The sequence below is a fragment of the Saccoglossus kowalevskii genome, chromosome 5 (assembly GCF_978046115.1).
Source record: "Saccoglossus kowalevskii chromosome 5, keSacKowa6.1, whole genome shotgun sequence".
Taxonomy (NCBI): domain Eukaryota; kingdom Metazoa; phylum Hemichordata; class Enteropneusta; family Harrimaniidae; genus Saccoglossus; species Saccoglossus kowalevskii.
The window spans coordinates 6,499,191-7,075,906 of NC_140645.1; the positions used below are offsets into that span (position 1 = coordinate 6,499,191).

The following is a 576,716-nucleotide window of genomic DNA, read 5'->3' on the forward strand; positions in this document are numbered from 1 at the left end:
ACACAGCAAAAAATCTGGCCACTCCAAACTGGAACCAAAAACAAGCGAACATTGTAAAATATATTTTAAGCTAAAATACACTTCTTTCAGGATTTTGAACTACTTGTCCTTGATGAAGCTGTACTTGCTTTGGCGCGGTACTATCACAGAGATATTTCAGTACTGGATGACTACGATGATATAAACGAAGCAAATTGTCATGCAGCATATAGGCAGTACACATTATAGACACATGGTAGACTTGGTGTTGGTGATAGACTGGTAATACCTAGCTGTTGTGTTTAGAGCATCAGGAATAAATACCTGAATGCTAACATGCAATACACAGGGTTTCTGACTGGTAGACTGGTATAATTATGTGCGTCTTGAAATTTTTTTGTTCAACAAGAGTAGCAGTTGGAGGTGGACTAAGTGGAGTAGGATGCAGTGATATTCTTCTTGGATCTTGGGGTTCCAGCTCTTTATTTTGTTGCATTCCATGTCAACCTCTTCACCACAACTGATTTCATCAATGTGGGGATATGTCTTTTGTACCCTGATTGGTTTTACAGAGTATCTAAGTGTCTTTTTTTGTAGCACCTATGATACCTAAAAATAATAAATGTGTAAACGTTATTTCTCCAAGCAGTTAATAATTCAACAGTGTTTACTTATATTATGAAATTATCACAAGAATACAGCAAAGTATAAACAAAGGCAATACAGCAATCATACCGACTGACACATAGATGAGATTGATGCAACCTTGTACTACCTGAGTGCATACTTGGTTGTATTCTCATGATAACCCTATGAAGAATGTTTGTATTCAGTGATGGAACTCTATTTCCATTGTGTGACAGCACTTTTGCGTCCAATGTAAATAAATGGAAAGTGTTTGGATGCAATATGTCAATGTGATGTACTCTTAGTATTAAGAATTTCAAAGAGTATGTGTGCTTAGTCAAACGTGACCCTGAAAATAGAAATGTTCCAAAAGTTGGGGGGGTGAGCATGGATCTTGTAATTGTTCAACTGTTGTGATATACTTTGCCACAGGGGGAAGTGTTTTAAAAAATAAAAATGTTTTGTTTTTGTTTACCTTGAATCTTTAGAGCTCTGTTTAGCAGTTTGATCCATCTGGTCAATCCAGGACACAACACTCCTAAAATATGAAATAACAATACAAGTCTGTATTTCATAAGATATAATACATGCATCATGAAGATGACAATATATGAAACTACACTGAAAATATTGATATAATTTTTGAGAAAAAAAATCATTTTTCAGATTCAGCAGAGGATATTTCTGACACTTCCGGAGTTCTTAGTATAGGAACAGTTTTACTGGGGCCTGGAGTGGACGATGAAGGGATAACAGACTCCTTAGAATGGTATCTCATCTGACCAAGTAAAAATTAAACAGTATTAAATCATGCAAAAATAGCATAACCCGTTACCACTGTACATACGAAAACATGAATAGAACACATATTTTCTGACATTGTCTAGAAGTGAATATAGTAAATAAGACATGATGATAGCAAAAATCATACCTTTAAAATTCAACAGCCGTTTTTCCAAAAAAATCTGTTGTTTCCTGTAGCTGCATAGTTTGAACACTGGCAGTACTGGGACCTGCAGCTGATGTTGAGGGTACAGTCTTACTAGCATGATACCTGCAGCAAGAGAATAAACACATAATTAACAAGTCATTGTCAATGACACGTCCCCGTTCCGTTCATATTTGAGTGAAATATACATTCAAAGCAGATCATGACCGAAATGCACCTGCATATGTACAACACATTGTACTAAATCTGAACAAAATTAAATCTATGCATGACTGAGATCCGGTTCTGGAATTGTGAAAATACGTGACTTTGATGCATTTTCGGCCTTAAAATTGCCGACATTTGGTTATCGTTAATGAGATCATGAAACAAATGCACATACATATTTGTGACATGATGTACCTTGTGTGTGTGAAGTTTGAACTCTATCAATCCAGGCATGTCTCAGATACATATCCAGAACTGAATTCTTTAAAACAAAATGGCCGCCAGTCGACCATTTCGAACTTGATCCAGAAAAAAAATGACGTGCATCAAGGTCCTATTATGTTTAATGTATGTACCAAATTTGAACAAAATCCGTCCATGCATAACTGAGATCCGGGTCCGGAATGGTGAAAATGTGCGATTTCAATGCATTTTTGGCCTTAGAATGGCCGCTATTCGGCTATCGTTAATCGGATCATGAAAAAAATGCATGTGCATATGTCCCATATAATGTGTGATGTATGAGTGAAGTTTGAACTTAATCGGTCCATGCATGTTCGAGATGCAGGTGATCACGGACGCACACAGGGCAAAACATAAGTCCTCATTTTCGGACTACGTCCGAACGGGGACTAAAAAGTCAGAACTGTTTAGCCATTAGTCGGTGTCTCACATCTTTTGTATGTGTCCCAATACATTGGTCATATTTTTTATTATGTGGGAAATATAATTATGAGCACCTAGTAGTAAAACAAAATACATAGAAATGATTGTTTCACCACAGAAAATTGTGAAATACATATTCTGCAAAGTATCCCTTTGTACAAGTTTCTCTAAAAACATCTCGCATCCAACTCATAAATGCACAAATATACAACAAAATGAATACATTGAAGTACAATACTTTTTTAAACCTGGCCTGGATAACATTTTTGTTTTGTCTTGTAATTCAGGGTAGATAATCAAATATACCTAAATTTTCCTTCTTATAGTATCTATGAATATATCCCTTTGCTATAGATATGCTAATTTTGGTTTCAGTTGAACATGGAGCTCCATGAGTTGAACAACAGGAAGTGCTCTGTTTCTGCCAAATGATGACATCACATGTTTAAACAATAGTTTATCAGTACTGTCTATCTTTAAAATTAGTAGGATGTGTCTCACAGTGCAAACATGACTATTTAGGCCAGCTTTATTATTTATTGAAACACTTAAAATTCCTCAGGAGTTAATATGGTTACACTAAAACACATATTTAAAATTAAACATACAAATTCTCAAAAACATTACTATCCAAAGCATGACAACGAGTTTAAAAAAAATTAAAAAAATAAAATTGAAAAAACTGGTAGATAAAATAAAATGAAAACAATTTGTCAGTAAACAATTTCAAACAACTTATAGATGGAATAATACTAGTAATACACTCGTCCACATGTGTTAAGGCATTGAGATAAAACATTTTTTGTTAGCTCCATGGCTAAGGTAACAAAGAAATGTACAATCTAAATAACTCTTTGCTTACCAAGGCACAACAGAACAATAATTTCAAAGACGGAGTTGCGCCCGGGGTTACGTCACGATCCCCCAAACGTTGCCAGGACCAATCACAAACAAGAATAGACAATGAATTTTCGGATTAACACCTCTGTTGTGCCCCATGCTAACCAACTTTCCCCCACGCTATTATAAACGAAACAAATCTGTTGTTTCTACTAACTTCCTGTTGCGTTCCGTCTTTGAGAATATAAAATAAAACTTGTTACAATGTGTCATACATGATTCCTAAATCCGTTGTGGCTATTTCCGATAAACTAAATTCAATATAGTCACTTGAAAGTTTTTCATACCCAATCATTTGAATTCATGCACGGTTCTGTCACAATGAATGAATATAATAATAATAATAATAATAATAATGAATTTATTGCATCCTTAGAAATAACTTCCATTGGTTGAACAGCAATAAAATGTTAGTAATAAAGTACAATACATATAAAACTAAAGTAAAAGTAAAAATGTCAGTTATTGTTATTTCTGATTTCAAATATTTTGTATAAGTATTCACCAACTTGTCTTATTAGTACGTCTTCTCTTGAACTCATAATATATTTAAATATCTGGTCATCACTTTGCAATTCTTCTGGAATATTGATATTATTAAATAGCTTTTGTCTTTCTGTTTGGTACCTAAGACATTCCATGAAGAAATGTTCTTCATTTTCAATTTTGATCTGGGAACATTGCTTACTGATTCTGTCTTCTAAAGGTATTTTGGGTTGGGTATGTCTACCCTTCTCAATTTCTAATACATGACTGCTTATTCTGAAACGAGTCAATAAGATTTTATGTTTCAGATTACATAAGAGCAAATATGGTTCAAAAGTGTACGAGTCTTTAAACTTTATATACGTTCTCAGTTTTCTATTATCATTTGTTACACTCAACTTCCAGAACTCTGCATACCTTTGTTGGATGTTTTGTCGTATGTTTTTTATTTTACTGTGTGGTAATTTTTGAGGTATGACAGACGAGGACAAGTTTGTAATATTTTCTGAGACCATGTTTTTTACTGATGTAAACCAATTTAAATTTTGTTGTTTTTGTTCTTCAAAGGCTTGTTTTGTAATATTACTGTCTGGTAAGGCACTAATACAATACCAGTATTTAAGGTAGAGATGCAGTTTATTTGTGAATTTCAATCAAAAATAGTTTTTTCGTTTTTTATATAGATATTTATCTAAAGAACATTCTGTGAAAATTTGACCAGTGAATTCTTATTGGAACACTGTTAAAATTGCTGTTTATTTTCTGGTTAAAAATAAAAAACACTCACACGTGGCAATGTTTATGTCCAATTGCCTAATTTGCATGAGTAACCAAATAACAGGACCTTTGATTGACAATATGCAAATCGATATTGTACGGGTCATAGTTCATTCAATTCACGCGCATGTGCAATTATTCTCAAATCAGTTCTCGCTCGCTAGCAAACCAAACATTATATTTCCTCAGCGTTTTGTCCTAATTTTTATCATTACATTATGCGTGGTGTGAAAAGAAAGAGAGGTAGAAAGAAGATTCAGATGATTTCTATGTCAAAAGGCAAAAGCTACACTGAAGGCATCAGCCCACCGAACGAAAAAGAAAATCGATGTGAGCTTCCAAACATGGCTTTCCCTGAAGGCATGAATCCGAGTTTCTGATTGACTGAAAGATTTTATTTTTAAATAATTGTTCTCAAAAAATAAACTGAGCATGTGAAGAATAATTTAACATTGTTTACAGTGATAACTGCTCGATGTCGAAACGAAGCTTACCCATTCACGCTAGTCACAATATATAAACATCATACTCTTGAATAGGCGTCAATGACTACGGTAAAACTTAGACTCTATTTTAGGCATCAGGAATGATTGAAATGTCCGAAAATGACGCCAAAATACACCTTAAAAGTCCCATTTTTTTTTTTAAATCCCATCCCGAATTTACGGCAGAATCTGGTCCCTCAAATAAGGGACACGTGAGCTTTGATTCTAACCGGATATATTGCACTGGGTCGGGGAGATACAAACTTTTGTGTATCTTTTGTCCAATGGGTACCTGTACTTCGATCATTCGCAAGTTTTGCTAGGTGGTGCGAGACAGCTTTGTTTGCAACCGGACGAACTCCGTTTAATTCAATGAAGCAAACAACTGACAATGCTAAAATAAATTGCAGAGGTACGCTAACATTAATTGAAAACAACCAAATAATTTCAATGAAATATAAATCACAGAGAGAGGTAACTTGATACATTACGGTAACAACTCTTTTGACGCGCTGACCGCTTCTCCGCGTCTGATGTTTTTTTTCCTTGTCATAATACTTTATACTGATTGATGATTTTGATTTGATTTTTGAGTTTTTTAGCCTGCAACTCGACCTTTGCTTTTTCCGTGAAAAATGGGTAAGTTTACGTCAATTTGACGGACATTCCATTTTTTTTAAACTAACGAAGCACACTGTTTAACACTCCTCTTTTTTTCATTTGCCGATTTCTATTCAGAAAAATTCGACCGCTCGAAAATGCACCTTAATTTTGCACTCTTAAAACTTGTCAGATTTCCAACACAAATTATTTAAAACCGGTCGAAATTTTAAAACTTTTACGTTAGGAGCTGGAGCTCTCTTCTTGCAGGCGACCGTCGCCGGTAGTACAACAGCATGTTTTGTACGTACATCCGTGCGCTGATTGTCTGCGACTGTCTTAGAAAATCCCTGAATAAGGCGTTGCCAAAATCGGGAAAAAATAAAAAAATGCCTCCTTAAAAAACGAACAGAATTCAAATGTTTCTTTTAACAAATATGTTGCAGTGGGAAAATGGGATTGGAAACGATGAACAAAACTTCTGTGCCTCGTGTTTCAATTCTAGGATTACGCGATTATTCATTATTGTGCGTTCGCTTCCTGGAGTTGGTTCTCAATACTACATAAAAATCATCAAGGATAACTAATTTAATATCCCACTTTGTACTCTTCACGGTAAACCATAGGCTCTGAAACACTCGTAGATTTTTTATTGAAAATACATCGAAGAGAAGCCATGATGTTTTGATCGTGATAAAAGGTCACCTTCCTAGGACCGCCCCCTGTTTAATAATTCATGAGATGACGTAATATTTACTGGGCATTGCCACGTGTTTTTACTGACCCCATCAAAACACTGGTATGAATGACGTGTTTCTGATTTATAAATTCAAGAGCAGTTGTTCTGGTCCAACGATTTTACATAAAATGTATATGTCTATACGTTAACTTTCAATTTCAATAGTCTAGAAAGTATGACAAAGTATGACAAAGCAGTAATTCCCGGTTTAACGCGCAAATATGCAAATTAGTCTTTTTCTCGTCTTCTATTTTTGGTGAATTCTTGGGTTTTAAATTAAAATAGCTAATAGACGCTTTGGCCATTTGCCTCGAAATTTTCACACATTATTGACAAGGTGTTCCCCCTTCAAAATGCGTCCGGACAGTTTATTACGGCGCGTGGAACAAAAATAACAAGTCCGCAATTAACATGGATATATAAATTATGCAAAAATAGAAAAGAGTGAACTTTACTGTGCGACTTTGAAAGCCGTTAGAGAGATGAGTGGACGCATTTGAATTAGTAGTATACCAAGGTATCCAGTGATGTAATTTTACCCACAAACGGACTTGAAGTTTTTAAGCTAATTTTTTTTAAACCACTTTTGTCCAAAAAAGCATATTTTTGACCCAAAAACGCATTTTGGATATTTAAAATAAAGACAAGTTTTACAAAGTTTGTATAATAAGCTTTCAGAAAATATATAACATGTTGGATATATAATACCATCTTCATTGTCTAATTACTCAATTAAAAAGCAAGCCAAACAAACTGCATCTCTACCTTAATAAGATTTTCCTGAATATCTATAAGTAATGGGAATTTACCAAGTTCAGCTCTGCATGCTGCATTTGAGGAGAATTTACTCACACCTAGTATTTGTTTGCAGAATTTCAAATGTAACTGTTCAATTGGTGTTTTGTCCCATCTATTATTGTCTAGTATGTCATGTCCCCAAGTTGTTGATCCATATAACAAAATTGGTTTAATACATATCTGAAAAAGGTGCATAAATGTTCTACAGTCAGTCTCTCTTGGCATTGCTTTCAACAGTGCATACATTGCTCTAGTAGCTTTGTCTGCTAAACGTTGTCTTGTTTCTTGGAACTTTCCATTTGATTGTAAAGTTATACCTAAATAAATATAAGAATTGACACAACTTATATTTTGTTCTTGGAATTGAAATAACTCTCTCTTTCTCATTGTTCCCTTTTTGAAAATCATAACTTTGGTTTTATTAAGATTTACCTGGAGTTTCCATTTGTGGCAGTATTCAGATAGTTTATTTAATGCATTTTGCAAACCTAATTGTGTTGTTGAAATCAATACTAGGTCATCTGCATAAAATAGAGAGTTAATTTTATAATTATTTAATGTTACCTGGTTTACTGAATCTTTTAATGTGTCATTCAAGTCATTAACATAAAGATTAAAAAGCATTGGACTTATAGTACATCCCTGTTTCACACCCTTATTTGTATTAAATATTGGAGATATTTTTTTGCCAAAGCGAATACATGTTTTAGTATTGTTATACATGTTTTTAATTAAATGATAAAGTTTCCCATCAATTCCGTTCTTTAATAATTTATAAAATAAACCATCCCTCCAAACAGTATCGAAAGCCTTGCGGAAATCTACAAAGCATGTATATAGTTTACCATTTTGTTTCAGGTATTTATTAACTATTGTTTTTGAGTAAAAATGTGATCAGTGGTCTGATAACCTTTTCTAAACCCAGCCTGATTGTTATTTATAATATTATGCTTCTCTGAAAAATCACATAACCTATTATTGACTAAATTACAGAACACTTTGCCTATACAACTGGAAACTGCTACCCCCCTATAATTTCCTGGTTCGTCCTTATCCCCTTTTTTAAAAATATGAGTAATTATACTTGTATTCTGGATGTTAGGATAAATGCCTGTATTGAATATTAAATTATACAATTTATGGAGTGGTTTAATTAGATGGTTTTTACTGTTTTTTATAAGTTCTGCACAGAACCCATCATATACAGCTGATTTTTTGGATTTAAGTTTGTTAATTGCTATTTTAATTTCTTTTTCAGTTATTTCAGCATTCAAGCAATTGTTTGATTGTTGCATATTTTCAACTATTCCTGTTTTAGTCACAATGTTTTTCTGAAAGTCTGTTAAATCATCTTTAGTATTCAATTGTTTATAGTATTCAATCCATTTATCAGGTGAAATTGGGTTTTCTTGATTTCTGTCTGAATTCTTTAACTTGCTTATAATTTGCCAAAATTGTTTAGGGTTAGTTTTGTTTAACTGTGTTAGCTTATTTACAATAAGGTTTTGTTCTTGTTTTCTTTTTGTTTTTACTATATTTTCATATTTTTTCTTTTTAGCGTAAAATAGTTCTCTAAGTTTAATGTCAAAAGGGTACTTGTTAATCATTCTTGATGTAATACAAAGATCTTTTTTTCAATAACTTACATTCTTTGTCAAACCATCTCTTATTATGTTTATGTTTAATTTTTGCACACTTATTAGTTTTCCTGTTAAAAATATTGCCTGCCGCATTATCTATCATAGTATTAAAATCCTTAACTGCATTATTAATTCCTGTACTGTCATTAGAATAGTTATTGTTTTGAAATTCATTAATATTATTTTGAATTTCTTTAGATGCTAATTTGTCTTGGTAATTGAATACAGATAAACTGTCCCAACCCGTGGGGAGATTATTTAAGTGTTTTATATTATTGATATTGTTATAGTCTAACCTGATGTTTTTGTTCAGTTCAATTAAGAATGAGATTTGACAGTGATCTGAGTTGCATGTGAAGTCATGCACTCTGAAATATTTTATATTAATTCAGTTGATGCAATAGCATAGTCAACTGCACTGACACCATTGTAATGGTAACAAGTTAGTTTTCCACTGGTATCTCCAGGTAATCTACCATTAAGTAAATGTATACCATTATTTTTACACAATTCTATAAGAGTTCTACCCTGTGTATTGACAGTTTCATCTTTACTATTACGGGGATTGATGTCTTCTTTACATGTATATAAATTTGACCCTGGAATGAAATTATCCATGTCATCATTGTCCTCATAGTCAGCAAGAACCTACTCTGCTATTAAAGTCCCCAAGAATGGCAATAGTACCATTGGACGAAAAGTTTGTAATATGGTTGTCTAACCGTTCAAAAAAAGTCTGGTTTACAATGTTTAGAGTTGAATGGTGGGTGGTATACAAAACAGATATACATGTCTTTTTCTAATTGAAAAAAGTTTTTTTCTAGTTTGCACCATATCATATCTTCTGATTCCGTCTGCTCAATTCTGATGCCCTTTCTCAGTTGTTGTTTTATTAATAGAGAGATACCTCCTCTAGATTCGTTTTTTCTTAATACTGAATAAGTATAATATTCTGGAATGTTAAGCAAGTGTTGTGAATCTGTGGTTAACCATGTTTCACCCAGTCCAATAATGTCATGATTTGTAATTTTCTTTATAAAGTCATTGTCTTCTAGCTTGTTACTAACTCCTTGTATGTTCCAATATGATATAGATAATGCTCTCTTTTGAGCACTGTTTATATTCCTGTGTTTTTGTTGATCCATTAGTAAGTTGTTTGTGGTCTGTGACCATCCGTCTCGTAACGAGTAGTATACCTTCTGTTATTCTTCTTTTCTTTCCATTGGCTACTGTATCCTGGCTTGTTTATTTGTCTTGTGACACCGATTAGTGGTCCAATCACATCTTTCATATTTTTCACAAAGACAGCTGTCCCACGTTTATTCAGGTGCACAGTATCATATAGGTGGGTTATGTAACTGATGTTATCATTGTCTATGTAGATATAGTTATCACCATTGTTACTCATTATTTTTAACATCTTATTAAGAACATCTATATTCTTATTTATGTTAACATCATATCTTCTGTGTATTATTGATGATACGCATATTTTGGCTGTTGGATATTTTTGCTTCATGTTGTTAATCAGTTTTCTATATTCCTCCATACACGATTCTATTGTACATCCATCGGAAATGTTATTGGTTCCTACATGGATCACAATGTTCTGGATATTCTCATTAGTTGTCCTTTGAATATATTCATTTATGTCTTTATGTCTTTTATGTCTATCTTGCGACCTGGTAGTGTATTTGTGTATTCTTGTATATACGTTTTATATCAATATTTTTCAGCATTGAGTCACCCACAATAAGAGTTTGTATTTCTCTGTTCTTCTTTCTATAATCAACCAATTTATATTTATCCTGATTTTCTAGCGCTGTTTGAGATAACGTCTTGTTATTGTTGTTTACCAATGGTAGGTTGTTGAATAGGTTTGGGGAGTGGAAGTCTAGCAGCTTTGATTTCTCTATTTCGCCAATTCTATTTTGTAGTTCTTCATTTTCCAGTTGAATTCGCTCTATTTCTTGTTCTTTCTTAACGAGTTCATCTTTCATCAGATTAGTATTCTGTGATATGTTGTCACACATATCCTTGTATTTCTGAATCTTTGACGATACAACTTCTTGAGCTACTGCAACTGAAACCAATGATGTTTTGTTAAGTTGCACTGTTTTGTCTATGGATATGATATATCTTTCCATTTTGTCTAATTTATTTGTCAACTTATCCATGTCTTCCTTATTGGTGTACATAGCTGTTTGTTGTTTAGCTGATTTAACAACTTCCACCTTTGTTGCCATAAGTTTACAAATTTTTTGAATTTCTTTATTTTGGCGTGTAAGGCTGTCTTGTACTGCTTTTAGTTGGTCTGCTAGTTCTTGACTCATATTTCCTGTTCTCATTATGTTGCAATAATTATTGTCTATATGTTCAATTGACTTGAACATTTGCATCAATGTGGCAGCCAATTCTGTGTTATCTAATGTTGCGCTATTCAACTTTGGTGTTTTTGAAATTCGTAATGGAATTTTCGATGGTGTATGATCATCCTTTGGTATTGTTCTGTTTTTTTCATTTCTTGGAGTACAACCTATCATAGTTGAGTGATCCTTTTTTGAAACAGTGGTATCTGTATTACTAATTTCTTTATCTTCCTCACATTGGGGAACTGCTTCACTTTCCTTGGTTTCTTTGTTTTCGATTTCTGCATCCTCTGATGAATCACTATCAAGTCTATACTTTAGAGGTTTCTGGATATTTCTCTGTGGATACCGTCTCTCTTTATTTTGATCTAGGTTAGTTGTCACCTTTATTTGCAATCTGTCTTGTATATGCATCAAAAATAATGCTCCCTCATTCAGCATCCATGTGTGATATGAATTTCCTTGAATAAGGAGTGTTCCATTATGGTATACTTTGATGGTGACTGTGTTACCCAGTTTGTCTGTTAAACGTAGTTGGGTGGTCTTCTCTTGCTTCTTATCCTCATAGGAATGCTTTTCTTCTGGATATGCTAGTTTCAGACATTGTAGCCACATATCCTTCATAACATTGCTTGAATGTATGCTTATGGATGATTTGTTGAATTTGATATGAATGCTGTCATTTTCATTAATATTGAATTCGTTCAAGAATGATCTTAACCTTTCTTCCTCTTCATTACTTTGCTGAGATTTATCACTAGCATCATTACTACTGGTGTATTTTGCTATTGTGGTTTTGGATGCCATAATTGTAACCTTTTGTTTTAAGGTTCCTTTGTTCACACTCTTTGGCTGTAATGGTGGATAATGGCTGCTTTTGTTGTCTTTGTCTTTGTTTACATTACAACTCTCCATGCAATTTTCTGAACCTTGTATATGGTAATTGTTGTCTAAAGTAGTTATTATCTTTCACTTACAGTTCAGTTGGATCAGTTGATCAGTATAGTCTGTCGTTGTGTCGTCCAGTCTTCCTTTAGTTTCTTAAGCGAGTATATTTTTCCTCTGTGACCTTGACCACCATTAACACATTGAAACAAAGACTCTACACACCGGTTTAGTTTAGTGTTTCCAACTTGTCATCGGAAGGAAAATCCAGCACAATAAGTTCCTTATGGATGTCAGCAAACCTTCATGGTCTTTAAGATGAGTTTTCACAGGATATAATCAGTTTTGAAAAGTTGTTTTACAGCTTTTTTTAGAGAGCATAAAATGCACACTGTTTACAAGACGGTAGCCATTTTGATGAATATCACGTTATATACAAACCACAACGCATGGCTGGCGCCGATGGATTTATTTTACGTTTCAACATATAATATTACAAGCTGTTCACACTTACGGTATTATTATATTATTATTCTGGCCTAAAAAATAAACTATACATATGCCAAACTTTCCCAGAAAAATGCACAACACAAGGATATAAACGGAGGATACATAACCCATGTATTGTACTACGCGATAACACATTGAACACAACTCACCTAGCGATTAAAAACTTGGCTACATTTGCGTCTGAACCAAGAGAATGCTCCAATTTTATGGCAATCCATCTGTCAACCTCTTGGCCAAGATAAATCTTTGTCGCATTCTTGCTTGTCTGTCATCGTTTTTTCGCAGATTCGCTCACACTTCGGCGACCGCGCTTCCTACACCCAGTCTGATCTGCCATTTTTTTTCTGAGATGGTACTGCGCATGCTCTCAGATTATTCACCATTTTACGGCATTTATCGGGACGCCCCGAAATAAATTTAACTTGATATTTGTGCGTTTGTAACACGTTGATAATTTTTTTGCTGCCCATAACAGTTTATAGCTCTCTCGTCGCTATGATAGTGAAAAAAAGCTCAATATAAAAAAAATACGAAAAAAAAAGCTTGAAAACGCCGCTAATGGCGTTCACCTGTGACAGAGATTGTTTGTATATTCGATGCTTCGCGAATGTGAGCTGACTAACGAACTGTTAACTCGACTGTCACCTCGTTTTGAATCAATAATTGTGCCTAGAGAGTTTTGAATTATTTCCATATAAATGAGGTGGTTATTTTAATAGAGAATTATACGAGTATTTTACTAATGTGATGACATTTCATCGATTGTAAGAGATTTATAAGATGAAAATTATAATAACATGTACTTGCCTGCATACATACAAGCACAGCTTAGAAACTTAGAAACGTGTTAGTTAGCGCCCTCCCAGCAAAATCTGATTACTGGAAACAATACATGTCTACATAGAGGCCGCCATGTTTTGATGCACATTTTATCTGCCAAAATGTACCAATCCAGCCAGTAATTAAAATCATCCAGCTCTTGCTTGATATTGCTATGCAGTAAATCCGCACAATATACCCAGCCATTTCACAGCAAACCAATGCCCTCTTATACATTTAGAAATTATTTGAAAAACCCGGCTCTCTCATAATATTTTCTTGTAATTCACAGGTGCGACCCGCGGCACAAAAATGAAAGTACACAAACATTTTTAGTTCTTTATTATAATTGAAGACACTGTTCAAATGAAGCATCAAAATAGTCATGATTTAAAAATTGATTGGACATGTATTTCAAAATCATGTACATGTATGTAGATTGTTAAATCATATATTCAACACATAAAACAGCGCATCCATGCAATGACAAACAATATACTCTGTTTCAATCCTTGGTTTGCGATCTGTTTACCAGTGACACACTTTAACAGTCCATTACGCTTGAGTGCTATATCTGACATGTAATCGTCAAGGTGAAAGGTCACAACAAAGCCCTTAGCCCTTGTTATTTTGTATCTGAGGAAAAAGGCAGAGCGACGATGTACTGTATTAAGAAAGACTACTTTATTAGTAGCGGTGAAGCATACCATCTTGCATTAACTACCTTGCAGTCATTACCCGACATTTGTAAAATTGTATGGCAGCGGCTATCGCTACGACAAAACAGTGATACAGGTACACACTTCGTTTCAAGTCACTTGGTATCCCGATTACAATATTATTTTTTTTCCGCTACTGAGTTCTAACAATAATATGAAATAATGCATTAAAAACAGTAAATTTCGAACAACGATATATACAAATGAGATAAATTGTTACATGATTAGCGTGGTTATATACCTTAAAGTCTTATTTAATTATACTTTTATGATTTAAGTGTGCCGACAGCAATTTTTTTTTATTTGACTATCCAAGGTCGATAAAAAATTTGAATAAAATAAGGTAACGAATTTCTGTTATTTTAATAGTTTTTTCCCAATATTTCATGCACTTTAAAGTTCTGTAAGATAATCTACAACACTCTTGTAGTACTGCACGAAATGCCAAAACATTACACGCAAGACGCGTATTCTAGACATTTTTCCTGTCCATTTAATATAAAAAATAAAGACTGCCAAAATATATACCTGTGGAAATTCATCATGGATTTCGAGTTCTAGCGCATGTTTTACTAATTATTATATCTAATTTTCTGATAGCAAATTACCTTTAAATGAATGGGTATCCTTGGCAACTGAGTGGATTTACAGGATATTAAGTGTCATCGTGTAGAATGTAATATGTGCAGGAAGTTTTAGGGTCAAATTATTTTGTGTGAGGTTTTCATTACTGTGAAAAATTGTGTCTCTCTCAATAACATATTGTATTGGATAGAGAGTCCTTGAACTAAGTGATTGGAGTGACAGGAGATACGATAGTTTCGTGTTTCAAATTAACATTCATAATTCCAATATGTTTGATTATTGCCTATATTACTATGAAAGTCACAATAGTAACTTTGTTTAAGTGTATATATAAATATATATTATCTCAGATGATCAATTAATATTCCGATATTACTGAAATATTAGCCCGAGTTTCTTAACCCATCAACACAATACAGGATTGAATGCAATGAAAAAGATAATTTGTATGTCTGCTCGACCGTTTATAATAAGTAATGTAAATCATGTATTGTTTGTTATTCGGTACACGATGTATGTACACTGTGTTTAAAACGTGTGTGTACATGTGTAGTTATGGACAGTGTGCTGCTGCAATGCAATCAACTAATGTGGGTTTTAGAAATATCATATTCTTAGACACGCTCCCAGTGCTTTATTGAATATCCGACGGCCAGTATTGGACCTTGACAGTTTTTCAGTAATTCCCGTCTTCTTACATGTGGATAATTATGGTTAAATCAAATAACAGAGACTGTGATTATGCTTAAGCGATAAAGAAAGCCATTAAACTATCCATTTCTTACTTAATCGAGCTCAACCTATGCCGCTTTACAAATAAAGACAAAATAATTAGTGTACATGTATATAACGTATTGATTACGTTATCTTAAGCAGCTGGTACATTGTTAATCATAGCATCTCAGTTAAAGATATTATTTCCGATTCGGATATCTTCTGGTAAGCTCCGTAACATGTAATACATATTCATCTTGCGAACTGCGTATCATATGTCGCGGTAGACTCAATTAACTAGCTAAACAATGTCTAACAAGTAGCACACAACAAAAGCGTTCTCTAAAGCACACATCTGAGAAAGTTGATTTGATTGCAGGAGAAAATGTTCGTCATAAGGTGTGAAATAGGTTCACGACTTAATGTCCCCGAATATCATTGAGGTATAATTTGAGTTGCGTGTATTGATATTGTGATACACAAACGAAATAGGCTATTATATAATCATGTCAAATCGTTTGTTAAAATGTACATTGTTTGCTGATTCAGGTATCTGTCGACATTATAATATTTTATATTTAAAATATACAATGAGGTACAAAGAACACAGTGGTTAGTATTGAAATAATTGTACTTCATGTGAATGCATAAGGTAGTTCAAAAAGAATATAGACAATAGCGTATTGTGAGTGTTTACTATTCTCAACGTTTGACATCATAGGCTCCTAGTATTCTAGTCAGACATCCTTAACCTGGGGGTTAGTTCAAGCAATTGCATCTTTTCTTGGAAACCTTGTTCGTGCAAAATGTATTTACTTATTATGCATTGTCAATTATACACTCAGAAGAGATTTGTAATTTCAATATACGTGATTGTATAATCTTAGGATTATTACTTTTTCAACTGTTTCGTAATGGTTTAGGCTTTCCAAATGACCCACAAGGTTTAATAACAATTTCACTCCGCGGGTTTATCTTAACGCTAACATCAAATCCTACTTAGGCTATACCAACGGGAAAATAGCGGATTATATGAACTGTCTACTCAACTATATTATAAAACAGCTTCCCGTACATACATATTTTCCACTCAAGAGTCGTTGAAACATATAGTTATCACGTACGGTATGGTTTTTTAATTTATTTAATCTACTTAAGGTCAAACGTATAATTTAATGACTATATGTAATATTATTAATATTAAACTACAAGGTACATTGTCATCTAGCATTTAGGTTCATGCTATGATGTGTAGCTTAGAGGAAATCTGGGATTAAGTATGTTTTTCAGTTAAGACATTTCAAATAATAGTAAAATTATTTCACAGCGGTATTAAATCCGAATTGAATTAATTATTATGAATTATTAACTCATACTTTGCCATGCCTGACTATGTATAAGTGCTTGTATTAATATTTAAGGAAGTAATGATATGCATAAATGAGATATCTACATAATACTTAAGCTTAACACGGCAGAAAAACTATATGTTGGTATGAATTAACATTTATTTTTTATTACATTATCATTTGTCATAGAACTTGTTTAATTAGGTAATTTGGTTGTGGCCCATCTTACAATACAATATATATTAGAAATATCGCTGTTTTTAAATTCGGATATTATGATACAAGGGCATTTTCACAAAAAGTGGATTAACTCTCAATATGTAAAAAATGCTTGAGGTTTAAAGATATATGCACAAATTTTCTTCTGTTGTCAAAAAAATGTTTAAGATAATTGTTTGGTTGAACATATATTCATTCGGTTCAAGTGCCAACTTGTCACAAAGCTATATAATCTATATGAATGTGTTATCAAATCATGCATTCCTGATTGAACAACTCACACATTTGTACATGGTCATTAGTCTACTGTTCAACCCCGGCTATAGCCGCACCTGGGCGTCATGACTAAAGTCTTCTTCAACATTTCTCTATTATTTTATGTTTTTACTTGATTAAATAAAACCATCTGCCGCTATATAATTATAGTTTATAAAATTGCATTCACTTCTGTATATGTAGCGTGCGTTAGCAGCAAACAGCTGCAGCATTGTAAAATGGCGGTACCGCTATAAAATATAATAATATCAATTGACAAAATGCAAACTGTCAATATCAATATTCTAAAAACAATACTTCACGTACAGCAAATATATTATGGAATATTGTGGTTATTCGAAAATAGGCTTTTAACTCGTCATGTCATGTGAGTATGCGTTTTATACAAAGTGTAAATAATACGTTGTCTGTTTAAGCGTACTGCGTAACGAATATGGCGTTCAACTGCCTAGCATTTTGATTACATGTATTTTCTATATTGTAGGGTTACATATTGTCATGGTAATAATGATATTAATGTTAGTTTTGAATTAAAACCTATTACAGCGCTGACTAAAATAGGTGGTCATTTAAAGAACTCGTTACAGATTTGTGTAGTTTTGATAATATTAGAACAGAGATAGAATAGGCGTCGTAATCGGAAATGCTTAATGGTGCAGGTGTTGTGGATTTAACAAAGATATCAAAACTGTAGTATTAATGTATCGAGTTAACTAAACCTTGCTTGTGCTTCGAATGTACTATATTTGGGACGCTCATGTATTTGCGTTTTCATTGTTGCATGTATGAATACTAAAACAATTTATTTTATGCTTTCTTTGATATACAGAACTGTTTATAACAAAAACTGTGATTTCAACATGCTAAAAAAATACTCAGGTATCCACATAACCACATAACCACAATACACCCGTCACATTTCATTGGCGGACATAAACACTTTGCATGCCCCGTATGGTAATTGGTGTGCAATTCAATATAATAGATTGTTATGTACATTGTACATATACATGAAAATAAATGTGATTTTCCCTTTTATAGTGGATTCTGTTGGCTTTACATCGTGCATGTATTCTTATCTAATTGGGCTCGGGTCGAGTGTTCAGCATGTGAATATAAGTGTTTTAAATCATGCGGGCGTCAAAATCGCGTTGAGAGCCAGAGAGCCGAACCAATTGTTTTTGTCTCTCAAATAGCGTTCCATTTGCCCGGCTCTTGCCTCTACAGTTCAATTAATTAATGTAACCATGGCATTCGGTTTAGTTGGTGCAATATTGGGAGGTAATGGAACAATTTCTGAGAGTGGAAAACAAGCTCCTTGGCATTCTCGCAGCGGTCGTAACGCTATGGAAAGCGCGACATTCTAAATTACGTCGTGTGTTTAAGCTCACGCCGTGGTAAACTTGTAATTACACTTCTAATGCATATAATAAAACTTGTATGAACTGGATACGGCTTTTGCGGCCCTCGGTCATATGGCTAACACACCCTCCCAAGCTCGGTCGCCTCCGCCACAAGACATTGGGCCGCAAAATCTGTATCCAGTTCACTATGTGTATGTACGTGAGACACAGCGTTGGTAGAACTAAAATGCTGTGGGTGGATGTAAATACAAGGTGCAATTTTAAAATGTGCTGACATTTCTGAATGAGCTGTGAGAAAACTGCAATGTCTTTCAACAAGTAAACCGTGAAATGAATATGTAATTTCAAGGAGACGCAGACATACAGTTTATCTTCAAAATACCATAAGAAGCAATACTGTAAAAACCAAATGAATTATTACATATAATATCCATCCTCTATTTTGGAAATCTAATACTGTCATCGTGTTTTTGGTTGTCACAATAATTAAATTATATGTCAATATGATAATAACAAAGCAACCATTGTATATGTATGTTTCAGTCACACCTGTCACGTGATGAATTATTCCAAATGTTTAGAAGGTTAATGTGTCTATTTTAAATCGGTCCGAATCTCTTCCAGGATATCTTTCACTGTTTGCATATATGTGTGATTCTGTTTATAATTATCTACTATATTTATTTTATATGCATTAACTATCAATATAGAATTATTTATGATTTTTCTGTTTTGTGCAATTATGAAATATATTTATCGCGGTAAAAGGGGTCGTATCCCCTAAATTTTTCTGAAACACATCTATTTTGTTAAATTATATCCCTTCATTATAATCTTAAAATAATATCCCAATTCGCGTTGTATAATTTTGTATTTGTTTGAACGTTGCATCTAACTCCAGTGTGTTACTCATTGCGATGATAAACGTCTTTGTTACTCATACAATAGACAGGAACACTGTGACGTCACGGACATTGCCCATGAGTTGTTTTATTACCAGGAGAAAATTTATGCCAATACAATGTAAGAAACATAAAATGTTAAACTCGTAAACTTGTTGAGGGAAATACGATTATGAGTACAAACTGAACTAAACTGACGTAAAAGGCTTTTTAAAGTAGAACGTAGTTCATGCAATAATGAAACTGACAAAATGGTGTGTACTCCGATCGAGTGTTACATATTCCATCATGCTTCGCTGCTTCATTTCCTAGGCGCGCTGAACTCGGCAAGCCAAGACAGTACATAATAATAGACGTTTACATGGTCGCCTTGGTAACATGAGTAAAATATGTGTCCTATAAATTAGAAGGAAAGATGCCTAATACCTTAGCTATACAGGAATCATGTCTATTTCTCGTCGAATATCGGTGTGATATAAAAGTCTGTCTTCGATAGTCGAACAAAAAATTCCGCGAGCAATTCGGTGACTGGATGACAAACGCAACTGAATACTATGAGGCGTTGTTCGTCTATTGATTTCTGATGCAATTATCTTGGGAATGTGGTAGCTGTTACATGTACAGTCGTATCATTTAAACAACCTACAACTTTGAAAATTGGTGACGAATAGAAGAATTTGAGACTTGGTGTTCGATAACACAGTGTACTACAGGTCATTATAAAACATACAATCAAGATTAGACTTATATTCTAGAGCATACATTCAATAATATGACCAGGCCTACTGAACAAATGGCTTGGCTTTCTGGCAATACAATCAATACTTTGTATTAGTTTTGTGAGAAGTATGATCTACGGATTTACTCACAGTATGATTAGCACGTAAACCAATTACAATTGTATCAGTCGTACCTACGCAACACATATAGCGTAATCTCGATTGTCATCCAGTCACCCCAGCCCCAGTGAGAATCTCTGTATTTATATTGTACTTGAATGTACATTCTTAGTGGGTATTCACTGCCTTTAATAGTATCTAACATGCTGCATATGATACAATTAACACACACTTTCTTTCTTTCACCTCCATAACTCTTCACAGCAATTTTGTTGAAATACAGAAACAATTTAAGAAGATTGATTCTAAGGTTGCAAAATTTAGTTCAAGATAGACTGCAATTAGTAACGTGATGTCGTACATTGCAGTAGTGATTGATGCGAAGTTCAGGCTCTGCTGTGTTTTAGTCCCAATGCTATTAACACAGTGTTCTTTTCATGATTGTTTTCGGCAATAGATATGGAGTAAGACGTGCACAGAAATTATATCGAGCGTCGTTGAAGAATATTATAGTGATTTTCTGTTACCTAACAATATTGATTGCCCTTACACCCTATGTGAAATGATAATACACGAGTAAACTTGGAATTTAATGACTATTGAAACAAATGTACAAAGCAAAATGTTGTTGATATGTATCTGGTATACATTCAGTCCACAAACCTGTCTTTGTTTTGCTAGAATTTGAAAAAGAAACTTTATTTGTGACGCTTTTTGGAGAACTATAGCATATATTGGAAATGTTTACATAATGTTTAACCTTTAATTTTGAATACGAATTAGTTATTAATTTTATTTTATAACAATCTTCATCGCTTTGATTTTTATAGAACGATTTACACGTAGCACTACGCAATCAATAGGGAACTATATAAATGACAAGTGAATTATTGCAAGTTTCCTTGAGTGGAATATATAACAACGACTCTCAGTATACAAAACTGATTGGTACGTTCACATTACCACTTCGAAGTTATAAGGTTACTTTGTTATGAGGTTTCACTGTTGAATGCGGGTAGATGTAATTTTGTGGGCGGAAGGCAATTGTGATATCCATTTCTATGGCCAGTAGTGGTGCTCATACTGGTTCTCTGAGGTTAACTTGAAAAGGGAAAATGACTTATGACAGCGTTCACCTTCTCTGGTATTCACAGCGCAATTACGGTCATTAGTCAGTGATTTTCTTCAAAGAACAGTTTACATGAGAAGTAATTTTTCTAGCCCGAGATAACCGTGAATCGGTATTCGGTGTAGTCAGCGTATTTATAAAATGACGATTTGAGTTGGTATATTGGATCGTCCTTCACCGCACATAGTCACCAAATTGTGGGAGAAAATGGAATATACGATTTACACACTGGTCGCACTATTTTGAATCAGGGTATCGAATAATCATTGTATATCAGTTGTGGAAGGTTAAAAGGCGGTGGTCGTCGTGCCACGTATCTTTGGGATTTGTGTTGATAAACATTGATATCCCTGTAATTAAATGCGTTCTCCCATTGGTAAGTACGACCCCGAGTTTTGATCTGTGCGTGATGAGCACTGAATAAATATTTTAATTCTTGGTATAGTCGTTGATGCGTTCCGATCATCTCAGGAATTGCCTAATTAAACCTCGGTAATGTTCCTTGTGTGTCTCATTGATCTGCGAAGAACTCGTGTCCTTGTTTGTTTTAAGTTTCATATCTCGCGCATGCGTGGCACGACACCCACCGACCTTCAAAATTACAAAGGTAAGAAGGCTCAAATATATGTTGAACTCAATGTGAATAAATACATTCCAGTACAATAAATAAATTGAATTGATGTATTTTTATTTCTGCTTTGCCTCGCACGTGCACCATCAGAGGTATGCCAGCATTACCAATCTATATCCGTTAGGCTTCTTAAAAGTTGGTTCTATGAGGCTGTGATTGGTACGTGTATCAAATAATAAATATGTCTCGGTCGTTCATACTCAACACAAGTTAGCGATTATTGTTAGTAGATATTAATTACATTCAATGAACTATTTCTCTCGGGGGTTCATTTTACACTGACATGCCGCACTTCATTTGTTTTGTTCTTTTCTGCAATATGTTTGCAGTGAGTGGATGAAATCGACAACACCATTTTAAGACGTGGGCTGTGAAAGGACTATTTTTCACAATAATCGTATAATGATAATTAATTTCAAATTCACACCCTGTGAGGGTAAGGTAATATCAATTCCAACCGTGTATATTTGATGATTATCGGTGTGAGGGTGGAAAACGTTTTGCAATACGCCGAAAATGTAATAAAAAATCAATCAATCAATGAATGAATCAAGGAATAAAATAAAGGAATGAAATGCAATCTCACAATGTCACAAGCTGCATTGGTGAATTGGGTATTTAATTCCCAAGTTCACAGTGACCGTATGCATGCATTAGAGAACTAATTACTTGTTGTTATGTAATAATGTAGTTCCCAACACGATGAAACATTATTTTTTGGAAGCAACACCGCTGCAAAAATTTAGCAAACATTTTGTTTTACACAGACAGCTGTGTTGTGCATTGTTAATACCATTCGCATTTGATTTAACAGAGTTAACGACGTTTATGAGATGAAAGGTATATATCGTACTAGGTTTTCTGTGACGCATTTTGCTTTTCGTCGTAATTACTTTAATACATTCATCATAAACATAAAATAAACGAGAGAAGAGAAGAAAACGACAACGCCATAACATCAATAGACGCAATAGCCTTACTATCACTTCACAGAAAGGATGTGACAACATGATGAAGACTGAGAATGCATTTCCGTCATTGCTGTATTGTAACTTCACGTATTCTTTCTCATCAATTCTGATTAGTTGATTATATTCTCATCATTGGATAGTGAGAATAAATGTGTTTTCACCAGCAGTGAAAATTAAATGCACTCTATTTAACTGCTTGAAAGTGGCTTATTCCAGTATAATAATCTTATTTCTATATAGTGTGGTTTCCGACACAATCAAATCAAAACGGAATTTACAAAACATTAATCTGAGACGTAAGAGAATCTCGTCACAAAAACGCAAATTTGACTGATTACCAAAAACTAGATTTGGAAACGGTATATTAATGAAAACAGGGTAAAACTAAACAACTTATATGTACAATGTGTACTTAGCTACAATAGTGTTCAAAGCTTCTAGGTAAGAATGGTTTATTCGATTCATGTCTATGTTTTCCATTCACGTTCGAGATGTTTGTTTAAAAAACAGCTTAACCACTATGTATGAATGTACGTTATTCAATTCAACGGTAGTTGTCAAAGCCAACCTGCAAACAAGAAGGCATATTTGGAGTAGCGCCCTCGAAGTCAGAATAATATATGTCAGTTAATTTATGTATTATGAAGTTCTCTCTGATGTTCGCAAGATCTTCACTTTGGCAGAAACCATGGCAGCTTCGGTTGACGATTTCTTTAATGGAACATATTATAATCTTACTTTTGGTACTAACTATGAGACATGGGATCGGAGAAACATCGCGGCGGCGGTTTTCATTGGCGTTCTGGCCGTCATCGGGATTGTCGGAAACTCATTGGTAGTGTACATCGTACTTAAACATCGTGACATGCACACAGTTACTAATATGTATATCATGAATCTTGCTAAGACAGACATATGCTTCTTATTAGTATGTGCTATACCGGCAGCATCTCAACTGGCTGATGGAGGAGTCTGGCATTTCGGTGAATTCATGTGTCGTTTTACTGTATACATACAAAGTGTAAGTTCCACTTTCGTTTATTTCAGTAGATTGTTCATTTCAGTAGATTGTTTGTGGTGTTAATGATAAGTCACGTGATGAGATGAATAACAGCAACAACTTATACATCAAGCTGATATGAAGTATGTTGATTGTCATGTTTCATTGATGTAAATATAAACAAAGTAAAAAAGAAAGAACAAAATAAATATAATACGCATATTTACCTTAGTCTTATTATAGTTCTCGTATATGCTACGTAGTCTCACCATAGTTATTGTATTTCCGCCTTGGTATTGACATAGTTATTTATATGCGTTGTAGTCTATTGGCATAGGTATTGTATGTGCAACTTAGTTTCACCATAGTTACTGTATAGTCTTGCCATAACTATTGTATGTGTGTCTTAGTCCCACCATAGTTACTGTATATCCGCCATAGTCTTGCCATAACTAGTGTGTGTCTTAGTCCCACCATAGTTACTGTATATCTGCCATAGTCTTGCCATAGTTACTGTATGTGCGTTTTAGGCTCCCCATAGTTACTGTATATCCGCCATAGTCTTGCCATAGTTACTGTATGTGCGTTTTAGGCTCACCATAGTTACTGTATATCCGCCATTGTCTTGCCATAGTTACTGTATGTGCGTTTTAGGCTCCCCATAGTTACTGTATATCCGCCATTGTCTTGCCATAGTTACTGTATGTGCGTTTTAGGCTCCCCATAGTTACTGTATATCCGCCATAGTCTTGCCATAGTTACTGTATGTGCGTTTTAGTCTCACCATAGTTACTGTATATCCGCCATAGTCTTGCCATAGTTACTGAATGTGCGTTTTAGTTTCACCATAGTTACTGTATATCCGCCATAGTCTTGCCATAGCTACTGAATGTGCGTTTTAGGCTCACCATAGTTACTGTATATCCGCCATAGTCCTGCCGTAACTACTGTATGTGTGTCTTAATCGCACCATAGTTACTGTATATCCGCCATAGTCTTGCCATAGTTACTGTATGTGCGTTTTAGGCTCCCCATAGTTACTGTATATCCGCCATAGTCTTGCCATAGTTACTGTATGTGCGTTTTAGGCTCACCATAGTTACTGTATATTCGCCATTGTCTTGCCATAGTTACTGTATGTGCGTTTTAGGCTCCCCATAGTTACTGTATATCCGCCATTGTCTTGCCATAGTTACTGTATGTGCGTTTTAGGCTCCCCATAGTTACTGTATATCCGCCATAGTCTTGCCATAGTTACTGTATGTGCGTTTTAGGCTCCCCATAGTTACTGTATATCCGCCATAGTCTTGCCATAGTTACTGTATGTGCGTTTTAGTCTCACCATAGTTACTGTATATCCGCCATAGTCTTGCCATAGTTACTGAATGTGCGTTTTAGTTTCACCATAGTTACTGTATATCCGCCATAGTCTTGCCATAGCTACTGAATGTGCGTTTTAGGCTCACCATAGTTACTGTATATCCGCCATAGTCCTGCCGTAACTACTGTATGTGTGTCTTAATCGCACCATAGTTACTGTATATCCGCCATAGTCTTGCCATAGTTACTGTATGTGCGTTTTAGGCTCACCATAGTTACTGTATATCCGCCATAGTCTTGCCATAGTTACTGTATGTGCGTTTTAGTCTCACCATAGTTACTGTATATCCGCCATTGTCTTGCCATAGTTACTGTATGTGCGTTTAGGCTCCCCATAGTTACTGTATATCCGCCATAGTCTTGCCATAGTTACTGTATGTGCGTTTTAGTCTCACCATAGTTACTGTATATCCGCCATAGTCTTGCCATAGTTACTGAATGTGCGTTTTAGTTTCACCATAGTTACTGTATATCCGCCATAGTCTTGCCATAGCTACTGAATGTGCGTTTTAGTTTCACCATAGTTACTGTATATCCGCCATAGTCTTGCCATAGCTACTGCATGTGCGTTTTAGTTTCACCATAGTTACTGTATATCCGCCATAGTCTTGCCATAGCTATTGAATGTGCGTTTTAGTCTCACCATAGTTACTGTATTTCCGCCATAGTCTTGCCATAGCTATTGTATGTGCGTTTTAGGCTCACAATAGTTACTGTGTATCCGCCATAGTCTTGCCATAGTTATTGTATGTGCGTTTTAGGCTCACCATAGTTACTGTATATCCGCCATAGCCTTTCCATAGTTACTGTATGTGCGTTTTAGTCTCACCATAGTTACTGTATATTCGCCATTGTCTTGCCATAGTTACTGTATGTGCGTTTTAGGCTCACCATAGTTACTGTATATTCGCCATAGTCTTGCCTTAGTTACTGAATGTGCGTTTTAGTCTCACCATAGTTACTGTATATCCGCCATAGTCTTGCCATAGCTACTGAATGTGCGTTTTAGTTTCACCATAGTTACTGTATATCCGCCATAGTCTTGCCATAGCTACTGAATGTGCGTTTTAGTTTCACCATAGTTACTGTATATCCGCCATAGTCTTGCCATAGCTACTGAATGTGCGTTTTAGTCTCACCATAGTTACTGTGTATCCGCCATAGTCTTGCCATATCTATTGTATGTGCGTTGTAGGCTCACCATAGTTACTGTATATCCGCCATAGTCTTGCCATAGTTACTGTATGTGCGTTTTAGTCTCACCATAGTTACTGTATATTCGCCATAGTCTTGCCATAGTTACTGTATATACGTTTTAGTCTCACCATAGTTACTGTGTATCCGCCATAGTCTTGCCATAGCTATTGTATGTGCGTTTTAGGCTCACCATAGTTACTGTATTTCCGACACAGTCTTGCCATAGTTATTGTATGTGCGTTTTAGTCTCACCATAGTTACTCTATATCCGCCATTGTCTTGCCATAGTTACTGTATGTGCGTTTTAGTTTCACCATAGTTACTGTATATCCGCCATAGTCTTGCCATAGTTACTGAATGTGCGTTTTAGTTTCACCATAATTACAGTATATCCGCCATAGTCTTGCCATAGTTACTGAATGTGCGTTTTAGTCTCACCATAGTTACTGTATATCCGCCATAGTCTTGCCATAGTTACTGTATGTGCGTTTTAGTCTCACCATAGTTACAGTATATCCGACATAGCCTTGCCATAGTTACTGTATGTGCGTTTTAGTCTCACCATAGTTACTGTATATCCGCCATAGTCTTGCCATAGTTACTGAATGTGCGTTTTAGGCTCACCATAGTTACAGTATATCCGCCATACTCTTGCCATATTTACTGAATGTGCGTTTTAGTCTCACCATAGTTACTGTATATCCGCCATAGTCTTGCCATAGTTACTGAAATTGCGTTTTAGGCTCACCATGGTTACTGTATATCCGACATAGTCTTGCCATAGTTACTGTATGTGCGTTTTAGTTTCACCATAGTTACTGTATATTCGCCATTGTCTTGCTATAGTTACTGTATGTGCGTTTTAGGCTCACCATAGTTACAGTATATCCGCCATAGTCTTGCCTTAGTTACTGAATGTGCGTTTTAGTCTCACCATAGTTACTGTATATCCGCCATAGTCTTGCCATAGCTACTGAATGTGCGTTTTAGTTTCACCATAGTTACTGTATATCCGCCACCTTATTGATTTCAGCATCGTATCTCCTCTACTGATACATTGTTCTTCGATGAGAACCATATTGCATTAAATAGGAACGTTTATGTATGTTTTGCGTAATGACAGCGGTATACATTAGTCTGTGAAATCGATATGTCTGATTGAGCTATTCTGAGACGATTTGCACAATTTAAAAGAAACAAACAAGTAAGAATTTCCCAAGAATACAGAAATCCGAAAAAAACCCAGACGTTTCAAAACTCAGCTGTCAGTAATCAAATCTTTGATTGATACCGGTATGGTGCCGAGTTTTGTGGTTATTATATTACGCATTTGAATGTTTGGAGTAACGGGTCTGAAGGTGATCTACTATCAGAATATACCAAAGCTTACTGGACTGTCTTACAGCCAAGTAGACAGCGTTGAAGCTTACGTGGTATATTACTCACTCGAGTCTCTTCAATTTAAAAGCAAGAACAAATAATTCTAATACTAGATATTTCTCCGCCATATATCCGACGTAGGGCAGTGAATTTAGGTATTTTTCCTATACTGGGATTGCTATATAATTCAGCCCTCCAGTTCTGTATATAGTTGTCTATTTATAAGACATCGTTTAGCATTTACAACCTTTTGTAGAGTAGAATGTTCGAGCGCTTTTCGAATACACCTTTAAACACGTGTTGCCAAGCATGTGTGTTTATTTTCAACCGTTTTACATTGATACTTACAACATTATCTAAATATATGTTGACTTGAAACTAGTCTTATATAAAAAAAATGATAAACCATTTCAATATAAATATGTAACATGGAAATGTATCGCAGGGGTTGGTGCATTGTAATTTACATTCAGTAGGGATTTAAGAAAATTATCATGAACCATTTTATTTTCTATGGCAGTTTTACATGTGCCCCATATCAAATTATCGGAAGGCTTTCAGTTTCTAATTATTTCTGACATCCCTTTTTTGCGAAACACTATAATCTTCGATTTTGCATAGATAATCCAACCTCCATTTATCACATATGAAAATCGTCAGCATACAATAAAAAAAAAAAAAAATAACAATTTTTAGATAACAGGATAAAATGCTGGTTTCCTGTCCTGTTTTGAAGCATTTCCATTATCAAAATTTCACATTTAATTTAATGTCAACATGTTATGTGGCCCCTTCGGCACTTTTCACTGCTTCATACATTGAATTTAACAAGTTTACCCATGATTCTTACTTTAGTGAATTAAAAAAAAAAGCTGTGATAAATCATATTAATGAAGGGACAGTAGATACGACTATTTCAAACAGAGACATAAATTTTTAAACTATTGTACTTCAACAGCAATAAAATTTGTATCACAGTCAGCTTCGTAAATTCTATCAGACAGGTTCATAAACTTACTGTCCATATCATCCTTTAATTGCGGGGGTATTAAGTCGTATTTAATGAATATGAAAACCCTGTGTAATAGTTGTCACATGTGTATTGTCACGGAGTACTGGTTATGTAAATTGTCACCATACAAGATAAAACGTTTTAATCTTCCAAGGATTACAATTTAACAATATGTCAATTGTAATTATTTGCGTGTATGTGCTTACTAACTAACTTCTTTATTTGATTGTGATATTTGCGGTGCCGGGTTACATTTATTCACATAGCTATACCGATTTACTTATTTATTTATCACTGTGAAGCACATGATACTATCTAATTGGTTGGATCATTGCTTTTGAATTCACAGTCATAATACTTAGTGTTTAAACATCGTGATGACATTCACGTGATGTATATAATTCCTTCTATCCATCCATCCAAGCGTAACATGCGTCTTTTCACGTTCAATAAAACATCGGTTTCTTTTCCTTGTTCTACATGCTTATTCAACACATCAATAACTTGATAGGACTAACATGCTTAACGATCAATGGGGTAAGACACCTCTAAACAAATTATCGTCCTATTTTCCTATGTCTAAGGTGCTCAATTTGATACATTTGACTATACATCCGCAACAGACTTTTAATTTGAATCCAATTATTCAACTAATATTTGTATTTATATTGTTATAAAGCGATCATTGTTTTGTTTTTTTATAAATCTTGCAATATCCCTGTATTTTATGTTTCATGTATGCTCCTAGGGAATTTACCGTGTTTATCACTGGTCTAGTTTTTAAAAGATAATTGGCCGTATTTATTTATTGTGATACTTTTAATGACTGGTATAATTAATCATCAATTCTGTGTAAAATGGGAATATGTTAAGTCTGATATATTTAGTGTTTCAAACGGGGTGCGGCATATTCTCTGAGAAGACGGAATACATTTCACAATCATAGTAATATTATTACAGACATTTGCCGTGTCACACGTAGACGATTGTCAAGTTATGCTCAGAAGAGATTAGTTTTAGTTTCTAGCGCGGTTTGCAGAATACTAACTATATTTCAAATAGTCAGTTGAACAGTGAGATTTCTGTTTAATCACGCACTCAGTGAATGTTGGGGGGGGGGTGTCAGATCACAGGTGATCTATATGATCTGTCTCCTTTGTCGATACAAAAATGCTGTGTTGTGTGTTGTTTAGCTGCCAACAAGTAACACATGTATAATTTGAACTCCCGTATTTGTTGAATATTCTACCATTTACCATGTTGACATGGCAAATGTTACAATTCTAGTTCATAACCATTTGTTCCCTCGACCTTTGACATTGTCTCACTAATTCCTGGATTACAACAACTTACATTTTGTCCTATCACGTGGGCAGTATCTGATAAAGACCGTTTTCATCCATGCTATTCAGATTTCCTAAATAAAATTGTAATACAAATATACTTTGTGAAAAGGTTGCTAGGTTATTCTTCAAATTACAAACAAAGTTCCCGTCTGCAAGAAATAAATCTCCGAGATGACGACAAATATACGCAAGTAATAAAATAAGTTTACCATCAATCGAAAGCAAACATCACAGTGTTAGCATATTGTATTGGGTTACAGTCGAGTGTTAAATAAGTGTTAATAACGCATTCTTGTTCCGGGTATTGACGTGTATTGTACTGAATATGACAATATTGGACCAAATGAAACAGATGCTCTCTCCGTCGGCCAATGATTGTGTAAATCTACGTAATATGATATTTCTAGACGATGGTTTACAAATCACCATCAACGGAAATAAAAAAAAATCGAATAACACTGATGCTAGTAGGAGTTTTGACTGCGGATGATTGTATCCTGGCAACTAGACCTCAGAGTCCCATATGTTCAAGAGGCGGTTACTTTAAGTAGTACAAAAGCTAGGACTATAATGATCATCATTACTATGCATCAGTCACTTTGATTAAATATCACCTGTCACCGTCTGATGAGTTTTGCTCTGCTCTAGCATTAATACATTCGTTAATCAACAAAAACACATTTTAAATGCTTCATTAATGAAAGACAAATGTATTTTCAATGTATTTAAAAACGCGCTGTGAGAATAAATTTGGTTCGAATTCATGATCAATATATTTCAAATCATTTTGAAAAAAAAACGATATAACGACGTTAAACAATCACTCTGTTAGCATTCAAACTTATATTTATTTTTAGCTTTTTATCCACAAAAAAAATCAAATCTTCATGTACCTTGCTTGAACTGACATTTGCAAAAACACTTGCCGACATGGTGAGTTATTCAGGAACCGTTTGTGTTACGTTGCAAAGTTCACAAAACCCTAGTGCTTGTCTTGCAGTCTCGGCTCAGCGACACAATAATTTGTGACAATACTCTAAAAAGACAAGCAGTCTTTTCCATTGATCACTCCAACATTTGTGTACACCTATATATTTAGCAAACTCTAACTTGCAGTTCCAACCTGCAAACAACATTTACCACCGTTAACATCTGAGCGACGCGAACAGATGAGAGGACGTAGTAAGCAATGGCACAGTGATTGTAAAGTAATAATATTATGACTGTTTCCCCGATAAGCCCTTCATTAATAGCCAAGCACGGAACCGGGCATGTTTGGACTGAGGTGCGGTATACACTTACAGCTTTTTTTGAGAGAAAAAATAGTATATGCCCCTCTCCCCCTCTTTCAATCAGCCATTTGGGCCCCGTTACTCAATTTACTGCTTTACGTGTACGATGTTTACTAAATTCGTTGACGATATACATAGACAATTTTATTTTATTAGCAGTGCACTGTGAAAATCCTCCAGGAGTATAACAACTTGACTTGTAACCTCCGTTTCCACAGATCTCAAGAAATAGTAGAAACTTACGAAAGGATGTGCGAGGCACCCAAGGGTCTATAAATTACCATGTTAGATACACACTGTACAGGGCGGATACAACACAATATGTTAGATACAAAATTACCATGCAAGATACACACTATACAGGCTGGATACAACACTATATGTTAGATACAACATTATCATGTTAGATACACACTATACAGGCTGGATACAACACTATATGTTAGATACAAAATTACCATGCAAGATACACACTATACAGGCTGGATACAACACTATATGTTAGATACAACATTATCATGTTATATACACACTATACAGGCTGGATACAACACTATATGTTAGATACATCTTATACCATGTTAGATACACACTATGCAGGGTGGATACAACACTATATGTTAGATACAAAATTATCATGCAAGATACACACTATACAGGCTGGATACAACACTATATGTTAGATACAACATTATCATGTTAGATACACACTATACAGGCTGGATACAACACTATATGTTAGATACATCTTATACCATGTTAGATACACACTATACAGGGTGGATACAACACTATATGTTAGATATATCTTATACCATGTTAGATACACACGATACAGGCTGGATACAACACTATATGTTAGATACAACATTATCATGTTAGATACACACTATACAGGCTGGATACAACACTATATGTTAGATACAAAATTACCATGCAAGATACACACTATACAGGCTGGATACAACACTATATGTTAGATACAACATTACCATGTTAGATACACACTATACAGGCTGGATACAACACTATATGTTAGATACATCTTATACCATGTTAGATACACACTATACAGGGTGGATACAACACTATATGTTAGATACAAAATTATCATGCAAGATACACACTATACAGGCTGGATACAACACTATATGTTAGATACAACATTATCATGTTAGATACACACTATACAGGCTGGATACAACACTATATGTTAGATACATCTTATACCATGTTCGATACACACTATACAGGGTGGATACAACACTATATGTTAGATATATCTTATACCATGTTAGATACACACGATACAGGGTGGATACAACACTATATGTTAGATACATCTTATACCATGTTAGATACACACTATACAGGGTGTATACAACACTATATGTTAGATACATCTTATACCATGTTAGATATACACGATACAGGGTGGATACAACACTATATGTTAGATACATCTTATACCATGTTAGATACACACTATACAGGGTGGATACAACACTATATGTTAGATACATCTTATACCATGTTAGATACACACGATACAGGGTGGATACAACACTATATGTTAGATATATCTTATACCATGTTAGATACACACTATACAGGGTGGATACAACACTATATGTTAGAAACATCTTATACCATGTTAGATACACACTATACAGGGTGGATACAACACTATATGTTAGATACAACATTATCATGTTAGATACACACTATACAGGGTGGATACAACACTATATGTTAGATATATCTTATACCATGTTAGATACACACTATACAGCGTGGATACAACACTATATGTTAGATACATCTTATACCATGTTAGATACACACTATACAGGGTGGATACAACACTATATGTTAGATACAACATTATCATGTTAGATACACACTATACAGGGTGGATACAACACTATATGTTAGATATACCTTATACCATGTTAGATACACACTGTACAGGGCGGATACAACACAATATGTTAGATACAAAATTACCATGCAAGATACACACTATACAGGCTGGATACAACACTATATGTTAGATACAACATTATCATGTTAGATACACACTATACAGGCTGGATACAACACTATATGTTAGATACAAAATTACCATGCAAGATACACACTATACAGGCTGGATACAACACTATATGTTAGATATATCTTATACCATGTTAGATACACACGATACAGGGTGGATACAACACTATATGTTAGATACATCTTATACCATGTTAGATACACACTATACAGGGTGTATACAACACTATATGTTAGATACATCTTATACCATGTTAGATATACACGATACAGGGTGGATACAACACTATATGTTAGATACATCTTATACCATGTTAGATACACACTATACAGGGTGGATACAACACTATATGTTAGATACATCTTATACCATGTTAGATACACACGATACAGGGTGGATACAACACTATATATTAGATATATCTTATACCATGTTAGATACACACTATACAGGGTGGATACAACACTATATGTTAGAAACATCTTATACTATGTTAGATACACACTATACAGGGTGGATACAACACTATATGTTAGATACAACATTATCATGTTAGATACACACTATACAGGGTGGATACAACACTATATGTTAGATATATCTTATACCATGTTAGATACACACTATACAGCGTGGATACAACACTATATGTTAGATACATCTTATACCATGTTAGATACACACTATACAGGGTGGATACAACACTATATGTTAGATACAACATTATCATGTTAGATACACACTATACAGGGTGGATACAACACTATATGTTAGATATACCTTATACCATGTTAGATACACACTGTACAGGGCGGATACAACACAATATGTTAGATACAAAATTACCATGCAAGATACACACTATACAGGCTGGATACAACACTATATGTTAGATACAACATTATCATGTTAGATACACACTATACAGGCTGGATACAACACTATATGTTAGATACAAAATTACCATGCAAGATACACACTATACAGGCTGGATACAACACTATATGTTAGATATATCTTATACCATGTTAGATACACACGATACAGGGTGGATACAACACTATATGTTAGATACATCTTATACCATGTTAGATACACACTATACAGGGTGTATACAACACTATATGTTAGATACATCTTATACCATGTTAGATATACACGATACAGGGTGGATACAACACTATATGTTAGATACATCTTATACCATGTTAGATACACACTATACAGGGTGGATACAACACTATATGTTAGATACATCTTATACCATGTTAGATACACACGATACAGGGTGGATACAACACTATATGTTAGATATATCTTATACCATGTTAGATACACACTATACAGGGTGGATACAACACTATATGTTAGAAACATCTTATACTATGTTAGATACACACTATACAGGGTGGATACAACACTATATGTTAGATACAACATTATCATGTTAGATACACACTATACAGGGTGGATACAACACTATATGTTAGATATATCTTATACCATGTTAGATACACACTATACAGCGTGGATACAACACTATATGTTAGATACATCTTATACCATGTTAGATACACACTATACAGGGTGGATACAACACTATATGTTAGATACAACATTATCATGTTAGATACACACTATACAGGGTGGATACAACACTATATGTTAGATATATCTTATACCATGTTAGATACACACTGTACAGGGCGGATACAACACAATATGTTAGATACAAAATTACCATGCAAGATACACACTATACAGGCTGGATACAACACTATATGTTAGATACAACATTATCATGTTAGATACACACTATACAGGCTGGATACAACACTATATGTTAGATACATCTTATACCATGTTAGATACACACTGTACAGGGTGGATACAACACTATATGTTAGATACAAAATTATCATGCAAGATACACACTATACAGGCTGGATACAACACTATATGTTAGATACAACATTATCATGTTAGATACACACTATACAGGCTGGATACAACACTATATGTTAGATACGTCTTATACCATGTTAGATACACACTATACAGGGTGGATACAACACTATATGTTAGATATATCTTATACCATGTTAGATACACACGATACAGGGTGGATGCAACACTATATGTTAGATACATCTTATACCATGTTAGATACACACTATACAGGGTGTATACAACACTATATGTTAGATACATCTTATACCATGTTAGATACACACTATACAGGGTGGATACAACACTATATGTTAGATACATCTTATACCATGTTAGATACACACTATACAGGGTGGATACAACACTATATGTTAGATATATCTTATACCATGTTAGATACACACTATACAGGGTGGATACAACACTATATGTTAGATACATCTTATACCATGTTAGATACACACTATACAGGGTGGATACAACACTATATGTTAGATACAACATTATCATGTTAGATACACACTATACAGGGTGGATGCAACACTATATGTTAGATACATATTATACCATGTTAGATTCACATTGTACTGGGAGGATACAACACTATATGTTAGATACAACATCACACATGCTAGATACACACTATACAGGCTGGATACAACACTATATATTAGATACAACGTTACCATGTTAGATACACACTGTACAGGGTGGATACAACACTATATGTTAGATATATCTTATACCATGTTAGATACACACTATACAGGGTGGATACAACACTATATGTTAGATACATCTTATACCATGTTAGATTCACACTGTACAGGGTGGATACAACACTATATGTTAGATACATCTTATACCATGTTAGATTCACACTATACTGAGTGGATACAACACTATATGTTAGATACAACATCACACATGTTAGATACACACTGTACAGGGTGGATACAACACTATATGTTAGATACAACATTACCATGCTAGATACACACTGTACAGGGTGGATACAACACTATATGTTAGATACAACATCACATATGCTAGATGCACACTATACAGGCTGGATACTACACTATATGTTAGATACAACATTACCGTGTTAGATACACACTATACAGGGTGGATACAACACTATATGTTAGATACAACATCACATGTGCTAGATGCACACTATACAGGCTGGATACAACACTATATGTTAGATACATCTTATACCATGTTAGATTCACACTATACTGGGTGGATACAACACTATATGTTAGATACAACATCACACATGTTAGATACACACTGTACAGGGTCGATACAACACTATATGTTAGATACAACATCACACATGTTAGATACACACTATACAGGGTGGATACAACACTATATGTTAGATACAAAATTACCATGCAAGATACACGCAGTACAGGGTGGATACAACACTATATGTTAGATACAACATCACATATGTTAGATGCACACTATACAGGTTGGATACAACACTATATGTTAGATACATCTTATACCATGTTAGATTCACACTATACTGGGTGGATACAACAGTATATGTTAGATACAACATCACACATGTTAGATACACACTATACAGGGTCGATACAACACTATATGTTAGATACAACATCACATATGCTAGATGCACACTATACAGGCTGGATACAACACTGTATGTTAGATACATCTTATACCATGTTAGATTCACACTATACTGGGTGGATACAACACTATATGTTAGATACAACATCACACATGTTAGATACACACGTTACAGGGTGGATACAACACTATATGTTAGATACAACATTACCATGTTAGATACACACTGTACAAGGTGGATACAACACTACATGTTAGATACAACATCACATATGCTAGATGCACACTATACAAGGTTGATACAACACTATATGTTAGATACAACATTAATATGTTAGATACAACATCACACATGTTAGATACACACGTTACAGGGTGGATACAACACTATATGTTAGATACAACATTACCGTGTTAGATACACACTGTACAGGGTGGATACAACACTATATGTTAGATACAACATTACACATGTCAGATACACACTATACAGGGTGGATACAACACTATATGTTAGATACAACATCACACATGTTAGATACACACTATACAGGGTGGATACAACACTATATGTTAGATATAACATTACCATGTTAGATACACACTATACAGAGTGGATACAACACTATATGTTAGATACAACATTATACATATCAGATAGACACTATACAGGGTGGATACAACACTATATATTAGATACAACATCACACATGTTAGATACACACTATACAGGGTGGATACAACACTATATGTTAGATACAACATTACATATGCTAGATGCACATTATACCGGCTGGATACAACACTATATGTTAGATACAACATTACCGTGTTAGATACACACTATACAGGGTGGATACAACACTATATGTTAGATACAATATTACCGTGTTAGATACACACTATACAGGGTGGATACAACACTATATGTTAGATACAACATTACCGTGTTAGATATACACTATACAGGGTGGTTACAACACTATATGTTAGATACAACATCACACATGTTAGATACACACTATACAGGGTGGATACAACACTATATGTTAGATACAACATTACCGTGTTAGATACACACTATATGTTAGATACAACATTACCGTGTTAGATACACACTATACAGGGTGGATACAACACTATATGTTAGATACAACATTACCATGTTAGATACACACTATACAGGGTGGATACAACACTATATGTTAGATACAACATTATACATGTCAGATACACACTATACAGGGTGGATACAACACTATATGTTAGATACAACATTACCGTGTTAGATACACACTGTACAGGGTGGATACAACACTATATGTTAGATACAACATTACACATGTCAGATACACACTATACAGGGTGGATACAACACTATATGTTAGATACAACATTACCGTGTTAGATACACACTATACAGGGTGGATACAACACTATATGTTAGATACAACATTACCATGTTAGATACACACTATACAGGGTGGATACAACACTATATGTTAGATACAACATTATACATGTCAGATACACACTATACAGGGTGGATACAACACTATATGTTAGATACAACATTACCGTGTTAGATACACACTATACAGGGTGGATACAACACTATATGTTAGATACAACATCACATATGTTAGATGCACACTATACAGGCTGGATACAACACTATACTGTAAAGGGGTTAATTATTCACTGGGTTTTAATTTGGCTTTTTTCGCTGACTGAAAAATGCGCTAAATTAAAACCCAGTGAATATGTAAAATTGAGCATAGAACACATTATCCAAATGATAAAACCGTGAATTTTAAACCCAATAAATATGCCTGAAACGCTAAATTAGTGAAATTTAAACTCAGTGAAAATTAGTCATTTTACAGTATGTTAGATACATCTTATACCATGTTAGATTCACACTATACTGGGTGGACACAACACTATATGTTAGATACAACATCACACATGTTAGATACACACTATACAGGGTCGATACAACACTATATGTTAGATACAACATCACATATGCTAGATGCACACTATACAGGCTGGATACAACACTATATGTTAGATACATCTTATACCATGTTAGATTCACACTATACTGGTTGGATACAACACTATATGTTAGATACAACATCACACATGTTAGATACACACGTTACAGGGTGGATACAACACTATATGTTAGATACAACATTACCATGTTAGATACACACTGTACAAGGTGGATACAACACTACATGTTAGATACAACATCACATATGCTAGATGCACACTATACAAGGTTGATACAACACTATATGTTAGATACAACATTAATATGTTAGATACAACATCACACATGTTAGATACACACGTTACAGGGTGGATACAACACTATATGTTAGATACAACATTACCGTGTTAGATACACACTGTACAGGGTGGATAAAACACTATGTTAGATACAATATTACAGTGTTAGATACACACTATACAGGGTGGATACAACTCTATATGTTCGATACAACATCACACATGTTAGATACACTCTATACAGGGTGGATACAACACTATATGTTAGATACAACATTACACATGTCAGATACACACTATACAGGGTGGATACAACACTATATGTTAGATACAACATCACACATGTTAGATACACACTATACAGGGTGGATACAACACTATATATTAGATACAACATTACCATGTTAGATACACACTGTACAGGGTGGATACAACACTATATGTTAGATATATCTTATACCATGTTAGATACACACTATACAGGGTGGATACAACACTATATGTTAGATACATCTTATACCATGTTAGATTCACACTGTACAGGGTGGATACAACACTATATGTTAGATACATCTTATACCATGTTAGATTCACACTATACTGAGTGGATACAACACTATATGTTAGATACAACATTATACATGTCAGATACACACTATACAGGGTGGATACAACACTATATGTTAGATACAACATCACACATGTTAGATACACACGTTACAGGGTGGATACAACACTATATGTTAGATACAACATTACCATGTTAGATACACACTGTACAAGGTGGATACAACACTACATGTTAGATACAACATCACATATGCTAGATGCACACTATACAAGGTTGATACAACACTATATGTTAGATACAACATTAATATGTTAGATACAACATCACATATGCTAGATGCACACTATACAGGCTGGATACAACACTATATGTTAGATACATCTTATACCATGTTAGATTCACACTATACTGGGTGGATACAACACTATATGTTAGATACAACATCACACATGTTAGATACACACGTTACAGAGTGGATACAACACTATATGTTAGATACAACATTACCATGTTAGATACACACTGTACAAGGTGGATACAACACTACATGTTAGATACAACATCACATATGCTAGATGCACACTATACAAGGTTGATACAACACTATATGTTAGATACAACATTAATATGTTAGATACAACATCACACATGTTAGATACACACGTTACAGGGTGGATACAACACTATATGTTAGATACAACATTACCGTGTTAGATACACACTGTACAGGGTGGATACAACACTATATGTTAGATACAACATTACCGTGTTAGATACACACTATATGTTAGATACAACATTACCGTGTTAGATACACACTATACAGGGTGGATACAACACTATATGTTAGATACAACATTACCATGTTAGATACACACTATACAGGGTGGATACAACACTATATGTTAGATACAACATTATACATGTCAGATACACACTATACAGGGTGGATACAACACTATATGTTAGATACAACATTACCGTGTTAGATACACACTGTACAGGGTGGATACAACACTATATGTTAGATACAACATTACACATGTCAGATACACACTATACAGGGTGGATACAACACTATATGTTAGATACAACATTACCGTGTTAGATACACACTATACAGGGTGGATACAACACTATATGTTAGATACAACATTACCATGTTAGATACACACTATACAGGGTGGATACAACACTATATGTTAGATACAACATTATACATGTCAGATACACACTATACAGGGTGGATACAACACTATATGTTAGATACAACATTACCGTGTTAGATACACACTATACAGGGTGGATACAACACTATATGTTAGATACAACATCACATATGTTAGATGCACACTATACAGGCTGGATACAACACTATACTGTAAAGGGGTTAATTATTCACTGGGTTTTAATTTGGCTTTTTTCGCTGACTGAAAAATGCGCTAAATTAAAACCCAGTGAATATGTAAAATTGAGCATAGAACACATTATCCAAATGATAAAACCGTGAATTTTAAACCCAATAAATATGCCTGAAACGCTAAATTAGTGAAATTTAAACTCAGTGAAAATTAGTCATTTTACAGTATGTTAGATACATCTTATACCATGTTAGATTCACACTATACTGGGTGGACACAACACTATATGTTAGATACAACATCACACATGTTAGATACACACTATACAGGGTCGATACAACACTATATGTTAGATACAACATCACATATGCTAGATGCACACTATACAGGCTGGATACAACACTATATGTTAGATACATCTTATACCATGTTAGATTCACACTATACTGGTTGGATACAACACTATATGTTAGATACAACATCACACATGTTAGATACACACGTTACAGGGTGGATACAACACTATATGTTAGATACAACATTACCATGTTAGATACACACTGTACAAGGTGGATACAACACTACATGTTAGATACAACATCACATATGCTAGATGCACACTATACAAGGTTGATACAACACTATATGTTAGATACAACATTAATATGTTAGATACAACATCACACATGTTAGATACACACGTTACAGGGTGGATACAACACTATATGTTAGATACAACATTACCGTGTTAGATACACACTGTACAGGGTGGATAAAACACTATGTTAGATACAATATTACAGTGTTAGATACACACTATACAGGGTGGATACAACTCTATATGTTCGATACAACATCACACATGTTAGATACACTCTATACAGGGTGGATACAACACTATATGTTAGATACAACATTACACATGTCAGATACACACTATACAGGGTGGATACAACACTATATGTTAGATACAACATCACACATGTTAGATACACACTATACAGGGTGGATACAACACTATATATTAGATACAACATTACCATGTTAGATACACACTGTACAGGGTGGATACAACACTATATGTTAGATATATCTTATACCATGTTAGATACACACTATACAGGGTGGATACAACACTATATGTTAGATACATCTTATACCATGTTAGATTCACACTGTACAGGGTGGATACAACACTATATGTTAGATACATCTTATACCATGTTAGATTCACACTATACTGAGTGGATACAACACTATATGTTAGATACAACATTATACATGTCAGATACACACTATACAGGGTGGATACAACACTATATGTTAGATACAACATCACACATGTTAGATACACACGTTACAGGGTGGATACAACACTATATGTTAGATACAACATTACCATGTTAGATACACACTGTACAAGGTGGATACAACACTACATGTTAGATACAACATCACATATGCTAGATGCACACTATACAAGGTTGATACAACACTATATGTTAGATACAACATTAATATGTTAGATACAACATCACATATGCTAGATGCACACTATACAGGCTGGATACAACACTATATGTTAGATACATCTTATACCATGTTAGATTCACACTATACTGGGTGGATACAACACTATATGTTAGATACAACATCACACATGTTAGATACACACGTTACAGAGTGGATACAACACTATATGTTAGATACAACATTACCATGTTAGATACACACTGTACAAGGTGGATACAACACTACATGTTAGATACAACATCACATATGCTAGATGCACACTATACAAGGTTGATACAACACTATATGTTAGATACAACATTAATATGTTAGATACAACATCACACATGTTAGATACACACGTTACAGGGTGGATACAACACTATATGTTAGATACAACATTACCGTGTTAGATACACACTGTACAGGGTGGATACAACACTATATGTTAGATACAATATTACAGTGTTAGATACACACTATACAGGGTGAATACAACTCTATATGTTCGATACAACATCACACATGTTAGATACACTCTATACAGGGTGGATACAACACTATATGTTAGATACAACATTACACATGTCAGATACACACTATACAGGGTGGATACAACACTATATGTTAGATACAACATCACACATGTTAGATACACACTATACAGGGTGGATACAACACTATATGTTAGATATAACATTACCATGTTAGATACACACTATACATGGTGGATACAACACTATATGTTAGATACATCTTATACCATGTTAGATACACACTATACAGGGTGGATACAACACTATATGTTAGATACAACATTATCATGTTAGATACACACTATACAGGGTGGATGCAACACTATATGTTAGATACATATTATACCATGTTAGATTCACATTGTACTGGGTGGATACAACACTATATGTTAGATACAACATCACACATGCAAGATACACACTATACAGGCTGGATACAACACTATATATTAGATACAACATTACCATGTTAGATACACACTGTACAGGGTGGATACAACACAATATGTTAGATATATCGTATACCAAGTTAGATACACACTATACAGGGTGGATACAACACTATATGTTAGATACATCTTATACCATGTTAGATTCACACTGTACAGGGTGGATACAACACTATATGTTAGATACATCTTATACCATGTTAGATTCACACTATACTGAGTGGATACAACACTATATGTTAGATACAACATTATACATGTCAGATACACACTATACATGGTGGATACAACACTATATGTTTGATACATCATCACACATGTTAGATACATACTATACAGGGTGGATACAACACTATATGTTTGATACATCATCACACATGTTAGATACATACTATACAGGGTGGATACAACACTATATGTTAGATACAACATCACACATGTTAGATACACACTATACAGGGTGGATACAACACTATATGTTAGATACAACATTACATATGCTAGATGCACATTATACCGGCTGGATACAACACTATATGTTAGATACAATATTACCGTGTTAGATACACACTATACAGGGTGGATACAACACTATATGTTAGATACAACATTACCGTGTTAGATATACACTATACAGGGTGGTTACAACACTATATGTTAGATACAACATCACACATGTTAGATACACACTATACAGGGTGGATACAACACTATATGTTAGATACAACATTACCGTGTTAGATACACACTATATGTTAGATACAACATTACCGTGTTAGATACACACTATACAGGGTGGATACAACACTATATGTTAGATACAACATTACCATGTTAGATACACACTATACAGGGTGGATACAACACTATATGTTAGATACAACATTATACATGTCAGATACACACTATACAGGGTGGATACAACACTATATGTTAGATACAACATTACCGTGTTAGATACACACTGTACAGGGTGGATACAACACTATATGTTAGATACAACATTACACATGTCAGATACACACTATACAGGGTGGATACAACACTATATGTTAGATACAACATTACCGTGTTAGATACACACTATGCAGGGTGAATACAACACTATATGTTAGATACAACATTACCATGTTAGATACACACTATACAGGGTGGATACAACACTATATGTTAGATACAACATCACATATGCTAGATGCACACTATACAAGGTTGATACAACACTATATGTTAGATACAACATTAATATGTTAGATACAACATCACATATGCTAGATGCACACTATACAGGCTGGATACAACACTATATGTTAGATACATCTTATACCATGTTAGATTCACACTATACTGGGTGGATACAACACTATATGTTAGATACAACATCACACATGTTAGATACACACGTTACAGAGTGGATACAACACTATATGTTAGATACAACATTACCATGTTAGATACACACTGTACAAGGTGGATACAACACTACATGTTAGATACAACATCACATATGCTAGATGCACACTATACAAGGTTGATACAACACTATATGTTAGATACAACATTAATATGTTAGATACAACATCACACATGTTAGATACACACGTTACAGGGTGGATACAACACTATATGTTAGATACAACATTACCGTGTTAGATACACACTGTACAGGGTGGATACAACACTATATGTTAGATACAATATTACAGTGTTAGATACACACTATACAGGGTGAATACAACTCTATATGTTCGATACAACATCACACATGTTAGATACACTCTATACAGGGTGGATACAACACTATATGTTAGATACAACATTACACATGTCAGATACACACTATACAGGGTGGATACAACACTATATGTTAGATACAACATCACACATGTTAGATACACACTATACAGGGTGGATACAACACTATATGTTAGATATAACATTACCATGTTAGATACACACTATACATGGTGGATACAACACTATATGTTAGATACATCTTATACCATGTTAGATACACACTATACAGGGTGGATACAACACTATATGTTAGATACAACATTATCATGTTAGATACACACTATACAGGGTGGATGCAACACTATATGTTAGATACATATTATACCATGTTAGATTCACATTGTACTGGGTGGATACAACACTATATGTTAGATACAACATCACACATGCAAGATACACACTATACAGGCTGGATACAACACTATATATTAGATACAACATTACCATGTTAGATACACACTGTACAGGGTGGATACAACACAATATGTTAGATATATCGTATACCAAGTTAGATACACACTATACAGGGTGGATACAACACTATATGTTAGATACATCTTATACCATGTTAGATTCACACTGTACAGGGTGGATACAACACTATATGTTAGATACATCTTATACCATGTTAGATTCACACTATACTGAGTGGATACAACACTATATGTTAGATACAACATTATACATGTCAGATACACACTATACATGGTGGATACAACACTATATGTTTGATACATCATCACACATGTTAGATACATACTATACAGGGTGGATACAACACTATATGTTAGATACAACATCACACATGTTAGATACACACTATACAGGGTGGATACAACACTATATGTTAGATACAACATTACATATGCTAGATGCACATTATACCGGCTGGATACAACACTATATGTTAGATACAATATTACCGTGTTAGATACACACTATACAGGGTGGATACAACACTATATGTTAGATACAACATTACCGTGTTAGATATACACTATACAGGGTGGTTACAACACTATATGTTAGATACAACATCACACATGTTAGATACACACTATACAGGGTGGATACAACACTATATGTTAGATACAACATTACCGTGTTAGATACACACTATATGTTAGATACAACATTACCGTGTTAGATACACACTATACAGGGTGGATACAACACTATATGTTAGATACAACATTACCATGTTAGATACACACTATACAGGGTGGATACAACACTATATGTTAGATACAACATTATACATGTCAGATACACACTATACAGGGTGGATACAACACTATATGTTAGATACAACATTACCGTGTTAGATACACACTGTACAGGGTGGATACAACACTATATGTTAGATACAACATTACACATGTCAGATACACACTATACAGGGTGGATACAACACTATATGTTAGATACAACATTACCGTGTTAGATACACACTATGCAGGGTGAATACAACACTATATGTTAGATACAACATTACCATGTTAGATACACACTATACAGGGTGGATACAACACTATATGTTAGATACAACATTATACATATCAGATAGACACTATACAGGGTGGATACAACACTATATGTTAGATACAACATTACCGTGTTAGATACACACTATACAGGGTGGATACAACACTATATGTTAGATACAACATTACCATGTTAAATACACACTATACAGGGTGGATACAACACTATATGTTAGATACAACATTACCATGTTAAATACACACTATACAGGGTGGATACAACACTATATGTTAGATACATCTTATACCATGTTAGATACACACTATACAGGGTGGATACAACACTATATGTTAGATACATCTTATACCATGTTAGATATACACGATACAGGGTGGATACAACACTATATGTTAGAAACATCTTATACCATGTTAGATACACACTATACAGGGTGGATACAACACTATATGTTAGATACAACATTATCATGTTAGATACACACTATACAGGGTGGATACAACACTGTATGTTAGATACATCTTATACCATGTTAGATTCACACTATACTGGGTGGATACAACACTATATGTTAGATACAACATCACACATGTTAGATACACACGTTACAGGGTGGATACAACACTATATGTTAGATACAACATTACCATGTTAGATACACACTGTACAAGGTGGATACAACACTACATGTTAGATACAACATCACATATGCTAGATGCACACTATACAAGGTTGATACAACACTATATGTTAGATACAACATTAATATGTTAGATACAACATCACACATGTTAGATACACACGTTACAGGGTGGATACAACACTATATGTTAGATACAACATTACCGTGTTAGATACACACTGTACAGGGTGGATACAACACTATATGTTAGATACAATATTACAGTGTTAGATACATACTATACAGGGTGGATACAACTCTATATGTTCGATACAACATCACACATGTTAGATACACTCTATACAGGGTGGATACAACACTATATGTTAGATACAACATTACACATGTCAGATACACACTATACAGGGTGGATACAACACTATATGTTAGATACAACATCACACATGTTAGATACACACTATACAGGGTGGATACAACACTATATGTTAGATATAACATTACCATGTTAGATACACACTATACAGAGTGGATACAACACTATATGTTAGATACAACATTATACATATCAGATAGACACTATACAGGGTGGATACAACACTATATATTAGATACAACATCACACATGTTAGATACACACTATACAGGGTGGATACAACACTATATGTTAGATACAACATTACATATGCTAGATGCACATTATACCGGCTGGATACAACACTATATGTTAGATACAACATTACCGTGTTAGATACACACTATACAGGGTGGATACAACACTATATGTTAGATACAATATTACCGTGTTAGATACACACTATACAGGGTGGATACAACACTATATGTTAGATACAACATTACCGTGTTAGATATACACTATACAGGGTGGTTACAACACTATATGTTAGATACAACATCACACATGTTAGATACACACTATACAGGGTGGATACAACACTATATGTTAGATACAACATTACCGTGTTAGATACACACTATATGTTAGATACAACATTACCGTGTTAGATACACACTATACAGGGTGGATACAACACTATATGTTAGATACAACATTACCATGTTAGATACACACTATACAGGGTGGATACAACACTATATGTTAGATACAACATTATACATGTCAGATACACACTATACAGGGTGGATACAACACTATATGTTAGATACAACATTACCGTGTTAGATACACACTGTACAGGGTGGATACAACACTATATGTTAGATACAACATTACACATGTCAGATACACACTATACAGGGTGGATACAACACTATATGTTAGATACAACATTACCGTGTTAGATACACACTATACAGGGTGGATACAACACTATATGTTAGATACAACATTACCATGTTAGATACACACTATACAGGGTGGATACAACACTATATGTTAGATACAACATTATACATGTCAGATACACACTATACAGGGTGGATACAACACTATATGTTAGATACAACATTACCGTGTTAGATACACACTATACAGGGTGGATACAACACTATATGTTAGATACAACATCACATATGTTAGATGCACACTATACAGGCTGGATACAACACTATATGTTAGATACATCTTATACCATGTTAGATTCACACTATACTGGGTGGACACAACACTATATGTTAGATACAACATCACACATGTTAGATACACACTATACAGGGTCGATACAACACTATATGTTTGATACAACATCACATATGCTAGATGCACACTATACAGGCTGGATACAACACTATATGTTAGATACATCTTATACCATGTTAGATTCACACTATACTGGTTGGATACAACACTATATGTTAGATACAACATCACACATGTTAGATACACACGTTACAGGGTGGATACAACACTATATGTTAGATACAACATTACCATGTTAGATACACACTGTACAAGGTGGATACAACACTACATGTTAGATACAACATCACATATGCTAGATGCACACTATACAAGGTTGATACAACACTATATGTTAGATACAACATTAATATGTTAGATACAACATCACACATGTTAGATACACACGTTACAGGGTGGATAAAACACTATGTTAGATACAATATTACAGTGTTAGATACACACTATACAGGGTGGATACAACTCTATATGTTCGATACAACATCACACATGTTAGATACACTCTATACAGGGTGGATACAACACTATATGTTAGATACAACATTACACATGTCAGATACACACTATACAGGGTGGATACAACACTATATGTTAGATACAACATCACACATGTTAGATACACACTATACAGGGTGGATACAACACTATATATTAGATACAACATTACCATGTTAGATACACACTGTACAGGGTGGATACAACACTATATGTTAGATATATCTTATACCATGTTAGATACACACTATACAGGGTGGATACAACACTATATGTTAGATACATCTTATACCATGTTAGATTCACACTGTACAGGGTGGATACAACACTATATGTTAGATACATCTTATACCATGTTAGATTCACACTATACTGAGTGGATACAACACTATATGTTAGATACAACATTATACATGTCAGATACACACTATACAGGGTGGATACAACACTATATGTTAGATACAACATCACACATGTTAGATACACACGTTACAGGGTGGATACAACACTATAGGTTAGATACAACATTACCATGTTAGATACACACTGTACAAGGTGGATACAACACTACATGTTAGATACAACATCACATATGCTAGATGCACACTATACAAGGTTGATACAACACTATATGTTAGATACAACATTAATATGTTAGATACAACATCACATATGCTAGATGCACACTATACAGGCTGGATACAACACTATATGTTAGATACATCTTATACCATGTTAGATTCACACTATACTGGGTGGATACAACACTATATGTTAGATACAACATCACACATGTTAGATACACACGTTACAGAGTGGATACAACACTATATGTTAGATACAACATTACCATGTTAGATACACACTGTACAAGGTGGATACAACACTACATGTTAGATACAACATCACATATGCTAGATGCACACTATACAAGGTTGATACAACACTATATGTTAGATACAACATTAATATGTTAGATACAACATCACACATGTTAGATACACACGTTACAGGGTGGATACAACACTATATGTTAGATACAACATTACCGTGTTAGATACACACTGTACAGGGTGGATACAACACTATATGTTAGATACAATATTACAGTGTTAGATACACACTATACAGGGTGAATACAACTCTATATGTTCGATACAACATCACACATGTTAGATACACTCTATACAGGGTGGATACAACACTATATGTTAGATACAACATTACACATGTCAGATACACACTATACAGGGTGGATACAACACTATATGTTAGATACAACATCACACATGTTAGATACACACTATACAGGGTGGATACAACACTATATGTTAGATATAACATTACCATGTTAGATACACACTATACATGGTGGATACAACACTATATGTTAGATACATCTTATACCATGTTAGATACACACTATACAGGGTGGATACAACACTATATGTTAGATACAACATTATCATGTTAGATACACACTATACAGGGTGGATGCAACACTATATGTTAGATACATATTATACCATGTTAGATTCACATTGTACTGGGTGGATACAACACTATATGTTAGATACAACATCACACATGCAAGATACACACTATACAGGCTGGATACAACACTATATATTAGATACAACATTACCATGTTAGATACACACTGTACAGGGTGGATACAACACAATATGTTAGATATATCGTATACCAAGTTAGATACACACTATACAGGGTGGATACAACACTATATGTTAGATACATCTTATACCATGTTAGATTCACACTGTACAGGGTGGATACAACACTATATGTTAGATACATCTTATACCATGTTAGATTCACACTATACTGAGTGGATACAACACTATATGTTAGATACAACATTATACATGTCAGATACACACTATACATGGTGGATACAACACTATATGTTTGATACATCATCACACATGTTAGATACATACTATACAGGGTGGATACAACACTATATGTTTGATACATCATCACACATGTTAGATACATACTATACAGGGTGGATACAACACTATATGTTAGATACAACATCACACATGTTAGATACACACTATACAGGGTGGATACAACACTATATGTTAGATACAACATTACATATGCTAGATGCACATTATACCGGCTGGATACAACACTATATGTTAGATACAATATTACCGTGTTAGATACACACTATACAGGGTGGATACAACACTATATGTTAGATACAACATTACCGTGTTAGATATACACTATACAGGGTGGTTACAACACTATATGTTAGATACAACATCACACATGTTAGATACACACTATACAGGGTGGATACAACACTATATGTTAGATACAACATTACCGTGTTAGATACACACTATATGTTAGATACAACATTACCGTGTTAGATACACACTATACAGGGTGGATACAACACTATATGTTAGATACAACATTACCATGTTAGATACACACTATACAGGGTGGATACAACACTATATGTTAGATACAACATTATACATGTCAGATACACACTATACAGGGTGGATACAACACTATATGTTAGATACAACATTACCGTGTTAGATACACACTGTACAGGGTGGATACAACACTATATGTTAGATACAACATTACACATGTCAGATACACACTATACAGGGTGGATACAACACTATATGTTAGATACAACATTACCGTGTTAGATACACACTATGCAGGGTGAATACAACACTATATGTTAGATACAACATTACCATGTTAGATACACACTATACAGGGTGGATACAACACTATATGTTAGATACAACATCACATATGCTAGATGCACACTATACAAGGTTGATACAACACTATATGTTAGATACAACATTAATATGTTAGATACAACATCACATATGCTAGATGCACACTATACAGGCTGGATACAACACTATATGTTAGATACATCTTATACCATGTTAGATTCACACTATACTGGGTGGATACAACACTATATGTTAGATACAACATCACACATGTTAGATACACACGTTACAGAGTGGATACAACACTATATGTTAGATACAACATTACCATGTTAGATACACACTGTACAAGGTGGATACAACACTACATGTTAGATACAACATCACATATGCTAGATGCACACTATACAAGGTTGATACAACACTATATGTTAGATACAACATTAATATGTTAGATACAACATCACACATGTTAGATACACACGTTACAGGGTGGATACAACACTATATGTTAGATACAACATTACCGTGTTAGATACACACTGTACAGGGTGGATACAACACTATATGTTAGATACAATATTACAGTGTTAGATACACACTATACAGGGTGAATACAACTCTATATGTTCGATACAACATCACACATGTTAGATACACTCTATACAGGGTGGATACAACACTATATGTTAGATACAACATTACACATGTCAGATACACACTATACAGGGTGGATACAACACTATATGTTAGATACAACATCACACATGTTAGATACACACTATACAGGGTGGATACAACACTATATGTTAGATATAACATTACCATGTTAGATACACACTATACATGGTGGATACAACACTATATGTTAGATACATCTTATACCATGTTAGATACACACTATACAGGGTGGATACAACACTATATGTTAGATACAACATTATCATGTTAGATACACACTATACAGGGTGGATGCAACACTATATGTTAGATACATATTATACCATGTTAGATTCACATTGTACTGGGTGGATACAACACTATATGTTAGATACAACATCACACATGCAAGATACACACTATACAGGCTGGATACAACACTATATATTAGATACAACATTACCATGTTAGATACACACTGTACAGGGTGGATACAACACAATATGTTAGATATATCGTATACCAAGTTAGATACACACTATACAGGGTGGATACAACACTATATGTTAGATACACCTTATACCATGTTAGATTCACACTGTACAGGGTGGATACAACACTATATGTTAGATACATCTTATACCATGTTAGATTCACACTATACTGAGTGGATACAACACTATATGTTAGATACAACATTATACATGTCAGATACACACTATACATGGTGGATACAACACTATATGTTTGATACATCATCACACATGTTAGATACATACTATACAGGGTGGATACAACACGATATGTTTGATACATCATCACACATGTTAGATACATACTATACAGGGTGGATACAACACTATATGTTAGATACAACATCACACATGTTAGATACACACTATACAGGGTGGATACAACACTATATGTTAGATACAACATTACATATGCTAGATGCACATTATACCGGCTGGATACAACACTATATGTTAGATACAATATTACCGTGTTAGATACACACTATACAGGGTGGATACAACACTATATGTTAGATACAACATTACCGTGTTAGATATACACTATACAGGGTGGTTACAACACTATATGTTAGATACAACATCACACATGTTAGATACACACTATACAGGGTGGATACAACACTATATGTTAGATACAACATTACCGTGTTAGATACACACTATATGTTAGATACAACATTACCGTGTTAGATACACACTATACAGGGTGGATACAACACTATATGTTAGATACAACATTACCATGTTAGATACACACTATACAGGGTGGATACAACACTATATGTTAGATACAACATTATACATGTCAGATACACACTATACAGGGTGGATACAACACTATATGTTAGATACAACATTACCGTGTTAGATACACACTGTACAGGGTGGATACAACACTATATGTTAGATACAACATTACACATGTCAGATACACACTATACAGGGTGGATACAACACTATATGTTAGATACAACATTACCGTGTTAGATACACACTATGCAGGGTGAATACAACACTATATGTTAGATACAACATTACCATGTTAGATACACACTATACAGGGTGGATACAACACTATATGTTAGATACAACATTATACATATCAGATAGACACTATACAGGGTGGATACAACACTATATGTTAGATACAACATTACCGTGTTAGATACACACTATACAGGGTGGATACAACACTATATGTTAGATACAACATTACCATGTTAAATACACACTATACAGGGTGGATACAACACTATATGTTAGATACAACATTACCATGTTAAATACACACTATACAGGGTGGATACAACACTATATGTTAGATACATCTTATACCATGTTAGATACACACTATACAGGGTGGATACAACACTATATGTTAGATACATCTTATACCATGTTAGATATACACGATACAGGGTGGATACAACACTATATGTTAGATACATCTTATACCATGTTAGATACACACTATACAGGGTGGATACAACACTATATGTTAGATACATCTTATACCATGTTAGATACACACGATACAGGGTGGATACAACACTATATGTTAGATATATCTTATACCATGTTAGATACACACTATACAGGGTGGATACAACACTATATGTTAGAAACATCTTATACCATGTTAGATACACACTATACAGGGTGGATACAACACTATATGTTAGATACAACATTATCATGTTAGATACACACTATACAGGGTGGATTCAACACTATATGTTAGATATATCTTATACCATGTTAGATACACACTATACAGCGTGGATACAACACTATATGTTAGATACATCTTGTACCATGTTAGATACACACTATACAGGGTGGATACAACACTATATGTTAGATACAACATTATCATGTTAGATACACACTATACAGGGTGGATACAACACTATATGTTAGATATATCTTATACCATGTTAGATACACACTGTACAGGGCGGATACAACACCATATGTTAGATACAAAATTACCATGCAAGATACACACTATACAGGCTGGATACAACACTATATGTTAGATACAACATTATCATGTTAGATACACACTATACAGGCTGGATACAACACTATATGTTAGATACAAAATTACCATGCAAGATACACACTATACAGGCTGGATACAACACTATATGTTAGATACAACATTATCATGTTAGATACACACTATACAGGCTGGATACAACACTATATGTTAGATACAAAATTACCATGCAAGATACACACTATACAGGGTGGATACAACACTATATGTTAGATACAACACTATATGTTAGATACATCTTATACCATGTTAGATACACACTGTACAGGGTGGATACAACACTATATGTTAGATACAAAATTATCATGCAAGATACACACTATACAGGCTGGATACAACACTATATGTTAGATACAACATTATCATGTTAGATACACACTATACAGGCTGGATACAACACTATATGTTAGATACATCTTATACCATGTTAGATACACACTATACAGGGTGGATACAACACTATATGTTAGATATATCTTATACCATGTTAGATACACACGATACAGGGTGGATACAACACTATATGTTAGATACATCTTATACCATATTAGATACACACTATACAGGGTGTATACAACACTATATGTTAGATACATCTTATACCATGTTAGATACACACTATACAGGGTGGATACAACACTATATGTTAGATACATCTTATACCATGTTAGATACACACTATACAGGGTGGATACAACACTATATATTAGATATATCTTATACCATGTTAGATACACACTATACAGGGTGGATACAACACTATATGTTAGATACATCTTATACCATGTTAGATACACACTATACAGGGTGGATACAACACTATATGTTAGATACAACATTATCATGTTAGATACACACTATACAGGGTGGATGCAACACTATATGTTAGATACATATTATACCATGTTAGATTCACATTGTACTGGGTGGATACAACACTATATGTTAGATACAACATCACACATGCTAGATACACACTATACAGGCTGGATACAACACTATATATTAGATACAACATTACCATGTTAGATACACACTGTACAGGGTGGATACAACACTATATGTTAGATATATCTTATACCATGTTAGATACACACTATACAGGGTGGATACAACACTATATGTTAGATACATCTTATACCATGTTAGATTCACACTATACTGAGTGGATACAACACTATATGTTAGATACAACATCACACATGTTAGATACACACTGTACAGGGTGGATACAACTCTATATGTTAGATACAACATTACCATGCTAGATACACACTGTACAGGGTGGATACAACACTATATGTTAGATACAACATCACATATGCTAGATGCACACTATACAGGCTGGATACTACACTATATGTTAGATACAACATTACCGTGTTAGATACACACTATACAGGGTGGATACAACACTATATGTTAGATACAACATCACATGTGCTAGATGCACACTATACAGGCTGGATACAACACTATATGTTAGATACATCTTATACCATGCTAGATTCACACTATACTGGGTGGATACAACACTATATGTTAGATACAACATCACACATGTTAGATACACACTGTACAGGGTCGATACAACACTATATGTTAGATACAACATCACACATGTTAGATACACACTATACAGGGTGGATACAACACTATATGTTAGATACAACATCACATATGCTAGATGCACACTATACAGGCTGGATACTACACTATATGTTAGATACAACATTACCGTGTTAGATACACACTATACAGGGTGGATACAACACTATATGTTAGATACAACATCACATGTGCTAGATGCACACTATACAGGCTGGATACAACACTATATGTTAGATACATCTTATACCATGCTAGATTCACACTATACTGGGTGGATACAACACTATATGTTAGATACAACATCACACATGTTAGATACACACTGTACAGGGTCGATACAACACTATATGTTAGATACAACATCACACATGTTAGATACACACTATACAGGGTGGATACAACACTATATGTTAGATACAAAATTACCATGCAAGATACACGCAGTACAGGGTGGATACAACACTATATGTTAGATACAACATCACATATGTTAGATGCACACTATACAGGCTGGATACAACACTATATGTTAGATACAACATCACACATGTTAGATACACACTATACAGGGTCGATACAACACTATATGTTAGATACAACATCACATATGCTAGATGCACACTATACAGGCTGGATACAACACTATATGTTAGATACATCTTATACCATGTTAGATTCACACTATACTGGGTGGATACAACACTATATGTTAGATACAACATCACACATGTTAGATACACACGTTACAGGGTGGATACAACACTATATGTTAGATACAACATTACCATGTTAGATACACACTGTACAAGGTGGATACAACACTACATGTTAGATACAACATCACATATGCTAGATGCACACTATACAAGGTTGATACAACACTATATGTTAGATACAACATTAATATGTTAGATACAACATCACACATGTTAGATACACACGTTACAGGGTGGATACAACACTATATGTTAGATACAACATTACCGTGTTAGATACACACTGTACAGGGTGGATACAACACTATATGTTAGATACAATATTACAGTGTTAGATACATACTATACAGGGTGGATACAACTCTATATGTTCGATACAACATCACACATGTTAGATAGACTCTATACAGGGTGGATATAACACTATATGTTAGATACAACATTACACATGTCAGATACACACTATACAGGGTGGATACAACACTATATGTTAGATACAACATCACACATGTTAGATACACACTATACAGGGTGGATACAACACTATATGTTAGATATAACATTACCATGTTAGATACACACTATACTGGGTGGATACAACACTATATATTAGATACAACATCACACATGTTAGATACACACTATACAGGGTGGATACAACACTATATGTTAGATACAACATTACATATGCTAGATGCACATTATACCGGCTGGATACAACACTATATGTTAGATACAACATTACCGTGTTAGATACACACTATACAGGGTGGATACAACACTATATGTTAGATACAATATTACCGTGTTAGATACACACTATACAGGGTGGATACAACACTATATGTTAGATACAACATTACCGTGTTAGATATACACTATACAGGGTGGTTACAACACTATATGTTAGATACAACATCACACATGTTAGATACACACTATACAGGGTGGATACAACACTATATGTTAGATACAACATTACCGTGTTAGATACACACTATATGTTAGATAGAACATTACCGTGTTAGATACACACTATACAGGGTGGATACAACACTATATGTTAGATACAACATTACCATGTTAGATACACACTATACAGGGTGGATACAACACTATATGTTAGATACAACATTATACATGTCAGATACACACTATACAGGGTGGATACAACACTATATGTTAGATACAACATTACCGTGTTAGATACACACTGTACAGGGTGGATACAACACTATATGTTAGATACAACATTACACATGTCAGATACACACTATACAGGGTGGATACAACACTATATGTTAGATACAACATTACCGTGTTAGATACACACTATACAGGGTGGATACAACACTATATGTTAGATACAACATTACCATGTTAGATACACACTATACAGGGTGGATACAACACTATATGTTAGATACAACATTATACATGTCAGATACACACTATACAGGGTGGATACAACACTATATGTTAGATACAACATTACCGTGTTAGATACACACTGTACAGGGTGGATAAAACACTATATGTTAGATACAACATTACACATGTCAGATACACACTATACAGGGTGGATACAACACTATATGTTAGATACAACATTACCATGTTAGATACACACTATACAGGGTGGATACAACACTATATGTTAGATACAACATTATACATGTCAGATACACACTATACAGGGTGGATACAACACTATATGTTAGATACATCTTATACCATGTTAGATTCACACTATACTGGGTGGATACAACACTATATGTTAGATACAACATCACACATGCTAGATACACACTATACAGGCTGGATACAACACTATATATTAGATACAACATTACCATGTTAGATACACACTGTACAGGGTGGATACAACACTATATGTTAGATATATCTTATACCATGTTAGATACACACTATACAGGGTGGATACAACACTATATGTTAGATACATCTTATACCATGTTAGATTCACACTATACTGAGTGGATACAACACTATATGTTAGATACAACATCACACATGTTAGATACACACTGTACAGGGTGGATACAACTCTATATGTTAGATACAACATTACCATGCTAGATACACACTGTACAGGGTGGATACAACACTATATGTTAGATACAACATCACATATGCTAGATGCACACTATACAGGCTGGATACTACACTATATGTTAGATACAACATTACCGTGTTAGATACACACTATACAGGGTGGATACAACACTATATGTTAGATACAACATCACATGTGCTAGATGCACACTATACAGGCTGGATACAACACTATATGTTAGATACATCTTATACCATGCTAGATTCACACTATACTGGGTGGATACAACACTATATGTTAGATACAACATCACACATGTTAGATACACACTGTACAGGGTCGATACAACACTATATGTTAGATACAACATCACACATGTTAGATACACACTATACAGGGTGGATACAACACTATATGTTAGATACAACATCACATATGCTAGATGCACACTATACAGGCTGGATACTACACTATATGTTAGATACAACATTACCGTGTTAGATACACACTATACAGGGTGGATACAACACTATATGTTAGATACAACATCACATGTGCTAGATGCACACTATACAGGCTGGATACAACACTATATGTTAGATACATCTTATACCATGCTAGATTCACACTATACTGGGTGGATACAACACTATATGTTAGATACAACATCACACATGTTAGATACACACTGTACAGGGTCGATACAACACTATATGTTAGATACAACATCACACATGTTAGATACACACTATACAGGGTGGATACAACACTATATGTTAGATACAAAATTACCATGCAAGATACACGCAGTACAGGGTGGATACAACACTATATGTTAGATACAACATCACATATGTTAGATGCACACTATACAGGCTGGATACAACACTATATGTTAGATACAACATCACACATGTTAGATACACACTATACAGGGTCGATACAACACTATATGTTAGATACAACATCACATATGCTAGATGCACACTATACAGGCTGGATACAACACTATATGTTAGATACATCTTATACCATGTTAGATTCACACTATACTGGGTGGATACAACACTATATGTTAGATACAACATCACACATGTTAGATACACACGTTACAGGGTGGATACAACACTATATGTTAGATACAACATTACCATGTTAGATACACACTGTACAAGGTGGATACAACACTACATGTTAGATACAACATCACATATGCTAGATGCACACTATACAAGGTTGATACAACACTATATGTTAGATACAACATTAATATGTTAGATACAACATCACACATGTTAGATACACACGTTACAGGGTGGATACAACACTATATGTTAGATACAACATTACCGTGTTAGATACACACTGTACAGGGTGGATACAACACTATATGTTAGATACAATATTACAGTGTTAGATACATACTATACAGGGTGGATACAACTCTATATGTTCGATACAACATCACACATGTTAGATAGACTCTATACAGGGTGGATATAACACTATATGTTAGATACAACATTACACATGTCAGATACACACTATACAGGGTGGATACAACACTATATGTTAGATACAACATCACACATGTTAGATACACACTATACAGGGTGGATACAACACTATATGTTAGATATAACATTACCATGTTAGATACACACTATACTGGGTGGATACAACACTATATATTAGATACAACATCACACATGTTAGATACACACTATACAGGGTGGATACAACACTATATGTTAGATACAACATTACATATGCTAGATGCACATTATACCGGCTGGATACAACACTATATGTTAGATACAACATTACCGTGTTAGATACACACTATACAGGGTGGATACAACACTATATGTTAGATACAATATTACCGTGTTAGATACACACTATACAGGGTGGATACAACACTATATGTTAGATACAACATTACCGTGTTAGATATACACTATACAGGGTGGTTACAACACTATATGTTAGATACAACATCACACATGTTAGATACACACTATACAGGGTGGATACAACACTATATGTTAGATACAACATTACCGTGTTAGATACACACTATATGTTAGATAGAACATTACCGTGTTAGATACACACTATACAGGGTGGATACAACACTATATGTTAGATACAACATTACCATGTTAGATACACACTATACAGGGTGGATACAACACTATATGTTAGATACAACATTATACATGTCAGATACACACTATACAGGGTGGATACAACACTATATGTTAGATACAACATTACCGTGTTAGATACACACTGTACAGGGTGGATACAACACTATATGTTAGATACAACATTACACATGTCAGATACACACTATACAGGGTGGATACAACACTATATGTTAGATACAACATTACCGTGTTAGATACACACTATACAGGGTGGATACAACACTATATGTTAGATACAACATTACCATGTTAGATACACACTATACAGGGTGGATACAACACTATATGTTAGATACAACATTATACATGTCAGATACACACTATACAGGGTGGATACAACACTATATGTTAGATACAACATTACCGTGTTAGATACACACTGTACAGGGTGGATAAAACACTATATGTTAGATACAACATTACACATGTCAGATACACACTATACAGGGTGGATACAACACTATATGTTAGATACAACATTACCATGTTAGATACACACTATACAGGGTGGATACAACACTATATGTTAGATACAACATTATACATGTCAGATACACACTATACAGGGTGGATACAACACTATATGTTAGATACATCTTATACCATGTTAGATTCACACTATACTGGGTGGATACAACACTATATGTTAGATACAACATCACACATGTTAGATACACACGTTACAGGGTGGATACAACACTATATGTTAGATACAACATTACCATGTTAGATACACACTGTACAAGGTGGATACAACACTACATGTTAGATACAACATCACATATGCTAGATGCATACTATACAAGGTTGATACAACACTATATGTTAGATACAACATTAATATGTTAGATACAACATCACACATGTTAGATACACACGTTACAGGGTGGATACAACACTATATGTTAGATACAACATTACCGTGTTAGATACACACTGTACAGGGTGGATAAAACACTATATGTTAGATACAATATTACAGTGTTAGATACACACTATACAGGGTGGATACAACTCTATATGTTCGATACAACATCACACATGTTAGATACACTCTATACAGGGTGGATACAACACTATATGTTAGATATAACATTACACATGTCAGATACACACTATACAGGGTGGATACAACACTATACGTTAGATACAACATCACACATGTTAGATACACACTATACAGGGTGGATACAACACTATATGTTAGATATAACATTACCATGTTAGATACACACTATACAGGGTGGATACAACACTATATGTTAGATACATCTTATACCATGTTAGATACACACTATACAGGGTGGGTGGATACAACACTATATGTTAGATACAACATTATCATGTTAGATACACACTATACAGGGTGGATGCAACACTATATGTTAGATACATATTATACCATGTTAGATTCACATTGTACTGGGTGGATACAACACTATATGTTAGATACAACATCACACATGCTAGACACACACTATACACGCTGGATGCAACACTATATATTAGATACAAAATTACCATGTTAGATACACACTGTACAGGGTGCATACAACACTATATGTTAGATATATATTATACCATGTTAGATACACACTATACAGGGTGGATACAACACTATATGTTAGATACATCTTATACCATGTTAGATTCACACTGTACAGGGTGGATACAACACTATATGTTAGATACATCTTATACCATGTTAGATTCACACTATACTGAGTGGATACAACACTATATGTTAGATACAACATTATACATGTCAGATACACACTATACAGGGTGGATACAACACTATATGTTAGATACAACATCACACATGTTAGATACACACGTTACAGGGTGGATACAACACTATATGTTAGATACAACATTACCATGTTAGATACACACTGTACAAGGTGGATACAACACTACATGTTAGATACAACATCACATATGCTAGATGCACACTATACAAGGTTGATACAACACTATATGTTAGATACAACATTAATATGTTAGATACAACATCACATATGCTAGATGCACACTATACAGGCTGGATACAACACTATATGTTAGATACATCTTATACCATGTTAGATTCACACTATACTGGGTGGATACAACACTATATGTTAGATACAACATCACACATGTTAGATACACACGTTACAGAGTGGATACAACACTATATGTTAGATACAACATTACCATGTTAGATACACACTGTACAAGGTGGATACAACACTACATGTTAGATACAACATCACATATGCTAGATGCACACTATACAAGGTTGATACAACACTATATGTTAGATACAACATTAATATGTTAGATACAACATCACACATGTTAGATACACACGTTACAGGGTGGATACAACACTATATGTTAGATACAACATTACCGTGTTAGATACACACTGTACAGGGTGGATACAACACTATATGTTAGATACAATATTACAGTGTTAGATACACACTATACAGGGTGGATACAACTCTATATGTTCGATACAACATCACACATGTTAGATACACTCTATACAGGGTGGATACAACACTATATGTTAGATACAACATTACACATGTCAGATACACACTATACAGGGTGGATACAACACTATATGTTAGATACAACATCACACATGTTAGATACACACTATACAGGGTGGATACAACACTATATGTTAGATATAACATTACCATGTTAGATACACACTATACAGGGTGGATACAACACTATATGTTAGATACATCTTATACCATGTTAGATACACACTATACAGGGTGGATGCAACACTATATGTTAGATACATCTTATACCATGTTAGATTCACACTGTACATGGTGGATACAACACTATATGTTAGATACAACATCACACATGTTAGATACACACTATACAGGGTGGATACAACACTATATGTTAGATACAACATCACACATGTTAGATACACACTATACAGGGTGGATACAACACTATATGTTAGATACAACATTACATATGCTAGATGCACATTATACCGGCTGGATACAACACTATATGTTAGATACAACATTACCGTGTTAGATACACACTATACAGGGTGGATACAACACTATATGTTAGATACAATATTACCGTGTTAGATACACACTATACAGGGTGGATACAACACTATATGTTAGATACAACATTACCGTGTTAGATATACACTATACAGGGTGGTTACAACACTATATGTTAGATACAACATCACACATGTTAGATACACACTATACAGGGTGGATACAACACTATATGTTAGATACAACATTACCGTGTTAGATACACACTATATGTTAGATACAACATTACCGTGTTAGATACACACTATACAGGGTGGATACAACACTATATGTTAGATACAACATTACCATGTTAGATACACACTATACAGGGTGGATACAACACTATATGTTAGATACAACATTATACATGTCAGATACACACTATACAGGGTGGATACAACACTATATGTTAGATACAACATTACCGTGTTAGATACACACTGTACAGGGTGGATACAACACTATATGTTAGATACAACATTACACATGTCAGATACACACTATACAGGGTGGATACAACACTATATGTTAGATACAACATTACCGTGTTAGATACACACTATACAGGGTGGATACAACACTATATGTTAGATACAACATTACCATGTTAGATACACACTATACAGGGTGGATACAACACTATATGTTAGATACAACATTATACATATCAGATAGACACTATACAGGGTGGATACAACACTATATGTTAGATACAACATTACCGTGTTAGATACACACTGTACAGGGTGGATACAACACTATATGTTAGATACAACATTACACATGTCAGATACACACTATACAGGGTGGATACAACACTATATGTTAGATACAACATTACCGTGTTAGATACACACTATACAGGGTGGATACAACACTATATGTTAGATACAACATTATACATGTCAGATACACACTATACAGGGTGGATACAACACTATATGTTAGATACAACATTACCGTGTTAGATACACACTGTACAGGGTGGATACAACACTATATGTTAGATACAACATTACACATGTCAGATACACACTATACAGGATGGATACAACACTATATGTTAGATACAACATTACCGTGTTAGATACACACTATACAGGGTGGATACAACACTATATGTTAGATACAACATTACCATGTTAGATACACACTATACAGGGTGGATACAACACTATATGTTAGATACAACATTATACATGTCAGATACACACTATACAGGGTGGATACAACACTATATGTTAGATACAACATTACCGTGTTAGATACACACTGTACAGGGTGGATACAACACTATATGTTAGATATATCTTATACCAAGTTAGATACACACTATACAGGGTGGATACAACACTATATGTTAGATACATCTTATACCATGTTAGATTCACACTGTACAGGGTGGATACAACACTATATGTTAGATACATCTTATACCATGTTAGATTCACACTATACTGAGTGGATACAACACTATATGTTAGATACAACATTATACATGTCAGATACACACTATACATGGTGGATACAATACTATATGTTAGATACAACATCACACATGTTAGATACACACTATACAGGGTGGATACAACACTATATGTTAGATACAACATCACACATGTTAGATACACACTATACAGGGTGGATACAACACTATATGTTAGATACAACATTACATATGCTAGATGCACATTATACCGGCTGGATACAACACTATATGTTAGATACAACATTACCGTGTTAGATACACACTATACAGGGTGGATACAACACTATATGTTAGATACAATATTACCGTGTTAGATACACACTATACAGGGTGGATACAACACTATATGTTAGATACAACATTACCGTGTTAGATATACACTATACAGGGTGGTTACAACACTATATGTTAGATACAATATTACCGTGTTAGATACACACTATACAGGGTGGATACAACACTATATGTTAGATACAACATTACCGTGTTAGATACACACTATATGTTAGATACAACATTACCGTGTTAGATACACACTATACAGGGTGGATACAACACTATATGTTAGATACAACATTACCATGTTAGATACACACTATACAGGGTGGATACAACACTATATGTTAGATACAACATTATACATGTCAGATACACACTATACAGGGTGGATACAACACTATATGTTAGATACAACATTACCGTGTTAGATACACACTGTACAGGGTGGATACAACACTATATGTTAGATACAACATTACACATGTCAGATACACACTATACAGGGTGGATACAACACTATATGTTAGATACAACATTACCGTGTTAGATACACACTATACAGGGTGGATACAACACTATATGTTAGATACAACATTACCATGTTAGATACACACTATACAGGGTGGATACAACACTATATGTTAGATACAACATTATACATATCAGATAGACACTATACAGGGTGGATACAACACTATATGTTAGATACAACATTACCGTGTTAGATACACACTGTACAGGGTGGATACAACACTATATGTTAGATACAACATTACACATGTCAGATACACACTATACAGGGTGGATACAACACTATATGTTAGATACAACATTACCGTGTTAGATACACACTATACAGGGTGGATACAACACTATATGTTAGATACAACATTACCATGTTAAATACACACTATACAGGGTGGATACAACACTATATGTTAGATACAACATTATACATGTCAGATACACACTATACAGGGTGGATACAACACTATATGTTAGATACAACATTACCGTGTTAGATACACACTGTACAGGGTGGATACAACACTATATGTTAGATACAACATTACACATGTCAGATACACACTATACAGGATGGATACAACACTATATGTTAGATACAACATTACCGTGTTAGATACACACTATACAGGGTGGATACAACACTATATGTTAGATACAACATTACCATGTTAGATACACACTATACAGGGTGGATACAACACTATATGTTAGATACAACATTATACATGTCAGATACACACTATACAGGGTGGATACAACACTATATGTTAGATACAACATTACCGTGTTAGATACACACTGTACAGGGTGGATACAACACTATATGTTAGATACAACATTACACATGTCAGATACACACTATACAGGGTGGATACAACACTATATGTTAGATACAACATTACCGTGTTAGATACACACTATACAGGGTGGATACATGATGTATACAGCGTCTAATTACTTTTGCTATTTACAAAACCAACCTATTTACGCATACGTTTTCAAAGCATTAAACGTGACGTAAAGCATTCCCTCTCTGTAGGTGATTAATTTAACAGTTGTTCGTGACATGCTATGTTATCTAGACCAGACCATCGGTTGCATTCTTTCATTCTACGGTAATTACCGAACCCAGCTTTACAATCTTTGCATTAATGACTGTTTGGCAAATTAGAAAATTCAGTTTGTTTTCTGTAACAGGTGGATTGGGTATTTAACAGAAATAAGATGCACCGTAATTCCTACAACACACAATACTGACATGACAATTGCTTGAAATCTATCGTCATGACAACAGTCTCAGAACTAGCTTATTTCAAACCTAACGGTAATTTCATTCTATCTGTATTTGTGAGAATGCTACTATGTGCATCTAAGCATGAAATCGCAGGGTTCGTATTTATAGTATTGCTCCAGTAATTGTAACGAAGGGAATAATTAATTGATATTTGCTGTAGTTGAATTCGTTTTGTTTTTATAAAGCCATCTCATCGAATCCATTCGTGTAAATAAAGCCAATCTGTGTGGCTTTCACGGTGTTAGTGTTTTAAATGTAGTTCCAACTTATGTTTACTTTAGTTTGCGTAGCCTGTAGTTTTATATAAACGAGTAGATACCAAACTATTTCTACTTTTAACCCTGGGCTACACATCAAATAAATATATGTAAATTAAAAAATGGTTCTACTTCGTTTGAGTTAAGTTAATTAAATTCAAATGACCTCTAATTGAAAAGGCAACCATTTTAATTGAAGTGACAAACAAGATAACTGAACTGTGTATTAAATAAAGTGAACCGTATTGGAAAACTGGACTAAACTATTTTTACAGTTAAATAGAGTATTTGTGTTATTCACTGTCGTTCTAAAACAATTATCAACCAAGTGAAAATTGTTTTAATGTGAAAACCAGATACGGGTGTTTAAACACATACTTCGCCACAAATCATTCTAACTGACTGACACTGTGACATACCTGGGTTAGGTAGGAATACTATGTATAACAGTTACTATAAACCGTGCCTTGCACATGTTCTATGTTCATTTCGCATAGTGGAAAATGTCATTTGGATAATTTTCGACTTGTCTAGTTCACTTTCCTTGAGTCGTTCTAAATTACTGAATATTGTATAATATATGATCAAGTAAAAATGTTATTGTTGGATATTTAGTAATGAGTACTGGTACATTTAGCTATGAGTAATATAAGATGTAATAATAAGTAACGAGAAATTGAGTAATGACGAATGAGAAACATAGTAACAACTTATGATAAATTTAGTAATAAGTAATGAGAAACATAGTAACAACTTATGATAAATTTAGTACTGACTAACGAGAAACATAGTAACAACTTTTGATAAATTTAGTAATGACTAATGAGAAACATAGTAACAACTTATGATAAATTTAGTAATACGTAATGAGAAACATAGTAACAACTTATGATAAATTTAGTAATGACTAACGAGAAACATATTAACAACTTATGATACATTTAATAATGACTAATGAGAAACATAGTAACAACTTATGATAAATTCAGTAATGACTAAAGAGAAACATAGTAACAACTTATGATAAATTTAGTAATGACTAACGAGAAACATAGTAACAACTTATGATAAATTTAGTAATGACTAATGAAAACATAGTAACAACTTATGATAAATTTAGTAATGACTAATGAGAAACATAGTAACAACTTGTGATAAATTTAGTAATGACTAATGAGAAACATAGTAACAACTTGTGATAAATTTAGTAATTACCAATGAGAAACATAGTAACAACATTTGATAAATTTAGTAATGAATAATGAGAAACATAGTAACAACTTTTGATAAATTTAGTAATGAATAATGAGAAACATAGTAACAAGTTGTGATAAATTTAGTAATTACTAATGAGAAACATAGTAACAACTTTTGATAAATTTAGTAATGAATAATGAGAAACATAGTAACAACTTTTGATAAATTTAGTAATGAATAATGAGAAACATAGTAACAAGTTGTGATAAATTTAGTAATGACTAATGAGAAACATAGTAACAAGTTGTGATAAATTTAGTAATGACTAATGAGAAACATAGTAACAAGTTGTGATAAATTTAGTAATGAATAATGAGAAACATAGTAACAAGTTGTGATAAATTTAGTAATGACTAATGAGAAACATAGTAACAAGTTGTGATAAATTTAGTAATGAATAATGAGAAACATAGTAACAAGTTGTGATAAATTTAGTAATGAATAATGAGAAACATAGTAACAAGTTGTGATAAATGTAGTAATGAATAATGAGAAACATAGTAACAAGCTGTGATAAATTTAGTAATTAATAATGTGAAACATAGTAACAAGTTGTGATAAATGTAGTAATGACTAATGAGAAACATAGTAACAAGTTGTGATAAATGTAGTAATGAATAATGAGAAACATAGTAACAAGTTGTGATAAATTTAGTAATGAATAATGAGAAACATAGTAACAAGTTGTGATAAATTTAGTAATGAATAATGAGAAACATGGTAACAAGTTGTGATAAATTTAGTAATGACTAATGAGAAACATAGTAACAAGTTGTGATAAATTTAGTAATGACTAATGAGAAACATAGTAACAAGTTGTGATAAATTTAGTAATGAATAATGAGAAACATAGTAACAAGTTGTGATAAATGTAGTAATGAATAATGAGAAACATAGTAACAAGTTGTGATAAATGTAGTAATGAATAATGAGAAACATAGTAACAAGTTGTGATAAATTTAGTAATGACTAATGAGAAACATAGTAACAAGTTGTGATAAATTTAGTAATGAATAATGAGAAACATAGTAACAAGTTGTGATAGATTTAATAATGAGAATGGTAAATCTTGTAATGAGTAATTAGAACAAAAACATTACATTATCACTCACTGTGTGGTAAACTATTTTTTTATGATAACCGATTTATTTGATTAGTTGTAAATACAAAGGCGGCGGCACGGAATTTTGCAGGGCGGGACAAGATCTACAAGATCTACCCACGAACCTTTTGCCGAAGGTGCAACCTTAATAGGAGGTCCGTCATCGCCCCCTCTGCCACCCCCCCCCTCCCGTGCCACCGTCACTGACATTACATACTGCATTGGGATGTTATTTCTCATTGTGTTTACCTAATTAATATTAATGATGACAGATGGTGTACGCATAAGCAACAGTATAGCTAGCGGCGTGTAAACTCATTAGTGTTCATTAAATTGGTGACACTGTCAAGAAACGTGATATCCTGTAAATTTACGCTGTTATTTGTGTCTTTCTCACATGTTATTATTCCATGTATATTCCTTTCCTGGTGATTTGAAATGATTAAATATTGTACGAGTCGTTCCTTGCGTACCCTGTCTTATTCGCCAAACGTGTATGTATGCCTGACTCAACATCATTGTGTGGGCGATTTAGACCCGGAGACATTGCGTAAACTAGATTGTTATTAGAACAGATGCGTGTCTTTGTAAGGTAAACACGTTATAATTGAAAACAAGCTCCATCGCTGCTTCCCATAGAAACAATTTCAAAAATGATATGATACATTTTCTTTAACGGATTGTTAGACTCAATTATATTGACTATGTGACACATAACAAATGAGAGGCTAGATAACACGAGTGGATGATATATGATGACGAATTTACAATTAACGAAATGCGACAAGCTTAAATCAGTGAGCTGTAACATGACACAACGGGAAGCAACACGACTTTGAAGTACTGCGATAAAATGCAAGGGGTATTTCAGGTTTTAGGTTAATGTCATATATTTCAGTTTAGTGGGTACTTCCATCAGATGATAGACAGCAATATTTGTTAAAAAATATTCGATGAGAGAAAGATGTGTGTTTTTTACCCAACGGCATTTTTTCTCATTTCTACGTCAAGAGATACGTGATTACCGCTAGTACTTTAAGACAATTCTGAATGTCTTTCCACATTCCAACTATAATTAGATAGGATGTTTAGTGAGTGCGTGCTGATGTCCTACTATGGGATTACAAACTATCTGTGTTACAACGCCGAAAAAAATCTACTAAAGTGAATGCGCATCTGAACAATTTGTGTCGATTCTACTCGTTTCTGATTTCGTTTCATTTCTCTGGGTACTTCAATCGATTCTCCCCCGAGATTGATTAGCAATTCTTAATTCATCGCATACTTCTCGAATTACGGACGAATGGAAATTCATGGTTTATGTGTAGTGGCCGTATGATATATTCAAAATCGTTTAACACGGAACGTGAAGGTGAACATAGAAATTGATAGCACACTTTTTCCGTCTTTGTTCATTGCCTACGTCAATACAGTACTGTAGATATCACACACCTCCGATGTGATTCTGATCTAATTAATTATTTTAAGGTATAATTTGATATACTAATATGAATTTATTCATATCATCAGCGTTGATAATTATTAACAATGCAAAATTTTTCTGCAATCAATACAAGTCTCACACATTCATTTTTATTGGTTCGCCAATTTCCTGCATATTCATCCTAACTCATGAATATTCATAATAGCTCATGCATATTCATGTTACAGCACAGCACTAGCGGTAAGCTCTCAGATGGGCTTCATGACCTGGTTTAATAAAAGCACAGCCAGTACATGAAATGAGGTCTGCGTTCACGCTCTTGAATTTTTAACTCGTGAGAGTTATTTGATGGAATATAATATGTGGTTTAGCATTACCTGATATAATTTTTTTTCCATTTCCAAATTTATTCATCCGCACACTGTGTACCCTTTACACAAGTGACGTTTATAATTTATTGTATTGATACGCATGTAGTATTTGACTATTTGGTTGTTATGGTTACTGCAAAACTACTTTGATATTGATAAAATGGGAAATTAAAAAATGGGAAGTTTTCTAATGCGTCATAATACAGAATCATGGAGCACAAACACACGTGGTATTCACATCTTACATTGTCAAATCATTTGTCGCTGTCACTGCCAAATATTACATAAGAACGTGCCAAACAACTAGCAACCTAAAATAACTAGTTATCAAAATCAGAACAGAATAAAATAACAATTCTTCAAGAGTCGTTGATGACAATAGAAGGGAGGAATATATAATCATTGTTTTTTTAACTATAAAACTAAAAGATGTATAATAAACCTATATTTTCAGAAAGCTGGGTCGTGAAAATGAGAATTTCTTCTTTGCTTGACGGATAAACCGAGTGAAGACCACTCTATTTGTCACGTTGCCTGTGTTATGTTACTCACGTGTTTGTAAGATGGTGCATCACAAAGAAACAGTTACTAGGCTGCTTTATTAATAACCGGAAGACGCTATATTTGCTCCAATAACCGGAAGACGCTATATTTTATTTCTCTAATAACCGGAAGACGCTATATTTTATTTCTCCAATAACCGGAAGACGCTATATTTGCTCGATATCTTGTAACAGAATCGTGAACATTTCGATAATTTACGATGAGTACGAATCAGTGGAAGTATCACATATTTCCATATATCATTTGATGTGTAAAGAAATTACTTGAATCACTTAGTTTTTTTATAAATGACATATTATCGAAAGAATATACGTTGCAGTGTTGTCCGTGGGAGTGAGAGTTGTACGTGCTATACAGTAATGAACAAATACTTCAACAAACAATACGTACTATATTGCACTATTGTTTATACATATCGTAACATATTTCTATTCTGTTCTCTTATACTTATTGAGTATATATGACAATTACAATAACACTAATCATAAATACTGAATACAACCTTGTTCTATTGTAAATGAGAATGAATATCTCACCGGATAGTGTCATTTATCTACCATGCTATTGATGTTCACAACATTAATGTCATGTTACTTTTCAATTAACGAAGACAAATAATGACCCCAATGAAATAACGATATATAGCATTTTACTTATGTGAGTGATTATTACTTGACATTGACATGACATGACATGTGTGTCCCGTCTAGTCTTTATCGATCTGTGAATGTCTAATAAAATTCAAAAATGGGTATTTTGTAAATCCGATAAATGAGAACACAAATGAGAAAAGCAATTGTTTTCTTTTCATGAATTTGTTGCACCACATGCTTGGCATGTGTTGGATGAATTTCTAGTGTACGGGCCTTTATCATTGTAATAATAATGCTTTGAAACTCGTCATAAAATCGACAACGAATTCATGTGAACTAGACTTGATTCCCACAAGAATTTAGAAGCAATATATACATGTAGTCAAAAGCAGTATTTTGAGTATTTAAAATTCCTCTCTGTCATGATATCCTGTTCTTAATGGACAGACAAAAAGTTGTTATTTTGATATTACTGGATTTGACTGACTGCTGCATATGATACAGATGACGTTGTTTTTATTATATCGGTCAGAAGCGTATTTCGGTGACAAGTTCTTTTATAGTTTAGGTAATATTTACCGGACATACGGCAATGCGTATCTGTGACTGGTCATGTATAACCTTGTAGTTCTGGGAAATTTGGTGTTCCCCAGGGATCTGTCCGTGGCTAATCTTATTTAATATTATACATGCACTCTTGGCCGCATTGTTGAACGTTTTGGTATCTGAAGATACGCAGCTTTATTTGTCATTTGGACCAAAATGTCTTGATATTTCTTAGTTCGTTCTTAGTCTTGGTGTTGTTTTCCTAAGTGAAATTAATATAACGAACCACATGGCTACTTTGTGTAGGTCTTCATACTTTCTATTATCTCACAGATTAATTAAGGGATGTACAGGCTACTCAGATATTAGTCCATGTTTTAGGTTATACTATTGCAGTTATATGGAAGGTCCAAAATATGGCAGTTACGTTAATTTTAGGAAGTCGACCACGTCACAGTAAATCTCATCAAACTGTCCTGGTTACCAGTAGGTATAGAATTCAATATAAAATGCTACTACTATTTTATCTACTTGTAGAGATAGTGCATTTCCTGTGACGATACCCCGATTATGAAAAGATTTACTACACAACATCGCACACTACTCTGACTTGAACGAATTCAAGATTTAAATCATTTTTGTAATGCACTCGTAATCAGTTTAATTGTAATTTTGATAATTTGAATAACACTTATTAGAGAAATTATAATTTTCTGAATAACAACAATTTTAGCAAAGAGATTTCTTTTCGTTCTGTTTGAATCCTTCGGTGTATTTAATGTACTTGGGTTTGAAACAGCAAGGTAATTTTTTTAAATATCCCACTTTTTGTTTTATGTGGATAGGCGACTTTCGAAAACTTTATCCTTTTTCTCGGCGAAATTGAAAACGCACATATGTACCTGTCTAGTTACTAGGACATAGTATCTAGTTACTATGAGGTAGTATCTAGTTATTACAAGTTAGCATGTAGTTATCACGAGGTATCATCTAGTTATTGGAGTTAGTGTTTATTATTTACCTATCACCAAACAGTAGAACTGTGCCTTCACTTTTTCAAAGATCGAATTTTATTTTATGGCATCAACGTTGAATGCCTCCAAGCTTGTTGACAATTAAAACTCTTTTTCTTTCTACATTGGACGCAAAATAATTAAACCGTTTAGGAAATCGTTCACACAAGCGCACACAAGATGTATAAATAGTTCATAATAGTAATACGACAAAGTATAAATTCGGGCAGTATGGGTTAGCATTGGCCTACGTTTTGCGTCGCTTTACTAGTAAAGTCTGTTACGTGACCAGTTTGTTGGAACATGATCAAACGTATTGTGTTCTGTACTTTTCAGTGAACCGGGACGAGCCCTGATAGTCACGCAATTCTGTGTATTAAACTCTTCAATACTAACTCAATGATATACTAGTAGTCATTTACAGTCACGTGTATCTTAAGGTGGATAGTAAAATTGACATTTAGACAACAAAACGTCACCCCAATAGAAATAAGTTAAACAATAAAAGTATGGATGGAAAATATTATAACGAAGCGAGTTATAGTTGTTTTTTCAGATGAAATTTGCATAATGTTTACATTTGTTTGTTTATGATTGGCTTTAACTCTGATGACGCCGCTCTCCAATGTTAATGAGGAGCAAACATGTTTGGGTATTATATCCACAACACGTCATATATTTAACCAGATTTTGAAATACGACCGTCAATGGTCAGGGGCGGATCTAGGATTCTGGAATGGGGGGGGGGGCGATAAGTTGGCCGAAGGCCAAGTTCGCGAGCGCCGATGACGCGAAGCCCTGTTGATTGGATGCGGCCCCCTCGGCCCCCTCTAAATCCGCCCATGATGGTGATCACTATGTAGTAACGCTAGTGGCCAGTATTTATGTCGACAACAAAACTAATGTTCTATTATTATACTCGTCTCCATCATTTGTTAATGTGGGTATTCTAGTGATATGTGCATTGAATTGATTTAAATCCATCTAGTATTTTGCCAGAAAACCAGGAATATGTTGAGCTAGATATTGGAGCTCGTGCGATGCACATTACGTAATACGAGAAATTTGCAGGTTCGACCATGTCGTCACTGTAACGTAACGGTTTAATGAAAATCCACCCGATCATTTCTCGGAAAGCAAACGGCTGTCACAGATTTTACTTCAAAAGTACGGTAATGATTACGTGTATATTATTTTTCCGTTGGTAAACTAACCAATAATAAGTCAGGGTTGTATGTGAGCTACAGTACTACGTGTTCTACATCAATGACCTAACATCCAATCAAGAATTACGTATAGTGTATTTTTTTAGATATGTAAATAAAAGCGTTCTTAGTGACAGGTATAATACTAGTACAATATTGCCACGGGTTTGTTTGTTCATTTTAAGACCAATTAAGCGTTTGCGTGAAACTAAGGTTATCATTTGCACGTGGTCTTGGCACAACCACTGATTTTTGCAGCTATTTGTCATCCTGGCATAAAAACGCCTCGTTAATCAGAAGCGGTCTCATCAACTCTATTATTTGCACTACGAAATTTACATCGCCTGTCCAATTGAGTCGAAGTATATATGCAGGGAAGAATTTATTACCTCAAAAAAAAAAAAAAAAACTATCGACAAACAGGCTGCACTCTGATTGATCTGACTGTTCGGTTTGAGTCAATCAGACACAATCTTGTAAGTAGGTTCGCACTGGCTCCAGTCGTGCACATATTCCATAAGTAGCACCTTAAGGCATAGCGTTGTATACCAGGTCACGTGATTAATGCCTTCAGACTCACATTATGTTGTTATAGATGTAAGTAATATAAACATCATCCAGCATTTATGTACAATATTAATCAGCCCAGGGTTATACATTGGTAAATACAAATGTAGGTACAATGTGACCTTTAATTTACACCCGTAAACGTGCCATTAAAACAAGAATAATTACGTCCCTCGTTATTACGATTACCACTGTGATTTATTTTACTATTCCCAAAACCGATCATTTACCAACCACACCTTTTCCTTTTTGATGAATATTTATTCCTGCCGATTCGACCGGTTGTTGTGATTTACTGATTCATTTAAATTGAAACTAATTGGTCTTCATAAAATATGTGTATACAGATAGAAAGTTTGTCCCAATTCAATCAGGTATACTTCTGAATTAATAATCTAGTCTGTAATCCAATATTGTCAGCTAAGCGTCTCGGGGATTCGGGTAATGGTTAAACGATGTTTGTTGAACAGGATTTATTATTTATATAAATGGAACTACATTGTATTTAGTTACGGCGTGTTTAATGGGGATACCAATATCCTATAATACAATGTTGCCATTTTCTGGAGTCGATAATCTGATTTAATGGAGACACAATGACAGGTCAAGTTAGTGCATACCGCGATGTCAGACCCATGTGTCGTTGTGCACTACATATTATAGATACCATTATGTTGTAGATACTGGGAAATGTTAGTGACTGTTCATGTTCATAGGCATGGTTAGATATTCATACATATTTGATAATGACAATACAAATGACTACCAAACATACAAATACACATGAGTCGTATATCTTCCTATACTAGCCACATTTATTCTTTTAATATATATATATATGTATGTGTGATATCTCATGAGTGATTTTATACTATCACAGTAATTAAATGTTTGTAGTAATTTTCATTTAATCAGAACCTCATCCGAACTTCTTTAATGAATCTGATAATATAGAGTGACTAATGTGACATTCTATCTATCATAAATATTCCTTATGCAGCCTCAAGGGACGGTAAACTAGAACACTGATCGCAATTCGTGAGAGTGTATTAAATATTTCGTACAGCATCCGAGCACATTTGTGGGAAGACCGCCGTTTATGAACTTTACTCTATTTAATTAGAAATATAGCTATTTTTGGAGCTAACACTATATTCACTCCCCGATGCCTAGCTGATTGAAACAAATTTAACATGACACACGTGTTCAGCTGATATCTGAATATAACATAAAACTCAAATTATATCCCACAAAGGACAAAGAGATATGGTCGTCAAATAGTTTATATGAACATTATTCTACATTGTCAACTATATTACGTCTAATTAAATCTGAGTTTGAAATAAAAAAAAAACTCACAGCTCACGTTTTTAAAGCGTATGAGCTTCTAGTGTTATTTCTAAACATAATGTAGGTCCGTTAGGGATAATTAGAGGTAACAAAACTATCGATACAGTCAAATGTATTGTTTTAACATTTGTTTCCCATTATTTGGTATTACGCACAAACATGTAAAACACATTGTAAAAGTTTATGCTTGCTTTAAAATATCATGTCTGCATATCATTAACATATTAAACACTTTCAGCTGATAATACACTTCTCTTATGTCAACCTGCTCCAATGTGACTACGGTTTATTATATTCAGTACTGAAATTAACAACTGAACACTTGACATTTGCGTAACGGTTATTTCGATTCTGCGATTGAAGGACAGATAAGGGTATTGTAAGAATTTATAATACGGGTTGATCATGTTATTATCAGAGCGTGGCGTCTTGTTGTGAAGAACGATTTCCCCCGTTAACGTAATACTACACTACTGACGTCACGAGTTCCTGAATGCGGTGTTTACAAAATTCACATTGTATCGGTGTTACTAAATGATATATCCCACCAGCTTGTCGACGAAATGATGCGATTTTCGAAATCAGTGACAGTTCAAGGAATACGCGTGGAAAAGTAAATGTCCTGTAGTCCGATAATAATCTAGAGCCGCGGACGTGTGCCTTGTTTTCATGTTAGATAGATGAGACAACTACTAAATTAAATATGCATATACTAAATCGCCCGAATCGTTTACGTGAAATGTAATGTTATTATTCAAACATGATATTGTAATTGCACCATGACATGTAGTAAATTGTGCATAATATACATAAATTATATCTCCTCTTATTCCCGCTTGTTGCATGATCGATAACTTTCGATTCCATATCCTGCTTTATATAAACATGTTTTGCATAATAACAAGACAGTCTAACAAGTATCTCCACAACATTCTGAATACATTATTATTGACAAATCATTTATATACCAACTACATGTTCATTAGGCTGCTGGCACAACATAATTAGATTTAATTGAATCACTAATTATACGGCTTCGTCTTTTCATATCCCGAAATGTTGAATTTTATATAGCTTCGATGCATTAATATTGTGCAAAATTATACTTTTTCATATCTCCGTATGACCTTTCTATGATCAATGCAATGGAATTTGAATCTCACCGACCTGAGAAAGTATAGCAGATTTGATAGTTCCGTGAACAAGTCACGTTGCCATTAGCTAATTTTAAAAAGTGTACTGAACTGTATGATGATATGGTTATGCATTTAAAACATACTAAATTATTCAAAAATTGGGTCATTATTTGCAAGCCTAAGGAAACTCATATGGGCAGAATCTCCTATATTGGGATTGGTTCGGTTTTCCTTTATTGCGCAATTGATCAACTGTACAGTGGAGTCATTTTGGTTCTCATATTACCCTGGGTAATACTAGTCCGACCAGTAGATTGATTGTTTATTCGTGTCACATATTTAGTGGTTACCACTGTCTAGTCTGTTAAAACACAGATAATAACTGTGACCTAGCAATACGATTCAATGCATGCATGTCTATGCATGTTTAGTTCCCTTGATTCATTGCAATTCATATTTATCTGTCCTACCTAGACACAGGAGTAATTTTTTTATATTACTCATGTTGATTAGCTATAAATTATTCTGAGACATTGACACTTTCAGAGTGGCGTTTTAATATCAATCACATACATCAGAGTCGGTATATATCCCCGTACACTCATAATGCATATGGACTATGCGTTGTACTGATATAAAATGGGTTGAATCTGCAAGTAAATAGCCGAACAGACAACTTAAACGTCGCTTGTGTTTAATTGGTATGCTTGCAGGGTGTCCTAGAGCTATACAGTCGGTAAAATCTCGAGACTGTAGCCTTTTGAGGTTGAATGTACGCCATGTGACGGTTGCTTGATTTATTAATACTTTATGTCATAATGCCGTGTGTTTCATACGAGTTGAAATCTGTCAATTAAAACAACAGACATCTTGAAACTTGCTGCAACGATTAATGTTGCAAATTTGTGATGAATTAAGTGAGGTAACCTCAAAGTAAACTATTTACAAAGTGAAATATTGATTGCTTTGTAATGTATTTAAAGTATATCGTGCTTAGAATAATTTAAGCTGGAGATAAGATTTACATTATTTCTAATGTAGTATATAAAACAATGTCAATCGCAAAAGTTCACAGAATGGTGTGTTTTTCAATTATGCAGACAAAATAAATATGAAATATAGTTGTCACATTGTAATCAAATCGTATTGTGCGTGTGGAATTAACATTACTTACTAGTGACTATATTGTTCAAAGTGTATATTATAATACTACGAATAATTTATTGATTTACAGGTCACCGTGCAAGCCACGTGTTCCACCCTAGCAATAATGACTAGTGTATATTATAATACTACGAATAATTTATTGATTTACAGGTCACCGTGCAAGCCACGTGTTCCACCCTAGCAATAATGACCCTTGACCGATATTGCGTGATTTCTAAACCACTAAAGGCCCGCGCTAGAAGAACAAAGAAGGCAGTAGTGTTGGCTATTGCCATATCCTGGATAGGTACGTAACCATGTGTTATATATATAAGCCATAAAAATGAGTACAATCCATTGAAATGACAGTGATATCAACTGTATTATATTCTTTTATATTTTTTATGTTATTCTATGGCTAAATCCCCGGACATTCATATTAAATTTGAATTATTCTATTAAACAGTTATCATTATATTTTCTGCAAGTTTCTGGTAAGCGAGATAGGCTGAGCTAGATGTACTCACTACAGTGGCGGATCCAGCAAAATGTATTGGGGGGGGGGGTCCAAGCTTCGCTTAATATATACGGAGCGTAAATCGCAGAGAAGCTATGCGTAATCCATATGATATGAATCGTCATGCGTTTGGGAGAGGCCATGGCCCCCCTGCGCCCCCCCCCCCTCTGGATCCGCCACTGACTCACTTTTTGAAATATCTGACATCACTTCCTGTTTACTTTTATTCGTACTGTAGGATTGTGTTGTATTTGACTATTATGTGTTTGGATATCGTTATGGTGTTATTTTCATTTTACAAACCTCGCGGGCACACAACAGCAAGCAACAACATTAAACAACGTATAATTGACAAACTGCGAATGTTTAAGCTAAAAAATTATTGTGCGTACAGTGACTGGCATTTGATTAACTGTTACGGAAATTAAGTGTAATCAAATAGAATTAAGTATAATCTGAAGTACTGACAAACAATCCATTAACCAAATATCAACAGTCTTAGGGGAATCTCAACAACAAAGTACAATACACATATAACATTTATTATACCTCATGATCATGACAGCCAATCAGATTACCGTATTAGAGGTTGACATTTTTGTATGTCTACCTCTTGCCATAATTGTATGTCAACCTCCATCCGGGTACCTTCCTCCTCAATTTACCTGATTTACGTGAATAACTTGTCAGGGTAACAAGATACGCGGCAATACTCGTGAACTGATTTGTTTGCTAAAACTATATGTCCACCTCTGTTGGGGTGTTCATTTGTATATGTACATGGGACAAAATACATTTACACACATACATAGTTCAATGTGTACATTAGTACATACTAGTAAATTAATGTACTACACGAAAGAAAAGATTACGTAACATTCAAATGAACAACAAACAGTTTGCAAGGTGTTTGCAAAACAAAAGTGAGCATATTCTGCCCTATCTGTAGTACCCACCATATATTAAACGATTGGAATTTGACGATTTCTGAAGGGACCTTCTACATAGAACAAACAATCACCTGCGTAGGTCATCCGCCGTAGATAAGCTTGAATGTAAAGATAAGACATTATCTTGAAAAAAACATTAATGTTGATGTATGTTATATTGCGTATGTCTGGTGGATTAAATACTATTGATTTTCACGTCAGGTTAACAAAACTCTACATAAAATATGTTCGAACTTATTAATGTTATATTTGTTTTATTTATAATTTCAGCTTCCTTCTTAATGCACATACCAATAGCTGTGTACACAGAAGTTATGATCGATCCATACTACTTAACACCAGTATGTGTATCGTCGTTAATTTTTAAGCCGTTTCTCTCAAAGATGTACGACGTTTACAGTGTATTGGTTATGTTCGTCATACCGGTAACCGTCATCATCGCATCAACTGCCAGTATAGTGCATATGGTGTGTTGCATGCAATTACCATCTATGCTGCGCAAGTCACGCACCACCAACCAGCGAATAACACATAAATGTGGCAAGCAGACGACTCGCCGTGTAGTTACCATTGAAAATGAATTCCCCACCGAAAAGAAATTACACATTACTGCAATGGTGGTTATTGTTGCAGTGTTCTTCATCGTTTGCTGGTGTCCTGTCCACGCCATTGCGCTTTATTATTCGTTCGTCACCCATGAATCGTACAATCCTGTTGTCAGTATGAATCTCTCGGTTGTCGCCCTGTGCCTGTCGTACATCAACTCATGTGTAAACCCAGTCGTGTATGCTTTTGTCGGAAAAAAATACCGCAAATACCTGTTGGCCATATTTCCTTGTAGGTCGAAGCCTCCACCTCGCGATTATCAGATGAGCACGGTTGCTGTGGGATCACGAAGTTCAGTAAAGACATTATGAATCACGCTATACCTCATAAATATTTTTGTTCACTTCACTTCACTTCAGTAAATTATTTCTCAATGTTAATTTGCCAAATTTGTCAAGTTTGATTGTCTTCTAATTGTGGTACGTCTTAAAGGCAGGCTGACGTTTTTTTCTACAAAAATATTCCAAAATTCAGCCGATATTTATATTGTGCTTAATGTTAAGACGTTATACAACAAGTTACCGACTACACTTACTATTATATGTATTATCAGCAAACGAAGCAGCACAATACATTCTTCAATATTGCTGCACACATATAAAACAATTAAATGGTGGTATGAACTGAAATATTTCCACAAGTATATAGTATATACATTTACAGTAATTTGTGTGACTCCTGATGAGTATAATTATAACTGCGAGATTAGCATGCAATAGTTGAATCTAATGTTATAAGCCAGCACACTAGGCAATTATCTACTACAACTGAAGGTATATAGCCCGCAGCGTACAGTTAATAATTGTTTGTTATCTAGAATTTGGGTGATTTGGATGGACTAGCTCTCAACAGCTTGCACTGCTGCGCGGAGTTCAACAACCTGACACAGTCCTGGGACAACAGTACTGTACAATGAGATATGTATTCTATTTTCAACGTGTTTATTATTGAAAGAAAATTTTGCATGTCTTCTGGTGACCACGCTTCCAACCCGGCTGTGTGTTTTACGTATACAATTGTGCCCTGTGTGTTACCGGTGAATACCGCCAGAGTATCATCAATCCTCGCTTTCGGCTCGGATTGATACAGCACTTTGGCGCTATGCACTCATGTTCACTCACTCATCTTGGGATTATATATAAATATAACTCTAAATTCCTGTTAGAAGTGCCCGCGGATTAGATTAGACGCGATCGTGTCAGCTGCCCACGACACACACGTGTATTAACAAAACTGTCACAGTAACCTGTCCGTAATTGAACCTTCAACATGCGCAGCCAGCAGGGTATGTTTGCGTGGTTAGTCCTACATAGCACAGATCTATTAGAGTGGGATGTATGCGTTATTTGCATAAACTGGGAAGTATACTGTGATTTATTACACATCACGTGACCGACTATTTTGCATATTATATATATTATATATATTATATATATTATATGAGAGATGACATATTACATACATACATATACATAAAACTTTAGCAATAATTTATTTGCGCTCCTGCCTAGTGTTTTTCAGAATTTCTATCTGTTTATAGTAAATACTTTCACAACCCTCTACATATAATTGTAAATAACTACCTGTAAATACGTGTAAACTAAATACCCTCGTTTTTCTTCTCTTGTCACTTAATATGTCAACATATAAATTTATCTTCGGTTATTTAAAGTTTAACCGATCGGCTAGGTCTGATGAGTATAATATAATGATATTTATGTATATAACGCAGTAGTTTATACTCGTAGTCCCTGATACTTATTCAATATAACAAGGCGTTTTGATCAATGACCATTTATCGATAGTGTGAACTGGTAGAGTGAAGGTAGTGGATTAAAGAAATGTACATCACATCACACGGGAATCACGTGATCGTTTTTTCTTAATTATATGCTATGGTTCCTAGATGGAATATGACTTTCTGCTCTACAAATAGTCATACAGATTAATATTTATACTCTGAGAATAACCTTTATGTATGTCTTGTTGGTTCAATTGTTGGTTTTCTAATTTTAAATAGAATTTTAAATGCTTTATGAAAGAGTGGTTTATAAAATTAAATAGAGGATCTCCAATGAGTGACCGTGTGATATCTGATAAATTTGGGTTTGATAAATCCGATATTACATGGTCAAGAATTTGAGATCAAAGCCAAACACTGGGCGCATTGATTCGGTCGAACAAGTAAAAGTGAAAAGTCATTGAAGAGACAAAACTTCAAGCGATCAAAAAGAACTTTTAATAAAAGTCCAAATACCAAACTAGTTAGAATATAAATTGCATTATTTTTAACTTAAACACTTAAAGCGAAAAACGAAAGCAGTAAAAACTATTAAATACGTCAAAAAGCTGTAGGAACTACAAGTATTTATTGGGGATCACTCCATGACGTCATTGACATTATCCATGAGGTCGATTGAAAGTTATTATTTAGTTCTCATCTGATGACTGATAGGAATCATTTACATATATCCGACGTCTTTTCGGTGGACTTGTTGAACTACCATTGTTTGCCATTTACCCATTGTAATATGTGATCATTTCGATCAGCTAATGCTTTGTTTACTTTGAGATGCACATGTGTATGATTGACAGCAGACGAAACATTGTCATGCCCGAACTATTTTCGGGTTCGGAGAATTGAGACTGTGATCTTTAACATTTTGTTTATTCAACAGCGATAAAATCAGACATTATGTAGCATCTAAAAATCTAATAAGTATAATATTTAATAATTTATACATAATTTGTCATTAAAATGTGCCTCATCATAAGTGTTGCATAATTTAGTACTAACTTTGCTGATTAGGTCAAAGGTGAAATTAGTTGTATTGGCCACTCACATCATAGACTTAAAGTGTGACATCACTTTAACAAAGTGATGCCAAAAATATTACACGAGTGCTATTACAGGGAAAGTGCATTATACATGTGATAAATCACCATACCTATCCCCTTTTACTAAATGGTCATTCATTTATTGCGTGAACCGATGAAAAACAAACAATCGGTCCGAACGTTTGTAAATAAATAAATAAATATTTAAATAAGTCCTTGATGTGTACTTTTCTACTTCGAACTACACGATAATTACGAGATGTGTTGTATTGTATTGTATGTTGTATTGTCTCCGGTTTGTCGTGATCTAAATTGACAATGCCTAATGCAAATTATTTTTCCTTCTGTATAAAGAATAAGTATATTCATTTTGTAATTATTCCTATTATTATTATTCTATTTCTACATGTCGCTGTGACCTTGAGTGCGTACATTGAAGAATGTATGTTTTACACTAGCTATCACGTATGTAATACTATTGTGATGTTACATGTGACTTGTATGTATATATTGGGTATGATAAATCCCTCATACGAGGACTTTCTTAGATTTTAAGCCCGACCTTTTACCAAGTATAAACCTCATTACCCAACGCATTGTTAGATACCAGTTGGGGTAGCTTTTTTATATTTTAAGTTATTTTCGCATTCTGTCAACAATTCTTTAAAAATCTGGATTGGAAAGAAAGTCTGCCCTTGCTTTAATTATGCAATGCGGAAATACACTACACGTGTCTGTGATCGTTTACCTTTCTGGATTTATAGCTATTATTACAAACTGAAAGGCAGAAAGGTTCATTACGAAATAACTGCTAATTTATGAATATTCATGACAATCATATAGCTCATAAGCCAATCATAACCATCTGTTCCAGATAGCTCAATGGTCTGTCTATCTCACCGTCTACTTTGTGAATTCAAGCCTTCGGGGTTCATCCTAGCTCTCAAATTTGAGTTTCAGACTTGGTAGCATGGGATTAAGTTTACATAATACCCTGCAAAAAATATTCTGATTGAACGAGGAGAACTGCGTAGGCTTGAAGTAAGATTATATACAAGGCATATTCTATTAACCTCGAACCCAAAATGATATTAGAGATACGGTCATTTGGTAGAATATTTTCTTGTTAACTAAACATCGATAAATTGATTGCTTGCCAATAGAAATTAAATTTATTTTAAAGTACTTATTCAATTTCCCAGAGAAACCCTTATTATGTGATATTGTACTTTGCATTAACCATTAGATAGTCAATAGAAAATTAATTGTATTATGTTAATACCTATATGAACTTTTACAAGTTTTGACGCATTGGACACAATGTATCACATATTTGGACACAATTTATCACGTATTTGGACACAATGTATCACGTATTTGAACACAATGTATCACGTATTTGGACACAAGTAAACAATAAATTGAGTACAAAATATTACAATCATGATTTTTTCCTTATAGTCCTTCTCATAATTGTATTTAACATGTGGTGTATATAAAAAAATCAACAATTTGAGTTTTGGGAATTGTGTTCACCTGTTTGTTGGGGTTCCACTCAATGCTATGAAGTCATTTAATATCAACAACCCCTATATCAAGGGCGCATATCATGCCAATAAACACATACTGTATTTTATTATATATTATTTATATTATAGTTTATAAATATTTCTGTATTTTGTAATCCGACTGTTGCAAGTCACGCCGATGAGCTTTGATACCTGGTAATCACGTAATCACATTGCCCGTAATGAGTGGAATTATATAGATGGTATCACGACTACAACCCGGGGCAATATATAGAACTGAAATGGGTCTAGTTTTTTTTTGGATTATCTTATTTCTGGTCAAGATAGGTATACTTATATAAGTGCCAGAGGTGTTTCAACGCTCAAAATGCATATTTTAATAAATCAATATACAATGCAACTGTTGGCGCACATGTGCTTCTATTGGAGATGCTCTTCTAAGAGAGTAATAGGTAAATACGGTAACTGTTTTATTTGCAATAAGCAGTGATGACAGAAATTGTACTTTGGTATAAATATGGGTATAGATTTTACCACTATCCAGGTATAAAAATGGTCACACTTTTGAGCACTCAGGGGCATCTCCCTACCCAGCTATGTATCAGCTGCCCTTTGATGAGGAACTATCTATGAGAAGCACGAACAACTTCTTCCAAGTGATGCATTCGTAAATACCGAACAATAGAGCAAAAACCACGAGAAGGATAATAAACTACTAGCACACTATTTAGAAAAAAAAGCCCACTTAAGGTAACGAGCGCAGTACGTCACTGTGGTCTAACGAATGTTCTTGACACTAAAAAGACACAAATCAACAACAATACACATTTAAAAACGTTATTTCATGATGTTTAATTATATTTTGTACTACCTAATTTATATGCCACATTTCTTAATGATGTGTATTAATTATATGAGGTCTTTATGATTCTAAAATTATCTGTATACAAAGTATTCACAACAAAGTACAAAGTATTTTACAAAACTGTTAAGATTAAAGTAGTTTAAGAGAATGGAATATGACGTAAATAATATTTCCTCCACATGATTCTAGGAGATTTTCAGAGCTGTGTTTTTAGTAGGTTCAATGACTCGAAGACATTGTGTAATGATTTATTTCTTTAAAGAAATGTAAGTGAATGTAATTCCGTTGTTGGCAACCTACGGAAGCGCAGGGTTGGTTAGAAATAAATGCTGCCCTATCTGTGAGAAACTTCTTGTTTGCGTTCTTACTATGTGTAGCCTTGCCATGTAAACCGAGTTTCCCAATAACTCACATTACACACGAATGTAGCCGCAGCACATGGTGAATCTTATGACGTTTCATTCGTAGCAATATTCTACACTACGACTTGGTTATTGGTTGAATATAAAGTCATAAACATGTTATTGATTTGTATGAGCGTGATTATGTAATTGTGACGTACTTTCCTAGTTGTGCGTCTTCGATCAAGGTTGATATATTGAAGATAATATTTGGTAATCGTAGTCCTAAATAACTATTAAAAATAGCTCGACGTTTCGAGCAATGGCTCTTTATCGATAGCATAGAAGCAAGTGTGACGCAGATTTCGGGACGTGACTGCGTTGTGTGATTTTTTGTGTTACAGACTTCTGCGATCACATAAAATAAATAAATAACAGAGACGGGGCTTCAATGCTCTGGAGGTAGTGGAAAGTTCTTTATTCACTTGCGACATCATCAATGGCAATTCCTGCATAGAATGACGCCATATCAAGGTTGCCGTTCAACGTTTATGTATTTTTAAATAAGTCATAACATGATATTTTAAGTGTAATTACAATTATGTGATTAGATACTAAATCCTAATGTATTGCAACTTTGGGCAAACATGTTAGCTTTCCACTCATATACATTAGTATGACTAACGAGACTTTCTTTAATAATACATAATATATTGAAAATTGTGACTGGTATTCAATTTTAAGATATGACTTAAGGCAATCAGAGTTACAAGGTCAGCGCCTCTGTTGATTGCACAATAGAAAGAAAAAGATACACCTAGATGGTTGCCCCTGCTGGATGATAGAATTGTCATTTTAACTGAGTCGGCTTATTCTGAACAATGACTTACTTTGCTGTATGTAGATATTGTTGTTTGGTAATCGATATACGAATCTCAATCTAGTCATTGGAGGTGGTCTTCACAACACTGTTTCAGTGTTTTGAACAGTTAATATTGTTTCTGCCTACAGAGATCGAGAGTTCGATTTTCGTGTTGCTAGTTTTAAATCATGTGTGTTTGTGTGCCTGTAATTTTATGATTTGAAACCCAGTCCAAGTGAAAAAAAAACTTTTCACCGATTGTTTACATTTCCTTTGCAATCTTTTATCTTGAATATACGAATATATAGCAAGATGACACGAGTGTATATAGCTGGTATGCATTTAGTAATCGGATATCAAAAACAACATGATCCTTAATATATTGATTGAAGTATTCTACGTATGGTATCTTAGCAACCAAAAATGCCGAAAACTGATTGAATTGATGTACTTGTGCTATTTGTTCATAGGTATAAACAAGCTAATAAGTCTGGTCGGTTAATGTTTTTCTATCACGACTAGAAACGATGGCACTAGATATGACGTTATTTGAAAATGATCGCCGGGATAGTGTTAGAAGTGAGAGCAGCATAAGAAGCTCCTTCTTCACATCCTGTGCTGTTTCACTGAGCCAAGTGTGTGTGTGTTTCACTTATATATGTTTTTGAGACCAGTAAATATATATTTAGTTTTATTTGAAGCCCACAATAACTAGAAAGAGCTGTAAATGAGAAATCTTATAAGAAAGCAATGGGCCTAGTAGTGAACAATCGCATATCACACTCAATACAACATAATAACCATTTAACTGTAGTCAAAGAAATATTCTTTACGTAAAATATTCACAACTGTGAGGCAAAACTTGACTGCCAGTTGTGTATATAAAAACAGGAAGCAATTACCAGGAATGGCAATATTTTAATGTTTCGTTACACATATAATCGTTATCATAATCTGTAATAAGCAAAACGAGGGTGCCAGATCAAACCTAACGTATGTAATAACTTCAGTTTTGTTCCAGGTCTATGTATTGAAGACATCCACACTATCATTGAAAGTTTGTCGTATTTGTGAAATGTGGATAAAAATATTTTTCATACATGCAAACACAATGAAATTGTACAAAATAACATTAATATTCAGTATTCTTTTGTAATATATCTCTTGGGGCATCCTCCACTTCAACGATTTCATATCCGTGCAGATATTTCCCTCACACATGGATACACTATACCCAATGTTATTACTCGCCCACATACATATGACAAACTGTAATATAAGATCTCGTTCGCGCGATCGCTTCACAGTAAATTACTCAATACATTTACTTCTAGAATGTACTGGCATCATATTGTAGGTATACAGCGTGACGCTCTCTTTTTTGCGAGTTGAATAAAACTTCCTGTGCAAGTTGGTCACATGTAAAAATACTATGACAAGACAGCATGCACAAGTGAAATAAACAAAAACAAAAATAAAAAACAAAAATTACTCTCGAAAGCCAAAACAATAAATTTAATTTCAGTCAGATTGCAGTATACGTTGGCATAATATAAATAGAATAAGTAAAAATATATTGTTATATATATGTTATATATTGAGGTAAATAGTATGATATTCTGCTTTAACTTCCCCACCTATTTTATTTTAAAAGTACTGGACGGTCTTAGGCAACACATCTGTAAGTTTACAATATAAATTTCTCGGAATGCAATTTAATAATTAGTAAATGTATGTAAACACGGTACACGATTGACATGAGTTTATTTACAAAATTCTGTAAAAGTCATGTTGTTTCGTTTCGTTTCTTTGAATATAATAGCCTTGCTTTACAAATGTAAAAAATAAGACGAACAGAAACCAAATCCTTGATCATTGAAGCATAACTGAATATTAGATTAGTGTTGCAGCAAATACTCAAATTACCACAACATTCCTTACCTGGGTCACTGTGTTATATTGCAATGAAAATAAGTCAACGGCAATATTTGACTATTATTTCTAGTAAAAGTGGAAAACCATTGAAAAATGGTATATGTACATGTAAAATAATCCTAGATTTGAACTTTTAATGTAAATAAAGACACCAACTGTATATTTTAACTAGAAACAAAAATATTGCCATATTTATATTTTGGTGGCCATCTTGGCGTCCAACCTGGATTTATAAAAAACCCTTAATATTGCTAAATTGACATAATTAAGAAGAGTAAACTGCAAACAAATATTGTACAGACTGTTAATCTAGGTTGTGGCGTGTCACTGGATTAGTCTACTGCTTTCAGGCAATACATGAGATCTCATAGTCAACGATGAATTCTCTATTTGTGGGAGAAATTATGTTCAGTGGGTGGGTAGATGAACCTGTTGTGATGATCAAACGCAAAGTCTCGCAAAATAACGTTCGGGATAACGCACTTTCCTTTATCCAAAAGACTAAAACTAAAATGACAATAACAGTCAGCGTTAGCGTCGGAATAGATACATACAAACCGCATTAACCATACACATTTGAAGTAGCCGATTTTGTGGGTTGAATTCCGGTGGCTTCATTTGTTGGAGTGTCAGTAAGCGACGCCAATTATCAGTAAAGTCCCAGCATTAGCGACATATAATGTAACAATGTTGTACTCGTTGCATTTTGAATAGACAATCCAATATTTTTAACACAACATGCGAGACGTTTAATGTTATACTGAAACCAAATGTCATGGGCAATGTCTTAATAATTGTAGATCAGATATGTAGATGATAAGATGAGACAACAGGAAACGTTTATAACATTGTTAGGAAATGCAAGGAGAGGGTTTCACAATTTGCCTAGCCCTGACTGCTACTCAGCAATCAATCAAAAACAGCCTGATTATTCAAGCGATGGATCGGATTCGTGTACGTTTCTCGATTCATCCTTATATCACACAAAACGATGTAGTCACTGGCCATTCATGTTTGGGTCACATTACAATAGACGTATGCATAACGATAAATTAGATAATAATACATGAATATTCTTACGAATTGAAGCATAACGGAAATGAGTGGGTATATTCACCTGACAGCAGTCATATGTTAATCGAATACGTGATGAAGTAGTGCATGTTAGAAAGATATGTTCATAGAGTATTAGTGATATTGATGCGTTCTCAGATTATTTCAGTTTTTATGTGATTTTTTTTAAACAAAGCATGTTTATTACACATTAGTGACCTTGCATATAGCATATACTCTATATAACAAGGCATATCACTCCTGTACGTGTGCTGTTGTAAAAATATGAGTGGCCATATCATAGCGAACATCACAGAGGTGATGTGTATTATATATATTATATACATTATGTGCATATTTTGTTCTTGTACAGAACTATGGTAGACGGCCATCTCAAATCCACACCTACCTTGCATCTCTTGAAAGCATTCACATGTATGCGGTTGGAACCTCAATTTATAAAAATAATGGAAAGAGAACGATCATCGTTGAAAGGTATCTTAAACTTTGAATCTCATAGCCTTCAATAATTCTATGTGAAGCATACATACTCCAAATCGTTACTTGTCATGTTTATTTGATGGAAATTGGAACAGTGCAAATAATAATGCTAGTCAAGACTGCCATACACACATGAGTATTGCAAAAGACACGTGTGTCTCTTATTGTATCGTCAACATCGGTAGTGTTCGAGATTTACTAAGTTTTACGGAATATTATCCTACTAGGTTGAAAAGTATGTCGCATCTTATTGTGGTTCATTTTCCGATGTCATCATAACGTTTAATACAGTAACGTTTGTAAATGATTGTGAGTCGTGCACGCTCTGGGGTACAACACGAGAAGCAGGTAGTTTGAATTATTAGCGGAATTCATTCAGGTAACAGTTATATCGGGTTTCATTTACTGCTATGTTCAATTATCATTAAGTTAATGTCCATGACATCGATACGTTACCTATCATGATACCATATTCTTATGATTTAAAAAGTCGTACATAATTTCTTAGCTATGGTGTCTCGTGGGCAAGAATGGAACATTCTACAATATTAGTTGTTGTCTGTGCTTCTAATTATCGTGGTATTTACAATTCAAATTATTCCACGCGCACTAGTAGTTAAATGTAATGTATAGCGAGAACGATAAAGTATAACTTGTTTTGATTCTTCATGTAAAAAGTGATTTTGCTGCCTGCAGGGTTCTCTCATCTCATCAAGTGTCAGATAGAATTTGCTGCCGAATCGATGATTAGTCATTTGTATGAGAAGATTTTAGTTTTCAACGCTGAAAAGACTTGGTAATCTGTTTTTTTTAGGTGGACAAATATCAGATTTCAACTTGAAACAACTTCTGAAATCTGACGTGAGAACATCATCAGTGACATAAATGGCAAATTACATAGTAACTTCCCTGGTATTATAGTTACGACTTCGCAGCTGTTAGTTGTCGTTTCATAACCAAACATAACTAACAATTTGGTGGAGATGGTGAAAAATGAAATTTACATAATTTTATATTTTTCAATATATTTATGGAAATGCGATATATAACAGTAAGGAAAATGATAATAATGTCGAGGAAATATAGCTTCTCAGTAAAGTGATAATATATGAAAGTGAAGCAACTAAATGATTGCTCATTATTTGATTTTTGATACTAAGTTAATAGAATAAATTAAATGGAAATTATATTGCCATACAAATATTATTTTATAGATAATTACATCGTCAATATATAGTGAAACAATTGAATTAAATGTGACTTAAAGCCTTGGAACCTTTAAGTCTGAAGCCAACTAACTAACTAGAGACATGCAATTCAGATAAAATGATTAACATATTGTTATTAACATATATCGTCCATTTTGTGGAAACTACAGGGATGCTATGTGTCTACATCAGATTAATACTTCAGTGATCGATAGAATCAGATTGTATGACATTGTATAGTGTAAACAAACCAATTACATCGTCAATATATAGTGAAACAATTGAATTAAATGTGACTTAAAGCCTTGGAACCTTTAAGTCTGAAGCCAACTAACTAACTAGAGACATGCAATTCAGATAAAATGATTAGCATATTGTTATTAACATATATCGTCCATTTTGTGGAAACTACAGGGATGCTATGTGTCTACATCGGATTAATACTTCAGTGATCGATAGAATCAGATTGTATGACATTGTATAGTGTAAACAAACCAATTACATCGTCAATATATAGTGAAACAATTGAATTAAATGTGACTTAAAGCCTTGGAACCTTTAAGTCTGAAGCCAACTAACTAACTAGAGACATGCAATTCAGATAAAATGATTAACATATTGTTATTAACATATATCGTCCATTTTGTGGAAACTACAGGGATGCTATGTGTCTACATCAGATTAATACTTCAGTGATCGATAGAATCAGATTGTATGACATTGTATAGTGTAAACAAACCAATTACATCGTCAATATATAGTGAAACAATTGAATTAAATGTGACTTAAAGCCTTGGAACCTTTAAGTCTGAAGCCAACTAACTAACTAGAGACATGCAATTCAGATAAAATGATTAACATATTGTTATTAACATATATCGTCCATTTTGTGGAAACTACAGGGATTCTATGTGTCTACATCAGATTAATACTTCAGTGATCGATAGAATCAGATTGTATGACATTGTATAGTGTAAACAAACCAATTAAATCGTCAATATATAGTGAAACAATTGAATTAAATGTGACTTAAAGCCTTGGAACCTTTAAGTCTGAAGCCAACTAACTAACTAGAGACATGCAATTCAGATAAAATGATTAACATATTGTTATTAACATATATCGTCCATTTTGTGGAAACTACAGGGATGCTATGTGTCTACATCGGATTAATACTTCAGTGATCGATAGAATCAGATTGTATGACATTGTATAGTGTAAACAAACCAATTACATCGTCAATATATAGTGAAACAATTGAATTAAATGTGACTTAAAGCCTTGGAACCTTTAAGTCTGAAGCCAACTAACTAACTAGAGACATGCAATTCAGATAAAATGATTAACATATTGTTATTAACATATATCGTCCATTTTGTGGAAACTACAGGGATGCTATGTGTCTACATCAGATTAATACTTCAGTGATCGATAGAATCAGATTGTATGACATTGTATAGTGTAAACAAACCAAGCTTCAATAATTGTTAAGATACAAAAAAACAGGGTCGTGACCACAATTACCATTATCAAGTAAAAGACAACGTGATCACCATGGAGAAATCAGCATGAGCTTTTATTTACAACATGATATCGATATTTATACCATTTTAAATCGATTGTAATAAATTGTTAATATGTATTAACACTATGAACACTATGAACACTATACATATATATTATGTGCCTCAGTCATAGCAGAGTGCGTACCAGTGTATGTCACGTGACCTACTACAACACCATATGTGAACGCAGTACATATGTGTAGCGTCGTGAAATCTGGCACTGAACGCTAGCATTGGCATTTGAAACTATAGCAAGTGATTGTTATACTCGAGACCTACATGGCAGGTTGCATAATGACAAACATGCCAAACTTCATAAACATTATAAACAAATAAAGTTTATGTCATTAAATCGATGAAAATAGCTGCCATGTGCTGAGATTCAGTGTTCATGTTGGTGAATTGTTAGCATCTCTATAAAGAAAATTCACCTGATGTTCAGCTAAATTTGAAATTATGATCAGATATATTGTAAAACTTACTTTAAAAAATAAACTTCTTATGAAATTGGTAGGGTTAAAAATATTATGCCATTCTCGGCAAAATTAATATCAAAACTTCAAAGCGTTGACAATTGTGCCGCGTTCTCGAGAAGGTAATACCGGCCTGTCTTTAAGTGTAGTTAAAGAATTCATCATTCCTATTAGAAACTACAACGTTTAACTTTTATTTATCGTAAAAGCCAGAACATTTGGATTTTTGATTTAAGATCTGCATATTGAACACAGGAATACTTAAAGAACAATTACACTTGTACACAAGTATTTAGTTAGTGGTCAATAGATGAGTATATACTTTTGTTATTGTTCAAATAGCAGTAAAAGTGTTAAAGAGCTTCTCTTATAATACATTTACATTTCATGATAAGTAATTGTTGGTTGGTTGGAGTGGGTTGTCTCTAGTTGTTAGATCATCAAATTTTAACAGACTTCATAATCAGATAGCCATGTTCATCCACTATATCGCGAGCAACCTTGTTGCATAATTGTTTAGTCATTTAAAAAAAAACACAATAGACGGGCAGCGAGTGACGTTTTAATCATTTTATGATGCGAAAATCATTGTATATTTCCCCTATCCACATACAACTATTGTGTTATGGTATGTATTCACATGTATTTCCTCTCGACATTGTGTGCCTTATATAAACTGCTTTATTTTCTCTCCTTTAAATTCGAAATTCAAAATGTAAAGTGTTTCTGTTCGCATTAGTGGAATCGTATCACAGCTGATGTTACTCAACTATGTTAATAGATATATTAACTGAGGTGAATGAAATGCAATTATTGAGGGTCGCTTTATGACAAAGACATCATTATTTACGACAGTATTCTCACGTTACCTTGGTGATTAAAAAGCACAATCTTGAAAGCTGCTGCGTTATATGGTGCATACATCATGTTATGTGGTACATACATCATGTTATATAGTGCATACAACATGTTATGTGATTCACACATCATGTTATGTGGTGCATACATCATGTTACGTGGTGCATACATCATGTTACGTGGTGCATACATCATGTTATGTGGTGCATATATTATGTTACGTGGTGCATACATCATGTTACGTGGTGCATACATCATGTTACGTGGTGCATACATCATGTTATGTAGTGCATACATTATGTTACGTGGTGCACACATCATGTTACGTGGTGCATACATCATGTTACGTGGTGCATACATCATGTTATATAGTGCATACATCATGTTATGTGGTGCATATATCATGTTACGTGGTGCATACATCATGTTACGTGGTGCATACATCATGTTACGTGGTGCATACATCATGTTACGTGGTGCATACATCATGTTATTTAGTGCATACATTATGTTATGTGGTGCATACATCATGTTGAATAGTGCATATCATATCATGTCATATGGTGCTTTACCGTGTTATGTTCTCAGAATAATCAAAGACACCAGCGAGAACAGGCTGGAGACACAACCTAACATGGCCAATTACACTGGCCGAGATTAATTCACTAACGAATGCGACTTTTGGGGACAAAAGTATCATTCAATGTACAGAACAGTCGCCTGGCACAAACAAATTGAAAACAAAGGAAAAATGTATAATTACTAATCGCACAGCGAGGGCAAAATAATTTAGCCCGACATGTTTAAACATATTTTTGTGTGTGTGTAACTTAGCAGCAATCTTATGCGTGACATATATATAATCTGGTCACTAAAAGCAAATGATCGCTGGCATTTTGAGCTGTTATCTCTCACTTGATAGTATGTTAACTGAGATGCCTGGCGTAAAGCACGTGATGCACGGATCTAATAGCTGCCACTGTTTTCATCGAAATTCCATTCTTTCCCGAAAGGTACATGGCATTCAAATTCCCTTACTTCACCGTAATTGACCATCATAAAATATGTATAGCACATTTTTGAGTGTGAAAATCCCTACGACCTATTACCTCACGTTTGTCAAATCCCTCGCCATGTTTTGACGCCACCATGACTATAGGAATTTTGTTGTCTTTTTTACATACATATACGCGTGAAATCGAGGACAAAAACTATGATCTGTTATAATTACGAGTAGAGATATATGTATAAGAATAATAGAGTAAGAATAAGGTTATTACGAGAATTTGTTCAATCGATACGATCTCCTACTGTCTCCAGGTATACTTCCCACTATTCAAACAACAGCCTCGTAATATTTAGTGTTATATTTATGTTCCTTGCATCGTGGGGTCAATCGAAGATTATTCTGTTAATGTATAGTTCACCAGACTCAATAGTTTTATTTCCAATGCTCTGGATATAGGGATTTATTTTATTACCCATAGTGACTATAATAGTGATCTTACTTCAAACATTAACGCCGACGTTAGTTTTACTGCACCACAAAAGATAAGGATTTTGTTTTCAAACGCATTTTTATTATTAAATACGACAGAAGCGTGATGGAGTGGTGTTTATATAAGTTGTTATAACATGATACTGTAAGACACGTATCTTCATGCCATGTTATCGAATACGGTTCAATGCATGATTTGACCTCAGTCGCAAACGACCGCCGGGATTGCATTAGAATCCGTGGTGTTCTATACCCTCCCTGTCTGCTGTTTCAAATATACCTTTTGTCTATGTTATTTGCATGAACGAAGCAAAGCAAAGCTTGGGTATACTTAAATTTGAATTTTACTGTACTCGATGCATCGATCACAACCTAGTAAGATCATAACTCAGTGGATTGTACACATGCATTTATTCACGCAGACGATTTTCAAGATATTGCGCCATGGATATTGCTATTAGACGTTATCGTGAATCTAAGAGATCTGAGAAAACACAAACATTTATTCAAGAGTTGTCTTATAGTTACCTATGCGTGATGCATTCGCTCTAACTCTTGTAACAGCGATACTATTACTGGATAGAAACAAGTACAATTGCATACTGCGCATCTCTTCATTGTTATGTAATGAACACTGTGAAATCAACCACGTCGTGGTATTAGTGCATTTCATTTCGTAGAATTTTAGCAATCACTCTTGATCGAAACAACGAGTCTTTGTCCAATACACATATACATGTGTGTCATGTGTGTTTACGGGAGTATCGTTCACACAGGAATCTCATACTGATCTGATTTGTTAAGCAATGTATATCTTCAAATATATGTTAATAGTAAGTTTGCTACTTAGTATCATTGCCATCTGAAATTGATACGTGTAGCTTTGTGTAAGTATAACTACATATAGAGAGTATTTGAGCACCGAGCCCCGCTCACGTCGGTTTTGAGCAACTCAAGTGACCTTCATGCTTGTTAGGAATGACCCATTTTTCCCGCTGAGGTTGGTACGTTGTAATGATGAAAGTACATGTCGTAAGGCGCAGCATCATAGAATTCTGCGCTTGGAGCAACGGGTCAAAATTGTGCTCCACATATACGCCGACTTCGCCTGTAGTTCATTCGTAATTGCCTTCGCTTTTTACATTATTTGTTTCACATGGCAATTTTTTTCTCGGGGCTTCCAAATCACTCGTATGATATGTATGATAGTTGAACAAACAATTGACGAAATTTGTTGAGAGCTGATAGTACATCCATCAAGTCGTATACGATCTTTATTAAATTACACTTTACCATAAAACGTTTGAGTTTATGAAGAAGCACGCCTTAATTTAGACTATCGAATGGCTGAATTCTCGCTGACCGAATCGCCATGAAAAGAAAATGTTTGGCTATTCAAATTCATAGTGTTACCTTGCTGTCTGTTTAAGTTTCAAGACAATTACAGACACCGTGCTGGTAAACAGATAACAAAGGGTAGTGTTTTTACAGTCACTGATACATAACAGTGAAAATAAATTTTGCACAGATTGGTGGTTTTCGATCTTCTAACAATGAAATCCGGGAGTGAAATATGCATGTGTACTAGATTACTCATCGGGGGGGGGGGGGGGGGTCAGTGCGCCGATTAGAACTGCGATCGCCTTTGTTCTAGGTTCAATGTATAGCCAGAATAATGACTTGATAAAAAAATGTAGTTGTATCTATATTCAGAGTATATATATAATCATCAGATTTACTTTTTATTTTCAATGCGAATTTTTTTATTGTGAAGTAACCGGCATCCGCACATGTGCATATCCTTTCCGGGCTCAATCAATCAACTCTTTGGCCAGCAATTACTCTGCAACCAAATATCTATTGAGATCATAAACTAATTTGCGGTCAAGAGACGATCTTAAAGGCCATGAATGCCTTGTGTGCGTTGATGAGACACTGGAAACCCCTGAAGGGCAAGTTAATGGGAAATTGGATGAAACCTTTGATCGTTGCAGCCACATCACGAACCTGTCAGACTGCCAGGCACCAGACACAACCTTTATTTCTAGAGATGTCACTGGATTGACTTGAACAAGTTCTTGTCTTTAATTCTTAAGTGACAGTGGCGATCATGAATATTTCACCTGGCCTGTAAAACCAAGTGAATATATGACCAAAGGAATTAGGCATCTGACGTCAATACGGTAGTATTCATATTCAGAGTATAATCGCTATAATTGTATTCATATTCATATTCAGAGTATAATCGCTATAATTGTATTCATATTCATATTTAGAGTATAATCACTATAATTGTATTCATATTCAGAGTATAATCGCTATAATCGTATTCATATTCATATTCAGAGTATAATCCCTATAATCGTATTCATATTCATATTCAGAGTATAATCACTATAATTGTATTCATATTCATATTCAGAGTATAATCACTATAATTGTATTCATATTCATATTCAGAGTATAATCACTATAATTGTATTCATATTCATATTCAGAGTATAATCGCTATAATTGTATTCATATTCAGAGTATAATCGCTATAATTGTATTCATATTCAGAGTATAATCGATATAATTGTATTCATATTCAGAGTATAATCGCTATAATTGTATTCATATTCATATTCAGAGTATAATCACTATAATTGTATTCATATTCAGAGTATAATCGCTATAATTGTATTCATATTCAGAGTATAATCGCTATAATTGTATTCATATTCAGAGTATAATCGCTATAATTGTATTCATATTCATATTCAGAGTATAATCGCTATAATTGTATTCATATTCAGAGTATAATCGCTATAATCGTATTCATATTCATATTCAGAGTATAATCGCTATAATTGTATTCATATTCATATTCAGTGTATAATCGCTATAATTGTATTCATATTCAGAGTATAATCACTATAATTGTATTCATATTCATATTCAGAGTATAATCGCTATAATCGTATTCATATTCATATTCAGAGTATAATCACTATAATCGTATTTATATTTATATTCATATTCAGTGTATAATCACTATAATTGTATTCATATTCATATTCAGAGTATAATCACTATAATTGTATTGATATTCACATTCAGTGTATAATGGCTATAATTTTATTCATATTCATATTCAGAGTATAATTGCTATAATTGTATTCATATTCATATTCAGTGTATAATGGCTATAATGTTATTCATATTCATATTCAGAGTATAATCGCTATAATTGTATTCATATTCAGAGTATATTCGCTATAATTGTATTCATATTCAGTGTATAATCACTGTAATTGTATTCATATTCATATTCAGAGTATAATCGCTATAATTGTATTCATATTCATATTCAGAGCATAATCGCTATAATTGTATTTATATTCAGTGTATAATCGCTATAATTGTATTCGTATTCATATTCATATTCACATTATAATCGCTACAATTGTATTCATATTCATATTCACAGTATAATCACTATAATTGTATTCATATTCATATTTCGAGTATAATCGCTATAATTGTATTCATATTCAGAGTATATTCGCTATAATTGTATTCATATTCAGTGTATAATCACTGTAATTGTATTCATATTCATATTCAGAGTATAATCGCTATAATTGTATTCATATTCAGAGTATAATCGCTATAATTGTATTCATATTCAGAGTATAATCGATATAATTGTATTCATATTCAGAGTATAATCGCTATAATTGTATTCATATTCATATTCAGAGTATAATCACTATAATTGTATTCATATTCAGAGTATAATCGCTATAATTGTATTCATATTCAGAGTATAATCGCTATAATTGTATTCATATTCAGAGTATAATCGCTATAATTGTATTCATATTCATATTCAGAGTATAATCGCTATAATTGTATTCATATTCAGAGTATAATCGCTATAATCGTATTCATATTCATATTCAGAGTATAATCACTATAATTGTATTCATATTCAGAGTATAATCGCTATAATTGTATTCATATTCATATTCAGTGTATAATCGCTATAATTGTATTCATATTCAGAGTATAATCACTATAATTGTATTCATATTCATATTCAGAGTATAATCGCTATAATCCTATTCATATTCATATTCAGAGTATAATCACTATAATCGTATTTATATTCATATTCAGAGTATAATCACTATAATTGTATTCATATTCATATTCAGAGTATAATCACTATAATTGTATTGATATTCATATTCAGTGTATAATGGCTATAATTTTATTCATATTCATATTCAGAGTATAATTGCTATAATTGTATTCATATTCTTATTCAGTGTATAATGGCTATAATTTTATTCATATTCATATTCAGAGTATAATCGCTATAATTGTATTCATATTTAGAGTATAATCGCTATAATTGTATACATATTCATATTCAGAGTATAATCACTATAATTGTATTCATATTCATATTCAGAGTATAATCGCTATAATTGTATTCATATTCAAATTTAGAGTATAATCACTATAATTGTATTCATATTCAGTGTACAATCGCTATAATTTTATTCATATTTAGAGTACACTCGCTATAATTGTATTCATATTCAGAGTATATTCGCTATAATTGTATTCATATTCAGTGTATAATCGCTATAATTGTATTCATATTCAGTGTATAATCGCTATAATTGTATTCATATTCATATTCAGAGTATATTCGTTATAATTGTATTCATATTCAGTGTATAATCGCTATAATTGTATTCATATTCAGTGTATAATCGCTATAATTGTATTCATATTCATATTCAGAGTATAATCGCTATAATTGTATTCATTTTCATATTTAGAGTATAATCACTATAATCATATTCAGTGTACAATCGCTATAATTTTATTCATATTCATATTCAGAGTATAATTGCTATAATTGTATTCATATTCATATTCAGTGTATAATCGCTATAATTGTATTCATATTCATATTCAGTGTATAATCGCTATAATTGTATTCATATTCAGAGTATAATCACTATAATTGTATTCATATTCATATTCAGAGCATAATCGCTATAATTGTATTTATATTCAGTGTATAATCGCTATAATTGTATTCGTATTCATATTCATATTCACATTATAATCGCTACAATTGTATTCATATTCATATTCACAGTATAATCACTATAATTGTATTCATATTCATATTTCGAGTATAATCGCTATAATTGTATTCATATTCAGAGTATATTCGCTATAATTGTATTCATATTCAGTGTATAATCACTGTAATTGTATTCATATTCATATTCGGTGTATAATCGCTATAATTGTATTCATTTTCATATTTAGCGTATAATCACTATAATTGTATTCATATTCAGTGTACAATCGCTATAATTGTATTCATATTTATATTCAGAGTATAATTGCTATAATTGTATTCATATTCATATTCATATTCAGTGTATAATCGCTATAATTGTATTCATATTCATATTCAGTGTATAATCGCTATAATTGTATTCATATTCATAGTATAATCACTATAATTGTATTCATATTCATATTCAGTGTATAATCGCTATAATTGTATTCATATTCATATTTAGAGTATAATCGCTATAATTGTATTCATATTCAGAGTATAATCGCTATAATTGTATTCATATTCATATTCAGAGTATAATCGCTATAATTGTATTCATATTCATATTCACATTATAATCGCTATAATTGTATTCATATTCATATTCACAGTATAATCACTATAATTGTATTCATATTCAGAGTATATTCGCTATAATTGTATTCATATTCATATTCACAGTATAATCGCTATAATTGTATTCATATTCATATTCACAGTATATTCCTTATAATTGCTGAAGTATTCATATATGCATAAATCCAGAACACTGCATGAAGGAATTTCGGCGTTTCCAATAGTGAACGTTCCCGCAAGTGAGCACGTTAATATGGTAAATTGTGCTTTATTAGTAGCTATTAACAACGTTACAATTGATGAGAATGACATTGTTTTTACCTTAGGCACAAATAGGTCCAAACTACCTTACCTAATAACTTGTGCATTTGCTGTTATTGAAAGCATACTTCCAGAAGGACATTCTCATTTAGTAGCACACCTTCTTACATATAATGACATATGCATATTGCGTAAAGTTCGGTAGTTCTTAGTCGAAATTTAGATGAACAACATGCCAAGATAACCATCAACTGAGTCGTGCGTGGGGTGACTATTAGATTTTTAGGCTGAAGGCTGGCTCTCCTTTGCTTCCCAAGAATTGGCGCAGTGCAAATTGTATTTACCGGCAAATTTTTGACAGAAGATGTGCAAATTTGGATCACAATTATATCGATATTTTCAAGCGTTTATTGGTTCACTACATGCAACACCTATATATAATATAAACAGCGCATTTTACATACTCCTTCCTGGTCATCCCAGTCATCCATTATCATTCACATTAACAAAGAAGACTATTCTGGCGATCCGCTCCGCTAGAATTGGCCTCAAAATCACTTTTTTGGCTGGGTCAATTTGGTTCAAACTTGGCAGACAAGTCACACCTTCACTCTAGTTAGGTGGTATCATCAGGAAAAAAGCCTGATCCACCGTTGCCATGGCCAGAGCCAAAAAACGGATTTTTTGAATACTATTTTAGTTTTAGCCTGGCAGACATGTTAGCTAACCTGGATTTAGAGTCTAATTGTAGCATTTTAGTAAATTAAAAGACATTATTTTTATTTAAAAGTACTAGAATGTTTCTTGAACCAATTATGTGATCATTGGAACGTTTCAGATTTTCATAAATACACTTTTGTTGGAATAAATACAAGACAATGGCTGCCAAAGTGAAATCAGCTTAGCAACGTTCTTTGGAAACATCATAACTACATAAATAAATAAACGCTGCTCGGACTGATAAGTATGATATATTGAAGATAATATTTGGTAATCGTAGTCCTAAATAACTATTAAAAATAGCTAGACGTTTCGAGCAATGGCTCTTTATCGATAGCATAGAAGCAAGTGTGATAACGTACAGGTAGAACATAGGAACGTAAGAACGCGCATGAACTATAAGTTAGAATCACAAAAAATTCCACAATAGAACAAATAACGCGCCCTAGGTAGTGAGCTCAACAAATGAGTTGAACTGTTTGTTAATACCATGGGGTTCTTTAGTTCCAAGGCGGAATCAGTAGGTTTTGTGTAGATAGATGTAGAAATGCGATCACCATCTACCTTAGTAGAAATATCGAGAAATGGTAGTGTTATTTCTGATATCTCATGTGTGTATTGTATGGCGGGATTAAAGTTCTTCACAAAGTCAATGAACTGTAATAACTCATCCCGACTGCCAGACATGGCACCAAATCCATCATCAATGTACCTGACATAAAATTCAGGTTTAGTGCCTTGAAAGGACGAAAAAATTAACTCCTCTTGATATGACATGAATAAACATGCATAGCTAGGACCAAAACAACTGCCCATAGCCACACCTCGTTTCTGTATATAATGTTTACCATTAAAAGAAAAGCAATTCCCGTTCAAAACTAATTCCGCTAAGCGCACCAACACAAACGTAGGAGGATCCTTAACTGTCCTTTTATTCAGAAAATGCTGTAAAGCCAACAGTCCATCAGTGTGCGGGATAGATGTATAAAGGGATTTTACATCCATAGAAAACAAAAATCTGGGTATATCCAGATAAAAGACTGATGTCCGTGGTCTCTTAATTCTCTTAAGTCACGACGTGATGAGATTGTTATTAAGCCAGCTGACAAGGGTGGAGCAGTGGTGGTTTGGCGTAGAGATTTGTATCTGGTTGAGGCAGAGAGGCAGTTATCTGATACAGACTCCTACCGGGCACTTGATGTGGATCTCACGAATGAAATACAACGGGAAATAGGTGATGTGGTTAATGGCTATATTGCTAAAGGTGATTTGCCGATAGAGGCCAAAAATCTTATAGTGCGCAGACCACGGACATCAGTCTTTTATCTATTACCTAAGATTCACAAGGTAAACAACCCTGGTAGACCCATTGTCTCAGCATGTAATTGTCCGACTGAGCACATAGCTCGATACTTGGATTCAATGTTGAGACCTATTGTTGCGTCACAGCCTACGTATGTTCAGGATACAAATGATGCACTTAGGAAACTAGAGTTATTTCGTTTCACACCGGATATACCCAGATTTTTGTTTTCTATGGATGTAAAATCCCTTTATACATCTATCCCGCACACTGATGGACTGTTGGCTTTACAGCATTTTCTGAATAAAAGGACAGTTAAGGATCCTCCTACGTTTGTGTTGGTGCGCTTAGCGGAATTAGTTTTGAACGGGAATTGCTTTTCTTTTAATGGTAAACATTATATACAGAAACGAGGTGTGGCTATGGGCAGTTGTTTTGGTCCTAGCTATGCATGTTTATTCATGTCATATCAAGAGGAGTTAATTTTTTCGTCCTTTCAAGGCACTAAACCTGAATTTTATGTCAGGTACATTGATGATGGATTTGGTGCCATGTCTGGCAGTCGGGATGAGTTATTACAGTTCATTGACTTTGTGAAGAACTTTAATCCCGCCATACAATACACACATGAGATATCAGAAATAACACTACCATTTCTCGATATTTCTACTAAGGTAGATGGTGATCGCATTTCTACATCTATCTACACAAAACCTACTGATTCACATTGTTATTTACAGTATGAATCTTCACATCCTACTAGAATGAAGGACTCCATACCTTACTCGCAGTTACTCCGGGTACGTCGTATTTGCAGCGATGATACTGATTTCCGTAACCAGGCGAGTATTTTATGTGATTATTTCAGAAAACGGGGTTATCCTCGTAATGTCACTGGGAAAGCATTGGCCAAGGTTGTGTCAATGTCAAGAACTGATTGTATTGGTTCTACGGTTTCCCGTGACAATCAGGATCGTGTAATTTTGGCACTTACGTACCATCCTTTAAATGTCAGGATTAAAAACATTATGTACAAACATTTTCACATTTTACAGACCAGTGAGGAGACAAGTTCTACGTTTCCACTAATGCCTACTACTGCCTGGCGCCGTGACACTAATTTAAGGAGGTTATTGGTGCATACGGGTGAAAGGGGAGACCCTGAGAAATATGGTTCTGTCCCGTGTAATCGTCCTAGGTGTAATACTTGTCCTTTTATTACAGACACTAATCGTATATTTGGTCCCAAGGGAGATGTTGAGGTCAAATATCCGTTCAGTTGTATCACTATGAATGTTGTATATTGCATTTCATGTATTAGATGCGGGAAACTTTATATTGGTTCTACAGTTCGTCGACTGGGTGATCGGTTTGCTGAGCATCTACGGCAAACTAGACAGAAAAATCGTTATTATCCGGTTTCACTTCATTTTAATTCTAGTGGACATAATATTACAGATATGTCTATTTCTGGTGTATGTGTTGTCAATGGCAACGAAAATCAGCTCAGGCGTGTCGAGGAGGAAACTATATTCCGCCTTGGAACTAAAGAACCCCATGGTATTAACAAACAGTTCAACTCATTTGTTGAGCTCACTACCTAGGGCGCGTTATTTGTTCTATTGTGGAATTTTTTGTGATTCTAACTTATAGTTCATGCGCGTTCTTACGTTCCTATGTTCTACCTGTACGTTATCACACTTGCTTCTATGCTATCGATAAAGAGCCATTGCTCGAAACGTCTAGCTATTTTTAATAGTTATTTAGGACTACGATTACCAAATATTATCTTCAATATATCATACTTATCAGTCCGAGCAGCGTTTATTTATTTATAAACTACTATTACGATTTTTCTATTTGCTGCTATCTTACTAATGTCATCGGGTAAGAATTTCCATCAACGCCATGCACATCGTTTGTTTGTGGAGAGTACTAGGGGTCTGCCGGAAAATGTAAGAACTGTCGCGGTCAGATTTTGCAAGGCGACTTTTGGGAAGACTAGATGTACCAGCCACATATTTTTCATTGATGCTTGCCTTCGGAAAAAAGTGATTCCTGTTGGATTTAGACTTAACTTCAGAGCGGCAAGTAGCAGTGTATCTAACGCTTTTCTACGACACTGTAATCAACGCCTTAATAGGTGTTCGCGCAGTCTGATGAATTCTACTATTCGGGACAATGTTTTTAAATGTAAGCTTCACCATAAACAGCGTCTCGATTCATTGGATTCATTATATTACCTGTGCCGACCAACCCAGATAAGTGCAATTTTTACGGCTGTTCATTCTCTGAATATGCGTTTATACCATGCTTTGCGGAGACGCAAATTAATGAAATTGAACAGACTCTGTGCAGGTAGGTATGAAGAAAAGGGTGAGTACAGGTTGCCTTTTGCTGAGCGCGAAAATGTTCGCCGGGTGGTCACTATCCCTGAGGACCTCCCTCTTAGTGTATCCGAACGTAGCGTATTGAGTCGGGGACTGAATTTCATTCCGGTTAAATCTAGAGTAAATGAATTTCAGGTGAAACGCGACGCTGACAGTTTTTTTCGCCGACTTAGACTGAAGGAGTACCATGCGCAGGACGCTGATCGCGATCGCGATGAAGCTAGCCAGGACATGGATACTATTCACAACGCTCGTTTATTTGGAGCACCACCATCTGTGTCCTATTGGACACCACCACCTGGTCGTAATGATACTCTGGATCATTATATAAGTGTGTGTAGACGAGAAATACATACTATTAAGTTTAATAATCAGAAATGGCAAAATAGCAATATAACTCGTCAGGAACGTGACGCTCTTAATTCTCTTAAGTCACGACGTGATGAGATTGTTATTAAGCCAGCTGACAAGGGTGGAGCAGTGGTGGTTTGGCGTAGAGATTTGTATCTGGTTGAGGCAGAGAGGCAGTTATCTGATACAGACTCCTACCGGGCACTTGATGTGGATCTCACGAATGAAATACAACGGGAAATAGGTGATGTGGTTAATGGCTATATTGCTAAAGGTGATTTGCCGATAGAGGCCAAAAATCTTATAGTGCGCAGACCACGGACATCAGTCTTTTATCTATTACCTAAGATTCACAAGGTAAACAACCCTGGTAGACCCATTGTCTCAGCATGTAATTGTCCGACTGAGCACATAGCTCGATACTTGGATTCAATGTTGAGACCTATTGTTGCGTCACAGCCTACGTATGTTCAGGATACAAATGATGCACTTAGGAAACTAGAGTTATTTCGTTTCACACCGGATATACCCAGATTTTTGTTTTCTATGGATGTAAAATCCCTTTATACATCTATCCCGCACACTGATGGACTGTTGGCTTTACAGCATTTTCTGAATAAAAGGACAGTTAAGGATCCTCCTACGTTTGTGTTGGTGCGCTTAGCGGAATTAGTTTTGAACGGGAATTGCTTTTCTTTTAATGGTAAACATTATATACAGAAACGAGGTGTGGCTATGGGCAGTTGTTTTGGTCCTAGCTATGCATGTTTATTCATGTCATATCAAGAGGAGTTAATTTTTTCGTCCTTTCAAGGCACTAAACCTGAATTTTATGTCAGGTACATTGATGATGGATTTGGTGCCATGTCTGGCAGTCGGGATGAGTTATTACAGTTCATTGACTTTGTGAAGAACTTTAATCCCGCCATACAATACACACATGAGATATCAGAAATAACACTACCATTTCTCGATATTTCTACTAAGGTAGATGGTGATCGCATTTCTACATCTATCTACACAAAACCTACTGATTCACATTGTTATTTACAGTATGAATCTTCACATCCTACTAGAATGAAGGACTCCATACCTTACTCGCAGTTACTCCGGGTACGTCGTATTTGCAGCGATGATACTGATTTCCGTAACCAGGCGAGTATTTTATGTGATTATTTCAGAAAACGGGGTTATCCTCGTAATGTCACTGGGAAAGCATTGGCCAAGGTTGTGTCAATGTCAAGAACTGATTGTATTGGTTCTACGGTTTCCCGTGACAATCAGGATCGTGTAATTTTGGCACTTACGTACCATCCTTTAAATGTCAGGATTAAAAACATTATGTACAAACATTTTCACATTTTACAGACCAGTGAGGAGACAAGTTCTACGTTTCCACTAATGCCTACTACTGCCTGGCGCCGTGACACTAATTTAAGGAGGTTATTGGTGCATACGGGTGAAAGGGGAGACCCTGAGAAATATGGTTCTGTCCCGTGTAATCGTCCTAGGTGTAATACTTGTCCTTTTATTACAGACACTAATCGTATATTTGGTCCCAAGGGAGATGTTGAGGTCAAATATCCGTTCAGTTGTATCACTATGAATGTTGTATATTGCATTTCATGTATTAGATGCGGGAAACTTTATATTGGTTCTACAGTTCGTCGACTGGGTGATCGGTTTGCTGAGCATCTACGGCAAACTAGACAGAAAAATCGTTATTATCCGGTTTCACTTCATTTTAATTCTAGTGGACATAATATTACAGATATGTCTATTTCTGGTGTATGTGTTGTCAATGGCAACGAAAATCAGCTCAGGCGTGTCGAGGAGGAAACTATATTCCGCCTTGGAACTAAAGAACCCCATGGTATTAACAAACAGTTCAACTCATTTGTTGAGCTCACTACCTAGGGCGCGTTATTTGTTCTATTGTGGAATTTTTTGTGATTCTAACTTATAGTTCATGCGCGTTCTTACGTTCCTATGTTCTACCTGTACGTTATCACACTTGCTTCTATGCTATCGATAAAGAGCCATTGCTCGAAACGTCTAGCTATTTTTAATAGTTATTTAGGACTACGATTACCAAATATTATCTTCAATATATCATAACTACATAAGCATGGCATTATTACCGTAATCAAGTATATTCTACATACATCTCAAGAGATGCAAATTTGGGAATGTAAAGCTTGCTGCAATGAAATGAAATGACAGCCAATATGGCGGAGAGATAAATGATATAAATAATATTTGTGATTTGGTTGGCTGATTCATTATATGCGCATAATAATAATAGAAATTGCAAGGCTTCAAATATGCAAATATGATGGCTATTTGAATCCATATAAATATGGAATCATGCAGAATTTAAACATCCAGACTACGGGAGTAGTACTTGGAAAGTATCAATTAGTATTCTTGTCTTTAGCGTGGTTATGGTGGCGTGGGTGGTGAAATAATTGTCGATTCATCAAAGAAATCAATGCTTGAGTCATGCATTACTTGTTATCGCGGAAGTACAGATCGTTGAAAATTGGCTTACGTGGTCGTTGCCGTGATCGTGCTATCATGCGGCCATTTTCGTATAGTACAGTATATTATTTAGAAAACGTTGATAATAGTTTTATGTCATGGCATATAGCCCTCAATGTTCGCTTTAACATTACTTGTCTGTTTGCTCGAGAGGTACTTCTATATTTTGTTGGCAGCCACTAATCAAACGGTAATCGCTGTGAGTTTCCACTGCGCCATTGGGCGGGTCGCGCTCTTCCTTATGGCAATGCGAATGACTTTGTTACATGGTGCATGTTCGATGCGACACTGAGGTAATTTATTCATTTCGAAATGTACTCCATCGCGTCTATATTTATTTATTTATTATTTATTATTTATTTATTTATTTATTGTCTTCTGAGAAAAATGTGTTAATAAAGACCGATTTGAAGTACATTAGGGGGAGTAGAAGCTGTATAGTGTAGTGAGACTTTCTAATGTTTTCACTAATCACGATGGTCGAATATTGGACGATCGTCTGGCACTTTCTCTCCACTTGCTTCCAAATATTCTCTCGCGAAGGATAATAACAATACCCATCGTGCTTACTGGTAAAATAATATATCCATAGAACAAAACTGTTGCATGATTGAAAACTGAAACAATAATTGCTACAGCCAGTCAGCCAGTAGTTTAGTTTATTGCAATTAAGTTTATTTGTGATGTCATTCATATTACACAAAACTTAAATTGTTAAACATATTACAAATAATATAAATACATAGCAATGAAACTAGGAATTTTACATGTTGTCATTCTTTTATATTACGGAGCAATGAAGTTGTATAAATCTCACATTTTTCCATTGTAGATGGGCAATATGCACTCAAATATATGTCTATATTGTTCTATCTACCCAATTTTCATTTTGAATTTTCCGTCTTAAAAACTGTCACTTGAGGACTCTCTAAAAAAGAGGAGAAATGTACGCTACTGACATTCTCTGTACTATGGTCCTGGTATGACGTCAAGATATACTCATTAATATGCAAGTAGTTGTGTACGTAGAGAAGCCCAGTCACCTCAAATTCAAGAAGTACCAAACCGGCTACATACAAAACATCTTCTGGAAACCAAATAATTATTGTAACGCTGTTCGTATAACTTACATCACGTGTTCATTATAATATTTGTCTATTTTGAAAAGTAGGACTCAGGCATTCCACAAAACATTGTTATAGAATGTTTTTGAGAACTATTTTTCGTCATTTTGTTAAACTTTGCAATAAACAAGTAGCCCGTGTCTTTCCAAGTGTATTTTGTGTTACTTATTGTAAATAACTCGTAAACCACTGTGATGTGTATCGTCATTCAAGATGCACCATATAGTAGTAGACGAGGAAAGTTTTTTTTTCCGAAAATATAGAACAAGTTTTAATGTAAAGTAACCTCAGTTTAGCGGTGTGTATGTGGCAAATCGGCAATTATCTATCTTAATTAATAGCAGACATGATCGACGAAAATAGTAAATAATAAAATAACGAATTCCAACAATATTGCAAACAAAAAATTAAGATTAATGAAAGAGATACAATGTGGAGTTTGTTTCACAGTGGTTGTAACAAACCTATGTGAACTGATTTGTTTCATTTAATTTGACATAGTGATAGTCTCTGCTGGTAGGAAGAATAGTCCCCGAAGATAATCTTAACTGTGTAGGGTTCTTATGAGACCATAATTACTAACTAGCATTATATGTGTATATAGTTATACTCTATATGTGTGTATATGTCCGGGATTCGAATTGTGAATTAACAACTAGTCACTGTAGAACCGTTCTTGTTACACCCTAATTTGAGCTGTTAATGTTAGGATAGGGCCCATCTGCATGCAGTGACGAGGAACTTTCTGTGATCACGTATTTGGATTTGGTGTTCACTGTTGTAATGCATGTCTTTTTATTTCCCTTTAATTTCATTTAAACAGTTTGAAAAACAAGGTTTTATATCGGTTTTTATATAGCCATACAAATTTATGACAAACAAATTGTTAGGTGTCAAAATTTGTCAATTCTGATGGAGCAGACAAAACATGACAAATGTAATATTTTCACGTCGAGTAGCACATTGATTCATAACCTGAGTAACTGCACAACAATTAATCATTTACATTACAATTAGAATTCACGTCACATGAGGTAATGTCTGTGCACATCGGGTATCCCTGTTATTTGGCAAAGATTAAACAGCTGCTTTTCAAGACCACTGACACCGATTAACGTTCAGGTATTGCAATGGACCGCAATCGACATTACACCGACAAAAACTCGTCAGCTTTATGTTCATCTTCTATAAAGTATATTAGTCTTGCTTCAAAAACTCTTCGAATGACGACATAAATGTCGACTGTAATATAACAGCACTATTCCCTTCTGTACGCATGCTAATGTCAATACCCATCACAGTATGGTCTATGTTGTACAGTTAGCGGCATGGAGTTCTTGTACTAATCACACAGGATGTCTCTGTCAATATAATTGTCGATGGCTTCCATTGAGAATGTCATGGGTCGTTTCAGTATGAAATATCTCCCAATTTCGGAATAATAATGATCATCAACAATATTATGAGATTAATCTTTTGGTCTGATGTAAGAAACGTATTACATAAGTAGATACACTGAAACATAGCGCCAGATAAAATACTGCAATAGTTACATTACAATAAAACTGCCAATGTAATTATTTCCAAAAAGTGGAGATGTAAAAGAATACAAAACACATATTGTGTTAGTAACAACACTTCTTTGTTAACAACTAAATAAATCTGCAGACGAAAATGACTAAATTGTGATTTATTTTAATATTTCCCCTAATTGTGAGTGATTCCTGTTCCACACGTGACACAAGCCTTATAGCATTCACAATCAAATTGTGTCTGCAAATAATCTTAGATGCTACATCAGACAAGTGACGTTGATGACATCTCAGATTATGTGTGTAATCCTTACAGGTATAGTAAATGAGCTGGGAAATGTACATCACATGGGTAGCAACAAGTGGGATAGTGCATGGGTAGCAGAATGAATGTATAAGGTTACAAACTCTATATAAAAAGGTCAAAAAAACTAAGGCGGTGTAACCAAGCGATCGGCCAATCGCGGCCGTCGACAGCACGATCACGTGATTACCAGGGATGCGTCTCTCGGTTAAAGCATTGCAAAGCGGTAACTAATAAACAATGAATAAACAAGCTATTAATCAAACTCTTGTCATATATGCTTATAAACTTCAACTGAACTCACAAGTCGTTAATCTAAACAAAAGTCATAGGGCGTGGAAACGGAATGCAAAGACAATGTCGCTTTCATAACACATTACTCCTCTGGCATAAAGACGGAAAAAGGCTAAAACGATATACACAACTGAGTTACATATAATCCTGTCAATCATGAACAAAAGCTTGCGTTATGAAACAATACGCATATAGACGCACAATACTCTCATCCCAAAAAGACATTTAAAAACGTTACAAAGGTGCTCTCCACTCAAAAAGCGTCAGAAGTATTCCGGAAACAACACGTAAACAAAAACAAAAACAACTCTTAAAACGTCGGTATCTCTGTACTCGACAAATCTCAAAACTCTGAAAAACTCGTGGGGGCATCATTCCTCCCATCATATCCCTTACTCATAAACTCATTAAAACACCATAAAACTTCACAAAACTCAAAACACTGTGTTGCAAATACTTGTCCACTGAGGCAGGCTTAAATCGTTATAAAGGACCTCGCAGGTGACTAAATATCAGTTCAAAAAGAAAGATCTGGGCGCTTACATACAATTCAATACCACAAAAAAAAATGTAAAATCGATAGGAGAAGCAAGCAATACATTATATTACTGAGCAATGGGGTTAGTATTCTGGAAAAAAAACAGAGTTCAACGTCTTGAGTTACACAGTGTCAGTTACAGTGTCCAGCGAGCGGTTCTCTAAGCAATACACAGATAGCTAAAGTTCTAATCAAAGTCTATATAGCATCTCCTCTTGTCATCGCGTTAGTCCTGGTCGTTCTTTATCATCTTCTTGTCTTTAATGTCGCTCAATTCTTAATTATTCAGTCCTATACGATACTCATCCTTCGTAAGGGGTTCTGAAATCTTCATCTCTTCAGCGTTGTACATCGGTGTCGTTCGGGTAAAATCGTTAGTCGTCAAGCGCAGTTTCTGAGTCGTCTCTGCCATGGAGCTGTTAGTTCGGTTCACAAGAAAGACACACCTTCGCCATTTCACTTTTCTTCACAGGATGTCAATGTGTGTTAAACACCTGTCCCGGTTCATCCAAAACGTATCAGGGGGAAATTCTTTTCTCTGGGTTCTCCACACGTGTCAGGGGGGAATCTCGTCTCGTCTCTCTATCGCGTCCCCTTGAGGTACGGGATCAGGAAAGTCACTTAACTTTACAGTCAAATAAGACACACACAGCGAAATACGTTTCAACTCTCGTCTTAGTCGGTCAGTCGTGCACTCTATAAGACACAGCGCCCTGGGGAAAAGTCCCCAAGACTATCGCAAGGCTGACCCAAGACTAGCCCAAGACTGTGCTTAGACTCGCCCCAAGACTCTCCGGGACTGGACCACGACTGTGTCTATCGTGGAGTACTCGCCAAGACCAACTCAAACTCTCTTTATTCATTTTCAAAACACTAACCAATTACAAAACAGTAAAAAGACTCTAGGGCGTAACCTTCAATCATAAAGCCAATCACACTAAGTACTAAATACGTCATACTTTTTGATTAATCATTCACTACATTAATAACTACGGATACCAACTGTCAGAAATAATAGTCAGAACAGCGACGGTTATCTCAAAATTAGTTCCAAATCACTGCCAATTGCCAAGCCAATTCCGTCCAAAACTTCAAATAGGCCTAAACAATGACAGACATAACACAGCAAGTCGCTAGTAATCAGCTAATTAAGTTGGTCAACAGATACGCGAAAACTAATTCATGACAAATGTATAGAAAATTAATTAAGGAATTATTGAATGTTAAAATATTAATTGTCCCCTTGGCAATTTATTAACAATACGAAAAATGATTTGGAGCACTTATGACATAATGTTATAATTCATAAAGTCACATATGTACTGTAAACAGTGTCTAGCAAAGCTATTGTGCTGGGGAATATAATTCGTTGGTGGGAAAATTGGATATTAAAAAGGTATGTAAAAATGAGTATTGTAAAAATTGTTGTACAGTTTTCGTCCATTTGATTTGCAATCAGTGCAAACATTTGAGTATAGGGCACCAAATACAGATACATTGGAATATAATCATTATCCATTAATGGAATTGCAGTACACGATGTATTTTAACCGTTTCCGGGGTATTAGTTGTGATTTTACATTAGGGGTATTAGTTGTGATTTTACATTATATTCAAATATTATTAAGCATGTTTTTATTCTTTAAAAAAGATTAAAAAGATTTCTTAATTTGTACACAATCGCTACATATGGCACATCTGTCTCTTTGCTGGATCACGATTCTGGTACTACTAGCACTATGACCTAAATGTACCTCAGTCTCAACCGCAGGTTATTCGCCTTGGGATATGGTTATTAAGCAAATTCGACCGTCGTCATATTGATATAGATATACATCCAAAGTTTATTACGAGGCTGAATAACTATTGCCCGGAAGTTATCATACCAACGAAGTTGTTTTTCACTCATTTTTCACAGAAGGATGTTTTGTCAATATACAGGTGTTTATTTCTATTTCCACTAAATTGATTTGCTCATAAAAGTGTATTGCCACGAGTTTGCCAAATTTCTTAATTGATACCGAATTGTTGTTTAGAGTTCACGTCAAGTTGCATGATGTTACAAGGGTAATGTAATTTAGTTGTTATTTACTTCAAGTGACAACATTTGAACTATGTTTAGATAGTTGGAAAAATGGCAGTTTTCAGTTCTCAAACTCCAAGTCAAAATACAACATAGGATTTAGAACAATCCAGTGTATATATGAGTACGCCACCAAATTGTCGAATCTCGAATTCTGGTATGCAAATTTACGTATTTATTTGGATGATCAATCGACCCTGAATCCCATTTTTTTGCAAAAATTATAGACTTCTTGAAGCTCGCAGTTAAATGTTGATTGGATCTAAGTAATTTTATTGTGAACTGGTATTTTAACCGAATTAATGTGTGCCGTTTAATTTCACATCTTTATGGGCTGATCTGCAAATCGTCATGGCAACTATATACTAAACTGAGTATTTAATGTAATTGTAATTGGCCTGCATTCATAATGTTTTCACTGGTTTGATTATTAATGAGCTTAGAGTACATCAACATACTCGTCTGTTTGGTCGGGGACGGATAATAGTTCGTGATGAACTATTTTACCTCACTAATGCTTCTCGTTACACTCCGTGGGTGATGAAGTTTGCAACAGAGCTAATCGTCTGAATCAGTTGAAAGGGGAAGAATAAAATCTGACATCTTGTTAGGGTTGTATTGAAAAATAAACACAGAAAATAACTTCATTACCAAGTACACATACTATATTGCAAACACAGTCACCACGTTTATTCAATTGTAATGATTGTCATTTGAGATAGAATGGTCATACATATTGACATCTATTGTGGGGCAGACGATAAATAGTAGATGGGAATTCATGAAAGTATGGTATTGTGACAGTGTACAAATCAAGAATGATGTGGACCTTCATAAATAAATATTTTGAATTGCTAGTTCATGTTAGTTCATGATTCTTTAATACAAGATTGTATTGCCTTGATCACGTGTTCAATCCTAACGTTGTATTGTAAGCAACATTTAGCTGAAAGATGTCTTGTTTTGTTGATGCAAGTCGTGGCCGCTAGTCTATTAGAAAGAAAAGTACCCATGATTGAATTTATGTTTGTTGATAGACTATTAATATCTCCGAAATGTAAAAATTAAAGGATTTATGCGAAAAAAGAAATATATCCGGTGGCGAGAGAAAACGTGATATTAGCATTGAAATGTTGAATGTCTAACACGAAAAATATGTTATCAATATAGAATTGCAGCATACTATGAGGCTATTACGAGGATAGCGAAAAATATGCACGAAGACAGCACAGCGACGGCGTACTGTCTGGGTACTTACTTTTCGGTATTCTCGAAATAACCTTATTATTATACATGTCGAATACAAAAAGTTTAGACCAAATTGAGTGAACTTCTTTGTATGAGGATTCGGTCAAACCCTGGGGCTGCCATGTTTGTTTTATTTATTTATTGTAAGATACCCCGTAAAATACCACAAAATTACGGGCACGCTTAAGCTAATGGCGTTACGGTGACAGATGTATAATTATTTTCTTTATTTTTGCAACTACTGTATTTTTGTAGCGAGTATAACTATTTCTATAAAGACATGTTTGGTGCTTAATATTTGTAATGTTCAACTCCAATTTATCATGTGGTATAGTAGTGTACTGAATTAAAACAAGTTAGTTGAAATTATACGGAAAATATCTTTGGATATTCTTTCAAGATTCACATTTGATTTATACACTTCAAGAAATATATCACACTATTTCTGAAACCACATATGTAGTAATAGAAAAAATAGACAAGATGTATTTTTATGTTTTATTTAAAATTATTAGTTAAAAGAAAGTTATTCAAAACAATCTGGTTTTATACGATGTTTTAAAGCGTTCGATATTTATTACAAACAAAACATGTCATTCACTTCTTTTCCTTTGAGAGAAAAGTTTATATATGTCATGAATAATTGCGATTGTTGAGAATTTCTTTCTTACTAAACGTGGACTGTTGAGCCCAAGTTCTTTAGTAATAATATAACTTACAACATATATTATTGAAGGCTTTGTCTGTGAGATAACAACATATCTAACATTGAAGTCAGACAAGTACTTCAGTGCATCAGAAACTTAAATTCACATTATATATTTTTTCTAAGGGTATCAAGTGTGATTATATTCATATGATATAGGAACAAAATTGTCAACATTGAAGTTGTGTAAGGCTCGTTGCAGGAGGTTGCTTGTGTGTACTTAGGATTGGAATGACACAATGAGAACAGACCGGTTATTAAAATACGACAGTATTATATAAGTTATCTTTTTTATTATGATGTATGTTGCAGACGTTGATAACATCTACTCTATTATAAAGAGGAATAGTAAGTATATCTTTAGAGCTCCAGATGACGTCATCAAACCATTTTTATAACCTCATCAATACATGGATGGCTGAAACATTGGCGTAGCTTAAAGACATGCATTCATCATATTGTGGCTACAATCACAACATGGCCACTTACGACAATGTACAATGTAGTAAGGTACTGGACATTGTCATCTGATACAAACTGAATACGTTAAAGCCTTTTGTAAGGTGCCATGGACAGCATTGAAACAGTGTAAAAGTAAATAGAGAAAGTCTGCTTATGACCAGATAACAGAATGTAGTTTATTCACTGTTATCGATACATAACGGTGATTTTACAGCTTTCAAGTAATCTTACATTTGATATAAAATTAGTACTATGATACTAATATTTGTAATATGCAGATTTACTAGGGAAAAGCCATATCCAGTAATGATTGTGACTCTAGCGTTGTTGGTTATGTTTTGACACAAACAATTAAGTTTATTTTATTCAGAGATGTTCGTGTTCAAAACCGTCTAAGAATCAAATTGTCAACTATTGATTTTGAAAGAATTTTATCAATAGACAAAACAACGTTAATACCGTACCTGTGTCGTTTGAATAATCGAAAAGATTTCAGTTTTAACGACTACATCTTTAGTCATTCTTTTAAAAACCTTTCAATTCTATTTCATCGGAGCCTAGATCACGATGTCAACGCGGCGTCTAACAATCTAATGTCCATTTCACTTGCAGCATTCTCTGACATGAAACAATTACCACAAAATCAACTAAAAAGTAAAAATAACTGGAACGATAGAAAATAAAAAGGCAGATGTAATCACAGCACTTAAAGGGCCATTAGCGGCATTTTCAAGCTTTTTTGTTATAATTTATATCCATCTGAAATTTGCTGAAATGATATGTTGGTTGTGTTAAATGAGAATATGCTGAACATAAAGACGAAAATAGCGTAAGTTCACCGTGCGCGAACGAAAAATGGTTTTCCGACGATTGCGACATCGATTTAAATGCCAACTTGCGGCGTACATTCCCAAGAGTTCTGAATGACGTCATCTCACTCAAAGTACTACCAAACAATGGAAGACTCAAGTGTGTATTCCGCGGTAAGTATAAACCATCCTATTTCGCTGCGTTTTCCAAGGAAAACTGGCACAACTTTTATTGTAGTTGAATTCCCAGACTTTTTCTCTTGCCATGTTGTTCTCACTCGACCTATTTCACTGTTTTTTGGCGACCCCGATCACACTGTACGCCGATTGTGTTTGCCTAGGATGACGCGTATACAACTCAGTGCATACAATTGAATTTCTCGGCGAGTTATCACATAATAATGTGTAGACATTAGTGATTTTTATTAAAAGCATTGGAATGAAAGTCGACTAAGTTTTTTTCGTTATTTAGCTCACTGGTCGCTGCCACTGTGTAGCTAGCGATGGGAGGGGGTGGAGACATGGAATTGTATATAGAAGTATAGAAATTGAGTATGCTGCAACAGCCTAGGATGAATTATAACTCACTGCTATCGTTATGATACGTTACCATACTACTCCATTGTTTAGTCATGGTTACTAGAATGTCACACGCAACATAATATTACCGTAATTGGTATAGTACAGGTGTGATGGTTCAAATACCAGAATGGCAACAGTAACAAAAGACTTCCCTGGCGACGATGATAAAATACGAACACGGAGCCAACAGATGAGGTTTCAACTGGTACTGGTATTATTATACTCTGCAAACATCAAGTACAATAACGCGGTAAAACTCCGCTACTCCAATAACTAGATACTTAAACTCCAATACAATTCAACGAGATCACCGATCTGATCTCAGTGCTGAACAACTCCCCTATATATATATACCCACACTGTCTATAAATAGACCATTACATCAGCATACATAATGAGTCTGGAACTTACTACAAATTTCTAGAATGTTCCATTACCTTCTATTGCCTTCTACCGTGTCCTATTACCTATTCAACCAACTTCTAAAAATTCCACCCAGACAGTACGGTTCTATAACATTCTCAGTCACACGGAAGTGGTAAACAAGTCGTATGCGACATGCCTCCCCTCTCAAGAATATTATAACATATAATATTACATGACTAGCAACGACGTCAATGATACGAATACGATAACAATTTCAAATAAAACAACAATACAATATATCAAATCGAACTGAATAAAGCGCTGAGTACAAAAATTCGAAAATCACATACAGTAGAATATAATAAAATATGAAATACAGTCATAAACGAATAACATTCTACTATACTGTTCAAAAGTTCCTCAGTCATCAATCTACTCAGGTAGTCCGCTACCACATTGTCCCGTCCAGGAATATCCTCAACACGATAATTATATCCTTGCAGAGTCAACGACCATCTCATCACTCGGTCATTTGCAAACTTGGCTTTATCCAGGTAAGACAATGGTTTATGATCCGTCTGCAAAATGAACTCCACACCGGCTAAATATAGGCAAAATTTATTCACGCCCCATACAATGGCTAAACATTCCCTTTCTACAGTTGAATATTTCTTTTCTGCATCGGATAACTTCTTACTTGCATACGCAACTGGATGAAGCTCCAATTCCTACCTGAGACGCGTCCGTCCGCAACACAAATGGTTTCTGTGGGTCTGGCAACTTCAAAATTGGTTTGCCCAATAAGTATTCCCGCAAAGTGTTATATGCTTTCTCCTGGGCCTCTCCCCATACAACTTTGTTGGGTTGCCCTTTCCTTAGTAGATCACTCAGGGGTGCTGCAATAGTTGCGAATAAGGGGATGTGGTCTCTGTAGTAATGGACCAGCCCAAAGAATGATCGGACACCTTTCTTGGTTGCTGGTCTTTGCGCTTCTCGAATTTTTTCCATGTTGTCGTGACTCGGACTCACCCAATTGTGTGCAACTTCATGATCCAGGAATTCTACTGATGTTGCACCCAGAACACACTTGGCTGTTATGTCCGCTGCCCTCAGTCTTCGTAACAACTCAGATAATACTTGAACATGCTCATCCCAGCAGCTTGAATAAACTATCAGGTCATCTATATAGCTTCCAACCCCCTCCATACCTGACAATAATTTCCTGATTCCCCGCACCAGAGTAGCTCCCGAATTCTTCATTCCAAATGGCATCTTTAAAAATTCATAAGTTCCATCGGGGGTGACAAATGCTGTCTTTGGTATATCTTCTTCATCCACTGGATATCTACCAAAAACCCTTACTTAAATCAATTTTTGACAGGAACTTACTATTATGTAGCCTCTGAAATATGTTCCCTGTCGTTACCATTGGCTCAGGGTCGGTTACAGTGACCTTATTTAATCTCCTATAGTCTACACATATGCGATTTGATCCATCCTTCTTCTTTACAATCACCACCGGTGACGCATAGGGTGATGTGGACTTCCTGATTACTCCCATTTTTAGCATGTCTTCAATATCTTGCCTAAGGCTCTCCCTTATTCCATATGGTAGTGAGTATGGCTTAGATCGTATTGGTGTATCATTTGTCAGATCAATCTTATGACTGATTATCTTGGTCTTTCCTGGCAAGTCAGTAAACACCTTATCATTGTTATTGACTAAACCCACCAGTTCTTTTCTCTGGTGTTCTTTCAGGTCTGTACCAATTTGAACATCTTTACCTGACTCCTTGGGTTTACAAGTTCCTAACTCTAGAAGATCATCTTCGTCTACAGCATTCTCTTCATCTGACTCATTGCACCCCGCTGTAGCTGCGCGCACAGCCTTCAGCAAATCTATGGCCATATTTGGTGAGTAACTTGTCTCACTTCCATCTGGTTGAGGTGACATCTCCCGTTCAACATACAACTTTAACATATTTACATGATACGTCTTCACTTTGTCACCTACCCTCACTCGATAATCGTTTTCGCCTATTACCTGCTCCACCACATAAGGACCCTTCCACTGCATCAATAGCTTGTTGTTGTCAGTTGGCAGCAAAATTAACACCTTATCTCCTTCCTTAAGCACTCGTTTCTTTGTTTTACGATCATAGTAACACTTGTATCGGTTCTGTGCCTTCTGTAATTCCTCTCGAGCAATCTCTAAAGTCTGTTCTAACCGATCTCTCAACTCAAACACATACTGGTAACTATTAACTATCTCAGGAGTATCGCTCTCTTCGGTCCATAACTCTTTAAGGATCTTCATTGGGCCTCTAACTGTTCGGCCATATAACAGCTCAAATGGGGAAAAACCAGTTGACTCCTGTGGTACCTCTCTATATGCGAAGAGTAAAGCACTAATATACCGATACCATTGTCTTGGTTGTTCATGACACAACCGCTTTAACATCTTCTTCAAAGTACCATTAAACTTCTCCACCAGTCCATTACAGATGGGGTGATAGGGCGTAGACATCAGTCTCTTAATGCTGAGCAATCTTGATACTTCTTGCATGCATTCTGACACAAACTGAGTCCCCATGTCACTTAGTACTTCTTCTGGAATCCCCAATTGGCTAAAAAGTCAATCAATGCCTCGGCTACAGTCTCCGTGTCTATATTTTTAAGTGGAACGGCCTCTGGATACCGTGTAGCATAGTCTACCATAGTTAAGATGTATCGATGACCCCCATCACTGGCTGGTGTAATTGGTCCAACCAAATCTATAGCCACACGCTTGAATGGCATATCAATTAAAGGCATCTTACCTAATGGGGCCTTCACAACTCATCCCTTTGAAACAGTCTTCTGGCACACATCACACGATCTACAAAAACTGGTAACATCTTGATGTAGCCCAGGCCAATAAAAGCTAGTCACAATCCGGTCTTCTGTCTTCTTTATCCCAATGTGTCCACCAAATATTGAATCATGGGCAATCTCCATAACACGAGTCCTCAACAGTTTCGGCACAACCACTTGACATACCGTCTTGCCTCCTGGAACTGAACGATCCCGATACACACGATATAGCAAGCCTCCATATACCTGGAACTAGGTTGTATGGTGCCCTCTCACTTCTGGTTCTCTCTTATTATAATATTTCTTCAACGATGTGTCTGCTTGCTGCATCTCGATTAAATTGTCTTTTGTTACATGTGCTCCAGTCTTTACATCACACACTTTGAGCAGCTTCACCTTACCAGATTTCTTCGCTTGCGCTCTGATTGTTACTGCTCCATTCACATTCCACACTGGATCCGGGTCATCTGGTTGTCTTGCTCCGGGCACATTCCCAACAATTAACTCATAGATTGGGACCTGCACACATAATGCTTCAACCGTGCCTCTCAAATATGGCGTATCAATTTCCACCATGGCGACTGGAACCCTTCTTACAGTACGATCAACCATCAACATATGACCCATCTTTTTTGTATACTGGTCATCTGATACCAAGCTCTTCTTGACTATAATGCCATTACACCCAGTGTCTCTCAACATGGTCACAACTGTGTCACCAACCTTCCCTTGACCCATAGGCAAAGTCCTGTTCTCCACAACGCCACTCCGTTCCATACATGTACCATTCACAACATTTAACTGCTCCCCCGATGCTAACAACAAATGGTCCTTCTCAACCATTTTAGGCATGTCACCGTTAATTTGAACAGCACAGCTAGCACTGATATTATTCTCCTCTTTAACCACTGCAGCTGCACCAGTAGTAGTGCTGGGTTTGACACTCTTTCTTTCTTGACCCCTGTGTTGTCCACTATGGCAGAACTTAGCCACATGTCCTATAGCACCACACTGAAGGCACTGTCCACCTTTGTCATGGTTAACATCAGTAACGCGGGATGGACATTGTACTGCTCGATGACCAACACCCTGACATACATAACACCAGATACTACTACCCTGTCCCACATCAGTATTTCTAATGGCCGTCTTATTATCGTTACACCTCACCTGGTCCTTTGTGGATAACTGTTGACCATGTGCCACTAGGTACTGCTTTGCTATTACTGCCAGCTCATCTAAATCTTTGGGTGCTCTTTCTTTAAGATAAACTGCAAGATCTATTGTACAGGCACCAATAAACTGTTCCTTCACCATCAAGTCGGTAACACCATCATATGTTTCTGCAGCGCCTGACAACTCAACCCATTTAGCAAAATAATTCTTAAGCCGCACAATTAACTGGTCAGGACTCTCGAAACTTTCAGGTTTAATTTCACGGAATCGCTTCCTGTACCCATCCTCTGTGAAATCGTATTTTGTCAACAGCGCCACCTTCACACGATCATAGTCAACTGCATCAGTGTCGGACATCCTGGAATATACTTCCAGTGCTCTACCAGTCAACAGCGCACTCAATTTTGTGGCCCATCCATCTCTATGCCAACTCGCATTCGTTGCAAACCTCTCAAACAGCAATAAATAACTATCAAGTTCGTCTTTACCATCAACAAATGCAGGCAACTTTGGTGACTGTGTATCACTGACCACATTTCGTTGACCGCCAAAATCAGCCTGTTGAAACCCCGGCATTGCCGCTTGCAGCTCTAAATTCCTCAACTCAAATTCTCTTTTCTTTTCTTCTGCTTCCAATCGTAACTTTTCCCTTCTTTCCTCAATCCCCCTTTCTTTTTCTCGCTGTTCTGCTTCCGCTTCCAGTCGTAACTTTTCCTTTCTTTCCTCAATCTCCATTTTCCTTACCTCTGCTTCCCTTTCCTTTTCTCGCTGTTCTGCTTCCATTCGCAATTTTTCTCTTTCGCCTGCTTCTGCTTCCAGCCGTAACTTTTCCTTTCTTTCCTCAATCTCCATTTTCCTCACCTCTACTTCTATTTCCATTTTTGCCTTTCTCTCTTCCCTCGCTGTTTGTCTGTCAGCCCGCTGAGAACTCAATTGCTCCAAAATAAATTTCCTTTTGTCTTCTCCAGTCATTCCCAGTTCATCCGCCCATTCCATCAACTCTTGTTTCTACATATCTTTCATCTCGCTGGCCATGTTGTCTTCTATATGTCTTCACTATTCCCGGACGAGCCCCCAGATGTCACACGCAACGTAATATTACCGTAATTGGTATAGTACAGGTGTGATGGTTCAAATACCAAAATGGCAACAGTAACAAAAGACATCCCTGGCGGCGATGATAAAATACGAACACGGAGCCAACAGATGAGGTTTCAACTGGTACTGGTATTAGTATACTCTGCAAACATCAAGTACAATAACGCGGTAAAACTCCACTACTCCAATAACTAGATACTTAAACTCCAATACAATTCAACGAGATCTCTGATCTGATCTCTGTGCTGAACAACTCCCCTATATATACCCACACTGTCTATAAATAGACCATTACATCAGCATACATAATGAGTCTGGAACTTACTACAAATTTCTAGAATGTTCCATTACCTTCTATTGCCTTCTACCGTGTCCTATTACCTATTCAACCAACTTCTAAAAATTCCACCCAGACACAGTACGGTTCTAGAACATTCTCAGTCACTAGGAAGTGGTAAACAAGTTGTATGCGACATAGAAGAACCGTGGTTTATTTATATTTAGTACATACATTTTATGGACAGAAAGTTTACTTGATTATGAAATAAACCATGTACTTTATGTAAAGGTCATGGTCACTATTCTGCATGAATTACATTATCTGTCAAATCTACTATTCAGGCCCCAAATTATTTGTACATGCAACACAGATAAGGATGATCTGAACAAAAGAGGCTGAAAATTAAACTGTAAATCCCCACACCTAACAATGCTATGATGTAAAATACTTTATTTTAGCTGGAATTAATTTTCGCTAAAAATATATATATTCTGGGTGTTTAAGCTTTTGTATGGAGTGTATTTTCATTGATTCCTAATGAGTTGAATGTATAATATGGGGGAAAACATATTCGCTGGTTTTTAAGCTGTAAACTTATCCAAGCTTATCATATTAGTGATTGTCCATCGTAAAAATATTTTTGACTTCTTGATAAAAACCACAAGTCCGATTGCTTTGATATCATACACATATAGGTACTACATGTGAACCTCTCTCAGATTTGTTCATTTCACGATGATATATTCAATTATCTAATTTTGATGAATATTTTTGTCATTTTTGGTGGAAAGTGATATTTTCTTGTTGGAAACAGCAAGTCCGATTGCTTTGCTACTATACATATTGTTCATTTTCTAATGATATCCGAAGTTCTTTAATTGAAATGTGCATTGCTAGCAGTGGACCTGTCTCAGCCGACAGGCTGCTTGGTTTCAGAGAATCATCTGTTCAGTATTACCTCAAAAAATGGTCAGATGGTTTAAACAATTACTACTGCATTTTCTACAGGCATCAAGCAGTTCTCTGGACACAACAAATGGTGAAAGTGAGCCAGTTCCATGTAGAAGGGGGCGTAGAGATAGAGGTCGTAGCCGTGGAAGGGGAAGAGGTGGACGTTGTAGAGGGCAAGGCCAAACTGTGAGAAATGCTCATGATGCTTTGAGGCTTCTTCTTCTTCAAAAAAAGAACAGAATACGAGTGAGTATATTTTCGTAGACAGAAACATATATTTTATTTGGCAAATGCAATTTTAATGTGTACTTAAGCTGCCACAAAATATAAAAAATAACCCAACAAAGTGCAGACTGATTTTGATTTGAAATGCACTTTGCATTCATAGCCAAGATTCAAGGGGTATTGGCATTACCAAATGGTTTCTACAGCAAATGAAATCATCTTCTTTGAATTGGAATGAAGTGCAAGGATCTTTCTGGATAAATGTTTTATAAATGTTCGCCTTCATAAAACCCAGTGTAGTAATACATAAAAACTGTAAACATTTAGGAATGAACAAGCAATCAAAGAAAGTCATAAAAAAAACCTTGAACATAAGATTATTCATTTATGAAAATTACCTAACTTGTGTACAACATTAATTAAGCATTCGTAGAACAGGCTAAGTGGTCAAACAAGCCTGGGGCAAGAAAACTGGCAGAAACACATGTACAAGCTACAATCGTACAAACAAAAATATATGCTAACAACTTTTGTTTACTCTGCCATCTGCATTGTTTTTTAAACATATACACATTTTTAAATAACCATAGTTAAAAAGGATTTGATTTCATTTTGTGTGTTCCTATAGTTTGAGTGTTACATGAAAGCATTGAGCAATAGTGCATATGCAGACATAGGAGATAAAATTTTAGCTCACAATGAGAAGGAAAACCTATTGACAGGTTATTGATAAGCAGATCATTCCATTCTCTAAATAGGTGACAGAGGCCATTGGCAAATGAAAACAGTGGCTATAAAAATAATGGTTTTGCCTACAGTTTTGCAAGTCTTGCATATAATTAAAAAGTTTTTTTTTTTCACTTGTGTTTCAGACTATAATTGATGAAATGACATGGGGAAAAAATTAAAGATTTAAGCGGTGGAGGTACATCCAGGCTTGATGTTTAATCTTTTGTTACTAGTTGTGCCACATCCAGGTGGATATCATCCATCCCCAAACTCTCAAAAACCCAGCTGGTGTGTCTGTAGCAATTGTCAAGAGATGCCTACAGAGAGGGAAAATGTATGCTACATGCGACAGCCTCCACAGTGCACTACAACCTGGCCAGTGAGTATCACAGAGTTTCAAATAGGCATGATTTCTTTCTGTGTTATACATGCACAATGAGTCATGTTTTATCATTTTTCATAAACATGTATTGTACATCAAAAGTGCTACATAACTGCTACAAAGTAACAAATGAAATAGTGTTTCTGGTCACATTGAGAACAGGGTACCGTGTTACCGGTACTTCATGTAGACCCTACTGCTGTGGGAATAATTTTAGTAAATTGCTTATTAACAATAAAAATATACAAGGTTCATATGAAAGGGTTTTCCAAAAATACTTTTGCATGAAATCATGCTGCAAGTGGTTCCTAAAGCTAAACACAGCAAAAACTTTGGCCACTCCAAACAGGAACAAAAATCAAGTGAACATTGTAAAATATATTTTAAGCTAAAATACACTTCTTCTTTCAGGATTTTGAACTACTTGTCCTTGATGAAGCTGTACTTGCTTTGGCGCGGTACTATCACAGAGATATTTTAGTACTGGATGACTACGATGATATAAACAAGGCAAATTGTCATGCAGCATATAGGCAGTACACATTATAGACACATGGTAGACTTGGTGTTGGTGACAGACTGGTAATACCTAGCTGTTGCGTTTAGAGCATCAGGAATAAATACCTGAATGCTAACATGCAATACACAGGGTTTCTGACTGGTAGACTGGTATAATTATGTGCGTCTTGAATTGTTTTTGTTCAACAAGAGTAGCAGTTGGAGGTGGACTAAGTGGAGTAGGATGCAGTGATATTCTTCTTGGATCTTGGGGTTCCAGCTCTTTATTTTGTTGCATTCCATGTCAACCTCTTCACCACAACTGATTTCATCAACTGTGCGATGTGGGGATATGTCTTTTGTACCCTGTCTTTTTTTGTAGCACCTATGATACCAAAAAATAATAAATGTGTAAACGTTATTTCTCCAAGCAGTTAATAATTCAACAGTGTTTACTTATATTATGAAATTATCACAAGAATACAGCAAAGAATAAACAAAGGCAATACAGCAATCATACTGACTGACACATAGATGAGATTGATGCAACCTTGTACTACCTGAGTGCATACTTGGTAGTATTCTCATGATAACCCTATGAAGAATGTTTGTATTCAGTGATGGAACTCCATTTCCATTGTGTGACAGCACTTTTGCATCCAATGTAAATAAATGGAAAGTGTTTGGATGCAATGTGTCAATGTGATGTACTCTTAGTATTAAGAATTTCAAAGAGTATGTGTGCTTAGTCAAGCGTGACCCTGAAAATAGAAATGTTCCAAAAGTGGAGGGTGAGCATGGATCTTGTAATTGTTCAACTGTTGTGATATACTTTGCCACAGGGGGAAGTGTTTTAAAAAATAAAAATGTTTTGTTTTTGTTTACCTTGAATCTTTAGAGCTCTGTTTAGCAGTTTGATCCATCTGGTCAATCCAGGACACAACACTCCTAAAATATGAAATAACAATACAAGTCTGTATTTCATAAGATATAATACATGCATCATGAAGATGACAATATATGAAACTACACAGAAAATATTGATATAATTTTTGAGAAAAAAATCACTTTTCAGATTCAGCAGAGGATATTTCTGACACTTCCGGAGTTCTTAGTATAGGAACAGTTTTACTGGGGCCTGGAGTGGACGATGAAGGGATAACAGACTCCTTAGAATGGTATCTCATCTGACCAAGTAAAAATTAAACAGTATTAAATCATGCAAAAATAGCATAACCATGAATAGAACACATGAATAGAACACATATTTTCTGACATTGTCTAGAAGTGAATATAGTAAATAAGACATGATGATAGCAAGAATCATACCTTTAAAATTCAACAGCCGTTTTTCCAAAAAATTCTGTAGTTTCCTGTAGCTGCATAGTTTGAACACTGGCAGTACTGGGACCTGCAGCTGATGTTGAGGGTACAGTCTTACTAGCATGATACCTGCAGCAAGAGAATAAACACATAATTAAAAAGTCAGAACTGTTTAGCCATTAGTTGGTGTCTCACATCTTTTGTATGTGTCCCGTTATATTGGTCATATTTTTTATTATGAGGGAAATATAATTATGAGCACCTAGTAGTAAAACAAAATACATAGAAATGATTGTTTCACCACAAAAAATTGTGAGATACATATTCTGCAAAGTATCCCTTTTGTACATGTTTCTCTAAAAACATCTCGCATTCAACTCATAAATGCACAAATATAAAACAAAATGAATACATTGAAGTACAATACTTTTTTAAACCTGGCCTGGATAACATTTTTGTTTTGTCTTTCAGGGTAGATAATCAAATATACCTACATTTTCCTTCTTATAGTATCTATGAATATATCCCTTTGCTATAGATATGCTAATTTTGGTTTCAGTTGAACATGAGTTGAACAACAGGAAGTGCTCTGTTTCTGCCAAATGATGACATCACATGTTTAAACAATAGTTTATCAGTACTGTCTATCTTTAAAATTAGTAGGATGTGTCTCACAGTGCAAACATGACTATTTAGGCCAGCTTTATTGTTTATTGAAACACTTAAAATTCCTCAGGAGTTAATATGGTTACACTAGAACACATATTTAAAATTAAACATACAAATTCTCAAAACATTACTATCTAAAGCATGACAATGAGTTTAAAAAAAATTAAAAAAATAAAATTGAAAAAACTGGTAGATAAAATAAAATGAAAACAATTTGCCAGTAAACAATTTCAAACAACTTATAGATGGAATAATACTAGTAATACACTCATCCACATGTGTTAAGGCATTGAGATAAAACATTTTTTGTTAGCTCCATGGCTTAAGGTAACAAAGAAATGAACAATCTAAATAACTCTTTGCTTACCATGGCACAACAGAACAATAATTCTCAAAGACGGAGTTACGCTCGGGGTTACGTCATGATCCCCCAAACGTTGCCAGGACCAATCACAAACAAGAATAGACAATGAATTTTCGGATTAACACCTCTGTTGTGCCCCATGCTAACCAACTTTCCCCCACGCTATTATAAACGAAACAAATCTGTTGTTTCTACTAACTTCCTGTTGCGTTCCGTATTTGAGAATATAAAATAAAACTTGTTACAATGCGTCATACATGATTCCTAAATCCGTTGTGGCTATTTCCGATAAACTAAATTCAATATAGTCACTTGAAAGTTTTTCATACCCAATTATTTGAATTCATGCACGGTTCTGTCACAATGAATGAATATCACCTTATATACAAACCATAACGCATGGCGCCGATGGATTTATTTTACGTTTCAACATATAATATTACAAGCTGCTCACACTTACCGGTATATTATATTATTATTCTGGCCTAAAAAATAAACTATACATAAAAAATTATGCCAAACTTTCCCAGAAAAATGCACAACACAAGGATATAAACGGCGAATACATAACCCATGTATTGTACTCCGCGATAACACATTGAACACAACCCACCTAGCGATTAAAAACTTGGCTACATTTGCGTCTGAATCAAGAGAATGCTCCAATTTTATGGCAATCCATCTGTCAACCTCTTGGCCAAGATAAATCTTTGTCGCATTCTTGCTTGTCTGTCATCGTTTTTTCGCAGATTCGCTCACACTTCGCGGCGACCGCGCTTCCTACACCCAGTTTGATCTGCCATTTTTTTCTGAGATGATACTGCGCATGCTCTCAGATTATTCACCATTTTATCGGGACGTCCCGAAATAAATTTAACTTGATATTTGTGCGTTTGTAACACGTTGATAATTGTTTTGCTGCCCATCACAGTTTATAGCTCTCTCGTCGCTATGATGGTGAAAAAAATCTCAATATAAGAAAAATACGAAAAAAAAGCTTGAAAACGCCGCTAATGGCCCTTTAATGCATTACATGACCTGAAATCTGAAAGTCGTCTGAAAATTTACCGAGATTTACGTGCTGACTACTAAGTAATGTTAAAAACAAAGAAATAAAGTTGTTATGATAAGCCAATGCAGGCACTAGAAGTTGTAGCTGCCGATAAAGTTTAAAAAACACTGTTTTCTCCGTAACCTAATATATTCTAAAACGAATGGTTTAAGTATTTCCTCAATTTATTCATAATTTTATAGATTTTTATAATGAGGTAAATATTGTTGGACAATATTGATGCAGAAATAAGTGATTTGGGAGTAGATTTTAATAAACTAAATTAATGAAAAACATTGATAATCTGAAAACATATGGTTGTGATGGTGGTTTACCAGTTGAATTTATTATTTTTTGTTGGAACTATTCAATAAGATACTCAATGATGGTTGTTTTCCACATATATGGGTTAAATCTGTGATATGTCCATTACATAATGGCATAGGTAAGCCAATAATCATCGTTGCATTATATCTGTATTGCAAACTTAAAATATTCACTTCTATTTTATATAATAATATCAATAAGTGGGCTGAATTAAATGTTGCAGTTGTTAACGAGTAGGCTGTTTTTTGTCAAGGTTCTACATATTATTCACAGATGGCCTGGCTATGTTTAGTAGTATTGTTACAGGTTTGCAGCTCTTTTTAAACCAATTAGAAAATTGTTGTTATAATTGGAAATTATCATTCAAACAAAAATAAGACGAAAGTTATGTTTTTTCAGCAAAGGGGAAAAGGTTTACCCGTTGTATGTTACTACAATTATATTTTAATTATCTTAGAGATAGTGGCAATTGGTACAGAGCACAGAAATACCTGTGCGATCAAGCCATTCAGGCACTATTTTCAGTTAACACGCCGCTTTCTAAATTTAGTGTGTGTCAGTTGAAACCATTATGTATATTTTTGAAAGAAATTTTTGAGCAATTATAATGTATGTATATAGAAATTATATAGAAGTTTTGTAAATAAGTCATTAAAATTACATATAAACTTGCTGCAAAGGATGAACTAAGGTCAACTGAATTTGAAGTCACGTAGGCTTGAGAAAAATGCTATTTTCTTTTAGTTTCGTTGACGCATAAATACATCGATAAGTTATTTGAGAATAAACTCATAAATAATTTAGGCAAAGATTGTGCCACATTGAATTCCAATGTTAGCAAAAACAAGTATACGAACTTTTACCTATATTAAAGATTTAAACTAATTTTTCAGCTTAACAACTATTTTAGTCATTTATCACATAGAATTGCCCTAACCTGAATTCGTTGAGAACAATAATTAACTATGTAAACGGTTCCTGAAAACGTATTTTTCTAGTAAATGCTAACAAGCCAAAATATAGTATTACCCCTGTTATCCCGACACTTTATCACAACATAGTGAAACGATTCTTATTAGTTGTGGGTGAACTTGGTCTCGACCTCGGGATTTTGTTGTGATTCTATTTTAAAGTTCATGCGCGTTCTTACGTTCCTATGTTCTACCTGTACGTTTTAACATTTTCTTCTATGCTATCAATAAGGAGCCATTGCTCGAAACGTCTAGCTATTTTTAATAGTTATTTAGGACTACGATTACCAAATATTATCTTCTATATAAGCTAGATTCTTGGTGATTCGAACGTTCTTCTTTAGTTCCATGTGTAGTCCTTTCATTGGTAGGACTATCAGGGGTAAATTCTTCATCTCTAGGGTTCTCCACACGTACCAGGGGGAATCCCGTCTCGTCTCTCTATCGCGTCCCCTTGAGGTACGAGATCGGGAAAGTCACTTAAACTTTACAGTCAAATAAGACACACACAACAAAATACTTACGTCAATGGATAACTGGAAGATGTAGTTTATCTGTATCGTTCACTAATGAAGATTATGTTTATGAGAGATTTTACAATAATCTAGACAATGAATTATTACACAATCAAACAGTGATTGATTTAAAAGGCATTGTCTTCACCCATATACGTCATTTTGACGTCACGGTAGAGTTCCATCACAAGAGGGCGCGATTTATAGAAATTATGTATAACTGATACATTTTACAATATGTTGTAAAAACATCAACTGGTGTACTGTAATCTAATTGTGATCAGCCTGCTCGACGAAGTACGTATGAAGGCTGGCACATAGTGATTTGTATCGATAGCTACTAATTTGATTTGATAAATTACGTTATACATACAAGTGTGAGCAAGATAACGCGTTTCATTTTTTTGTTTGTTAAATTGAATAGCTAATGTAATTCTGCTGTTACATATCTATGCATATGTTTCAATTTGTATGCCGTAAATTTGCAGATTCCATCAATAAACCGCGGGCTCGAGTGTATAAGCAAATGGCGTGCAGATTTCAGTATGCAACTCACATTTTATTGATGTGTCTGGTCGGAGTCATCATCAAAACCGCTGTTTTTGACGACCATGATGTATGGAGTATTTTATCTTTATATTGCGAACAATCACAGGTATGTGTAAAATATAAGTTCGATGTTAGTTTACCATCATTTCATTGAAAACAAAGAGTTTATCCATATTGTAACAGTACGTCTTTTTTCAAGTGGCGTACGTAACACATGGGCAGACTGGTACGGTTACGTCTGTATATACTGTATAACGATATGTATATATTCCGATCACGTGCGCGTGCAACCATGGGGGGATTGCGCAGGCGCGGTTCAATTACACAGTATAGGCGTTTCAAACGTATAGTGGAAAAGTTCATTGCCATTGGGTAATTAATTTATCATCGTCCTACGGTTGAATTTCCTGAATTAACAAGTTAATTTCCGCCAACAAACTAAAGCTGATCTCCTATGAATTCCGTCTGTTAATCTGTGTGCTTGATTGGTACGCCTCAATTTATTTGCTTATCTAACTTTCTCGTTAACCTTCGGCAATATTTCAAGAGAATGTAACAAATTTGCGCTTTTCTCTTTAGTTGGAATACAATCGCCACTTTCTAGCAGCAAAGAATATCGTTGAAACGCGAATAACGTTGGTACGTTTTTACTTCTTATGGAGAATTGATGAGCGAATCGACTTCCTGATCAAGAACGACTATCGTTGATTGAAAATTCGTAAATTTTGACGCATCCACTCAAGTCCTGCGGCATGCATCAACATGCATCAAAACGCAAAGCGATTATAATGCACCATTCCCATTTCGCCCAATGTTACGCTCGCTTCCGCCTTCCGATAGCTCAATTAGAACTCGCGTTATCCCCGCTTTTTGAAATTGATTGAGGAATTTTCGCTTTATTTCCAAACGCGCAAGATCAGTAGTATCGCCAAGCTTCTCCAAAAATGTGTTTGAAATTCAGAACAGAATTCAGAATTGTGGTATATATATATATGAAGTTCACCTGAAGAATAATACAGGCTGAATTTAGCTTATTTTCTTGACCATCTATGCAGTGAACTGGATGAACAGGTCACATGTCACATATTATTTGATTTAAGTATAATTATGCAGAGTGGAATATATCCAATCACTAGATCTGTTTAATTGAATTCTTCAAGTTAATGGTGAATGCATATACACTGTTTCCTCTCCAGGTTAGTAAGCCAAATGTCGTCAACTTATTATATTAGTACAGCCTGCTTATTGAACAATAAGATCATTGAAACTCATGCCTGAGAATTGCCATCAGCAGAATTGTTCAACCACTCGTTCTATAGATGTCAACAATTTACTCCAGTGTGTTGCTTTAGCACTGAAAGTATGTGATAAATCCCAACATATTTGTTTTACTACAAATAGCTGCGACCATTCCAGTGACAAGATACGAATGTGAGCGCAAGTTTCTCCGCATAGAGAAAGTTGAATACATTTAATCATTTATGCATGGGGCAAAAGAAATTAACATATTCAGCTTTACTCCTCAGTCATTATGAAAATGAAAGAATATTGATCATGTTGTAGATATTTTCGCAAAGTTGCAATCAAGAAATAGGAATCTTCAAAGTGCGTTGTGACGTATGGCATAACTTATGTAATGCATTGTGGGATATGTCAAAGTCAAAGTCCGCGTTATTAAAGTAGAATGCTGCACAAATGAAATACAAATATGGGGTCATCGTACTCGGTTCAGAGAAAATCGATCAATAAATACAGTGAAACTAGCATGTTTTGTCTGTTTTGGAGGATATTACTATTGTTTTTCAAGGCAAGCATATATGCCAATATCTCAAAATTTTGCTTGAATTTTTGAAGGTCTGAAAATATTTACAAATTGACAATATTTGTTAGTGGGTAATTAATTAAAAAGGAAATGTGTTTTCATGGACTACACCATGGCGACCGCTGCTAAAATACCATATTATGCATATTATTTTGCCGTTTCTTTTACAAAAATAGTAAACCCCAAAAATCACATAACGTTAACTAATAATAAAACGAATAATGTTAGACAGATTTTAACATGAAGAGCGAAAAACTCGTGAGTAACATTCCACCTTAAAATTGTTAGACAATGATGTTAAAATATGTCCAATTATGTTCTTTCTGTGTACAACAACTTGCATTAATGGGTCTAGGGTGTGGGTGTGTTTGTCTGTGGGTGGGTATGGCTCAGGAACCCCCTTCTCTAAAAATGGTAAAATGGTTCAAATATGTTACGTGTAATAACTTAACAACGTAATACAAAGTAATAAAAAGTAAGCCAATTGCATTTTAAACTGGGAAGCTCTAAAATGCCAAACAATTTTCCCTTTTCTTTTAAATTCGCGCGTGTCACATAAAATATTTTATTGTTTTCGAACCATATTCAAAAGTGCTGGCTACGGACCTGATAACTGTGGCATCGTCGTTTTTGCAATAAATGAAACCACGCGGTATTATTATCACTTTGTCGAAGGTCACAATTGTATTCCATTTAAAGCGGGCGAGTCGTCACCTATGCATGCGACATACGGTCATAGCGTGTCGTTGTTGACAAACAAGCATCTACCCATAAGCCTTTGCGTTTTAGCGTGCGTTGTTATCATCGCTTGGGACCCAATTCCGTATATGCAGGTGACGACCCCTCTGCTTTTAATAAAACGGTACATTTAATTCTTGAAAATCAGAACAAATATTCAAATCACGTAGCAAGAGATCACAGTTCAAGTTCAAATTACTCTATAGTCATATTTTTGTTTCATTTGGACAGATTTCGATAATCGTCGCGCCGCGCATGTGCGTTCTTCTAGTGGAAATCGCGAGTATGAGTTTTGACCTGGGAGCAACGTGCACTTTTTACCACCGGAGACTTTTTCGATACCTTCCAATCACCGAAATAATTGCTTAGTTAAATCTAGATAACGTCTGCGCAACAGTCAAAGTCGCCATCATTCAAGTTGTTCATATGAGTCCCATGTCTCGCACATGCGTGGTGCGACGACCATCGCCCTTTAAAGAAGATACAATTGCAGTTATATTTGTCTAAACTAGATTCGAGTATATATAATCCAGGTCTACGTGTTTCAAATCACTCTTAGAGTCAATACAACAATGTTTCTAGCAATCAAAGTGTCTGGTATGTGTTAAATATTGGAATTTTCTCGCATAATTTATCGTTAATCCAATAGCACTACGTTGTCAACGATGGAGTTTTCCGCATTCCAATATGGTTGCCGCGCACGGGAAAACAATTGTACTCTATAAGTGCACTATAATGTCACTAGGGAAAATTCCAGCAACGCTACACAAAGTATTATATTCAATGTATTAATCACGTAGAATAAGAGCCAAGTTGTATCCATTTAAGAGTGAGTTAAGGAGCTACAGCGGTTACTGTGCTCCCTTAAGTTTGAAGTTGATTAGAAAAGATCGAATAGCATTCTTCAATTGTTGTTCTTCGTACTTCTCGACAAGTTTACAATTTACAGAAAATGAAGATTGCCAATGCCTCTTTAAAGGCACGGCATCGATTCTGTGGATCACTTTTTCTACCAGGAGGAGTTCTGTGATCAACAATGCATGGGTCATTAGGGGGGCATAAACAAAGATAAATACGTAGGAGACAAGACTGGCATTGGAATAACTCAGAGTGATAGCGTAGTTGACCTTTAGTGGAGGTGTTAATTATTCAGTACTACGAAATATTCTCTCTGTTTCCTCCTAAGAGAACACGTTTTACTCCACAACGTCAACATCGTCTAATTGCCCATATGATTATATATGTGACTAGGTGTATTTCACTTTGCTTCAACGACCCTAACTAACGAGAATTGGGGGAAATCAAAGAACAAACTAGGAGATCCCTACTGGAAGCTAACCTTAGAGGAATACGTGAAATGCTCGTTATATATAGTAGTTGTATGTTTGATATAAGAATGCAGTTTAGGTACACATGTTTACAGAATAAAACCACGTGATGATCTACTTGAATATGTGCACGTCGTGTAATGTGTATTGATGATGGATGAATGGGTGATTACCGCTTGGTGGCGCTACAACAAATTACTCAACACAATTTAGTGTTCTTAGTCGCTGTCATTTGATTTAAGGTTCCATCTGGTCACAATCTGTTCAATTTAGATGGTCCACATGTATGATAATACAATGTGCAGCATTTAGAACACGAATAACATTCTATGATCGTGTTCTTTCTTTTTCTTTTCAACATCACTTATTGGCTGTGATAATGTTAAATTTGGTTGATATTAAAGGACGGAAGTCGTCGTGCCATTTGTGTTGATAAACATTGATTTTCCCAGAATCCAATGCGCTTTACTAATGAAAATCACAAGTATGAGTTTTGATCTGGGCACCACTTGCACTAGTTACCGCCGGCGATTCCTTCAATACTTTCCAAGCACCAACAAAATACCTTATTAAAGTTGTCTAAACAGCTCAAAAACAATGTTTTTTTTATTATATTAATAATATTAAATGTTAGTGGTTGTAAGAAAAAGTCGTTATTAAAATTTAATTTACAATATCTTTAACCAGTTATGAATTCAAACAATTTCTATAGAGAGATTTCCAGCACATTCAGCTGTTCACAAAATACCCTATTCCTGAAATAGCCAAATCAAACTACTGTGTGCTTGCCCTGCACAAATGTGGCACCTCATCATGACCCCAGGTCAAACAGTGCTAAGATTACATACTTTTTCACAGAGCAACAAATAATTGTCATCTCCCACACTACTAATAATTATCTTCATTCTCTTTGGCAGTAAACAATATATTTTACTTTCAGTGCCACTGCAGTCTTGACCAAGGGATTTCTCCATTCAGTATTTAACAGGAAGGTGAATACTACGTGTTCGATGACATCCGGGTATTTTCACCGCCTGGCAACCATCACGATGAAAACAAGGCCGAAAACTATCAGAAGACTGTACTTTGGGATAGTTGTTGAGATTCTCAGTGTATGTATATTACCCATATATGTAAAAACATATAAATGTGGTTGCTCAAGATTGCTTCAAAGCAAGTTTGTGTTGTTTTCTCGACTTTACCTTTTTTCATCAGCTCTTCGACCGCCGTACCACAGCAGCTCGCACAGAGCCCATAGAAATACATGGTACAGTGGTGCGCGCCTTAGCAACGTTATATAATATAGCTCCGCCACTGAGAATGGAGAATTATTGCGATAGTGTCCGTATGACCAACATAGTTCCGCAGAAATTCAAAATTAATGTAATTAGAATTCATTCCAGTGCTGAGAGCGGAATGTTTTGAATCCTGTAATGAGTGTCCGGTAATTATGTCGACTATTTTGACATGATTATAAGGTAGTGTGCATGAAATGTAATTCACCAGTAAATCAATCATTAACCTCGAACATGATTTAAAGTGCACAAAATAATCTATGATATTACCCGTCTCAATTATTGCTCCTGGCATAAACGTGCCTGATTTTACTAAATTGCTCAAAGACAATGGTTTGCGCTATTTATATTCACCCAACACACTCATCAAAAACAATTTTAAATGTTAGTGAATATAAAAAAATCGTTATTAAAATCGATGACTGCTCCGTAAATTCAATATTTTACTGTTGCCCTTTGGTGGATCTGCAATCAATATTCTCTCCGTTCTGAGTCAAGTCGTATATTTTAACATGATTAATAAGTACATATAATATAGTTTCAACGATAGTAGATAATTTTTCCTCTAAGAATAGCGGAATCTCGGCCATTCGATTCAATGTCTTTGTCGCTAACTTGTTAGTGATGAAATAGAAAATTGATCTATTTTTTGTTAACGACTCCGCTATTCTATTCAAATCAACTCTCACTCACACGACGGAATGTACAGTTTTACCACATTTCGTTCTATCAATCGTTATGTTAAGAAATTCCAGCTATCATTGATTTGTATACGTGGATTTTCCTGTAACGTCAATTGTGATCACAATAATCCTGTAAACATATATACGTTTACAGTACATTTACTGAATGTACAAATGTAGGCATTTCATCTTGAAACTGTCAACAAAACTGTCATAAACATTTATTATAATTGTATAGTACATTAACAGGGCCAGTTTATTATACACATGGACTTTTATATCCGTATATCATATGCCATTTCGTGTTGTTAATATCCACTAAAACGTTACCGTCCCATATTTAAAAAAAACTGTTGGGTTATACACGGCGTTGATTATTAAATCTATTTTACAATTACCATAAATTTCCGCTCGGTCTTAATATCATAGTATAAGACTATCGTGAAGGAAGATCCTCGCATGTTTATTTATATGGTAATTACAGAATTACAATCTTCCACCGTATTTAACCCGCTACACCCAATCATTGTTCAGCAGTTATTTATGCTAAAATAGTCTGAAACTGTAGTAATGTTTGTTCAATGGCATTCTATTATCAAAACGTTTGGGTTTATTATTTACATTCTATTATTAGAACAGCTCAAATATGTGTTTTCCTATTGTTACAAATATATAAACCTTCACGTGTTTGTTATTTGATCACCTGTATGTTACACTCGTGTTATGAAGGGAATAATCCAGATCTGTATTACGTCATTGTACCATTGTACCTTTTACGATTCTGATGCGTCTTTCGCTATACTAATTACATGTGTAGTTGTTCCTGTAACAATGTCTTAATTGAGCCCATCTTACACAGTGAACACCATGTTACAAATCGCCAGTAAATGTTAACAACAAATGTTGTACGGGACCTGTCCCCAGGCTCGATCAGCAATACACACCATGCATAGGACACGAAGACAACAGTGGTGTATCAGTATATGCAGCTCATTTTGCCATAAACACTAATGAACGACAACAGACTTTGGGAGAGCAGTGGGTGTAATATATGCAGAACAATTTTACTGAAAAATTTAATCTCGAGTTGTTTAGTTTTCAGTGAAATTCTCTGGTGTGGCCGTTGCTCTCCATTCTCTTAAAACGCAATATAAAATATAATTCATACATTTCGGACCTACCAATGGTTTGCAATCAATGATTAACTATACAGCTGTTATTTCATATTATTATACGGAAAACCCCGCGTTGATGTTGTGTTTGTTTTCACTGGCTTCTTCGCTGTATATTTTAATTATTCACGTTTTTTTTATTCCGTATAGAATGTTATTTGTAATTTGTGTTTCTCTGTATATTATAATTATTAAGAATTGTTTTTCTTTTCTCCCGTATAGAATAATTGTTCATGGTTAGTTTTTTCCGTATAGGATAATTATTCATGATTTGTTTACCCCGGATAGTATAATTATTCGTGATTTGTTTTTTCCTGTACATGATAATTATTCATAATTTGTTTTCATTGATCGGATTAGATAACTATTTAAACAGTTTGGCATGAAGAACGTAGCGTGGGATGTGGTATGTTCTTAAGAGGTACACATTAAAAATCATTTCAACTGAAAGAAATTCCAAGAGCAGTCAGGGTGATTGAAACGATGTATCAACACATTTACATTTACATTGTGTGTATTGTTTTTAAATGCAGCATTTGCCACTTTCAGATTAAACAATCGTCACTAAACGGTTGCAATACGATTTTAGTTGATCTAACAAGGCAGGACACATCGATACAAATTATACATTGTATCGCTTATTTTATTTTATTTTATTTTTTTTGAGAAATGAAACTTCCATAATTCATGTTAATTTTGTTAACATTGTCGACGTACATGTCGATGATATATCATTTGCTTTTCGAAAATTCAAAAGTATATTGACCTTAACTTTTAAAATGTACCTTACCTATTTTTTGTAATGTACGTTACATATTTGGTTTGTCATTATTCTTGGATTGTCAACGGACAATCATAATACACCATATATTGAGAGCCAGAACTGAAATCCTTGATACCTGTTCCTTTGGAATGACATGTTTATATATATATAATCTACGTGATTATTATTGGACGCCCTCAGGCGGTACTTTAACCTTTAACACATATGTGATAAAGCCCCTCTATAGTTGGAATTCAAGTAATTTTCAGACCACTTTTCCAGGAGCGTGCATGCCGGATATAAGGTGCAAACATACTATTGTGCTTTGGGGTGTACAAATCGACATCACAAAAATACAATTCCCTTCTATCGACTATCAGCAAACTGACATGTTTGTATTTTCCGCCATGACAGAGCAGGCGTATTTCGTCATCCTGGTCTCGCTACTCTCTGGAACGTGTTACGTGAAGAAATACGTGTACTGTGTATTTATTTTTCTGTGACCGAAATAGACTGAGGTGGGCCAACCTCGGCTCATTTATTTTTCGTTACACGAGAATGGCAATACGCTTAGCTTATTTAAACAGCTAATTCAGCTTAGCTTATTTAAACAGCTAATTCATTATTAACTATCAATCTATAACTTTTATTAACGTCTTTATAGGCCTGTGACCCATATGACTATAACAGATACAACACAGAGTGCATAACTATATAATTACATGTATTCCATGCAGGGCTTCCTCTCTCGTTTGGTTGGCCAGCCTTGTATATATATTTTCCAAGATTTATAAGCACTGTTACCGAGTTGGATATCATTATTTTTTTAATTTGTCCGAGTAGGGATATGCCAAAAATATTTGTAATCAATGTCGTTCTACAGGTATAAAGCGCACTCGAGAACGAAATGGGATTCGTCATCGATTGCATTTAACGAGCAAAACGCACATGTTCTCCATTCACTCAGTACATCTAAATAACACCCTCTTCAATACGTAATATATGGCATGCACACCGAATACGTACAAGTGAATATCTGTGCTTAACATTCGTGACAAGTATTTTTCAAGCTCTAACATACTTTTGAAATTACAGTACGTGTGTAGTCAGTCACTAGCGTACACTTCACTGAACCACTCTTGTTTATAGAAAATCCGTTACCAGCTGTCTGAACTCCGCCATGAATAACTTTACATTTCCCACACCCTGGACAAACCACACAACGCCCAATCCATAAGAAGAAGAAAAAACATATCTTTAATTGTTTCCCATGATTTGTTCCCACTTTTGTCCAAATTGTACATCAATTTATATGCTCGTTTGGCATCACTAGATTCCGACAGTTCAGACAGATGTAACCAATAATTTATACATTTAGCTATTTATTTGACATGATGTGTTCTCCTACAATTCTCCAGCATTAGCAATAATTAGCTCGATTTGAGGTTTATTAATCAAAACGTTAAAAAGTCGATCATTACTATGCATAGTCAATATACTACACTAAATTCATTTTAATTCATGACTATGTTATATAGAAGCATATACGAGATGGCACATGGTATACCAAAACCCCAAAACCTGAAAACAGTATCTATGTCATTATTGATCAATATGAATGATTTAGAACCGTGTAGTGTGAGTAGTGTTTTAAAAACATGGATAAATCGGAATTAAGTTCACTTGGATTTTTAGATTTGTAACTGTATCGACTTAATCCGTGGCATATTGGCACGCAAATATATTGGACATAAAACATCAATATTGACGTCTAAATGTCGCAGTTACAAACAGTAATCGAAATGACAATATCAATGTCGATGTAAATCATCAATATTGATGAAAACGCGTACATCTCTTATCTCAATATTATTGTAATGGCTGTGGTCGTCACTCCATGTCCGTTTGTTCATATGAACAAAGATGGTGACTTTGACTGTTGCGTGCGTAGACCAACGAGTACAAACTGAGATTTAATTTCTTTGGTAATAGAAAGGTGTTGAAGGGGTTATCGACCGTGTATTTAGTGCACATCACGCCCAGATCAAAACTCGTACTCGTGGTTCTCATTGCAAGAGCGCATTGGATTATGGGAAATCAATGTTTATGAACACAAATGTCACACATGCGCGGCGCGACGACCACCGTGCTTTAATCCACATAATGCGTGTGCGTTTTGGCCATTCTGTGCATGTTTTGAACGTATGTTAATTAATAAACATTCAATGTTAATGGAGTAGCCAAGGTGTTAAAATTGAACTAGCCCATTTAGTGTATTTTTTAGACTCAAAATAAAATATCACATGTAATAACGTAAATAATTAAATCATGTTTTAATATTTATCTCGTAAACCACATCAACAAAATATTTGTATTTGCATTTAACAAAGAAAATCATTTTCATATGACGAGTTATTGTATAAGTTTTGTTAACTGTTAACAGGAGCGGATACAGGATTTTTTATGGGGGGGGGGTCCAAACGCCCCCCTTCTAGATCCGCAACTGGTTAATTGAACATCGAGTTACAATTTGGGCGTGGTTTCGCAAAAAGTAGGAGTAGCTCCTTAAATATGGGCCAGGTCATTTTTGTAAATCGATGTCCGAGACTCAATGTTCGTAACTCGATGTCCGTGACTCAATGTTCGTAACTCGATGTCCGTGACTCAATGTTCGTAACTGGATGTCCGTGACTCAATGTTCGTAACTGGATGTCCGAGACTCAATGTTCGTAACTGGATGTCCGAGACTCAATGTTCGTAACTCGATGTCCGTGACTCAATGTTCGTAACTCGATGTCCGTGACTCAATGTTCGTAACTCGATGTCCGAGACTCAATGTTCGTAACTCGATGTCCGAGACTCAATGTTCGTAAATCGATGTCCGTGACTCAATGTTCGTAACTCGATGTCCGTGACTCAATGTTCGTAACTCGATGTCCGTGACTCAATGTTCGTAACTCGATGTCCGAGACTCAATGTTCGTAACTCGATGTCCGAAACTCAATGTTCGTAAATCGATGTCCGTGACTCAATGTTCGTAACTCGATGTCCGTGACTCGATGTTCGTAACTCAATGTCCGTGACTCAATGTTCGTAACTCGATGTCCGTGACTCGATGTTCGTAACTCGATGTCCGAGACTCAATGTTCTTAACTCGATGTCCGTGACTCAATGTTCGTAACTCGATGTCCGAGACTCAATGTTCGTAACTCGATGTCCGTAACTCGATGTTCGTAACATAGTTTAGCATCTCACTTGTGGTCGTGGTACGTTTCATCGAGCCATTGCCACAAGAGGGCGTTAGGTAAACAGCGACAATAACAGACAGCATTGCTGTAAGAACCAAAATATACAGAATATCTAATACCTATAACCAGCTACAAATTGTGTCTGTTTTATGTAACTGTCTACTAAAATGTTGTATTCCGACTCAAACGCACGTCTTACAGCAACCTAACACACAAAACAAAACTTTGTATTGCGCTGAGGATGCTCACGTAACTTTCTTTGCTTACTTGGGTAGTTCAGTATCGTGATATTTCCAAAATGGCGTCGGAGGTATCGAAGAAAAGCAGCGGCAAATTGTCCAAATCTGTTACTCAAGAACAAGTAATAAGCGGTTTTAATCAGCTTCGACAAGAACAGAGATCACTAGCTACAAAAATAGCAGAGTTAGAAGTGGAACAGAATGAGCACAGGTGAGCATATCGTTGACATCTCGATGTAACATGTAATGTCATGCCGTACACGAGTTATTCATTTGAGTTTTAGGTTTCTTCAATGATCAGTCCAGAATTACCCATTCCATTTGTGTGTCAGAGGGCGTTACCCATTTCATTTGTGTGTCAGACGGAGTTACCCATTCCATTTGTGTGTCAGACGGAGTTACCCATTCCATTTATGTATCAGACGGAGTTACCCATTCCATTTATGTATTAGACTGAGTTAACAATTCCATTTAAGTATCAGACGGAGTTACCCATTCCATTTATGTATTAGACTGAGTTAACCATTCTATTTGTTTTTCGGACGTAGTTACCCAATTTTTCTGTGTGTCATATTTTAGTTAGTCATCACATGGCAGGCAGTCGTGAGTTTGCTGTAGTAAAGTCATCCCCCACCTCACCCACCACTCGCGGTATGAGATATATATGGGGGATTAGATTGTTGTTGTTTTTTCATCAAATACAAGTCAAACAATATGTATGACTGGGTAGGAGAGTGTTATGGGAGTGCTGTGAGGGGTGGGTGGTACATAAGGAATTCTTTCCCAAATTTGCTTGTTTTCAGTGGGAATTTACCTGATGTACTTGCCCCTGGGTGGAGAATTTGGAAATTTCCAAATTTCCCACTAAAACCCAGGGTGGGTGGCTGCAGTCAGTCAGATTGACTGAAGCATTGCCAATTTCTTGTGTTTTACTACTGACTAACTGAAATGAATAGGAAAAAAACAATGTCGGCATCTAGATGTTAAAATATCTGCTACAAATCTAAATACAGTTTTCTGTTAATTCTGGCATGTACATTGTAGTGTGCTTAAAGGTACATTGTGTGATATATTTTTACCTTGCCCATACTATCAAAGATGGAAGGGAAAGGTATATTAAGGGAAAAATTTTGTCCGGCGTTGTCGTTGTTGTCGTCGTCGTCGTCATTAATAATTGTTATTGTGTGCATAATAACTTTACTAATTCTATTCCAAACTTTATCAAACTTGGTCACCTTATTCATCAGTATAAAGTCTTCCCTGAGTTTGAACAACAGATGTCCTGTATGAAAATATCATGCAAAAATTGAGAAAATCTAATAAAATATTTTGACTGTTTCTACTTGACTGATCACTGGTGATACACATCAAAGGTCACTGATCTCAGTGGAAATATGCATTGTTGTATGTGTTCAATGAAGCAAATGATTTATCTTGTAATAATATCCTTGGTAATGTATCTCAGAATCCCATACTGGGTTTCAAAACTAACTCATGGAGAGATTGCACAGTCTGATACACATTTGCAAACCTACCAATAAAATCTTTACAGAAAACAAGATGTCAGAAAATCAATATAAGCACTCCTATGAACTCGGTGCCTAACTTTGATCAAGATCTGAAGCTAATAGAAAATCTGTTTAGTTCAAAGTTATCAAATCAAAAACAATACATAAAAAATACATTAAAAGCAAAACATTTCATCCACATTTTAAAAAGAAAATTATTCTAAAATTTATGTATTCTGTATTTGACAAACAGTTCATTCGACAAATGAAAACTCACAGGAATATGTTTCAGCTATTAGAACAGAATGATAGAGTTTTTATAATACTAGTTTAAAAACGCACTTCAAAGATTGCAGTGTTTGAAGATGTAGATTTTCAGGAGGCAACAGTACTGTTGACTTCTCCCTCCACTGGACACCAACTAACTATTTAAGTTGATTTGCATACAAAGCAGAGCTTGCAACATGATAGCTATTCATAAAGGGTTTTTTTTTTTACTTTTCATATAATACAGTAGTCACACAACAGTTCATATTTGTCTCAGTGAATCATTAATTTTTGACAGACACCTGTACAAAATACTTGGACTAAAGCCAGCTAAAATTTTCTGTTATCTTGCATGTTTTATGAATCTACATCTAAATGCAGCACTTTTTTTTTGCAATGAGACATTTGTTTTTATACTAAAATATCTGAATTACTTTGAATAAAGCTAGAAATTATGTCCCTTAAAATAATTAAACAAATAAGGCACCAATGTTTTTGTAAGATATTTACATCTTCTAAGGACATTCGGTAGACTGATTCCCCACTGTTGGTTCAACCCCAAAACTTGTTTGTATTCAAAATTAATTATGACAATGCATATTTATATTGAAACAAACTATGATAAAGGGAATTATATTATATAACAAAGGGCAAGGTCACCAGAGTTCAACTATGTTTTATTTTAGGCTGGTTGTAGAAACTCTTAAAGAAGTGGATGGATCCCGACGATGTTTTCGTATGGTTGGTGGCATCCTTGTTGAAAGAACCGTTGATGATGTATTACCAGCGTTAGATAAGAATAGACAACAGGTAAATAAATGCATGCATATTCATCTCAAGATATTTAATATTTCATAATTTTGTTTTCGTTTTCATTCTTGTATAGTAATTGCTCTGTTTGAAGCTCATTACCATATTCTTGGGATTGAACATCTGTGCATTTTCACTGCCTAGCAACCAAAAACGGTATAAAACAAAAAAACTATTTTGGTCACACTTGCTTCTATGCTATCGATAAAGAGCCATTGCTCGAAACGTCAAGCTATTTTTAATAGTTTTTTAGGACTACGATTACCAAATATTATCTTCAATATATCATACTTATCAGTCCGAGCAGCGTTTATTTATTTTGGTCTAGTTGTTGAAACTCTCATGAACCATAACCCTTAGAAAGAGAGGGACAGGCAACTACATCATTTCTTTTGTTTTAACCTGGGTTATAATCCTCCAAATAATCTCACAGTCCTATTAACGAATAAACAACCATCTGTTTATTTGTACTGTCGGCAGCACTCGTGAAATCACGCAAAACGCGCAAGTTTCCCTGCGTGACTACTGAAGCGACGGTCATGAATATGCTAATTGTATGTTAATGAGTTTTCCACTTAGTATCACACGTTTCCAAATAGTTTAGAAAATTCAGAAATTCAACTTTTTTTAAAGCAAGTAATCAAATTAAAATACCCAAATTATTTAGTAAACGCAATAATTTGAACAACAGATGTTTTTATTTTGCGAAATCAGGCGAAAATACAGCGATCTAAAACAAACCGGGTCAGCCATTTCCGGTGTAAGCAGCTGACTTTCACGGTTTCAAACAGTTTAGAAAATTCTTAATTTCGACTTTTGTATAGCAAGTTATCAAAATAAAATACCCTAATTACTTCGAAAATGGCATGACTCAACTAAAAACCACAAAAAATTGGAACAATAGATGTTTTATTTTTTAGAAATGGGGCGAAAATACAGCGATCTAAAAACAATCTGGACGAGTCCTGTCTGTCCAGACGGCCTTTCAGACAGTTTGGAAATTTCAGAATTACGATTTTAAAATATAGACTAGCAAAACTAAAATACGCGAGTATCATTGAAAATAGTATGATTCAAGTGAAAATACGATAATGCAAACAACAAGTGTTTTTATTTTCCCGAAAACGGGTGAAAATGTGGCAGTCGCAGGATAAGTATTAGTCAACCATTTGTCACCGCACATAAAATCAGCCGAGTAGTTAATTTATACTGATGAAAAAAAAAACGAATTGTAACTCTACATATAATAAGTATCACCTAATAACCAGTACAAAAAATAGGTCTTGTATTGAAATTAAAAATTCAATGTACCGTAAAAACTCGATTAATTCGCGGTAGTAAAAATAATTATTTTTTCAAGTGCACAAATTAATAGCGTAAAAACGGAAATTATTGGTTTTTGGTGCGCAAATTAAACGAGTACTTTTAGATAGTTTCAAAAAGGAACTGTTTTTATAAATTTATTTGTGATTTGTTTTGTTTTCCAATGAACACGATTACAGGACGTTTTTTTAGTGCCTCTGAGACTCATGGCTAGCGACATTCATGGCGTATAGTCGGACAGAGAACACGCACTGCGTCAAGGACCACGCACCATGTTACACTTGAAATGAAACAGTGAAAATTGGCAAAGGTCACTCTGTACACAAACAAACAATGAACACGTGGCTACAAAGTAGCTGTCTGGCTGCACTGCCTTTTTAAGCTCCGCTGTCGACTTTGTCGAGCGGAGCTTATCATATGAGTGATTGTCCGTCGTCGTCCGTGTCAATGTTTTACTTTTTCGACTTCTTCTTGAAAAGTACAAGCCTGAATGCTTTGATACTTGGTGTATATGTACCTTGGGTAGACCTCTCTTAGGTTTGTTCATTTCATGTTGATATCTTCAATTCTCTAATTTTGGTGAATATTTTTGTCATTTTTGGTAAAAAGTGATATTTTCGACTTCTTGTTAAAAACCGCAAGTGCAATTGCTTTGATATTACATATATAGGTACTACATGTGGACCTCTCTCAGATTTGTTCATTTTGTAATGATATCTTTAATTCTCTAATTTTGGTGAATATTTTTGTCATTTTTGGTAAAAAGTGATATTTTCGACTTCTTGTTAAAAACCGCAAGTCCAATTGCTTTGATACTACATATATAGGTGTACTACATGTGGACCTCTCTCAGATTTGTTCATTTCGTGATGATATCTTCAATTCTCTAATTTTGGTGAATATTTTTGTAATTTTTGGTAAAAAGTGATATTTTCGACTTCTTGTTAAAAACTGTAAGTTCGATTGCTTTGATACTATTCATATTGTCCATTTTCTAATGATGTCTTCAGTTCTTTAATTGAAATGTGCATTGCTAACAGCGGAGCTATCTCAGCCGATAGGCTGCTTGTTTATTTTTCTAGGCATCGCCCGGGCGATGTTATGGCAGATATTACAAAGCCCATCTTGTCTGGAAAAATAACTCTGCGTTGATAAAAATAGTCTCAGAAAATGTTTAGAAAAAATAATGTTTAGCGTTGACCAAATATAATTATGCAAAGTATAAATTCAAAGTGTTTAATACATTGGTGAGAGGTCGCATTTTATGTGAACAAGAAGGAAAAGCAGGCGAAAGTCGAAACTTGTTGCGCGGCGATGCTGACTTCAAGTGTGTGTTGACCGATGTTTGACCCCCCAAGTCAGGCACTGAACTGGCGCGTTACCTTAGCAACCTTTTTCTTTCGTGCCCCGCGCGTCAAACTAGTAAAATTTTTATTATACCCGAAGGTACTGTAATTACGCAACTTGTATGCAACTCTGTACTGGCTTGAACATATCAACGTCGTTTACTTAGTGCACTGCTTTTCTAATTACGCAAATTTGTTTACAATATTGTACCAGCTCTGAATATTTCAACTTCGTAATGTATTGCTTTCATGATAATTAGTTTTTTTTAACTATTGTTAGGGCACTGACCCGGGGTATTGGGTCTGTGAATATTTCAATATCACCGACTTGATAATGCGTTGCATTCGTAATATTTACGCAAAACATAAACATACCATACGTCAAATTAAATTTTACTTTAATACAATAAACTCTGGGTAGCGGACTTCAATCGCATTATTCACGTACATTTCGACTGAACGCTAATAACCATGCGTTTGAATTACGTGCGGCATTGGGCAATGACATCCAGAGTTCATGCACTGATATTTAAATTCGGGCCACCCAGCTTGACGCAAATCAATATAGTTCATTTGTTTAAAGAATCTTTCAACTCTCACAAATACCATGGACGCGAATTGTTAACTGGGGGTTAAATGAAAGGGAACGTCTTTCTTGGACAAAAAACACGTCAGTACAAGATTATGTGTGCAAGGTTAGATTTATAGAAGGTACATGACCACTTAACTCTGTGTTTTTTACCGAATCCGGTATAATGAAATGTGATACGAGGTCAATCGCCCGACCAATCAAAAATGTCAATTTACGCACCATAGGGCGGTTCACTTAAATGACGTAATAGAACAATGGTGGACACATGGTCGATGCAACCCTGTGGACCAGCGACGAAAAAGCCATGTACTAAGCTTTCCATCACGGAAATTCGTAATCGATGTGCTGACCGATGGATATTTATCGACTAAGTAATAATCTTTCCCAACACCTGTAGTGTCGTGGGGGAATGATTTTTTCACGTCAAATCTTTACCGAACCTAAACTGCTTGCTATTACTGAAAGGCGGTGATGACGGAGATCATCTGCGATTGCGGCGACACCAAATACTGATAACATAAAATTATATGTATATTTTTAATGTCATCATGCAATATATTCTGAGTTATCCATTTTTTTCTGGCCCGCGAATTAATAGGATACAATTTTAAAAATTAGCGTTCGAAAATAAAATGGGTGCGCGAACTAATAGAGACCGCGAATTAATTGAGTTTTTACGGTAATGAGCACAAGCACTGAAAGACGTGTTGCAAACTGCGCGGCCGATTGATTGTGAGTGACTGCATACGGCTTCCTTAGCTTGGTCATTTGTTTATAACTGTAGTAACCCACGTTGCACACCGGATGTCGTGAAATCCTTTGTTTTATAATCCAGTTGCCTGTCCCTCTCTTTCTAAGGTCTATGCATGAACACTGTAGCAAAATTTATACCTACGTGTGCAACATATATAAATTTGGTTGTTCAGGATTTTCTCTTAGGTGAGTTTGTGCTGTTCTCGGCTTTAACTGTTTTCACCAGCTCTTTGAACAGCATTCGAGCTTGCGCAGAGCCCATAGAAATACCATAGAACATTCTGTGACTTAGTGAGAATAAACCCAAATTTGCATTTGTTGTATACTGAATCATTAAAATATGACTTTCTTTGACCAGACACAGCTCTGCAATCAGTGTATGTGTATTTTATTCACATAGTGCATGCAAAATATATGACAATAATTCCATGTCATCACACATTCTATATAAACACTGGATAACATACACAAGTGTTATTTTAAGAAGGATTAACTAAACTGGACAAGTAAATGTTGCTTTTGAAGTTTTTGTGAAAGTATATTATGATTGGAAAGTGTTCTTAAATAAATTAGAAAATGCTGATTAAATTAGATTCTGTCAATGTTTATTCAAGAAACCAGAGTACACGGACAGTCAGTCAGTCACAAAAAATATTAGATTCACCCTTCAAAGCAGCTCTGTTGGATCCAGATTTGAAGGCTTAGTATGTACCCACTGATTTATGTTTTTTTTTCCTAGTAAATGCTCCATGGCCAGTTATGAGATACAAATGACTGAAATTGTGGCAATTTTTGCCTGAATACCATGCAACTGATCATTTCTCTCCATAGTACATAAAAACTACCAAGTTATTTGGTTGAAGCACTCATGAGAAATAAATGTCCCAAATTGTGGTAATTTTTGGTGAAAATCCAAAATATTACTGATAAACATTATTTTATTTTTCTATGGCCATATTTCCTACATACCAAATATATAGTTGGTTGAAGATCTCCTGAGAAATAAATGTCTCAAATTGTTGCCATTTTTGTTAAAAATCCAAAAGGATATGACTGATCAACATTATTTTATTTTTACTACTATGTTCTATGAAACTGTGTTCATATATGCTACATGTACATGCCAAATATCCAGATGATCAGTTAAAGCACCTCTGATAAACAAAAGACCACATTTTTGGTGAAAATCCAACTAAGAGTAGTCTTCTTTTTGTCAACAGTAAAACAAACTTACTTTATAACCATCTATATATTTCTTAGATAACTAAGGACATCCCTAGCACTTGGTTGTATTTTTGAATGGATGGAACAAAGAAATAAAAATATGTATTATACTATATTAGATGTAAGGGGATGGGAGAAGAGAGATTATTTATTTTGGTGATTGTTTTCCCCAAAGATTGGCTGTATTTTTAGCTCCTCCAAAAGTTGTTTTTTCTCTGACATTGAGGTAAATCTGATGTTTTAATCACACATTGCAAAATATACATTTGAAAAACAAATACTGTGGACTCCTCAAAAATTAAATAGGGTTTAAAATGGTAAGCCAGTAAAAAGAGATATTAATTTTCATTGGTACAAATCTTAGTGTATTTATGGGTAATTTTATAGGGCTGTGTATTACGACAGATCATAGTCCTTTCATCAGTTTGATTATGCCTTTCCACCAAAATAGAATTCATTTCAAAGTGTCCTCTACAAAGTCACATAATCACCATCCATCTATCCATCCATCCATCTGTCTGTCCCTCTATCTGAGAATTAGTGTTTCTGGTAACCCTAACCTACCAATTTGTTTTTTGAGAAAGTTTTTTTAATGTAAATGAGCTCAAAATTACGCATTTATATTCAAATTAGCTATTGTCATTTCACTAATGTTGTATTTATTTTATTTTACATACTTCCTTTAATGGAGGGAAGACTAGCACTGTATTTAAAGAAATATATTCTGAAATTTCTGTAGTTAAATCACGATTATGTTCTCACAAAATTTACAAATCATAAATAAAAATAAAATAAAATGAAATAAAATAAAGTAAAAAATAATAACAATTAATAATTGTTTAGACCATTACAGAGAGGGTCCCATAACTGATAATATTCTTCTGACATTTTTTTTTTTTTCCAGATTAAAAAATTAGTAGAATCTCTGAATGAACAAATAGAACTGAAAGGCAAGCAAATAAACGAGTATCGAGAAAAATACAATATACGAGTGCAAGGCGAACAGGGAACGGAAGATGGACAGCTGGACAAGAAAGAAAAACCAGGAACCCAGGGAGTACTTGTGGCTAAAGATTCATAGTAGCTAGGGAGTCTTATTTACCATTATGGATGCATTTATGCAAATTATTCTTTTATTGGACAGGACACTGGCAAATAATTACTGTTTTTGTCATTTGAGTTTTGTATGTATTTTGTAAACTAAAGCTTTTATTTCATTTTGTACAGTGTGGGAGAGCTGCAGCAACAATTTCCAATCCGTGCCAGAATGATTCAACAGATTGTACGTACCCTTAAGTAAATGTAAACAAAAAACCATGGTTACAAGTACAATGCTAAGCAACATCTTGCAAGTCAGCAGAATTTACTCACCAAATCAGATAAAAAATCCTTTGCGTAAATTGAGAGCAAAATTATCTTTTGGAATAGATATCTTTTCATGTTCACACGTCTTCATAACAATGTTTACTCTTTTTTTCTCTGATATAGTGGTATATGTAATTCCTGATAATAATTTAAAGAACTTACTGACTTTTAAATATAAATATTAAATAGCAGCTGACCCAAAATTCTGCCGACTTACAAAGTTTGCTCACGATTCATCCAACAATACCGATGTCAATTTGCTAGTCAAACCTGTGTATATTAATTTATTGATGGAGCTGCTTAAACAGAGGTTGATTAATTCACAAATATAACAGGGCAATTTGTCAACAGATAAGTGTAAATGAGGAATAAATAAAAGTACACATGTTTGCCTTGATGTCCGTGGAGACTAATGTAAAACACTAAACAATCAATGATCTACTATAGTTTTCACTTTTCTGTCAGGTTCAGTTGGTCAAATCATTGCTAAAAATGGGCCAATGGTCACATTGGACAGGTGGTCTTTATACACAGGTTACTTTACATGTAAATTGCATTGGGATTACCCAAAGATGGGCAGGTGGTCTTTATACACAGGTCATTTTACATGTGAACTGTATTGGGATTGTCCAAAGATGGTCACTATGGGCAGGTGGTCTTTGTGTATGTACTTGTTGCATGTAGTTTATTAGAGAAATTTTTTATGGTGATGTATCTTGTTTTGGATGTCATTTTTTTTCTTTACAATATTTAAAGGGGGGGGGTTGATGTATGAAGTCTAGCAAAATAATTTTGGGAAATATGAAAATTGTGTTATTGAATCCTGTGGGCATTCTAATTAAAACACCATGAATTATTTGATTACAAATATACAGTATAATGATTTCAAATTCAAGTATTATCATAAAATACTGAGGTACTTTCGCTTTCCAATCATTAAAGTCAAAGTAAACACTGTGGGCATTGTTGCAATGCAGATTAATCAGAAGATTTTGGTTTTAATTTTGGTATCCACTGTAATAGCATTGCTAATATTTGATGTGAGGCCAAATCTGATCTAATATCATGCTAAATCTTGTGTCTAAGCTTTTTTTCATTTTACGGCATGTTTTAAGTTTCTAGTAACCAGATGCACTGAAGTTGTTAAATGAATAGTGCATGAAGCCCTCTAAGCTTCTGATAATTTACAATATAACCATGGTGAATGAAGCCCTCCAAGCTTCTGATAATGTACAATATGACCGATATATATACCACCAATTGTTAGGATTTTTTTTATCCGCATTTTATCTAAAATTACTTCATCTATTAGACTAATACATGATTTGTTTTACAAGTACTGACAATGTGAGCAAATGTCTATTAGACGCTATAAAAATAGCCATTTTATGAGAAACAGGATTTTGAGATGGGGAACATGCATTTCTGGTTTTCTAAAAAACTGTTAATTTAACAATGCTAAGTTTTATTATGAATAGATTTCAGAAAATAAATCCATTCTGTGGCTGTCTAGCTAAATTACAAGATTTGGGTTGGTACTTACGATTAATACTTTATTTTCTTCACATTACAGTCTCTAAATAAAAGATCCATATTGTATTATGTGCAAGTTTATTCCTTTACTGAGTGTTTTTGAAAAGGATGTCTGTGTGTCCGTTGTGTGTACTCCTCAGTAACTTTAGGTTGTACTGAATTCAGCTTACAATTTGCCTAGCCTGTACCATGTCTTACTAAACAGTTATTCTTTCAGTAAAAACATTGCTTTATTAAATTGTCATGAAAGTAATAAAAATAGCTCAAGCAGAGCTGTTGGTTATTAAAAACCAGCGCCATATCAGATACAACATGACATTTGTTAAATGAATGAACTTCATACAATTTCATATTGACTACCAGATTTGTCCTTTAATTTATAAGAAATGTTGGTCGACTTTTGTACCTTATCACGTTCAGAGAGACATAAATATTCTTAAGTTATGCTTTGTGACATTAACTTCTGGGTTACGTGGAGAATGAAAAAGTCCAAAACATGTACATGTGTATACCAACACAAACTGTTGAATGTGATTTGTCAGTACAAACTCCAGGCATGGTTGATGTGTGTAGTTTTGCAATTGTTGGCAGATATTGAACTTATTTTGATTAGTGGTGATTGTGTTCAATTTCTGAATGATTATAATCATGCATTATTTTAGTTGCCAATTACACGACAAGAAATCTACATAGATTTGATATTTTGTTTGGTGAAATTGTCTAAATTTGTCTTTAACCTTTTCACCACCAGTTCTCTCTTTTCATCTTAAATTCACAAAATAGTCCCGCTGAACGTCTGTACATTTCTTCAGAAGGTTGGGACAAAAATCGCCAACATTTTTGAGTGAAAATTTTGTCTGTTAGCTCGAGAATTAGGGTTTATTTCCAGAAATATTGAATACAAGAAAAACAATTTGGGACGTCAATTTGCAATCATAGTTGTATGCATGGCTACAAGTACCCATACAACTATATAGACAAACCAATTAGTACCATAGGACTACCAGCTCTTTAAGATGATAAACCCAGTTCAGCTTCATAATATCAAAATATTCTCAAAAATTAGATCAATAGGGCATTGTGGGTGATTTCTGTATTTCTTGATACATCAATTAAAGTATACCAAATAATTTGTGTTGTCAATTTTACAACTAAAAAGCTGGATTGGTAAGACAAACTTTATTTGTAATAATTCTATAAGGTTACATTAGCTGTTAACAATTGCATCATTTAGATTGAGAAATTCAGTATGCTCTCAATGTGATATTAGAGTAAATGTTGCAAACTTGAAATTAAATCAATTGACGACTTCAAACTTTTCCTTTGTATTTATAATATTTGTTGAACTCTGAATGGAAAGATTTAAAGACTTCCTTGAGGTCATCGGGTAATGTTGTATATAATAACGCTAAACCGTTTCTATCACATAGTTGTAACAAACAATGAATGCCGGGTGTGAGAGTAGCCTGCAATAAAACAAAAGTTGTATTAGAATACTGCCCTCTATGGTGAGACATTGTATGTCATATGGTGTGTAGATATTGAATACGGCATAACACTAAAAAAAAATTGTGAAACGCGTTTATCAAATTCCTAGAAATCATGAAAAGAATGCCAATCTTTCACAGCAAAGCGATCAATTGGGATGATATTAAGCCAATTGCCAACAAAATTTAGCCAAATTTGTAATTTTTGTGTGAAAAAATCCTTTGCATACGAACACCTAATTACATTAATAACACTTTCCAACGGTATTTGGAACCAAAATTGTCATCTAACTAAGGCCATCGCTGATTGGCTGCTGAGTTGGAATGACAATTTTAGGTCTCTTATTTAGTTTAAAGCTATATTCAAGATGGCGGCCCCCATATAGTAAATATCGTATTTATTTTAATACCACTTGTACGCCAGCTGACTGTGATAATGACCCATGTTTCCTCATGTGCTTTTCATCTATGATGATATTACAAGGTAAAAGTTCGAGGTTGGTGAATTTTTTAATACAATAGAAGAAATTTTCAAATCAATCAAAAATTTTAAGTTTCTATGGTTTTTAAAACAAGCCAAAATGTGTAAAACAATTGAGCCAGGTTTCGTACCTTTATCAGTGGATCTACTGTGTATTTCTGCAACTGATTGATGTACTCTGTAACAATGAATGGTGCCATTCGACAAACATCAATTTTGTTGCGTGACAATGAGGCCAATAACCTAATTAATGAAAAGAAACATAATAAGTCTCACAATACAACAAAATTAACAATAAAATATTTTACATTCAAGCTCCATAGTTTTAATTATGAAATATTAATTTCTATCAATGTGGAAATATTTGCAGTATCACATGATATACTATTAACCAATCAGTTCACACCTGCTATATTATGTGATTTCTACTGACCAATCAAGTCACAGTTGTAGTATGATGTGACTAGTTTTGTCCAATCAAAACCTACCTTTCTAAATCCTGGGCACATCTGTTCAGTTCTTCTATTGCGCAATCATTTTGTTGACTTCCACTCATCACTGAATGCATAAGATGTAGAAACGGTTAAGTATATTTGACATTCATTGACAAGGAAGTACATGTACAACAGAAATCTTGGAATAAATTGACTCTTCAAATGTTGAAATCAGGAGTTTTATTTTAGGTCAGGTGATAGTTCCTGACATTGAATGTCATTGTTGTCCTTGTACCAGGTGACAGTTTCTGACATTGAATGTCATTATTGTCTCTGTACCAGGTGACAGTTTCTGACATTGAATGTCATTATTGTTTCTGTGACAGTTTCTGACATTGAATGTCATTGTTGTCTCTGTACCAGGTAACAGTTTCTGACATTGAATGTCATTGTTAATTCTGAGTCCGTGGCTTTGGCTTCACAATTAAGTGTATGGCATACGATTACCCAGGGTAAGGGTCTACCTGTTTGCTAAGGTAAGATGGTTCAGTTACAACAACCATTACACTACCAGTAACATCCATTGATTGACATCTGTAATTCTATAATCCTGATAACACTGAATTAAAACACACCCTAAAAATTCAACTAATATAATATTTTAGTTTTCTGCTGACATAGTTTAGCAACCTCCAAAATATTGTATAAATATTTACAGCCGATTAAGAAGGCAACATATAACAGAAAAGGATATGAGAGACACAACTGATATAACTCGGCAATGCTGTTATTATGACTTTAGAGTAGTTGTTTAGCATTGAGTACAAGATAGTAGACAATGCAGTATAAATAGTTGCTTCACTGAGACACACAGTCTGGACTGATGCTGTGTTTATATCAAGAACAGATAGACAACCATGGAGTACAAACAACACCATCCTAGGTTCTAATAATCTCTAAAAAATAAAATATTCATACATTATAAACACTTCATGTATTTCACCCCACAAGGTATTTAATAGAGAGTATATACAGATGTATGCAGTTTTAACAAATATATTCTATGTAGGGTTATTGGGTGAATAGTAATTTGCATATGTGACAGAGTGATGTATTTTAATGGTTAAAGCAAGACTAAATATGCACAGGAACAATGAGAAAAATGTTCATAAATGTAAATTGACAATGGAAAATCAACTCTCTGAAGAATAGAATAGAATAGAATAGAATGTTTTTAAGATATGATTTTTCTAGAAAAGTAAACTTGTAAAAAATGTTTGGTTTTAACAAGTTATACTGTTTCTTACCTTCTGTACAATTTGGTTCAGTACTTGTAGCATAAGTAAAGTTGTTTGGTCCTCGTTGTTTTGTTGTAAACTAGTCACTATGTTTACAGTTATCTGAAATCACATGCAATTATCAGACATGAGTGAAAAAAGAAACATTGCAGAAATGAGTTGTTACTGAAATATACAAGCATGCAGGGTTTTTAGATATTTGTAATAAATTTCAAGAGTGTTCTGAATTATAATAAGAACCCAACCACCTGTAGAGTTAAATATCCTGGTTGTTCATATCAATAAATAATAGAACCATACATATAGTAGAAATCTGTTTCAAATTTCAAAGATGGTCTGAATTAAAGAACTCAAATTTTGCTCACATCAACAATATATCATTAGAAGTACAGTATATATTATTTTCTGACTATAAAATTGATTGTACATTGTTTTATCTGTACTTACAACAGGTACAATCTCCTTGGTTACTTCAAGTTGGTCACTAGAATCTAGTAATAATTTAAACATGTGTAAAACAGGAAGTAGACTGGATATATTCTGTAAGAAATGAACACAACACAATGAAGACACAGACATGGTGGTAGTAGGAAAACACTAATACAACCAAAGACGAAATAGTGTGTTCATTGCATGTACATGTGTAAAACAGAAAGCCATGTCGCCATTTATGCTTTAAAATGGTCGTCATTTGGTCATCTTGAAATTAAATATGATCAGTCAAGTCATATCTGAGATAATGGTGCAGATCACACAGTACCTTTGTCTCACATGCATGAAAACTTGTTTTGAATGTAATTTTTCACACAAACAAAGATATGTGATTATTCTATTTTGTCAATAATACTTTTATCAATAATTTACTCATCTCTGGGCTTCACACAAAATGGAAATCACATTTTCCTATCATTGTGTCAGTCTTGAAAATGATTAATCTTGATAAAACTTGGCAGAATAACTAAGGATGGTATTGCTTAAACAATGTCAATATGTGTACCCCCCCCCCCCCCCCCTATCAGCTGTAGATGTTGTAGACTATGAAAATTACAACAAATCTTACCATGTCATGTGACAGCTGGAATACGGCAATTAGATCTTCAGATGTTGTATGTTTCAATAATGCCTGTGAGAACTCAATCACGTTGTCTCCTTTGCTGTGCTGTATCACAGTCTTCAAAGTGTTCCAAGCAATCAATATAAAGTTCTTTGGAAGCACATTTGATAGCAAGTCAAACCCTTGTAGGACAGTACATAGGAACCTTATATAGTCATGTGACAGTAAGTAGTTACTTACGAGATCACACTTTGCGAAGTACTGTATTGCATGTCTAAAAACAGGGTCAAACATGGCTTCCCATTCCTCACTTTCCATGGCAACAGAAATCTTCAATTTCAACTTCAATATTAAGGTCATGACCCTGATTGTGATTGGCTCAGTACTGAGCATGCTTAGTAGTCCCTTCTTTGAGATGGTTGCTATGACACCCTGTAGCTGCGTTGATATGATTTGCTGATGTTCCAGTAATGTCGGCATTGATTGGTTAGGTACTTTGCCACTAAGTCCAAGAATGTCTTCTAAAAGGACACAGATGACTGCAAGATTAGGTGTTACCATGGACACCAGTGATTCCACATCACTGGTTTTCTTGATCTGCTTTTTCATACTTGAAAGAGAAATCTGAAAATGTGAAAAAATAAAATATTATCCTCAAAAAATAATATCCAATTTTATTTTTAACAAAATTTGCAGTTATTTCATACACTACAATCAGGGGTGTTTCTCACAACATGATTGGCCAATAAATCTATCTCATTTGCATAAATGAGTAATTCAGGAGAAAACCATGTTGGTCAAAAGTACAGTTATACAATGAACATCAACAACAATTTGGCAATAAAATGTAAAAATAAGAACTTCAAGAATAATTTTTAATAGATGTTGAACTAACTGCCAAAAAAGAAACGTTCCTTTCTGCTGCTTTCTACCTCTTTGATAAATGCACTCAAAAAAACAATTCACAGTGCCTGTGATATCAGAAGTATATTTAAATGACAGATGGAGGTTGAGGGCAGTATTTCACTTACCTCTTTGATAAATGCACTCAAAAAAACAATTCACAGTGCCTGTGATATCAGAAGTATATTTAAATGACAGATGGAGGTTGAGGGCAGTATTTCACTTACCTCTTTGATAAATGCATCCAATGAAACAATTCACAGTGCACGTGATATCAGAAGTATATTTAAATGACAGACAGAGGTTGAGGGAAGTATTTCACTTACCTCTTTGATAAATGCACTCAAAAAACAATTCACAGTGCCTTGGATATCAGAAGTATATTTAAATGACAGACAGAGGTTGAGGGAAGTATTTCACTTACCTCTTTGATAAATGCACTCAATGAAACAATTCACAGTGCCTGTGATATCAGAAGTATATTTAAATGATAGATGGAGGTTGAGGGCAGTATTTCACTTACCTCTTTGATGAATGCACTCAAAAAAACAATTCACAGTGCCTGTGATATCAGAAGTATATTTAAATGATAGATGGAGGTTGAGCGCAGTATTTTACTTACCTCTTTGATAAATGCATCCAATGAAACAATTCACAGTGCCTGTGATATCAGAAGTATATTTAAATGATAGATGGAGGTTGAGGGCAGTATTTCACTTACCTCTTTGATGAATGCACTCAAAAAAACAATTCACAGTGCCTGTGATATCAGAAGTATATTTAAATGATAGATGGAGGTTGAGGGCAGTATTTCACTTACCTCTTTGATAAATGCATCCAATGAAACAATTCACAGTGCCTGTGATATCAGAAGTATATTTAAATGACAGATGGAGGTTGAGGGCAGTATTTCACTTACCTCTTTGATAAATGCATCCAATGAAACAATTCACAGTGCCTGTGATATCAGAAGTATATTTAAATGATAGATGGAGGTTGAGGGCAGTATTTCACTTACCTCTTTGATGAATGCACTCAAAAAAACAATTCACAGTGCCTGTGATATCAGAAGTATATTTAAATGATAGATGGAGGTTGAGCGCAGTATTTTACTTACCTCTTTGATAAATGCATCCAATGAAACAATTCACAGTGCCTGTGATATCAGAAGTATATTTAAATGATAGATGGAGGTTGAGGGCAGTATTTCACTTACCTCTTTGATGAATGCACTCAAAAAAACAATTCACAGTGCCTGTGATATCAGAAGTATATTTAAATGATAGATGGAGGTTGAGGGCAGTATTTCACTTACCTCTTTGATAAATGCATCCAATGAAACAATTCACAGTGCCTGTGATATCAGAAGTATATTTAAATGACAGATGGAGGTTGAGGGCAGTATTTCACTTACCTCTTTGATAAATGCATCCAATGAAACAATTCACAGTGCCTGTGATATCAGAAGTATATTTAAATGATAGATGGAGGTTGAGGGCAGTATTTCACTTACCTCTTTGATGAATGCATCCAATGAAACAATTCACAGTGCCTGTGATATCAGAAGTATATTTACATGACAGATGGAGGTTGAGGGCAGTATTTCACTTACCTCTTTGATGAATGCATCCAATGAAACAATTCACAGTGCCTGTGATATCAGAAGTATATTTAAATGACAGACAGAGGTTGAGGGAAGTATTTCACTTACCTCTTTGATAAATGCACTCAAAAAAACAATTCACAGTGCCTGTGATATCAGAAGTATATTTAAATGATAGATGGAGGTTGAGGGCAATATTTCACTTACCTTCTTGATAAATGCATCCAATGAAACAATTCACAGTGCCTGTGATATCAGAAGTATATTTAAATGACAGATGGAGGTTGAGGGCAGTATTTCACTTACCTCTTTGATAAATGCATCCAATGAAACAATTCACAGTGCCTGTGATATCAGAAGTATATTTAAATGACAGATGGAGGTTGAGGGCAGTATTTCACTTACCTCTTTGATGAATGCACTCAAAAAAACAATTCACAGTGCCTGTGATATCAGAAGTATATTTAAATGATAGATGGAGGTTGAGGGCAGTATTTCACTTACCTCTTTGATAAATGCACTCAAAAAAACAATTCACAGTGCCTTGGATATCAGAAGTATATTTAAATGACAGATGGAGGTTGAGGGCAGTATTTCACTTACCTCTTTGATGAATGCACTCAAAAAAACAATTCACAGTGCCTGTGATATCAGAAGTATATTTAAATGACAGACAGAGGTTGAGGGCAGTATTTCACTTACCTCTTTGATAAATGCATCCAATGAAACAATTCACAGTGCCTGTGATATGAGAAGTATATTTAAATGATAGATGGAGGTTGAGGGCAGTATTTTACTTACCTCTTTGATAAATGCACTCAAAAAAACAATTCACAGTGCCTGTGATATCAGAAGTATATTTAAATGACAGACAGAGGTTGAGGGAAGTATTTCACTTACCTCTTTGATGAAGGCACTCAAAAAAACAATTCACAGTGCCTGTGATATCAGAAGTATATTTAAATGACAGATGGAGGTTGAGGGCAGTATTTCACTTACCTCTTTGATAAATGCATCCAATGAAACAATTCACAGTGCACGTGATATCAGAAGTATATTTAAATGATAGATGGAGGTTGAGGGCAGTATTTCACTTACCTCTTTGATAAATGCATCCAATGAAACAATTCACAGTGCACGTGATATCAGAAGTATATTTAAATGATAGATGGAGGTTGAGGGAAGTATTTCACTTACCTCTTTGATAAATGCACTCAAAAAAAACAATTCACAGTGCCTTGGATATCAGAAGTATATTTAAATGACAGACAGAGGTTGAGGGAAGTATTTCACTTACCTCTTTGATAAATGCACTCTAAAAAACAATTCACAGTGCCTTGGATATCAGAAGTACATTTAAATGACAGACAGAGGTTGAGGGCAGTATTTCACTTACCTCTTTGATAAATGCATCCAATGAAACAATTCACAGTGCCTGTGATATCAGAAGTATATTTAAATGACAGACAGAGGTTGAGGGAAGTATTTCACTTACCTCTTTGATAAATGCATCCAATGAAACAATTCACAGTGCACGTGATATCAGAAGTATATTTAAATGACAGATGGAGGTTGAGGGCAGTATTTCACTTACCTCTTTGATGAATGCATCCAATGAAACAATTCACAGTGCACGTGATATCAGAAGTATATTTAAATGACAGATGGAGGTTGAGGGCAGTATTTCACTTACCTCTTTGATAAATGCATCCAATGAAACAATTCACAGTGCACGTGATATCAGAAGTATATTTAAATGACAGATGGAGGTTGAGGGCAGTATTTCACTTACCTCTTTGATGAATGCATCCAATGAAACAATTCACAGTGCCTGTGATATCAGAAGTATATTTAAATGATAGATGGAGGTTGAGGGAAGTATTTCACTTACCTCTTTGATGAATGCATCCAATGAAACAATTCACAGTGCCTGTGATATCAGAAGTATATTTAAATGACAGACAGAGGTTGAGGGAAGTATTTCACTTACCTCTTTGATAAATGCATCCAATGAAACAATTCACAGTGCACGTGATATCAGAAGTATATTTAAATGACAGACAGAGGTTGAGGGAAGTATTTCACTTACCTCTTTGATAAATGCACTCAAAAAAACAATTCACAGTGCCTGTGATATCAGAAGTATATTTAAATGACAGACAGAGGTTGAGGGAAGTATTTCACTTACCTCTTTGATAAATGCATCCAATGAAACAATTCACAGTGCACGTGATATCAGAAGTATATTTAAATGACAGACAGAGGTTGAGGGAAGTATTTCACTTACCTCTTTGATAAATGCACTCAAAAAATACAATTCACAGTGCCTGTGATATCAGAAGTATATTTAAATGACAGACAGAGGTTGAGGGAAGTATTTCACTTACCTCTTTGATAAATGCACTCAAAAAATACAATTCACAGTGCCTGTGATATCAGAAGTACATTTAAATGACAGACAGAGGTTGAGGGAAGTATTTCACTTACCTCTTTGATGAATGCACTCAAAAAAACAATTCACAGTGCCTGTGATATCAGAAGTATATTTAAATGATAGATGGAGGTTGAGGGAAGTATTTCACTTACCTTCTTGATAAATGCACTCAAAAAATACAATTCACAGTGCCTGTGATATCAGAAGTACATTTAAATGACAGACAGAGGTTGAGGGAAGTATTTCACTTACCTCTTTGATGAATGCATCCAATGAAACAATTCACAGTGCCTGTGATATCAGAAGTATATTTAAATGACAGATGGAGGTTGAGGGCAGTATTTCACTTACCTCTTTGATAAATGCATCCAATGAAACAATTCACAGTGCCTGTGATATCAGAAGTATATTTAAATGACAGATGGAGGTTGAGGGAAGTATTTCACTTACCTCTTTGATGAATGCACTCAAAAAAACAATTCACAGTGCCTGTGATATCAGAAGTATATTTAAATGACAGATGGAGGTTGAGGGCAGTATTTCACTTACCTCTTTGATAAATGCACTCAAAAAATACAATTCACAGTGCCTGTGATATCAGAAGTATATTTAAATGACAGATGGAGGTTGAGGGCAGTATTTCACTTACCTCTTTGATAAATGCATCCAATGAAACAATTCACAGTGCCTGTGATATCAGAAGTACATTTAAATGACAGACAGAGGTTGAGGGAAGTATTTCACTTACCTCTTTGATGAATGCATCCAATGAAACAATTCACAGTGCACGTGATATCAGAAGTATATTTAAATGACAGATGGAGGTTGAGGGCAGTATTTCACTTACCTCTTTGATAAATGCATCCAATGAAACAATTCACAGTGCCTGTGATATCAGAAGTATATTTAAATGATAGATGGAGGTTGAGGGAAGTATTTCACTTACCTCTTTGATGAATGCATCCAATGAAACAATTCACATTGCACGTGATATCAGAAGTATATTTAAATGACAGACAGAGGTTGAGGGAAGTATTTCACTTACCTCTTTGATAAATGCATCCAATGAAACAATTCACAGTGCACGTGATATCAGAAGTATATTTAAATGACAGACAGAGGTTGAGGGAAGTATTTCACTTACCTCTTTGATAAATGCACTCAAAAAATACAATTCACAGTGCCTGTGATATCAGAAGTATATTTAAATGATAGATGGAGGTTGAGGGCAGTATTTCACTTACCTCTTTGATAAATGCATCCAATGAAACAATTCACAGTGCACGTGATATCAGAAGTATATTTAAATGACAGACAGAGGTTGAGGGAAGTATTTCACTTACCTCTTTGATAAATGCACTCAAAAAATACAATTCACAGTGCCTGTGATATCAGAAGTACATTTAAATGACAGACAGAGGTTGAGGGAAGTATTTCACTTACCTCTTTGATGAATGCACTCAAAAAAACAATTCACAGTGCCTGTGATATCAGAAGTATATTTAAATGATTGATGGAGGTTGAGGGCAGTATTTCACTTACCTCTTTGATAAATGCATCCAATGAAACAATTCACAGTGCCTGTGATATCAGAAGTATATTTAAATGACAGATGGAGGTTGAGGGCAGTATTTCACTTACCTCTTTGATAAATGCATCCAATGAAACAATTCACAGTGCCTGTGATATCAGAAGTATATTTAAATGACAGATGGAGGTTGAGGGCAGTATTTCACTTACCTCTTTGATAAATGCATCCAATGAAACAATTCACAGTGCCTGTGATATCAGAAGTATATTTAAATGATTGATGGAGGTTGAGGGCAGTATTTCACTTACCTCTTTGATAAATGCATCCAATGAAACAATTCACAGTGTCTGTGATATCAGAAGTATATTTAAATGATTGATGGAGGTTGAGGGCAGTATTTCACTTACCTCTTTGATAAATGCATCCAATGAAACAATTCACAGTGTCTGTGATATCAGAAGTATATTTAAATGATTGATGGAGGTTGAGGGCAGTATTTCACTTACCTCTTTGATAAATGCATCCAATGAAACAATTCACAGTGTCTGTGATATCAGAAGTATATTTAAATGACAGACAGAAGTTGAGGGCAGTATTTCACTTACCTTCTTGATAAATGCATCCAATGAAACAATTCACAGTGCCTGTGATATCAGAAGTATATTTAAATGACAGATGGAGGTTGAGGGCAGTATTTCACTTACCTCTTTGATAAATGCATCCAATGAAACAATTCACAGTGCCTGTGATATCAGAAGTATATTTAAATGACAGATGGAGGTTGAGGGCAGTATTTCACTTACCTCTTTGATAAATGCATCCAATGAAACAATTCACAGTGCCTGTGATATCAGAAGTATATTTAAATGATTGATGGAGGTTGAGGGCAGTATTTCACTTACCTCTTTGATAAATGCATCCAATGAAACAATTCACAGTGCCTGTGATATCAGAAGTATATTTAAATGATTGATGGAGGTTGAGGGCAGTATTTCACTTACCTCTTTGATAAATGCATCCAATGAAACAATTCACAGTGTCTGTGATATCAGAAGTATATTTAAATGACAGACAGAAGTTGAGGGCAGTATTTCACTTACCTTCTTGATAAATGCATCCAATGAAACAATTCACAGTGCCTGTGATATCAGAAGTATATTTAAATGACAGATGGAGGTTGAGGGCAGTATTTCACTTACCTCTTTGATAAATGCATCCAATGAAACAATTCACAGTGCCTGTGATATCAGAAGTATATTTAAATGACAGACAGAGGTTGAGGGCAGTATTTCACTTACCTTCTTGATAAATGCATCCAATGAAACAATTCACAGTGCCTGTGATATCAGAAGTATATTTAAATGACAGACAGAGGTTGAGGGCAGTATTTCACTTACCTCTTTGATGAATGCACTCAAAAAAACAATTCACAGTGCCTGTGATATCAGAAGTATATTTAAATGACAGATGGAGGTTGAGGGCAGTATTTCACTTACCTCTTTGATAAATTCACAGTGCCTGTGATATCAGAAGTATATTTAAATGACAGATGGAGGTTGAGGGCAGTATTTCACTTACCTCTTTGATAAATGCATCCAATGAAACAATTCACAGTGCCTGTGATATCAGAAGTATATTTAAATGATAGATGGAGGTTGAGGGAAGTATTTCACTTACCTCTTTGATGAATGCATCCAATGAAACAATTCACAGTGCCTGTGATATCAGAAGTATATTTACATGACAGATGGAGGTTGAGGGCAGTATTTCACTTACCTCTTTGATGAATGCATCCAATGAAACAATTCACAGTGCCTGTGATATCAGAAGTATATTTAAATGACAGACAGAGGTTGAGGGAAGTATTTCATTTACCTCTTTGATGAATGCACTCAAAAAAACAATTCACAGTGCCTGTGATATCAGAAGTATATTTAAATAACAGACGGGGGTTGAGGGCAGTATTTCACTTACCACTTTGATAAATGCATCCAAAGAAACCATCCTGCTTGTTACTCTGTATGAACTTCTCAATATTATGCAAATCAGATCATTAAGTGGAACACTGTCTATTTTGTTCAATCTCTCTGTAGTCTAGAAGGTGAAATAAAAATGTACATATAAAAACAGTTTAGCTGCAACTTCCACCAACATGAAAACAATTCAGTGGTGTGTTAGTTAATAGTAAATACTCATTAAAAAGAATGAACAGTGTTGAATCTAGGATTGCACTTTAGAGGCATGTTTTGCCCCTGTGCTTAAAATAAGAGACTTTTTAGTGGTCTATGATATGCTAATTTAACATCATTTACATAAATATGCACAATTTGCATAAGGTACTGAATATATTGTATTTAACTTATAGGGCTCGTCTATAAAAATTTTAAAATTTGAGAAACTGGACTCCCCCACTCTATCCCAACATACAGAAAAATTTCATTTTTGTGGAATAGAACACAATAGTTGTGTGCAAACTTAGATTCAACACTGTTTTGTGCCACGTGTCATTTCCAGACATTGAAGTTACTGCTGTCTCTCATGACATGTTTTGTCTTCAGTTCTATCTGCAAGTGTATGTGTGCACACAGTCACCCAAACCTAATACAGTGTGTTTGGAAGGCAGAGTAATCAGTATGGGAATCAAACCCAAAACCTCTGTGTGAGAGATGAACTGTACAATCACCGAGGTAAACTTGTTGTGATAAAATACATCAAATGATATCTAGTCAATTTGTTTGACATAAAAACATACACACAATTTTTTGATGATAATAAACAAAAAATATTCCCTACCATATCATGTATTGTTACAGCAACCTTTGTTAACATCGTCAACACCGAACCACTCTCAACAAAATCCAAAATATTTGCCCTATTAACACCTTGAATCAACCTTCTTAAAATATTGCTACATTTCATCACCATGACAACAGTCTGTTCTGGTTTATGGGATGCTGAACGACAAATGGCCTGACACAGTACAAACAATCCCATCATGCATCTTGTCTGGTTGGTTAAAAGAAAGTGCTCCAGAGGAAGCATTTCCAAAACCTGTCAAGAAATAAAATGGATACAGTTTGTGATATATAAATTAATTTATTTGGATGTAACATGCTTCATTCAATATATGATTATACGCTTCTATTATAATAATACCATTTGTGAACTTCAGAAACGTTTTAGATCACACACTCAAGTTCATTTGGCTTTCTGTTTTTTTGGGATTGCAACAAGCTAATTTACTGAAAATATCTACCAATATATTATCACAACTCACAGCTCTATTTACTACAGAGAACTACTTCATTACTTAACTCAGTGAAATAAGTACATAAATTCTGACGTATAGAGATGTACACATACTTGGCATGGTAAAATCTTGGCATTTTGAAATAGAAAGAAAATGAAAAATTTGCATTTTTTTTTTTTTTCATATACCAGTATGACAAAATTCATAAATAGAGATTAATTAGTGCACTGCATACATGATCTGTTTATCTCCCACAATGCACTGCATATAAGATCTGAATATCTCCCACAATGCATTTGACTAAAACTGTCTTATGCAAAAGAATAAAGGACATCCATATGAACATACCTCTAAAATTCTCCCAATTTTCTTGTAATGTTTGTTGTTTAGTTGAATATCATTTTCCATCTTCCCTGACATGTATACATTCATTTTGATCCCAATATTTTGAATTTGTTTCCAGCTTTCATTCAATGCCATAGTGTCTGCAGTTGTGTTATCACAGTCATCTTCCATCGCCTCATTCCTTATCTTAAGACTAGAAAAACAATTAATTTAAAAGTTTACTTTTCTGTATTTGTATTAGTTTAGTTCAGTATCTTTAGTTTCATAAATTCCAAGTAATATTTATCCAAGGATTTTGATAGTAAGGTATCAACAAGGTGTGGTACAGCTGAAAATGTCATTGTTAATGACATAGTCCCTGTTAAGCTGATAAAATGACAGATATTTATAAGATAAGGAGATATGCAATAAAAAATAATGATATCATTTGAATTTGCATAAATTACAACATGATAATAACATTATAAGGCAATAATGATGATTTGCATTCATTCCAAGTTTTTTCTCCTGTGTTCATACTCACAGCAAATGTATTGAATGTTAAACCTCTCCTGTGTTTATACTCACAGCAAATGTATTGCATGTTAAGCCTTGCATACACACAACAAATTCGCACATAATGCCATCCTAAAGAGAACTTTCCCCATTATTATTTTGAGTGATGTTTTGTACACTCCCTAAAAAGAAAATTCTGGGGGAAATATATAATTCATATGAGAACCAGAGGGCGCTCTCAATCATCATAATCTTTGTCAATAAAATTAGCAGATTCTGTAAACTTTAGCGCATGTTATTTTTAGCTGAATGTAGTAATAACCAGATTCAATTTACCTTGGACGTGAATCCACCTGCTGTAACCATGGTATCTCTTTGGCAACCAACTTTGATAATACTTGCATCTCATATTCAGCATCATAACTGGAAATGGATATTTGCATTCAGGGAAACTATTCTAACTGTCAAAGTATATCACAGTTTAAAAACATTTTTGATAAAAATCAAATCAAGCAAAAGCAAAGATAGAAATTAAATCATCATTAGAGATTTCATTTCATGTCTGATTTCCTGAAATCAACAAACAATATCTGCATGATTCCTGTCGTGATTTCTCACCCAATTCTGACAACAAATGATGAGTTTGTAACACCAAGGTTAGTAACTATGGTAACACACAGAATCATAATCAAAATACCTGTTAAACATTTTCAATAATTCCTGGAGTAAACTTGTTACCATGGCAGCCTGTATGAGTACAGATTCTTGAAATACCTCACTCTGCAGTAGAGTTGAGGAATCTTGAATTAACACATCACTAAAATGAAAAATATAATTATTGTAATTACGTTGTAAGTACACTCATACTTTTTCCGATTGGATTAAGAAATTTTCAATATTATCAAGAATGATGTTCATGAAAGTGATCCATGCACCATTTGAGAAACTGTTGATGAATTTATGTGTTTTGTGCTATTTTTGACACAAAAAAACACCAGTCGGTCATGAAATTCAAAATCAAACCACATAATACCATATATGGAAATAATCTGCATAAACTTCCCATAATGCACTGTAACATCACACAAGAAGAACGCAGATAAGAAAGAACACCTTACCTAATTTGTGGTGTGTGAATATATTTTAAAAACCACATAATACCATATATGGAAATAATTTGCATAAACTTCCCTTAATGCACTGTAACATCACACAAGAAGATCGCAGATAGGAAAGAAGAAATTACCTAATTTGTGGTGTGTGTTTATGACTTGTACATATCATCTTGACAACATAGTGTGACAGTAGCTGTAATTGATCAGCATTACAGAGTGGTAGGAAGACCAGTACATGGTTTGATATCAACGACATCTCACAAACTGAACTTGGCATCAAAGGAAAAAGAGAAACCTGTGGAAAAGAAAAATAACAGTTTGAAGAAAAATGAACAATCAACAATCTCCAGATTTTGTGATGACAAACATTTCTGAATTTGAAAGGACTTGCATGGATATATGAGACAGTATTTCTCACCTCTGTAACAGTCTGTATATTATCTTCTAGTTGACAGATATATGCAAGTGAATTCTGCAGACTTTCTTGAATGGCTGGACATGAATCAGAACCAAACACTAGAAGTGCCTTGACCTTCTGAACACTTAAAAGTTTCTGTAAAAAAAAAAGACAACCAATATAAGAAATACATGTATAGAACATGGAGATCAGAATGGCATGGAATGAAATCAAAAAGTTGAACATCTGAAAATATAATAAGATTATAATCCAGGAAATTATAATAAGAGATTAATATGATTAAGGTTTTTACATAGTAAGTCATCTTGATTATATCATTAATATAATTACTAAATCATAGTAAAAGTTGACCATTAAACACTGACAAACTGATCTATAATTAAATAACAGTGTACATTAACCATATTAACCTGGTAGGTTCTGACTATATTTTTGTTGGAACAATATTGCACAGTATTCATGTTAGGTAAAATTGATTTCGGTGTAACTGTAATCCGCTTGACAGCATTCATGAGAATAAAATTTCACGATAGTCACTGAGAATTTAAGGTCCAACTGAAATATTCTCTGATACAAAAATGTTGCTATACAGTAAAGATCACAATATATTACTAACTCACCATCATATATTTATGAGCTGTGTTCACATCCACACCACTCTGTGTACACAATGATATCCATTTATCTGCAGTAATATGACTATACAGATAACTAAAATCTAACGCTTTCAATGGCTGCTGTATACTGGATGGACAAACTTCTTTTTTATCTCTGTATTTAGTGTGTTGTTTTAACAATAAATGTACATCACCCCAGCAATGGTAGAGATACAGTGTGCATAGAAATAGACGTGGAATAACCTGTAAAAAAAATCAAAGTACTGGTCATGGTGAACACATGCATATCAGAGAATGATGCAGTAATGGTTGTCATGGTGAATGTACAGATTGTAAGAACACATGCATATCAGAGAATGATGCAGTAATGGTTGTCATGGTGATTGTACAGATTGTAAGAACACATGCATATCAGAGAATGATGCAGTAATGGTTGTCATGGTGAATGTACAGATTGTAAGAACACATGCATATCAGAGAATGATGCAGTAATGGTTGTCATGGTGATTGTACAGATTGTAAGAACACATGCATATCAGAGAATGATGCAGGAATGGTTGTCATGGTGATTGTACAGATTGTAAGAACACATGCATATCAGAGAATGATGCAGTAATGATTGTCATGGTGAATGTACAGATTGTAAGAACACATGCATATCAGAGAATGGTGCAGTAATGGCTGTCATGGTGAATATACAGATTGTAAGAACACATGCATATCAGAGAATGATGCAGTACTGGTTGTCATGGTGAATGTACAGATTGTAAGAACACATGCATATCAGAGAATGATGCAGTAATGGTTGTCATGGTGAATGTACAGATTGTAAGAACACATGCATATCAGAGAATGATGCAGGAATGGTTGTCATGGTGAATGTACAGATTGTAAGAACACATGCATATCAGAATGATGCAGTACTGGTTGTCATGGTGAATGTACAGATTGTAAGAACACATGCATATCAGAGAATGATGCAGTACTGGTTGTCATGGTGAAAGTACAGATTGTAAGAACACATGCATATCAGAGAATGATGCAGTACTGGTTGTCATGGTGAATGTACAGATTGTAAGAACACATGTATATCAGAGAATGATGCATTGCTGGTTGTCATGGTGAATATACAGATTGTAAGAACACATGCATATCAGAGAATGATGCAGGAATGGTTGTCATGGTGAATGTACAGATTGTAAGAACACATGCATATCAGAGAATGATGCAGTAATGATTGTCATGGTGAATGTACAGATTGTAAGAACACATGCATATCAGAGAATGGTGCAGTAATGGCTGTCATGGTGAATATACAGATTGTAAGAACACATGCATATCAGAGAATGATGCAGTACTGGTTGTCATGGTGAATGTACAGATTGTAAGAACACATGCATATCAGAGAATGATGCAGTAATGGTTGTCATGGTGAATGTACAGATTGTAAGAACACATGCATATCAGAGAATGATGCAGGAATGGTTGTCATGGTGAATGTACAGATTGTAAGAACACATGCATATCAGAATGATGCAGTACTGGTTGTCATGGTGAATGTACAGATTGTAAGAACACATGCATATCAGAGAATGATGCAGTACTGGTTGTCATGGTGAAAGTACAGATTGTAAGAACACATGCATATCAGAGAATGATGCAGTACTGGTTGTCATGGTGAATGTACAGATTGTAAGAACACATGTATATCAGAGAATGATGCATTGCTGGTTGTCATGGTGAATATACAGATTGTAAGAACACATGCATATCAGAGAATGATGCAGGAATGGTTGTCATGGTGAATGTACAGATTGTAAGAACACATGCATATCAGAGAATGATGCAGTACTGGTTGTCATGGTGAATGTACAGATTGTAAGAACACATGCATATCAGAGAATGATGCAGGAATGGTTGTCATGGTGAATGTACAGATTGTAAGAACACATGCATATCAGAGAATGATGCAGTACTGGTTGTCATGGTGAATGTACAGATTGTTAAGAACACATGCATATCAGAGAATGATGCAGTAGTGGTTGTCATGGTGAATGTACAGATTGTAAGAACACATGCATATCAGAGAATGATGCAGTAATGGTTGTCATGGTGATTGTACAAATTGAAAGAACACATGCATATCAAAGAATGATGCAGGAATACAAAGTAAAATCATTTTAATATATTGTTTTTAATTTGACACAACATTGCAGGCAATCCTAGCTGATGACATCACATTAATTTGTTTTTTATTTAATTCAAAGATAACCAACAAATGAAATGCCAAGTACCAGTCATCTTGATGTAAATTGTTACTTATTGTAACAAGGATGTGATGTGATGTTGTGATTTTTTTACATTCCCAGAGGACAAACAAAATGTTTTGTGTCTCCTTCAACTGGATGTCATGTTTCCAGGAAAGCACTGAGTGGGCAACCGCTCACAGAAGACCAACTCACAATTTCTCTGATAGTGGGTGAACATGCTAATCATTTCGCCACATATTTACATACACATATTTCATCAAATAAAATTACTAAAATTTGAAAATAGTTATATTTAAAATTGGAATGCCAATGACTGGTAACTAAATTTAACATAAAACAAACCTAGGGTTAAAATAAAACATAATAAAACAAATATATGGTACAATTATTTGAATGTTATGCCTAATAATTTTACCTGATTAATTACCTGATCAGAATGCAGACATAATTCTAACAATGGCATTAACAAATTATTTTGCATAGTTTCCATGGCAACCTCAATGTTATGCACTGCAGTGGTTGCCGCGTCAACAAGCTTAGCGTTAAACAAGTAATGTACATAAAGTGCAACAGTCAATTCAAACTGATGCATGATGCGTGATTCCTGTTGCATGCTGGGAGTGTAATTCTTTTTTGTCTTTTGTTTCTTGCGAGGTGACTCTCCTGAGTCAACAAGTTTTTCTATTTGTGGTAAATAATGCTGACTGAGTTCTATCGTCAACTGTTGCCAGATGTTGAGAGTAAGACCAGGTGGCAATGACTGGATACAAGCAGCAAATCTACAAAGGAAATCAAAGAAAGCTTAGAAAGAACTCCCATGTGCTGAGAGTATTGGAGACACATTAAATATAATTCGAAATTACATAGCTGAAAACTAATTATGCAAATCAGAAAATTAATATGACCAGATTTGAGTGTAAAACTAATGAGGTCTGCGCAATGTAACAGAAAATCTATGTCTCCAAGTTTAATTGAAATGTGATTAGAACCAAAAAATTATGAATTATTATGCTTATTAGGGAATTAATATGAACAGATTTTTACCCCAAACTAATTAGGTTTGTACATTGTCCTAGAGCATCTTTGTACTAAGTTTCATTGAAATGGAATAATTAGTACCGTGAAAACTCCAAAATTTCGACCCCTCTAAAAATTCGAACGCCTATTTATTTGCCGGGTTTTGGTGTTTTATTTACCTCCAAATTTTCGACTCCACTAAAAATTGCCGACTCATTCTTATTCGAAAATTGCGACCAGTTTTAGTTTTCCTCCAAACGGAAAAAAAAAACGACGTGAGCGTTCAAACGGGACCTCAAAGGCATGAATCCGGGTTTCTGATTGACTGAGAGATTTTTATTTTATTGGTAACGAAAATATATTCTAAATAAACGAAGTTTCAAATAAAAACGAACACAAAAATCTCGGCATGCTGCGTTTCTGAATTGTTGATTATTACTGTACTCAGTAGTGATTATAATAATGTACACAAAATAAATTTGTTGAATGGTTATGAAATACAAATAAAAGTCAACTTAGTTTCATCGTAAGCGAATGATTCCGGTCTCGTATAAACGTTTGATGCTGTAGGATATCCGCCATGTTCTCTTAGGTCAAATAGGTCAAATCGCTAATTAACCAATCAAAAAGCTGGATGATGCCAACGTGTTCAAATTACCATAGCTTATTTAAATATGTTAATGTTATTGAACGCAATGCGGAAGAGATTGATGTTGTAGTACGATATTTTGGCTTGGATTTTGATGCGAAAACGGCATGATTTTTTTTAAATAAAAAAATTAGTTGTTTTTAAAAAATAAACTGGTCATCTGAAGAATAATTTAACATTGTTCACAGTGATAACAGCTCATTCTCGAAAGGAAGCTTACCCGCTCACGCTAGTCACGATAAAAATCATACACGTGTACTCTTGAATAGACAGACGTCAATGACTACGGTAAAACTTAGACTCTATTTTAGCCGGCAGGATTGATTGAAATGTCCGAAAAATGATGCCAAAATACACCTTAAAAGTCCCATTTTATTTTCTTAAATCCCATTTTATTTTTTAATCCAAGGGCGAATTTACGGCAGAATTTGGTCCCTCAAATAAGGGACATGTGAGCTTTGATTCTAACCGGATACATTGCACTGGGTCGGGGAGATCGTTTGCTAAACTTCCATGTATCTTTTGTCCAATGGGTACCTGTACTTCGAACATTCGCAAGTTTTCCTAGGTAGTGCGAGACAGCTTTGTCTTTTGACCTATTAGTTTTGTGCTGACCTCTTCTCCGTGTCTTGATGTTTTGTTTTGCTTGTCATAATACTCACTGATTGATGACTTTGTTTAGATTTTGAGTTACAACTCGGCCACGACCTTTGCTTTTACCGTGAAACATGAGGAAGTTTACGTCAATTGACGGACATTGCATTTTTTAAAAACTAATGAAGCACACTGTCTATCATCCCCATTTGTTTTTGCTGATTTCTATTCTGAAAAATTCGACCGTCCGAAAATGCACCTTAATTTTGACTCTAAAAACACGTCACATTTCTAACACCAAATTATTCAAAACCGGTCGAAATTTTGGAGTTTTTACGGTACTTTAGATATCAGTGTGAAAGCTTAAAATTGGTTAATTATGCAAATTAGGTAATTAATATGTACAGATTTTAACCCACAATTATTCAGGTCTGTCTATTGTCCTACAGCATCCATGTACATTCATTGATATGTGATGTATAGTACCTGAGATATCAGTGTGAAAGTTGGTTAATTGTGCAAATTAGGTGATTAATATGCACAAATATTTACCGGAAACTAATTGGGTCTGCATAATTCTAGATTCATTGAAATGTGATGATTAGTACTTTAGATATCAGTAGAAAAGCTGAAAATTAATTATGCAAATTAGGTAATTAATATGCACAAATATTTATCGAAAACAATCAATCTCTGCATAGTCCTTGAGTATGTAAGTACCAAGTTTCATTGAAATGTAATGCTAACTACTTATATCAAATGCTGAAAATTAATTAATTATGCAAATTAGGTAATTAATATGTACTGATATTACCATAAAAACTATCAGGTCTGTGCAGTGTCGTATGACATCTATGTACCAAGTTTCATTGAAATGTGATGATTAGTACTTGAGATATCAGTGGAAAAAAACGAAAATTGACTAATCATTATGCAAATTAGGTAATTAGTATCCACGGATTATTACCAAAAACTAATCAAAACCTAGCATTAGTTCAGAGCATCTATGTACCAAGTTTCATCAAAATCCAATGAGTGGTTGTTTAGATATCAGTGGAACAGTCATGGAACCACTAAAAAATAGCTAATTATCATGCAAATTAGGTAATTAATATGCACGGATTTTTACCAAAAATTAATCAAATCTGCGCATATGTTCAGAGCATCTATTACCAAGTTTCATCAAAATCCAATGAGTGGTTCTTTAGATATCAGTGGAACAGTCATAGAACAGCTAAAAATTAGCTAATTATCATGCAAATTAGGTAATTAACGAGCATGGATTTTTACCAAAACCTAATCAAATCTGCGCATTGGCCCAGAGCATCTATGCACCAAGTTTCATCAAAAACCGATGTATGGTTCTTGAGATAGCAGTGGAACAGTCGGACACACATACACACACACACACATACATGTACACACATACACACATACACACATACACACATACACACATACACACACACATACACATACAGACACACTAACTGCAAAGACTCCCATTTTGTGCTTCGCACATGGGAGTCAATAAAACATACATATGTTGATAAATTGTCATGGCATTGTATGCGTAATGAAGTACTGTTGTCATAGAGACAGAACATGTGAATATAGATTGGAATCGCACAACCAATGTTAACATATTTATTAATTAATAGCAACCAGTTTTTAGAGTTCTGCTAAAAAAGCTAGTTATGTTTTCACAGCCAAGTTGATAAATTCTCACAATTATGAAAATTATGTTAAGCTGGTAAATTATGTATCATGATTGGTTATTGTTAACCATTTGACCAACACACTTTCTCGTCCAAATATTTCTGCATTTACTCTGAATCAATATTTCCAGAAATAATAATTTTGGAGCCAACACACAGAACTGGAGAGAATTTTCAGTTTTTACTCAAAAGAATTTGGTTAATTTTGTCCAAATTTTCTGAAGGTAAGTGCAGAATATAAACAAGACATTCTGAATTTGTGAATTGGTGGTGAAAAAGAAGGCTTTGTTTGTGACAATAAAGTACTGGTTACAAAAGGTTACAACCATAAACTATTTTTTAAGAACTGCGCATAGCACATAATGTATGCTATAATAGCATAGACCAATTAACAATAACAGAATTAAAGGATTTCCACTTGCACATTTCTGTGTCATTTTAAAATCTACTTGAGGTCAACTTTTGTCACCTGGTCATATGGTCCAAATTCAACAATTTATGGCGAAAAAACTGTAATGTAATCAACAAGGTTAAAGTTTTCAATTGTCAGCAATTAAAGTTGTTTCTTGTTACCATAAATCGTCTTACAAAAAAGTTAGTCAGAGTAATACTTACTTATCTTGTAACTTGTGAGAGAGTAGACTGTTGCCGGGGGTAACCATGCTAGCTCTAATTGCCTGGAGTAGAGCCTTCATCAATTTATTGAACTGAAAGCAGAATAAAATATGAGGAACTTACAAACGGATTTGAATAATTTAAAAAATATAAAACCTACTGTATACAAAAATACTTGCACTTGATGACTTTACACAAATGAATAACAAGTAGGTTATAGTTGTATTCAGTCATATCTCTCTAAATAGACACCTATCCTGGTGATATAGATGTATTCAGTCATATCTCTCTAAATAGACACCTATCCTGGTGATATAGATGTATTCAGTCATATCTCTCTAAAAAGACACCTATCCTGGTGATATAGATGTATTCAGTCATATCTCTCTAAATAGACACCTATCCTGGTGATATAGATGTATTCAGTCATATCTCTCTAAATAGACACCTATCCTGGTGATATAGATGTATGCAGTCATATCTCTCTAAATAGACACCTATCCTGGTGATATAGTTGTATGCAGTCATATCTCTCTAAATAGACACCTATCCTGGTGATATAGTTGTATGCAGTCATATCTCTCTAAATAGACACCTATCCTGGTGATATAGATGTATGCAGTCATATCTCTCTAAATAGACACCTATCCTGGTGATATAGATGTATTCAGTCATATCTCTCTAAATAGAAACCTATCCTGGTGATATAGATGTATTCAGTCATATCTCTCTAAATAGACACCTATCCTGGTGATATAGATGTATGCAGTCATATCTCTCTAAATAGACACCTATCCTGGTGATATAGATGTATTCAGTCATATCTCTCTAAATAGACACCTATCCTGGTGATATAGTTGTATGCAGTCATATCTCTCTAAATAGACACCTATCCTGGTGATATAGTTGTATGCAGTCATATCTCTCTAAATAGACACCTATCCTGGTGATATAGTTGTATGCAGTCATATCTCTCTAAATAGACACCTATCCTGGTGATATAGATGTATGCAGTCATATCTCTCTAAATAGACACCTATCCTGGTGATATAGTTGTATGCAGTCATATCTCTCTAAATAGACACCTATCCTGGTGATATAGTTGTAATGCAGTCATATCTCTCTAAATAGACACCTATCCTGGTGATATAGATGTATGCAGTCATATCTCTCTAAATAGACACCTATCCTGGTGATATAGATGTATTCAGTCATATCTCTCTAAATAGACACCTATCCTGGTGATATAGATGTATTCAGTCATATCTCTCTAAATAGACACCTATCCTGGTGATATAGATGTATGCAGTCATATCTCTCTAAATAGACACCTATCCTGGTGATATAGATGTATTCAGTCATATCTCTCTAAATAGACACCTATCCTGGTGATATAGATGTATTCAGTCATATCTCTCTAAATAGACACCTATCCTGGTGATATAGATGTATGCAGTCATATCTCTCTAAATAGACACCTATCCTGGTGATATAGTTATATTCAGTCATATCTCTCTAAATAGACACCTATCCTGGTGATATAGATGTATTCAGTCATATCTCTCTAAATAGACACCTATCCTGGTGATATAGTTGTATTCAGTCATATCTCTCTAAATAGACATCTATCCTGGTGATATAGTTGTATTCAGTCATATCTCTCTAAATAGACACCTATCCTGGTGATATAGATGTATTCAGTCATATCTCTCTAAATAGACACCTATCCTGGTGATATAGATGTATGCAGTCATATCTCTCTAAATAGACACCTATCCTGGTGATATAGTTGTATGCAGTCATATCTCTCTAAATAGACACCTATCCTGGTGATATAGTTGTATTCAGTCATATCTCTCTAAATAGACACCTATCCTGGTGATATAGATGTATGCAGTCATATCTCTCTAAATAGACACCTATCCTGGTGATATAGTTGTATGCAGTCATATCTCTCTAAATAGACACCTATCCTGGTGATATAGTTGTATTCAGTCATATCTCTCTAAATAGGCACCTATCCTGGTGATATAGATGTATGCAGTCATATCTCTCTAAATAGACACCTATCCTGGCGATATAGATGTATTCAGTCATATCTCTCTAAATAGACACCTATCCTGGTGATATAGATGTATTCAGTCATATCTCTCTAAATAGACACCTATCCTGGTGATATAGATGTATTCAGTCATATCTCTCTAAATAGACACCTATCCTGGTGATATAGATGTATTCAGTCATATCTCTCTAAATAGACACCTATCCTGGTGATATAGATGTATGCAGTCATATCTCTCTAAATAGACACCTATCCTGGTGATATAGATGTATGCAGTCATATCTTTCTAAATAGACACCTATCCTGGTGATATAGATGTATTCAGTCATATCTCTCTAAATAGACACCTATCCTGGTGATATAGATGTATTCAGTCATATCTCTCTAAATAGACACCTATCCTGGTGATATAGATGTATTCAGTCATATCTCTCTAAATAGACACCTATCCTGGTGATATAGATGTATTCAGTCATATCTCTCTAAATAGACACCTATCCTGGTGATATAGATGTATTCAGTCATATCTCTCTAAATAGACACCTATCCTGGTGATATAGATGTATGCAGTCATATCTCTCTAAATAGACACCTATCCTGGTGATATAGATGTATTCAGTCATATCTCTCTAAATAGACACCTATCCTGGTGATATAGATGTATTCAGTCATATCTCTCTAAATAGACACCTATCCTGGTGATATAGATGTATGCAGTCATATCTCTCTAAATAGACACCTATCTTGGTGATATAGTTGCATGCAGTCATATCTCTCTAAATAGACACCTATCCTGGTGATATAGATGTATTCAGTCATATCTCTCTAAATAGACACCTATCCTGGTGATATAGTTGTATTCAGTCATATCTCTCTAAATAGACATCTATCCTGGTGATATAGTTGTATTCAGTCATATCTCTCTAAATAGACACCTATCCTGGTGATATAGATGTATTCAGTCATATCTCTCTAAATAGACACCTATCCTGGTGATATAGATGTATGCAGTCATATCTCTCTAAATAGACACCTATCCTGGTGATATAGTTGTATGCAGTCATATATCTCTAAATAGACACCTATCCTGGTGATATAGTTGTATTCAGTCATATCTCTCTAAATAGACACCTATCCTGGTGATATAGATGTATGCAGTCATATCTCTCTAAATAGACACCTATCCTGGTGATATAGTTGTATGCAGTCATATCTCTCTAAATAGACACCTATCCTGGTGATATAGTTGTATTCAGTCATATCTCTCTAAATAGGCACCTATCCTGGTGATATAGATGTATGCAGTCATATCTCTCTAAATAGACACCTATCCTGGTGATATAGTTGTATTCAGTCATATCTCTCTAAATAGACACCTATCCTGGTGATATAGATGTATGCAGTCATATCTTTCTAAATAGACACCTATCCTGGTGATATAGATGTATTCAGTCATATCTTTCTAAATAGACACCTATCCTGGTGATATAGATGTATTCAGTCATATCTCTCTAAATAGACACCTATCCTGGTGATATAGATGTATGCAGTCATATCTCTCTAAATAGACACCTATCCTGGTGATATAGATGTATTCAGTCATATCTCTCTAAATAGACACCTATCCTGGCGATATAGATGTATTCAGTCATATCTCTCTAAATAGACACCTATCCTGGTGATATAGATGTATTCAGTCATATCTCTCTAAATAGACACCTATCCTGGTGATATAGATGTATTCAGTCATATCTCTCTAAATAGACACCTATCCTGGTGATATAGATGTATTCAGTCATATCTCTCTAAATAGACACCTATCCTGGTGATATAGATGTATGCAGTCATATCTCTCTAAATAGACACCTATCCTGGTGATATAGATGTATGCAGTCATATCTTTCTAAATAGACACCTATCCTGGTGATATAGATGTATTCAGTCATATCTCTCTAAATAGACACCTATCCTGGTGATATAGATGTATGCAGTCATATCTTTCTAAATAGACACCTATCCTGGTGATATAGATGTATGCAGTCATATCTTTCTAAATAGACACCTATACTGGTGATATAGATGTATTCAGTCATATCTCTCTAAATAGACACCTATCCTGGTGATATAGATGTATGCAGTCATATCTTTCTAAATAGACACCTATCCTGGTGATATAGATGTATTCAGTCATATCTCTCTAAAAAGACACCTATCCTGGTGATATAGATGTATGCAGTCATATCTTTCTAAATAGACACCTATCCTGGTGATATAGATGTATTCAGTCATATCTCTCTAAATAGACACCTATCCTGGTGATATAGATGTATGCAGTCATATCTCTCTAAATAGACACCTATCCTGGTGATATAGATGTATTCAGTCATATCTCTCTAAATAGACACCTATCCTGGTGATATAGATGTATTCAGTCATATCTCTCTAAATAGACACCTATCCTGGTGATATAGATGTATGCAGTCATATCTTTCTAAATAGACACCTATCCTGGTGATATAGATGTATGCAGTCATATCTCTCTAAATAGACACCTATCCTGGTGATATAGATGTATTCAGTCATATCTCTCTAAATAGACACCTATCCTGGTGATATAGATGTATTCAGTCATATCTCTCTAAATAGACACCTATCCTGGTGATATAGATGTATGCAGTCATATCTTTCTAAATAGACACCTATCCTGGTGATATAGATGTATGCAGTCATATCTCTCTAAATAGACACCTATCCTGGTGATATAGATGTATGCAGTCATATCTTTCTAAATAGACACCTATCCTGGTGATATAGATGTATGCAGTCATATCTTTCTAAATAGACACCTATCCTGGTGATATAGATGTATGCAGTCATATCTCTCTAAATAGACACCTATCCTGGTGATATAGATGTATTCAGTCATATCTCTCTAAATAGACACCTATCCTGGTGATATAGATGTATTCAGTCATATCTCTCTAAATAGACACCTATCCTGGTGATATAGATGTATGCAGTCATATCTTTCTAAATAGACACCTATCCTGGTGATATAGATGTATGCAGTCATATCTCTCTAAATAGACACCTATCCTGGTGATATAGATGTATTCAGTCATATCTCTCTAAATAGACACCTATCCTGGTGATATAGATGTATTCAGTCATATCTCTCTAAATAGACACCTATCCTGGTGATATAGATGTATGCAGTCATATCTCTCTAAATAGACACCTATCCTGGTGATATAGTTGTATTCAGTCATATCTCTCTAAATAGACACCTATCCTGGTGATATAGATGTATGCAGTCATATCTCTCTAAATAGACACCTATCCTGGTGATATAGATGTATTCAGTCATATCTCTCTAAATAGACACCTATCCTGGTGATATAGATGTATTCAGTCATATCTCTCTAAATAGACACCTATCCTGGTGATATAGATGTATTCAGTCATATCTCTCTAAAAAGACACCTATCCTGGTGATATAGATGTATTCAGTCATATCTCCCTAAATAGACACCTATCCTGGCGATATAGATGTATTCAGTCATATCTCTCTAAATAGACACCTATCCTGGTGATATAGATGTATTCAGTCATATCTCTCTAAATAGACACCTATCCTGGTGATATAGATGTATTCAGTCATATCTCTCTAAAAAGACACCTATCCTGGTGATAGAGATGTATTCAGTCATATCTCTCTAAATAGACACCTATCCTGGTGATATAGATGTATGCAGTCATATCTCTCTAAATAGACACCTATCCTGGTGATATAGATGTATTCAGTCATATCTCTCTAAATAGACACCTATCCTGGTGATATAGATGTATTCAGTCATATCTCTCTAAATAGACACCTATCCTGGTGATATAGATGTATGCAGTCATATCTTTCTAAATAGACACCTATCCTGGTGATATAGATGTATGCAGTCATATCTCTCTAAATAGACACCTATCCTGGTGATATAGATGTATTCAGTCATATCTCTCTAAATAGACACCTATCCTGGTGATATAGATGTATGCAGTCATATCTTTCTAAATAGACACCTATCCTGGTGATATAGATGTATTCAGTCATATCTCTCTAAATAGACACCTATCCTGGTGATATAGATGTATGCAGTCATATCTCTCTAAATAGACACCTATCCTGGTGATATAGATGTATTCAGTCATATCTCTCTAAATACACACCTATCCTGGTGATATAGATGTATTCAGTCATATCTCTCTAAATAGATACCTATCCTGGTGATATAGATGTATGCAGTCATATCTCTCTAAATAGACACCTATCCTGGTGATATAGATGTATTCAGTCATATCTCTCTAAATAGACACCTATCCTGGTGATATAGATGTATGCAGTCATATCTCTCTAAATAGACACCTATCCTGGTGATATAGATGTATGCAGTCATATCTCTCTAAATAGACACCTATCCTGGTGATATAGATGTATGCAGTCATATCTCTCTAAATAGATACCTATCCTGGTGATATAGATGTATGCAGTCATATCTCTCTAAATAGACACCTATCCTGGTGATATAGTTGTATGCAGTCATATCTCTCTAAATAGACACCTATCCTGGTGATATAGATGTATTCAGTCATATCTCTCTAAATAGACACCTATCCTGGTGATATAGATGTATTCAGTCATATCTCTCTAAATAGACACCTATCCTGGCGATATAGATGTATTCAGTCATATCTCTCTAAATAGACACCTATCCTGGTGATATAGATGTATTCAGTCATATCTCTCTAAATAGACACCTATCCTGGTGATATAGATGTATTCAGTCATATCTCTCTAAATAGACACCTATCCTGGTGATATAGATGTATTCAGTCATATCTCTCTAAATAGACACCTAACCTGGTGATATAGATGTATTCAGTCATATCTCTCTAAAAAGACACCTATCCTGGTGATATAGATGTATTCAGTCATATCTCTCTAAATAGACACCTATCCTGGTGATATAGATGTATGCAGTCATATCTCTCTAAATAGACACCTATCCTGGTGATATAGATGTATGCAGTCATATCTCTCTAAATAGACACCTATCCTGGTGATATAGATGTATGCAGTCATATCTCTCTAAATAGACACCTATCCTGGTGATATAGATGTATTCAGTCATATCTCTCTAAATAGACACCTATCCTGGTGATATAGATGTATTCAGTCATATCTCTCTAAATAGACACCTATCCGGGTGATATAGATGTATTCAGTCATATCTCTCTAAAAAGACACCTATCCTGGTGATATAGATGTATTCAGTCATATCTCTCTAAATAGACACCTATCCTGGTGATATAGATGTATTCAGTCATATCTCTCTAAATAGACACCTATCCTGGTGATATAGATGTATTCAGTCATATCTCTCTAAATAGACACCTATCCTGGTGATATAGATGTATGCAGTCATATCTCTCTAAATAGACACCTATCCTGGTGATATAGATGTATTCAGTCATATCTCTCTAAAAAGACACCTATCCTGGTGATATAGATGTATTCAGTCATATCTCTCTAAATAGACACCTATCCTGGTGATATAGATGTATGCAGTCATATCTCTCTAAATAGACACCTATCCTGGTGATATAGATGTATTCAGTCATATCTTTCTAAATAGACATCTATCCTGGTGATATAGTTGTATTCAGTCATATCTCTCTAAATAGACACCTATCCTGGTGATATAGATGTATGCAGTCATATCTTTCTAAATAGACACCTATCCTGGTGATATAGATGTATGCAGTCATATCTCTCTAAATAGACACCTATCCTGGTGATATAGTTATATTCAGTCATATCTCTCTAAATAGACACCTATCCTGGTGATATAGATGTATTCAGTCATATCTCTCTAAATAGACACCTATCCTGGTGATATAGATGTATGCAGTCATATCTCTCTAAAAAGACACCTATCCTGGTGATATAGATGTATTCAGTCATATCTCTCTAAATAGACACCTATCCTGGTGATATAGATGTATTCAGTCATATCTTTCTAAATAGACACCTATCCTGGTGATATAGATGTATGCAGTCATATCTCTCTAAATAGACACCTATCCTGGTGATATAGTTATATTCAGTCATATCTCTCTAAATAGACACCTATCCTGGTGATATAGATGTATTCAGTCATATCTCTCTAAATAGACACCTATCCTGGTGATATAGATGTATGCAGTCATATCTCTCTAAAAAGACACCTATCCTGGTGATATAGATGTATTCAGTCATATCTCTCTAAATAGACACCTATCCTGGTGATATAGTTGTATGCAGTCATATCTCTCTAAATAGACACCTATCCTGGTGATATAGATGTATTCAGTCATATCTCTCTAAATAGACACCTATCCTGGTGATATAGATGTATTCAGTCATATCTCTCTAAATAGACACATATCCTGGTGATATAGATGTATTCAGTCATATCTCTCTAAATAGACACCTATCCTGGTGATATAGATGTATGCAGTCATATCTCTCTAAATAGACACCTATCCTGGTGATATAGATGTATGCAGTCATATCTCTCTAAATAGACACCTATCCTGGTGATATAGATGTATTCAGTCATATCTCTCTAAATAGACACCTATCCTGGTGATATAGATGATGAATTGTTAAAGTTACAAACATCAAGTTATGAAAACACTGAGTTACAAAAATGATGAAAGCCAAAATTTGAAACAAACAAGCACATCAAAATCGAGTATGTCTCAACAACAAAAATATAGGTTCTCATAACTCAAAGTTCATTTAACTTTAATTAAAATTTGAGTTACTAAATGTGAATGATAAACAAACAAAATGGTATTGCAAAAGTGGGCATGTTTGTAAAATTTATGAATAAGGATATTTTTGAACTCAATGTGAATAACTCGATGTGCGTAACTAAAACATTTAATCATCTGCATATCATGATATATTCAGATGACAACTGATGTTATTATATAATTGAGAAGGAAGATGAGATTATAGAGAATAAATAGAACGCCTTGATGAATCTTCATAGTACAACTCACCTGTCGTAGTTTGGTATATGTCTCCATTAAGTCACATAGTAATGCATACTGTGTGGTGTTTAAGTCTTTGTCATCACAGTCGACCTCAATCCACACTTTCCTACAAACCATTACCAAGTTCTTATCCAGTATAAGGTGGTTCTTTTTCAGTAGTACATGAATACATCCAAACCAAGACAGTAGATGACTGCAAAGTGACAAAAACAGTAAAGAAGTGAGTAATTTTATTATATTGATACAATGAAGACATGCCAACGACAAAAATTATTGTTACTGGCACGGACCATGATTTAAAATACCACCTAGAGATGAAGTACAACATTAGTGTGCTACAGTCCCATTTATTAATGGATGTGACTTTGGGTAAGGTCTATAATTGCTTCTGTTTGACCTGACCTGGTTTATGCTGGAATAGCACTTCAAATTGACATAAAGGCATAGCAAAAAATTTGTTTTCCCAAATCAAATTGTTTTTTTTATCTTTATTTTAAATGTCACGAGAAACTGTTTTTTTCATTAAATACCTTTGTCATCAGAGAAGGTGTTGTAGAGGTCAAGGGTCAAACTTACCTTTGTGGAAAACTGAGTAATAACGATAACAGATTTTGATACCATGTATACTGCACTAAACCAGTACTGTTATCAGAGGTGGTATTGTAGAGGTCAAGGGTCAACCTGGTCTCCAAGAGTATCTGTAATGAATCTAACACTGGTTGCCATGGCACATCTGGGGTCTCTGGACAGTCTGGTGATTGTGAAATCACACCAATCACACTGCATAGTTTACAGAACATAGAGAACTCTGTTGTAGTGGATGGTCTGTAAAAACAAAAGATAAAGAACACATGACTAATTTAATAATTTAGAATAAAAATATCTGTTAGGAATTCATGGTCCAACATAAAATAACCATCAGTTTTATGAACAATTTTGAAACAACATTGTAAGGGACAACAAATAATCATCGTGACTCAAAACATAATTCTATTTCTCAATTTGTCGAGACAATAATAATATACACACTCACTTCTGTGTTGTAAGGAATCCTCTATACAATATTGGCAGAGAATAATGAACAATATCTGGTGTTGATTTCATTGATGTCTGTAGAAATATAATAAACTTTTCAATCATTTCCAACTTGTCTTCTGATTTGTCAGCTAGGTATTTAGTAAACACATCACTATGATCTCTGAAAAAAAAAAAAAAAACAGTGAAAAATACTAAATAAATAATGCTAAAATAAATACCCAGTAAGGCGATACCGACTTAATTTTATGGATGTGATCCGCGCGCGCATTAGTTTTCGCCTGTTCTCAAAAAATCTCCGACGACGAGTCTCCACAGATCGGTTTTCTGTCCGGAACTTGCCGACTCATATTGTCGCAAAGCGCTGGCTTGTCGTAAAACTCATTTTGGACAACCTCAAAACCAATCTCCTTCCCAGAGGCCTTTGCGCTTTACACAATAGTGCTTCTGCCACAGGCAGCCTATAATTTTGTGCTCAATCACCTCACTACGCACGGCCATTTTTCTGTAGCTGTTACATCTGAAAATGTACTACAAAAAGTGGGAAAAAAAACATATGTGACATCCGAACTATTTATTAATGTCAGACTTCAGTAAATACGAACCATTTTATTGCAGACTATGTTTTGCAAGGTAATGTTATAGTAGTGGAATGGTGCACATGATACACTAAAACTTGAAGGAAAGAAACGTACTGTTAACGAATATAGTTGGGAAAGAAACATTAAAAACTAATTTCACTGAAAGGGGTTTCCTAACATTTCCATTCATCTTGTGAATATTTTAATATTATTTCTGGCTTGAACGGGTTCAATTTTCCGCATCTAACAGTCATAAAACACAAAGGTTCTAGTAAGTTCATAAACTTAGTCATTGATTGTACAAACTAATGCTTTGGCATCTAGGAAAGGATTGCATTTTCTAAAGCAAGTCTTGTATATTGTATTTTGATTACTAAACATTTTATTCGGATTCAGGGCGTGAAACGTCTTATTAAAGTGATTAAAATAACGAAGTGACTTTCGCATAACTTTGTTAACTGCCAAGGTCTTGTAGTTCGAACATATTCAAATATGCAAATGACTTCTATGCAAATCTGCTTTGTGCAGTAATGGCACTGATGATAAATAGCGTGTATCGAACTGTGCAAAGTTCGCCTCAAAACATGCCAATTTTGTCGTAAATGATCTTCTGCACATGCTTATTGCGTTGCCGGGAATTCCACCATGGCGACCACGTTTACACAGCTATACGAGAGAATGGTAGCGGCAAGCGAGTTTCGCCCAGACAACTTTGAGGACATATTGTCCAGAGTGGCTGTCCCGCGTTTCTTATTATGTTTTTTCATTTTCTGATTCGGATAATTTGCTTGCACACACAGTCAGTAATATTTTGATCATATGACGAATTTTCATCAAGATACATGTGCATAATTTTCTGCATTCAAATTTTTGTTGACTCTCTGTTGGTGTTTTTTTTCAATATTGAGCCTCTTATAATTTGTTACATAGTTGAAGTATCACTTTAAAAGCTGTAGTTTGAATGTCAAAGAAGTTAATTTCCAGGTTGCTGTTGACAAACTCATTGTTCATTATAAATTCAATTTTTTGATTTCAATACAACACAGCAAGTTTTTCTTTATTATTGAGTTGATGTGTATGCCTTTGGCAAAGGTAACATCTGCCTTATTCTCTTGCCTTTTCAAAATCAAAGGTGATGATACCTGTGACAGTAATACAGTACGAGATGTGTACATCAACATGTGCCTCCTACAAATAAAGAATTCTTGTCGTTTTTTTTTGACACACTGTGTTCTGTGGTTCAATTCGTAATACCAGCTCCGTAGTCCTGTGGTTTCAGCATCATTTTTTTTTTTTTTGGCAGGATTTTTTTTTTTTCGCCCTCTCGCATTAGTTTTGGGGTCTCCAGAGGATGTCATCCATAAAATTAAATCAGTGTGGCCTAATGGCAAAATAAAAAATGCTAAAATAATTTGACAAAATAAATATCTATAACAATTAGATAATAGTTGGCACTGTGCCAACAGATTACAGCAAGGTACTGGGCAAAGGTCTAGAAATGACGCACAAATACCATCCCATACCACCACGCAATACAAGTGAGACTGTGTGCTGTGACATATACAGAAACCTATAGACATTTGAATCTAAAACACAGGTAGGTAAAACAGACTGTGTCTTAAAAGACGTAAAGATGGCTGCAGTACACACTGTAAATATGTTGACTGTTTTGTTCAATTTTGCAAGAAGCTTCAGCGATGGCTTCCTGAGTTTTACAATATACATGTATATTCTCGGGGGCGGACGTTCAGGCATTTTCACCGCCTGGCAACCATCACGGTGAAAACAAATGCTGAAAACACTCAGAAAACAGTACTTTGAGATGGTTGTTGAGACTCCCCTGAACAGTGTAACAAGATTACACCTGCGTGTGCAGCATATATAAATTTGACTGTTCATGATTACTTCAAAGTTGAATTTGTGTTGTTTTCTTGAATTTAGCTATTTTCACCGGCTCTTCGACCAGCGTTACACAGCAGCTTGCACAGAGCCCACAGAAATAAATGGTGCACGTCTTAGCAACATGGAACATCTTGTGATGTAGCTCCAACCCTTATGACTCACTGTATATTATAAGATACAGGATTCCATTTCACATCATGTATGGTGTCTCATAAGACATAACATTATTATATCAGCTACTTAAAATTTGAGCTGATTGTGAGAATCGTGTTCATAACTTTTATGAATTGTTTGCACATTACCAGGAAATACAATGGCAGCCATTTTGAAATGATTGTATCTTAGCATACTAGTAGTTAGATTTATAACAAAACGAAAGTAATCGTCTTTGTACATATATATCACAAAAAATAATGACAATAAATAGTCCGTACATTGTATCATTTATCATATATATAGATCAATGTCTCCCCATTGACAACTGACTCACGTAAACAAATAGTGTTATAACACATAACAGCTAAATTTTCAAAGTGTTGTACCCTTGACTTCACTATGCATTTCTTGTACTTTTATTCATTGAGTTAGGGTTACATAATCATGTGTCATGACCATGACCTTATTAGCTAATCACATTACACCATGTATGTTGTCATGAGCTGATCAAGTGTTCTGCAATAACAAGTGTTACTTCACCGCTAACATTGAACCTGACAACATGTGTGTGCTTCTCCCTCTTTATTCTGTTATGTGAGTTTTCACGTATTCTGTTGCTTGTAGGAACAAGCAACAAAACAAAGAACAGCCTACTAAACATGACATCACCAAATTAATTGTCCAATTAAGACAAAGAACAGCACAATTATCTCAAAATTGACATTGAGAAAAGTGAGCAGAAATAAGCAATCACTCTAAACAATCACGAAAAAAACCCATTTATATCTCATTGAACTTTGGCACAAACAAAACCATGAATGATTTGAACGATTCTAACCCTAAAAATTATAAAATATTATAAAATAGGACCTGACTGAAAATTGTAATTTCAAGTACTTACAAGATTAAATGAAAACAAGCATAGCTTGAAAATCTTGTCTAAGCTGGTTCTCCCAGTGAAAACTAATTATTAACAACAATACTTCTCTACATGGGAGGCTGCCATGTTTTAATTTATGCACATTTTATCTGTCAAAATGTACCAATTCACCAAGATCCATGACAAAATGAAAAGTAATAAAAAGCAGCCAGCTCTTGATATTGCAATGCAGTCAACTCTCACATTATATCCAGCCATTATACAGCAAACCAATGCCCTCTGATACACATGGAGATTATCAGAGGAAAAACTATTTAAATAGCCAGACTCATTTTTAGGGCTACAGCCCACATATTTAAAACAATGCATAGGAGTGACCCGAAAACAAATACGATAGTACACAACATGGGCACTGGTAGGGCAGCACACAACAGAAGTAAGGCATTGGTAAAACATAGAGGGCAGCATACAACAGAAGTAAGGAACTGGTAAAACATAGAGGGCAGCTAACAGAAGTAAGGCATTGGTATAACATAGAGGGCAGCTAACACAAATAAGGCACTGGTAAAAATAGACGGCAGCATACAACTGAAGTAAGGCACTGATAAAACATAGAGGGCAGCATAAAACAGAAGTAAGGCACTGGTAAAACATAGAGGGCAGCATACAACAGAAGTAAGGCACTGGCAAAACATAGAGGGCAGCATACAACAGAAGTAAGGCACTGGTAAAACATAGAGGGCAGCATACAACAGAAGTAAGGCACTGGTAAAACATAGAGGGCAGCATAAAACAGAAGTAAGGCACTGGTAAAACATAGAGGGCAGCATACAACAGAAGTAAGGCATTGGTAAAACATAGAGGGCAGCATACAACAGAAGTAAGGCATTGGTATAACATAGAGGGCAGCATACAACAGAAGTAAGGCACTGGTAAAACATAGAGGATAGCATACAACACAAGTAAGGCACTGGTAAAACATAGAGGGCAGCATACAACAGAAGTAAAGCACTGGTAAAACATAGAGGGCAGCATACAACAGAAGTAAGGCACTGGTAAAACATAGAGGGCAGCATACAACAGAAGTAAAGCACTGGTAAAACATAGAGGGCAGCATACAACAGAAGTAAGGCACTGGTAAAACATAGAGGGCAGCATACAACAGAAGTAAGGCATTGATGAAACATAGAGGGCAGCATACAACAGAAGTAAGGTATTGACAAAACATAGAGGGCAGCATACAACAGAAGTAAAGCACTGGTAAAGCATAGAGGGCAGCATACAACAAAATAATTTACTAGGAAAAATGAGGCAAGGCTGACACGAAGCTGTGCGAATGGAAAGTGATGCCACTTAGTAGCGAAGCTGCCGATTGTATAAGCAAACCTGAAACAATTTGTGTAGTGAAAAGAAACCAATGTAGTGTACATGTATGGTACATTGGAGACAACATCTTATAAAGCATTATCTCAAATTGTTGAAAATTAAAACTAGCTTAAAAAATAAATTAATTTAATTTATTTAGTATTGAGTTTCTAACTAATACAGTGACTTAAACACATCAAAATTATCATTTAAGCATCACACTCATTGTGCAGTGTACAAATGAGATGTGTAAGTCAATGAGATCATTAAATCACCGCACTCATTGTGCAGTGTATATACAAATGAGATATGTAAATCAATGATATCATTAAAGCACCACACTCATTGTGCAATGTACAAATGGAATATGTAAATTAATGAGATCATTAAAGCACCACACTCATTGTGGAATGTACAAATGAGATATGCAAGTCAATGAAATCATTAAAGCACCACACTCATTGTGCAGTGTACAAATGAGATATGTAAATCAATGAGATCATTAAAGCACCACACCCATTGTGCAGTGTACTAATGAGATATATAAGTCAATGAGATCATTAAAGCACCACACCCATTGTGCAGTGTACTAATGAGATATGTAAATCAATGATATCATTAAAGCACCACACTCATTGTGGAATGTACAAATGGAATATGTAAATTAATGAGATCATTAAAGCACCACACTCATTGTGGAATGTACAAATGAGATAAGCACATCAATGAAATCATTAAAGCATCACACTCATTGTGCAGTGTACAAATGAGATATGTAAATCAATGAGATCATTAAATCACCACACTCATTGTGCAGTGTATATACAAATGAGATATGTAAATCAATGATATCATTAAAGCACCACACTCATTGTGCAATGTACAAATGGAATATGTAAATTAATGAGATCATTAAAGCACCACACTCATTGTGGAATGTACAAATGAGATATGCAAGTCAATGAAATCATTAAAGCACCACACTCATTGTGCAGTGTACAAATGAGATATGTAAATCAATGAGATCATTAAAGTACCACACTCATTGTGCAGTGTACAAATGAGATATGTAAATCAATGATATCATTAAAGCACCACACTCATTGTGCAATGTACAAGAGATATGCAAGTCAATGAGATCATTAAAGTACCACACTCATTGTGCAGTGTACTAATGAGATATGTAAGACAATGAGATCATTAAAGCACCACACTCATTGTGCAGTGTACAAATGAGATATATAAGTCAATGAGATCATTAAAGCACCACACTCATTGTGCAGTGTACTAATGAGATATGTAAGTCAATGAGATCATTAAAGTACCACACTCATTGTGCAGTGTACTAATGAGATATGTAAGACAATGAGATCATTAAAGCACCACACTCATTGTGCAGTGTACAAATGAGATATATAAGTCAATGAGATCATTAAAGCACCACACTCATTGTGCAGTGTACTAATGAGATATGTAAGTCAATGAGATCATTAAAGTACCACACTCATTGTGCAGTGTACTAATGAGATATGTAAATCAATGATATCATTAAAGCACCACACTCATTGTGCAGTGTACAAATGAGATATGTAAATCAATGAGATCATTAAATCACCACACTCATTGTGCAGTGTATATACAAATGAGATATGTAAATCAATGATATCACTAAAGCACCACACTCATTGTGCAATGTACAAAAGAGATATGCAAGTCAATGAGATCATTAAAGTACCACACTCATTGTGCAGTGTACTAATGAGATATGTAAGACAATGAGATCATTAAAGCACCACACTCATTGTGCAGTGTACAAATGAGATATATAAGTCAATGAGATCATTAAAGCACCACACTCATTGTGCAGTGTACTAATGAGATATGTAAGTCAATAAGATCATTAAAGTACCACACTCATTGTGCAGTGTACTAATGAGATATGTAAATCAATGATATCATTAAAGCACCACACTCATTGTGCAGTGTACAAATGAGATATGTAAATCAATGAGATCATTAAATCACCACACTCATTGTGCAGTGTATATACAAATGAGATATGTAAATCAATGATATCATTAAAGCACCACACTCATTGTGCAATGTACAAATGGAATATGTAAATTAATGAGATCATTAAAGCACCACACTCATTGTGGAATGTACAAATGAGATAAGCAAGTCAATGAAATCATTAAAGCACCACACTCATTGTGCAGTGTATATACAAATGAGATATGTAAATCAATGATATCATTAAAGCACCACACTCATTGTGCAATGTACAAATGGAATATGTAAATTAATGAGATCATTAAAGCACCACACTCATTGTGGAATGTACAAATGAGATATGCAAGTCAATGAAATCATTAAAGCATCACACTCATTGTGCAGTGTACAAATGAGATATGTAAATCAATGAGATCATTAAATCACCACACTCATTGTGCAGTGTATATACAAATGAGATATGTAAATCAATGATATCATTAAAGCACCACACTCATTGTGCAATGTACGAATGGAATATGTAAATTAATGAGATCATTAAAGCACCACACTCATTGTGGAATGTACGAATGGAATATGTAAATTAATGAGATCATTAAAGCACCACACTCATTGTGCAGTGTACAAATGAGACATGTAAATCAATGATATCATTAAAGCACCACACTCATTGTGCAATGTACAAAAGAGATATGCAAGTCAATGAGATCATTAAAGTACCACACTCATTGTGCAGTGTACTAATGAGATATGTAAGACAATGAGATCATTAAAGCACCACACTCATTGTGCAGTGTACAAATGAGATATATAAGTCAATGAGATCATTAAAGCACCACACTCATTGTGCAGTGTACTAATGAGATATGTAAGTCAATGAGATCATTAAAGTACCACACTCATTGTGCAGTGTACAAATGAGATATGTAAATCAATGAGATCATTAAAGCACCACACCCATTGTGCAGTGTACTAATGAGATATATAAGTCAATGAGATCATTAAAGCACCACACCCATTGTGCAGTGTACTAATGAGATATGTAAATCAATGATATCATTAAAGCACCACACTCATTGTGGAATGTACAAATGGAATATGTAAATTAATGAGATCATTAAAGCACCACACTCATTGTGGAATGTACAAATGAGATAAGCACATCAATGAAATCATTAAAGCATCACACTCATTGTGCAGTGTACAAATGAGATATGTAAATCAATGAGATCATTAAATCACCACACTCATTGTGCAGTGTATATACAAATGAGATATGTAAATCAATGATATCATTAAAGCACCACACTCATTGTGCAATGTACAAATGGAATATGTAAATTAATGAGATCATTAAAGCACCACACTCATTGTGGAATGTACAAATGAGATAAGCACATCAATGAAATCATTAAAGCACCACACTCATTGTGCAGTGTACAAATGAGATATGTAAATCAATGAGATCATTAAAGTACCACACTCATTGTGCAGTGTACAAATGAGATATGTAAATCAATGATATCATTAAAGCACCACACTCATTGTGCAATGTACAAGAGATATGCAAGTCAATGAGATCATTAAAGTACCACACTCATTGTGCAGTGTACTAATGAGATATGTAAGACAATGAGATCATTAAAGCACCACACTCATTGTGCAGTGTACAAATGAGATATATAAGTCAATGAGATCATTAAAGCACCACACTCATTGTGCAGTGTACTAATGAGATATGTAAGTCAATGAGATCATTAAAGTACCACACTCATTGTGCAGTGTACTAATGAGATATGTAAATCAATGATATCATTAAAGCACCACACTCATTGTGCAGTGTACAAATGAGATATGTAAATCAATGAGATCATTAAATCACCACACTCATTGTGCAGTGTATATACAAATGAGATATGTAAATCAATGATATCACTAAAGCACCACACTCATTGTGCAATGTACAAAAGAGATATGCAAGTCAATGAGATCATTAAAGTACCACACTCATTGTGCAGTGTACTAATGAGATATGTAAGACAATGAGATCATTAAAGCACCACACTCATTGTGCAGTGTACAAATGAGATATATAAGTCAATGAGATCATTAAAGCACCACACTCATTGTGCAGTGTACTAATGAGATATGTAAGTCAATAAGATCATTAAAGTACCACACTCATTGTGCAGTGTACTAATGAGATATGTAAATCAATGATATCATTAAAGCACCACACTCATTGTGCAGTGTACAAATGAGATATGTAAATCAATGAGATCATTAAATCACCACACTCATTGTGCAGTGTATATACAAATGAGATATGTAAATCAATGATATCATTAAAGCACCACACTCATTGTGCAATGTACAAATGGAATATGTAAATTAATGAGATCATTAAAGCACCACACTCATTGTGGAATGTACAAATGAGATAAGCAAGTCAATGAAATCATTAAAGCACCACACTCATTGTGCAGTGTATATACAAATGAGATATGTAAATCAATGATATCATTAAAGCACCACACTCATTGTGCAATGTACAAATGGAATATGTAAATTAATGAGATCATTAAAGCACCACACTCATTGTGGAATGTACAAATGAGATATGCAAGTCAATGAAATCATTAAAGCATCACACTCATTGTGCAGTGTACAAATGAGATATGTAAATCAATGAGATCATTAAATCACCACACTCATTGTGCAGTGTATATACAAATGAGATATGTAAATCAATGATATCATTAAAGCACCACACTCATTGTGCAATGTACGAATGGAATATGTAAATTAATGAGATCATTAAAGCACCACACTCATTGTGGAATGTACGAATGGAATATGTAAATTAATGAGATCATTAAAGCACCACACTCATTGTGCAGTGTACAAATGAGATATGTAAATCAATGATATCATTAAAGCACCACACTCATTGTGCAATGTACAAAAGAGATATGCAAGTCAATGAGATCATTAAAGTACCACACTCATTGTGCAGTGTACTAATGAGATATGTAAGACAATGAGATCATTAAAGCACCACACTCATTGTGCAGTGTACAAATGAGATATATAAGTCAATGAGATCATTAAAGCACCACACTCATTGTGCAGTGTACTAATGAGATATGTAAGTCAATGAGATCATTAAAGTACCACACTCATTGTGCAGTGTACTAATGAGATATGTAAATCAATGATATCATTAAAGCACCACACTCATTGTGCAATGTACAAAAGAGATATGCAAGTCAATGAGATCATTAAAGTACCACACTCATTGTGCAGTGTACTAATGAGATATGTAAGACAATGAGATCATTAAAGCACCACACTCATTGTGCAGTGTACAAATGAGATATATAAGTCAATGAGATCATTAAAGTACCACACTCATTGTGCAGTGTACTAATGAGATATGTAAGACAATGAGATCATTAAAGCATTGCACTCATTGTGCAGTGTACAAATGAGATATGTAAATCAATGAGATCATTAAAGCACCACACTCATTGTGCAGTGCACAAATGAGATATGCAAGTCAACGAGATCATTAAAGTAACACACTCATTGTGCAGTGTACTAATGAGATATGTAAGACAATGAGATCATTAAAGCATTGCACTCCTTGTGCAGTGTACAAATGAGATATGTAAATCAATGATATCATTAAAGCACCACACTCATTGTGGAATGTACAAATGGAATATGTAAATTAATGAGATCATTAAAGCACCACACTCATTGTGGAATGTACAAATGAGATAAGCAAGTCAATGAAATCATTAAAGCACCACACCCATTGTGCAGTGTACTAATGAGATATATAAATAAGTCAATGAGATCATTAAAGTACCACACTCATTGTGCAGTGTACTAATGAGATATATAAGTCAATGAGATCATTAAAGCACCACACCCATTGTGCAGTGTACTAATGAGATATGTAAATCAATGAGATCATTAAAGCACCACACCCATTGTGCAGTGTACTAATGAGATATATAAGTCAATGAGATCATTAAAGCACCACACCCATTGTGCAGTGTACTAATGAGATATGTAAGACAATGAGATCATTAAAGTACCACACTCATTGTGCAGTGTACTAATGAGATATATAAGTCAATGAGATCATTAAAGCACCACACTCATTGTGCAGTGTACTAATGAGATATGTAAGACAATGAGATCATTAAAGTACCACACTCATTGTGCAGTGTACTAATGAGATATATAAGTCAATGAGATCATTAAAGCACCACACTCATTGTGCAGTGTACTAATGAGATATATAAGTCAATGAGATCATTAAAGCACCACACCCATTGTGCAGTGTACTAATGAGATATGTAAGACAATGAGATCATTAAAGTACCACACACATTGTGCAGTGTACTAATGAGATATATAAGTCAATGAGATCATTAAAGTACCACACTCATTGTGCAGTGTACTAATGAGATATGTAAGTCAATGAGATCATTAAAGCACCACACTCATTGTGCAGTGTACTAATGAGATATGTAAGACAATGAGATCATTAAAGCACCACACTCATTGTGCAGTGTACAAATGAGATATATAATTCAATGAGATCATTAAAGTACCACACTCATTGTGCAGTGTACAAATGAGATATATAATTCAATGAGATCATTAAAGCACCACACTCATTGTGCAGTGTACAAATGAGATATATAAGTCAATGAGATCATTAAAGCACCACACTCATTGTGCAGTGTACAAATGAGATATATAAGTCAATGAGATCATTAAAGTACCACACTCATTGTGCAGTGTACTAATAAGATATATAAGTCAATGAGATCATTAAAGTACCACACTCATTGTGCAGTGTACTAATGAGATATGTAATTCAATGAGATCATTAAAGTACCACACTCATTGTGCAGTGTACTAATGAGATATGTAAGTCAATGAGATCATTAAAGCACCACACTCATTGTGCAGTGTACAAATGAGATATATAAGTCAATGAGATCATTAAAGTACCACACTCATTGTGCAGTGTACTAATGAGAAATGTAAGACGATGAGATCATTAAAGCACCACACTCATTGTGCAGTGTACAAATGAGATATATAAGTCAATGAGATCATTAAAGTATCACACTCATTGTGCAGTGTACTAATGAGATATGTAAGTCAATGAGATCATTAAAGCACCACACTCATTGTGCAGTGTACAAATGAGATATACAAGTCAATGAGATCATTAAAGCACCACACTCATTGTGCAGTGTACTAATGAGATATGTAAGTCAATGAGATCATTAAAGTACCACACTCATTGTGCAGTGTACTAATGAGATATGTAAGTCAATGAGATCATTAAAGTACCACACTCATTGTGCAGTGTACAAATGAGATATATAATTCAATGAGATCATTAAAGCACCACACTCATTGTGCAGTGTACAAATAAGATATATAGGTCAATGAGATCATTAAAATACCACACTCATTGTGCGGTGTACAAATGAGATATATAAGTCAATGAGATCATGAAAGTACCACACTCATTGTGCAGTGTACTAATGAGATATATAAGTCAATGAGATCATTAAAGTACCACACTCATTGTGCAGTGTACTAATGAGATATGTAAGTCAATGAGATCATTAAAGCACCACACTCATTGTGCAGTGTACAAATGAGATATGTAAGTCAATGAGATCATTAAAGCACCACACTCATTGTGCAGTGTACTAATGAGATATGTAAGTCAATGAGATCATTAAAGTACTACACTCATTGTGCAGTGTACTAATGAGATATGTAAGACAATGAGATCATTAAAGCATCATACTCATTGTGCAGTGTACTAATGAGATATGTAAGACAATGAGATCATTAAAGTACCACACTCATTGTGCAGTGTACTAATGAGATATGTAAGACAATGAGATCATTAAAGCATCATACTCATTGTGCAGTGTACAAATGAGATATATAAGTCAATGAAATCATTAAAGCACCACACTCATTGTGCAGTGTACAAATGAGATATGTAAATCAATGAGATCATTAAAGCACCACACTCATTGTGCAGTGCACAAATGAGATATGCAAGCCAATAAGATCATTAAAGTACCACACTCATTGTGCAGTGTACTAATGAGATATGCAAGACAATGAGATCATTAAAGTACCACACTCATTGTGCAGTGTACAAAAGAGATATGCAAGTCAATGAGATCATTAAAGCACCACACTCATTGTGCAGTGTACAAATGAGATATATAAGTCAATGAGATCATTAAAGCACCACACTCATTGTGCAGTGTACAAATGAGATATATAAGTCAATGAGATCATTAAAGCACCACACTCATTGTGCAGTGTACAAATGAGATATATAAGTCAATGAGATCAATAAAGCACCACACTCATTGTGCAGTGTACAAATGAGATATGTAAATCAATGATATCATTAAAGCACCACACTCATTGTGCAATGTACAAATGAGATATGTAAATCAATGAGATCATTAAAGCACCACACTCATTGTGCAGTGCACAAATGAGATATGCAAGCCAATAAGATCATTAAAGTACCACACTCATTGTGCAGTGTACTAATGAGATATGCAAGACAATGAGATCATTAAAGTACCACACTCATTGTGCAGTGTACAAAAGAGATATGCAAGTCAATGAGATCATTAAAGCACCACTCTCATTGTGCAGTGTACAAATGAGATATATAAGTCAATGAGATCATTAAAGCACCACACTCATTGTGCAGTGTACAAATGAGATATATAAGTCAATGAGATCATTAAAGCACCACACTCATTGTGCAGTGTACAAATGAGATATATAAGTCAATGAGATCAATAAAGCACCACACTCATTGTGCAGTGTACAAATGAGATATGTAAATCAATGATATCATTAAAGCACCACACTCATTGTGCAATGTACAAATGAGATATATAAGTCAATGAGATCATTAAAGTACCACACTCATTGTGTATTGTACTAATGAGATATGTAAGTCAATGAGATCATTAAAGTACCACACTCATTGTGCAGTGTACTAATGAGATATGTAAATCAATGATATCATTAAAGCACCACACTCATTGTGCAATGTACAAAAGAGATATGCAAGTCAATGAGATCATTAAAGTACCACACTCATTGTGCAGTGTACTAATGAGATATGTAAGACAATGAGATCATTAAAGCACCACACTCATTGTGCAGTGTACAAATGAGATATATAAGTCAATGAGATCATTAAAGCACCACACTCATTGTGCAGTGTACTAATGAGATATGTAAGACAATGAGATCATTAAAGCACCACACTCATTGTGCAGTGTACAAATGAGATACATAAGTCAATGAAATCATTAAAGCACTACACTCATTGTGCAGTGTACTAATGAGATATGTAAGTCAATGAGATCATTAAAGTACCACACTCATTGTTCAGTGTACTAATGAGATATGTAAGTCAATGAGATCATTAAAGCACCACACTCATTGTGCAGTGTACAAATGAGATATGTAAGACAATGAGATCATTAAAGTACCACACTCATTGTGCAGTGTACTAATAAGATATATAAGTCAATGAGATCATTAAAGTACCACTCTCATTGTGCAGTGTACTAATGAGATATGTAAGTCAATGAGATCATTAAAGTACCACACTCATTGTGCAGTGTACTAATGAGATATGTAAGACAATGAGATCATTAAAGTACCACACTCATTGTGCAGTGTACTAATGAGATATGTAAGTCAATGAGATCATTAAAGCACCACACTCATTGTGCAGTGTACAAATGAGATATATAAGTCAATGAAATCATTAAAGTACCACACTCATTGTGCAGTGTACAAATGAGATATGTAAATCAATGAGATCATTAAAGCACCACACTAATTGTGCAGTGCACAAATGAGATATGCAAGTCAATGAGATCATTAAAGCACCACACTCATTGTGCAGTGTACAAATGACATATGTAAGTCAATAAGATCATTAAATCACCACACTCATTGTGCAGTAAACAAATTAGATATGTAAATCAATGAAATCATTAAAGCACCACACTCATTGTGAGATCATTAAAAAAATTCTCACCGAAAATCGACATCAAAGCCAAAAGCCAAAATTTCTTCTGTGTTGCATTGACCATGAAGTTGCTGAACTGTTATTAACATTATTAAATGAGCTATGGTATAATTCCAACACGTTGGCACCATCCAGCATTTTGATTGGTTAATTAGCGACTTAACCTATCCTGTCAATAAACACAGTTCCAGGTCTTGTGTGCATCAAAAAAAGAGGATATCGTATCACATCGAGCATTTACATGTGAGCAAAATCATTTGCTTACAGTGAAACTAAGTTAAATTTTACTGGCAATTCATAACAACATAAGTTAATTACAATCACTACTGAGTAATAATCAACAATTTTAACACTTCGAAAACAAGTAAATTATTTACTTGTGAAATGCAGCATGACCGGATTGCGCTACTGTACTGTGATCATTTGCTACTAAGCAATGCATTCATGTTTTTATTTGAAAATTCTTTTAGAATATACTTCCTGTTACCAACGAAATTAAAAAATAAATGCATATTACATTAAATATACTGAGTATTTTTTTTATCCTGTGTTTTTTGGATTGACTGTAATTTTTCAACATTTTGTGACACTTATTTTAGAACCAAATTAAGGCATTTCACTCTTCCGTGACACCGATTCAAAAGATTACACGATGTATTGTTTGTTTTGTGCATGTGTTGTGGGGGAAAATGACCACGTCCATTTAGTGATCGCAATATGTGTGTAATATAAACCGCACACCAAACTTGAGCTTTTGACCCAATTTTTAAATTGATACATTGGAATATAAACCGTGGTTTATATCAGGACTTTTACGGTAATATGGAATATATCAGAAGAAAATTACAAAAGTTTATTTTAATCTTGTTTATATAAGGATTATAACATCAGATTTATTCAATTTTATGTTAATTTATTCATTGCAGACTAACTATTATCTAAAAATGGCTGTAGTAGATGCCAGTGCTGTCTTAGCAGAGATTAATGAAGACTTTCTGTGTTGTGTTATATGTCTAGAACGATATTCAGATCCAAAGATACTACCATGTCATCATACGTTTTGTAAGAAATGTCTAGTGCAGCAAGCTGAGAAACAAACACCCCAGATCCTGATGTGTCCAACCTGTAACAAGTCAGTAAAGGTTCCAGTCAATGATCTGCAGTCTAATTTTTTCATGAGCTCACTTCTAGACAAAGTACCTGAGAAACTGGAATCTAGTACCCCTAGACAGTGTGAATTTTGTGAAGAAAATGAAGTCACCTTCATCTGCCTTGAATGTCAACAGTATTCCTGTACATTTTGTTCCAAAGCACATAAAAAATCCAGGGTGGCAAAATCTCATCAAGTTTTATCATTTGAAGACTATCAAGAGGCCAAAGAAAAGAAGCCATTTGCTGTACAGCCGATACAATATTGTGATGTCCACACAGATAATCAGTTGAAATACTACTGTGACACGTGTCAGATACCTATATGTATGGAGTGTACAATCATAGATCATAAAGTACACCAACACAGATATATTAAAGAGGTGGCAGATGAGTACACCAAAGAATTGAAGGTGAACGTCGGGAAGTTAAAAGTAAAAGCAGATGAAGCAGAGACAAGTAAAATATCAGCAAAGGCAGCCTGTAAAAAACTGAAGTCTTGCTGTGAAGAAGAAGAAGCAAAGATAAACAAGAAAACAAATGAAATCTTGGAAGATCTGAGACGACAAATGGAAGCAGTTCAGCAAAAACAGAAGAGATTGGTGGATGAGTTGAAGACAGAATACACAGCTAGAGTAAAGAATATGGAAATCAAAGTTGATGATCTGGAGATGAAACATGGAAACATAGTCAGCACTTGCAGCTACTTGGAATCACTGATGCATCATGGGAATCCTGGTCAAATCTTAAGTGCCAAAAAAGTTTATCAACAACGAATTGATGGGTTAATCGCCATGGAAACTAAACCCCATATTGATCCTGAAGCAATGCAGTTTAGACCTCATTCAGGGAAAGACGTTGTAGGAATGCTGGTATCACAAGTACATCAACAAAACTGTAGTGTTGATAATATCCCAAAACAACTGATCAAAGGTGACACTGCTTCTTTAATGGTAACAACCAGAGATAATGAAGGAAAACAAGTCGTTCCAAGCCTGGTGGTTAAGGCTAGTGTAACAAAACCTGATGGATCAAGTGATGATATCAAAGTACGGGATAACAATGATGGAACACACACAGTGATTGTACATGGAAAAATAGATGGAAAATATAAAGTGTCAGTGACAATAGAAAATCAACCAATACCAGGAACACCTGCACAGTTCAATGTCATTAAAGGATTGGTGAAGACTATTGGTAGAGAGGGCAGTGCAGCAGGGAGTTATTCAAAGCCATTGGATGTTACAATACATAGTAATGGTGACATAGTTACAGCAGACAGAGGTAATGAAAGACTACAGATAACAGACAAGGATGGAAATTATAAAAATATTATAACAATTGAAAAATGTATTCCATATGGTGTGTGCATATTTAATAATAAATTCTACATGACAGATTTTGCTAATAAACAAGTTGTAATCAGTGACATGAATGGTCATGTGATCAAACGGTTTAGAGATAATATGAAGCATCCCATGTGCATTGTTGTTCGACCTGCTGATGGCATGGTGTATGTATCTGACTGATGGGATTTGAATATTGGTGTTAAGACAAATAAAGATGGTCACTGTATAAGAAAATACACAGAAGATGGAGATTATATCAAATCATTTGGAGGAGGTTATGGAAGTGAAGCAAGACAATTTAAGGGACCATACTACATGGCTGTAGACAATCAAGGGTTGCTATTTGTAGGTGATTATGACAATGACCGCATACAAGTCTTCAATACAGATGATGAGTACATGTATTCATTCAATTGTCCAGGTCAAGATGAAGGTCAGATATACAGGCCACGTGGTATAGCTATTGATAATGAGGGATACATGTATGTATATGTGGTTGATTGTAATAATAAGGTACAAAAGTTTGATAGAAGTGGTCACTTTATCTGCCGTATTGATAAGGACACTGATGAACTGAATGGACCATATGGTATAGCACTAACTGATGATATACCGTGTAGAGTGGTTGTAACTGACAGAGTGAATAATTGTGTTAAAATCTTTGTACAGTAATTGCAGTCTTAAAATTGAGACACGATATGCAACTAATAGAACTGATTGAACTGAAAACAGAGAAGCCTCAAAGGACATCTTTCATGTTGTTGTAGGAAATGACATTATTAGTTACTTGTGGTTCTCACAAAATTGAAAAAAAGAAATACCTTTTTTTTCCTTTTCTATAAAACCAGGAATAGCAGACTTGAAAAACACGACTAAATTGACCATTTTTCATTTACCACGAGATTTCGTGTTAAAGGTCATAGCGTCACGGTGACGTCAAAAACATCATGAGGGATTTTGGGAGTATTTTCATACTTGTTTATGTGCTATACCCATTTGATGAAGGTCAAAGTTCAGCATTGAGCATTGGAAAAAAAAATCAAAATCAAATCGTTTGATTTTCATGCAGATATGCATCTCACAGTAAACTGAAAATCACTTATTTAAAGAGTAAAAGTTTTGAATAAAATAATATGGTCTGTCACTCAATAGCTTTTAACAAAAGATTTGTTACCAAAATTTATAATAACAAAAAATATGAAATTGATGATATCGCATAAAATGAACAAATCTGATAGTGATATCAAAGATATATATTGTTTTTGATTTATTTTAATGATTTAGGAAACAAGTAAAATGAAATATCTGTTTTAAATGCACTTCTAATAGAGTAAATACAGAACCTAATATTTATGCAATTAGGACAGAAAGTGAAAAATGTGGAAACAAAATGACATCAAATATTTACTGAAATCAGAGAATTGAAGTTATCATTGAGAAATAAATCTGTCTAACCCAAGGTACATTGTACTTACATCAAAATATATCAAAGCAATTGGGTTAGCCATTTTAAAGAAGAAATCAAAAATGAACATTTTATCCAAAATGACTAAATTTTTGGTACAAATAAAGAATTGAAGGTATGAAGAATCAGAACTAGAAAAAAATGGATTTTTACTTATTTTGTTTTAATAGTGTATAGTCAGTATTACCCCTAGTTTGTTAAAATATACTCTAGAATTGTTGTTGGTTTTGTCATATGTCTTGCCCATCAGAGATTATACACAAATATATATAGAAATCATTATGTAATGCAATATAGTGAAAATATGGGTATTATGATTTCAGAATTATCACATTATGAGGTGTTACTCTTCATCACCTCTTATGATAAAAGATGTTGGGAAAATTTACATATCACAATGTGATATTAACAGTGCTAATTTGTTGTGTATTTCTTGTGTGAGCATATTATGATAAGATTATAAAGTGGTAGACTCAGGTATTTGGTAGCGGATATAAAACCACTCTGGGTAAAATTAGCATATTTAGAGAAGATAATAACCTTGGTTGTGCTAGGTTATCTCCTGCCGAATTCGCTATTTTTTTCCAGAGAGATCTTATATATTTAATACCAAATACTTTTGGTTGTCCTTTATAACCGCTAAATATAGTAGGTACAAATTAATTAACAACAGTATAACATTTTTTTTATTTCATTAGCATGTCATTTTACATTTTTTTTTTATAATGGTTTAAGCTTTTATATTCAATTTTTATACCAAATAGATTTATGTGTTTTGTTATGTAACCATGGAAACATCTCATATGCGAAAACAAAGCATGAGGCAGAATGAACATTCATCACAATGATTATGAGTCCAAAGTTGCTAACAGAGAAGTGTTAAATTCCTAGTAATGATGCATTAGCATAATAACACCACATCTCATTGCAGTCCACAAATATGTATGCCACTATACAGTAATTGTAATGTTGATAAAACTAGACTGAATTATGAACAAAACATTGATACGTACAGAAAATTAAATAAATAGCAACAGACTACGAGTAAAAAGAAGCTGAAAATTCTAACCATATACAAACTTTTAATTTTTAATCATCAACAAACAAATCGGGAACATACCTTTTGCTGCTGACATAATTTTTGGTTGTCTTGGTAACGAATGTGGTGATGATAATATATGCCGGTATATTTTGTCAGTGTGATCATAGACCCTCTAACAGAGGGTCTATGGTGTGATATTTGAATACACACTTCAATATTTTCTTTTTTATTTTATCAATTAGTTTTATGTCCAATTAACCAACAAGCTTTGTATTTGAAATGTAACAAATATTGTAAACATTGTTCACAAATGTAATATTTTTGTTTTATGGAAAAGTAAACCAATAATCACAAGTCATGAATGACACTGCCTTCGCTAGTTGTCATTCTAAAGTTGCATGGACATAAATTGGCAAACGTGATTTCTATGGCATTTTCAAGTTTATAGCACTCTCCATCCAGGTCAGCATTATTCTCAGCAAGGAAACCAGATAGCACCAAACCAGTACAACAGGTAAAATGACAAGGAAGTATACAAATCAGATCTGCAAATATGTAGAGTCAGTGTTGTGTCTGTTTGGATAAACTAGTTTGTGGCCCTGGATTGGTTTCAATATCTCTAATAAGGACAAGATTACTTCTCATACGACAATGATACAAATAAAGTGCAAAAATCCAGAAAAATATTATCAAGTTTTTATTATCATACATTAATATTAACAAATCGTGTGAAATGTTATGTACAGAGAAACACATATTTATGCTTTGGTTGACAGAACTTCTCAAAGTAAAAAACAGAGGACCTGCGAAACTTTATACAATTGTCGGACACGCAGTGAATAGTACCAGTATGTTTTTGTAATACATGCAGTTCCAGTGGCTTTGCTGAAAAAAAAAAAAGAAAAAAAACATTTAGCCCAAAGTAAGCAGAGGTTGTAGCAAATGTGCTCCCATTGGCTGTTAGATTTAATTAAAAAAGATATTTGAGTCTTTTTACTACGAAAAAATAATACTTAATAAATTTATACCAGCCAGAAAGAAATTGCAGTTCACACTGTACTATTTTAAACATGTTCTACCAAACTCTAGGATGAACTAATTCAACAGTTTCCACTCTACAAAGTTGTCAAATTAATATATCAAAAGAAATAAAAAAAAACTATTGAGAAAAATACAAAAAAAATACATTTAATTTAAAAGCATATAGAAGTGCATAAAAACTAATCAGCAGAGGTAGTGATCATGTAATCAAATTTCCTTTGAACTGGATTGCATTTTCTTAGATTGGCTGCTAATTTGCATATTAATTTGCATACTAATTACCATATTGTAGTATTAAAATATATAAAATAATATCCGAAGTTTTGAAAAAAAAATTATGACTATTAAGTCAACATCATTAAAATTGAGGATTACGTGAATTTGACCCCCTCCCTAATATTGTTTCACATATCCCTTAAAAACATGGCCGCCGTTAAATCCATCTCAATTGAGGTCCGTAATTTATTTTCCTGCTCATAATGGAGATAAATTATGGTAGCTAAACATTGAAATTGCCACCCTGACTTCAGTACCGAAATAAATAGCTGATTGGAAAAACGTGTCTCTGTTGACAGAGGTTCGATTTACCGATAAACTTCAACACCGTATGGAGCATAGAGGTCCCGGTCACGAGTGCAGTAACGCACGCGGTTATCATATTTACTTCAAAGGTAATTTAACAGCGATGATAGATTCATTGATATTTAATTACAGTACTTTTCAATTTCATCATTGCTTTCGGTTGGTTGAACTTGACTTGTGTTTTCTCGATAATTCTAGTCTAATATGTCGTCACGAAACCAAGTTTCAATCTGCTAGCAGTTGCCAATGAACACCGGCAACAGCAATCGTACATAACAGAATCACGATCAGCGTGTTCTAAACTTTCACGTTTTTATTATTCCAGTATTTTATATGCCAAACATTATTCCCAAGCCTCCTAAATGACGAGATAAACTTTCGATTTACACGTTTCATAACCAGTTCTTGAACTAATAGCAGGACTGTTTTTCTGGCAAAGTGTGACACTGTGCGATCGCTAGTTTCTCACTAAAGTCAGGACACAAAAGGATAAATCAAAGTTCATAATAAATACCATAAGCACAGTTTCTTACCTTTGAGATAGAATTTAATCCATGTAAGCCTTGTGCAAAGAAAGATACAGTCCCGGAATACAATATCCTCAGACGAAATCGACGGCGATTTCCTTAGCGGTTAGACTAACGCATGCGCAATACGGTATGCCAGTTCTCTTGCGAGATGTCGTTAAAACTCGGATTTTTCCGGCAAATTTCGGCACTTGTACGAGTAAAATGTTGAAAATCACAGAAAAACACGATGAAACTTTGGCGAATCAAAAAAATACTTGGCGTGCATATGTATGGCATTGAGAATTACATTTGCACCAACTTTGAAAAAAATTGGACAGAGCATATCAAAGTTATAAGAGGTAAAAGACGGACGAACGGACGGACGGACGGACGGACAGAACCCAATCTATAAGCCTTCGGCAGACTTCGTCTGCGAAGGCTAAAAATGTCTGATATCATGAGTACTCAAATTTGCATCGTCTTAAAAGGGTGTGTGATTGGACATCAAAGGTAAGACAGGTGAATACAGTATGTGTAAATTATTCCATGCACTAACATTAACAGAGTAATCCACTGCCCACAATGACAACGATACAATGAATAAAAACAGCACAGAATTCTCATTTTTTTACAACAACTTCCCTGATTTCAATGAGAACACACAAACCACTGTACCATTGCTAAGGTTGAAATCTCCCTGACACTGGTCACACACACTAACCATTACGTCATAAAGTAAGCGTTAAATTACCATTACCTGTGAAATATTCCACTTATTATAATATTTTCAATAATTTGTCTTGTCTTCTCCGTGTCCATATTATGTTGTTTTTTACATAACTGATGATGTAGAGACATACCAGCAATGAATAAATGTTCATAAACTGACACAAACACCTGTAACATATAAATAGATATAAATTGAGAATTCTGTTGCTAAGAAACATGTCAGACATCCCTGAGTCACTGCCATATAACTTACATAATAAATTGAAAACAAACTTGATGTAAGATCCATGGCATAATGCCATGTTAAATTTGGTCTGCAATATTTGCTGAAGAAACAAACAGAATATATTATTATGAATGTGGTTGAGAAGAGTAATTCATTGTCAAAGTAATACAGTAGGGTTCCAGATAAAAAGAGTGATTGCGATATATCTATAGTATCAATTGTGATAAATTGGTATAAATGGTGATTGTGGTATAAATGGTGAGTGTGGTATAAATGATGATTGTGGTATAAATGGTGATTGTGGTATAAATGGTGATTGTGGTGTAAATGATGAGTGTGGTGTAAATGGTGAGTGTGGAATAAATGATGATTATGGTATAAATTATGAATGTGGTGTAAATGGTGAGTGTGGTGTAAATGGTGAGTGTTGTGTAAATGGTGAGTGTGGTATAAATTATGAATGTGGTGTAAATGGTGAGTGTGATGTAAATGGTGATTGTGGTATAAATTATGAATGTGGTGTAAATGGTGAGTGTGGGGTAAATGATGATTATGGTATAAATTATGAATGTGGTATAAATGGTGAGTGTGGTATAAATGGTGAGTGTGGTGTAAATGGTGAGTGTGGTGTAATTGGTGAGTGTGGTATAAATTAAGAATGTGGTACAAATGGTGAGTGTGGTGTAAATTATGAATGTGGTGTAAATGGTGAGTGTTGTGTAAATGATGAGTGTGGTATAAATTATGAATGTGGTGTAAATGGTGAGTGTTGTGTAAATGGTGAGTGTGGTATAAATTATGAATGTGGTATAAATGGCGAGTGTGGTGTAAATGATGGGTGTGGTATAAATTATGAATGTGGTGTAAATGATGAGTGTGGTGTAAATGGTGAGTGTGGTGTAAATGATGATTGTGGTATAAATTATGATGTGGTAGAAATTATGAATGTTGTATAAATGGTGAGCGTGGTGTAAATGGTTAGTGTGGCATAAATGGTGAGTTTGGTGTAAATGGTGAGGGGGTGTAAATGGTGAATGTGGTGTAAATGGTGACTTGGATATAAGTTGTGACCGGTATAAATATAAGAGTCTGTGGTGTAAATGGTGAGTGTAGTATAAATGGTGAGTGTAGTATAAATTGTGAGTGTGGTATAAATGATAAAAGTGCATGTGGTATAAAATGTGATTGTGGTATCAATGGTGGATGTGCAGGTTCAGGTAGGAACACAATGTGTGATTTTTTTTTGTCTGCAACCAGGGCGCACAGAAAATATAATGCTGACAATTTAAAAATGATGCCAATTTCAGATACTAGTAATAGGTGGATGGTATAAATAGTGATTGTGGTATAAATATAGATTGTTGTATAAAAGCGACAGTGGTGTAAAAGTCTATATACTAAGAAAACACAATATGATATTACCATTCTCTGATTTATCTGCTGTCTCTGCAGTGTACTATATCGTTCTAATGATGAAGTTAACAGAATCTCCATGGCAACTGAAAGAGTACCATCATTGGATAATATATTTGATGACAGCGATAACAGACTGCTGAAAAACTGCACCTAGAATGCAATAGAATAGCATAGAGGTAGAGCAGTGCATTATGGAAGGATTATAAATAATAAATTATTAAGTATTTCTTTTTTTACATTTTAATATTGCTTGATGATGTTAGAAGTGGGCATTAACCAAAAATTACATTCACTTTATATCGGATCGCTAAAATATACACCTCAGTTATTTATGCAATATAGAGCAAATACCACACTGTATATAAGTGTGTATTATATGCAAATATGACAAAATGGTGTCATACCATGTGCACATAAATATATGATGGCAAACCACACTGTATGTAATTGTGTATTATATGCAAATATGACAAGATGGTGTCATACCATGTGCACATAAATATATGATGGCAAACCACACTGTATGTAAGTGTGTATTATATATGCAAATATGACAAGATGATGTCATACCATGTGCACATAAATATATGATGGCAAACCACACTGTATGTAAGTGTGTATTATATATGCAAATATGACAATGGTGTCATACCGTGTACACATAAATATATGATGGCAAACCACACTGTATGTAAGTGTGTATTATATGCACATATAACAAGATGATGTCATACCATGTGCACATAAATATATGATGGCAAACGACACTGTATGTAAGTGTGTATTATATGCAAATATGACAAGATGATGTCATACCATGTGCACATAAATATGTGATAGCAAACCACACTGTATGTAAGTGTGTATTATATGCAAATATGACAAGATGGTGTCATACCATGTACACATAAATATATGATGGCAAACCACACTGTATGTAAGTGTGTATTATATGCAAATATGACAAGATGATGTCATACCATGTACACATAAATATATGATGGCAAACGACACTGTATGTAAGTGTGTATTATATGCAAATATGACAAGATGGTGTCATACCATGTGCACATAAATATATGATGGCAAACCTCACTGTATGTAAGTGTGTATTATATGCAAATATGACAAGATGGTGTCATACCATGTGCACATAAATATATGATGGCAAACCACACAGTATGTAAGTGTGTATTATATGCACATATGACAAGATGATGTCATACCATGTGCACATAAATATATGATGGCAAACCACACTGTATGTAAGTGTGTATTATATGCACATATGACAAGATGATGCCATACCATGTGCACATAAATATATGATGGCTAACGACACTGTATGTAAGTGTGTATTATATGCAAATATGACAAGATGATGTCATACCATGTGCACATAAATATGTGATAGCAAACCACACTGTATGTAAGTGTGTATTATATGCAAATATGACAAGATGATATGTGTGTTTTGCGAACTGCAAGTAAAGAGATGACCTGTTGCTTATTCTTAACATTCTGGCCATCATGGATACTTGTTTAAACTCAAACTTTTTAAATGATGTAATAATTAATGTCGACATGATATACTTACAAACACTTCATATTTAGCAGTAAAAATAAGCATCAGGTTATGAGAGGAGAGTGTTGCTTGGCAACAACTGATGACATGTTCCAGGCATATATCAGCATCCTCTCGTCTTAAGTAATCTATATATACCTGACAATGGAAAACAACAAATGAAATTACAATGCATGCATTGCACACTGTGAGTAATGTATATACATGTAGAGCAGACAATAGAAATGTAACAATAGAAAACAACAAATGAGATTACAATGCATGCATTGCACACTGTGAGTAATGTATAAACATGTAGAGTAGACAATAGAAATGTAACAATGTAAAACAAATGAGATTACAATGCATGCACTGCACACTGTGAGTAATGTATATACATGTAGAGCAGACAATAGAAATGTAACAATAGAAAACAACAATTTAGATTACAATGCATGCCTTGCACACTGTGAGTAATGTATATACATGTAGAGCAGACAATAGAAATGTAACAATGTAAAACAACAAATGAGATTACAATGCATGCATTGCACACTATGAGTAATGTATATACATGTAGAGCAGACAATAGAAATGTAACAATGTAAAACAACAAATGAGATTACAATGCATGCATTGCACACTATGAGTAATGTATATACATGTAGAGCAGACAATAGAAATGTAACAATAGAAAACAACAAATGAGATTACAATGCATGCACAAAAACAAAGTGATGTGCAACAAGGATCCATAATGTCCAATGTATATACCAAGTTGCAACAAAATCCATCTGTAAACAGCTGAGAAATGCTTGATTTTGATAATTTTTCAGTACAAAAATGGCTGCCTTTCGACCATCTTGAATCAGATCGTGTATAATATTATGTATAATGTTTGTGTGAAGTTTGAATGTAATTGGTCCAGGCATGTCTAAGATACAGGTCCGGACGCACGGACGCACAGAGGTTGTAGTAATTTGCATGTCAATGAACTTTAATAGATGTGTACCGTTAAAGTCCTATTATAAACCGCGGTTTATATTACAATGTATCAATTTAAAAATTGGGATCAAAAGCTCAAGTTCGGGGTGCGGTTTCTATTACGTACATACTGCAATCACTAAATGGGCGTGGTCATTTTTTGTCCACAACACATGCACAAAACAAACAATACACCGTACAATCTCTTGAATAGGCGTCGGGGAAGAGTGAAAGGCCTTATTTTGGTTCTAAAATAGGCGTTACGAAATGTTGAAAAATTACAGTCAATCAAAAAAAAAATTCTACATGATACAAAAAATACTCAGTATTTTTAATGTAATATGCATTTATTTTTTTAATTTTCTTGGTAACGAAAAGTATATTCTAACAGAAGTTTCAAATAAAAACACGAATGCACTGCTTAGTAGCAAATGATCACATAACGGTAGCTCGATCCGGGCATGCTGCTGGTCACAAGTGAATAACTTACTTGTTTTCATATTGGTGATTATTATTTAGTAGTGATTACAATAACGCACGAAAAATAAATTCGTTGAATTGTTATAAAATGCAAGTAAAATTCAACTTAGTTTCCCCGTAAGCGAATGATTTCAGTCACATGTAAACAGCCGATACCATATTTGCTGCAGTTTAGCAGCTCTTATTGGCCGCTTAAGCTATTTTGATATTACGTTGCGGCCATAGAGCTGCAGATCGCGTCCATTGAGAACCGCACAGTTCGCCGCCCCGGGATCCCGGGGCGCACGCTATTTTTGATGTTATCGAACGATTTCAATGAAATTTAAAACGAATAAAAGTTATCCTTGCAAACACAAACATCTTAGGTATCTACTGACCGAAAATGAAGGACTATTTCTTCTTGAAAAGTATATATTTCTGTGTATAATTAGACCGAACGTAATTTAATTGATTGAACGACGGATTTCAAGATGACCTCTGTCATGTGACCTGATCACATGACAATGACGAAACATGCGCAGTTGACATTTTAACTGAAAATTGAGAATGGCAGGTTCTTGCATTCATTGTGGAGATGAGTTCCAGAAGAAAGTTAAAGGGTATCGCAGGCAATCCATTGCATCTAGACTTAAAACCTCGGAAACTGTTGACAATGCATTAGTGAATGTTCTAAAGCTGAAACCCATTACCCCGTTGGCTTGTTGTCTCTTTCCGCATAATATTGAGGAGCATTGGTGGTAAAATATACATCATACTTTTGCCATACCCTGTTGGTAATATGGCCAATGTGTGTATATTATTTAAAATACAAGTAGTACCTTCTACTTGTTGAGCTTTTAGGTCAAATTTAAAAATATCTTTCAGATTCTGGTCAAAAGATTCAACAGATTTGTCCTTTGTGAATTCCATGCTGTCTGCTGTCTACTCCTGTCACTTGTAACACTCTTTGGCAAGTTACAAGATTATTTTTAGATTTTTCACAATATATAAATAAAACTGCTTGAAAAAAATATTTTTAATAATACATGTACTTTATTTGATTTTTTCAAAAAAAGATGAGTCACTTAATGGTGAAATGAAATTAAAATTATAAAAAGCCGTCTGCCGATGTTTCGTCACATGAAGCGCTGTCCCAGACAGGCGCCGATGGCCGTCTGCTGTAGTCACGTGATTACACTCGTCACTAAAAGAGCCAAGTCACGTGATAGAGGTCGGCTTCAAAATGGCGGCGTTCAATCGGAGGTTTCACTTCGGCACAGTTTTAACGTAAAATAGTCTCATTTACACGGGCAAATTTGCTTAAAGCTTGCTGTAATCAGTAACAGATATATTTGTGAGAACATATTTGTCTATTTTTTCCTGCAAGTCGAGGTAATTTTATTACAATCACAATTTTAATGATACATAACTGGCATATTTAAAAATCTGTGCATTTCTTTAGGGAAGGGAACTGCAGCTCTCTGGTCGCCCCGCAACGTATACCACGACCAAGAGAGCTGCATAAACTGCAGCAAATACCATATCTGCCATGCTTTTGAATGCTCACGTGACGTATTATTGACCGGATAGGTCAAGTCGCTAATTAACCAATCAAAATGCTGGATAGTGCCCACGTGTCTAAATTAGATAGCTCATTTAAATATGTTAATGACAGTTCAGCGACCTCATGGTGAACGCAACACGGAAGAGATTTACCGATAATGTAGTGCGATCTTTTGCCTTTGATTTCCATGGGAAAACGGCATGATTTTTTTTTTAAATCAAGAAATTATTTGTTTTCGAAAGATAAATTATTCTTCAATGCTCAGTTTAACACTTTTACGGTGATAAAAGCTCATTGTCTAAAACTTACGAAACACAGACGTATTCAGAAAGAGTATTGACAGAGGTCGCCGCCAGAACAAAAGCAGTTTCATTGCCTGTCTGACATCTTATCACCGCTGAACAATAAATAGGTGTGAATATTTTTAGGCATGTTGTCGAAACAAATGAATAGGATTAGAAACAATGCCGTTTTGGAACAGCTGGTTGAAACAATGAAGTCAGTCACGGTCTTGTTGAATTGGGGGTGCGGTTAGTAATAGGTACTTTTCAAGTTTTCAATTTTTGTTAAGAACTCTTTAACCCCGAAGCCGGAATTGGGGGTGCGGTTACTATTACGTATGCGGTTTATATTAGGACTTTAACGGTATACATAATTACAACTGCCCTGTATTTGACCATCTGGTTAGTTATGTAACTCTCTTTATATAAAGGCTGTACATTGACAATAAAGTTAGTCTGTATTGGTGACTGCTGCGTGCTTGTCTCTTTCTATGGTCTGCAACCATGAAGTATTACATTGGCGACGAGGATTTGTGAACCTATTGTGCAAAGAATTACTGTAATAGTCATGCTATGAATCAGAAAAGACCACACGGTGAGATATTTTGCAATAGAAAGGCCGTGCATAAAAAGTCATACTTGTCTCCTTAATTTGACACTTAATAGACCATCTGAATTTTATTATGGCAATGCAAGGCAGTTTCATGCTCGCTCAAATATCTCCCTTTGATGTACACGGTGACCCAAGCACCCTTGCATCACAATGGAAAAGATGGATCTTTCGATTTGAAAATAGCTGTGTCGCGTGGAAAATTGAAGACCCAGTACAAAAAAGGGCTATGCTATGAGACAGGGGAGGAGAAGACTTGTTTGAAGTCTCGGAAACACTGACTATGCCAACAGAACCAGAATATGATTGTGAAAGCCTTAAAATACTATTTCCACCCTAAGAAAAATACTGAGTATGAGATTTTTCAATTTCGGCAAATATTTCAATATGCCCACGAAACAATTAATCAGTTTGTTACATGTCTACGCAAACTTGTCAATAACTGTGGGATTGAAGACGTGACAGCAAAGGAAGCTGAAATCAAACATCAAATTATTCAAGGTGGGAAGAGTAACAGAATTCGCCGACGCGCCCTTCAGGAAGACAAAATAATAACGTTAGCCAGAACCCTTGAAATTTCCGAACGTGAAGCACATGGCATTGAAAATGTACGACATGACTCCGTGAATACCGTGTCTCAAGATCAAGCCACTGTTTGTCATGTACAGCATAACTGGCCCAACCAAAAGAATCGTCGTTCTGACGCAAGGTCTAAAAGTTTGGAGCGTTGATGTTTCTGCTGTGGGCGTAAAGGGTAAGCAGTGCAATTATTGTCATGAACTCAAACACTTTGCTGTTTGCTGTCTCAAATCACGAGTTTGCAAGAACAGAACTGATCGTAATTCGTTTAAGGTAAACAAACATAATTCAGAAATTAAGCACCTCTATACAGATCAAAGTGTATCAGATAATTCTAGTGATGATGATTATTTGTTTAATGTCCATGATAAATATGGTGGGATGCTACCATTTATTAAGTTGAATGTGAATGATAATTTCCCTGAATTTATGTTAGACTCCGGTGCATCTTGTAATGTTTTAAACAGAAATGATTTCGGAATTATAAGTGAAACTGTAACCCTTGTGCCAACCAACAAAAATGTATTTACATATGGAAATCAACAGAAAGTAGATGTGCTAGGTACTGTTAACGCTAATGTTGACCTGGGTGGGCGATTTGAAAATCTGAAATTCATGGTCATTGATACTGGGGACTCGTCTATTTTAGGATACCCTTCCGCAAGTCAACTTGGGTTTATACAGATCAATCCTAGCCACTCTAATATTGTATCATTTGTCGAAAAAAATATCTCCCCGAATTCTGAACAAGGTTGTTCACGCACATCTGTATTTCATAATATTGAATCTACATTGAATACTAATGATTTGAATATTCCAGCTGTTCCGGTCTCGGTGCAAGCAATTGTACAGAAATATACAAATGTTTTCACTGGGATGGGAAAATATTCTGCTAAGAGAATTAAATTACATGTGGACACAAATGTCAAGCCTGTAAGTCAAAATCATAGACGCATTCCATATCATTTACGAAAGAAAGTTGAAAGAGAACTGAGTTCTTTGGAAGAAGCGGATATTTTGGAAAAAGTGGATGGTCCAACGCCATGGGTAAGTCCCGTTGTTGTCGTTCCAAGCCCGATACTGATAATGTACAGATATGTGGAGACTACAGGGCTCCTAATTTGGCAATACAACGCAAAAGGCATGTGACACCCACTGTCCAAGAACTCCGAACAATACTGAATGGATCTACTGTATTCAGCAAACTTGATGCTAATAAACACTATTTACAATTTGAATTGGACGAAGAGTCCAGGAATATCACTACAATTAGTACACATGTGGGTTTAAGACGTTATAAACGCCTCCCTTTCGGCATAAACGCAGCAGCAGAAATTTGTCAAAATGAAATGGTTTTACAAGGCTTGACAGGTGTTCAAAGTATTTCCGATGATATTATTATTTATGGTGAGAACCAGGAATTGCATGATAGGTCTCTTAATAATTGTTTGTCTAGATTGTCCGATAATGGACTAACGTTGGGTCCACCTAAATGCAAGTTTTCAGTCCCAGAAATAGTATTTTTTGGCTTTGTGTTCGACAAAAACGGCATGCGTTGTGACGATAATCGTACAAAATGTATTCGTGAGCTAAAACGACCAGAACATGTTTCGGAGGTCAGATCATTTCTGGGAATGTTGGGTCTCCCATCCATGATGGTGCCGCAATTTAGTACGTTGTCCGAACCAATTAGATCACTTGTGAAAATTGGGGTTCCATTTGTTTGGGGTAAAAGGCAAGAAGACTCGCCATTAAATAGGCAATTTGTTCAGATATAACGCGTGGCTATTTTGATATAAATAAACAAACTACACTGATTGTTGACGCAAGTCCGGTCGGCCTCGGTGCGATCTTGCAACAGGGAGATGCATTAATCAGCTGTGCGAGTAGAGCACTTTCCGAAACGGAAAGCCGATACAGTCAGATTGAACGAGAAGCCTTGGCAATCGTTTGGGGAATGGAACATCACCGATTATATCTCGATGGTTCACCCGAATTCACTATTGAAACTGATCATAAACCATTAATTAGGATATTTGTTCGATAGGAATTGCATAAAATGTCAAGTCGAATAGAAAGATGGGTGACCAAGGCCCAAAGATTTAGATTTAAACTAATCCATCGTTCTGGAATAAATAATCCAAGCGATTATATATCATAGTGGAAAAAGAACGGATGAACACGTTTCTTTCATTCGTAAACATGCGTTGCCTTGTGCTGTAACGATGAAAGAAATTCAAATTGAGACTCAAAATGACAAAACTTTGATGTTTGTTATTCAATGTTTGCGGATCAATTGTTAGCATAAGGTACCACAAAATATTAATAGAGAATTCGTGAGAATATTCAAACTAATTCAGGACGAATTGTGCTTTACGAACGGTGTACTACTGAGAGGGCCACAGATCGTGATACCCGAATCAATTCAAAGTCAAATTATTTCTATTGCTCACGAGGGTCATTTGGGTGCCTCTAAAACCAAGGCATTGATGAGAGATAAGGTATGGTTTCCTGCAATGGATTCTTTGGTTGACAAAACCATATCAGATTGTTATGCCTGTCAGGTTAACATTGATATGAAAACAAAAGAACTATTGAAACCATCACAATTACATACAGTTTGGTCTCACATCGCAACTGACATGTATGGCCCCTTGCCATCTGGCCAATATTTAGTTGTTGTAATGGACGAATATTCAAGGTTCCCGGAAATAGAAATAACAAACTCAACTAGCTCTAGTGCTGTGATATCCAAACTTGATCGTATATTCACTTCATTTGGATATCCATCAAATTTGAAAAGTGACAACGGTCCCCCATATAATTCAAATGAATTTCAATTTTATTCGAAAGATTCAGGTTTCCATCACCAGAAAATAACACCAGAATTTGCCCGTGCGAACAGACTAGCAGAGAACTTCATGAAAAATTTGGGAAAGGTAATCAGGTGCTCCTTAATTGAAAGACAAAAATGGAAGCTAGAAATTCGCAAATTTTTAATGAATTCTCGTGCAACTCCACACCCATCAACCGGCAAGAGTCCCGCCGAACTTTTATTCGGCCGTAAAATGAAAACAAAAATGCCATCTCTTGACTATAATGCTGCTTAATGTATGGTCAAAGATAGACATAACCAGAGTATGACTAGAAATAAACTCTACCATGATAGTCATGGCAGAATTAAAAGTAGACAGTTTGTGGAGGGGAGAGAGTGTTGGTAAAAAATACAAAGTGGACAAAATTCGAACCAATATATAGAAATGACTTGTTTAATGTTGTTAAATCGAAAGGAAGTATGATAACAGCAGAGAATAAACAAGGAAAAAGTGTTACTCGTGAAAAATCATTCTTTAAAGCTTTCAATGGCGCAGGGAGTAGAGAAAATGTATATGAATCTGAAAAGGATATACCGGTAGATGCAGACCTCTCTATTTTGGAATGCCCTGCGCAGAATTTTGAACCGAGAGTTCAGCACCAAGTGCAATTGCCAGATACTGACCAAAACCCAATCCGGAGGTCTACTAGAATTAGAAAAACAAATATTAATCCAGATTTCCATTATTACTAACAATATTTACTAACTTTTTTTTGTGAAAACAGATTATATATTTGTACATATAATTAAAACGAATAAAAAAAAAATTACAAAATATGTATATTTAAAAACAGAATTTATAGAATTGTATTTAATTAATTTTTGATATTGACTGATTTTCTTGTTTACTTGTCATATGTTGTCTTTATTAAGGAGGGGAAAGATGTAGTAATTTGCATGTCAATGAACTTTAATAGATGTGTATACATAATTACAACTGCCCTGTATTTGACCATCTGGTTAGTTATGTAACTCTCTATATAAAGGCTGTACATTGACAATAAAGTTAGTCTGTAATGGTGATTGCTGTGTGCTTGTCTCTTTCTATGGTCTGCAACCATGAAGTATTACAGAGGTCAATCCATAAGTCCCTGTATTCCGACTGCATCCGAACGGGGACTAAAATTGCTCTGACTTGGTCATATTGTGATTTCTGTAAGCATTACACTATACAACACAAATTAAATGAGGATTTCAATCAAATAATGATGAGAATTCAAATATTAACATAAACTCACCTTTATAAGGTCAGGTTTAATAGTAACTGTTTTATCGTCATGGATACGACTATCAATTCTGGAACTATTAAGTATGGATGATAAATAGCTCCAAAGATGTGGAAGTACTTCATCTGGAATCTCTAATCTGGGAAAAGAAATTAATTCACCAACCTGTCAGAACATGCACTTCTATCCACCAACCTGTCAGAACATGCACTTTTATCAACCAACCTGTCAGAAAGGCACTTTTATCCACCAACGTGTCAGAACATGCACTTTTATCCACCATCCTGTCGGGACAGGAACTTCTATCCACCAACCTGTCAGAACAGGTACTTCTATCCACCAACCTGTCAGAACAGGCACTTTTATCCACCAACCTGTCAGTACAGGCACTTTTATCAACCAAACTGTCAGAACATGCACTTTTATCAATCAACCAACCTGTCAGGACAGGCACTTTTATCAACCAACCTGTCAGGACAGGCACTTCTATCCACCAACCAGTCAGAACAGGCACTTTTATCCACCAACCTGTCAGGACAGGCACTTCTATCCACCAACCTGTCAGAACAGGGACTTTTATTCATCAACCTGTCAGTACAGGCACTTTTATCAACCAACCTGTCAAGAAAGGCACTTTTATCCACCAACCTGTCAGGGCAGGTACTTTTATCCACCAACCTGTCAGAACCGGCACTTTTATCCACCAATCTGTCAGAACCGACACTTTTATCCACCAACCTGTCAGTACAGGCACTTTTATCAACCAACCTGTCAAGAAAGGCACTTTTATCAACCAACCTGTCAGTACAGGCACTTTTATCCACCAACCTGTCAGAACCGACACTTTTATCCACCAATCTGTCAGAACCGACACTTTTATCCACCAACCTGTCAGGACAGGCACTTCTATCCACCAACCTGTCAGGAAAGGTACTTTTATCCACCAACCTGTCAGGACAGACACTTTTAACCACCAACCTGTCAGGACAGGCACTTCTATCCACCAACCTGTCAGGACAGGCACTTCTATCCACCAACCTGTCAGAACTGACATTTTTATCCACCAACCTGTCAGAACAGGCACTTTTATCAACCAACCTGTCAGTACAGGCACTTTTATCCACCAACCTGTCAGAACAGGCACTTCTATCCACCAACCAGTCAGGACAGGCACTTTTATTCACCAACCTGTCAGGACAGGCACTTCTATTCACCAATCTGTCAGGAAAGGCACTTCTATCCACCAACCTGCCAGAACTGACACTTTTATCCACCAACCTGTCAGAACTGACACTTTTATCCACCAACCTGTCAGAACTGACACTTTTATCCACCAACCTGTCAGAACTGACACTTTTATCCACCAACCTGTCAGGATAGGGACTTTTTTCCACCAACCTGTCAGGAAAGGCACTTCTATCCACCAACCTGTCAGGAAAGGCACTTCTATCCACCAACCTGTCAGGAAAGGCACTTTTATCCACCAGCCTGTCAGGAAAGGCACTTCTATCCACCAACCTGTCAGAACAGGCACTTTTATCCACCAACCTGTAGCGAAAGGCAATTTTATCCACCATCCTGTCAGGACAGGCACTTCTATCCACCAACCTGTCAGAACAGGCACTTTTATCCACCAACCTGTCAGAACTGACACTTTTATCCACCAACCTATCAGGATAGGGACTTTTATCCACCAACCTGTCAGGAAAGGCACTTCTATCCACCAACCTGTCAGGAAAGGCACTTCTATCCACCAACTTGTCAGGACATGCACTTTTATTCACCAACCTGTCAGGACAGGCACTTCTATCCACCAACCTGTCAGAACAGGGGACTTTTATTCATCAACCTGTCAGAACAGGCACTTTTATCAACCAACCTGTCAGGAAAGGCACTTTTATCCACCATCCTGTCAGGACATGCACTTTTATCCACCATTCTGTCAGGACATGCACTTTTATCCACCATCCTGTCAGGACAGGCACTTCTATCCACCAACCTGTCAGAACAGGCACTTTTATCCACCATCCTGTCAGAACAGGCACTTTTATCCACCAACCTGTCAGGAAAAGCACTTTTATCCACCATCCTGTCAGAACAGGCACTTTTATCCACCAACCTGTCAGAACAGACACTTTTATCAACCAACCTGTCAGGAAAGGCACTTTTATCCACCAACCTGTCAGGACAGGCACTTTTATCCACCAACCTGTCAGGAAAGGCACTTTTATCCACCAACCTGTCAGGAAAGGCACTTTTATCCACCATCCTGTCAGAACAGGCACTTTTATCCACCAACCTGTCAGGACAGGCACTTCTATCCACCAACCTGTCAGGAAAGGCACTTTTATCCACCATCCTGTCAGAACAGGCACTTTTATCCACCAACCTGTCAGGACAGGCACTTCTATCCACCAACCTGTCAGAACAGGGACTTTTATCCACCAACCTGTCAGTACAGGCACTTTTATCAGCCAACCTGTCAGAACATGCACTTTTATCAACCAACCTGTCACTCATTTTCATTAGTATTTCCAAAAATGTTATCATCTGATTTAGTGATCATCTCACAATTTTCAGGACTTTCATGTGAGATCTTCTTTACATATCACAGCACTTGCAAACCCTTATGTTATCAGTCCTTGGTAAAATGCAAAGTTTACAGAAACTTCTAATTGTATAACGCTCCACAAAAATAAAATATTGTTATTTTTACATACAGTCACGCCTCGGTAAGTCGCGATTCGGCTAAGTCGCGGGTACTTGGATGGCTCCCAAAATTTCTATTGTGTTTTGACAGCAATTTTGAAGTACAAAGACTAATGTTTCGTGGCATAGTGTTTTTAACTAACCGTTAAAGAGACAACTTAACACCCACTGTCCGTCAATTGCTGAGACGCAATGGGTGACGTCGGCCTTACTCAAGGTGTCAACAGAGGTGTCGAGTAGTGACCGTACGTACTTCTTGGCCGGTCCCATTTTGGTATACCTCTACAAAAACTCGCTACAATGAGTTGAATTCATAGAATTCTGATCTCTATTTCTCAATTGAGCAGCATGTCAAAGCGAAAGCTATACAGCCTGTTCGTACGCCATAAACTCACGGCGATCGACCGTGTCAAACCAAGTTAAGGGTTGCACGTGGTTGAGCCCACTATTCGTGGGTGGGTAAAAAATGAAAAGTAAATTTGTTTTCAAAGTTGACCAAGAGGCGGGACTGAACAGAAAAACAAGCGAAAGTGTCCGACAATGATGACACCGATAAAGCTGTTTACGTTTCTTTAACAGCGGTCTGCCGGAACTCCACTATCTGGTCCCATCACCCAATGCAAAGCATACAACTCAGATATGACGACTTTGAATTTAAGGCCAGTTCAGGGTGGTTCTTGCGATGGCAAAGAAGACACGCTATCGACACATGCAGTCTCAATCCAAGGCGAAGCTCAATCTGGGAACATTGACGCTGTTGGAACTTTTCCCGAAAAACTGAGAGAAATTATCTATGAAGGTGGTTATTTTGACGAACATGTTTATAATTGCGATGAAACTGGTTTATTTTGGAAGCTGTTACCGTCGAAGTCGCAAGCAACAGCAAGCGGCCCACATAATATCAGACACAAACAAAATAATCAACGCAATGTTTACAGCAAACATAATCATGATTTTATTCGAATACTGCCTGACACATGTGATGATACATCAATTAACTAAACCGAGGGTATATATGTGCTTTTTATATGTTTTTCAATGCACGACCTCCCTCTTTCACGACGTCCCTCGGTAAGTCGCGGTCCTCGACAAATCACGGTTTTTGCTTGGATCCCAACACCCGCGACTTAGCGAGGGGCCACTGTATTTGGAAGAAGCAAAGAAAGGAAGAAGAAAATGAAATAAAAAATTTGGGTCATCAGTTAAGTGAAAATCACTCAATAAAATACAGTGAAAGTAGAATATTTTGTCTTTTTTAGGGCATTTTAGCAATGTTTCCAATGGTAAGAATTTTGCTTGGTGACATATGGTGAAAAAATTATATCGCGTCTTACAAAATATTTTTAATGTCTAGAAGAATTGACAATATTTTCTGTGGCTTTTTAATAAGGAAATGTGTTTAAGGTAGAGATGCAGTTTATTTGTGAATTTCAATCAAAAATAGTTTTTTTCGTTTTTTATATAGATTTTTATCTAAAGAACATTCTGTGAAAATTTGACCAATGAATTCTTATTGGAACACCGTTAAAATTGTTGTTTATTTTCTGGTTAAAAATAAAAAACACTCACACGTGGCAATGTTTATGTCCAATTGCCTAATTTGCATGAGTAACCAAATAACAGGACCTTTGATTGACAATATGCAAATCGATATTGTACGGGTCATAGTTCATTCAATTCACGCGCATGTGCAATTATTCTGAAATCAGTTCTCGCTCGCTAGCAAACCAAACATTATATTTCCTCAGCGTTTTTTCCTAACTTTTATCATTACATTATGCGTGGTGTGAAAAGAAAGAGAGGTAGAAAGAAGATTCAGATGATTTCTATGTCGGAAGATGCAAAAGCTACACTGAAGGCATCAGCCCATCGAACGAAAAACAAAATCGATGTGAGCGTCCAAACATGACTTTCCCTGAAGGCATGAATCCGAGTTTCTGATTGACTGAGAGATTTTATTTTTAAATAATTGTTCTCAAAAAATAAACTGAGCATGTGAAGAATAATTTAACATTGTTTACAGTGATAACTACTCATTGTCGAAACGAAGCTTACCCATTCACGCTAGTCACAATAAACATCATACTCTTGAATAGGCGTCAATAGTAAAACTTAGAAAATGACGCCAAAATACACCTTAAAAATCCCATTTTATTTTATTTTCTAAATCCCATCCCTAATTTACGGCAGAATCTGGTCCCTCAAATAAGGGGCGCGTAAGCTTTGATTCTAACCGGATATATTGCACTGGGTCGGGGAGATACAAACTTTTGTGTATCTTTTGTCCAATGGGTACCTGTACTTCGATCATTCGCAAGTTTTGCTAGGTGGTGTGAGACAGCTTTGTTTGCAACCGGACGAACTCCATTTAATTCAATGAAGCAAACAACTGACAATGCTAAAATAAATTGCAGAGGTACACTAACATTAATTGAAAACAACCAAATAATTTCAATGAAAAAAAAAAATCACAGAGAGAGGTAACTTGATACATTACGGTAACAACTCTTTTGACGCACTGACCGCTTCTCTGCGTCTGATGTTTTGTTTTCCTTGTCATAATACTTACTGATTGATGATTTTGTTTTGATTTTTGAGTTTTTTAGCATGCAACTCGGCCACGACCTTTGCTTTTTCCATGAAAAATGGGGAAGTTTACGTCAATTTGACGGACATTCCATTTTTTTAAACTAACAAAGCACACTGTTTAGCACTCCTATTTTTTTCATTTGCCGATTTCTATTCAAAAAAATTCGACCGCTCGAAAATGCACTTTAATTTTGCACTCTTAAAACATGTCAGATTTCCAACACAAATTATTTAAAACCGGTCGAAATTTTAAAACTTTTACGTTAGGAGCTGGAGCTCTCTTCTTGCAGGCGACCGTCGACGGTAGTACAACAGCATGTTTTGTACGTACATCCGTGCGCTGATTGTCTGCGACTGTCTTAGAAAATCCCTGAATAAGGCGTTGCCAAAATCGGGAAAAATATAAAAATGCCTCCTTAAAAAACGAACAGAATTCAAATATTTCTTTTAACAAATATGTTGCAGTGGGAAAAATGGGATTCGAAACGATGAACAAAACTTCTGTGCCTCACGTTTCGATTCTAGGATTACGCGATTATTCATTATTGTGCGTTCGCTTCCTGGAGTTGGTTCTCAATACTACATAAAAATCATCAAGGATAAATAATTTAATATCCCACTTTGTACTCTTCACGGTAAACCATAGGCTCTGAAATACTCGTAGATTTTTTATTGAAAATACATCGAAGAGAAGCCATGATGTTTTGATCGTGATAAAAGGTCACCTTCCTAGGACCGCCCCCTGTTTAATAATTCATGAGATGACGGCATATTTACTGGGCATTGCCACGTGTTTTTACCGACCCCATCAAAACACTGGTATGAATGACGTGTTTCTGATTTATATATTCAAGAGCAGTTGTTTTGGTCCAACGATTTTACATAAAATGATGATGTTTTGATCGTGATAAAAGGTCACCTTCCTAGGACCGCCCCCTGTTTAATAATTCATGAGATGACGTCATATTTACTGGGCATTGCCACGTGTTTTTACCGACCCCATCAAAACACTGGTATGAATGACGTGTTTCTGATTTATATATTCAAGAGCAGTTGTTTTGGTCCAACGATTTTACATAAAATGTCTATGTCTATACGTTAACTTTCAATTTCAATAGTCTAAAAAGTATGACAAAGCAGTAATTCCTGGTTTAACGCGCAAATATGCAAATTAGCCTTTTCTCGTCTTCTATTTTTGGTGAATTCTTGGGTTTTAAATTAAAATAGCTGATAGAATCTTTGGCCATTTGCCTCGAAATTTTCACACATTATTGACAAGGTGTTCCTCCTTCAAAATGCGTCCGGACAGTTTATTACGGCGAGTGGAACAAAAATAACAAGTCCACAAATAACATGGATATATAAATTATGCAAAAATAGAAAAGAGTGAACTTTGAGGTCATGCTGTGCAACTTTGAAAGCCGTTAGAGAGATGAGTGGACGCATTTGAATTAGTAGTATACCAAGGTATCCAGTGATGTAATTTTACCCACAAACGGACTTGAAGTTTTTAAGCTAATTTGTTTAAACCACTTTTGTCCAAAAAAGCATATTTTTGACTCAAAATTAAAAACGCATTCTGGATATTTAAAATAAAGACAAGTTTTACAAAGTTTGTATAATAAGCTTTCAGAAAATATATAACATGTTGGATATATAATACCATCTTCATTGTCTAATTACTCAATTAAAAAGCAAGCCAAATAAACTGCATCTCTACCTTAAATTGTTGCCTCTGGAAATCGCTGCTAGGGCAGCATTTTGTGTGCATTATTATAAGACAGAATGACAGCGAACCGAAAAAATTACATAATGTTGTCTAATACTAAAACAAATAATTGTAGATAAATTTTGACACAGAATATTGACATTTCTATATGCACTAAAATATACACACATGTCGTGATTTGTGACTAGAATTCTACCTTAACATAAATTACATGTCAAATGCACATCTCTAATTATACATGTAAGGTCTTAAATACTCAATAGCTGTAACTATTTTAAAATGACTTACTTTTTTGAGTTGATAATTGAGTTTGAGACCCAATCTAGTAAAACTTGTTCTTTATTTGGAAGATAACACTGACTGGATATCCAAGCAAACTTTGCTAATTGTAGTTTATCACTCCATTTTGTATCTCTGTCTTTTAACTTTTTATGTATACCTGAAAAAACAAGTCAAGTCATGACATAGCCCCTGTTAGTGAACCTAAAATAATAAAACATGAATATGCTATGAGATTACTTAGAAGTTTGAACATAGGCAGTAAAATACGGTGTCTATATCGACTGATGCATGGCAGACGTCAACAGTACAGTATGGTGTCTATATGGACTGATGTATGGCAGACGTCATCAGTACAGTATGGTGTCTATATCGACTGATGTATGGCAGACGTCATCAGTACAGTATGGTGTCTATATCGACTGATGTATGGCAGACGTCATCAGTACAGTATGGTGTCTATATTGACTGATGCATGGCAGACGTCATCAGTACAGTATGGTGCCTACATTTGTATATCGACTGATGTATGGCAGACGTCATCAGTACAGTATAGTGTCTATATCGACTGATGCATGGCAGACGTCAACAGTACAGTATAGTGTCTATATCGACTGATGTATGGCAGACGTCAACAGTACAGTAAAGTGTCTATATCGACTGATGTATGGCAGACATCATCAGTACAGTATATCGTCTATATCGACTGATGTATGGCAGACGTCATCAGTACAGTATAGTGTCTATATCAACTGATGTATGGCAGACGTCATCAGTACAGTATAGTGTCTATATCGACTGATGTATGGCAGACGTCATCAGTACAGTATATTGTCTATATCAACTGATGCATGGCAGACGTCATCAGTACAGTATATTGTCTATATCGACTGATGTATGGCAGACGTCATCAGTACAGTATGGTGTCTATATCGACTGATGTATGGAAGACGTCATCAGTACAGTATATGGTGTCTATATCGACTGATGCATGGCAGATGTCATCAGTACAATGTAGTGTCTATATCGACTGATGTATGGCAGACGTCATCAGTACAGTATAGTGTCTATATCGACTGATGTATGGCAGACGTCAACAGTACAGTATAGTGTATATATCGACTGATGTATGGCAGACGTCAACAGTACAGTATGGTGTATATATCGACTGATGTATGGCAGACGTCAACAGTACAGTATGGTGTATATATCCACTGATGTATGGCAGACGTCATTAGTACAGTATGGTGTCTATATCGACTGATGCATGGAGACGTTATCAGTACAGTATGGTGTCTATATCGACTGATGCATGGCAGACGTCATCAGTACAGTATGGTGTCTATATCGAGTGATGTATGGCAGACGTCATCAGTACAGTATGGTGTCTATATCGACTGATGCATGACAGACATCATCAGTACAGTGTGGTACCTATATCGACTGATATCGACAGTCATTTTCAAAGTAAAAAGTATTGTTGATTTCTAACAAAATTCAAACTGAGCCATATCATGGTAAATTATATGTTATTTTACCATAACATAGAGCTTTCTATGAAGAAGTGATTCAATAAACGATATACAGGGGTATTTATTACTCGAACATTTATTACACTATTTTGTAATAGATCTGAAAGATAAAATGCATTAACTTTAAGTATCACATATTAAAATATGGCTTCATACAAAATGACTACAAATTGAAACATTAGTCATGTTGTTTTTACATAACAGAGCCAGGGAATGCAATGTCAATGTTTCTAATGTATTGTTTTTTTGCAAATTTGCATCACTGAAATCAACAACTGTCATGCGAATTATTGAAATCAACAACAAGTCAGAGAATGGGTAGGGTTGCTGGGTGTGGTGTCTGGCAGATATGTTTTTTTTTGTACATTGGTGTCATTGAAATCGACAACAAATCAGTCATGTGAGCTAATCAACAACTGCATATCAGTGAAGCCGGAGCATCACTTGGCGTGTAGACTGGCAAAGTCGGGACTTCTTTTTTGTTTTACAAAAAGAAATAATTGACTGTTCATTTAGTCCTTTTAGCGTGATTGCGAAAACTAACCTGACCGCTAAAGAAATCCAGACTGGACGCATCTGCGAGCATTTGACTGCTACATGTATGATGTCATTGATTATTCATAAGTGGGTTTGTGAAAGTAAACACCTTTTGAAGGTTGATTCGATTCGATCCCAGAGATGGATACTTTAACTTTCTAAGTGCGAAGGTGATTTAAATGTACAATATATAAGTAGTCTTTTAAAATCGCAGGGACATCAGAAGTGAAAGGTCACATACAATAACATAGATAAGATACATTGTATGACGTATACAGATGCACTCTGATTCGTTGTCAATGCTATTCAACAACTTTTAATTAGCATAATCACCAGTGTGATTCCACTCCGGTGTTCACAGGGGTCGGCTGCAGATGCGGTCAGTCGGGATTTCTTCCGCAAAAAAGAAGTCTCGAGTTTGCCAGGCTACTGGGTGTGTTCTGTAGCAGATATGTTATCTGAACATGAAATGCCGCTACATATAAACTTTCGAAAGAGACATCATCATGAAAGAAGGTGATAATTATTGACCATTGACCACTTCACACACAGTCAGCTGGCATCCGTGTCGTGGGGTGTATATTGATAGAGGGAAGTTGTGCAACCAAATTTGCAGAGTTCACAGTTTTTCGCTGATAAAAAAATAACTAAGGCAAAAACTCACGGTTTTTCAGCATCGAAAAAACACAAGAATTAGTAGAAATGTTCCTGTTTTGGGCGGATTATTGATAGAGAATAATTTCTTTAATACAAAAATGCTGAAAAACCGCGAGTTTTTGCCTTAGTTATTTTTTTATTGGCGAAAAACTGCGAACTCGGCAAATTTGGTTGCACAACTTCCCTTTATCATATACACCTAGCGACACCGATGCCAGCTGACTGTGACTTCACACTCCGGCGATTACATCTGGCCGAGTTCGACTGTGTTCGTTTCTTCATTTCAAATGACCCCGAGTAAAATATTTGCTTTTCCGTTTGCGACATGGTTTGTAGATCGCGCCAACACTTGAGAGCCTGACCCCAATCTAACTGTCTGAAGTCAGTTTAAGAGTTTAAAAATATCGACTATCCTGAGATTGTACATTGTTTACTTGGTAAATGGACGTAAGATGCGAACACATGCTTACCTGAGTAGAGCGCCATTTTGAATGATGAACTCTGGGAGGTGGCTGGTTGATTAATAAGTTTAATAATTTATTTACGCTAAAATATGGTAATAAATCGCGTGACTGCTACTGGGTGTTCATTATACAGGATATATTTTCACAACATCTATTTTTCTGAAAAATGCTAAAAAATACGATAACATACATAAAATCTTGTAGTACAGTACACGCAAAAGAGATGATTACAAACAAACAAACAAACGCCAATCTATCGAACTATATATCGAAAACCGCAGTCCCAAGCGACGATAACAACACACGCTAAAAACGTAAAGGCTCATGGGTAGACGCTTGTTTGTAAACATCACATGCTATGGCCATCTGACACATGCGCAAATGACAATTTTTGTCCGAGTTAGTTTTTCGATAATTTTTGTTGGAAAATGTTCTCACAGACAGATGAATATGTGAACATATCAAATATATCGAGACAAAAATATGTCGTCGTTCCTTCATTTTTTGTTGTTGTTAATGAATGTCATCGATAAATTTCTGATAATAATAAGAAGAATTATGATTAATAGTACAAGAATTCGTTATTTTAATCGGAGTGCTCGTGTTCAGTTGTATTTAGTGATGTAATCATTGCAGATAATATAAATACTGGAAGGAAAGTAAAATTAAAATATTATATTATATATATTAGCTGAAGTGGATGGTATACTCAAATCGCATTAACAATTAAAAATTATCATTTAATAACATACAATTACAACGAAATATACTGAAAATATTGAAAAATCAAAATCTGAAATAAAATATATCATCAAATATTTCAATCTCGCCTTCAAGGAACATTTTCCAAAACAATTTGAAGAACACTTGTTATTACATTAATATTTGACCACGCTTGTTCGTGTACAGAATTGAGCATTTTTTCTTTGTATTGTTTTTCTGTATATTTATATATTTGTGAATAGTTGTTGAGTTTAAACTAGATTGGTAGCTCTGCTAAATTCTATTCTTCAACCTCTTATCGTTTTTTTTTCTCCGTATTATAGTATTATCAACAAACTTTAATTAATAAGTAATATTATTTATACTTATATTTAATTTATTTATTTATATTTATTTATTTATTTATTTATTTATTTATTTATTTATTTATTTGTTTATTTGTTTATTTATTTATTTATTTATTTATTTATTTATTTATTTATTTATATTTTATTTATTTATTTATTTATTTATTTATTTATTTATTTATTTATTTATTTATTTATTTATTTATTTATTTGAGAATAAAACATTATTACATTACATTGGTCAATAGTAATTTCTTTCCAGACTACGAGTTAATTCAACTAAGAAACATAACCGATACAACTTTTTTTTCTATGGAACTAAAACTAAAACCAAACCTTTTTTCTGCATGTATATATTTTATTTGGTCGACTGATATTTTTATAAATTCTAAAAGTTGACATTTTTATTAATTCATTCCCCTAGTAATCACCCGTTGACACATGTTGATGTCATGCTGGAATATGTGAAACTACAGTTATTGTCTGGGAGCGAATAACAGTACAGTCACTATTATGTGTACATTTAGGAAAAGTAACTTTGGAACACTTGGTAAAACGTCCGTTCTTTTATTTATAAAATCCCAACGAATATGTCATGGTGTGAACTAACACGATATTGTGAATATCGACTTACGAAGATGCATTCTTTAATGTCCGTGTTTCAGATTGCCATAGCAACACTCAATGTCGTTGTTATTTCTGCACCAAGAAAATATTTTGAAATAATAAATATTGACTGAAATAACAAGTTTCCATTTTTTTATGTTTAGAGCTTTTAACTACGTGATTGGTTAATAATAATATGACAACTTTGCCATACCTTTCCGTCCACAGATTTCTGCCAACTTTTTCCGACTACAGCAGCCAATATCTGATTGAGATTTAAGAACATTTGAAACGAAATTCATGACTTTCAGCAAAATATTATCAACATCACGGCGACGAAAACAGCTGACATATTGACATATGTCATTTGTATGTGTGTGACGAAATTAAAAATAAAATAGTTACGCTCACTGTTTTGTTCAAATGATCTCCCATGCCGGTACAAAATACACGTACGTCAGTCCGCTAGTCCGTATACGAGGAGCGTTTACGAGTCTTTTCCACTTTTCGAGGTTTAAACTACGTGATTGGTTATGACAACGCATTGGGCAAGGCAACATTGCCATTTTCCCCATTGCTTTGCACAACTTTACAGGCTGTACAGCTTACGACCAACTAGTATGACAGTCCGCTCATATAATGAGCGCACGCGTTCCTTTTCGCACTTTCAACTTCGTGGCGAGTTATAAAAACAACATAGGTTTAATTCTCGAGAAACTTCCCGTCACTTTGCAAAACTTTATACGCCTTTTTAGGCTAACATTTTGTACGAAACATAAAACATTCTATTAACATTTGGAACTATTTTCACAACTTTCACAGTTAGGGAAATCACATAATTTTTTTTCAAATTGACATATGCCAATTTATAGAATTCCCCTGCATCTTCGTCAACTTTCCCGTCACTTGCACAATTTTGTACCCGGTGAAATGTTATGACAGTCTTTTCGAACCATTTCAGTTTTGAACTACGTGATTCGTTTTGACTACATCATAGGTCGAATTCCCCAGCAACTTCGTAAACTTTCACGTCACTTGCACAATTTTGTACCCGGTGAAATGTTATGACAGTCTTTTCGAACCATTTCAGTTTTGAACTACGTGATTCGTTTTGACTACATCATAGGTCGAATTCCCCAGCAACTTCGTAAACTTTCACGTCACTTGCACAATTTTGTACCCGGTGAAATGTTATGACAGTCTTTTCGAACCATTTCAGTTTTGAACTACGTGATTCGTTTTGACTACATCATAGGTCGAATTCCCCGGCAACTTCGTAAACTTTCACGTCACTTTGCACAACTTTTGCCGACTACTGATGATAATTTTTTACTGACATCTTGTACTGACATCTTAAAGATTCCGTGAACGTATGAGACTATATTCACGACTTTCAACAAAATAATATCGACATGAATGTAAGGAATATCGCATTCTAAATTTACATATGCCATTTGCCTCCATGTATATGCCATTTGCAATTGTTATACGAAATAAAAAAAAACGCTCACTGGCTTGTTCAATTGTCATGTCAAGCAGTCATGTATTAGAAATTGAGAAGGGTAGACATACCCAACCCAAAATACCGTTAGAAGACAGAATCTGTAAGCAATGTTCCCAGATCAAAATTGAAAATGAAGAACATTTCTTCATGGATTGTCTTAGGTACCAAACAGAAAGACAAAAGCTATTTAATAATATCAGTATTCCAGAAGAATTGAAAAGTGATAACCAGATATTTAAATATATTATGAGTTCAAGAGAAGACGTACTAATAAGACAAGTTGGTGAATACTTATACAAAATATTTGAAATCAGAAATATCAATAACTGACATTTTACTTTTACTTTAATTTTATATGTATTGTACTTTATTACTAACATTTTATTGCTGTTCAACCAATGGAAATTATTTCTAAGGATGCAATAAATTCATTATTATATTATAATATTATTATTATTGTTATTGGTCTCCCATGTAGATTTACTAGACGCACACAATGCAGTTTAATATTTGAGATGAGTCAATATCCTGTCGATGTTTCAAAGAAATTAACATTACAATAGCAATCCTGTTCATGTCATTGATACCATTACATTAATGCGCACTGGGCATGCATGATAGAGCTGTTCCAGTTCGCCACCAAGCGACGTTTTTGTTCTTTTCTTCTTTTTTTCTTCAAATTACACAACAAAATCGTTCTATGGTTTTTGTGGATGTAGTTTAGATGGGATCATTTACTCAGGTGATTTTATTATATGGCTTCGGTTATCTGCTATTTAATTTAGAAATTAAATAAAATTACGAGTAAATAATTACTTAAAAAGCGTAAATTTAGAAAAAAATAATGAATTGTTTAAACATTGTTGACAAAAGGTGATAATGGGCATTATGGTGCCAAGGCCCCGTGTCCATACGGTATCGCTAGTGGAATACATACTGCTATTGAAACACACGCAAACTTCTTAATAGAACAATATTCACACTTGTCAATTTCACTATAAGATTCGATGTAACGCCCGAAAACAATGGCCCGTTTTGAGCACCTCAGAAACGAGGGCGCCATACAATGACCGAAGCACGATGTTCGAAGGATAATTGTTTTTACATACAGAAGTACAAAACTTAAAGCGCGGTGGTCGTCGGCGCAGCGCGTGTTTGAATTTCATGTAAATAAACAATGTATTTTACACGCGTTGTATACGTCACTGTGAGTCCCATATTGAACAGAACGCGGCACGACGACTGCCGCCCTTTAATAATTCATAACAATACACGTTCTTGTTTGATTCAGCAGTCCAGTCACGTTTGAGCTTTAGTGATTTTTTTATATTAATAGCAGACATAGTTTTGAGCCAGGTTCAAGTGGTTCTTGTCGTACACAGCTCTGACTGAGAGGAATCTATAGCTAACTCCTTGACGAAAAGCTTTATCTAGTTCGGAAGATGGTCCCGTGTTGTTTTTTTACGGGACAGGCCAAACATTGCATTACTAGTATCTGATCAACAGCACAACAACTATTTTGGTTAATTTAGCCATGTCCCTCGATAACTTTGTAGGTTCGATTTGAAGCAGCAGAAGCCCATGTGTTCTCTCAAGCATACCGACAGGGGGCGCAGCATTATCTGTTACTTGTTATCTGCATTACCTGCATTATTTACCACTTTTGCACTAGAAAGTGTGGAACTACCTGTTGATCAAAACTGGAAAGTCAAGCTAACAATCAATCCCGGCTACCAATATTGGTATTCTTGACAGTTGCGGTGGATGCACAAAATGCTTAATGAAGTGTGTCCACGTTCAACATTTTACAGTCAACCGACAGTGACAGCTGTATTGTGACTAAATCAAATATTTCTGTACTAACAAGAACAGAAAAAAATAATCAAAAGTGTCGTGCTTCCTTGAGACATACTGTTACCGTCGTATTGTTGCGAACACCAAAACATCAACATTGCCAGCTAAGTTGTGAAATATATTAAGTGAAATATATCTAATGAATGCGACATATCCCAGTTACTGTGTGACTCACAGTGACGACCCACCGGTTTACGGCGATAATGCTGAGTTAGTAGTTCAAATCCACGTAAGACAGGAACAAGTTAATTCAAAGTCTCAGAACATGTTCTAAATCATCATACCATACGCACGATGCATAATCCAAATGTGCCATTACGAGTAATTTAGAGTCAATGTGAAGCTACTTATCGTGCCTGATTGGCTCCCTACCAAACAGTCAAGCCAATCAGCGATCAGCTTGTTTGTTGAAATTTTTTTTAAGTATCAAACACTGTCTTGTCTACATAGACTCAACTGGCGGTTTACAGAGATGCAGAAATCAACTTCTTTTGGATTTTATAAAGTTACGCCCCAGGCTTGCACATTAGAACTTTTTGCTAAAATTTTGACATTAAACAAATACTCCCAAATATCGATAGAGTGTCACCCCGTCGTGGTATATGCGACATAGCACCTGTACATAGAAGTTTTAGACTGATTTTATTGTACAACTTGATTTTTCCCCTAAATTTGACGTTTTCACAGAAATATATTTGGAAGTGGGAAATTTATTTTTGGGTACATCAATTTCGTTATTATTTATTAACTTTGAGCGATATTTCATTTTATTTATTTTCATTATTATAAAAAAATGCTTTCTGAAAGTCAGTGGTGTGATGGTGTAGGTTTGGCGACACTCTGTTGCTGAACAAAAGTGTAATCGTGTACCGTTGGCGAAGAAATGACGCACGCTGTACGCATCTCGTAAGCGACTCTACGGCGGCAGTCAGTGGAACTGTTCACCGAAAAAGTTGTTCTAATATAATTATTATTTGAAGCCAGGGGAAACATATTCTATTTCTTGAGAGCTTAGGGGAAAATGTTGTGATTCGTTTAGGGGAGGCGACATTGTAAAACTTGAAAATGGAGTATCTTCGTAGATCTGTTTGGGGACATGTGTTTTTATTTAATATAATTTAATATAAATACTAATAATTTAATATTTGGCGGACAGAAGAACATTTTGCCGAAAAAAAAGAGACCACACCTCCCAAAAGATGGGTAATATTAAGTCTTTAGCCGGAGGACAGGGTATGAATAGCTTGCATTTTCTCCTCTTTAATTTAAATTAGTCAACTCAACTTTCTAGATCTGTAAAATATATTTCGTCATGAAAAAAACATTTAATGTACACCACTCGTTGGCTGCGCGGCACTCGGTGGTATGTTCAGTTGATATCACTGCAAAATGAGTTAGGATTAGAATATATGGTAATTGTTTTCGTAATTTTATCTGTCGAAAAAATCTATTGACTATGTTTTATATCAGTCGGTCTCTGTCAGGCCGCCGGACACCCCAGAAAAAATGGGGGGGGGGGGCGTCGCCCCTAAGATCAATATGAAACTTTTTGTGTCAGCAAATTTTGCCCCTCAAAATGCAGGAAGAAGCGTTTTGGAGGGTCTATATTCCAAAATTGCTAGAGAGGGCATGCCCTCGGACCCCCTTGTAAGGGATAGACCCCCCCCATGCAAAAAATCGTGCCACAGCCTCAGACGCAGTAAGCGTCGCCCGACGCTAAGCGACTGATACAAAATAAATGATACATAAAATTGTATGGAAGTGTATAAAAAATGGGTATGAAATATATTATATTTGGAAATGTGGGTGGTTTACAAATTACGTTATAGGAGAACCGGGACTGTAAAAACGTCATTACTCCTGAATAAACATTGCGACTGAATAAACCAAGCGCGGCGAAGCGAGACCTAATTAGCATACTAATTTACATAACTCTCAGCTGCTTGTGATCGCAGGACACATCCAGTATTCAACTTTAAAACATTTATGTGAGAAGTAAACCAACCTGCGGATTTGAGGATCGGCGAGGATTGTCGGTGACACTGATTACTGAGGTACGTGTGTTAGAGAGTTGTATTGTGTATGTGGATGTGATTAGAAACATAGCGTCGATTTGTAGTAAATCTCCCAGTGTAGCGGTATTGCCCGCGGCGTCACCCAAGACCGTGTGTGAAAAAGTGATCGTACTGTTCCATTCAGAAGTTGGTTGTCCAAAATCATGTACACGGTTCACTAAACCTTGCATATTGTATCCACACCTTCACACACTGCATATACTGGTCGCACCCGTGTCACCTTCGAATGGTCGTAGGTCGAGTTTGACCCACTGCACGTGTGTGTTTGTTTTCATGTCCGATCCGTTCCATATTTGCTTCGTAAGATGCCGTGAAAAAAGTTACTAGAACGGATAACCGTTTCTGCTTCCTTCAACCGTGCCATGAAACATCGCCGTCTTTTGTCAGTCTGTTGCTCGGGTTTCACTCTCGAGTTTCCTGCCTCTTCACTCCGGAATTTCTGCCGGCTGTGTTATTCATGAAAACGGTATGGCATATCTCGCCGAGTTGTGTAGCGCTATTTGAACAAGACAGATTACCATAGTTTATCCCAGAGTGGCTTTTCAAAGGCACTCAAATTGATTGGTGTTTGTACACAAACTTGGTGTAGCGTTTTTCATTGATATTATAGGATTTTGTTGGGGTATTTCAGTCATAGTCTCATTGTATTTGTATAGCTGCTCAGCTTGTCTGTCACCCGTTTTGACCACCGTTCTGCCATGCTTTTGTTTTGTTTGTTTGACGCCTTTGTATTCACTCACTTTGGTCATGCTTTTGGCGTTGATATGAACGGCGAATTGTTTTTTTTTTAGGTCAACTCACTAAATTAAATACGAGGCCATGGTACTGGTTGTGTGTATTAATGTTTTTATCTAACCATGGTACTACAAACCGGTTCCATGATCAAAGCGTACTCTTCCGGCTCGGGGTTCCAGCATCACAAAAATAAGACATTCAAGCCAAGAGTTGCAAGTGATTAAAATATGCTACATTCTGAATATATCCACTGTTTTTATAAATTTAATACCGACACTGTATCAAATGTTTGGTGTTAGTTCGTAGTCCTGATTCCATGGAAACTGTCGTTTCACACAAGTGAAGTTTTCAGTAATTTTATCTTCTTCAATGTCTTTCTTGAAAAAAAAGGTTATTCCTAATAAGTTAGTGATTTGATAATTTGCATGACAATTATCTTCACTGGTACAAAGTTTCATAATTTTTTCTCGTTTTTATTAATTTAATTTTAACTTTAAACTGATTATTCGCTGAGATGAACATCAGTGTAGAAAATAAATAAATAAATAAAAAAAAAATGTCACAGCAGTTTTTTCCCTGTACTAATTATTAAAATCGATTAAAATAAAATTTTAAGTACTTTTGGGTTGCTCCAACATGTTCTTGTGTGTCTTGTCTACAATTAAAGAGCAGTGTTCTTTGACATTTTTGATGAAGAAACTGTCAAAAGTAAAGTGACCAATCAGAACTGTCCATTTTTGTATGTGATGCATTTATTTTTGTGTGTTAACATTCCAATTACTAAATGTGATATTTCTTGTTTAAATGTCTGACATCCGTTGTGACAGGTCAAATAATGGACTCATTCTGCCATTATTGGGGTTTCTTTGAAGAAAATTAGCTTAATTTAGGCAAAGTATTAGCACTCTGGTTTGGGTTTCCTGTACACTGATAGGAGCTCTCTAAAAAGCAGTCTGTCTGACGCCGCTGAAGCATCTCAGAAAGTATGTACGATGTAGTGAAGTGGAAAAATCCAATGCAGAACTATTTCCCTTGAATTGTGGTTGAGAGATTGTAACCATTTGGTGTACTGTAAAATACTTTATTTTAGCTGGAATTAATTTTCGCTGGAAAGACTTTTTGGGTGTTTGTGTGGAATTTATTTTCAATGATTTTTGTCAAGTTGAATGTAAAATATAAGAAAAAAAGTATATTCGCTGGATTTTATTTTTTTTCGGCGAAAATAAAGTATTTTACAGTATGTATCTTTTATTTGTCAAAGTGTCATATATGTGTCAGTTTTATGAACTAATTTACTCTATGAAGGAAATTATGCATTTTAAGTAGAATTATGATGAACATGCATGTGGAAATTGAAATTTCAACACCAGACTTTCTCGCCCAAATTTTTCTGCAATTTTTTCCTATATTCTATAATATTTCTGGAAATGAACCCTAATTTTGGAGCCAACAAACAAAATTTGAGTCAAAAGTCAGTTTTTACTCTAAAAATTTGGCTATTTTTGTCCCAATCTTCTGAGGGAAAGTGCAGACTATAAACAGGACTATTTTGTGAATTTGTGATGAAAAGAAGAAACTGGTGGTGAAAAAGTTAAAGGCCCATGCTCTTTCACAGATTAAATATAAAACAATGAACATTGGTGTTCTATACAAAATTAGTTTATTTCCATGTTACTGTCTAGGACTTCATTATTCACTGGGTTTTATTTTCACTTGTATTGATGATAGCGAAATGCACCTAAATTAAAACCTAGTGAATATGCAAAGTTAACAATAGAGGTTACTGTTTCCTTCACAAACCTTTGAAATTAATACCAGTGAATACCTCAGCAACATTAAATCTGCTAAAATTAATCTGAGTGAATACTTCCCCTTCTACAGTGGCAGGAAGTCTCCAATGATTTTGTTAATGTAGATGTATTTGTCCATCTATTTTGGAACACAAAGAAAAAAATGCAAATTATTGTTACCATAGTGAATTTTTCTCTTACTTGTGCATTTCTGAATTTGTTAAATGAGAAGTGATGTGAATTGCGTTTTTAAAGGCATAATTTTGTACTTAATTACTTTGTACCAGTGTATAGCCTGAGAAAGGCTCTGAACAATTAAATAAAATCTAGCAAATATACCTTTTTTCCTATTTTTTACATTCAACTCAATAAAAATTAGTGAAAATAAACTTCATATGAAACACCCAAAAATCTTCTCAGCAAAAATTATTTCTAGCTAAAATAAAGTATTTTTTACAGTATACATGTAGGTACCCCATCTTAAAACTTCATACATTTGTTACCCATAAGTACCTGAAAAAGGAAATTAAGATATGATGAAACCCTTTTACCATGGACAACAGTAGTGAATGGTTGTTTAACCATTTGAGTGCAATATTTTTTCTCAACAAAATATTGCCTGTTTTTTGTTGTTGATAATATTGTCCAAAATGACAAAATTTCTTATTGGCTACAAGTATTGATTAAAATTTAGAAAAATTATAAAATTTGTGAATAGTAACAAAGCTTTTAACTTTCTAAGGTAACTTGTCCCGAAACTAGTCTTTTAGGTAGGTACATTATCAACACTGATGGCGCTATTCCTAAATATGATGTCATAAGTGAATAAAACATGGCTACATTATCAACACTGATGGCGCTATTCCTAAATATTATGTCATAAGTGAATAAAACATGGCTACATTATCAACACTGAGGGCGCTATTCCTAAATATGATGTAATACTGTAAACAAGTCATTGAAAATGACACAGCCCCTGTTAAATTTTTAAAAGTTCTCTTTGTGCTCGTCATATTAAAGCGGAGGGGTTGTCGCGACCGTGTCATTGAAACTTGAGTTCCAAGTGGCGTATACAACAGATTGTTTATTTACATCAAAACATGTGTTCCTTGTAGTAGTAATATGGCCAAAAATATAAACAGCCATCTTTGATCTGATTATGAAACACACTGATATGTATGATGTATGTGCCAAATACGAATGAAAATGGTACATAAATTGTGGAAATATAGTAGTAAGGCCAAAAAGTCAGATGGCTGTCAATCGGCCATCCTTGACCAGATTTTGAAACAAATTGTCATGGACATGCATTCTAACATAAAGTACATGTAAGTGCCAAATTTGAATGAAAACTGACAGAGCACGTCCAAGATACCGCATAAAAAAAACAAAACAACAAGATGCCTGCCAGTCGACCATCTTTGATCCAATTGTGAAATAAATCGTAATGGACATGTATCCTAACATGTATAATCTATGTACCAAGTTTGAATGACAACTGACAAAGCATGTCCAAAATACAACATTTTCAAAAAACAAGATGGCTGCCAGTCAGCCATTTTGAATCAAATCATCTAAACCACTGCATGTGCATATATCCCACATAAGGTACTAGGCACATGCAAAGAATGAACGGAATCGGTCCACAGATTTCTGAAATATGACTCTGGACACAGTGATGCACGGACGGACGGACACACGGACGGACTAAGGAACTCACAGATGGTCGGGGACATGTATCCTAACATGTATGATCTATGCACTAAATTTGAATGAGACTGACAAAGCATGTCCAAAATACAACATTTTCAAAAAACAAGATGGCTGCCAGTCGACCATTTTGAATCGAATCGCTAAACCACTGCATGTGCATATGTTACAAATAAAGTACTACCGGTAGGCACATGCAAAGAATGAACGGAATCGGTCCAAAGGATTCTGAGATATGACTCCGGACGGACGCATGGACGGACGCATGGACGGACGGAGACCGAATTATAAGTCCCCGTTTTCGGACTTCGTTTTCGGACTAAAACTGTATTTTCGCTTGTAATTAATTTTTGCTGAAGTAATGACTCAGTGAAAATAAAATCCAGCTAATATACCTTTTTTCCTATATTTTATATTTTTACAACTTGTCAAAAATAAGTGCAAATAAATTTCATGCAAAACACCCAAAAAGTCTTTTCAGCGAAAATTAAATCCAGCTAAAATAAAGTATTTTACAGTAAGTGAACAAAATATTGGCTGGTATATAATTGTTATAGGAACCAATAATATAATTATATCCTACTTGTTGCTATAGGAACCACTCGTTACGCAAGCAAGTCATATTATAGCATTGTCAACTAGCGTTACAAAACACTCACTTATTCAAGAGAAAACTGCTGAAAACTGAAAAAATTCATGTTTTTCTTAGTGACATCCCCTTCTGGCTGTGTACGCCTGATATACACTACTGGTATTACTGGTTGAGTTATATTGCATTTTAAGATGTCTTTTCTGGGAAAAACATTTATTACAATTTTGAAGATAATATTCAGTGCTTCTGAGATCATTGTGAAAGCAAAGAATTGAGCTGGTAACTTTAGCCTTTAATATTGCAGTGTAGTTTACAACCAAATCTTGTCATCCAATTGTAAATTTACCGTCAGTGGTTCATCAATTTTCAGAGTTCAAAGCAAAGCATTGTGGGGTGACACACATGAAATTTGACAAGGTTCGTTAGTCATCCAGGTGTCCTCCCAAAGGCAAAAGTTGCCATGGTGATGCTAGATACTAATATCCATCACTGTTCCCATGCACATAGTTGAACATATTTTGTACGAAGAAACGACTCTGAGGGTCATTGACATGTTTTGTGCGATTATGGTATCAGTGGATGTGGCATGCAAGTCATTTTATTGCTTAAACTAACATCTGTATATGTGCTTATGCATGACATAGTAGGGAAAATTAAAAAAAACACAAAAAAACTGTTCGCTCATTGATAAAACATTACAACATATTTTTCTAGTATGGCATCACAGAAAGGCCATCTAAATCAAATAAGTTATGTGGTTGTAATTTTTTTTCAATAGCGGTGCATGGTTTTCGTTCAGTGCTGAGCAGATGTAGTCGTGTGTGATTGTGAAAATATGGGTGTGAAAGACTCACTGCGTTGTAGTTTGTTTCCATTGTGTCGGCATTGAAGTGATACAATAGTGATCAACGAGTGGTACAGTGTACATAGTGTAGGAATGTGTACGTATAAATGACAAATTGTCTAAACGAGTTTCTACCGTCTTAATCAACGATTCCCACTATGTTATATGGATATAATTAATGCCGTGCATTCGTACAACTACCGACTGAGCTGTCATTCAAACCAAGCATGCATACATCCGATTATTTCCGTTCTCAAAGTGTGAATGTCTTGTAAAAAGGAAATAACACTTCAATAAAACTGTGTGATGTCAGAAACTCCACCTGACATCCACTGCTGTAATTACAAAAAAATGTAGTTGTATATTTAAACTTGTTTGTTTGAATCGCAATGCATATCATAGCAAAGCACATATTCTTAGCCAAATTTATGTTCCCTGTGTTTATGTTTTTTAAATGTTTCTAAGTTTATCTCTCATAAATCGAACGTTACCTACAGACACTCAGTTGACAAACTACTGCATTGTGTGTGTGATTGATAAGGAAATGTTATTTCTTCTTTCATCTGCCGTAATTTTCCTCCAGTTCTCATAGAAATTAGGTTAGTCTCCAATAAAATAAAAAAAACTGTTATAAGATCTGTGGCATGTTTTGAACAGTGTACAAGTGAAGAGTGCACCTGTTCACAACAGTGTACAAATAGATAGGACCCTTTGTTTTGCTTGTTAGAATAATTTGAGTGTCAGTGTTAAGAATTTCTACTGTAACCTAAATTCTGTTGATAGTACTTGTTCACAGGGCATGACAAGCTTTGATGTTTCTCACATATATCAAGTAAACGTGTAACTTACTTACATGTATGTACTACTTGGGTAAACTGTCAATTTTTGAACCCTCTTTTTCCCATCTTTTGAGTTTCTTGAAGATTTCTATCTGAAAAAAAATCAATTTGGCTTCTTCTGAAAATTGTACTGTAATTATTTACAGTACTGTAAGTATTTACTGTATTATTTTGCAGATTTGCTTCTAAAATTCTGACCAATAACAGAATTTTTCAATATTGTGTTTTGCTTTTTTCTCATGGAGTTTCAGGTAATAACGGTAATTCAGGTTGTTGAGGAATATGATACATGTAAGTGGCATTAAGGACGTGCAAAGAATCTAAAAATAACACACAAACAATTATAGACGTACACACAAATATGCTAATAACCTACTTTTTAAGGTTGTAACAGCATCAGTCGTGGTTTGATACAAAAGTTGTTATTTCTTTGGTTTGCTATGAAATATGTGTAAACTTCAACTTAGTTTTCATATCAATTCTGTATGTAGTTTTGAACCACCATTTTAGGCATGGAATACCTTGCCATGATGTTCTTGTAGGTGAATTATACAATTAATTAATGAGTTAATTAATCAACCAATCAGAGTACTGTCTGGTACTGATAGTTTTTGGCATTGTCCTAATATTGGCAAAAATAGCCAAATTGTTTAGTAAAAACTGAAAATTAATCCAAATTTTGTCTGTTGGCTCAAAATTGGGGTTCATTTCCAGAAATATTAAAGAATATAAAACAGAAAAAGTGCTGAAGAATTGGCGGGAAAGTACTGATAAGGTTAAGGGTAAAAAATGTGAGACGAAAGGAGGAAAGAAAGTATTATATGAAAGCACACAGTGTAGGATAGGTCTACCACAGTGGAGGAAAGAAAGTATTATATGAAAGCACACAGTGTAGGATAGGTCTACCACAGTGGAGGAAAGAAAGTATTATATGAAAGCACACAGTGTAGGATAGGTCTACCACAGTGGAGGAAAGAAAGTATTATATGAAAGCACACAGTGTAAGATAGGTCTACCACAGTGGAGGAAAGAAAGTATTATATGAAAGCACACAGTATAGGATAGGTCTACCACAGTGGAGGAAAGAAAGTATTATATGAAAGCACACAGTGTAGGATAGGTCTACCACAGTGGAGGAAAGAAAGTATTATATGAAAGCACACAGTGTAGGATAGGTCTACCACAGCGGAGGAAAGAAAGTATTATATGAAAGCACACAGTGTAGGACAGGTCTACCACAGTGGAGGAAAGAAAGTATTATATGAAAGCACACAGTGTAGGATAGGTCTACCACAGTGGAGGAAAGAAAGTATTATATGAAAGCACACAGTGCAGGATACATGTAGGTCTACCACAGCGGAGGAAAGAAAGTATTATATGAAAGCACACAGTGTAGGATAGGTCTACCACAGTGGAGGAAAGAAAGTATTATATGAAAGCACACAGTGTTGGATAGGTCTACCACAGTGGAGGAAAGAAAGTATTATATGAAAGCACACAGTGTAGGATAGGTCTACCACAGTGGAGGAAAGAAAGTATTATATGAAAGCACACAGTGTAGGATAGGTCTACCACAGTGGAGGAAAGAAAGTATTATATGAAAGCACACAGTGTAGGATAGGTCTACCACAGTGGAGGAAAGAAAGTATTATATGAAAGCACACAGTGTAAGATAGGTCTACCACAGTGGAGGAAAGAAAGTATTATATGAAAGCACACAGTGTAGGATAGGTCTACCACAGTGGAGGAAAGAAAGTATTATATGAAAGCACACAGTGTAGGATAGGTCTACCACAGTGGAGGAAAGAAAGTATTATATGAAAGCACACAGTGTAGGATAGGTCTACCACTTATATTCTATAGTCTTACCAGTAGGTAAACCAACTTTATCATTTAATCAGATTATTATTGCCAAGAAGTGTTTGGTAAAGTGAATACTTGGAATAATATTCCCTGAGATTTATTGTTTCACAGCAGCATCTCGTCTCACACTATCCCCCAGTGTTATTACCTTAAGGTTTACTATTGGGTGCCATACAAAGGGTTGTTTTTCTACCCACTGTCCTTGCCCTATGAATAGAAGGGAAGCATTTTGTGTGTTGCAAAACATAATAAATACAGCATGAATGGAGAGCCGTGTTCCTTTGAAATCCTGTGTACAGAGAGTGCACAGAGATAAGTGTGATTGACATGTGTTTTTCTCTGTGTCAATGTTTTCATCAAAGTGGCTGCCGTTTCTTATTTTCTCGGGTTTAAGTCTTCCTTACTCTTGCCGAGTGATATTTATTTTATTTTTATTGATCACTTCAAGAAACAATGGACATACATGAACCTGCAATTACAGTTGCTGATAAAACAACGAATATACCTGTATGTACAAAAAAACAAGACTAACAAAAATTCAAAACTAACTAGGAATTGTGATATACAGTGTTGTGTAAAAAGTTCCCAAATTTTGATTAAATACTGATAAAATTGTCAAAAGATCGATTATTTAAAACATTTACAAAAAAAATCATATTTTTCTGTAAAAAAAAAATCATGATTGAAGATTAATTTTAGAAACATTAGTTTAAAAACATTTAGGGATAATGATGGCACTTCAAAACAAACTCTGAACAGTTATACTGTACTCTACATAGAATACAAATACTCATAAAAAATAGATTACATCTAAAATTTGCAATTGCTTTGTAAATTTGGATAATTATATAACAATATTACTTTCATGAAAAGTATAATTTATGCTGAACCTTCTCTATCATATTACCAAGATACTTCTGATGTAGAGACAAACTTGACTACTGTACTTAAGTTGCCTTCCACCAATTGTTATTTGCATGGTGCCAATGTTAAATAAAGTAAAATTATTAGAAGAAGGTTTTGGAGTCAAGATAAATACATTTGCTCAATACATTTTCCAAATTTTTAATTTTAATTTAAAATTCATCGTTACAATTGTACCTCTGTTTTTCAGGAAAATTGAATTTTTCTTTTGTTTCTAAAACCTTAAAAAAAGCTGTGGCTCATTTAGATGGGTGATGGAAACTTAAAATAAATTAAATTTCTTTATCGAAATAAATATAATATTTTAGAGGCAAGTGATTGGTATTTTGAGAACCTATTTTGTACATTGATTTCACCAACCTGCTGGAAATTGATAACAGTACAGGTGAGAGAAGAAACCAACACAAATTAAACGAGGCAGCGGAATCGACAATACTGTCCATGTGTCCATAGTGGTACATTGTAATTTGTGCTTGTCTTCAAGTTTATACATGTATCACTTCTGGAATTAACCACAATGCACTGCAGTAATAAAAACCATATAATCATTGTTGCTGAAAAGGTCAGAATGTTCACGATGTGTCGCGTAGTTTTCCGCCACAGAGCATCAATATCAGCTACACAGGCATTGCAATCAAATTACCCAGTCCCTCCTTTGTCTGACCTATTCTCCCCACTCATCATAATGGTACATTCCATAAATATGTAGACATTATGTACTCTATAGTTTTCTGCAGGTTTGTATTTAGCACAGTGGGAATCTTGTTAAAAATAACCCTAATGACATCCCTCCACAAGAATTTAATTTGACATCCTGCAATTTACAAGTGCTTACACCACACTTTGACATTTGTCTGCACATTAACTGAAAACCGTAGGAATGTACATCTAAGCAGAGATCCAAATTGGCTGTTGTCCCGGACAACCACTTTTGCTTGGGGCAACTAAACATGAAAATTCGTTGCCTATTTGGGCAATCATGAGAATAAAAAAAGAAATCACAATATTGAAAACTGCTTGCCCAATTATTTCGATATTTCACATGTTGGTGTCTTGGGGAGCTGCTTTCAAATTTGTCAGGAGTTTAACTTTAAGGTAATTTACTACCATTAAAAAAACATACTTAGAAAATTTTGAAATCCGGCAAGAGTGTAATGTTCATAATTTTGAAATATATATATATAGTATAGTCATCGAACAAATATTTCTACAAAAACGACCTCAAAAATTTATTAAAAATGTGTGTTTTGAATAGTTTACAATTGGTTGCTATGGCAGAAACATTCCATCTAAATTTTGTTTGGTGACCTACTTATATGTATATATTGTTATGAGGGCTACATGTGGCTGTCACAAAAAATTAGCAGAATTTTGAATATTATTATGAGTTGTCGATGGAATAATGTGTTTACATGGATTTTCGTGGTTCCAAAATGGTTGCTTTTGTGACTATTTTGCATATGTTTTCTCAAAAACACATTCTTTCTTCGTGAAAACTTCAAATATGTATGTCAATCATGACAACAATTTTTGAATGATTTACTGTGATTAATGTTTTAATGGTAGTGAAGTAAGTGTACCTTAATTAATCTTTCTAAGTATTATGCTTATCATGACAACCTAAAATAGAATTTACATAGATTACATAGGAATATTCTGTAACTTTTTATATGTGTAGAAATATTTACTACATACATGTACATGTATTGATATATTGCTCTTGTATATTTCCTTGCAGTTACAGCATTTCTGTGGTATTTATATGAATTGTTTATTTAATTTTTTATTATATTTCGCACTTGGCATTGATCGCTCGATCATATTATGCAAATATATATAGTGACCTCTTGACAAAATTTGTGACTTCCATGATAGTAGTTCTCTTATTTTAGTGTATATTTCTGTAATTTTTGGTAAAAAAAGACTATTTAGGTTTCTTATTGAATGAAAACGACTTTACAAATTGCTTTGACATTGTACATCTAATGTAGGTATCTTGGCCACACCCCTATCAGGTTTGTCACTTAGTGACAATAACCTTTCTTAAAATTTGAGTGAATATTTCTGTAATTTTTGGTAAAAAAGGCTATTTAAGTTTTTATTGAAAACTACTAACCAGATTGCTTTGATATTTGATATGTAGACACCTTGGTCGAACCACAGTCAGATTTGTTGAATTTGTGACAATAACTTTTATCACCTAATTTCAATAAATATTTTTGTCATTTTCAGTAAAAAAAAAATATTTCTGATGTCTTTTTGAAAACCACAAGCCTGATTGTTTTGGTATGCTATACGTAGGTACATTTGTACCTTGTCAGTTTTACTTGATTCATTCCTTTATCAGAAGAATTCATTTAGTTTTAATAATTTTTTCTCATTTTAGTGAATATTCTTGTTAAAGGCCCAATTCACTTCCCCCGGGCAAGTGTGAATTGGAGGTGTGGCTATTCTAATGCATGGTGTTAATCACTTGCATAGCCTATGACGCATCCTGTTTCAGCGGTCCAACATCACGTGACTTTGATTGACAGTAGTAATTATTCAAGATTAGTCGCGCATCCCTTTCCCCGGTTCATGTTTTTTACTTTTATCCGCCAAAATCTCAGCTCCTACACTATTTATTGTCATAAATACTACACACAGTCACTGCTGTGATATTCATAGTCACATGCATCCACTTTGGCACGACATAATAGACATGTAAGTTCGAGAAAACACGTTTTTACTGGAGCTTGGCTGGAGCTGTTTACTACAGCTTGGCAAGCAAGAAAATAATCCCTATTGTTTAGGAGCGTATTTATAGTATACCTGAGCCTTCAACTTGAAAATGGTTAGACTGATTACATGTAATTATACATTTTAAACAGTGGAGCTATATTAGCAACAGGCGGCTTGTTTTTACTTTTCAGAATGTTTTCGCAAACCCTGAGAAAAAGACTGTAACTCCCAGACTTTGTATACAGCTTCCAAGTGTTAGAAATTCCAGAGACTGGACTACCCAGAAATGTTTCATATTGGATAACTGGATTAGGTGCCACCATGGTGTTTCCTATTCTTATTGTGCAGTAGCGTGAAATTAAAAGTGACAATCTGCAACATAATCTCTGCACCTTTCTGAACTGTATGCAGACTATTTGGGGTAAAACCTGGCTGTTTTTAATCGTTTTTAAGGGATGACCATTATAATATATGGGGGGGAAGGTGATTTACCCGTATTTTTGGTAACCCGGTCTTTCTACCCTCCCAGCAAGATGTTTTTTTTCAAATATCTATCTTTCGGTTGGTTTTGTTTTTGTTTTTCATCAAAGTAATTTATCGTGGAATTTAAGTTTAAGTTTTTTTAGTTTATACTGCATGGATGGAAACAATTTCCCCCAATGTCTGTTTGCGTGTTTGAGTTCAGGAGAAGGACAACCTGTCAAGAAATGTACATGTAATAGTAAGAGTGCATTAAATCTATATACATGTAGTTCCCATGTATTTAACATGCACACTGCTGTGTAACATGCACACTGCTGTGTAACATGCACACTGCTGTGTAACATGCTTCCCGGTATGTGATAGTAATGTGTGTTTTTATTCTTGATAATTGGAACTGACATTGTTGGGTGACCCAGTACTGTAGTGCTTCCTTTGTTTTGCCATACTAGTTAATTCATGTCTAGAGTTCTAGTCATCTCACATGGTAGTTTCTCAGATGCACTGAAACACAAATTTACTTTTCCTAGGAAAAGTAAATGTAATTAAAGGATGCAAACTAGTTCAAACTACATGTAATGTCATCATCAGCTAGTACGGCAATACTGGAACACTTTTACCCAGTGCAGCCATACTGGAACACTTTCACACAGTGCAGCCATACTGGAACACTTTCACCCAGTGCAGCCATACTGGAACACTTTCACCCAGTGCAGCCATACTGGAACACTTTCACACAGTGCAGCCATACTGGAACACCTTCACCCAGTGCAGCCATACTGGAACACTTTCACCCAGTGCAGCCATACTGGAACACTTTCACCCAGTGCAGCCATACTGGAACACTTTCACCCAGTGCAGCCATACTGGAACACTTTCACCCAGTGCAGCCATACTGGAACACTTTCACCCAGTGCAGCCATACTGGAACACTTTCACCCAGTGCAGCCATACTGGAACACTTTCACCCAGTGCAGCCATACTGGAACACTTTCACCCAGTGCAGCCATACTGGAACACTTTCACCCAGTGCAGCCATACTGGAACACTTTCACCCAGTGCAGCCATACTGGAACACTTTCACCCAGTGCAGCCATACTGGAACACTTTCACCCAGTGCAGCCATACTGGAACACTTTCACCCAGTGCAGCCATACTGGAACACTTTCACCCAGTGCAGCCCTACTGGAACACTTTCACCCAGTGCAGCCATTCTGGAACACTTTCACCCAGTGCAGCCATACTGGAACACTTTCACCCAGTGCAGCCATACTGGAACACTTTCACCCAGTGCAGCCATACTGGAACACTTTCACCCAGTGCAGCCATACTGGAACACTTTCACACAGTGCAGCCATACTGGAACACTTTCACCCAGTGCAGCCATACTGGAACACTTTCACACAGTGCAGCCATACTGGAACACCTTCACACAGTGCAGCCATACTGGAACACCTTCACCCAATGCAGCCATACTGGAACACTTTCACCCAGTGCAGCCATACTGGAACACTTTCACCCAGTGCAGCCATACTGGAACACTTTCACCCAGTGCAGCCATACTGGAACACTTTCACCCAGTGCAGCCATACTGGAACACTTTCACCCAGTGCAGCCATACTGGTACACTTTCACACAGTGCAGCCATACTGGAACACTTTCACACAGTGCAGCCATACTGGAACACTTTCACCCAGTGCAGCCATACTGGAACACTTTCACCCAGTGCAGCCATACTGGAACACTTTCACCCAGTGCAGCCATACTGGAACACTTTCACCCAGTGCAGCCATACTGGTACACTTTCACACAGTGCAGCCATACTGGAACACTTTCACACAGTGCAGCCATACTGGAACACCTTCACCCAGTGCAGCCATACTGGAACACCTTCACCCAGTGCAGCCATACTGGAACACTTTCACCCAGTGCAGCCATACTGGAACACCTTCACCCAGTGCAGCAATACTGGTACACCTTCACACAGTGCAGCCATACTGGAACACTTTCACACAGTGCAGCCATACTGGAACACTTTCACCCAGTGCAGCCATACTGGAACACTTTTACCCAGTGCAGCCATACTGGAACACTTTCACCCAGTGCAGCCATACTGGAACACTTTCACCCAGTGCAGCCATACTGGAACACTTTCACCCAGTGCAGCCATACTGGAACACCTTCACACAGTGCAGCCATACTGGAACACCTTCACCCAGTGCAGCCATACTGGAACACTTTCACCCAGTGCAGCCATACTGGAACACTTTCACACAGTGCAGCCATACTGGAACACTTTCACACAGTGCAGCCATACTGGAACACCTTCACCCAGTGCAGCCATACTGGAACACTTTCACCCAGTGCAGCCATAATGGTACACTTTCACACAGTGCAGCCATACTGGAACACTTTCACACAGTGCAGCCATACTGGAACACTTTTACCCAGTGCAGCCATACTGGAACACTTTCACCCAGTGCAGCCATACTGGAACACTTTCACCCAGTGCAGCCATACTGGAACACTTTCACCCAGTGCAGCCATACTGGAACACTTTCACACAGTGCAGCCATACTGGAACACCTTCACCCAGTGCAGCCATACTGGAACACTTTCACCCAGTGCAGCCATATTGGAACACTTTCACACAGTGCAGCCATACTGGAACACTTTCACACAGTGCAGCCATACTGGAACACCTTCACCCAGTGCAGCCATACTGGAACACCTTCACCCAGTGCAGCCATAATGGTACACTTTCACACAGTGCAGCCATACTGGAACACTTTCACACAGTGCAGCCATACTGGAACACCTTCACCCAGTGCAGCCATACTGGAACACTTTCACACAGTGCAGCCATACTGGAACACCTTCACCCAGTGCAGCCATACTGGAACATTTTCACCCAGTGCAGCCATACTGGAACACTTTCACCCAGTGCAGCCATACTGGAACACCTTCACCCAGTGCAGCCATACTGGAACACTTTCACCCAGTGCAGCCATACTGGAACACTTTCACCCAGTGCAGCCATACTGGAACACCTTCACCCAGTGCAGCAATACTGGTACACTTTCACACAGTGCAGCTATACTGGAACACTTTCACACAGTGCAGCCATACTGGAACACTTTCACCCAGTGCAGCCATACTGGAACACTTTTACCCAGTGCAGCCATACTGGAACACTTTCACCCAGTGCAGCCATACTGGAACACTTTCACCCAGTGCAGCCATACTGGAACACTTTCACCCAGTGCAGCCATACTGGAACACTTTCACACAGTGCAGCCATACTGGAACACCTTCACCCAGTGCAGCCATACTGGAACACTTTCACCCAGTGCAGCCATATTGGAACACTTTCACACAGTGCAGCCATACTGGAACACTTTCACACAGTGCAGCCATACTGGAACACCTTCACCCAGTGCAGCCATACTGGAACACTTTCACCCAGTGCAGCCATAATGGTACACTTTCACACAGTGCAGCCATACTGGAACACTTTCACACAGTGCAGCCATACTGGAACACTTTTACCCAGTGCAGCCATACTGGAACACTTTCACCCAGTGCAGCCATACTGGAACACTTTCACCCAGTGCAGCCATACTGGAACACTTTCACACAGTGCAGCCATACTGGAACACCTTCACCCAGTGCAGCCATACTGGAACACTTTTACCCAGTGCAGCCATACTGGAACACTTTCACCCAGTGCAGCCATACTGGAACACTTTCACCCAGTGCAGCCATACTGGAACACTTTCACCCAGTGCAGCCATACTGGAACACTTTCACACAGTGCAGCCATACTGGAACACCTTCACCCAGTGCAGCCATACTGGAACACTTTCACCCAGTGCAGCCATACTGGAACACTTTCACCCAGTGCAGCCATACTGGAACACTTTCACACAGTGCAGCCATACTGGAACACCTTCACCCAGTGCAGCCATACTGGAACACTTTCACCCAGTGCAGCCATATTGGAACACTTTCACACAGTGCAGCCATACTGGAACACTTTCACACAGTGCAGCCATACTGGAACACCTTCACCCAGTGCAGCCATACTGGAACACTTTCACCCAGTGCAGCCATAATGGTACACTTTCACACAGTGCAGCCATACTGGAACACTTTCACACAGTGCAGCCATACTGGAACACTTTTACCCAGTGCAGCCATACTGGAACACTTTCACCCAGTGCAGCCATACTGGAACACTTTCACCCAGTGCAGCCATACTGGAACACTTTCACACAGTGCAGCCATACTGGAACACCTTCACCCAGTGCAGCCATACTGGAACACTTTCACCCAGTGCAGCCATACTGGAACACTTTCACACAGTGCAGCCATACTGGAACACTTTCACACAGTGCAGCCATACTGGAACACTTTCACACAGTGCAGCCATACTGGAACACCTTCACCCAGTGCAGCCATACTGGAACACTTTCACCCAGTGCAGCCATAATGGTACACTTTCACACAGTGCAGCCATACTGGAACACTTTCACACAGTGCAGCCATACTGGAACACCTTCACCCAGTGCAGCCATACTGGAACACTTTCACACAGTGCAGCCATAGTGGAACACCTTCACCCAGTGCAGCCATACTGGAACATTTTCACCCAGTGCAGCCATACTGGAACACTTTCACCCAGTGCAGCCATACTGGAACACTTTCACCCAGTGCAGCCATACTATGCTGGAACATTTTCACCCAGTGCAGCCATACTGGAACACTTTCACCTAGTGCAGCCATACTGGAACACTTTCACCCAGTGCAGCCATACTATGCTGGAACACTTTCACCCAGTGCAGCCATACTGGAACACTTTCACCCAGTGCAGCCATACTATGCTGGAACACTTTCACCCAGTGCAGCCATACTGGAACACTTTCACCCAGTGCAGCCATACTATGCTGGAACACTTTCACCCAGTGCAGCCATACTATGCTGGAACACTTTCATCCAGTGCAGCCATACTGGAACACTTTCACCATGTGCAGCCATACTATGCTGGAACACTTTCACCCAGTGCAGCCATACTGGAACACTTTCACCATGTGCAGCCATACTATGCTGGAACACTTTCACCCAGTGCAGCCATACTATGCTGGAACACTTTCACCCAGTGCAGCCATACTGGAACACTTTCACCCAGTGCAGCCATACTATGCTGGAACACTTTCACCCAGTGCAGCCATACTATGCTGGAACACTTTCACCCAGTGCAGCCATACTGGAACACTTTCACCCAGTGCAGCCATACTGGAACACTTTCACCCAGTGCAGCCATACTATGCTGGAACACTTTCACCCAGTGCAGCCATACTATGCTGGAACACTTTCACCCAGTGCAGCCATACTGGAACACTTTCACCCAGTGCAGCCATACTATGCTGGAACACTTTCACCCAGTGCAGCCATACTGGAACACTTTCACCCAGTGCAGCCATACTATGCTGGAACACTTTCACCCAGTGCAGCCATACTATGCTGGAACACTTTCACCCAGTGCAGCCATACTATGCTGGAACACTTTCACCATGTGCAGCCATACTGTTTATAAGTTGTATTTGTCTTTATATAGCCTCCAGCAGTGACCATTAATTCTCCCATTTCTGTCACAGATATCCAGTTCTAGAGATGTTCTAAGAGGTTTATTTATTTATTTGATTTATTCAATGTTGGATGTTGTAATAAGTGAAGGTACCGGTAAGTAGGTTTCCCTGTACTTCAATAAATCTAATGCCAAGTGACTCTAGAGACTTTACCATAATATTTTAAGTGTACTGACATAAGGAGACTGTATGCTCAGAAATCTGATCCACTAAAACAAAACCTTTGGAGATCTATCAGGAGATTACTGGGATTCAGTGAGAAGGCAGTGTAAGTTTTCAGTGTATCACTGCAGTGTATTTACAGTAAAACCTTTTGGGAAGGTGGTTGACTATATAACATTTTGGGAGAGTGGGTGACTATAATATAATAAAATGATTTTCTCAATAATTGATTTTGTTATGTTTTGAATAACATAATTACATAATCACCTGTGTACACGACAGACGGCTATAGCGTGTCATTGTTTACAAACAAATGTCTACCCATGAGTCTTTACATTTTTAGCATGCATTGTTGTTGTTTGGGACTCAATTCTTGCATGCTTTAAATGTTCATCTTATGAATAGACTTTTCAAAGTATTCTGTAAATTTATGTCAATGTATACAAATGATTTTCAAATAGTCATCAGTGTGTTTTAGTGGCATTGTGGGAAGATTATTCTAATTACCGGTAATACAGATTCTTTCTTACATGGCATTTATTATATCAGATTCTTCTATATATGGCATTTGTATTATCAGATCTCTCCATATATGGCATTTGTCTGATCAGATCTCTCCATATATGGCATTTGTCTGATCAGATCTCTCCATAGATGGCATTTGTCTGATCAGATTCTTCCTTATATGGCATTTGTCTGATCAGATCTCTCCATATATTGCATTTGTCTGATCAGATCTCTCCATAGATGGCATTTGTCTGATCAGATTCTTCCTTATATGGTATTTGTCTGATCAGATCTCTCCATAGATGGCATTTGTCTGATCAGATTCTTCCTTATATGGCATTTGTCTTATCAGATCTCTCCATAGATGGTATTTGTTCAGAGTTTATGCAAAGTACTTCCAAATACACTATTTAAAAAGCAGTTAAAGAGAATTGTTTAAAAAATACAAAGTAGCGTGCATGGATTGCTTGCAGTCAGACTGCTTAGTTAGGTTAGGACCAGATTTCCCAAGAGGTTAAATCCACAGGAAGCGTAATAGGAAATCAGACACCATTTGGTTTGCTAAATTTGTGTGGTTGTTAATCACATTGGACTTTTTCCACCTCTGCATTGGAGCATTAGATGGCTACCTCATTCCAACACTTCTATTGATGGCTGCCTCTATCCCATCAGGCTGGGTGGAACTACCTCAATTAATGCTGGATTTCCAAGCATTGTTTTGCAATATCTTATATTTCATTGGTCTATCCAGGAGACCAGTTACTAGTAATTTAATAGTTAATGAAGGCATGCTGGACATATTTATTGTTTAACGTGCTAAGAATTTGTTACCCAAATTATATAGTCTTTATTTTTGTCAGTTTGAGTCAAATTAAAATTTTGCACTACTGAGTCTGTTACTGTAAATGCAATAATTATTTGCTGGTTCTTAATTTTGCTATTTTGTTATATAACAATAGAACCCATTGTGTGGGAATTGTTATGAAGTTCAAGTTCAGGAATGGAAGAATAAACCGCGTATGGACTGCAATAAATGACTTTATTGAACGAACCATGAACAAACAAAACAAACCCAAAACGAACTGAAGAAGAGACATTTCGTCTACTATTTATATTCTCAAAGTAAATATTGGCCTTGTTCATGAATGGTTACAATGAATATGGCCTTGTACATGATTGGTGAAAATATAAAGGAGCTGATTGGTTTGAAATTAAAACAATCTCATTGGCTGGCTAAATCTCAGTCAGAATCCTAAATTGTAATCAAGCTCAATTTTCCGCCACATTGTTCCGCTGTCAAGTTTGTGAACTTAAAACCCAGTGAAATTGCTCAAAGCATTAAAATGGTTGAATTTTTGCACATGACATTTCCAGCTCTAGAAAAACAACTACCGGGTACCTTCCGATTTAGGATTTATAGAATTTTTTTAAACTGGCCAAAATGCCAAAATGTTGTATCCCACTACAAATTTCACGATCGGCAAATGCTGTCCTCACGAACACAGATAAATCTTTAAATCGTACACATTCTTAACAATACAAATTAAATAGTTTACAGCATAAAATATAAATATTATTAAAACAAAATTTTGCTACTTGAACCCTTTTGGCGGCATTAACGTCATAACCACGTTTATAATTGCTTCTTTTCCAGAAAGACAGATTTTAGCTGGGACAAGTAAATGTACAAATATTTACTTACTGACTGGGGGTAGTCCCAAATTGCTAGTGACCAGAAAATTTTTAAGATATAAATAACAATAACAATTTTATTTCAAATGATAAGTTGTAATTTATCTTAGGAACAGATACATGAACATCATCAATTGGGACATGTACTAGCTTTAATCCACCAGCCAGTCCAATCCCCAGTCTGGATATCCTGTTGGGACATGTACTAGCTTTAATCCACCAGCCAGTCCAATCCCCAGTCTGGATATCCTGTTGGGACATGTACTAGCTTTAATCCACCAGCCAGTCCAATCCCCAGTCTGGATATCCTGTTGGGACATGTACTAGCTTTAATCCACCAGCCAGTCCAATCCCCAGTCTGGATATCCTGTTGGGACATGTACTAGCTTTAATCCACCAGCCAGTCCAATCCCCAGTCTGGATATCCTGTTGGGACATGTACTAGCTTTAATCCACCAGCCAGTCCAATCCCCAGTCTGGATATCCTGTTGGGACATGTACTAGCTTTAATCCACCAGCCAGTCCAATCCCCAGTCTGGATATCCTGTTGGGACATGTACTAGCTTTAATCCACCAGCCAGTCCAATCCCCAGTCTGGATATCCTGTTGGGACATGTACTAGCTTTAATCCACCAGCCAGTCCAATCCCCAGTCTGGATATCCTGTTGGGACATGTACTAGCTTTAATCCACCAGCCAGTCCAATCCCCAGTCTGGATATCCTGTTGGGACATGTACTAGCTTTAATCCACCAGCCAGTCCAATCCCCAGTCTGGATATCCTGTTGGGACATGTACTAGCTTTAATCCACCAGCCAGTCCAATCCCCAGTCTGGATATCCTGTTGGGACATGTACTAGCTTTAATCCACCAGCCAGTCCAATCCCCAGTCTGGATATCCTGTTGGGACATGTACTAGCTTTAATCCACCAGCCAGTCCAATCCCCAGTATGGATATCCTGTTGGGACATGTACTAGCTTTAATCCACCAGCCAGTCCAATCCCCAGTCTGGATATCCTGTTGGGACATGTACTAGCTTTAATCCACCAGCCAGTCCAATCCCCAGTATGGATATCCTATCAAACTAGCTAGCTTGTTATTTTAGCTAATTTAGCTAATCCACAATTTCACTGATTCAAGATTTTTGTAACTTAAAAGAAAGTGTACTTCACAATTGAGATTGTTGGCACTTATATGAATTAAAATGCTGTTAATTCTTGCATTGACTCTAATTTGCTAAAACTGTTTGTAGCTAGTTTTTCTATGTTACATGTAAGTTGAAAACCTAGTCGCTATTGTGCGGAATAAACAGTTCATTGACTACAGAATTATTTTCCATTAGTTCTGTAAACTGATGTTTTTTTTGATATGGCCAAGTCACATGACCTGTGTTGCCATGGCGCACCATGTCCAGTCTGACATGCTGTGATAATGGTTATTTGAAAACTCACATGATTTAAACACTGATAAAATCGATGTAAACTATTTCCCATGATTGCAGTTTTGCCAGTCGTTGAAGTACATGTCTTCAGTTTTCCCCATGTGATGCGAGTATTATGTTTAACCACTGTACTTTCAAGGTATTGTATTGTGTTGTTTCGTAAATTACAGTTTTATCATTTCATGACAATCTTGGGTGCCATATGCTAAGACACTTTTCTATTCTCCAGACTGGTTTCTGCCAATACTTTGTCAGTCAACATTTTCTTTCTCCTGACTGCCTCCAACGAACACTTCACCAGTCGTTTTACAGTCAATGTTGATATACATGTACATTTAGGTATAGCTAAAACAAGTCACTTTTGGCTCTAATTTCACAATGTGAAATATTTAAAAAATGGTAATCATTTTAAAAACATGTAATCCATTTATACAGTGTACATGTATAATATATGTTACAGTAATTTTATTTTGCTTTGTTAATCAGATAAATTGTTCATAATGGCTAGACCAGAGGGACTTGTCCCATTATGTCCGGATACGCTTTTGGTTTTGTGTAATATTAAAGCTTGGTTATTACCAGAGGCCAAATGAGAGATGTGTACATGTATACATTTAGATGTGTAACTAGATTATTTGGTGTTGTACATGTATGTTTGCATCGGTTTGACTCTCGCAAGCAGAAGATGATCACTTTAATTAACCTAATGTTTAGCCTGCCAGGTATTCTATCTTGTTTCTCTGGTATTAATCAGAATTTCCTATAATAGAAGCCGAGTCAGGGTTCCCTCTTTTCATCACAAATTCAGAAAATAGTTCATAGTCTACAACTTTCCTCAGAAGAATGGGATGAAAATAGCTAAATTTTTTGAGTAAAATCTGAAAATTTACTTAAATTTTGTCTGTTGGCTCCAAAATTAGGGTACATTTCAAGAAATATTGAATAATACATGTATAAGAAAAAAAGTGCAAAAAAAAATTTGCTGAGAATTCTGTTGGTGAAATAGCTAAACATTCAGTCTCTGATATATTCTCACTATTCTTTGCATCACTTTTTTTTTTATTTGATCACATTAACCTCTAATTTTATGAATCTATTTTGAAGGTTTTAGTTTTCTTCTGTATGAGGATTCATCACAGAAATGTTTTCTTAATATATGTTTGAGATTTACTTAACAGGAGTTTTATATAATGGGAGCCCTGGTGTCTACAAGGTCTGTTAGTTGTGCCCCCTCATGTGACTTGGGTATAGTATACTTTTGTTTTTAGTGGAGCGGGGCATTACCGGTAGCTTATTCAATGTGTTGTACACTAGTTCATTCAATGTGTTGTACACTAGTTAAGTCATGTGTTGTACACTAGTTCAGTCAATGTGTTGTACACTAGTTCAGTCAATGTGTTGTACACTAGTTCAGTCAATGTGTTGTACACTAGCTCAGTCAATGTGTTGTACACTAGCTCAGTCAATGTGTTGTACACTAGCTCAGTCAATGTGTTGTACACTAGTTCAGTCAATGTGTTGTACACTAGTTCAGTCAATGTGTTGTACACTAGTTCAGTCAATGTGTTGTACACTAGTTCAGTCAATGTGTTGTACACTAGTTAAGTCAATGTATTGTACACTAGTTCAGTCAATGTGTTGTACACTAGTTCAGTCAATGTGTTGTACACTAGCTCAGTCAATGTGTTGTACACTAGTTCAGTCAATGTGTTGTACACTAGTTCAGTCAATGTGTTGTACACTAGTTCAGTCAATGTGTTGTACACTAGTTCAGTCAATGTGTTGTACACTAGCTCAGTCAATGTGTTGTACACTAGTTCAGTCAATGTGTTAAAAACCAGCTCAGTCAATGTGTTGTACACTAGTTCAGTCAATGTGTTGTACACTAGTTCAGTCAATGTGTTGTACACTAGTTAAGTCAATGTGTTGTACACTAGCTCAGTCAATGTGTTGTACACTAGCTCAGTCAATGTGTTGTACACTAGTTAAGTCATGTGTTGTACACTAGCTCAGTCAATGTGTTGTACACTAGTTCAGTCAATGTGTTGTACACTAGTTCAGTCAATGTGTTGTACACTAGTTCAGTCAATGTGTGTTGTACACTAGCTCAGTCAATGTGTTGTACACTAGTTCAGTCAATGTGTTGTACACTAGTTCAGTCAATGTGTTGTACACTAGCTCAGTCAATGTGTTGTACACTAGTTCAGTCAATGTGTTGTACACTAGCTCAGTCAATGTGTTGTACACTAGTTCAGTCAATGTGTTGTACACTAGCTTAGTCAATGTGTTGTACACTAGTTCAGTCAATGTGTTGTACACTAGCTCAGTCAATGTGTTGTACACTAGCTCAGTCAATGTGTTAAAAACCAGCTCAGTCAATGTGTTGTACACTAGTTCAGTCAATGTGTTGTACACTAGTTCAGTCAATGTGTTGTACATTAGTTCAGTCAATGTGTTGTACACTAGTTCAGTCAATGTGTTGTACACTAGTTCACTCAATGTGTTGTACACTAGTTCACTCAATGTGTTGTACACTAGTTCAGTCAATGTGTTGTACACTAGTTCAGTCAATGTGTTGTACACTAGCTCAGTCAATGTGTTGTACACCAGCTCAATGTGTTGTACACTAGTCAGTCAATGTGTTGTACACTAGTTAAGTCAATGTGTTGTACACTAGTTCAGTCAATGTGTTGTACACTAGTCAGTCAATGTGTTGTACACTTTCTCATTTAATGTGTTGTACACTAGTTCAGTCAATGTGCTGTATGTTATCTCAGTCAGTATGTTGTACACTAGTTCAGTCAATGTGTTGTACCCTAGTTCAGTCAATGTGTTGTACCCTAGTTCAGTCAATGTGTTGTACACTAGTTCAGTCAATGTGTTGTACACTAGTTCACTCAATGTGTTGTACACTAGTTCAGTCAATGTGTTGTACACTAGTTCAGTCAATGTGTTGTACACTAGCTCAGTCAATGTGTTGTACACCAGCTCAATGTGTTGTACACTAGTCAGTCAATGTGTTGTACACTAGTTAAGTCAATGTATTGTACACTAGTTCAGTCAATGTGTTGTACACTAGTTCAGTCAATGTGTTGTACACTAGTCAGTCAATGTGTTGTACACTTTCTCATTTAATGTGTTGTACACTAGTTCAGTCAATGTGCTGTATGTTATCTCAGTCAGTATGTTGTACACTAGTTCAGTCAATGTGTTGTACCCTAGTTCAGTCAATGTGTTGTACACTTGCTCATTCAATGCGTTGTATGCTATATCAGTCAATGTGTTGGTTGCTTAATGTATTTATTCTATCACATGACTATTCTTAGTTTGTGTTCTAAGTTAATATTGCATACGAATATAGTTTGATATCAGAGGTATATATAAAGACTCTATCACCAGTCTTAAACTGTTACACAGCGAGTAATGTTCAGTCTAATCCTGTATGTACATTGTATGCACAAAGACCCCATCCGATTTGTCATCGCCAGGCGCAGCTAAAATACAATTGGGTCAGCTTTACATAGGTGGACAGACATGTACGAATAGTGTTGTTGTATTGTTGGTCGCTGTTGTTGACGGCCTTTCCAGTGTAATGAATATAATTTAAAGGTGAAGATGTCATTTAGACTGTATGTTTCTGTGTTTGTTTCATTGCTTACCATTGTGTGTAAATGGGCTAGGTCAGGGGGAGTGTTTGGGTTCTGTCGTCGACGTCATGTTTCTTGATTGAAATTGACAGTGTCAGTGTGTGTATTGTTGCTTTCATGTAGCTGGGAGTTTGTCAATATAGAAACGGTACACAGTGCCTGTGATTACCCACAATCCTGTATGGTTTTCACTAACATATATTGGTTGGTAACAGTTTGGTAAATGTCACCAGTGCAGCTGTAGATATGTTTCATGCATTTTAAAAATACACTTTTCTTTTTTTTTAAATTGTTTCTTTTTTTTCCCCTCCAAATTGCTGAGTAGTTTGCTAAAGTAGTAGTTTTTATGTCAGCACTTAATTTATAATCATAAATTTACTACAGAATTCTTAGATAACTAAGGAAGTCTTAGCACCTGGTTGTGTCTTTGAATATGTGAAACATGTCATTTTAGCTAGCATGTTATTTTAGCTAATTTAGCTAATCGGTAATTTCGCTAATTCAAGCTGTCACTAATTTAAAATAAAGTATATTCTCACAATGAGATTGTTGGCACTTTAGCTAAATTATGATTCAGTTAATTCATGCATGGAGTCAAATTCGCTAAAATGGTATGTATCGGGGGTAAACATGTTTTACAGTATGCAATATATGGACAAAAAAATATACATATTAGCGGCCAGGTGATGAAGTCAAATACATAAGTTGGTGATTTTAATTCCAAAAGATTAGCAGCATTGTTAATACCTCTCCTATATTGTCTTTTGCCTGAATTTGACAGTTTGATGAGGCATATTATTTTGAAAATATAATAAATCCAGTCCATTGGCACGAATCAGGGAAAATTCTGGGTAATTTATAGTGCTGTGTAGTAGTACTGTAATGATTTTATATTGGTCAGCTATTGTACCATAGCATGGTTAATTTTTACCTTGCCCGTACCATCAAAGTTGGAAGGGAAAGGTATATTAAGGGAAAAATTTTGTCAGGCGTTGTCGTTGTTGTTGTTGTCGTCGTCATCGTCGTCGTTAATAATTGTTATTGTGTGCATAATAACTTTACTAATTCTATTCCAAACTTTATCAAACTTCGTCACCTTATTCATCAGTATAAAGTCTTCCCTGAGTTTGAACAACAGATGTCCTGTATGAAAATATCATGCAAAAATTGAGAAAATCTGATAAAATATTTTGACTGTTTCTACTTGACTGATCACTGGTGATACACATCAAAGGTCACTGATCTCAGTGGAAATATGCATTGTTGTATGTGTTCAATGAAGCAAATGATTTATCTTGTAATAATATTCTTGGTAATGTATCTCAGAATCCCATACTGGGTTTCAAAACCAACTCATGGAGAGATTGCACAGTCTAATACACATTTGCAAACCTACCAATAAAATCTTTACAGAAAACAAGATGTCAGAAAATCAATATAAGCACTCCTATGAACTGGGTGCCTAACTTTGATCAAGATCTGAAGCTAATAGAAAATCTGTTTAGTTCAAAGTTATCAAATCAAAAACAATACATAAAAAATACATTAAAAGCAAAACATTTCATCCACATTTTAAAAAGAAAATTATTCTAAAATATATGTATTCTGTATTTGACAAACAGTTCATTCGACAAATGAAAACTCACAGGAATATGTTTCAGCTATTAGAACAGAATGATAGAGTTTTTATAATACTAGTTTAAAAAACGCACTTCAAAGATTGCAGTGTTTGAAGATGTAGATTCTCAGGAGGCAACAGTACTGTTGACTTCTCCCTCCACTGGACACCCACTAACTATTTAAGTTGATTTGCATACAAAGCAGAGCTTGCAACATGATAGCTATTCATAAAGGGTGTTTTTTTTACTTTTCATATAATACAGTAGTCACACAATGAGGCAGTTCATATTTGTCTCAGTAAATCATTAATTTTTGACAGACATCTGTACAAAATACTTGGACTAAAGCCAGCTAAAATTTTCTGTTATCTTGCATGTTTTATGAATCTATTCACATCTAAATGCAGGGGGGGGGGGGGTATTGAAGACAAGTAATCTGGCTTTGTTAAATAAGTTGGGTTAAAAATTTTATCTGACAAAACCTTCTTTGTGTCTATATGTGGATGGAACAAAAATTGAACATATCATAGCACACAGGTCCCTATCGTCTCACTGACAACATGTAAAAAGTGAGTTAATTTCATCCCCATATTATGGTCATCACATTTTTTAACAAAAGTTGAGTGTCCATGTTACTGTTTTGTCCTAAAACTAACAATTTTTAATCTGCTTTTCACATAAAACTTGAGTCAAACATCATAAAAATGATGATTTTTGAACTATTTCTCACTGGTTTTTATGGAAAATTTTGGTCTATCACATATAGTGACAAATTTATGTAGATATAAAATGGGTTTTCATGGTGTAATGAGTTATTAGGGAATTCTGATGAAGAATACTTTTAACTATGGAAGTTGTTAAAAAACTGGATTTTTTCACTGGTAAATATTGAAAAGTTGATGCAATGAAACAAAACATTGTGATGTTGCTACATGTATACATTTTTAAAGAGGTGCCCGCAAATGATTTTTTTATTATACTAATTTTGGAATATGACTTGAGTAATTACATCCATTCTTGTGCATCAAACACATGTTAACAGCCTTACCATCACCAGACTTTCTTGCCCAAATTTATCTGTACTTTTTGCCTAATTCTTCAATATTTCTGGAAATGAACCCTAATTTTGGAGCCAACAGACAAAATCTGAGTCAATTTAAAGTTTTTACTCCAACAAAATTTGGCTATGTTTGTCTGAAAGAAAGACTATTTTGCGAATTTGTGATGAAAAGAGGGAATGGGTGGGAAAAAGTTAATGTGATACTATGTGTGTTTTCAGTACAAGTTTTCTTGCATTAGCACAACAGTAGAGTATATGGTTTGAATTACTTCAAAGATGTTCTACAAATTCTAATGCTGTATATGCAGACATGTAATAGAAGGTAGTCATGGCAACATTTGACTATACATGTAGCAAGACTTACTGTAAAATAATTTATTTTCACTAAGAATTTAATTTTCGCAGAATGGATGATTCAGTGAAAATAAAATCTAGCATATATACAATCCCACGGTTGCTTTTACACCTAGATTTAAACAAAAACATAAACAAAAAGACAGTAAAAGTAAATGTTGAGTTAATGGGAAATAATCTTCAGTGCAGTATTTCTCAATATAAGCCTTATATTGTTCTCACATGACATAGAGGAGCCAATCAAAAGCAGAATGTGAGTGAAAATATTGATCTTATGTGTTGTCACATGATGAAGTAGAGCCAATCAAGTTATACTCATTAAGATTACCCAGAATTCCATTGGTGCTATCAAGACCCAAATGCTCTAATTATCTGAGTACACTCTCTGTATCACATTTATCTAAGTTTAATGAAATAATTGTTTCCATGGTGACCATTTCTGATCTTATCACCTCTAGAATTCCATTTCAGATTTCCGTACAACTCGTATGTATGAAGCCGTTGCAATGTCAATATCCTAAACTATAACGATTCAGGTCACAAACATGTACTGTTGCCATGGAAACTGTTTCGCAGAGTATCATTTGTGAAGCAGCGGATGAGTGTATATTGACAAGCTGAGTCTGAGTCAGCTGTGTGCACTCTAAGTAGCCTCCTTGAGTGGCGCAGCGATATAAAGCCATCGGGATAAGTCTTACATTTGTGTCTATTCATAACTGTATATGAGCAGTGCTCGGCTATTGTTGTGCATTGAGTTCAGGATTCACTTTTGTATTGAATGAATTAGACATGTGTTCTGTGTGTCCTTGCTTGGGGACAATCTAAAGTCTTTCCTTGTACACACTCTCAGCTCGTCTCCGCTATCTGCATATACCATCTCAGATCTCTCAGGTAGGAATCATTTTTTAACTGTTTTCCACGAAGTGTTCTGTCAGATTGTCAAGGCAGGCTGTTGACAGTTTTGTAATGTCATAGTCTCATAATAGCTGAACTGTTGAATAATGAAAAGAAGACAAAGTTCAACTGCAAGGGTGATTGTTTTGTAGTAGGCGTCATAGGGTTATAAAGCTTAATGGCTTTGAGTTTTATATTGTGTGTGTACAAACTTATTTAGCGCTAGATGCTAGCTGTGGTTTTGTCCAGTGTCGTTAATCGATTCAAACAACTCAACTCGTGACAGTCAACACGCAAGTATCTATTTCAATATTCAATGACCTATGAATAGGAAATCTGTATTAACCTCAAACTGTGTGCTAACTCTGTTTTGTTCCTGTTTCCACACTTGTTCAGTTGTGGCAACGCAGATATCCCCAAACTGCGTGCTAACTCTGTTTTGTTTTTGTTTCCACACTTGTTCAGTTGCGGCAACGCTGATATCCCCAAACTGCGTGCTAACTCTGTTTTGTTTTTGTTTCCACACTTCAGTCTTCAGTTTTGTTTTTTGTTCAGTTGTGACATCACTTTAGAAGCTACATAAATTATATAGCAAGACAGAACTCTTTTCTTAATTCAACAAACATTTAATTATTGCTTTCTTTTAACATTCATCATTTTAACATTTGAATTGATCAAATCATAAATAAGAGAGTTTTGGGATGTGTGTGCATGTGTGCGTGCCTGTGTGTGTGTGTGTGTGGGGGGGGGGTTCTAAAATTTTGTATAACACTCACATGAAATTTAAATTATGCAGCGAAAAGATCTATTTATTTTTTTAATAATGATTTTAAGTAAAATTCAGTGTTCTCACCCAACATGAGATATGAATCATTTGCCTTCATGTTTTAATTTTTTTGTCCCAGGTTTTTTACTCTCATGAAACAAATTGTGTCACAATAATGCAAGAAAATACAAGTGACAATTATAAGTGTAGAATAGATGGAATTCAAACATAAGTGTAGAATAGATGGAATTCAAACATAAGTGTAGAATAGATGGAATTCAAACATAAGTGTAGAATAGATGGAATTCAAACATAATAAACATTCCCACTATAAGGGAACTAAATACTTCATTTCTGTCACTAGTTCCATATGAATGGGTAATTGTCTCTTATTTCTAAACTAATGGAACAATTCTACCCCACTTATTTAATTCCTGGTCAGACCACTGGAAATCTCAAATAAGTCAGATTTTGTGAAACTAGTGAAAATATAAACTGTAGGCAATGATTATCATAGTTAACATTACAAGGTTTAACCAAGCATTGTAAATATGCTGAACTCTTAAATTAAAAAATGTTTGTTTTGGTGGTGTGTTCATTTCATAGCTTCAGATGAGTTTCCCCATGACTGGGCAAACACAGTTGTAATTTGACTTAAAGAGTAGAGCATTATTGCAGCTGTGAGTACAATGAGAGTTCAACATTGGGTGCCATTAATGTTACAGATCGTTAAGCTTTCGGTTCTCAAACTTTTTGTATGTATATATTCTGTTTTTTTCTGAAACTTTTTTTTACCAGAATTTCACACACAATCTAAATCATTTCATGCTTGGCTATCCATACCATTGATATTTTTAACTACCCTGCACTTCTGTTTTTACAGAACTCAGCTAGATCCCTGATTTCTGGTTTAACCAATCATGTTCTGAAATTTTGAATGTAACAATACGAATGGGAAATGGAGTGGGTATTATTATTAACACCAGTGATTGCAGGTTAATCTCACACACCTTTTTAACTTAAAAGGTGTCATCTATAACCCCTCTTTTCCCGATCCCTCCCTCCCTCCCTTCCTCCCTCTTTCCCCCTCCCTCTTTGTAGAAGTTTGCTTGGATGATACACGTTGCATTTTAACCAATCAGTGGATGTATAAGTTTTTGAATCCTTTCAGTGACTGCACACTGTGTTGTAATGTAAGTGTAGCCTTCTGGTACACATGTATCCTTGGGCTAGTATTAATGGGTTATACCATTTCATTATAGGGTTGTCAAGTACAATGAGAGGAGACATAAATATTTGTGCTAAAAACATGCAATGATAATGTCTACCAATATGTGTATCATTCTCGGGAATAAACATCTTGGCATTTTCACTGCTTGGCAACAATCACCGATTTATAAAAAAGGGCGTGAAATCTCAGAAAATTGCCCCTTAGACTAGTTAGAGTGGAACAAACTACATGTGCAACATACCTGGTATATCATTTTGGTTGTTCAGGACTGGCTCAAAGTTGTTGCCACTTCAGCTGTTTTCATCGGATCTTTGACCCATATTCTAAAGCAGCTGGCACAGAGTCATAGAAATACTTACAAATAAATAATACAGTATGTGCCAGCAACATAAAACATTCTGTGACATAGCTCCCCAAAGAATAGCACAATATTTAATAGTTGAAAACTCTCCCTCCTGTCAGAATGGAAGAATCTATAACCTTCAATGGTGACTTATGGTTTTCAGGTGTTAGAATTGAAGTTAATGACCCATTGCTGGTCTTTGTGTGTCTCCATGTTCTCATATAACTTAAGTGTATAGCCTTTTATTTGCAACACATGTCATCAATGACATACCCTGCAACAACTTGCAGAAATTTACAGCAGCTTAATTCCAGGCTTGTAAGGGCACCCCTTTTTCAAGGAAAAATTGCCTTAGTAAAGGGAATATATGTATTTTTAAGGGCACCAAAGCACACTCTTTGGGCATCGTGACACCAAGAATTCAAATCCCGCTTGATTCTGTGAATCCTAACTAATTCTCAGTTTTATTTCTGTTTTCAAAACGGTTCTTTCCATTGGCTGAGAACTTACAATGCTAATTTCACAGCTAACTATTCTCCAATCAAAGTAGCCCTTTTTCAGGGAGACCATGCAGTTATTACACATTGATATTCAGTTTTACTATTTACACACACTTCTCAGAGATTACAGATCTAGACCTCCGATGACTAATTTTACTTTTCCTGTGACTGGAGATTACTGGTGTTCATCCTGTTTGAAATATGTGATAATCCGTTAGATGGATTAATTGAGCTTTGATGAAGCCCCTTAATCTACACATTCTATTCCATCATTGAAACTGATCTATTTGTTGTTAGCCGACCTGTCAAGAATGAAATCTTGAAAGTAATCGTCAATGAGCATATGAGATTTTTTCTGCAGAGAAATTAGGCCTGAGTGATTCAATGACTGTCGGCATATGGAAACCCACTGGACGCTCTGGATAGCGTGTATCATTAATAATATTTACCATATTACATGTACACGTATAATGATGCTTGTATTTGTTTGAGGATCAGAGTCAACATGGCCATCTGGTGGCCATTTTAATGTTGAAAAATCATCAAAATCGAGTATTTTTGCCGTTCTGTAACCAGATCTTGGTCATGTATGGATAAATGTTGTTCAAACTTTGTACATACAGTATAATCAGACTTTGTGTTTTAGATCGTAACGAAAATGGCCGACTGGTGGCCATTTTATTTCGATTAATTGTGTCTCAGAACCATACATTCTTAAACCGAGCATGTTTAAATTCAATACATACATGTATATGGTACATCATGTCATGCATACATGTATGTACATGAATTGTTTCACAATAGAATTCATGATTTTGAACATGAGGTGATTTGTTTACTTTTGTATTTATCAGTACTTAGTGAAAAATATTCTAAAATTTGAGTGAAATAGTTGATATTAACACTTACTAATGGAAGTACCTATATAAAAACTTTAAAAGAGCTTACAGGTGACCATGACATTAAAATGCAATTTGCTACCCCAATTCCCATATCACATGTTGTCAATCGTTTCCTAGCGTATGGAATTTGTCCCCATTTGGGGAACATGATTTGTGTAAGTACGTTCATTCTTGTGCATCAAAACAGGTTAACAACCTTACCACTACCAGTCTTTCTTATCCAAATTTGTCTTCACTTATTTTCCTATATTATTCAATATTTCTGGAAATGAACCCTAATTTTGAAGTCAACAGACAAATTTTTAATCAATTTCCAGTTTTTACTCAAAAAAATTTAGCTATTTTTGGTGATGAGAAGGTTACATGTAAACACTCGTGCATTTTCCAACCTTCTAGATAAATTTCCATCCCTCATAAAATTCAACGTGCTCTTTGCCTAGTTTTCAAACGGTTCTCACTCAAATAATATAAAGTCTCATCTCGGTACCCTCTACATCTATCCAATTAGTTACATTGTAACAAGTTGCTACTCCAATCAGATAAACTAATGAAATCAACCACAAATCTTGACCGTAAAAATCAGTCTACCAATTACAAACCACCGCACAATCAATTTAAATTTGCCGGTTTTTCAAGTGGTCTCTTGATTATTGTAGATTGTAGTTGGGCCTGGTGCATTGTGGGTAATATTCTTGTTAAAGAATTTTTTTATTTTTGTTCAGTGCATTGATTACTTTGGTTTTAAAAGATACCGTACCACTAAATATTGTGTGAAAGCTTGTCTAAACTGGACAATGTGCCTTACTTCAGAGATATGTTGTTGTTGTTTTTTCCCTGTACTATAGTTAGTTGCATTATTTTTATTTTTGATAGTTTGTAAAAATAAATTTGTTCCAGTACTCCACAGTATTTTAGATTAAAATTAGTAATGAAATAAAACAAGATAATAAATATGATCCTAACTAATTTAACAAATATCATATTTGCTCCATTAGAAGTGCATTTCCAAATATCATATTCTGTTTTCACGGTCTGAATAAATTTAAGTGTTTCATTTCCGGCATATATTCAGATTTTATGCAAAAAATGTACATTACATACGTTGTGTGTGTAACATGGGTCCCATTTACTGTATCGTGACTCTTAACATTTTTACCACCCGTTCCCTCTTTTCATCACAAATTCACAAAATAATCCCTTGGATGGTCTGCACATTTCTTTAGAAGATTGGGACAAAAATAGCCAAATTTGTTGTGTAAAAACTGAAAATTGACTCAAATTTTGTCTGTTTGCTCCAGAATTAGGGTTTATTTTCAGAAATATTGAATATAAGAAAAAAGTACAAAACAATTTTGGGTGGGAAAAGTCTGGTGTGAAAAGGATATATATATACCGTATTTACCCTATTACAAGTACATCTCAAAAAGAAACACATATCAATCAAAAGTTCTTTTGACTTTATGCGAAATCATTAAAATATTACTTATTTTGACCATAAGAAAATCTCTGTATTTTACGTAAACGTACGCGCTACTGATAAGGCCAACACGGTAGTACTAGAATCGCTTGTGTATGCGTATGGTGCATAATCCCCAGACGGGAAATGAAGACTGATAAGCCTGAAGCAATAAGACCTTTGTGCTGATGGCTATCACGTTTTTAGGAATCAACTCATTTTTTCATTTATATGCTCCGTACAAGTGTTACTTTATCTAATGAAATCTGTGAATTGGAGAGATTAAATCGCAAACTACCAATTTCTGGCAAAATTAAGTCTGAGTAGATGACACCAATATCATGGATTTCCCGCTGGAGAAGTTGATGACTTTTGGGAAACCATTCACACGAATTGACTCCTTGATTATTGCATTTTTGACCTAGACAAAATAAATAAATTGTGTGGTTCTAATAGCATGAACTTTAAAAACAGGTATTAAAGGTAGGTTGGATTGAAATTTGCTTTCTTTTCTTTCTTCATCAGACTCCGTCACAAAAGGAAGCTTCCATATCTATTCGTCCTGTTGCCCGTACTCTCTCTTGCATGCCCAGATGAAATTCATTGAAATTACTTAAACAGACAATGTATTCTAGCCGACAGGTGCTTGTGAAGTTCTATCTTGATTTGTGACATGAAGTGTTTTTTGTTTCAAAAATGATGATTTTTGGTCTAAAACATTTTTTTCTCTGCTGTATGAAAATGCATGGAGCATTTTGTTCAAAATTTGTACACTACAAATTATTGAAATTTATCAGTGCTTTGATCTTATTTTCACAAATCATACAACTTATCATATTTTATGAACTCAGTTTATATACAAATTTTTAGAATCCATCAGTTTCATTAGTAATTGATCATCCTATTCATACTCTGCCATGAGTGCTTGACCCAGTTTTCACAAATCATCAGTTTATTTAACAGCATACACACAGTAAGCATTTAAAACGATTATAAAATCTTGTTATTAAAAATAAAATTGACATACATGAAATCATAAAATACACAGAAAATTGCAGAAATAGAGTAAATAAGGACAACATTTCCCAACTGCATTTATTTAAACTTTGTTGGGATTTTTGATGATTTGATGTGTGAAATTCCAGGGAAGTCTGTTCCATGAAGAAAACCAGTGAGAAATTATTTCAGTGCCACGAAAGTTATAAATACGTCTGTTGATATTTTATTTACTCATTTGTTTGTCTTCATTAATATTTAATCACATGACATAATGATTAATGCTTGATTTAAACGCTTTTGAAATTTATAAATCACTACTATAAGAATTGGAGGTTTTAATTACTTCATAGCTTTACATTAAGGAAGTTGTTCAGGTCAAATCATGATGAAACAAAAACATTCCACAACGAAGATAATGATAAAGATCTTGCCTTTGACTGTTTTTTCACAGACCCTACCCATTTTTGCACCATAAATTCAGACAGTATGTAAACCGTATTGTAATAAAATGTGTGTATTGTTATGAACATTTTTGTTTCTGCATTGTATTATGTGTCGTGAAAATAAAAAGATGGAATATTTCTCCCAGACCGGTGCTGTGAGCAAAAAATCTAATTTGGATAATTTTTCGTGGTTGGGAAGATAGTTACAATTTTAAACTCCCAAAAAATTATTTTTTTTGAGGTGGTATAAGCCCACCCCCTAGTTTTCCTGATTGTACATGTTCAGTACGGTATCACACAATAATGTAAACTTCTCTTTTTAAGTAAATTCATTTCAACAAATGCCCCCAAATTTAACCAAGTTTGTTTAATTCTGATGGTGCTGATTTAAAACATCAATAATGAATCTAAGTTAATGCGTAACATAACATCAGAACTCATTGTTTCCCAGCCACGTTTGTGAACATAAAATCCATTGAAAATTGCTCAAAACATAAAATTAGTGAAAATAAATGATTTTTTATATGCGTAAGAGTAGTTTATTACGTCATTACAGTATATCCACTGATACACCAGAGAATTTACCATAAAGTAATACGTAGGCAAACGTTTAACACAACAACGCGGTAAAGACTGGCGTTAAAATAGTTGCGCATCCTATTTATAGGCTCGGTAGGATACTGAACCCTAGGCGAGAATGTCCCTCATTGGTCGAAAGTTAACATTATAGAAATATGTAATAAAGTGGTGTTTTCTATCACATTCGCACTTGTGTCAACAACATGTCTATTTATAGACAAGGTTTAAAGCAAAAATGGTACATGTATTCAAATATATAAAGTACAGTATTTAAGAAACTTCTATAATACAATAATCAGTGTTTTCAATAATAACAATCAAAATGCTTAACACGACATATACTGTAAAATACATTATTTTCTCTTGGAATTAATTTTCGCTGTTTTCCCTGAAGGAATGGTTCAGTGAAAATAAAATCCAGTGAATATACCTTTTTTTTTCTATACTTGTATTTTACATTCATTATGTCAAAAATCAGTGAAAATAAATTCCATACAAAACACCCCAAAAAGTTCTTTTTCAGCGAAAATTAATTCCAGCTAAAATAAAGTCTTCTACAGTAATTCATTACAAATGCATGAAAATAAATATTGTTTTCAGCAAAAATTACAGCTATGCCTCTATTTTGTAATAACCATTGGCAGGGTTAATGACAGTCATTAAAGTCAATGTATTAAGCAAATCTTCTGCCACTGCATACACCCAAGATGTTAATAACAGTAATAATCCATCCAAGATGTAGAAAGCTGTTATTAATATTACAAGTGTAAATTCCACTTAACCTGGATATGCATTCTCACCATGGCAACAAGAATCTTTATAAATCTCTATAACCTCAATTAGTAACATACTTACTACATAGTATAAAGTATTTTGAGTGTAATTCAATTAATTTATTTATAAGCTAGTGTGTTTAGATCCCACTTGTGTCTAACTATGAGTGTCTAACTTCCCCTTTGTCAATAACATACGTTTGTACTACATTCAATTCAAGATTGCATTTGTCTCTTGTGTAACATTATTTTTTTTTTTTTTGAGGGCAAAGTGAAAACTTACTATGTTACCCATGTTAACCTTTCGACCACAAGACTTTCTAATATTCTAATATTTGGAAATGAACCCTAATTTTGCAGCCAACAGACAAAATTTAATTCAATTTTCAGTTTTTACTTAAAAACAAATTTGGCTATTTTTGTTCCAATCTTCAGTTGGAAAGTGCTGACTATACAGTACTATTGTGTGAATTTGTGATGAAAAAAAGAGGGAACTGGTGGTGAAAAGGTTAAACAAGTTTATTAATTTGCCTATTAAAATTACAGGACTCAAAACAATTCAATATTTTTATGATTCAGTTTACAAGAAATACAATTTTTGATTTATAGTCACTGCTATTGTGATGTGTTTCTAGTAGAACTAACATGGTACATCTAGCTACCTACATGTATTCTGATTATAAATGATGTTCGGTTCTACCGTCTAGGACGACTATTTGTGTTCGCTCTAGGATACTATCAATTGTTTACTTTTCTAGCCATGAACATTTTATTCTCAATCTAAGAGTATGTTACATCGACTCTCACAAAAATGATCAAATCACAAGCCAATAATCTCGAGAACCATTGACCATTTTCTTGCATTTAAAATATTGGTAGAATCATCAGCAAAATTTCAGTAGCACACCCACCAATATTAGTTATAGTTACGCCCTGCAATAATCTATAATGACTATGTCATTTTTTTTTTTTGGAGGGCTTTCTGGCATTTATATAATATATATTCATAATATATTTTTGTTGTAATCCATCAACATACTTTCTAATGCGCTGTAACCATGACAACATACAAATGCATCTAAGTATTTCTATTATAATAGTTTTTTTGAAAAGAAAATTATGACTTTTAACCAATGGGTCAAAGATCAAATAAATAGATGTTTTGTAATTCATATAATTTTGCTTTCTTGAAATAATACAGGAAATTATCAATGTTGTTTATTAATTCAAATAATTGTTACCTATTATTTGTAATTTTGTTTTTTTCGTTTCTAACTATAATCTGAACTTCATTTTTGGTTGAGATACAATGTAATGAATTTTACTGAAGTGTTTGTAACTGCATCCCTCCATCATTTCCAATCCATTTAAGCGGTTACCATGGTTGCCTACATCTAGGTCAGGTTGCCATGGAAACAGGCAGCTGTATCAATTAACTGAGAACAAATGTGAAAAACTAGTCTAAGAACATCTTATTTTCATCCACTCTTCAACGATTTAAGACCTGGCAACAGATGTCACTGTTTAGTTGCTAGGAAACCAGTTTCAGTTATTCTGCATCAGTATATGATAGTGGGAATGTGATAGTGCATGGTGTACATTTCATGTCTGTCCATTGACAGGTATCACTGCTTAGTAAGTTCCATCCTGTGTGTATATTTCTAAGGATCTTCACACAGAGTATACTTTGTATGTAAGTTGAGTTCTTGGCAGGATGTGAAGATGTTATCTCTGCCTGCTGCTGCTTTCATCCTGATTGCTTTGGGATGTTTCACAGTACGAGGAATCTTGCCTCTAATATTCAGATATTTGGATTGCAGCTAAACTTGATATTTAAAGATTAATTTCACAAGATTTGTTTAGTAGGCTATGCCTGTCATTACCCACAATCCTTGGTACATTGTATAGTGGTAAACACACAGTAGTCTATATAGAATGTTTAGTTTTGATGTCCCTGAATTTGGTGTCAGATTCATATTCTTAAAATCAATCAATAAATATGAAACTCATTTTTTTTACTTCAGATGTCCCTGAATTTTGTGTCAAATTCATATTTATATCACTCAATAAATAAATAAATAAAACTATTTTGTTCAGCAGAAGTGTTCTTAAAACCTGTGTGATATTGATGTTGGAATGATTGATTCTCCCATTCAGCGTTTCAGCACCTGTGTAATTCAATTTCATAAAATTAAATTTATAGTGCTGTGAGATTTGTGGGTAATTTATAGTGCTGTGAGATTTGTGGGTAATTTATAGTGATGTGAGAATTATGGGTAATTTATAGTGATGTGAGAATTATGGGTAATTTATAGTGTTATATATTTGTTGCCATTTGGACTGAATGTTTTCAAAACTGTAAAAAGATGAAGTGCACCCTCTTGTGATGGTAAATAGAGATGGATGTCAATCTTGATTTCTCTGTAGTATTTTAAAAGGAAAAAAATCGTTCAGCCCATAGTGAATATAAAAAATTATATTGGTCAGATATTTATAGAAACAAAATGTGTAGTAGTATTATTAAAATGTATGAATAATTGAATTTTAACTGTCATTCAAGTATGTTTTAAGTAAGTTACGAGAAAGAAATACTGCCCTCTATTTGGAGTATGCCCTCTTGTGTTCATTTCAGAACAGGATGCTTTTATTGAAATAAAATTCATTATTTATTCTCAAATGTTAGATAATTGTTTTTTGCGTTTATCGATTACATCATTTTTGCTTTTAACTAATTGGCCACTAAAAATGTGTTTGCCTGAGTAGTTGAGACGACCATCTTGCGTCATTAAATTCCTTCACACAATGGTTAAAGAGAGGCTTAAAGTCTTAGCTCACCTACCCACTTTTCATTTCTGTCTTGTCGGTTTTGCCGACTTTTCAAGAAGAAAAAAGAAGTATAATGTGACTAACATTCAGCCCTGGGCACTGAGTGGAAGCTTTGTATAAGACCACTATTCAGTAAAATTGTTACATTCTTTTATGAATATGCCCTACAATGTACACATATGTCAGTGGTTCTATATTCTGGTTTTCAAATAACTATATATTAGATTGGCATTTGAAAAGATTTTTATTTCCAAAATAAAATTGATATTATTTCTGCTGAGATTGTGTGGTTCCCGGTGGAGGCAATTTTACTTGTGTTTCATCCCTTTCTGGTTAATACCAAGAGAAAAAAAAAGTGTTTTTTCTATAACCCATCCTTTTTTGGTCATATTTGAGACAAGAAAACAAAAATGTAGCATGCTTCGAATGAGATTTTACAGAAATTCAAAACTAAAATTCAAAAATTCAAAATTACGTGATGTAAACAACTTTGTACATGTTTTTGTAACTCTCATATCTGCAGATGTATATGCAAGAAAAAAAAATGAAACACAGTTTATAATTGCTAAAAAATATATATAAAAAAAATTGCTATCTACTCTGTTTTTGAAAAGCATGTTATAAAACATATTTTTGTTTTTCCTAATGATAATTTCAAAATTAAATTGAAAACATCAGTAGTCTGTACCATTTCTCGCAGATAAACAGGGTGATTTTTTCAAACTTTGTATCATGATCTTGCATATTCAGATGCACGTCATATTTTTTTGAGATTTGAAAAAAATGGCTGGCTGATTTTGTTTTATTCATGTCCATGCCTATCTTTCACTAATCTCACACTAATAGATTGCCTGATTCAGCTCAAAGCTCACACATAAGTAGGTTTTTCTATTTTGTCTAAAATTACGTCTGTATTATGTCCAGAATTATTGCAAATGAAATGGGCTAAATCATGGGATACAAATGCACGTTATATTAGCAACTGTTTTTCAGATTTGATTTCATGATTTCATTCAATCTCTTCGTACAATGATTCCACATTTTGGATTTTGTTTGCACATTGTATTTTTCAGTGATTCAACCAAATTTGTTTATTCATTACAGTACATTAATTGCCAGTAATGACTGATGACATCACAACACGATTTGGCCAACTGTACACACACACTTCCTTTTTTTTTGGGGGGGGGGGATCACATAGGTGGTAGTAGCTGTGTTTATGTTGGTTGGGTTATGTTGGGAGGGGGGGGGGTTGAAATGCTTCATTCTTTGATATTTAAACTTGCTTCCAAAGCAAGAGTCCATTAATGACATCATCATTGTAACCATATTCGGGCAGCTCATATTGTTCATCTTTCAGCTAATGAAAGTAACACAACCATGTCTGGGCTCTTATTTTTTGTTTTGATCAATGCTTTTTGCTCCAAGGTGGCGGGTGGTTGTTAAAAGATGAAACAAACCACATTTGAATATTAAAGTATGTGTGGTAAAGTAATGTGATGCCTGGAGATGTGAAACCTTTTCTTTTACAATCCCTACCTCAAGGGTTATGATATGTAACAAACTGGCAACCTTGTCTTATGTTGAGAAGACGGATCAAATCTTGTGAACTGTTTCAAGTTTTTAACGGTGACGCTAAGACTGATCTGCTTCGTTGGAAAACGATATTTTTATTTTCTGAGTGGAAGTGATTTATTTTCATTTTTAATCCTCCTGATTTGAGACATGTAGGACCATACAATGCATTGCATATCAATATGTAAGTAGTGGACATAAGTGTCTTTGATATATTTACTGGACACTTTTCTATAATTGCTCATCAGCAAATCATGAAGGTATACATAACAATATTGACATGATCTTACTATGTACCTCATTGGCCAGTGTAGATGTCATGTACGTATTCAGTGTATATACCAGTACTGTAAACCAATTTTATATTGTGGGAGAATTTTCATGAATCGATGAGAATTGTAGAATTTTGTAAAAATTTCTCTGCTATTCTAGGATTCAGAGTGTCTTTCATGTAATTTTTGTCTTCAGGAATATCATAAAATCCTGAATTCATGTAATGAAAATTATAAAGTTTACAGTAGATAATATTGTGACTGTGTATGTCATTGGCTTGTGTGGAAAGCAGGCATTTTATCAATGTATATAGATAATGTTGTTTTGATTACTACATCCTGAGTCGGCCATATTATATTGGCCAAAGCTTTTACTAACTTTAGGCGTACAACATTTAGAGACGATTTTGTTTCTGACCAATCAGGCCTGGATATAACTCCATGAAAGCTACTTGGACCTGAAACATTGTCATACATACTAGTATGTAGTCGTTAGTTACTGTGTCTAGTATCGAGGAGATTGTGATTTTGATCTTTGTGGTTAGCTGCACACTCTGCAATGATGATACTTTCTTCCCACTTGTCTTGCAGCAATTCCTGTTATGATAATGGCATCTATTTGAAAGACACAGTGTCCTTTCAATAATCACACTCAAATATTTTGGTGTAGTGAATTTTACAGATGGTTAAACTGTTTAGTTTTTGTTGTGAAAATAAAATCCAGCAAATATAACCTTTTTTTCTATATTTTACATTCAACTCAGTAAACAAAAGTGAAAATATCCCCCCCCCCCCAAAAAAAAAACACACAAACTTTTAAGCGAAAATTAATTCCCAATAAAAAAAGTATTTTACAGTATACCCAACTATTCAAGTCTCACACTAGAAATTCTCATAAATACTACTTATTTTTTTGGTAAGAAAATGCTCAACATGAATTCTTATGGAATTGTACAAAAATGTCTCTTTTTCAAATATACAAAAAGAAATTTCAATCCTGCATTTGTGTCGCCCCTTCAAATCGCCTCAAGTCCGCCCAGTTTTCACTGCTATGCTATGTAACGTCAATTCTTACTGCACATACCTGCAGTGCCAGGGAAGTTTGAAGAACAGATAGCTAACAGCAAAATCGATAGCTACAAAGATCTGTAGGTAATTTCTCAAACATAAAATGCAACTGGGTGTGTTTTTAAATCATGTTTTTCCATTTTTCACAAGTTTTGCACGTGTAGCAACTGGCCAATACAATCACCTGACACAACTTTTCCAGATTATGTTTGTATACATACATGACTTCCTAGGAACCTTTTTGTTAGATTTCTACTGTTGCCTCTCTCAGGACACCCAGAGGCAATGACACAATCTGGATACAAAAAACGAAAAATTAATGACATTTGTCCAACTCAATAATTTTGTTATAATTTTGAAATAAAAAATCATGATGAATTTTTTTGTCCATCATTTTTCTTGTTTCATCTGTTTGTGACATTTTTGTAGGCATATCGAAATACTTTTTATACTAAATGGCCATAGAGGGGGTACTTCCATTGTACATCTGTGGTGAAGCTAAACTTTCATTGTAAGTATTACAACATCAATAAATTTAATTTACACTTTAGACCATATACTCACAATGCAAGACTGATAATGTATTGGTTACATTCGGTATATGATATATCGGTTATATTCAGTATATAATATATCGGTTATATTCGGTATATAATATATCGGTTATATTCAGTATATAATATATCGGTTATATTCGGTATATAATATATCGGTTATATTCGGTATATAATACATTTTGTATATCGGTTATATTCGGTATATTGTATATTGGTTATATTCGGTATATAATATATTGGTTATATTCGGTATATGATATATTGGTTATATTCGGTATATAATACATCTGTTATATTTGGTATATAATATATCGGTTATATTCGGTATATGATATATCGGTTATATTCAGTATATAATATATCAGTTATATTCGGTATATGATATATTGGTTATATTCGGTATATAATATATTGGTTATATTCGGTATATGATATATCGGTTATATTCGGTATATGATATATCGGTTATATTCGGTATATAATATATCGGTTATATTCGGTATATGATATATCTGTTATATTCGATATATGATATATCGGTTATATTTGGTATATGATATATCGGTTATATTTGGTATATAATATATCCGTTATATTCGGTATATAATACATCGGTTATATTCGGTATATAATATATTGGTTATATTCGGTATATGATATATCGGTTATATTCGGTATATGATATATCTGTTATATTCGATATATGATATATCGGTTATATTTGGTATATGATATATCGGTTATATTTGGTATATAATATATCCGTTATATTCGGTATATAATACATCGGTTATATTCGGTATACGATATATCGGTTGTATTCGGTATATAATATATCGGTTTTATTTATAATATATCAGTTATATTCGGTATATATAACATCGGTTATATTTGGTATATAATACATCGGTTATATTCGGTATATGATATATCAGTTATATCCGGTATATAATATATCGGTTATATTCGGTATATAATATATCGGTTATATTCGGTATCTAATATATCGGTTATATTCGGTATATAATATATCGGTTATATTCCGTATATGATATATCGGTTATATTCCGTATATGATGTATCGGTTATATTCGGTATATGATATATTGGTTGTATTCGGTATATAATATATCGGTTATATTCCGTATATGATATATCGGTTATATTCGGTATATAATATATTGGTTGTATTCCGTATATGATATATCGGTTATATTCGATATATAATATATCGGTTGTATTCGGTATATGATATATCGGTTATAATCGGTATATGATATATCGGTTATATTCGGTATATAATATATCGATTTTATATTCCATGTACCGGTACAATATATCGATTTTAAATATATATATTAAATTTGTTAGTGTGCATCCTTATTTAATATATTATTTAATAAGACAACTATTGCATTAAAAGACAGTTGCATGGTATATACATTAAAGCCAAACTTCGGGTGTGTAGATTATAGATGATTTTCAAGTTAAGCTTAGACAAATGACTTTTAGTTTATTTTACATTACAGAGTACATTTATCATTTGGCAAAAATGGATTTACATGTACATGTATGTGCAATATTCTGTATAATTTGAGATGGGGGCATGTACAAAAGATAATACTAATGTATCATATGACAATATATGGTCATGTTACCTTATTTATAAGCATAACTGTAATATCTCTAGTACTGTTGCAGATAAGAACATGCAATCAATACTATAATGATGTTGTCTGACGTGATAAATTATCAAAATTCGATTTCTCATATACATGTATTTATATCGCAGATACTGGGAACACACAGGATCACTGCTTTTGTAATACTGTATTTGCTCTAATAGAAGCATGTGCTTAACTAAATGTAAATGACGAATCCATGGTCAAAGTAAAACTTATTTCAATGATTTGAAGATCTGTTTCAAATGTAATCAATACTGTATTCTTTATTCGTAATTCATGTCAAATGCTCTTAGCTCGCAGGAGTTGTTTTAAAGTGTCTGTGAAATGCATGCACGCATCTTATGGAAATAGAAAGCTAATATGAATTATAGTATGAAATTAACACATGTTGGAAGTTTGGGCAGCATTACAATAATTATTTAGTCTCAAAATGGTATCTTTTCTATTGCTGGTTTGACATAAGATCTAACCATCGTGACCAGGTTAGATAACGATACTGGTGCTACAGCCACAGCGTGTACTTGCGTAACACTGTTGTCATAGCGATAGGTAATCTCCAATAGGACTCTCTAATCTTCAAAGAAATACAATGTAACTATGTCCATATTTTTGGGGGAGGGCATGCCTTACTATACAGTTTTCTTATTTGTCTATGTTAAACAGTTCAAACAGTCACAAATCTATAAAGACTATGATACACATCTCTCAGGCACTTTAAGGTTTCTTTGATTATGTTTATTGGCTTGACCAGCAATAGAGTTCAATAACGGCAATATATTGGCTGTATTTGGTATATAATATAGTTATATCCGTTGTACAATATATTGGTTATATCCGTTACATAATATATCTGTTATATCCATTGTACAATATACTGTACTATTTGTAGGTTTCATTATTATGTGATATTTTTGTCAGAGTACATCATCAATTCATCATCATTTATTGTAGCCAGTTATTGTAACCAGATATACAGAATATCATGTGGACTATTACTTTACTGTCAAATTAATAGGTGTCTAAAGTATTGACGTATCAGGTGACCTTTCTGTCACCAAAAATGTTGACATTGTTTACTTTGTATACATAGCGATTACAAAATAAACAAGCAATGTTTACTGCCGTACTTGTCACATGTTTACTCAGCTTCCTTAATGTTCCATTTCAAGTAGACATGGAGTGTAGCACTTAATAGTCTATTTGGTTTCTATGGTAACACAATGTCATAAGCTGCTTCAAATCTGTCGCTCGCTGCTACTGCTCACCATTGCATTGTGGGATACCTTCATTTTTGAGTCAGCTACCTTAATTTCGTGATATATAAAAGAATTTGTTTATTATGACTTTAATCGAATATAGTTTGATCTTTGCAGATTTTGTGGTTTGTGAAACATTCTCAAATTCATTCAAACTCTTATAGAAAGATCTCCAAATAAAATGACACTTGCAGCTCTGCTTTCATCACCTTTAATCAACTGTTTCCCTTAAGGTAGAGATGCAGGTTCTAGGGCACTTGGGAGTGAAATTTTTTTTTTTTTGCTTTTTATTATCCAAAAAGTCTTGGCTATAGACTGTTGAAATTTTGTAGAATTGTGAATAGTGGAACATACTCAAAAAACGATTTTAAAATATAGATAACAGGTACAAAATTATCTCTTTTGAATGCTTAGCAAGATTTAGCAAGGCTGTACATAAATAATAAAAAAAAACATGGTGAAAAAAAGAAATGACGGGATCTCCATATTATGCACTATATTTAACTTTTAACAAAACGATAATACATTAAAATTTGAAACTGTTACAGCCATTTATTTATGAGCATTAGCAAACTTTTTACTGAGTGAATTGTTATGCAAATTAGCAATTATCTCAGCTTCTTTTTAGTGCACGTTCCAGAACTTTAAAAAAAAATAGCTCCTAGACGCTTTGACCTTTTGTTTTAAAATTTTCACAAATGATTGACAATGTGTTTATCTTCAAATCGCCGTTGGGGCATTGTTTTTAGTTGAATAGTACAGACAACTAGCCTGGGTGTTAATTTATGCATAAACTTGAAGTAGTGAAATTTGAGCTGCTGCCCTACAAAATTGACAACTGGTAGACAGTTTTCAAGACGGCACTTTCTTTATAGTAAACAGATGTACCCATAAACCAATTTTGACAGGAAACAGAAGCATGGTTTAGAAGCTAATTTTTTTAAAATCACTTTTGACCAAAAAAGCACATTTTTGTGCATATTTCAAACTACAGTGTCCATAAAAATACAATACTAACAAAACTTTAAAATTCATACAATAAGCTTTCCGAAAATATATAGTTTTGTGGTCATCTTGGTTTCCTAATTAACTAATTAAAATACCTGTCAGGCAAACTGCATCTCTACCTTAAATGGTATTTCAGAATATTACCTCCAGAGGGCAGTATTTAATAATTATTGAAGTACCTCCTATGACTTCATACTATGCAGAAATGTGTTAACAACCAAAAGCTTAAACAGCCTCAATGAAGAGATTATTTCAGCTAGCATTCTCTTCTAAATTATATTTATGAGTTATATTTGTCGAATATTTAATTTTTGACCAATATAATAGTATAAATTGCTATATTTTTGTTAATTTTAAGTTTGAAAGGCTTTATGACTTAGAGGGTATTTTGAAAACAAAGAAATCATCTTCAGTGTATGAAATCGTTCATCCCTCACTGGGATGAATACTATGGAATATTTCACTAGAAATCTGTTGAAATATTAATATTACAATTATATTGTTATTGAAATGAACAATAGCATGAAATAATTGTGCATATAACAGTACGGAAGAGTGAATCATATCTGTCATTGTGAGTTAGTGTCACGTGATGAATTGGCTTATTGTCTTTGTAACGATAGATCAGTTTTCAAAGTTATCCTAAAATCCTGGTTCATCATTTTTAGTGACTGGAATTTCCTGTCTTCATTTATCAAATGGTCCATTATCTGTTCACAGCGGGATCAAATGTGAAATGGAACATAAAAACAGAACAAACAAATGTCATTGTAACATCAAAACTTGTGTGGGATTCAACAAACACAAAATTATTTTGTTGGTATTACCACACTTAATAATGTGCTATGCACATTTGATGGTGGCCTATTTTGATGAAGTAAATGCATGTCAATGCAATATTCTACTCTTGAACCTCAGCATTTTGAAATAAAAAATAAAAATTTCAAATTCCCAATCAAATCATTTGATTTTTGCAGCAAACGTTTGATCTGTGCTTTTTACACATATTGTGAGATCTTGTAATGTAAATTGTATTGAACTTGATGTAATGTAAATTGTATTGAACTTGATGTAATGTAAATTGTATTGAACTTGATGTAATGTAAATTGTATTGAACTTGATGTAATGTAAATTGTATTGAACTTGATGTAATGTAAATTGTATTGAACTTGATGTAATTCAGAAGACTGTAAACAAATTATTTTCACTGACAATTAATTTCACTATTTTATGTATTGAACATATTTTTTTTTTAATTTCACAAATTTGTCAAGAAAGCAATGAGTTTTATTGTTATTTAACATGTTCAAGTAGCGGATAAAGCAGATTTTACTTATCAGCGAAAATAGCGAAATTAAAATTGAAATAAATAATTAATGCATTTATAAGTAAGCAATGTGAGACTTTTACGCAGTATAATTATTTACCTATGACTGATGCATTACCAGTAAATTAGTAGGTTTGTTAAGAATAATTTTTATAACATTTAGTTTGAAGCAATTTTTTGTTTACCTTGTTTAGTCTTGAATTTAATTATTTGAAAAATAACCAAATGTCTGCTGCATCTGTTACTAGGATACGATCGTAAAACAAACAGAAAAAGAATCTGAAAAAAGAGTTTTTTCTTCTTAATGAAATGCTGTTAACATAATTTATTGGATTTGAGTAAAATCAGAATTCTGTTGAAATACTGGGAAATACTTTATTTTAGCCGGAATTAATTTTCGCTGAAAACGCTTTTTGGGTGTTTGTGTGGAATTTATTTTCACTGATTTTTGATGAGTTGAATGTGAGACATAGGACAAAAAGTATATTCGCTGAATTCAATTTTCACTGAAGCATCCCTTCATTTTCATTTTAGTGATTTTTCCCATCCCATCTCACTAGTGTATACATTTTTGCGTGAGTGACATTGATTTCTTTAGATACGAACATTGATGCCATAACTTTCTTTGAGAGGGAATACTGATAATTACTGAACCTGTAGGTTGTAAATAATTGTGAGAGTATGTTCCCAACATAAAATAAGTACGACATCAAATGCTCAGTACATGGGTAGACGCTTGTTTGTAAACGACATGCAATGGCCGTCGGCTGCATGCGCTGTTGACACCTCCCCTCACTTTAAATATATTTTGCTGATGCAGTTGCACGTTTAATACGTGGTATTGCTTTAAGTATTAGTAGTGATTCTTGCAATACCTCATATTATCTTCAGTATTAGCTGCTAATAATCTCCAAATATCTCAACACATATATATAACAATGTCTATTTATGTATTTCAGATAATTTGTAACATCCTCTGTATGCACAATTACTTAGAATTCTGATGACAAAACGCTGACAATAAAGTGATAATAAGGTGAGTTAACGCTTTAGTCTACTGTAAAATGCTTTATTTTCGCTTGGAATTAATTTTCGCTGAAGGAATGATTCAGTGAAAATAAAATCCAGTAAATAATCATTTTTTTCTATATATTACATTCAACTTCTCAAAAATCCGTGAAAATAAATTCAATACAAAACATCCAAAATGTCTTTTCAGCAAAAATTAATTCCAGCTAAAATAAAGTATTTTACAGTATGCATTAATGTGATATATTATTGTATTACACACTTGGTGAAATGACGTGTATATTCATATAAATAAATGGTATCATTACTTGGGACAGACTGTGTGTATTAATTAATTTAAGTAGGTACAATATTTTTTTTTTGTTAGAAGCACATCTTCAATTTAATAAAACAAAAATTGTATATATTGTAGACTGGATTATTATGGAAATAGATACACCTCAGTGCATGTATTCGCTAACAAATATAGTTTTGAGTCATATTTCCTTTACACATTTCTTTTATGTTATTCTGTAAATTTAATATAATAAAGTAATAAAATATAAAATTATATGATAATTATAATACAATGCGTTTTGTCCACTTGTGCTGTCACATGTGGTTTCATGAACGTGGACATTTTACTACAAAATATCGTCACCAGTATCGCTACATATCTCCCTAGTGTACCATTTGAAGCAACTAACTTAACTCAATAATGACTCTCAATCTCCTCTTCCTGAGGGAGAACCAAAATCACAAATTTCTAAGAATCAAATTTCACTTTTTTTAGTCCCACTGTTTTTTAGATTGCTTTGTTTTGTGTTATTGTAATCCTTGCTCTGCTAATTTTTCATTCTAATGTCCATCAAGAATCGCCCTCGGGTTAAAACCCAATCTCCTGCCCGTGTAGTTTAACGTACGAATTTCTCGGATGAGTAACTTTGCAAATAAATGTCGCCATGACAGCAACAAGCATTTTACTGAGAATTGAACTGTATATTTGTAGTGTTCACATGGATAGTGAAATCTATTTATTTAGCATCAACAATTATTTGTTTTTTTACCCCATTTATTAACAAAAACAATATAAAAATACAAACTACAACTCGAGAAAGTTAAAAATAAATCTTTAAAATTATTTTTTTAACAATTATTTTTTTTTTACTTTATTCATATACATTTTCATGTAATTTACAATGACTTTGTTTTATTATCTGTGATTCATATAACTCATTATTCCATTGTGTAATCTGATTTGTCTGGTATCTCCATGATTATCTAGTATTCAGTAGTCCCATTCTTATCTTTTGTCTTTTCCCATTGTCTGTGGTAATACTAATCATCATCCATTACCCATTGTCTTATCCTTTTGTTATCCATTGTGTTTTTCTATTGACAGTGGTATTCTTGTTTTCCCCATTGTCTTTTCAAATATCTTTTGGTCTTTTCTTTTGTCTTATATTCTCTCATCTATTGTTATCTATTATTTTTCAATTATTTCTGGACTTCCATCATTGTCTCTCGTTGTCTTCTTTTATTATACCGAAAAGAACCAATCGAGCGGAACGAGTCTGGAGGGTGTTATCAGACTTTTGACATCCATTCATCATTTCAGACTTGATTGATGATTGGTGTTGATGTGCGCTGTAGTGCGTTTCACCAGGTGCTGTCTGTTTTCGCAATACTTCCACATTTTGTCCATTAACAGTATTTCATAGTAAGGTGTGAGGAATGAGAGATTTGCAGCGACAGAGTTTGAAAGTATATGTAGCTTAATTCCAAATGTAATTATTAGAATTATTTCAAAATCCGAATCTAGTTACTGTATTGCAATGGTAAAAGTGAGTTGCAATACGACAAACATCTGAGATCAGAGTTTGAATTGTTGTGTATCATAATTCACTGGCATTTTTGGTTTGTATTTCAAAATGGAGTACAATCTAAATATCTGAGATCTGACCAATAAAATGGTTCTTTGTATTATGTAATCAGAGTTCTGTCAGATCTTTGTTGTGCAGAGAAACAATGCTAATATAGTTTTACATTTTTACAATTACCATACAAATATAATAGTATTCATAAGCTTATTTATATGTAAATTAGGTACGCTATAAAGTTTGGCTGGGAGAGTCGTTCTTTGTTTCTCAATCCTTTTATCTTATTTTTTGTGGATTCATTCCTATGGGTCACTGAAGAACACATTCGGGTATTTGTCATCATTGTGTCTACTTGGAAAAAAGGAAACAACAGTAATACAGCGTTAATTAACTTGCCAACAGAGTACAGTGGTATAAAATAACAAAACGTGCTAACAGTGTACAATGTAATCAGACATGCTAACAAAGTATAATGTAATCAAACATGCTAACAGTGTACAATGTAATCAAACATGCTAACAGGGTACAATGTAATCAAACATGCTAACAGAGTACAATGTTACACAACATGCTAACAGGGTACATTGTAATCAAACATGCTAACAGAGTACAATGTAATCAAACATGCTAACAGAGTACAATGTAATCAAACATGCTAACAGAGTACAATTTAATCAAACATGCTAACAGAGTACAATGTTACACAACATGCTAACAGAGTACAATGTAATCAAACATGCTAACAGAGTACAATGTAATCAAACATGCTAACAGAGTACAATGTAATCAAACATGCTAACAGAGTACAATGTAATCAAACATGCTAACAAAGTATAATGTAATCAAACATGCTAACAAAGTACAATGTTACATAACATGCTAACAGTACAATGTAATCAAACGTGCTAACAGAGTACAATGCAACAAAACATGCTAACAGAGTACAATGTAATCAAACATGCTAACAGAGTACAATGTAACAAAACATGCTAACAGAGTACAATGTAATCAAACATGCTAACAGAGTACAATGTAATCAAACATGCTAACAGAGTACAATGTAATCAAACATGCTAACAGAGTACAATGTAATCAAACATGCTAACAAAGTATAATGTAATCAAACATGCTAACAAAGTACAATGTTACATAACATGCTAACAGTACAATGTAATCAAACGTGCTAACAGAGTACAATGCAACAAAACATGCTAACAGAGTACAATGTAATCAAACATACTAACAGAGTACAATGTAATCAAACATGCTAACAGAGTACAATGTAATCAAACATGCTAACAAAGTATAATGTAATCAAACATGCTAACAGAGTACAATGTAATCAAACATGCTAATAGAGTACAATGTAATCAAACATGCTAACAGAGTACAATGTAATCAAACATGCTAACAGAGTACAATGTAATCAAACATGCTAACAGTGCACAATGTAATCAAACATGCTAACAGAGTACAATGTAATCAAACATGCTAACAGAGTACAATGTAATCAAACGTGCTAACAAAGTATAATGTAATCAAACATGCTCACAAAGTACAATGTTACATAACATGCTAACAGAGTACAATGTAACAAAACTACCAAAAAGAGACAGTTTGGGGATATGCACTATTATTTTTATTTTTTTAATTTCAACCCCTTAACTTCTGTGATTACTGTACATAACAGAAAATATTGTTGTAAACGGTGTACTTTTTAGCTCCGCTGTCGACTTTGTCGAGCGGAGCTTATCATATGAGTGATTGTCCATCGTCGTCCGTGTCAATGTTTTACTTTTTTGACTTCTTCTTGAAAACTACAAGCCTGAATGCTTTGATACTTGGTGTATATGTACCTTGGGTAGACCTCTCTTAGGTTTGTTCATTTCATGTTGATATCTTCAATTCTCTAATTTTGGTGAATATTTTTGTCATTTTTGGTAAAAAGTGATATTTTCGACTTCTTGTTAAAAACCAATAGTTCAATTGCTTTGATATTACAGATATAGGTACTACACGTGGGCCTCTCTCAGATTTGTTCATTTTGTAATGATATCTTTAATTCTCTAATTTTGGTGAATATTTTTGTCATTTTTGGTAAAAAGTGATATTTTTGACTTCTTGTAAAAAACCAATAGTCTGATTGCTTTGATATTACATATTTAGATACTACATGTAGACCTTTCTCAGATTTGTTCATTTCGTGATGATATCTTCGATTCTATAATTTTGGTGAATATTTTTGTCATTTTTGGTAAAAAGTGATATTTTTGACTTCTTGTAAAAAACCAATAGTCTGATTGCTTTGATATTACAAATATAGGTACTACATGTGGACCTCTCTCAGATTTGTTCATTTTGTGATGATATCTTCAATTCTCTAATTTTGGTGAATATTTTTGTCATTTTTGGTAAAAAGTGATATTTTCGACTTCTTGTTAAAAACTGCAAGTCCGATTGCTTTGATACTATACATATTGTTCATTTTCTAATGATGTCTTCAGTTCTTTAATTGAAATGTGCATTGCTAACAGCGGAGCTATCTCAGGCTGCTTGTTTAGTTGGAAGAATCACCCCACTTCACTCAAAATGAGTTGTTTTAAAAATTACTTCTTCTTAAAGGTCACTTGTGTAGAATATGAAGTTACCAGTTTAATACTCCCTACAGCAATGAAGTATATCCAACTGTAAGCTCTGGCCTTTTCTTTTAATCTCCCAGTATTTGAAATTAAATTCATATGAGAATGTGAAGCATATTGAATTACAGATTATAGTATCAATGTTTAGCTCAGATTCAATGTCATTTTTAGTTTTAGTTTATCTGTGGTTTAGTATTACTTTGTCGTCATATGACAGTGCAGTGGAAAGTCTTAGTCACCGTTCCTCAACACCCGGTTAAGAAACGCTAGTGTCTAAAGGTGTATGTTATGTATGTTACTAAGTAGTCATATTTCAGTAGTCAATCTAAAGCTACTTACAAGATTGGGCCTGATTGGCTACCCAGCTTTAGCACCTAACAGTCAGACCAATCAGAGAGCAGCTTGTATCAAATACTGCTTTGTATACATGCTTTGACTCAACTGCATCTTAGTTGTGTGAAAAGGGATAAAGTTGAATCGTTGAGAATGAAAAAACCTCCATGCTTTTTATTAAATGGGGTACAACTATTTATCAATCGTCTGGGTTTTGTGTTTTACTACACATCAAGGTTTTTTCACCTTTTTGATTATTAGTATCGTAAAATCTGTGTTAGAAGCGGCATCTCTAATAGAAGTCGCATCCATTCTTTTTGAAAAATTGAGAACCAAAAATTCACCATTTTTCATATGTGTAGATGCTCTAATAGAAGCCGCATCTCCTCTGTTGCATTGTACCATTTTAATAGAAGCCGTGGTTTCTAATACAGATTTTACAGTAATGATATTTTCTGTAATTTTAAAGTATGATAAATTATAAATAATTATATAATTCATCTTAACTTTTTGTTTGTCTGAATTTAACATTATCATGAATAATTAGTATCATGATTTTAGTAATTTGGAAACTAATAATGCTACATTCATAGATGCCATGAAATCTAATGTTCCTAGTAATCCACTATGATTGTTTTGTACCATGCTTCATTAGGGTTATTACCATTGCATGAAGGAAGCAGATGGAAATAAAATAAAATTTTGCATTCTGATTTGTATCATTTCATATCAGTTGTATGTCATATCAGTCATATAATATCAGTAATATCATCTCATATCAGTCATATCATCTCATATCAGTTACATCATCTCATATCAGTCATATCATCTCATATCAGTCGTTTTATCTCATATGAGTTATTACATCTCATATCAGCTATATCATCTCATATCAGTCGTTTCATCTCATATGAGTTATATCATCTCATATCAATCGTATCATCTCATATCAGTCATATCATCTCATATCAGCTATATCATCTCATATCAGTCGTTTCATCTCATATGAGTTATATCATCTTATATCAGTCGTATCATCTCATATCAGTTATATCATCTCATATCAGTCATATCTCATATCAGTCATATCTCATATCAGTCATATCTCATATCAGTTATATCATCTCATATCAGTCGTATATCACCAACATTTGCTTTTTTCTGCTTATCGACTGTAGACTTTCAGTACACCATTGCCTTATATTGACTTAGAGAGTACATGTACATGCAATACATTATGAACATGTTGTGGGTATTTTCATTTGTGAGTTGTGTTGTACATTAATGAAGTTGACATTTGACTGCATCCAACCGTAACCATACGAAATGGCAAATCCCAGTTTGGGAGAAAAACTCTATTTTCATTAATTCTTCAATATTTTCTATTTACATAACAATACCGATAACTATAAAATAGGGCAATAAAGTATAAAAATCCTCAAAATTGCAATTAAGCATATTGAATCTGATATGGTACACAGATGTTTTCTGAGAGTAGAGTAGCATTGTATGCATTAATAAGTATCTACAGATAGAGGTTATGTTGCCTCAAGGCAGAGGAGTCCGCCGTATAATAATTAGAGCCCCAGAGACAAGTTTTGATTTGACTCCCTGTCTTTTGAATAACCTATATCGGGGGGTCAGCTTGTTTTGTGTCTCGGTGCAGACAGTTTGTTTTGTGTCTCTCTGTAGACAGCGTGTTTTCTCTTTAAGTGAGGAAAGTTTGTTTTGTATGTATTAGCCACCATGGCTATGAAAAACAATGTATTAGCTTCCATGGCTAAGAAAAACAATGTATTAGCTTCCATGGCTAAGAAAAACAATTTATTAGCTTCCATGGCTAAGAAAAACAATGTCTTACATGTAGCTTCCATGGCAAAGAAAAACAATTCACCACCATGGCTATGAAAACAATGTATTATCCACTATGGCAAATAAAACAATATATTAGCCAATATGGCAAAGAAAACAATGTCTTAGCTTCCATGGCCAAGAAAAACTATGTATTTGCTTCCATGGCTAAGAAAAACAATTTATTAGCTTCCATGGCTAAGAAAAACAATGTCTTAGCTTCTGTGGCTAAGAAAAAACAATGTATTAGCTTCCATGGCTAAGAAAAACAATGTATTAGCTTCCATGGCTAAGAAAAACAAGTTATTAGCTTCCATGGCTAAGAAAAACTATGTATTTGCTTCCATGGCTAAGAAAAACAATTTATTAGCTTCCATGGCTAAGAAAAACAATGTCTTAGCTTCTGTGGCTAAGAAAAACAATGTATTAGCTTCCATGGCTAAGAAAAACAATGTATTAGCTTCCATGGCTAAGAAAAACAATTTATTAGCTTCCATGGCTAAGAAAAACAATGTCTTAGCTTCCATGGCAAAGAAAAACAATTAGCCACCATGGCTATGAAAACAATGTATTAGCCACTATGGCAAAGAAAACAATATATTAGCCAATATGGCAAAGAAAACAATGTCTTAGCTTCCATGGCCAAGAAAAACTATGTATTAGCTTCCATGGCTAAGAAAAACAATGTATTAGCTTCCATGGCTAAGAAAAACAATTTATTAGCTTCTATGGCTAAGAAAAACAATGTCTTAGCTTCAGTGGCTAAGAAAAACAATGTATTAGCTTCCATGGCTAAGAAAAACAATGTCTTAGCTTCCATGGCTAAGAAAAACAATGTATTAGCCACCATGGCAAAGAAAACAATGTATTAGCCACCATGGCAAAGAAAAACAATATATTAGCCACAATGGCAAAGAAAACAATGTATTAGCCACTATGGCAAAGAAAACGATGTATTAGCCACTATGGCAAAGAAAACAATGTATTAGCCACTATGGCTGCTGGCAAAGAAAACAATGTATTAGCCACTATGGCAAGAAAACAATGTATTAACCACTATGGCAAAGAAAACAATGTATTAGCCAGTATGGCAAAGAAAACAATGTATTAGCCACTATGGCAAAGAAAACGATGTATTAGCCACTATGGCAAAGAAAACAATATATTAGCCACTATGGCAAAGAAAACAATATATTAGCCTCTATGGCAAAGAAAACAATGTATTAGCCACTATGGCAAGAAAACAATGTATTAGCCACTATGGCAAAGAAAACAATGTATTAGCCACTATGGCAAAGAAAACAATGTATTAGCCACTATGGCAAAGAAAACGATGTATTAGCCACTATGGCAAAGAAAACAATATATTAGCCACTATGGCAAAGAAAACAATATATTAGCCTCTATGGCAAAGAAAACAATATATTAGCCACTATGGCAAAGAAAACAATGTATTGGCCACTATGGCAAAGAAAACAATTTATTAGCCACCATGGCAAAGAAAACAATGTATTAGCCACCATGGCAAAGAAAACAATGTATTAGCCACTATGGCAAAGAAAACAATATATTAGCCACCATGGCTAAGAACAACAATGTATTAGCCACCATGGCTATGAAAACAATGTTTTAGCCACCATGGCAAAGAAAACAATGTATTAGCCACTATGGCAAAGAAAACAATATATTAGCCACAATGGCAAAGAAAACAATGTATTGGCCACTATGGCAAAGAAAACAATGTATTGGCCACTATGGCAAAGAAAACAATGTATTAGCCACTATGGCAAAGAAAACAATGTATTAGCCACTATGGCAAAGAAAACAATGTATTAGCCACTATGGCAAAGAAAACAATATATTAGCCACTATGGCAAAGAAAACAATGTATTAGCCACTATGGCAAAGAAAACAATGTATTAGCCACTATGGCAAAGAAAACAATGTATTCGCCACTATGGCAAAGAAAACAATGTATTAGCCACTATGGCAAAGAAAACAATATATTAGCCACTATGGCAAAGAAAACAATGTATTAGCCACTATGGCAAAGAAAACAATGTATTCGCCACTATGGCAAAGAAAACAATGTGTCAGCAACCATTGCTAAGAATGTGGAATTGATGTGAAGCAAAGTTTGTGTTTTTGAATATATGGGTAACATGTTTATTAAAAACTCCCTGAAATCAGACCAAATAATTATTCAGTCCTTAAAACCTGTTCTGATTTTTCCTGTATCAAAGCCATTAGCCACCATTTGGACATTTGTACTTGTCCTGATTTGATGTGATCCCATACTGCCTTTCATGCATATTTTGCGGTAATCACATTGTATCTATATTCATAATTAATTGGTTTGCATTTTGCAATTTACAGAAGTACACACCGCCATAAATGTAGTAACCAAACAAAGAACGCAGATTTGATAATTCTTTCACGAACTAAGCCAAAGTTAAATCAATATAATACGTACTAACATGCGAAGCACATATAATGAATGCAGAACATTTAAGAAAAAGACAACCCCTCCAGCTATTGCATTCACCTTTCTTTTAATATTTATACAATGTGTTCTATAAGGTTGTATGGTGATATGTAATGAGATTTAAATGAGATCATCTAGTTGCATGCCCTTGAATGTTATCTACCCTTTGGATATACATCTAGTTATATGAGAATTAGAATCTGTGAGGATTTTGTATTCATTGAATTTGAAATATCCACCATGGTAATAGTGTCCATCGTCTCTTCAGTTTTCAAAACTGGTAAAAGTCTGCTAGATAGGTTAGTTATAACTAGTATTGAATTCTAGGATTTCCCAAAGGGATTTTTCATAAAGTTAGTTCTTAATTCAAGTACCGTAATTTTGTTGTTGTCATCATGTATATTCTATCTGTTCTTAAATACACTTTCACTGATTTCGTATGAAGTTGGTACAAGGGCAATACAAAATTGTGTTAATTCCTAACTCAATATGGTTTAGGTAGAATAAACAATTTTGTGTAAACGATACAAGAATGATCTTATTCTGACGAGATGTCACTTTGACTGAATACTGTGAAATACTTTTTTTAGCTCCGCTGTCGACTTTGTCGAGCGGAGCTTATCATATAAGTGATTGTCCGTCATCGTCGTCCGTCAGATTTGTTCATTTCATAACGATATCTTCAATTCTCTAATTTTGGTGAATATTTTTGTCATTTTTGGTAAAAAGTGATATTTTCAACTTCTTGTTAAAAACCGCAAGTCCAATTGTTTTGATATTACATATATAGGTACACTACATGTGGACCTCTCTCAGATTTGTTCATTTTGTAATGATATCTTCAATTCTCTAATTTTGATGAATATTTTTGTAATTTTTGGTAAAAAGTGATATTTTCGACTTCTTGTTGAAAACCGCAAGTCCAATTGCTTTGATATATTATACATATAGGTACTACATGTGGACCTCTCTCAGATTTGTTCATTTTCTAATGATATCTTCTGTTCTTTAATTGCCATGTGCATTGCTAACAGTGGAACTATCTCAGCCGACAGGCTGCTTGTTTTTGCTTGGAATTAATTTTTGCTTTTTTTTGATGAAGGAATGTTTCAGTGAAAATAAATATACCTTTTTCCTATATTTTTTATTTAACTTGTCAAAAATCAGTGAAAATAAATTCCATACGAAAAAGTCTTTTCAGAGAAAATTAATTGCAGCTAAAATAAAGTATTTTACAGTAACGCCTGAATATGATGCAATTTGAAATAACACCATGAGGGATTTTATTAACCAAATACTCTGCTTCCTTGAACCCCTCTCCCCATATTAGAGGGGGTCCCCCGTTTCAATACAAAAAAAGAGTCCCATTTGTAATGAAAATCATAAACATGCATCTTTTAACTTGACAGTTTCTCATTGTTACTTGCTACACAAAAATGTTAACACAATTCCTGAACACCGTTTATTTTTTACGCTGACTACTTTCCCATCTACATCTTGCCTTGTTTATAACTTAGACAGTCACCAAAATCTGGATGTGGACTATGTCATAGAAAATGACTAGTTTCGGTTTTTATGAAAAAAAAACTTGAACATTGTGGGAAACAAATTAATCAGCAGCTTTCATTTGCTTATTCTAACCTTCTAAATTATCTTGATGTCATGACAAACTAACAGTGCTAAATTGATGACCTAAGCAGGTGGCTACCATGATCATCAACAAAGATTATGTGTTTCCATGGTAACACAAGCAGATTACGGATTATTTGTACCAACGGGCAAAGGATAGTTTTCTTCAGCAAAATCAGTCATGTGTTAGTGAGTGGATGATCTAGGGATAGAATCCGGCAAAATGGAATTGATCTGCAGATTAAGTGCAAAGATTAGATATTATTTTTAAGCACAATTAAAGGCTTCTATACCTAAAGGCCCTGCCAGTCTTGCCTGGGATTTCTCAGTTGTCCCTGAGACATTTTATAAAGACCCTGTCAGTTTTCCCTAAAACATTGTTTACCATAATGTCATGATTACTGTAACGCTGGGATAACCGTCGCGCTATGATTACTGTAACGCTATGATTATCGTAATGCTAAGATAACCATAATGCTATGGTTACCATAATGCTATGATTACCATAACATTTTTAGCTGACAGCATTGTGATGTCAAATCTAGAATGCTCAGTTAATTAAAAATGAAAATTAAAGATTATCTTAGAAATGATATCAAAAACATGCACTCTGTGGCACCATCTTGTTTATCTCAATAGGAAATCCCTTTGTTACCCTGCATGCATTGGTTGTGATGTCAAACATGCATTGTGTTGCTATGGGTGACAGTCTTTGATATGAAATCACTAAATAAGGTATTTACAGGGATCAGGGTTCATCTAATTTGTATTGATCTTCTAGTCTGCAGTAAAATTTACCTCTGTTTACAGTAATTTTCATTTCCATTGTGACTTCTAATTTGTTTTCTGTCTTTGATAATTTGTGTCACCTGCAATTGAGTAGTAAAAACTGTGACTATTCATTGTGCAGGAAATTGATATAGACCTTCTTGTCCTACGTAATACATTTGTATCACATTGTTGCCACTGAAAGAGACATTATTACTTTTCAGACTAGTATTTGGTCTCAAATTTAGAGACGTCTTAACCCTGAAAGACGAGATAACTTCTTGCAGATTTTTTTACCACTGTTTTTCTATTGCAAACAAAAGTGGATTACCATTCGATCAATGCATGTTATTGTCTTAAATTGGTATCAGGCAAAACAAAGCAATAATTATCATGGATTAAATTTCAAGCATCATGGGTAGAGGTCAAGCAGGTGACAGGTCACGACTATCCAAGCATGGCACTTTTGAGGCTTTGGAAGAACACTGATGATCACATTTCAGTTACAGCATCAGTTTTATGGTCGTTTCATTAGCATTTCTTACTTTCTCTCATACATGTACATTTTGTAGTTCACTAGAAGTAACAGGCAAGGTGTTCCTTAGTTTAACTATGTTCTGTATGAAGTATTGTGTTTAGAAATTAATATACTACCATACATGGTTAATTATTGTCAACCACATTGGCAAAACCCAGTGGATTTTTGGTATGTTTTCGCACTATTATTAATAACAACATACAAAAATTTTAAATTCTTACAAAAAAATTACCACTGAAGGCTATTTGTCAAAAAGGGTTGACGGCAAATTGGTGGCATAATGTTCTGGCTAGGAATTCATCTTGTCGTTATCAGATAAAGATATCAGGCAGTGTTAGGGTAATTATATCAGAGAGCCTCCTATTTCCCTTTGGTGTAATTAGGAAGGCTATCTCTTTCAGTACTTAACTGTGATCTGTCTTCCAAACAGGGGCGGGACAATTACCTGTCACTTAAAACAATAGACTTAGAACAATAGCCTCAGCTATTGTCCTTTAGAACAATGTGTATCGTTGTGAATTTTTATTTTTCACAAATATTGCCTCTCCATTTACAATAAATATTCTTTCTGTTTCGTATGTCACGATTACAGTATGTCATATAATTCAGCTGTCTTTTATCAGTAGATCTACTGACTAAAGGTCATTGTCATTAGAACAACAAAAGAATACCGCCATTGTCTACTCTTCGTAATTTACATATATTCATTTGATCGATTTGCTTTCACGTATTTTCATCGAATTCCATTTTAAAATAATGGAAATAAAATACATCATTCCTGTATTCACATCATTACGTCATAATTTGCAATCTCTGCTCAGACCTTGTGTTTGCCAAGGCTTATTTGATTCTATTATTCCACCAAACTGTTCCCGATTTGTGTTAACAGCAGCTACAAAGTTCTGATCTGTTTTCGGGAGATCAAAGTAATTTTCATTGCATAAATAATGGCAGAAATTATTAGACAGTGTGCAGAGGGTTGAATGGAGCACACAAGGTTATCCATATTGCTCTCATTAATTTTCTAAGTACTTGTTTTTGGTTATAATCACAAGTGCATTTAATATTGAATTTGTTCAGTCTAGTGATTTCAATCTGTAGGTCATATCAATGCAGCAGGGCATGATGGGAAAATAATGCTGTATTATCCAGAATCGTTTATAAACTTTATACATGTATAAATGTGTCCATGGCGACAAAATTGCATCCATTATAAGTCACTGATCTCCCTGCTCAACCCTTTGAGTACTATCATTTCTCTACAAAATTATGGTACAACATTTTGCCTGTTTATATGTATTTTTTTATATTTTTCCTGGTAATTTTGGACCAAATCAACAAAATTTACTGTTGGCTTAATCCAAATTTTTGGAGAATTATGAAAAAATTATATCAGGTTAAAATTTGTTAATTTTTGCAGACCTATGAAATTTAATAAAAGGTTGCTTCTCAGGTAAGAGGTTTATATTTATTGTAATGAACACTAAATGGTAGCAGGAGGTAATACACTTGCAATGGTGATGTCATAATGGTACTGATGATAAATGGTGAAATGTTCACTAAGAACGATGTCAAAGTTCTGAATGATGTCATGCATGAAATTGTTTAATTCAAATTAACACATTTCCAGTATTACAGTAGTAATATTGCGATTGAGGGGAATTTTATGAAAAAAAAATCTTTGTCTCTGGGTTTTGTAATTTTTATTTTTTTTGCCAAAATATTCTAAAAAAATGAAATACTTTTTCATTCATTGTCACAACAAAATCAAGCATGTCAATCTGCCATATTTAAAGTAGCCGATTGGCTGCCATTTTGTTTTATCAAATACTGTTATTGTCTGAGCTACATTGTACATTTATATATCTTTAACATGCTTCAACCGATCATGTATAAAATCATAAAAACTTAAAACATTATGTTCCACATTTATTCATTTGGTGAACCAATTCAAGATGAAATGCGGCCACTTTCAAAATTCTTTAAAATCAACTATTTCTGCAATTCTGGATCTAGATCTCAGTCATGCATGGACAGATTTCATTGTATTAACTTGGTGTGTACATTGAACTTGTGGGACCTTGACACACATGTTGTTTTTACTGATCTGATTCAAAATGGTTGTCTGGCAGCCATGTGTATTTTTACATTCGATGTGAAAAAATCCCCAGAAAATGTCTATTACATGGTGCAACAAAGCATACTTTCAAGTAGGTTAATTGGATTAAGTTGTCATACACATTGTAGGGTTACATGAATTAAAGGATGGTGATTGTCATGCAACATATGTACGAAATGTGGGTCTTATATTAACAAAGATGGTGACTTTGACTGTTGCACAGACCAACGAGTACGGACTAAGATGTTACCAAGCTTTAACGAGGTAATTTCTTTGGTGATTGGAAGGTATCGAAAGGAGTCACTGGCGGTCAAAAACTCATACTTGCAATTTGCATTAGAAGAGCACATTGGATTGTGGGAAAATGAATGTTTATCAACACAAATGTTGCTCATGTGTGGTGCGACGACCACCACCCTTTAAAGATATTAAATGATGAAATATAAATTAATATGAACTTTGTCACTTCCGTTACAGAAAGATAGTGTCCAGTATGTTTGGTTGCACAGTGATCAATTTCACAGTGTTCAGTTTTTACAATGTTCATTTTTCATTTTACACTGTTCAGTTTTTACAATGTTCATTTTTCATTTTACACAGTGTTCAGTTTTTACAATGTTCATTTTTCATTTACACTGTTCAGTTTTTACAGTGTTCATTTTTCATTTTACAGTGTTCAATTTTTACAATGTTCATTTTTCATTTTACACTGTTCAGGTTTTACAATGTTCATTTTTCATTTTACACTGTTCAGTTTTTACAATGTTCATTTTTCATTTTACACTGTTCAGTTTTTACAATGTTCATTTTTCATTTTACACTGTTCAGTTTTTACAATGTTCATTTTTCATTTAACACAGTGTTCAGTTTTTACAATTTCCATTTTTCATTTTACACAGTGTTTAGATTTTACAATGTTCATTTTTCATTTCACACTGTGTTCAGTTTTTACAATGTTCATTTTTCATTTTACACAGTGTTCAGTTTTCACAATGTTCATTTTTCATTTTACACACTGTTCAGTTGTTACAATGTTCATGACATACATTGTAACATAGCACTGTTACATGTATTACTACATTGAGCTGTAAATTGTGTGACATACATGTACCTCCCCATGATAGAGAGACAGAAATACTACCCCATACTAAATAAAAAGTTCTTTTCTTGTTGTCAAACAGATGGAGGTATCCTTGAAGATTTATCATGTTATCGCATCGCTTGTATCACATTTCTATAGCATAAATCTGCTTAACCATATGTGTTGGTAAATGTGGCTAGATTTGAACACGCCTTCACTGGTTTACGCACTCGCGGGATCACACCAATTCTTCCACACTCTAGATTTCCGGCACACTTCTGTGTTTGGGCCATCTGGTGACAATTGGTTGAGTTGTGGCAGTATGCTAACACATACCATACGTATGCCTTGACATTCACATGACACACATACAAGTTCCAATCTGTGGCTTTGATACAACTCTACTGAGTTTTGCTTTGACGCCTTTTTGGTGTCATAATTGCCAATCTCCATGGTAACGTAATCACCACTCTGATCATTGCAGAAGCTATTATATTGAGAATTTTTTTATGCAAATATTGGAAGGTGTAGTCTTGATAAAATGAGGGAATAAATCTAACTCTAAAAGTCTGACAGGTGCTCTCATTTGCATAAATCTAAAATCTCTGCTGATATGGTATACTGAGATCCAGAGATTTTTCACCATTAATATGTTTCTATTTGTGTAAAAAAACAATCATTAATAGTTAAATATACTTTTTTTGTTAAAATATTTCTTCCAATATTTTTTGCCGCTAAAAGTTTTTGCATTTTGAGAATTATATGTGTATTTTGATACTTTGGGCCAATGGACCATTTCCCACTGACTTAGGTGGTCTTAATCACTGGGCTGCAAATTATATTGAAAAATATTACAAGTGACATAGTTGACATAGAACTAAAATAAATTCAAAAGATAATCGTAGCGACTCGTACTCTTCATTTATTTTATGCAACTTTAAAGTCAAATAAGGAAATAATTCCTTCTGCAACCTAAGTTGTGCTCAATTGAGGTTAGTACAGTATGTATACAATTTAAATCAAATAATAGAGATGTATATTTTGTGTATGTATACTTGTGATTACTGGAACAGGGGATTGTATTAAAATTTCTAAATTATAAATACAAATCAAATAATGCTGGGGGTAAAATGAAGAATGGAAAAACAGATGAAAATGTTGCATGCTAAATTTCTGGAGTTTAAATTTTTTAGTGTTAGAAATGAAATGTTTAAACAACTATTATTCTTGCTTGATTAGACGAGTACCACTGACTTAACCTAATGGCCTTAATAGCGTTCCTCAATGTCGTACAGCAGGAAATGAGACATGTTAAATGTGTTTTCCAATTTTTTACAATCATTTCGTCTTAAGTGGGTTCTTATTACATATCGCATCTGGTCAGTTTTTGTTTTTTTCTGTAGTGCTCCTATAATGAGAATGAGAGCAGGTTTGACTGCATTTGATAAGTTAAATACAACATTTAACATTTTTACCACCAGAATTTGTCTGTACTTTTTTCTTATATTCTACAATATTTCTGGAAATGTACCCTAATTTTGGAGGCAACAGACAAAATTTGAGTAAGTTTTCAGTTTTTACTCCAAAAAATTGACGATTTTTGTCCCAATCTTCTGAAGAAAAGCGCAGACTATAAACAGGACCAATTTTTGAATTTGTGATGAAAAGAGGGAACTGGTGGTGTATAAGTTATTAACCCTCACCCACCCATAAATTTTACCAGTGATTTTTTTAATGCACTGAGAATACCTGAGATTTGAATTTTATTAAATTCTTGGATTGTGATAATTTGTTATGAAATCCATTGATTGATTAAATGTTTCTACTAAAATCAAATTCTATTGTTTTAACAAGGACAATTAATTTATTTAAATGAGATTTATTGTACACTGATTTGTTTTATTCTCACTGGTTTCAAATTTCATCATTAGGTAAGGCTGAAATTTCACAAAACTTGATATGGTTCAACATTCTATTGTAAATTTAATGGTTATTACCGGTACAATCGTGACCCTTTTAGATTTTGTCACTTTTCATTAAATAAATATTTTTTTTTAAATTTATATAAGATTTTCATCAAGACTAGAAATGTTTGTGACTTGGAAAAATAATTTTTTTTTGCTCCAATGCATACTTACAGGTACATAATAATGCCTGATTGGCTAACCAACCCTAATAGTCAGACCAATCAGAAAGCAGCTTGCATTGTGCCTGATTGGCTAACCAACCCTAATAGTGAGACCAATCAGAAAGCAGCTTGCTTTGTGCCTGATTGGCTAACCAACCCTAACAGTCAGACCAATCAGAAAGCAGCTTGCATTGTGCCTGATTGGCTAACCAACCCTAACAGTCAGACCAATCAGAAAGCAGCTTGCATTGTGCCTGATTGGCTAACCAACCCTAACAGTCAGACCAATCAGAAAGCAGCTTGCTTTGTGCCTGATTGGCTAACCAACCCTAACAGTCAGACCAATCAGAAAGCAGCTTGCTTTGTGCCTGATTGGCTAACCAACCCTAATAGTCAGACCAATCAGAAAGCAGCTTGCTTTGTGCCTGATTGGCTAACCAACCCTAATAGTGAGACCAATCAGAAAGCAGCTTGCTTTGTGCCTGATTGGCTAACCAACCCTAATAGTGAGACCAATCAGAAAGCAGCTTGCTTTGTGCCTGATTGGCTAACCAACCCTGACAGTCAGACCAATCAGAAAGCAGCTTGCTTTGTGCCTGATTGGCTAACCAGCCCTAACAGTCAGACCAATCAGAAAGCAGCTTGCTTTGTGCCTGATTGGCTAACCAACCCTAATAGTCAGACCAATCAGAAAGCAGCTTGTTTGTTGACAATTTTTTTTTATATATTCTTTGACTGAAAGTTTGTGACAGGGAACATTTTCCTGAGGTATTGATACTACCGGTAATACAGGAAGACACTGTTATTGTCACAGAATTGTCTACTCACAAAACCTTCAACTTCAAATCATGATAATTAAATGGTTTTACTATGTGTCCAAAACTTAGTAAGACATTGTTAGCAAATACATCAAAATTTGCACAATTTTTCTGGGTATTGAAACTGAAAGAAATAATTATCATATTCGTAAGGTAGACTAATGTCAGAAATCTGATACCAGGAATTGTGCTTGAGTTTTGACGATGACGAAATGTGAATGAGTTAATTATTCCCTTTGTATGAATATCTTGTGTCTCCTTCAGACTAGAAAATAGAGCTTTAGAGTTACGCAATCCCAGGTGAACTGCATCATGGGTATACCAACTCCTTGTCATGCGATTAAACTACAATAATTTAATCGTTTGTGATGTTTCCAAAACGAGTGCTGACATTTAATTTTCAATCCAAGTCATATTATCGATTGTGAGGACTTGAAAGGTCAGTTTGTAATGACCTTTTTCTTTGCTGTCGGGGGAAACTATTTAAATTTGATGAGAAATTGCAGTGTGTTTATTGTCGCCATTGCTTATGCGATAGGCTCGTTTCACTCTCGGGACGCACTGGCATTTAATATGTAATTTCTGTAAGTGTTTTAGTAATGACATGACACATAAATGCTACTCTATTGTAGGGATTCCACAAGGAATTAAATTCTGACAAAAGAACAATAGGGAGAGTCTATTGTTATTCAACAGTCAATGCATACCAATATAAAAACAATACACTTTTTGAGATTGCACGAATCGTAGTAATTGGAATCTTCTAAAGAACAATGAGAGGGATATTATTGTTATTCAATGAGTCGACACGTAACAATAGAAAACCATACGCTTTTTCAGATTGCATGAATTACAAAGTAAGTTGGAATTAGTTGTGACGTTGTCAGCCGTCTGATGTCTGCCATCTGCGTTGTATAACTGTGAAACAATTGAATTTCCGACAACACCTGGAACTGCTTTCTAAGTCTCACAAATGAGAGTGGTAACAATAGTCTGACTGTGCTTGATGGGAGGATGATACACTGCAATTTGTAGGTTTTCTGATGACTTGGGTTTGAAATACATTTTTGAGTTTTAACATTTTTATATTTTTTTTGTAAATTATTAGGGAATATCTTCACATCGCTTGCTTTCATTTTTATTTGGATTTACACGATTAGAAAAAATTGTTCTTTGTGCTATTTATTATGTTCTTGTCATCAGTACTTATCTTATTTTCTTTTCTTTCAAAATATTAGAATTTATAATGTCGTTTCAATCTAAAATTAATTAAAATTATTTAAAAAAAATCAAATTATGAAAAAGAAAATAACCTGGATATGATAGACGATGTTCAAAAAAACTTTTTATGAATAGTCAGCCAAATCTAAAAGGTACTGATTCTTTAAAAACTGCCATTATTATAGAAATGTCAGTGATGTAGGTATTTTGAAATTGTTTGATAATGAAAGCCTTAATGTTTTTTGAAAACATTTTATAAACACACTATGAATGGTAAATGGTTTTCTACCTCAATTATTACTGCGGAATTAAAATTTTTGACTAAGGCAGTTGGATTCTCAGGACTGATAATGTTATAATGTCTTGAATTATCTTGCAATGGAAATGCCAATCTATTAAAATGATTTAATAGCCACGTTCATACTAGAAAATAATGACTGTACCATATTTTTTTTCCATATAACTAGGTGGTAACTAAATTGTCAGTTATTGTTTTTTTTTCAATGTGAATGTACCTAGTAGGATGCAGATATTTGAATTGCTATCATCATTGAACCCTGTTAGTATCCAGAAAATGTCAGTAAAGTGGTTAGAGTTTCTTTGTAAATCACCGCTAATGTTTACTATTGATATATTGATTTCAACTGCATCTTTAATGAGAGCTACACAAATCCTACTTTGTGCTAAATCCCTGTAAACCATATGTTGTGGTATAAAAACACCTTTTCTCATCTATCACCAAAAACAGTGGAGTTTATCATTCTGAAAAAAACTGTATCTGACTCAAGTTCAAAACCTAGAAACGTTTGTTTCAGTGTTCACATATTTTTTTTATGCGCCGGTAACTTACTCACCAGTTTTGAACGAGTTACACTGTTATCCTGTAGACTTCACATTCATATACTTTCCTTTGTTTACATTGTGCATCACTGAACACAAACATTCTTTCAGTGCAAAATGTCTTTTGTTTGCATTTTTGACTGTTATCTCTTATCAAACAGAGGAATAATAATTAAGGTTATCATGAGAATACTGCAAAGTATGCAATCAGGCAGTACGGGATTGCATCAACCTCCACTGTACGTTTTGGTGTCATGATAATTTTGGATTATTTTTACACAAAACAAGATAAAATTTATCTCCGTTTTCCATGTAACGTACAGTGTTGTACATGACAAGGAATCTCAATAAAAATTCAGAGAAAAAAGATAATAGAATGAAATTATTATTAGAATGTGAAGTGGACGTTGACATGCAATTGGGGAAAGCGTTTAAACTGTATGCGTGTTATGGATACATGGAGGGTATTTACACACAACTTGAGCTGACCATTCACATAAACCACAGCGATATAATAAAGTAAAACTGAGACAATTATAAAATAGATTGAGTACCTCTAGTAGAAGTGGTAATAACTGGAAATGATACACATCATATAATTTACAGGCGGTTGGTCTTTGATATATCCTCACGGATTGTAACGCAGGAAACACGCTACATCAACTCAACAAACACAATTCACCTAAGTGTATAAATTAATGGTGACGTTGTAGATTTTTTATTTATTTTATGATCATTTACGACGTACAACAAATCCTGTCAATCGATTTCGTTTTTTGCTGTGATATCTTATTGCTGAAATCAGATGTATTGTGATTATATTTATTATGCATAAACATTCATGCCTTCGTGAAACTGAGTGTATCACAATTTTTTTTAATAATAATAATAATTTTTGCCCTGTCCACTATCTTCTTGAATCTTATCTTACATGCCCTGCTATCCTCTCACTTTCTCTCCTTCTCTCTCTCATTTCCTCTCTGTTTTGTTCTGCTGTCAACAACATGTATTCACCCCATTCCTTTGTCATCTTCTCTCTGCTTCCTATCCCGTTTTTCCTCTTTCTGTTCCCCTCATTCCTCTCAGCTCCCTCTATCCTGTCTTCTCCTTCTATCCTCTAAGCTCCCCCTATCCTCAACTCCTATCCTCTCAGCTCCCTCTATTCTCTCAACTACCTCTATCTTATCTGCTCTATCCTCTAAGCTCCCCCTATCCTCAACTCCTATCCTCTCAGCTCCCTCTTTTCTCTCAACTACCTCTATCTTATCTGCTCTATCCTCTAATTTCTCTCTAATTTATCTGCTCCTCTCCCCTATGTCCTCTGTGCTCCCTCTCTCCCGTCTCATCTTTCATCTGTCCTGTCTGCTTCCTTTCCTCGCTGTCTTTGAATGGGTATTGAGTCATTTGTATGAAATATTACTTTGTGGTTCACCAGTTTATTGGGCTATTGTCAAAATGATTCAACCCCATCACCATCTTTGTCAGCATTTCTCATCTTTTGTACATTACACCCATAATCTTCACTCAAAATTTTTGACAACTTTTTGTACCAGATTTTTGGCTAAAAAAAAAGACAAATTAATGTGAAAAAAACAATGAAGTGCAATTTTGAAATATGGATTTTAATCTTTTACATTTTCTATGTTTTTTGATGGAATATTTGAAAAACTAAACAAAATTTTTTTTTTCATAATACTGTCGTCTGGAGATTTTACTAAAATCTAGAACTAACATAATCACAAATTGGGGTGCTGGTGTGAAAGAGTTCAGATGAGGGCAATGTGTGTAGACGATAATGAGTAGCAACATTTTCAACTCCATTACTGATTTCCAAGGAAGTTTATTTTTTTAAATGCTTGCTATTTTAACAGTTATTAATGTATCTGTTGTTATTTGTGTTTTTGTTTACTTATTTGTTTGCCATAATAGAACATCTTCATGAATAATTATTAACATCACCTAATGACACCATTTGGTGAAATAAAATCTATTTAGTGTTTCTACTGGAGAGTACTGCTTTTAATTTTTATTTATTATATTTTTATTTTTGAGTCAATGCTTAAAGCAGCTGGGGGATGAGTACACTACTTTGAAATGTTTGTTTTCCATTCTGATATAAAATATGTAAATAACAGGAAATCCCATGAACAGTATAACCTTTAAAAGTCATATCATTCGGAGTATTTTTATACCAAAAAAAATCTTTTCAAGTGAAAATTGCATTCAAAAGGCAAATTATGATATTTTTTTTTATGTAATCTTGTTCCTGAAATGCTAGGTCCTTCTTCCAGTTCCTCTCCCAATACATACATCCTTAATGACTTGGAAAGGTTAAATAATGGATATGCTTTCTTTGATCAAACCATTAAATATGGGGGTAGGTTTTCATGTGGAGGGATTGCTAAAATGTCTGCTGAAGTTCACCATAAATAAACAAGATGAAACTGTTTTTTGTGGCAACATGTAAACAAACATGTTCAAAGTACAGTTGTTAAATAAAATGATTGCTTTAATGTTATTTGTTACTTAATTCTCCCCTATCGTTATAATGGACTAGTCCATATATTGGCTTAGTACATTAGCACTATGTGAATGGTTGGTGTAATGCAAGGGTGCATTTAGGGAGCCATTTTGGTGATTTTTTGCCTCAGATGAGTGAAGCAAGCATTCATCTATGTACTTAATTATCAGACTCTTTCAATCAAAGCCTGTTAGTAATTAATTATTGATACAATGTTACTTTGTGTCCGGGTTGGCTCTGTCAATTAAAAAGTAATTTTAAACATTGATAAATCAATGAAGTTTTATTTGTGATAGTTTTGTCGTGATTTTCTTAGTATTTATTTGCTTAGGGGAAGGGGGTGTTCGAAAGAAATGTTCAGTACTTGCTGGAAATATTCAGCCTAACATTTCTAGCCATATTTTATTTTTCAGCAGTCCGTATAATATGCCGAAATTTCTCGGTTGTTGGTTTATCGGTAAAATCTCAGTCGATATATGATACTTCAGTGTTGAACCCTTGCTCCTAAAATTTAGCGAAATTACATGATTTGGGGCAATTTTTTACTATTTTAATAATATTGAAAATTATCTAAATATTATAGTTTTCTTGACATTTGTCAGGTGAAGGAAACTGCTAGTGATTAAATCCTATTTGTAATGATGTCATTATACAGACAAGGCACTCTGATTAAAATAAGATTCCATTTTAGGTTTTTTTTTCATTATTGGAAGAAAAAAATGTTTAATGTAATACATTGTAATAACCTGTCTGTTCTGCTGGAAGCTCATCTTCAATAGAAGTGCATATAAAACAAATCTTTTGTTTACACTTTAATTAAAATATTGTTTTTGCCTAAAGTAATTTACATCCCGGGTAAGCACATATGCTAATAATAAACAAATATGATATTGTTTTTTTTTTTTATTTTCTAATATTGTTTTTATCACATTAGTTGAAATAAAAGTAAAGTGTATGCAATAAAATAATTATAAAAAAAATTTAAAAATAAATAATAAATACATCAGATTTTATTAAAATAAAACAGACCAGATAATAATATAATGTAAAAGAAGAAATTTTCAGATAAAATAAATTTTACGAATAAATTCCCTTAAACGTGAGCTTGAATCACCAACTATTTTTAAATAAAATTAATATTTACAATAAATTCGGACATAGGTGAAATAAATGTTGTATTATTTTTTTGTTGTAAAAAATTGTATCGAGCATCACTATCAAAATTTCCCCCGGAGGGAGACACCAGCAGTGCTCACTCCTTAGCATTGTTATTCAGGCACTGATGGGAGAGTGTTTGCTTTGTGCAAAAAAATGCAATTGTTCAGCTATCAATTTTAATCACAATAAAATTACTCAAAGTGTTTTATTTTCAAGTTCTTCTGTTTGTTCTTTCATAGAAAGTTAAAAACTATGTTAGGATTGAAAAAGATAAAAAGAACTAGGAATGAGAAAAATCAATAGTAGACATAGACGTCTTGTCTGATTACATATTAATTATTAACATAATACTAATGGGACTGATTTATGACCATGTGACTGGATTTAAATGGAAGGAGATGCCATTAGGGGATAGATGGATATGGGTTTGACTCACAGACTATTGGCAGGTAGTGCACTCAGCAGTGAGACTGGCAGCTCAACTCGGAGTCTACTCTACGCTTATACTACACTCATTTATGATTTCGATTTTAGCGTGCGTACAGTTTAGTGGGTTCTGCAAACGACGACTTTGCTGTGTTTGCGTCTGAACTGTTTTTGACTGTATATTGAACATTTGTAAACGTCTACTTTTTTTGCTGTTAATATCGCTGCTATTCAGTCATCAACTCTTTCATACTGAGCTGTATTGTTATAACTTTATCCATAACTGTCATAGACTATTCGTCTGTTGCGTACAATCAAGGCTGTTTTATTCACTCGTCTAGGATTCAGTTTTGGACCATCTGGCTCAACGTGTACAACCGTAAGTAAGCAATCAAACACTGATTCAAATTTTTCTTTCTTGTATATAATTTTGCAAATAATTTTGAAGCATGGGTTAGAAATTTTTTCTTTGAATACTTCAAGTTTATTGAATGTAATCTGTGCGTAGAACCGTGGTAATTAATATGAGGATGCATTAAGCCTGTCATTACACTGTGTAGCCATGTGTTACTGTGTAATTTGTGGGAATACTTGGTGGATCACTTCGCATTGCTGACTACATGTACTTGTATGTACAGTAATTCTATACTACCGGTAATACTCTATGCACTTTGGTTAGAAGAGGTTTTCTATGTTTGCCTCCAAGACATTGGTTCTGAAGTTTGTTACTTGTGTTTTTTAATTACCATGTCAGTGCTCTATTCTCCTTACAATAACTATATTCTTATAAATATTTTTTTTTCAATATTTTAATATAAGTGTTTTTTTTTTTAATAATTCAGAGTAATCAATATGATTGCAAGCCTTTCAATTTGTATAATTATAATTAATTGCACATTATATTTTGCTTTAAAATCCAGTGAATTTACTTAGTTTCATTTAATTCAAATTTATTTAACCATCCCTATGATACCATTATCTTGCCCTCCCACTCCACTCTCTCCACCAAATTTTACCAGCTGAATATGAGGTAGCTTAGGTTTTTTTTCTCATTTCTCTTTGAACATTATACCAACCCTGAGTTGAAATAGCATATTTTATTATTGATCAAACTTTGATTTTGATTAAAGATTGAAAATTGAAGTTAGTGGATGAACTTGAGTTATGATTGGATGAGTAACAATTCACAAAGTGATTTTTTTGGAATATAGATACAACAGAAAATAATTAATGGCCATAATTATAATTATATGCACAACAAATGGAATCTCTTTATTAACCCAATCTAATCATCTGAAAATGAAAGTTTATAAGTGCAATATAAAAGTAACAAACTCGTTGTTATTTTTTTTAACCCCCCCCCCCCCGTATGAAATACCAAAGGTACATGTTATTTCTATAACAAACATACACTTTCATGCATTGAGAATAAATGACCACCAATTAAAGCTAGTTACATTGGTTAATTTCCTCACAGTCAAGTTCAGATCATCCAGAAACACCAAAGGAAGTAAATAAATAAAATATTTTTTTGGAAGAAGATGGCTAATTTGCATAAATATAAAATTAAAAATTAACCACATGTAGTTGCATAAAATAAGAGTTTGAGTTTCACAAAAAATATTGCAAGTAGAATTATCAGAAACACATTGCTACCCAGCAATACATGTTATGATTAATATCGCAATGATTTCACCGTTTCCTTGGAGATACTAGAATGGCAGAATCAGCACGGGACTCCCTAAATCAATTCATGTTGAATTACATTTTTTCTCTGGCTGATTTTTTTTTTTCGTTAAGTCTTGGAGACATATCCGGATATTGAAATCTTTACATATTTATTGTTGGTGGTGCTAATTACTTGTGATTGTGTTTCTTCAAAAGATAAGTCTACCTTATGTTTTGAAGATGGCATACTTTACGTATAGACAGTCTGATGCCACGCAAACATACTAACCACTATACCATGTGTCTGGTGGTCTGGTGCAATTATTAATATTTAGAGGGTTTTTTGAAAAAAAAAATTTCTGGAATTCATTGTTAATATTGAACGGAAGAAATTATTTGAGAATTATAATACATGTATGTTTACAATCATCTTTTACAAAAATTAACATATTTTGATAATCTGTGTAAAGTCTTGATTTCAAACTGTTTAAAGAGCCAGCGTCACTAGAACTGTGCATATAGGGAAGACTCGCAAAACAAGGAAACGTGTACATATTGGTACAGCGGCTAGACGTTAGAAATCTGCTAAAAGCCAAACTAGTAAATTTAAACAATTGCGTTTTATGTTAGGTAATAGTTCATTAAATGACTAGAGTTAAGTCACAATGAACATTTTATTTATAGTGTGTAGTGTATGCGATGTAGATATAGTGAAACCAGACAACATAAAAACAATACTACAACAGTACAATGCAAAGTTCAGACAACAGTGCTTTAACTATGTCAAGGTTAATGCGCTGTAACTCTTTGTCAAATATTTTAATTTTTTGCTGTAATTTTTGATTTTCTTTTGAGTTTTGTCAAAATAAGTTAGCAGAAGTTAAATGATTTGGAAATAAATGCGAGTTCCTTGAACACAAATCCCTTTTCCAAGCGTATAGTGTTAAAGTACACTTAATGGGTCGTCATAGCGATAGACTTTATACAGATTACACTATGTGCTGGTTAACAACAATGTCTGGACCATTACACTTCACCTGTCATGGCTGCCATTACGATGACCTCAAAAAAACTCCCATCATTGATTTTACAAAAAATAATATGCTGTTAGTGAATGGATATGAATTGCTGTAATTATGATTATAATAATGGTAATTAAGGTATTAACGATGAAAAGAATAAAAGCTTTTCCCTGTAAAACAATTATCAGAATTTGGGTTATTTAAAGCATGCAATTATTGCCAGTTCATATTCATATATTATTAATAATCAGATATTGTATTATCACAAGGTATACCATTTTTTCACAAATTATTCATTACCTGGAGCGAGAACCTGACAAAAAATGAAATGTAAATTTTTTGTTGACTTGGAATTTTTGTATATGCTTAATTTATTTCATTCTTCAAATATATCTCAAATTTTTTAGTTTTTTATTTTTACTTGAGGGGAATACCATTGTTTGCAGAGATTAGCTGATGTTTTTTCTTATTAACATAAATAATAAATTTGTAAGTTTTATATGATTAGAAGATATTCTTTGAATGAATCATTGAATCAAGCCGTTTAGCTTCATTTGCTTTGACGCGTACATTTTCCTTTGTTTTGGCATTAAACCTATCCATAATGAAATGAAGCTAACATGTTTTACGTCTGAGCACTTCCTGCGCTGCACGTCAGCCGTATGTAATTACGACATAGCCTTTAGGCATAAAGGATACTGATAAATACGCGGCCACTATCGAGATGGTATTAACTGATTATTAGCGATGGATCACGGTAGACGGTTATAACGAGTCGAATACATTAAAGATGTGATTTTTCTTGATATCAAAATATGCTGGAGGCCATGCCACGACCATATGACACAGAAAAATGTCTTAATAATTGGGTTTTTATACAGGTTAAAAATGTCCCCTAGGCAAGTAAGCCCTGTTGTGTTAATAGTGAATGTGTTAGGCTCAAAAATGGGATTCTTGAATGAATGAGTATAATTACTATAGTATGTCATTAGTTATTTTTTACTAGTGTGACCTCAGCGGGTGAGTGCATACCTTCTGATTGGTCTGCTTGGATAGGCTTCACGTAATTGTATAGTATAGAGATAACTGCAATCCACGTGTCTTTAGATAATATCAATGCTCATACTAGTTACTCTCCATACAAAGGCATTCCATCTATCTTCATGGATAATTCTAAATTTCGCAGTTTAAACTGAAATGAGAGGTTTCTATTGGTCGATTGGATAACATAAGAATTCTTCAAATGACGTCGTTGCGTACTGTGCCCGTTGATTGGCTGTTCGGTTTCAACTGCCTTTGAAATTTATAAATATTTATGAAGATGAAGAATATGCTTTGTTGCGCCGAGAATACTTTGAGACTTGTGAGGTTGTAGTAACTCTATGTCGGGAGTTGCATTGTGTTGATAAAAATGACATTTCTAGGAATTAAACACATGTATGTTGTATAGTTTGTTTGTTCAATGCAAAGTTATGTCTTGATGAACTCTTTCTGGTTTAGTTACAGAAATCAGTCCATGTACAATTTATGTTCTGGGTGGAGGTATTACTTGGAATTGAAATTAAGTACATGTACATGTATGTTGCCAAATTGTGCAATGTTTGAAAAACGTTTACACAATTTTGAATATTTTAAAAACTTGTTTTTATATACCATAAAATCACGACAAGGTTAGGAGAAATGAAAAATTAATATTAGATTAATATTGTTTTAGATTGTAGTAACAGATTTATGAAAATAATAAATATTGGTATTTTAAAAACCAAACGTTATTAAAAGCCTCTTACTTTTACTTACTACATACAAAAAATGTATTCAATAACTAAATTAAATTTTTTTTTTTTTACAAATGTAATTCGAATGCAAAATGTTGTTGTATGAGATTTAGGTTGCAAAACTTATTTTTAAGAAGGATTTGTTTTTACATTAATTGAAAAATGTGTTTAATTTAAAAAACCACATAAAGTTGTTTTTCGATACCAACAGCTTTTGCTGATAATTGTGTGTTTTTAGTAACCATGGTTATATAAGAATAGGAAGTTTTTATCCCTTTTATGAACTGGTGAGGCATGCAAGTATTGAGGGAGTGTCAGAGATTAGATTATGATTAGATTATGATTCACTGTATTTGACTGTTGATTTTGAATTACAAAACAAAGGATACGTCTCTCTTGAGAGATCTTTGTTTATTTGCCGTGCAACAGAGCGGAACATTTAGTCACATTTCAACACCTAGATATTGGGATGAATCATTCAAAAGATGTAGTCATTGGTTTTGCTCATTTGGGAGGACTGTAATGATAATTGGGGAGGACTGCTGTCATCCGCTGATGTCATATCTGTACCTATCTATCACTTAGTAGGGGGTGTTCGTTCATCCAAAATTAAGACATTCCTGTTATTAATTTCATCATGGAGCCTCAAGGGTCAGTGCGATGCCATGGAACCCAAACAAATTACAAATTTGGTGAATAATTTAATTTGACCTTAATTTGAGTCGGATAAAAATGATACTTGTTTCAAAGTAGAGAGTTACAGAATATGTCAGTGTTGATATGATGTAAGTTATTCTACTCTGAGTGTGTATGTGAAGGTTTCCATGACTACTTAAAATAAATAAAGCCCTATTTGTATTTTGGTATTCCCATGATGCATCTCTGTTTAAGAGAACAAAAGGAAATATCCTCCGGCATAGACTATGTGAGTAACTCATTGAATGTATGTACTTGGATAAACATAAGTTGTTTTTAGAGTAATTCACAACATTGTAAAACACCTTGTTCGTTTTAAACTTGAATGTGTGCTATATTGTGCAACTACCACAGCTCTCAAAACCATTATTGAGTTTTACTACCCAATGAGCCAGTTTGAGGGCGCTGTTCACTAAAACGCTTGTGTACTGTGTTCAAGGCAACATGATAGTAATTCATTCTGTTCATGGATTGTTTAATGGCTTCTTGTAAGAAACAGCATTTTTTCAGATCTTCACTTGTTTAACAGTCATTATACTGTTTTATGAACAATGTCTTTGAACTTGCATTATTATTTGGCATAAATCTTGGAGTCGTATATGTCTAGCAGTACTGAATTCTGAATCAAGTCTTTTGTGATGTATTCTAACTTTTAAAAATATTCATGAGTAAACGTCTGTATTTAAAGCTGTCATTTGAATATTATCAGCTGTTCTATTGACTTCTGTAGGAGACTTGTATTGTCGGGGTTGAAATATTCTCTTTGGCGAAAAGTTACAATTGGTTTTTTCGTGTGGTTAAAGAGCTTTTTCTGTTTTTTTCCACCATTATTGTGGAACCAGATACTCTTCAATAATTATAATGCCAGGAGTACCAGTACTAAACAAAATTTAAAAATATACTTCTTTTAATAAACATTATTTATTATTTAGTGTATGTGTTGTAAAAAAAAATTAAAAATAATTTTGTTAAAAATATTAATTTAAAAAAAAAAAAAAAAAAAAAATTATTTCCAATTTTACATTCAAAAATAAGTAGCTAAAAACTTTATGAAGGAAAAAAAAAGTTTTTTTTTTGTGGCCTCTATACTACCGGAGTTTATCTGCCATCTTGTGAAGTCACTCAAAGTTCTTTATGGTACAAGCCATTTGATTGGTTTCCACAAAGTACAATGGAAATTAGGCTGGTGCTCAAAGATTGTGAGTCTGTGACTATAGAGGGCACTATATTGTACTTTTTATATAATCCTTAGATATTCATCATATCCTTTATTATCCAGATAAAATTAAATAAATGATTACATCATTATGAATTATAAAATCTAATTAATGTTAGTATTTTTACAACATTTCCCATGATACCAGTAATAATTTTATGTTCCCTTTATGTGAATAAAATTTTATGAGATACTCACCAATAATTAAGGGACGACGTCAAAAGATCGATGTCGGATAAAAAACTTATTTCCTTTAGTTTGGGGGTGGGGGGTTTTGACCTCAAAACGATTTTATTTTTTAATGAAGTCAAAAAAATCTTGGAGTATTTGTAGTTCGTTTTTTTTTCTATCCAATCATGGGAAAAGGGAAAAAAACAGAAAAATGGTTTGGTTCGAGTGTAAATCTGTGCGTCAAATGAGGTGTATTTGTATAATCTTTTTACACCCACCCGACAACCAACTGCTATGCAATACTACTGTCTGATTATCAATTTGTATTTAATGGTGAATGTAGTCTGACGCCATGACCAATATTTATCAATTAAGTTTCAGTGGGGGGTAGGGGGTTTGGAAAAAAACTAAAGGAATTAAGTTTTTTATCCGACATCGATCTTTTGACGTCGTCCCTAATATAGTCTATGTGAAAGATGATAAAATCTATAATTCTGGTGAAAAGTGTCATTTTTACCTTGCCCGTACCATCAAAGATGGAAGGGAAAGGTATATTAAGCGAAAAATTTTGTCCGGCGTTGTCGTTGTTGTTGTCGTCGTTGTCATCGTCATCGTCGTTAATAATTGTTATTGTGTGCATAATAACTTTACTAATTCTATTCCAAACTTCATCAAACTTGGTCACCTTATTCATCAGTATAAAGTCTTCCCTGAGTTTGAACAACAGATGTCCTGTATGAAAATATCATGCAAAAATTGAGAAAAACTGATAAAATATTTTGACTGATTCTACTTGACTGATCACTGGTGATACACATCAAAGGTCACTGATCTCAGTGGAAATATGCATTGTTGTATGTGTTCAATGAAGCAAATGATTTATCTTGTAATAATATCCTTGGCAATGTATCTCAGAATCCCATACTGGGTTTCAAATCCAACTCATGGAGAGATTGCACAGTCTGATACACATTTGCAAACCTACCAATAAAATCTTTACAGAAAACAAGATGTCAGAAAATCAATATAAGCACTCCTATGAACTGGGTGCCAAACTTTGATCAAGATCTGAAGCTAATAGAAAATCTGTTTAGTTCAAAGTTATCAAATCAAAAACAATACATAAAAAATACATAAAAAGCAAAACATTTCATCCACATTTGAAAAAAGAAAATTGTTCTAAAATATATGTATTCTGTATTTGACAAACAGTTCATTCGACAAATGAAAACTCACAGGAATATGTTTCAGCTATTAGAACAGAATGATAGAGTTTTTATAATACTGGTTTAAAAACGCACTTCAAAAATTGCAGTGTTTGAAGATGTAGATTCTCAGGAGGCAACAGTACTATTGACTTCTCCCTCCACTGAACACAAACTAACTATTTAAGTTGATTTGCATACAAAGCAGAGCTTGCAACATGATAGCTGCTCATAAAGGATGTTTTTTTTTACTTTTCATATAATACAGTAGTCACACAATGAGGCAGTTCATATTTGTCTCAGTGAATCATTAATTTTTGACAGACACCTGTACAAAATACTTGGACAAAAGCCAGCTAAGATTTTCTGTTATCTTGCATGTTTTATGAATCTATTCACATCTAAATCCAGCACTTTTTTTTTGCGATGAGGCATTTGTTTTTATACTAAAATATCTGAATTACTTTGAATAAAGCTGGAAATTATGTCCCTTAAAATAATTAAACAAATAAGGCACAAATGTTTTTGTAAGATATTTACATCTTTAAAGGGCATTCGGTAGACTGATTCCCCACTGTTGGTTCAACCCCAAAACTTGTTTGTATTCAAAATTAATTATGACAATGCATATTTACATTGAAACAAACTATGTTGAAGGGAATTATATTATATAACAAAGGGCAAGGTCACCAGAGTTCAACTATGTTTTTATTTCATTAATAGTTTATGTCAAGTGACACTGAGTTCTTGTAATGTAAATTGCATGCTAGTAACAAATCAATAGTAAATTAATTAAAGAAATATTGTTCACAAAAAAACAACATCATGATTGAATATGTGTAATCTTCTGATGGTATATCAATTATCATATCATAATGGCTGAAGGGAGTATAGTGATTGCATTGACTTAATGTGTACAACCTGTGTACATCTGACACAGAATACAGTGAAATTTATCCAGTAGTAAAATGAGAAATACGGTTGTAACTGATGGCAGAGTTTTTGTTTTGTTTTTCACTGCTGGATGTCACGCACTGATATTTGTATGCTGTTTAGAACAGGAAATTGGTTTACTTTGTAGTTGTCTTCTCTGATAGATGACACGAAAACCAGGATGTAATATCATGGTTAAAGTTACATATAGAGCCGTTTCATTTATCATTTATCCTCACCAAGTTCAATATACCGGTATGATTATAAAATTGCTATCGTACCTAGATACCTCTGTGATCTGTGGTGCGCCCTCTATACTGCTAAGGGGATTCGTGCAATACATATTTCAAAATAGCTGACAATATAAACATTGCATCATTAACCATTAAACTATATAAAGTCATCAATATATTATTTCTTAAGTATTTTGTACAATACAAGGTATTGCGAGAAACTTGTATCTCATACATACAAAACCACCCAATGTCAGTCGTGTAATTGACAATACCCATTTCTGTTATCGGTGCTGTTCTTGTGGTGGTCGTCGCGCAGCGTGTGTTCGAATTTCATGTAAATAAACAATGTATTTTACACGTGTTGTATACGTCGCTATGAGTCCCATATCGAACAGGACGTGGCGCAACGACCACCACCCTTTAATAATTTGACTACCATTTCTACCAAGTCCACCTCAATGACCACTTGTGATTTTTCTACTGTAAAATTAAGCATTAGTAAGTGCATGAAGTGTGATTCAATTCTAGCTATGGTAACTAATTAAATTAATTATAAAAATTTCCATAAGTATACTTACCAAGGCATTCCTATGGGGAATTCCAATCTCTAGTGCAATACAAATGTAATTTGGTCAGTGACTCACATTTTTTATTATTAATTGTTGATCTAAAGATGTCATACTATCTTTTCAGCCTTGTTTTTAAAAGAATAAGTCCTTCCAACCCTTTAATTGTACATTTGCATTGTTCAAAAGAAATGAAAGCCCTTAAAGTTTTAAGTAACTTGGGCAATAATCAAATCAATCAAAGTTATACCTGACATATTTTGCCGTTTATTGACTGTTATTATTTGTCTTCACTGCAATAGAATTCCTGTCATGCATTGCTGTTGTAATTCTGCTCCAGTCGCCTGCTAAACACACCTTATCTTGGTACATGTAGTATGTAACTTTCGATGTTCAATGTTCAATAGTTGGCGTTTAGCGCTCACTCAGTCATCCTATGAAATGTTAATGGGTGTAGATAAAACGAAGTAAATCTAATGTCTGGTGTGCATCTTAAAGCAGGGGGAGTCGTCACCTACGCATGCGTCAGATGACCATAGCGTGTCATTGTTTACAAACAAGCGACTACCCATGAGCCTTTGCGTTTTTTTTGCGTGTGTTGTTATCGCATGCGCAGATGACCACCCCTGCGCTTTAAGCTATTCTTGCTTTATATTGATATTGAAGTAAAGTCCATCTTTGATTTTAAACTTTGAATCCTGTGTGCAATTCAGTGGTCACTCTAGGATGCTGAAAACTCATTCACAACCAAATCTACAGAACTGCTTTTGATGTTCGGCTGTTAGCGAATTTTTTGTAAATACCATAGCGCTTATCACTATACACATACATACTGATCATGTCAAAGGCTTCAAAGAAAATTTTGTCATCAATACAACTTTAACTGATTACATGATATGAGTAATTACACATTAATCAACCAAGTGAGCATAATATAGCTTAATGACCGATATAATCCAATAATGATTTATGTTTTCACTGATATCGTATATATCATTATTATAAATCATAAATCATACCATGATTAGAATTGTCTGGCATGTAATGAATATGGCAGTTTTATTGCTCTTTCCGGATGCTGTGACTGTCAGGTATTAGGTTAATTCTGAGTTTAATCCTCCAAGGGGAAGTTGTCCCACTGATCTATATTTGCATTTTAAATTTTAATATTTATTATGCTATTCTGAAAATTTAACTGTGAATACAAAATTCAGCTTTTGTCATCATTTATAAAATAAACCTGTTTAATTTTATTTTTTATTTTCTCATATATATATATATATATATATTAAAACCTGCATGTTTGGGAATTCAGTCCAAAATAAAAAAAAGAAGTTATAGTAAATACATCAGTTTTCAAAATGTTCTACTAAAATTTTGGAAGATTAAGATAAAATTGCTGGTAATAGTGAATGGAAATTGGACTTGTGTATTTCACTGTGGGTTTGAGATATGTGTGGGGGTTGAAATCTGTGCATTTCCCAAATAAATATTGTGCACCACCTAATTGCGCCACCATTCTGCACCGCATTGTCCATGGGTCTTCATCTTACATTGATCTCCTTTAAACACGAGGCATTTTCAACTGTGTTTGTAAAAGCCGACAAGTCGAGGTAGGAATTCCAGAAAGTAATTGTGACAGAATTGTACTTGAAATAAAATAAGCTCTTAATGATCCAAGATTACATTACTACCCCGGTAATCAATTTTGTATTAGGCAGCCATCTTGTTGATTTGTAAACTAAGTTGTAATTAGTGCACATTAAACATATGGTCCAGCTTGGATTAATTCTTACACTATTTCATGAATGATTGACATTTTTTTTATTTACTTGAAGATCTCTCTCAAATACAGGAAAATGTTTTTGACTCGGTTATGAAAACTATTGTTTTATCCAATACATGAAAGTGATACAAAATGAACACTGCCCTCTGTTGATGGAAATTGGCACTTGTTTTGTTTTTAAAGTTACATTCCAACTTTGAAAATATGTGAAACATCATTCCTGCAACAAGTTTAAAACATAAAATGTGTTCAAATGTTACTATTTTTGCTGAAATTTTGTATTAAAAATCCTCACCATTTCATTTTAAGAGTACAACAAGCATATGTGCAATGTATCTGAATTTTCAGGACAAAACCTCCTTACGCATGTCTAAATACAAATTTAGTTTAATTTAGAAGGCTACTTAAATTCTTATTCTGCAGTTAATACCAATCCACTATCTTAACATTTCATGGGAATTGTTCTTCACAGATTTGAAAAGTGGGAATGCTATTTTATATCTGAGATTATCTTTGTATTTTAGGTTTAATCAGAGTGAAGATTATCTGCTGATACCATGTAGTGTATAGAATACTACAGCTGTGGATTACAAGGTAAGGAAGGGTCATCTCATTCTCAATAGCTTTCACATTTCCTGTGTTTCCTTCAGTCAGGGTTACAAATAGTAACAAATTTTCAACCTGAATATAATTTTATTCAAATGCCAAGGTGAGATACTGTGGAATACTTTATTTTCACTGGAATTAATTTTCGCTGAAAAGGCTTTTAGGGCGTTTTGCTTGGAATTTATTTTCACTGATTTTTGATGAGATTAATGTGAAATATAGGAAAAAAAGTATATTCGCTGGATTTTATTTTCACGGCATCATCCCTTCAGCGGAAATAGCGAAAATAAATTTCAAGAGAAAATCAAATATTCTACAGTACTGTAAAATATGTTATACTCACTTGGGACTCAATTCCATACAAAACGCCCAAATTGTCTTTTCAGCAAAAATTAAGTCTAGGAAAAATAAAGTATTCTACAGTAGAAAAATTGACTGATTACTGCCTTTTGTGGCATGCTTACAATATTCTGAATCAGTCTCTGGATTTATGGTTTTTGTTCAAATATGCTATATTATGTTTATTTTTTTTTAAAAAAGGAAAAAAATTTGTAAATGTAATAAATAGCAAATGAAGTCATGACAAACACAGTAAAGTAGGTGGGATCTCAGGTACAATGGCAAGTTGCCAATTTGGTACTTTTCATAGATGCTCAGTCTGAGAAAAAAGTTGAATACAATTAGCAATGTAATTCTGTCTAGAAAATCTAAACACAGAATACAAAACAGAATAAATGTTTCCTGATTACATGAAGTCATACTGATTTGTTTGTCTTGTTTTTGATTAGCATTAAAGTTGTTCAAGTGCTCGCTGTGTGTGTACATTAAGAATTCCCTCCAGGCATTATCACTGCCTGGCAACTATCACTGGTGAAATAAAAAGCTGAAAACTCTCAGGAATCAGTACTTTGGTATAGATGTTGAGACTCTCCTGAACAGTGTAACAAGATAAACCACTACATGTGAAACATATATAAATTCAATTGCTCAGGAGTTCTTCAAAGTTGAGTTTGTGATGTTTTCTTGACTTTAGCTGTTTTCATCGGCTTCTCGACCGGCGTTCCACAGCAGCTTGCTCAGAGCCAATAGAAATACATTGTGAATTGATGCGCAATTTAGAATGTTCTCTGATGTAGCTCTGTCCCCAAGGATAACCAAATATTTAAATTTACCTGTACCAGTCACTGATTTAGTTGATACTATTATGTAATGTAGCCAACCCCCCCATAATTTGTTGCCATAGAAACTGATTTTAGCATTTTTTTATAGTGATCACAATCGTGAGAGGTTTTCTGCATATAATACAAAGTGTAGAATGTTACTTTAAAAATAAAATACAAAGTTTGATTGGCAGGGTAAGAATAATAGTTGGGGGGAAAGTTAGAAATCAAATTTTTTCTTTAGTTACTGTTTCAAAAGGAAGTACCAGGAACTTATTGTGTTAACATATTTGTGGACAATGGAGTCAAGTAGGGAGAGTTTTCAGCTACATGTGACCCATAGCCGTGATTTGGTTCAGTGATGTCATTCCACTGACTGACAGGGTTATAGCAAGAAAACTAAAAGTGCCCGACTAAAAAATTATAGCAGTCACTAATCTGTAGCTAAATACTCATAGTCTATATTTTGGTGATTATTTATGTTTATTTTCAATCAAAATTGGACAGGTTTGTAAAAATGTTGCATACTTGTTAACATCTAGGTTGCCTGTTTAAAATAACAGACAGACAGGATGCTGGCTAAAAGCTGCTGACTGATGTCTTTATGTTAGTCTGTATTCATTAGTCTAGATTATACACCCTATATTGCATATGGTGAAATACTTATAAAAATAAATTAGCTAATTTCAGGTGATACCAGTACTCCCTGCTCTGGTGAAATGACTTGGCATGTGACTGTGCATCTAGACATTTAACTGAGCATTTAGACTGGGCATTTAGGTATTTTACAGGGCATCTAGGTATCGGACTGGGCATCTAGGTATCGGACTGGACATCTAGGTATCAGACTGGGCATCTAGGTATCAGATTGGGCATCTAGGTATCAGACTGGGCATCTAGGTATCTGACTGGGTATCTCGGTATCTGACTGGGCATCTAGGTATCGGACTGGGCATCTAGGTATCAGACTGGGCATCTAGGTATCGGACTGGGCATCTAGGTTCAGACTGGGCATCTAGGTATCGGACTGGGCATCTAGGTATCGGACTGGGCATCTAGGTATCGGACTGGGCATCTAGGTTCAGACTGGGCATCGAGGTATCAGACTGGGCATCTAGGTATCAGACTGGGCATCTAGGTATCGGACTGGGCATCTAGGTATCGGACTGGGCATCTAGGTTCAGACTGGGCATCTAGGTATCTGACTGGGCATCTATCTATCAGACTGGGCATCTGAAGTACAGTTGAGGACATGGCTATAAATCTTCTGTGTGTGTCTCCAAGGTTTCCATGTTAAACATGATAGATCTATGTTTGAGATGCTCAGAAGAAGAAGATTTATGACTCACATAAATCGTAATTAAGGATATGTATACAAATACAGTATAAATTAGTATTAAGTAATTATTGGTGAATGAAGAAAATCTATAAAACTGGGGATTCTGATGAGATTTTAATAGCTTGCTCCAGACTTTTTTGTGCCAAGTTAAGGGTTCCACTTCCTTTGAAGTTTTCTAATTGAGGTAGTGAGACTGGTTGGGGCCATGGTGTTTGTTACACAGTGATGTTGATTGACAGAAAGTTGTAAATAGATTCTATACACAATACTGTAACAATATAAATAAACCCACCCACTTTCTATTGTGCTGTGGTCATTTGAGCGGAACTCACTGTGACCATGTGAAGTAGTAGAGCAAAATTAATCAGTTTCGGCTTTTGTCGTAAAAACCTACATACTGGTTCCATGGTTTATTGGTGTGTGTACATAAAACTGCTGCCTCAATGTGATTGGATGCTATCTCCTATGCACTGACCTGGACACTGCGGGGCTTTTGCCGTTTCGACCGGTTATATATCTGTTCACCTCTGCTACATTGTTGCAAGTTTGTGAATAGAACAAGACTGTTTGAACTGTATCTGTCAGGCAACTGTTTTGAGACTTTTTTTATTTTGTTGGTGTGCATTTCAGATCAACGTGATCCAGTATTCTACTAACTGTAGTTTGGGTAGGTTTTGTTTGTTTTGTGTAATTGATAGCATACTTGTGGACATTGCTTTGAGTGTTACCATTCCCTTGGCAAGTACAGTTTTCAATCAGCATACTTAACTGATTGGGTTTATGTAATATCATTATTTTATAATTCTATCTAGGACTTCGTCAAGGAGACCCAATCTGACCAGTCCCCAGTACTAATCTGGTAGGCAATCTGGCCAGTCCCCACAGCCAATTTGACTAGTCCAGACAGCCAGTTTGGCCAGTTCTGAGAGCCAGTATAAAATCGTCTTTTGTATGGCTGGTCAATTCCCTAATGTCTGTTTATAATAGCATACCTGCATGTAATGTTGATTTGTACACAGGTACTCTGAATGCTCAGTTAACTTATAGCTGTATACTATCAAGGGATGACTTCTATTCCACTAAGGGGTGGTTTCACTTAAGTGTAGGAGGGTTGGGAGTGTGTGTGTGTGTGTGTGTGGGTGGGGGGGGGGTAAGTCTGTCAACTGCTGAAATTCAATTTAAGCACTGTTCTGTTAGGTAGAGATTTTCCATTCAGTGTGGGAGGGGTCCCCCATAGAGTGCTGAGGAGATCCTTTCTGTAGCAGTGGGTCTTCCTTTGATGGTTGTTAGGTGGTTTGGTGGTGGCTTGCTGGACTGTGGGTTGAGAGTGGGGTTTAAGTCTGTTTCAACTTCTGAAATTCAATTTAAGGTAGAGATGCAGGTTTGTGGGCACTTTGGAAGTGAAATTTTTTTTTTTGCTTTTTATTATCCAAACAGTCTTGGCTATAGACTGTTAAAATTTTGTAGAATTGTGAATAGTGGAACATACTCAAAAAACGATTTTAAAATATAGATAACAGGTGCAAATGTTATCTCATTTGAATGCTTAGCGAGATTTAGCAAGGCTGTATATAAATAATAAAAAAGAAACATGGTGAAAAATACATGCACTGTATTTAACTTTTAACAAAACGATAATACATTTAAATTTGGAACTGTTACAGCCATTTTAATTATGAGCATTAGCAAACTTCTTACTGAGTGAATTGTTATGCAAATTAGCAATTATCTCAGCTTCTTTTTAGTGCACATTCCAGAATTTAAAAAAAAAATAGCTCCTAGACGCTTTGACCTTTTGTTTTGAAATTTTCACAAATGATTGACAATGTATTTATCTTCAAAACGCTGTTGGGGCATTGTTTTTGGTTGAACAGTGTTACAACAATCGTACAGACAACTAGCCTGGGTGTTAATTTATGCATAAACTTGAAGTAGTGAAATTTTAGCTGCTGCCCTGCAAAATTGACAACTGGTAAACAGTTTTCAAGATGGCACTTTCTTCATCGTAAACAGATGTACCCATAAACCAATTTTGACAGGAAACAGAAGCATGGTTTAGAAGCTAACTTTTTTTAAATCATTTTTGACCAAAAAAGCACATTTTGTGCATATTTCAAACTACAGTGTCCATAAAAAAAATAATCAAAAAATGTCAAAATTCATACAATAAGCTTTCCGAAAATATATAGTTTTTTGGACAAAGGAGGTCATCTTGGTTTCCTAATTAACTAATTAAAATACCTGTCAGGTAAACTGCATCTCTACCTTAATGATCATATAACCTTGTATGTGTATTAGAATTTCAGTTGATGATATTAGATTCATTGTTGATTATTTCTGAGTAGACTGAATATAAAACCTGCCTTAAAAGTATAGGTCTATTGAATTTTCATAAACAGGAAAGCAGCACTTAGAGGGCAGTATATTGTTATAACTATTCTATGTTTTTTTAATTTTTATGTTGATTTGTTTCTCATTTTCTGACTGACAGACTGGTGTCTTGGTCAATTTTATTCAAACTTTGTTTGGGCATCACACATGATTTTGATGCAGGTCACTTTCCTTTATTTGATTAAAAATGACTGTCAGGTGGCCGTGTTGGTTTTTGCCTTTTCTCAGATATACTTTGATTTTGTTCAAAAAAATTGTCTTTATTCAGTGGGTATCATGTTATTATGCTGCATACTTTCCCTCCATCTGATTATATTATGGATTTTTCATTGTTTATAATTTACATAGTCCCTACAATTTGGACAGGGACTATGTCATCGTAGTTTATAATTCACATAGTCCCTACAATCTGGACAGGGACTATGTCATCGTAGTTTATAATTCACATAGTCCCTACAATCTGGACAGGGACTATGTCATTATGATTTTTGTGAGAATAAATCTTGACAAAAATATTCCAGTTTTAGTTTTTTTAACCCTCTGAGTATACCTACCACCCCTATGAATAATGGTGGAGTCTATAAAAGTCAGAATAGTGACTGGTCACTTATTGGTCTACATTGATTTGAGCACTTAAAGTTCGGATAATTACGGTGGAGATTACCAACCTTAGTACAGTCAGACACCTTTGTGAATAAGTCCCCCTCCTTTCTGTGAATGACAAGTTTGGTTTAGTAGCTTAAAAGCTTCTGGTTTCCTTAATGATCATTAAAGTACAGCAGTTCATACAACCTACTGGATCCTACCGGTTGGCAGTTAGTGGACTGTGTCTCCTATTGACCGGACGTTTAACAATTCTTGAAAATCACTGAGTATGTATTGAAAACATATTTTAAGAGTTTGGGGATCGGAATAATTTGTGGGAAATTAAGCTAAATGGAATTTTTCCCTCTTTTCCCTCTCCAGTTTATTATCGAACAGTTTTTTGCTCTCCCTTCACTTTATACATTCTTAGTGTTAAATGTATGCTGCAAAGATTACTGGGTCACCCCAACTGAGTCAGTGAGTGCTTTGATTCTCTCCCAAATATTCTGATAGTTTTTAGTTGTGCATGTTTCCAGCATTCTTTTTATCCTATTTTCATAATTCCATGATTATACACAAACTGTTTCTTTGTTTACCTGTTACTGGTCGGAAATTCCTTGTAGAAGATTTCAAATCTGTCCATGATTTCATGTTAGAGTGTCCTAGCTAATCATGCATAATTAAAGAAGAGTATGATATCAGTTTATTATACTGTTGCATGATGGTTTATTGCTCATTGCAGTACAAGCATTTTGTTTTAAAACATTGAGATATTTCTCCATATTCTTGTCTACATGCAGGTAAAATAATTCATACTTCTATGATTTAGCACACTGTACAATAAATGCAATTTTTGGAGATGTGCTTCTATGCCTTTACATTTGGGATGTGCTTCAATTTGAAATGCACTTCCATTAGAGATTTACTTTTCATCAAGCAATTACTGAAATGTTCACTAACTCACTGTAACATTAACCGATTTTCTGTTCTTGGCTACTAGTGTATAACTTAGTCTCACTGGAGAGATTAATCATGGTGTTGCCTTGCAAGTAACAACACTTTCTCTCTTAGCCTTACTAGTGTATTTGAAAACCTAAACAACCAAACATTAACAAACATGTTTTCAATCACTTAGACCCACCCACACCCTCCTTCCCAATGGAGGGGTAACTATAATGCATCATTTAGGGGTGGGGCAGTAAGCATTGTTCAAGTTTCATGGGGAGGGAGGGAGGGGGGGCAATATAAAGCATGCGGATGTGAGCATTGTCCCGGCAGTAAATCACATAGTGATAATATTCACAAAGTTAAGGATGCTTGTTACAATGGGGACTATTTTATCGCATTCATTTCAAAAATTTATCACCTATTCAAACTATTTTGAATAATTTCTAAATTTGTTGTAGAATTTGTGTGTGAAATGAATTTAATCTGACTAAGTAGATAATAATAAATCACATGCCATTAAATAAAAGATGTCTTGCCATTTGCTGTTTTTCAATATCATGAATTGACCTTTGTGTCTAAATCTTAATTATCTAACAATTTTGAAACAAAATAACAGGATAATATTGAAATGAAAAGTTGATAGATGATGAGTTTCTGAAAACGTTTTGTAGATTTTTTGGGTGAAATATATTCGAGTAGCATCCAGTGCATCTGCTGTTTGTACATAACATAATTAATAATGGCGGCTTATCTTGACAAATAGCACATGGGAGTGCCTGACAGGAAGCTCACTGATTACCCACCCAGATTTAGAATTTTAAGTGAATTTAATCTGACTAAGTAGATAATAATAAATCATGTGCCATTAAATAAGAGACATCTTGCCATTTGCTGTTTTTCAATATCATGAATTGACCTTTGTGTCCATGCTTTAAGGATGCACTTCCGAATATTATTTTCTGTATGAAGATATTTTGTACGGGAAATTAATTTCTTAGCATATTTATGTAAAATAAAATAGCTTTAGGTGTGTATGAGTGTGTACAGTCAAATCTATGATAGTTATAACCTGTGTATAAAGACCATCTGTCTTATGTGACCACTTTTAGGCAGTTCCAAAGCATAATGTGTTATAACCTGTGTATAAAGACCACCTGTCCATAGTGACCACTATTAGGCAGTTCCCAGACATAATGTGTTAGAAACCTGTGTATAAAGACTACCTGTCTTGTGTGACCACTTTTAGGCAGTTCCCAGACATAATGTGTTAGAAACCTGTGTATAAAGACTACCTGTCTTGTGTGACCACTTTTAGGCAGTCCTGAGGTGGCATAATGTGTTAGAAACCTGTGTATAAAGACCACCTGTCTTATGTGACCACTTTTAGGCAGTCCCAAGACATAATGTGTTAGTAACCTGTATATAAAGACCACCTGTCTTATGTAACCACTTTTAGGCAGTCCCAAGGTGGCATAATGTGTTAGTAACATGTGTATAAAGACCACTTGTCTTATGTGACCACTTTTAGGCAGTCCCAAGGCATAATGTGTTAGTAACCTGTGTATAAAGACCACCTGTCTTATGTGACCACTTTTAGGCAGTCCCAAGGCATAATGTGTTAGTAACCTGTGTATAAAGACCACCTCTGTCTATTGTGACCACTTTTAGGCAGTCCCAGGCATAATGTGTTAGTAACCTGTGTATAAAGACCACCCGTCTTATGTGACCATCTTTTCAGCAATATTTTGCAGATTCTCCTTTGTTTAGAGATCAAAATAATGTATTTATTTTTAACTTTTAGTACATACATGTAGTTGTTTTATTTGAAAAATGGATTAGGTAATCTGTTTTTAGTTGTTACAAAATGCATCCAGTAGTTAAGGCATTGATATCATTTTAGAGTGGTTTTTCAGTAGAGGCATATGAAAGCTGTAATTTTTGTAATCATATTTTGTAATCTATTTAAAACTGTTACAAGAATAACATGTCTGTTACTTGTCTAATTAGTACCTGTGCTAATTGCTTTCAATACAAACAAAAATTAACCTTCCAGCTGTCAAGATTCTAATGAGATATGACCTTTACATCTTTAGTTGACCTTGTGTTAAGTTATTTACAAAGGTCAATTATTTTTGTTCAGTATCCAGACAGGATTAATATGATGACCTTAGACAAAACATGAAGTATTACCATATTACAAACACTTAGGAGTGTTCTCAAATTGTCAAAGTTTGCCAGAAAACGCAAGGAATTTTATGTAGGACCATATTCCTCTTCCCCTGTAAACCAAAGTAGGATACTTTCGACGTACTGAAAACATAAAAACAACCTAATTTTTTTCAACTACGAAAATTTAATTTTTTTAGGCGAAATAGCCCATCGACCTCCCCAAATAAAAAACTTTGGCGAACTTTGACAATTTGAGATCACCCCTTATATGATTATTTACGGGTCTTATATGTGTAACATCTTTTTTTTTTCTAGAATTCTAAAAAATTGATTTGAAGTTTTGTTGCTGTCATCCTTTGTTTTAAGAGATCAAGAAACTTAAGGTAAGCTTAGATGTCAACTTTAAAACATGACTTCTATATCACTAGAAATTTGTTTCAGGGCAGTGTGGTTTGACTTGTCATAAATAATCTATCAACATCTCTCAATGGATTTTGTTAGCAAAATATGTAATTGAGAAAGGAAAGCAAAAACATAGAAAATCTTTTCAATTTATGACGTAAATGTGACTAATTCCTCTTCAGATTTCTAGTAAATTTTGGGGAGAAAATCTCAGTTTATTGCATCTACTACTTCCAGAGAGAGGAAATGACCCATTAAGACATTACATGAAAGGAAGTATTTCAACTGTGTTTCCTACCTACCGGTAATTGCTAAAACTATTTTCCCTGAAATGTGTTGTTACACTTGGCAATTAATGGCTACCATTAAACTTGACTTTTACCATTTGCCTTTATCTTATGCTGCTGCTCACAAAATATAAAAAAAATTGGAATAGTCACTGAACTACTTTTAGCACAAAAATTATCTTGAAACATATCCATGAAAAATTTAGATTTTTTTGGCCAATTGCTCTTGGCTTATATGGTAAAAAGGTTGCGTCATATCTCAAACTTTTGTTTGGATGTTCCTGGTGAATAAAAATGGTAGATATTCGATAAATATTTATGGTTGTTTGAATTGTTGGAAAATTCTCATGAATACTATTTATTTTTAATGAAAATAGTCAATGACTGGTGTCTAAATTATAATTATCTAACAATTTTGAAAAAAAATAACAAGATAATATTAAAATGAAAAGTTGATAGATTATGAGTTTCCGAAAACTCTTTATATAGAATGTACCATAGTTAATTTTAGTTGGCTGTTATCCCTGTGCAGGAAACACAGCAAAATGACCTTTTATGTCAACTTTGATGAGTCTGCATTCTCCCTTTTAAGAAGGCGTCTCTTGACAGCAATACTTAAATTAGTAGAGGAAACCTGTTTCTACTCAGAGGATTGTCGCCGGGATGCACATATTAATAGGAGTTGTGTGAAAGGAAGTGATGTTACCATGGTTTTTATGGTTTCCTTGTGTTGATTACAAGTTCTTTTCATCTTGTACCTTGTCATGGTCTGTTAACATTTCTTTCAAAAGATCCCACACATTTCTTCTACATATAGTTTTTTGCTAATACACCAATTTGTGTTGTAAATGGTTTGTTGTGTAGTATAAATGACTACTCATGTGGTATAAATGACTACTCATGTGGTACAAATGACCAGTTATGTGGTATAAATGACTATACTTATGTGGTATAAATAAAAAGTTGTGTGGTATAAATGACTAGCTGTGCAGTGTATATGACTGGTTGTGTGGTATAAATGACTAGTTGTGTGGTATAAATAACTAGTTGTGTGGTATAAATGACTAGTGTGGTATAAGTGACTAGTTGTGTGGTATAAATGACTAGTTGTGTGGTATAATTGACTAGTTGTGTGGTAGAAATCATTGAGCATAAGCACCACCTTTGTTATTTCCAAAAAACTAGGAAAAAGCCTGAAAAAATGGAAACTATCAACAAATTTGCACAAATGTGCATGTTATTGGGTCCTTGTGTGCGTAACTTTTGAGTTCCACATGTCTGCATGTCATTGGGTCCCTTATGTGTGCAGGACATGGTGTTCTTTTAAACATTCATTGCCTTGAAGCACTATAAAATGTTGTTTTATGTTTCTGTACTTGATCACTTTGTGATTGTTGACCTTTAAACCCGACATTTTGTTAATATGTGTAAATGTCCATAGCGCAGAACTCTCATCATTGAGCGGCATATCTATTGATCGTTGGTAGTACCAGTATTAAGGAAAGCGTAGTCAAGGAGAAAAAAGCTGGCCCCATTCAGATAGTGTTAAAATGACAAGTTTGCATAGACGTGTCTCCGTGACGATTCACGCTTCATGACACGATACTGAAACCCCACTGGGAGAGTGCATTTGTCAAGCACCTACATCATACACCCATTTCTCTGACCATTGAGCGGAACAAAAAAAACCCACACAATGCGCCATCAGATAAAACGAACATGTAGGACAAATATTATGAATTGAAGTAAAGTTTGCTTGGATGGTTAGCTTTGTTGCACGGTGTGTGTCATTCACATTGTATACAATCTTCCATTAAGTTTAAAACTTTCCGGTTATTTCAGTATACCTAGTATATGTAAGTAACTTAGACTATTATCTTTCCAGTTTTCATGACGTATGAGAACAAGTTAGAATTTTGCACCGAATATTGAGTGTACAAGTGCATAACAGTGTTTACAGAGCGTATCTCTTTGTAAAGATTTGCATAGGAGTATTTGTTTTCACTTGGCTCACTATACCACCAGTAATATTGTGCTTGTCTGCTTTAATCTCTGTTTTTCAACATTTTGAGCACCGAAAAACCTTTGTCACCTTTCAAAAAATAAAAATCAATAATTTTTTAATAATTTTGATCAAAATCTGTCGCCAACAGTTAATTATCTCCATCTGGTTCAAAAGTATCAAAAAAGTAACTGAAAAATACTTAAAAAAGACAAAATGTTGTAGTAACATTTTAGGGGGGAATTTTCAGCTTTTGAAGTTTTATATTAAAGTTAAAATAAAGTAGGATGTATAAAAGTGTATACATGCGATTCTGCTTTATCACTTGTATTCATTTGTGTTGTATTGTATTGCATTACTTTCCAATATCTGTCTATATCTTGCGTATTTGGTTACAATTGAAAACAATGCATAAAGACATGATTACTACTGTAAAATCTGTATTAGAAGCTGCAGCTTCTATTAAAATGCGGGATGCGGCTTCTATTAGGGCATGTACACATATGAGAAAAGGTCTCAATTGTTCTAAAAGCATGGGTGCGACTTCTATTAGAAATGTGGCTTCTAATACAGATTTTATGGTAGAAAAAAACGTGCTTAGGAATTAGAACAGAAATTATACCATTGCCTTATACTCTATTAGAAGCCCATCTCCAATATGTTATATTTTGATCATAGAGCAGCCTTCTGTAAAATCATGTATTGTCACTGTCATTAAATTCAACCAATTTAATGCTTTGAGCAATTTCACACTGGGTTTTAAGTTAACTAACTTGACAGGGAAACAATGAGGTTTATTGTTATTCTACATGTTGACATGGATTTAATTTAGCAGACTTTACTTATCAGTGAAAATACCAAAATTAAAAACCAGCGAATAATCAATACATTTACAGTATATCATTTATATTGAGCACAAACTCTTCTATAATAGAGCAAATACAATAGCAAATTCAGCCTTCATACATTCCAAGTACAGTACAGTTTACTGATCAGATCTGAGTCTGTAAGGTTAGCTCTAATTTGCATAACACCTTGAATGCATGTACTTTTGTATGTAGCTCTTCTAGAAGTACAGTACATGTACATTTCCAGATAGATCATTAGATTGTCTTGATTACAGTGTAACTAATTACAAGAAGACTAGACCTATCACACACACACACACACACACACAAATAATACTAATGCTTTAGTTAATTAGACAGTTCATATGTTTTCATTCTGACTCAATGTCCAAGGTTGTTTACTTTAGGCATAACTGTAAACAGTTAATCTGATGATTGGTAGGATTATTGTCATGTCCAGATTAGCCTCATTAGCATATATAATTAAATCTACCTGAATGAATCTTTATACAAGAAGATAGAGTAGTTAGATAAACAGTAAAGAAATAGAGGTTTAGGGATATCATACAATGCTTCTGTTAAAATAAATGTATACCTAAATGAAAACAGATTAAATTGGTACAGTATTTGTAGTCTAGAGTATAAGGCTTTGTAAAAAAAATCCTGTTTTTTTGTAAATTTTTTTTTTTTAAATGTGATGATGAGGCGATTTTTTTTTTTAGTTAAAACATGGCCCGCTCAATTTTCACGGATTTCATCAATTCGTCAATAGAGGGCGCTGTGCAGTAGTGAAAGTAGTGAATAAAAAAAATTAGTCCACACTTTTTCATGGTGGTGTGCATGCTGACCAGAAACATAACTGTGTAGGCCTAATACCAACTTATAACTGAAGTTTAGATTGTTTTATATTTTAGAATAAAGTTATGAAATCAAGTGTAAATACCTTATTCCTACATATCACATACTACTCATCAAAAATCCTTAAAAAATAAACTTCATATAAAACAGCCAAAGTGTCTTTCCAGCGAAAATTAATTCCAGCTAAAATAAAGTATTTCACAGTATTTCACTAGCTTAATAAATGACAAATACAATTAAAATTTTGTTTACTTATCTGGTAGTCATGGCGAGCAACTCAGTCCACAGGTTCAGAGTTGCTATGATTGATTGATTCTTTGGAGTAAATTGTTCAAAAATGTTCTGAATTGTAATGTAAACATTTGTTTTGATTGGCAGTTGATATCAGTGTTTATAGTACTCTTATCTATAGCATAGTGTGGTTGAAGGATGTTGTATACTATAATCAGTGTTAGCTTATATTTGTAGTGTTTGTTTAACAAACTGAATTCAGATAGCCGCACCTGTATGTGTAAGTGATTTCTCTTGGGATATTTACAACAGTACTGTAAAATCTGTATTAAAAGCCGTGGCTTCTATTAAAATGGTACAATGCAACAGAGGGGATGTGGCTTCTATAAGGGCATGTAAAATTAATTCTAGCTAAAATAAAATATTTCACAGTCTATAGAACTGCTTGATGTAGGATGTATGGCAAAGCAGATATCTATAATATGGTAGATGTTGCACTTATTACAGTACACATATTATGTGTCAAATGCTTCAAACATAATTTGCTTCAGCTGTACAACATAATTCTAAATCTGATAATACTACACAGTCATTCAGAGCCGTTATCATTTATGAAGAAGACATTCAATACTGTAAAAGGATTAATTATTCACTGGGTTTTAATTTTGCTTATTTCGCTGACTGGAAAATGCGCTAAATTAAAACCCAGTGAATATGTAAAATTCAGCACAGAACACATTATCTAAATGATAAAACCGTGAATTTAAAACCAAAAAAAATAAATTGTAGAAGTGAAATTAAAATTGTGTATCATCGACTTTGATAAAGCTTTCATGTCATGGATGCCCTCAGTGTATAATATTGCAAACATTAAAAGCACCTGAAATTAAAAAGATTCCTGTCATGTGTAGAAGTGAACTTTTAGATTAAAAATCAATTGGATGTTATTCCTGGTACATCATTTGTTACGAGAATGAAATATTTCTCTTAAAACATGAAAAATAAAACAGAATACAAATGTGATTGGGTTAAATTAGAGCTGTAGAGAAGACTGGCAGAATACATTTCATAATAAAACCTGCAAAACTCTCTGTGATCGTTTTCACCTTTTGAAATGCACTCATTGCTTCTTTAAAATTCATGCAGCAAACAAAACAAAACTTTGTGATCACCTGAAATTTTAGAAGCCAATGTAGAATTGTCTAAATAATAAATTAAGTGGTCGATTTTTTAAAGGGGGCATAATTTATGTGTTTTTTCTTGAAAACTAAATGTGGTATAACACCCTTGTAACAATTTCCAAACAGTTCAACTGTGTTAGCAACTTTCTCTCTGAGTTAAGGAGCCTTGGTTTTATTCTTGATGTAGATAGAGGGCAGTAGTTACAGTTGATTGGGTTCAGTCTTACACTGATAAGGAATACCATACTGTCTATGTACACATGTGATATTCATTAATCATGGCCTGACACTCCAGTGGTGTCAACATTCCTTGGCAAATCAACATCTTCTTACTCTGACCTCCATCTATATAATTCAGACTTTCATCAAATAAGTTTTTTGCTGAACTCTGTGCTGTCCTACCAGGTTAGTTGTTATATGTTTGGTATGTTTGTGAAGTTAATAGTGACGGTAGAGGGTTTGTTGATAGTGTTAATTCAGTAATGGTTATGATGGTTCTCCTTGGAGAGTAATTGCTTTGTACAGAATACACTGCTTTCAAATAATCATTTATAATTCTTAAACTGACTTTCCCCAAACAAGGATACCAGTATTGATACTGGGCTTGTTGAACTCCTGGTAACTCCAACGAGGCAGGCCATGCTGAGCGAGCTGTGTTGTCAGTGTGGTGAGTGTTTGTTTGTAGGGAAGGCTTGTTATAAATTTACTTAATGGGAAACACTGATATGGATCATGGCTGGCTTCTTATGTAACACAGATGTAAATGACCTTGGTGACCTTTAGTGATGCAGGGGTAGGAGAATTAAGTTTATAGTCATGGTTTATTATCGTCAACAATCCACAAACAGTGAGAACTTCTTTATCGCAACATTATACTTTGTGTAGCGTATGTTGATATCTAGGAAATTAAATTTTTAGAAATCTTTTAACGTGATTGAGTGGAATAGCCTTACTGATGGAACCCACATGGGGAGGACATTTTGTGGTACAGAGATCAACAGTTATTTTACATTCTCAGTTCTATCAAGTTTTGCTTGTCACTTCATTTAAAAAATATATGTGTCCTTGTTTATGTGCTGCCATAATTGAAATACAGTTGTTTTCTTTTTGGATAATAGTAGTAAGTTTGGTTACATTGAATATGCTGAATGATGAAAAAAATCATATGACTTTGACTTGAAAAATGTTCTAACTGACGTGACCAGTCAAAAATGTCTCAACTAATTCACCAATAAAAAATCCCCTAATGTTGACCAGTTCTAACTGACTTCATTAGTAAAAATACCCTAACTGGCTTAACCAGTTAAAAAAATAATAGTCAGAAATACTCATCAGATTGACCAGTGAAAAATTACTTTTAAGCTTGTGAATCATAAGCCATGACCGTGAACAGCTAAATATAAAATAAATAATATCCGCAACAAGCTAATTCACAAAAAAAATAATTGTAATAATAATAATTGTATTTGTTGTGTTAGGATAATGAAATCTTCTTCATAGTGATTTGTTTCATTTTTGATAAGTCACGCCTTTTAAAAAAAATAGTTTGTTCTTTGCAGCCAATAAGGTAGTTGTCTTTCATCTGGTTATCTGGTTACTATGGACACCATATAACCAATGAACTTCAACTAAGAGGATATATTGACTTATATGAAGAGTTAATGACTGACATGTGACTTTGATTTGTTCAGCAAGCCAGTATGTATCCCTACTTTCCAATTACAAACACATGGCTGGATTCGACCATTATCTCCAGGGGTGGCTTCTGGAATGTTATAAATGAGTAAATACTCCACTGATATCTAAATCTACTCTCTAATCCAAAGTAAATCCCCAAAATCTGTTTTGTTAGCTACAGATATGGAACTGTTTTTATCCATATAGAAGTGTGGTAAAACTTGTCTAAACTGAAAACCAAAGGAAATATTTAGTGTGTATATAGAAGTTCTGTAAAACCATTTATTTTCACTTGTATTTAATTTCACTATTTTAATGTTTTGAGCAGTTTCAAATTCATAAACTTGGCTGGAAATATTGAGTTCTATTGTTATTTTACATGTTTATGTGGATTCATTTTAGCAAATTTTAACTTATCGAAAATAGCGAAATAAAAAACCATTGGAAAATCAATGCACTCACAGTATCCTATTTCATCTATTATATGCACATTTTTAGTAGAACCAAAGCAAAACGAAATATTGCATTTATTGCATTTTACATCATTATTTTGACTATTATAGACATTACTGTTATTTACATGACATGTGCTACTCAAGCAAATCTGGTTTTTGGTTTATACAATGTAGAGTTCTTTAATATAGCAAGGAGAAGGTAAAAGAAGAGATGTTTTACACATAATTTAGTTTTAGGAGTTTTGTACTGTAGTGTTTCAGACATGGATATAGTCAACCTGATCGTTATAATCATTACTTTTGTTTGTATTCCATGTTTATCTATTTGATTTTATGTGGCCAAATCTTCACACATATCCAATCTATATTTGTAATTGTGGCATACAATCACTGCAGTAATATTCATTTTCATATCCATTCAATTTGGAACAATGATAGTGACTGCTGATGCTGAGGAAAAATGAACTTGAGCAAGAACTTGATGAGAGATGTTTACGACTTGAAAGGAAATAATCTCAATTGTACATCATATACATGTTTCTTTAACCTTTTCACCACCAGAGTTTCTCATCCAATTTGTTTTGTACTTTTTATCTTATATTCTTCAATATTTCTGTAAGGAAACTCTAACTTTGGTGCCCACAGACAAAATTTGGTTAAATTTTCAGTTTTTACGATAAAAAAATGTGGCTATATTTTTTTCCAATTTTTTGAAGTAAAGTTCAGACTATAAATGGGACTATTTCATGAATTTATAATGAAAATAAGAAACTGGAGGTGAAAAGAGTAACTTCACCATACTGTGGTATGAGACTAAGTACATTCGCTCTCACAATGCAACAGAACACTGACAACTATTCAATTCAATATTAATGGTACTGCCTAATATGGATTTTCTCCCAAAAAATCTGGTATTGTGTGCTGTGTTTTGACTGTATAGTCGTGGTATTTGAAATTCTCCAAATGGGAGTCTGGGTGTAAGCTATCTGTATGCTCAATTGTTCAAGCTTTCTCATGCATGATTGTGTTGTTTTTACGGAATGTTAAGTTAGTAAAAAACCCACCAACATTGATTATACTGCCAAATCCGTGTGTTGAGAAATCCTATTCCCAGTGAGTTGTGTGTCTTTGTTGGTTTTGTTTTCTTAGTACAATGTCTACTTGTGCATTTATTGGAGCATGTCAAAACATTCTTGGGTCAGCTGAATACTGAATGGAAGAGTACGCAGCATGGAATAAGCCGCTTTGGTTTCATCACATTGGTCATCATAATGTATCTTTCACCCAAAAAGGTCTCGGCACAACTTTACCTCTTATAAAATATAAATTTTTGTGTAATCCTACAATTTAGATCAAGTATAGACTTGGTTTTTTAGGACCCATGTCGTGTCCCCATCAGCTGACTTTCAGCCAATCAGTGACGTAACAAAGCATATTTGACACAAATTAAAATGTTGTTGTATCAACCCAAAATCTTAATTAATTGGATGAATATTGTAAAATAATTGCCTTTATCACATGACCATGCTGATATCATTCAAGGCAGTGATGTTTTTGTATAAAATATCAGTCAGTGTTATTTTGCACTAAACATGGTGTTATGCACAATAAACCTCATCAGTATGCTTGAATCAGTCACTGGTAGCATGGTGGTTGTCGCATCAGACTCATGATCGGTAGACCCAAGTTCAAATCCTACCTTAGGCTGAACACTAAAAAGAGTCAACCCCTACCCTGGGTGAGTGTGCCACAGACTAAATGGGAAGGCCAATTCCATGGCCACTGGCCGAGATTCATTCACTAACGAATGCTACTTTTGGGGAACCTTGGTTAAGGTCAGCAAGTGCTTGTGTTCACCAGGATAGCGCATTAAATTGCCATTTGATAGAGTGATGGCCACACAGCCCTGTCATGTGGTCTCAAACATGAATATGACTTCTGTGGCAAAATTGCACTATGTGTCAGCACTAGCACTTGCAATTTGTTCATACAAAGAATAAAGTCGGGAGAGACATCAGTGACATTCAATGTCCAGAACTGTCGCCTAGCATAGAAACATTTAAAAAAAAGTATGCTCGAAGAGTATGCAGAGAAAAGCAAATGATACAATGGTACCATTTATTACTGCATAAAAAGAATTTATTACTTGATTCCTAATAACAATTATTCAAATAGTGCAAAATAATGACGACTTAAAAGTTTATTTTGAAAAAAATAGCACTATAAAGGTAATATTTCTGCTGTAATACTTTCAACTGTTCACCTTTTCACTAACAGTTTCCGCTTTTCATCACAAATTCTCAAAATAGTCCCAGTTATAGTCTATAGTGTAAAGTTTATTTTCACTTTTCTTGAAACCCAAACATGTCTTCTCTGGTCTACCTGTTTATAGTCTGCACTTTCCTTCAAGATATTGGGACAAATATAGCCAAATTTTTTGAGTAAAAACTATAGATTGACTCAGATTTTGTCTGTTGGCTCTAAAATTAGGGTTTATTTCCAGAAATATTGAAGAATTTAACAAAAAAGTGTTAAAAATTTGAGTGAGAAAGTCTAGATAAATAATGGATAGTGTCAGTAGTTAACTACTGCAAAAATCACATTAAAATGGTAAATTGAGAGAAATTCATCTTTGATAACCCAGATTTAGCTGAATTTAACAAACATATACAGTTTTTGTTGGCAGTTACTGAAAATTAACGAGAACTTTTGACAAAAAAAACCTGCATACTTTATTACCTGTATGTCTTTATGTTCGCAGTTAAACAAATTTTTATTTGAGTTGTAAAATTTTACTCTTTTTAGCAAAAAAACAGATCACTGAAGCGGAATAAAAGCAGTCTGTTGAATTTTTCCAAGGCTGGAACAATTCCTGTGGTAGCCACTACCTTTAACTTCTCTCACCAAATGAAGTTCATTTCATTTAAATGTAGTTGTACAAATGTGGATGTTAGTTGCCACCTATTTGTAGTCATTGGCTCAACTTAGTCTTGTTAGAAAAGTAATATTGGTAAACTTAGTATTGCCTGCATTGATATACTACACAAATATAAGGTTTCAATGGCAGAGGGTAAATATCATTGATTGATGTTAATAGTATTTGAAAGCTTTCTTAAGACGAGTTTGACACACAGACTGAAATCTGACTCAGGTACAATGTATATTGAGTTTGACACACAGACTGAAATCTGACTCAGGTATGTTGAGTTTGACACACAGACTGAAATCTGGCTCAGGTATATTGAGTTTGACACACAGACTGAAATCTGACTCAGGTATATTGAGTTTGACACACAGACTGAAATCTGACTCGAGTATATTGAGTTTGACACACAGACTGAAATCTGACTCAGGTATATTGAGTTTGACACACAGACTGAAATCTGACTCAGGTATATTGAGTTTGACACATAGACTGAAATCTGACTCGGGTATATTGAGTTTGACACACAGACTGAAATCTGACTCAGGTACAATGTATATTGAGTTTGACACACAGACTGAAATCTGACTCAGGTATGTTGAGTTTGACACACAGACTGAAATCTGACTCAGGTATATTGAGTTTTCACACAGACTGAAATCTGACTCAGGTATATTGAGTTTGACACACAGACTGAAATCTGACTCAGGTATATTAAGTTTGACACACAGACTGAAATCTGACTCAGGTATATTGAGTTTGACACACAGACTGAAATCTGACTCAGGTATATTTGTTTTCTGTTACATGTACATACAGTTAGTTACATTCTGTAAACCAATTAATTTTCACTGTGATTTCAGGATTGTACAGCATGAAGGCAAAATTTTGAGAAAGTCAACTGACATTTTGTTTCATGGGACTCGAGCGAAATTTTTACTGCTACAAAACAAAACTCACAAAATTTGAGAAAAATTGTTCTCTTTCGGAATGAAAGTAGTTAACAGTGTTTCAGCATGAAGGAAAAAAAAGCAAATGTTTCTACAAAAAATAAATTGATAGTTGTACACTGTTGCATTTGGTTGTTATTTTCTCCTCCATGGCTTTGCTCCATTCATTGTGTAAATCCTTGATTTGACTCTCCCATATTGAAGCAATTACTGTAAAACCATTTATTTTCACTAACATTTAATTTCAATGTGTTGACGAATTTGTCAAGGAAACAATGAGTTTTATTGTTATTTTACATGTTCACGTAAATTTAATTCAGTTTAGCAGAGTTTTACTTATTAGTGAAAATAGCAAATTTAAAGCCCAGTGGAAAATTAATACATTTACAGTATGTACCTCTTATAGATATCAAGGTAAATTTCATAATAAGTCTGTTTGGGGTGAGGGTGGAGTCTGCACCAATTATGAATCCCACATCACTTTGTTTTGTGATTTGATTCAAAATGGCCAACTGGCAGCCATTTTGGTTTTATATTTAATGTGTCTTTTGATCATTGACAAAGACAAGATATAATGCACCTTTTTTAGCTCCGCTGTCGACTTTGTCGAGTGGAGCTTATCATATGAGTGATTGTCCGTCGTCGTCCATGTCAATGTTTTACTTTTTCGACTTCTTCTTGAAAACTACAAGTCTGAATGTTTTGATACTTGGTGTATATGTACCTTGAGTAGTCCTCTCTCAGTTTTGTTCATTTCATGATGATATCTTCAATTCTCTAATTTTGGTGAATATTTTTGTCATTTATGGTAAAAAGTGATATTTTTGACTTCTTGTTAAAAGCCGCAAGTCCGATTGCTTTGATATTACATATATAGGTACTACATGTGGACCTCTCTCAGATTTGTTCATTTTGTAATGATATCTTCAATTCTCTAATTTTGGTGAATATTTTTGTCATTTTTGGTAAAAAGTTATATTTTTGACTTCTTGTTAAAAACCGCAAGTCCAATTGCTTTGATATTACATATATAGGTACTACATGTGGACCCCTCTCAAATTTGTTCATTTCATGATGATATCTTCAATTCTCTAATTTTGATGAATATTTTTGTCATTTTTGGTAAAAAGTGATATTTTCAACTTCTTGCATTGATGCTATGCATATTGTTCATTTTCTAATGATATCTTCTGTTCTTTAATTGAAATGTGCATTGCTAACAGTGGAGCTATCTCAGCCAAGAGGCTGCTTGTTTTTGTTCCCAATTAAAAACATTTTTTCATCAACTGATTTTCTTGGTCTGATTTCTTTCAAACTTGTCTGAAAGTTGATTGGTAATCTTCCCAAATCATTCATTTGAATAATCAATTATAATAAAGTAGGTCATGTGATGACCCAATATGCTTGGATCCATGTTTTAATGACAAAATGGTACTGTGTTTTGGGCTATCTTTTGAATCAGGAATTTTTATAAGACTGGAAAGGTCAAATTGATCAGTATGAATTGGCCAGCTATACTAGTAGGGGGCAGCCAAACGGTTATTGGAGTTTTATCTCTATGCTAATACCCTTAGGCACAGAATTGAGACCATGGTATAGAGGTCAAACTAGTTAAACTCTTAAGGGATAGATCATTTTACTTATTAGGGGGATAGTTTTCTGCAAATTAAATTCTTGAAAAAGGAAAGATTTGCATCGAAATGTAATATCTATGCTCATATTTCAAAAGAAAATAACAATAATTGCTGTACTATAAAATTATTATATTCATTGGGGTTTAATTTCACTATTTCGCTGGATTATTAAGTTTACAAATTTAATGAATTTTCCAGAGAAACAATGAATCTGTTGTTATTTTACATAGTCGTATGGATTTTACTTATCAGTAAAATAGTAAAACTAAAAACTTTTGAAAAATTAATGCAGTATTGAGATATAAAGGCAGCAGTTTAACTAAAATAAAAAAAATTATCAAGCTGAAAAAAAATAATATATTGAATGTAGAGCTTTAAAATATATTTGAAATGATTCATATGTTTATTTACTTGAAAAGAAGCTATAATGAAATTAAGTATGTCTTAAGTTTACTTTGTAACCCATTAAGTAATCTGTTATATTTTAATCATCACTGTAATTATGGAGATTGAAGTGTGATACGCAATTGAGAAGCTATAGGCAATGTGTTACTAATAATATTTTGCTTAAAAAGTGATTTTATTCAAGATAACCATTTCCTTATATGAGTATTTGTTTTTAACTACATTGAAAAACAGAGACAAGCTGTCAGGAAACAAATTTATAAATTGCTAACTTTGTTTTTGATCCATCATCGTCTGCATGTTACTTAATGGTGGTAGGTGAGTACCGAAATCACCATATGTATGTTACTGGATGGTGCTAGCGACCACACACGGAGTCAAGAGTGGGTTTCCTTCAATAGTTTACACAGATTACAAACAATTGAAAAGTAAACTTGCCCCAATGGTTACAGTGTTGTATGCCCTAATGCTTGACTGATGTCATCCTATGGATGCACCCTGTAGCATATGTTAACACGATTACTGGCTGCTATCAAGATGGTGAGTTGGTGGAATACAGTCTCTCTGGTTTTTGGAAGGCTGTCCTTGACTTTGAACTTTGTATGTGCCTTGGAGATTGTAGTCCTACACTCGTGGAATAGCGAAGTAATTGTACTGTAAGTAACTATTTGAAAAAGTATTTAACTTTGCTTCAGTCTGTTGTTGTTTTCAATCTAAAGTGGCTTTTTAAATCTGCCTGATTGCTCTGATTGAGTTATGTAGTTGGTGATTTAAACTTTCTTTTAAATTTTAGACTTTCTAATACCTTCATAATTTTAGATCAGATCTCTACACGGTGCCTGATTGTGGCAAACTAAGATCCCAGTATCAAATACACAGTGCCAGTTCTGAGCACATTTGTTGATTTCTTACTTAACTAGGAAAATCTTTTGAATGGTAAATTTGTAGAACACTGCTTGCAGCAATATTACAGCTGTGCAATCCTTGATTAGAGGAAGCTAATGTTTGGAATGCTGGTGTGCCACCAATTGCTGTAGTATTATTGTGTGATGATGGATTGTCGTGACAACCGTGGGTGGAGAAGTTGGATACACATAACTGGCTATCAAAGAGTATCTGTTTCAGTCCCTGTGTGGGAAGAGATCTCTGCTAAATTGGTTGACTGATGATGGATGTGCTCCACACTTAAACCAACCCACCCCTTAAATTCCTTCCTTTGTGGTTTAATCCCCCTAATGTGCTATTGATGGACTCTCCCACTTTTGTTTAAGGGGTTTCCATGAGGGACCCAGACTGACGACCTTTTCACTGGGGCATGCTAGTATAAACTATAGACTTCATGGGTCGGGTAACATTTAGGTAATTTGGTGTTGCCATGGATACCAGTTGTGAGTATTTGTAGATCCTTGGTGTAGAGGGTTTGATAATATTGTAATCAAAAATGATGGTTTTCAGTAAAAAAACAAACACTTCAAGTGAAAAAATGAATAGTCTTTTTATACGTACATTGCATTTTGCATAAACCATAAACCATTTTGGGTTATAAAGTGCATAAGTATTCATAGCATTATTGTATCTTTTTGGATATTGACTCAGAATAAGAAAATTGCAATAAAAATAAATTACTAAAAATGATAAAATAGAAAAAAAGAAATTTACTTTATTTTGGGGCAGCTGGTAGTTTTTTTATGTGATTGATACTGAAATAGTTTTAACATGCGAATTGTTTGTAAAGAATTATTGATCGCTATCTCATCAACTATTTTATTATAATCGTGATGTCATGTTTAATTTCTTCTAGTGGAAAAATAATCTGGTGTGATGTGAGCTGTAACAATGTAGAATTCTCAGGTTTTGTTGTGAGTGAGAGAAACATGGGAAAAACGTTTTGATGGAGTGGGAGGGATAGAAAAAACTGATGTTTTGATGGAGTGGGAGGGATAGAAAAAACTGGTGTTTTGATGGAGTGGGAGGGATAGAAAAAACTGGTGTTTTGATGGAGTGGGATGGATGGAAAAAACTAGTGTTTTGATGGAGTGGGATGGATGGAAAAAATGGTGTTTTTATCGAGTGGGATGGATGGAAAAAGAAAGACATTTTGATTGAGTAGGATGGATAGAAAAAAAAGGTGTTTTGATGGAGTGGGAAGGGGGTAGGAATGATGGAGAAAACTTGTGTTTGGATGCGGGTGGGAGCAACAGAGAAACAGATCACTGACATGTGGGTCAGGGTACTTCATTTATCTACACTCAATGCCTTCCTTGACTATTCTTTCCAATTTAAGTTTGGTATAAACCAACACAGCATAGATGATATGACACCCAAACATGGCTGTTGTAGATTACACTAATGATCTTGGACAAAACCTGCTGGAATCCTTTCCTGGTTTAACCAGGCTGTTTTCTATTAGCTTTGTAGTTTGCAGGCCTTGTGAGGTTAACAAAGTTTATGATAAATAAATAGTACTCAGCCAGAACATAATATTGACAGTGGATAAGGGTTAAATCATAGATTTTATAGATTTTATAAAAGAAAAAAAACCCACAACCAGTCTACTCTTGATGCTTCCATAGGTGAGTAACTTCAGTTTCCATGGAAATGGCTTATCTTTTGAAATCTCAATGAGTAGACAAGGTAGCATAGAAGACTTTGATGTGAAACAATTTCCAATAATGAATTCATAATACTGAAAACCACTTTGATTTCCCGTGATTCAGTGAGAATCAAACAATTTTGTAGTGAAAATTTCTCTGTAGTTCTACACAACAGCGACTGCCAGCGACTACCACGAAATTTTGTTTTCGCTAATGCCATAAAAAAATCAACTCGCAAAAATATATAGAAGTAAATTTCGCAGTACAACAAAAACCATTAACAAATTAATCATTTATGTAAATAATGACATAAGTTTACTTCACAGTAAAACAAAACTTTTCACCACCAGTTTCCTCTTTTCATCACAAAAAAGCTCTGTTTATATTCTGCACTTTTTCTTCAGAAGAAAATTTTTTGAGTAAGAACTGAAAATTGATTCAAATTTTGTCTGTTGGCTCCAAATTTAGAGTTCCTTTCAAGAAATATCTAGAAAATATAGGAAAAAAGTGCAGAAAAATTTGGGCCAGAAAGTCTGGTGGTGAAACGGGTTGACATGGATAAACACATGATATGAAATCAATAAGTTGCTGTCTTACACCTGGGTAAAATATTCTTAACTGTATTAACCCACAAGGGTCTGACAGACTCAAACACCACCATCGTACAGGAAGTTGGGAACTAAGTTGACATGAAATTGAAATTTAAGTGAAACCATTTTCACTTTAAATTGTTTTCTTGTGACAACGAACTTTAGAATGAATCTGGGTGTCAGTTTGTGAAAGAGTAGAATTCCATCTTGAGTGGTTATTTGGAATCTCATCATTTTACTGATGATGAGAAGGAATTACATTACACTGTCATGTTTCTTCTCAGTGGATAGTTTTGATGAGAACTGTCTGCTTTATGTTCATGTATGATTTTCATACATGGCTTTCCCAGTAAATACAGTTGTTACATTGTGTCCATCAGATTTGATAAATTAATATTACAAAATGTATCTTTTTTGGAAGATTTGAAATGGCAGTATGTGTTTACTTGTCATTTGCATATATTTAGCATGTGTGTGTGCAAAGCACACAAGGGAGATGATGAGTTTGGTGTGTCTGTGTGTATGTCTATCTATTTGACTTTATGTAAGAAAAATCTCCAAAGCTTCTGAGCAAATTTTTATATGGTTCTATGCAGACATGGTTAAATTTTGAAGTCATGACTTTGTACATCATACCTAATTCGCTCATTAACTACCTCATTTCAGCCTGTGTAAGCGAAATCTTTGGTACATGGATTTCTTGGGCGAATGACGAACTTGATTAGTTTTGGAACCATGGCTGTGCATATTAAGTAGCTAATTTGCATACTGTCTCATTTCAGCCTGTCTAAGCAAAATCTTAAAGACTTCAGATCAGATTTTGATTAAATTTGCTATATATTAGTGTTGAGCATCTGCTGGCTGATTATCCTAGTCTCTAATACCATTGCTCCTTCACTGACTGTTGAAAATTTTGTATTTCATAGATACATTGTATTTTTTTTCACATATATTCCATATTCACTTGGGAGCTTTGCTGAGTTTAACTTTACTTATCGTGAGTTTGTTTTCCAATACTGTAGAATACTTTAATTTCGCTTGGAATTTATTTTCGCTATTTTCGCTGAAAGGATGATTCCATGAAAATATAATCCAGCGAATATATTTTTTTCCCTATATTTCACATTAAACTCATCAAAAATCAGTGAAAATAAATTCCATACAAAATACCCAAAAAGCCTTCTAGCGAAAATTAATTCCAGCGAAAATAAAGTATTCCACAGTATACAAAATGCAACACTACAACCTTAGTGATTTATTTTTGTTTTCAAATAAATGAATAAAATGGAATTGTGTTCGATCTTTAGAATATTGGAAAGCAGCTGTTCACATGTTGCTGAAAAGCAAAAAATAGCTTTTATTCAAAGTAGGATAATCATTTTGACCATCTTAACTGCGGATTTCTATATCACATAATAAACCCCTCTAAGATTTAAAAAAAAAAATACTGTGGTTGTAGCCGTGTTAAACAAGCATCTGAAAACTATCTTATACACAGTAAGTGGATGGCTTGTGATTAATTGATATAGATGGGAAATTTCCAGTCAATAACATTTCTCTGTGGCAGGGAAAACTCAGGAGGTGGTAATGAACTTCAATAAATTGAATTACCGCTCTCACCTATAGCTTTGTTTTCCTGTACATTAAGATATATTGTGTGGTTAGTCTTGTAGATTGATTCCAATTATGACAAAGGTGAGACGTGTATGTTAGAAACACTTGTGAAGGAAACGTTTCATGTGGATCTGTACAGATGGATTTCTTTGAAAAGTGTTTTTGTAATCGTGATTGATGACAGTGAGTGGGTGTGTCATCTCAATTTCTGAAAGTGATAAAAAGTGAATTGACAAGTTTTCAATGAAACTGATTGGAAAGTGTTAAAGCAAATCGTGCATGATACTGAAGAAAGAGAATTTGAAGTCGCCAAATACAATTAAGCTGATATTTATGTAAAGTTAACGAGTAGGAGGATGCTGTATTGACCTCAATTCTGTCGTAAGTCCTCCTAATCCCTGTTTAGATTTCAACATTTTTATGATGACTTAACAATTGTGACAGCTTTTCTTTCTTTGAATGCATGTCTGATATTTCTAATAACCGTATTATATTCATTCATTTCCAGTGACTGTTTCAAATCACGTTAATCTCAGAAATAAAATGTCTTTGATATATTGCATGTCAGATCCTGGCAGGTGAACACAGTAAATATTTTATTTAATCTTATTGAAATTGACTTAATCCTTATATAATTTTGTGTAATTGTGATGTTTTGTTAAACTGATTTCATAGCTTTTCACTGTGCATATACATTCAGTGATGTATTTCCACTCGACTGTGAATATGCCTTGCAGTATCTCCTGAGAAAATAGAAGAGTTGCCTTTTCCCCAGTGAAATGTCATTAATATCACTATGGTATGTAGTGAATTATTCAAGAAAAGTACGGAATGGAAGTAATATGGATATGGGGGTCAGAGGTCAAGTAAACACTCTTAGCCTAGTATTTAATGTTATAAATTGAAGTGGAGAGTACATGGACAATAATTGGGCAAACATTCATGGTTTTCTTGTGTCATTACTGTCAATCAAACCAAGTATATCTAAACAAACGTCTTTTTTCTTGTAGCTCGGTTTATTGATAGCGTAATACATGAAGTGCCCCATTATGGCTGCTGTCTCTGAGCTGTAGTGAGAAAAAACAAACATGCGCTAGGACAAATCTGTTAGTAAACTTGCATTGAATCCCGGAAGATTTATGCAAATGTATTTGAATCAGGAAAACAGGGTGTAGACAGATTGTGCCATTAAAAATCATTAATCTCCACTGTTTCTCAGACTAAAAGTCCTGCTATAAATCAAGTCAAGCACTAATGTACATGACTTGGTGCTATCTTTGAGAAGAAGCCCTAATTACTCTTGCTTTCTTTAATTGCAATTTAACGACTTTCTCCCATTAATTGCCATAGCAATAAGGTATGTTTCCATAACAACAAATGGTTTGAGATGATCTTGTAGGAGTTGTTGGCTTCTTTAAACTGACTTGTAAGTACAGGCTTCTTTCGTGATACTGTTGCCATGGTTACCTGTCTCAGTCTCCTGATAGAAAACTGTTCTGATCTTCATTGCTTCATCAATGATGATATTTCTTGTGGGAGATAAATATTTTCTGTCTAGTTTTGCTACATTGTACCATTACAACTTACTGGCAGTTTGTGCCATGTATTAAAAGTAGTTACTGTGTAGAAGAACTAGTTTTAACATTTTCACCACCAGACTTTCTCGCCCAAATTTGTCTGTACCTTTTTCTTTCATTCTGCAATATTTCTAGAAATGAATCCTAATTTTGGAGCCAACAGACAAAATTTGAGTCAGTAATCAGTTTTCACTCAAAACATTTTACTATTTTTGTCAAAATTTCTGAGGGAAAGTGCAGATTATAAACAGGACTATTTTGTGAATTTGTGATGAAAAGAGGGAACTGGTGGTGAAAAGGTAAAGTTAATTTGAAAAACGACTTCTTTTGAATTTAGAGACTGTGATGTAACAGAGTATGAAATATTTCCATATGTTATGGTCTCAACCTGGCGTTTATTCGTGGGGTATGGAAGTTATTTCCAGGAATATTGTGTTTGTATCCTGTGGCTGCATTTTCATGGATATACCACATGCACTACCCGGTTCATTTATGTAATTTGTTGTGCAAGTACTTAAAATTATTGCACATGTCTAATCTGCAACTTTTTAGTTATTTCATTGTTTATGCAAAAAACTTACTTGTTATTCAAATATGCAAATTGTGACATTCTGCAATATATTTGCCATGTCAAAATGCATTCTGGCAATTCATTAACCTATCAGTGTCAGACAATAACAATGTTATTTCATAGCAAATGACTGAATTATCCAATTGTACATGTGTGATAATAGTATGAGTGTGATGTAAAAGTTACTTTTAGTCACAAAAGTGATGATAAAGTACATTTTCCTGCTGTCACAAAGTTTTCCCACATGTTGCGGAAGCTTGATGCCAAGTTTGAAAACTTTGTGAACTTTTTTAGCAATTTGCTATCTTTTTACAGCTGTTGAGTTTCTTCTGATCATTAATTTCTGTTTTTTTTATTATTTTGAAGCAATTTGCATTATTTTTAATAATTTTAGAAAATATCATGAAAATATATATATATATATATATATATATATATATATATATATTAGTAAAATGTTAGAAAAGTACTGACTATGGGAAGGTTTAAGTGTTTGAGATAATTGTTACCAAATATAAAGTAGAGTTTGTGAAGTGTGAGTGAAATACATCTTACAACTGTAATACTTGATATATTGGCACTGTATCAACTTGCATGCAAAGTATTCTCACATGTGTACATTCCAGATAAGATATCAAGCAACAGAATGATTCGGATAAGGTGATTCGCTGCCGGGATTATCAGCTGTCAATTTAAACCAATGACAACCATGGTTAGAAAATTCATGTTCTGTGCTGGAGATCAGTGTTTAGTGAATACTGTGAGTGTTTACTGGAGGATGATGTGAGATTTCTAAGTTTGTGTTTTTAAGAAGTAAGAACATTTTGTTATTTGTGGTTATTAGAATTCTTTGCATGGTAACTTAAAGACTATGGTAAGTAATGGTACAGTCTGAAGTAATGAAATAGACACTGCTGTAGAATGGCTTCGTTACCGTAAAGTATACTCCTTAGTCTCTGCATTGAGAGTATGTATGATATATTCTGACATGGCTTGTCTAGTTGCTAAAACTGTTTTCAAGTTTCAAGAAATATTTCTAATATCGTTCCTGCAATTGCAGTATGGCATTGTGGGATTTGGAAATTGAGATAGGTACTGTTGCTTGTTTCCATGGAAACATGTTTATTCTGTTTATCTTTGGAGCAAGACTGGAGATGGCAGGTTGCCTCAGTCTGTTATAAAATGGACAGTGAAAACAGTTTACTAGTATTATGGAAATTATTAAACGAAATGTCTGCTAAGCCACAATATTTTCCATTTTTTATTTGTAGGTAAGAAAGAAGGATGTTTAGCAAATTTGATCTCGGGTTTTAGATCTTTGAAGTGTTCTATTAATCTCCAAATTAATGATAGGTTTGAATGTTTGTGATTATCAGGTCTTTGGCGACTAATAAAGTTAGGAATTAATAACTGCTACAACTAGTTTTCTAGGTCCTTGTTGACTAATAAGGTTTATCTCCATATTAGTATTGCATATGATTAAATGTCCAATTTAATCAATTTTTAATGCTAATTCTTTTTAAATTTTCATATCCTGGTTGGAATGCTGTAAAGAGAAAAGTTCACACCAAAAAAAGGCCCCTGATATTAAACTACTTGATTGCTATGTGATGAGCTACTTACACTAACAGTGAAGGTGTGAATGATCTGTAAATAGCAACTGGCCAATTTCTATTAGGGGCTCTATTTGGCATGCATAAGGTCACGTGATCTTCATCCCACATCAATGTAAATAGTTGGACAGTCTTATCCTGTAAGTCCTTGACTAGACTTAGTATTTTGAAGACTTAGGCTCAAAATTTCAATAACTATTAGTAATTAACAAAATCCACCATTAGATTCTATTAAGATAATTGAACCTTTTCACCACCTGTTCCCTCTTTTCATAACAAATTCACGAAATGGTCCAGTTTATAGTCTGCACTTTCGTTCAGCAGATTAGGACAAAAAAAGCCAAACTTTTGAGTAAAAACCGAAAATTGACTCAAATTTTGTCTGTTGGCTCGTAAATTAGAGTTCATTTCCAGAAATATTGAAGAATATATAAGAAAAAAGTGTAGAAAAATTGGGACGTGAAAGTTCAAAATGGAATTTTGTTACTAGTACTAATAATTTCTGTATGATATTGAGCCTTTGATTAGAAAACTTTCCAGAATGTATGAGTGAAAATGTTTATTTTCACTTTTCTTGAAACCCAAACATGTCAGTTAATTCACTGTTATGCATGTCTTCTCTGTTTTACAAGGTCAATGACCTTTTGTAAATATTCTTGTCCAACATTGCATTACAAACTGGTTTTGACCTGTGTCAGTTATTGTTTACATAATGTTTTTTTAGCTCCGCTGTTGACTTTGTCGAGCGGAGCTTATCATATGAGTGATTGTCCGTCGTCGTCCGTTGTCCGTGTCAATGTTTTACTTTTTCGACTTCTTCTTGAAAACTACAAGCCTGAATGCTTTGATACTTGGTGAATATGTACCTTGGGTAGACCTCTCTCAGATTTGTTCATTTCATGATGATATCTTCAATTCTCTAATTTTGGTGAATATTTTTGTCATTTTTAGTAAAAAGTGATATTTTCGACTTCTTGTTGAAAACCACAAGTGCAATTGCTTTGATATTACATATATAGGTACTACATGTGTATCTCTCTCAGATTTGTTCATTTTGTAATGATATCTTCAATTCTCTAACTTTGGTGAATATTTTTGTCATTTTTGGTAAAAAGTGATATTTTCGACTTCTTGTTAAAAACCGCAAGTCCAATTGCTTTGATATTACATGTATAGGTACTACATGTGGACCTCTCTCAGATTTGTTCATTTCATGATGATATCTTTAATTCTCTAATTTTGATGAATATTTTTGTAATTTTTGGTAAAAGGTGATATTTTCCACTTCTTGTTGAAAACCACAAGTCTGATTGTTTTGATACTATACATTTTGTTCATTTTCTAATGATATCTTCTGTTCTTTAATTGAAATGTGCATTGCTAACAGCGGAGCTATCTCAGCCGAGAGGCTGCTTGTTTCTGAATTTTAGACAAAAAAAAAAAAAAATTTACTTATATGAAATTTGAAAGCATGTTTTTATGATAATTAAAAAAAAATATTTGAAACGGTTTAACCAGAAAGAATTCTAGAAGTATGTGTCCACGCATCTGGTCCTATATCTTAGAAATGCCTGGACCAATCACAATCAAACTTCATACATACATCATACATAATATTATACATATGCACATTAATTTGTTTCACGATCTGATTCATGATGGCGTTAATTTTTGTACTGAAAAATCATTGAAATCAAACATTTAAAAATGGCCGACCAGTGGCCATTTTATTTTAATTAATGCTGTTCCAGAGCATTATCTCTCAATATGAACAAATACTTGTTTAATGATCAGATACAAGATGACTGAATGTCAACCATTTTCATGTTAAAAAATCATTATAATCAAGCATCAGCTGACGAATATGACTCAGGGAGACAACTAGGTTGAATATCTGCAGGTGCTTGGTTTCAATTGTCTGTCTCTCACTGCTTAGGAAAGCTGCATAAACGTGAGAATGCCATATGATTTTGCCTTCGGAGATTGTTTTTATTGCTATGACAACTGTATCACTTTATACCTCCAGAGTGTCAGTGTATCTTTTAGTGTTTTTTTTTATTTGATAGTGATTGTTGATTTCATGGTGGGTGGCAGTGAACTTGAGTAAGTACAGTCCACTTCAAATTGAATGGTAATCCCCCCAGTTCCTGTCTATTACAAAGTTTAAGAGACTATTAATTCTCCAGCTCCCTTCTATTTCAGAGATGAGGAGTGAAACTATTAATGCATAAGTTCCTGTCTATTTTAGAGATGAGAAAGCTATTAATCCACCAGTTCCTGTCTATAATACGGTAGATGAGAAAGCTATTAATCCTCCAGTTCCTGTCTATTATAGATGAGGAGAGAGACTAATGCATAAATAGAAGATGGTCAATTTGTTATTCAGAGATAAACTTGGAAATGCACATAAACCAAAAAATGGATTTATTGTACGGAATATTCAAGTATGTCTAATTATGACAATAGACATCTCAGACAATTATGTAAATTCATATTCAGTTAATAGAGCTATTATAATTACTGTAATTTCTCTTTCAGTAGTGCATGTGATTACGTTAAAGACAGAGATGTATTTATTGTCAAAATAAGTCTTATTTGATAATCCAGTATATGATAAATATAATTTTTTGGTTTATGTACACTTCTAATAGAGGGAATACAGAACAGTTACTGAGTTTTGGGAGTTTCACTGATTAGAATGGATCTATAGCAGTTATTCAGATACTCACCAGACATCACCAATTTGCTGGTATTTTTTCAAAATATCCAAATTTTGTTTAATCATTTCTGGCAAAGTGTTTTCTGTTAAATTTACTACCACCACCACCCCCCACCAAACAATTTACTACCCCCGTCAATTAGAAATGTCTCATTACACTAGTTGTATTTTTTTATCAAAATGTTCTAAGGGGTATACCATTTGAAATTATAGGGGTGGCTTGAAATTTGGTAGAAAAAAAATCGCGATCTTAAACACCAAGCGAAAAATAATGCAGGTGTTGTCGGTGAAAATGGTATCACATTCAAAAAAAAAAAAAAAAAAAAATTGTCACCGTGGGAAAAAAAACTGCGCTGATCACAACCCCCCCCCCCCCCAATGAGAATATTCAATTGAGGGTTTGGCTTTTCATCTAAATGATGGGAATATTTTGGGGTAGTGAAAAAGTCAGTGTAAATAAACACCATAATGGCAGAATGTGAATATACATTAATTTGTAGTTTGATACTCTCAGAATGCCAGTGATGTAATCGACATCTGTCAACGGAACAGTCTTATTACACACAATACAAATGATATCATAAGGGAGTTTGGTTCTTATCAACAAACATGCATTCATGTTACATCAACTTAAGATTGCTGTTTAATGCGAAAGATACTGTCTTGAAATTTCTTCTGGCTAACCGATCTTATCTTAGTATTGCATTCATTTGTCTTGTCCTCTATACATAATAAGTTTTAGTAAGAAACCGAATTAGCCTTCACGCTCCCACCATGTTACATATTTGTTAATAATTTATTATTAGGCAACTTGTCTTGATAAATTGGATTCACTGACCTTTCTCGGTGTTTGTTTCCTGGTTATCCCAATATGCCGGAATCAATTACTCTGGTGGCTAGATCAGAGGAAGCGCAGGAAATGGGGTGCGTTCAGTGGGGAACCCACCAAAGGAACTAACCAAAGTAATTGATTTTTTTCATACATTTGCGTTAAAGGTGAGCACATGTGCTTTTAATGTTAATTGGGTGTGTACTTTTGTCTTTTCCGATCATGTCTTGAGACTGTGAATAACCTCACTAGGCATCAGCGTAGACGGGGCTGAAATTTCAAACTAAAGAGCGTATATGATTTGAGGAAATTGTGAGGCATCAGGATGGAGAGATAAAAATATAACTTAATTTGTGCTTTCTAAAAAACTAATGCATGCACAGGAAGCTAGATTGCCGTGAATTACCTTGGCGAGAATTCTACCTCGGTTTGATTCTCATCAAATGATATCGTCAATCTCTTTGTTTGTAATCACTTCAGACCATAACCTTCCTTTTCTGTGAAATGTTGAAATCAAAACTGGCAAACTCATACAGTCTTCACTTAAGCTTATGAAACCATGTGACAGTTTGAAGCCTATTTCCATTTCCTTGTCACAACTGATGCTTCGCTTTATGTTGATGGCAGTGGAGCGGTGACACAGGTGATGCTGAAAAAATAAGCTTCCAAATCTCCCCAATTAAATGTGTTTATTTTTATTTCAAGAGATTTACCATCTTTTTTTTAACTGCATATTTTTTGGACATTAATCTTTCTTTATGTAAATGATTACAGAGTACAGATATATTAACTTTATCCTTTTCACCACCAGACATTCTCCCTGAAATTTTTCTAATATTCTATAATATTTTTTGGAAATGAAATCTAATTTTTGATCCAACAGACATAATTTGAGTCTATTTTCAGATTTTACTCAAAACATTTGTCTTTTTGTGTCCCAAACTTCTTAAGGAAAGTGCAGACTATAAACAGGACTATTTTGTGAATTTGTGATAAAAAGAGGAACTGGTAGTGAAAGGGTTACACTGAGAACCTGAGAACATCAGACCCAAGTAAACTGAAAACATATCAACGTAACATGTATAAACATAACACCTGTGTACAGTGTAAACTGAAAACCTTAATTTTATTTAACACTTGTATAAGCTAAACACCTAAACACAGCATGAGCTGAAAACATATAAATGTAAGAAGAATATACATAACTCCTCTGTAAGCTGAACACCTCTGCAAGCTGAACACCTCTGTAAGCTGAACAACTCTGTAAGCTGAATAAACTGAAAACAAATAATTTACATAACACCTGTGTAAACTCAACACCTATGAATATTAAAACTTCTGTAAACTGAACATCCATATACATTGTACACTAATAATTTTATGAGAGACTCGGCAAGGATCTACAAATTTTCTCTGGGTTTCTCTGAGTGCCAGCGACTTCTTCCTCACAAATGAAATAAAAACATCAAATTGCAAAAATTTGTATCAGTGGAAATTGACAGCTCATAGTAGTTTTAGCACTGTATAAAGTAAAACAAATGACTTTTGACTTTTGTGGAGTAGAACTTTGTATGTATTTCCATAACAACTGATATCTTCTCTTGGTTATCCTTCAGGTTCATATACCTTTATTTCATTGTAATGTTTTGTAATGTTCATCAACTTGTATTTTGCCTATGTGACTTTTGTTTAATGATCTGTGGTTTTGTTATTTTCATTTTTTTTGATGCATGTTTACGTTTTAGGAGATGGTTTGAAGGTCATTGACAGATTGTATGCAGGATATTATGCGGATTATTTAAACTATGTCAGTTGTGTTGATGCCTTGGGCAATATGGATGTATGTATGTTTGTTTGTGTGTTTGGATGATTCTTATCTCCACTGGTTAAAGCCCCCCCCACACACATTCCTTTTCTTGTACAATTATACTTGAAAATTTCCTGCAGTAATTCTATTACTCAATATGTATACATCAACTGTAACCTTTTATAACCATACATAATGTCATTTTAGATGAACATCATCTAATTTGATAATGTGTTTTATTCTGAGATGTAATCCATCATATGCCCACGCAATTGTAAAACTTCCATGAAATACAGATTTATTCTTACAGGACCGAAAATGTTTTGTTCTGTATTGCTAAAGTTTTTGACTACAGAGGGCGCAATTCATGCACTTCTGTCTTGATTTGCTTAGGTAACCTGGATTCAAATGTTTTTGTTCATTTTTTTTAAATGGTACGTTATTGATAAGGTCTAAGTAATAAAACCTTCTCTTTGGGAAGCTATATCCGCAATGGAATCACCGTTTTTTGTCATGACAGAAATTCTATACAAAGTTCTATTTGACTTGTTTCAATATGGATAGGAAATAAACTACACTGACGCGAACACAAAACATATGTTTTTATTGAAAAGAAATCATGGATTACTTGATTATAATGGGGAACGAGGAATGATTCCGATTCAGTTTTAATTAATAACTAAGATAGGAGAATTAACGAAGGTGATCAATGAAAGAAAAGGTTTGTGATATGTTCACTGTATGCTGGTAATTCCAATAGATTGGACTAGCTTCTCATATGAAAACTGATACAGTTGCTTAAAGCATGATTTAGATATGACAAGGTTTCATATCTCTCTCTGCAAAATGTGAGTGATTTGAATGAATGCCACACACCTGCACTGTGGTTGATATGTTAACTGATCAATTTCCTGTGTAAGAATGCTTGTCATAATGTATTTAATAATATCATTAATGATATTTATAGAAACAAGCTGCAGTTATGAATGTCTCTAAGAAATTGGATTTGTAGACAGTCTTTGTTAAAAGATTTCCAGATCACTGATTTTATGAGTGTGATATGTCATTGTGTTTTTAAAAGTAATTTATTCTTTTTATGGAAACATGAATCAGCAGCCAGTCATGTTTTGTTTATGATCAAAATAGATAGACTACGGCTCTCAAAACAGGCTGACTACGTCCCTCAAAACAGACTGACTACGGCCCTCAAAACAGACTGACTACGGCCCTCAAAACAGGCTGACTACGGCCCTCAAAACAGGCTGACTACGGCCCTCAAAACAGGCTAACTACAGCCCTCAAAACAGACTGACTAAGGCCCTCAAAACAGCCTGACTACAGCCCTCAAAACAGGCTAACTACAGCCCTCAAAACAGACTGACTACGGCCCTCAAAACAGACTGACTACGGCCCTCAAAACAGGCTGACTACGGCCCTCAAAACAGGCTAACTACAGCCCTCAAAACAGACTGACTAAGGCCCTCAAAACAGCCTGACTACGGCCCTCAAAACAGGCTGACTATGGCCCTCAAAACACGCTAACTACGGCCCTCAAAACAAGCTGACTATTGCCCTCAAAACAAGCTGACTACGGCCCTCAAAACAAGCTGACTACAACCGTCCTTAAAACAGACCAACTGCTGTACTCACAAATAGGCTATATGCATGTTCCCTTAAAGGTCACACAGCAATACACTATTGAATATTATAGTTAAACAGTTTTTTGACATTCAGTGTGACAGTTTTAATTGTATTTTTTAACATTGACAAATCCTCAATAATAGTAAAAGGTTAAGAGTGATGGGGTCACATGACTTGTGAGGGTCTAATTCAGCATTTCCGTAGATGTATATTGCCATTTCTTTCCAATAAAACATTCCCTTCTCATTTGACCCGAAGTAGTTTTATAATTTAATGCCATTTTTCGTCTATGAACCGTTAAAACCTCTCACCACTCTCTCTCATCTTCATTTGTTTGTATTGACAGTTTTCTGATTTTATTACAGAACAAAATAAAAGCGATTTGAAAAAAAAAGACTTGAGAGGGAAGTTTGTACGCAAGGTAAGCTTTGATGTTTATAGCATTAGATGCAAAGTTTGCTACATGTATATTATGCGTTTGTGACGTATGACTGATCTATGAGAACTGACAGTATGCTGTTTGGTATGTATACTTCATTTCTATAGATTAGCTCTAAAAATAGTATCAGAGCAGTTCATATGACTCTTAAAATCTAAATCCTTCTGTCATTTAAATGATCCCATCAAATGCCGCTTAGTATTTAGCGTTCTTGCGTCAGCCGTGGTTTCCCAGTGTCTGTGTCTCGTCTAATGGTCAAGATCGGGAGACTGCCATTAAGTATGCATGATGAGAAGGTTGGATGGAAGTAATCAACTGAAAACACTCTGATGAGCGTTTTTATTGGAAAGTCAATATTTTCTGTTTTAATGTCGTTTCTTTACAGAGTAGTGATTACTAAAATTGTCTATTGCTCTGATTGAATTTTCCCCTTCTAGGAATAAGTTAAAGAGCTTTTTGTCATCGTTGAGTGAGTTAGGAGGTTCTTTTCCTGCATTGTCTGTGAAATGCAAAGTTACGTATTGATTCTACAATCAACTCCGTGTACCCAGTTCATATATATTATGATTAAGCAATGTGGTTGTAAAATAACCAAACATAGTCTCTGTATTCTGTAGTGATTTAGATAGCAGTAAAGAGATTTGTACATGCCCTCATGTTTATTTTATCCGACTTTCTCATTTTGACAGTAATAAAGGGATTGACTTCTTTTGCATTCTTCTGAGCCCTTTTCCTGTCACAATACTGAATTGACTTTGTTTTATATCCTGATAAAAAATTGGGTTTATTTTCACCCATAGAAATACACTTTTAATTCTAAAAGTGATTTTATGTAACTCAAAATGAATCTATGTACAATTAATCCATACTTTTTTGTTGTTGATAATTATGGTTATGTTCATTTTCATAAAGTCAGGAAACATAGAATATAATTAGTTCTGTTACATACATTGATGGATTTGTTTCAAAACACCTGTTGAAGGTGGCTGACTGACAGCCATTTTTTGTTTGTTTTTTTGTTGGATTTAGTTCAAAACTGCAACTCGCTTACTCTATAGAGCTTTAATTATTTCCTTGGTTTTATTTTCTCTTATTTTGCTAGTAGATGAATTTACTGAATTAAGATCAGAATGGGAAGAAGTTAAAATCTAATGAATCTCTCTGCATCATCAAATCTGTTAAAATTGAACAATTATTCTTCTACAGTAGAACAAATCAGATTTTTGCTGCAGTGATAATTTCTCTAAAGTCATGAAATCATCAAATTGCAAGAAGTCCGAGCTGTGAAAATTAACTGGATATATGCTACATTGGAATTGATTTTAAACTGATGTATATTGATCTAATGCTCCTGAGTCAGTGTTGCAATCACTTGGTATATCACAAATACAAATTTATTTTGATTAACACTCAATCAAACCAATCAAAGTGCTCACATTATGTCATGTGACTGTGATGTGTCACTGTGATTGGCTCCTCATTTGTATTCAATCTTGCATCTGCCTTGCAAATTTCATAAATCATCAGATTTATTGTTTTTTTATGAGCATTACTACTCTCATAAACTGACTATAAATGTCACAGTATAAAAGTTACATAAAGGTTTGAAACATGTCACATGGTGTTCGTTAATTGTGGTTTCTTAGCAACAACTTAGCAGGGAAGTACTACAAAATCACTATAATGATCCAAGTCTGTTTGTGCAAATCAAATAAAACCATTATATTACTTTCAAGACATTAGCTGTCTGTGATCAGAATCAGTCAGCAACGATTTCGATTGCAACTATTCTTAAGTTTGAGATCAACCAAGCTGATAAAAGTGGATATTATATTTTCATGACCACATCAGATTTTACCCCTCTAAAAAAAGATGTTTAATATATTATTCCAAGATTGTGTCTACAAGTATACATAACCCACTTGCCCCCCCCCCCATCCGTACCTCAAAATAGTGTAATTAAATTTTATGAAGCAATAGAACCGATCATTGATTATTTGAGATGTACAACATACAAGGCAACCTTAATTTAACTATGTTAAAGCCATAGATCGATTACTAATGAGCCATTAATTCTTTCAAATCACAGTGCTATATTATAGGATTACAGGAAGTACTTAATAGACAAAATGTAAATACTGTGAATGCATTCACTGGGTTTCACTATTTTTGCTGATAGCAGAAATCCACTAAATTAAATTCACATACACTGTACCTGCGCAAAGTAACAATAGAACTCATTGTTTAAATTCACATGCAAACATAACATAGAATAGATGTGGATATTATATTGTTTAAATTCACATGAAAACATAAAATAACAATACAACTCATTGTTTAAATTCCTAAGAAAACATGAAATAACAATAGAACTTATTGTTTAAATTCACATGAAAACATAACATAGAATAGAACTCATTATTTAAATTCACATGAAAACATGAAATAACAATAGAACTCCTTGTTTGAATTTGCCTGCAAACATGAAATACCAATAGAACTCATTGTTTAAATTCACATGCAAACATGAATTACCAATAGAACTCATTGTTTAAATTCACATGCAAACATGAATTACCAATAGAACTCATTGTTTAAATTCACATGAAAACATAAAATAACAATAGAACTCATTGTTCCACTAAAAAATCTGTAAATTTGAAAATCATGCTAAAATTATCAAAATATTGAAATACTTTTACAGTACCTTGTGAACTAATTTGAAATCTAACAATAATGGTTCTCTCTTCTTTGCTTCTCCCCTTGTATGTTTTGATCAAGTTTATTCCTAGTTGTAAAAAAGAACAAACTGTGGGAGTTGGTGGCTAATATGATGTTTCCATTACTAGTCTTAGCCATGTAATGCACATGAATCACAGTGTCTAGTTTCTCATCTCCAATCATGACAGATTATAGCCTGAATGACTGTAATTTGTATTTTGTGAAAATTGGTTGAAAGTAGACATTGTTATGAGTTCATCTGCATTGGCTGTACATGAACTTGATGTATGACCTGCTGCTTTTTTTAGCAACATAATTGATAGGCCAAAATGAAATCAATAAAAAGCTGCGGGATACACTAATCAAAGCTGACATCAGTAGTCAATTTAGCCGCTTTATGCACCACTATTCACAATTTTGTCACTTTCCGAGCAACATAGATCCAAATCTGCCTTACTTTGTTTTGTAACTTGTGAAATATCAGAAATTAAATCAAATCATTTGTAAATGTTATTAAAATTACATGAATCTGTGATTGTAAAAATGAGATTGAGAGAATCGTCTTATAAGTTGAAGTGACATGAACTACAAGGTGTGTGTGTGTATTCATGAGACGATAATTAACCTTTGAAAGTAATAAAATCGGAAACGGACAGGAAATGGACATGCCCTTGCAAATACTAAATGTTTTTTTCTAGAGACAGAAAGTTAATGAGCTGATTCAGAATAATTTATTGATGTTGAACTAAGGATTCAATTGTAAGATTAGAAGTACTGTATGTGTGTGTTGTTTTACAGTTTGTGTGTATAGAGAGGTTGAATAATGCTTGCAAGGTCGCACATCCTGGTTCTTTGCAAGGTCGCACATCCTGGTTCTTTTCAAGGTCACACATCCTGGTTTTTTGCAAGGTTGCACATTCTACTTTATTGTAAGATTTGTGTCACCCTCTCAAGGTACCCTGGGTAACATCAAGAAGTGTCCACAACAAAAGGCTCTTCTTGGAAGTTGTATATAATTAAAAGTAATCAGTAAAGTAACGTGTGTCACATATATTGCTATGAGAAGGAAACTCAGGTAAAATATATGAAATTTATGCAAAAATGCATAATGCTGCACAAGCTTCTTGTCAGAAGGTAAAGTTTATACAGTCTGCATGTGCAATGTCATCTAGTATTTTGTCTCTGGAAAACAAATTCAATAAATTAAACATGTACCTAATTGTATATTCATCAAGTTCAACAACTAGCAAAGTAACATTTGCACCGCATTGACTTTTTCATGCAGTTTAAATTAAAATTCATTCTAAATTAATAGAGGTGAAAGGTCACAGCACATGCTCAGTGTAGCCATGCTTGTCATGAAGTAAAACTGCCTTATTGAACACACTGAAGTGAGGTCATGGCATGATCTCAGTCTCCATATGTAAATTAGCAGACTGACTTACAGCTGTGCTTGTCACAACCGAGTAATATTATGTACGTTACGATAACGTCAAAAGAAGCCAGCAAACCGGCAAACTGACATACAAGATACCGCACAGAGGAGATATGAATCAACAAACACATATCTGCTAAATGAAATGGATATTCTTAATATAGATAACAAAAATGAGCGGTAGTTTTTCGAGATAATTTCCGATGATAAGTTTATGGATGGCAAGTACATGATTAAAGATTGGAGACGAGTCTTATCTGGGATTATGTTTTCAGCTTTAAGCTAACGTCCCTAGATGTACAAAGCCATGTACCTGTGGATCAGCTGATGCTCAGTTTGAAAGGTTATTTAGACATCTACACATGGGATCTGAATTGAAACAAATCTGAAACTAAGAAGATATGATTTCATTAGTGACTCCTTTTGTATCTGTCTAGTATTAATTTACATTTGTGCTGAAGAATTGCGGATTTTGATTCATCGATCGTTTTAAATATGAAAACGACAACATCCAAGACTGTATAGTATTTCATTTGCATGCAGGATAGCTCTCCTTCAACACAGTTACTAAATGTTGTTTTCAAGGACATCATTGCGTTCATGGAATCAGATGGATTTTATGCATTCAATGGGAAACAATATGTACATGGAAAGAAATGAATAGACATGCATTACCATGCCAAGGTTGGGAGAATTCAAAATAGTGTAGCCAATCAATGCAAAAATTATTTAAAACAACTAAACATGCATTGTTGTGCCAAATGGCCTGTGATTGGTGCATTGTTGTGTCAAATGGCCTGTGATTGGTGCATTGTTGTGCCAAATGGCCTGTGATTGGTGCATTGTTGTGCCAAATCGCCTGTGATTAGTGCATTGTTGTGCCAAATCGCCTGTGATTAGTGCATTGTTGTGCCAAATCGCCTGTGATTGGTGCATTGTTGTGCCAAATGGTCTGTGATTGGTGAGTGAATGCAGTGAGTGGTCTGTGATTGGTGGGGGAATGTAGTGAGTGGTCTGTGATTGGTGAGGCAATATACTGACTGGTCTGTGATTGGTGAGGGAATACACTGACTGGTCTGTGATTGGTTAGTGAATGCAGTGAGTGGTCTGTGATTGGTTAGTGAATGTAGTGAGTGGTCTGCGATTGGTGAGGGAATATACTGACTGGTCTGTGATTGTTGAGTGAATGCAGTGACTGGTCTGCGATTGGTTAGTGAATGTAGTGAGTGGTCTGCGATTGGCGAGTGAATGTAGTGAGTGGTCTGTGATTGGTGAGTGAATGTGGTGAGTGGTCTGTGATTGGTGAGTGGTCTGTGATTGGTGAGTAAATGTGGTGAGTGGTCTGTGATTGGTGAATGAATGTAGTGAGTGGTCTGTGATTGGTGGGTGAATGTAAGTGAGTGTTCTGTGATTGGTTAGTGAATGTAGTGAGTGGTCTGTGATTGATTAGTGAATGTAGTGAGTGGTCTGTGATTGGTTAGTGAATGTAGTGAGTGGTCTACGATTGGTGAGTGAATGTAGTGAGTGGTCTGTGATTGGTGAGTGAATGCAGTGAGTGGTCTGTGATTGGTGAGTGAATGTAGTGAGTGGTCTGTGATTGGTGAGTGAATGTGGTGAGTGGTCTGTGATTGGTGAGTGGTCTGTGATTGGTGAGTAAATGTGGTGAGTGGTCTGTGATTGGTGAATGAATGTAGTGAGTGGTCTGTGATTGGTGGGTGAATGTAAGTGAGTGTTCTGTGATTGGTTAGTAAATGTAGTGAGTGGTCTGTGATTGATTAGTGAATGTAGTGAGTGGTCTGTGATTGGTTAGTGAATGTAGTGAGTGGTCTACGATTGGTAAGTGAATGTAGTGAGTGGTCTGTGATTGGTGAGTGAATGCAGTGAGTGGTCTGTGATTGGTGAGTGAATGTAGTGAGTGGTCTGTGATTGGTGAGTGAATGTGGTGAGTGGTCTGTGATTGGTGAGTGGTCTGTGATTGGTGAGTAAATGTGGTGAGTGGTCTGTGATTGGTGAATGAATGTAGTGAGTGTTCTGTGATTGGTTAGTGAATGTAGTGAGTGGTCTGTGATTGATTAGTGAATGTAGTGAGTGGTCTGTGATTGGTTAGTGAATGTAGTGAGTGGTCTGCGATTGGTGAGGGAATATACTGACTGGTCTGTGATTGTTGAGTGAATGCAGTGACTGGTCTGCGATTGGTTAGTGAATGTAGTGAGTGGTCTGCGATTGGCGAGTGAATGTGGTGAGTGGTCTGTGATTGGTGAGTGAATGTGGTGAGTGGTCTGTGATTGGTGAGTGGTCTGTGATTGGTGAGTAAATGTGGTGAGTGGTCTGTGATTGGTGAATGAATGTAGTGAGTGGTCTGATTGGTGGGTGAATGTAAGTGAGTGTTCTGTGATTGGTTAGTGAATGTAGTGAGTGGTCTGTGATTGATTAGTGAATGTAGTGAGTGGTCTGTGATTGGTTAGTGAATGTAGTGAGTGGTCTACGATTGGTGAGTGAATGTAGTGAGTGGTCTGTGATTGGTGAGTGAATGCAGTGAGTGGTCTGTGATTGGTGAGTGAATGTAGTGAGTGGTCTGTGATTGGTGAGTGAATGTGGTGAGTGGTCTGTGATTGGTGAGTGGTCTGTGATTGGTGAGTAAATGTGGTGAGTGGTCTGTGATTGGTGAATGAATGTAGTGAGTGGTCTGTGATTGGTGGGTGAATGTAAGTGAGTGTTCTGTGATTGGTTAGTAAATGTAGTGAGTGGTCTGTGATTGATTAGTGAATGTAGTGAGTGGTCTGTGATTGGTTAGTGAATGTAGTGAGTGGTCTACGATTGGTAAGTGAATGTAGTGAGTGGTCTGTGATTGGTGAGTGAATGCAGTGAGTGGTCTGTGATTGGTGAGTGAATGTAGTGAGTGGTCTGTGATTGGTGAGTGAATGTGGTGAGTGGTCTGTGATTGGTGAGTGGTCTGTGATTGGTGAGTAAATGTGGTGAGTGGTCTGTGATTGGTGAATGAATGTAGTGAGTGTTCTGTGATTGGTTAGTGAATGTAGTGAGTGGTCTGTGATTGATTAGTGAATGTAGTGAGTGGTCTGTGATTGGTTAGTGAATGTAGTGAGTGGTCTACGATTGGTGAGTGAATGTAGTGAGTGGTCTACGATTGGTGAGTGAATGTAGTGAGTGGTCTGTGATTGGTGAGTGAATGTAGTGAGTGTTCTGTGAATGGTTAGTGAATGTAGTGAGTGGTCTGTGATTGATTAGTGAATGTAGTGAGTGGTCTGTGATTGGTTCGTGAATGTAGTGAGTGGTCTACGATTGGTGAATGAATGTATTGAGTGGTCTGTGATTGGTGAGTGGTCTGTGATTGGTGAGTGAATGTAGTGAGTGGTCTGTGATTGGTGAGTGAATGTGGTGAGTGGTCTGTGATTGGTGAGTGGTCTGTGATTGGTGAGTAAATGTGGTGAGTGGTCTGTGATTGGTGAATGAATGTAGTGAGTGGTCTGTGATTGGTGGGTGAATGTAAGTGAGTGTTCTGTGATTGGTTAGTGAATGTAGTGAGTGGTCTGTGATTGATTAGTGAATGTAGTGAGTGGTCTGTGATTGGTTAGTGAATGTAGTGAGTGGTCTACGATTGGTGAGTGAATGTAGTGAGTGGTCTGTGATTGGTGAGTGAATGTAGTGAGTGGTCTGTGATTGGTGAGTGAATGTAGTGAGTGTTCTGTGAATGGTTAGTGAATGTAGTGAGTGGTCTGTGATTGATTAGTGAATGTAGTGAGTGGTCTGTGATTGGTTAGTGAATGTAGTGAGTGGTCTACGATTGGTTAGTGAATGTAGTGAGTGGTCTGTGATTGGTGAGTGAATGCAGTGAGTGGTCTGTGATTGGTGAGTGAATGTAGTGAGTGGTCTGTGATTGGTGAGTGAATGTGGTGAGTGGTCTGTGATTGGTGAGTGGTCTGTGATTGGTGAGTAAATGTGGTGAGTGGTCTGTGATTGGTGAATGAATGTAGTGAGTGGTCTGTGATTGGTGGGTGAATGTAAGTGAGTGTTCTGTGATTGGTTAGTGAATGTAGTGAGTGGTCTGTGATTGATTAGTGAATGTAGTGAGTGGTCTGTGATTGGTTAGTGAATGTAGTGAGTGGTCTACGATTGGTGAGTGAATGTAGTGAGTGGTCTACGATTGGTGAGTGAATGTAGTGAGTGGTCTGTGATTGGTGAGTGAATGTAGTGAGTGTTCTGTGAATGGTTAGTGAATGTAGTGAGTGGTCTGTGATTGATTAGTGAATGTAGTGAGTGGTCTGTGATTGGTTAGTGAATGTAGTGAGTGGTCTACGATTGGTGAATGAATGTATTGAGTGGTCTGTGATTGGTGAGTGAATGCAGTGAGTGGTCTGTGATTGGTGAGTGAATGTAGTGAGTGGTCTGTGGTTGGTGAGTGAATGTGGTGAGTGGTCTGTGATTGGTGAGTGGTCTGTGATTGGTGAGTAAATGTGGTGAGTGGTCTGTGATTGGTGAATGAATGTAGTGAGTGGTCTGTGATTGGTGGGTGAATGTAAGTGAGTGTTCTGTGATTGGTTAGTGAATGTAGTGAGTGGTCTGTGATTGATTAGTGAATGTAGTGAGTGGTCTGTGATTGGTTAGTGAATGTAGTGAGTGGTCTACGATTGGTGAGTGAATGTAGTGAGTGGTCTACGATTGGTGAGTGAATGTAGTGAGTGGTCTACGATTGGTGAGTGAATGTAGTGAGTGGTCTACGATTGGTGAGTGAATGTAGTGAGTGGTCTACGATTGGTGAGTGAATGTAGTGAGTGGTCTGTGATTGGTGAGTGAATGTAGTGAGTGTTCTGTGAATGGTTAGTGAATGTAGTGAGTGGTCTGTGATTGATTAGTGAATGTAGTGAGTGGTCTGTGATTGGTTAGTGAATGTAGTGAGTGGTCTACGATTGGTGAGTGAATGTATTGAGTGGTCTGTGATTGGTGAGTGAATGTAGTGACTGGTCTGCAATTGGTGAGGGAATATACTGACTGGTCTGTGATTGTTGAGTGAATGCAGTGACTGGTCTGCGATTGGTTAGTGAATGTAGTGAGTGGTCTACGATTGGTGAGTGAATGTATTGAGTGGTCTGTGATTGGTGAGTGAATGCAGTGAGTGGTCTGTGATGCCATAAATAGTGCAGAGTGCTTCTGATTTCAAATTTATATATTTAAGCACCCGATTGGCAAATGGGGGGAGGTTACAAACTATGCAAAACTTTTATATTACACTCTGAATACAAGAAGTTGGGATGGGCTTGGCTAGTGGCTGCATAAAAATGAATATGTTTGTGCCTTCAAGATTTCATATAGTAAACTTGTACTCTTCAAACCAATCTTAGCACCAGTCAGTCGATTTCGTCCTTTAAAAAATTAACTATTTGTTTTTCAAGTGGCAGCTGTTCTTACAAGCTTGACTAGACCACTAAATGCCTTGAATGTTTTCATTCCATGTATCATAAGTGCGTGAATGTAAAGACATGTAATGAATTATAACATTTTCTCTCTACAAATGGAAAATACTGCTGCTAGTCACTTGTACATTGCTAATGATGAATGTATAGTGCATTGCAAGGTCATCTCTTAAAAAGAGAATCTGCCCCAGGTTGCAGAAAGCTTTTAGGAGAACTTCTTGAGCCAGGATTCTTACTGCATTCATCTTGTCACTAATTAACGCTACTTTGTTAATAAGGATGTTGTTTGTAATAGTCACATGCCCTATATAAGTGGATAAAAAGAGATTTTAATGGTTGTGTTCACACGCCATTGCCACTGCTTGGCTTGCTAATAATGATATATACACTAAGTGGTATTTGGTATGCTTTCTTTGGTCATTAATAGTATAGCTGTATCATTGAGTTATAAGTTTTGTAATCAGGGGGAAGAAATGGGGTTTGTGGAAAACTTTGGAGACTAGTAAATAAGGTTGATGAGCTGAAAGGGATGGGATATGGTGAGCAGGAAGGATTGGTGGGCAGGAACAAGGAATTATGGGGAATTGGTGGCAGGATTGTTTGTGGGCAGGAACAATGCATTATTGGGGAATTGGTAGTAGGAATGGTTGATGGGTAACAGTATAGCATTATAGGAGAATAAAACATTCACATGGAAACAGTTATTTTGTAGTGTATTTATTGTGCAAGCATGCAAGCATAATGTAGTTACATATTTGTAATGTAGTTATATATGTTGTAGTGTAGTTACATATGTTGTAATGTAGTTATATATGTTGTAGTGTAGTTATATATGTTGTAGTGTAGTTATATATGTTGTAATGTAGTTATATATGTTGTAGTGTAGTTATATATGTTGTAATGTAGTTATATATGTTGTAATGTAGTTATATATGTTGTAATGAAATTATATATGTTGTAATGTAGTTATATATGTTGTAATGTAGTTATATATGTTGTAATGTAGTTATATATGTTGTAATGAAATTATATATGTTGTAATGTAGTTATATATGTTGTAATGAAGTTATATATGTTGTAATGTAGTTATATATGTTGTAATGTAGTTATATATGTTGTAATGTAGTTATATATGTTGTAATGTAGTTATATATGTTGTAATGTAGTTATATATGTTGTAATGAAGTTATATATGTTGTAATGAAGTTATATATGTTGTAATGTAGTTATATATGTTGTAATGAAGTGGTACACGCAGGTATTTGGTAGCGGATACAAGACATCTCTGGCTAAAATTAGCATATTTGGTGGGAGATAATAACCTTACTTTTGCTCGGTTATTATCTCCCACCAAATATGCTAATTTTTATTCAGAGATGTCTTGTTTCCCTTACTAGATATCCAAGTGTGCCATTTATATCATCTAAACATAAATCTTTGCTAAATACTAATAGTCAACTTAGCTTCATTAAGAATTCTTATCTCGAATTGTCCAAGTGTAGATTCATTGGTTCATGAAATTGCAATTCTCTTGTTTTGTTGCGTTTTTTGTATTCCCTGCTTTGCCTTTCTTAAATGAGGTGTTACAAATGAATCCAGTACACTAGGAGACATTGCTACCCATTCATCATAGTTTGTTAAATTGAATCTGAGTTGTTTGCTTTTGTGTGTGTGTAGTTATTTTTGAAAGCAGTTGAACAGTTGTAAGTAACTGTATTGGATCATTAATGTGTCTCATTGCAACTTTACGCTAATGCGTGCAAGAATGAAATACGGGATGCAGAGGACATTCCTGAACATGCTCTTTGAATATTGATGTTGTTACTTAGTAACAGTTGCATTCAGCTGATAACTCATTACCATCTGCATCTTCTACTTGTGGCATCATCTCTTGGGACACAGCCTTGTACATATTCCCTGAGAGATGCATTCTTTAACACCACCTATGCTAGTGTGTATGTGAATGGGTACAGTAAACAGGTAAGACTGAGTAAACTAAATTAGGTGTTTCTGCTAAACCTACTTTTCTGTTTGTGTGAGTGGGGGGGGGGGGGGGGTTGTCGCTCAACATTTTTTAATTTTATGCAAATTAGCTATAGTCATTACACTAATGTGTATTTTTTGATTTCATATTCTTTCTTCTATGGAGTGAATGAAAACTAACCTGTCATCTTGTCATTTTTTACATCTGTAGTTCAAATAAGATTACATGTATGTTCCCACAGGGAAAAATAAAATGATCTAAAAATCCCTGCCTATGTATTTTGTTATTTTAACTGTTACGAGAAACATCAATTTGGCCTAATTATTAATCTTCCCGGTTTCACCACTAGTTTTCTCTTTTCATCACAAATTTATAGTCTGTACTTTCCTTCAGAAGACTGGGACTGGAAATAGACAAATTTTCTGAGTAAAAACTAAAAATCAAAACTCAAATTTTGTCTGTTTGAACCAAAATTAGGGTTCATGACTGCAACATTTGAAGATTATAAGAAAAAAGCATTGACAAATTTGAACAGGAAAGTCTGGTGGTGAAAAGGTTGAATTGAATGGAAATACTGGACAGTTGTCTATAGTTTGTCATATGTGTATGAATGTCATGGACATGATATGAATACACTGGTTTTGGTTTTATTCCCCCATAATGCCATACTGTTGCCCTCCAACCATTTCCACCACCAATTCCCCCATAATGCATTGTTCCTGCTCACCAAGTTGTATATAAATGCAACATAGATGTCTTTTGTATTGAAGGCTTTCAGTCTATTAGTAATTTATTAGTACAATGCAGAATCTGAAGCGCAGTTTGAGGAGTATTTCAAATTTGGAATTGTAAATATTGTTGATTTTTTAATGTTTGGAAAGAACGTAAATGTATATTTTCAAAAATCTTCAAAATCGATTGATAATCAATTATTACGGCTAAAGTATCCATCTACATTAAGATGATCAGAATTCTTGGATTAAAGACAGCTGTCTGTCTGACAGAAACTAAGATGGATTGTAAAGTAAATGAAGAAATTATCCATGGACAAGATTGTGGTGAATTTGTAATGAAAGGTAAAGAGACATTTTGGCAGGTATTACTAAAATAATGATTGGAAAGTTAATTCAGTAAAATAATTGACATATTTTACTACATTTGAATAATAGGGTTCTTGATAATTTTGATATTTTGAGTCATCCAAGATGCATTAGTAGTGTTGGTATATGCCTGTTGTCATAGTAACACATGAGGTAGATAAAATGCTAGATGGTATATAGTTGTAATAAACCAGAATTCAGTCGCTTATAGAAATGCCATCAGTTCACTGAAAAATCACTGAAATACGGAGTGGAAGCTGCATTCTTCTAGTGTCAGAATTATTTAGGCTCAATAAATATTGAACATTACTGCAAGTTAATTAAACGTTAACGTTACCCCCCCTTTGGGGATTTTCATTCTATGTTTGAGGGGACACTGACTCGTTCATATCGATGAGTCATGATTGGAAGACTTTCATAGAGGCCTAAAATCTCAAGAACAATGCTGTGTTGTTTTAGGATGAAAGATGCTATGTAAATTTGTTAAATTTTAGTTTGTTATAAGTAAACTTTAGAGCACATAAGTAGCAAGAATGGTTTATGTTTTTGATTGAACATTTACATGCAGCTTTTATAGTAATGTCAATTTTGAAAACTGCTTAATGTCTTATGGGAAAAAAAAGGTTTGTCAGTTTGCTTTGGCTCGTGGGAAGACACCTGTTCTGTTTCAGAAGTCTTTGTGTTTTTACAAATAATTGAAGAAAGAAATCATATGATGTAACAGTCGTTTCGATTAAATGTATAGTGTACAATACTAAGGAAATACTTTTGTTCCAATGCTAGTAGCAACTTGTACTCTCAGTGCAACAAAGGCATTTCCTTCATCTTTATAAATATTTGAAGATTTCAATGACAATTAAATTAAATTATAAAGAATGCCTTTGTTGCGCTGAGAGTAAATTATGTCTATAACAGTTCTGAGCACCTTGATATATTTTCAGAATAGTATTTTAATAAATTGTCATTCTCTTAAATTTAGTAATCATCAAAATATCTACATTATTTTTCACTATCAGCTATCATTGCAAATAAGAAAAGAAAACATTAAAATCAGCTAAATATTAATTTGTATCACTGTCAACCTGTGTATAATTCCTTAGAGCACTTCATACATTTTCCTATACACAGCTGTGACTTGAGCAAAAGTATAGTTGATCCAGCAGAAAAAAAAAAAAAAATGACATCGTTTTTAGCATCATTATTTGTTTGGTATTGCATTAAAGACGAAAGCTTGGGTTGATAGGGTATTATTCTGGTCACTGAGCGATTGCCTACACCTGATTGCACCGTGTAGTGAGATGACTGCATCGTCTATCCCGTGAGACTTACTCCTGCAATCCCTTGGAATAAACTAGATCCGACTTTAGGTATTGGGAATGTTTCCAGTCAGACAATGAAGGATATGACGATGATGAATATTTGAAGTGAATGGTTGGGATCGCCTTGTTATTGTGATAATTACTTTTTATCTGCTTTAGACCCACACATTTTTTTAGTCTTACTTCAGTTTACACCAATCTTTTATGTATTTTCATCTAAAAAAAAAACAAAAAACAAATGGTTTTGAACTATTTTTGTTCAATCATTTCTTAATTAATAGATTTCAATTTTCCCGAGAAAATTACTGATACCTCTTCGTGATAAAAGACATGGCAGATTCTGAGTCTGTGACATCACTATGTGTTCTAACTTATTTAGTTTTTATGTGGAATATGCTCTATAATATTTTATTTTAGGGTGTGAAAGAAATAAATACAAATTTTGTGGAAACCCATTTTTTCGTTTCAAGACGGTTGCATTTCCCATCAAAAAAAGTTGATTACTCAATGCATAATAATGATGCATACTAATAATGTCCTGGAGTAAATTAACATGATTCAATGGTGATTATTAAAACCTACAAAGTGATTTGATTTACAGGTACATGCTATTTCATATAATCTCTTAACTACAGACCCATAAACTGACTAATTAAATTAAAGTAGAGGCTGCAAAGCATGATGGGTAAATTTGCATACCTCAAGTATTGGGTAAGAAAACAAGATCTAATAGTTTATCTGCAATGCTGAGTATCACAAAATACACCAATATTTAAATATTGTTGATAATATTCATGAATTATTATTAGAATTAAAATTAATTTGAATATGTCTTGCAGTTTCACAAATTATGATCACTGTTTTAAATCGTAGTCATTTCAATCTGCGAAATGAATACTGTGAAATACTTTATTTTCGCTGGAATTAATTTTCGCTGAAAAGGCTTTTTGGGCGTTTTGCATGAAATTTATTTTCACTGATTTTTGATGAGATTAATGTGAAATATAGGAAAAAAAGTATATTTGCTGGATTTTATTTTCACGGAATCATCCCTTCAGTGAAAATAGCGAAAATAAATTCCAAGCGAAAATAAAATATTCTACAGTACATAGTTTAAACAGGATTCAAAATTGTTATTTTTAAATATTAGATTTAATAAACTTGTGTTATTAGTACTTAATATCTAGATTCCTAACAAGCAAGGTTGTAATATTTGTACTATGTTTTATATGTAAAATAATTGCCGAGATGTTTTTAACCTTTTCACCGCCTGTTCACTCTTTTCATCACAAAGTAGTCCTGTTAATAGTCTGCACTTTCCTTCAGAAGATTGGAACAAAAATGGCAAAACAGAAAATTGGCTCCAATATTAGGGTTCATTTCCAGAAATATAATTAAAGAATATGCCGGTAAAAATAAAAATGCAGAAAAACTTGGGTGAGAAAGTCTGGTAGTAAAAGATTTAACCATTCATATATGGAGTCCGGGTAACACAGTTCAAAAACACAGTCGCTTATTATGAATAAATCATCTGTGTGCCTCATCAACCCAGATGATCAGGAATTACGGTTCATGATCTGCATCATATTCAGTTTGAAATTTCCACGTTGTATTGATTGCACACCTGTATTTGGAGTATCCTTAGGGACCAAGATGAATAGAAAATCAAAGCCAATTAAGACAGGAAATATTGGTTTTAGGTCACATTGCTTAGGGTTGAATGCCATTAAAAGTCATCTTCAGGATTTTTATGATTTTAACAATGTTCTCAATTTTGTTTTATTCTAAATTTCTTTATTAAAAAAATCTTTCAGGCATCCATGCAAATATACATTTTTTGAATAGTTGTTACGAGTATCTATTGGCAAAATAAAATTTATCTTAAAATTGAGTATTGTGATAAAATAAATATGTTGTAAAATGAATATTATATATATGTCAATATGTATGAATGGGAAATATTCCTTTTCCTGAGTTTTCAAAAAAAAACATATTTCCCACAAGAAGAATTTCGATGACAAGTAACAGAGAGGTACACTCAGTTTCATGAAAGTATGAATGTGTTTTTCATATAAAATATCTATAGATTTTGACCAATCACAACGCTTTAATGGATACATGGATACAACTTGGCCAATGATTGAAGGAAACCTGCAAAGACTTGTGGGTAATGGGCATTACCAATCCTTTTATATAGTCAGTAAAAGTGAGGTTTTTTTTGCATTTGAAGGAATAAATTTAAATATAAATTTCCATAAAAAGTGTTTATGCCTTCATAAAACATTGTGTAACAATTTTGAAACAGTTTTGCAGATACATTATTGTGAAATTCTCTGAGGACTTTAAATTCAAAATAAGCATTTTAATGACAGCATACATGTAGTTCAAGGTAGCATTTAATGGTGATACATCATTAGGCATCATCACTGCAATGTCAAACAATTCTTGCTTGTATTAGGCAAATATATACAGCATATCCAGAGCCTTTATCGATGTTTAACCTATTTGTGTCAATTCATATAAAGTAGCAAGTACATTTTTACTCTAATTCTAATGTTTCTAATTTATCTTCAACGGTACATGTATATGTTTGCTAAATAATTCAGTTTCTAATTTTAATAGCAAATCGGTATAGTCTCTTATATTGAACTGACATTTTGGATTTTAAGCATGGAACAATGGAGCATAATTGCAATGTGTGAAACACATAATGGGAGTATTTGCAGTTGGCCTGTCTGTATGTACCAGTGTCTATGTGTGTGTGTGTGTGTGTGTGTCTGTCTGTCTGTTCGTTCCACTGATATCTCAAGAGCTGTATATTGGTTACTAATGAAACTTGGTGCATATATGCTCTAGGCTAATTAATGCACAGATTTTATTAGATTTAGGTTGAAATCCATGCATATTAATTATCTAATTTACATGATAACCACCTAATTTTTAGCTGTTCTATGACTGTTCCACTGATATCTAAAGAGCCACCCATTGAATTTTGCTGAAACTTGGTACATAGACCTGATTAGTTTTGGGTGAAAAAATTGCATATTAATCACCTAATTTTCGTAATTAAGCAATTTCCATCTTGCACACTGATATCACAAGTACTAATTATCCAATTTCGAATGAAACTTGGTACGTAAATGCTCTAGGACAATGCACAAATCTGATTGGTTTTGGATTAAAATCTGTACATATTAATGACCTAATGTTAATTACATAATGACATTCCTTATGTTTGGTTCATACATAGATGATCTGTACTCATCTTAAATCAATGTATCTTGATACATGTGTACTCTAACACAATCTGACGATCTAATTAGTTTTGTGTTTATATACATCCATAAAAATTACATAATTTGCGTAATAATTTATTTTTTAGCTTTCCACTAATTTAGTTAGGATTAACTCATCACATTATAATGAAATTTTTAGCTCCGCTGTCGACTTTGTCGAGCGGAGCTTATCATATGAGTGATTGTCCGTCGTCGTCCGGTGTCGTCCGTCGTCTCCGTCGTCCGTGTCAATGTTTTACTTTTTCAACTTCTTCTTGAAAACTACAAGCCTGAATGCTTTGATACTTGGTGTATATGTACCTTGGGTAGACCTCTCTTAGGTTTGTTCATTTCATGTTGATATCTTCAATTCTCTAATTTTGGTGAATATTTTTGTCATTTTTGGTAAAAAGTGATATTTTCGACTTCTTGTTAAAAACCACAAGTGCAATTGCTTTGATATTACATATATAGGTACTACATGTGGACCTCTCTCAGATTTGTTCATTTTGTAATGATATCTTTAATTCTCTAATTTTGGTGAATATTTTTGTCATTTTTGGTAAAAAGTGATATTTTCAACTTCTTGTTAAAAACCGCAAGTCCAATTGCTTTGATACTACATATATAGGTACTACAAGTGGACCTCTCTCAGATTTGTTCATTTTGTAATGATATCTTTAATTCTCTAATTTTGGTGAATATTTTTGTCATTTTTGGTAAAAAGTGATATTTTCGACTTCTTGTTGAAAACTGTAAGTCCGATTGCTTTGATATTACATATATAGGTACTACATGTGGACCTCTCAGATTTGTTCATTTTGTGATGATATCTTCAATTCTCTAATTAATTTATTTTGGTGAATATTTTTGTAATTTTCGGTAAAAAGTGATATTTTCGACTTCTTGTTAAAAACTGTAAGTCCGATTGCTTTGATACTATTCATATTGTTCATTTTCTAATGATGTCTTCAGTTCTTTAATTGAAATGTGCATTGCTAACAGCGGAGCTATCTCGGCCGATAGGCTGCTTGTTTACATGTGCGTTCTGAAACAACGTACAGACCTAAATCTATGCATAATAATTGCTTAATTTTTATAATAATTCATTTGGGTAATCTACAGACATGATTAATTTAATATTGAAAAACATGCATATTGATTAAATATTATTAGCCCATTTCTGATACCTAAAAAATCAGATTTAAATTAAATTTCTGGAATTAATTAGACTGAAAACCATTAATGAAAAATCAATTGTATTTTCTGTATGTATTATGAATTTTGATAATGTGAATAACCTAGTATTTTAGCTCCGCTGTCGACTTTGTCGAGCGGAGCTTATCATATGAGTGATTGTCCGTCGGCGTCCGTCCTCGTCCGTGTCAATGTTTTACTTTTTCGACTTCTTCTTGAAAACTACAAGCCTGAATGCTTTTGATACTTGGTGTATAAGTACCTTGCATAGACTTTTCTTAGATTTGTTCATTTCATGATGATATCTTCAATTCTCTAATTTTGGTGAATATTTTTGGTATTTTTGGTAAAAAGTGATATTTTCAACTTCTTGTTAAAAACCGCAAGTCCAATTGCTTTGATATTACATACTGCATATAGGTACTACATGTGGACCTCTTTCAGATTTGTTCATTTTGTAATGATATCTTTAATTCTCTATTTTTGGTGAATATTTTTGTCATTTTTGGTAAAAAGTGATATTTAGGGGCCCAAGCCCAAAGGGCGAGGCCCCTATTATTATCGTTCAGTTTTTTCTTTCTTTCTTTCTTTCTTTCTTCCGTAACTTTTTTCGTCAAGCCGTTTGAGAAAACCGCTGAACAGAATGGTCTGATAATGCTCTATACTGATAGTCCATAATGTGAACTGGTGCAACATGCTTTCAGAATTTCGATTGGACAATTAGTTTGGCAGCCATATTGGATTAAAATAAAACCGGAAGTGGCTGTTTGACCACTTTCTGAGGGTCTAGGCGTCTAGATTTTTTTATGGTATATAGTACAACTAATGTGTAATAAATATCAGCAATAAAAACTTTAGCGGTCATGTGACTTTTCCCGCCATTTTGTTTTTCCTAAAAACGGCAAAAAACACTTGAAAATCTTCTTCTTCAGAACCACCAAGCAGAATGCTCTCATATGTAGTATTTAGCTTCTATATATGAATCCCATTTATGTTTGAAAAAATGTTTACGATTGGTCACGTGGTTTGGCCACCATTTTGGATTTCTTCTAAACAGGAAGTAGTTTTTTACTCTGGCAACACTTCAGGGAATATTTTCAATTTTGCTTCATGGCATCTGTGTATCAAGCCCTTTCAGAAACCTAAAAAAACATTCAGATCAGTCACACGGTTTGGCCGCCATCTTGGATTTTAAGCAAAATTGACCAAAAGTTTGGGTATTTGTTTCTCAGAGACGATTCAACCAATCTACTAGATGTTTCTATATTTACCATGCCTGGCCTTAGCTGCATACTAGAAAAATAATATTATTTTGATCAGTCACGTGGTTTGGCCGCCATCTTGGATTTTGTGAAAATAGAAATTATGCAACTACATGTTTTGTATTAGTCTGATTTCTTTCAAATTTTGTATGTGCATTTGTGTCATCAGATGCATCATTTTGCCCCAATAGCACACTGTTAGGCCACGTGGCTGGGCACCCATGGGGTGGGGGCTTCTAACCTCATTAATATGCATAACTGTTATAACTCAAGCACTGTTGTAGTTAGGATGATGAATCCTGTGTTATTATGACAACCTTGAACAAGAGATTCGATTAAAATAACAAATGACCATATATGGTCATGTGAACTCATTAATATGCATAGCAGTCATATCTAAAACACTCGCAGTTAGGAAGATGAATCCTGTGTTATTATGACAACAGTGAACAAGAGATTTGATTAAAATAACACATGACCATATATGGTCATGTGAACTCATTAATATGCATAACCATTATATCTTAAACACTGTTGCAGTTAGGAAGATGAATCCTGTGTTATTATGACAACAGTGAACAAGAGATTTGATTAAAATAACAGATAACCATATATGGTCATGTGAACTCATTAATATGCATAACTATTATATCTTAAACACTGTTGCAGTTAGGAAGATGAATCCTGTGTTATTATGACAACAGTGAACAAGAGATTTGATTAAAAATAACAGATGACCATATATGGTCATGTAAACTCATTAATATGCAAAGCAGTCATATCTAAAACACTGTCGCAGAGCAGGACATGTAACAAGTGTCATTATGAAGACATTGAATGAAAGATGTAACTGACATTAGAAATGGCTATATATGATTATGTAATCTCATTATTAAGAACATGGCTCACTATATATCCTGAAAACCATATTTCGATAACCAAACCAGGTAAATACATGGTACCAACTTCATTTTGACCTCATGTTACTGATAATTCAAGCTACCTGATTGTCTAACATGTGACCACATTAATTATGAAACAGAATCTTGTCAGCTTGGGCCCCGGTGACGCCGCTTGCGGCTTTAATTTCGACTTCTTGTTGAAAACCGCAAGTCCAATTGCTTTGATATTACATATATATGTACTACATGTGGTTCTAACTCAGATTTGTTCATTTCATGATGATATCTTCAATTCTCTAATTTTGGTGAATATTTTTGTAAATTTTGGTAAAAAGTGATATTTTCGACTTCTTGTTGAAAACCACAAGTCTGATTGTTTTGATACTATACATTTTGTTCATTTTCTAATGATATCTTCTGTTTTTAAATTGAAATGTGCATTGCTAACAGCGGAGCTATCTCAGCCGAAAGGCTGCTTGTTTATGTTATGCATCTCAAATAGCAGAAAATATTAGTTGTCAAGCTTTTTGTTTGAAAAGCAAATCTTAAATTTTGAATTAACTTTAATGTATCTCTCAGCACACTTGAGTTCATTCAAAGCTTTCTTTGATTTCTTTATTGCATTTATGATATTTTATATCATACAATATTGATTTTATCAATTTGAAGGTATTTAATGATCCTCAAAATATTATTATAAGGTTATTAATTTTCAAAAAATGGAACATCTGTAAGACATTTTAATCTTCCGGGAACGCAGAAGCGTTCTGAACACGTGCATAACATGTACTTACAAACACATCTTTAACACTTACAAACTTGTTTGTAACACTTACACTTACACATAAAACATTGTGTAACATATTTCACAGCCAGATGTAATACACAAAGTTATCCATTATAAAGTGGTTTTGTTACTTTGTGTCAACTGCCTGTAATAAATTCTTATCTATATAGAAAGCCCCCTATCTTATCATAGTTATCCAAGATTCTGATGTGAACATTGTTGGCATTCTTTGATTCAAGTAAAATAAAGACATAACTCTAAGAACTCGTTAGACAACATTTTCAGGAACAGATATCGATTTTCTGTGATACTCACTGTAAACAATTTCAAAACAGATGTTTATCAGGATCAATAAATTGAACTTTGAGAAAATCATGATTGATCTGCTCCGATGTAGGTCAAAAAAATCTATTTTTCTCAGGATGCAATTATGGCCGTGTATTGTATTTGTTGATAGTACCAACCTAACTACCGGTACCAACCTAACTACCGGTAAAATGAAAGTGCTTTATCAGAGATCTGCTTTTAATGGATGAACAATTCTGTAATTTTGATCAGGAGTATCACAATAGCTATACTCCAAATTACCAGCATTTGTAATTATTTATCTAATACATATTTTCAGTTTTACCAATTGAGGATTTGATAGATGATCGGAATAAGATTATTTTTTATAAGGAACATACATTTGTCAATAAACATTATAAAGTAACTTGAGTGTTGAGTTAAATTGATAGGAACAGGAAACCATTGCTACTGTAAATATATTTACTTGTTACAGAACACTGTGACCCTCAGTAGAAACAAGGAATGCCATTTATCATTGTCACTAAGCTGTCTTACATTAACCTTTCTGGCCTCTTCATGTTATGGGGGACTGTTCAGAACTGTACCTGTGCTTTTTGTTCTGATGTTCCACCCATCCACTATATGCCCTCTACTCCACCCATCCACTCCACCCATTCACTATATGCCCTCTACCTCATCCACTCTCTACTTTGCTCATCCACTCAACCCATCTACTGTATGCCTTCATCCTGTCCCCTATTGCCCTCCACCCCAATCCACTATTGCCCTCCACCCCATTCACTATTGCCCCCACCCAATCCACTATATGCCCTCCACTCCGTCCACTATTGCCCCCATCCAATCCACTATATGCCCTCCACTCCGTCCACTATTGCCCCCATCCAATCCACTATTGCCCTCCACCCCATTCACTATTGCCCCCACCCAATCCACTATATGCCCTCCACTCCGTCCACTATTGCCCCCATCCAATCCACTATTGCCCTCCACCCCATTCACTATTGCCCCCACCCAATCCACCATTGCCCTCCATTTCATTCACTATTGCCGCCACCCAATCCACTGTATGCCCTCCATCCCGTCCACTATTGCCCCCACCCAATCCACTATTGCCCTCCACCCAATCCACTATTGCACTCCACCCCGTTCACTATTGTCCCCATCCAATCCACTATTGCCCTCCACCTTATTCACTATAGCCCCCCCACCCAATCCACTATATCCCCTCCACCCCTGTCCACTATTGCCCTCCACCCAATCCACTATTGCCCTCCACTTCATTCACTATTGCCCCCACCCAATCCTCTATTGCCCCCACCCAATCCACTATTGCCCTCCACCCAATCCACTATTGCCCTCCACCCAATCCACTATTGCCCTCCACCCAATCCACTTGCCCTCCACCCAATCCACTATTGCCCCCCACCTCATCCTCTATATTCTCTCCACCCCATTCACTATCGTAATTAAAGTACATGTATGATGTGATATTGACGTCCATGCTATGTTAACCTGTTTTAGATGCTATGACTATGTCTGTACTCTTATCTTCACTCTAAACTGAGTGTCCAAGGCTTTTTAATTGATTGGTTAGCCTGATTGTCTAGGATGTGGTTATTTGCAATGTTTTTTGTTCTGGAATTAATGATTGACTTAATGCTTTAAGACTAATGCTATGAGTAAAATTGGATTGCAGTGAATGTTGGTGATTATGTTATGGTACACAACAAAACTTAATGTCCTTGGGGCAGTGTGACATTGTGTAACTGAGCATCTTACAGTGACGAGCCACATTTGCTGTTGTCATGGTCACTCGTGTTTATATGTCCATAATCTGCCTGCCTGCATGTTATTTTTATTCCATGAGAACCTCGATGTTATATCTTTCACGATAATGTTTCTCGTAGTACAGGAATCTGACATTTTGTCATTTTGAAGCTGCTGTGCAGTGTCCATGATAGTATTCATTCAATCATGGCAGTTAGTGTATTGTATTAGTTAATTGATGGACAAGACTATGAGAAATAAAATCCCAAATGATATGTGAATTATCCAAAAATTATTTTTATCAAGTCTTACTCAAGTGCTAACCATCTCAGAATTTGTTTATCTGTCGCCGTGGATACATTGTCTTTGTAGACTTTTAATTTACAGAAATCTTGTAGAGCTGAGACATTTAATTGTGGCATCGTCGCCGTGGAGTAGGTTTTTTAATATGCGCATCATTGACCTGTTTGTTTTCATGGCTCCTATGTGTGCATGTTGCAATTAAATAGCAAGGATGTCTGTCCAATATCGTTTGGCTTGAGCTTTTGAACTCAGGACAACATTAAAAAAACAACAATCAATTGGGGTCAAATAAATTGTATACCTGAGCAAAATTAATAATACAAGTCACCAGTACAGCTGTAATAACTGAACTGCTTATTTCTAGCTCTTCTTCTTTTTCTTCATCAATGCACTGCTATTAGATCACATGATCCCACTGGTGCCACCATTATCAAACTGCATGCTGGGAATTTTGAAACCCAATTACAATATGTAGATGAGTGGATGGGGTAGAGGGCATTCTTATTCATAATTTGAAGCACAGGTACTGATCTGAACAGTCCCCATAACAGGAAGAGGCCAGAAAGGTTAATGTAAGACATCTTGGTGACAATGATAAATGGCATTCCCTGTTTCTACAAAGAGTCGCAATGTCTTGGAATTGTTTGTTTGAAATACTAATCAGCGGCATTGTTTCTATATTCCTTAATTGAGCTGTGTGTATTACAGCCATCTTAATATCTAATATTAATAATCCATTTTTATCCATCAATTGATGGGATTGACTGTCAGCTTAGTGAGGTTGGAGAAGATATCTTTGGCTCACAGTGTTAGTGAGGTTTTTTTCTTAGATTTCTACAGTGTGGGTGAGGTTGAAAGCCTCAAGCTAAACTGAACTTTGTTGCTGTAAACTTTGTTTTCAAAAGGTCCACCATCTTGGAAGTAAGATGGAAATATTCATATGAAAATTTGTGCTTACAACTGGTTTTTAATCCGTGTCGAAGACACGACTTATCAGCCACCTCAAGTGCCAAATCCATGAAATAAACAACCAATGTCAATAGAATAGCCTAGGTGTTAAAAATGGATTAAGTACTGGCAAACCAACTTCTGGATAGGTATGTTTCTAAACGCTTGCTTTTTGGCTGATTTAGTCATCTTTTTTGAACTCAGAAGCCCCCAAAACCTAATATTACATGTGACAACGAAACAAATCCGTCGAGATTTCACGTTTCCCCCTGATAAGGATCTGGCTGTTCCCTTCTCTAGACTCCCTCCCTTAGTACTGGTACTACCATGGATTAGTACCGGTACCTTCCATGGTACTACCAACTCTAACCATGTCGCCATTTCGTGACGCATGTCAAGCTATAAATGAGCATCAATACTCATTTCGCCCAATATTTTGCTTTTATAACATTTTAATCAACAGCATATTGCTTAATTTCCGACCGGTAAAACGACCATGTTTTTATCCCTTTTTTTTTCTCACTCGTTTATTAAAAACACTGACCGCTTGTTCAAACACTGAACACTGGCACATGAGTTGTCGAAATGGTTGTTTTAGTACTAAAGTTTGAGGATTCAATATGAGTATTAACCATTATTAAATTTCGAACGACACTTCCAAACCATCATACTTTGTTTCGTTCGCGAACGTAACTTGAACTATGACTTCTTGTTGTGTGAATGTTCCACAACAAGCTGATGGAGCGGGACTGTGTTCTGTTTGAATCCAGGGCTGCTATTTCGTTTCAACAATATGATTAAAGAGACAATTACTCCTTAGGGCAGAGAGCAGAGACACCAGGAACATATTGATGCCACGGCCATGTATTTAAAATCAGTAACATGCGAGCGTGCAGACAGGCGATATTTCTATGTTCGCGCGCTCGAAAAATTAAGCGGAAATTATTCAACATGCGGTTGCAAAAGCGAGTAAAAATAATGATCGCAAAGCAGAAGCGAGCAGGAGGTTGGGTGAAATTAGTGCTTTACATTCAGGTCCTTTGTAAAAATACGATCGGCCGAGATCTATGTCATTCTGTAGCACGCCAGAGACAGACAAAATGCAGTTTTAAATATTGACATCGTTCGTATTTTTTAAATGAGTCAAAAAATAAATAAATTGCTTAAGCGATTATCGATCGAAACAGACTCGTTTTGCAAGTTTTAACGGCTACGTTCTGCTGAAGATACAAAACTTCACTTTCGGAGTTAATACCGAAGACGGATTGAAAGTTAATTTCAAAATAAGTGCAAGACAGAGAACAACAAAAAACGAGCACAGTCGGTGGAAAATAGCATAATAAGAAGATTCATGCATCATGAAAACTAAAATATTCGAGTATTTTGTCGAAACAGGGTACAACCTTAGACATGAATTCCGGTTGAAAGAGTGTGCGCTAGAGTCAAGGTGGTGAAAGACGAGAGAACATACGGATTCAAAGTCTGTTTAAAAAAAAAAAATGCGCGGCAGAGAAAAATAAAAAACGAGTATAGTCGGTAAACAATAACATAATAAGATTCATGCATCATGAAAACAAAAATATTCAAATATTTTGTCGAAAACGGGGTACAGACTGAATATAGCATGTACGGAAACATTACTGCCGTCTGAAACTAAATTTTATTCAATTAAACAGGAACATATATATTAAAAGTCATATTTTTTTACTAGTGAACCACGTTCACGAGAACATCTGATAACTATTGTGTGTTCGGAAGATGCGTATTGCGGAAAGAAAATGACTCGTTTGAGGAAAGATACTTGTAGTTCGATACGAAAGTAGTGACATCGCATCGAAGTAAATATGACGTCATTGTTTACTTGCTCATCATAATATTCCAGCCCAGCTTACGTTAGGCATACGACGTTTGCCATTGGTGTTACTATACTACTATACTGTCTATGGTTAAACAGGGCTAAAATTGATAGGGAGTAAAACACGGAAGTGGAAGAGCCGTCCATGCATTGACCAATCACACAAGAGCTCACAAACACCAATGAAATATTTGTTGTTGTACTTAACAAAGGGGTTTGGCACTAAAAACAATGGAACGTTTATAGGCTTAACGTTGGATTTAGATTGTGTTATAATCCAAATCCCCTACTAAGACTTGTAAGCACCAATTTTCATATGTTTTAAATGCGTATTTCCTAATACCCTGCGTATTTCCTTATATGGTAAGAGATCCCTGTGCAATACCACAAAACCACAGCATGCTACAACTTATGGTTTAAAAGTGATAGAGTATAATAATAGCATAAGGACAAACATTTCATGATACCGAAGTGAACCTATTAACCTATTTGACTTTCTTGCCAAAATTTGTCTGCACTTTTTTCTTATATTCTTCAATATTTCTGGAAATGAAACCTAATTTTGAAGCCAAGAGACAAAATTTGGGTTAATTTTCAGTTTTTTGCCTATTTTTTTGCAATCTTCTGAAGAAAATTGCAGACTTATAATGGGACTATCGGAATTTGTAATGAATAGAGTGGTGATTAAAGATTAAAGTTCAAATACATTAATTTAATAATTCATACATAAGCAATTGTGTTTGGTGTCAATAGATGCTTCCTTCAGTTCTATTATTAATGTTTAGTAATGAGTGACTGAAGATAGTGTAATTTGTGATGTAAACAGTAGGCCAAGTTCTGTTCCGATAAACAGTAAAGTCATATAATTCATTAAAACTTTCTAAATTGGGATATATGTATCATCCATTCTTGATAACTGTAATCAGTTTTTGGTATTATTTCTCTTATTTTTCTTGGATTCTCATTGTAGTGTAACGTTATACATCACTACATGGGTAAATCCACAGAGAATATATCATACTGTGCATATATACAGTTTTCAGAACGTTACCCTGGGCTATACATGTGTATGTGTGGATATTACATTTACCTGTGGTTTGATGTCAGTTGTCAGGGAGATACAAATTATTCATGAAATGTGTGTGATATGAATTATTATTAATGACTGAATAATTATGCCTAGAGGGCTCAGTGTCAGGTTACTTGTATACGGTTAAACATTATTTGATATACTAGCAAGACATTGCTTGATACATCTAGCTATTTTGAAAAGTTACATATGACAATGATTACTAAATATTATCTGCTATATACCTTAGAATCAATCAGACACACAATCATTGCTGGTTTAACATCAAAAATAATAAATAATTGTCATTTAAGTGAATGTTTAATTGTTATTTAGTCAAATGGGAGAAACCATTTGTGTATAGGATAGATATTGAGAAATACTATGGTATATTGTACATTATCACATCCTACTTCCACTCTACCCACCCACCCCAAGAAATAATTATCACACCCTACTTCCACTCTACCCACCAACCCCTAGAAATGATTATCACACCCTATTTCAACTACCCACCCTTAGAAATAATTATCACACCCTACTCCCACTCTACCCACCCACCCCTAGAAATAATTATCACACCCTACTCTCACTCTACACACCCTTGGAAATAATTACCACACCCTACTCCAACTCTACCCATGCAACCCTAGAAATAATTATCACACCCTACTCCCACTCTACCCATGCAACCCTAGAAATAAATATGGAACATACTCCTATTACCCACCCCTAGAAATGATTATCACACCCTATTTCAACTACACATCCTTAGAAATAATTATCACACCCTACTCCCACTCTACCCACCCACCCCTAGAAATAAATATCACACCCTACTTTCACTACCCACCCACCCCTAGAAATAAATATGGAACATACTCCTATTACCAACCCCTAGAAATAATTATCACACTCTACTCCCACTATAGCCACCCACCGCTAGAAGTAATTATCACACCCTACTCCCACTCTACCCACCCACCCCTGGAAGTAATTATCACACCCTACTCCCACTCTACCCACCCACCGCTAGAAATAATTATCACACCCTATTCCCACTCTACCCACCCACCCCTAGAAGTAATTATCACACCCTACTCCCACGCTACCCGCCCACCCCTAGAAATAAATAGCCACACCCTACTCCCACTCTACCCATGCAACCCTAGAAATAATTATCACACCCTACTTTCACTACCCACCCATCCCTAGAAATAAATATGGAACATACTCCTATTACCCACCCCTAGAAATAATTATCACACCCTACTCCCACTCTACCCACCCCTAGAAGTAATTATCACACCCTACTCCCACTCTACCCACCCACCCCGAGAAATAAATATGGAACCTATTTCCTTCTACCCACTCCTAGAATTACCACATCCTACTCCTGTTCTACCCACCCACCCCTAGAAGTAATTATCACACCCTACTCCCACTCTACCCACCCACCCCTAGAAATAAATATGGAACCTATTTCCCTCTACCCACTCCTAGAATTACCACATCCTACTCCTGTTCTACCCACCCACCCCTAGAAGTAATTATCACACCCTACTCCCACTCTACCCACCCACCCCTAGAAATAAATATGGAACCTATTTCCCTCTACCCACTCCTAGAATTACCACATCCTACTCCTGTTCTACCCACCCACCCCTAGAAGTAATTATCACACCCTACTCCCACTCTACCCACCCACCCCTAGAAATAAATATGGAACCTATTTCCTTCTACCCACTCCTAGAATTACCACATCCTACTCCTGTTCTACCCATCCAACCCTAGAAATAATTATCACACTCAACTCAAGGTGTAAAAATATTGATACTTTTTTGAAAAGTCTGTTTACTTTTGGATGAGAGAGCGCATTATATTTCAATTATTTAAAAAATTATAATATTAAATTGCCCTAGACAGACCAATCAGATTTGTTCAAATATTGCATTTTTTTTCAAGGTTAAGAGATGCTTTGGAATAATAATTGCACTTGCTTTCAGGCTTTCACCATTTATAAATATAATTTTATAGAAATCTCAATTGCACTTGACATTTTAAATATGCAACAGAGCCATAACTTGCAAGCAGTCTGATAATCCACCTAAATAATGCAAGCCAGGACATTTGACATATGCACTGTAAGCCCCAAAGCAATTTGGCGTATACTGACTGGGCAGAATGCTGGCACGCCGCTGTGTTTGTGCTTGCATACCTGTACATAGTTGGATACGTATGACCACATAATAGATTGCTAAATAGCGTTACAGAAAAGAACATATGATATGAGCAATATGCCTAGCTAGGTGAAGCTGTATGCTTGAACGATGGCCATCAACTGGTCAATTCGCCTCAGTTATCTTTAATGTAGTTTTCATAATTCGCCCTTAATCTATTATTTATTCTGGGCAAATTATAAGATTTATAGATGTTTTGAGTGGACTAGGGTAGTATTATGATGGGTGGATGGCGATCATTATTGTGGGTAATTACCCAGGGGTATAGAGACAGTAGACATGATGGAGCCAGCGATGCTGAGTAAAGAACGCATCAAGTCTTGCGTCTCAGTAGACAATCAGAGATAGACGGATGCTCAGTAAATTCTGCTGCTCCCACCACGGAGGAATAGAGCTAGATCCGGGGCTGGCTTGGAAATTACATCACTGTCAATGAAAATACGAGAACTGCTTGTGGTTTGACGTATTCAGGTGAGATTATTGACAGTTTTTTTTTTTTTTTGATTTCTGACTTGATCTGTTGATATAATACATTTTTAAAAAACTGTTATGCAATTACACTAATTTGATTACTTATCGCGATAAACAAATTTGCCCACGGAAAATTTGTCATTTTTGATCTATTACACTTTGTTGTTTCTACCTTAGCTAAAGACTTAATGACTTCCCAATCTAATACAACAACAAACGTTTGACATTACTCGTAACTCGTAATGAAAAAATTGTTGACTTTTCAAATAAAATAATCTTTTCTTTGGTAAACTGCAAATAGTTACTCAATGTTTTTTAGCTTTTTTTTTCATCTCTCATTTGTGCTTTTTTTTTAACATATGACTTGTCTGCATGGTGTCTTGGATGGTTCTATTACTTTACTTGCTTTTCCACACAAGACAGTTTTTTCAATTAAATTTGAAATAGCAAAGAATCATTTTAAAGCGAGGGAGAAATGTTCTTAATAACATCTACAGGTCTGAAAATGCTGACCTGACAAATTTTGCAATTGTGGAGCAATTTTCTGTGCACATTTTTGATAGATCTATTTATTTATCACTTGTACGATGTATAGCTAAATTTAGTGTACTCACGGGATATCAAAATGGATTGAAAATTAGAGATAGCGTGATTTAAGAGAAAATTTACACTATGCATAGCATTACGGAAATTATTTTGATGACAAAAATAGTTTTTCTTATTGCCGTATAGAAAGGAAATGGCAGCCCATAACACCTTGTGGCTGAATTAATTACTTGATTGTTCCATTCTCGTCTTGCTATGCAGACCCTGATTGATTAACAAAGTTAGTCAAATACTTGGAACCAGTAAATCACTGTTATATTTTGTCAATTTTCACATGGGTCTGTTGGTAACTTAATGATTTTAATTATGAATGATTAATTACCGCAATATATTGTGAAATGTTAATTGTAATAACTGTTATTACTAAACATTATCAGCTTTGATATTTAACTTTAAATATTTCATTATTTGTTATTTATCATTTATGTGAATTGTTTACATATATTGGAGCAAAGTTTTCTGTGAATTAATTTTTTTTTCAATTTGTTTTTATCCCAAACTGTGCTCAGATATTGCATAAATGGCAGCAAATCATGTACATACTTTTAATTCATTCATCATTTCCATAGCAACGATATTTGGCATCTCTGTATCTCGGTTTCACATTCACATTTTCAAATTGGCAAACATATTATGTGTACTATGGTATTCGTGAGATGTGTCTTGCTAATAGCTGAACATCGTCAAGCAGTTCTTTGGATTCAGGGGTAATTGAGTTTTCAACATCTTATTAGGACACCAATTCTCTGTTCGGCAATTGAAAATGAAATACCGGTATATTACAAAATCCATACACTAGACTGAATAGCCATTATGTTTCTCTCTACTGAATTTTTACATAATGGCTTTTTTTACATAATGAAACATTTCATACTTCGTAGGTTTGTTGTGTTTTGCATGCACCTGAAATGAAACAGCAAATTGTTATGATGACATAGTTGAACCCTCGTTGCCTACATATGTACATGTACCTCTGTTTTTTCTGCTTCACTATTGACAAATTTACCTAATTTAGTTGTTAAACGTCAGTTTATGATCAGTATAACATGAACATGATAACTTCAGATTAAATTTTTGGTTAAGTTACAATTAAAAACATTTTCTGTCTAACAATACAACTGTAATATTATTAGACTACGAAATAGTTGGAGAGAAATCTTTTAATTTCCGGGATTGCCTAGTGAAATGATCCGGGGACACCATGTTCTATTTTGCCTGTTGTTACCTATTACATAGGAATACTATTCTTTGTGCTACAGTGTATTTTCTCTATTTGAGGTGTGCTTTTAATAGAGTAAATATGGTATTGTAAATGTTGGTGATTTGAAGATTTTATGGGAATCAAGAAGACAAAATTTCGTCAATGTCGCTGACATTTCACATAGAACCCCAGAAATATTTTCAGTTCTACAGATCAGATTGTTTTCCATTCACTTTGGGATCCAGCATTATGTAGGCAGTCAAATGTAAAAACAAGACAAACAAAGGTTGTAGCATCGTAATGTGTCAAAACATCACATAAAATACAACAAACAAAAATAATTAATCATGTGCGATACACATTTGATAATAGTATATTTTGATGAAGTTAGGGTACCTCAATGGCATATTTTGATGAAGTTAGAGTATATCAATCGCATATTTTGATGAAGTTGGGGTATCTCAATGGCATATTTTGATGAAGTTAGGGTATCTCAATGGCATATTTTGATGAAGTTAGGGTATCTCAATGGCATATTTTGATGAAGTTAGGGTATCTCAATGGCATATTTTGATGAAGTTAGGGCATCTCAATGGCATATTTTGATGAAGTTAGGGTATCTCAATGGCATATTTTGATGAAGTTAGGGTATCTCAATGGCATATTTTGAATGAAGTTAGGGTATCTCAATGGCATATTTTGATGAAGTTAGGGTATCTCAATGGCATATTTTGATGAAGTTAGGGTATCTCAATGGCATATTTTGATGAAGTTAGGGTATCTCAATGGCATATTCTGATGAAGTTAGGGTATCTCAATGGCATATTCTGTTCTGGAACAATCAGCATTCGACATTGATGTATAAAAAAAAATTCAAAATTAATATAAAATCATATTTTTGCGGCAATACGTAAAATCTCGTAGTGAACAGAAAATTTTACTCGATTTTTCCTTTTTTTGTGAAATAAGCAACTATTTGTCTCACATAAAATTAAGTTTGTTTACTGTATTCTGTCTGTTGTTCAGTTACATTGGACATCGTTGTTTACTGTGTTCTGTTTGTTTTTCAGTTACATTGGACATCGCTGTTTACTGTATTCTGTCTGTTTTTCAGTTACATTGGACATCGCTGTTTACTGTATTCTGTCTGTTTTTCAGTTACATTGGACATCGCTGTTTACTGTGTTCTGTCTGTTTTTCAGTTACATTGGACATCGCTGTTTACTGTGTTCTGTCTGTTTTTCAGTTACATTGGACATCGCTGTTTACTGTGTTCTGTCTGTTTTTCAGTTACATTGGACATCGCTGTTTACTGTGTTCTGTCTGTTTTTCAGTTACATTGGACATCGCTGTTTACTGTGTTCTGTCTGTTTTTCAGTTACATTGGACATCATTGTTTACTGTGTTCTGTCTGTTTTTCAGTTACATTGGACATCGCTGTTTACTGTGTTCTGTCTGTTTTTCAGTTACATTGGACATCACTGTTTACTGTGTTTTGTCTGTTTTTCAGTTACATTGGACATCGCTGTTTACTGTGTTTTGTCTGTTTTTCAGTTACATTGGACATCGCTGTTTACTGTGTTCTGTCTGTTTTTCAGTTACATTGGACATCGCTGTTTACTGTGTTCTGTATGTTTTTCAGTTACATTGGACATCACTGTTTACTGTGTTTTGTCTGTTTTTCAGTTACATTGGACATCGCTGTTTACTGTGTTCTGTCTGTTTTTCAGTTACATTGGACATCGCTGTTTACTGTGTTCTGTCTGTTTTTCAGTTACATTGGACATCGCTGTTTACTGTGTTCTATCTGTTTTTCAGTTACATTGGACATCGCTGTTTACTGTGTTCTGTCTGTTTTTCAGTTACATTGGACATCGCTGTTTACTGTGTTCTGTCTGTTTTTCAGTTACATTGGACATCACTGTTTACTGTGTTCTGTCTGTTTTTCAGTTACATTGGACATCGCTGTTTACTGTGTTCTGTCTGTTTTTCAGTTACATTGGACATCACTGTTTACTGTGTTCTGTCTGTTTTTCAGTTACATTGGACATCGCTGTTTACTGTGTTCTGTCTGTTTTTCAGTTACATTGGACATCACTGTTTACTGTGTTCTGTCTGTTTTTCAGTTACATTGGACATCACTGTTTACTGTGTTTTGTCTGTTTTTCAGTTACATTGGACATCACTGTTTACTGTGTTCTGTCTGTTTTTCAGTTACATTGGACATCACTGTTTACTGTGTTCTGTCTGTTTTTCAGTTACATTGGACATCACTGTTTACTGTGTTTTGTCTGTTTTTCAGTTACATTGGACATCACTGTTTACTGTGTTTTGTCTGTTTTTCAGTTACATTGGACATCGCTGTTTACTGTGTTCTGTCTGTTTTTCAGTTACATTGGACATCGTTGTTTCTCCTTATTCGACCTCTTGCTCATCTATTTATAAATATACCTTAAGATTAAACATTAGTTAATCATTAGGAACATATACAAACCGAGATGTTGACAAATAACAAAGCTATATGATAATATATGACTAATATATGTGTTGTAAAGAAAAGACGTACATGTATTTTATCTAAAAAAATGTTCAAGTCATGGTCATGATGGATTCTTTGATTTTCACCTGTCAGGTGGAATTTGTTGAAAATGTCAATCTCTATATATTTCTAAAAAAGAGATCATCTCGCAAACTCTGTTATCTCTCATAATGTTTTGAGAAGCATCAAATCAGAAAAACATGTTTGATATTGTGGATCAAGCAGTCAGTTTTGTTTGTAATGAATGACTTGTATTGTAGCAATCTGGATCAGTTGTCCAGAAATGCACGTGTCATTAGTGATGTTGTCATGGTAATAATGCATTATGATGTCATAAATATTGATTTCTGATATTTTCATGATTTAAATACTTACGTTTATTCTGAGGTGGGTCTGTCAACGTTTGACAAGTATCCGATAAGATGATTTTCAAATTGTAGTAATATGTGACTGCTAGTTTGAGTCACTGATTGCATTGAATCATTCCAGTGTACACTCAGTGCTTGAATTGTGTGATTGCTAATGGTTAATTTGGTACAGTAATATCATCAGCTACTATAAGTATTATGATAAGTTGCTTTCAAATCATAGTACTAATACATTTATGGCTTAAAGATAAAAATTGTCAGGTTTCTCACTTCAGTTAGAATCATTATTATACACTAATGTACAAACTTGAAAGTCTGGCTTGTTGTGCTTAAAGGGCAGTGGTTGTTGCACAGTACATACTTAAATTTCATGTAAACAATGTATTTTACATGCTATGAGTTCCATATTGGTGCGATGACCACCTCCCTTTAAATCAACTATTCCTGTATTAATAACTGATAATTTAATCAAATGTTAATATTTTCATCATAGTTGTGACTTTGTGATGCATACATGAAATCTATTCTTCTATTGAAGTCATTACTCTATCAAGATTGTGAAAAAATATTTGTTTTGGTATTACCATGATTAATAAAGTATTATAAACATTTGATGATGGTAAATTTTGATAATGTAAGGATATCTCAACATGGTATTCTTCCATGAAAACATTGATCTATGAAAAAGGAAATTCAAGTTCAAAATTGAATCATTGGATTTTGCCGCGTCTTTCACAACATACTCAAGATCACTAGAAAATCACCCATTTTCACTGACTTGTAAAATTCACAAAAATGAAATCTTTTCACCACCAGTTCTCTCTTTTCATCACAAATTCACAAAATAGTCCTGTTTAGAGTCTACACTTTCCTTCAGAAGTTAAGGACCAAAAAAAACTAAAAGATGACTAAAATTTTGTCTGTTGGCTCCAAAATTAGGCATAATTTCCAGAAACATTGAAGAATATAAGAAAAAATTTGGTCGAGGAAGTCTGGTGGCGAACAGGTTAGAGTCATTTTTTTCAAAGATGTTGACCAAGACCTGTATTCAATATGATATTTTATACGTATTGTTCAAAAACGTTATCAAAAAATAAATTAAAATATGCTAAATGTTGCACAAAATATGGTGTGATAAAAATTGAAATATGAATTTGTTTTAAATATATTTGCCTCCAACCAAAATCATATCAACAGTTTTCCTCGAAATAACTCTATAATGTTTGATTTATCCAAATATGATTAAAATTACACAAAATGTTTCTATTTTCTTAGAATAAAAAGGATAACAAAATGGCAATAAATTTGTTTGTCAGACACAAGCTCTTTTGAGTATGAATACAGTATTGATTATTAAATTAATATCTTTATCAATATTCTGCACCATAAACATCTCTATATTTTATAGCTGCATATTAATTTGTTCTACTACATGAATTTATTATTGTATGGCACTCGTAATGTCATCTCGTGCACACGGTTTGAAAGGTCTCTGAAGGCATGTGCGTGTTACGAGGACATTTGCTTGAAACGCAACTAAATACAGAGAAAGGAAGGTAAACATAAACTTTTTATTATTATGTTGGTTTGCTCAGGGCAAGTCTTTCAGCGTTGGCATCCATGTTGATGATTAGTTATATGCTGAAATGGTTGCCATGGTGGTGATTTGATATTTTAGGCATTTTACATCAAGCAGAATGTTCTGATAACTAACGACTGAATCTAATTATCTAGACTCATTCTGAGTTCCCATCTTGTAGTTCTCAGATTTCGTCATCTAGTTTCAGTTTCTTGTTCATTTTGAAAGAAAACCTGGTTTTGTATATATATATATTCAGCTTTGGTATTATGAGAAGACTGTTGCTATGGTAACAAATAGTGTAGGTATACAGATATTATCTTGACTTTGTTTGAGGGTATCATACCAGCTCATCTTGATGGCAATGTATTTACACTCTGTCGTACTACTACGATAGCATCATTTTTCTCCCCCAAGAGATTTCAATCTCTGTGCAAGAAACATGTACCTATATGAATACATTGTGTCCCTACTTACACATTAGACACACATGCATGGATAATAATAAAGTTAAACAAGTAATTAGTCATGTAAGAAAATATATGGTAGATCAACCTTAACGTTTTTAAAAAGCTAGTTCAGGACCTCTATAATATTTTATTAGCTATGTCAGCATATTTTTCATGTCCTTGTCAATCTTACAAGAAGAGCTTCACAGTGTGGAATATATGTATTTGTTTTTCTGCATTATTATGGAGTATTAATACAGCCACAATTATGATGTTACTGTTATACTAATAACTGGTACAAATTTACACCATCATTCTGAATGCAACATAGCAACAGATTTGGTTGAGACCAGCCTTAGTTTTTCACTCTCGGTAGGTAGAAAGAAATATACTCTACAGCCATGGTCAGTTACCTAGCAACAGATTTGGTTGAGACCCGCCTTAGTGTTTCACTCTCGGTAGGTAAAAATATATACTACAATCATGGTCAGTTACCTAGCAACAGATTTGGTTGAGACTCGCCTTAGTATTTCACTGACTACACTACTAATTATTGGTTCTTGTGGTTTAACCATACTACTAGATCTGATCCACTGATAAACAAAGGTTAGTTTTAATGGTTGTAATTTACATCCACACTCATAGTACGTATTCTATAAAGCAAGGTGTGTTTTACCCACACTTTGTATCTTATGTCTGTTTTTAATGGATTTGAATTTGCTTAACTTTCAAAACCTGATCTAATTGTATTGAATTTCTCGTCCACTTTTTTCGAAGATAAGGCATTTGTTTTTATACTAAAATATCTTTGAATAAAAATAAAATATTACTTTGAATAAAGCTGGAAATTATGTCACTTAAAATCTGAATTACTTTGAATAAAGCTGGAAATTATGTCCCTTAAAATAACTAAACAAATTACACATTAATGTTTTTGTAAGATATTTACATCAATCAGTGACATTCGATAGACTGCTTTCCCACTGCTGTTTAAATCCTAAAACTTGTTTGTATTCAAAATTAATTATGACAATGCATATTCATATTGAAACAAACTATGATAAAGGAATAATATTATACAACAACGGGCAAGGTCACCAGAGTTCAACTATGTGTTTTAAAACTTTTATTGCTAAATTGGAGTGTTTTACTTTGATTATGTTTAGCAATATCCAATCACTAGCTAAACTAAACATTTTACCACTAAGTAATACCAGATTTGACTACCATAATCATGTGTTAATTAATGTTTTACGTTTTATTTTATAACGGCGGTTGGCGGTTGTAATACACAAGTATGACTGTATTTTATTGCAAGTTGTGTTACTAGTAAAATATTCCACACAGTGTTTATTTATTCCTATACTACTTACAAATGAGTAATGTGCAATTTGTATACTATGAAATTTTTACCAATTTAGGCGTGTACATGTTACCGTAAAATCTGTGTTAGAAGCCGCATCCCTAATAGAAGTCGCACCCATTCTTTTTGAACAATTGAGAACCAAAAGTTCACCATTTCTCATAAGTGTAGATGCTCTAATAGAAGCCGCATCCCCTCTGTTGCATTGTACCATTTTAATAGAAGTCGCGGTTTCTAATACAGATTTTACAGTAGGCGACTAAAGATCTTGAACTATTTGGCATTTTTCAGATGTAATTAAATTTATAATCAATGTCTGGAATTGGAAATGTAACAGCTTTTACGCTTTAAAACGTTGTCTGAAAATACACACAATGCTATATTGTAAAAAAGAAATTATAAACAAAAAGTTCTATATACGTGTTCATTTTCAAATGGCCAACATTTAATCTGTTTCAACAAGAGAAAATTTTGCTCACCAATTCCTTTTCATAAAAGATGAGCAGAATTTTGCTGAATTGCTAAATTTTGCTCACAGAATTCGCTTACCACTTAACCAACCTCATTGCAATTATGTTTTTGTTGTTATGCAAAGTAAAACCTAATTGAAGGTCGTATATACACCATGATTATTATTTTATTGGAAAGTAATATCTATCACATAAAGCGTGACAGTAACTGCCAATATAACCTTAGAATTGTCACAAGATTTATGTTGCCATGGTGATAATGAGATTCATAGTTTAATGGTTCCGCACCTGTTGTCTAATGGATACAGTGCAGTGTACTATCTTGATAAGAAATCACCCTGTTGAGAGATATATATGGCGTGACGCTGAGTGTAACAACATGATGTGAATTTCACTGTGAAAATGAAAGTACTTAACCCTGTCATAAGAAAACATTGTACCATGTATATTTATTTAAATTCTTAATGATTTGCACTATCACCCTTAAATGCTCAAAAAAAATGTTTTCCTTCACATTTTGATGTTGTAACTCCCCAGAGTAGACAAAACAGGTCAACATTAGAACCAATAAGGTCAGGAACTAAAATCTAATGGCCCATGAGAGTCGGTAGGTTGTCAGGTATACTTTAAAAACTCATAAATCTGAATATAATCATTTGAAGCCTCTAATATAGTGAGGTCATGTGATCGTGCTAAAAGGTGTGAAAAACAAGATTGTGAAGTGACTATGTATAGGATGGTTTTCGTATCTGGGGAGACGACTTTACATTTCCTTTGTAAATTAAACCTTGGTGGTTGCATCACTACGACAAGGGTGTACCATGTCTTTTGTTACCGACAAATTCTCTGATGTCTAACATCTTCTATTGCCTAGATACCGCATCCTGTTTGGTTTCTTCATCTTTATGCAGTAGGGAGTATTAACTGAATATAGAGTAATCCTGGCAGAGTGAATAGTTGTAGTGTCTGTTTCTTATTTTATTATACATGCGGTTCCTTTCATGGCATGGTGAAATATGACGCAATATTCATCCACCTGTCATCATATTAAAGGGATGCAGTCGTCATGCCGCGTCCTGTTCGATATGGGACTCATAGCGACGTATACAATCTGTGTAAAATACATTGTTTATGTACATTAAATTCAAACACGCGCTGCGCGACGACCACCACGCTTTAAAGAAATGTTTGTACTTCATGACCTGAACTATTTGTTTGTTATCATTACACATGTTAAAACCTCAACCGCAGTGTGATACAATTTTGTTTGCTTGAGCACAGTGGCAAATTTAGAAAAAAAGGGATCCTATCAATTTAGAAGGAGGGGGACATAATGGCTATACAGGAAAAAACTAAAGAGACTGGTGTGCGTGTCGATCAACCTTAATAGACAGTGATGCTTCGCAAATATTGATTTTGTCATATAGTCCATCTTTGATGTCTATTGCAGCATGTTTATGACTTCCTAAGACCTGAAAACTCAATCATTAATAAATCTACCGAAATACGCAGTGATCGATTTTTGACTATTTTCAAGAAACTTCTGACTCGAATATCTTTCTGTTGGTGTTAAAAGTTGTATGAAGATTTTATTTATTTGTGTTGTTGAATTTAAGCATTTTAACAATTTTCTGGCTAATCTCTCCATCAGCACTATTTCTTTTTAAGGACGTGACCTTGAAGTTGTATGTTCCTGGGATAAATTGATACATGTTGTTGAACTTGATTATACCTGATTCATGTTGTTAATGATGGGCGAGTGTCATGTGTGCGTAATTACGGTAACAGAGACCTCTCTGTCGGAGTAACATTTGTATGACCAGATGACCCTAGCTAGTAGCAATGACCTTGTTATCTCTCATAGCTTTGAACTTGTTGTTTAGTATCAACTGTCATATGGCCGTTAAATATTTCAAAATATTCGTTGAAGTATTTGAATCTAAGAAATTGGCTTTGAACCTGAATATAAATACTGTATATGCACTCTAATCAACATGCTTGTACTCCTTGCATGTGTCTAAGTATTACATTTCCCTTTCACTGTTTAAATCTTCAGAGCAATATCACTTTTTGAGAGGGGTGGGAGAGTAATGTTTGTGTTGATCATTCTTTACTAATTATTAAAAAAACTAACTAATTTACTAATTATTAAAAAAACTAACTAATTTACTAATTATTAAAAAGCATGGTTATGTCTTGATGGATTTCTTATTGCCCCTCATTTCCTCATATACCTGACACCCCTAACAAGGAATGAATCAGTCTATGTCTTGCAAGACAGTGGTTGATTTCTTGAAGGACTCTAATGTGTTTTCCTGGATAACATGAGCAGATGTACATACATGGCAGGCATAATGCTACAGGTAAAAGACTCCCTTAGTTTTATGTGTTGCATATGGGGTGGGGGATAGGACATGCTTTATTTTATAAAATATATTTGTGGGGGCTAACTTTGTGTTATTTATTATTATTAGAATACAATGTATATTTGGGGGTCCAAGTTTGTTAAAATGTATGACAAGCATAATGCCAATGGTGAAGTTAATTATTAATAGTTATAGAACTGACTTTATGTTAATATAAAAGGCTAACCTGATATTGAAATACTCATTTTGTTTTGTACATTGTGTTACGCGATATATACGAGGTGCTTTTGTTTGTTGCATCTTTGTCTAATTTGTTAATTAATGTGATCTGACCTTTTCCTAATGTAGTTAGACATTAGTATAGTGACAAAATCTGACATCATTCACTTTAAATTTGCCTCACCTCTTATAGCATTTGTTAATTCATAAGATGTATGTGTGTCTATTATTCTTTAAATATGTAGTGTCTTTTCAATACTACATAAACTAGTAATCTTTTATCCACAATGATTACCAAATTTGACTAATATTGTCAAAAGAAGAAAAAAATCACTTTCAGTACTGTAGTACTAACTACGTATTCAGTACTGAGAAAATCATCTGCTCTTATATGACATTAATTTGTTCAGTAATAATTTAATAAAGTATGTTTGCAACTCCTGAAAAATTTTCTGATTGAGCCATCAATTTCAAATGACTTGATTGAGATCTTGCAGACAAATTACCCTGTATTTGATAGCGTTTTGTCACCATGCTGTCTCGAATATCTTCAAATAACAAAATATAAAAGTGGCACATTTGTAGATGATAGTTAAGATACGGCACATTGTTCATATGTGGTTGTCATAGTGATAGCATATCTCGTTCACTTTTCATTATTTCTGGTTGTTTGCCAGGTGTTTGTCAAGTTAATTTATCACCTTTCATTCACGAGGGACATTCCATTCAATGATGGGGATAAAGCTTTCATATGCATAGTTAAGTTTGTAATCGCTTAAAGTTTGCGCTGTATGATAAAAAATCTATAGTTTCCACTTTGTCTCATATTTGAAAAGTGAAACCGTGCAAAGTAATGTACATGTATGGGATACTGCATGATAAATTTGATACTTTGTTTGTTTGCTCTGTTGTTTACTCATGATTTTTTGTTTCAACAATGTGGGCTGTAGTTTACTTGGTTGGATGTTATAAGAACTGTTCATTATATTGACTCAAGGTAAACTATTGGCATCAGAGGCAAGATAAATCGTATATATAGTGAAATGACAATGCTTCCCGTCCTACTAGTAGTTATATTATTTATTATCGAATTTGGACAAATATTTTGGTCAATTTGGGGTATCGCAACTCAAATTGACATTGTTTAATAATTTCAACATTTTAAGAATAATGTTTGTAAGAATGTATTGAAGGCCATAGTATGCTGAAATTTTGTTTATTTTTATCAAAATAATTGACATCTATACAACAATAATAAGACACATCAAATGGTATCCCTGCCTCTTGTCCCTCTCCTAGAACCTCCACAAACCAGTGCCTCTTGTCCCTCTCCTAGAACCTCCACAGACCAGTGCCCCCACTACTCTCTTAGAATCTCCACAGACCAGTGCCCCCACTACTCTCTTAGAATCTCCACAGACCAGTGCACCAACCCTCTGGAAATCAAGTAATCTTTAGTAATGTGATATGGTATTCTGTATTGTCAGTAGTTTGTGGTTTTTTAATTACAAATAATAATCAAAGATATTTTTTTTCAAGAACAAATCCAAGTCGGATTTATAAAATATGAGGCACTTTAAGTTCCCAGTGAAAATCTGATCAAATCAAACCTTTCCAAATATGTTATCTTTTTTGTGAAAGTGTTTCAGTTTTTGATAGTGTATCACTTTTTTTTTTTTATTTAACAAACAAGATTAAGTTTATGATTCAAATCTTGTGGTTGTCTTTAGAAGATAAATGTGTGATATGAATCTAGTATAAATGGAACCTAAATTAAATGCTGCATACAATCTTTTGAATACATCGTGCTGCCACTATTTGTTACTGTTAATTATGTTAAGTAAACAGATAACTTGACAAAAAAAATCATGAATATTGTTTATCAAATATTCATAAGATTGTAACAGTCACCATGGTAACAGTTGTTTTATTCTGCTTCGTCTTTGCTGATAATGGCAGCCTTTGTGATTAATCTGCTTAATAATTCATTGCGATTTGAAAAGCCTCTTGTAGGATTTCTTTAATTCATCACCAGAACACTTTTAGCAGCGATAGCAATTATATCTTCCGTGGTAGCTGTAGGCTCTATCCTAGAAATGACTGCGCAGAAAAATGTAGATGTGTGTTTCTGTTGACTTCCTCGCTGCTGTCACATCAAGTCATTATTTTGATGTCTATTGGAACACTGTTGTCATCCAACGTCCCCTTGGGATACCAGTGAAAATTCTTTTCATGCTGTCTCAGACATTATTCTGTTTGTTTGTTTTTTTGCTACAGTTACAAATGATTACCAATGCTTTCAGCGATAGTCACACTGTTAGTGAGAAAAGAATTTATTTCTTATGAGTGACTTTTGTATTATCACAACAAAATTTACTCAAATGTCAATCATCCTAAAAAAAAATTCAAATGCATGAATAATGTGTTTCAGTATTAAAAAGACTGTAACTGTGCATATTCATTTTATTTTGTGTTTAGTCGCTACACAGTACTCGCATTCATTTTGGCAGCGAGCGTTCAGCGACACTAACAATCGTGCAAATTTTAATAAGACATGCATAGCTTGCGGAAAATAAATTACGAAATGCGAATTTTCAAAAAAAGGATACCAATGTTTGTTTGAAATGCCTTGTGGTATCCGCCAGTCATTTTCAACACTGCTTGGTTTTATTATTGGAATAAATTTGTAATAGAGATACAGTAATGGTTGAGAAATCCTCACAAAATGTTTGTGAATTTCTGTTTGGTTTTAGAGTACCGTCCTTCCTTGGTTCTGTAACCGCATCTTAATTTGTTACCTTTAATGTGAAAATGTCAATTTTCTTTGCAAATTGAACGTTAAAGTATTTTTTTGTAATCATGTTTGGGTTGTTGTACTGACAATTGAATAGACATAATCACTAAATATTGCAGTCTACTATAATCCAATCAATTGTGTGAAATGTACACAAGCCATAAAGATGTTTTCAACACCAACTACATTTATTACTAGGTTGTAATTTGTCAATGATTTCAGAGAAGACACCATTACTGTTGATTATTGGTCTGTGTGGTTTCAGAGAAGACGCTGATAGAGTGTGCCTAATAAACGCATGAAATCCTAGTTTGTTTTCTACTTGTTTTACTTAAATCACAGGTTGTTACTATGACTACATTCTAAACCTGATAATTGTGGTCTGGCAGATAAACCACTGGTAACAGTTTATGTTTTGATGAGTTTGTTTGTTAGCTACTTAAGTAGCTTGCTTTATCAATGATTATTAATAGTAAGTTGGGGATGCTTATGTAGGTTCTGAGTTTAAGGTTAAACTTTCTCTTTGCCTGATAAGACATAAAATATGTATTTGGCCATTCCAGAATATATCATCACCCACAGCTGACAAACTATCTTACCTAATCAGTTGTACTGAGAAGTATGCATATGGATACTCCACTTCATATCAGCACTCCCACTGTATATATTCAGCATAGCAAGGAGATGATACACAATCCGAGCATAGTAATAAAAACCATGATCATTTCTGTCCATAACACATTAATTAGAACAATATTTACAATAGCTTTCAAAGGCAGATAGAGCAAGTTTAAAATGGCTGATTCTAAATGTTTGATTCTATACATGTATACAAAAATTAAATAAATATTTGAACTTCACTAATTTTTATTCAAACTTCTTCATACTTAAATATTGCAAATAATCATCAAATTTTGACCAAGATTTGGTTGAGTCTCACTTCACCATTTGAAAAGCAATATTTACTGTTCTGCCTGTGTCTATTGATGTCTATTGATTTAGGTGGTGGCGCTGTTCAGTGTTTTAAGAGATTAATGACAAAACAAACAGTTACAACAACATATCAAATGTTATTCATTTATATTAACACTCTTTACATACTTGACTATGCGTCTCTGTGGAATCCATTCACTAGATTCATTTTGGGATCTGATTTATGTACATCACCTTCAGTTAAAGTTAAAATTTATTAAAATGAAATGATTTAATTATTAAAACACTTAGAATAAATAATGGCAATGGCCTTTTGTAGTTGGAATGAAAGAAATGTTTTTACTGTAAAATTACATTACAATTAATGTTAGTGATAACCTTTGTAAAGCTATTGTATCTGAAATCTTGCCCTTGTTTTGTGGTGACCTGACCCAAACTGACCTGTCTAAACTGAAGATGCTGGAGGTCATACAGCAATGTACATAGCCAATATTAGCTGTTTAATTGGCTTTCCATCTACAGGGAAGATGTAATCAGATCCATGTCGTTGCGTCTGATTGACAGCTAGGATCTGGAAAATGAAGACGACTCCTCAAGAGTCGTTGGTCTTATAATAACGAGTCCTTGCGGTAACATTATGTGAGATGCTATAAGAGAATTCGTTTCTAGTGGTATTCCTCAATTGCCTTGCATATTCTGGATAAATTATTCTTGTCATCTTCAGCTCCATGTAGAGTGTGAAATAATAGACAGCGTCTAATATCTTATGTTGGTATAATCTATGTCGCTGTCGCTGTAACTCGTTCCTACAGCTTTTCAAAATGAAGGAGAAGGTACGTATCGTATCTTGTATTGGAACGGTGTCATTTTGTTCATTTATAGTATGTAGAATCTCTGATGGTCTGGTTGTGTACTATACACACCCTCATAGGGTCTAGTTGTATTTTTGACCCTCAGAAATTCCGCTTGTAGTATAGTATTTCGGAGGGTCCAGTTGTAGTATAGATCTTAGTATATACCCTCAAAAGGTCTGATTAAGACCTTCAAATGGGTCACTTGTTGTATACTAACCTCTCAGAGGGTAAGCCTGTACAGTATATACCCTCAGAGGGGTGGTTGTAACTATTGTGCTCAGTACTACAGTCACTATTTGCACTTACACGAAATGAGACAAGATACATATGGAGTGCCAGTGAGCTATTTCTACTAGTCTTCAGTGTCTTTTTATTTTTAGCACAAATAACATTTACAAGACTTAAACCAGTGTGTAGTTCATGTTATACCTGACTCTCAATATTTGACTTGTATCTTCAAAAATAAATAAAATACAGATTTTATACATTATTCAAATATAAAACTTCACATCTGGCATCTATTGTAAATATAAAAAATAATAATCAACAGCCTGAGTATTGGTTTCACCATAATTTTAATCATGGGTTTTCTTGTTTTCAAAGCATGGAGAGTGTTAGACCTACTTCCTATAGAGTCAATATTTTAATGTGGCCCGTATGGTTGACACCAGTGTTGGTGATACGCGATCTTAAAAGCCTCAAGCAGTATGATCAGATTTCCTACTACAACCCTTAGAAGCTGATCTTGAGAAGCCAATCATGATAATTGAGAAAAAACACATGTAAGGGACAAGCAATGTTTATTTTGTGGGGTGGTTGCAATATAAGCAATAATAGTAATAATATGTTATGAGATTATGAAAATTGGATATATATCAAATTTGAAAATGTGTTATTTACATGTGGAAGCTGAACATATATAGGACGGATATAAAATATTGACAATAAAGATAACAGATACATTGTTTCTATGTAGATTGTTATAGTCTTTGCTATGTTAGTTAAAGAAAGAAAAACACTGCACTGGTAATTATCACTGCAAAAAGTTTCACCTAAAACTATTTCTCATTAAATTATGTCTTTCATCAATAAAGTCTGGTGTCACTGATATAATGATCTTTAATTAACCTTTTCATCACAAAATAGTTCCGTTTATAGTTTGCACTTTTCTTCATAAGATTGAGACAAAAAATAGCCAAATTTATGAGTAAAACCTGAAAATTGACTTAAATTTTGTCCTTTGGCTCAGATTCAGATTCATTTTCAGAAATATTGAAGAATATGGGGGAAAAATGCAAAAAAATTTGGATGAGAAAATCTGGTGTTGAAAAGGTTAAGGCACCTATGTATCTACTGTCTACGAGATTCCATGTTATGAATGAAATAGAATGTAATAACAGGACATACAAAGGTCATAGTGTCGTAGTGACGTCAAAACCTCGATAGAATTCGACTAACGTGAAACTATTTCTTTGATATTTCAACGCTTAATAATGTACTACGGTATCACACGCATTTGTTGATCAATTTTGATGAAGTAAGGGTATCTCAATGCCATATCTGTGAAAGATAATTTTGGCATTGAGCAATAAACAAGAAATCCAAATTCAAAATCAAATAATTTGATTTTTGCGCCAGACGTTCGATCTATGTCTTTCACACATGTGAGATCTTGTAATGAACATAAACTATCTATTGATGATATGTTGTTAGAGCCTCACTTTCCTGTCTGTACAAATCTGATAGTGCTATGATTCAAACCTTCAAATTGCATTCTCAGCTGCTGAAACAATGTAGTCCTGGGAAGTCTATGTTTTTCTCTTCTTCTTGAGGTCAGGTCAAAAGTGTAATAACTCAAAGCATGTAGTCAGTGGGCAGTCTAACTTTTCATTAATGTGTTGGTAATCAGATAGCCCTTCGTGACCAATTTGCACCTTAATCTATCGTCATGTAATTATGGATTATTAATAAAATGCTGTTGCTCTCGGCATTGTGCAGACTCGTATGTAATCTTGTATTGTGAAGCTTAGTATGTAACATGATATACAGCTTAGTATGTAACAATGTTTTGTGCAGATTAGTATGTAACAATGTGTTGTGCAGATTAGTATGTAACATGGCATACATGTTAGTATGTAACAATGTGTTTTGCAGATTAGTATGTAACATGGTATACAGCTTAGTATGTAACAATGTATTGTGCAGATTAGTATGTAACATGGTATACAGCTTAGTATGTAACAATGTGTTGTGCAGATTAGTATGTAACATGGTATACAGATTAGTATGTAACAATGTATTGTGCAGATTAGTATGTACCATGGTATACAGATTAGTATGTAACAATGTATTGTGCAGATTAGTATGTAACATGGCATACATGTTAGTATGTAACAATGTGTTTTGCAGATTAGTATGTAACATGGTATACAGATTAGTATGAAACAATGTATTGTGCAGATTAGTATGTAACATGGTATACAGCTTAGTATGTAACAATGTATTGTGCAGATTAGTATGTAACATGGTATACAGCTTAGTATGTAACAATGTGTTGTGCAGATTAGTATGTAACATGGTATACAGATTAGTATGTAACAATGTATTGTGCAGATTAGTATGTAACATGGTATACAGATTAGTATGTAACAATGTATTGTGCAGATTAGTATGTAACATGGTATACAGATTAGTATGTAACAATGTATTGTGCAGATTAGTATGTAACATGGTATACAGCTTAGTATGTAACAATGTGTTGTGCAGATTAGTATGTAACATGGTATACAGATTAGTATGTAACAATGTATTGTGCAGATTAGTATGTAACATGGTATACAGATTAGTATGTAACAATGTATTGTGCAGATTAGTATGTAACATGGCATACATGTTAGTATGTAACAATGTGTTTTGCAGATTAGTATGTAACATGGTATACAGCTTAGTATGTAACAATGTGTTGTGCAGATTAGTATGTAACATGGTATACAGAATAGTATGTAACAATGTATTGTGCAGATTAGTATGTAACATGGTATACAGCTTAGTATGTAACAATGTATTGTGCAGATTAGTATGTAACATGGTATACAGCTTAGTATGTAACAATGTGTTGTGCAGATTAGTATGTAACATGGTATACAGATTAGTATGTAACAATGTATTGTGCAGATTAGTATGTAACATGGTATACAGATTAGTATGTAACAATGTATTGTGCAGATTAGTATGTAACATGGCATACATGTTAGTATGTAACAATGTGTTTTGCAGATTAGTATGTAACATGGTATACAGCTTAGTATGTAACAATGTGTTGTGCAGATTAGTATGTAACATGGTATACAGATTAGTATGTAACAATGTATTGTGCAGATTAGTATGTAACATGGTATACAGCTTAGTATGTAACAATGTATTGTGCAGATTAGTATGTAACATGGTATACAGCTTAGTATGTAACAATGTGTTGTGCAGATTAGTATGTAACATGGTATACAGATTAGTATGTAACAATGTATTGTGCAGATTAGTATGTAACATGGTATACAGATTAGTATGTAACAATGTATTGTGCAGATTAGTATGTAACAATGTATTGTGCAGATTAGTATGTAACATGGTATACAGATTAGTATGTAACAATGTATTGTGCAGATTAGTATGTAACATGGTATACAGATTAGTATGTAACAATGTATTGTGCAGATTAGTATGTAACATGGTATACAGCTTAGTGTGTAACAATGTGTTGTGCAGATTAGTATGTAACATGGTATACAGATTAGTATGTAACAATGTATTGTGCAGATTAGTATGTAACATGGTATACAGCTTAGTATGTAACAATGTGTTGTGCAGATTAGTATGTAACATGGTATACAGATTAGTATGTAACAATGTGTTGTGCAGATTAGTATGTAACATGGTATACAGCTTAGTATCTAACAATGTGTTGTGCAGATTAGTATGTAACATGGTATACATATTAGTATGTAATGTATTATACATATTAATATGTAACATGGTATACAGACTCGCTTGTTATACAAGACTTGTTTTGTAAAAATAATTTAAATATACAAAATACCTCGTAAGTTGCTAGTAATGCTGTTACTATGACTGCAAGCCCTTCAGTATAGACACGCACTAGTCATATTATAAAGATTCCAATTTCTTTTTTCTTGTTACTTTGACTTTTTCAGAAGATTAATTTTAGAATAAAAACAAAATAATCTTCTCAAAACGATATGATAGGGTTTCACTGATGAAGAAAATAATTCAAATCCTCCAAGATAGCCTTGACCCTGAACCTTGAATTACTTGGCTTCTTTCAGAGACTCTGCTTTGCCTTTTATATTACAATCAACTTTCTTAACAAAATGCTTTTAACTTGTTTTTACTCCAATTATGTGATTAACTTCCTTTTTGCTGGATTCTTTAATAACACATTTGTATTTGTATTTTTTTTGAATTTTCAGGTGTTTTATATGAAAATTTGTTCTTAATGTCGTGAGATTGAGGCTTTTCAAAGTGCAATGGATTTATCGCTGCCAGCACTGCCTGTCTTTTATAGAATATCTCTACGGGCCGCACTATGGCTTTGTCTTCTCATCATAGTACAGGTTGTTTACTTCACAGGTAAGTCTTGTTTGTATGTTAGTTATTTATCTACTATTTATAGTTACTAAACTCGGATGTACAATATTAATCACTGAGTTAATGAAGATTTTATTAAATTATGATTAAAGAGACTAATGTTTCTTTAATGATAGTTTCCTTAACACAATGCCAGTTGAAAGTCTCAGCAGATATTCAAAATGAATGAGGGGAAAATAGTAACAGCAGGTGGTGTGTAAATTCTGTTTGAGTAATATTTCATTAATTGTTTGTATGTATGTCATATTTGATGTATTAGGATTACTTCTCTAATAATATAAGTGTACATAAACCAAACATTGCATTTACTGTTTATTGAATCTTTATTTGAACAATAATGACTCTTTCTGGTGAAGAATCTAGATGTGATGTTCAGTTTAGTTTCTCATATTGACATTCTATAGACCTGCCTTTTCATCCATTATGGCGCTGGGGGGTTTATTGTTGTTATCAATCACCACCTTCAGAATTAGAAACAAAATATTTAAATATTCGTTAAAATGAATTTACTTGAAACTAGAGATTAACATTGGTAATAATGTAAAGCTATGACATAAAATTCTTCTGATAGTGGTGATTTATAATTAGGTACCGGTGGGGGGGGGTGTCGAAGTAAGTTGTTGGTGTTTTTGTATTGTCTTGTTTTTATCACAAAACTCTTACTTGCCAATATCGATATTTTTTTTATAATATGATTTTAAATTATTCATATGATCATGTAATTGTGGAAAACAAAACTTGTTACTTTTATTGTACAGTTGGGAAGACTACAATGTGGAAATGCATGTCGTTTTGAACAATAATTCGATGAATGTATTCCATACACACTGTTCTAACTATTCAGAATTCAGTCCTCGCATCTTTTCTATTACCACTAAATTGATACATCACAGGTGCCATTGATGGGATATGGAAAAAAAATTACTGAATTTCAATTCTCAACCAATTTTAAGGGAGTCCAAAGCAAATTCAATATGTGCAATTCATTATATGAGAGAAATCCAAATTTTGCATTACTGAGCATATATGCAATGCATTATGGGAGAGAAATCCAAATTTTGCATTACTGAGCATATATGCAATGCATTATGGGAGAGGAATTCAAATTTTGCACTACTGAGCATATATGCAATGCATCATGGGAGAGAAAAAATATTTTTTTGCACTATTGAGCATGTTACTGAGCATAATGTACAATGCATTGTGGGAGACGTTTCCATTGAAATAATAGAAATAATAAATATCAGCTTGTTTGAAATACATGTATTGTTCCAAATTCAAGATTTTTATCAATAACAAAATCTCATGTTACCAAGCAAAATTGTGAAAAAAAACACATCACCATAGAAACCAGTACAACAGCAAAGATAAAACTTTGCTATTTTCAAAATATTTTTTTTGTTTCTTAAAAAAGTCTGCTGTGCTTTTGAAAAAAAAATGTGATGTAAAATGAGATGTAATCTTCAGTTTAGTTTGATCCTCTTTAATACAAACTTTGCATCTTAGTTTGAGATAAAAATCCTCATCATTACAGACTGCTTTAAATATTAAACTATTTTGTCTACATGAGCAAACTAGCCTCTAAAATTCAAAATTAATCTCCTGAGAACTTCTTTTATATTCCTAGAACAAACACACACATATCACAGTAATACAGGATTATTATTTCAGTTCTTAACTTTTTCAGTCTCTATTGGTCATGAATTGATCCTAAATGTCTGTTCATCAGATTTAAATTCAGTGTTTTTTTAGTGTGAACAATCTGAAATTAGTTTATTAAAAAACTCATGAATTTAAAATAATTGATGCTGTTAAAAATGTCTCATTTTTTAGTGAAACGGCCAGAGAATAGTGAACGAAAACACACTACACAATACAATATGCACACTCCCTTTTGCTGTTGAAAATTATCTCACAGCGTCAGAAATGTAGTAGAAATTTTTGAAAGACACCGAATATGCAAAGTTTCGGTTTCAACCAACGTTGGCTAAGCTTTGAACATAAGAGAGTGCAGACATGTCCCACATAGGACCTCTATTTGAGATGTGCTCCTAATACAGTAAATATGGTAAATCAAAAATATTTATTCAATTAGTTAAATTTGCACTATTCTATAGTTATGTTCAGGCTACATCAATTCAAGAAGTTAATCATGTATGTTTGCATATCGGCTAGACCAAATTGCATACATGCAGAAGATGAAACACACAAACTTCAGTCATTTTAACTATGATTACTCAGTACAGTAGCCTGTTAGTTCTATGGTTATAAAACAAGAGTCTCTTGTCAGTGCATTTTCTTCTCAAGAATAATGTTTTTAGACTTGCTTGTGTTGATTGTCACGTCAGAAATCAACTATGAATACAAAGGTGTTTTTTAGGCACTTTAGCCTGAGCTAAGTGGTTGTGTACACTTCATTAGCCCATGCTAAGGATTTGGATTGGGTCTTAAAAATAGGACAGATGTTGCTCGTACTTGCCTCTTAGCCTGTGCTACATTGTAAGAAGCTATATGTGAGACAAATTTTTACCAGGACATTAAGTGAAAGCAATAATTCAGTATGTCAAATATTTGTTTTTTCTCCAGATGCAGAAATAGCGCCAAGATTTGTGCAGCAACCCGAACCACAAGTTGTGAGGAAAAAAAGTAAAGTTCGTTTTTACTGCGTGGCCGAACCTAGTAATGTACAAATACGATGGAAATATAATCGACAATTCATCTCGGCTAGTGATGATGCAGACTATGATATCAGGGGATCACAACTTATTATACGATCATTTCGACATGAGAAAAATATATTTACACATACAGGACACTATCAGTGTATAGTTAATAACTCGGTGGGAGCCATTGCCAGCGTACCAGTACTGCTACAAGCTGCATGTAAGTTTATTTATGTACTGATATCAGATCAATGTTCGCTAGTGCCGAATATACTGATGACATTTGACCAAGATGCATTGTATTATGACCATCATGCATTGTAATATGACCATGGTGCTTTGCAAAATAACCATGATGCATTGTAATATGACCGTGATGCATTGTACAATGACAAATGAGCATGTTCTATGTAATGTTACCACGTTGTACTACAGATGTTTTATCTGAAATTTAGTTCCTGTGTGAATGGTTCCATAAAATTAATAACATTTGGTCAGGTTGAACATTGTGGTTCATTATTTACATCTCTGTTTCAGACATCAAACCTTTCACAGAAGAGATGGATCCTATAACATATGCTACAAAGGGTGATACAACAATAATTCATTGTTCACCACCAGAAAGTTTACCACCAGCACGAGTAGAATACAGGTTTCAAGGAGAATGGATAGCATTTGCCACAGGTATGTCCCAAAACTAGTGTGTACCCAGTATGATTATAGAGGGCGCTGTTTGATATTTGTGAAATAAAATCCTGCTTCATTACCACCAGAGGGCTCCCTATTTGACTTATATTGCTAGCTTTTCTGCTATTTCAACAAGCATTTCTGTTTTCAGTCTATATCCTGAAATTTGTTTTGCCTAAAAAATTGCTGAATTCAGTTATTGTGAGTTTTATCATTTATAGCCACTGGAGGGCAGTGTTACATTCTAGATTCAAGAATGGCTTATAAAAGATGGCATAAATACAAAATCTTTCTTTCTTTTCACAGAGAGAATGAAAATTCTACCATCTGGTAATTTACAAATAGCAAATGTTTCTTTACAAGACAAAGGAAACTATAAGTGTTCAGCATATAATACAGTCGCAGAGAAACGACAAACCCCAGTCAATAGTACTAAACTTGTTATCATTGATGGTAAGTGTCAATATTATGACATGATTTCTTTTCTATAAAACACTTAAAGCATAAATGTTCTATAATTCTTGATCTCATAATGAGCTGCTGAATATAAATTTATAAAGATCAATATCATACTGTTTATCTTTAACATATCATTAGCATATCCCATCTCATTAGCATACATTAGAATATCACATGTCATTAGCATATCATTACTATACCCATCTCATTAGCATATCATTAGCATATCCCATGTCATTAGCATATCCCATGTCATTAGCATATTACATGTCATTAGCATATTACATGTCATCATATTATTACCATTTTTCATATCATTACCATATCATTAGCATAATTATATTGCATACTGGATATCACATGACATAATTTTTTTCTCATTTGAGAATAATCTGCAAGTTTATACATTTGTATACTTAGATGACTCAACTCATGAAGACAGACCAGCACAGATTATATCAACTACCAAAGCCACAGTTCGTGTTGGGGAAAATGCTACTCTGGAGTGTGTGGGAAGCGGCAAACCTTTCCCGACAATGTCCTGGATGAGGCAAAATGATCCGATGCCAACAGAAAGGACCAGTCAGTATTTTGGCAACCTCATTATTCATAATGTGCAGGCTTCTGATGAGGGACCCTATCTATGTGTAGCGACCAATGATATCGGTTTTCCCTACAGGAAACAGGTGCTTTTGAGTGTCATCGGTGAGTTGGCGGCCATTTTGAATATGCTAATTTGTTGACCTCATTTTGACGGTGCAGGTAACCTTTTTTTGATCATGTCGCTTTTGACAGGAAGTTTGCTAAATCATTAATTCATGTAAAAAAAATTATTATCTATTTAAAGTTTGTGAAACATCACATCATCAGCACAAGCTAAAAACAAAATGTTTTATAAGTAGATGTCCTGCCCTCACTTCTCTAGTCATTTCATTTTGAGACAACTAAGGGGTCTCATTCCCAAGAAAACTACAATGTGACCTATAAGGACAAACAAAGTCTCCTAAGCTAGTGTCTATTTTTATGCAAATCCAACATTACCACTTGAATTCATGTTTTGCGGTTAGTTTCTCCTCTATCTCAACATTTTATGGTACATGTATGCATGAAGAAATGGTACCACACAGATTAAGACAGTTTGGAATGCTACTTTTAGTTTCAAAGAATCAATAAAATCTGTTTTCTTCTTAGTTCCTCCAGTTATTACCCGACCACCTGAAGATGTTTCAGCTCGGATTGGAGACACTGTGAGATTTTTGTGTGAAATAAGTGGTGGTAATCCAATCACTGACATCACATGGTTATTTAATTCAAATCCAATCTCAGAAATGAGTCTCAAACATTCTTTACTTGGTAAGTCATTATTTGTATTATGCAAATCACAAATAGATTTTTTATCAAACTTGTTTACGATTTTATTCAGATTAATTACTGCCAACTGATGGAAATTATTGATCTTTCACATATGTATAATTATTCAATTTTCTGTACTGATTAAATCAATCCCATCTTCTTAGTCGGATTGAAATAATTACAATACGTGACTTCCTATATTGATTGAAATAGACTTCTATACTAACTGTAATTATTCCAGTAACATTTTACTCCCTAGACTGCTTAATATTATTCCAGTACCATTTAACCCTCTAGACTGCTTAAAATTATTCCAGGAACATTTTACTCCCTAGATTGTTTGTAAATATTCCAAGAACATTTTATTCCTAGGCTTGTTGGTCGTTATTCCAGGAACATTTTACTCCTTAGATTGGTTGAAATTATGCCAAGAAGTTTTCACTCTCTAGACTGGCAGCAGTTTTTCTAAGAACATTTAACTTCTTACATTGGTTGAAATTATTCCAAGATCATTTTACTTCATTGTTTGATTAAATTATTTCAGGAACATTTTACTTCCTAGATTGGTTGTAATTATTCCAATAACATTTGATTCCATAGTCTGGTTGATATAATTTCTGTGCCACTTTAAGTATTGAGTATTTGCTTCACATCTTTGATGTGGTGATTCATGCACAGTACTCAAAGGATTTAAATTACAATTGTTGTTATATCATGTGTACAGGTGAACAGTTACGAGTTCATGAAATCTCAGAAGCTCAGTTTGGTATGTATCAGTGCATGGTGCAGAACAGAGAGGGAATTGTGCAAGCTTCTGCTAGACTGCAACTCAAGAGTAAGTACAACAAAGTTACTTTTAGAACTCAAATTGTATTCTACGATTTTTTGCTTCTACTGCTCAAAAAAACATACAAAAGTCACTTTTAGAGATTCACAATTCTATTGGCTCATCACTTATAAATTAGGATGAACTTGACATTTGATGATAGTTTGTTTTACAACTTAGTGTCTGTTTGACCGAGTTTGTGTTAAAAAAAAATTTAAGACTAAGATTGTCTGACATGCCCTTCTCTAAACTGTCTCTTAGATAGGAAAGCAGCTATTGGTAGACTGATCCAAAGTACATCTTTGTGTGCACCTGGCACCCTATTATGCAAATAATTTGCATAATTTGTAACAATTTCTAACTATGTATTCTGTTTCTTAGTCGGTTATCCTGAAATTCTAAAGCCACCTGTGGATATGACAGTATTTGAAGGTGAGCCTGTGTTCATTTCGTGTGGCGTTGAAGGTGACCCCGCTCCTACTGTTGCATGGTTGAAGGACTTTGACATTGGAGTGATGAATACACATCGCACATTTGTATCCGAGGGTAGAATGGGAGGTTTGACAATACTCAATGCTCTGCGCCAAGACGAGGGAGAGTACCAATGTATAGCTGAGAATATTCACAGTCAAGTCAGTGAGTCAGCGTATCTCAAAGTGGAAGGTGAGTGCAACATTCTGGCATTTTTACTGCCTAGCAACCACAACCCATGAAAACAACGTAACAGTCAAAAACTTTGGGCTAGTTGTTGAGACTTTGGGCTAGTTGTTGAGACTTTGTGCTAGTTGTTGAGACTTTGGGCTAGTTGTTGAGACTTTGGGCTAGTTGTTGAGACTTTGGGCTAGTTGTTGAGACTTTGGGCTAGTTGTTGAGACTTTGGGCTAGTTGTTGAGACTTTGGGCTAGTTGTTGAGACTTTGGACTAGTTGTTGAGACTTTGGGCTAGTTGTTGAGACTTTGGGCTAGTTGTTGAGACTTTGGGCTAGTTGTTGAGACTTTGGGCTAGTTGTTGAGACTTTGGGCTAGTTGTTGAGACTTTGGGCTAGTTGTTGAGACTTTGGGCTAGTTGTTGAGACTTTGGACTAGTTGTTGAGACTTTCCTGAACAGTTTAACAATTGCAGCATATGGAAATTTGTTTGTTTAGGATTGTATCATGATTGGGTTTGTGCTGTTTTCTCGACTTAACCTTTTCACCACCAGTTCCCTCTTTTCATCACAAATTCACAAAATAGTCCTGTTTATAGTCTGCTCTTTCCTACAGAAGATTGGGACAAAAATAGCCAAATTTTAGTACAAACTAAAAATTGACATTTAACATGTCTAATATGTCATTTTAGCTAATTTAGCTAAACTTCGCTAATTTAAGACATAGCTAATTAGAGATAATTGACACTTCAGCTAAATTAAGATTTTGTTAATCATGCATGGAATCAAATTTGATAAAATTAGATATAGTTATTTCAACACATTCTATAGTAAAAAGGTGTTGTCCATTATGCTAGACCATCTATACTAAACAACTGAGTACTAAATAATAATCTCAGTCACTTTGTTCGGTTTCTACTCGTTTCACTGTGCTTGTTAGTGAGGGGGTTTAACAGTCTGTTACTCTGCTCAGAAAATTGCTTTATGTCATGGCATTCTGTCGTAATTCTGTATTCATCGAGTGAATTCTGTCTTTAATCAAGTTTATAAAAATAAAATAAAATTCATCAGGTGCAATCCAACCATCATATTGTCATTTGTCTTTCAGCAAGGGTAACAACATCATCTCCTATCGTCAAGACAACGCCATCAAGCCGTATGACATCGCCAAGGTTGAGTTGGGGTACTAACAATGGTGGAGCATTTGATAATCCAGGGTTTGCCGGATTTGTTGCAGGTATGTTATATTCTGGAAAATGACAAAAGTTTTCTTAACATTTCAAAGAACATCATTTTATAATTTGGCATGGTTTTTGCAAAAGTGAGCGTGCTTTCTAAAATGGCAATTTTTGTAAGTCAATGTTTTCCTGTTCATATCTCTAACAATTCAGCATCTTGTGTACATGGGACCTCATCCTCATCTCGACAATATTTGTTCAGTACCTAATTTGAACATCTTTAAATCTGGACTCAAAATCTGTCTTTATCAACATGCACTTTATGAAGTTTCTGAAATATTATGTGTGGTGTTTTGTTGCTTAGTGCAAAAAGACATGTAATAATTGACTAACTGTTTTAAAATATTTCCAAATTTGGCAGAAATGTATGACAACCCAATTTTTGACCAATATTATGTGTTTTCGCAGTGCCCAACCCTCCTCGGAAACCATGGATAACAAAGACTTCTGACACTTCAGTGAAAGTAGAGTGGAATTGGGACAAAGCGGACAATGGTGATAGTCCACTAACCGTGTTCAAGGTACAATACAGAGATGTTCATAGTTTAGATGGTTATATCATGGCTAGTGATACCATTACACCTGATACAAGGATGTATGAGGTCACCAATTTACTCCCAGGTAAGTAATTCTGAATATTTCAAAATTGAGGCTCACTCATTGTCATGGCAACTGGTCTAAGTTACTGAGTTATGCTTTGGTAATCATTGTGACTAATTCTCACCATATACACACCCTATTTTATATAGAAAATTGAAGCAGGTGATCTTAGTCTTTAGTAATTGTTTAATATAGCCAGATGTTTTGAGCAATGTCAACAGCTCACTAAGGAACAGCCACCTCAACAGCCCACCAAGGAACAGCCACCTCAACAGCTCACCAAGGAGCAGCCATCTCAACAGCTCACTAAGGAACAGCCATCTCAACAGCTCACTAAGGAACAGCCATCTCAACAGCTCACTAAGGAACAGCCACCTCAACAACTCACTAAGGAGCAGCCATCTCAACAGCTCACTAAGGAGCAGCCATCTCAACAGCTCACAAAGGAACAGACATCTCAACAGCTCACTAAGGAACAGCCATCTCAACAGCTCACTAAGGAACAGCCATCTCAACAGCTCACTAAGGAGCAGCCATCTCAACAGCTCACTAAGGAGCAGCCATCTCAACAGCTCACTAAGGAGCAGCCATCTCAACAGCTCACTAAGGAGCAGCCATCTCAACAGCTCACTAAGGAACAGCCATCTCAACAGCTCACTAAGAAACAGCCATCTCAACAGCTCACTAAGAAACAGCCATCTCAACAGCTCACTAAGAAACAGCCATCTCAACAGCTCACTAAGAAACAGCCATCTCAACAGCTCACTAAGAAACAGCCATCTCAACAGCTCACTAAGAAACAGCCATCTCAACAGCTCACTAAGAAACAGCCATCTCAACAGCTCACTGAGGAACAGCCATCTCAACAGCTCACTGAGGAACAGCCATCTCAACAGCTCACTGAGGAACAGCCATCTCAACAGCTCACTGAGGAACAGCCATCTCAACAGCTCACTGAGGAACAGCCATCTGGTTATATTGAATAATTACAAAGGACTCCCTACTGTCATTTTCCATATATTATATTTAATCGATCCTACAAGTCGTAACTGCCTCAATTTTTAGTCCCTGTTTGAACAAAGTTCATATTGCCACCTTCCTAATACTTTCATTGTACTTGGTATTTACAGATAGTATTTACAGATTCCGTATCATTGCCAGTAACATTTATGGAGACAGCAGACCCAGTGAACTATCACATCGATATTTATTGAAAGCTGACAGATCATCTACAGAACGCTATGTTAGACCACCTGAAGTTGCCCCACATATCATTAATACCAAGGCATTAAACTCCACAGCAATCAGGGTCAAGTGGGAGGTAGGTCAGTTTTATTTCTTCCCATATAAGAATATGTGCTTATATGGCCAGTTCAAGCCCTAGTGAGGTAATGTCTTCTTTATTTGGTATTGCATTGTCCATATAAGGATATGTTTGCTTATATGGCCAGTTCAAGCCCTAGTGAGGTAATGTCTTCTCTTTTTAGCTCCGCTGTCGACTTTGTTGAGCGGAGCTTATCATATGAGTGATTGTCCGTCGTCGTCCGTGTCAATGTTTTACTTTTTCGACTTCTTCTTGAAAACTACAAGCCTGAATGCTTTGATACTTGGTGTATATGTACCTTGGGTAGACCTCTCTCAGATTTGTTCATTTCATGATGATATCTTCAATTCTCTAATTTTGGTGAATATTTTTGTCATTTTTGGTAAAAAGTGATATTTTCGACTTCTTGTTAAAAACCGCAAGTGCAATTGCTTTGATATTACATATATAGGTACTACATGTGGACCTCTCTCAGATTTGTTCATTTTGTAATGATATCTTTAATTCTCTAATTTTGGTGAATATTTTTGTCATTTTTGGTAAAAAGTGATATTTTCGACTTCTTGTTGAAAACCGCAAGTCCAATTGCTTTGATATTACATATATAGGTACTACATGTGGACCTCTCTCAGATTTGTTCATTTTGTAATGATATCTTTAATTCTCTAATTTTGGTGAATATTTTTGTCATTTTTGGTAAAAAGTGATATTTTCGACTTCTTGTTGAAAACCGCAAGTCCAATTGCTTTGATATTACATATATAGGTACTACATGTGGACCTCTCTCAGATTTGTTCATTTTGTAATGATATCTTTAATTCTCTAATTTCGGTGAATATTTTTGTAATTTTTGGTAAAAAGTGATATTTTCGACTTCTTGTTGAAAACCGCAAGTCCAATTGCTTTGATATATTATACATATAGGTACTACATGTGGACCTCTCTCAGATTTGTTCATTTTCTAATGATATCTTCTGTTCTTTAATTGCCATGTGCATTGCTAACAGCGGAGCTATCTCAGCCGACAGGCTGCTTGTTTGGTATTGCATTGTCCATATAAGGATATGTTTGCTTATATGGCCAGTTCAAGCCCTAGTGAGGTAATATCTTCTTTATTTGGTATTGCATTGTCCATATAAGGAAATGTTTGCTTATATGGCCAGTTCAAACCCTAGTGAGGTAATGTCTTCCTTATTTGGTATTGCATTGTCCATATAAGGATATGGCCAGTTTAAGCCCTAGTGAGGTAATGTCTTCCTTATTTGGTATTGCATTTTCCATATAAGGATATGGCCAGTTCAAGCCCTAGTGGGGTAATGTCTTCCTTATTTGGTATTGCATTGTCCATATAAGGATATGGCCAGTTTAAGCCCTAGTGAGGTAATGTCTTCCTTATTTGGTATTGCATTGTCCATATAAGGATATGGCCAGTGTAAGCCCTAGTGGGGTAATGTCTTCCTTATTTGGTATTGCATTGTCCATATAAGGATATGGCCAGTTCAAGCCCAAGTGGGGTAATGTCTTCCTTATTTGGTATTGCATTGTCCATATAAGGATATGGCCAGTTCAAGCCCTAGTGGGGTAATGTCTTCCTTATTTGGTATTGCATTGTTCATATAAGGATATGGCCAGTTCAAGCCCAAGTGGGGTAATGTCTTCCTTATTTGGTACTGCATTGTCCATATAAGAATATGGCCAGTTCAAACCCAAGTGGGGTAATGTCTTCCTTATTTGGTATTGCATTGTCCATATAAGGATATGGCCAGTTCAAGCCCAAGTGGGGTAATGTCTTCCTTATTTGGTACTGCATTTTTCTTATAAGGATTTGTTTGTTTATTGACATTGACTAAAAGAGTCAATCTACATTTGTATTTGTATTTCCTTCTTCAGTATATTGCGAGTCACGATGGTGTTCCTATCAATGGGTTTTATATTTATCATCGGGAGACAGACAGCGATGACGACAAAGATTACATACAGGAAACAGTGCAGGGGGTTAATAATAGGATGTTTGTCATCACGAACCTCGACCCTGAGACTAGTTACGATATTAAAATGCAAAGTTTCAATAATGGGGGTGCCGGAGACTTCAGCAACGTCATGATAAGAGAAACAATTCGTGAGTATTCAATGTCCATTTGTTATTTGTTTTTTTATCTTCATCACTTGACCAATGATGAGTTCTTTTACAAAAGAACACAAATTTATTTTATGGTATTTAATTTGATTTTAAAGTGAAACTCTCTGATTTGTCTATTTACCAACTTGAAAATATAGAGCCAGTGCATTATATTATACTTTTGAGGTAACCAAAGGACTTCATGAGCAGAATGTGATGGTTCATGGTGTTTTGATATCTGTCATGATAGTTAACTTTACCGTGCTCGACCGCGTTACCGCCCAGGGGCCTCAACTCAGAAAATCACGATTTTTTAGGGGTGGGCGCTTACCCGAGCACCCCCCCCCCCTCGAAAAAGAGTGCAAATGAAAATTTTCATTCATCATGTGATAGATTACGTTTTTGAGAGAAAATCAAATTATGAAATTAGTTGCGTCGTCATTGATTTTCACAATGAAGAAACAGAATTGATCACAAAAAATATGCACATTTTATTACCTTGCCCGTACCATCAAAGATGGAAGGGAAAGATATATTAAGGGAAAGATTTTGTCCGGCGTTGTCGTTGTTGTTGTTGTCGTCGTCGTTAATAATTGTTATTGTGTGCATAATAACTTTACTAATTCTATTCCAAACTTTATCAAACTTGGTCACCTTATTCATCAGTATAAAGTCTTCCCTGAGTTTGAAAAACAGATGTCCTGTATGAAAATATCATGCAAAAATTGAGAAAATCTGATAAAATATTTTGACTGTTTCTACTTGACTGACTACTTGATCACTGGTGATACACAATAAAGGTCACTGATCTCAGTGAAAATATGTATTGTTGTATGTGTTCAATGAAGCAAATGATTTATCTTGTAATAATATCCTTGGTAATGTATACCAGAATCCCATACTGGGTTTCAAAACCAACTCATGGAGAGATTGCACAGTCTGATACACATTTGCAAACCTACCAATAAAATCTTTACAGAAAACAAGAACTGGGTGCCAAACTTTGATCAAGATCTGAAGCTAATAGAAAATCTGTTTAGTTCAAAGTTATCAAATCAAAAACAATACATAAAAAATACATAAAAAGCAAAACATTTCATCCACATTTTAAAAAGAAAATTGTTCTAAAATATATGTATTCTGTATTTGACAAACAGTTCATTCGACAAATGAAAACTCGCAGGAATATGTTTCAGCTATTAGAACAGAATGATATAGTTTTTATAATACTGGTTTAAAAACGCACTTCGAAGATTGCAGTGTTTGAAGATGTAGATTCTCAGGAGGCAACAGTACTGTTGACTTCTCCCTCCACTGGACACTGGACACTAACTACTTAAGTTGATTTGCATACAAAGCAGAGCTTGCAACATGATAGCTATTCATAAAGGGTGTTTTTTTTTTACTTTTCATGTAATACAAAATACTTGGACAAAAGCCAGCTAAGATTTTCTGTTATCTTGCATGTTTTATGAATCTATTCACGTCTAAATGCAAAACTTTTTTTTTTGCGATGAGGCATTTATTTTTATACTAAAATATCTGAATTACTTTGAATAAAACTGGAAATTATGTCCCTTAAAATAATTAAACAAATATTATAAAGGCACCAATGTTTTTGTAAGATATTTACATCTTTTAAGGACATTCGGTAGACTGATTCCCCACTGTTGGTTCAATCCCAAAACTTGTTTGTATTCAAAATTAATTATGACAATGCATATTTATATTGAAACAAACTGTGATAAAGGGAATTATATTATATAACAAAGGGCAAGGTCACCAGAGTTCAACTATGTTTACAATATTAATTACGTACCACCATAATTTATGGAATTAAAAACATTAGAGTCTGTTAGAACACAGTCAAAGTAAAAATTCTCATCATTATCTCCACTGACAAACGTGTTGAATCGCACACAAACTCTCGATGTAAATCACTTCCCACCATGATGCATTTGCAGATTTGACCTGCAGCAACGTCCTTGGACCTAATGGATTAAGTTGGTTATTAACCAATCAGAATGCTGTGTTGTACCGACGCAATTCTTTGGAAATTCCCGAAGACATTCCGGTAATGCAATGCGGTAGTGAATTATCGATGTCGAAGTACGACCTGTTGGAATTGATTTATATACTGAAATTTATTTTACAGCCCTGTACATGTCCACAACTGTCCATCCAACCACAGTAAAATACTACACAACAAAAGTAATGGCTGACGTAGATGACAGTAACAGTAGCATAGACGATCGATCAGACACTGAAATGCTGTACATGATAATAGGAATTGCTGTTGGAATTATGGTTCTCTTGATTGCAATTTTTGTGGCAATGTGTCTCTGGAAATCAAAACAGTATTCTGGCAACCCAGTCACAAGTAAGTTCACTTCAAGTTATTAGTAATTCATTCATCTATCTAGTCATTCAGCGCAGTATTGTTTCCTGGCAAAATTTTAGTGTTAAATTTTGACGTTTTTTAGCTTCGCTGTTGATATTGTCGAGCAGAGCCAATTATATGAGTGATTGTTCCATGTCTGTCATTCGTTTCAACTTATTGTTTCGACTTCTTTTTGAAAACTACAAGCCTGATTGCTTTGATACTTTTTTGTATATTTGATGATGATATCTTTAATCTCTAATTTTGGTGAATATTTTTGTCATTTTTGGTAAAAAATGATATTTTCGACTTCTTGTTAAAAACCGCAAGTGCAATTGCTTTGATATTACATATATAGGTACTACATGTGGACCTCTCTCAGATTTGTTCATTTTGTGATGATATCTCCAATTCTCTCATTTTTGGTTAAAAAGTACATGATTTTCAACTTCTTGTTAAAAACCAAAAGTCCAATTGCTTTGATATTATATTAAATTGTAGGTACATGTATATAGGTACTCCATGTGGACCTCTCTCAGATTTGTTCATTTCATGATGATATCTTTTATTTTCTAATTTTGGTGAATATGTTTGTTATATTTGGTAAAAAGTGATATTTTCAAATTTTTGTTGAAAACAACAAGTCCGATTGCTTCAGTTCTTTAATTGAAATGTGCATTGCTAACAGCGGAGCTATCTCAGCAGACAGGCTGCTTGTTTTCTAATTTCTAATAATGAATATTTACATTTTGTCTGACAGAAGTAGACATAGATTGGAACAAACGACAATACTATGATCCAAACTACCCGACATTTATAGATAACACCAGTGTTAATGGTAGTACTATACCTTGTAATGCATTGAATATACCAGAACAACGTGTGACTTCATCACCGTCGCCACTACCACCACCACCGTTGCCACCGTTGCCACCGCTTCCACCACAGTTTGGATTACCAAGTGGGCATGTGTACTGCCATGATATCAGTGCTGTTAATTTTAATAATCCACAGGACTATAAAGAAATTGAACCAAATATTATAAATTCTCCTTTGTCTCATGTAAGTATATTTCATGTGTCTGTCAGTCTGTCTGTCTATGTGTCTGTCTGTTTGTGTGTATGTCTGTCTATGTGTCTGTCTGTCTATGTGTATGTCTGTCTATGTGTCTGTCTGTCTATGTGTCTGTCTGTCTATGTGTCTGTCTGTCTATGTGTTTGTCTGTTCGTGTGTCTGTTATTTGTTCTCTGTTGATTACTATATATCAGCATTTATTATGTTGTCTTTCCATCCATCTGTCTGTGTGTCTGAAATTTATGCTCTGTTTATTAGTTTGTGTCAGTATTGATTATATTGACTGACCATCTGTCTGTGTGTCTCTATGCTATTTAGATTAATTCGTTCACCGCTCATCTGTTCTTTTGATGGTTGGTTTGTGAAATAAACGAAAGCCTGTTATTTCAATATAATAAACATGGTGTATTGTCTTTATTCTTTAGGACATGTCATTCACTAGTAACCGTAGCGATCACAGCTATGGAACCTCAGTCAGTGAACACAATAAGCGAAACATTGATGCATATTTCCTGAATGGAACAGGAAACACTATCAGCAGTACAAGCAGTAGGTGTGGCTGTTGCCATGGAAATGTGAAAGAACCACTGTGTACGTGTGACCATCCACATTCTCATACTAATAGCAGAAGTAATAGACATCGCAAACAGTACAAAGACCATCATGTACAGAAACCAACTGCAGGTAATTACACAGAATTCCATGCGACTTTTGACCTGTTCATGTAGATTACAATTAAACATTTATTGATCCTTTTATTCTTTTTCAAAGAGCAGTGGTCGCGCTTCATCTAAACAATGTATTTTACACGCATTGTATTTGTCGCTATGTGTCCCAACGCGGTTTTACGACTACCACCCTTTAACGACAATTGTGCTGCTTGCTCTAATCCTGATTTTTAATCTTTTTGTTGACGTTTTCAGATTGCAACTGTAGCAGCACGTACTCTGGAACTGAATCAGACCAGTGTTTATCTGATCCACCACCAATCTTACCACCTACAGGGTTGTCGTTCACAGATATTAAACCAATCAGCAAGCCTCGACAGTCAGAATTATAAGTAGATGGTAACCTAGCAACAAATAGTCATTTCAAAGAAATGATTCCACCGATATCTTTATCTGTTTAAGGCTTACCCCACATAATATACAGAATTCTACAAAGCCCATAGAGGTTGGATGGTGTACATATTACTTCGCTTTCACAAAAATGAAATCTGTGCTCTGTAGAGGCTTCTTACTTACTTTGATCTAGATTTGCATAAACCCATATAAGAAATTCTTATCGATTGTATATATGATTTTAATATTACCTTAAAATTAGGTATTTCCATACAAAATAGTAATTTTGTTAATCTTTCCTTATTTGGGCTCATGGTTTAATAGATTTAATATTTATGTTATTAAAATGTTTAAAGTATGAAAAATACAGACATTAAATATTGTCATGGAAACAGTTGAATTTAGATTAGTATTGCTACTTAATTGGTTCTGTAGTGTATTTTCAAAATGAAACTGATTTTTTTTTTTTGACTGAAATTAAATTGGGACCTTAACAGTTTCACCACCAAACTTTCTCCGCCAAAATGTTCTGCACTTTTTTCTTATATTCTCCAATATTTCTGGGAATGAACCTTATTTTTGGAACCAACAGACAAAATTTGAGTTAATTATTAGTTTTTACTTAACAATTTTGCCTATTTTTGTCCCAATCTTCTGATGGGAAGTGCAGACTATAAACAGGACTATTTTGTGAATATGTGGTGAAAAGGTTAAACACTTGAAAATCCACAAAATTACTTTTTTTGAGAGACAGCTGTAAAGTATATATTTTCACAACCTATTGTTTATTTTCTTAAAGTGACACTGGGCATACACATGATCCTGTCCCTTTAATTACTACTGAAACTGTCCTTTTAAGTACTATTGTTCACTGCCATGTTCTTTTCCTATTTTGTAAGACTATTCCATTTACGGTAGCATTATATCAGGGGGGTGTGAAAGTTAGACACTCAAGCTCATTGTCTTAGTTTGCAAAATCCAAGTTTCATAGCTTTATATTCCATAGTGAGAACTTATTTTGCTCAAATATTGGCTGAATTGTTATAAATTTAGATTATGCAGAAAAAAAAACAATGAATTTTGAGACTTTTAGTTTTAGCCTTTTAACTGTTCTGTAGATCCATGTGCAAGATCCTGGTCTTGTTTCTTTGAAAAACAACCGTGCAATAAATTCATGCAGAAAAACTGTAGTTGCAAATATATTTGATGTGATCTAATTGGTTACAAGTTAGATAAATTTACATACTTGTGCCCATATATGGGCATTCAGGTGGCCATTTTTAGAAGACTGCCCTCATGTTTTTATATGTAGAGATGTTATTAAAGCTGAGTTCATCGGTTTTAGTTTTGACTTCTGTGTGGAAAACCAAGCCCAGAAAGATATCTATTGAATTAAATGTCTTTTTGAAACTTGCCAGAAATATTTAGACTGTTATTTAACTTTTTTTTTTCAAATAAATGAAGCAGAAACGGGTAACTTTATTGAGAGAAGGTATGCAAATGAGTTGCAGTATGCAAAAGTTGTTTCCATATTTGGACTGACAGTGATAGTATGTTAATTATGTAGTACAACACATTATTCAGAGCTTCGTTGCCATGGTGATATTAGTTAATTTATAGAGATGTGTAAATAATAAATTTTCTTTTTTTGGAAAAAAAAATAATTGTGAACAGATAGCACCTTTCACCTTGATAAAGAAAAGTTTGTTATTGTAAGTAAGGGGAATTGTTTTTTTGTTTATGAGAATTCCCCCTTGCATATTGGTATTGTCAGTGGATCATTTTATTATACAACTGGGGGTGTGATTGTCAATTTTGGAGGTGCAAGCTTGTCAATGAGACCAAAATCTTCTGTTGACAGAAATAAAACATTTATAATTTATAGAAAATTGAAAATATTTTCCAAGGTGTTCTGAAAATGTATGTAAAATATTTGAAATGAATTTCAAATTAGGTTAAGGAATCCATTTTAAGGATTCTTATTTCAAATTGAGTTAGAGGGTCCATTTTAAGGATTCTTATTTCAAATTGAGTTAGAGGGTCCATTTCAAGGATTCTTATTTGTTGATACTGTATTTAAATTATTTGTTGTGATGCATTTTTGTCCGTCATTTTTTTTGTTAAATGAATTCTGACACGTCTTTATAATGTTTAATAGCCCTCTCATTGCCATGGTTACTAATATTTGGAATATGTACAGTGACCATCTTTAAATATAACTTAAAAACTTTGACATTAGCATTAACGCCCAGTGAATTCTATTCTAGTCTCTGTCTTCACGTTGAGGTATGTTTGCGTAATTTCTCATCACTCAGCAATGCATTGTGGGAGTAACTGGATATACTTTATTATACATGTTGCACCAAAAACAATAACATTTGTCATTCTGTAAAAAGCCATATTAGCACAATTTTCCTTTATATCTGATAAACTACGTCACCATTGAGGTGTCCAACACTGTCCCATAACTGAAAGCAAAGCTTGATAAGATAATAATATGGTTCTCTTGAACCTCATAGCATTATATGATTGAAAACTCAAATAATTTATTTTTATTCACTCACAATATAATTCAGTTTGCATTGTTTTTTGTTGACAAAAGTCTAACATGCAAACTAAAATAAAATATTGAATTTGATCCAGCACTGCAAAAAAAATCTTTTCATTATCTCATTTTTAAGGGGTTCATTATTCACTAGAAACAATAATACATATTTGTGAATTATGAAATTAACATATTTTGGAATTCATATTATGTTGTGGTTGTAACCCCGACTGTTGTAATGACTAAATAACTAAAAGCTGGATGTTCAGTGCATTTTTCCTGATTTTTCTTGTTCATTGTATATCTCTATTATATATTTTGTACTCGTTGAAAAAAAAAACTGTCTATTTTGTCTATTCAGTAAGAGCTATTAACCAATTTGTTGTTTTTTGCACATTTATTCTGTCTTATCAATCATAATTTTACCCAGAATGCATTATAAGTAAGTTATTGCAAAACATAATAATATTCATACAACAATAAAAGATGAAACAAAAAATTTAAAAAAAAAATCTTATTTTGGTAGAGATTAGTGAGTGTCACATGTTACAACATGGCTTCACTCTCAATCTAACACTTCCATACTTTGCATTTGTGTCATTTTATAGTGGTATATTTCATTGATCTGGTTACTGGTGGTTGCATCTTGAGTTTATCTGTTTGTAGAGGGATTCACATTACTGTCAAATCTGTACTACCATAATAGGAGCTATACCAATTCATTTCAAACAATTGAGAACCGAAAGTTCAGTTCCTCATATGTGTAAATTCTCAAATAGAAGCTGAGTCCCCTCTTTTACATTTTAATAGAAACAGCGGCTTCTATTATAGATTTTTTCAGTATTTGGGTGTGATTCACACTCATATCTGTGGTTTAAACTGGTTTACTCTGGTTAACCTTGGCCAAGATGTTCAGTAAACAAAATGTTTGTCATTTCAATAAGATCACATCATCTACAAACCATTAACACTGAAGTCAACTTTTGTCTTCTTTATCAAAACACAAAAAACCTATATAATTTGTTTAATTTAATGATCTCTTAAAAAATTGCAAAATGTTTCACAGAAAATTGTTGCTGAAAAAGAAATTATTTGGAGGCGTATCTACAATATACCACTATGAGTGTAACTTATGTTTACTTAAACCATCAGCTTCGTAAATACTCTACAAATGGCTAATTTGAATATATGAATAATTAACTCAGCAGCTGTTTAATGATTGGTTATCTTTATTAACATCTCTTTATAGATGAATTTTCTTGTTGGTTTATTGAAAGATGTCTGTATTTTTTGAAGCCCTCACGAGTTGAAATGTGACTCTTCTTTTGTTTTTCTTTTACAAAACTGTTTCTGACTGTGTACAGATATATATATATATATACCGAGGGATACCATTGTGCAAATACAATAAAATTAAAGCAAATCTTGTAGTTTTTTTTCTGTGAATGTGAGTGGGCAGACAAGAAAAATGTTTGTTTATGTTAGAACAAATTAACACAAGTCAAATTGGCAACAATTATACAGGTTTGTTTTACATTTACCGGATTAATACTTAATCAGCTTAATACCAAGGTCATGTGACTTAACCTAAAAAAATAAAAGTGCCACTCTTTTCCCTGTTTATTGTTGCTTATCTGATTTCAGCAAAAAGTAGTGTTGTGTCAGGGACACTTGCATTGATACATGGATATCAATATACACTTGGGATGGGGGGGGGGGGGTGTTAACAAACTGAGAGTATGGCCATAAATCTTGTTTGGCTGATCAAACTGGTAAAGAGTGCTGTACAACAAGTCTCATAAATTGGCTAACAACTCATTCCACAAAAACGAAAAAATATATTTGTTTTCAATAAAACTATTCCACACCTATGTAACACAATTTCTATGAGCAACACTAACCTGCTTTGGACAATGTTTATTTATCTTATCAGCAAATATCAATCTAAATGAACCCATTAGACAAATTAATAAAACAAAATGACATGCAATGAAATTTTATAGTGAATTATGTTTGTACTAAGCCTGAAGTTTGAATGAAACCCATCCACAAACATCTCGGAATTGGCGGGACAAAATGGCTGAAATCTGACCATCTTGAATCAGATAATTAAAAGAATGCAGGTGTGAAATGAACTATCGTGTACAAAAATGTCCCGGTCGTCCTTGGTGATAAATAAGACGTTTACACATGACCATAGAGGGCGCACTACTGTAAGAAATAATGATACTTTACGTATGGATTATGAACTTGATATTGTACAAGACTTCACAGACCAACAATAGCGTTGTGAGATATTATTGAGAAAAGGCAGGGGCGGATACAGGAATTTTTTTATGGGGGGAGGGGTCCAAACTTTAAAATCGCCAGACAAAGTTAATGATTTTTTTATATTATACAAAAACAAATTGAATACAACGGGGGGGGGGGGGGTCTTGGGGTCCGGATCCGCCACTGAAAGGGCTGCTTGGGAATATGTAATATGTTTCCCTTGGTATATCATGCAGTGACAAACGGGCGATTATACGATTTTACGTGCGTTCATAAAATCCCTGCATCAAGTGCCCGTGACTGGGACCAGACCCTCTCGTCCGCCATTAGAAAGAGAGTTTAATTTGTACTAGAAAATTATCATAATTTCAAGAATAAATCTCAAATTGGTTCAATTACTGTGATTTAGCAAGCTGTAATTCCAACAACAAAATTAGAAGTCTAAGACACTTATTTATTGTTAATGACAAACTGAAAAAATTTAAAATATCGAAAGAACCCAGAAATATATGAATACTTTAAACAACAAACATTGCTGTTGACATAACTCGAACACTGACGGAAAGCAGTTTTTCAATCGTTGTAATTTCAATCAGAACACGGCGTACAACGTGATGATAAACGAGGTTCAATGGTGCGAATAGCATATACAATACATCGAAATTAATTAGTTTCACATTCTGCTCTGCAACATAATACTTACGTAATAGATATAATTACGTAAGAAACACCTTTTTGAATTGGTTGGGTGATACATAAAGCATAATTTATGCAGATATCGCTGCTTCACTATTTATAAAATTTACCTTTGGTACACAAGTGCGTTTTGAGCAATAAGTAACCACTTAAATATGGAACAGTACACACCTATTGCGTAATTATGACACATAAGAAAGTAATTTCATGAAACTATGGACCTTTGTACAGTACGTCTATAATGAAACCTATATAAATCAATTCGGATGTTTCGCAATATGGTCGATGCGGGCGCCCTAAGCCCGCGAAGCATGCAATTTAGTGATATTACAACCTGCAAATGTGATAGCATAAGATACGAATCTTATGTTCTAACCTAGGAAGCTAATTCATAACCTAAAAATGCATCGAGTTACGAAAACATCGAGTCACGAGCATGAAGTTACAAACACATCGAGTTACACAAATCTCCACGCCCATATTTTAGAAACTTCGCAACCTTTAAAACCCCGCGCCAAAATTGTAACTCGATGTTCAATTAACAGTTCACAGAACTTCGAGTTAGGGGCAACATAGATTTTTGTTTTTGTTGAACGTCTACATTTAGTAAGTCGAACTTTAATTTAATTTAATTTAGTAACTCGAATTTTAATTTATTTCTGTTCATCGCTTCTTTCCTTACTAAAATTAGACAAGTACATGAGTACAAGTACAAGTACAAGTACACCAACCACCATATTTTGGTCAGTATTAAATGTTGGACACTCCCCATCAGTATTTTGTATATATTTAATCACATTCACATTCGTGCATTACTCGATTTTTATCGTAATTTTATCGATTCACATAAATTTAATTTTAATTTGGTATATTTCATTTATCAGCGATAATGGAAAAAAATAAAAACTTAAGGGGCGTTTTACAAAATATTCGTGTTCTTCATACTTTATGAATAATTTTTATTTTATTTTTTCATCGAAACCGTACAAAATTATATACAAACATTTTGGTAAAAAAAAATGTATTTACACCAATGAAACCTCTGGTGCTTGATCTAAGATTCATTGTCATATCCTGCCAACTTGAGGATATTTTATTCTAATTAGAGTTCTTGAAACCACTGTTTGTGTTACAATCCATACACCATTAAGTTATGTGTGGACTGAGATTTGGTCCACAACCACTCAATCCACGCACTATAGTTAGATACTTTACATATTTTAAGGATGCGCATTAACTTATCACTTGCTACATTATCATATGTTATAAATGTCGACATGGTTTTCTATCCTGACTCCAACATTTAGCTTTAGTCTAAGAATAAAAATCAAAGACGACATCGCTATCCCGAAGGCTTGCCTGCTCCAAAAAAATTCCACATATATTGAAATTTCAGCATATTACTTAAATTATTCGAAATTAAACAAGTATTTTTAGAATTTAAGGAATCGATACATTTGGAAGATACAGCGAGCAGTTGCACTGTCCGTTCACATCGATCAACATTTAATTTACATAAAAACAAAATGTATATTGTCATTTACTCATCGATGATTGAATGCCTACCACGTGACACTGAAATGACCCTCTAATGCGTATGTTTGTCTGAAATGTCTAGCGGAATCCAAAAACTGGTGTTTGAAGATCAAATTGCTGTGATTATTGTTCAGGAAGAACTCTATCTTCTCGTCAAGTGATTGCACTCTGCATGTGAGTGTGTCAGCTTTACAATTAGCATAAATTTATAGATTTCACAGAAATAAGTGATAGAACAATTGGTCACGTGCCCAACTGAATAGAAATAATGCTATTATGTTATATTTCTATGTTAAACTGAAGCTATCTCCATCGTTACGAACCCACATGATTTGCATAAGCTATTAAAATAATACAGCGAGTCAGTACAAACACAGTCCCCCTGATAGAGGGACTGTGGTACAAAGCAAATTACGACTAAATGTGAAATACTAGCATCTATTCTAAGAATCGATTTGCTCAAAATAAATACACTGGCACATATTATTGAAATTGTACCACATAGAATTTACCTACTCCCATAATCCTGTTCACATTAGCAGTTCTTTAAATAGTACAGCGTGGGCCTTGCGACCTGCATAAAAGCAGTGGTCAGAACACATTTACATGTTTACTGATTTGCCACGTTTTTATTTTGCTGATCACATATGTCGATAGTTGGGTGTTTCTTTGTATGTTCGACGTTCTCCCTGATCAGGTATCATCTCAACTATTGTTCTTGAATATGTGTAAACCATTTTAAGTTGTCAATAATTTCATTCAAATTCACAACACGACGCTTGGATATAACCTGATCCATCAAATCAGTCCACCATATCTATGACGTCACTGAACGAGCTTCATAACTTCAGCTTTAAATTTATGAATATTTAGGTTTATAGTTATTTATAATTTATAGATAATTTGTTTTATAATTTATGTGTGCGTTGTAATGTGACGATTATGATTTCGTCCACAGGAAGTACTATCCGGCATCAATGTGTGAAAAACATAATGAATTCCAATCATTGCAAGTTTCGTCTGTTGATTATTTTTTTGGCAATAAATACTGTTATAATGATTTATATTTTTATTCGACGAAGCATACACATGTCTGTCCATCACACCAATAATACTATATTGAGGTAAAGTATTTTTGTTGAATCAAAAACGTTTGTCACACTTTGAAATGTGTAATTCTCATCGTTCAATGTCACAGTTTGTAGACAAATATGAACAGTTGACTTGCTTTACAGTACACCACATAACCTCACATAACTGACACGTTTGTATTTCTTAATTTGAAGGCCTGAGAATATTCTTGAGAATCAAGTATCTCGAATACTGAATCAGTGAGTATTATATGACTACGTGATAAACAGAATGTATATTCCGTATATTATTGAAAACGTAGTAACTAATTATTTGATGGTCCCGTGAAATATACTATATAGTTGACAAATATCTCAAAATAAAATTGTATATTGCTTCATATTCTATTCAAATATTTATCTGCTCATTGCTTATTTATATGAACTTGCGATAATTGTTCGTCAGATTTAAATATTGCGTCCCTATATACCTGCTTTTCTATGCCATCAGATCATGGTTATTGATTCTAAATTTACAAATGCTTTTTCTATAGAGAGGTTCTTTAGTTTTTGTGGTACATTGCTCCATTTTAAAATCCTTTAATATGTAATTTATTTTTATTACCTGACTCTGATTTTTCTGGAAAGATTTTTCCTTAACATTTTACATATTTGATTACTTATCTGTTGTTTGTTTATCTTTATTTGAAAATTCTTTTAATTTACTTTCCCCCATTATTTCCTGCCCAAGTTACTATTATTATTATTACTACACACAGTTTATTAAAACACATGTAATTATTGTGGCAATAACTGACAGTCATTTGTTTATACATACACTGAAATAGTTGTCCACCACTACCTAATTCTGCTACGTTTGTTGTTGACAACCAGATTTTGTGATTTAGTACTTCTGTATTATTTTTACAGAATGTTTTGTTTTGCTTTATATTAATTCTTATTAAGAATAACTCATAACGAAATGCACCCATGTTTTTTCTTATTACCGATTACACAAGAATATTACAGAAAAAAATAATTTGCTATAATATCTATATTTTTGCCTTTTATTTGTCTTGAATTGTGACTGAAAGAACCTGAATAAAATTACAAACTATGTAGTGTGTTCAACAACTCATGCATGAATAATAACTTTAATAAATATGATTTTACTTGGTAAAATCAAAGACTATAGTCTTTGGTAAAATACTGTATGTTTCTATAGTTTTATCGTAGTGTTATAGCCACATATCACACAGACAGGTTAAAATAATGACATATATGTTATTCAATGTTGGTATATTTACATTTGTAGATGTTATTAACTTTTCAATGTAAAGAGTGTATTGTATTATATATATATATTCCTTTTGCTGAATCAAAATTACCACCTGTTTTAAACTGTATGCCTTGCATCTATCAACACAAGGCTGTGTTAATGATGTCACCTTTGTAGTGGCATGAGGTGGGATGAAGCAGATTCTTCCATGACAAAGAGAGAACATATGCTTCAATCTACTTGTTTTTCTAGTATTTCGTATCATTCCATTCTAAGTCCCAATAGTAATGATTTATAACTCACTTATTTTACCAAATTTGTCATATTACATAGAAGTTTGGGGCCATACTTATGAAACAACCCTTAAGCCACTATTTATTCTACAAAAACGAGTTGTGAGGCTAATTAATTGGTCAAACTTTTATGATTATTCCAAACCACTTATTCCAAAAAACAAGGTATATTAAATATATATGATCTTTGTAAATTACAAACAGGAATGTTAATCTTTGATCTGAAAAATTATAATTATGCGAGATGTGTCATGCTAGATTATTTTGACCCAATTCAGCACTCGCACAGAACAAGATCTGTAAAAAACGCAAATTGTTTTGTAGAAAGGAAACGTTTAACTCAAAGTCAACACAGTGTAATTATAGTAGTACCTTATTCTGGAACTCATTGCCAGTGTCATTAAAAAATATTACCTCTCGATACACATTTAAACACGGTCTTAAAAAAGTATCTCTGTATTAAATGACTTTTATGACTTATTTTTGATCAGTTTTAAGTATTTTTATATACATTACATTTGAATAATTGTAAGAATATTTCTGATAATTTGACTAGTTTATAATTAGGGTAGGGACATGATGTTTCATTAGCTCTTTTGAGCTATTTATCATGTTCCACACCATAACAATACAATACAATACAATAGTTAAGATGACTGCAGAGTTAGTATAAGCGTTTCTGTTTTAAGGTGTCCGTAATTGGAAGCAACAGTGCAGGTGTGACTGAAGCAGGAAATTTCCACAGTGTATTCATTACGTGCATGTCCCGGGATTTGAACACTCTGTAAATTAACCATATACGTTACGAACCTTGCTGCAAACATGGTTGATTTGGATATTGAATTTTAGGATATTGTTCAAAATCCAATTTAATCTAATTCCCTAATTTGAACATATCTAGTTAATATTTTTCTTATTAAGCTATGGGGAAGGTGCATATACACGCTCGATGAAGTGTCTACACCAGCATGCCTGTGTACAGACTGATGTGATGTCATCGAGGGACTTCCATTATGCCTGGAGACAATTATGCTTATTGCGTCACGGTCAGTCTATATCTGCGAGAGTCACAACAGTGAATCGTTGATAGACTGAAGAACACCCAGTAATGTGGCATTGCACACACACACACACACCACAAGATAACCTGTTCGAGAGGGGATTTATTGCATAGCATTATACTATTTAGAGAGAATTTAACATATCATTAATTCGATCTATATTTATCACATCACATATCACTGTATATGAACTGGTCTATATAAAAATCTCTTGTAACACTCATTTGTACATTGTGAGTCACCTCTGAATATATTCTGTTGTGTGATTGGTCGCGCAGTGACATATATACATCAGTGTGAATTATATCATCCAATCCTAGCTCATCATCTTCATACTGTGTTATAATTGACACTGGTTTTGACTATACAAGAATATAACAATATTGTGTTTCATCTTCCCTGTCGTTTACTCTGACATAATTTTCAAATTGGTTCCAATATTTTAATTCTGTACAGGTATATAAAATCTATAAAATGTATTTTTCCTTGCAACATTGTTTATCTTTCTACATTATGAGTATAGTATTCTCAGCCTATTCATCTGATAGATTATTTACAATGTAATGAATGCAATGTTTTTATTTATAGTCTTTTGTATACTTTCTTCATACATATTGCATACTCAGTGGCGATCATGTCAAAACTATAATATTGATCTTAATAGTTCTTTTTTTTCAGAAAAATGATTACAAGCGAGAATCTTATACGAGTGTACAAACCAAACATCCCTGTTAATAAGATGGCGTTTTATCAAAGCACGTCATTATCATTTATTGCATCTAAGAGTAATTGGATTCTACGATCCACTTTTACAATTCCACATCAGAAGACATGCGCAGTTGTTGGTAGTAGTGGTATTCTTCTCAACAGTAAATGTGGTCAAGAAATAAACTCAAAGGATTTCGTAATTCGATGCAATGTTCCCGTAATTGAAGGATTTATAGAAGATGTTGGTTGGAAAACAAACTTGACGACTATCAATCAAATGATGATGGTAGCAATGTTTAAATATTCAAATGGTCCTGAAAGACAAAAACCATTTCCAGAATTACAGCAATACCGATATCTGAACGATTCTATACTTTGGTACTCGGGTTCTTTATTGCAAAAAGGAATAACTGCAAAAATGTTGCAAAAATCTCTGCAATATTTAAAATCGAAATTTCAGCTTTCTTTCCGAATTGCTTATAATCCTTTTACGAAGTATCATAATGTATTGAAAAGGTAATAACAATTGGTTTATGTTCTTTTAGGTCATGCACAACAGATAATATTACCAATTATGTATGTTATGTATGTTATGTATTACAGATAAAAACTATTCTATTTGTTGTCAATGGATATAGTGTAGTTCACATATAACTAAATGGTACTATGCCTACATATGGGTAAATGCAATGTACTTGTTTTTCATTCACTGTATTTATTGGTTGCAGCGCTCCCCTTCGCCGGGTACCCTCCACGGGTTTGAAAGCAGTTGTTGCTGCACTCTCTCTATGCAAAGAAGTGAGCCTCTATGGATTCTATCCTCTTGCAGTGGACTCGAATGGTAACAACATTCCATATCACTATTTTGGAACAAATTCCTCAATAGATTCGTTCAAATCTGCACACAATTGGACTGAAGAATTTGAGTTATATAAATCCTGGAATGCAAGTGGTATATTAAGATATGTGACAAGAAAATGCAATTGAGAATAGCGCGCAGTGAAAATAAAACTAGAAGATGTATGATGCCTTTTGGAGATTGACATCGAAACGATCCCCAAAACTTATTCATGGTTTTACATTGTGTGATGTTATTGTACATCTACGAAGCATGTTATATTGTATAGTGTATATTCAAGCATGTATATTTACGAATCCTATCATATATTGCCTATACGTTATTTGTATTGTAACTGGGGGATATGCGTTGCTTTAAGATTAACTGCCTTTATATCTTAATAATCTAAAGCCACAAGATGGTTTCTAGAAGAGAGAGAGAGACGTTGTGAGAGAAGCAATTAAACATATTCACAAAATGCTATGCACACCAGCACTGACAGATTCAGACATGATACTTTGACTAATTTCAAGATTTTGCTGATTTTGTTAATTTACTATAAAATATATCCTCACAATGAGATTGTTGGCACTTTAGCTAAATTAAGATTCTGTTAATTCATCTATTGACTTAAATTCACTAAAGTGCCATGCTATCTCAACATGTTATACAGTAGTGTGAGTAGTGTGAACTTACTGGTAATAACCACAACGCATAATACAGGTTCTTTTTTAATATTGATCAAATGACGAAATGGCAATGGATGTTGACAATCAACAACACATAATTTGCACTATATATATTCTTATACAATCAAATGCCCTCATAATAATAATAATAATACTGTCCAATATATCACATGTATGCATATATGAATTAAGAATTGTTTTTCCATCGAGCATATTGGTACTAATTTACTTTGTTGATAACAAAGTGATGCAATGATTTCCTACCGTGAATCTACTTTCAAGTTCAAATTTTCCAACAATGTTCTAATCTCTTCTGTCTATTGTACAGTGGTCATGGTATGCAGGTAGTTTGGTAGACTCTTCACAAAATCTTGTGCGAGATGATAGGTTTTCAATGCCTTCACAGCCACATGCAGACACATCGCATAGAAAGTTCGCCGCCATAAAACACACGCCTTCTTTGGACTTAGTTCAACATGGACGTGTAACACAACTGTCATATGGAAAGGCAGCCATGTGTAACATAACGGTTTTAATAGACACTGGCCCCTACACAATGATGTACCAGGTGTTGTCCTAATTCACCAATCAGCAGCCTAAACGCGGAATTGCAGTGCAATCAGATCACGTGTCACATGCAACTACTCTTCTAATCCGTGGCTCCCACCAAATAATATGCACGTGTCAGGTCGCATGTCACATCGTAGATACCATCCAATTAGTGCCTTCGTCAATGCTACTTGTACCTCGGTAATCAGTTCGTATACCAGGTATGTCGCCCTCTAAAATACGTAAGAGGGCGTTCATCCGTACGGCTCTCCATTGAGTCTGAAATTTAGGTCATTCTAATTAAGCGTCGGTCAGTCTGACAGTGGTTCATTGGTGGACTATAATAAACCAACAAAGCTGCCTAAAATCAATTATAAAATTATTTAATAAGCCAGCATTCAGCAATAAATTCACATATTTAACATATCTTACCTAAATCCCTGAAATACAATTATTATTGTGTACATTTGTTGCCCATCATGCTACTACCGGAGTTGTTGGGTGGGTCATTATTCACACAAATCTGAATTTAATGGACTTGTAAATTTCCCGATACAACTTTTGTTGAAGACTTACAATTGGGTATGGCTTTACTATGCCAGTTGAAACGTTGACAAGAATATTACGTGATATGCAAACAAATTACCATTGTTACAGTAGTTGATCACATGACAACAACAATTTACTGTTGAGAAATAGATATAATATTGAGCCATTTTACCAATGTGATTATATTTTTACTGAAAATATTTAAACAAAATATGGGACGCTCTATATGAGAACGATGAGCACAGAGTGTGTATATGGCGAGTGTGTATATAACAGTGGGGCCATTGATGTCAAATTACTCGCAAAACAAATGGAACAGCACGTTGTTCGTGATGAAACAATTGCATAACAATATTAGAGTTGCACGTAGGATACTATGTATTTGTATATTTGTACAACGGCTGATGCAATAAATCACGGATGTCCGTGTAAACAATGCAGAAAAAAGCAGTTACTGGTGATTGCGTGTGTGGTCGACGATTTGAAAGTATTTATTCAGACCAAGTTATTGACACATTCGTTAGTCAAATTTGAATTGCCACATCATTTATTGGAGCGAGGAGAGAAAGAAAACATTTTATTTTAACTCATTTCCTGCCAGCCCAGTGTCCTTTTACATTTACTTGACCAGATAAAGATTGATGTACGTTCATATAACTTAAGGTAAGTTGTGTTAATTTTGACAAAGACATCAATTACACATTTTATGGTTACAAAATTATCATATATGCAGTGTATATCGACGTAATATGCAGTATCACAGTCACATGTCGACCGTATCCCAATTCCGCAGTGCTGGAGCTGATACTTTGCGAATGTGCCACCAAAGTAAGAACAAGTAAATGTCTCAGTTCCTTAATGTAATATAATATATATCTGCTTGTTTGATCGTTGAAATGCTGAAATGGTATGGACATCAACGATACCATTTATATTTATATAAATTTTGTAGACATCTTGTTGTTTTAGCCGTTTAGCTTTAATCATTTTGCTATTTAGTACTGATACTATACATATTACGAATTTTAACGAATGATTTCAACAATTTCATATTTATCATACATTGGATACGATTGTTGATACCCAAGACAACGCCACTCCATGTGTTACTCGGCTGTGTTTATTCCTAATTTATTCGGACAACATTCTGCAGTGTCTACAATGATAGCAAATAAAATACACTCCTTTTGTATGTAGGTATTGTTTTGAACATTGCATTTGCGAACATCCTCTAACTTGTCCAATAACGCGCATTAATACGCAATGTGATCAGTCCATTAATTTGCATATTGCTCAGCGGAAAGCGCTTCTGCTTTTAGTGGCTGTGATTATAAGTTCGAATCTCGTTTGTTGCGAGTTTATATTAGAACCCATCGTTTTGTTTAGCACATCCAAAATCGTTTCAGTTAATATACAAATACAATACACAAGCAAGCAACTTGAGAACATATCTTCGTCATTAATTTATAGATATTTTTTAAAATGTATGAATTATGTTGTGCCTGACCCACGCCAGACCTCGTCCACCCAAAGACTGACCAGCGACCAGTGTGGCTAATATTTTAAGCGAAATTACGATAAACATATATATGAATGAATATGTGTCAGTCAATCGTTAACCTGTCTACATATTTCTTTCACAATAGTTTTACAGTCAACTCATATCCTACATAGACCTGTCTACACTGAACCCATTGTGAACCTTTGGTAACCTGTCTACACAGAACGTGTTTCTTAGTTCCTTCAAACTTCAGAACAGCTTTGCCTGTTTTACTTTCAATTCTATATTCTCCGTAAACTGAATCCTTGCTCCAGTAATTTGTTTTGTGTTTAAACATATTAAATTTTATATGGTTCTGTGATTTTTCAGGTCCTATCGTCATGGCAAGAAGAATTACATTATTCCGGGTTGTTCAACTTTCTCTTATCGTGTTGACGTGTTTTGTAATAGGAATTAAACTGATGCATCTAATCATTCCACGTGGTGGTCCAGAAGATAACACACTCGCAGACAGATATGTGATGAATATCTTCGAGCGCAAGACATGTGCCACTGGTAAATTTGCTATTGGGCCGTTAGACGCCGACGCACTGCGACGACAACGTGATGAATACATAGAGTGGACGCTGGAGGAAAATAAACTATCGGAACCAACAACGTCGTGTTTAGCCATGTCTCCGATACAATACATGGGATCAGGAATTTCAGTAGAACCTTTTCATTCTGTCCGCCTGGTTTTTATCGAAGTTCATCCTTCTGTGTCTAAAACAGATATATCAATCAAGTCTAGACAATCACTGGGGAACATCTACGTTGAGATGTACTCGTATGCAAACTCGTTACAAATAATTGGCAATAATACCCATCAAATACAGATAAAGACAGACAATGTATACGATCTGAACACAGCTCTGAGACACTTGATTTATACGAGTGTCGAGTTTCATATAAGAAAAAGAGATGTTCTTATAGTAAGTTTGCAAGATGTCCATATCTTCATCAATGTATTAATACAGCGATTACATATACCTAGACTGTATGACCCGGGACCTGATAATGATATCAATAATAAAGTGACTGTAATATCGAAAACATGCGAACGCTATGAACGCGTAAATGAAATGATTTCAAGTGTGAACAAATTCTATCCCAAAATGGCGATACTAATCGCTGACGATTCTCGGAATAAACAGACGTTGAATGGAACAAATGTGAAGCATTTTCTGATGCCATATTTAGAAGGTTATGCGGCGGGGAAGAACTTACTTGTGAGTCAGGTGCGTACAAAGTACTTACTGTGGGTCGACGACTATTTTGAGTTTACCCGTGGCACCATTTTAGAGCGGCTCCTTGAGAAATTGGAATCTCCCACAGCAGAGCTGGATGTAGTGGCTGGTTTCATTAGCGATCACAAAGGGGGCGTTTCTGATACCATAAATAATGACCCATGGAAGTGGCTAAAATACTCGAGAGACCCGGATGGTAATGGATGTATAGTCAGGACGGAGACATCGTTTCCATACGGCACAGTAGAGAGATTCCCTAACTGTGCTTTCAAGGACGTTGTGCCAAACTTCTTTATGGCGAAGACTGAATCACTTAGAAAAGTTGGCTTCGATTCAACTTTTGAACAAGTAGCTCATCATGAATTATTCATAGATGGGTGGGGATACTTGAAAATTGTCCAGTGTGATGACGTCACCATTCTGCACGACCGAAGCAAAAGTATAGTTGAAAGCACTTTTATAAATCATCATTTTTCGGAAGAGGAGCTCGTTGAACATTCTGATCACGTACTTTTTAAAAACGGACTGGAGAATTTTCAATCATGGAATCCACATTATTTTGGTAAACGAAGGAATTAGGGTTGGGTTAATTCTCACATAGATATATTTCGTATATTATTATTGTAACTGTCTGAGTCATAGCAGGGACAACGGAAAAAAATACTTTGTAACTAAAAATCAAACTGGACAATGAAATCTGGTAAGCTATGTACAAGTTTAATGATAATAATTACAATTTCTGCTGAATATACTACCATCTGAATTATGACGTTTCTGATGCTTGTTTTTTGTCTTCGGCATACATGTTTTTGTTAGTGCGTGCCTTTCTGACGTCTGTTGATATTATCCCAATGCTGGAAGGTCTTTTCCCGCTCCTTCACGTTAAATAGTGGAATGTGATGGCTAATAGGTCTTGGCGATGTAATGCATATAACTAATAATGTTTCAATCACTGTACGACGTACGATGTCAGGCAACATTTCATCTCTATATTGTATCTGTGAAGCTTGCACGTGTTCACACATACATGTAGTGTGTTTAACAAGCAAAACTGTGTTACACAAGTATTCTGAGAACCAACAATTACAAATTAAGCAAGTAATCATCATTGTAGGAGCGCATTTAGTATGCGTCTGCTCACAGTGGCGCACGAGGCGCATTTGCCTAGTTGCCAGTAATTTCGAGTCCATCTCAGCATTTGGAGTTTTCTGATTTGATACTCCAATGCAGATTATCTTCGTTTTGGACGCTCTTCCCATTGATAGTGGCAATGCGTCGTCTTTGCTGTTGACCTCACTTACCAATAAATTTGTTCTTTCGCAGACTTTTTTTCTTTTATGAGCGTTTCCTCTTTACTTAATAAAATTTAGGACCTCGTCCTAATTGTTACCGGCCAGTGGCCATCGCCAATTTTAGTAGTTTTAAGGTTGTCCATGGCAACTGATTCTGTTGATATCTAATTCTGTTTCCTCCAGTACTGTATTATGTTTGCTTCCACTAGTGTTAAAGTGGTATCTTCAGCCTGTTCGTGCATTGACCAAATGCCTGCGTAAGGGTCCCAAATATAACTTCAACCAGTAGATATAGATTACTTTTGCCTTTATTAGAAGTCTTGCTGAATCTTGTAAAGTAGCAGTTAGTTTAGAAATGACCAACTTTGGCCATCACTATTTTGCATGGTATTTGTTATTTGTTGTGTCCAGAACCCAGACAAACTGGTCCCGTTCAATTGAAATGGTATCTAGTATGTCCCACACAATGACAGTACGTCCATCTCAAACACTTTATCAAGTTGTACATTTTTGTCGATCATTTCTTCTCCACCAAGAACATTTCAATTTGTACATACACCTGTGCCGTACCAAACTGTGTTATTGTGCTCCCATCAATAACAATTATGTGGAACTGACTGCATCTAAGGTTGTCTGGTTGTAGCAATCCCATCAACCCTGTGTCATTTAAAAGCTTTCAATAAATTCTGTGGATTCAACCATTACATACATCCTAAGGTTCATGGTTGCTTGCTGATATTAACTAATCATCAGTGACACTCGCACATGATCAATTTCTGATAGTGGCTTCCAAATTATATGGCTATTTTTGTTGCTGGCATTTTTGAATTGGAGGTATTATGATACACAATTACCACCATGACATCTCACTGTGTCTACTTTATCCTGTTTTTATTCGCCCTACTAAATCGTGAATAACTCTATGGCAACCATTGTATTCAAAAATAAAGCTTGGTGGAACTAGAAAACCTACCCAAGATATGGAGATACCGGGCAATATAACTACTTATAGAATTCTGACAATCTTGGACTGCCATTTAGTCGTTCTGTAATAATCACACATCTAATTGTATTGCTCAATAAATGATTGAAAACGTAAATTTTAGAATTCCTTCACGCCAAATCGTTTCCCAAATAAGAGACCCACTCAGTCTGACCTCATATGAAGTAACACATGAAGACATATCTGACCATCACTGAGGAACTATTAAATATGTCCTCGGTTGCTCCACACCAAACACTGCTAAAAGCCATAGTTCACTTAGCTGCCATAATACTGGACTCCAATGTCCGGTATAGTTTACAGATCTGAAATGTAATCGGGGATTGTGGTGTATAAATGACTTATTCTTTACTTGTTCCATAAATGAGTATGAATGAATGAATGAATACCAATATGTATATGAGTAGCAATGTTAATGTGTCACTTTTATATTTCGCTTGTATATAATGCAGTATTATGATCAACTTCTTTGAGTGTCGATTTCACAATTCAGATGGTATCCCCTTCAACATTTACTTTGATCTTAAAATTATGAATATGATGTTCATTAAACCAAAAGGTTTCACATTTGCCAGGTGTCCATGTTGTAGTTTCTATGACAACATACTGTTATTTCCCAATAATACCCTAATTCAACAAGTAAAATCTCTAAAATCTTTTGTGCAAAATACTCTAGTTTACAACCTTTAATTTAACGACTTTTTACAGTACATATTTCATTATATAGTTTTGATGTAACTACTACAACACTTTGCAAATGAGTTTCTGGAATTAGAATATACACAACCGAGAATAATGTGACGATTGTATTTTTCTTCGTAGACTGTATGTATCAATACACACCGACAGTCAGGCCATCTAGACAGCTGGCTTTGTGGATCATCATTAAACAAATAAATTGTAGTATGCATTTACAAATACATCAATGATATCGCCTTTATTTCCTTGCGACGTTATCTGATTGACATATTCACTAAATATGCTATAATGAGTTCTGTTTATGTTCATTTCAGTGTTCATTCATACGAAGTATACAATGTGTACTGTATTGTTATTCATATCGCGCCGCGCGTGTTCGAATTTCATGTAAACAAACAATGTATTTTACACGCGTTGTGTACGTCGCTATAAGTACCATATCAAACAGGACGCGACACGACGACCACCACCCTTTAAATCCTACGGTTCTAATCTGTAAGCGCTGTACAAAGATTTATTTACACAATGTGGTATGCAAGAAAACCGATTTCAACGATATCCCTCGTTATTAAGATATTTAAATTACAATTGAGGTAACTATTGATGACATAACGGATTCACGTTTATACCAATTCTTCTTAATCAGAGTCATTTCCCTCCAGTGCTTGCTGCATATCTGATACTGAATGTGGATCAATTTGATAGGTTAATGACAGGATTATCTTTTCGTTAGGCACACATTTAGACGGTACAACTATCTGCGAATATATAAAATATGGTAAGCATGATGTTAGTGTTTTTTCTATCATAAGTTGCTGGACTTTGTAATTTGAAATCTTTGATCGGAATCTATAAACAACATTGTATTCTGTCTTGTTGTCATAAAAACTAACACTGTATTCTACGAAATTGTTTGCACAATGATTTTTATCAATATTCAAGATATGAAAGTTATATATTGGTACTGATGAATTTCATGTGATTATATGATGATCAATTAATTTTTAAATATGAGCGTAAACATTGATTGGAATATTATATAAATATTTAGATTGGGTGTATGTCTTTTGTCAAAAAGCATTTAATTAGTAGAATTTCTTAATATCAGAGTTTAAATTATTAATGTAGTTTTATAATGATTACTCTTAGTAATTAGTGTACTTGTCAGAGTCCACATATACTATTGTACACAGTTATCATGTGAAAGATAAGTGATTGCGTATTACTATATTTAAATGTTTTATTTATTTATACATACTCAGCGCCCTCTATGTCGTGAATGAAACGTTTGAGTTAAAAGTTACCTTCACGAGATCAGACGGCTTGATGCGATGGAATTTGATATATTCCGCCATGTTGTTCATAATACCAATCTTGGATATTTTGTAGCGTTGTGAGTAAGCCTTGGCCCATTTTAGTAACGCATTGAATTTTGTGATTTCATCTACCTGTAAAAATCATAATTTATTGTATATATAATTATAATTGACGAGAATGATGGGTAATCTACAAAGAGAGAATGATGGGTAATCAACAAAAAGAAAATGATGGGTAATCTACAAAGAGAGAATGATGGGTAATCAACAAAAAGAGAATGATGGGTAATCTACAAAGAGAAAATTATCGGTATCTACAAAGAGAGAATGATGGGTAATCAACAAAAAGAGAATGATGGGTAAACTACAAAATGAGAATGATGGGTAAACTACAAAAAGAGAATGATGGGTAAGCTACAAAAAGAGAATGATGGGTAAACTACAAAAAGAGAATGATGGGTAAACTACAAAAAGAGAATGATGGGTAGTCTACAAATGACGAATAATATCTACAAGGAGGTAATGTTGGGTATTTTCCAAAACGAAAATGATGGATAAATGTACAAAGAGAGAATGATGGGTGATCGACATTGGAAGAACGGTAGCCTACAAAAAAGAATAATGGGTAATCTACAATAGAGACAATGTTCGGTAATCCACAAAGATAGAATGATGGTTAATCAACAACAGGAGACTGGTGGGTAATTTAAAAAAGAGAATGATGGGTAATCTACAAAGAGAGAAGGATGGGTATTTTACAAACGGGAGAGTGATTGTAAATACACTAAGATAGAAGGATGGGAATCTACAAAAAAAAGAAGAATGGGTAATTAAAAAAAAGTATAGTGAATAATCTACAAAAGTGGATTGATGGGTCAGAGAAAATACAATGGGCTTGTCATGTCAGATGTATCACTTGATTAGAATTATTTTGTTTCTACTATTTCGAATGAGTGAGCGACTTTCTAAACAGTTACAGTGTCAAGTCAAATCGATAAGCTATTCGAAGGTAACATTGTTATATTACAATCTCATCTGAGAAATAGTTTCTCACCAAGAAATATCAAAGGTCCACGGTACCCTCATTACGTAAGATTGATGACCAATAATCAACCAAATTACGCACACTGATACAAATACACAGCATTGTCGTCGGTAAACAGGCTTACCTGTATATCCCTACTCATAATATGCTGCATTATTGACATTGGCATCTTTGTAAAATCTGGTTGTATTAGTAACTCCTCGGTTAATATAGTCTGTCTAGATAAAATATTCTGTAGTAATTCCCGTGCTGATTCGTATGATAGATATCTTTCTAGTTGTAAAAAAATGGTACAGACCTGAAAACAAATTATAAGTAATATTAAGTCAACGTACAAGAATGTTGGTGCGAAATCTTACCAGAACGAATTGTATTATGGCCGTCGGAAATATTAGTAATGTATTTCATTCACATCAGTTAATCGAATCGAATATGATGGTCACTGTTTAACCTTTTCACAACCAGACTTTCTCGTCATAATGTTTCCTTATATTCTTCAATGTTTATGGATGGAAATAGAAATGAATCCTAATTCTGAAGCCAACAAACAAACTTTGTGTATATTTTCAAATTTTACTCACAAAATGTGGCTTTCTTTGTCCCAATTTCTGAAGGAAAGTACTGAATGTAAAAGCGACTAGTTTGTGACGACAAGATGGAACTGGTCCTGAAAATGTTAAACATTCCACTCTGTATTGGTGTGGTTCAAAACATTTTTGATGAAACTGGATATGTGATGAAAGGTATGCATGAATGACACTGCACTTTCTATCAACTCGTCATCAACAGAAATGTCCTTTTATTTCCCACTCTATCAATTTTCACTTACAGTTTGTGTTGTTATAAGATGCGTGCTTAGATCAAAGCATGCCTGTACGAGGTCTGGTACTTCATAGTACTCCGCTGCACACATCAACCCTGGTAAGGTCTCAGAGTTAATACTACATGTACCAGTATGTAAGTAGTCCAGCAACACAGAAAATACATCGCTTTCAAAGTCTGCTACTAGAAACTGAAAACAGGTAGAGACTGAGTATTCAACAAGGTTATATCGTGTCACCAATCTGGTGTGCTACCCGCATGTACGTATGACAAGACAATTGCATTCAATTGTGTATGTCAGTACGTGTTAACTTTCCCATGCAATATTACTTTAATCTCCACATTGCAACACCTATATGTAATTTTCTAATGTTTTGTTTATGCCTGGACCATTTTCACACTTTCATGCGCGCCATGTTAAATGTCATCACGTTTAGCACCACTTATTTGGCATGTTATTATGTTCTGACCAACCACGTTGACTTATACTAGGCATCGTAGTGACGTCACGACATCACGTTGTTTCACTTATAAATAGAGGGAGGACTCTTAAGGGAGCAAAATGAGGAGGAAACTGAGGTTCCACGGGCTGTGCGTCTCTATGCGTGGCTGCAAAGCCAACGTCGGGAATCAAGTTCTTATCACTACATGTATTATCATTATCCGATGTCTCTATAAATAAATATCCTGACAGCAACTCTGCTTTCTCGATTGAAACCTTACATCTCCACAATCTTCTACAGTTTTATATTTAACATAACATAATGTCTTATCTTGTTATTGGCAAAATAAATATGAATACCTTTGTTGGTGCCAGTTGACGAACCGTGTTCACATTCAGTATTCAAGAATGACAGTATTAGCCACATTTGGTTCAAGTAAGTAAATGCTATTTCTATGGTAACAGCCATATTTCATTAGTAGACATTTCAACGCATAGATCTGTAAGTAACTTACTTGGTTTTTGTGAAGTTTGTTTTTCTCTGGATTGAACAATGACGTTGCTGCGCTGGATTTAGTTTTATCCGAATTTAAGTTATGAAGTGATGGAAAACTGTGAACTGATGCAGTATCTATTGAAATGAGGGAAATATATGGTTACTGCGATTGCCCCATCGTATTACTGGATGGTGGACGAGTATAATATAACAATATTGAAAAAGCTATATTGGGCTAGGAGTTGATTCCATGTTGTGAGCGGAAAGATCTATGCTCAGACTACCCCACTAAGTTGATGGTAAATAACCGGTATACATTCATGATAAGTGTGTTATTGTTGTTTATTTGTATAGATTTGTACATGTATTGTAACTTCACATCTGCTGCAACACTGAGTATGTTGGAGGAATGTCCCTTTACAGAATTGTAGGTAAAAACTAATATAGTAAAACTCCAAACTCTGACACAACAGTAACCTAAGTCATGGTAAATAGAGCATTATATACGTATAATTACTGTGCGTCTAAGACCACATTACATAGATAACGTTGTATCACTAGCAACGGACGTAGTATCCATTCAATGAAATTATATTCCTCAGAGAAGAAGGACAGGAAGCTAAATAATTTCCGTTGTTGAAAACTGGGTTAAAATTACTTATGCTATTTCAGATGTTAACTTTAATGGAACCCAACAGGAATGGTCGATGTGCAAAATTTCTTGCATTTCACATAAATGTAATATTGTATAAATCTAAATGATGATCATTGATACAGATCATAGATCACGTGTCACACAATGTGAGACGACATTTTCAAGTTTTTGTTAAAAAAAAACGGACACAAAATGTGTGATTTTGTTCATTCACAAATTAATTATTTTAACTATGTTCCATATTTTTGTTTATAAATTTCTTTGACCATAACGCCGAAGTCTTGAGACAGATGCCAAAAACGATGCAAAACACTTGTATTTTGGTTGCATTGTATATTGTAACATTTTGATAATCCCGTTATAAATTACAGTTGGTATAACCAAACTCACACAGTCTACGTTCTTATTTTCTTGGTTGTTTGCTCCGACAACATAAACATGACCAATCCATTAGCAAGTTAGAAGTCACAACATTTTGGCAGTTTTGCTTGAATTGAGCTCGAAATGTTATCAATCAAAATTGCTTCCTTTAGTGATAACTGAATAAGTTGATGAGTACTGAAACTTCGCTGATTGCTCTACAATAATGAAGTGGTGTTATAGTTCTTGAAAATGTTTATCAAACTGAGGGACAATTGAAAGTATATAACACTTTTAATCTATAAATCTATTAAATATTTCATTATTTCTCAAGTCAACAAACATGGCTTCTGTTTGTTTTCACTTTTTAAAAGTGGCCTTGCGTGACGTTCTTAAATAAAACATATCACGGCTTGACGCATTAGAAAATGTGCAACCTAAATGTCTACATTTGTGTGACATTCAAGAAAAATACACGTGCATCTAGGCGAGTTGGTGCCATATATGGCATTGCGTTTCCTCTATGTAATTGTAGCCAATTGAGTTTCATGTCACTCGTCTATTCACAAAGTGAGATATTCGCCAAAATCCGACAATACTGAGATTGACATTACCAACGATTACACAAACTTCCGGTTTTTCTTTTTAGTTGTCTATCGACGTTTTATAACCAAGAGATGAGACAACTGCGGTCAGTGTTATTATTCTGTCATTTCTCATATACCCACATAATAACTATACCCACATAATGGCAATACATACCACTGGTTGGAGAGTCGTCATTTTTGGATCCTTCGCTTGACGCCCTCTTCAGTAAATCGTGCTGACTGTTGTATTTTCTAGTACTCGTTTTTACGAACGTTTTCTTTGTTACTGGACTATTGGGGGCGCTGCTTACAATTGGTGCTGCTATCGGTGATGTCGACACAGCTACTCTCCCGTATAACATTTCCTGAAAAACTCTGATGTAACAAAAGAGGTCATCAGAGGTCACCAGAGATTAGAATAAATAAGAGTTATATTTGCTGGGTCATGGTGCGAGGGCGCAGTTGATTTGTTAATGAGCTTAGCAGAACGATGCAGTATCATAATTAATATTCTTTGAAAATGGTTACGTTCTATCTATTAAGTCAGTTAAATCTTACCTGCTTCGTACAGCAAGGACTGCCCTCACACCGTGTAGCTTGGCTTGTTCTTTGCCTACAGAAAACAATACAACCACAGTGTTACTGATTCTGAAACATTTTGATCATGAGGCGAAGTTAAAAGACGGTGGTCGTCGCGCCGCGTCCGGTTCGATATGGGACTAATAGCGACTTACACAAATAGTTTGTTTGTTTACATGAAATTCGAACACCCGATGACCACCGATGACTAAAAATTTGCTCACACATTATTATTAGAAAAAAGCGCATACCCAGTATGTCGGAAATAATAGCAGAATATAAATCAAAACAAATACATTTGCATTCTCGCCGTAAGTGGCGCTCTACTTACCAACAATAAATGTGATATCACACAGTTTGTTAGACCTGAATGCAATTGCGAAATCTTTACTGAGCTGGTCGTGTCCTTCAAATCGATCTTTGGTTATATCACCTAACGGTGGGGGCGGTCTGCGAAAAGATTACATAAAATTGACATGATTATCATATCCCACGTACATGTACAGTACGGAGAAACGAGTGTATAAATTCACGTGAATTAGAAATATATTTACAAACCCAAATTTCAGAAATAATTATTAAAATAAATCCATAATTTAATATATATATATATTAAAAAAAACGAAGTATATTGAAATTGAAAAAGATTTTTCATTTGTACAGATTGTGATGATGTATTAATAAATGCCTCATCATCACAATCTGTACAAATGAAAAATCTTTTTCAATTTCAATATACTTCGTTTTTTTTTCCAAATTATATGGGATCATACTGTTCTTTGACACAAAATTGGATAAAGTTGAAATATCGAATTCACTTATTATGCTGGCCACGTTTACTGTCTGAAAAGCTGGAGAAATACATAATCAATAAGTTATTAACGCTTCGATTAATACCCACTCAAGATCCAACAATAATCGACACATTCTTGAAACTACGGCAGATAAAAACTACAACATATTATTTATGTCAAGCATTATACAGTTGTGAACATATTTTTTTCTATCTATGTACATTGTATATACTTAAAATGATGTTTTCTGTGAAAGTGGTTATGTTAATTAAGAATATAAAAAATACTTTTAAACAGATTTCACGTTTGAAATTTGTTAATATCGTGTGTTATGGAGCCGTGGGTACTATCCAATGTATGACGTGGTGTATGACGTAATTAAAACTACCACCATTGGCCTGCATTCATTTACATACTAAATATCAGTTATTTGGGATAAATTGCGTAATGGAACGTAACAACAGGATTTTAAACACATAGTTCATTGTTGTAATTGCTTTAAATGTATGTTAAAATATTATACGGGTTTTTTAAATGTCTCTTCTATTATTATATGAATTGTTTTATACTGTTTAATCGAAACAGTGGTATTTAGATGTTTGTGTCAATTATTATACTTGTCAAACTGTAAAATTATTTATAGGTTTGTTATGTATAAAGTGCTAGTACAAGTATTTACGGTAAAAACAGTGAATAAATCAGTCCATTGTTTGTTCATTTACACGTGTGTGTTATTTGAAAGAGATTAAAATAGTCTGTGTTGGTTAACGATGAATTCATACCTACAATATGATATTGGGAGCCAGCTGCCTCTCCGACTGAAATACAGAAAAGTGTTAACAATGAGAAAACAACGCATGACAGTATTAACGGAGAGACGTTATTTTGTCTGCAGACACTGTAAAAATAAAAGCCTTGTTCAATGAGAGTCACATGACATCACCAGTCCCTAAAACCTTCTTTTAAAATAATTAACAACACAGTTTTGTACGGAAAATACACCATTTGTAGCCACTTTAACAATTATATTACAATTGGTTGTCGGTTCTAACGATAAACAGATTACATGCATTACACACTTTGTAGACACCAGGTAAGTGGGGGTAATTGGTTACATATAAATATATAATGATATAGACGACTATGTGAAACCGTTCAACAGTCTTACGTGTTTTACTGTCTGCGTTTTGAAATTGCGACGCAAGCCTACCCTACATAGCAGTGTTATACGCCGAGTTTGTCACGATATGGAGAATTCAAATAGGCTATCTACTTTCTAACATTGAGGGCGCCATACATTAGTTAGATTTCTTTCCGACTTTTCTCCGATAAATGACGTATTTGCAATGAAAGACTCACCTTTGTAATTTCCTCCAATCTCTGGCATGAAGTGATTCTAAATATTCGTTAAATCCGCCAACCAGCTCTTCCAGCATCTGTAGCCGCGTACGGTCCTGAAATTGACAAACACATACTGATAAGTGAGACTGAGACATGTTATGTTATTTTACTGAATGTTATCCGTGGCTCCAAATCGTGTAATATAGTTTTGTTAGTTCCAATTTAATTTACTGTATTTTTGTAAACGTTTAGGTTTTTGTGTGTTGGTAAGGCAAGCGCCGGAAGATTGTTTTGTAGAAGATTTGCGTTCAGTAAAACAACAAAAACTTTACTATCCTGTACTGAATCACATAGCTGATAAGACTGTTTCATCATCATTATTGAGACTATAGAGGGCGACATCTGAGTGAGAATGTCATATTCAAATTAAGCATACTTGCACCACATGTGATCAACATTGATTCTACTGCCCCCCTCACGTGAGTGGCATATTTTTTATGTAACTGTTGTCTTTCCTGTTGTTTCACTTTCCTTATTTATTTCACTGATGAAGGGTGTTGACCCGAAACGTTTGGTGTTGCGTGTTTCCACCTTTTCAAGCGCCTTTTTAGTTCCATTTTTTTAGGATTTATTTCACGTTTGTAATTTGTTCAGGGCGTTCTGCAGTGCTGTGGGGTTTGTGAATATACACTGTATAATTTAGTACGTACAAGAACAATTACCTCACATGTATAATTTAGTACGTACAAGAACAATTACCTCACATGTATAATTTAGTACGTACAAGAACAATTACCTCACATGTATAATTTAGTACGTACAAGAACAATTACCTCACATGTATATTTGTGTGTCTCATTTTTCATCAAACAAATACTATTCAGTAATGTAGTGAGGAGGGTGGTACAAGTGGTGATTGTTTTCAACGGTGCCAAACGGTGCCAACGGTCCCATTTCCCGTCATACTTTAGTCCATTGTTATGTTATTTTGAATGTTTTTGTTATTGAATTTTAACTGTCATTCTCTAGTGTACTCTTTTCCATCCAGTCACCAACACTAATTCAGGTTAGTCAAAGTTTCACATCTTTACATTTATTTGTACTCTCTACATTCAATCATTTGTATTTCCTAGATTTACCTATTTGTTTATTTATTCCAAATGCTTTTTCCCAGTCTTGATTGTTCACGGTTGTCGTTTCTATTGTATTTCCAGTTTGACAAAGGGTTACTATAGAAACGTTACTATATCAAATTGTTGGACCAAGACGTTTTTGGTGTGGTGTACTATTTTATGATCCTGCAGTTATAAATACTATTCAGTGATTGAATAAATAAATAAATATATTTAGTTCAATATCAATCATTATGCAATTCAGTTCTCGACATTCGATATGAAAAAAATCAAAGGTTTATATAAGCATATAACTCACTTGCATTCTGGCAAACTTTGGTGCAGTGTAGCTGACTCTTTCCCCATTTACTATTTTACATAGTAACCACTCTCGGAACCTGGGACCCTTGATATATAGAAAGCAATTATATTTAATTAACCTGAAGATCTAACATTAAATGTGTGCAGGATAGTATTTTATGAGCAATTGCATTGGATTTAATCAAAATGAAAATTATGATCGACCTAGGGGATCCCAGCAGGGTACTTCACAGCTGCCTACATCGGCAATAAAAGAAAAAAGTAATTTTCGATAAAATATATAGATGTGGAAATGAAATGTCGCAATTAAAATACGAGATACTGAGTCATGTCGTGAAAAGTATCCCTGTATGTCATGGATTTCTGGTCCATTGGGTAGAAATGAACGCAGCACTAAAGCGCGTACCACTTGACGGAGTTGTTGTTTTCTGAATAAATTAATAGGGACGTAATCATTGCGATAATATCTTACTGTTGGATGATGATATCATGTTTTGCCATTTATATATATTTTAGTTTTATATTTAACGTTTTTATTGGTCGATTGGGAATCAAGCTACTATGCTGATGATTGTTTTCGAGTGCGAAAAAATGATGGATCACCATGACGACATTTTGTGTGGGTATACTTTCAATGCGGGAGTGGTCGTTGCAACGTTTCATCTTTTGCGGCGGTTATATCGAAGCAATTGCTGATTAAATATACTTAAGGAAACTTCCATTTGTTTGCACTCCTCAATTACTCAAGTGGCCATTCCCTGGCGACCCTAAACTAATGAGTGATCAGGCGATGATAATGGAAACAGAGTGCAACTATTTACACAACAGCCTTGAATATATGTTCGTTGCAAGAGTAGTACTCAACTCACATCAGTACATCGCACGGAACAATGTTGTATTCGACCAGGAAGCACTTAGCACCATTTATTTACTTATTTTTTTTATTTAACACTTTATTTAAAGAGGGGAGACCAAAATACAATAAAATATTTTTCATTGGGTCCGCTGTAGAAGCAAAATACGCTAAAAATTCAACAATGACCACACTATGGGTTTGAGCCATTTAAAACAAATTTCCCACAAAGATAACATTTGTATGTTTTCTTAATAATGCCCAACGAGGCTGAATTTGTAATATGGCAAGTTATTCCATAGCGTTACCCCTCTATACTGAAACGTCCTCTGGCTGATATATGTGTTCCATTTAGAAATACATAAATTATTATAACTTGAAATGTTATATTGTGCCAAGACGGGTGAATGAAACAATCAAAGATTAGCCGTGATTGAATAGCAGTGATGTTGTCTCTTCGACGTATAAGGTCACGTGATAGGAGGTAAAATCACCAAAAGGTGCCCAGGACGCGGCGCGACAACCACCGCCAATCATAAGCATTTATTTGAACTGCGCCCATTAATGTTAATTTGACGTATGCTTGGTTGTCCAAGAACGTGACACAAACTCTATATGTAACACTCACGGCAAACACTTACAATAATGATATATATTTCAAATCCATTCCACTCAGCGATAACTTTACACGGAGAGACAAGCATATGTAAGGATGCCGACTTTTTAAACATAATCCGCCTAAATTGTTTGAAATTACTTTCTCACAATGATTATTGTACACTGTGAATGGCAGTGATCATACCGGCACCGTTACGTCGCGTCGTCATGTTCGATACTTATGCGACGTACACAACGCGTGGAAAATAAATTGCTTACATGAAATTCGAAATTTTTTCAAATAATTTCACAGTTCAAAAAAAAAAAAAAAAGCAAGGAGAGTGACATAATTTATTCAGTCAGTATTCATCGGATTAACGATGCATACCCACTCATATCATTTCCTGTCAGTGGGCTCGGAGCGCATTTACAGACTTAGAAATGAGGGACGGCACAACTCAAGCATACACATGTATTGAGAGGAATACATCAATTGCCCAGCGGAAACCGCTACTCTTTGCCACAAGAACAACTGGATCGTTTACGTGCACTGAATTTCATCCAAATAAAACTATAAATGTCACGACTTTCTCTGCTCATTTGTATGCAACATATGATTTGGTTTAACTAAACGTATCAACAAGTCAATATTAGGAATTACCTTTTCGAATATATGCCCTTCACTGAGTGGTGGATTGAACGATGGTACTTCGTCACGTGACACAACAGATACGGCAAACCTCATTGGTTGTTTGGAAACCAGTTTGACGACGATAAATGTGTGTAAGAAATGCGACTTGATTGTGTTACCGGCAAACTCCGCGTTAGCGCCCTCTAGAAATACCACGCAGACGATATCATTCCCAATGTGACGTTTACGCTGTAACTGAAACAGAAGATTGTGTTCGAAATAGTTATTACGTGGTGTATGTGAGTTAAATATGTAAATATATTTCACCTACGTCATTTCGAGCCTCTTTTTCAAATATAGCGGCCATCTTAGATATAGCGGCCATTTTAAAGGCCAAGGCGGAGATTATATATATATATACATTACGTGTAGAAAATCACTTGATTTCACTTTGTCAGCTGTCAATATAAGCTGCGGTTAGGTAAACTATTACTACAACAAAACATGTTATGTTGTGATGTTCAACATGGCTTTCTTTTAAACACGAAAACCAAAATGGTTGCGTAACATACTGCAAACTACACGCAGAATATCTTGAGAACAACACAGATACGGCATATTTCAAATTGGAAGTGCAAATTGAAATGTGTTGCAAGGGAAATTGATATTTAGGCGAGTATTGACGTGTGATTATTCGTAAAGCAATATCCTTTGAATTACTGTCGTCGATAAAATGACAGCCCATTTACACCTATCAGTAACTGTGATTGATGGAAATGGAAAATAACCCGCGTAATAATACAATACGGTTAGCGGGTCGATATTGGACGATTTACTCGCGACGTTCTTTGAGATTAAGGCATAATCGCGGGAAGCAGCGCGAGATTGGAATGCCCAAGATGAAATAAAAATAATAAATATATTGAAAGCTGGAAGTACGTCGTCGTATATAGATGCGTACAACTCATAGAACGTGTTTTACGATTTTAACAACATATGTTTATTGTATATTTTCAATATAAAAATTCAACTCAGTGACACGACATTAGATTGCCTGGAAGCAAATGTTATACATTTCAATAATCCCTCCTAAAAACAGACATTAATACGGTTGCTATATTTGATCACGTGATTATACAGTGCATCATTTCACAGAGTGATATATGAATATGTCAACTCTTATTAATATTGCACTGTATATTACCTCATTTGAAAAGTCTTATCTATATCGAATCCCTAATATGGTCATGGTGCCATACCATATATGAGCCCGTGACTCTGTGTATGATTGATACGCGCGCGTTAATGTTGTGCATATACGTTTTATTTTGTTGATTTTGATAATATGCGTTTATGCTGATTCAGCGAATTAATTTCTTATGTGTTTCTATACTGATATTATCTAAAAACGTAAATTAAGTCGGATTCGTTGAAGTTGCGTGGATATAGCATGTAACTTCAAAGACGTACATTGCACATTGTACCACGTGACGGTTGCCTTGATGTTGATGACAATGATGTTAACAATGACGTAAGCATCACGTGACCATGATTTATCTCGCTCTACAGCTGCCGACTTATCCATCAAATGAAATGCAAACAAAAGACTCACCTTCTGAGGGTCTCGTTCATCACATGGTAATAATGTGGAAACGTGGAACATAATTTCAATGTCTTTCCATCTTGTGTATACAGATGTACTTCCCGTTAAATCATTTATAGCGTCGAGACCGCCCTTATAACCATTGAAACCTGCAATTAAAATGTATACATGAGTGATATTGAGATTTGTTTTGTATGTTTTAGTATTTTTCGGTATTACGCTGAATTATGATATAAGGTAAACTAGAATGTATAATATACTTTTTATAATAATACGTACAAACGCAGGTGCGTATATTTCGTAAAACTAATTGTACTGTATGTGCGTGTTTTCAAACAACGTTTAGTTTACGGTCAATCACATTTTCAAAGATTGCAATATTGTATATTAAAAATATCAACAGGGGAAAAACAATAGATTTCAATTAAGTTATTTTCTATAATTTACTAGACATGTACTCATAAGGAATGTGTCAGGTAGCCAATGTGTGCCAGAATACGACCGTGTCCGTCCCACGAGGATTTACATACGGGACATCTGAAAACGACCTTTTTGTGTTGTCTCGTATTCCCAGTGTTCTTTAGGGCGCTACTTGAGACAACACAGCGAGAAGATGGGAAGTCATGTGACGATTTTTGTATACATGCAAATGTTGCTACATTGATTTGGGTGGACAAGTCACGTGACACTGTCTCATCATCGCGGCACGCCCGAGGTTTGGACGGCCTTTGCCCTGCTAAGCCGCGCTGTATTCCCAGGGGCATTGCCAAATGAGATTCGAATAAGAAAAGTTCATGGCGGTTCGACCAATTACCAGTCAGTAGACTCCACTAATCAGTTTATTTAACCTCAGGTTATGAGGTTTTCGTGGAAAGAAGAATTGTCTGCCTTGAAATACGAAATAACGCTGAAATGCGACAAACACAACAATTGGTCAACATTTTATAGAGGGCCCAACAAAGTATTTTGTTAAGATTATATGCATATGTGATTTGTTTTGTGAGGTTCTCCTTTCTTCACTCATCCTCGTCGAGGGGCTTGTCCATATTATGTGATCGATAGCCCCGTTTTTTCAATACACCCGGTGATATTTAACTTCGTACGTCATGCCCTTTACCTTTCATTTTGACTCGCATGCCAAGGATATCAAGGAACTCGTCAAAATAGGCACTATGATGTGGATTGTTTAATATTTCCTCTTCGGTCGTCTGCCCCTCCTTGATGTAAACCACTCCCACTTTCAGTTCAGATTTCACGAACACCTGTATTGCGAGAAACGGTGAAAACAATCTTAGACAAAATAGAATAGATCCACTATTACGTCATACGTATGCTTTATTAAAACATAAATCATTACACGCTCTTTGCGCCAATAGTAGTTATTCTTACAGGTCACGTGTTCATCGTTGTCTCGAGATATTGAGAACGTGACTAATGCAGTCATGAAAGTCAACCCTCACACAGAAACGATCAGCGAGAGAGAGAGAGAAATGTTCATTGTTTCCAAATAATTTGTACATATGCTTAAATGCTTGTGTTTTGTACAATGTCACATGACTCACTACAGTATCCAACCACTGTTTAGATTTAGTCAATGAAAATGAATATGTGAAACATTTAAAATCAAATACAGTGTTGCTAGGGAAAGTACGAAAACATGGTAGTCGCATTGTGCGTGGTTTAAACCCACCTGGTCGAGTTTTAGAAGCTCATCCGGCGTGGACATAAATGACAGCTGCGCCAATCTCAGTGGCGGATTTACGCCAATTTCTTGACTGATAGCTTGGATGACGTCATCGCGGTCGTATCTATTAGCAACCAGGTATCCCACAGGAAGTAGGCCATGAGAAATCCCCATCGAAGTTCTGACTAATATTCTACAAGATAAAACGTCATTGTGATTCGTCTTATTTAAACCGTACGATTTTTCTTTGTGGTAGGAGAATACGCAAAAAAAAACATGATAACAAATATGGGGTAATAAGGAAACATTTGGTGAAATCGTCTATATCGAGGTAGTGAATGCACATACATTTATAACATTCCAATTTTACAAATGTTGTGTTTGTATGGTAACGATTGTGATGGGTACTCATTTGAGCAATGAGGTATTTGGTCTCAATGGTGTCTTTCTTCTCCAGCCGTGATTTGTACTAATATATAACTATACAAGAAGGTGACAATTTTAAATTATGGGATGTGGTTGGAAAAATGAGACCAATGCATTTATTTTCTTTTGAAATGTCTTGTCTTTGCGTTTTTTATTTGTCTTGTACGTACCAACATTGTTTCCTGCAACACCAGGCGAGCATTTGTTTTCTCTTTTGATGTTTAGCGTACATTTAAAAAAAATAAATCTTCCAGTCAACGCTAATGATTTCAATGGTGACCCCTAACTTGTTACAATCCTTGTCATTAATGTCAATACAACTTGATATGATTCCAAAATATTAACGCGTCTGCTGTTAGCTTGTAATACTGTTTGACGTCAAATTAGACTATAACCGACCTAGACCCGTTTTGTCCATTCAATTCAATGTTTACACTGTTGATACGTACATAATACATGAGTTGAATTGTCTTTTACAGTGCCGTAGTCACCAGCGTGTAATCAATTTATTTTTCTATGCATTCTATAAATCGCATGGGACCCATATAGAATAGGGCGCGCAATCAAACTCCGAGAACAGACATACACTCTTCAGGTGAAGGCCGGCAGAGGGCGCTATATAGTCAGTTGTCAGAAATATTTGACGTGCTAAAGATAACAACTCACTACAGCAAACTGATGACATTTCCAAAAGATTATTTAACACATTTACGCACAAGTATATATGTACTTATGTGTGATAGCTTGTATATACAAAATGACATTAAAGACAGTTATATGCAGGTGTTCTTGATATGTGTATGTATATGAACAGTAAAATAATACATGCCATGTTCTAATTTTTTCATATAGACCAGACTTTTATTATCCCTTGTTTCACGAACCCGCCGAATGAACAGGTGCCGAAAATAAAATAAAAATAAAATTTTATTTCAGCGTAATTTCTAGCGCCCGCCGACTTGTATTTTAATCTTCTTTTTTTTTCCGCCCGCCGCATAACAAACCCAAGTTGCATTTTCGTGGGAGTATCATGATCATAGTACCGAAGTCTCGCGCAGACGAGAAACAAGGTTATACATGGAATAACATTTTATTTCATTTCTTCTCTCCGATCAATGATCTCACTTACAATTCTTTGGGAATCACACAAATCTGATGGAAAAAAAGAATTAATTTTATTTTTTCCGCCCTCCTCAAAAAAATTCCTTATAAAAACTCGAGAAACAAGGAATAAAAAAGTCTGGCCTAAACCGAAATTATTTAATTTCATGACGCATTAAACATGGACGTTAAAGCGGGAGAGTCGTCACCTGCGCATGCGCCAGATGGTCATAGCGTATTATTGTTTACAAACAAGCGTCCACCCATGTGCCTTTGCATTTTTAGCGTGTGTTGTTATCGTCGCTTGGGATTAAATTCCCGCGCTTGCACAGGTGACGACCCTGCTGCTGGTCGTCACGCACCGAGCGTTCGAATTTAGTGTAAACAACAGCAGTGTATTTTACACGCGTTTGTGTACGTCGCACATGACTCATGCTGAACACGCCGTGTCACGATTACCGCCGCTCTTTGATCTACATTTTTAATTATTGGATGTGCATAATATCTTTAAAGGATGTATGACATTATACATGTAACTATTAGATCATCTGTAAGATTCCATATGCAAGGTAGCAGGAAATTGTTTACCCGAGTTTTGATTTGGAGAACACATCCGTCCATGTTACCATGACGCCACCGGCCATCACGTGATGTATAATCGGGGGGGGGGGGGGCTTAACATCACTTGCACGAGACAACGGTACAGTATTTCCGACTGAATATCCACTAATTTGCAATAACTAGAAGCATACACGCCATGTATTGTCGTTAAAGCGTATTTTTTGTTTCTTTAGAATTTTTCAGAAAGGTGTTTCCGGTCCTGCGATTCATACAAGGTCGACCCCCTTTAGCAGTTCATTATTCCGGGACAAAGACTTTTTTTAAGCAGATTCATTCAGCCCCTCTGTTATTATATTTTGAGACCGCCTAATACTATATAGGCGGTGCAGTCGATTTGACGCTTGATTTAGTCACATAAATCATGCGCAGTCACATGACAGTCGTAAATAGCATTACGTTATTAATTACTTAATACATTATATATGTAGTAGTATCGAAACAACGTGCCGTACGAATTATGGAACTTATCATTATGCTTATTAACCTTAGTACAAGTAATGGACTTTACCTCCTAGTGTAAATTAAATCGTTTAATGAATAATTTCGAGAGGGTGCAAATTATTGGGAAAGCTTCCGCGTCAGCCGAACCCCGGATAATTTTGTATTCCACGTATAAACCCTTCAACCACCACGACGTTGTGTCAAATTGTGAGAATACCCGTGGTGCATTGTAATATTTTCATACAGTATATAACCAGCCTTACAGTCCATCTCATGTAGTAATGTACATTGCAAAGTGTGCCGGTCTCCCAAAATAACGATGTCGACAAATTGCTATTAAAATAAATTGAATAATGTGTGTGCGGTGGGGGGACTCCACAAACACTCTAATTGGTTGACGTTTGTGTTGTCATAGTTCCCATAACCGTCTGTAACGAAAGCAATCACAATACAACGTTGAGCCTTCTTGTCGAAGCTAATTTGTGTGTGTATGGGAGGGGGGACTCAACAAACACTGTATATTTGAGACTAGTTACTAATTAGCCGACATTATGATTATAGTCTTTAACTAAATAAAGCCTCACCCTGTATCATGACTATCATATCTAAGAAATGTAGAGGTAAAATACCGAGGTGTCAGGAAACAGTATTAAAAACTTTGAACAAATAAAATACCCCTAATAAAAATGCCCTCTTGAAGAAAAATCGGCCAGTGTTGACAGAAAACTCCATCTTACACTTAATTTTTTATAAAGCAATGGATGATTAACTCGATTCACTGGCAGTATTGACGAACACTTGTCGGCGACAATATATGATTCGTATTTGAGTTGCACTGAAAATAAATAGTTTCCGGGATGTGTTTTGGAGTATGAGCAATATGAAACGAGACATGAAAATGAAGGCAGGGGAATTGGATGAAATGCATGCTTCGGGGTTTGAATGCAAATCAGTTAAAAGAAGAGTCCCCTGAGTGGCCTTGGATGAAATATGAGGCAAAGAGAACGTAAACAAACACTGTTATAACTTAGCTATTTATCAACAGTGACATGCTACAAAGTTCTGCATTTTTCATTTCCAGCGTGAGTCATATTTATATCAAATCTGTTTATTTTCTGGGTTATTACAGTCTCGTTCAATCTGCATGTGGAATTTTAAAAATTGTGTTTATTCAGCTTTCAGAGCTCCCATCGATCCACAAGTGCGAACCGCCAAGTCGTACTACAGATCGAAAACAAATATTGAATTGTGGATGCATATTGCTGTTAACAGCTGGGTCTAAATACAGTGTATCGTCACATAAATCACACATACCCAGCCACAATGGCTACTGCCCAAACATCAGACGTGATAACGGCCTCGACTAGAACACAGAAGCTTAGAGGTTAGCCGGTACGCGATGACAGGCGTACTAATATGCAGTTACCCGAATGCACGTAGATTATTCTACTCGGTGGCGAGGTACAAATACTATTTATAACATCCCCAACTCTTTTATATGCCAACAAATAATAAAACCAATTGAAGGCGAGACAGGAGAAAGTCGTTATCATTATTAAAATCTTATCTTCGCTAGCCATGTCTAGAATTTTCTGAAAAATCAATCAAGACTGAATTCATTAGCTTCACCCATGGTATTGATCCATACACGAATTAGAATGCTTCCATGAATAACACATGACTGGTACAATTAGTGAGTTCAAAATAAAATGCACTGGTCATATTAACCGCACAAAACGCCTATTTGGTATTCAGTACTTCAAGTGAACAAACAAGTTAAAGTAGTGAAGGGGTCATCTCTACCAAGGTCACCAAAATAATAGGAAGTCCAATTCAAGAGTTAAACATATACAAAACGGAATCACCTTTCTCTCTGCTCTATACTGCATACATATAAATGCAATATTATAACGTGAACACGTGACTATCTGAAAATATGTTGCTGGATGAGCGTCACGTGATGTTCTGTACAACACATCACCACTGATGCGTACTTCTAGACAGTAATGGATATCTCCTTGCGTGCAGAGTCTCATCCATGTCACCAGAAAAACACCCATGAGTGAAGACACGATACCTACAATTAACCTTCGTTAAACGATAATGGCCTTCGAAATCTCGTTGACAGCGAGAAAACGACGTGACTTCTTTTTGTCCCTCAAATAATGTTCCCTCTTCCACGTTGTGTCGTCACAGGAATCGCTGTCTCAGCACATCCTTGTGTCACATGACGCCTTACTAGCCGATTTTTGCTAAAATGGCGCATAATAACGATAATAAAATTTGTGTTTGAAGTTCTAAATTTCCCGCGTAAAATCACGCGTAGAAAACACTCCGAATTAGGAACGTGCAGCGTAAACTAATTGCAGATTACGCAATTTTTGGGCTAGTTTATTTCTATAATATTTCTAAGTTTCATTTATCATTATTCAGTAAAGAAATCATACAATTCATTATATCCGTAAAATACGTGCAGACCGACGATGGACTTCGAATCGTTCTAAGTTTCGAACAAACTCCAGGCACTTCTTGCGCAGTATGCGTCAGATCGGTGTTAAAAGAACGCCGACCAATGCTCTCCTTCCGTATCAGCTAGTCCACTATTCTAAACATCATGGTTACATATCAAGAGAAAAAACAAGTCTCGTAGCATTCCCGTTTAAATTATAGTTATATTTTAGTGAATGACGATCATTTTTTCAGTGATGGACGCTTTTATTATTTATATTTTTATGGAAAATATACTATTATTCAATATCTCAACTCTTGGCTGGTGAGATATAATTATTAATGTACATTACATTAGTTGTGTTTAATCGTGTAATAACAAAAATATGTGTTTTAAAATCAAACGCAATACAGCTTTAATAACGCACAATAGAATATTGTTCACTTTTATGTTTGTAAATAATAATCGAACGAACGTTGTCACGTGATTTATGTTCAGCTTTCTTCTCAAATATGTTGCTTCATGAAATCATAATACACTGGCAAACTCATTTCCCAATAATTCCATCAACAGGATCTTTACACTATAACAATGCATTATGGGTAACTGGGCATTAATTGTTCTCCCGTTTAGAGCAGCATTCCTTGCAACGTTTTCATTCGGGGTTTGTTATAAGCATGTTAGTTCTAAAAACAATCCGTGTGAGATATGTTTATTTTTAAAACAAAAGTTTGTAATTTTAGTTTAATCCTAAAAGATACGATAGCAGAGATTAAGGGTATCACTTTGACATTTATCATGAAAGGGCACCGTCTCACGTTTGACATATACCACACCTGATTACACTTACCACGGTTACTAAACAAGCAGCCTCTTGGCTGAGATAGCTCCGCTGTTAGCAATGCACATTTCGATTAAAGAACAGAAGATATCATGAGAAAATGAACAATATGCATAGTATCAATGCAATGGGACTTGCTGTTTTCAACAAGAATTCAAAAATATCATTTTTGACCATAAATGATCGTGGTTTTTAACAAGAAGTTGAAAATATCACTTTTTACCAAATATGACAAAACTATTCACCAAAATTAGAAAATTAAAGATATCATTATGAAATGAAGAAATTTGAGAGTGGTCCACATGTAGTACCTATATATGTAATATTAAAGCAATTGGACTTGTGGTTTTAACAAGAAGTCGAAAGTATCACTTTTTACCAAAATGACAAAAATATTCACCAAAATTAGAGAATTGAAGATATGATCACGAAATGAACAAATCTGAGAGAGGTCTACCCAAGGTACATATACACCAAGTATCAAAGCATTCAGACTTGTAGTTTTCAAGAAGAAGTTGAAAATGTAAAACATTGACACGGACGACGGACGACGGACACCGGACGACGGACGACGACGGACAATCACTCATATGATAAGCTCCGCTAGACAAAGTCGACAGCGGAGCTAAAAAGACGATACGCTATGCAATCTTTCTCTTTGAAGTCAAATGTGACTACCTAATCAGAATACTAGTGAATTGTGATGCTGATACAAAACCCCGTCGTAATCAAAATACTACACCGACAATAAGATCGTTATTACAATGTCTCAACAGAGAGCTAACAGAGTAGGTCACCGCGGCTCACGGTTATACACCTCGTCACGGTTAAAAACCTCGTCACGTGCCATTAATTTGGATCTATGTACCAGATGTAGATGCATAGATAGTAAACTATATTTTATCGTAAAGTAGATTCGATCGTTAACTAGATTTGATCATAAACTAATTTCTATCTTGGATTAGATTCGATCGTTAACTAGATTCGACCATAAACTTGATTCGATAGCCAACTAGATTCGATCGTTAACTAGAATTGACCATTTACTAAATATGATTGTAAACTAAATTCAATCATAAACAAGATTCGATCGTTAACTAGATTGTAAACTACTGTTTTGCGAGCATGTCCTTTTAGCGAATGATTCGCTAATTCAAGACGTCGCTAATGACTTTATTATAAATTCAAAATGGCCAAGGTTTGGGGATTTGTATACAGTAATCCGGAGCATAAAAATCTGGGGCACTTCCTAATTACACTTGACAGTTTTTCTTTGTTTTCATGTCGGTGATAACTGCGCATTTGTTTTGGCATACGACAGACAAGTATTGTGAAAACAGGAAATCAACAATGACAAGAGAGATTCGCTAAATTAACATTTCGCTATTACGTCATTTTTACCACAATTCGCTAAAATTGCATGTCGCGTTTTCAACATGTTTTACTAGTAAATCAATCGTCAATTAGATTAGATCATTAACTAGATATGACTATAAACTAGATTCGATAATTATCAACTAGTTACGTCTGTAAACAAGACATAATCATCAATTAGATTTGATTGTAAACTAGATTCGATCGTCTAAATATAGCCGTCACTCGTGAGATTCGGTCTTCAGTGTCAACACAGGTGTATATGATACAGCTCGGTGTTCATTAAAGCACACCAACTCCTTACAATCACTACATTTGTACACACGTCACGACTAGTTTGCTATAATTGGCGTATTAAATAACTGAATCAAAGTGAACATGCAGACTTTCACATTATAAAAATATCAATACAACTTCCTGGGACACGCACGTGTATTCCGATATTTCTATTCCATCAGATGCAAATGTGGTTATATCGATGACCTTCACTTTACGCAAATCGATCGAAGTAATAGTTGGTCGATTCATCGGATTATATTCAAGGTTTTTTGTTGACTGTAAAAATTGTCTTTATTTCTTTCAGTATTTACTATCAAACTATATTTTAATGAATTGAATCAATTATTGTCATTATTGGACACTCGTATTTAATTGTTAGGAATCGTAAGAAAACGTCTTTTTATCACATTGTAATTCCGTTCATAAATTGATATGAATAATGTGTTGATGGCTGTCAAATACGTGAATGGTGGTCAACGAGTGAATGACACATTGCACATGTTGACTGTATAGGCGCAAGGCCGTTTCACTTGTTTACGTATTGCGCGCGTGCGCTGTAATTGGTTGCCAAAAATCGGCCAGTTGCACTCTAATGGTGCGCTGCTGTCATTATTAAAAATACATGTATCTGACTGTTAATAACACAGATTACGGGCCGTGTTGTCACAGCAAATTGCACAAGCTAGTGCTGATCAATGAGCGATATCAGAGGTTCGCGTGCTGGTTGGCAAACGTGTTCTAGCCTATAGCTACCAACTTCACTGAATCCGCGAATTGAACGTAGGAAAGCGCCATGACATTGAGGGCGCTAACAATGTTGCTATCAATCTTCAACCCATGCCTCCTCCCAGTGGTGGGGGATTTCCATCAAGATTTATTAGATGGGTTATGAAAAATTGTATATATATATTGTATATTTCTTTAGAGAAATGGAAATAAAATAATAATAATAATAATATATCTGGAAGACTCCACTTATAAAGTATCCTCTGGACGTGCATACACCAGGAATGAATTGTTATGTCTTTGGTTATTTGACGATTAATGATTTGATATTCAAGGGAAGTGGAGTTTGTTGAGATAATCCTGCAGGAAAGTTTGATGACCTACTAGGTCTTAGGATTCAATTGGCTTAATACCAAGCAGATGTTGCTGAGGGCGACTCTGGAAAGAATTGGAGGTCTTTCATTGTTTTTCCTTAGAAACGTTCAAGTTTAGAAATGTATTTAGATATAAGAGTGAAAATCTAAGCCATTTTTAGGTCTAATTACGACATACATATTCTATATTTTTGCTGACATTTTTTAAATGATACCAGAGTGACCAACAACACCTGAATAGTGCAGCCGGTAGAGATGGCAAGGTTAATATCAGGTTTACTGTTTGTCTTTCTTGATACACTAAGGTGGACAATTGATTCGACCTGCAGGTTGACTTCATTGCACATTTTAAGTGATTCAGCAGCTGTTTTTTTATTATAGATAATTGTAGCACTTTATTGAACAAATTTCTCTAGCAGAATATTCATCAATCATAGCAAGAAGTCGTATTCGGTTTAGATAATGGGGTGAAACTATTGCAACGTAATTGGTGCAGCTTGGAGAACAACCGATATGACCAATTTACATTTTGGAAATATATTTTTGGCATACATCTTGAAGATACAGTCCACAGATGAAGGCTTATTTTTATTGGAGTAAGTAGCCAATGTTTCATTAGAATAATGTTAATGAGACTAGTAAGAAAATAAATGGCTTTATTGCATGAGGTCCAAGTTATCAGCAACTTTATTATGGTTAAGACTACAAATGATAACTCAAATGTCAAATACCTCACATGATAACTTGCTGAAACAGGAGTGATATGATCTAGACTGTTTACACAGAAGTCGTAGATGAGAGTAGAATTAAATTACACCTGTTCATTGTTGATGTCCTCTCGCAATTCTTCTGTACGATTATTCCAGTGAAGTATGATTGCTATTGGTGGTATTACGTTATGAGTTAATTATTATATAAACAGCACTTTCAGTCAACATGATTCCATTGTAAACATAATGTCGCTTCTTGGCATCAAATATTCGCAGTTATTTACATAGGTTCTGTCATAACTGCAGGGACCCCACTATCTTCCAGTTATAATGTGTCTGTTTAATTAATTGCTATAGCCTTATTGTGAATGGATATTTGAAGGGCTGCATGCAGCCATGTTCAGTACATTGATCACGTGACTGGTTGCAACATTTGTGTCCATATTTGATTATGAGTGATTAAGAAGAGAGGAGGTCATCCCACGTCTTTCTGTAGAGATCCTTATCTAGTTTCTTCCAGTTACATTTAAATCTATTTTGAGCAGTAGCAGATTTTGATTTTAAGAGAAACATAATAACATTTTACCACTTGAGAAATTTGTGACTGCGTGGAATGGAACATGATCAAATGTTTTAGGGTGATGATGCTCAGCGATTGTAATTTTGAGAACAGGAGACATATACCAGGGAATAATGTAACCGATCTGTGAAGCGTCTGTCTCATTTGTAAGATGAGATGCTGGGGTAGTTTGAAGAGATTTAAAGATTATGTAGAAGACAAAATTCTTCAAAAGACTTGTCTGTAGCAGTCATCTTCTCTGGAAGAAGAGAGATGCATTTAAGTCACCAGAATGAATGATGTGAGATGTAGATTGATATTTTTAATGCTGCCATGTATTGCATCAAGAGAGGCAGAGAAAGTATAATCAGAGTTAGAATATATGCATTATTGATAATAAGTAAAGCATCCTTTATATTAATTTTGATAATAGTAATGTTTTTACTACAATTCAGAAGCCTAGTAATATATTTAATAAAGGATATTTGTCAAATAAATGCAACACCACCAAAGCCATGAGGGCGTTGAGACGGTGAAATGTTGTTGCCTTAGTCGTAATAAAAGAAGAGTGGTTTAGTGTAATAGATGTAATGAATTGTTTTTCAAAATCTGATAACAAATGTTCTTAGAGGACAATGATGCCAGTTGGTCATGAAATTGAATTTAAATAGAGTGTATTTGTGTGTATATTTTTAATATTAAAAAAGGGACATATTGTCGTATGCTAAATCGAAGGAGCTCTACAGAGTTGAGGATGTATCTGAAGGGTTTGCTGGATTGTGAGTTGTAGGTTACCTAGTAGGATAGGATATCCAAAGATGGTAATAGAAGGGATGGATGAATTAAATTTTAATTTTCAAGATACGGTTAGCTTGTTCTAAATTTTTAATTTAAGTTTAATAATATATTGAAAGGCTCGGGCTTATGAAACTGAATTCAAAGTTGTCATTTTGAACCTTTTCAGAGAGCATAAGCATTCTGATTTTGTTGTTGTAGCATTACTGTTATAGGTACTAACCATTTCCCGAATAAAACGCGAAAAGGGTGGAAAACAACAAAACACACTTGAAAATCTTCTTCCTCATAACCATCCAAACTCATTGATCTGAAATTTAATATAACATCTGTGTATATATGGATTACTGTTTGCCAACCTCTCATTGATTTGCCACATGGTTTGACTACCATCATAACTTTCACCTAAACAGGAAGTTGATACTGACGCCACAGTTAGCTGATCGATTTTAAATTTGACATGTTGCATCCCTATACTGAACTACTTCAGAGAGCAGACATATTTTTTGACCAGTTTTTGACATGTTTTTGCCGCCATTTTCGATTTCCTCAACAATTGCAAACATTTTGAGTATTTGTTTTTCGTGACTTGAAATCGACTTGGAATTGTACATGTAGTATTTGTGGCCAAATTTTGACCAGTCTTGTGATTTGGTAGCTGTCTTTGATTTTGCGTGAAAATATGTTGCTCATTTCAATTTTTGTGAAGCCGTTTGTGTGCACAACTAGACGTCATACTCCCAACCTTGCCGTGCTTATTTGCCCTTATTTGAGCACTTCCTAGAATTTGTTTTTGAAGTTGCCATTTGAACACTTTCTAGAGTCTAGACATTTAGATTTCTTTGTTGTCAAATAATTGATATATGGGCTACTATTTCACAGATAAAACGTCAGTAGTCACATGCCTTTTCCTGCCATATTGGATTTTAAGAAGAAGAAACAAATTAAATTTTGCTGTAAGTATAGGTAAAAATAATCATCTGTATTACAGACAGCAATGAGCTGCAAAATACTTACAATTTATTTTTTAGTATACATTTAACACATCATGCATCATTCATAGGTAATTGGGAAGCACACTCGAGTCTAGAACGTTCCTGTCGCAATAAACGTTTTCATTGGAGGAAATAAATACCAGACACTGGACAACTGAAATCAAAGTTAAGATTACCTTTTGTAAAGATTCTCTTGACTACGTTTGGTGGACGTGAGAAGCGAGAGGACACATTCAGTGTGACAACATCTAAATAGGACACTTTAGCATTTACATGTCATTTGTGGATAAATATCAATTGAATGAGATTCCAGTTACCAAGACGTAAAAACAATTGCTGCTGAGACAGATCAGATCAATCAAGATTTAAATTTTGATCACATGATTGATATTTGTTGTACAGGTGAATTTTTCTGATACGATCATATAATTAATAGCTGTATGTAAATTAGTTATTGTAAATCTGCATATTGTAATCTAGATTACATTTACAAACCACATTAAGTTAATAACTTGCTTGTAACCCGTAATGCTGCTTGCAGCTTTAATTTTCGCTTATTGTTATTCCAAGTCGAATGCGCTAAATCAACACCTAGTGAATGTGAAAAAGTTAACTATATATCTTACTGTTTTATTCTCACAATCCAGTGAATTTAAAACTTAGTGAAAATCCAAACACCAAATCCATTAAAATTAAACCCGGGGACTACATATTTGTTTCTAGAACAGTACTGTAAAAAAGTATTATTCTTTTCGCGTATACGTTAAAGACGTCACATTTTTGAAAACCAACTGCAATCGACAATGTATTTACAATCCGATTTACACATGAACAAATTTCCTGATAAACGCCAGGGGCACCGTGACGGACTTCGAATCTTCCAGACCTGGTGACATCATACTCTCTGTCGGATAAAATATTCACGCTCTCGCTCGCTTCTCGTATACGTGGAGACACAGAAACACGCTCTGGGCACTTGGATATTATGCACCAATGAAGGAATACTATGCATTTTTAATGATATACATGTATCGCGTTAACTTACATGTGTAATTAGATCAGTCTCAATTTTGCTAACTACTGACATTCAGCTCGAGCAGCCTCAAAAAAATATTAAGGAACCGTGACTAATATATCAATTGTATCACTACTGACTAATATATCAATTGTATCACTACTGACTAATATATCAATTGTATCACTACTGACTAATATATCAATTGTATCACTACTGACTAATATATCAATTGTATCACTACTGACTAATATATCAATTGTATCACTACTGACTAATATATCAATTGTATCACTACTGACTAATATATCAATTGTATCACTACTGACTAATATATCAATTGTATCACTACTGACTAATATATCAATTGTATCACTACTGACTAATATATCAATTGTATCACTACTGACTAATATATCAATTGTATCACTACTGACTAATATATCAATTGTATCACTACTGACTAATATATCAATTGTATCACTACTGACTAATATATCAATTGTATCACTACTGACTAATATATCAATTGTATCACTACTGACTAATATATCAATTGTATCACTACTGACTAATATATCAATTGTATCACTACTGACTAATATATCAATTGTATCACTACTGACTAATATATCAATTGTATCACTACTGACTAATATATCAATTGTATCACTACTGACTAATATATCAATTGTATCACTACTGACTAATATATCAATTGTATCACTACTGACTAATATATCAATTGTATCACTACTGACTAATACATTACACTTTGCAGCTACATTTTTCTACGGTTAATATAGTTCCACGATTTCATGAATAAATCGTTTATTGCTACACATTGTCAAATATATGAAACAATAAGAAAAACGAAACATGACGTCATACGAGTTAATACATCTATGGAAGAATAATGAAACACGACGTGTTCAATTAGGGATCGTTCATTTGAAAATCGGTTTACTGGGCAATATTAAAAAATGCAACATTTGTTTCATGTCGATATCATCACATCGCAATTTTATTTCATCTAAATTTTCATTCTTAAGTGGCTCATTTCTCTTTTGTTTTTGCTGTCTGCTACATTTTTTTAACAGCGTCCTCCAGGCTCCTAATTTTCGAATAAACACAAATAGAAAATGTCTTCATTTTTGTGTGTGTGTCGGGAATTATATTTAAAAAAAATAGAAGGTACTATGGATTCATTTCTAAAGAAACGACAGTTTCAGTAGTTTGTTCGACGATAATAAACAGACCATAACGCCCTTTATACATAACCGACTTCTAACATGGCAACAATTTATTAAATTTTATTTTGTTTTGCGCGGTACAGTCAATCAAGATCAGATGACAAAGCCATTTTCTAACTAACTTCTCTGAATGTATACAGAGAATATAAATCGTGAATCTGGCGATCTGATTAGTGGAGGGATCATAGCCATGTCAGAAATCCTGCATGTCTACTGCCAAACCATCGCGTCCAATGCGACACCATCGCGTTCGTGAAACTGTGTTGATCAATCTTAAAAGACGCAGAATTTAGAAGATTTACGGTAAAAAAACATTGTGAATGACAGAACGCATACACCCATTTCCGGTCATTAGAATGGTAAGATTAAACTCGCATTACGAGAAAGCGCGTCACAGACAGGTGATTTATATTTTTACATTAATTTACTAAATCGCCGTGAGCTGTGGGCAATTCTTAGCACCTGCTATTCTGTCAAGAAGCTAAATGGCAATTAAACAGTTACCATGACGACCATTGCGACTACAGGTGCATGAATCATGCATTGTGCCTTCAACGTCGTGATAGATTATTCCATGCAGCGATTACACAAATGTCTAACTGACGTAGCGGCGGCATGCTGAGCTGTTCTTTTATGAGTCTTCCCGCATTCGACTTTTACAATTTCCCTCCGCAGCGCAATAACTGCACTGTAAACTAAACACAACATGGTTATATGCTTTCCTAATTCAATGTTTTGCGGTATATCACGACAGACATACTGCGGTCTTCACGGTACATATGTGCCTGGTAAAATGTTGGTGTTTATCAATTGTTGGAAGTTTTCTCTAAACTCGATGTTAGTTTTGACCTAAACGGTATTAATATGATATGACGCATACATTCAGTTCAAATAGTTCCGTATTTTTGTAACAAGTTTAAAGGGCGGTGGTCGTCGCGCAGCGCGTGTTTGAATTTCATGTAAACAAACAATATATTTTACACGCGTTGTGTACGTCGCTATGAGTCCCATATCGAACAGGACGCGGCGCGGCGACTACCGCCCTTTAAATAGTTTTGTCTGATATTGTAGTAAAACAGTATGGTATGTCTTATCATAAAATAAAAAGTATGTTTTGGTAGCAATCTTTGCATTATCTGTTCGATGCAATAATGATAGCCTAGTGCGCATGCTCTACAAATTACCTCACGATGAATCTAAAGCGCATGCGCATTTGAACAAAAATCATATCATATCGTTCCTACAAAGACACCAAACGGATTAAACCAGATGGCAGCCACGCCACTTTTATTGCTGTGGCTCGTGCAAGCAAAGATGATCAATAATATAGCTGTATATGTTTTCAAAATGAATATATACTTTTCTTATATTTAATGCAAGGATTAATTTCCCAGTCTCCTAAAAACGTATTTCAATAAATTGACCAATGGGGAGGGGTTGTTCGTTAAAATGTTACTTTATTATTACACCTCCCCGTGTTGTTGTAGGCCGTCTCACTTGTTTACGTTTTGCGCACGTAAGCATGCGCAATGACTAGTTGGCAAGAACAGCGTTCGCACGCACGAAGATAAAGTAAGGTCATTATGCGCTGCTGTTGTTTTTGAATGTATCATACGATATCAACACACGCTAAAATGCAAAGGCTCATGGGTAGACGCTTGTTTGTAAACAATGACACGCTATGGCCATGTGACGCATGCGTAGATGACGACTCCCCCGCTTTAATAAAACAGCTGGTATGGGCAAAGTTGTGAGCAAGTGCTGATTAGTGAGCGACATTTGTTGTCAGACATTCGCACATGACGTCACAGTGTGGCAGCTTATACCGGGATATGTTGATTGACATGAACACACTGACGCGTGCACTCTAACACAGACATACACATCTGTCAAAAACACGAATTTAGGACACGATTCAACGAAATAAATATGCATAATAAAGAGTAGTACGATGTAAAATGAGATTTCCTATCATAAAAATGAAATCAACTTATTAGAGTAATGTACTGTACGCTATTAAACCGGCTGCAACACGCTAGTACAATTTCCAGTACAATTTCCCGAGAAAATATAATTCGTTTTATAAATTTAGAATTTCAATATGAATAGAGTCGGGAGAAAAACAAATCAACGATTTGTCTCTCGTCAGCTTTATTGAATAGTTCAATCACTGAGGAATGTGCACGTTACTGAAATGTCATACAGTATGCGTTCTGTGTTAGTGCGTGGGATGCCGGAAATCCATGATGTGATACGAGACCGGCTTACAAGAAACAGCTCCGACATACTATAACTTTACTATAACCAGACTTTCTCGCCCAAATTTTTCTGCACTTTTTTCTCATACTTTTCAATATTTCTGGGAATGAACCTTAATTTTAGAGCCAACAGACAACATTTTTTTGTCCCAATCTTCTAAAGGAAAGTGCAGACTATAAACCGTACTATTTTGTGAATTTGTGATGACAAGAAAGGACTGTTGGTGAAAAGGATAAACAAAATGGCGCCGCTTTTCCCGTGAATTTGATATACAAATATATGTAGTTTTAAAGTACAAGTTCTATCAAAATGTCTAAAAATACAAAACAGTTTTGTCACAAACTGAACAGCTCTGTTGGAGATGGATGCATCCAACTTCGGTGGAATACCCCGCCCCCATTCTTCCCCTCAAGATGCCTGAATTCTATTGAGTCAGAGACTTGTAATTGTATCGTATCAATATTACACAGACTGTATCCTTGACTGATATCTCAACTGACTAATGTTTCTCAATTTAATATACTCTATATAGCATGACAGGTAATTGAATAGTTGAACACAATACACGTATTCGTCTGATGTTAAACCGTCTACTTATTTGTCAAACGCATTCATTTTATTTACGCTATTATTTCGTCGTACGTCCTCAAAGCAGTTATCTCAGGCGATGACACACTGGGGAGACCCGTGAGGTCGGGGTTTATTTCAACGTGAAAACATTCAGCAATGTCGATTCTTAAACTCCTAACATTTAAAGCGGGAGGACCGTCACCTGCGCACGCGCGGGAATTGAATCCCTAGCGACAGACGCTTGTTTGTAAACAATGACACGCTATGGCCATCTGACGCATCTGACGACTCCCCCGCTTTAAAGAAAAGTTGTTTTCCAACAGACCACATCAAAATATCAACACTCTAAAACGCCATCGTTATTTCTGGCTAATCCAGTCCAATTATTGTCTTTTTCTGGCAAAATGATGTCTAGTTTGGTTGGCGAAAGTTAAAACGGTGGAGTCGTCAGCCCAGTCATCAACTGAGCCTTCGCGGTTTTAGCGTGCATCAATCCCCACACGTGACGACCTCCCCGCTTTAACACAAATCCCCAAAATGTTAAAACTCACCAAATGTGACCGTGACGCATGGTGTTTTTCTCATCGATCAGAGTTTATTGTCTTCCATGCTATTTCATGATAAATTCATAGATAACGTAGCAAGTTAACAAGACCGAACACACGGCAAGGTGAATACTATGTCGCTCGCGCACGGCGCCAAATCGCCTAGCTACACGTCACTGCGCGTCTTCCCTTTTATGGGGTGACGTGTTTTCTCCACATTCTCACTAGTTCTATCTAGCGTTCGATACCCGACTTTACATATATTGTTGTAATCATAGCCTCGCCTTCGTCACATAAATATCGGCAGAGTCTAGTTTGAGAAACTGTCAAAGAGCGATTTGAAATTGTGTAACGGAGATAGAAAAGGATCATATGACAAAAACTCATTAGTTGAAACACCAAACGAAGCTTCGAACAGACTTGTAAGTTTAACACTACGTCAAGATAAATAAATTGCAAACGTATAGATAATATAGCATATTATTTTTTTTCAGTTATAATCTTGTGTTATCGGTAATTAAGACAATTATCGTTGGTGTGCATATAGAATACATTTCGTTAATTATTCTTAATATTTTTCATGATTTCCTTTTCAAAATCAGTTGTTTTCAGGTTTTCCCCCAACACGTCAGAATTTCACAATGCCTAAAACGGAAAGTCTTCATTGTATTGTTATTTGAACATAAAAGGAGAAATAGTTATTCATCGATACAATTTTGCATTTTTTTACAGTGATCATATTCTTGGGGAAATATCACATTTGCAATTCATCTCACTTTCACGGGGATGTGACAATAAAATATCAATTATCACTTGACAAATAGGGTAGTCAGAATATTGTTTTACGATAATGTATGATTAAACAACAGGTGAAGGCGATATCCGGTGAAAAAAAATAATAAAGTTCATTAAGTGTTGTCAAGAAGAACGATGTAATGAATGAACTGAACAGCTCTGTTGGAGATGGATGCATCCAACTTCGGTGGAATACCCCGCCCCCATTCTTCCCCTCAAGATGCCTGAATTCTATTGAGTCAGAGACTTGTAATTGTATCGTATCAATATTACACAGACTGTATCCTTGACTGATATCTCAACTGACTAATGTTTCTCAATTTAATATACTCTATATAGCATGACAGGTAATTGAATAGTTGAACACAATACACGTATTCGTCTGATGTTAAACCGTCTACTTATTTGTCAAACGCATTCATTTTATTTACGCTATTATTTCGTCGTACGTCCTCAAAGCAGTTATCTCAGGCGATGACACACTGGGGAGACCCGTGAGGTCGGGGTTTATTTCAACGTGAAAACATTCAGCAATGTCGATTCTTAAACTCCTAACATTTAAAGCGGGAGGACCGTCACCTGCGCACGCGCGGGAATTGAATCCCTAGCGACAGACGCTTGTTTGTAAACAATGACACGCTATGGCCATCTGACGCATCTGACGACTCCCCCGCTTTAAAGAAAAGTTGTTTTCCAACAGACCACATCAAAATATCAACACTCTAAAACGCCATCGTTATTTCTGGCTAATCCAGTCCAATTATTGTCTTTTTCTGGCAAAATGATGTCTAGTTTGGTTGGCGAAAGTTAAAACGGTGGAGTCGTCAGCCCAGTCATCAACTGAGCCTTCGCGGTTTTAGCGTGCATCAATCCCCACACGTGACGACCTCCCCGCTTTAACACAAATCCCCAAAATGTTAAAACTCACCAAATGTGACCGTGACGCATGGTGTTTTTCTCATCGATCAGAGTTTATTGTCTTCCATGCTATTTCATGATAAATTCATAGATAACGTAGCAAGTTAACAAGACCGAACACACGGCAAGGTGAATACTATGTCGCTCGCGCACGGCGCCAAATCGCCTAGCTACACGTCACTGCGCGTCTTCCCTTTTATGGGGTGACGTGTTTTCTCCACATTCTCACTAGTTCTATCTAGCGTTCGATACCCGACTTTACATATATTGTTGTAATCATAGCCTCGCCTTCGTCACATAAATATCGGCAGAGTCTAGTTTGAGAAACTGTCAAAGAGCGATTTGAAATTGTGTAACGGAGATAGAAAAGGATCATATGACAAAAACTCATTAGTTGAAACACCAAACGAAGCTTCGAACAGACTTGTAAGTTTAACACTACGTCAAGATAAATAAATTGCAAACGTATAGATAATATAGCATATTATTTTTTTTCAGTTATAATCTTGTGTTATCGGTAATTAAGACAATTATCGTTGGTGTGCATATAGAATACATTTCGTTAATTATTCTTAATATTTTTCATGATTTCCTTTTCAAAATCAGTTGTTTTCAGGTTTTCCCCCAACACGTCAGAATTTCACAATGCCTAAAACGGAAAGTCTTCATTGTATTGTTATTTGAACATAAAAGGAGAAATAGTTATTCATCGATACAATTTTGCATTTTTTTACAGTGATCATATTCTTGGGGAAATATCACATTTGCAATTCATCTCACTTTCACGGGGATGTGACAATAAAATATCAATTATCACTTGACAAATAGGGTAGTCAGAATATTGTTTTACGATAATGTATGATTAAACAACAGGTGAAGGCGATATCCGGTGAAAAAAAATAATAAAGTTCATTAAGTGTTGTCAAGAAGAACGATGTAATGAATGACAAAATTATGCAAATGTAAAGAAAAGTATGGCGACTGGTCACGTGTTCCATTGCGCACATCTTAATGGCGCGGCGTGGGAAACGACGCCTATAATATTTGTTGACACTTCGTTTATCCGATATTTAAAATGTGAGCAACCTCCGCCGTGCAATGGGACTGGGTATATATGCACTTGTTGTGGTGTTTGCACGCATCATATAGTGCAGACATTTGGAAACTGTGGTTGCTTGGTTACACTTGAGTCGAATCATATATACAAGGCAGAATTTTTCAACAAACAAGCTACTCTTTAATTGGTCCAAATGTATAAAGTTAAGGTGGGGTAGCCAATCAGGCATAATATTGTAAATAGTTTTGTATTGAGTCCATGGTTATCGAACCATTGACAAAAACAGCTGCCTTTGGTGCAATGTAATATTGATTTATTATTCTATATCTAGATATTGGTGTTTGGAAATTGTGTTCTAATTGTTTATATTGATTATACACATTCGGTTATCTTTTGATTTTTTCTCATTTTTAAGAAAATTTGAATATATTTTTTTCCTTTTGAATAATGACTGCCTTTAGTAGAGGTTACGTGGACCTTAATGCAGGCAACGATCTATTACGTGGGATTTTTTTCATAAAACATTAGCTGAACAAACACATCTGTCGATAACTACTGAATAATAATATATGTAAGTAGGTTGGGTGCGTGTGTTGCTCACACGTAATAACTACAATATATTTGGTGTGTTGGGAAAAAAAATCACAGGCCTTACGGTCCTCAGTTTATATGTCGCTATAACTCGCAAACCAGGAAATTAAGAAAAAGTCAAATTGCATTAATCTATGATATATGTCTATTTAGGTTACATCAAGCACGCGACAACATAGAAACAAGCTGAAGTGGAGACTATGGCTGTTTCCATGGAAACAAACATATTTTCCCCAATGGCGCCAGACGCGTTTTAACTGAAAACAGTCATACTCCGGGTTAATCATGATATAATTTTGGAATAATCGGTAATATGTACGAATTGTTAACAATGTGGCGTCTACTGTCGCCACACAGGACGTTTGGAATCCACGTAATAACGTATTTTATACGCGGTGCACACGTTGCATGGGCCCCATGTGTCTCTAGCGACTGCCGATCTAAATTTTATTATCGTAACTTAAAGCGGGAGGTTCGTCCCATGCGCACGCGCGGGAATTGAGACCCAGGCGACAATAACAACATACTAGTTCGCTAAAAACGAAAAGGCTCATGGGTAGACGCTTGTTTGTAAACAATGACACGCTATGGCCGACTGACACATGCGCAGGTGACGACTACCCCGCTTTAATGATGTCATATCAATGTGATTTAGCATAGTTTCTCTACTATACCCCGGCCGGATATTACTATATTTATTTTCTGGATACACTTACCTGAAGTACTCACGGCTTTCATGTGCTTCCAGCTTTAGCGATAGCACCAGTGGACCTAACTCGCTGTCATCAGTATAATGATTTGAATGATCCGACCCGTAAAAGTGTTTCCCGTAAATCTCTTGTTCGTACGAAGTCGGGTGAAATTCTGTTTCCGAACGCTGTCCGTTGGGTTTGTTACCGGGATCATTGTCACCCCGTTCCCAGCACTCGATCCAGTAGCCGTGTACATGTCGAATGTTGTGCGCGCGATGGCAGGAGCACGCTTCAACTGGCACCTGTATCTGAAACGCCGTTGAACTCTTACGGCGGGCGACGGCATAGCCTAAGCACTTGGCTTTCAGTTGTCGCAGTTCTTTCAAATAAGTACCATCGCTCGTTTCGAAAGCACTGTTGTAATGTCTCTCACAGAATAACTTTTTATTTATCAGTCCGATCTGGTACGTTGTTCGTGTCAACCCTGCAGAACACCGAGAACACGTGAAACAGGTAGCATGACAGACAGATGAACGGCCGTCGTACAGATCCACCGTGGTACTGTCTTCAGTTGCGTCCAGTCCACACACAATGCAAACAGCCATTACTGCGCAAATATCGCTTACAGCTGGTGGTGGAAAAAACGAGGACAGAAACTGCGGTTATTACTAGAACGATCTTTAATAATAAATTTTACTCAACCGTTCAGGTGATATTTCATATGTAAGGGTGGGCAATTCTCCGCCATTGGGGGATAGAGATGAACAATATTAGGGGTAAACAAAAGAATAGTTTGCCCCTTCTTGGGAAATCCTGCAATCGACACCAAATAAATAATTCTAGACCTACAGAATGTGTACCATTTCTGAAAGACATATCCCGTTTTAAATCTTTTGAATCGAAATGTCGGTGTAATATGTTGTACATTTTAATGGGTTTGACAATAATTTCCCATTAGCTACATGTTTAGATAACAAACAATGACATTATGCTGTTTTGTTGGTAAAGGTTTCGAAAGTCAGCATGACAAATAGAAAGAGAAATCGGACACTTGTTCGATTTACATAATGTCACCAGCGTTATATACAAGTTAGACAGATTTCAAGAAAACAAACACCCATTTCAGTTCCTGCAGTTAAAGAGATTTTCTCAGTGGTCATTTTATGTCTCGCGAGATCTGGACACGAACCATTGTACGTGCGTGATTTCAATCACAATTAATGCATAATTAATTATAAGTTACACACTAACAAGACTTCCGTATTTAACCTGACATGACTTCCAATTACACAAGACCTTGCTATTTTGTAATAAATACTACATTTTTTGCTTCGAAAGAACACTCATATTATTTTCTTAAATTTCATGTTAATAGACATCTTAATTATTGAATTAATCCTAAATTACTTAAAATGGTTACGCCTACTTGTTAATAATGGATCCCCTGGCGGTCTAGCAATGAATTTCATAGTCACAGAAGCCTTAATTATACCCTGAACAAAAACGGATGAGCTTCAGACTTTCAATATATTATTAATTTACAGAAAGCAATGAGTAATTAAAATTGCTGGAGACTAGAGATGCCAGAGGCTGCTGTTATTACTAGTGTCTATTTCATTTATAAACTTTGCAAAAGTTAGTTGAAACGAGAATCATTTGAAAGCTCAATTGTAAATAAAAGCGTGTTTTTTTCTTCTGAAATGTTGGCGTAATGGATGGGGCGATTTCATTACCAGTGCAGGTATTTTCTGTCGTCTAATTTTGGAAAGATTCTCATTAATATGTGTAGAGTGACATTGATAGTGAGTGTAAGGATTACATGCGAGAATAATACCGTGGCCTAGAATCACAATTCCAACAACGAGCAACCGACAAGTCTCTTCGTAACCGACATAAAATTCGATTGTACACTCAAATCAGATCTGAAATGTTTTTTATCTGTTCAGTCCCGATTATTACGCTTAAGATCTAACATAGCCATTAAATAAATAAATAAATAAATAAATAAATAAATAAACAAACAAACAAACAAACAAACAAACAAACAAACAAACAAACAAACAAATAAATAAATAAATAAATAAATAAATAAATAAATAAATAAATAAATAAATAAATAAATAAATAAATAAATTCCTGGCGTCATATGAACTGCTCAACACAAAGTTTTCATCATCGCGAATATTACTAGCGGATTGCAAATTCTCCAAATACATAAATATAAAACGTCACAGTTGATACCGTGACAACACACAGTCCCTGTGCTGAGGTGATTTAGAAACAAAGACACCAGGCGACTATATATTATTACAATAAATCGGGTGATGACGTCATGATAGCCGCTAGCGGAACGATGTGCAAATCTCACATAATACTAAGGGTTTAAGTCTGTAATGAATCATGAATCCACAATAGTCGATTTCTCCATGTATAGGACATATGTGTGGGTGTGAGCCATATATCACCCTATCATAGCATTTTTTTTTATATTTGGGTGCAAAAACGTACATTTTTTGTGTGTATATTTAACAAAATATTTATTTATTGTTTGTTTGTTTGTTTAGTTTGTTCTATCTGTTTGTAATTTGAATAAATTTCATAATCCAAAGTTTTTCACTAAGTGTGCGATACTTAAATTAATACAGAATATAAAGTATACAATATATGTATTCATTTGCAGGGATTGGAACAATAAAAAAGCCATCACTATCAACGTACGGGACGTAAAAGCTCTGTTATTTGGCGATCGGGTCACTCATTGGCTGAAAGGGATTCGATCATGATGTAACATTCCGTAGGTAGTACGTCGAGTTGTTGAAATGAACACTTAATAGCGTACTTAAAGTTGAAACGTGACTCGCATAATATGTAGCCTAGTTAACGACACAGATCGACAGATCTCTGTGATTATAACATGTCTCAGACACTTACCTTCGTCAGGTTTACACTGTGAATTGACAGCAGTTAACTAGCAAGGCCGTCAATAACACATGTGTTCAAGTTGTCGTACTTTGGATATCTGACCGGCAGCAACACTCTCTATACAGTATATACACTGTATAGCCACTGCAGCCAGTGTATTGAATACCAATTTCCACGTGCTCACTTATCTCGGCACTGTGGGTTACGATGAATTTAGCCTTTGACTTCACTCCATATGGCGGATACCCGGTGTTTTCCTTACTTGAAATGTCGTCAGATACGTTAGGCCGAGAACGCAAACACGGAAGCTGATTCATCCAGTTAGTACATTTGCTTTCCGCTGAGTGATAATCAGACTCCCTAGTTCGCAACTGATTTTAACGGACTACGTATGTCGGAGATAAAAACCATAGGCGTTTCTTATCATATGTTATACATTCAATAGCATTAAAAGAAAGTGAAACCTCGAGGGTATCCAATATTCATGAAATATGTGACTTTAAGAATAATGTACAATGCAAACAGAATATATATGAACAATATGGCATTATGGTAAGAAGTATTATGGGCTGTATGACTGTCAACCATGTGATGTGCCACTGCATTACTGATCACACAATGTACTATAATTTAGGCGGCAGGAATTGGTGGTGCTGATGAGGTAACCAGGAATTGGCGGTGGTTGGAGCCGGAGGGGGGGGGGGCTACTTCCACATTGAGTGGGTAAGGGTGTGAAGCCCACTTCTCGTAAACCATACTCACTTCTAAACCATTTTTTTTCTATTTATATACCCACTTCTAAACACAAGTGTTTTCAGCGAAAAAAAACCCACCCAGCTCACAACTTTCGCAACCAGTGAGCGCATCCGGGCGATGCATTTTATTCAGCCTTTTCCGGTATTTTACTTTGAATATAAGGACCTGTGAAAAAGTAAATAAATGCTACACACTTCTAAACCAAAACATTGATAAATGACCATACACTTCTAAACAAAATAACGTGAAATGACACCCCGTATTGCACTTCTATGCAAGTATCTCTCCCCCGGGGGGTGGTGGTGGTGGTGGTGATGGGGTGATCGGGGATTGGTGATGATAATGGCTGAATCCGGATGATGTTTTGATGTTCGGCGCCTGTGGAAAAGCCATCGGCAACATCAGTTACTCCTAAGTCGTACATTTGTTAACGTTGGTGGCAGTGCAGTGCACATTTCAGAATGAACTGTGAGGGCGGAAATTGATCCTGATAACTCGATCCATGCATCAGATAGCTATTGTAGTGAACAACGATATTTTGTATTATTGAGGTCATGCTAAAATGGTCCGTGGCTAATGACGGCAAAGTGGGTTACTAATATTATGGTTTTTATCGTAATTTAAAAAACGAGTTGTGCCATTGCTCTATTTATAGTCGACGTGAATTGAAAGTTGTGTTATATGATATATGACTAGCAAATTTAAGTTATTTTCAAGAGTAAACAATGAATCTGAAATATTAGTGGTATATGACGTGACAGATGACGTGACGTCTGCACGAAAACATTTGGTAAAAAAACATATGCAGTATGTAATTCACAAATGTATAACAGCAACAGCAGTGGCTGCGACACCATGGGCGGTGGGCGGTGGGTGGGGGGTGGTGAAAAAAATATACCCCCCCCCCAAATGTGTGGGGGCAGCCCCAACCAAAATAAAAATGAATGTTATGTTATGCAAAATTTCAACGCGAGGGATGGTGAGCAGATCCGCCCCATTCAAAATTCCAGAAAACAATTTATAGCATTAGCGGGTGTGTCAAATAAGGCACGCATGGATATATGAGTTGCGCCCTCACTGACATATACAGGTTGTTTTATTCTATGAAGGCTCAATACACAGTCAGCTGGCGCACATACATAATTAATATACCACTATATTTATGGAGGGATGGTCAGAACTTGATTATTTGGTTGTACAATGTTCTGAACTCAGTTCATGAATATCTGACAAAATAAATCGGGGTCACAAAGTTTGTATTTACACAAGATACAATATCCTCTTGAGAAATATAACAGCACGTTTCTCCATATAAACAAGATTGGTTACATTTTTTATAGCGTTGAGACCAAAACAGTAAAAAGTAGTGGTATACTTTGATTTGTAAATTGTAAATGTATATGGAAAGCTGGTGGTAATTTATTATCAGATCTGATTTTTTACACTGTTATTCAAAGGTATTGTCAGAATTTTAAATACATTAAAATGGCAATTTCAATATTTTACCACCCTGCTTTAAACGTACTTGCCATTGTTCTAAATTAGTAGGAAATCTTGATATTGAAATAATGCTTTAACCAGATTCATGCATGCAAGGTAGTTATTTTCAATGTGTCTTTAATATTAAGATTTAATTTAATTTAGTATCGCCGCCTCTGCAATATTATAATTTTGAATTTGCATATTCTTGTTAAATAGTATTGTGAATACAAATTAATGTAAGCAGAATATACAAGCTACAGGTATGGTGCCTAATAGATTGGATGAAGATTCGTCTAATGAGTGAGGTCCCGAGAAACCAAGCCAGCATCCATAACAACACACCAGAAAACTGCGTCGTTGAAAAACGTAAACATAATTGAAACTTTGCTGGGCGAAAATGGCCATGTTTATGCCTAGCAACCATTTCAAAACTATATATATCGATAAGATTTTGCCCAATAAATCTTATAAATTCATTCTGTTGAACATTCTGTTCCTATTGATCATTGACTTATCCACAATAACATGGCTGGCCTTGATTCGTCATGATATACGTTTATATTCTGTATGTCAAAATTAAACACATATATCGACTACATGATTTCATTTTAGTGGTCTCCTATTTCTATCTGCATTGTTATTTAACAAATATTTTAATTAAGACACTTTCATGTTCGCTTGTTATTACCTTACCAAACGGTTTGTCATTGGCAACGCAAATACCTACCGGAGATTTTAAGCCATCCTGCCATCTATCAATCCGTTCAATTACATTCCCTAATGCATGACATTTCTGAATCCTGTGATTATGAAAATCATAGACAAATATATTACCATCCTCATCTGTATCAACAACATTGGGTCTTTTCAGATCACCGACAAAAGTACCTTTCTTTCCAAATTTTCTTATGAATGTGTAGTCGCTGGAAAAAACTTGGATACGATTATTTATCTGGTCAACAACTATAATATTACCTTCATTGTTGATTGCAATTCCTTTCGGCGACGCGAACTGCATATCCCCGTTACCTCTGCTGTCAAATGAAGTAATTTTATCTCCCGTTTGACTGTATATTCTGATACAATCCCAACTGCTGTCTACAACATAAACATATTCATCAATCGGACTAATTGCAATCCCCTGAGGACACTGTAATTCATCTTTGCCGAACACTCTAACCAATTCCCCGTTCTCATTACACACAACCACCTGTTTGTTATTGGAATCTGTCATGAATATGTCACCATCATCGGATACTGTGGAATAAAATGGATTGAATGGTAAATCAAAACTTGTAAACTTAATAAGTTTCAAATGTTTTCCAGCAAGTGTGAATATTTGCAGTCTGTTATTCCCAGCATCACACACTACAATGTTTCTATTTGTTGTCATGGTTACTCCCAATGGATGACGTAATTGTTCATTTCCCGAACCATCACCACCAAATTTACATAATAACTCCTTTTGAGGAGCCACGTTGATCTTAACAGGTGATCCAGTATATGTGTTTGATAAGCTGTTATTGAGAGTTCATGTACACCCATCATTGTAGTGGTGTACACCACAGAGATAGTATTATCCTTATTGTCAAGAAATTGAACATCTTCAGTATTCTCATCCGATGTCTTCATTAAAGCTTTAACAAAATTGATAGGTGTGGCCCTGACTTTGGTGGATAAGTCAGCGTTTCCTGGTGATACAATGATATTACATCTGTCTCCTACTCGTGGATCCTGTGAGATGCTTGCAATTTCAAATGGCACTCTGGAAAGCAGTTCTCCTAGTGTTCCTGTTGAACAAAACTCACCAGAAGGTAAGAACTCTATGTAGTCATCATTTACCAATTCATGCCGCTCCTTCACTTGGTTCAGTTCTTGTAATTGTGATGCTATTCCGGTCTTTGAAGATATCAGCAGTGTGGGACTCACATAGTGAATCAAGTGCTCAGCAAACTCTTGAGCATATTTCAATCCACTCCCAGAACATTCAAGTTCTTTCAAATGTACCTGTAAATCAGTTTGTTTATTTGTATAGTTCAAGTCCATTTCTTCCATAAGTTTTTTGGCATTCTTTCTCACTTTAGTGGTGATGCTTTCTATTGTCGTCTCGGTGTGCTCTGCCAACTTTTTCTTTTGTAAAGCTAAATTATTTTCAAGTGACTCGGATATAGTCTGCACCAGGACCTGAGCATCAGTTGTAGAAGCTTCCTTGTCTTTAAGTTTCACTACTCTTACTGCAAGTTCCTCTTTGTATTCATCTGCCGCATCTTTCAAATATTTGTGGCTATGAAGATGGTGGTCGATAATTATACATTCAGCACAGACTGCTACCTCACACTGCACACAGCACATATTGATCTGTTGATGTTGATGTTTTTCACAATATTTAGGGCCCTGGGTTGATGAAGGGTCAACAACTTTTGATATATTGTACATGTCTTGACTCACAATACGATGACATCGACAAGATGGGAACTTTTAGTGTGCATTTGCACATATGTCGCATATATTCATAGCACAATCCACACACCTCTTAGTTATTTCACCTTTTTCACAGGCTGCACATTCCATCAACTTCAACTTCAACGACAAGGTTTCTTCGTCATAGAAAGCCTGAGATATTTCTTTGATAACAGCATTTATAGAAAGATCAGATACTTGAACCTCGTGTTCACGTTTACATAGAGGACAATGGCTAGGTTGGCCAGTCTTTTCAACTAACCTAGCCAGGCACCGCTCACAGAAGCAATCAATCAATCAATCAATCAATTAATCAGTCCTGTATATCCCACAAAGAAATGCAAAACCTCCTCGCTATGATTGAATCGCCATTGAATAACAGGCCGTTATCCTACATCTCATCGAACTCTGGTGACCTAATATCATTTACACCTTCACATCTCGTTAATGGACAGTTGATCTGTGGATTGGCTTACATATTTCCTGATAACCATCCCTACATATGGCGGACATTCACATCTCAATAATTGTTATAAGTGCCTTATAAGTTATAAGTGCCTCAATGCCGTATTTTGGAATTCAATTTACCCAACCCACAGTAGTCAAGTCAACCCGCTGAGCATTGTTTCCTAAATGTGGTATTGTTGTATGAGCAAACAGCATGACTATAAATAGTAATCAGGGTATTATTGAATAGACTACATGTGCACGCCAAAGGTATTTATAACCATAGGGGTATACCTAGTCTGTTTAATCAATATCAAAGCATTTTATGATGTGTTATATTCCATCTAAGGCTAAGTAAAACACATTCTCTATTTAACATCAGCGCTCACCTTGATCTTTTCTCAGGGCAGACTGAAAATAAAAGAAGCTTAGAAAAAACTCCCGTGTGCTGGGAGTATTGGAGACATATTATACACAATTTAAGATTAGCATTTCAAACAAAAAGCTTGGCAACTATTATGTGTCTGATATTTGCGATGCACAACATTTATTCAAGATCACCTCTACCACAACTTCAATTTCATTCTGATATTTTGAGATATCAGAAATTCAGTTAGAACTTCAAATATTGATGGAAAGCTGAAAAAGTATGAATTATTATGCAAATTAGGTAAATATTATGAAGCAATTTTGACCTAAAACTGAGCGGGAGTGTACTTTGTCCGAGAGCATATATGTGCCATGTTTCAATTCAATGTCACAGTGAAGATTAGTATTCGAGATATCAGTGGAAAAGTAGAATTTTTTTATTCAAAACTAATCAAGTCTACGCATTGTCCCAGAACATCAAAATACAATGAGTGGTTCTTCAGATATCAGTGGAACAGTCATGGAACAGCTAAAAATTAGCTAATAATTATGCAAATTAGGTGGATGGATTTAACCCCAAAACCTAATAAAATCTGCGCAATAGCATATGGTTATTGATTAATTAGTGCAACATACAGACACACACACACATAGACACTAACTGCAAAGACTCCAATTTTGTGCTTCACACATGGAGTCATATAGAAGGCTGCTATTTCACTCCTATCTCAACAGTCAGAGGCCTGGTTGAGAAACAAACTCTCTCAGTCCAAATGTTTTAGTGTCGCTTATTTTAGTAGTTCATAAAAAGCTTACATAATGGTTCAAGTACTTGACTGATGCTCCAATCTACGGGCCCTCTAGAGGGATGGTTGGTTAGTTGCTGCTGTAGTAAAGATTGAGCAATGACACTATTTCCTAGGCATGAACTGGAGAATGCACAGACTGCTGGCCTACGTTTGCCGTGTATCCGTGTCGTTCAAAAATAAATGATTAACCAGTATCCTGCTGCTGGTTACTTCATGCGTGATTGGCTGAATGATCTCCATGAATTACGGTCAATGTTTGTTTTCTCTCGGCTGATTGTCACGGTGTTGATCGACGCCCTTCCTAAACTCAGTATGGAGAAACCAACGGGGATCGACATTCCAAACAAACAATCGAAATTATCAACGAAAGACGAGATTTTTCTAGATATTTACAAACATACTGTCATGACAAACATATGTAAAATTAACAAATACACAAAGAGGTGTAATATTAGGTTTTATTTTAGGCTTAGAAATATTTTCTTTCACTCAGCCCATGCATGTAACTGCCATTTAGCTTTACGGTCCTTCAGCATCGGGGGAAAACAACAATAATTATACAAAACACATTGCGAAGACTCAACAATCAGGAAAGAAACCCCAGACAACCCTGTCGTACTTGTGTTGAAATACATTTTGTATTTCACGTCAGAATATTGTTTAAAATAAAATATTCAGTCCAAGCCAAATCGAGGTCAAAGGGTCAGGTTGCGTGCATATAATTATATATAGTTAAAACAAAAAGTATTTGAACTTTTGTCAGCTGTTCAACATCTATAAAAAACAGAAAGACAATTATAAGACAATGTGAACCTCGGAAATTATTCTGTTAGTCCGAATTTTAAATGCGCGCGAGCGAGCAGGTGGGCGGTGATATTTCGGGATTTGCGCGGTCGAAAATAAAGCGGAATTTGCCCGGTCGAATTCAACAAGCGGTCGCAAAAGCGAGAGAAAAAGGTGATTGGAAAGCGGAAGCGGGCGGGAGGTTGTGCGAAAGGAGTACTGTAACTTTGCACAACTTTCTTTTAAATCGTTTTATTTTCCAAGTCAATATTCTATTTTACTAATACATTTTTTTTCTAACGCAATGGCGAAGAAAAGAAAGAAAGCGTTGACAGACGAGGCCACCATGAAAACCGTTTTATTAGATGTCTTATCTGAGACACTTGAAGGATTAGCTTGTTTGTAAACTGTCAGCGTGTACAGTGGGACAGTAATGTTTGTCAGAGGATTATCCCTCGTTGTTCGTTTGCATAACAATGGAAAACCCGAACGTTCCTGGAGTACGGACTCAAATGCCAGCAGTTTTCTTCATTTTTCGCGCTCGAGTTTGAAATTATTCATTATCTGACACTCTTTATGAGTTCTATGATATCAGTGGTTAATATGTTTGGCCATTTTTAGTGTATATTTATAATAATGCAGCAAATCTACAGTGTTTTATTAACCAAAACTGTTTTTCGCGTTTTTCTCGAGTTGAAGTTTTGATCGAGAACGACTCATTGGGACCGCCGCCAAATCAAGTGCGTTCGGACTAGGACATTCAAACTCGCAGTTATCGATCAAAAGATAATGATGGTGCGAAATATGTCTGGGTTTTTAAAGAAAATGTTTTGTCACAGAATAATAGTCTGTTAAAGGTGCCAAGTATGAAATAATTTGGGGACAAAAAAACAAACCTGCATAGAAATCGAAATAATAGGTCTTTTGATTATCGGAGACGCATTTCAATGGACTTGATTACGGACAATGCATAACTTAAATTTCACCAGGAAATTCCGCAGTGTGCTCTCGCAATCGCGTACTTAGTCATTTTTACAAGGTTCGCCATTTTTGATGTCACGTGATAATTATGTAAACAATGTATGTCCAGTTTGTGCGAACTTGCACCTCTATACTTAGTCTTTTGATATATATAACCTAAATTACTGTTCTGAACGAGACAACAGACAGAGAATGTTTTATTTAAAAACGTCACAAAACCTTCTCGCTACCTTAATGTACAATCTCACAAATCAGGGTTGACATCTAGTTACTGGCACAAAGCCTAACAGGGGCGTTGCACACATACTAAAACAATGCTGTTCAACAGACCTAGGGATAATTGTCAGCTAGTGTTCGGGGGTTTTCATGACGTTTCATTGTCTACACTGTTTCTGAAATGTGTCAGTTGATAGGCTTTGAACTCTATTCCCTCATTGCATCAGAACCAGCTGGCTTAGGGTCATAATGTAGGCCATAACATTTGAGTAGGACAAAAAGTGAACTAATGCCCTTCTGAGGACTAACATCTCTAGAATGTGTATGCAATGATTCCCTTCCTGTGAAGTTCACTCCCCTAACCTTCAGGTTCATGGGGTGTGCTCTCAATCCTACTTTGATAGATCAATCTGCAGTCATCATCTTATGTTTGATAGGTACATCAAGAAGATATGAACAGAGACTTTATAACATGCAGTATTAGGGTGATACGGGATGTTAAGTTATTGTATTAATTCAAACTATACTTATTGTCTATCACACCTAGTTGATGCTAGAAAAAAGCTGAACAATGTAATAACATGATATATATGGATAAATGGGTGAACAACCACTTGAATATTTTCACTAAACCATGTATGCGACCTGATTAGATGAGCATGATATATACATTGGTGGAGGACACTGATTGGATGGTACTTAGTTGTATGTACATGGTACATGGTCTGATTGAACTGCAACTCCTTGTGGAGGCCACTGACTAGAAAATTATAGGAATGATACCCCAAATTTGACAGACGTGTACTAACAACACATTTTTCTGCTCTTCTCCTTAGAGTCGTCAAGATATGGAATTGCATTTAAGGTATGGCTGAGCAGTCAAGCCAATGGCTTACTGAAAATGAATTCGGTTCAAATGAACAGACATTGAACTGATAATTTATCCTTTCAATAATGAAAAAAAGGTAATAATGGCTTTTGTGGGTGAATCGGTATGCAGATATGCATCCTTGAGTTCTAGTAATGCCAGGTCATCGATCCTGTGTATGCAGTGGCGTACATAGTCATTTCAAAATGGAAACTCAAGACTAACACGTTTCATTGGCACTAGTGAAGTTGTGAATGGGGAGGTAACTGGAAAATGGGGTATTATAGCCATGTTTGACTACAGTTATGGCCTATGTGTGAGTTCTGAGTGATAGTTGTCCAGTTTGTATACCAAGTCGTGGGACGTGCAGCAACAGAAAATGAAGGATGTGGTACAACTCATAAACAAATGCAGAGATGGCAGGTTGTCTCCTGGTGCAACCTACTTCATGACCTCTTTAGTGGTTACTACAATTGTTTTGGCCAGCACCATAATCAGCTAGTACGTACTGGGTGCCTTGAAGTAGACTGTTGCTGGTATCAAGCCACCTTACCATATTCAGATTTATCGTGGTAACTGTACTAGCACTTATTCAGCTGATTATTGGCATTATAAATGCAGTTAAACACTTCCACAGTTCTAACATGGTACTCTGTGCCAAGATGTTCTGCAATAAGTCAGGGAACAAAGAATCTGTAAGGGCAGATGCAGTCAACATTTAAGATATACTTAGTTCATTATACATCACATAACATTCGCCATGGGTAATTTCATCCAATATTCTAATGTTAAAGAGAGCCTCAAAACTTATGTAAGATCCTGCCATAACCATCATGGTAATCATATGATGCTAGCTGCACCATCATGTAAAGCAATTCTTCATGCTCACTACTTGGTGGCCCTTGTGGTACTGGGTACCACAGAGTGACCTTAATTCACCATGTTCCTCTTGGTGACTTTGTGAGTAGTGGTTCCTGATACACTATCAATGGAAAAGTGACTCAATGTTGCCTGGCTGTACGCCTGCCAAAAAATCTGTAACAAATGCTTTCAGCATAATCTTTGTTTATTTGAGTAGATTTTTTGGGAAAGTGCTTTTGGCTGTATAACCACTACAAGGAATGGATTTCACACTGTCTATCAAAGTATTTCCTTGCATGTGCAGTTCCTTGCATGTATTAAACAGAAACTGTGCAGTCACCAGGTTCAACAATATATCCTTCAATCATACATACAGAACTACTAACATAGAAAGAGATCGGATAAGATTGAATCAAAACGCATATAAAATGATGTTAGCCAAAATGGCAGCTGGTACCATATGCAAAACAACCAAATTTTTCACTAAATACCTACTAAACTAGACAGAGGAATTTCTTAATACCTTTCCCTCACATGTGGTGTAAAAGTGATCTTGTCACCAGGTGCTGAAGACATCTCAAGAACAAACTTCTACCAAAGGTAATTCTTGGGTTCATTAGATTGGAAAATGTTATTACTGGTCATTTGGGAACATTGCACCCCAAGATTGTTTTTTCCAGTAGATTGTAATGGAAGTATTATAAATGGATTATATCATTCTATTTTAGGAGTGGGGTTAACAACAGGTGAATGGTCACCAGGTTAGGTTGTACAAGGTAATATAGTGACCAAGAAGAAAAATTTGTATTCACTTATACACAATCTTAACATTTTAGTTTATTACACCACCAAAAGTAGATCTATGGCAATTTTCAAAGAGGTTTTATTGTCATTCAGGACAGATATTCCTTTATCGTTGATACACAGCAAAGATAACTTTTCTTGTACTGTACTGTGGGGTATTGTACTTATATACCAAGTATTAACAACAGAATAGTTTTCAAGAAGGAATCAATAATGTAAAATTTGATACAGACATGTACGACGACGGAAAATCAGTATGATTAGCTCCACTCGACTTCATCAATAACAGAGCTAAAAACCCCAGTCGCCACAAGCTAAACATTTTATTTGAAAGCAACCACATTTGTTATAGTCATATTATTATCATCATCTACAATGGTATACTACCATTACCAGTCTCATCATCGCCCATGGTTTACTACCATTGCCAGACTCGTCATCAACCATGGTTTACTACCATTACCAGTCTTGTTATCAACCATGGTTTACTACCATTATCAGTCTCATCATCACCCATGAATTACTACCATTGCCAGACTCATCATCAACCAAGATTTACTGCCATTGCCAGTCTCATCATCACCAATAGTTTACTACCATTATCAGTCTCATCATCAACCATGGTTTAGTACAATTACCAGTCTCATCATCACCCATGGTTTACTACCATTGCCAGTCTCATCATCAACAATAATTTACTACCATTACCAGTCTCATCATCAACCATGATTTACTACCATTATCAGTCTCATCGTCACCCATGAATTACTACCATTGCCAGACTCATCATCAACCATGTTTTACTACCATTACCAGACTCATCATCACCCATGGTTTACTACCATTACCCGTCTCATCATCAACCATGGTTTACTACCATTACCAGTCTCAACATCAATCATGGTTTACTACCATTACCAGTCTCATCAACAACCATGGTTTACTACAATTACCAGTTTCGTCATCACCCATGGTTTACTACCATTTCCAGTCTCATCATCAACCATGATTTACTTCCATTACCAGTCTCATCATCACCCATGGTTTACTACAGTTACAAGTCTCATCATCAACCATGGTTTAGTACAATTACCAGTCTCATCATCACCCATGGTTTACTACCATTGCCAGTCTCATCATCAACCATGATTTACTGCCATTACCAGTTACATCATCAACCATGGATTACTACCGTTACCAGTCTCATCAGCAACCATGGTTTACTACAATTACCAGTTTCATCATCACCCATGGTTTACTACCATCACCAGTCTCATCATCACCCATGGTTTACTACCATTTCCAGTCTCATCATCAACCATGATTTACTTCCATTGCCAGTCTCATCATCACCCATGGTTTACTACAGTTACAAGTCTCATCATCAACCATGGTTTAGTACAATTACCAGTCTCATCATCACCCATGGTTTACTACCATTGACAGTCTCATCATCAACCATGATCTACTGCCATTACCAGTCTCATCATCAACCATGGATTACTACCGTTACCAGTCTCATCAGCAACCATGGTTTACTACAATTACCAGTTACATCATCACCCATGGTTCACTACCATTACCAGTTACATCATCACCCATGGTTTACTACAATTACCAATTACATCCTCACCCATAGTTTACTACCATTACCATTCTCATCATCAACCATGGTTTACTACCGTTACCAGTCTCATCATCATAACCATGGTTTACTACAATTGCCAGTTACATCATCACCCATGATTTACTGCCATTACCAGTTACATCATCACCCATGGTTTACTACCATTACCGTTCTCATCATCAACCATGGTTTACTACCGTTACCAGTCTCATCATTAACCATGAATTACTACAATTACCAGTCTCATCATCACCAATAGTTTACTAACATTATCAGTCTCATCATCAACCATGGTTTACTACAATTACCAGTTACATCATCACCCATGATTTACTGCCATTACCAGTTACATCATCACCCATGGTTCACTACCCTTACCAGTCTCAACTTCAACCATGGTTCACTACAATTACCAGTTACACCATTAACCATGGTTTATTACCATTACCATTCTCATCATCAATCATGGTTTACTGCCGTTACCAGTCTCATCATCAGCCATGGTTTACTACAATTACCATTCTCATCATCAGCCATGGTTTACTACAATTACCAGTCCCATCATCACCCATAGTTTACTACCATTACCAGTCTCATCAACCATGGTTTACTACAATTACCAGTTACATCATCACCCATGATTTACTGCCATTACCAGTTACATCATCACCCATGGTTCACTACCCTTACCAGTCTCATCATCAACCATGGTTCACTACAATTACCAGTTACATCATCACCCATGGTTTACTACCATTACCATTCTCATCATCAACCATGGTTTACTACCGTTACCAGTCTCATCATCAACCATGAATTACTACAATTACCAGTCTCATCATCACCAATAGTTTACTAACATTATCAGTCTCATCAGCAACCATGGTTTACTACAATTACCAGTTACATCATCACCCATGGTTCACTACCATTACGTTACATCATCACCCATGGTTTACTACAATTACCAGTTACATCCTCACCCATGATTTACTGCCATTACCAGTTACATCATCACCCATGGTTTACTACCATTACCATTCTCATCATCAACCATGGTTTACTACCGTTACCAGTCTCATCATCAACCATGAATTACTACAATTACCAGTCTCATCATCACCAATAGTTTACTAACATTATCAGTCTCATCATCACCCATGGTTCACTACCCTTACCAGTCTCAACTTCAACCATGGTTCACTACAATTACCAGTTACACCATTAACCATGGTTTACTACCATTACCATTTTCATCATCAATCATGGTTTACTGCCGTTACCAGTCTCATCAGCCATGGTTTACTACAATTACCGTTCTCATCATCAGCCATGGTTTACTACAATTACCAGTCTCATCATCACCCATAGTTTACTACCATTACCAGTCTCATCAACCATGGTTTACTACAATTACCAGTTACATCATCACCCATGATTTACTGCCATTACCAGTTACATCATCACCCATGGTTCACTACCCTTACCAGTCTCATCATCAACCATGGTTCACTACAATTACCAGTTACATCATCACCCATGGTTTACTACCATTACCATTCTCATCATCAACCATGGTTTACTACCGTTACCAGTCTCATCATCAACCATGAATTACTACAATTACCAGTCTCATCATCACCAATAGTTTACTAACATTATCAGTCTCATCATCAACCATGGTTTACTACAATTACCAGTTACATCATCACCCATGATTTACTACCATTACCATTCTCATCATCAATCATGGTTTACTGCCGTTACCAGTCTCATCATCACCCATAGTTTACTACCATTACCAGTCTCATCATCAACCATGGTTTACTACCATTACCATTCTCATCATCAGCCATGGTTTACTACAATTACCAGTCTCATCATCACCCATAGTTTACTACCATTACCAGTCTCATCAACCATGGTTTACTACAATTACCAGTTACATCATCAACCATGATTTACTGCCACTACCAGTTACATCATCACCCATGGTTCACTATCCTTACCAGTCTCATCATCAACCATGGTTTACTACAATTACCAGTTACATCATCAACCATAGATTACTACTATCTTCAGGTTACATTGAAGGTGGTAGTTGTCATGCTGGTCCTGTTCGATATGGGAATCATATACATCTTTAAAATACATTGTTTAAATGAACACATGACAGCACCCCGTTAACCACTTGACAATCATCATGGGTCTCATCATTAACCACTGCCAATCAGTGACGGTTGTCTATTCCCAACTACTGCCAAGTTAACCATTGTTCATCTACATCAGTACTTCCATCATCCGGTCTTAACATTATTCATTGTTGACCAGTAAGTTATACACATCCCAAAACTACCAGGTCTCATTAATGTTGGTCACAACCTGCTCACCTTTTGCATGGATAGCTTGCCATTCAAAAGTAAACTTTCACACACCAGATCATGATTTCATGAAAAAAATATAACATTTATTACTAAGGTAACACTATCCTGCCAAGTATGTGAACAATCAAAAACAACTGTTTTCAAAACCTCAAAAGCATATAGTTGACCCCAAATCTACACAAGCCCCAAAATAATAGTTTGACGAAAAAAATAATAAAACAATATTTTTTCATTTGTGACCGATTGTAAAACAACATACAAGCTGGATTGGTAAACTTCTTCATAGTTGTGAGCTCATCTATGTAGCTTAATAAATGAAGAGAAATTTATAAATTATTTTCAGATACTTGGTTGGGTAAGCTATACAAGATACTTTAATAAGTAGTACCATATACTTTGTATTAACCTTTTCCTCTTTTCATCACAAACTCACAAAATAGTTCCGTTTATAGTCTGCACTTTCCTTCAGTAGATTGGAGCAAAAATAGTCAATTTTTTTGAGTAAAAACTGAAAATTGGCTGAAATTTTGTCTGTTGGCTCTAAAATCAGGGTTTATTTTCCAGATATTGAAAAGAATAAGAAGTGCTGAAAAATTTGGTCGAGAAATGGTGGTGGAAAGGGTAAGGGTGACCCCACTTTCACATACGAGCTGAACACACTGATTTATACTTGCATCACGGACATGGTAAACATAAAAAGTTGTTTCTTTCATTATTTTGCAGTATTTTTGTCAGAGTCATTAACGTCACAGCGATCTTTCCTGTGTATGTTGTCTTGGGGGCTAATTGCAAGTGCATGCATGCAAACCAGTCTCACAAAACTAATACTGAACAATTGGAAGGCAAGGCCGACTGTATTTGTCAGCTCCAGGAATTAAACCCACAGCTTCCCTGATTCCATGCGTGTCAAAGGTTTGCATGTGATTGGCTGAGGCAGGTCCAAGATACAGGTCTGGATAGACTAAAAGGGTCTGACGAACGGATGGATACAAACACAAGGTAGGTAACTGGGACTAACAAAGTGGGTAATTTCACTGAAATGATTCCAAATTGTAATAGTATATTATGTTATTTATATTTTAATTGTAACACTGAGCTGGCTAGATTGAGATTCTTAAATGTTATCTGTACACATCCTCATAAGCTGACTAAGCATTGACTTCAGGATGCAATCACCGACAGAAGAGAAAAAAATATCCACTCCAAGCACTGCACTAAATATTGGAAAGAGACTGGTGGTGGTGGTGGTGGTGGGGGGTTTAGATATGACACCATCATTTGCCAACAACTTCCAACCTATAAAACATTACACAGTATGCATGTTAATTCATATTTTTTAACCCAAAAATAATTTCCCTTGATAAATTTATGCAGATTTATTGTATGCAATTTGAAAACTGAAATGACGCCAGACATAGATAGGTGGGAGGGGGGGGGGGCAATTCAAAGTTTATAGCACAAGTCAACTAACGTCAGAAGTTTCCTCCATATTCAATGACATCTGATTTATAAGGTTTTGAACGTTTTAAGTAAAGCTGGATTTAACCTTAGTTGAATTGAATGATTTGTTTGGGCACCCCAAGGAGCTGGACTAATAATCAGGGTTCTCTGTAACAACTTGCAACAATCTCAAATGTAGTTTAATATCACGTCATGGCTTGGCTTAACTGATACACCATGATTTGTTCCATTGTGATGCATCTTAACACTAGACTTAGTGTTACATTTTAACATGGAATTACATCACACATGCAGTCGTTTGATTTTGTTGACCGTGAATACAGGTTTATAATGAGCATTCTACCAAGGTATAATGGCAAGATGACAACCAAATTAATGAAACCTTGGGTGGTGAAGATGATGATTCAATGGCTGCTATAATGAAAACTAAACAAATGCAGACGCATAGACAAGATCCACTGAAAATACCAGGTGACATTTTGTAAATAGCCCACTTCCATGACCCCTAAAGGTATTACATTTTTTTAAAGAGGGGGCGTCGTCACCTGCACATTCGTCAGACGGGCATAGCATGTCGTTGTTTACAAACACGCGTATACCCTATGAAACTTTGCAATTTTGAATTGTTATCGTCGCTTGGTACTCAATTCCCGTGCATGGACAGGTGACGACTCCTCCGCTTTAAGAAGTTAAAACAAGTTGTGAAGTCTAAAAAATTGTGCTGAAATATGAATAAAATGAATTCATTTTTGATTTTCATACCAATAGAAGTAGCAGGATGTGTGACCTTTAAAGGTCATGAAAGTGACCTTCACTAATTCACTAAGACAGCAAGTAGCTATTTCAGAAGCCAAGACAAAACATGGAATGAGAACACAACATATAATAAAGCAGTCTACAACTTTTTAGTATTGAACTAGCAGCATGTGTACCAGTATCCGAGTCTAGAATTTAATTAGTGACAATAAAACAATGAATACATTAATTTATATAATGCTGTTAATTATGGTGTAATGTATTATTAAAAAATAAGATAAAAATACGCAAAATCCCTTCTATAACTATTCACCAAGTTACCCACAATGCCTAGCATGACATCACTGCCCATTTCACCCATATTTAGCTATGACATCACTTTCTATCATGCATGTTAATTTATTTTTTCGTCGAGGGCAGCAAGCTACTAATCATTCACTAGATTACATTCTAATTTAACATGCAATTTATGCTTAAATGTCTATAAAAATACAAAAAAGATATTTTCAACTGGTAGCAGCAATGTGAAAGTATGACATAGATCTAAAAAAAAAAAAATGAAGTAAAACTTGGTGGGTTTTTTGCAAATTTCTATCATGTACCTGTCATTACTATATAGTCTTATTTTCAGCCAAACAGGTTTTGATATTTATTAAAGTATATTACAGCATCTTGGGTCACGTAAACTATACCAGGCATGGTATTGTTCACACTATTACAATGATAACAAACATTTACTGACAGAATACAGCCAATGATAACTGGCAACAATGAAGCAAAAAAACTGAATGGAAATAGTATTCTACACAAAGTCATTTAATTTTGGACTACCTCTTCAAAAACATCCACTGCCATTTCCCAATTTAGGAATATTGTATGCACCAAAAGAAGATATTTTCAGAAACCACCAAATTCTTCCACAATTGCAGAGACATCAAGAAAGTTGGTATTATACATGAATGATAAATGAAACAGACACAGATGATAAACAAGTTGAATCCAAGGCGATAATATAAAGTACTTCAGTCATGACAATTTGGTTCACTTTATGAGCAATCTGGCAATGTTCAAGTTTCCCAAATTAAAACGACTTGAAAACAGAAACAATTCAAATTGTTTTCATAATGATGCAGACAATATATAATGATGTACTACATCGGGAGTTGACAGTGGACGTGTTGCAATGGACTATTTTCCGTTCACTGCAAGATCTTGCATTATGCGTGAAATCGAATGTAAAAACTGGATAAACAAAGGTCATAGGGTTGTAGCGGCGACAAACATCACGTGCGATTCGACAAACATGAAAGTATTTTGGGGGACGCTGTACACATTTGACGATGGGCAATTTCAATGAAGTAACGGTATTCAAGCGTAATATTTCCACTCAAGACCAGCCTTTCGATGTGAACTATGAAAATAAAAAAATTCAAGCTCAAAATCAAATCGTTTGTTTTTTGTGTAGACGTTCGGCGTGCGTCTTTCACACAACTCGCAAGATCTCGCAGTTTATCAGAAATTTACCTATTGCAGACAATGTTTTTATTAAATACAAATGCTACAAACCCTTCCAAGGTAAATAATGACATAGTTACCCTTCATATTTACCCAATGCCAGTAAATAGAATATAAAAACTTGTAGCGCTGGCTTCATCAAAATACTTTTTAGTTACCACAAATGGATAAGACAGTCGTGATGTTTCCACACTAACTTTCTGTGTATAAGCCAGTTTGCTCTTTAAAAAATTGTACAACAAACTATTTTCAATAAAAAATGGAATAAAAAAACTAACGGCCATTTTATTTTTTTTTCAGTAGCAACATCCAACTTATCTGACAGGTATCTCTTTCAGTTATTGGATCGTTTCTAGGTCAGAAGAAAACTAAGGCCGGATAGAAGTATATATAGGTCAAAATGAACTATTTAGGGTTTCGGTTCATTTCTTACACTTTCTGTTGTACACAGAAATGATAAAAACTAATCTACTTCAAAAACATGATAAACTAAAAAAAAAAAACACTTTTAATCAACGAGCTACATATACATATATAATGGAAGGAAATACGACTTCTTTACAAATGGAAGCATAAGAACCCGAATCGTAAGCTTCCGACCACGGTTAGGGTCAAAGGTCAAGAACGGAATGGATGAATTTCTGTACATACATGATTAAGAAAAGAAGTTACACAAATACCCAGTAAGTATATCACCCACACTCCATACTAATCTGCAATGTCTACACCTTGTAATGATGAATGCCATGTGTTCAAAGGTTGCAAACTTTTAAAGTATAAGAAATAGATTTGAGTACATTGAAATGAGTACAAAGTAATTGGACTGGCCATGTGGAGAATTTAACAGCATGTCAATGGCAAGAGCAGTTACACAATAATTATGACAATCAGTTTATCGGAAATGCATTAGTAAAATGAAGCACTGCTATCTCACATCCATCATAACACATGGCAGATTTCACTAACTTTTTTTTTTTACCCTGACCACGTCAATATTTTTTTTATAAAAAAAATTCATAGTTCTGCAAATTTTCTGGCTGATATATTGGAACAAGATCTGTCCTCCACAAGTTCTCTAAAAATAGAAAAGTTTGGTCATACAAGCAATCCTGCCTTCCCTGTTTTGTAGTAAGCTCTTCCTGGTGGATATCCTTAACAGGATTAGTCCATTGTTTCTCAGGGATGACAAGTAAGTAAATGAGATGAAATTCAATTTATTTGCTGGGACTTGCAGTAATAGCTGTCATTGTTGGAACGGTCGTCAAAGTCGGCGTGGACGTGATAGTGGGGCAAGTGCTAATAACGGAGGTATTAGTACCGGAGGCAGCTGCCGCAGCCATTGCTGCAGCTGCATTCACCATTGCCGTTGCAGCAGCAGTCACATGCATACTCTGTGCCGCTGACGTTGCTTGTATGTACTGTGGTGTTGTGATGTGCATACTTTGTGGTGCTGTAGTTGTGTGTATGTTTTGCTGTGGTGCTGTTGTTGTTGTTAAATGTATGTTCTGTGGTAAACTAGTATGCATACTTTGTGGTACTGTAACATGCATACTTTGTGGTGACGCTGCGTGCATATTCTGAGAGACCTGCATTTGCATGTTTTGGGCAGCTGCTGCTGCGGCCACAGCTATTGCATGTGACGGAGGATTTATGCGTTTCTCTTTCTGTCGTCGATTGCAGTACCACACCCGGACAACTTCCTTTTCCATTTGAAGCTGATCAGCCAACATTGCAATTTCTTCCGAGGTAGGTTTAGGATTTGTCATGAAGCTCTTTTCCAAAGCAGCACGGACATTTGTCTCTATGCTTGTACGCTTTTTCCTTCTCCTACCCATGCCATCGGGCGATGTATGCGGACTTCCCAACACTGCAGGGTTAGTCATAGATGAATCTGCATCTTCCAACCACTTTTGTAACAGTGGTTTTAATTTACACATGTTCTTGAAACTCAGATTGAGGGCTTCAAACCTGGAAATTGTTGTCTGACTGAAATCATTGCCATACAGTTTACCCATGGCAAGACCAACATCGCCCTGAAATTAAAATTAGAAATTACATTAGTATACAGGATTGATTTTTTATTCCCTGTACATCCTGTGACTAAAAGCTTGTTCTTCCAATGAAATATAGCATATAACCCTGTCAATAAATGCAAAAACTCTATAATTCCTCAAAGGTGTGGTGACTGGCTACCTGCCTTTACTTCAAAAAACAATATTTCAATTTGTTTATTATTATTTTTGGTATTTATCTGGAACATCAACACCGCAACAGATCGCTCATGGAGTGATGTTTTACCACGCAACACAAATTAAGATTCTATTTAGTGGGTGCTTGGCAACTGGTTGTTATGAATCAGGTCATGATTTAACAGTGTTTTGGTATGAGAGTATGAATTGGGTGTTGGGTCTGAAGTGGTATGCACTTGCAGGTGGATGTACGGAATTTGTCTAGTGCAGGTTGAAGTGACGAATGGATTTGTTTTTGTCACACAAAGTAGGCAATTTGGTGCCGAGTGAGGAGGCAAGTTGGTGCCGAGTGAGGAGGCAATTTGGTGCCGAGTGAGGAGGCAATTTGGTGCCGAGTGAGGAGGCAAGTTGGTGCCGAGTAAGGAGGCAATTTGGTGCCGAGTGAGGAGGCAATTTGGTGCCGAGTAAGGAGGCAATTTGGTGCCGAGTGAGGAGGCAAGTTGGTGCCGAGTAAGGAGGCAATTTGGTGCCGAGTGAGGAGGCAATTTGGTGCCGAGTGAGGAGGCAATTTGGTGCCGAGTGAGGAGGCAATTTGGTGCCGAGTGAGGAGGCAAGTTGGTGCCGAGTAAGGAGGCAATTTGGTGCCGAGTGAGGAGGCAATTTGGTGCCGAGTGAGGAGGCAATTTGGTGCAGAGTGAGGAGGCAATTTGGTGCAGAGTGAGGAGGCAATTTGGTGCCGAGTGAGGAGGCAATTTGATGTCGAGTGAGGAGGCAAGTTGGTGCAGAATAATTTGGCAGTGTAATGTGGGACAGTTGTCCAAATGAGCATGTCCAGCAATTCTACAAACTAGTAGTGACTCGTAATTTTACTATCAACTGGCAAGACATTTATGCTTTGACTTTGTAGGAGTCAGCCAAGTGTATAGAGTATAGGTCTTACAAATTACTTTTGCAGTTTCAAATATTCCTGAAGTTTAGCATTAAAAGTTAGAGAAAAAATGAAAAGGATACAAATTTAAATCTTGTTTTGAGCACTACAAATTAAAAGTGTTTGCAAGCTGCAAGCCATTATGCTAACTGAGATTAAGATGATTAATGCAGCAAATGGTACACTTCTAAAATATACAGACATCAGATATCAACACACCAGCCTTCCATTAACTCCGGACTTCCAACACGCACACCCAGGATTTGATGGACTCATTTTGTTCTAATCAACATTGAAGACCCTCAGTTAACAAGTCATTGAAAATGACACAGTCCCTTTTAAATTTTTGAAAGTGGCGTATACAATATGGCCAAAAATAAAAATGGCCAATATTCGTCCATCTTTGATCTGATTATGAAACACACTGATATGTATGATGTATGTGCCAAATACGATTGAAAATGGTACATAAATTGTGGAAATATAGTAGTAAGGCCAAAAAGTCAGATGGCTGTCAATCAGCCATCCTTGAACAGATTTTGAAACAAATTGTCATGGACATGCATCCTAACATGTATAAAGTACATGCATTTGCCAAATTTGAATGAAAACTGACAGAGCACGTCCAAGATACCACATAAAAAAAAACCAAGATGCCTGCCAGTCGACCATCTTTGATCCAATTGCGAAATAAATCGTCATGGACATGTATCCTAACATGTATAATCTATGTATCAAGTTTGAATGACAAGTGACAAAGCATGTCCAAAATACAACATTTTCAAACAAGCAGCCTATCGGCTGAGATAGCTCCGCTGTTAGCAATGCACATTTCAATTAAAGAACAGAAGATATCATTAGAAAATGAACAATATGCATAGTATCAATGCAATGGGACTTGCTGTTTTCAACAAGAATTCAAAAATATCATTCTTCACCATAAATGATTGTGGTAACAAGAAGAAAATATCACTTTTTACCAAAAATATTCACCAAAATTAGAGAATTAAAGATATCATTACAAAACGAACAAATCTGAGAGAGGTCCACATGTAGTACCTATATATGTAATATCAAAGCAATTGGACTTGCGGTTTTTAACAAGAAGTTGAAAATATCACTTTTTACCAAAAATGACAAAAATATTCACCCAAATTAAAGAATTGAAGATATCATTACAAAATGAACAAATCTGAGAGAGATCAATGGAAATATCACTTTTTACCAACAAGCAGCCTATCGGCTGAGATAGCTCCGCTGTTAGCAATGCACATTTCAATTAAAGAACTGAAGACATCATTAGAAAATGAACAATATGAATAGTATCAAAGCAATCAGACTTACAGTTTTTAACAAGAAGTCGAAAATATCACTTTTTACCAAAAATTACAAAAATATTCACCAAAATAAATTAATTAATTAGAGAATTGAAGATATAATCACAAAACGAACAAATCTGAGAGAGGTCCACATGTAGTACCTATATATGTAATATCAAAGCAATCGGACTTACAGTTTTCAACAAGAAGTCGAAAATATCACTTTTTACCAAAAATGACAAAAATATTCACCAAAATTAGAGAACTGAAGATATCATCACAAAATGAACAAATCTGAGAAAGGGTTACATGTAGTATCTATATATGTAATATTAAAGCAATTGAACTATTGGTTTTTAACAAGAAGTCGAAAATATCACTTTTTACCAAAAATTACAAAAATATTCACCAAAATTAGAGAATTGAAGATATCATCACAAAATGAACAAATCTGAGAGAGGTCCACATGTAGTACCTATATATGTAATATCAAAGCAATCGAACTTGCGGTTTTTAACAAGAAGTCAAAAATATCACTTTTTACCAAAAATGACAAAAATATTCACCAAAAATAGAGAATTGAAGATATCATCACGAAATGAACAAATCTGAGAGAGGTCCACATGTAGTACCTATATATGTAGTATCAAAGCAATTGGACTTGCAGCTTTTAACAAGTCGAAAATATCACTTTTTACCAAAAATGACAAAAATATTCATTAGAGAATTAAAGATATCATTACAAAATGAACAAACCTAAGAGAGGTCTATCCAAGGTACATATACACCAAGTATCAAAGCATTCAGGCTTGTAGTTTTCAAGAAGAAGTCGAAAAAGTAAAACATTGACACGGACGACGACGACGACGGACAATCACTCATATGATAAGCTCCGCTCGACAAAGTCGACAGCGGAGCTAAAAATGACAAAAATATTCACCAAAATTAGAGGATTAAAGATATCATTACAAAATGAACAAATCTGAGAGAGGTCCACATGTAGTACCTATATATGTAATATCAAAGCAATTGGACTTGCGTTTTTTAACAAGAAGTCGAAAATATCACTTTTTACCAAAAATGACAAAAATATTCACCAAAATTAGAGAATTGAAGATATTATCATGAAATGAACAAATCTGAGAGAGGTCTACCCAAGGTACATATACACCAAGTATCAAAGCATTCAGGCTTGTAGTTTTCAAGAAGAAGTCGAAAAAGTAAAACATTGACACGGACCAGATGGCTGCCAGTCGGCCATTTTGAATCGAATCTCTAAACCACTGCATGTGCATATGTCCCACATAAGGTACTTGACACATGCAAAGAATGAACGGAATCGATCCACAGGATTGTGAAATATGACTCTGGACAGACTGACACATGGACAGACTGACGCATGGACAGACTGACGCATGAACGGACGGACACATGGACGGATGGACACATGGACGGACGGACACACGGACGGACGGACACACGGACGGACGGACAGACAGACTCAGGCACGGTCGGGGACATGTATCCTAACATGTATGATCTATGTACTAAATTTGAATGAAAACTGACAAAGCATGTCCAAAATACGACATTTTCAAAAAACATGATGGCTGCCAGTCTGCCATCTTTGATCCAATTGTGAAATAAATCGTCATGGACATGTATCCTAACATCTATGTACCAAGTTTGAATGAAAACTGACAAAGCATGTCCAAAACACAATATTTTCAAAAAACAAGACGGCTGCCAGTCGCCCATTTTGAATCGAATAGCTAAACCACTGCATGTGCATATGTCCCACATAAAGTACTAGGCACATGCAAAGAATGAATGGGATCGGTCCAAGGGATTCTGAGATATGATTCTGGACGGACGGACGGACGGACGGACAGAGATCGAATTACAAGTCCCAGTTTTCAGACTTCGTTTGAACGGGTACTAAAAATTTCATACATCACATCATTCGAGACATGATGTAAAATTTGTTCAACCTCGTTATATTTACATCAAAGAAGCGTCCTACCTGAGTGAAACCCAGTTTGATTCGTCGCTGTTTAAACATTTTAGCAAACTGTTCTAGCTCTTCAAGATCAGTTGGTTCCTCACCAGACTGGGAAGGTGGTTTCTGGGCTTGTTGTAATTGTAGTTGTTGCTGTGCTGTGACAGTAGGAATCACTGGCTGTGGTATCGGTGATCCCACACTTACTGGCTGCTGGGTTAGATTAACAGCTGTCTGTCCTTGCACCAAATTCTGCTGTCCTTGGAGCTGTAACAAACAGAAGATATTACTTTCCTGCAAGTAGGTTCTTTCAGAGAGGTCAGAGAGAAAACATGAACAGTAATTTACCACCAATCAGAGAAGTTACGCTTAAGTCACTATAGTATTGTTCACAATGAACCAATATTGCCTGCTGACAATCCCCCCCCCCATTCGTTATAGCTATCAATGGAGGTATTCAGTTGGCAATGAATGAGTTTTGTTATGACAATCATAGACATACAAGTTGCATTGTTTTCTATATTTTGTTCAAAGACTTTATCATCAATCATTTGGATTTAACTGAATTTAAAATGTTGTGGAGGTCCTGGGTTATCAGTGTTATTTGTATTTCATTTAATGTTTTTTTCTCAAATACCAATGTCATTTTGGGGTCGGCAGTGACAATGTGCGTAAATTGACTGATTAATAACTTCAGAAGAGAAGAACTTAAAATATAGTGCAGGGCGAAATGAATGGTGTGCAACACAGATAAATTTAAATAGAATTCAGACTAAATTTTTATTGTGTAATATGGTCATCTTTGATCAGAGAAACTTCACTTTGACACCTAAAAACTAGAAAACTTTAATATTGGATAATTTTTAATTTAAATTATCAAAAAATGGGTTTTGAAATCAATATGTCAATTTCACAAATTACGTTTTGGCTTTGTTGTTGAAGCTACTAACAAAACATTGAGATAATCCTGTCTCATTTCTGGCCCGATTAGTTCAAATACTAATGATCGTAAATAGTTGGCTGTTTTTTTAGTTTTGCAAACAAATTATCAAAGTGCTTATTTCAAACCTGATGCAATTATACAAATCAGTACAGATTTCATGACTAAAACAGTATACATAAACAATGAAACATATTGAACAGACCTGATTGGCTCAAAAACCTAACCTCTTCCTGTCTCTTAGCTAAAACTTGCCAACAATTATTGACAGACTGAGTATGCTACACTGTCTTCTTATTTCAAGAAAATAGCAAGCAACCAGGGCCAGCCTTGTGTTGTGAGTGAACGGGGAGAGTCAGTTCATCCCCACGTGGTGTGCAAGCTACTCGCCTAGTCGACGGACGTTGTGTAGATACAGTGGAAGACTGGACTCCTTTTCTACGTGCTGTTCCACGGAACTTTTGTGTTCGACACGAATCCTACAAGGTATCCTACGAGAAACCAGGCCTGAGTATCGAACTGAATCTACATGTAGCAACGTTTCTACTATAACCCGACAGAAGCCGGTAATTATCACGCTCATTACACGCACATTAGGCTAGGGACCATTGGCTGTGTTTTGAATGTATTTTGGTAACTATTTGGCTAATTTAGTGGTTAAATTATTGTATTCTTATTTGAAATTGTAACAGTATTAGTTTAATTGTATTTTGTGACAGCCCGTTTCCTGCTCCAACGTTTCGCGCGCACGTCGGCGCAGTTAAGTAGCGGCGTCGTTCCATACGTAAAAGGTGCATTGCCTATTGTGAATCAACCCGGTTTCGGGTTGAGTAAACTGGTTATTCACGGGACGCCACTGCTTTATCCTGCCCTGACATGCGTGTTAATTTTTTCCTATTGTACAGCGACTTGTATCTTTGTTACGTTGATTCATATCAGCAAATTCTGTGTACCGGTTGTACAATTAAACCATCCTTTACGATATTACTGAGCATTTCATTGTGTGCGAGTGGGTCTGGTATAATAAGTTGTACAGGGGACAATCCAGGCATCAGCTGGCTTATTTTCGATATTTCAATCAGTAGGGTGTCAAAGAACCCACAACACGAGGTGAAGGCGTGCCTATTATCACTTTGTGGTCGGATGCTAGCCTACCCCGTGACAAATGATAATTACCGGCTTCACATTTCATTTTAGCAAATAGTTACCAAGTGAGAAACAGATTTTTTGTTTAGCTTTTTGGAGTACAGCCTCACTAATGAGTAGAGAGGTCAGCTTTCTGGAGTAATGGCCTGGCTAATGGTGCAAGTGGTCAGCTTTGTAGACAACAGCCAGGCTAAATGTAGCAGTGGTCAGCTTTGTAGACAATAGACTGGCTAATACTGTGGGGGAATTGGTAAGCTTTTTGAACAACAGCCTCACTAACTGTAGTAGTGGTCAGCTTTTTGGACAACACCTTTGCTAACTGTAGGAGTGGTCAGCTTTTTGGACAACAGCCTGGCTAACTGTAGGACTGATCAGCTTTCTGAACAACAGCCTGGCTAACTGTGGGAGAAACCAGCTTTCTATTCAAAAACAGGCTGAATATATGAGTGGCCAGCTTTCTGGGCAACAGCCAGGCTAAATGTAGGAGTGGTCAGTTATCTGGACAACACCTTTGCTAACTGTGGGAGTGGTCAGCTTTTTGGACAACAGCCTGGCTAACTGTAGGACTGATCAGCTTTCTGAACAACAGCCTGGCTAACTGTGGGAGAAACCAGCTTTCTATTCAAAAACAGGCTGAATATATGAGTGGCCAGCTTTCTGGGCAACAGCCAGGCTAAATGTAGGAGTGGTCAGTTATCTGGACAACATACTGGCTTACTGTGGGAGTGGTCAGCTTTTTGGACAACAGTCTCTCTAACTGTAGGAGTGGCCATCTTTCTGGACAACAGCCTGGCTAACTTTGGGAATGGCCATCTTTCTATACAACAACCAGAGTGGCCAGCTTTCTGAACAACAGGCAGGCTAAATGTAGGAGTGGTCAGCTTTCTGGAGCCAATTCTAATATACTTAATCTATAACTACTAAAAACTAGGTGTAAAGGCAATGCTGGCAAACAAAAAATGTGATGGAATAACAAACATTGGGTGTTACAGCTGACACAAACATGTACATCACAGGAAGAAGACAATATCAGTGAACTGAAGTCATGACGAACACAACAAACAGACAATTTAACAACTATGAAACTAACACTGACAATAGACACCACTTATCAAATACATTGAAAATTCCACAAGACATTGCTGCTTATTTGTGATTATCGTATCACTTGATTTTAATCTCAACATCTCAAATTAAATTTTGAATCTGAAACAGTTTGTTTAGATGGAGTGGGGCTGATTAAAATATGAATTTTCTGCTACTATTATTTTAGTATGGAAACCTATACCTTGTTACTTCCAAGGTTCATCTCACTTCTTATGTAAATGATAGAGCCAACTCATAACATTATGGAGGCCATCACATGTTTTTACTTTTTATACTTATATTGAATTTAAGTCACTGTTTCAAGTACTACAAGAAGGTATTTTTTTTTTAAGAAATGCCTGCCTGCAAAAATGCATTTCGTATTCACATACAAGTAGCCTACAAGCTTTACTAAATTGCAGAGGTTTTTACATGGTCAGAATTTTTTTTATTTCAATGTACAGAAAATGTCATTTTTGTTTTATATATGCTTTTATTCATTTCTAATATGGTGCCACATTCCCTATATGCTAACTGAACATTGTATTTATGACATGGTAATTCAATATCACAAGAGCACATATTCACAGGTGTTAATTTCTCTAATAGAAACAATCATGTTTTTATTCATGTTATTTTTTTATTTTTTAAGATTAGTAAATTATACTTTTGAATAATCTGCAGTAATGTTTTGTACAAATAAATGACATACAATATGTACGGGAAAAGCTCAATCTGTCTCTGATATTCTATTATCACATTACAGAAATATTTTCAGTCAATCCTACATGAACAAAAGTTTTCCACTTAACATTAATGTGGGCACTACTCATCTGAGGTGGGAAAACTCACCTTAAATTCTCTGACAGACCCATCCACCTTATGTATACTAATTAACTAGATTTAGGGAAAAAAAGAAATAGAAAGAAAGAAAGAAAGAAAAATAATAAAGACGAATGAAGATAAATAGATAACAGAACAGAAGTAATGAAAGATTTCATTCAGTACAGCAAGTTTGAGACAGCACCCTCTAGTGTCAGCACAAATTTATAAAAATGCTTTAGTTTTGATGAATTGCAGCAAGCAACTAAAGATTGGAATTGTTGGATTTTGACAAAAAGAGTTTTTAGAGAAATACCAGTAAAATAATACAAGTATTTCATCTCAAACACACTGTACAGCTAACATTAGTGGAGATACAAGTCATTTGATTTTAACCTCTTTCCTACTCTGTTGTGTTAATATTAGTATTAACATACCTGCTGCATCATGCCAGGTTGCGTCTGCTGTATTAGTCCTTGTTGTACTTGCTGTGTTTGTTGAGGCACAAAAAACTGAGGTTGTACATTGGCTGCCATCTAAAGGGTAACCATAGCAATGCATGCGATCAATAACTAAGCTAGGTTAGGGGGGGTCAGGAGTGAGGAGCTCATACAGCATGCAAGTAAACAGGTTAATACTACATTGAATAAGTAAGTCAGAGGTACTTGCTATACCAATCCGTAAATGGCTTGTGGTACTCTGGAACAGCAGTCTGTCGGCAAAGCTGGATAGACTGGCTAAAGATAGACTGAATTAACAATATTTACACTATCTCCGAAATCCTGAGTAACCCAAGCTTGGATTCAGACAAGAACGGATATGTACCGATAATATGTCTGGCAAGCTGAGTTACAGACCACAACATTACAGATTACTGGGTAGTTCCAGTAGGCATAAAATACATTGCCTATACATCCGCCGCAAACACAATAGAAACATCTACAATGCATAATCAAATGATGCAAGGAATGTCCATATTTAGAAAACAAAGAACAGAAGACAATAGCTGCACACAGACAGAAAAGCATTGGATCCTGTAAGGTCTACAGATGGAATATGTGCTGAGAAACTGAAAACAATGGAATCATACAGAAAGTAAAGCATTGGATCCTGTTAGACCTACAGATGGAATATGTGCAGAGAAACTGAAAACAATGACATCATACAGTAAGCAAAGCATTGGATCCTGTTAGACCTACAGATGGAATATGTGCAGAGGAACTGAAGACAATGTCATCATACAGAAAGTAAAGCATTGGATCCTGCTAGGCCTACAGATGGAATACGTGTTGAGGAACTGAAAACAATGGCATCATACAGAAAGTAAAGCATTGGATCCTGTTAGGCCTACAGATGGAATATGTGTTGAGGAACTGAAAACAATGACATCATACAGAAAGTAAAGCATTGGATCCTGTTAGGCCAACAGATGGAATATGTGCAGAGGAACTGAAAACAAGTCATTGTCAATGACACGTCCCCGTTCCGTTCATATTTGAGTGACATATACATTCAAAGCAGATCATGACCAAAATGCACCTGCATATGTACAACACATTGTACTAAATCTGAACAAAATCCATCCATGCATGACTGAGATCTGGTTCCGGAATTGTGAAAATGCGTGATTTTAATGCATTTTCGGTCTTAAAATGGCCATCATTCAGCTATTGTTAAGCGGATCATGAAACAAATGCACATATCTATTTGTGACATGATGCACCATGTGTGTGTGAAGTTTGAACTTGATCAATCCAGACATGTCTCGGATACGGATCCAGAACTGAATTCTTTAAAACAAAATGGCCGCCAGTCGGCTATTTCGAACTTGATCCGAAAAAAAAAATGACGTGCATCAAGGTCCTATTATGTTTAATGTATGTACCAAATTTGAATGAAATCCGTCCATGCATAACTGAGATCCGGGTCCGGAATGGTGAAAATGTGCGATTTCAATGCATTTTCGGCCTTAAAGCGGCCGCCATTTGGCTATCGTTAATGAGATCATGAAACAAATGCACATACATATTTGTGACATGATGTACCTTGTGTGTGTGAAGTTTGAACTCGATCAATCCAAGCATGTCTCAGATACGGATCCAGAACTGAATTCTTTAAAACAAAATGGCCGCCAGTCGGCCATTTCGAACCCGATCCAAAAAAAAAAATGACGTGCATCAAGGTCCTATTATGTTTAATGTATGTACCAAATTTGAACAAAATCCGTCCATGCATAACTGAGATCCGGGTCCGGAATGGTGAAAATGTGCGATTTTGATGCATTTTCGGCCTTAAAATGGCCGCTATTCGGCTATCGTTAATCGGATCATGAAAAAAATGCATGTGCATATGTCCCATATAATGTGTGATGTATGAGTGAAGTTTGAACTTAATCGGTCCATGCATGTGTGAGATACAGGTGATCACGGACGCACACAGGGCAAAACATAAGTCCCCGTTTTCGGACTGCGTCCGAACGGGGACTAACAATGACATCATACAGAAAGTAAAGCATTGGATCCTGTTAGGCCAACAGATGGAATATGTGCAGAGGAACTGAAGACAATGGCATCATACAGAAAGCAAAGCATTGGATCCTGTTAGGCCTACAGATGGAATACGTGTTGAGGAACTGAAGACAATGTCATCATACAGTAAGCAAAGCATTGGATCTTGTTAGACCTACAGATGGAATATGTGTTGAGGAACTGAAGACAATGTCATCATACAGTAAGCAAAGCATTGGATCTTGTTAGACCTACAGATGAAATATGTGCTGAGGAACTGAAGACAATGGCATCATACAGAAAGTAAAGCATTGGATCTTGTTAGACCTACAGATGAAATATGTGCTGAGGAACTGAAGACAATGGCATCATACAGAAAGTAAAGCATTGGATCCTGTTAGGCCTCAGATGGAATACGTGTTGAGGAACTGAAGACAATGGCATCATACAGAAAGCAAAGCATTGGATCCTGTTAGGCCTACAGATGGAATATGTGCAGAGGAACTGAAAACAATGGCATCATACAGAAAGCAAAGCATTGGATTCTGTTAGGCCTACAGATGGAATATATGCAGAGGAACTGAAGACAATGACATCATACAGAAAGTAAAGCATTGGATCCTGTTAGACCTACAGATGGAATATGTGTTGAGGAACTGAAGACAATGTCATCATACAGTAAGCAAAGCATTGGATCTTGTTAGACCTACAGATGAAATATGTGCTGAGGAACTGAAGACAATGGCATCATACAGAAAGTAAAGCATTGGATCCTGTTAGGCCTCAGATGGAATACGTGTTGAGGAACTGAAGACAATGACATCATACAGAAAGCAAAGCATTGGATCCTGTTAGGCCTACAGATGGAATATGTGCAGAGGAACTGAAGACAATGACAACATACAGAAAGCAAAGCATTGGATTCTGTTAGACCTACAGATGGAATATGTGCAGAGGAACTGAAGACAATGGCATCATACAGTAAGCAAAGCATTGGATCCTGTTAGGCCTCAGATGGAATGTACGTGTTGAGGAACTGAAGACAATGGCATCATACAGAAAGTAAAGCATTGGATCCTGTTAGGCCTACAGATGGAATATGTGTTGAGGAACTGAAAACAATGACATCATACAGAAAGTAAAGCATTGGATCCTGTTAGGCCTACAGATGGAATATGTGTTGAGGAACTGAAGACAATGGCATCATACAGAAAGTAAAGCATTGAATCTTGTTAGGCCTACAGATGGAGTATGTGTTGAGGAACTGAAGACAATGGCATCATACAGAAAGCAAAGCATTGGATCCTGTTAGGCCTACAGATGGAATACGTGTTGAGGAACTGAAGACAATGACATCATACAGAAAGTAAAGCATTGGATCCTGTTAGAACTACAGATGGAATATGTGCAGAGGAACTGAAGACAATGACATCATACAGAAAGTAAAGCATTGGATTCTGTTTGACCTACAGATGGAATATGTGCAGAGGAACTGAAGACAGTGACATCATACAGAAAGTAAAGCATTGGATTCTGTTAGACCTACAGATGGAATATGTGCAGAGGAACTGAAGACAATGACATCATACAGAAAGTAAAGCATTGGATCCTGTTAGGCCTACAGATGGAATATGTGCAGAGGAACTGAAGACAATGGCATCATACAGAAAGTAAAGCATTGGATCTTGTTAGGCCTACAGATGGAATACATGTTGAGGAACTGAAGACAATGGCATCATACAGAAAGCAAAGCATTGGATCCTGTTAGGCCTACAGATGGAATATGTGCAGAGGAACTGAAGACAATGACATGATACAGAAAGTAAAGCATTGGATCCTGTTAGGCCTACAGATGGAATATGTGCAGAGGAACTGAAGACAATGACATGATACAGAAAGTAAAGCATTGGATCCTGTTAGGCCTACAGATGGAATATGTGCAGAGGAACTGAAAACAATGGCATCATACAGTAAGCAAAGCATTGGATCCTGTTAGGCCTCAGATGGAATACGTGTTGAGGAACTGAAAACAATGTCATCATACAGAAAGCAAAGCATTGGATCCTGTTAGATCTACAGATGGAATACGTGTTGAGGAACTGAAAACAATGACATCATACAGAAAGTAAAGCATTGGATCCTGTTAGGCCTACAGATGGAATATGTGCAGAGGAACTGAAGACAATGACATGATACAGAAAGTAAAGCATTGGATCCTGTTAGGCCTACAGATGGAATATGTGCAGAGGAACTGAAAACAATGGCATCATACAGTAAGCAAAGCATTGGATCCTGTTAGGCCTCAGATGGAATACGTGTTGAGGAACTGAAGACAATGGAATCATACAGAAAGTAAAGCATTGGATCCTGCTAGGCCTACAGATGGAATATGTGCAGAGGAACTGAAAACAATGACATCATACAGAAAGTAAAGCATTGGATCTTGTTAGGCCTACAGATGGAATACGTGTTGAGGAACTGAAGACAATGGCATCATACAGAAAGTAAAGCATTGAATCTTGTTAAGCCTACAGATGGAATACGTGTTGAGGAACTGAAGACAATGACTGCATACAGAAATCAAAGCAGGATTGAAAGGTTATCAAAGCATCTAGAATTGTCATTGCACATTGTATGACACTAGTCTGAACAGCAGTGTTAGGAGACTCCATACATGCGAATACATACTCATACTTTATCCTCATAAAAAACCATACTATTATACATTTTGTAAATCCAACCACATGGTGTATATAGCCCAGGACTGGATACGAAGGTGCAAATTAGTGGACTTTTTTTTTAAAATCTTATCCGCCACCTTAGAATGTATCGCACAAATCAATCCTCGTGTTGAGTTACTAACACAGAGCAGCAACCTGGCATCAAATACCTTTCACAGACATACAGACATTTTATGTCCATAAAAATTATCTTTAGTTTGAGTTATTAGATAAATTCTAATTGAATCAATTCGCCACTGTTGACATGACTATTCAGATAAATTGTTCATGCTGTACATATTCACAAACTCAGTTCAACTTGCAACACTTTGGAATAGCTACATGCTATTTTAGCAAATTTGGCTCAATGGATGAAATTAACAGAATCAGCGGCAACATTCTCATTGTGAGAATATCATTTATTTTTTTACTTTAAATTAGTTACATCTTGAATTAGCAGCATTAAAGATTAGCAAAGATAAGATGCTAGTCGAAAATCCAAAAATGTTTCACAGTAACATGCTTGTCAAATCAAGAACTATTAACCAATACTACCTAACAACTGATTAGTGTCCCTCTTTTTAATACGATTACTGTAAAATCTGTATTAGAAGCCGCAACCTATATTAAAATGTTACAATGCAACAGAATGGATGCAGTTTCCATTAGAGCATCAACACGAGAGAAATGATGAATTTTTGGTTCTCAATTGTTCAAAAAGAATTGGTGTGACTTCTATTAGGGAATACAGATTTTACGGTAATAGAGATATTCATTTTGCAATGTGTATGGTGTTAATATATTCTATTGATATGGTTTTTACCTGTCCAGGTTGGAAGAGCACATACTGTTGAAGATTTGGGTTCTGTTGCTGCAGCTGCTGTAATTGTTGTAGGTCCTGCACAGATATCTGTTGTAACTGAGCCCCTGATATGGGTATTTGCTGTCCTCCTGCATTTACCTGTACCTATAGGAGGGCACATAACACTCAAGTCAAATACTAAGCACGACATAATTTAGTTCATCTTGTGGTACTAGCGAACACATTTTTCTTCATTGATGACCACAATGACAAACTAAAAACGCACAGATTTTGACATGACTGTAACAGAGTCAAAATAATGTGCGTCATTTTGATGACTCTGATATTGGAAGAATAATGTTGATTCGCCATGGTAACCTAAACTAGAATTTATTATTATTTGACCAGAAATCAATCATCTTATTTCGACTGTCCAAGCTGTATTGTACATTATTGTCAATATTTACTGACAATGCATTCATAATAGTAACATTGAAGGTAAAATATATAGCATGCAAAGAAATTACAGAAAAATCAAACGTAAATAATGTAACAAAAAATAAATCTGAAAGTGAAAGAGACTGTTGAGAAGAAAAAAAACCTGAAAAATAAACCCAAAAGTGAGAGCTAGAAAGGTTAGTCATAGAACCAAAGCAATAAAATAATAGTGTGCAGTAGTACATTAAATATAACATGCCATGACATTTTGAAAATGATATGGAGTCGCAATGCATTAGTCTAATCCCAACACTAAAATAATTGGTAAAGTTGTTCAGATTACACAACATTTATGGTTGTTTTTTGTATGAATAAAATGAAGAGTGTTTTGGTGTAGATTTGAGTTAACAGTGTTCTTGTGAGATTGTTGCCATCTGGGTTTATAAAGCTCAGTTTGTAGTGAGAATATGCAATATTAACAATGCTTTTCGGACAGATACTAGTATTTTGAGTGCAAGGTGTACAAACAGTGCTGTACATACAGTGACTTGTGGATGTGTGACCATCTTCCTACCATTACAGCATTATTAGATGCACTGGCCTAGAGTCAACCAGGTCGGGTTGATTGAGGGGCATACATTCCATTTTCTCACTACATTGGGCCATCCACTAAATATTTTAATAATTTGTCAAAATTCAAGTGAGAACACTGCATTTGAAAACATACATGTTTATCAGTATTGTAAGCTGTTGATAGATATCATGCAGTTAGAGTTTACTTTGATTATATTATATGCATAAAATGTTTTAAGACGTATCTTATTGGTTGCATGTAAGCGAGGCTAAGATTTTAGCCAATCACAATGTTTTTATCAGCCTCCTTTTTCAGTAACCAATCTGATATGCCCAAACTAAGCTTAGGTAAATGTAATAATGATGAAATTATGAAATGCTGAGCACTATTTGTAATGACAACCTTAACCCAAGGAAATTTTATTTTTTTGGAAACTTATTCCTTTGCGCCTCCGTCTGATGTCAGTATTAATTTTGGAAGACTATCTGTACCAATTAGCACAGCATCATTTTTTTTTTTTCAATTTTCACTTGATTTGTTTTGTACTTCGCCTAAATATTGTAATTTGTTGTTAGATAAGCTCTGAAAATTCTCTACAGGAACTGGAATATTTTTACCCACATGCATCATTTAGGAAGTACTTGTAGCTGCTAAAATTTCACAATAAAATTTTCAAATCTTCAAAATCTAGCAGCAATAATTAAAATGTTTACAGTACAGTTTTTTAAATCAGATATTGATAATGACCAAGGGACCATCAGACAGACACCTAGGAAGTAGGTTTCTCAAATACAACAAGAGCAAAACTATGCAGTAAAAACCATGGGAAATAAAAATAAACAAAAATTTGACCTGAGAAACCAAAATAAATAAGTAAGGTGAGGAAATGTTTTGATTAGTATAAAATGATGAAAAGGTGGGGTACATTGAAGAGCATCACATTCTCATGAGATTAACTGTCAAGTTCAGTAGCTTCAGTAATTCCTACTTTTTGTTTTAGTATTCATAAAATCTACCTGATACAGAATTAACATAATCCTCTTTTTAGCTGGACCACCTAATCTCCATAAAACAATATTTTCCATTAGCAATTGAATAAAGGACATTATAGAATACAGGGATACGTAACCATGGCAACAATCAAAGAGTATAGAATGAAATGTCTTAAATTTTTGTATGTCACTGCAAAATCAGCTTTGTGGCCAAATTTTATGTTGATTATGTAACCTTTTCTTACAAATATGTTGCAAATAAATTCACAAGAGACTGGTTATACAGCCATGGTGCAGATTTGTTTTTGTTTGAAAATCAGCAAAACAGAGATATTTCATTATCATTTTGTAGCTAGCCACCTCACTTCCTGTCATTTTAAGCAGGTAAAAAAATTCACTTGACAGGCAAAATTGTTGTCAAATTACCTGCAATTAACAAAATAACCATAAGTAAATAAATTGTAAGTCTGTATTTACAGACTGAGGACGGATATCATTCATTTCAATAGAGTTTCACTTTCTGTTTCCTGACTTTAACCCTGGCAATGAGTACTACAAAAATATAATGTTAAATCTAAACAATTTAGATTCAGTTTTCAAAAACATGACAAAGAAAATTTGTACAAATTTTATGTTCTATGTTTTTGTTTTCAAATTCACTCATCAAAAATCTTATCAACATTTACTTTGATTTTGAACACCCAATATGCTTAACATCAAAAAAATGACAACAGTTGCCAGTTCTCCTATTCTCCAGTATCTCTTTTTCAATAATTCCCAAGATTCATCTTAGCTTCTCATTGACATAATATTATTATAACAATTCAACTAATTTCAATTTTTCTTCCTACAATTCAGTCTCCTTAAAAAAACTGGTCTATCAGATCACTTTGTAAACTTATCAACTGAACTCATGGAATATATAGATATATATCTACTCCCACTTCATGTCAAAGACCAGTGGGAATGATGATGGATATAATAGGCTATTCAACTGAAATTTGGTGGAAACCTGTATCAAGTGAGAAAACACTAGCTCCATGAGGGTGTGACACTCTTAGCTCAATGTACAGACTAATTTGATGAATTGATATAATGTATTTGAATATGTTGATGACCTTGGGTTGTGGTTGCTGTAGCTGTGGTGTAGCTTGGGGAGCTTGTGGTCCAATATTGTGCAGCTGGGTTGAAAGTTGATTGCTATGTTGTTGCCACACTTTATTAAGGTCTGCATACTGCTACAGTGCAAATACATAGGGGAGAAGGAGATAAAACACTACTACATGCAGTAACATTACAGCTTAGGCATTTCTACAACACACAAGGAGCAGTTAACAGATTACTGTATTCTCTCTGACATTAGATGCTCAACACCAAAAAAGGCACAAGAATGTTGACATTTTTACACATCAATCTTCCCGGCATATTTGCTCGATTAGAAGTGCAATAAAGTTAGCAGGAATACAAAAAGGCAGTATGCTATGAATTCTGGGTAATGAATTGATTGAATCAAATGCAACTGTCATTCCTATCGACCTTTGTGAGATGACAATGAATAGGTTTCGGGTGCATTTTTTTAGACCAGATTTAAGAAAGCCAACTGGAAGCCGTTTTTTTTTAAAGCATAATTCAGGGATTGTGTTAAATGCAAATATTTTCTGGACTCACCAAATTTGTGTGAGACCCCAATTTTATTTAAAGTGACAATGATTTTGTTTACATATAACTATAAAATGTAATGTAATGTGGAAACTGAGGGTTGAGGGATCACAATAGTCTTAACTGTGATAGGGATACAAAGAATGAATTTGTAATATGTCTATTAATATATACAAACCCTGAGCACGCAATATGCTCAGTTTTACACCAAATTTTGTTGGAAACACAATCATTAAGTCTAAAATATTCCCTACTGGTTATCGCAGATGACAAGACTTTACAGGTGCACATTTTCAATTATCGGGAGCACATTAACTTATGAATCTGTAGGCAACTGATACTCCGAGATGACTATTGATTTCAATCGAACATTTTTCACTTGCATGTTCCTCTTATAGAAATGCACTTGTAATAGAGCAAATATCCTACAAAATGCAGTGACTATTTTAGATATAAGCAATTTATTTATGAAGTGTTATATGGGAAAGAAACAACTTGAGCATATATTAAGCAAATATTAAATAAATAAAATCATCTACCATTAATTATTCATGAGGATTAACGCTTTGAGTGCCAGATATTTTTCTCGCCTAAAATTCAGTGCAAATATTTGTCACATTTTGTAAATAGTCATAAATTTCATTCTAATTTTGGACTATACTGATAGTTTCAGATATTGGTTTAGTTTTTGATCGAAAGGTTTGCCAATTATTATCAACATTTTATGGGGGATGGGTGGCAGACTATACAAAACTAAATTTTGTAGTAGCTGTCAAAAGTTGACAAAGGCACTCAAAGGATTAAGTATTTGTTAGTAGTTTCCATTCTTTTTTTGCATTCTCACATAATTTCATAATAGGTGATTTTCCGTTCAACTGCGAGATCTCACGAGATGCATGAAAGACGCACGTCGAACGTCTGCCGTAAAAACCGAACGATTTGATTTTGAACTTTAATTTCTTTATTTCGTAGCTCACATCGACCGGCCGATCTTCGACAGAGGAATATTGCTTTCGAATACCCTCACTTAATTGAAATTGTCTATCATCAAATGTATACAGCACATTACCAAGCATGGAAATGCCACCCAAAATATTTTCGCGTTTATTGAATCCCAAGCGATGTTTGACACCACTACAACGCTATGACCTTTGTTTGTCCTGTTTTTACATTTGATTTCACGCATGACGTGTGATTCTCACAGTGAACGGAAAATGGTCTATTACTGTTACCCCCAGTTTCAGACACCAAAGAGCAACATTGTCAGCCAAGTTGCTGACAGGTTTGCAATACATGTCTCAAGATCGTTACATTATTAGAACTGGTTAGACCAAACAATTTTCTCAAAAGTACAGCCTTCCGTTAAAAGCACATTACATAGCAGTGACTGTGCAGACATCCGAGACAAGATCAGTACAAACATTTTGTTCAATTTGTCATACAATAGCAATTTATACAATTGTACCAAATAAATTGAAAGGTAATTACATCTTCCATTTACATTCAACATGTCTGAGTCTCTCACAATTAATTAGATGTCTCCTGTTATTTCAATCGTGTAACGATCTTGGGAAGTACAGAGCAAACCTGTCGGTAACTTAGCTGGCAATTTTACTTTCTTGGTGCTCAAGACAATATGGCGACGACAGTAAAAGTGCAATTTGTTTTTCATGCTGTTTAGTACTTGTACTAAAATCACTTTTGTGTTACTTAATGAATACAAATAGGGTATGTTAAAATAATAGGCATTTGAAAACAAACTTAGAAAGGAATTCACTCTCCAGTTATTCTGTCTATGCACTATATACCATGTTCGCTCTATTGCTTCCCATAGTGAATTGAATAGAAGGTGTCTAATATGACGCAGCACTGACACAAAAAAGATTCGCTGTGATGTTACTCGTTTTGGGGGTTCCATTTTTACTCAGAATCCTCCCAAAATCAATTTGGTTAGTATGCACAGTGGTTAACACATGGAGGTATATAAGAAATGCTAGAGTATTTCAATGTGTTATACAGACCTGCACTGCTATAAATCGTCAAATGATCGCAGCTAAAGACATTTTGTTTTTTATAAATTTTATTTTCACTATTTTCTAAGGTAAAAGAGTATTTTCACTGAATAAATTCCAAGTGAAAATAAAGTATACGCAATAAAGGACTGACAGTAATGACAATAAATGGTCAAATTGTGTGAAAATACTATGTTGCATGGCACCCATAAACCAATATTGTGGTACTTTTAAAGTTGCATTCTCACTTTGCAAATCTGTGAGGTACTGTGGAATACTTTATTTTCGCTGAAAAGGCTTTTTGGGCGTTTTGCTTGGAATTTATTTTCACTGATTTTTGATGAGATTAATGTAAAATATAGGAAAAAATGTATATTCACCGGATTTTATTTTCACGGAATCATCCCTTCAGCGAAAATAAATTCCAAGCGAAAATAAAGTATTCTACAGTACCATAATCATATATATACCATGAAATGTTGAAATTGTTTATGGGTAATGAAGAAATTAACTGCAGAATATTAATTTAATTGCATCTCTCAAATCATAATTTGAAAAAAAAATACAGTTGTTGAAATTAAGGACTTGTCCACCTGTCCTAGACAAGCAGATTTCAATTGGGACAGGTAAATGTACAAACTGCCTGTCCACCTGTCCCAGACAGGCAGATTTTAGCTGGGACAGGTAAATGTACAAACTGCCTGTCCCTGTTGTATTAAGGACTTGTCCACCTGTCACAGACAGGTACATTTTAGCTGGGACAGGTAAATGTACAAACTGCCTGTCCCTGTTGTATTAAGGACTTGTCCACCTGTCACAGATAGGTACATTTTAGCTGGGACAGGTAAATGTACAAACCGCTTGTCTTTGTTGACTGATGAATATAGAATTTTTATTGTCTGTCAATGATGCTTTCTAATATGATAATGTCAAGAAAATTGCTTTCAGAGTTTTCAAGAGTTATAAATTTATATCTCCCTTGAGGCAGGTACATCAACAACTGGAGGGCATTTATTCTTCAATGGACAGGCAACTTTAATTTTTAAATTACAACCACTGCAATAGTAGGCTTTCTTTTACCTAGTAAGTATATCTGTCTAGGAGACGAGAGCCTCCACTAGCAAGAAAGTGAGACCAGAACATCAAAAACAGATACAATGGCATAACATCTCCATGTTCAGCAAATACATTTTACATATTTGCAAAGTGGGAATACAACTTTAACATTACAAATAATTACTTATCAATTTAATAAGTATAAAATCTTCTTTCACTCGGAGCAGGAGAGAGATTGACAGCAGATCTATATGCCATCCCCCCAACAACTCTGTACTGAAATAAAATTACCATAACAATACAAAGAATATATATAATTTGCATATTGCATTGTTATGTAAATGTGCCAACTACTCTGAGAACACTAACATACAATTGAAATCAGAGATGTGAAGTAATGCAGTAAGATCACATGTTATGAGATTGTTTGTAATCATGAACTAACCTGTTGTTGAGAAAGAAAGACTTGTTGCGGAAACTGCCCGCCTGCTATCGACAACTGAATTGGTTGTTGCTGCTGTACTTCTTGTTGATTTCCATCAGCCTGACTAACTGGCACGTGAACTTGAATCTGACCTTGCCCTAGCTGTGCCTACAAACAAAGATCAGTGATTTGCAGAAAGAGATGTTACAGTGCTCAAATACTCATTTTCTTCAAGAAAACACCTCACAAAAACTATATACCTTAATAGTGTAAAAGTAAAAATTTCTCTGCCATCTTATGACATGGATGGAGTGTCAGTGACTTGAGAAATTATGCCATCACATGAAATCGCTGAAATTCATATCAGGGAAAATTAAATGGTTTATTGTTAAAAAGCTATCATAATGACCCCCCCCCCCCAAAAGAAAAAACATGGTATTGCTTGGTGAAACTCATCGAGCTTCATTACGAGATCTTGCCTAATGCGTGAAAGACGCAGCTCAAACATTTTGATTTTGAACACAAATTTATTTTAATAGTTATGCTGAAATACCAAACAGAGGGAAATATGGTATTAAGAAACACTTCACCAAAGTTGATCATCATCAAATATATATAACATTATCAAGCCTGGAAATACTCAATAAATATTACGAGTTTGATTAATCCAACACCAAGTGTTGATATCACTATGACGATACAACCTTTATTTGTCCCGTTTTTACATCTATGCGTTTCTAATTGAGCAAATACGCTAGGGCAATTTAAAAAATATAAGGTTAACCTCAGGAAATATCACAGACAGAACCACAGTGACACATTGCTATGGGTCTTTTGATATAACTGTAGAAATGTCTACACTATTTTTCTACCAATACTATAATACATCAAGTACAACTTTCAGAAGGGTTTGTCTTACTTGTAATTGTTGCTGTTGGGCCACTGATAATTCCTCATCTTTTGCAGTCAAAGTCAATGTAGGGGTTGTGGTAATTTGAGAAGTCGCACTGGTTGGCAAAGCCTGTATTAATACTTGTTGTGGAGTTGAATGTGCTGTTAACGCAATGGGAGTCACTGATTGTTGTGACAATTCTTGTTGTTGCTGTTGTACAGTCTGCTGCTGTTGTTGTAGTTCTTGATGTGTTGTATCAGTGTTCTCTGTAGCCTCTGTTGTATGTTGTCCTTTGGTGGTGAAATCAAGCCCATTTACATTGGAGTGTTGCATTGCCTGGCCTAAAGGACAAGATAGGATGAGATATTAATTAAACAATCTTTCAAAATAAACAAGCTCCAAATAGTTAATTGATGTATTCAGATAGTGTCAGATACTCAATAAGACACACAGTATGCAGACAGAAAATTTAGAACCAAGTTAACAAAATACTATTATCAGTGACTATTATGATACGAAATAAACAGAAAATTAATTAAATGCCACTAACATCTATATAAAAATAAGTATGTACATAGTTTCTTTTACATTAGCTAAACTGCCACAAATTTGTTTATTAAAATACAAAGATTGATGCCAAACAATTATCATTCCTGCAACTATGCACCAAGTTTTATTCCATCAAAAAAATCTACCATGAATATAGTTATTTTTGTGTTAATATTGTAGTTAAGTTATTATGCAAATCAACTAATTAATATGCACAGATTTGTATCAAAATCTAATTACGAGTTCATCAAAAAGTATGTACTAAATTGCATCTAAAATGGGTAGAAAGAAAAAGAGGACCCACCATATTTTGAACATCAACGACCAAGGAAAAATTGAGCAAATTTGGCTTGGATTGTTAAATTTAACTTTATTTCATCATAAGCAAATGTGTTTGATCATATGCAAACGCTTGAAGTTTTTTTTTACAAGCGAATTGACTGTTCTTTGGACTGATAGGTCAAGTTAATTATTAACCAATCAGAATGCTGGATTTGTACAAACATATTCAAATTACCACAGCTCGTTTTCAATATGTTAATTTGGGTTCAGTGACCTAGCTGAATAGCGAAGGTAAAACGAAAAATATATACAGATGTTGCAGTATGATCTTTTGTGATTGATTTTGGTGGGAAAACGGGACAATTTGTTTTTTAATTAAGAAATTAGTAGCATTCAAAATATAAAGTGAGCATTGAAGAACGATTTAACACTTTTCAGTGATAACAGCTCATTGTCAAAACAAAGTTTACCCATTCACGTTAGTTATAATAAATGAGTACTCTTGAATAGATGTCATGTGACTAAGAAAACCCTAAATTAGACTAATTTAGGCGACAGAAAAATTTAAATGTTTGAAAAATGATGCTAAATTCAGGGTATCAATTGTTACACAGTATACCTAATTAGCATATCAATAAATTTAAGCTTGGCATTCAGTGCACCAGCATGGTAAAATTCCCATGCCTCAAAGGGGTAGGAGGAAACTAAACAATACAGTTTGGTACAGTACAGCAGAGTACAACAGGAATTACTTGACCCAGGCACTCAACAAGAAACTTGTGTTTAATTTTGTAAATAACATTTATTTATTTATATATACTGTACCATTTAATGAGCGGGCATCTTCTATTTTTAGAGTTGTACTGAAGGAATTCATTCTAACCGTCTCGGTTGTTAGATTTACACCTTAATAGGAGGGTAAAAAAAAAATGTATTTGTCATAATTATAATAGGTAAAATGAAGTTTGTATTTTTACCACAATTCTACACATAGTAATATTTTATGCATATTTTATCTCAAAATGATAACATATATAAACATGCACTTCCCAAAGAAAACAAAAATGGACATACATGTACAAAAAAAGTAAACAATACAAGAGTGAAAACACAAATAAAACAAAATAAGATTGTCTGTTGTGTGTTACAGTTCTCTGTGAACTAGCTAGCCTCTGCCAGATCACAGAGTGTTGACAGCCAAACTGCCAAAACAATAATAAAAGCACTTTGGGCTTTCGGCACCATCGGTGTCATTGTTATAACATTCCACCTTGTCTAAGGTGTGAAAAAAATGTACCTTGTAAAAAAAGAACCTGTACCACCACATTGACACCTACAGAAATTGACAGAAACCAAACTGTCAACTTAATACTGTAAAACCATTTATTTTCACTATTTTGATATTCACTAGATGAATTTACCAGTGAAACTATGAGTTCTATTGTTATTTTACATGGTAATATGGATTTAATTGAGCGGAATTTACTTATTGGCAAGAATAGCAAAATTAATGCATTAACAGTACACAAGAAGCACAACAGATAACAATAATTACAAAAAGAATACCCTATGTTAGACTAATATAATATCAAGAACATCAAAACATGACATCTTCAAATGATTCAACTAATGAGCAATTTTTTTATAATCAAGGTTTAATTATGATTCTGATGAACTAAGATGTTTTATATTTTATAAAACTTGTTTGACCTTGAACCAAAAATGAAATGTCATATTTTCTTCACGATGAAAATAAAGCATTTTCTCTTCAATTCCAGGCAAGAAGAAAGGATGTCATGTAAGATGGTACTGTACGTTTAAAGGGACATCTCCATTTAAGCCTAATCTCACAACAAATTTGCTTTCTGGATTAAAATTACAATGGATAACAAAAGATAGATCAACATTCCACACAACATAACCAATAGATTCCTTGGTGCAATCCCTGGGATTGGCAAGTTACCCTTTAAGTATCATTATATATACAATAACATTCATAAATAGGGCACATGACAAGTTGGCCCAAAAGATAATACATTTCATGCATTTTATTTTTAAATGTCTTGAATTAAAATGTAGAGTTATTAAGTACTAAATTCAGAAAATAAAATTATCCAAAATGATCTAAAAGTACAAGCTACATGCTCTATTAATCATCAGAAGTAATACACAAGCATACTGTGAATTGTTTTCTCTTGGCTAAACATTTTCACATGTTCAACAGTTTAAGGGCAATCCCAGGTTTTGTGAAAATCACTGCAACTTGAATTTTGAAGACCCCAAGAGAAATGTTAAGACTATTACAATATTTCCTGCTTATCACTGATTTTGTACAGAGTTTTTCTACTGAGCTGCATTGCTAACGAGTTTTGAAGACAAAGCATTGATTCTTACTTGTGTAAAAAACTTTATTTTAGGTGGAATTAATTTTTGATGAAAATAAAGTACTTCATAGTATTCTTCAGAGAATGTACTGGAAAACTGATTGCAATCACGTCAACTCAAGTATTGAAATAATTTACGTTACAATACACTACAGCAGACAATCGGACATACATTTCAATATCAGAACTCTCTCCCACAGGGAATACCCCTAGAGTTACAATGCTATGAAAACCAGAACACAATTTTACTTAGCATGAATGTTGTAAGACTGGCAGCAATTCATTACACCCTTAGTACTGTCTATTGTGTACTTAGTGTTCATGTTTGCATGATAAGTATGCAGACAAATTCCACAGCTTAAAAACTTCACAGAAAGCCAGCTAGGTAGTGTACAAAATACTGATGTTATGATCGTGTTCAGAAAGGATTAAATGGGTACATAGGATTGGGTTTTCAGTCACCAGATGTCTGTTACAGATGTATGGCATAGCAAAGGTAACTTGTGTGTAATATGCATGTACTCCAAGGTAAATCAAATGAAATGTATTATTGTTTTTAACTTTATCAACATTTTTAAGCTTAGCCTGATCACTCTCGAAACTCAATCCATCAAAAGAGATAAAACCTGTATGAATACAGTAATAAAGATATAACAACTATTACTCAATAATCCCAGGAGTTTTATTCCAGAATTATGAATGACTAATAAGTCACTGACTATATTAATCTTCCAGGGTCTGAGAGTAGTGGTAGATCAACTGCATGAATAAAAACATAGAATATGTTATTCCAAATTTCAAATACAGTAGGTACATTATACAAAAAGAAACAAAACCCACAAATTTTACAACCATACAAAATTAATAACCACAACTCTAGTATAACCATCGAACTCTGCCTACCAGGAACATTTTTTTCACCAACACGAAAATATACTAAGCAGTATTTCTTAACAAATATAAGCATTACATCAAAATAACCCACCTACACATAGGAACACCTGGGTACAATATGATGTTACTAGCCAGAAATACCAAGCCAAGATGCTGATAAGAATGAATCGCAGATAGCGATCAAAATGATTTTTGATAGTGAAAACTTGTTTTCACATTTCTTTCATTAATTTTTAGTAATAAATGCAATTAATCAACAACAAAATGTACAGCACAATTTATTTCATAAAATTGACAATAATAATAATGAATCACCACTTTACAATTCAGAAGCAAAGTTATCAGGAACTTTTGATCAATGAGACTAGCTTGAAACTTGATAACTGTGCACCCACTCCCATTCTCCACAACACTTAAAAAAATGTTTAATTCTCTCTCTTTAAGCCTACTCTAAAAGAGAACTCAAAGAAAACTGTGAGAAATTAGATTAAATTTCACAATAGTTATTTAGGCAGTATGAGAGGCGGCCCCATTTGGATAGCTTTACAATCATATGCAAATGAGACGACTTTTATTCAAAGAGGCTATTGAAATGCAAGGACTATGTATTATGTAAATTAGCACACAACAATAGAACCACCCTTTTAAAATTCACAGGTATGCATATTTTGCTATGGACTGAGAGGTCCGTTTGAGGTCTTGTCAACAGTGCTACAAACACACAGAAATCAGACAACACATCCTATTTAGACCAAGTTGACAGGCAGCTTTTAAAGTGGATGCCAAACAACACTACCTTGAATGAGTGTTATCGAAACATCGTTTTTTTTTTCTTTGCACACCTGTATACACAAAAAGTGAAGTTCAACATGCATAATAATTCGTTACAAAGTTCAGCTTCCTAAGTTTATTTAAACTAGCATGGAAGCATTATATTTTTATAATAAAATCTACCCATAATTGAAAGTTGATTTCATTCAAAAAAAAAAAGACCCAAATAATTTTTTCCTATGCAAATTAACTCCATTGATCTCTCCATTTTTATTTAATTTACTTTCTACTACAAACTAAAGGAACAGCACTTAAGAAAAATAAACTTGCAAACTAAAAACTAAACATGATCATTCACCTTTGAGTACAGGTCATTAGTATAAAATAAATTGAAATAAAATAAAAAAAAAAATTACTCCCAAACCGGAAACTTTTCAGCCAGTTATAGGAAGCAACATTTTTGTATGTCGTATGTTCTATTTCTAATAACTTAATTTTTTACAATATGCGAGTAATCAATCTAAGCTGCAGAATTTAAAATGCATTCCACTATGACAGTACCCAAAATTAGAAGTAGCCCCAGGCACAGAGACTACTAATACTTGTCCTGGATTTACTATTTTCAAACATTAGTAGCCCATTTTGGACTACAGTGGCCCCTCGCTAAGTCGCGGGTGTTGGGATCCAAGCAAAAACCGCGACTTATCGAGGGCCGCGACTTACCGAGGGACGTCGTGAAAGAGGGAGGTCGTGCATTGAAAAACATATAAAAAGCACATATAAACCCTCGGTTTAGTTAATTGATGTATCATCACATGTGTCAGGCAGTATTCGAATAAAATCATGATTATGTTTGCTGTAAACATTGCGTTGATTATTTTGTTTGTGTCTGATATTATGTGGGCCGCTTGCTGTTGCTTGCGACTTCGACGGTAACAGCTTCCAACATAAACCAGTTTCATCGCAATTATAAACATGTTCGTCAAAATAACCACCTTCATAGATAATTTCTCTCAGTTTTTCGGGAAAAGTTCCGACAGCGTCAATGTTCCCAGATCGAGCTTCGCCTTGGATTGAGACTGCGTGTGTCGATAGCGTGTCTTCTTTGCCATCGCAAGAACCACCCTGAACTGGCCTCAAATTCAAAGTCGTCATATCTGAGTTGTATGCTTTGCATTGGGTGATGGGACCAGATAGTGGAGTTCCGGGAGACCGTTCTTAAAGAAACGTAAACAGCTTTATCGGTGTCATCATTGTCGGACACTTTCGCTTGTTTTTCTGTTCAGTCCCGCCTCTTGGTCAACTTTGAAAACAAATTTACTTTTCATTTTTTACCCACCCACGAATAGTGGGCTCAACCACGTGCAACCCTTAACTTGGTTTGACACGGTCGATCGCCGTGAATTTATGGCGTACGAACAGGCTGTATAGCTTTCGCTTTGACATGCTGCTCAATTGAGAAATAGAGATCAGAATTCTATGAATTCAACTCATTGTAGCGAGTTTTTGTAGAGGTATACCAAAATGGGACCGGCCAAGAAGTACGTACGGTCACTACTCGACACCCATGTTGACACCTTGAGTAAGGCCGCCGTCACCCATTGCATCTCAGCAATTGACGGACAGTGGGTGTTAAGTTGTCTCTTTAACGGTTAGTTAAAAACACTATGCCACGAAACATTAGTCTTTGTACTTCAAAATTGCTGTCAAAACACAATAGAAATTTTGGGAGCCATCCAAGTACCCGCGACTTAGCCGAATCGCGACTTACCGAGGCGCGACTTAGCGAGGGGCCACTGTATTAGAAATTTCAAAATAATTAACAAGCAGCCTATCGACTGAGACAGCTCCGCTGTTAGCAATGCACATTCCAATTAAATAACTGAAGACATCATTAGAAAATGAACAATATGTATAGTATCAAAGCAATCGGACTTGCAGTTTTTAACAAGAAGTCGAAAATATCACTTTTTACCAAAAATGACAAAAATATTCACCAAAATTAGAGAATTGAAGATATCATCACAAAATGAACAAATCTGAGAAAGGTCTACATGTAGTACCTATATATGTAGTATGAAAGCAATTGGACTTGCGGTTTTTATCAAGAAGTCGAAAATATCACTTTTTACCAAAAATGACAAAAATATTCACCAAAATTAGAGAATCGAAGATATCAACATGAAATGAACAAACCTAAGAGAGGTCTACCCAAGGTACATATACACCAAGTATCAAAGCATTCAGGCTTGTAGTTTTCAAGAAGAAGTCGAAAAAGTAAAACATTGACATGGACGACGACGGACAATCACTCATATGATAAGCTCCGCTCGACAAAGTCGACAGCGGAGCTAAAAATGTCTCGTCACAGATATACCAAAATACGGGTTGTCCTGCACAGTGGCAGTTTGTTATTTCCATGTACTCACAATTTCATGGCAACAAGCAGAGTTACAGCCAGCAAATAGAAAGTACCTGTCTAAAAACTTTATCGAAATAAAAAAATATCCGTCCCTATTCTGTAACCACAGACTTACAATTAATTTTTTGTTAATTATTTATAGTTATTTTATAATTTACTGGTAATTTTCAATAAAAATTGGACAGCTTTGTAGAAATTTTGCATGTCAAGTAAAATGTTGTATCTGTCTAAAAAAATGTGGAGTGCCTGTCTAAAATGACAGATAACTACAATAAGTACAAAACCCAACATTATTATCCTGCTACCAGCTTTTCATACTGGTAGTAGCACATATAATCCAGTGTTCTCCCCAGACTTCATGTCAAGCATCACGGCCAATTTGCATAACAATGCATCTAATTTGCATAATTTTTATTTGCATAGTAATCAGTTTTTCCCAACAAATATTGTCAATCTACAATTAATTAAAGAAAGATATTTTTATATCTGATAAATATTATATCATTTTACTGCATTGTATTTTTTGTTTTTGTATCAAGTCAAATAAAGTTTGAAATGGAACATCATAAAAAGGAAAAAAAAATTGAAAAACTTGTGTTATAGCCAGTCAGTGAATATACTGTTATCCATGGATGTAACTGGTTCATCATTGTGTATAAGTTTTTAGAGCCCATGTCAATGTCGGTTCATATAAACGTTGGGGAATACATTTTTTGGTTAAATTTATAAAGTCGGCATAATATCGAAATATGTTGAAATTAATAAATCAATAATTAAAAAAAAATTCTACAATGGCAGTTCGGCGATTTTTCACTGCAATATACCTTGTGAGTACAACGCTACGATCACCGTAACATTGTCAGCTGGCGACATTGCGTTGGACGGGTATTCACCGCTGCTATTGCGATCATCGGTATCTGACTTTTTGGTGTGAAATACACAAATTGTTTATTAAAACGATTCATTGACGATTATCATAGGCATTACATCAAAATCGCCAACGAGATGTTGTTTTTAAACATCGCGGAAACTCATGCATTCTACGCCGCCATCTTTGTTACCTCGATCAGAACCCCTGGTAACCCAGCATGCACAGGTCACAATGTTGCAACGTGCATTATGTCGCCTTAGGGCGGCGTTTTTCTGTACTAAGGCACCTTATGAATGGGGTATTTCCAGAGGTCAGAGTTTGTTTTTTCTCAACCCGTCTCGTCTGCTGTTGAATTATTCATACTTTTCTTTCCAATGCGACATAATTTCACTAGTTTTTTTTTTTTATTTTGGGGTAATTAATGTCACCGGCAATTGAGTGATAACAAATCAGAGTGCAGCAAAAATGGGGTTGATCTTCCCGACGTACGCCGTGACTTGTTTTGTCACATTGTTGCCGTTGCGTGCAATGGGCAAATTATTGCTACTCTAGTTAATTTTTTTTTTGATTTGGAGGCTCTGCACCTTTGAAAGACTTCGCAACATATTGCAGACTTCCGTTTTTATCACTGTCTTTGTATGGCTAACAAAAGCGGGATTACCTAAATCGATCAATACATGTTATTGTTTTAAATACGTGCAAGACGAGACTGACACTTGTAAACAAAAACATAAGCATCACGGGCGAGTGACCAAGCGTCACGGACAAAGGGCAAGCATCACGACCGAGTCTCCAAGGAATTATTTCTAATTTTGAGCTTTTAATACTGCAGATCCATAACTTTTACCAGAAAGACAGCAGTGACAGATCTATAACATTAGTGTCAGGGTTATACTGTAAAGGGGGTAATTATTCACTGGGTTTTAATTTAGCTTATTTCGCTGACTGGAAAAATGCGCTAAATTAAAACACAGTGAATATGTAAAATTTAGCATAGAACACATTATCTAAATGACAAAACCGTGAATTTAAAACCCACTGAATATGCCCGAAATGGTAAATCAGTGAAATTTAAACCCAGTGAAAATTAGTCATTTTACAGTAGTCAGAAAGTATAAAGTAACTGTCTAAAATCCATAATGAAACTAACTAGCTAGCTAGCTAGCCAGCCAGCCATTTTGTAAAAACAGGAAATATTCAACCAAAAGTAGTTTGTAGAAATTTAGTCTGTCAAATCAAATTTTGCGGCTATTTAAAATGACAGGCGAATAACTAAAAGTATCTTGTAGCATTTTACTTGATGTACTGATACATGTAGTATGATGTGTAAAAACATTTCTTATTTTATGACCCTACCGTAAAAATCATATTTGAGGCCGCAGCTTTAATAGAAGCCGCACCCCTAACTTGAGACATTGTTTCATGTTGAAATTGACAAGTTTTGATCCCAGGAAAAAGCCTGCAATATAAGCCGCACCCCAAACTTTCACAAACCAAACAGCCACCACATATTTCAGAAAAAGATATACCATTTAATTTTAAATTAAGGCATAATTTTTCGAACATTTCAATGATTCCTGACGCTTAGATTAGAGTCTAATTTAGGTTTTCCGTAGTCATTGATGCTTATTCCAGAGTACAGGTTTTTTGTGGGTAGCGTGGATGGGTAAACTGCGCGTTTCGACAATGAGCTGTTGTTAGCTTATCTTTCGAAAACAACTAATTTCTTGATTTAAAAAAAAAAATCATGCCGTTTTCCCATCAAAATCAAAGCCAAACGATCGCACTACAACAACGGTAAATCTCTTCAGGGTTTCGTTTACCACGAGTTCGCTGAACCATATTAACATATTTAAATGAGCTATGGTGATTTAATCACGTTGGCACCATCCAGCATTTCGTTGGCATCATCCAGGTTTATTAGCGACTTGACATATCAGGTCAAAAAACAGTTTCAAGTCACTAAAGATGTTTGAACGAACATGGCAGATATCGTATCGGATCGAGCGTTTATATGCGACTGAAATCATTCGCTTGCGGTGAAACTAAGTTGAATTTTCACAACAATTCAACGAATTTATTTTCTGTACGTTATTATTATCACTACTGAGCAATAATCAGCAATTGTAACACTTCGAAAAAAAGTAAGTTATTCACTTGTGAAAGATGTTTGAACGAACATGGCGGATACCATATCGGATCAAGCGTTTACTGTGTTCTCCACGAGGGGTTTAATTCATTTGCGCCCCTCTTCAATTTGTAGCGCCCCTCTTATTTATCTTCAGCGCCCTCCTTTGTTTTCGGTGAACAGCTGTTTCACAAGTCCCGGAAGATGTCCCGACGACTTTATTGAGAGACCTCTTATTAATTGACAAGCGATAAAACAAAGAACTAAGAGACAGATAGTGGCATAGGTGACAACTAGGACAATGGATAGGATGTCTGGGGAAAAACTGGCTGAATAAATAAACAAAAAACAATGACTGGATGCGTGAAGTAATTGTCACAAGCACTGCATTAATCACGCAATGGGAGAGTCAAAACAAGTTCCCTCATCATTCCTGAATTAGCTTAGATACTATAGAACAGAATAACCAGCAACAATTTATTGGTCCAATTGCTTGTTACTTGCCTTTTATTGGCGAAAAGTATTTAACGAATCATCAAATAAATCACCAAAACAAAACGTATGGTGAACACTGAAACAACATGGATGACAGGGTATCTGATTTGACCTTTGTCCTCAGTACCCATGATGCAATCAACATAATGATTAATTTATTTACAGTCATTGGATTCAATTTTTTCTTTTTCTTTTAAATGGTAATTTTGTTATGTGAAAATATGTTTCTTCTTATTACTAGTGATTTTCAACTATAACAATATGTCAGAGCATTTATAAAACTTTTGAAAATGAAAATACTTGAAAGAAATTTAAAAGAAATGAATGAAAGGCTAGAATTTCACAACTTGTTCCATTACAGAGAATAAAGTTGACATTCTTCATTTGTCAAAGTTGATATTTTTTTTACATCAAGTGGTTTAATTTATTCATCAAAATAATTCAAGAATATTAATATAGTACTTGTACACAGTATTTAAGGTTGATGTAAATATAAAAATGCTAAGAATTTTCTTTGAAATGTTTGATTGGTATGCTAATTATATGCAAATTAGCGCCCCTCTTTAAATTTTATTTGTGGAGAACACTGGTTTATATGTGACCGAAATCATTCGCTTGCGGTGAAACTAAGTTGAATTTTCACAACAATTCAATGAATTTATTTTCTGTATGTTATTGTTATCACTACTGAGCAATAATCAGCAATTGTAACACTTCGAAAAAAAGTAAGTTATTCACTTGTGTGAAACGCAGCATGACCGTTACCGTGATCACTTGCTACTAAGAATGCATTCGTTTTAGAATATACTTTTCGTTATAAAAAAAGATAAGAAAATAAATATATATTACATTAAATAATATACTGAGTATTTTTTGTTATCTTGCGAAAATTTTTTTTTGATTGACTTTTTTTATTTCCCAGATGTCTAAATTAAATATGGAATGTACAGTCACTCTGCCGGAAGTTGAACATGCCAGTAGTCGAACGCAATCGACTGTGTCAGACGACTGTTTCTCAGTTGTAACCTATACCGGTGCTAACGAATTAGTCTATTCAAGAGATTGTAGTATCTGCAAATGCATACAAATCTATTTGTAGATAATATTTATTGTGCAGTATGTTATACAGTGTGAAATTTCGTTTGTGTACAAGTTTGTCTGTGTGTAAAAATTCGAAAGTGCGCTTAGAATTGCAACAAAGTTGCAATCGAGTGTCGTGCATCTCATTAGCATATCATTATCCCTTTTTACTTTTGTTTTTTGAAAAAATTTCCCACTGTTACTGAAGTGAATGCTCTAATTAAAGCTGCACCAAGACTTCAGGCATCTGAATTTGTCCATTGAAAAAATGAATTTTAATTAAAGTCGCGGCCTCAATTAGGAATTTTACGGTATTTGTCAATATAATCATAAATATTAAGCTATTCAAAAACACATATTTAAACAATGTAATCAGGGTTAAACATTTTTAAAAACGATGATACCAAAAAGTTTTCAGTTTGCTTTGAATTCAGTACTGGTTATTAAAAATATTCACTGCATTTAAATTCAACAAATTTGATGTTAGCTCATAGTTTAGTTAGAGTAAATAAACTCAGGTCAACCAGGAGATGGCTAGACATGGCTGTTGTATTTTCTATTACTTTTGCCATGCCGGAATAGAGTTTGTATTTGTATGACAATGACTGGTATATCCTGGTAGTCTTGTTGGACTGAAAAGCTCTTCAAATAGCTGCAACGGTTGTGTTTTAATACATTTGTACTGCATAGGGTAATACTATGTTGCAGGGATATTCACAGAAATTTAAATTTACTAGTTTTATCACAGCAGTAAAAATAAAAGCCAGCTAATAAGAAATCGTCAAATTCGCAATTATTCAAGTGTGCTTAAATTGTCCCCATCTAAGGTGATTTATACTACTGGACTGAACTTTACAGAGGTATCAAAAACAAATAATTGCCTTAAATAAAAGAATTTGCTTTATTGCTCTTAGTAAAAATAGATATTCCTTTTGTTATGCCAATTCAAAGTTTATCAAATTTGGCCTTGACAGTAGGTCTCCTCTAAAATCCAAAGTTCATGAACCCCATACTCTAGTAATACAGTTTTAAAACTGGTGTATGTGTTTGCAGACTTCGATGGACATTTCTAGTTCACTTCCGCAAAATGTTTAGAATACGAAATACGATGACAGGGCTACTCTAACAAGTTTAACTTTAATCTAATAGACAGAGTCATCTACACAATCAGCAGCATTTATGCAAAGTCACAGACGATCCAAGAGCACAAATACTGAAATGATTTCTACTGTACATATGTCATTTATTAGCACAATTTTAATCAGGTAAGGCTAGTAAATTAAACCTAACATTTCCTGAGTTTCTAATCACACTTGTAGCACCGCTAATTTAAAGCAACCAAAATGATATGTTTTTTTTCACTAATTACATCAATTCATTCTGAAGTAAATTAGAATAACAATAAAATCAATTACTTTAACTAGTGATTTTCTCTAGTTGTATACTGTAGAATACTTTATTTTTGCATGGAATTAATTTTCACTAAAGGAATGATTCATTGAAAATAAAATCCACCGAATATACCTTTTTTTCTATATTTTACATTCAACTTGTCAAAATCAGTGAAAATAAATTCCATACAAAACACCAAAAATGTCTTTTCAGCGAAAATTAATTCCAGCTAAAATCAAGTATTTTACAGTATTACATGAATGATTAGTGGCCTCAATTTGATTGACACGACCTCAAGATGTTATCCAAGAACTGAACGGCAAAATTGACTTCAATATTTGATGAACAGTTTATTTCAGATTAACACATCTGCATAAGACAGCACAGTTTCTTAACCTTTTTACCACCAGTTTTCTCTTTTCATCACAAATTCACAAAATAGTCCCATAGTCTGCACTTTCTTACAGAATTGTGACAAAAATAGTCAAATTTTTAAAATAAAAATTGAAAATTGATTCAAATTTTGTCTGCTGGCTTCAAAATTAGGGTACATTCCTAGAAATATTGAAGATAATAAAAAAAAAAGTTCAGAAAAATTTGCGCAGGAAAGAAAGAAAAGAATAGGTTAAGGTCTGATAATATCAGTTGATAAATCCTGAATAAAAATCAAAACTAAGGGGGAATACACTAAATAAAGAATTTGTACAAGTTTATTACATTTTTAGACCCAGACCAACAAACTTATGTATTTTAATAAATTATTGAATAATAAAATGTTATATAACTTTTCTTTCCTATTATCGATTCATTGAAGTTGCGTCGCGTCGGAGATTACACTCGCCGGATTTGAATTTTGCGCGCAGCATTTCTTGTTAATTAATGCATCTCATGAATAATTAAATGCCCACCCGCTTTACGGTTGCGCTCATGCCACAGTCCTGGCGCGTTTCAACCTTTGGGATACTTTACTATAATAGGGTATGTCTACATCTCGCGTTAAAATTTGCATATAACATTAGCGTGTAACAAAGATTGTGATAAAGGAAAGAAAAGTATAAACAAAGATCAACTGATTACTTGAAATCAGGAAGGGGGGGGGGGGTAAAAGAAAAGTTACATAAAATTTTATTATTTAATACTTTATTAAAATACACAAGTTTGTCCAACTCTCTGTGCCCAGACCATATACCAGTCACATCAATTTCAACTTTTCTGTCTTAGCTCCCCTGTATACTATATACTATACTATGGTGTCAAGCGTTGATACAGCAGTCAAAAATTAAGGCCTATACACATGTGCCTGTCCCAGACAAGCAGATTTCAGCTGGGACAGGTAAAAGTACAAACTGCCTGTCACAGTTGTATTAAAGGCCTGTCCACCTGTCCCACACAAGCAGATTTTAGCTGGGACAGGTAAATGTACACATTGCCCGTCCCTGTTGTATTAAGGCCTGTCTCCCTGTCCCAGACAGGCAGATTTTAGCTGGGACAGGTAAAAATACAAATTGCCTGTCACAGTTGTATTAAAGGCCTGTCCACCTGTCCCAGACAGGCAGGTTTTAGCTGGGACAGGTAAAAATACAAATTGCCTGTCACAGTTGTATTAAAGGCCTGTCCACCTGTCCCAGACAGGCAGATTTTAGCTGGGACAGGTAAATGTACAAACTGCCTGTCCCTGTGGTCAAGTAAATAAGGATACAAGTTTTTACTAACTGGCAAAATGGGGTAGTCCCGAGCTGCTAATATCAATAATAATGAGCCGAGAATTGAAATTTTATTCCAAATAACGTGTTAAAATGTTTTTTAGGGCAAATATATCATCAATCGGGACAGGCACTTTTATTCTTGAATTTCCAATGGACAAGTAATTAATTTCCATTCATTAATAGTTGCTAACAAACCATGCATAAATGTATACAGGTAAAAGGATATGAAGATTATATATATATATAGGACACATTATTTGGGTCACTCTTGAGTTAACTATAAAACAAGACGGCATGCCATTTTAACAACATCAAAATAGAATAAAAATTTATCTACTCTATATTTTATCACAACAACATATTAAGCTATTGGCTTGATGAATATTTAAAAATAAATCTGAATATGTAGTGTTTATTTCATACTAGGTCACAGCTTTGCAAATCCCTTTGAGGTACCTTCTGTTATTGCCTACAACATGAATTATTCAATGGGTAATTAATATGCAAAACGAGATCCACATGCTCACCCAGTATTGTCTGCGGACACAATGCTTAGGAATGGCTATTCAGTAAAAAAAATTCTTTAAAGTCGAAACATGAAAATACAAATATTTTACCAGCACTAAATTGACAACATGTCATTTTTAACAGAGTTGGCAAGGTCATTTGAGAGATTTGCAGATTTATAATGTAGGAGTGTAAACAGGAGTGCCCTCGATCAAACACAATGGAGTCTTCTGTTGAAAGTCACTGCAGCATGAAACACTACTTTTAAAAATAAATCAAAAAGCCTGAGTTTGTTTATTATACTACAGGTAAAACCAGTAATGAGAGAATGTATCTGTGAGAGGTTTTCCTCATCCAACGAAATAGTTTTAACTGTCATTGCATGGCTTCCCTCCATGCTCCTGTCCTCCATTTTCCTTCTATAACCTGACAAAGAAACCCGGACAAAAAGAGGCCAATGCTGACAAAACATGCTCACATTTGACCGAAATTAACACACATTTAGAAACAGTAAAATTCATTCGCAATAGTGTAGTATTTTCAGTAGTTTTGGTATTTGTTGTTGTATTTAAATTTCAATATTAACATATGCAGTAATGAGTATTAACATGCAAAGCAAAGCACCACTCATTGGCAGGAGCCGCAATCATTTTCATATCAATATAAATATCAAAGTACGAACTTTACAAACGTCACAATCACAACACTCGTAAGATTACGGTTTAAAATGACCATGCGGTTGGTCAAACCGGTTCGTTTTGCGCCGGTGACATCATGCCAATGAGCGAAGCAAATGCCTGCAAGCAAGTTAACCGGTCCGTGGAAAATCGCACGGCTTTTAGCACAGAGTACCACGCCTTGACAGTACCGAAAGAAGGGGATCCCTCCCGCAGAAATTCAAACTTTTGACAGTGGAAAAGGTAACCGTGTTGCAAACTTGCAACGAATTTCAAAAAGACACACGATATATTAAGTATGTAGTGCGATAAAAGGGATTTCTAAATACTCGGTCACTTGCGTGTGGCGCGGTCTTCTGGTGCACACAAAAAAACACGAACTGATCAGAACACAACACAACACACGCCAATCTAACAAACGTACTCTAACAAACAAATAATCGCTTAGAAAATAAAGCCAGAAATAAAATTTTCTGAGCAAAAATAGATAGCGGCTTAAATGGAAACAATCCCACGCTATCACAATCGGAAATAAATTATGCTAAAATAGTAAAAATGAATATGTAAGACGACATATACCTGTCTTTTCATCAATCTCCTTTGACGCTGAGTCCGCCATTTTGAATATTAAAATTCGCTCAACAGCTCGTTTAAATATGACTCGATATATGCCGAAGATTAATTTATGCCAATTTGAATCCAAGATAACAAGACATATAGTGACACTTCGATTTCTCCGATGTACAAAAACTATGTCTGGACAACAGCGTTTCTTCCTGGTAGATTGAGGTCAAAGCATAAAACCAGTGTCCGCGTACAGCCGAGTAGACGCGCATGGATATACGGGACGGAGCCGACAATTAATTATTCATTTTCCGAGTATTAATAAGAACATTTCCATTCCGGCGCGGCGCCTTTCATAGTGATCATTTGAATATACTGGCAATTGATACAATGAACTAAATAGATTACTTCAACGCTTATTTCCTCCATTAAACGTGTTTTTCCCACTGAAAACAGATAAAATGTGAATCCGAACGCTTTCCGAGAACTACCGAAGTAACCCGAATGACATTTTCGGAGAGTCGACGGAGTTCGCTGAAAGGAACTGGCTGGATGATGGCACAAACGAAAGGGAATGATTTGTTTTCAGTTTTCCGTCGTACTTCCCATCAAAATGAAATTCTTATTTAAATGAAACTACCTGGTGATGAACAAACAATAGAATTGTAAAGTGAGAACGGAAATACCGAGTTAGTTTGCTCGACGTAGTCAAAAACTGAAGCTGAAAAAAGTTCTCGCATGTTATTCTATCAATCACTCAATCGTTTATTTAGTACAATGAAATCAAAGAACGAACATTTTCGCTTCTTTTTTAAAAAGTCTTCATTAAAAATGTAGATGAATGTATTTATTTTCCGAAAACAGTGACACAAGTTTGTAATTAATTCCTAGTTCATAGTTCACCCTAGCAACTCTATTCTTCCCAGTTAAATCTTTGCGAACTGGAGATACAAGGGTACGTATACTGTAAAATGAATTATTTTCACTAAGTTTAAATTTCGCTGATTTACCATTTCAGGCATATTCATTGGGTTTTAAATTCACGGTTTTATCATTTACTAGTAGATGATGTGTTATATGCTAAATTTTACATGGGTTTTAATTTAGCGCATTTTCCAGTCAGCGAAATAAGCAAAATTAAAACCCAGTGAATAATTAACCCTTTTACAGTAGTTATTATTTGTATTATTGACATTCAAGTAAAAAATGATTTTCATGTATAATCTTTGTTTTAGATGCCGACCAACTTCGATGTAAAGTTTGTAAGCAAAGCATCGGAAATTTGACACAGTTCGCTTTCCTCCATAATTTTCGGGTTCCAAGCGAGATTTAAATCCACTGTATAGACAATCGTAATGAGTTTGTAATCCAGCCATGCCATTTTTCTTAAGCGAAAACGGTCCTTAATTCATAAACTAAACTAAACTAAACTAAACTAAACTAAACTAAAATAAAATAAACTTACTTATACGTATCAAATATGTATGGCAACAAAAATAATTGCATGTATTGGACAACCTTCAGATAAAAATTATCAGTGAATGGACAACACCATACACTTCGGTGCAAATATATGTCCACGTAGGTATGTATAAGTTTGTATACCTGCATGGAGCGGTGCCTACCATCTACTACCGTTATATCAGTGTTATTAAATTGAATTCCACAAATGAAAAATGTAGATTAAAAAATAAGAAACATAAAAGTCACAGTGATTTATTTTCTTCTATTTTTCACTTTCAGCAGAAAATGTTATTTGTTTTTACATTCAGATAGTAAAAACACAAATCTCTATGACAGTTTACCATATACTGTGCAATAGATCTATTGCAGGGTCGGTAGTACGTACGTTGTAAAATTTTTTTGGAATGTATGATATTTCAGTTTCTCGTGATTTGAAATTTATTATTTTTTTTTCTCAAAACTGGTTTAAAGTAAACTTATTCATTACTCTAAAACTATTTGTCGGTGCACATTTTTCTGGAATGTGGTTGTAGGTCAAGCGCGCTACGCAGGATATGCAGGTTAACTACTCTTTGACGTTAGCATATTTGGAAGCCATACTGTCTGTAAAGTAACCACTTTACAGACAGTATGGTTTCCAAATATGCCAACGTCTTACGGGTGTTGGGCAGGTTACGTAGTTTCGCACGTTTGGCACCACTCTGTCAGAAGATGGTCGTGTGGCGAGGCTCGTGAAATAACAGTGATATTTTATTAAGCCCATTAAGGATTTAACAAAATACATCTGTCAATTTTATCGATTTGGAAAAGTAGATTCGCAGTTCCGAGCAAGACGACACATTTCATCCATTTGTCCAAGAATGTTATGCGTGTTCCAAAAACAAAGGATGAAGTTGACTACTGCATGATGGGAACACAATAACTGGTACAATTTGGCATATCATGGGTTTTACATGTATATATATGTAAAGCAGATGGACAAATTTTGTATTCGAATAGTATGTCATTACAGTACAATATAAAAGTACAAATCAGCCCCCCCCCAAAAAAAAACAGCACCATGAAAATAGACAGTTGTAATTTAATTAGCTCATCTATTTTGCGACCATGGCATTGAACGTGGTGCTATTTTACTATTTGGTCTATCGTCTTTTGAGGGCGCTATTGCACAATTTGTGACATTGATCTTCCAAGGATGCAGTTTCACGAGGTTCTTTAGGAAAAAATGTACATATACACGATGAACTCTAAAACACATTATTTGTGTTTCCACGAAATGTAAACACGCACTGACTGTCGATAGTGTAGTGAAAGTACGCAAGTAAATAAAACCGAATACACAGTTAAGTAAACACTAAAGTGGATTATGGAGAACACATGGTTTCATATAGTGCGTGTTACCACAGAATGGAGGACACATGGTTTCATATAGTGCGTGTTACCACAGAATGGAAAACACATGGTTTCATATAGTGCGTGTTACCATAGAATGGAAAACACATGGTTTCATATAGTGCGTGTTACCACAGAATGGAAAACACATGGTTTCATATAGTGCGTGTTGCCACAGAATGGAAAACACATGGTTTCATATAGTGCGTGTTGCCACAGAATGGAAAACACATGGTTTCATATAGTGCGTGTTACCATAGAATGGAAAACACATGGTTTCATATAGTGCATGTTACCATAGAATGGAAAATACATGGTTTCATATAGTGCGTGTTACCACAGAATGGAAAACACATGGTTTCATATAGTGCATGTTACCACAGAGTGGAGTACACATGGTTTCATATAGTGCATGTTACCATAGAATGTAAAACACATGGTTTCATATAGTGCGTGTTACCATAGAATGTAAAACACATGGTTTCATATAGTGCGTGTCACCACAGAATGGAAAACACATGGTTTCATATAGTGCATGTTAACATAAAATGTAAAACACATGGTTTCATATCGTGCGTGTTACCATAGAATGGAAAACACATGGTTTCATATAGTGCGTGTTACCACAGAATGGAAAACACATGGTTTCATATAGTGCGTGTTACCACATAATGGAAAACACATGGTTTCATATAGTGCGTGTTACCATAGAATGTAAAACACATGGTTTCATATAGTGCGTGTTACCACAGAATGGAGAACACATGGTTTCATATAGTGCGTGTTACCACAGAATGGAAAACACATGGTTTCATATAGTGCGTGTTACCACAGAATGGAGGACACATGGTTTCATAAGTGCGTGTTACCACAGAATGGAAAACACATGGTTTCATATAGTGCGTGTTACCACAGAATGGAGGACACATGGTTTCATATAGTGCGTGTCACCACAGAATGTAAAACACATGGTTTCATTTAGTGCGTGTTACCATAGAATGGAAAACACATGGTTTCATATAGTGCATGTTACCATAGAATGGAGGACACATGGTTTCATATAGTGCGTGTTACCATAGCATGTAAAACACATGGTTTCATATAGTGTGTGTTACCATAGAATGGAAAACACATGGTTTCATATAGTGCGTGTTACCACAGAATGGAAAATACATGGTTTCATGTAGTGCGTGTTACCATAGAATGGAAAACACATGGTTTCATATAGTGCGTGTTACCACAGAATGGAAAACACATGGTTTCATATAGTGCGTGTTACCACAGAATGGAGGACACATGGTTTCATATAGTGCGTGTTACCATAGAATGGAGGACACATGGTTTCATATAGTGCATGTTACCATATAATGCAGAACACATGGTTTCATATAGTACGTGTTGCCATAGAATGGAAAACAATTGGTTTCATAAAGTGCGTGTTACCACAGAATGGAGAACACATGGTTTCATATAGTGCGTGTTACCATAGAATGTAAAACACATGGTTTCATATAGTGCGTGTTACCATAGAATGGAGGACACATGGTTTCATATAGTACGTGTTGCCATAGAATGGAAAACAATTGGTTTCATAAAGTGCGTGTTACCACAGAATGGAGAACACATGGTTTCATATAGTGCGAGTTACCACAGAATGTAAAACACATGGTTTCATATAGTGCGTGTTACCATAGAATGGAGGACACATGGTTTCATATAGTGCATGTTACCACAGAATGGAGGACACATGCTTTCATATAGTGCATGTTACCATAGAATGCAGAACACATGGTTTCATATAGTACGAGTTGCCACAGAATGGAGGACACATGGTTTCATATAGTGCATGTCACCATAGAATGCAGAACACATGGTTTCATATAGTGCGTGTTACCACAGAATGGAGTACACATGGTTTCATATAGTGCATGTTACCACAGAATGGAGGACACATGGTTTCATATAGTGCATGTTACCATAGAATGCAGAACACATGGTTTCATATAGTACGTGTTACCACAGAATGGAGGACACATGGTTTCATATAGTGCATGTTACCATAGAATGCAGAACACATGGTTTCATATAGTGCATGTAACCATAGAATGGAGGACACATGGTTTCATATAGTGCATGTTACCACAGAATGGAGGACACATGGTTTCATATAGTGCATGTTACCATATAATGCAGAACACATGGTTTCATATAGTACGTGTTACCACAGAATGGAGGACACATGGTTTCATATAGTGCATGTTACCATAGAATGGAGAACAAATGGTGCCATATAGTGCGCGTTACCATAGAATGGAGAAAAATTGGTTTTATATAGTGCGTGTTACCATAGATTGGAGAACACGTGGTTTCATAAAGTGGGTATTACCATAAAAAAGAGAACACATGGTTTCATATAGTGCCTGTCACCATAGAATGGAGGACACGTCGTTTCATAAAGTGCGTGTCACCATAGAATGGAAAACACATGGTTTCATATAGTGTGCGTTTCCATAGAATGGAGATCAAGTGGTTTCATAATGTGCGTATCACCATAGAATGGAGAACACATGGTTCCATATAGTGCGTGTTACCATAGAATGGAGGACACGTGGTTTCATATAGTGCTTGTTGTCATAGAATGGAGAACAATTGGTTCAATATAGTGCGCGTTACCATAGAATGGAGAGCATATAGTTTCATATAGTGCGTGTTACCATAGAATGGAGAACAATTGGTTTCATATCGTGCGTGTTACCATAGAATAGAGAACAATTGGTTTCATATAGTGCGCTTTACCATAGAACGTGGAACAATTGGTTTCATATAGTGCGCGTTACCATAGAATAGAGAACAATTGGTTTCATATAGTGCGCTTTACCATAGAACGTGGAACAATTGGTTTCATATAGTGCGCGTTACTATAGAATAGAGAACAATTGGTTTCATATAGTGCGTGTTACCATAGAATGGAAAACATGTGGTTTCCTATAGTACATGTTACTATATAACAGAGAACACGTGGTTTCCTATAGTACGTGTCACCCTGGAATGAAGAACAATTGGTTTCATATCGTTCGTGTTACCATAGAATAGAGAACAATTAGTTTCATATAGTGCGCTTTACCATAGAATGGAGAACAATTGATTTCCTATCGTGCGTGTTACCATAGAATGGAGAACAATTGGTTTCATATCGTGCGTGTTACCATAGAATGTAAAACACATGGTTTCATATAGTGCGTGTTTCCACAGAATGGAGAACACATGGTTTCATATAGTGCGTGTTACCACAGAATGGAAAACACATGGTTTCATATAGTGCGTGTTACCACAGAATGGAGGACACACGGTTTCATATAGTGCGTGTTACCACAGAATGGAAAACACATGGTTTCATATAGTGCGTGTTACCACAGAATGGAGGACACATGGTTTCATATAGTGCGTGTCACCACAGAATGTAAAACACATGGTTTCATTTAGTGCGTGTTACCATAGAATGGAAAACACATGGTTTCATATAGTGCATGTTACCATAGGATGGAGGACACATGGTTTCATATAGTGCGTGTTACCATAGCATGTAAAACACATGGTTTCATATAGTGCGTGTTACCATAGAATGGAAAACACATGGTTTCATATAGTGCGTGTTACCACAGAATGGAAAACACATGGTTTCATGTAGTGCGTGTTACCACAGAATGGAGGACACATGGTTTCATATAGTGCGTGTTACCATAGAATGAAGGACACATGGTTTCATATAGTGCATGTTACCATATAATGCAGAACACATGGTTTCATATAGTACGTGTTGCCATAGAATGGAAAACAATTGGTTTCATAAAGTGCGTGTTACCACAGAATGGAGAACACATGGTTTCATATAGTGCGTGTTACCATAGAATGTAAAACACATGGTTTCATATAGTGCGTGTTACCATAGAATGGAGGACACATGGTTTCATATAGTACGTGTTGCCATAGAATGGAAAACAATTGGTTTCATAAAGTGCGTGTTACCACAGAATGGAGAACACATGGTTTCACATAGTGCGTGTTACCACAGAATGTAAAACACATGCTTTCATATAGTGCGTGTTACCATAGAATGGAGGACACATGGTTTCATATAGTGCGTGTTACCACAGAATGGAGGACACATGGTTTCATATAGTGCATGTTACCATAGAATGCAGAACACATGGTTTCATATAGTACGTGTTACCACAGAATGGAGGACACATGGTTTCATATAGTGCATGTTACCATAGAATGCAGAACACATGGTTTCATATAGTGCGTGTTACCACAGAATGGAGTACACATGGTTTCATATAGTGCATGATACCACAGAATGGAGGACACATGGTTTCATATAGTGCATGTTACCATAGAATGCAGAACACATGGTTTCATATAGTACGTGTTACCACAGAATGGAGGACACATGGTTTCATATAGTGCATGTTACCATAGAATGCAGAACACATGGTTTCATATAGTGCATGTTACCATAGAATGGAGGACACATGGTTTCATATAGTGCATGTTACCATAGAATGGAGGACACATGGTTTCATATAGTGCATGTTACCATAGAATGCAGAACACATGGTTTCATATAGTGCGTGTTACCACAGAATGGATGACACATGGTTTCATATAGTGCATGGTACCACAGAATGGAGGACACATGGTTTCATATAGTGCATGTTACCATAGAATGCAGAACACATGGTTTCATATAGTACGAGTTACCACAGAATGGAGGACACATGGTTTCATATAGTGCATGTTACCATAGAATGCAGAACACATGGTTTCATATAGTGCGTGTTACCACAGAATGGAGTACATATGGTTTCATATAGTGCATGTTACCACAGAATGGAGGACACATGGTTTCATATAGTGCATGTTACCATAGAATGCAGAACACATGGTTTCATATAGTACGTGTTACCACAGAATGGAGGACACATGGTTTCATATAGTGCATGTTACCATAGAATGCAGAACACATGGTTTCATATAGTGCATGTTACCATAGAATGGAGGACACATGGTTTCATATAGTGCGTGTTACCATAGAATGGAGGACACATGGTTTCATATAGTGCATGTTACCATAGAAGGCAGAACACATGGTTTCATATAGTGCGTGTTACCACAGAATGGATGACACATGGTTTCATATAGTACGTGTTACCACAGAATGGAGGACACATGGTTTCATATAGTGCATGTTACCATAGAATGGAGAACAAATGGTGCCATATAGTGCGCGTTACCATAGAATGGAGAAAAATTGGTTTTATATAGTGCGTGTTACCATAGATTGGAGAACACGTGGTTTCATAAAGTGGGTATTACCATAAAAAAGAGAACACATGGTTTCATATAGTGCGTGTCACCATAGAATGGAGGACACGTCGTTTCATAAAGTGCGGGTCACCACAGTATGGAAAACACATGGTTTCATATAGTGTGCCTTTCCATAGAATGGAGATCAAGTGGTTTCATAATGTGCGTATCACCATAGAATAGAGAACACATGGTTCCATATAGTGCGTGTTACCATAGAATGGAGGACACGTGGTTTCATATAGTGCGTGTTGTCATAGAATGGAGAACAATTTGTTCCATATAGTGCGCGTTACCATAGAATGGAGAGCATATAGTTTCATATAGTGCCTGTTACCATAGAATGGAGAACAATTGGTTTCATATCGTGCGTGTTACCATAGAATAGAGAACAATTGGTTTCATATAGTGCGCTTTACCATAGAACGTGGAACAATTGGTTTCATATAGTGCGCGTTACCATAGAATAGAGAACAATTGGTTTCATATAGTGCGCTTTACCATAGAACGTGGAACAATTGGTTTCATATAGTGCGCGTTACCATAGAATAGAGAACAATTGGTTTCATATAGTGCGTGTTACCATAGAATGGAAAACATGTGGTTTCAAATAGTGCATGTTACTATATAACAGAGATCACGTGGTTTCCTATAGTACGTGTCACCCTGGAATGAAGAACAATTGGTTTCATATCGTTCGTGTTACCATAGAATAGAGAACAATTGGTTTCATATAGTGCGCTTTACCATAGAATGGAGAACAATTGATTTCCTATCGTGCGTGTTACCATAGAATGGAGAACAATTGGTTTCATATCGTGCGTGTTACCATAGAATGTAAAACACATGGTTTCATATAGTGCGTGTTACCACAGAATGGAGTACACATGGTTTCATATAGTGCGTGTTACCACAGAATGGAAAACACATGGTTTCATATAGTGCGTGTTACCACAGAATGGAGGACACATGGTTTCATATAGTGCGTGTTACCACAGAATGGAAAACACATGGTTTCATATAGTGCGTGTTACCACAGAATGGAGGACACATGGTTTCATATAGTGCGTGTCACCACAGAATGTAAAACACATGGTTTAATTTAGTGCGTGTTACCGTGGAATGGAAAACACATGGTTTAATATAGTGCATGTTACCATAGAATGGAGGACACATGGTTTCATATAGTGCGTGTTACCATAGCATGTAAAACACATGGTTTCATATAGTGCGTGTTACAATAGAATGGAAAACACATGGTTTCATATAGTGCGTGTTACCACAGAATGGAAAACACATGGTTTCATGTAGTGCGTGTTACCATAGAATGGAAAACACATGGTTTCATATAGTGCGTGTTACCACAGAATGGAAAACACATGGTTTCATATAGTGCGTGTTACCACAGAATGGAGGACACATGGTTTCATATAGTGCGTGTTACCATAGAATGGAGAACACATGGTTTCATATAGTGCGTGTTACCATAGAATGTAAAACACATGGTTTCATATAGTGCGTGTTACCATAGAATGGAGGACACATGGTTTCATATAGTACGTGTTGCCATAGAATGGAAAACAATTGGTTTCATAAAGTGCGTGTTACCACAGAATGGAGAACACATGGTTTCACATAGTGCGTGTTACCACAGAATGTAAAACACATGCTTTCATATAGTGCGTGTTACCATAGAATGGAGGACACATGGTTTCATATAGTGCGTGTTACCACAGAATGGAGGACACATGCTTTCATATAGTGCATGTTACCATAGAATGCAGAACACATGGTTTCATATAGTACGTGTTACCACAGAATGGAGGACACATGGTTTCATATAGTGCATGTTACCATAGAATGCAGAACACATGGTTTCATATAGTGCGTGTTACCACAGAATGGAGTACACATGGTTTCATATAGTGCATGATACCACAGAATGGAGGACACATGGTTTCATATAGTGCATGTTACCATAGAATGCAGAACACATGGTTTCATATAGTACGTGTTACCACAGAATGGAGGACACATGGTTTCATATAGTGCATGTTACCATAGAATGCAGAACACATGGTTTCATATAGTGCATGTTACCATAGAATGGAGGACACATGGTTTCATATAGTGCATGTTACCATAGAATGGAGGACACATGGTTTCATATAGTGCATGTTACCATAGAATGCAGAACACATGGTTTCATATAGTGCGTGTTACCACAGAATGGATGACACATGGTTTCATATAGTGCATGGTACCACAGAATGGAGGACACATGGTTTCATATAGTGCATGTTACCATAGAATGCAGAACACATGGTTTCATATAGTACGAGTTACCACAGAATGGAGGACACATGGTTTCATATAGTGCATGTTACCATAGAATGCAGAACACATGGTTTCATATAGTGCGTGTTACCACAGAATGGAGTACATATGGTTTCATATAGTGCATGTTACCACAGAATGGAGGACACATGGTTTCATATAGTGCATGTTACCATAAAATGCAGAACACATGGTTTCATATAGTACGTGTTACCACAGAATGGAGGACACATGGTTTCATATTGTGCATGTTACCATAGAATGCAGAACACATGGTTTCATATAGTGCATGTTACCATAGAATGGAGGACACATGGTTTCATATAGTGCGTGTTACCATAGAATGGAGGACACATGGTTTCATATAGTGCATGTTACCATAGAAGGCAGAACACATGGTTTCATATAGTGCGTGTTACCACAGAATGGATGACACATGGTTTCATATAGTACGTGTTACCACAGAATGGAGGACACATGGTTTCATATAGTGCATGTTACCATAGAATGGAGAACAAATGGTGCCATATAGTGCGCGTTACCATAGAATGGAGAAAAATTGGTTTTATATAGTGCGTGTTACCATAGATTGGAGAACACGTGGTTTCATAAAGTGGGTATTACCATAAAAAAGAGAACACATGGTTTCATATAGTGCGTGTTACCATAGAATGGAGAACAATTGGTTTCATATCGTGCGTGTTACCATAGAATAGAGAACAATTGGTTTCATATAGTGCGCTTTACCATAGAACGTGGAACAATTGGTTTCATATAGTGCGCGTTACCATAGAATAGAGAACAATTGGTTTCATATAGTGCGCTTTACCATAGAACGTGGAACAATTGGTTTCATATAGTGCGCGTTACCATAGAATAGAGAACAATTGGTTTCATATAGTGCGTGTTACCATAGAATGGAAAACATGTGGTTTCAAATAGTGCATGTTACTATATAACAGAGATCACGTGGTTTCCTATAGTACGTGTCACCCTGGAATGAAGAACAATTGGTTTCATATCGTTCGTGTTACCATAGAATAGAGAACAATTGGTTTCATATAGTGCGCTTTACCATAGAATGGAGAACAATTGATTTCCTATCGTGCGTGTTACCATAGAATGGAGAACAATTGGTTTCATATCGTGCGTGTTACCATAGAATGTAAAACACATGGTTTCATATAGTGCGTGTTACCACAGAATGGAGTACACATGGTTTCATATAGTGCGTGTTACCACAGAATGGAAAACACATGGTTTCATATAGTGCGTGTTACCACAGAATGGAGGACACATGGTTTCATATAGTGCGTGTTACCACAGAATGGAAAACACATGGTTTCATATAGTGCGTGTTACCACAGAATGGAGGACACATGGTTTCATATAGTGCGTGTCACCACAGAATGTAAAACACATGGTTTAATTTAGTGCGTGTTACCGTGGAATGGAAAACACATGGTTTAATATAGTGCATGTTACCATAGAATGGAGGACACATGGTTTCATATAGTGCGTGTTACCATAGCATGTAAAACACATGGTTTCATATAGTGCGTGTTACAATAGAATGGAAAACACATGGTTTCATATAGTGCGTGTTACCACAGAATGGAAAACACATGGTTTCATGTAGTGCGTGTTACCATAGAATGGAAAACACATGGTTTCATATAGTGCGTGTTACCACAGAATGGAAAACACATGGTTTCATATAGTGCGTGTTACCACAGAATGGAGGACACATGGTTTCATATAGTGCGTGTTACCATAGAATGGAGAACACATGGTTTCATATAGTGCGTGTTACCATAGAATGTAAAACACATGGTTTCATATAGTGCGTGTTACCATAGAATGGAGGACACATGGTTTCATATAGTACGTGTTGCCATAGAATGGAAAACAATTGGTTTCATAAAGTGCGTGTTACCACAGAATGGAGAACACATGGTTTCACATAGTGCGTGTTACCACAGAATGTAAAACACATGCTTTCATATAGTGCGTGTTACCATAGAATGGAGGACACATGGTTTCATATAGTGCGTGTTACCACAGAATGGAGGACACATGCTTTCATATAGTGCATGTTACCATAGAATGCAGAACACATGGTTTCATATAGTACGTGTTACCACAGAATGGAGGACACATGGTTTCATATAGTGCATGTTACCATAGAATGCAGAACACATGGTTTCATATAGTGCGTGTTACCACAGAATGGAGTACACATGGTTTCATATAGTGCATGATACCACAGAATGGAGGACACATGGTTTCATATAGTGCATGTTACCATAGAATGCAGAACACATGGTTTCATATAGTACGTGTTACCACAGAATGGAGGACACATGGTTTCATATAGTGCATGTTACCATAGAATGCAGAACACATGGTTTCATATAGTGCATGTTACCATAGAATGGAGGACACATGGTTTCATATAGTGCATGTTACCATAGAATGGAGGACACATGGTTTCATATAGTGCATGTTACCATAGAATGCAGAACACATGGTTTCATATAGTGCGTGTTACCACAGAATGGATGACACATGGTTTCATATAGTGCATGGTACCACAGAATGGAGGACACATGGTTTCATATAGTGCATGTTACCATAGAATGCAGAACACATGGTTTCATATAGTACGAGTTACCACAGAATGGAGGACACATGGTTTCATATAGTGCATGTTACCATAGAATGCAGAACACATGGTTTCATATAGTGCGTGTTACCACAGAATGGAGTACATATGGTTTCATATAGTGCATGTTACCACAGAATGGAGGACACATGGTTTCATATAGTGCATGTTACCATAAAATGCAGAACACATGGTTTCATATAGTACGTGTTACCACAGAATGGAGGACACATGGTTTCATATAGTGCATGTTACCATAGAATGCAGAACACATGGTTTCATATAGTGCATGTTACCATAGAATGGAGGACACATGGTTTCATATAGTGCGTGTTACCATAGAATGGAGGACACATGGTTTCATATAGTGCATGTTACCATAGAAGGCAGAACACATGGTTTCATATAGTGCGTGTTACCACAGAATGGATGACACATGGTTTCATATAGTACGTGTTACCACAGAATGGAGGACACATGGTTTCATATAGTGCATGTTACCATAGGATGGAGAACAAATGGTGCCATATAGTGCGCGTTACCATAGAATGGAGAAAAATTGGTTTTATATAGTGCGTGTTACCATAGATTGGAGAACACGTGGTTTCATAAAGTGGGTATTACCATAAAAAAGAGAACACATGGTTTCATATAGTGCGTGTCACCATAGAATGGAGGACACGTCGTTTCATAAAGTGCGGGTCACCACAGTATGGAAAACACATGGTTTCATATAGTGTGCGTTTCCATAGAATGGAGATCAAGTGGTTTCATAATGTGCGTATCACCATAGAATAGAGAACACATGGTTCCATATAGTGCGTGTTACCATAGAATGGAGGACACGTGGTTTCATATAGTGCGTGTTGTCATAGAATGGAGAACAATTTGTTCCATATAGTGCGCGTTACCATAGAATGGAGAGCATATAGTTTCATATAGTGCGTGTTACCATAGAATGGAGAACAATTGGTTTCATATCGTGCGTGTTACCATAGAATAGAGAACAATTGGTTTCATATAGTGCGCTTTACCATAGAACGTGGAACAATTGGTTTCATATAGTGCGCGTTACCATAGAATAGAGAACAATTGGTTTCATATAGTGCGCTTTACCATAGAACGTGGAACAATTGGTTTCATATAGTGCGCGTTACCATAGAATAGAGAACAATTGGTTTCATATAGTGCGTGTTACCATAGAATGGAAAACATGTGGTTTCAAATAGTGCATGTTACTATATAACAGAGATCACGTGGTTTCCTATAGTACGTGTCACCCTGGAATGAAGAACAATTGGTTTCATATCGTTCGTGTTACCATAGAATAGAGAACAATTGGTTTCATATAGTGCGCTTTACCATAGAATGGAGAACAATTGATTTCCTATCGTGCGTGTTACCATAGAATGGAGAACAATTGGTTTCATATCGTGCGTGTTACCATAGAATGTAAAACACATGGTTTCATATAGTGCGTGTTACCACAGAATGGAGTACACATGGTTTCATATAGTGCGTGTTACCACAGAATGGAAAACACATGGTTTCATATAGTGCGTGTTACCACAGAATGGAGGACACATGGTTTCATATAGTGCGTGTTACCACAGAATGGAAAACACATGGTTTCATATAGTGCGTGTTACCACAGAATGGAGGACACATGGTTTCATATAGTGCGTGTCACCACAGAATGTAAAACACATGGTTTAATTTAGTGCGTGTTACCGTGGAATGGAAAACACATGGTTTAATATAGTGCATGTTACCATAGAATGGAGGACACATGGTTTCATATAGTGCGTGTTACCATAGCATGTAAAACACATGGTTTCATATAGTGCGTGTTACAATAGAATGGAAAACACATGGTTTCATATAGTGCGTGTTACCACAGAATGGAAAACACATGGTTTCATGTAGTGCGTGTTACCATAGAATGGAAAACACATGGTTTCATATAGTGCGTGTTACCACAGAATGGAAAACACATGGTTTCATATAGTGCGTGTTACCACAGAATGGAGGACACATGGTTTCATATAGTGCGTGTTACCATAGAATGGAGGACACATGGTTTCATATAGTGCATGTTACCATATAATGCAGAACACATGGTTTCATATAGTACGTGTTGCCATAGAATGGAAAACAATTGGTTTCATAAAGTGCGTGTTACCACAGAATGGAGAACACATGGTTTCATATAGTGCGTGTTACCATAGAATGTAAAACACATGGTTTCATATAGTGCGTGTTACCATAGAATGGAGGACACATGGTTTCATATAGTCCGTGTTGCCATAGAATGGAAAACAATTGGTTTCATAAAGTGCGTGTTACCACAGAATGAAGAACACATGGTTTCATATAGTGCGTGTTACCACAGAATGTAAAACACATGGTTTCATATAGTTCGTGTTACCATAGAATGGAGGACACATGGTTTCATATAGTGCGTGTTACCACAGAATGGAGGACACATGCTTTCATATAGTGCATGTTACCATAGAATGCAGAACACATGGTTTCATATAGTAAGTGTTACCACAGAATGGAGGACACATGGTTTCATATAGTGCATGTTACCATAGAATGCAGAACACATGGATTCATATAGTGCGTGTTACCACAGAATGGAGTACACATGGTTTCATATAGTGCATGTTACCACAGAATGGAGGACACATGGTTTCATATAGTGCGTGTTACCATAGAATGGAGGACACATGGTTTCATATAGTGCATGTTACCATAGAATGCAGAACACATGGTTTCATATAGTGCGTGTTACCACAGAATGGATGACACATGGTTTCATATAGTGCATGTTACCACATAATGGAGGACACATGGTTTCATATAGTGCATGTTACCATATAATGCAGAACACATGGTTTCATATAGTACGTGTTACCACAGAATGGAGGACACATGGTTTCATATAGTGCATGTTACCATAGAATCGAGAACAAATGGTGCCATATAGTGCGCGTTACCATAGAATGGAGAAAAATTGGTTTTATATAGTGCGTGTTACCATAGATTGAAGAACACGTGGTTTCATAAAGTGGGTATTACCATAAAAAAGAGAACACATGGTTTCATATAGTGCGTGTCACCATAGAATGGAGGACACGTCGTTTCATAAAGTGCGTGTCACCATAGAATGGAAAATACATGGTTTCATATAGTGTGCGTTTCCATAGAATGGAGATCAAGTGGTTTCATAATGTGCGTATCACCATAGAATGGAGAACACATGGTTCCATATAGTGCGTGTTACCATAGAATGGAGGACACGTGGTTTCATATAGTGCGTGTTGTCATAGAATGGAGAACAATTGGTTCCATATAGTGCGCGTTACCATAGAATGGAGAGCATATAGTTTCATATAGTGCGTGTTACCATAGAATGGAGAACAATTGGTTTCATATCGTGCGTGTTACCATAGAATAGAGAACAATTGGTTTCATATAGTGCGCTTTACCATAGAACGTGGAACAATTGGTTTCATATAGTGCGCGTTACCATAGAATAGAGAACAATTGGTTTCATATAGTGCGCTTTACCATAGAACGTGGAACAATTGGTTTCATATAGTGCGCGTTACCATAGAATAGAGAACAATTGGTTTCATATAGTGCGTGTTACCATAGAATGGAAAACATGTGGTTTCAAATAGTGCATGTTACTATATAACAGAGAACACGTGGTTTCCTATAGTACGTGTCACCCTGGAATGAAGAACAATTGGTTTCATATCGTTCGTGTTACCATAGAATAGAGAACAATTGGTTTCATATAGTGCGCTTTACCATAGAATGGAGAACAATTGATTTCCTATCGTGCGTGTTACCATAGAATGTAAAACACATGGTTTCATATAGTGCGTGTTACCACAGAATGGAGTACACATGGTTTCATATAGTGCGTGTTACCACAGAATGGAAAACACATGGTTTCATATAGTGCGTGTTACCACAGAATGGAGGACACATGGTTTCATATAGTGCGTGTTACCACAGAATGGAAAACACATGGTTTCATATAGTGCGTGTTACCACAGAATGGAGGACACATGGTTTCATATAGTGCGTGTCACCACAGAATGTAAAACACATGGTTTAATTTAGTGCGTGTTACCGTGGAATGGAAAACACATGGTTTAATATAGTGCATGTTACCATAGAATGGAGGACACATGGTTTCATATAGTGCGTGTTACCATAGCATGTAAAACACATGGTTTCATATAGTGCGTGTTACAATAGAATGGAAAACACATGGTTTCATATAGTGCGTGTTACCACAGAATGGAAAACACATGGTTTCATGTAGTGCGTGTTACCATAGAATGGAAAACACATGGTTTCATATAGTGCGTGTTACCACAGAATGGAAAACACATGGTTTCATATAGTGCGTGTTACCACAGAATGGAGGACACATGGTTTCATATAGTGCGTGTTACCATAGAATGGAGGACACATGGTTTCATATAGTGCATGTTACCATATAATGCAGAACACATGGTTTCATATAGTACGTGTTGCCATAGAATGGAAAACAATTGGTTTCATAAAGTGCGTGTTACCACAGAATGGAGAACACATGGTTTCATATAGTGCGTGTTACCATAGAATGTAAAACACATGGTTTCATATAGTGCGCGTTACCATAGAATGGAGAGCATATAGTTTCATATAGTGCGTGTTACCATAGAATGGAGAACAATTGGTTTCATATCGTGCGTGTTACCATAGAATAGAGAACAATTGGTTTCATATAGTGCGCTTTACCATAGAACGTGGAACAATTGGTTTCATATAGTGCGCGTTACCATAGAATAGAGAACAATTGGTTTCATATAGTGCGCTTTACCATAGAACGTGGAACAATTGGTTTCATATAGTGCGCGTTACCATAGAATAGAGAACAATTGGTTTCATATAGTGCGTGTTACCATAGAATGGAAAACATGTGGTTTCAAATAGTGCATGTTACTATATAACAGAGAACACGTGGTTTCCTATAGTACGTGTCACCCTGGAATGAAGAACAATTGGTTTCATATCGTTCGTGTTACCATAGAATAGAGAACAATTGGTTTCATATAGTGCGCTTTACCATAGAATGGAGAACAATTGATTTCCTATCGTGCGTGTTACCATAGTATGGAGAACAATTGGTTTCATATCGTGCGAGTTACCATAGAATGTAAAACACATGGTTTCATATAGTGCGTGTTACCACAGAATGGAGAACACATGGTTTCATATAGTGCGTGTTACCACAGAATGGAAAACACATGGTTTCATATAGTGCGCTTTACCATAGAATGGAGAACACATGGTTTCATATAGTGCGTGTTACCACAGAATGGAAAACACATGGTTTCATATAGTGCATGTTACCATATAATGCAGAACACATGGTTTCATATAGTACGTGTTACCACAGAATGGAGGACACATGGTTTCATATAGTGCATGTTACCATAGAATCGAGAACAAATGGTGCCATATAGTGCGCGTTACCATAGAATGGAGAAAAAATGGTTTTATATAGTGCGTGTTACCATAGATTGGAGAACACGTGGTTTCATAAAGTGGGTATTACCATAAAAAAGAGAACACATGGTTTCATATAGTGCGTGTCACCATAGAATGGAGGACACGTCGTTTCATAAAGTGCGTGTCACCATAGAATGGAAAACACATGGTTTCATATAGTGTGCGTTTCCATAGAATGGAGATCAAGTGGTTTCATAATGTGCGTATCACCATAGAATGGAGAACACATGGTTCCATATAGTGCGTGTTACCATAGAATGGAGGACACGTGGTTTCATATAGTGCGTGTTGTCATAGAATGGAGAACAATTGGTTCCATATAGTGCGCGTTACCATAGAATGGAGAGCATATAGTTTCATATAGTGCGTGTTACCATAGAATGGAGAACAATTGGTTTCATATCGTGCGTGTTACCATAGAATAGAGAACAATTGGTTTCATATAGTGCGCTTTACCATAGAACGTGGAACAATTGGTTTCATATAGTGCGCGTTACCATAGAATAGAGAACAATTGGTTTCATATAGTGCGCTTTACCATAGAACGTGGAACAATTGGTTTCATATAGTGCGCGTTACCATAGAATAGAGAACAATTGGTTTCATATAGTGCGTGTTACCATAGAATGGAAAACATGTGGTTTCAAATAGTGCATGTTACTATATAACAGAGAACACGTGGTTTCCTATAGTACGTGTCACCCTGGAATGAAGAACAATTGGTTTCATATCGTTCGTGTTACCATGGAATAGAGAACAATTGGTTTCATATAGTGCGCTTTACCATAGAATGGAGAACAATTGATTTCCTATCGTGCGTGTTACCATAGTATGGAGAACAATTGGTTTCATATCGTGCGTGTTACCATAGAATGTAAAACACATGG

The 576,716-nt window shown here is 34.9% G+C and overlaps 7 protein-coding genes and 2 long non-coding RNA genes across 13 annotated transcripts; 4 read left to right on the forward strand and 5 right to left on the reverse strand.

Annotated features, from left to right (window-relative positions):
• The first annotated feature begins 23,822 nt into the window (after window positions 1–23,822).
• LOC102809209 (G protein-coupled receptor 54-like) lies at window positions 23,823–84,434 on the forward strand. Its single transcript, XM_085499488.1, has 3 exons — window positions 23,823–24,155; window positions 82,222–82,357; window positions 83,788–84,434. The coding sequence occupies exons 1-3, from the start codon at window positions 23,823–23,825 to the stop codon at window positions 84,432–84,434; spliced, it is 1,116 nt and encodes a 371-aa protein (XP_085355614.1).
• A 63,812-nt stretch (window positions 84,435–148,246) lies between these two features.
• Window positions 148,247–157,194, forward strand: LOC100369946 (prefoldin subunit 2-like). Its single transcript, XM_002742316.4, has 3 exons — window positions 148,247–148,436; window positions 150,687–150,810; window positions 156,953–157,194. Exons 1-3 carry the CDS (start codon window positions 148,285–148,287, stop codon window positions 157,127–157,129), a joined length of 453 nt encoding a protein of 150 aa, XP_002742362.1. The 5' UTR covers window positions 148,247–148,284; the 3' UTR covers window positions 157,130–157,194.
• Window positions 157,195–160,106: 2,912 nt separating this feature from the next.
• Window positions 160,107–238,773, reverse strand: LOC102801353 (unhealthy ribosome biogenesis protein 2 homolog). The gene is made up of 26 exons (XM_085499489.1): window positions 238,647–238,773; window positions 235,460–235,610; window positions 228,157–228,283; window positions 219,600–219,725; window positions 218,009–218,152; window positions 216,389–216,528; window positions 193,462–193,626; window positions 193,005–193,253; window positions 192,435–192,621; window positions 183,275–183,366; window positions 179,109–179,460; window positions 176,415–176,654; window positions 175,795–175,929; window positions 175,508–175,671; window positions 174,959–175,078; window positions 174,598–174,684; window positions 173,770–173,959; window positions 172,965–173,222; window positions 172,146–172,265; window positions 163,707–164,324; window positions 163,094–163,186; window positions 162,656–162,748; window positions 162,101–162,304; window positions 161,403–161,485; window positions 161,046–161,157; window positions 160,107–160,412 (listed from the first exon to the last, which is right to left on the reverse strand). Exons 1-26 carry the CDS (start codon window positions 238,660–238,662, stop codon window positions 160,257–160,259), a joined length of 4,422 nt encoding a protein of 1,473 aa, XP_085355615.1. The 5' UTR covers window positions 238,663–238,773; the 3' UTR covers window positions 160,107–160,256.
• LOC146745465 (uncharacterized) lies at window positions 214,174–215,775 on the reverse strand. The gene is made up of 2 exons (XR_014929402.1): window positions 215,656–215,775; window positions 214,174–214,384 (listed from the first exon to the last, which is right to left on the reverse strand). It is a non-coding gene; the product is annotated as an uncharacterized LOC146745465 (long non-coding RNA).
• A 6,828-nt stretch (window positions 238,774–245,601) lies between the features above and the next one.
• LOC100370092 (cell adhesion molecule-related/down-regulated by oncogenes-like) lies at window positions 245,602–441,772 on the forward strand. Of its 3 annotated transcripts, XM_085499096.1 has the most exons (22): window positions 245,602–245,728; window positions 263,905–263,989; window positions 295,797–295,873; window positions 332,079–332,148; window positions 341,068–341,135; window positions 370,526–370,581; window positions 421,198–421,357; window positions 423,962–424,258; window positions 424,576–424,722; window positions 425,032–425,178; window positions 425,605–425,889; window positions 426,376–426,537; window positions 427,262–427,372; window positions 427,745–428,026; window positions 429,117–429,245; window positions 429,655–429,867; window positions 430,977–431,167; window positions 433,061–433,289; window positions 435,445–435,669; window positions 436,430–436,731; window positions 437,169–437,427; window positions 437,667–441,772. In XM_085499096.1, exons 7-22 carry the CDS (start codon window positions 421,255–421,257, stop codon window positions 437,801–437,803), a joined length of 3,219 nt encoding a protein of 1,072 aa, XP_085355222.1. In that variant the 5' UTR covers window positions 245,602–245,728; window positions 263,905–263,989; window positions 295,797–295,873; window positions 332,079–332,148; window positions 341,068–341,135; window positions 370,526–370,581; window positions 421,198–421,254; the 3' UTR covers window positions 437,804–441,772. The 3 variants fall into 3 exon arrangements, with proteins under 3 accessions (XP_085355222.1, XP_085355221.1, XP_085355223.1); XM_085499095.1 differs by lacking the exons at window positions 245,602–245,728; window positions 263,905–263,989; window positions 295,797–295,873; window positions 332,079–332,148; window positions 341,068–341,135 and adding an exon at window positions 346,756–346,966; XM_085499097.1 differs by lacking the exons at window positions 245,602–245,728; window positions 263,905–263,989; window positions 295,797–295,873; ... (1 more) ...; window positions 341,068–341,135; window positions 370,526–370,581 and adding an exon at window positions 416,612–416,692.
• Window positions 441,773–445,461: 3,689 nt separating this feature from the next.
• Window positions 445,462–445,912, forward strand: LOC144344604 (uncharacterized). Its single transcript, XR_013419217.1, has 2 exons — window positions 445,462–445,549; window positions 445,811–445,912. It is a non-coding gene; the product is annotated as an uncharacterized LOC144344604 (long non-coding RNA).
• An 11,456-nt stretch (window positions 445,913–457,368) lies between these two features.
• LOC102801706 (uncharacterized) lies at window positions 457,369–497,540 on the reverse strand. Its single transcript, XM_085499098.1, has 17 exons — window positions 497,225–497,540; window positions 494,318–494,921; window positions 472,914–473,100; window positions 472,341–472,485; window positions 471,233–471,372; window positions 469,651–469,875; window positions 467,538–467,624; window positions 466,125–466,219; window positions 465,548–465,583; window positions 464,303–464,421; window positions 463,951–464,005; window positions 463,568–463,767; window positions 461,810–461,925; window positions 460,860–461,042; window positions 460,155–460,328; window positions 458,974–459,117; window positions 457,369–458,427 (listed from the first exon to the last, which is right to left on the reverse strand). The coding sequence occupies exons 2-17, from the start codon at window positions 494,896–494,898 to the stop codon at window positions 458,308–458,310; spliced, it is 2,607 nt and encodes an 868-aa protein (XP_085355224.1). The 5' UTR covers window positions 494,899–494,921; window positions 497,225–497,540; the 3' UTR covers window positions 457,369–458,307.
• A 3,308-nt stretch (window positions 497,541–500,848) lies between these two features.
• Window positions 500,849–501,805, reverse strand: LOC102801819 (tripartite motif-containing protein 2-like). The gene has a single exon (XM_085499490.1). It carries the CDS (start codon window positions 501,803–501,805, stop codon window positions 500,849–500,851), a length of 957 nt encoding a protein of 318 aa, XP_085355616.1.
• A 10,318-nt stretch (window positions 501,806–512,123) lies between these two features.
• Window positions 512,124–557,290, reverse strand: LOC102801933 (uncharacterized). Of its 3 annotated transcripts, XM_085499099.1 has the most exons (9): window positions 557,037–557,290; window positions 541,956–542,036; window positions 540,327–540,640; window positions 539,429–539,575; window positions 535,375–535,494; window positions 532,274–532,417; window positions 526,661–526,759; window positions 522,254–522,496; window positions 512,124–517,827 (listed from the first exon to the last, which is right to left on the reverse strand). In XM_085499099.1, exons 1-9 carry the CDS (start codon window positions 557,074–557,076, stop codon window positions 517,009–517,011), a joined length of 2,007 nt encoding a protein of 668 aa, XP_085355225.1. In that variant the 5' UTR covers window positions 557,077–557,290; the 3' UTR covers window positions 512,124–517,008. The 3 variants fall into 3 exon arrangements, with proteins under 3 accessions (XP_085355225.1, XP_085355227.1, XP_085355226.1); XM_085499101.1 differs by lacking the exon at window positions 535,375–535,494; XM_085499100.1 differs by lacking the exon at window positions 526,661–526,759.
• Between the last annotated feature and the right edge of the window lie 19,426 nt (window positions 557,291–576,716).

Coding starts and splice junctions, on each gene's coding strand:
- LOC100369946 (XM_002742316.4), top strand. CDS start 148,285: ATGGCGTCGGAGGTATCGAAGAAAAGCAGCGGCAAATTGTCCAAATCT. Junction 148,437..150,686: donor GTGGAACAGAATGAGCACAG/GTGAGCATATCG, acceptor GTTTTATTTTAG/GCTGGTTGTAGAAACTCTTA. Junction 150,811..156,952: donor TAGATAAGAATAGACAACAG/GTAAATAAATGC, acceptor TTTTTTTTCCAG/ATTAAAAAATTAGTAGAATC.
- LOC100370092 (XM_085499096.1), top strand. CDS start 421,255: ATGGATTTATCGCTGCCAGCACTGCCTGTCTTTTATAGAATATCTCTA. Junction 424,259..424,575: donor AGTACTGCTACAAGCTGCAT/GTAAGTTTATTT, acceptor TCTCTGTTTCAG/ACATCAAACCTTTCACAGAA. Junction 431,168..433,060: donor CAATCAGGGTCAAGTGGGAG/GTAGGTCAGTTT, acceptor TTCCTTCTTCAG/TATATTGCGAGTCACGATGG.
- LOC102801706 (XM_085499098.1), bottom strand. CDS start 494,898: ATGGCTGTTTGCATTGTGTGTGGACTGGACGCAACTGAAGACAGTACC. Junction 465,584..466,124: donor GATTGGAGGAAATTACAAAG/GTGAGTCTTTCA, acceptor TCTGTATTTCAG/TCGGAGAGGCAGCTGGCTCC. Junction 464,006..464,302: donor TGATATCACATTTATTGTTG/GTAAGTAGAGCG, acceptor TGTTTTCTGTAG/GCAAAGAACAAGCCAAGCTA.
- LOC102801353 (XM_085499489.1), bottom strand. Junction 192,622..193,004: donor TTACTCAGTTTTCCACAAAG/GTAAGTTTGACC, acceptor GTCACTTTGCAG/TCATCTACTGTCTTGGTTTG. Junction 175,672..175,794: donor ATATACAGACTGTTACAGAG/GTGAGAAATACT, acceptor TCTTTTCCACAG/GTTTCTCTTTTTCCTTTGAT.
- LOC102801819 (XM_085499490.1), bottom strand. CDS start 501,805: ATGTGCTGTGTGCAGTGTGAGGTAGCAGTCTGTGCTGAATGTATAATT.
- LOC102809209 (XM_085499488.1), top strand. CDS start 23,823: ATGGCAGCTTCGGTTGACGATTTCTTTAATGGAACATATTATAATCTT. Junction 24,156..82,221: donor TTACTGTATACATACAAAGT/GTAAGTTCCACT, acceptor ATTGATTTACAG/GTCACCGTGCAAGCCACGTG. Junction 82,358..83,787: donor TATTGCCATATCCTGGATAG/GTACGTAACCAT, acceptor TTATAATTTCAG/CTTCCTTCTTAATGCACATA.
- LOC102801933 (XM_085499099.1), bottom strand. CDS start 557,076: ATGGCGGACTCAGCGTCAAAGGAGATTGATGAAAAGACAG. Junction 532,418..535,374: donor TACAGCAACCACAACCCAAG/GTCATCAACATA, acceptor GCCCTCCTATAG/GTACAGGTAAATGCAGGAGG. Junction 517,828..522,253: donor TCAAACTGGGTTTCACTCAG/GTAGGACGCTTC, acceptor TTTTAATTTCAG/GGCGATGTTGGTCTTGCCAT.